At 43.4% G+C, this 539,717-nt stretch overlaps 6 protein-coding genes and 2 pseudogenes across 10 annotated transcripts; 5 read left to right on the forward strand and 3 right to left on the reverse strand.

Moving 5' to 3' along the window:
- Positions 1-7,142: 7,142 nt before the first annotated feature.
- On the forward strand, positions 7,143-21,028 carry BMF (Bcl2 modifying factor; the record flags this gene model as incomplete). Of its 3 annotated transcripts, none has more annotated exons than XM_081086688.1 (3): positions 7,143-7,431; positions 8,861-9,024; positions 20,927-21,028. In XM_081086688.1, the coding sequence occupies 3 exons, from the start codon at positions 7,143-7,145 to the stop codon at positions 21,026-21,028; spliced, it is 555 nt and encodes a 184-aa protein (XP_080942814.1). The 3 variants fall into 3 exon arrangements, with proteins under 3 accessions (XP_080942814.1, XP_080942815.1, XP_080942816.1); XM_081086689.1 differs by having other exon boundaries at positions 8,861-8,961; XM_081086690.1 differs by lacking the exon at positions 8,861-9,024 and having other exon boundaries at positions 20,927-20,979.
- An 11,751-nt stretch (positions 21,029-32,779) lies between these two features.
- On the forward strand, positions 32,780-68,691 carry LOC308520341 (glutamine synthetase-like; annotated as a pseudogene). The gene is made up of 3 exons: positions 32,780-32,876; positions 67,365-67,605; positions 67,823-68,691. The product of its transcript is annotated as a glutamine synthetase-like (transcript).
- A 2,908-nt stretch (positions 68,692-71,599) lies between these two features.
- Positions 71,600-75,474, forward strand: SRP14 (signal recognition particle 14). The gene is made up of 5 exons (XM_081107207.1): positions 71,600-71,735; positions 71,872-71,944; positions 72,411-72,523; positions 74,548-74,580; positions 75,084-75,474. Exons 1-5 carry the CDS (start codon positions 71,712-71,714, stop codon positions 75,171-75,173), a joined length of 333 nt encoding a protein of 110 aa, XP_080963333.1. The 5' UTR covers positions 71,600-71,711; the 3' UTR covers positions 75,174-75,474.
- A 720-nt stretch (positions 75,475-76,194) lies between these two features.
- Positions 76,195-172,376, reverse strand: EIF2AK4 (eukaryotic translation initiation factor 2 alpha kinase 4). The gene is made up of 39 exons (XM_081113194.1): positions 172,123-172,376; positions 163,525-163,637; positions 159,894-159,996; positions 153,410-153,562; positions 151,696-151,776; positions 150,221-150,369; positions 145,097-145,212; positions 139,893-140,050; positions 138,409-138,944; positions 134,961-135,067; positions 134,188-134,345; positions 130,051-130,466; positions 129,237-129,306; positions 125,558-125,641; positions 123,262-123,384; positions 121,062-121,166; positions 118,513-118,570; positions 118,230-118,309; positions 115,594-115,695; positions 114,290-114,343; positions 113,274-113,510; positions 111,837-111,912; positions 110,861-110,982; positions 108,365-108,414; positions 107,289-107,457; positions 105,225-105,341; positions 103,273-103,338; positions 100,391-100,561; positions 99,878-100,012; positions 97,360-97,467; positions 96,634-96,762; positions 94,847-94,933; positions 87,746-87,858; positions 82,583-82,641; positions 81,507-81,604; positions 79,683-79,751; positions 79,137-79,181; positions 77,383-77,501; positions 76,195-76,388 (listed from the first exon to the last, which is right to left on the reverse strand). The coding sequence occupies exons 1-39, from the start codon at positions 172,264-172,266 to the stop codon at positions 76,331-76,333; spliced, it is 4,938 nt and encodes a 1,645-aa protein (XP_080969320.1). The 5' UTR covers positions 172,267-172,376; the 3' UTR covers positions 76,195-76,330.
- A 17,291-nt stretch (positions 172,377-189,667) lies between these two features.
- On the forward strand, positions 189,668-287,307 carry GPR176 (G protein-coupled receptor 176; the record flags this gene model as incomplete). The annotated part of the gene is given in 5 exon segments (XM_081103707.1): positions 189,668-189,842; positions 276,330-276,337; positions 276,339-276,388; positions 276,812-277,003; positions 284,128-287,307. Coding segments are annotated over 5 exon segments (1,548 nt in total). The 3' UTR covers positions 285,251-287,307.
- A 12,692-nt stretch (positions 287,308-299,999) lies between these two features.
- FSIP1 (fibrous sheath interacting protein 1) lies at positions 300,000-484,484 on the forward strand. Its single transcript, XM_081111991.1, has 12 exons — positions 300,000-300,153; positions 303,344-303,476; positions 308,115-308,301; positions 311,963-312,117; positions 313,904-313,997; positions 325,586-325,684; positions 328,224-328,348; positions 328,898-329,008; positions 334,319-334,477; positions 345,813-345,953; positions 472,478-472,988; positions 484,071-484,484. The coding sequence occupies exons 2-12, from the start codon at positions 303,351-303,353 to the stop codon at positions 484,115-484,117; spliced, it is 1,755 nt and encodes a 584-aa protein (XP_080968117.1). The 5' UTR covers positions 300,000-300,153; positions 303,344-303,350; the 3' UTR covers positions 484,118-484,484.
- Positions 407,378-408,046, reverse strand: LOC308527598 (ferritin light chain-like; annotated as a pseudogene). The gene has a single exon. The product of its transcript is annotated as a ferritin light chain-like (transcript).
- A 10,831-nt stretch (positions 484,485-495,315) lies between the features above and the next one.
- THBS1 (thrombospondin 1) lies at positions 495,316-511,924 on the reverse strand. Its single transcript, XM_081093423.1, has 22 exons — positions 511,745-511,924; positions 511,088-511,183; positions 510,302-510,861; positions 509,394-509,469; positions 508,903-509,102; positions 508,665-508,787; positions 507,579-507,672; positions 505,983-506,156; positions 505,036-505,212; positions 504,577-504,750; positions 504,208-504,335; positions 503,944-504,096; positions 503,330-503,548; positions 502,768-502,875; positions 502,062-502,221; positions 501,787-501,905; positions 499,960-500,194; positions 499,542-499,769; positions 499,119-499,390; positions 498,615-498,712; positions 498,370-498,509; positions 495,316-497,500 (listed from the first exon to the last, which is right to left on the reverse strand). Exons 2-22 carry the CDS (start codon positions 511,152-511,154, stop codon positions 497,493-497,495), a joined length of 3,513 nt encoding a protein of 1,170 aa, XP_080949549.1. The 5' UTR covers positions 511,155-511,183; positions 511,745-511,924; the 3' UTR covers positions 495,316-497,492.
- Positions 511,925-539,717: the final 27,793 nt, after the last annotated feature.

Genomic DNA, 539,717 nt, shown 5'->3' on the forward strand with positions numbered 1-539,717 from the left:
TGGGGGAGGTAGATTTAAAGGAAGAGTATTCTTACTGGATTTCTTCGTCTCTTAGCAGGATAGAGCCAACTTTCCCCCCATGGGCGAGGCATGCTGAGCCCTGGGCTGGGCAGGAAGTGGGGGACAGTGGAGCGGAGGCACCACCCTCAGGGCCATGCTTGTAGTTTTTCAGTAAATTTGTCTCCAAAGACAGAGTTCCATCATGTGCCACGCCTGGAGGGCGGACGGAGGGCACCAAAGCATTGGTGGCATCACCTTTCCCTTCGAAGGGGAGGCTCTGCTGGCGAGAAGAAGCTCAGGTAAGGCCAGCCATTCCAAGCGGCAAACACAATGTAACACGGGACGGGACGTTCACGGCAAATCCTCCACTGAAGGTTTTATTCCACTCCCCAATACAGAACTATTCATTTTTTAAAAGTGAAACTTACTTTTTAAATATGTTTTCTCTTGATTTTAGAGAGAGAGGAAGGGGAAGGGAGAGACAGAAACATCAATCAGCTCCTCCGGCATGCCTCCCATCGGGGACTGAGCCCAAAACCTGAAACCAGGGCATGTGCCCTGACTAGGAATGGAACGGGCGACCTCTCTGTGCATGGGACGATGCTCAACAAACTGAGCCGTTCCAGCCGGGCTATTCATGTTTTTTAAATGTAGAAATGTACGTTCATCCATTTGCTCACTCAGGAAGTATTTATTGAATGTCCCCAAAAACAAAACTGAGTATGTGCTGAATGTCATAATTCATGGATTTCACCTTGTCTTCTAGGTTCCACTGGGCTTTAGCATGGCAGCCTCAGTCTCCACATTTCTCCGTACATCCAGTTTTCTGAGTTCCCAAATGTTTTCTCTTTAGTACCTGCTTTTTCTATGTTAGTCTCACTGAACCAGTGATTGGCATGTAGTGAGCTCATTGACTGGGAAATCAAGTCTTTCCATTTGTTTATCCAATTAGCAGAAGCCAATGTCTGTCTGCTGTCTGTTCTGCTCTCTCTCTCTCTCTCTCTCTCTCTCTCACACACACACACACCCTCCAGGAGAGAGGGACTAATTCCCATGCAGGCAGACGGAACCATGCACAGAGAGAATGAATTCACTCTGTTCGAGCAAGTCCAGCAAGGGATGGACACCCAGGTTCCTGGTCTTTCTTCCATTCAGGGTCCCTCCTTGAGGGAGTTAAGAGGCGAGGGGGTCAAGCATTATGGACTCCCCCACTATGACCCCCACCTTCCCCATAAATCAGTTTCCAATCTAACCCCTCCCTGGGGGTTGAGTTACAAACCTCAGTAACCCCAGGGCGGCCTGCCTGGTAATTCCTATTATTCAGCTGTCAGCTGGTTTTTAAAAAACCTCCCTTCCCAGTGATCCAGTTACCAGAGTTTTAGAGCCCATTCCTTGTCTCAGAGAGAAATCCTATAGCCAGGTGAAACAATGGAGAGGGCTCCTGCCTGCTGTCTACTGGGAGCTGGGTTTTCTCTTCTGCCGAAAGCGCTCCTCTTAACTCTTTGCATCCCTCCAAGTTTGTGGGGGAAGGTCGGCCTTCCTCTCCGGCCTGCACACTGATGGCATTCAGAGCAACTGCGCCTTCCTCTGGGACCCTCCTTCTAGAGCCAGGGTCAGTTCGCAGAAGAGAAAACAAATTGGGGCACGGGGTGGGGAGGTAGTGGGGAGAGAGTAAGGAAACTCTCCAAAATAAAGGCTGCTGCAGCTGCAGTGTGCATTTGCTCTGAGCCCAGTCAAAAGCCTAGGGTTCCTCTGTTCCTAGCGTGCTGCTGCTGGACCGGGGGCTCAGATCCCAGATCTCCAGCCCGCAGGTCCTGACTCTGCTGAGTCTGCCCTGTCTGGCAGGGGAGAAAGGGCCCAGAGGGAGGGGTCTGTTTTGACAGTGATGAGAGGTGGGGAGTGAGGCTCCTGACCTCCCTGACCCCTTTATCCCTGACAGTCTTTTCTGGTCCCTCTGGCTCAGAAGGCTGGGCCCCTGCTGCTTGACCTCAGAGGCCGATAACACAGGAGGCCAACCACCAGGTGTCCTTTAGAACTAGCCTGAGGGAGCAGCCTGGGAAAGCCTGGGAGAGAGGTCTTAGAAGAAATGTCACCAGAGGGTGTGACCCTCCCTCCATCTTGCAAACTGCCCAGACCCACTAAGATGATCCCCTTCCCAGCCCCATTACCCTACAATGATGATTTTTTAACCTTTTATAGGGTCACAGGCCCCTTTGGGAAACTGTTGTAAGGTATGGAGCCACCCCTCCAAAAATGTATGTGTGGATCCACGCAGAAGTTAGCCAGTGTTAGGGGTTCATAGATCCTAAAGCGGAGGAGACCCTGGTGAGTGTGACAAATACATGGGCCCCAGGTGAACACCCGGCTCTCCCAGCTTCCTCGCCTTGTGGGCCCAATCCCAGCTTGTGAGGAAGCAGACAGAGCATTAGCAGCTTGGCTGGGTCAGGAGAATTAGGCTGACCCCTGCCCTTGGGGGCCCGTGCTGCCCCAGCGGACAGATTCAGAGCTGCTTCGTCCTTCAGTCCCACTCTTTACCCTAAGTCCTCCCCATCATCACAGTGGCCGGCCTGAAACACTGGCCCCGGAGGGAAGCCAATAGGAAGGGTGGGAGGAAGGAGTGGAAGGAGATCTGCATGGTGACCAGGAAGGCTCCCGAGAACCCTGCACAGAGGCTGGGTTGGTCTCCTCGTCTCCCCACATGTGGCGTGACAGGTTCCGACACTCCCTCTTGGCCAAGCCTCCTGGTAAAATAATATACCTCCTTTTGGCTCCAGCACCTCTTTTTTGGATGCCGGTCAACTCCTGGGGGGACTGGGCTGCTGGCCAGCTTGGAGTCTCCCGTCTTTCCCTTTTCCCTCTTCTCCATCCTTTTGGGACGGTGTTTTCTTACTCTAGCAACCATGGCCCTCACTACGCCTGGTTTGCTCTCTTTCAGGCACCCTTGGAAGGAGCTAGGGAAAGAATGGGTAGGAAAAGGGTATAAGATGACGTCAGGCTCCTCTGGGTTAAGGGTCCCAGCTCCGCTTAGATCTGTCTGAGTTTACAACCACCCATCCCCCTGCCACTGGGATCAGGCCCTATAATCGATCATCAGGTCTATTGCAGGGACTGGCTCCCTCTCATTCATTTCTGGCCCCTTCATTTATCTTTCCTAAAATTCAGGCTTGGCCAAGTCACTCATCTTCTATAAAATCTTTGCTAGCTCCGCTTTGCCTCCAGAATAAGTACAGATTCCCCAACCTGGCATTCTAGGAACACCGCTGTATTCTGACTTACATCTACCTGTCCATGCCCACCCTTCCTACATCCCAGTGTGCACCCAATGATCCCACCCTCTAGCCTGCCCCCAGGACAGATTCCCCAGCTTATTTATTCTGCTGCCCCCAGACCTGGGCTGTTTTGTCTGGTTTTCCATATTGAAAAATTTCCCCATCCTTCAAGGCCTAACTCAAAAGCCTTCTCCCTAAAGCCTTCCCGCCTTCGCATTCTGAATTTTTCTGCATCTCTAGCAGTCATTATCTCCAAAATCAACACATTTCCTCCTACTTTCCATTATTTTCGGGTCTATCTCTCCGAGTAGATTGTAAGCTCCCTGAGGACAGACACCCGGTTTTTGGCACCTAACACAGTACCCCGCACAATACAGGTGCTCAATAAATGTTTGTGAACGTCCACACTCCCTTACGGTGGTATGCGATCTGCAGGACACTTTGCTCTCCTGGCAGCACCGGCACCACCTCTGGATGCGGCCGTGAAAAGGATGCGTGTCACCTGCCCAAGCATCTCGCCTCTCCTCAGCCAGATGCTTCGTTTGTAAGGGTGCACGCCCAGCCAAGAAGAGGACCCGAGGGCCCCTTTGGATGTGTTTGATCTGAAAGCCACTCAGTAACAGCTTTAGACACATGTTCTCAGGCTTCCTATAGACTTGGGGCTAGAGTTTCTCCCGACGCGCTCGGCTCGGCCAGCGGAGGGTGCTTTGCCACCAGGCCAGGATCCGCGGGGACCCGCACCTGCACCCACCCGACGCCGCCAGCCGCGTCTGAAAGCTCTCAGCCTCCTCCTCCCCTCCCTGTCCGGAGCCGTATTTATTTAGCCCATTTCCGAGGAAGAACACAGAAGTCCCTTTGGCGCCCCCTCGCTCGTTCCTAATGGAAGGGTGAGTCCCCGGCGATGCCCGAGCTTGCGTGAGGAACAGAATCTGCGTGGCGGACAACGCGCCAATTGCGTTTCTGGCGCGGGTCAGAACTTTTGCTCGGCCCCTTGCAATGTTTCCAACGGAAGGTTCGTTTCTTGACCGTCCCTGGCAGCCGCCCAGCCCGGGACCGGGGGCTCCGCTCGCCATTGGCCAGCCGTCGGCGTGACGCGCTGGGGGCGGGGCCTAATCAGCTGTTTGCGGGATGCCCAGAGCGGGCGTATTTTGGAAACAATACTGCGAGGTGCGGAGTGGCCTCCTCCCGCGCCCACCCGCCCGCTGCGGCTGCTGCCCCTGCGCGCGCCTCCCGCCCCCGGCAGCAGCCCGGAGGGCGCCCGGGCGGCCGGGAGCCGGGCGGAGTTGGATCGCACCTCCTCGGCGAAGTGGGGAGAGGAGTCGCGCTGTGCGTGGGGGCCCGGGAAGGGTTGGACTGCGGGTATCTGGGGTGATCATGAAGGACTGGGGCGCTGGGCTGTGGAAACGGGGTGCAGAACCCACATCTAGGTGCGCTGCTCCACGAGGCAACGTGGGGTTGTAGCATTTGAGAGTCCCAGGAGTTGGGTCCAGGTGGGCAAGGGAGCCTGCGGCGCACTGCCGAGCCGACCTGGGCGCCAGAGAACAGCCGGGGCTCCGGATCTTACTTTGGGGTAGGGCAGGAAGTTGTGGGGCGTTCTGCCTTCCCGCGGAGTCTGAAGGCCCCTCTCCTTAACAGCTGGGCTTTCCCCTCCTTCCCAATTGCGTCTGGGCGCCAAGCCCCCGAGCGCTCGTCACGCTGGACCCTGGCGCGGAGCCCTGGCATCACGACTCGGAGGCCGACACTCTCTCCTGGAGTCACCCAGGTCTGGTGTGTGCTGTGTGAGTGTGAGTGCGTGGTGTGTGCGCGCGTGCCCAGATTTTAGCCCCTGTCGGAGTTGAGAGTGCCTTCTGCCTTCTCCTGGGAGGAGGAGTCTGAGCTCAGCATCCCTGTTAGAGCCCATAGGGGCTGGGATGGCTACGGCGGGCTTTAGTTCCCCTTGCTAGGAATAAAGCCTTCCCTAGCAGTGCTCTCAGGAAGTGCTCCTCCTACCAGTTTGGACATCACCCCTTCAGGTCTGGGGAGGGGGAGAAGAGGTTCTCTTACTGTATCCTAGTTTACACTTGACCTTGCCCAGCACCCCTCCGAGGCTCCCACCTGCAGTTCCTGTTGAGAGTAGGAAGGGTACCCTGGCTGGCAGAGCCACACCCTCTGGCTATACCTCCCCCACTGTTCAGTCCAAGTAAGGGTTGCACTTTGGGGCTTTGCTGGGAGAGGGAGGGGGAGGGGGAGGGGAGGTGACGGGCTTCAAAGGAAGAAACAAGACAATGAGTCCTGGTTGTGACTGGCTTTGGAGGGCCCCTTCTTAGGTTGGGATTGCCAGTTTGCTGAGAGGAGGTTGAGGGACAGGAGGGGAGCCCCTGCCAGCTGACTGGCAGGATAGCCTTTGGTCTTTTCAGCAGGAAACTTTGTTTCCTGGTGCTGATAAGCTGGAGTTCTCCCACCCACCCCCCTTGGGAAACAGTATTCAAAGAATACCAGGTGCCTCTTTTGCCATCCAAGTGGCCATCTCCTCACTCTCCAGGGAAGAGGGCGGGAGATAGGACCATAGCTTCAGGACTAGGTGGGATAGAGGGACAGAGAGACAGACGGCTTGCATTTGGGAAAGCCAGGACTTCTGAATTTAACTGCGATTTCTTTAAGTACTTCACCAACCCACAGACCATTTGGCTTGTTCTTCAAAGGCAAAAGACTGGGAAGCAGAATTCCCAGGGGATCGCTAATTGAATCTGGCAGTGACAAACATTGTCTCTCTGTACCCTTAATTATTCAGGTGGTTTTTTGCTTCTAGCTGCTCCAGTGGGATTCCTAGTTAGTGTGTAGGGGGCTGGATTGGGAATTCAAGATGCTAGGTGGCTCCAAGGTCAGACTTCCAAGAGTCATCAGGTGGAGCAAGAGGAACTTCTTTATTACCAAGAAACTCGTATCAACAACCTGAGTATTTTGGCAGTGAGTGAGGTCACAGAGAAAGGGCAAAATTTCACTTCCTCCTGTGAGGCAGATCGTACCAATCTAAGGTTCAGCACTGGCAGGAGTGGTAGGCTGTGGGAAAGGGTTTGAAATCAGGGAGACTAGTGAGTAGATTGAGCTGGAGGAGGTCAGTTACTTTGCTGGATGTTGGACCCACCCTCTAGGCCAAGCTGTGGTGGGCAGACGGCTCTACAGTGCTGAGAGGGCAGCTGCAATGACTAACTTGGGTCTTTCTTCCCTTTCTCTCCCAGGACACACTCTTACCACACCAGGGAGCCTGTTTGTTGTGTTGAGCAAGCTGGGGGTGGAGACTAGAGTAGATGGGCAGATGGGCGGGGCCTAGCAGGTTTGGAGGGAACCTGGCTGTCCAAGGATTGCTGGCTGGCTTTTGTTTTTACTGCTGAGCCTGGAGCTCAGTTTAGACTTGGTGGTTGGTTACTCCTCAGGGCAGTGCGTGAGAGAGTGGGTGAGAGAGAGTGAGTGTTGTGAGCACTGTGTGTACAGTCAGCCACACAGCACCCTCTGCTCTCTCGCAGAGGCTCGTCTCGTTGACATTTCCCCAGGTACCCTGAGCGCTTATAGCAGCTGGTCATACCCCTGCTGTTGCTCAGAGTTGGGAGCAAACTTCATGACTGTGACCAGCTGGGTCAGAAGAAGAGACTGGGGGGAGGTGGCCGTGGGTGAGCTCAGGAAGAAGTATGGAGAGTCCCTGAACAGTGAGGCAGCCCGCATGTGGGGACAGGTGTCACCCTTGGCAGCACTGTATCACCAGGGTTATCAGTCATCAGTACCTGGCCCCACTTCCACAGATAAGAAGAGAGAAGAAGGAAGGGCAGGGGAGGACCCCCTCTAGGACTCCCTGGAAGGGATAGCATCCTGGATGCCTCATTACATCCAACAGGGGAGATGGAGCCACCTCAGTGTGTGGAGGAGCTGGAGGATGATGTGTTTCAGCCAGAGGATGAGCTGGGGACCCAGCCTGGGAGCTTGCCCTCTGCTGACCTGTTTGCCCAGAGCCAGCTGGACTGCCCCCTCAGCCGTCTGCAGCTCTTCCCTCTCACCCACTGCTGTGGCCCTGGGCTTCGACCCATCAGCCAGGAAGACAAGGCCACCCAGACCCTCAGTCCAGCCTCCCCGAGCCAGGGTGTCATGCTGCCTTGTGGGGTGACCGAGGAACCCCAGCGACTCTTTTATGGTGAGTGCTCTTAGCCTCAGGACTCCTCCCATAGAGACGTGGGGAAAAGAGGGGACTTTCCCTCCCCAAACCTGCCTGTTGCTATTTCCTTCCCCAAACTGAACAGCAGGGGCTATTGATTTCCTCAGCTCTCACCTGTTGCCTTTCTGCTTGTCATTGCTCCTTACCTGCGCTCCTTGAGCGCCAGGAAGGACAGAGCGCCCTGCCATCATTTCCTCTCTTTTGTCCCTTTCTGGAGGGATCTTTGGGTCCACGGTGTCTCCTTGGGTTGGAGAGGGTACCTGCGCCTCAGCTGTTACATCCTGTGGCCAGTAAAGTGGTGCAGCCGTATGTGTCCTTCCGTAAAGTGGCTGACATTGCTCTGGAGAAGGTTCGCGGATCTGCGACTCGCTGTCGACACGGAAGGGAAAAACCCAGCTGGTTCTGGGACAGAAGGTTCCTGAAGGCAGAAGGTGGCCCCCACTTGTCACTTGGGACTTTCTGTGCTTGGAAGGGGAACTGGAAAAAGAGGTTGAGACTGCCTAGGCTCAATGCCAGCAGAGGGGCTTTTTCCAAGGTTCAATAGGACAAGACCCCTTCATTTGTGGACTTAAATGGTTTGTTTTATGAGCTGTATGCCCTCCTCTGGCAAAAAGGCAGGGTTAGCCACACAGTCTGTTTTCTACTTTTAGCACAATAGCGCATGGGGAGAGGGGAAAGGTTCAGAGGCTATCTTGCTGAGTCTGATGGACAGACTGGGGAGATGCTGCCGTTATTCCCAGAGGGAGCCCACCCATAGGGAATTCTTGCACCACAGTTCTGGCGGGAAGAGGGGAAGGAGGGCGGAGGCAGGCGGGTGCCCCTAGTGGCAGCTCAGTTGCCAGCACTTGGTAAGTATGGAGCACTGATCGTGAGGTCTTGCTTCCAGAGAGGAACTTAGCTATTCTGTGGGTCTGAGTGTTCGCTCCCTAGTTTTTATACCACTGCCCAGAGCGTTAGGACCTGAGACCAACCTTCCTGCGCTGCACTAATAAGTGAAGACACATTTTGGTTTTCTCTTTCTCTGTCCCTTGCTTTGCTCAACCCAGGAACTCTGGAGAGCTGCCTCCAGTGCCTTTCCAGAGAAGAGCTTCAACCTGCTACTACATGAATAATAAATTATGGTCAAGCATAGCCTGGTAAATAAGGACAGAAAGTTGGCACGTTCACCCATACATATTACTTTTACCATGGCACTGCCGGCGAATGTAAAACCGAAGGGAGGGCTGGGACCATTCCCTTCTGTTCTCCCAGCACCAGCTTTTATATACTTGCTAGTGAGTCAGGTTGTCCAAATTTGGCAGACTGCCCTGATAAGGCCTCAACCCCAGGTCTCTGCCAGGAGTGTTCGGCACGGGGAGGAAGGGGCGGTTGTGGAGAATACTGAGATGTGGGCCCTCTGTCCTTGCAGGCAATGCTGGCTACCGGCTCCCTCTCCCTGCCAGTTTCCCTGCAGGCTTGCCCCTTGGTGAGCAGCCCCCTGAAGGACAGTGGCAACATCATCGAGCAGAGATCCAGATCGCCAGAAAGCTTCAGAGTATTGCCGACCAATTTCATCGGCTTCAAATGCAGCAAGTAGGCACGGGTCCTTGGGGTGGGGTGGGGGGTGAGGTTTGAGTCTGCTGGGTGGGTGGGTAGGGGGGTGGCTGGGGCCTGCCTCTGCAACCCTGTCTGGCTAGATCTCAAGAATATGGTCCCAGAGTTTTGGCCTTGACTCCTGTGATTCCTGAGGACTGGATGGGCCCTACTGGATGAGCATACCTGCCCTCATCTCTGCGCTCCAAGTTGGTTATCTGCCCACTTTCAGCTCAGGCTCCATAAGATGGTTTGTTGGGAGATGCCACTATCCCTCCTTCCTGGAAAATGGGATGACTTTTTGCAGCCTTGCTTGACACACTGTGTCTTCTTGAGGCCTGGGTTGAGAGATTGTCCCTTATGGACCTAAGGGGAAGATTTCCAGGGTGCTGCGGTGAAACTGGACAGTTGGGGGTGTCTGGCTGAGGTGCAATGGGAACCTAATAAGCAAGGCTGAGGGATGGGCTGAGTGGGGGAAAGTGGTGGAACCGGTTGTAACCTGACACTTTCCAGCTGGGGAGGCTGCTCCTCATTGTCTCTGTCTGGGAACTGGGGCCTGGGACTCTGGAGAGTGTACCTCGGGGAGTCTCTCCAGACCGGCGGCCGGGCGCTCGGCCGGGTGCTTGGCCGGCAGCCTGGCACCAGCACCGCCAGGGCGGGGCATCCCGTGTCAGTGGAGCATGTGGCAGAGTCCATCAACAAAGGCGGCGGCTGGCAGGCTCGTGCTGAAGGAGCCCTTGTGCCACGGGAAGTAGGCTGCCCTGCTCTGCAGCCCTGTCTGGGCGGCCCCCAGGCACTTAACCCTTCCTCTCTGGGCTGACTTTCTGGAGGGCTGCCAAGCAGGGAGAGGGCTGGGGCTGGTCGGTGCTAGTATACCCGTCGCCGAAGCAGAGGCACGCCACCTGGAAGTCAGCACGTTCCCTCCTTCTGGGATAGTGTCCCTGGCCCGTAGGATAAGTGTGTGTGTGTGTATCTGTCTGTCTGTCTGTCTGGAAATCAGGAAAATAAATAACATCTTGATTGGGCAAGGCCCTGAGGTTAGCTGGGTCACTTCAGGTGGCCTGAGGAGAGCTATTGATAGTTGGACTCAAAGACCAAACCATTGCTAGCACCAGGGAGAGGAGAAATTGACTTTGGGTCTCCTGAGAACAGGCCATCAAGAGTTAAATATGGCCAGTGCCTTCTGCCAAAGGGTTCTGAGGGAAATTTGGGTCTAGAACTGGTCCTGGTGGGCTCTCCTAGTCCCTCAGAGATCAGGAAGGTAGGGTGGCCCTGTGCTTAGATAATAAGGCAGCTTGGCCTCCTCTTCTGGCCCCAAACTCGTTTCTAGTCTGTCCTTTGATTTTTCTGTGGAAACTTGGCTTAGCGTTTCCCCTTCAGTCCATGTGTGGACTCACTCTGATTCTTGATTTCTTTCTCTTGGCCTCCTTCCTGCCCATTCACTCTAGCCTGGGTGTACGGCCTGTGGCTGAGTCCAGCTCACAGCTTCCAGTCCTGGTGCTGGAGCTGATGGATGACACAGTGGCTCTGGGTCTCCTAGACTCATCTCAAGTATTGTTTGGAAGGCAGCTTTTTTCATTTTCAACAGACCTGGTCTCTTTCAACAGGTGTTTCCCAGAAAATGCCCTCATCTGGGGAGCTCCTGTAGGCTTGGGAGCAGGCTGGGAGGATAGGGCTAGACCACAGCCTAGCGCCCTTTCTTCCTGCCTCAGTCCTGAACAGGAGGAGGCGGCCCTTATCTCAAGGTCTGACCCTGCTCTTTGCTGCTTGGCATCTTTTCCTCCAGCCCCGGGCTGCGTCTTTGAGGGCATGGTTCAGACCTAGACAGGATGCTGTCCTCTCAGCAGAGCCACCCCAGCCGGGTAGGAGGAAGGATAGAGCAGGAGAGCTAACTGTAAAAAAGTGTTCCCTGCTCAGCACCTCACCCTGTACTGGCTCCAGAGCTCTCTGTGCCCCTCATCCACCTGCCAGCTACCTCTGGTTTTCCCAAATTTTCCATTACAAAGAAACTCTGCGAAGTCCTCTTGCTTTTCACCCCCTCCTCCTCACTAACCCTGCTCACCGGGGTGAGGGGGGTAGGGTCGGGAGGGGGGGGCTCATCTTGGGGGAAGGGCTAGGATAATTGCACACATAGGATCTTTTAGCAGCTAGTTTTAAGGAGTTAGTCATCTTCTGAACTTCATTATTACATAACTACAGTCTAATATTTCATATCTAAAAAGTACTGTTGACACTCCTACATTCTTATCCTTTATCTTCTTTCCCTATTGCCTTCCCTCATCTTTACAGGCAGGGAGACTGAGGCCCTGGAAGGTTTAGGATTAAGTCTTTAGGCTTTGAGGATAAAGTCAGAATGCCCGGGTTTGAATACCAGTTTTGCCACCTGCTAGCCATTGCGAAGTCACTTGACCTTGCCAAGCCTCTTTCCTCTTCTGTAAATTTGAGCTAATACCACGGAATTTTACTTGAAAGGTTAAGTGAGTTAATACCTGTGAAAACTCCAGGCACATCAGTAGGTATTCTCTAATGCTTGTTTACTTCTGTCTCTCTGTAACCCTGATCAGCCCTCAACATTTCCCACCCCACCCATCACGCTGCTCCCTGAGCTCCGCTCTGCCTGTCTTGTGCAGAGAAATCGGTGTCCCAACTGTTCAGCTTCGAGCTTTGGCCTTGAACATTCTCCTCTGAGAGTGATGGTCATTCCCCGTCATTGTAGGCTGAGCTTAGAGAGCCACGAAAGACAGCCCAAGAGGTAAGAAGAAGTTGAAGGGGCCTGGCCATCTTCTTTCTCTTTGGATCTGGGATGGTATCACAGAGCCAGACAGTGGCCATTAGTCCCTGAGTCCTGAAGGCAGTGTGAGCTCTGATTTTTGTCCCTGGTTTGAACCTCAGTTATTCTTTTTCTGTATCAGGGGAGATCTTCTCCCTAGGAGATGTGGAGCCAAGGGCGGGGGTATGATGATGGGGAGTGCATTATAGCACTCTGGCAATATGGCAAATTGAGTGCATCAACATGACCCCGGATTGAAGAGGTTGCAGATTCTCCCGGGTCAGTGTATGCTGGCCATATTTCCCAGAGAGCGTGCAGGTCTAGCCTGGTCACTCAAGTGATCAGCTCCGCTGGCTCCTCTGGACCAACCAGCAGGGAATTGGAGGCAGGTCAGTGTCAGCGAGGGTCTTCAAAGCTACAAGAGATTTGGAGGCAGAGTGAATGGAGGTAAAAGCCTTTCCAAACCTGGTCACCCACTCTACCTTCCTCTTTGCTCTTCTGTCATCTGACGGGCTGCAGACTGTTGACGGTGGCCTACCCTGACTCTGGCTCTGTGAGCGTGCCCCACTACTTCCATGTCCGTACAGCTCCTGCAGGGAAGAGGAGGTGCGGGTTTGCTTCCTCACTGAGCTCATGGCCGCTCTGTCACGGTGTCCTCCTGCGTGGGCCTACGAATGGACAGCGGTAGCTAGTGTCCCCTCCCCTTGAGAAAGTCTCCTGTCCCAGTGGCGCCATCTTTAAATTTGTGGTGGTATTTTGGGGCAAAGTTAAGAAGCCAAGAATCCTCCAAAAAAGTAGCTACTGTAGACTGTTGAGTAAAGCTAAAGGAGGGTTGGAATTTTTCGTGTTGGAAATGACTTTTTCACTTGGACAAGGAGTAGCTCCATTCAGAACAGTCAGATTTGGAAATTCCCTGACTAGTAATTAGACTTTCTGAAAAATGAAATCTGAGAAACAATTCAGCCACTCAGTTGAAATCATCTTTAATTGCAATATCACAGAAAGGACCCTGGACTTAAGAGGCAGGTCCTGGTTGTAAGATATATCACTAGTAAGGAATGGACAGTTTAACACTTTTGGAAATGTGTTGAAAGATGATTTTAGGATTTCACTTGGACCTGCCCTTATAGTTCTTGGGGAGCCCTTTGGGCAGTTGTGCCCAGGGTGGTGTTTGCACGGTGTATTAACTAGCAGCTTCTCTGCCAGCAGCCTGGATCCTTTGTTCAGGGAACCCCTGACTGCTTCCTGACCCTTTGGGATGCTCTCCTTGTTAGCGAGTGGTTTTCTGGAACTTAGACTGTGGCTAGTGAGGTTGTTCAGACTTTAGATGGGACAGCCCTGGGCAGGAAACCCAGAGATTTGCCCTAAAGTGAGAAGGGCCCCAACAGAGCCAGCCTCTGCCCCAGGAGTGGGAGGTCCACCCAGGACAGTGCCTGGGAAGAGTGAGGCTGAGGGAGGGGCTGTGGAAAGCTGCCGTGCGTGAGAGCCAGGGCAAGGGCTTGGGGGCCCTGTGTTTGCTCTGTGGCTGGCTCTGTTTATATCGCTCGCTATATTTAGCTTATGAGTCATCAGCGTGGCTGACTAGAGGCCGAGTTCCCCACACAACTCTGCACCTGACTACTCTCTTTTCTAGGAGAAGGGCCTTGTAGTTACGGACAGTTCATCCCCTCCCCACCAAGGCTCGCCATGGAGATGGGAGTTGGCTTTTGTTGTGTGTGTGTTTTTCTTGGAGGAGGGGGGTGATGAGGGAAGGGGTGGCGGGAGGCACTAAAAAAGAAAAAGAAAAATGTCTAGTTTGCCTTTTGATCCACGTCTGGCTACCAAGAGGGCATGTTCCATGACCAGAAGGAGAACAGTCACTGATACGGTGGGGAGGAGGGCCCGGACAAGAACAACCAGTTGCAAAGGCCCCAAGTCAGAACCTTGGGGTTCCTTCTCCACAGCCTTGTAGACCCACAACAAGCCTGCCCCCTCCTTGATCCCCTCTCTCCCTTGCCTTTGACCAGAGCACACACACCACTGTTCCTTTTGAGCTCTGGAGAGGTTGCCTGATAGTTGGATGGAGCTGTTCTCAGACTGAGGGAAACTGAAGCACAGAGCCCTCCCGGAGGGGAGTGAGGTAGGGGCCTCAGCAGTTCGCCCTGGGGACCTGGGCGGCACCCAGCCCGCCCCTCACCCCTAGCCCCCAGTGGCTGAAGGTAGTGTCCTCCAGTTGCATTAGAGGGAGCCCTCCTGTCTTTGCCTGAGAACCTGCTGGCCCCAGGCTGCCCTTTTGCCATGGTGGTGGCCTGTGGCTTCAGCGTCCTGTTAGCACTGCTGGTTGAGCTGAGGAAGCTCTTGGCAGAGAGAATTATTTTTTTTTAAATATTTCAAAATTGATTTTCAGAGAGAGAGGAAGGAGGAGGGAAAAAGAGAGAGAGAAAAAGCATGCGAGAGCGAAACGAATTCACTACCTCCTTCACACCCCCTACCAGGCATCAAGCCTGCAACCCAGGCAAGTGCTCTGACTGGGAATCAAACTGGCAACCTTTCTGTGCACGGGACGATGCCCAACAACTGAGCAACACCGGCCATGGCGGCAGGAGAATTGTTACCTTTCCCATTTTGCCGTTCCACGGCTCTTTCCTTGAGTACCTGGGTCAGAAGCATTTTGGGAGAGTGGACCCACTGGGGGTTCAGAATCCCTGGCTCCGCATGGCAGCCTGGAATTCTGCGCCCAGCTGTCCCTGGCCGCCACGGCCTGTCTCGGAGTGAGAAGTCACGGCTTTCCCCAGGACTTGATCAGCCTGTTCGGAAGATAATGCTCCCAGACGGGCACGCTGAGCAGAGCGTGTTGAGGGAAGAGCCCAGCAAAGTGAAGTGGCCCAGGTTCCCCTTGTGCCCCCCAGGAGGGGTGAGCTTGCTCGGTGCAGCCACCAGGCCCGCTGCTTTACACAGCCTTTTCTCTCGGTCACCACGGCCACCTTATGCATCTAGACCCCATTATGCCCGTCCTGTAGGAAAGTGAGACCCAGAGACACGAGACAGTGTGCCCAGGTTCCACCGTAAGTGTCTGGGCTGGAAGCCTTGGGTTTTCCCGAGCCCACCCCTGCTCCGCGGCAGCACACGCTAGAAAGCGAGAGCGCGATGGTGTGCCGCTCTCTGCCTCGACCCTGCTCTGCCTCCTCTCACCGTAGTCTGGGTTCTTGCTTTTCTCCACTTCAGGTTGTAAAATAATTGACAGGATTTGCATTGCTCATCTTTGTATCCTTCGTAAACCTTAGCTGAGTTGGGTGCTTGATAAAAGCTTGCTGGGTTGAATAAAAGTATCTTCCCTACTGCTTGCAAGTGGAATTTTCCTGAAGCCTCCCTCATCTCCATTCCTGGTTCTCAGCGGCAAGCCTCTTTCCTACGGCCTGGCCGGGGTAGGTTTAGATGGAGAAAGGGAAAAGGTAGGCGAATGCCACGTTATAGAGAGTGTCTCCCCAGAAAGTAGAGTATGTAGAGTTCTGCATTTTAAAGAAACGGAGCATGGTTTCAGAACATGATCTGAAGTTAAAATTTCAGACCAGTTTTACCTTTATTTCTGTTTGATCTTCAGTTAGCTCTGCCTCTGAAAGGTTTATTTTTTCTGGTCCACAGCATCCTTACTAAATAGTTAATGATCTGGAAACAATGTCTTTAAACATACTAGGGGAGCAGTCCAGTTGTGATTCGCTTTGAAGGTTAATACTATTTCCATCATGTGAATAAACACACTGAAATATTTTAGTGCGAGGACCTAACTCTGGAGTCAGAAGTCAGGGGTTTGAACAACCCACTATCTTAACTAATTTGCTTGGGGTAACTTTTCTAAGCCTTTGCTTCCCTGTCTGTGATAACATCTGCCCTTCCCACATCCCAGATCTTTGTGAGGAGCAAACGGGAAGATCGAGTGCTCTGTTCTAAGTATGAGACGTAGTAATTGCTGTCTGGTTGGTAGATGCGCAGTGTTCTTTTAAAGCAGGGCCACGGCGTAGCCTTGCTCTTTCCTCTAGTCCTGTCTAGTCCTGTGGAGGTGAGTTAGCTCTTGCTGGAGCATCTGGAACACTGGTGACAGCCCCCTGCCCCCTCCCACGGGTGTGAATTGGATCCGAAGGGGAGAGGCAGAGGGAGATTTTTATCTGGGGAGGGCAGGGAACACTCTTTGTGCTTAGGGCAGAGGCCATGTGGGATGAAACAGAGTTTGATTTGTGTAATCCAACCATGTCAGACACCACAGCTAGCTCTTAAAAAAAAAAAAAAAAAAGCCTTTTACTGGCTGGGCCTTTCCCCAGGCAAGAGGCTGATACTATCACATCTAGTACATCTTTAGACCTGGCCAGACATCAGTTGTTCCCGGCCTCAGACAAGTGGGTTATCTTGCAAGGCTGACTTTTCTGTAGTCAGTCCAGTGTATACTTGTTGAACACCTACTGTGGGTCCCTGCATGTTCCCCGTTATACAGGATAAATGCCCATTTAGCCACAGGGCCTGGCACACAAGTCCTCACTAACTGGCACACTTGTCAAAAAAACTGCCTTCATCCCCGGACCATAGCAAGAAAGTGGGACTGAGTTAAAGACAAACCTTAGGCCTCTAATGCCTGGTTGTACTCTCTCACCTGAAGACAGTATTATTACCCACCATGTTTGAACCCCTTCCCTTGGGCACTCACCTCTATTCTTTCCCTCCATGCCTTGGTCCCACCCTCTAGACTGAATTTGAATACTTCCAGTGTAAGCTTAAATTGCCACCAGCTTCCCATGCCTTGTAGCCCAACCCCTTAGCCCTGAGGGCACCTGCCTAAGCATTCTGGGAACTCCATTCTTTGCAAGTTCCCATACTTTTGTTGTTGTTGTTGTTAATCCTCACCTGAGGATATTTTTCCATTGATTTTTGGAGAGAGTGGAGGGGGAGAGACCGAGAGAGAAACATCGATGTGAGAGAGACATTGATTGGTTGCCTCCTGCACAGGGATTAAGCCTGCAACCGAGGTACCGTGCCCTTCACTGGAACCGAACCCGGGACTCTTCAGTCCATGGGCCAATGCTCTATCCTCTGAGCCAAATGGACTAGGGCAAGCTCCCATATTTTGAGAGGTGCTCAGGCCGAGTCTGGGAGAGCTGGGCCTTGCTCTGGGGTTTGCACTCATTAATCTGAGTTTATGTGCCTGCTGCTGTGCCAAGACGCCGAGAGCCCGAGGCCAAGCACACTCTTTCCTGGTTCCCTCTTCCTTCTCCCCTTCTCCTCCACACCCTCTCCTGGAGGGATCCAGGTTCTCTGGCGTTCTGGTGTCTTTGTGTACTTCATCCTGTTGGGCAAAATGTTCATTTCCTTCCTCCTCACTGTTTCTCTCACTGGCCTCCCTTCAAGTCCTTTTTCTTTCCTTTCTCGTCAGGCCCTTTTGTTTAATTTTTAAAAAAATATTTATTGTTGCTCCTCAAAATCAGAGCATTCTTTGATTCTCTTGGTGTGAGGCAGCTTGGTTTCCTTTCAGAAAAGGGCCTTGTGAGGCTGCAACTGTGGCAGGAGAAAGCTAAGTGGCGTATGTGTGGCATCTGCTTATGCCCAGAGAAAGGGCTGCCGGGGCATAAGCAGGTTCCCAGGCTGCCCTTGCTGGCCTCACGGCTGCCGCCGCCACTGACTTAACTCCGTACGGGGCAGCCTGTTCTCCAGGCCCACCCAGACCCTCCACCAGGCTAACTGGATTCAGTTGTTGGAGCTCTGAGTTGTAATCTTGAAGATAATTGTGGATGACAAACTCCGAATCACCAAACCTGAGGGCTGGGAAGCACCTCAGTGGTTTCCAAATGCCTGTCTGTGGCCTGGCTGCTGTAGAACCACCTGGGCAGGATTTACCCCTGAGTTGGCCAAGGCATCGCTCTGGTGGGAAGAGGTTGAAAGAGCATGAAGAAAACACCAGGTCACGAAGTGTTTTCTTCTAGGCTGTAGAATCATGGGGGATTTTATTTTCTCCTGTTTTTTTTTTTTTCCTTGTGTTTTCCAATTTTCTACAGTTAACATGCAATTACGTTTATGACTAAAATATACAATAAATGTAACTTCTGATTTTTAAACTATCACTCAGGGAGCTTGTTTAGTATACAAATTCCTGGGCCCCTTCCCTGGAGATTCTGACCCAGTCGGTCTGGGTGAGGCCCGGGGATTCTGTATTTACAGTAGCACCTCAGTGGATTCTGTGATGCAGTCAGGCTTGGGAGCCTGCATTTCACTTGTAAGGAGAGTGAGGACTCACAGACAGGCTGGTGGGAGACCCCAGCTACAGCCAGGTCCTCTGATTCCTGGACCAAAGCCTTCCTTGCCAATTCATGAGCCCTGAGATCTGTCACAGGCCGAGGCACAGAACCTTGATCCTTCCTGAGGGTGGGCCTGCATGCCCACCTGTCCTGGGCCGGCCTGTGTTTCCCAGAAGACCCCAGCCTTCCCATCTGACAGCACTCTCTGGCCCACAGCTGTTTCTGGGCCCTCCAATACCCCCGGTGATGGGAGTGAGGCTGCTTGCCTTGCCTTATTCCCAGAGACAAGGCAGCAGGTAGCCTCTACTAGAGGCATTGAGGGAGAAACTGAGGCCTACAGAAATGGTATCGGGCCAGGTCCCAAATCCTGGAATAGTGATCTCCCATCCCTGGCTGAATTGCTGTTTGGAGACGACTCAGAGAAGGGAGAATAAAGGGTCAGATTTGGTATAAAGAAAGGTAGATGCAGTGGTACTCGGAACATAGTGACAGTGGGTGAGGACACAGCTCTAGGGTCAAATAGTCTGGACTCAGTCCAATCCCTGACACTGACCAGCTATGTGGCCAAGTTACCCAACTCTTTCAATGATCTCATCTGTGAAATGGGGATGATAGTACACACCTATCTTATTGCGTTGTTGAGAGGACCAAAGGAGTTTAATGTATGTGTAACTTGTCTCAGAGTCACCCGGGGATCTTCTTATAGGTTCATGCTCTGATTTAGTAGCTGTCCATTTCTAATAAGCTCCCAGATGATGCTGAAGCCGCTGGTCCATGGACCACACCCTGAGAGGAAGACGTAAAACACTCAAAACAGAGCCTCGCCCACTCAGTGTCACTATTATTGTTATTATCACGGCTGTTATTGTTACTTGGCGTTTTTCAAACAGGCACCTGAGGAGACTGGGGATTCCAGCAGACTGGCCTCTCCAGGGACCGGGCTTTTCCTGGAATCTCCTCCTGCTCCAGCACATGACCTTTGCACCTGTCCTGGGCAGCAGCTGGGGGTGGGGGTGGGGGTGCTCTGCCCAGCTGCTGCAGGCCTGCGTCTTCAGGTTTGCAGCTGAGTCCATTTTCACGCTGTTTTACTATAACCAGATTTTGTTAAGCCGGGTGTGTTTCCTCTTTTTACTCATCCTTGTTTACAAAACGCGAGGAAGCTATCAGTCTCCCCAGCCGCTGCCAGGCCTCCTCAGCGGCACGGCCGGTTTTCCTGCCCCTCCCTGCAGTAGTTATGCCTCCACTTTGTTTTCCAGTCCTCCTTCTGCAGGGGAAAGAGTACTCTGGCCACAGGCATGGGGCATTCTGTTCTCCTGGGTTGGCAGGGCTCTGAGGTCAGCCTGAGCTGACACCTCACCTCTCTTCTGTTAGTGGCCTAAGGCAGCGTGAAAGGGAACCCAGCAGCCTGCGGGCTTGTCCCGGGCCAGATGTACCTGCGAAGCTCTGGGAGTGCAGGAGGCCTGGACTCACTTTCCAGTTCTGCTGCTGACTTACCCTATCCTCTTCCTATCTGACTAGTAGTCTCCTGGTGGCGGCCAGGGCTGTGTGGTTAAAGACAGCCCAAGAGCCCTAGCTGGTTTGGCTCAGTGGATAGAGCGTCGGCTTGTGGACTGAAGGGTCCAGGGTTCGATTCCGGTCAAGGGCATATGCCTGGGTTGCTAGCTCAGTCCCCAGGGGGGGCATTCAGGAGGCAGCCAATCAATGATTCTCTCTCATTGGTGTTTCTATCTCTCTTTCCCTCTGAAATAAATAAAAATATATTTTTTAAAAACCCAAGAGAGGGCTCCAGCTCCCCTGGCCCTTGCTGCCTGGGCCCCTGCAGCAATACAAGTCCAGCCTGTGCTGGCTTCTTTCTGCACACTAGGTTTTTATTCCCCTGTCCACTGAGAACCCTGTGGAGAGGGCCCCAGCCCAGTCCTGCCCTGGCAGACAAAGAGAGAACAAAGACCGCCTCTTCCAGCACCCCTCAGGCCCCTCCTGGCCTCTCCTGGCCCCAGGGAAATATACCTGTGTGGGTGGGGCACCAGCCCCCATCCCGTGAGCCACTGACCCCTGACCTTTGCCCCCAGCTTCCCTGCCTGACAGTAGGACCTGGGATGACCTCCAGAGTAGTGTGCATTCTTTGTTTTTGTTTTGTTTTCAAGTATGTTCTTGCTTAACGTTTAATTGGCTCCAGTCAGTAGGAAAGCGCTCCAAGAGGGGTTATTTATGGCTTACTGTCAAGAGCAGCTATAAAAAGGGCAGGCAGTGCTGAGCTGGAGATGCTGGGAAGGGAGAGAGGGCAGGCGCTCAAGTGTGTGTGTGTGTGTGTCTGTCTGTGTGCGTGTTTGCACTGGATGAAATCAGATTTTTGCTGCCTCAGCAGTGTGGTTTAAATTGAAGATTAACCCTTTGACCTTCACAGTGTCAAATCACTTGCAGATGGAGGCTCCCCCCTTTTCCCCCTTGTTCTCTGTGTTACTTTGGAGTGGGGGGAGGAAGGGGGGCACTTCTCTTTCTTTCTGAAGAAAGTTTGTTGTTCATGCAGCTGAGGTTTGAGGGGCTCAGGAGCCAATCTGATTAAAAGCAGCACTTGGCTAAACTCTGGAAAATCCTGCAAGCAGGGGAAAAAGTTTAATCCTCTTGTGCACAGTGCAGAATGAGCCTGGTCTTTTCTTTTTAATGTTAAAAACTGCAATTGTTTTTGGAGGACTCAGCTATCTCCCCCTCATCACCGCTTCTCTTGCCTCCCCCCCCTACCCCCCCCCCGCCTTTGCTGTACTGATAGGATTAAAGTGCCGCCCCAGACATGTTGATCTAAACTTTTATTGGAAATGATAAGAAGTCATCTAAGGCTGCGCTGAGGAGTCACGTTGATTTTCCCCCCCCATTTCAGCACCAGCAGAACCGAAATCGCATGTGGTGGCAGTTCCTCCTCTTCCTGCATAACCTCGCCTTGAATGGAGATGAGAACAGGAACGGGGCGGGGCCCAGGTGAGGCTGGGCTGCCCTCTTCGAATGGGGCACCACAGGAAGGACTTCCGCGAGGACTGACACTGTCATGTGAAGTTGTTTTTTGTTGTTCTTACCTTAAAATTTTATCTCTGTGTGTAAATAAGACATGCCCAAGTGGGACCTTTTCCCCTGTTCAGGACCTTGACCGGGAATGGGGGCCTTTGTCAAACACTGTTGAAGTGGAGGCTGATGAGTCTCTGATGGTGGGTCCTCCCAAGGGCTCTGACAAGCAGATTCTTCAGCCCGCGGTTGTTGAAGATGGCCAGGTGGTGATGTTCTCTGGCCAGAGGACTGTATTTTAGCCACAGGAACTCAGTTAAACCATAGGAAGCTGGATTACACTCCTGCTCCCACCACACCTGTCAGCCTTCCGCCATGGACGGAGCCGAGATCCGCACGGTCACACTGCTTCAATGCACCAGGGCCTTGGTCGGGGGCTTTCCAGCTGAGCATGGCCACTTCGCTAGGCCACTCAGCCTCTACCTGGGTTCTCCTTCGGCCCAGCCGGTGCCCGCTCCAAGGGCTCAGGGATTCTTGCCCAGCCCCTGTCATCTCCAGCAGACCTCAGGGAGGGTTGGGTTTCTCCAAGGACCCCGCAAACATGCCTCAAAATGAACCAAACTTCTGTGTCGGCCTCAAATCTGACTTGGTCCCACTTGGAGGCCCCAGGATTGATCCTGAGGTACAGAACCACTGCCACCTCTGGCTTCCTAGAACTGGCTGCCTGTCAGCTGTGGATGAGCCAAATAGCCAATCAACGTGCTGTCATCAGCAGCTTGTGCCTTTGTGGGCTCTTCTTTCCAAAGAACCAGCAACAGACTGCATTCCGCCCCCGATCAGCACTGTAGGGCATGAAGGGGCAGCACTGCAGTGGGACTGGGAAAGTGGCCATCCCTCCTGCAAGAGTCAGCCCGAGAGGAACCCAGACCACTTGGTTTCCTTGGAAACAACATACCTCCTCCTCCTTATTCCCATTCCTTATTCACACCTACTATGAAAGGTAGAAGGAAGAAGCCAGCACAGTGACTTTGTCAGCTGACCTGTGTCTTTTTGAGCAATAGACAACGATGAGAGTGCAGAACCGTCAGAGCTGGGTGCACGTCTCCTGTCTTCCTTCAGCTCCCAGCTAGGCCCGCAGGGCATGCTCTGGCACTCAGCGGGATCGCAGCTGCCTCTGAACTTCCCTTCTCTCCCTGCTGTGGCGCGAATGGCGAGAATTTAAAGCAGCCAGTCTGCCAGCTCTGACCAGGCAGAGAATTTGATGAACAGAACCTGTTAACAGATACCTAGAAATGAAATGGTAATTTTTGCATAGGTAGGAAAAGATAACATTGGTGCTAAACAGAGAAGCAAGGCCCAAAGAAAAGACTGCTTTCCTGGGCAGCGAAGACCCCGGGGCTACCCAAGGAAATCGGAGCAGTCGCGAGGAGGCTCTCACATCTGAACCAGCCACGGCTCCTCCAGTTCTGCCAAGAGGAGGTGTCAGTACTGTTGAAGGAAGCCTTGATCCCTGTATGTACAGTTGGGAAGGTTGTTCCCTGCACCAGGGCACCGGCAGGGGAAGGTAATAGCGACTAAGGTCGAGCTCCTGCTCTGCTCGCCGAGTTGTCTGCCCCAGCGCAGGGCTCAGCCTCCCCAGGAGAACAGGTGCCTTTGTATGAGGTGCCCTGTGGGCTCAGAGTGACCTGAGGAGACGGACCTCACACTGTGCAAATGCCTTTGTTTTGTTCTACTTGGATGTTCTGGAGGTATTACCTTTTCCTGGCCAGAATTATATTCTCAGGGTGTGTACCATGGTGTGTCTGCTAAGGAGATGGGTTCTCACTCACAAGAAGGAACCCAGAGAACAGGCATGAGGACTGGCTCCGGAACACGCTGACCGTCGTGAAGTCCAGCCTCCCCTGCGTGTCATGTCATTCACGAGGTGCTGCGGGCCTGGTGTCCTCCCCTCCCCTGGACCAAGGCTACGACAGGCAGCGGCTGGTACATGTGCTGGAGTGGAACACACAAGAAAGCCACAATTATTTCTACCAACCATTTTTTTAACCTCTCTTGGCAGACTTTCCACCTGAGCTGAGTGAGAGAGCAAATAAATGGTCTAGACTTTGGTGCTGAGGCAAAGCCATCCACTTCAGGGACCCTGCCAGGCCCAGGAGGGCCTGTGCTAAGAACTGAGCCCAGAGTTTGACAAGCCCATCTGAACATTGAGCCTGGGGCCTGGGGGAAGATGGTCCAACCGCACTATCTCCATCTTCTGTGAAGCCAAGAACTAACTCACTATGTTAAGCAAGCCAGGGCAACATTTAAAACTTCCTTCCTTTCCCATCCCCCAGAAAACCAAGGAGGTAACTCCCAGAATAGCCCTAGGAGAGAGGTTCCCCCTGGCTGGCTGTTTTCAATTGGCCTAGTGATCTAGGTCCCGCCCCTTCCCTCTGCCTGGTGAGTTGGTCTGAACATTCCTCAAGTCCAGCCTCAGGAGACATGTCCCTCCCCCTGGGCCCCTCTTCCCACCCCCACCCCCAGAGGCTTGGCTGTCTCCTGTGAGGGGGTGGAGAATCCGATTGAGAGGGAGGGAGAGTCTGACCTGGGTCCTGACCTGTAACCAGCTGAAGACTAGTGGAGCTTTTGTGGTTTGCTGATGGATGGGGGTGGGAGAGGGACTGGAAACCTCCCTCCCGTTGTAGAAATGCCCTGGAGGAGGGGAAGCCTGCTTATTCAGGGTCTAAATAGCCCTTCCAACTCAGAACCCCAGAGGAGGGGTTTCTGGAAGCCTATGGACAGAAGTGGGGAGGCAATCCCCCCAGGCCAGACATCTGACTTCTCCAGCCGGTTGCAAAGTCTGGGCTGCTGAAGAGCTGTCCCGTGGCCTTCCCCTGCTCAATCCGAGGCAGAACAGATCACCTCCCAATGACCTCCCCAACCCCTTAGGGGAGTAGATCTGTTTTCAGAGCTTGTGTGACAGGCACATTCAAAGTGCTCAGAGGGGCCCACCTGACTTGTCTCACTGACTCCTGTGGCCAGGCCCTGTCCAAGGGTGGCTCCTGACTGGTCATGGCAGGGAGGGGTTGATTGGGATGGCCCATCTAGGTCCTCCATCTGCCTGAAGTCTTCTGGGAAGGAGGCTGGGAGCCACTTGACTGTCCTAGGCACCAAGGAGTGCACTGCCCATGAAAGCTTGCCTGTGGGGGGACTTGATGAAGAGGGAGTAGGGGGAGTAGAGAGCAGCAGAAGCAGGCAGGCTTAAATTGCCACTGCCCTCAGGGCTTTGTGGAATCAGCACTGCAGCCCAGGCTGGAGGAAGCTGAGGGCCCCTCTGTGTGTAGGTGGGGACCCTTGGTGGCAGGCCACCCTGGCCAGACTTGCCCTAAGAAGGGGTGAACCTATCAGCCTGTGATGCCTCATGGGGACACTGGGCAGTGGGCAGGCATGCCAGGGCTAGTGAGGACTTAGAGCCTGGAGGGAATGGCCTCCAGGGAATGGAAGCCCAGCCCTTCCAGAAATGCACCAGCCTCCATGCTGAAGCTGACGGTGCTCAGAGCCTGTGAAGGTCCCAGGTCCACACTGCTCTTATCTCTGCACAGTTGGCCAGAGCCTCTCCCTGCTGGGGGAGCATTGCCCGGCGGCCACCCTGGGTCCACAGGGCTGTCAGGGGAGACCCAGTGCGAATGTAGCATTTTGTTCATCCCAGATTAGTTGCCCTGGGTTCTAGGCACTCTGCCTCTGGGAGAGAGACAGGGAAAGAGGGAGGGGAATGGGGACCCATTGTTTTTTAACCTGTACAGAGTATTTGACTTTCTGTTCTTCCAGTGTGTGTGTGTGTGTGTGTGTGTGTGTGTGTGTGTGTGTCTTCCCTCCATCAATTGGTACAGTTTTTAATAAAACCATTTAAAGCAAAACTGGTCTGTTTCAAGGTGTGGTAAAAGTGCAACAGGGACCCATTAGGGAATTTGAGATTCCTAACTTGTGTCTCAGCTGCACTCCTGAGTTATCCCTGAGGCTCCTGGCTTGTCAGGAGTTCCCTTCCCCTCTGGGATTGGAGACGAGCCTTCTGACCACACAGTAAGCAGCACAGCAGAGGCCCCAGGAGGTGGAAGACATGGGCTTTGGATCCAGATTTGAATCCAGTTCCAGCCTCCATCAGCTGAATGGTCTGAGGCAAGTTATGTAACGTCTCTGAGCTGTTGGTTCTTCCTGTGTAAAATACAGCTGTGCCTGCCTTGCAGGGTTCAAGGGAATGTGTGCAAAGGACCTGCCCACACCTCCATTCCCCCACCCCTGTCAAGCTGGGCTTCAGTTTGCTTTTATCCAGGTAGCATCTCAGGAGGCAGGCTCCTTGTAGGGGGACTTCCTGGCTTGCATTTCTCTGTGGATTAACAATGTGTCTGATTCAAGAGGGTAATTTAAAGCTCTTGACAGAGTTCTGAAAATCCTCGGGGAAAACCACCCCTGGTCCTGTCAGCAGTAAGCCCGGAGCCAAAGGGCCAATGCGCCTTGCCAGCGCCGGGCCCCATGATTTAGGAAGCTGTCGGCTCTCTGAGGGCCAGCCTTGGACTCCAGTTCCTCCCCCCATAGACAGCGGGAGTTTGAAGTGACATTGAACCGTCTTGTCTAACCTCTTCCTTTTATGGTTGAGTAAACTGAGGCCCAGAAAGGGGATGCAATTTTCGGTTGGGCTTTTTAAATAGCTGAGTCAGTCTGAGGGGGGCCTACCCCATCCATCTGGGTTTCCACTTGGAAATTGCAGTGCTCTTGCCCAGATCTGCGGGGAAGCCAAAACTTGTCTATTTTTAATGCCAAATAACTGCCTCTTCTCCTGTAAAACATGGCACTTCTAACCACTCTATATTTGGACGGAGAGGTTTATTTTTACTGGAGTGTGGGAGAAGTGCGGCCTGGTGCCACGTCCGGATGTTATTCTACATTTCACGTGCAGGGTTGTAGTTGAGCCCATTAGCAGCTCCTATGAGCTACACAGGGAATTAGTAGGTGATTGGTGATGTACTGTCTTTCTTTCAAGTCATCTGCTCCTACTTTGGGTACGGCTGCATTCAATTGCCTAGGCTAGAAACCTGAGAGCTCACCCTGTCCCCCCGTCCCTCCCTTTCTCTTTCTCTCTGAACCCTTCCCAGGAAGTCCAGGGAGAAGTTAAAGGCGCAGCTGCCCAGGTTTGAACCCAGGCTCTGCTGCTGACCAGCTGAATGGCATTGGGCAGGTCACATAGCCTTGCTGTGCCTCAGTTTCCTTATCTGTAAAATGAGATGACAATAGTATCTATTGAAGGTTGTTGTGAGCATTAAATATGTGAATATGTGTCAGGTGCTTAGAATAATGCTTGGTACATATTAAGTTGCCAATAAATGTTAGCTGGGCCCTGACCAGGTAGCTTGGTTGGTTAGAGCATTGTCCCGATATGCCGAGGTTGCAGGTTGGATCCTCAGGGCACTTGTAAGAACCAAGTAATAAATGCATGAATAAAATGCTTAAGTGGGACAACAAATTAATGTTTCTCTTTCGCACTCTCCCTAATTCTATCTAAAAATCAATAATAAATAAAAGGCCCCTGCCTCCACTCCCACTCTGCCTCCTCTTAAATAAATAAATAAATGTTAGCTGATAATATTACTTTTGTTATTGTTATTTGTAGGCAGCCGATCAATAAGTTCTGACCAGTATTGATTTCAGAGAGGAAAGGAGAGGAAGTGATAGAAACATCAATGATGAGTGAGAATCATTGATTGGCTGCCTACTGCACACCACAACTGGAAATTGAGGCCGCAACCTGGGCATGTGCCCTTGACCGGAATCAATCCCGGGACCCTTCAGTCTGCAGTCCGACACTCTTATCTACTGAACCAAACCAGCTAGAGCAGGGGTGGGCAAACTTTTTGACTCGAGGGCCACAATGGGTTCTTAAACTGGATTGGAGGGCCAGAACAAAAGCATGGATGGAGTGTTTGTGTGAACTAATATAAATTCAAAGTAAACATCATTACATAAAAGGGTACGGTCTTTTTTTTTTTTTAGTTTTATTCATTTCAAACGGGCTGGATCCGGCCCGCGGGCCGTAGTTTGCCCACGGCTGAGCTAGAGCAAGGTCTGACCATTCTTACTAGGAACTGTCTCTTGCACATGTCTTCTATCTCTGCTGTGTTGTTCTAATATAATTTTTTTCCCCCCTAAACAATTGATGAGCCTGCTGACTGGTCTCTGCCAGCCTTCCTCCTTCCACAGTGACCTCTCTGCGCCAGAGGCATTTCTAAAGGACAGGCCAGATCCCATTGCTCTCCCCTGGAAAACTCGCCCTCCTGAATCAAGCTCACATTCCTTAGCCCACCTCTCCAGCTATCCCCTGTATCAGAATTCTGCATTTGTATTCTGTATAATGGAATATTCCCAAGCCTAGCAGCTTCCAACCACAAACATTTATTATCTCACAGTTTCTGTGGGTCAGGAACTCAGAAGTGTCAGCCCCAGGTGGCAGCATGCTGAGAGACTGGTGTTAAGATGGAGATTTCCTGGAGCGCCCATTTAATGGACACGAAATCAACGGTACACGCTCAGTTTGGGGGTGTGTACAGGGGAGAGAGAGAGAAATGTATACAGTGACATAGTGTAGCAGATGGGTCTCCTGCCCTCCACTCCGTGAACATGTGGTGCCTGTAGAGAGTCTGACATGGGAACGTGCATGACAGCCCTTTCCTGGCCTCATATCACACCAGCAGCGTATCACCCTCAAAGATAATTGTTTCTGGTCCAGTGTGCCCTGGCTGCCAGTGGCTTCCTCTGCTGCTCCACGGAGGCCACAGAGCCCTCTTCCAAGCTGAAGGAAAGCGAGCTGGCTGGGGTTTCCTGAGAAGTGATATGTTTGCTTGTTGTACTTCCTGGGTGTCTGACAGGGTTTTTAAGGGCAATTTTCACATCATGTGATTTTTGCCTGACGAGGTCTTGGAACCAGTTCTTGTGGAAAACGAGACTCCATTGGACCACTAACCCCAGTCATCCTCCCTTAATCCCCTGCTTCCCAGAAGTGTTTGTCCTCCTAAAAAGGGAAGGCTCAGAATGGAATTGGAATTGGAATTGCCCTGAAGGGAGGTGAGAGTAAGTGATGTCCTCTCTGGCTGGTACTTTTGCTGCCATTCAAAGGTCCCCTGGCTCCATGCTACGTTGCAGGTGAATCTGGCTCTGCATTTGCATTATGCCCTGCCCTGCCCGTGAGGGGAGACAAGGTCCACTGAGTGAGTCAACAGCACTGGCTGAGCCCCTTACCATGAGCAAGACACCACCCTACACCATGCAGAGATTTTAAAGAAACAAGCCAGCCCTGGCCGGTGAGGCTCGGTTAGAGCATCGTCCTGTACACCAAAGGGTTGCCGGTTTGATTCCCAGTCAGAGCACATGCCCAGGTTGCTCTATTGCAAGAGACAGCCAATAAATGTCTTGCTCTCACATCGATGTTTCTCCCTCTCTAAAAAGCAATAAAAACTCTTATAAAATAAAGAAGCAGGCCACAGGATGCCCGCCCTCAAAATTATGTCCTAAAAGAAATCCAGTTGGGATGAAGCAGTGGAAACCCCGCCTGACTAGGATTGAGGAGACTGGGTTTGTAGGCTGACTCTGTCACTAACGGGCTGAAGGACTCTGGGCAAAGAAATGGCTTCACTTCTCTGGTCCTTGGTGTCCTCACCTATACAATGGGATCGGACCAGACTGCATATCTGTGAAGAACAAGTAGTACACAAACTTAGAGACCCACCCTGGCCGGGTAGCTTAGTTGATTAGAATGTCGTCCCGATATGCCAAGGTTGTAGGTTGGATCCCCAGTCAGGGCACATACGAGAACCAACCAATCCTATGTAATAAAAGCATAATATGCAAATCGACCAAACAGCAGAATGACCAGTCAGCGGGGGGCAGGGCTGGTGAGCAGGCGGTGCCAGGCCAGCCAAGGTGTGTGCTAGTGGGGAGAGGGAGGGGACAGTGATTGGGGGGGTGGAGCAGCGGCGGCGGAGGGGAGACTGGGGGGCTGGGGGTGGGCAGGGCCGGCCGCTCGCTGGCGGTGCGGTCCCCTGATCAGCCAGCCTGGTCGCCTCCCCCATAGGGAGGCCAGACTGCGTCAGTCAGACATCCCCTGAGGGCTCCTGGACTGCGAGAGGGTGCAGGCTGAGCTGAGGGACCTCCCTTAGTACACGAATTTTAGTGCACCAGGCCTCTAGTGAATGCATAAATGAGTGGAACAACAAATCAATGTTTCTCTCTCTGTCCTTTCTTTCCTCCCTCCTTCTTTCTCTAAAATAAAACAAATTGTGCACACAAAACTTAGAAGCCAAAGCCCATTCTTTCCTCTTTCTGTGCCTGACTTTGCTTATACCACAAGAAGTTACCTCTGCCTCCTAGACATTTTGACCTCTGTATACACCATAAAGGAGGACAGTGCAATCTCTGGATGCACTTCATTTATTATTCTGCCTTCTGGATTTCAGAGATGCACACTTCTTCAGCACACTCGGAGACTGGAGCTGTGACAGTGGTCTGGTTCTTTTGGAGACCCCCACATCCACACGCAGACAGGGTATTTGTGGCCACAGTTGCCTTGCAGCCCTGCTATCTTATCCAGCTGAAAGTGGGCAATAAGCCACATGTCATTCCATAAACTCAGGGAGGAAAGGGGCTCTTGCTGAAGGTGTCTCAGGATTCGTGCTGAATGAGCAGGTGGGATTCAATCAGCCACTGAAGGTGGAGGAGAATGTGGCCTGTGGCCCTGAGAGACCCAGGAGCTGTCAAGGGTAAAAATCAGGGCGCTCTGGGCAACCCTGATAAAAGGTTCTTGTTTTTCACCTGAGTGAGTCCAGGGTTCTGCCGGGTGAATTTATCTTTGAAGTGGAGAGGGTTCAGTGCCTGGTGGCAACCTCATTTCTAACACATCATTACATTTGCCAAGTGCCCTTGAGCACTGGGCAGCAGTTTTTTTTTATAGGTACTGTGCGTGCGCACACCCGCACGTACACTCAAGTGAACTGGGTACTGGTTACTGTTTTTTAATTATGTGACATAATTTTTGATTTAATGTTATTTTTCTTTTTTCATTAACTTTAGAGAGAGGAAGGAGAGAGAGAGGGGGGTGGGGGGGAGGAACATCGATGTAAAAGAGAATCACCAATTGGTTGCCTCCTGCCTGTGCCCCAACCGGGGATTGAACCCAAAACCTGGGTATGTGCCCTGACTAGGAATTAAACCAGCCCCCTTTCGGTAAACGTGATGATGCTCCAACCAACTGAGCCCACACTGGCCAGGGTGAACTGGGTACAGTTTTGTTTTTTTAATTAATTGATCAATTAGTTAATTAACTGCCTTTGCTTCTTTATTTTTATTAAATTTATTGGGGTGACATTGGTTAAGAGGATCATATAGGTTTCAGGTGTAGATTCCTATGATATAAGATCTGTATACTGCACTGTTTTAAATAGCAACCTCGGAAAAACCCATCAGCTCCAAGTCTGGCAGATCAAGCCTGGGGCCAGTGAGGCCCCGGACGTGGCACTGCATCCGCGTGCTGCTGCTGATGGACCTTCCAGCAGTGATCCCTCCCCGAAACGCGGAGAAGAGCTGGAGACATGAAAGTAACTGGGGAAACGGAACCCCCCGTAAGACTAGATTTCAACCCATCAGCACCACCTCTCACACGGGCAGTCCCTACTTACCCAGTACAGTTATCACCACTTTTTTGTCCAGTGCGTGCCAGTGTGTGAATGGCTCTGTGAATGTCTGATAGGCAGGGGTGGGCAAACTTTTTGACTCGAGGGCCACAATGGGTTCTTAAACTGGACCGGAGGGCCGGAACAAAAGCATGGATGGAGTGTTTGTGTGAACTAATATAAATTCAAAGTAAACATCATTTTTTTTAGTTTTATTCATTTCAAACGGGCCGGATCCAGCCCGCGGGCCGTAGTTTGCCCACGGCTGGACTAAAGGCTCCTGGTGGCAGGACCTGGTCTGTCTCATTCACTACTGTATCCCCACCATCCAGCAAAGAACTTGACACTGGCACAATGCTAAGAAATCTTTGCGGAAGGAAGGAGTGGTGAGTTACAGTCGGAGGAATGGGGTGAGTACTGATGCGATGTTCAGCGAGGTGTGCCACCACTGCCACGTTCATTTCTGAACTCCTCCTGAGGAGGCTCCTGGATCCAGGCTTTGCGTGATCTTTGCTTCCTTTTCCTCACCCGACCAAAGTCTGACAGTCAGATTCTATAGACTTTCAGGAAACTTGACCCGCTCATTTCAAATACATTCAATGCAGGAATACCTGGGCAGAGGTGGGATTGGGGAAAGGGCACATTGGCACCGGGGCAGGTGGGCTCTGAGCAGTGTAGGAGAGGGGGCCAGCCCGAGGTCCACCTGCCTCACTCAGTATTGACCGTGAGCAGAGCCCAAGCTCACCAAGTGCCTGTGGGTCCCCAGCACCTTGGTGAGTGATGCTGCCAGTGGGCTGCTGCCGCCTGCGGGAATAGCCAGGGCAGGCTGAGCCAGCAGCCTGCCAGCTTCTCTCTTGCAGTGCTCTGCCAACCACCAGCCTCCCCCCTGCTGAGGAGGGCCGATGAGGAGGAGATGTAGTCCAGGCTGCCCTGCTCTCTCCTCTGGCTCATCCCCGCCATCCAGGGCGAGAAGGAGGGGGCGCTGGGGGGAGCACTGGCACAGGAACAGCCTGCAGTGTTCAGATGTTAGGACTCCAAGGAAGTTCCATTGGATTATCTATCAGCCCCACCCCCTCCCAGGCATTGCTTTTGCTTCCAGTTGCTTCAGCCTGCCTTCATCTCAACACTGGCTACGGGAGAACATGTATTTCTTTGCAAGCCAAGGGAGCTCTACTTATTTTTTCTAAGGTCTTAGCTCTACGATGAGCCACAAACAGAAGCTCTCCCTATGGGAGCCTCCGAGCCTGACACAAAGAGTTAACCTCCCGCCAGTGGTGTCCTATCAGACCCTTGAAACCTGTGTCAGCGCTCTCTCTCTCTCCGCCTGTGTTTAGCCTCGGGACTGCCAATCGCTTGCTCCCTGCACACAAAGGCTCCTCTGTTTCTGGCCAGGCTGGAGTCACATGTTTTCACTCTTAACCCCAGAGCTTTAAAACTAAACACCCACCCTCTTTGGCCCCAGATGACCCTGTTTACGTCTGCTGAGCCAATTCCAAACAGCAACAGTAGTGAAACCCTCTGTAGGGAGAGACTTCTTGACTGTGGTAGTAAGAGATCAGATCTTCAACGTTGTATAACCGGAGGACTTTAAGACATTTTGGGAAACGACTTAGAGAAAAAAATATCAGGAAGCCAGCAGCCTGCCCCAACTTCTCTATTTTCTGAAGTGTCTCTTACCAAGAGAGCCCAGGGACTCAGGTTAAAGCTCTGAAGAAACAGAAATGGTGAGCAGAGTGTTAAGGGCTGAGAGGAAAGAACATTCTGGATTTTCTTATTATTAAGATCCTACTTTGTTTAACTCTTAAGAAAAGGGATATTTTCTTTCCTTTTTAATGTATGATTACTTTTTATGAAGGATATTCTCTTTGCTACACATCACTGCGGGTAGGAACAAAAGATTCCCTCTTGGCTTTAGGGGACTGACCTGTAAAACTATAGGGGCTTCTGGAGAGGAGGTCTGGACTGTTCCATTCCACAAGTCTGGGTCGGAAGGATTTGTGTTTCTGTTTTTCCCCTAAAGATTCCTTTTCTTGTGTTAGCCCATGCTAGCTGTGAAGGAAGTCAAGTTTCCTTTCATTGTTCTTATCCTGATCAAAGTGGTAGAAGTTGAAGGGAAAACACCAGAGTCCAAGCATGCTGGTAACAGTGGAGGCCCCAGATTAGGTGTTTGTAAACAGGACAGATAACAGAAATGACCAATTGCCTGCCGGTTTCATGTTCACCCCCAGAGAAAGAAGTGGAGCCAAGCAAGCCAGTTCCATGTCCGAGGTGTCAGTGAAATCCTTAGGCAAGGAATGGCAAATAAGTTTCCTCTCTAGTGATGACACGGAGAAACTGGCGGCCACCTGTGTCGGGGAGTTCCGATGCTGCCTCCTGGCTTAACGGAAGAAAGTCCTTGTGATCAAAGAGCAATGTCTGCTGGGCATGGGAAGAGGAAATGCTAGGGCGTACTTGCCACCCCTGTCCTAGTACAATGTCAGAAGGTTAGATTACTGTACATATGCTAACATAAGTAGAAAACAGGCAGTTCCAGAGAGGAAATGGTAGACAGGATGAGAGAAGATGTAGTAATTATGGCAGAGACAGTGGTGCTCGCTAAACATTGTATTTAGTCCTTCATGTTAGGTGGGCCATGTGACAAGTTGTGAGCAATAAAACATAAGCAGAAATGGTGTGTGTCACTTCCAGGCTGGGGCAGAAAATACCCATGTACCGTTCTTTACTCTCTCATCCCTTGTTCTGTGATTGAGGGGGCCTCTTGTTCCAGATAGCGCAGCTACAATATGGTGTAACTTCTGTCACCCTGGGGTCCCTGAGGACTGTGTGGAGCCAACCTGGGATGCACACATAGCCTAAGAGAGAAAAAAACCTCTCTTGTGTCCACTGGAATTTCAGAGTTACTTTATTACTGCAGCATACCCTGGTCTATCCTGACTAATAGTAACGAAAGGGGAACTTTTTTTTTTTTCATTTTCTGCCCATATTTGAGATCACTATTTCAGAAATACGAAATAATAAAACTTTGAAGGTTATTTCTGGTGCATGTGGGAGTTGCCAGTCTGAAAAATGACATTTGAAGTAATAATTACAATCCTGTAAAATAGTGAAAATGTATTTGAAAGTATAAGCAATATATAAATACAGAATATTTTAAACATTAGTACTAGTACTTACTTTACCAATACTACCATCACTGCCTGGGGCCAGAGAAGATGGTGAGGAGCATCACTGACAAAAGAGAACAAAGAGCTTTGGATTTATGAAAACACAAATGTAAAGGGTTTTGAGCTAGAGAAATCCAGATATAATAGGTAAAAGTGCCCTGGCAGGTGTGGCTCAATTGGTTGAGCATCATCCCATGCACCAAGAGGTTGTAGGTTCTATTCTCAGTCAGGGCACATGCCCGGGGTTGTAGGCTGGATCCCTAGTAGGGGTTGTGCAGGAGGCAGCCAATCAATGTTTCTCTTTCTCCCACTTCCTCTCTCTCTCTCTCTCTCTCTCTCTCTCTCTCTCTCTCCCTCTATAATCAATAAAAAATATTTTTAGCCGAAACCAGTTTGGCTCATTGGATAGAGCGTTGGCTTGCGGACTGAAAGGTCCCAGGTTCGATTCCGGTCAAGGGCATGTACCTGGGTTGCGGGCACATCCCCAGTAGGAGATGTGCAGGAGGCAGCTGGTCGATGTTTCTCTCTCATCGATGTTTCTAACTATCTCTCTCTCCCTTCCTCTCTGCAAAAAATCAATAAAATATATTTAAAAAAAATATTTTTAAAAAAAGAATTAAAAATTTAAAAATAGGTAAAAGAGACCTTGACAATTTAATCAGATGTCAAAGGATTTCTTAGGGGAAGGAGGGAAATGCTGATGACTCCTGATTGCAATTAACAAAGTATTTCCCTGCAAGGATCTATTCACCAACCTCTTCCAAAATGTTTGTACAGATGGTTCAGTTTACACACTTGTTAAGCACAGGGATTGTTGATCAGTTTTTTCTTATTTTCTTCTCAACTGCTGTTCTTCCTTATTTCCCACAACTATTAGTATTTGTAGTACTGTGCAATTGCCCAATCTATTTTCTCTCCTCTGCTGGCCACGTCCCATTCCCCTATTTCCGAGCTCTGTGCAGTGTTCACTGTGATTATAACCATTTAAGGTTTTGCTCCTTGTTCTTAGGCTCTATAAATCTTTGTTTCTCTGGTTATTTCTTTAGGAAACATTCCTAGAAGTGCAATTTCTGGGTCAGGGATGTAAGGAACACTAGCTGCTCTATTACATACACCCCAAACATCTTAAAGGCTTAACACAAAACAAGTTGATTTCTCACTCACACTGTTGTCTACTGAGGGTGTTTGGTGGGTGGCCTTTGATGTGGTGAGTCAAGGATCCAGGCTCCTTCCAGCTTGTCACTTGGTCAACTTCACAAGTACCTTCAAAAGCCACTACAGATGGGGAAAGAGGGGGTGGAAAAGGCACATCTGCTTCTTAGCCACATCAGTTTGGAAATGACACACACCATCTCCATTCATTTTCTGTTTGTGAGCACTAGTCACGTGGCACCACACTTACTGCAAGAGGAACTGGGGAATATAGTCCCTGGCTGGGTGGACACTTCCCAGCATCACCTGCACTCCATGGAAGGGTGCATAATGGTGCACAGATACCATTTCTGGCCACAGAGGGTATTCCAAGCCCCTGTGCATTAATGCGGCTAGGAAAGCCCAGGCACTGCTGGTCACAAGATTGACTAACAGCTAAAACTTCCTTCTCTTACTGCTAGACTCAGTGGATCCCTTTGATTCCAGTGGTGTGATTTTCAGGCTCTGTGTACCTCCTTTTTCTTCCTCTTTTACCCCATTTCTTGGCAGTCTTGCTGAAGGGGGTAATTTCCACCCTTACTCCTCTTTCCTTTTGGGAAGTTAGAATTTTTGCCGATGGCCCTCACGTCTCCCTTTCCGCAGAGCGTGAACAGATATTCCTCTGCCAGTTGAGTCTGCTCCACAAGGGGCCTTTCTGGAAACCAGCCCCCTCTATCCTTTTGGGATTTACATTTTCAGGGCATGTTCTTGCTGCCTTTTGGTCTACTGTCCGCCTTGTCTCCTGGCCTGGTCCCAGTCCTCCCTACTTTGTCTGGTCCCCAGGCTGGGGGTCCCAGTGCTGGCCTGGAAGGGAAGGCTTGGGGCCCAGGGCTTGTCCTTGGCCTGGCAGGCTCCTCTGCAGTGAGTGGTTAGTCTGGCGTGGGAACAACGGGCAAGGCACCTCTACACCTCTGCTGACTCGTTTTAATCCTTAGAGGAGGAAAGAGGGAGAGCTGGGATGGAGGAGTGATGTCAGCTGTGTTTACACACTCTTCTGAGCATGAGACGAGTTTTCTGGGGCAGTTAGAATTGACCGAGGAGAGTGCTGAGCAACCCTAATGCCTTGGGAGAATCAGAAAACTCCCAGTTTGGGGCGGGAATGACTGCTACACATTCTGGAATCAGAGGCCCATTCTTAGACCACTGGGATTCAAGGTTCTTCCCAGTGAGTGGCCTCAGCCACTAAGCTTCCTCCGCAGGAAGGCAGCAGGTGGGGCAAATTCCCCTTTGTCAGAGGCCGTGAGGCAGCGTGACCAGGAGAAGCCGATTATAAAGAGTCCATCACCTTCTTTCAGAATTGGTGACTCAAGTGCTCTAATGAGAGCTGCTCCTGTTCTTCTAGCCCCAGGGGCTCTCTCTCCCGCTTCTCCCTCTCCAATCCTCTGAGCGTCTAACTCCACAGCGGGGCGTTGGCAAAGAGACCCCAAAGTCAGGGAGTTGCTGACTTCTGACCTGCCTTGTGCTTCAAAGGACCCCTTGTCCCCCAAACATACACACACCTGCTTTCAGGATAACTCTCATAAATGGACCATTTTTAATGGGGGAGGGAGGAAGACACCGATTTCCTGGAGAGAGGGGGGGGCGGGGAGCAGCCGAGAGAAAGCTGCTGCGTCTGGAAAGGAAACCAGGGAGGAAGACAGAGTCTCTTTGAACTTTTCCCACCGAGCTGATAGGAAAATGGCAAAAACACCTTCCGACTGGATCAGGATGCAGAGGGCGCAGCCAGGAAGGCCTGGCTCCTTTGAAGGTTCCCCGCCCCGGGTGAAGTGCGGCTTCTGGAGGGGACACCAGCTGCCCAAAGCCACTTCTCACGGGACACGGGCTCTGCAGTGCGGTTGTGTTCCAGGTGGTCACCAGAGCCAGACAAAGCGGGGATGTGAGAAGGAGATGCTGACGCGCTGGCCGGGACAGGAAGGGATCAGGAGGAATGCAGGGCCTTCAGGGGAGAAGGAGAGTTGAGGAAGGACAAGGCCATCTGGGATCCCAGGGACACTGTTGGTGAGGACCAGCAATGGCCCAGAGGGACCGGGCCCAGGAAGGTCAGTGCTGGCCTCGGGCAGAGGGACTGGTAGGGTGCAAGTAGAATCCACCATGTAATTCGTGGGACTCAGTGCCAAGTGAAAATGTGGGCCCCTTGTTAAAAAAATTTTGAAGAATTTTAAGATGGCAACAGCAGGGTAGTAAACCAAGTGCAGGCCTTACTGAGCCCAGGGCCCGCCGTGGCTATGGCCCAGGTCAGAGCTGGCCCTGGGTGTGAGGGTCCAGTGTGAGAGGACTTTGAGCTCCTGTGTAAATGATGCCAAAAGGATGAGTCCGGGCTGTAGATGTGAAGGCCAGGAGTGAAAAATCCAAACTCCTTGAGTCTTTTGGTTTTAAAAAATATTGTGGAAAAATAAAGACTCTCCATTAACAACGCGTTTATAACTTTATAACAGGCCTTCACATCTCCAAAACCATATAACAAAGGTGACAATTTTATGAGCCAAGTTATGCATAGCACGTTTTATGTTCCTAAACGACCTAAGTGGTTTTTGTAGGTCCTTAAAGGACTCTAAAAAGTAAGTGTGGAGGGGGAAAAAATAATTGTATTTCTCTTTAGATTTTTAAAATATGTTTTTATTGATTTTAGAGAGAAAGAAAGGGAGAGAGATAGAAAAACATCCATGTGAGAGAGAAACATCAGGTGCCTCCTGTATGTGACCCCGACAAAGGCTGGAACGCTCAGCCTAGATACGTGCCCTGACCGGGGATCGAACCTGTGACCTTTCAGTGCATGGGACAACCCTCCAACCAACTGAATCACACCAGCCAGAGCCATACTTCTTTCAGAAAAGTCATCCCCCCACCATTCCTCCTTTTAGTACAAAATGTCTGGGCATTTCTCATCCCTAGTCCAGGCCAGTTTTGCTTCTTGTCACTGTGTCCATTCCGTTTGAAGGCCACATTCCCCAGTGTTGCTAGAGCTGATGTCACTCAGTGGGCCACACATTCCCCCCTCCCCAAGTCCCACTCACCCTCAGCTAGTCAGTCACTACACACACCAAACGCCCCCTGAGAACAGGGTTCGTGGGGAAGGATACGATCCGCTCTTAGAGCTTGAGGAGGGAAGCAGGGGAACTAAGAGCTGGAGGAAGAACGGGAAGTGGCATGAGATCTAACTGCTCTACCTGGGCCGGGGGGTGGTCCATTTCCAATGCCTCTCACTCCTCGGTTCAACTTCCCGCCCTGGGCATTGGGGTGGAGGGGTCCATACCTGCCTCCTGGGATGGGATACACCACCACCCGCAGCTCCGAAGCTGTGGCATGATCCGGCTCTAGCAGGACCTGACCTCCCTGCTCTCCACCTGCGGCCTCAGGGAGCAGGGACTGTCACTCTGCGATGTGACCAGGTGTTTTCTCTCCTCAGTGGGGTTCCCTAGGCCTCTCAGGGACCATCCCCTCAAATTTGGAGACTCTTCCCAGTGGAATGACTGGTGTCCCTGATGTCAGGCCAAACCTGCACAACCTCGGCTCAGCAAGACAGAGAGCACGGGTCTCCTCAGCACAGGGCGAGGAGCCGGAGACAGACCCGGGGGTGGTGAAGAGTCCTATTATACTTACTCTGTTGCCCAGGGAGGTGTCCGAGGCGAGTCGTGGAACTGGAAGCGAACTTTAAAAAGCAAAGCATTTCCTTTCCACCCAGGCAAGCCTGGCTTGTAAACTGCAGCATGAACACCTTTAAGCAGAGAAGTGAAGGGAACCAAAATTTTGTCACCTTGAAGCTGCCTTTTGGGATACTGATGTTAAGCTGTTTACTAAGAAACAAGACTCAGAAAGAACCTTTGACCCTCCCCCTTTTCCTGCCCAAGAGATTCAGACCAGAAACCTGCTTTCGGGAGGGAGTCGGGGCTTGACCACCGTAGGAATCTTCACCCCAGCATTGCTCCCAGCCCGGATGCCCTCTGTGTCCCACTGTCGAGTAGCCCAGCAAGCGTTTCCCTGCCGTGTCCTTAATCAACTACCTGTAAACCGCCCGTTCCCACTTTTGAAATCGAATACCCTGGCCTCTAACCCTTTTCTCCTTTGTCCAAAAATGTCACAATAAACCCAGTATTGCCTCCCTGTCTTTGGAATTTTCATGCTTATTGGAATCCCCATGCACGTGTATTACAATTTGATTTTCTCCTGTGAGTCGGTCTCAGTGGGTTGATGCTTAGCCCAGCCAGAGGATCTGGAAGGCGGGAGGGAAGCACTGGCCTTCTGTTGCCCCCACAGAAGCTGAGAAGAGCCCTTCGGGTTGGCTCCCCTGCGCCCGGGCACTGGCTCTCCAGGGCGGGGTGCTGCGGCGGAGCTCAGCCACGGGGCCCCGCAGGGCTTTGGGGCAGGAAAAGAAAGACCTCACGGGCCCCGTCTGGAGACGAATTCGGGCCGCTTTACCTGCTCTTCCCGCCAGCCTAGCGACCCCCGCAGGCTCTCTCCTCGCCACGGCCCCTCCCCCGCCGCCCCTCCCGCCCGTGGGGCCCCGAGCAGCCTCCCCCGCGGCCGAGGACAGGAAGAGGCCGGATCTGGGGCAGCCCCCTGGGGAGGACCAAAGGTCGGGCCGCGAGTCCGGGGCTCGCCAGGGGCCCTGCCCCACGGGCCGGGGCGGCCGCCCAGCCGGCGGGAGCGGGGCCAGCGGGGCCGCGGGCGCCCGGGGCCGGCGCACGCCCTCGTGGCCGGGTGACTGGCTCTGCCAGCTGCGGGCCCGCCGTGCCAAGTCTGCCCTGGCTCCGTCTGGTCGTAATCGATGCTGGCGCCGGGCCAGGCCCCCTGCCAGCCCCGGTCACACTCGGCTAACGCGAGAGGCCCAGCCCATTAACTCCTCGCCAAGGCCATTGTCTGGGTCCCTGCCCGCTGGTTTATTTACTCCCGGGCTGGGCGGCCGGGGCGGGAGGCGGCGGGGCGGGCGGGTCAGGGGACGCGGCGGCGGGGAGGGGTGCGGGGTGCGGAGGGGTGCAGGCGGCGGGGGGCGGGGGCGGGAGTGGGGGCACCGGCCGCTGGTGGGTGAGGCCGAGGGCCGGCCGAGCCCAGGCCCGGGAGGCTGGACGGCGGCGGGCAGAGCCCAGGGCTGGGCGCGCTGGGGAGGGGCTCGTGTCATTTACTTTTGTTGTGTTTCTGCCACATCAGAGGTTCCCTAAGGCAGAGCGGGACAGATGCGCTTCCAGAGGCCAACCCGGGCCGTGGGGGGGGGGGGGGGGTGCGGGGTGGGGTGGGGGGAGCAGGCGCTGTCGGCGCGGGCGGGTCACGACCTCCCAGACAGTGGCCTTCAAAGCCTCTAAACATTTTTTCTGCATTACATCCCCTCCTGTATTTTTTTTTAAATTGGCATTTAAAATTTTTCATCAGAAGCTTAAATAGTTCCAAAGACTCTCCTTTCTAGCACTCGATGAAAATGGATTTTTTTTCACTTCTATCTGCCTTTATTTGATTATATATTACAGTCATTACGAAAACTCCAAGAAAAAGGAATATTGATATTTTAAAATAAAAATAATGTTAATGTCCAGGGGACTATAAACATCATAGCAATTTGACATCCTTCATTATCCATTTTAAAAAGTTGAGAAACACACTGATTCTTTAGCAGCTGGAAGTTTACATTGGTCCTTTCCTCCCAGGAGCTTGTATTTTCATCCCACCTCATCATAGAGTTTATCCGACTGTAATACAGTTTATGACTGAAAAGTCTTTTATTGAGTAACACATCAATACAATTTTTAGTTAAAACTCTTTGTTCATAAAACTCTGTTAACATTTTTTTTATGATTTTAGTTGTGTTATAGTGATTAATGCTTGGTTGATCAGAACAATATAAATAACTGTAAAATTTGATAAACAACTATTAACAAAAAAAGTAAAATTTTATTGGAAATACATCTTTTAATGAGGTGATAGGGACAGGTTTTTTTCCCAATTAGCCGAAGCATATATGGATGACTATTACTTATTGCTAGACTAAAGGCTTAGCATCTATTTTATTGCCATGTCTTATTTTTATAGATTTAAACATTCAGAAACATTGTTTAGATAGATGATAGAAAATTAAATGGAAACCAATGAGCTTTGTAATAGAAATGTCATTCAATTCTTTGAACTTCTTCCAAATTACATGCCTAATATTGTTAACAGAGAAGAGAGGGCCTTGTCTCCCCCAGTTGCTAGTAGGGGTGGGATTCTTGCCATATCTGAGAAAAGGAATTTTCTGAGACTCACAAGGGAGGATGACATATAGTAGTGTTGTGGAAGACCGAAGAAACCCCAGCGACACTTAGAGAAATGGAGTTACACAGCTTTATTACGCCTGCGGTCTCAGAGGAGTTGCCTCTCAAAATCTGAGCAAACCAATATGGTGGAAGCTCTTCTTTATATCCCTTTGGTGTCTTTGTCCCCCAAATATGTAATGGGACTTCCGGACCTTTTGCAGGCTTTGCAAAAAGCCCCATGTGCTGGAATGGGGGCAGTGAAACCACACCAATGGGCCTGGCCTGGCATCAGCATTGATAACCCCCTCCAGGGGTTGTGTTGTTCAGTTTATGGCCTCAGGTATTGCAAGACCAGATTCTGGGAAAGGGACAGTGACTTAATTATAGGCTATCAAGAATGTACATTAGGTTACTGGCACAAACTCAGATTGCTAGCCCCCCCCCCCCCAAATGTCTTATTTTCCCATCAGTAGAAAGCTTTATTTCTGTGGAATTACACTCCTGGGTTTCCAAAGTCCCATTTCCCTTAGTTTAGTCATCATAGAGGAAGTGTAGCTGGGGCTTCAGTAGCGTTAAAACCAGAGTCAGTGTCCAGAGTTTCCTTTCCATGTTGGAGCCGGGTCCAGTCCAGCATTAGGCTAGCTTAGCTTGTGTTTCCCCGCTGCATCCATCAGTCCATTGCACGTGGGGTCCATGTGGCTAAAGACAAATGTAAGAGAACCAAGAATCACAAGCCAAGTATGCCAAGAGTAACAAGAGAGAGAACTCCTTTGTTTAGGAGATTATGTATTCCCAACGGCTTGCAGTGGCCACGCCAATTCTGGGCATTCATCTCTGTCCCCAGGTTTGATTGACAGGCAAGAACCTTCCCTATGCCCCGCCAACTTTGCTGGGCATGTGTCTACCTTTCCTTTGTTGGATTCTTCCCCCCAGTGTTTTGCAGGGAATAGGCTGTTGGTTCAGTTACCTGGGGAGTACAAAGTTGCAGCTTCCTGATGAAGCTGCCCAAATGACATGCCTATAATGTCTGTGGCCTTCCCCTTGCTTCTTTCCTATTATTAATAACTAATTACAATGGTATCAATATTACCAAATTGTTTTTAATGATCCACTGACAATTTTATTAGTGTTTCCTTCAATCTTTTTTATATGTTTTTATTGATTTCAGAGAGAGGAAGGGAGATGGAAAGAGGGATAGAAACATTAATGGCGAGAGAGAATCATTGATCGGCTGCCTCCTGCATAACCTCTACTGGGGATCAAGCCCACAACCTGGGTATGTGCCCTGACCAGGAATTGAACTTCAACTTCCTGGTTCATGGGCCAACACTCAATCACTGAGCCACACTGGCTGGATGCGTCTCCTTCAATTTTGTTGAAAACAAAGAATTGGCCCTGACCGGTTTGGCTCAGTGGATAGAGCGTCGGCCTGCAGACTCAAGGGTCCCGGGTTCGATTCCGGTCAAGGGCATGTACCTTGATTGCAGGCACATCCCTGGTGGGGGGTGTGCAGGAGGCAGCTGATCGAAGTTTCTCTCTCATCGATGTTTCTAACTCTCTATCCCTCTCCTTCCTCTCTGTAAAAAATCAATAAAATATATTTAAAAAAAAAAGATTTCAGAAGCATAATTTAAAAAAACAAACAAAAACAAACAAAATCTAAGAATTGGAAACCACCTAAGTTGTAAAAAGACTTGTTTAGAGTCACTCAGAGTTCTTGTCCACAGTGGGAGTCAGAACAGAGGTGCCACTTTCTCTTGTAAAACCCTCCATTCCATCAGGTGTGGAAGGGGATGCCTTGTCAGACGTGCCTTTTTGGAAAGGTCACTTTAACGAAAGAGCATAAAAAATTGAGGATCAGAAAATGGATTTTCTTCAAGCTCTCTTGATTTACAATACCTATTGAGCATTCCTGGGGTACAAGACCCCAATTTTGTGACTTAAGACTGAAAATTACTAGAGAGCCAGAACTTAAATTTTTACTCCTCTGCTAGGAGTGAGCTCAAAAATATATATGACTTAAATACACAGTTGCCTGTGGCATCCAACCAATCAGCAAAAAATTGAGAGGCAGCACCCCCAGATATTTGTACATTTATAACTTACTAGAGGCCCGGTGCACAAAATTCATGCACAGTGGGGAGGGGGGGGCTCCCTCAGTCCAGCCTGCACCCTCTCCAATCCAGGATCCCTCTCACAATCCTGGACTGCTGGCTCCTAATCGCTCCCCTGCCTGCCTGCCTGGTCGCCGCTAACTGCCCCTGCCCCTGCCAGCCTGATTGCCCCTCACTGCCTCTGTGTGCTGGCCTGGTCGCCCCTAACTGCCCCTCCCCCCCCCCCCCCCGCTGGCCTTGTTGCCCCTAACTACCCCTGCTGCTGGCCAGGTTGCCCCCAACTGCCCCCTCCCTGCCTGCATGGTTGCTCCTAACTGCCCCTCCCTGCTGGCCTGGTCATCCCCAACTGCCCCTCCTTCCCCCCCGCCGGCCTGGTTGCCCCATGCAGCCTGCTTATTCAGTCATTTGGTCGTCCCTCACTAACCCCCCTGCCGGCCTGGTCGTAGGCAGCCATCTTGTGAGGGCATCAGGGTTAATTTGCATATTACCTCTTTATTATATAGGATATGCATGTACTACTAATGTCAACCATATGTTAAGTGGATTCAACTTTATTTTAGATTTTAAAACATAAAGTATATTTTATTCCCTGCTCCCAGTGGATTGTATTGTGAATCTTCTTTACTGCCCTGTGCTCTGGAGTTTTACTCAAAGTTGTTCTCAGAGTGCAAGGGCATGTGTGGACGAGGGGTAGAAAGTGGCACGGGAACCTTTAAAAGCCTGGAGCTCCCCAATCTGTCAGTCAACATTTATTAAGATTATGTACCAGGCACTGTGCTGGGTTCTGAGAATACAAAATAATAAATTCTTATTGCACAACAGTGTGAATATAAGTTAACACTACTGAACTGTGTACTTAATAATGATTTAGACGGAAAAATTTTATGTTATGTGATTTTTCCCCCTCCACACACAAAAAGACACAGTCTCTGCTCTTAAAGTGATTATAGAGTTTCATGAAAGAAACACAGAATTCGTTCATTTGTTTATCTGGCAACTTTTAATTAATGGGATGCCAATCATGTGCAGACCCTGTGCAGGTCCTGGGGAGAAACCTGTAAGCAAAACCAGGCAGAGTTAGTCTCTCCTAGAGCTGACGGCCCATGACCAGGCAGGAATGTGCACCGGCCCTGCCCACCTGCCACACGTGGCTGTTTCACTAAAATGAAATAAAATGTAAAATTCATCCTCCAGGCTCACTACCTCCATTTCAAATTCTCAGTAGCCACAGGTGGCCACAGGTGGCTAATGCTACCATATTGGACAGCGGAGATAGAGAGCTTTTCCATCATTGAGAACAGCTAGCTCTGAAGCACCGAGTGTGGTCACCATGATGAATAGAATGTGCCAGGTCACCAAATAGGTCCCTTGTCAGCCTATCCAGTGCGTTGGTGGCAATTTGTAAAAGGTTTTCCCTCTGGGTGGGTGCAGCTCCATGCCAGGGATAAGGCTTGGGGAACAGAATGTGGTTCCGGGCCTATGAGAGGTCAACATTTCTCGAACAGGATGTGTTGATCACCATGTCGTAACCAGGTCCCTGGAATTGTAAGACTCGGGAACTCTGAATTCTGTCCAATCTCTTCTCACACTATAGTCCCCCCCCCCCCCCCCAATGTGGCACGTGGCCTTGCTCATCTCCCCCTTCTCTGCACCAACTCACTTCTCTTCAAGGCCCCGGTGAAACATCACCTTCTTTCTCCCCAGAGCCTTTTGTGAGCCCTTTAGGAGGCTAATTAACATTCAATGAGCACAAATTATATTTGTTATGGGTGGGTATGCGCAGCCGAGTGTGATGGTGCAAGCACAAGATGAAAACGGAGCCTTTCCATGTGAGTGGTTTTAAATCCCCAACCACATGGCCAACGTGGTAGCTTCACCATCCACAGGGCACATTCGTCAGGCAATGGGAAGCTCTAGGAATCTGCACATCCCTGCTCCTAACCTGAGCAGTAGCTGTGCCTGAAATACCTTGGCCCCACCTCCTGCTTCATGTTGCACAGAAAAGACACCAGGAAAGGATTCATTGAAAGAGTCTGCCCTTCATGACTCAATTATCCAATGTGAGAAATGGTGAGGCTAACACCAGCTGACAATGACTTAAAGGTCTCCAGAGATTCTCTAAAGAAGCTGGAATATCACCCCAGCCGGCATGGCTCAGTGGTTAAGGGTTGACCTATGAACCAGGAGGATCATAGTAGAAGCTAATTTAGAGGGTCTCTGTGCGGATGACTTAGTGCCAGACACATGATGAGCACTCAGTGAGCTTACCTTTCAACAAGGGAGGAAACAAGGTCCTTATGACGATCCCTGCCCCGCAGGCCGGGAAGGATCACACATTTGCTGTTGGTGAAAGCCACATCCTAGACCAGCACTTCAAGCCCCTGGCCAAAGCCTTGTTCTGATTGGTTCCCTGGCTGGTTCCCTGGCCGGCCCCAGGCCCATGGAGCTGTTGGGTAGTGAACAGCCTGTCCCTAGCCGTGCCTGCTGCCTTTGTTCCCTTCCAGAGGGCCTGGGAGCCTCTGCATGTCAGTCTGTTTCTTTGTCACTGGTCCCTGCTCGTCTTCCCCACTGCCTGCGGGACGGTTCCTCTTCTTACTCGTGCCCGAGGTTCTGCCTCCCAGCTACCCTGGCAGCAGGAGCGTGGTTGATATACAAGGGCCACAGGAGGGCTAAGGCCTTGGCTAAGTGGTGGGGAGGCTGAGGAGAAAGGAGGTCATGGACAAAAGGGGAGAGGTCAGGGTTTACAGAGCCGGAAGGGACCCCCTCTCCTCTCCATTTTATAGCTGAGAAAATGATGCCCGTTTTGCTCAAAGTGACATAACTGTTTGTAGGAAAGGGTGGGACAATCATCTAGCCTCTTTAGTGCCCACTCAGTTTTCCTTCTGGTACCGGACGCTGCCCTCGCCTCCCACTCTGCACAACTGTTGTCTGGGAATGTTGCTGCCTCACTGCCACACACCACCCAATGGCCCGGACTGGAGGAGGGGGCTGGGATGAGACCTGTCACCCACCTTGCCTTGATAGACCATCAGGATAACCCCATCACACCCTGAGGCCTCATGTCCCCAGTCACCACCAGATGCCTGAGAATTTTAGCCATCCTCATCCCCATGACTTTCACTCCCATATAGCTATGAAATGCCCTAATCTGACCCAATCCCCAAATCCTCTCACTTTGCTTTCTGGAACTCATGGTTTATCATCAGTAAAATCTCCCCGTATGCCCAGCTGGTATGGCTCAAGGGTTGAGCATCAACCTATGAACCAAGAGCTCACAGTTTGATTCCCTGTCAGGGCACATGCCCAGGTTTTGGACTCGGCCCCTAGGGGGGGAGTGCAGAGGGTGGCTAATCAATGATTCTCTCTCATTGATGTTTCTGTCTCTCTCCCTCTCCCTTCCTCTCTGAAATCTTCTCACACACACACACACACACACACACACACACACACACGCACACACGCACACACACACTTCTCTTTGAGCATTCCTTCACCTTCCTGCTCTAAATAAAACCTCTCTGATCCCCCAAACATAACTTTCTTGCAGCCACCTCCTATAGTGGCCACTTCTTTCTCCTACATCCCTCATACCAATGTGTCTGGAGGTGGGGAGTTATCCTCCTTGTTCCTAATGGCTATTTCCAGGATGTTCTCCTTCCGCACACTAAAACTCCATATCATTTGAAGGCCATGCCATCAGACCAAAGCAGCCACAGTCCCTCCTAGACGTACCATACTTGAGGCCAGTCCCACTCATTCACAGAATAGTCTAGTTCCCGACTCATGATCTTCCTCTTTTCCACCACTTCTTCATTATTTTTTAAGACCTTAACATTCAGTCTTTCGTTCAACAGGTATTTTTGAGCACTTACTGAATGCCAGGACTATTCTTAGAATTGAGGGTACGCGAGTAAATCAAAGAGAAAATGTCCCAGCCCTCAAGGTGCTTACATTCTTATGGGGATAAGACTGATTAACAAATAAATAAGCACTGCATAACGCAATGTCAGGTAGAGATGCTGCAAAAGAGAAAACAGGCAGGTGAAGGAGTAGTGTGGCAGGGGATCAAAGAGCTATTTCAGAGGCAGTGGGCAGGGACGGTCAGCTATGGCGATGACCCTCCCAACACCTCCCACGCACGGTCTTTGACCTCCTCTCTCCACAGTCGTCTTCTTCCCACCTCACGCCCACTCCCATGGCCATAACCTATAACTTAGCTCTTCTAAAGCCTCCACTCTCTGACCACCACTTCCTGTGTTTAGATCATTCACTCTGTTACCTTCACTCTAGTCTGTCTCCTCTGGGACCTCCATGCCACTGAGCTCACCCCTTCCACTGTCCATCAGTCCCCTCATCTCCTCATCAGCCTCCCTCTCCCTCTTGATTCTGCGGTCTGGGACAATTACCACTCTTTTGCACAAGCCCTCCACTCCCTAGGCCCTTTCCCTTTGGTTGGACTCTTCTGACACCTCGGCCCTGCTTAGTCCCTACGCCCTACCTTCTCTGCACCTGCACCGAGTAGCTGAACATCACCGGGAAACTCACAACCATGCTGACTAGCCGCACTTTACATTTCTGACCACAAACCTCAAGTGGGCACTCAACTTGCCCAGTGATCCCACTGTGTTTCTCTACTAAATTCACTGCCCCACTTTCCAGATGACTGTTTCACATCTTCTCTCTCTTCTCCAACTCTCAGCACCTCCTCTTCGTTCCCCGCTGTTAGCAAGGACCTTGCATCTCATTTCTGTGAGGACATAGATGCAATCATATGCAAAGTGCCTGTCTTCTCACCATCAGGTCTCCCCTGGTGCCGACATCTGTGTCCTACTCTCTGCCCTTCTTTCCTACAACCCATGGCCTCCTCTCGGGATCCCGGCCAGCCAGCCCCACCTCCACTTGCACACCAGATCCCAATCCCTTCACTTACTCGAGGACTGACCAAAATCATCCTTCTCTTCCCCACACTATCCAACTGCCCCTCTCTATCAGATCATCTCCTTCAGCATATAAACATGCTGTAATCTCTCTCATCTTTAAAACAAACTCTCCCTTGACTCTATAGCCTCTTCAGCTGCTGCCCTGTTTCCTTCCTCCCACGTGCTCACCCCCGTTCCCTCAGCCACTCTAGCCAAGCTTTTGTCTCTGTCACCCCATTGAAGCTGCACTTGTCCAAGTCATCAATGACCTCCTGTTGGCACATCCAAAAGTCAGTTTCCTCTCATCCCATTCAGCTTCTCAGTAGCATTTGCACAATAGAGAAATCGCTCCTCCTCGAAATACCGTCTCCATCTGGACTCCAGGACTCCTTCCCTGGCTCCTCCTGTGCTCCGTCGCTAAATGTTCGTATGGTGTGGGGACTTGCTTCCTATTTACAGTCTTTCCCTGGGCAGATCCCACCCAGGTCCGTGATGTTACATGCCGTCCTGGGGTTGGACCCCTTGAGGCAATGGGGAACAGAGTAGAGAATGAAACAGCAACTCCAGAACCCCTGCCTGGATAGGAATCCTTATTTTGCCCCCCGCTGAGCTGTGACATTGTTCTTAAGGACCCTTCTGTGGCATCTCACATGGGATCTCCCAAAGGCAGAGTCTGAGACAGCGGTTTACAAGTCAGTTGTCTACCTGGGAGCGTGACTCAGGGAGCAGGAGTGAGAGAGAGGAAGAGTGAAACAGGGACAGAGGGCTGTGCTAACGACTTGGCCTCCTCTATGGGTGACTGTTGCTCGATCTGCAGGAGCTCTCCTCATAGCAGTGCTGGCCCTCAGCATATATGACCATTTACACGGTGGTGACCCTGACCTTGATGTCTTCCCTGCCTGCTGGGCATCTCAGGAGCCTATCGTGTTCAATACAGAGTTCTGATTTCCTGTTCCTCCCCCGATCTGGCTCTTCCTCCAGTCTTCTTCATTGCCCTCATGTGGCCTAGGTCATCACTATCCTCTACCCCTCACATCCGATCCATCATCAAACTCAAAATATACCCAGTCTGACCTCCTCGTTAATTTCCAACACAAAGCAACCAGCCCCCTGCCTGGCCCACTGCAGTAGCCTCTCAGCAGTCTCTGGCCTCTGCTCTTGCCTCCCTACAGCTTATTCTCCGAGAGCAGCCTGAGTGATAATGTTACTCCCCTGATTAAAACAGCTGCACAACAGCTTCCTGTTATCATTTTTTAAATAACAGCTTTATTGAAATGTAATTCACATGCCTTGTAACTCACCCATTCGAAGTGTACAGTTCAACAGTTGTTTGGTATATTCACGGGATTGTTTGACTATTGCCATGATCCATTTGGCAACATTCTCATCACCCCTATTAATAGTCACTGCCCATTTCCTCCCAACCCTGCCAGCCCTGGGCTCATCTCCTCGAGAAATGAATCTACTTTCTGTGTCTATGGATTTGCCTGTTTTGGACATTTCGCATAAATAGAATCATGTAATATGTGTCTTTGTGACCAGTTTCTTTTTCCTGTTATTATTTTTTCGTTGTTTCGCTGTTAATCCTCACCTGAGAATATTTTTTCCATTGATTTTTTTTTTCTCAGAGAGACTGGAAGTGAGGAGGGGTGGGGGGAGGTAAGGAAGAGCAGAGAGAGAGAGAAACATCCATGTGAGAGATCGGTTTCCTCCTTCACATGCCCCAACCTACTGGGACTTGGAATGAAGCTGCAAGGCAGTTATGTGCCCTTGACCGGGAATTGAATCCCATGATCCTTCTGTGCACAGGCCGATGCTCTAACCACTGAGCCACTGTCCTGGGCTTTCCTGATATTCTTAAAATAAGAACCAAACTTCTTGTGTGGTTTGGAGCCCATGTGAGGCTCTCCAGCCCCTCCCAGTCCATCTCCTCCAGCCTCAATGTCAGTGCTGGGAGCAGGGCCCACTCCTTAGCCTCAGGCAACCCTTGCTTGTCCTTCTCTCTCCTTCAGATCAGTGTACAGGCCACTCCTTTCCATGACTCAGGTGTCTTGTCTGCCCAAATGTCACCTCCTCTTTTCCGTAACCTCTCCCCACTGCCAATCCCTACCCCTTCTCCTTACTATAAAAAAAAATCTGTGTTTGTTTATTTATTTGCTTACTGGCTCAGACCCCCCCGCCCCCTCCTTTAGACCTCCACAGAGTGAGGATTTTATCCTGTTCACACTTGTATTCTCAGCACTTAGATCAGAGCTGGGCACAGGGTTGATGTTTGGCATTTGCCGCACGAATGTTTGGGCAATGCTCCCAGAAATCCCACTGCGGAGTTTCCACAGGGCCTTCCACCCCCTAAAACAGTGTGAGACACCTTCACAGTGACAAGTTCGTCCCTAGGTCTAATGAAGGCCGCCCTGTCACCTCCATTTTCTTTTCCTGCTGGGTTTTGTGGTCCACATGCATACCTATCCCCCCACAACCTCGACACACCAGCTACCCCTTCCCTCAGCCTTTCCTCAGAGATTCTCTTCCTGGAGTCCCTTTGCTCCCCCAGGGAAGAGTACCCCACTTACCACCTGTGAGGGTTGCTGCTCCAACACAAATAAAACACCATGGCCTGAAGACACCAGGCCTCAGCTCTCCGTCCACCATCATCAGCCACGCTCTGGGCTTCTGCTCTGGACTTGGTCTTCTTTTACCTTGCTTCTGTGGAGCCCTGATATTGCCTCTTCCTTTCTCTTTAAAAATCTCAGCCTGGCCCTAGTCAGGTTGGCTCAGTGGATAGAGCATCAGCCTACAAACTGAAGGGTCCCAGGTTCAATTCCAGTCAAGGGCACATGCCCGGGTTGCACACTCAGTGTGCAGGAGGCAGCCAATCAATGGTTCTCTCTCATCATTGATGTTTCTGTCTCTCTTTCCCTCTCCCTTCCTCTCTGAAATTAATAAAAAATATATATTTTTAAAAAAATCTCAGCCTGGTGGCAAAATAGGCCTTTTCATACATTGCTGATGGGAATGGAAATGGCACAGCCTCTATGGAGGACCATGTGGAATATCTCTCACAAACCTTTGGGCCCTGGGTACCTGTTCACACCTGAAAGTACACACCTGGCCCTTCTGACAAAGGGTTGGGGACTGACCACCTAGTGCCGTCAGGAGAGGACTGGTTTAGAACAAGGAACACTTTGCAGCTGTAAGAAGAAATAGGAAACCCTCTCTGTGCAGATATAGAACAATCCCCAGGACATATTGTCAAGAAAATCCATGATGCCTTAGCCGGTTTGGCTCCACTGATAAAGTGTTGGCACACAGACTGAAGGGTCCCGGGTTCAATTCCCATCAAAGGCACGTACCTTGGTTGCTGGATCCCCAGCCCTAGTCAGGGTTTGTGCAGGAGGCAACCAATCGATGTGTCTCTCTCACATTGATGTTTCTCTCTGTCCTTCCCTCTCCCTTTCACTCTCTGTAAAAAAAAAAAGGAAAAAATATCCTTGGGTGAGGATTAACAAAAAACAAAAACACATCTGACTCAGGGGTTTCAGCTTTGTTTCCTGCCAATGATTATAGTACACTACCTTTTAAGTAATAAAGAGGAAAGTTAAGAAAATATTTACATTAAAAAATACTAGAAAGATGGAATCTTAGGGAAAAGTTAGTAGGAAACTTGATTGAGATTTCATGTCGTTTTTGTATTACAAATTTAAAAATAAAATAAATAAGTAAAAATGTATTACTTTTAAATCACAGTCCTATTTGTGGGGATGCTCCTCTTCTAAGGACCCTAAGATCTTTCTTTCAAGAAATTGAAAGTGCTCAGGAGTCATGGTTGGGTGCAGATAGTAACTTCTGTGTTGTTGGCTGTGACATCTGGGGTGTGGCCTGTCATTCGACCTGGGACGGGCCTTGTTTTATTCCCAACATCCGCACAGTGGATGGCACACAGTGGGCACTCACTAAATATTCGTTGAATGAAAAATGAAATAAATGTATGAGTAGAAAGAGTCCTAACTCAGATTTGGAGCAGCTCAGTCTTGGCAAAAAGTCCAAACTGATATAAAATTGTCAAAATGGATGAATGTGAGCAAGGAGGAACGTGCCAGTGCTGTTCACGTCACAAATCAGAAGGCGCCACTCCAGATCTGTGGCATCCCAACAGATTTCTGGGAATTTTCTTGACACCTGGGGTCTGGACAATCATAACGAGTAAATGCTGAATTAGAGTGTAACAGCAATAAAGCAAAAGCAAAAACAGAACCCCAGTGAAGGCAGGATCCCCTTGGGCCGTCTCATCAGCCCCCCTCTCAGGAGCGTAGTGGTCTTTCGAAGGGCTATGTGCCTGAGGGCACACCAACTCCCAGGCACACTCTGTGCTCATGGCCACGTGGGGCTGCTGAGGACGGGCCAAGCACAAGTCTGGAGTACACAGTGGACTCCTGGCACTGGCAAGAGCTGTTGGCATCAGTTATACCCCTTTCAGAGTGTCAGGTTACACGAGAGCCAAAACCGAAGCCTGCTCAGTGCCCGCCCAGCACGCACCCTTACCTCCTCCCGGCCTGGCTGCCACCTTGCAGCTGGGCTCTTCCTGAGGCAAGGGAACGAGGACCGAATTGCAGCTTCTGCTTGAGCCCTCCCTTCCTCCTCCCCACATCTGACTCAGGGGTTTCTGCAGATGGGTAGCTCTGTTTCCTTTCAAGCCTCTTTGCCAAATTGCCCTCCCTCTTCCTATCCTGGTGGGGGAGTTATCTCCAAGGGGAGCTGGGCTTTTTCTGCAGACTGGAGGCCCGAAGCCCTGAGCAGGAGGCCGGCCTCAGGGCCTCACAGGGAAAGTGTTGAATTGAAGCAATTTGCCTGGAGCTGGATGTGAGATTAGCCAGAGCCCCGGGCCCTGTCACCACCGGGTGCCTGTCAGATTCCTGCCTGCCCATCCCTCCATCTCTCAAGCCTTGGCTCTGGACCCAAGTGATCATCTCTTGGCTGTGACCTGGGGTGGAGCCCCCCATGTAGCATCAACCACACGTTCCCGGGGGATTTCAGGGTGTGCCCCGTGGCCAAAGGTGGGGCAATGGGCAGGCTGTTATCAAGGGGCTGAGTCTGGGAGCCCTGCTAAGTCCTCCCCAGGCCATGTCCCACAGGGAAGACCCCATACTTTTTCTTCATTGCCTCAGAATGAGCAGTGTTCAGAGGTGTCTCTTGAGCACATATGCCTAGCCCAGAGGGCAACTGGGAATCTGCGCAGACTCGGCGACAACCTACCCTTTTCTAGGACAGACAGAGAACAGAGCCTACCAGAGTCCCAGCATCGTGGGCTCAAGGTTGTCTTGACCTACAGAGGCCTGGCCCGCCAAATCTCACTTCCTCCTGCTCCTTCCTGCCTTCCCACTCACTTCTCACACTCAACTCACCCTCTCCTTCAGGAGTTCCGCTCCCTCCCCTCCCCCGGGCCATGGCAAGCCCACACTTAGGAGGCCATCCTTCTTCCAGAAGCCAGTTGAAGTTGGAGCAAGGGAGGGGCTGAGAGGCCCTGTGGAGGGGGTCTCTGGCCACCTCCCAAACTGGAATCTCTGCCTTCAGCTTTAGCAAGAAGCCCAGCAGACCCCTCCCAGGACTGGCCACTCAACCGGAGCACTCCTCAAGGCAGGTCCAGGTCAGAGGGCAGCAAGACACTCTCATGCCTCCCCCAGCAGCTGGACCCAGGGTGAGGAGCCCCTCCCAGGGGCCTCAGGCCACGGGGCCTCTCAGGTTCCCTCCAAGGGAGGGGGCTGCTGCAGAGCCAGCTGCAGCTGTGGGAAACCACACACCGCAGCCTGCAGGTGCAAGAGGCCTGGGGGAAGGGGAGAGGATTAACTATTTCTTAGGAGCAGGTCTCCATTTCTTCCATTCCCAAATGGTGGCTTCCCCATGAGGCCGGGCACCACTCTGGGGAGTATGGGGTGGGTCCCTGGCCACAGAAAAGTCAAAGAACTTGTGCTCCAGGGAGCGACAAACCCCCGCCCGAGAGGCCCTGAGACCCTGACACCTGCAGAAAGAGACCAAGGCACCGTTGCTGACTCTGGGCCAGCTTCGGAGGCCACTGAGAAGCCTTGGGCATCATGTCCCTTTTCATGTCTGGCTTCCATTCCCCTGGGCCAGTCCTTGTCATGGGTCCCTGCCTGGAGGGAGGTGGAGGGGAGCCTCATCCTCAGCTGTGGCATTCACCTCCACCCCTGGGGGGCCGCCCCAGGCAGGATCAGGTCCGGCCTCAGGGGAGGAGCGGGTGGCTGAGCAGACCTGTTCCCACTCAGCCCAGGGCCTCCAAGTGGTAACCATTAGTGGCAAGTAAACTATGGTTTGGACATTGCTCTGGGGTTGTCAAAGGGGCTGGAAGCCATTCAAGGGGAAAGCTTTCACACGAAAGGCTCCTTTCAGCGATGCCTGTCCCCAGGGCCTATTGTGGTGCTAACGCTGCCCATCTGCTGGCCAGTCTGCCTGGGCCGGCCTGGCTTCTCACCCTGCCGTCCACCTGCCTGCTGGGGTGGAGTGCCCACCAAGAGCAGTCTTCTGGCAAGAGGGCCAGGAGGCCCAGGATCCTGTGGGAAAGGCCAGCGTTGCCCTTGTTTGAGCCGCCCCCTCCCCCCAATATAACTCATCCTCTCCTCTCTTGATCGCTCCTAAATGTGAGAGAGGTAACATTCTCTAGGAGGAACTGAGCTCATTCTGCACACATGTCCGAGCACCACCACCTGTCGGCTGTGCGCAGGCTTGGAATGTAGACATGTCCTTGCCCTGGAGGATCAGTCCGGTGGAGTAGATATTCACACTATTCACAAAGATAGACGGTCACACTCTTCAAAGAGAGAGACATTCACACTCTATTCAGAGAGACAGGGAGAGGTGAGCTCGCTGAGGGAAGGCGCCAAGTTCTCAGGGACAGAGAAGAGGCCAATGATAGTAACGGATGTCTGCAGAGAGCTCACAGATGTTCTACAAAACACACAGAGCTGGTTGTTCTGAGCGAAGCAGGATGAGGAAAGGCAAGGTGCTTAGGATCAAATTGGGAATATAAGAATATGAGTCACAGTATAGAGCAGTAAGAGACTGACTGACCCAAGGGGCTTTGGAATTTAGGGCAGGCTCACTCCTCACTGGAGTAATCAGGGAAGGCTTCTGGAAGGAGATGGCATTTGAACTGGGGGGATGTCAATAGGCTGAGTTGGGGGAAGGTGGACCTAAGTCCTGGGGGCCTTGGAGCCAAAGCAGAGACTAGGGGATGACTCCTCCTTCTGGATGAAACACCTGGGAGGAAATTAAACACTAAAAAGGGTGAGAGATTCTACCAAGATACTAAAGTGAGAAAGTTGTCTCTACTGCTTTCCCTCTGCCTCCACCTCCTTAGGAGGGAGCCAGTGATTCCTTCTCCTCTTACCCATCCATTTCTGACCTTATAAATTCATCCCATCCTACCTTTCCATCCTCAGTTCCCCCTTCTTTACCACAGTATCTTTGTTCCCCTTTCCTGGCACAGAGCTGCCCTGAGTAATAGCAGTGTCTTTTGTTATCCATAGAGCCCTTTATTTATTACTAGAGGCCCGGTGCACAAAATTCGTGCACGGGGGGCAGAGGGGTCCCTCAGTCCAGCCTGCACCCTCTTGCAAGCTGGGACCCCTCAGGGGATGTCCAACTTCCAGTTTAGGCCTGATCCCTGAGTTGGACATCCCTCTCGCAATCCGGGACCACTGGCTCCTAACCATCCGCCTTCCTGCCTGCCTGATCACCCCTAACCACTCTGCCTGCCTGCCTGATCGCTCCTAAGCACTCACCTGCCTGCCTGATTGCCCCTAACCACTCACCTGCCTGCCTGATCACCCCTGACTGCTCGCCTGCCAGCCTGCCTGATCGCCCCTAAACAGCCCCTGCCTCAGCCCCCCGCCACCACGGCTTTGTCTGGAAGGACGTCCAGAATGACGTCCAAAACGTCTTTCAGCTGTCCAATCTAATTAGCATATTATGCTTTTATTATAATAGATTACTTTTAAAAAATATTTTTATTGATTTCAGAAAGGAAGAGAGAGAGAGAGAGAGAGAGAGAGAGAGAGAGAGAGAGAGAGAGAGAGAAACATCAATGATGAGAGAGAATCATTGACCGGCTGCCCCTGCACACCCCCTACTGGAGATTTAGCCTGTAACCCAGGTATGTGCCCTTGACCAGAATCATACCCGGAACCCTTCTGTCCACAGGCTGACGCTCTATGCACTGACCCAAACCAGCTATGACGTCCATAGAGCCCTGTTAAACCATACCTGAGTTTATGCTAATGAGATGACTCGGGTGGACCCTTAAAATAGTTTCAAGCAAGGGGCTGGCCACCCAGAAGGACTGTGGGAAGGTGTCCAGAGGGATTAAAGGGTTGGAAATTTCATCCCCACCCTACTTCCAACCTCTGAGGGGAGGAGGAGCCTGGAGACTGAGTTCAATCACATGGTCAACGATGGAATCAATCACGCCTATGGAATGAAACCCCGTATAACAATTGCCAGCACTGAAACTCAGAGAGCTTCCTGGTTGGTGAACACGTGATGTGCTGGGAGGGTGACACACCTGATGCCTTGAGGAGAAGGCATGGAAGCTCGGCAGCCCCTCCCCCCAGCCCTTTCTTGTATGGCTCTTCCCCTGGGCCATTGCAGAGTTGTGTGTTACAGTAACACTCTAGTTGTAAACACAGCACTTTTAGTGAGTCTGAGAGTCATTCTAGCAAATTACGGAACCTGAAGGGGGGTAGTGGGAGCCAAGTCAGACAGAAGTGTGGGGGCCTGGGGACCCCATTTGCATCTGGCATTGGAAGTAAGGGCAGTCTTCTTGAGGACTTTGTCCTTTAATTTGTGGGACCTGATGCTGACTCGGGGTGCTAACTGCAGGACGATTCGATTGGTCTGACTCAGTTGGTGTCAGTGATGTGTCAGTAAAACCAAAAAGTGTTCCTTATAATCTTTCCTATAAATGACAAGCTTAACCCCTTTTTTGTGTCTGAAATGTCTCCTCCCCTTCCATGACTGCTGGTCCACTGGTCTCAGTTTTTCCAAATCCTTTCTCTCCTCAAACCCACCTCTTTCACAAGTTGAAACTAGAGGTCCTGCTTTTTTTGTTGTGGTTGTTAATCCTCACCTGAGGATATTTTTCCCATTGATTTTTAGACAGAATAGAAGGGAGGGAGGAGGAGGAGAGAAAAAAAGAGACATTGGTTGGTTGCTCCAACCGAGGCTGAGGATTGAACCGGAAACTCTGGTATGTATCCTTGACCAGGAATCGAACTTGAGACCCTTCAGTCCGAGAGCTAACGCTCTAACCATTGAGCCACCAGCCAGGGATAGGAGTGCTGCTTTGAAGCTCCTCCTTGTCTGCATGAATCTTCCCCTCCTGCCAGGTAGCCTCTGTTTTGAGGGAAGGAACGAGGTGCTGGAGAGGGCCCTGTGCAAAGGAGCTGCTTACTCGGTGCGCCTTGACCAGCAGGGGAAGGCTGCAGGGGAGGGAGGAAGGCCGCGGGCCGGCAGAGCACGCCTTGAAGATGAAGCTCCAGCCACAGGCCTCTCCCCGTCTCCTTCCCGTGCGCCGTGAGAAGCAGTGTCTTGGGACGGGCAGGGGTGGGAGGTGGGCTCTGGCTATGCACCTCCCGGCACCGTTGACCTTGATGGTAAATACAGAGTTTTGGCATCTTCTCTGTTGTGATTGCCAGTGCTCACTCAGGCCAACGCACACACTCTCCCTCTTGCTGTGCATGTTTGCCTACACACACACACACACACACACACACGGGAGCATGCCAAGCCCGGTCTGAATGCTCTGGGCTGCCGTTGAGAAGCAGCACACATAGGCTTGGTCTGGCCAGTTCCTCCTCTCCCTTCGTTTTTTTTTGCCAACAATGGTCTTGGCAGCGTGCAGCCCTGTAGCCTGAAAGCCAGTGGAGCCTGGCTTGTTCCCTCTCCTTCTTATTGTCACCCTCCCTTCCACCCCACACCCTCCGCCCGGTGCTACAGCTGCCTCCGAGGGCCTAGGGTTGCGGCTCCTTTCAGACTGAGTCCAGTTCACCTAAACCACGTGGGGAATCTGGCGGGAGGCTAGGCGGCTCCCCCACCCCACTGGAAGGTGAGTGGGTAGTAGACCCAGAGGAGTTAAACTGGGCTCCTCTGCTCGAGGGCTGCTGGCCTGGGAGACAAATGTAGGGGGTTTCAGAAAGTGAACCAGCGGCATTTATGATGCCCATGGCCATCTGCCGTATCACCGCCCACAGGGAACGGGTCGGAGCTGCCTGGCCTAGATCTGACCTCAGAAAAAGCCTGGCTCCTGTGATATTCTGAACTCCACCTTCCCTGCCTCTTCCAGCCCCGCCCCTCTTAAAGCCTCTCCCAGCACATCCTGGGTCCTAGAAAGAAAGAATTTAAATGGTTGTGTCCAGTTTTAGCTATGACTGTGGCATGACAGGCTTGGTCCCCACCTGAAGGAATTTTAAGGAGCAGCTTAAGTGAGGAAGAACGTTTCGAAGGATTGGATCTTTCCTTCCTGGCATGATGACACCCAGCTCTCGGCTCTCAAGCAAGTCCCTTCTCCTAATTCACTCCAACTTGGGGGCAGGGGGATTGTGACTGAGGAATGACCTTAAAGTATCTGGAAGGATTCTAGCTCTTCAATAATTCTTGGGAAATCTTCTTCCATATAATTATCTCTTCCTTGAGGTATTCTCAGTTCAACAGACCCGTGTCTCTTTATCATGGGGGTCTGGGGAAACAAAACCCATCTCAGGTTCTAAATGGAATCTAATTCCATTTCATCTAGACCAGTGGTTCTCAACCTTCTGGCCCTTTAAATACAGTTCCTCATGTTGTGATCCAACCATAAAATTATTATTGTTGCTACTTCATAACTGTAATGTTGCTACTGTTATGAATTGTAATGTAAATATCTGATACGCAGGATGGTCTTCGGCGACCCCTGACCCACAGGTTGAGAACCGCTGATCTAGACCTTGATCAGATTCTCATCCTAATTTCTCTCCCAGCTACCCCAGCCCCTGAGAGGCACTTTAGCACCCTCAAAGCCATCCCATGGCATTAGATTCACATTTTTAACTGGAAGGCACCTTGGAGCTTATCAATTCTAACTCCCCAGGGAGGAGACTGAAGCCCACCAATGGGAAATGACTTGTTCAAGGTCACACAACATTTTAGTGGCAGAATTAAGATGAGAACTCAGGGCTTTGACTTCTGATCCAGTGCCGTTTCTGCAAAGCCACACCACTTCAGCATCGCCACTCAGTTCAGAGCTTGGGACCAGGGATGAGGTCTTTGGGAAGGATCAGTCCCTGTTGTACCCCCCACCCTCCAAGAAAGCTCTTATTTTGTGTTTCATTGACGCAGTAAACTGCAGCAGGCTCAGGGTTAGGAGGAGGCAGGGGGTTCGGGAAGCTGCTGGGCTCCCCGCCTGTGCTGATGGGGGCTTGTCCAAACCGACCTGGGGAGCAGGTGTGGGCCCTTTGTCCCAGAGCTTCTCGAAGAACAGTTTGTTCTGCAGGGGCTGCAGCCAGGGTGGAGAGTGACAGACACCATCACCGCCCTGGAGCCTGCTGCAGCTGCTTCCTGTTGTCAGAGGGCTCCTCCACCCAGGCGCTGAGCTCCCTGGCACTCCCTTGCCCCTGCCTAGCTCTCCACATGGTCACCTGCCTCAGTAGGCCAGTGGCTTCCCATGGACAGAGGAAGACCGAGTTAACGGGTGAGAGCTGAGGAAGGACCAGGCACATTCCCAGCCTCATTGCTGTGCAAACAGGGTCTCGTCCCCTGCAAGTGCATGTTCATTGCTGCCCATCTTCCCTTCCCTGCCTGGAAGACCTTTCCTACCAGCTCTGCAGAGCTGAAGGCTCCCCATGCTTGGGCCCCCCTCAGCCTTGCCTGCAGTGACTTGCCCCTGCCCCGAGGATTGTCCAGCCTGAGAACGTGGGCTGGTCTCACGCTGCCTTGTGTTGTGGTTTGACATTTCGCCTGGGTTTGCTTTGTCTCCTCTTGAAGACTTTATGACAGGAAAATTTGGGTCCCTAACCACTACCTCCTACTTCAAAGAAGATCCCTTACAGAGCTGAGCTTAGAGCTGACCCTATTGTGGGGGAAAATAAAACCTCACAGAATGTCCCAATGCCTCTGTCTTAGTTCCTGCCTGAATGTCAGTCAGGCCAGGCTGGGAGGGGGAGGACGACGACAGGGGCTTCCCTCCCCAGAATATTCTGCCTGCAGTCACGTTGCCTCATTACAGGAAGCTGGCCAAGGCCTGCCCCTCTCCAAGCCTGCTCCCCGGCCCCCTCTGACTAACAGTGAGTGTTATGGGGCTGACCGGAGTGGACCAGCCCTTGTCCGACAAAGAACTCCTACTTGTGAATGCTGGCAGGTGGATGGCAAGGGAAAGGGAAGGGTGGTGGGCACTTGCCAGGCTTCTCCCAGGTCCACTCCAGGGCACCACTCACAGAGCACGCTCAATGGGGCCTCTTCAGCCTTGCTCTCTCCTCTACCCCCAATCTCAGGTAGGGCCTAGGCCCTAGCTAATTCTACCCGGGGGGATCTGAGAGGGGCTGGGGTGGGGGTGGAGTGAGCAGTAACCCGGGACTCTCAGCCCAGGCTCTTCCCCCTATTGTGAAATGGCCTTGGATGAGGGCCAAGCAGGAAGCTGCCTCCTATATCTTCTACTGTGAGTCCTGGTGCCTGGGGTGTGAGGATGGACGCCAGGCTCTTTCCTTCCCAAGGGAGGGCAGAGGCTAACACAGAGCCGACCTGCTAGGAGAGCCTGAGCTGCCCTGGGCTAATCATGAGGGGCCTATGCTTTTCCTTCCACCCTCTGTCCCAGGCCCTGGGGCTTTCCGAGGGCTGTGAAGGGCAGTGGAAAGTACATGGGCCTGAGGCTCAGGCTTCCAGCCTTTACCCTGCCACTAGCAAGCTCTGTGACCCGGGGCCAGTCACGTTCCCTCTTGGGTCTCACTCGCTTTTCTTACTTGCCAGTAACCAGGCGGTAAAGGCTTCTTGCAGCTTGATGTTGTGACTCACTGAAGTCCGTGATTCATGGATGTTATTACCAGGACTTGGCTCCCATCTGACGGGAATCTGCCCATTGTGTCTGTCTAGGTTCCCCGCGTAACTCGACATCTGCTGGTCTCTCAGAGCCATCGGTGGAGTGGCTTCCTTGGACAATGAAGAATGAATGATGACAGAGGCTAAGAGATGAACAGCACCTGTGACTTTTGGGAGTTAGGGCACCTGGGTAATTTGTACAGAAACTCTGGCTTTATAATTTCCTGTCCTTGACTTCCAGGCAGGAAATTTAAAATTTTGGGACCCCTAGTCATCATGAATTAAGGGTCCCCTCCTCCCACTTGCTGCCCATGGAAGCGGGGAAGGCAGCCAGGGAGAGGACAGAGTTCTTGTTGTTGCTGTTGTTGTTGGGGGCAGAGTCCTCCGTGCCCCAGGCCTCCAGCCTCCGCGGGACAGTTGGAACGACAACCACACTTGCTTTTCTTGGTCTCAGTTTCCCTCATACAATATGGGGTGCGGTGACCCCCCTCCTCCCGAGGTTCAGCGAGGAAGAAACTCATCGCAGGGGAAGGCCTGTTAAAGACCACGGGTGTTTCGTGAGTGCCACAGCCCGGCTCTGTGCACGCTGACTTGTATATATACGATGGGGTGCAGTCTGTGGGGTGCTGAGAACTCCTTTTAATCTCCCCAAAGCCCACCTTCAGAGTCCTTTCTTTGTTTAAAATTGCCTAAGTTGCCTCCAAAAGTGGAGTGTGTGTGTGACATATGTAACCATTTGTCATGAGCCTGTTAGCACGGTTGGCTCCCAGATGGGTTGCTCTGCTCAGTGAGCTGAGGTTAGTGAGCTGGGGTTTGGTGGGGGTGGGGAAGAGGGGGTTTTGGAGGGTGGAATATTTGCACTTGAGTAGGAGGGGAAAATAGCAATGAAAGCTGGCCTTGCACCATGCTTTCTCACTTATGACAACCCACAGCAGTGCGAGGCAGACACGCCCATTTTACAGTTGAGGAAATGGAGGCTCATCGGGGTTGAAGAAGCGACTTTCCTTCAGAGACAGCCAGCAGGTGGGGGGCCTAGAATCCGAGAACTAAGGACCCGGGAGGCAGGAAAGGCCTGTGCGGGGTGGGAGTGTGCGGGTGTGGCTGGGACGGTGGGACACACGGCCTTGGACGTGGCTCCATACCAAGAGGGCGGGAGAGAAAGATGAGAGGTGGACTCCCCAGCTTTTCTGCTCTGCCCAGGCCTGGTTCCCAACTTCCCACCTTCTCCTACACGTCCCTCCCCCTCCCTGGACACCTGACAGGCCCTGGGCTCCCAGGCTGTGCTGTTTGCTGCTCTTCTCGGGGCGCAGAAGCAGCGCAGCTTGGGGCTGGCTCTAAAGTGGGTGAACCCGGGTTCCGACCTCCACTCCACCCCTTACTGGTTGTGTGACCAGAGGCACCTTGCTGTGTCACCTCTGGTGCCTCAGTGTCTCTGTCCAGAAAACGTACATAAACAACATTCCCCGCACATGACTCTTACGAGGGTTCAAGAAAGAAGGTTCTTAAAGCACTAGAAGTGAGCCTGGCACTTAGTAAATTCTTAAAAATATAAGCCACCTATTATTATCTGAGAAAAAAAAAAATCAGTTCCTCCTCTAATGCAGATCTCGGTCAGCTTCCCGTGACCCCTCACCTAGCGCAGTGCGCCTGGCACGAGTGGGTGCTTGTCTAGTCCTCGCTTAATGATGGAATGAATGACAATATCCGTCACCCAGAAACTTCTAGCCACAGCAGAAATGACTTTGAGAAATAATGACCAGAGTCTTGGATACTGGTATGGTCCCAGGTAATGGGACAAAAGATCTGGGAAGACGGGCGGCCCGCGGCTGCGCTTGTCCGGCGAGGTCAGGGCGTCCCCTGCCGGCCGCAGGGAGCGCTGCAGGCAGGGCTCGGCCGGCGCGCGCGCCGCTGAGGTGCCCGCCTGGAGGGGGGACATGGTGGTATTGCCTACTTCCTTATTTCTCTGTGAGCAAAGGGAAGGCCAGTGCCAACCACTGACACTCGTGAGCTCCAGTAACTTCCCTAGGGCCCCCAGGCGGGGCCGGGGGCTGAGAAGCAGTAGCTCTCAGAAGTTTGCACGTGGAAGTAATTTTAGCAATCTGACCTAAGTCTATAACATAATGGTGACACATAAAAGAAATACATCTATTTGGTGCTTACCGTGAGCCCTTTACATAGATCATCTCACTGAAACCTGACAACAACCCTTTGGGGTAGGCACTAGGCGGAGGAAACTGCAGGTAAAGTACCTAGCTCAAAGTAAGGGACAAGAGGCAAACCCGGGCCCCCCTGACTCCCAGTCCGGTGCTCTCGCCAGGCCGCTCCAGGCCGCTAGGGCTGGGATCTAAACCTGGGAGTTCGTCCTGGGGGCGTGGGAAGCAGAAGTCCCTGGGGCCCCGCATCTCCCAAGAAGATACACAGTGAATGCTTGTGCCTTGACTGACTGATACGAAGAATAAAGGAATTGCTCGTTGGGAGTGTCTGGGTGGATTCAGTTTAAGGAATGTGTTGCCATGGCTACAGGGAGGTTATTCTCTCATTCTGAGCACCTGGATGTCTAGGACACACCCTCAATTCCCTCTGGCCGCCCCTGTGGCCTTCTCTAGGATGCTGCCACCAGAGCTAACCACGTCCCACAGACCCGGGGGTCTGCCATGTCATTCCCTTCTGTTTCAATGACACCCTCCCTCCCTTCCTTCACCCTGAGCTGACCCTGACGGCAGCACACTGGGCCTACAGGGAGGCAGTTCAGGACCCGCGGTGCCCCTCAGGGTGACACTGGAAACCAGCACAGCATCTGGCAAGGTGGGCACTCATCCATGCTTGTATCATCGTGACCTGCTTCCGTAGAACGAATCCCTCTTGACAAAGTGAAAAGGGAACCGCCAACTCCAATCTAAGGCACTAGGGTGCCTACCTTAGCTCACTTACCTCTCCCAGTTCACAGGGTAGGCACTTGAATTACGTCCCCATTTTATAGATGAGGGAACTAAAAGACCAAAGGATTTAAGTAAATTTGGAATAAAAAAAAATTAGCAGGTGTTTGCAGTGAAAAACCATGTACTGAGCACACCCTCCGGTGCCATCTGATTATAGCTTTTCTTGGCCTTTAAACTAGTTTGCAAACCGCAGGTTGGAGAGACCAATGGCGGTGCTGAGGTTCAGTCTATGCGTATGCAAATGAATTCTGTTCAACCTTCCTCTCTTGTGAGAAATTCAATTTTGCTTCCATTTATACATTCATTTCAATACTCCGGATCTATAAATGGTCTGTTCTTTGAATTCACCTTGAATGAGTTGTAGCATCTCTCTGGTTCCCTGATTAATAATAAAGTAAATAGATCTTAAATATGTGTGTGAGAGTCATTTCACCTTTTTTTAAAAAAGTGACCTTTCAATAGAGACATGTAATTTGCCTCCAGTCACTTAGGCAAGGAGAGGTAGAGCTGTTACTCAAACCCAGGCAGCCAGGCGGCATCTGTGTTTATAACCATCACCGTAGTCCAGACACTGCAAAGCTTAATTGCATTCGAGTAACCACAGCTGTAAGTTAATCAACCCGTATCTAAATAAGACCTTTTGACCTAATTCAAACCCTAGCCCTAATTAAAACCTAATAAATTCAATCGTACTCTGCCTAAGGAAAGGACATGTATGGCCACAGCATTCTGGAGAGATGATCTTAGGTGACACAAGCGGACACTTCTCCAGGCCCTGAGGCCCCAGGCCTCTGAGGAGTACGGGGTGCTCTCTCCTCCCAGGCCAGCCTGCAGCAGGCCCACACTTGGGCCTAAGGCTGGGCAGGTACACGCAGGTGTTCTGTGCTGGGGGGCTCGGTGCTGCACTCAGTGCTGCCGAGGCCTTTGCCGAAGGCCCCAGGAGGTGGGAGGGGATTTGGGAGGTATTTTCATTTCCCAGTTCTCTTAGGGCGAGTGCAGGAGAAGAGACCAAAAGGTGTCTGGTCCATGTAACTTGGAGACTGGGACCCAGCTTCCTGCCTCACATACTCCTCTGCTCCAAGGGCCAAAAGCCACCAACCTAACTGCAAGGCAGAATTTTGTGTTTTTGACAAAATTTAACCATGTCTTTTTAACATAGACTCTCAGTGTCATTGTTCACTGAGCTGTCTTTATTCCAGACTGATCATTAACAATCCATTGTTTTCCTCATTGGGGAATTTATTTTTGGATCTCTATTTTTAAAAATTGACTTGCTTCATTATTACTTTATTCATTCACGCCACATTATTTTGTTTCATAGTACTGATTTTTATGATTCCTTTTTTATGGCAAATGATGCTGTTTTTTCATTTATGATAATGATATTAAATAAACTTCCTTAAGTGTAAAATGAGCCAACTTGAAGAAAAATATTAACTAATAATACAGGTGGTATTAGATTAGCAAAACTCAAGAAGACAGTATCTTTGCCCGACCAGTGTGGCTCAGTGGTTGAGCACCGACCTATGAACTAGGAGGTCACAGTTTGATTCCCCATCAGGGCATGTGCGGGGGTTGCAGGTTCAATTCCCAGTAAGGGGTATGCAGGAGGCAGTCAATTGATGTTTCTATCTCTCTCTCTCTCTCCTTTTCTCTCATTAAAATCCATAAAAATATATTTTACAAAGGAAAAAAGAAGGTGGTATCCAAATGACGGAAGGGGGCTGGTCCATAAATAATAACACTGTTTATTGGGAATTCATTACGTGCCAGCCCCAATGCTATGGTATCCACAGTAGCATTGTCCAGTAGAATCTGTGATGACAGAAATACTCTATTTCTGTATTAGCCAAGATATATGTAGTTATTGAATCTCTGAAATGTGGCTAGTGGGACTAAAGAATTGAATTTTTTCTTTTATTTAATTTTAATTATGTAAATGTAAGTATCCATATTTACCATGTTAGAGCATGCCTAAGAGTCTCAATTATAGCATTTTGTAAAATCTTGATAACATCTGTGAAGTATTATCGCCATTTTGCTGATAAAGAGATTTAAACCTTCAGAAACTGTCTAAGGCAGTGGTTCTCAACCTTCTGGCCCTTTAAATACAGTTCCTCATGTTGTGACCCAACCATAAAATTATTATCGTTGCTACTTCATAACTGTAATGTTGCTACTGTTATGAATCATAATGTAAATATCTGATATGCAGGATGGGCTTAGGCGACCCCTGTGAAAGGGTCGTTCGACCCCCAAAGGGGTTGCGACCCACAGGTTGAGAACTGCTGATTTAGGCCAAGCCTTAGATCCCACAAGCACTGCAACTGGTTCCACTTAAATTCATGACCATGAATATCAAGCCGGCTCTGATGTTCTCTGGCAATCTGATACCACATCTCGAATATGTTCTCTGAGGATTTCATGGTTTCTTTCAAATGTTCAACACCCTCTGCCCACTTCTCATCCTAAGCTGATGACCTGTTGTAGCAGACCTCTGCTGGGTTTTGGTTCTCCAGGATCTGAAGCTATTTGTAATCTCCCATTGTGTAGTTTTTGATGAAAGGCAAAGAAAATAAAAGGGTCGGAGGGGTTACCCTCTATCTGCCCTCAGGACTTAGATGTTGACCAATCTGGGACTCCCAACAAAGACTCTGACTTCTAGAAATTCCAAAGCCTACGGCTCGTTAGAGATTATTCCTAGTGGTGGTCATGGCAGAGTGGTCCTGTGCTAGTAGCCCCATAGGAGAGGTTTTCACCAGACTGTTCCAGTCTGTGTTAGTCCCGTGGCATATGGAAATGACTCTCCAAATTTTTTTATAGTGTTGACCGCACCACCGAGCTCCAAACTTGTATATTCAGCTGCTTGCTTGATAGTTCCACTTACACATGTCATAGGCATCTCAGATATTACTTCACCAAAACAAAAACTTTTCATCTTTTTTACAAAACTTTTTACTTCCTGGCAGAGCCAAGGTTGGGAGAAGAATGGAGCATCTGAGCAGCACCTCCGGCCTCCTCTCTTCTCCCCGCACCTCACTCTCACGACCTACCTGCCTGCCGCCTACTTGTCCCCCAAACATCTTCCACCTCAGGGAGTTCCCGCTTGAACAAAGGCATCAAGGAGGCCCACATGTGCCTGCCTCAGGGTGGTATGTATGTCCGGACTGATGACACTGGAGAAGGCCTGCGATGCGAGACCCTGGCCTTGCACAGTGAGCCCAAGTGCACAGAAGAGTTGCCCAGGTAGAATTTTTTTAAAAGTATATTTTACTGATTTTTTACAGAGAGGAAGAGAGAGGGATAGAGAGTTAGAAACATCGATCAGTTGCCTCCTGCACACCCCCTACTGGGGATGTGCCTGCAACCAAGGTACATGCCCTTGACTGGAATCGAACCTGGGACCCTTCAGTCTGCAGGCCGACGCTCTATCCACTGAGCCGAACTGGTCAGGGAGCCCGAGTAGAATTTTGATGGCTCTAGTACTTTACAGTCTGAAGACTCCAACAGTGATATGTATCTTGTCCCTGCTGCCATGTTTCAGGACCCTTTCCACAAGGATCCCAACAAGCTGGTGTTCTGTGAAGTCTTCAAGTACAAATGAAAGCCTGCAGAGACCAATTTAAGGCATACCTGTAAAGGGATAATTGACATAGTGAGTAATCAGCACTCCTGGTTTGGAATGAAGCAGGAATATACTCCTTTGGTTGACTTTCCAATGGCTTCCTTGGGCCCCAGGGACCATACTACTGTGGGGTGGGAGCAGACAGAGCCTATGGCAGGGATATTGTGGAGATTCACTACCCAGCCTGCTCATAAGCTGGCATCAAGACCAAGGGGCCAAACGTTGAGGTCATGCCCACTCAGTGGGAATCCCAGATAGGACTCTGTGATGGAATCTTGCACTAAGAGTGTGAAGATTTGGAGTGATAGCAACCTTTGATCCTAAGCCCATTCCTGGTAGCTGGAATGGTGTGGACAGCCACACCAACTTCAGCACCAAGGTCATTCGAGAGGAAAACGGTCTGAAGTACATTGAGGAGTCCTTCCAGAGGCTGAGCAAGCAACACCAGTACCTCATCGGAGCCTATGATCCCAAGGGGGGTGAGACAATGCCTGGAACCTAAGAGGATTCAAGAAAACCTCCAACATCAACTGATTTTTTGCTGGTGTGGCCCACTGTGGCACTAGCGTCCGTATTCCCGGGCTGTGGGCCAGGAGGAGAAGGGTTACTTTGAAGACAGGCACCCCTTTTCGGGGGTGACAGAAGCCCTCATCTGCATGGGTCTTCTCAACGAAACTGGTGATGAGCCCTTCCAGTACAAAGACTAAATGGACTAGACTTGCAGCCATTGAACCCCTCCTAATTAATTCTTCATCCCGCTCCCACTCTTGCCTCCCTCTCAATTGTTATAATAGTTGTAACTCAAAGGGTGGAATATCAAGGCCTTTTTTTTTAAAGGCCTTTTTTTATTCTTCGTGAAAACAAAAGCAAAAGCTTTTAACTTCCCAAGTCTTTCTTATCTTAGCAAATGGCACCACCATCCATCCAGTTGCTCAAATAAAAAACCTATGAGACAGCCCTGATTTCTCTTTTCCTCTTAATGCTCATATCCAATTGAATGACAGTCCTGTTGACTTTACAGTGTCTTCACTTAAGGTTGTCTGTAGGTTCTGCAACTTTAAGCAAAATGACCTGTAATGAAAACAATTTTACCATAGGCTAATTTATATAAACAAGAGTTAAGTTCCCAGGGCATGTCATCAACATAATGAAATGATGTTGAACAAAATAAAGTTAATTGAGGACCTGCTGTATACCCTAATCTGATTCCAAGTGTACTAGCACCTGGACTTTTGCAATAACTTCTGTGGTAGCCTCCCCCCGCCCGATACCCAGAACTTGTGAATATGTTACCCTAACATGTTTAAAGGATTTTGCAGAAGTGATTAAATTAAGGATCTTGAGAGAGGGCGGTTATTCTGGATCGTCCAGGTGTGCCCAATGGAACCATAAGGTCCTCATAAGAGGGAGACAGGAGGATCAGAGTCAGTAGGAGGAGATGTGATAATCAAACCAAGAGGTTGAAATGATGTAAGGAAGAGGCCATGAGTCAAGGAATGCAGGTGACTTCTAGAAAGGTAAGAAAACAGATTTCCACTGAAGCTTCCAGATGGAATGCAGCCCTACAGACACACTGATGTGAGAAGCCTGACCTCCAGATCTGGAAAAGAATAAATTCACCCTGGCCAGCATTGCTCAATGGTTGGAGCATCGGCCCAACCACCAAAGGGTCGAGGGTTCGATTCCCAGTTGAAGACACGTACCTGGGTTGCGAGAGGCAACCAGTTGATGTGTCTCTCTCACATAGATGTTTCTCTCTCTTCCTCTCTTCCTCTCTCCCTCTCTCCCTCTTCCTATTTCGCTCCCTCTCCCCTTCCCTCCCTCCCTTCCATTCTCTCCAGGAGCAATGGAGAAAATAGCCTCTGGTGAGGATTAACAAAAAAAAAAAGGAAAAAAAAGGAATTCATGTTGTTTTAAGCATCTAAGTTTGTGGTAAAGGAAACTAATACAGTCCTCTAGTGCAGTGGTTCTCAACCTTGGCTGCACATTAGAATCATCTGTGAATCTTTTTAAAATCCTGATTTCTGGGCCTCATCCTCCAGAAATTCTGTTTGTTATGGGGTGGGACCACAACATTAGTAACAAAGAAACAGAATTTCCGGAGGATGAGGCCCAGAAATCAGGATTTTTAAAAAGATTCCCAGGCGATTCTAATGTGCAGCCAAGGTTGAGAACCACTGCTCTAGTAGGACTCCCTGTTTCCTGCCTTGTCTCTCTGCGAACATTCTCCACACCACAGAAAGGGAGATCTTTTAAAAATGTAAGTTAGATGGTCACTATCCTGTTTAAAGCTTAACAAGAAACTTCTCTTTGTATCTGGAACAAAATCCAAACTTACCATGGCCATAGGCCCTACACGACTACCTCTCCAAGCTCTCCACACTCCTTCACTCTCCTTCCGAATGCCCTCTCCATTCCCACCCCACCCCAGCCTGTGGAAACAGGGCGACCTGCCTCCCCGTGGGGACTTTGTCCTACCCAATGCCCGTTGTCTGAGACGCTCTGTCCCCATTCCCCTTGGTTCCCGGGGATTCCCCTGACCCAACCAACCTAAGGAGTGCCCTCTGATTCTCGGCTGTATCACCCTGTTGACTTGTGTCCGCAGCGCTTACCATTATCTGAAGCTGCACCTCTTACTTGTTTTATTGTGTGTTTCTTCACTACTCTTTTAATCCAAGCTCCAGGAAGCGGGGGATGTAGCTTGTCTTGTTCTGTTGTATCCCCAACTCCTGCAGCAGTGCCGAGCACAGGCCTGGGAGGCTCAGCGAAAACCCACCGCACGTGGAGTGCTGACTTCAAGCCAAGGGTCTAGGGCTCAGGTTGGCTCCTGGCATCGCAGGGCCTCCGACGCGGGTCTCTTGATCGAACCCAGAGGTAAAACCAAGGCCGGGTTCCAGTCCTTCTTGCTAGAGGTCCTTTAGGGCCACCCGGCCTGGTCGGAGAAGAGGGGGTGTTCAGAGACCTGCCATGGCAATTTAGAATAATAATGATAATGAAAATAACAGTAACAGCCAACATTTATCCAGAACTTTCTCTGTGCCAGGCACTGTTCTAGGTGTTTAATAGAAATTCACTTATTCGTCACAACCAGTGAAGTGGACACTATTATTATCCTGATGGCAGCGGTTCTCAACCTGTGGGCCGCCGAACGACCCTTTCACAGGGGTCGCCTAAGACCATCGGAAAACACATATATAATTACATACTGTTTTTGTGATTAATCACTATGCTTTAATTATGTTCAGTTTGTAACAATGAAAATACATCCTGCATATCAGATATTGACATTCCGATTCATAACAGTAGCAAAATTACAGTTATGAAGTAGCAACGAAAATAATTTTATGGTTGGGGGTCACCACAACATGAGGAACTGTATTAAGGGTCGCGGCATTAGGGAGGTTGAGAACCACTGCCTTATGGTAAGGATGGGGAAACCGAGGCACGGCCCTGTTAGGTAGAAACCGTAGGTCCTCCCTCGGCTCTAACCGGGGAGAGAGGACTTCTCGCCAGTGAAATCCCAGCGGCCCAAAGGCGGGGGCTGGGCGGGGGCTGGCGGGGCGTCCCAGAGCGCAGGCGCGGGCAGCAAGGGCGGGGAGAGGGCGGAGGCAGGGATTGGTGGGATAGAGTTGCCATCGAAAAGCGGAAGTCCCCACCCAGCCTGGCAGGAACTTCCGGCCCCGATTGCTTGGGTCTTCTGTGGCCTGAGTGGGGCGGCGGAGCCGGGATGGTTCTGCTGGAGAGTGAGCAGGTGAGTGGGGGCCGGACCGCCGGGGAGGGTGCCGTCGGGCTTAGCTCGGGCCGCCGTCGCCTGGGGCGGGTGGGAGTGCGGCGTGACGCGGCGGGACCTGCGGCTGCCCGACGGGGCCTGGTGTGTTGTGTTGCAGTTCCTGACGGAGCTGACCAGGCTCTTCCAGAAGTGCCGGCTGTCGGGCAGCGTGTTCATCACCCTCAAGAAATGTAAGCAGCCAGCCCCGCGGCCGGGTCGGGGCGGGAGGGGGCGGGGAGGCCGCGTGCCCAGCCCGGGTGCCCGGTGTCGGGGAACCCGAGTCAGCCCCCGACGCATTCCCGCCTTCCCTTCCCCCCTCCTCCGCGTACTGGGCACCTTCAGGGCAGGGGGACCAACGACTATCAGGGGCTGTGGCGGGCGCGCCCGCAGCGCTTAGCAGCAGAAGCCGGTCCCGGTTACAGCGGGGCCCGCCGCCATGGCTCTTCGCCTTGTCGGGGTCCCCAACCCCGCCGCGGAGAGTGGAGATAGCAAGTCGTTGTCCAGGTGTGGGCCAAACCTGAGCTGGTGGCGGGTCCGGTGGCCGGCAGCTGGAGCAGTGCGGGTGGAGGGGGCCCGCTCTGTTCCTCCCCCGCCTGTTCGCTCTCCGCCGGCCTCGCACCCCTGTGGCTGTGGTCACCAGCTGCGTTTTCCTTGCAGACGATGGCCGAACTAAACCCATTCCGAGGAAGGGCTCCGTGGAGGGCTTCGAGCCCTCAGACAACAAGTGTCTGTTAAGAGCCACTGATGGGAAAAAGAAGATTAGCACAGTGGTGAGTCCGGTGCCTAACACTGCAGTTTTGGAGTTTAAGGACTTAAACTTAACCGAGCAGGTGGCATATCTGAACCAGGTTTTGTTTTTATTTTATTTTTAAAGGAAACATTTATTTTTCATTGATTTCAGAGAGCAAGGGAGAGGGAGAGAGAGAGAGAAACATCAATGATGAGAGAGACTCATTGATCGTCTGGGTCCTGTACGCCCCCTTTTGGGGATCGGGACTGAAACCTGGGCATGTGCCCTTGACCGGAATCGAACCCAGGCCCCCTCAGTCCGCAGGCCGATGCTGTATCCACTGAGCCAAACCGGCTGGGGCTATTTTATCTTTTAAAGAATAGTCTATTGATTTTTACAGAGGAAGGGAGAAGAGAGAAACATTGGAGGGAGAACGCAACATCGAAAGGCTGCCTCCAGCACAACCCCTACTCGGGATGAGCCTGTGCACTAGACATTGCCCGACCGAGCTACACCGTCCAGGGCCTGTTTTTGTTTTAAATGAAGGGTAGTTATTATGTAGCTCCCCAGCTGTTTTGGGATCTGCATTTTTTTTTCCTCTTTTTAAAAATCCTCACCCGACGATACGTTTTTATTGATTTGAGAGAGGGAGAGAGAAACATCGATCCGTTACCTCCCATTCGTGTCCCGACTGGGGATCAAACCTGCAGCCTAGGTATGTGCCCTTGCTGGGAATCAAACCCATAACCTTTTGGTGTATAGGATGACACTCCAACCAAATGAGCCACCTGGCCAGGGTGCGATCAGGGCATTCGTTTATTACCTTTGTAATAGAAAACTCAAGAGCAAAATTAAAATGAAGGTGGAGTCAAACACTTGTTCTGCTGAAAGTTTTGTAGAAATAAAATTAGCATATTGGTCCTTACTCATAGTAGCATTGTAAGGAGCAGTGAATATATGATTTCTTACGCCCTTAGCTTACTGTGCTGGGCTTTCCATGACCAACTTCTTCTCACCAGATGATGCTTTTAAGCTAATTATTCCTTTTCTTTGTGGTTCACATAGTAAGCATGTAGCTATATGTAGACTTGGTACTTGAGAGAGTATAAATTTAGTCCAGAGCACTAGTGTTCCCTTTCAAGGTGGAGGCTGAATATGGCTAGAAAGGGAACAGTAGCGCTCTGGACTAAATTTATATTCTCAAGTACCAAGAGACTCCCTGGGTTCTGAATGAATACAGACACACCGCTTTTATTACGCATTGCTTTATTATGCTGCCAGTTGTTGCATTTATTACAAATTAAGGCAAGGCCCTCCACCAGCAAAAAGGCTGTGACTTGCTTTGTTGTGATAATCGCTTTGCTGTGGTGGTCTGGAACCAAACTCGCAATGTTTGAGATATGCCTGTACTTTATTCTGCTGGGGCAGAACCAGACTAGCCTCCCTTTCCAGTCACATCAGTACAGGATATTCATGAGCCTGAAGATCATAATTAGTTGTTGCCTCCCTTTACCAGTTATTTCGAGGACATTTACAGTAAAGCTATGGGGTTTTAAAAAATAAAGTTGGGTATCAAAAAATAAGAAAACCCAAAGAATTTTTAGAGGTAGGATTTCTTGTGGTAGCTTGCATTTTGCTTAAATAGGCCTGAATTAAAGGAAGATAGGTTTAAAATAAGATGGGGAGTAGTTTAAATGTATCCTGCAGAAAAGAGTAGTACTTAGTCCTTTGACATCTCAGCACCCAGGGAGAAAAGTCGATGCCATCTGTGTAAGAGATTTCAATAGAGGTGAGAAGCACAGCTTCTTTAGGAACATAATTCTGCCTCTTTCCCATCTTGGCACAAGTCTCACGTGGAAAAAAGCACAAACTTTGCTGCTTCCCAGGCAGAGGAGAGTGAATTAGGAAAATAGCCTTTAGTGTATCATGTCCTCTGAGATTGAGAAGGAATATTTTAGCGTTTAGGATGCTGTCTTCATGAGGCTTTTGAGTTCTTATCTAGGGTGAGGCAGGGGATTACTGTATGGATACCAGGGGTGACCATTTTCCCCTCCTCTTTTCCAGGTGAGCTCCAAAGAAGTGAATAAGTTTCAGATGGTGAGTTTCTGCTGTTACCTATGTCCCTTTCTCAGGGCAAGTCAGCGTAACATTGAACACTGGGTGAGCACTGATATTTAGGTTCACTGCTCTCCTATGATATGTTACCGGTAGTTTATGATTAAGAGCTGCCAGGCTATGAATTTTACTTTCAACACTGATACTGTCTTCCTTTTAAGTTTTTATAAGCTAGATTTTGTCATCTTAGGCTTCAGATATGCTCTGCCTATAGTAAAGTTGAACAAGAAGTTGCCTATATTTATCTGTTTTTGCTTAAAAAAAAAAAGAAGTGCAACTCACAGTGGATGAGCATTGCAGAAGCTGCTAAAATGTGAGTGTTTTCCTCTTACACCACTTTCCTTCAGGTACAAGTGTCGCATGGCATTATTTGCTTTATCAGGTAGACGTTCTGATTTGGCCACACTAAAGCCATTAAGGGAACAGGGCAGCTGCCCCACCCATTTGTAACCCTTCCCGCTAAGGTCGTGCTCCGTGTCTTTCAGGCTTATTCAAACCTACTGAGAGCAAACATGGACGGGCTGAAGAAGAGGGACAAGAAGAGCAAGAGTAAGAAGAGCAAGGCAGCTCAGTGACGGCCCGGATTCCCCGCTTTCACCACCTCACCACCACATTGCTGTTTTCCTTCGGTTTTTACTTTTGGCCACAAAACTAGGTTTCTGGTTCCCCGACATTAACTGTTTTCATGTGAGATTATGTTCGTTTGGACGGAAGAAGAGCTGTGATGTTTACAGGGTAGTTATAAGAAGCCAGTTTATTTTAGATCTGGCTAATTGGTCTGTGTTGCCTACTTGTGTATTCCTGGATTTTAGTTATAGAATCTGTAGGCATCTGTGTGAAGAACAATGCATCATTAAACCTGTCTATTTATCAGCACTGACTATCTCTTATTTATTCTGTTTCTCTCCCCATATTAATAATTCCTGGCAGTAAGGACTGATTCTGGGATGATGTGATTATGAATAGCCTTTAGCCCTATTTTCTAGGTTATTGGTATTGAAACCTGAAAATTTTATTAAAAGTTGTTAGCTCATGGGTATTCTTCCCAACTGGCTATATAAATTTTTTTTTTTTTTTTTAAGAATAGTTTATTGATTTTTCAGAGAGAGGAAGGGAAAGGGAGAGAACCATCGAAGAGAGTGCAACATGGATTGACTGCCTCCTGCATGCCCCCTACGAGGGATGGAGCTCACAACCTGGCATATGCTCTTGACTGGGTATGAAACCCAAGATCCTTTGGTGCATAGGTGGATGCTAACCATTATGCAACACCAGCCACAGCCAGGCTATATAATTTTATCATAGTTCCTTTAGCAAATTTGAATGAATTCTTATAGTCAAATTAGAGTTTGCTTAATCACCTTAGGATAAGCATATTACAAAATTAAGACTAAAGATTACAAGTTAATGATATTTGACCTCTTTATGCCCTTCAGTTTGGACATTTTCATGAGTTAGTCATTAGAGCTAAGGGAAGAACAAGGCCGTTTTCCTGTCTTCTAGCTCCACAAAACCTTTCATGTCAATAGATTTGCAATTAAAAAGGAAATATATGAAAGCATTTATTATATTGCAAAAGATAAATTTATATATATATATATTACAAATGAAAAACTTATAAAGCTCCACTTTGCGTGACAGCTTCTTAGAATGTAAAGTTAATTTAAAATTACAATGAATGTACAACATTTTACAGTTCCTGTCTGAACAATGTAATGACTGTTCTCTAGGATTAAAATAAGATTCTGTAGTAGTCATCTCTGTAGCTATACAGGAATAGCACGGACACCCTGCAAAAGAAGGGAAAAAGTAGGATCAGAATAATGGATAGAGAACAGGCTTAGTAAAAATTTATTTTTAGAGCACCTAACTGTAGGAGTTTTGTTCAATTAAAAACAAGATGGAAGGCTAGGCACTAAAACATTGCACAAGTTTTACAAAAGCTAAGGCTAGGCACTAAAACATTGCACAAGTTTTACAAAAGCTGTGACTGGTAAGGGTCTGCAGTATAAGGTCCTACACAAGGAGACCACCATTCGCTTCACAGACTTTGTCATTGCCTTTTAAATGGAAGAGAATGTGAACAGCTGGCTTCTGACATGAGGACATAAAGCAAAGTAGTCACAGCTGTTTTTCTATTTAAACACTAGAGGCCCTGTGCACAGATTTGTGCATGGGTGGGGTCCCTCAGCCTGGCCTGCACCCTCTGGAAATCTGGGACCCCTCGGGGGATGCAGCAGTGTTGAAGCAGCAGGTGGCTGGGGAGAAGCCCCAGCTGGGGTCGGGCGCAGCTCACCTAGGCCCTGCTGCACCTACTGCCACCACTGCCACCACTGCTGCTGCTGCTCGGTATTGCCGCCGTGAGCAGGAGAGGCTCACCAGCTGTGAGCCGGGCTTCTGGCTGAGCAGTGTTCCCGCTGTGGGAGCGCACTGACCACCAGGGAGCAGTTCCTGCGTTGAGCATCTGCAAGTGGTCAGTGCGCATCACAGCAACCCATCAACCAGCCATTCTGGTCGTTTTGTCGTAAAGGTTGTTTAGGCTTTTATATATATATAGATAGTTCTAGGAGTTACCTGGGTGATTAAAATTTATAATTGGGATAGTTACTTCTGAGACCTCGGTTTTGTGGTTGACAAGATCATGACTGTGGTTCAGTCCTGAGTTGCAGTTCTAACAATAACAGCTTATCAGCCATCAAACCTCTAGACAATAAACTATGTCACTTAACCCCTCCTCGAGTTTTAACCCATTTTGAAATCTGCGGTGCCTAAGTGATAACTTACTTTTTTCCTACTTTGATGTTATAAATTTCATCACAGACTACTTTCAGGTATCTTTGCTTTGGCAGGCGTGACAGCAGCTGCTTCACAGTTGTGTTAAATGCCTGTTCATCAGCATCCCACTAGAAAACATAAGTGAGACTTAACAACAGGTACTAGGGTTTATTAAGTGGCATTTTTCTGGGTCACTAATGAAAGTCCAATGCCATTCCCCCCTTTGGTTATACTGAAGAAATCATTATAGGGCAATACTGGAACTGCTGGGCAAACTGCTGGGGTTCCTCCTGGAAGCATCAGTTTTCTTTACAGCAGATCACCTTATTAGGTCTGGTTAACAATACAGCAGCACCGTGTGTGCTGATCTGACTTTAGACCAGTTATTTCTGCCTACTGTCTATTTTTTGTAATATGGACATACCACCACTGATGTGCATCCATCTGAATGGACCATAAGATAATACACTGCCAGTGTAGTGGTATATGCTTACTTAGAATACAACAACAGGAAATACAGTAGGAAGCATTAGTTTTGGGGCAAAGTTCATTTTTCATCTGATTTAATCTGGATAGACAAAGTATTCTTTTTTTAAAAAAAATATATTGTATTGATTTTTTACAGAGAGGAAGGAAGAGGGATAGAGTTAGAAACATTGATCAGTTGCCTCCTGCACACTCCCTACTGGGTATGTGCCTGCAACCAAGGTACATGCCCTTGGCTGGAATCGAACCTGGGACCCTTGAGTCCACAGGCTGACGCTCTATCTACTGAGCCAAACCGGTTAGGGCTAGACAAAGTATTCTTTGATATGATGTTGCAAAAATCACCTATACCTATGATTATAGTTAAGCATTCTTTTCTTTTTTTAAAATATATTTTTATTGATTTTTTACAGAGAGGAAGGGAGAGAGAGAGTTAGAAACATCGATGAGAGAGAAACATCGATCAGCTGCCTCCTGCACATCTCCTACTGGGGATGTGCCCGCAACCCAGGTACATGCCCTTGACCGGAATTGAACCTGGGACCTTTCAGTCTGCAGGCCGACGCTCTATCCACTGAGCCAAACTGGTTTAGGCAGTTAAGTATTCTTAATAGCAAAGGTTTAACTATTCAAAATTTAACAAGTTATTTGGTTATTTGATAATTAGGGTACGTACTAGTGTGTGTGTGGGGAGACACATAAAAAAGTACCTAAATTAAATTTTTACAAAAAGATCTTCCATACACTTCTAGTTCTATAAATGAGCTTCCCTAGTTGGAATGAAGGTATGACATGTATACTAGCAGTGGTTAAGAACATTGACTCCACTACTTTACCTAGGTTCAAATACTGGCTCTACTACTTACTAGTTGGGTGACCTTGAGTAAGATATTTAACCTCTTTACTTCTGTTCCCTATAAAATGGTGATAACAATAGTACCTCTCTCTTGGGTTTGTTATGATTAAATGAGTTTAAGATTTGTAAAATGCTTAGGACAAGGCCTGCCAGAGCCTGACACTCAATAAAAGCACTAGTTATTTGTTAAATAATCTCTGAAATTTAAAAGAAAGTCACCAGAAAAGCTTGATTCTTTTAAAATCTGATTTAGTAATATATATGTCACATAAAGGAACAAGTTTCCAAATTCCTGGAACTGACAAAAAATACCTAACATCACTAAGAAAATACCATTTTCAGTGGTTTTGTTTTTGTTTCTGTTTTTGGCAAAGCTTTGGGATTTTAAAAACCACAATGCAGAAGAGCTCGTTTTGCTTACCTCTAATGATAAACACTGTAAGATTGTTTCTTTGGGTAGATCCACCTGTCAATACACAAAAATGTACATCATCTGTCAGAGAACCCCTGGCAGCACATACTGACGTGTGATGACGGTGCCACTGTGGACGGAGCAACATGAAGCGGCTGGCAGAGTCCGGGATGCTATTGTGCTATAGAGCAGACTTAATGCACCACGCACGCAAGCCTCAGCCCTGGTGAAAGGATACGCCTAGTCCCACACACTGCACGCACTCCAGAGGTTTGACATTGCTACCCTCACTCAGTGTAGGCTTAGTGAGGCAAAGGCCTGAAACATTTAGAAAAATGATTTCCATTTTCACTTCAGAGGAAGGAAGTAGGAGAAACAAACACAAAACCTTCAATTGTTCTCCCCAGTTGTTTAGATTACACGAGATTCACATCAGTGATAACAGGCTTGTACGCCAATACTGCTGACACCGAGCAAAAAAGCCTGACCTCTGAGGAAACTACTTCGACAGTGTGGACAGACGCCATCCTCAAAAGGTTAAAGAAAGCAACTTACAGCCAAAATTTCAATTTCACTGCTTTTCTGATGTAAGTTGGCAAGGGAGGTCTGAAGTCGGGTTTGTACCTAAAAGAAAACATGTCAGAATTCAGAACCTGTCAAACCAAGCCATCTTTCTTGCCATTCTATGTCCTATTCCAGGAAACAATCACAGGTGCCAAACCTAGGCCTAGAATTTGCACTTAATCCGCCTCAGAAAGATGTATGTGTATCCCATTATGATATCGGGAAATGAGATTTTGTAGCCTATCTATAATTTGTTTAATAAACCCACCTAAGTTGCTTATTTCTTTATAATTTTGAGATGACACCTAGTAAAAAGCTCAGTGTGGTGAAACTCATGTGGAAGCAGGGAGATTTCAGTATTAAGCTAAATTTGGAAAAAGGGGAAGGTGGTAGCAACAAGAACATGAAACTGAAATACGGTAGAAAGATGTGAAAAATTAGTTTCCACCCAACATCCTGAGAAATAGCCAGGAGAGCTTACAAAAATGAGGTAACCTGATCTTCTGTATTTCAATCTAATAATTACATTTCTAAAAAATGACTGCTCTCCAATACTCACTTCTTCCCAATTGAGGCCAGCGTCCTGACCGTGCTCATTAGCACTGTCCATGCCGCCTTTCCTTCCGTCCCTCCCAATTGGAAAACCCTAACCTGTTCTCCTTGCCCCTTTCAATCCCTCAGGGACCATCTCTGAAGCAAACACTGACCTCTGTCTCTCCCGTGTGTCTGTAATACACTCTAACACTCGTATTAAATACTAGAGGCCCGATGCACAAAATTCGTGCAGGAGTAGGCCTTTGCAGCTGTGGTGGCTGCCTGGATCCCTCCCTCGTAGCCATGGCGGCTGCCTTGATCACAGGCTGCAGCCCTGACTTCCTCTGGAAGGACGTCCGGTCTAATTAGCATATTATGCTTTTATTATTATAGATATTTAATTCAGCATTCTGTTACTTATTCACATGTATTGTTCTCCACGCATAAAATGCATATGCTTCTAAGGTTACAAACTCTTTGAGGAGTGGGGCCATGTCCTATGTCTTTTATTTTACATGACACTTAGCACAGAATCAGGCAGATAATAGATACCAAAATATATGTAAAGATATTTTTGCCTCGCCGAGACCGGTTTGGCTCAGTGGATGGAGCGTTGGCCTGCGGACTGAGAGGTCCCGGGTTCGATTCCGGTCGAGGGCATGTGCCTGGGTTGCGGGCATATCCCCAGTGGAAGATGTGCAGGAGGCAGCTGATCGATGATTCTCTCTCATCGATGTTTCTAACTCTCTGTCTCTCTCCCTGCCTCTCTGTAAAAAATCAATAAAATATATTAAAAAAAAGAAAAGAAAAAGAAAAAGATATTTTTGCCTCAAGTCTTGGGATAGATCTCTTCTGCTTTGTTATTTAAAGCAAAAACAAACTCCATTTAGGCAGCCAATCAATGATTATCTCTCATCATTGATGTTTCTATCTCCTTTCCTCTCTGAAATAAATAAAAATATATTTAAAAAAACAACAACACAAACCCGCCCTGCCCCCCCCCCCCCAACTCCATCTGCCATTAGAGCCAGATGAGAAAGCTTTTGTGTAGATCCAATAATTCTGACAGCTGCTTCTAGGGGCCCACAGTCCACACTGACGCCTCTTTGGAGGACGGATGTGGCAAAATCTTGGTGCCAGAGAGATGACTGTTGATGCAACTTTCAGAAGCCACCAAGTTAGGGAAGTGGGAAGGAAAATATTTCCAGAACACTCTCTTATTCTCCTTTCCTGTTTCCTTCCTTTGTAGCTCACCTTAGACAGCCTTGGACACTAACGCACCTGAGTCTCATATCGCCGCTTCGTGCTGGCTGACAGCTTCTCTGGGGCTATCACAGTCACAGTGGGGACAACGGCTGCTCCATGGACTTCAAACAGACCTGAAACAGAGAGAGCCTCAGAATCAGGCCTTCTCTGGTCCTATGTTCTCTAACACCGAGAGGACGGAGAATACTAATAGAATCCCTCTGGGGTGACTCAGTGGGGCTAGATGATGTCTGGGCCTTGTTTTCTGTCTCTGCAACTGCCCGCAATTGCTCAGGGAGAACCCAGAACCTCAACACCCAGCAGTCTGGATGCTTCCGTCAAAACCAACAGCCTTCTCTCAGGTGGGCGTGGGAGTGACAAAAACAAAGGGAGGCGATATGAGTCACCCAAACCTCATGTACCCATGAAAAAAACAAAACATTATCTCTGTGACTAACAGTCCTTAAATCTCTCAAAGTATTTGAAATCTGATGGTGACAGAGAGCCAATGCTAACAGAAATGAACCAAAAAGATCCAATTCTGTTAAAAGCCAAATATGTCTTCTTGTGGACTTAATTAGGACACTTATTTTTCAGTAAGATAGATGTGATGAAACTAAAGGCATAACTATCACCACTGTTCCTGCTTGGCTTTCATGAAGGAAAAAAAAAAAAAAAAAAATATATATATATATATATATATATATATATATATATATATATAATCTTTCCCCAAGGGATTTCAAAATACTTTTCTTTAATCCTGTGCATGGGGAAAATTTCCAGGAAAAGTATCCACATTTAATAAATCTATACTATAAACTAAGATGAAGAAAGATTAAACCACTTATAAAAATAAGATACTAAGACAAAGAATACCAGGATCAGAAGTCACCAAATGCCCATTAATCACCAGAAATTATCTTGTTATTTTCTAAGATGTGAGTTTCAAAGCATAGGGATAAATTCTATTTGGTACAATTAATTACATATATAACTTACTTAAAAATATATATACTTGATGCAACAAGGAGTTAGCCACATAGTGCTTACAGAAAACACACACACACATAAAAGCATTATTATGTTTAGATTGTAATTAGTAATTATACCTGAAGCATTAGAAAATGACCCCTTCAGATTTTGTACTGCGAGATTATCAGAAGCTTCTCTAAAAACAACCAAAAAAAAAAAAAAATAGAAAAGAGTCAATAAGCCAAAGGCAACACAGATTACTTACAGTGAGCTATACTTAGAGTGAATCATTTTTTAAATTCAATATAAAAATATTTCATAAGTATTGGTTATTAGTGAAGGAAAAACAAAAACAACTAATTTGCACTTAATTATGCTTTTAGTCAAGAGCAGGTAAAAATTATAAAGGATGTCATTTCAAATTAACAAATGCCTAAAGATAACATTCTGATCTATTCAGCTGTTTGAAATCCTGGCTCAATATAAGAAGCTAATTTCAATGAAATGTAATGGGTGTTCTTTCCGTTCCCCTCACAATACAAGGAAACATTAGCACAGGCAGGTCCCTCCTTCATTATGGCAGCAACCTTGGCTGTCACCCACAGAACATTTAGTAAATAAGGAGATTCTTTCAAAAGCTGTGAATGGATATTCTTTCAAAGACTTTCTAGCCTTTGAGAGACAATAGCATTCTATCTTGGGAAATAATTATTTGGGAGGAAAGATTTTAAACCTTTCCTGCTAAAGCTAAATCCCATTTGGCCGATTGTCTTAATAGTATTCATGTACTCACTATTAATTAGTTGACTTTTTGTTTTCTCTTCTAAATCTCTGTCTTTGATTTGGATCTGCAGCCCTTAATACCTGGTGACTTCAAAAACATATTCCCTCGGAAAAAGCCTAATGATGAATTTATGGAAGCTAGGTGCAGATGGGAGGGGGCAGAGTCAGGGAGGGAGAAGAGAGCAAAACATTTATTTTTATTTTTTATATATTTTTATTGATTTCAGAGAGGAAGGGAGAGGGAGAGAGAAAAACATCAATGATGAGAGATTGATCGGCTGCCTCCTGCAAGCCCCCTATTGGGGATTGAGCCTGCAACACAGGCATGTGCCCTTGACCAGAATTGAACCTGGGACCCTTCAGTCCGCAGGCCGACACTCTATCCACTGAGCCAAACTGGCCAGGACAAAAACATTTATTTTATATTACCCAGGATTTCTCAGTCTTGACACTATTAACATTTTGAGCCACATAATTCTTTGTTGGGGGTGGGTGGTAGGTCCTGTGCACTGTAGAATGTTCAGTGGCGTCCCTGGTCTCTACTAGATACCAGTAGCATTTAATTTTTAAATTAAATTTATTGGGGTGACATTGGTCAACATAAACTGTCACCCATCACTGTCACCCACAACCCACCACTCAGGTGTGGGTTTCTGTGTTACAAGAGCTCTATATTGCACCATGTGCCCACCACCCAAAGTCAACTCCCTTCCCTCTGGCAACCACCACATGCTGTTTGTGTTCATGAGTTTCAGTTTTATATCCCACATATAAGTGAAATCACATGGTTCTTAGCCTTTTCTGACTGACTTATTCACTTAGCATCATGTTCTCAAGGTCCATCCATGTTGTTGCAAATGGTGCTATTCCCTTCTTTCTCATGGCTGAGCAGTATCACATGTGCATATGTACCACATCCTCTTTATCCAGTCCTCTACCGCAGGACACTTTGGTTGTTTCCATGTCTTGTGCACCATGAATAATGCCGCAGTGAACATAAGGGTGCATATATTTTTTTGAATACATGATTTTGAGTTTTTCGGGCATATACCCAGGAGTGAAATTGGTGGGTCATATGGTAGCTCTATTCTTAATTTTTTGAGGAATTGCCAGACTGCTTTCCATAGTGGTTGTACCAGTCTGCATTCCCACCAGCAGTGAATGAGGGCTCCCTTTTTTCCAAAACCTCTCCAACACTTGTTATTGCTTGTCTTGTTGATAATGGCCACTCTGACAGGGTGGTATCTCACTATAGTTTTGATTTGCATTTCCCTAATTTCCAGTGAGGTTGAATATCTTTTCACATTGGCTGTTTGTATGTCTTCTTGAGAGAGGTGTATTTTCAGGTTCTCTGCCCACTTTTTGATTGGATTGTTTGTTTTTTTGGTGCTGAGTTCTTTATATATATTTTTAAATTAAACCTCTGTTGGAGCTACAATTTGCAAATATCATCTCCCATCTGGTTGGCTGCCTGTTTGTTTTGTTGCCAGTTTCTTTTGCAGTGCAGAAGCTTTTTAGTTTGATATAGTCCCATTCATTTATTTTTGTCTTTACTTCCCTTACCTTTGGAGTCAAGTTCATAAAATGTTCTCTATGACCCAGGTCCATAAGTTTGGTACCTATATTTTTTCTATGTAACTTATTGTTTCAGGTCTGATGTTTAGGTCTTCCATCCATTTTGAATTAATTTTTGCACATGGGGACAAACTGTAATCCAGTTTTATTCGTTTGCATGTGGCTTGCCATTTTTCCCAGCACCATTTATTGAAGAGACTATCTTTACTTGCTTTGGCCATTCAGGGTCTTTTGTGGTTTTATACAAATCTGATGATTTCTTGTCTTATTTCTTTAAAAATTGGCACTGGGATTTTGAAGGGGATTGCATTAAATTTGTATATTGCTTTGGGTAATATGGTCATTTTAACTATGTTGATTCTTCCAATCCATGAATACAGGATATTTTTAATATATCTGATCTTCATCTTCCTTTGCCAGTTCAGTCCTTTCCCCCTTCCTCTTGTATGTTTTTGTTGTCACAAGTTATCCCTGTTTATGCTGTAAGTTTTGGGGGATCTTACTCGTAGTGTTGTGACATGTTCTTTGTTTCAGGTAGAATAACTCCGTTGAGTATTTCCTGCAATGGAGGTTTTTTTGTGTGATAAAATCCCTCAGCTTCTATATGTATGGAAATGTCTTTATTTTCCCTTCATATCTAAAGGATAATTTTGCTGGATATATTATTCGTGGGTGGTAATTTCTCTTTCAGATGTTTGAATATTTAGCTCCACTCTCTTCTGGCTTGTAGAGTTTCTGCTGAGAAGTCAGATGAAATACTAATGGGTTTTCCTCTGTAGGTCACTTCCTTTTTTTCCCTGGATGCTTTGAGAATTTTTTGTCATTAATTTTTTTTTTAAATATATTTTTATTGATTTTTTACAGAGAGGAAGGGACAGGGATAGAGAGTTAGAAACATCGATGAGAAAGAGAAACATCGATCAGCTGCCTCCTGCACGCCCCCTACTGGGGATGTGCCCGCAACCAAGGTACATGCCCTTGACCGGAATCGAACCTGGGACCCCTCAGTCCGCAGGCCGACGCTCTATCCACTGAGCCAAACCGGTGCTGGCTGTCATTAATTTTTGACAGCTTTATCACCGAGTGCCTTGGAGAGGGCCTCCTGGATTGGAGTAACTAGGTGTTCTGTTTGCTTCTTGGACTCAAGGATCTAGTTCTTTCCATAGACTTGGGAAGTTCTCATTCACTATTTGTTTTAATTGACTCTCCATTCCATGTTCCCTCTCTTCCTCCTCCACTATGCCTGTGATTCTGATATTACTTTTTCTGACTGAGTCAGGGAGTCTCGTAGCGCTCTTTCATTTTTCTTTATTCTCAGGTCTCTCTCTTCTTCCCACTTGATTCCTATCTTTGATATCACTAGTTCTTTTCTTTAACTGGTTGGTTCTGTTTTCTATGCTCAACAGTTCACTCTTAATCTCCCTAAATTGCCTGCTTCATTTCCAGTATTTCTGATATATTCTTCTTTAAAGTTTCAATTTCCTTGGAGAAATACTCCTTTTGTTCATTGATTTGTTTTCTGAGTGCACTGAATTGCTTGTCAGTACTTTCTCGCATCTTGTTGAGTATTTTCAGAACTGTAGTCTTGAAGTCTCTGTCATTTATATCACCTAATTCCATGTGTTCCACCCTGCTTTCTGGGAATTTTTTTGTTTTCTTTCTGGTCGTCATTACTGTGGTTCTTCATGGTATTTGCTGCTCTTTGTTTTCAGAGATATATCTCTGAAGAGGTCTTTCTACTATGCTACGGTAGATGGCGCTGAATCGAAAGATTTTTACCAGATTTGAGCCTCCTTGGCTTCCATAGGTCAGTACCTCCATGCTGCTTGGGGGTGGGGTTGGTTATGCCCTCACAGTAATGGTGACCCCTGACCTCTGCAGGGTCCCACCCCAAGCACCCTTCCTGGGGTTCAGTCACAGAGGGAAACAGCAAACCTATTGCAACAGCTCTTGGTTTACAGATAATATGCTCCTGGAGTCAACTTCAAGGGCAGCAGGAGGCGAGTTTTGGGAGCGAAGCAGCAGCAAGGCTCTGTGGTTTCCTTTCTTTGTTTGAAACACCGCCGCCCGGCCCAGCAGTGGGGAGCCGCATGGCAGAGCGCCATGTTCTGTCTGGGCGTCTGCTGACTCAGCCACTGTTCTTTCTCGTTGCTCATGCTTGTGACTCAAAGGCGGCTTGCTGCTCCCCCTGCCCCTCCCCGCCCCCCCATCCCTCTGTTCCTCCAGGCCCAAGGAAGTGCCTACTACCACTGGCTTTCTCCCCTCTCCAGGCCAGGCTGTGAGCTCCCAGCTGAGCTGCAGGGCTGCATATGCGGGCCGTCCACGCTTTCCTGCCTTCTCGCTGCCCTGTTTCCCCAGACGCCCACCTTCAGGTGTTTCAGTGTGCAGGTCTCAGCTGTGCATCTGTGTTGAACAGGGACTTATTTGTTGAAAAGATGGTTAACTTGTTGAAATGTCAGGGGGAGAGGAAAAGAAACACCCTTATGCTGCCATTCCTCTGACGTCACTAGCCAGTCTTAAGGCTTTTAAAACTTACTTCATTAAATTCCTATCCAGACAGTTGCACCAATTTAGATTCCCATCCTGAGTATATGAGATCTCTTCACAGAACATATTAGACAAAACACTATCAAAATTCACTGATTAACAGACCAAGTAAGATAATGGCAGACAGAGTTTGGCAGCTTAGCCCTTCCAAAATGATAAAATATTCTTGGACATGTTCCAGAGAAAAATGTTGAAAGTAAGAAACAACTAGTCTTACACAGGGGGTCATATAATTAAACTGCTGAGTTATTCAGAACAATAGAAAGATTCACTGAAAGTTATCCAGACCTATCTTTATTTCCAAAAAGGATCAAATTGATTTTTAAAGTAAATGTGCCTATGTTTTATAGAGATAGTCCCAGCTGATTTGCTGGGCTTTTGTTTATTACAGTTACCTGACAGTCCTTTCATCATTCACTTTAGTCCTCAGTTTCTGCATAACATGGTCCACAAGATCAGACTCCAGCACACGTTTCTCTGTTTGCCTTTCCTTCTCAAAAGACTTAACCTTAAAAAGAGTGAAACAGACCCATCATTTCAGAAGCCAAAAGGCTAAATCAGAGTTCTATAGTAAGACAAGGCGACAGTTTAGGGGCAGTTTTGCTCCCCACAGGACATTTGTTCAGAGACACTTCTGGTTGTGACAACTGTGGGGGCACTGAGCAGGTAGAGGCTAGGCATGCTGCTAAACAGCCTACAATGCACAAGACAGCAGCCTCACAAGGATCTGGCCCAAGAAGTCAAAGTGTGGCTGTTGAGAAACCCAAGTCTAGACTAGAATAGTTTATCATAGATGATAGAATTTTTTTTTTTTTTAAAAAAAGGCCAAGACAAGCCTACTCCTACTTAATTTCTTTCTTTCATATATTCTTCTTCTTAAACATCCTCTGGTCAGTCACCAAGGTTTCTACAACTCCTCCCTCTCCTTTTCAAACCCAAGTCCTGTCATCCTACTTTTATGGCGCCTGTCCTTTCATCTCCACTTGTATGGCCAGCACTCAGCCTTGGCTTGGGGATAGCCCGATATTCTTCCCATTGCTATCCCTGTCTTCAACTTTCCCTTGCTCCTTTCCATACTACACATCCCTGCAGGTTAATTTTTTTCATATACAATTCTGTAGTCCCCTTCTGTTAAAAACATACACTGGCTCCCTATTAGTAGCTAAATACAGTCCACATTTTTTTGGCTCTCCATGATCTAGCTAGAACCACTCTCTCCTGCTGAAGTCCCCTTCTTCTTCTTCTTCTTCTTTTTTTAAAATATATTTTTATTGATTTCAGAGAGGAAGGGAGACGGAGATAGAGATAGAAACATCAATGATGAGAGATATCACTTATCGGCTGCCTTCTGCACGCCCCCTACTGGGGATTAAGCCCACAACCCGAGCATGTGCCCTTGACTGGAATCATACCCGGGACCCTCCAGTCCACAGGCTGATGCTCTATCCACTGAGCCAAAAAAGCTAGGGCTGAAGTCCCCTTCTTTATAATCCAAAACAGACTATTGAGAGTAATACCAGAATAGTTCTCTGCTGGCCTGACTCTATCTTTCGGACAATCTACGGAAAGAACTACCATTACCTTTGCTATTCCTTCTGCTTAAAAGTCCCTTTCAGCACATACCTATATCCTGCCCATCCTTGAGGTTCCAGTATAAATGCCACCTCCACCCTGTAGACGTCCTTGCTACCTCTGAAATAATCTACTAGGCTGATGAACCCTCAGAGAACTTTCTCTGTAAGAACTTCATGGCGTTGAGCATTTTCTAGGTCATAATCATGCACAAATGTCTTATGTTTCCTATTAGATTACAGGATCCTTGACAGTAGGGCTTGTGGCTTAATGTCCCGTACTCTTCATGGGCCTCAATGTAACCCCTCCCACAATGAATGCTTAAAATGCATTTGCTGAATGAAGTGATGGCTTGCCCTTCATATATGAAGGTGATGCTATCGATCCATCATTAATAGAGGCAGAATCAAGACTGAAAAGAGCTGGAGATACTGGAACAATGTTGAAATGAACAAAATCATATTTAATGGAGATAAATATGAAGTCCTGAATTTAAAGCCTCATTGTGGAAGGCCAGCCAGACCTGGTAATAACTGTGAAAAGCCTAATGGGTTTAGTTGATGATAAATTCAGTATGAGCCAAAGGAACCATATGGTTGCTAAGCATTCACTTGTAGGCTGTATTAGGAGAAATATGGTATCTGGATGGAGGGAGGTAACAGACCCTTTCCTTTTTTTTTTTTTTTTAATATATTTTATTGATTTTTTACAGAGAAGAAGGAGAGGAACAGAGAGTTAGAAACATCGATGAGAGAGAAACATCGATCAGCTGCCTCCTGCACACCTCCCACTGGGGAGGTGCCCGCAACCCAGGTACATGCCCTTGACCAGAATCGAACCTGAGACCCTTCAGTCTGCAGGCCGACGCTCTATCCACTGAGCCAAATCGGTTTTGGCTAGACCCTTTCCTTTTAATCAGAACATGCTTAGAGCACTCTAAAATTTTAGTATCACATTTAAAGACAGACAGTGACACAGTGAAGTATGTCTAGAGGAGGTTAAGAGGGTCAAGGATCTGGAAACCATGTGATGAGGAATGGCTTCAGTAACTGGAATGTTTACACCAGAACAGAGGACAGTTAAAGTGGCATGGCAACTGACTCCTAAAATTTATTTGAAGGTAGCTGAGAGAAGCAGGAAAAATTAGATTTGTTACCTTAACTACTCCAGAGGGTAGAACTAGGACCAGTGATTGTACCTATTGGGAAGCAGATTCTTAGTCAAGTTTCTAAAATGTGCTAACCATAACAGCAGTGTGTTATGACACTGGAATTATCAGCAGAGGACAGTCATCTCCTGGTAATACTGCAGGAGCAGTCACTGCCCTAGATGAGGCCTGATCAGTGGAATGTAGGGTAACTGATAGTTTTGTGACTAACAACCAGACTGCCAGTGGGGACTTCCAAATCTGTCCATGAAGGATTAACTACTATAAGAATTGCCCTCCTGCCTTAAACTAGAAAACCAGATGAAACATAAACAATGGTTCTCAGACATTGGACAATAAGCAGTGGAGGCTATTATCCTACAAGGGGCCCAGGTTATTGTGTTGAAGAAGTTTGCAGACTGCAGTGCCGGGGAGGGGTACCTAAACAGAGAGTAGGAGTCTTGCTGAGTTGAAGTTTAGGCAGGCCAAGTTGGCTACAAATTGTGGGGCAGACGACCAAAGACGAGAGAGCCACACACTCACAGAGGAATATTTCTGAAGCTCTGCAGAAGATTCCACTCACATCTTTGGCAGAGGTACTGACCTGGCATGGGTGACAGGAAGCCATCCACAGCTGAAGAAACAACCACCAGAAATAAGTAGGCATAATAATTTCTGGAATCACAGGACTGGGAATAGTTCTTGTCCTTACCAGAGTAGAGAGATCTCATAATACATAGGGCATGAGGCAGAATCCTCCGAAGGGCACTGCTAGGGACTAAATTACGCCAAGACTAAAAGTTGCCCTGAACCTGCCCTAATAAAGCTTAAAATCAAGCCTGGAGAGGATCAAATAGAATCCAAAGATCCTAACTATATTCCAGAACAAAGGCCAACAGAGCTTACGGGAGCATAAGAAAACCCAGCACCCAAAAATGTAAAATTCATAATGTCCAACAACCAATAAAAATTATTAGGAATGCAAAGTGCTAAAAAATATGACTCATAACCAGGTGAAACATTAATACATAGAAATAGCCCCAGAAATGACAGAGATGATGGAGTTAGTATACAAGTACCTTAAAACACCCATTTAAAATCTTATAAAGAATATAAACCAAATAAGAACCACAATGAGAGAAATGGAAGACATTAAAAAAAACACAATGTAACTTGTACAGATGAAAAAAAATATAATATCTGAAATAAGAAATGCACTGTATGGGATTAAAAGTAGATTCGAGATTGCAGAAAAGATCAGGGACTCATTCAAAATAAAGGGGGGGGGGAGGGAGACACACAATAAAACAAAAAAGAGTCTGAGCTGTGGGGCAATATCAATAATTAATATACTATAATCAGAGTCCCAGAAGTAAAGGAGGGAAAGGGACAAAAAATTTGAAGAAATAGTGGTTAACATCTTGATATATTTTTTCATCTTGTTTCTGTGCACAGGTTTTTGGTTTGTTAATATGGTTGTGGTCGTTCTATCTATCTGTAATAGTGTCAACAATAAAAATAAAGTTAAAAAAAATAAAAAAAATTTGAAGAAATAATGTCTAAAATATTTCCAAATTTGATAAGTACTATACATCTACAGGTCAAAGAAGCCCTGTGAAACAAAGAATACCACAGGGCAGCACATCATATTCAAATCGCAGAAAGCCAATGACAAAAAAAATCTTAAAAGCTGACAGGAAAAAAAGGACACATTATATTCAGAGGATCAAAGCAAACATTTTAAACCAGGTTAGGAGAGAATAAAACACGCCTTCAAAGTAGAAAAAGAAAAATTATGAATCTTGAATTCTATACCAGCAAAAATAACTTTAAGAAATGAAAGTGAGCCCTGGCCAGGTGACTCAGCTGGCTGGAGCATATCCCCACATAACAAAAGGTTGCGGGTTTGATTCTAGTCAGGGCACAAACTCAGTGGCAGAGCAAACAGGAGACAACCGATCAATGTTTCTCTCTCTCTCTCTCAAAAACGCGTCCTCTGGTGATGACTTAAAACAAGAAAAAGAAATGAAAGTGAAATGAGGACTTTTTCAGGCCAATAACAGCTGAGAGAATTCATTGCCAGCAGACCTTCACTAACCAGAAATATTAAAGGAAATTCTTCAGGCAGAAGGAAAATTAAATCAGAATGATATCTGGCTTAATACAAAGGAATAAACAGTTCCAGAAATGGTAAATATGTGAGTAAATATAAAGGATATTTCCCCCTTATTTAAAAACCACTTTAAAAGATAACTAGTTAAAACCAAAATATTAACAATGGGATTTATAACGTAAGTAGAAAAAAGCATTAGGTAACAATAGCACATAAAATGGGAGAGGAAATGGAGATATTCTGTTGTAATATTATTCTGTTGTAATATATGTGAAGGTGCATGATATTTTTTAAAAGTACAATGTGATAAGTTAGAGATGTGTACTATAAACTCAAGAGAAGTCACTAAAAAATCCCATCAAAAACAAAGAATTATAGCCAGTAAACCAATAGTAGAGATAAAATGGAATAAAAAATAATTTAAAAGAGGATATGAAAACAGAACAAAATGGAAAAAGAAGAGATGGTAAAATGGTAGTTTTAAATTCAATCATTTTAATAATTGCATGACATATAAGTGGTCTAACCACACCAATTTCTAAAAGGCTGGATAAAAAAGCAAAACTCAACTAGTGACTGTTTCTAGTAAAGAACCTACTTTAAATATAAAGACACAAATAGAAGGAGAATGATAAGCCATGCAAATACTAAACAAAAGATTTCAGAATAAGAAATATTACCAGGGATAAAGAACATTTCATAATTATAAAGAGGTCAATTCATCAAGAAGATATAAAATCCTAAATGTGTATTCACCAAATAACAGAGTTTCAAAATACACGAAGCAAAAATGATAGAACTAAAAGGAGAAATAGATAAACCTACAATTATAGCTGGAGATCAATGCTCCTCAGTAACTGATAGAACAAACAGACAAGTAAGTTAGGAAAGATATAGAAGATTTAAGCAATGGTATCAACTAATATGCACAAATTGATGTTTATGAAACACTCCTCCTAACAATGTAGAATACACCTTCTTTTCAAGTGTACATGAAACATTTACAATAACAGACCATTATATTATGAAATCACACAGAATATGATTTCTGGTCACAAAGGAATTAAACTAAAAATGGTTAAAGGAATATATCTGGAAAATACCCAAATATTTGGAAATTTAAACACATACTTCTAAATAACTTATGGATAAAAGAAGAAATCATCAAGGAAATTAGAAATATTCTGAACTAAGTGAAAATAAAAAGTACTAAATAAATGGTATGCAACTAATGCAGTATGTAGAGTGAAATTTATACCAGGTGGACAGCATTTTTTTTTTTTTCCTGTAAAGGGCTAGATAGTAAACATTTAAAACTTTGCAGGTCACACACTCTTTGTCACACACTTTTTCTTTTTAAACAAAGAACATGAAAAGGGTTTGTGGCCCACAGGCCATGCAAAAATAGGCTGTGGGCTGGATTTGGCCTGTATGTAGGTTGTAGTCTGTCAAACCCTGATGTAAAGTTCTGTAGAAGAAACTAGAAAAATAAACTAAATCTAAACTTAGCAGGTTAAAAAAAAAGAATAGAAATTAATAAAACAGAAAACAGATAACAAATAGAGAAAATGCAGACATCAAAAGCTGGTTCTCTGAAAAGACAAAATTGATAAACCTCTGGTCAGGCTGATCAAGAAAAAAAAGATTGGAGACATAAATTACCAATGTCGGGAATGAAAGAGGGTGTCACTACAGATCCTACAGACAGTGAAAGAATAGGGAATATTTGGAAACTTAGATGAAATGGAAACATTCTAGGAAAGATACAAACTACCAAAACTCATGAAGAAAGAGGCAACCTGAATAGCTCTATATCTAAGCCCATGTGGCTTTATTGGTGAACTTCACCAAATAAATGAGGATTAAATAATACTAATTCTAAACAAATCTTCCAGAAAACACAAAGGGAGAGAACACTGTCCAGTTCATTTTATGAAGCCAATATTACTGTCATATTAAAACCAGACAAAGACATTATAAGAGAAAAACAAGGAGAAAAATGTTGATTTCGATTTTTTTTCCTTTAAAAACAGAAATAAAGGTTATGAGGTTGTTTCAGTTTGAGCATTTTTAGTTACATGCAATACAGTAAAACTGGTTAGTAAGTAGCCAGAGAATATGCCAGTCAGCAGTATCACCTCTAATTATTACTATTTTCTTGGATGGAAAAAGAAAATGAGGGAAGAAAATTAGGAAAAACTACAGCCACCATTTTTTTTTAAGCTCAGTCTCTCTCTTTCTTATTTTATACTACAGGCCCCGTGCACGATTAAATCCTGCATGTGTAGGGTCCCCTAAGCCTAGCCTGCAGTCAGGGCCATGTCCGCCACCCCACGATGCCTCGCACGCTCCGTGGATGCTGCCAGCACCCCACGTTGCTCTGCCTATGCTGCCAGCGTCCCTGGGGATGGGGTGGAGGATGGGGGTAGGGAGAGGTCCCCAGAGGTGCTCCATGCACCTCATGGTGACCAGTCGTTTGGTCATTTCAGTCGTGATGCCTCTAGCCTTTTATTATGATGATTCTCTCCAATAATGAGTCCAGCAATTCAGAGGGAGAACAAAATAATGGATTTCCACCCACAGGCAGGTGGGAAGTTGGGTGTTCCACAGTTTACAGAGTTTTGGAAATCTACTGAATCGTGAAAGATTTTCTCTGGTCTTTACCTTGACATGGCTTCCTTCTTTATCTGACACAAGGGCCACATAGGTGATTTCATGATGTCGGCAGTACTCCTGTAGTTCCTCTTGGGACTGAAACCAATAAACAGTGTATGAAATAACAGAGAGCACCGGGAGCTGCTTCAAGGAATTAAACAGAATGAAAACACTGTGTTCAATTGTATTCTCAAAGTGAACATGCTGACTCAGGGGTTATAAATATTAAGCAGAATTCAAGGGAGGAATAAGACCTCTTTTCATTACTTTCACTATTGTTCTAAGGGTCCATGGGCAATCAGTGTGGTCAGGACACAGTAAGAGGTTTTCAGACGCTTCAAATCTTGAGGGAAAGTGCCAGAAATTATAACACACACATACAGAAAAGGCCTTTGAGGAAAGCGAAGACAACAAAAGAAATAGTGGAGAGCTTAAAGCAGAATTGAATCATAAAACAAAGAACATCAGAGGAGAGAAGCCTGCAGGGGGATGTCACATTGCAGGATTGAAGTCACATTACTGGGCTTATATTTTACTGTTAAGACAGAGCACTTCTCTAACAATTTATAAAACAAGTTAACAAATGAAAGAAATACTGCTCTGGAAAATGACTAAAAATTATCGCACCTGAACAACAACAAAATTATTGCACCTGGCCGGCAATGGCTCAGTGGTTGAGTGTTGACCTATGAACCAGGAGGTCATGGTTCAATTCCTGGCAGGACACATGCCTGGGTTACGGGCTCGATCCCCAGTGTGGGGCGTGCAGGAGGCAGCTGATCAATGATTCTCTCTCATCATTGATGTTTCTCTCTCCCTTCTTCTCTGAAATCAATAAAAAAAATTATTGCTCAGCCTACTTCTGACATGAATTTTTATATAACACAAAAATGGACAACAGCAGTTTCATAAATGACTGGGCAGGTGATGTGAAAGGAGCAGGAGGGCGGGTGGGGGCTCTGTTTCCCCAGGCGTCTCTTCAGGCTCTGGGGCACCTTGAGTGTGGGTAAACGTGTACAACTTGGATGATCACCTAGGGGTACAACCCCTCTGTGATCTGCTCATGGCAGTAAGAAGTTAGTTGTCTAAAGGCCCCACATTCTAAAGGGTAGGCAAGTATTCAGTCAGCTATGGGAGGTCTGAGGATACAAAGCTACAAACACACTAAACACAGAATGCCCTTGGGAAGTGTCGTACGGTGGATAATGGATTGTAAAGGTGTCCATCCACCTCTTAATCCCCAGGACCTGTGAATATATTACCTTATATAGCACAAGGGACTTTGCAGATTTGCTAACATTAAGGATCTTGAGATAGGGAGATTATCCTAGATTATCTGGGTGGGCCCAAAGTAATCACAAGAGTCCTTATAAGAAGGAGACAGGGAGGTCAGAGTTAGAGAATGTAAGGACAGAAGTATAGGTCAGAGAGGAAAGGAGATGCTACTCTGCCATGTTTGAAGATGGAGGATCGGGCCATGAGCCAAAGAATGCAGGCATCCTCTAAGAGCTGGAAAAGGACTCTCTCCGCAAAGCCTTCAGAAGTAATAACCCTATCAACACCTTGTGTTGAGTCCAGTTAATACTGTTCAGACTTCTGAATTCCAGAAATGTAAGCTAATAAACTTGTGTTGTTTTTAGCCACCAAGTTTGTGGTGATTTATTACTGCTGCAACCAGAAACTAATACAGGAAGCAACTGTAACCTCAGAGATAGAGTTTGAGAACCCAAAGTGGTAGAGGATGATTTCCCATGGAAGCCATGACTGTTTGCATTCCATTCACTGTGCCTCATTACCTGTGACCAGTCATACATGATTTCTGCTGTGATTCCCGCCGTCCAGAGTTTCTGGGTTATGTTGATGGCCCTGGACATGGACATCTGGCCAACACTTACGACCAGGAGGTCACAAGAGCTTATTGAAACCTGGATCAGAAACAGAGTGATGACATTTAGAAGAGGCAGACTACAGGCAGGTAGGCGGACCAGCACCAGGAGGGAAGCAGCACTCATATGAAGGCAGGCATTTTGAAATCTTGTACAGCAACATATGTGCGGAAGCCTTTACTTCAAAATTACATAGTAATATAAGTAAATAGCACAGTAAAAAAAACTTTAATGCTTGTCTTTTAGGATAGATATTATTTCAAAACTACCCTCTAGGAAAATTAATCTTGCTTGAAACACAAAGGAAAAAGAACCATTTTTAGCTCTGCAGAGTACAGCAGGATTTCTGAACAAGGGGTTTTGATATGAGTTGTTAACAACAATAACACCTCATACCCACAGAGCTCATTACAGATGAAGAGTGAGGCTAGGAAAGGAAGGATGGATTGTTGAGGTTCCCCGGTGAGAGGCTAAGGACTGAAAGGCAAGGACTCAACACCAAGTTTTTGGTTTGTCTATCATGGCAAAGATAATCTACCAAACCCAAATCTATCACTGGCACATCTGAGCTCCATGTAAATGACTACGAAATGAAAGATGACTCAAGGCACACTGGAAGGCAAAGCCGGTACTTACAGGTTCTTCCATGTTGAGGACAGCAGCAGATATCTTGTCTATTGCTATGCTGACCCCAATGGCAGTGGGAACTGGCCCCAGAGCCTGTGGTCCTCTAAACTGGGGAATCTGCAGAGAAAGACACACAGTTCTGGTTACGAAAGAGAGAAGAAATTGCAATTATGGGCAAAGCAATGATTAGAGTCCACGCACTCCCAGAAACTTATCATCAAAGCGTTCAACAAAAAGGCACGCGTGTGTGTGTGTGTGTGTGTGTGTGTGTAAGAGACAGAAGCAAGCCCACATGCAAATTTAAGTAAATGTTACATCTATAACTGTACTGTTCAATAGGGCAGTCACTACCCATATGTGGCTTGAGCACTTGAAATAAGGCTAATATGAACTGACATGTGCTATATGTAAAATACACACTGGCTGCAAAGATTCAGAATACAAAAGAAGTAAAATGGCTCATTAACAATTTAAAAAATTTTGATTACATGGTGAAATAATACTTTGGATATATTGTATCAAATGAACTACATTATTAAAATTAATTCTACCTATTTCTTTTTACTTATTTTATATTACTATATAATTTAAAATGTAATATATAGGTTCTTTTTAAAAAAAATATTTTTATTGACTTCAGAGAGGAAGGGAGAGAACTAGAGAGAGAGAAACATCAATGATGAGAGAGAATCATTGATTGGCTGCCTCCTGCATGTCCCCTACTGAGCGGGGATTGAGCCCCCAACCCAGGCATGTGCCCTTGGCCAGAATCGAATCTGGGACCCTGTAGTCTGCAAGCTGATGCTCTATCCACTGAGCCAAACCATCCAGGGCAGTGGTTGGCAAACTCATGAGTCAACAGAGCCAAATATCAACAGTACAACGATTGAAATTTCTTTTTTTTTTTTAATATATTTTATTGATTTTTTACAGAGAGGAAGGGAGAGAGATAGAGAGTTAGGAACATCGATGAGAAAGAAACATCGATCAGCTGCCTCCTGCACATCTCGCACGGGGGATGTGCCCGCAACCAAGATACATGCCCTTGACCGGAATCGAACCTCAGTGGTCGGCAAACTCATTAGTCAACAGAGCCAAATATCAACAGTACAATGATTGAAATTTCTTTTGAGAGCCAAATTTTTTAAACTTAAACTATATAGGTAGGTACATTGTTATTAACTTAATTAGGATACTCCTAAAGCTTAGAAAGCGCCACACTCAAGGGGCCAAAGAGCCGCATGTGGCTTGCGAGCTGCAGTTTGCCGACCACGGATCTAGGGCAACATATAAGTTCTGTACCCAAAATGGATAAGTACACTTCTCCCTATTCTTCCTGGTAAGTACAGCTAAAAATCCTGGACAGTACGTAAAACAAATATAAGAAGATTCTGAAGTGAAGAGAAGGCAGCAGACTGGCCAGAAACCACAAGACACACGGCTAGTTCCCTGGGTTTGGTCTTTGCCTCATATGTCCTGAATTGGGGGCCAGAGAAACTGGCAACCCAGACATGCCAAGGAAAAACAGCAGAAAAGCCCTGATGAAAACCTGCTTTTTCTGGCTAAAAGACCACACAAGAGGCAACCTAGCAGGACAGAAAACTTTTAGACAATACCTGCCCTATTATAGCCAAGACACATCATAAATAAACCTCAAACTAAAGACAAAAAAACCCAACTCTTTAAAACCTTTGAGAATCACCTTTCCTATAGTGAAAAAAAATAATTCAAATAACAGCTGATTTCTCATGAGAAACCAGAAATGTTGGAGAAATACAACAGACTTCCTTCTTCTCTTGTCTCTCAGTGTGACAAAGTAATAAGCATAACACTTTCTGATATGGATCTCAATGTAGGTAGAGAAAGTATTTAAGACAATCACATGATACATGGGGGATGAAGTAAAGGGACATAAAGGCAGAGAAGGTTTCTGCACTTGGTGGTTGTGGGAATCTACACGTGAATAAATGGCACAGAATTATACACATACAGTAAATCAATGTCCATTTCCTGGTGTTGACATTTTATTAGATTATGCCAGGTTTAACCACTGGAAGAAATTGGGTAAAAGTTACATAGACTTCTCTGTACTATCTTTCCAACTGCCTGTAAATCTATAATTATTTCAAAATAAAAGTTTAAAAACATTACAAGAGTGGTTCACAAGACATTTCTATCCTAGATGAAAGATATGATTAGCTAGGTGTGGCTCCATTGGTTTGAGTGTCATTCAGTGCACTGGAAGGTTTTGGGTTTGATCCCTGGTCCGGGTGTGTATGGGAGGCAACTGATTGATGTATTTCTCTCACATTGATGTTTCTCTCTCCCCCTTCCTCCTCTCTAAAAAAATAAAACACACACACACACACAAAACCTGTACTCAGAGGTAAATCAACAAAGATATACAGGTGTTCAACTATACTACTGGTTCTATTTTTCTGTAGGTTTGAAAATGTTCAAAATAACAAGTTGAGGAATAAATGAAATTAAGCCAGAACAGATCAACAAATCCGGGGACAGCCCTCACCAGCAGGTCGTATCTGCCACCAGCTGCAAGGATTTCAGAGATAGCCCTTTGCCTCCGTTTGATGAACGCCACAAACTGGAAGATGATCCCGCTGTGCTGCTGCACCTTGTAAACCAAGCCCAAATTGATCAAGACCTGCCAAGTGAAAAGCCACACAACCGTATCAAAGGCACTGTTTTCCATCAGAACAATCTATTTAGCATAAAGCAAATATTCAGTAAGATCTGGTACAAAGTCTGTTTCACTATAGCCCTCTAAGTAAGAGAAACTGCTGTCTTCTCTGAGGCTAAATGACAGTAAGAAATGCTGCACAACAGGAATCGTGATGCTTGCACAGAAATTCTGACTGAAGCCAAAATTATTACTAGGTATCAAATGTTGCAAAATGTAGAAAGCACAGATCTTCTGGAACAATAAAACACTTATTAGCATTAAAACGATAAAACCCATTTCCCTCTTGTGCTGTTATTAACGCTACAAATCTGTACCGCCAGAATCAAACAATTGCCAAACCTGTAACTTTATGCCAAGTTTCTTCAACAGCCCAACAACCTCCTCTAGATCTTTTAAGCCATACTTCACCAGTTGGGCAACGCCTGTTTTCTGTTTTATTAATGAATTTATTGTTGGTGTTAGATCTTGCAAATCTCCCTTCTGCTCAATAAATTTGTAGAGTCGACACAGCTAGAAAGCAAAGAGGCACAGTTAGCTTGCAGTCCACAGCAGGGAAGACTTACTTTGCACTGGGTTTCGTACACATACCTCCGAGAAGAGAATTTGGCAGTTGAAGGTCATTTTAGCCCTTACCACAATCCCAAATGAGGATTATCCTTTTCCAACAACTCTAAAGCACCTCACAGAAGTGCTTCAGGCACCTACCTCCTCACAAGTTCATTTTTAAGCCACACGCATACTCATAGTTAATGCTGACCCCAGCAGAACAGAGTTTGGTTTTAGCAGAGCTTCCATTATATTTTCTTTCTTTTTTAAAAAATTTAAATTTTTATTTTTTAAAGTATTATGTAAGTCCCCCTTTCCCCCCACTGACCTCTCCCCAGATGCCCCCCTCCCATTATATTTTTAAGCCAATATTGTTTTCCTTTCCATCCTCATTCTCATGAATTCTGATTACTACAGTCATACAAACGGGGGGCTGGGGACAGGAAGGCAAAGTCTGACGTGTTCTGTCTAATACCACACCAAAGCAGTCAGAAATCCCCTCTCCTCCCTCTGCCTGACCAATTCCTATTTGTATTTTGGGGGTGGGGGGGGGGGAAGCTAGATGTCATCTCCTGCAGGCAGCCTCCTGGTCTATCAGACCCTGATCCCACCTCCTAGCTCTTGCCACCTGTATACATGGTCCTTCCCAGGAGAGGGCGGGGGCTACCGATGACCTCTCCGTAGCCGGCACAGAGCAAGTGAGGAGGCAATAACTGGGATCCTAAGACCAGAGAAAACTTCCCGGAGCTAAAGTGGAAATTATTAAGAAGCAAAATTGTAGCTATTTTAAAGGCTGTAGGCAAGCAGAACCTGGTTCAACTCTAAATTGGCACCTGGAAACTGAGAGTTGAACGAACAGTCAGCTTAATATAGTTTCACACAATAATCATAAATTATTTTTTAAAAATAAAAATGTTAAAATCTCTTTGTTAAAGATAAAATATTTTAATTTTAAAATGGTCTAATTTAATTTTTTTCTCTTAATAACTTCTTCTCAATAATTGTAACATTAAATTTCCCCATTAATAAAATACCAGAAGCACTGGAGTCAACACCCCCCGGGTCGGGTCCTCACCCATCACCATCTAACTCATGTCACTTTGGACAACTCACAGTATCTCTTTGGGCCTCAGTGCCTCCTCATTTGTAAAATAAGACGAGGCCAGATATTTGAAACTGTTTTGCAGCATTTCTACTCCTGCTTTTAATATGCTTAGAGTTCTATTTTTAAATAATGAGAGTACCAACTGCCTTTATTAGATACTAATTGTTCCATTTTAAACCAACTGAACACATAACTTTGAATCAATGCTCATCATCACAAATGACCAGTGAATAGAAATTTAGCGAAAAGAAGCCGACACTTTAGCAACCAATGCAAGTGTGAAATAGCTTTGAAATGGGACATTAGTTCAAAGAACCTTTTGGGCTTAAACCTTCGGGTAGGGAATTACTGAATTGGGCAGTTTGCTGAGCAGATTCTTTGTGCTATTTATACACTCCACTATTTGTGAACACAAGTATGTGCTGTGTACATGTCTAGGGTTTTATGTAAATACCTTTTTTGTATTAGAATGCTATGCCATTAGGTCACTTTGCATATCATCAATATCTCCTCCAATATTTAACATTTAAAATCTAACCTAGCTGAATTTCTAGAACTCACAGTGCTATTGATCTGGTCTACTTTCCCTACCTGCAAACTATAGGGGTGATTTCTTTAAACTGTGGTCTATGTGTGCCCTGTGAACCTGTTTTAAAGAGCTGAGGGGGAATACATGCTGCAGATGTCCCCTCATGTCTCTCCTTTTCTCCCCACTCATGTCTTTTTAAAGGCCAATCCTAATTAAGAACTGAAAGCAGTCTGTAGACTCCTCGACTCGCTCATTCTCTCCCTAGCTCTGCCTGACCCGAGTACAGTCACATTGCAACCTCTCCCATGTGTGAGTTTTGCTGATCACAGGATCATGTCTGCCCAAGGGCTACAGGGTTCTGGAAAGGTTTTTAAAATTTCTCTTCCTGTGTAAATATTCAGAAAAATGTAAGAAATCCCTGTTGTCTTCTGCATCGCAGCAACTCAGTTAAGTGTGGGTTGACTATGCCAAAGATCTGGGCCCAATCTAATGCCGGTAGGGAGAATGCAATAAACCTGGCTACCCCGGGAGATGTTCCTCACAGCTAACGGGATTAAACACAAGACTGTAGGAGCAGGAAATGTACCAGTAAAGCAAGAGCCTTAATTTAGTTCTCAGGCGTTAGAAGACCCTGGTGGGGAGGGGTTGCAGGATGGGTGGATACCCATTAATCTGCAGAGCTCTGTGCCTCATTCTAGTCCCACAGAATCTATTTCAGAAGAGGATAGCTAGTACTAGGTCTGCTCAGCAGGAGGGCCCACCAGGCAGCCTTTACAAGGGTGTGAAGAGGGTCCTGATGATGGAGAAAGAACAGGATGATTACAGCACATTAAGCCGCAGCATGGAGAGGCTTTTTTTGATCACAGCACTGGTTTCTCTCTTCCCTTAGTCCCGTGTTGCCATGGTACCTATTAACACTCGGGGAAAACCGTCTGTGAGGCAGCAGGCAGTGCTGCCGGCTTACTGCAACAAGAATTTGGTGACATTTTCTGGTCTCACAATTCACAGAGAGCTGTAATAACACCACGAGAAGGTACTTACACTATTAGGAGACAAAGACAGATTACAAAATTTAGCTTCCACTTCTCTCCTCGTCAGCTTTTCTGTCTAATGTAGAAGAAAAAGGGAAAATGAGAGGGACCAAATGACCCTGAATAAGGTACAATTTCCAGGCTAATTCTGTTAAGCACAGTCTTCATTTTAGATAAACTACTCCTAATCAGGAAAGATGTGTTAATTCTGTAATTTACAAAATTTTTTTTCCCAATTCATATAAAACTTCACATTATTTTAAATTGTGAAAAACCCTTACATGAAAGAATTAAATAGGGGAAAGTTGCTGAATGGTGAGGCAACTCTGAGGTGGACAGGCCTGACCAGGGTGTTTCTGTTTGTGGGGGAGGGAGTCAACTGATCTCCGTCCCCCTGATAAAAACCACAGATTGACAGGTTCCGCATTTCAGCCCACGCTCGCAGTCAGGCTGTGGCTGTGGGATATGAACAAGGCTGACCTGAGGCCTCTGCAAGACCCCTGGGGCCAGTGTCTGACTGACATATTGTATCTGTCACTGCTACACAGCAGTAGCATTTTGGGGGAGGAAAGAACCACTAGAAACCGACAGTAATGTTAGAGGCCTCGAGGTATACCTGCCAGATGAAAGAAAAGTTAGTTAAGCCTTTTGGTGTATAAAAAATAAGCCAGTGGTTCTCAACCTGTGGGTCGCGACCCCTTTGGTGGTCGAACGACCCTTTCACAGCGGTCGCCTAAGACCACCCTGCATATCAGATATTTACATGACGATTCATAACAGTAGCAACATTACAGTTATGAAGTAGCAATGAAAATAATTTTATGGTTGGGTCACAACATGAGGATCTGTATTTAAAGGGCCAGAAGGTTGAGAACCACTGCAATAAGCCATTATGCACTTTCACTATTTGTTCTGCCTTAACCAGAGACTGTCTGGTACTGTTAGTTACTGAATCTCCTAGATGCTTCTTACTTGTTATAAAAAACAATATTTAACAAGAAAAAAAAATTATAAAAGATAAGCAAGCATTCACCTCCATCCCAGCCTCATAATATCACACAATTTAAATTTTTCAGCCCGGCTGGTGTGGCCCAGTGGTTGAGCGTTGACCCATGAACCAAGAGGTCCCTGGTTTGATTCCCGGTCAGGGCACATGCCTGGGTTGCGGGCTCGATCCCTGGTAGGGGTGTGCAGGAGGCAGTCAATTGATGTTTTTACCTCTCTATTCCTCTCCCTTCCTCTCTCTCTAAAATCAATAAAAATATATTTAAAGAAAATAAAATTTTCAGTGTTTTCCCTCCAGGCTCTACTATGATATGGCTAATTATGAAGAGGAACTGGAGGTGCCACTGCCCTGGTCTCACAGGAAAGAGGTGGCAAATGAGGCTCCAACAGAGATTTAAACCACTCTTCCCCACTTCCAGCAACCCAAGCCTATGTGACGTTGCTGGTAAGCATAGGTAGGCTGGAAGGGCTAAGGGCAGGGATAAGTCTTTATCCTCAATGTTAATACTCCCTTCTCTTGGTCTCTGTAAATTAAGTGTAATTACAGCACGTGTGAGGATGGAGAGAGTTAACCCACATAAGGAGATTAGACTAATGCTTGCCACATGGGTGGGTGCTCAGTAAAGATCGTTATTAGCAAGTATCAGGACTGATTTTTTGCCTCCATAAGTAGGTTAGTGAAGAACTTTATTATCTTACAAGTGAAATAAGACAATTTGATCTTTATAAAACCAGAAGTTACCCTTAAGAAAAAACAACAAAAAACACCCTGGAAGTCACTAGTCCAGAATAAAAGCTCATTAATTGTTGATATAATCAGAGAATTGGTTCTTTTACCTTATAGCAATGAGGGAAGGAGATACAACTCCAAATTCAATGTTACAGCTACATCACTAAGAAAATGCTCACGAACTATTTGTATCCTTCAATATCAAGTGAAAGTAATTAAATGCTTACCACAGCATCATACAGAATAATGTAGACTTGACTGAGTTTATCTTCTGGGATCCCACAGTGTAAGAGTACTGCTTTCAATAACATGGTATGGTTCAAGTAAATACTGTAATTTCTTTCCTAGGATACCCCCGAAAAAAAGAGACTATTTTAGTTATAAAAGCAAGGTAGTTACATGACCAGACCTAAGATCTCACTATCAATTTACGATCCTAAGACACGAAAAGACTGAGCGTGAAAGACTGAATTTTAGTATATTACTTTCTAGCTTATTTTTTCATATACATTTTTTTCATTTGTTGTAGTCAAACAATGTAATACCATTTAAGACTTTATTACACACATCAAAGTACTTTGGCCTTCAGTTAGGTTAAAAAGCCTGAACAAATTCGCACAGACTTCAAGAGGGAAAGGATCTGGTTCAGTTGTAACTGACTTTATAAGCACAGGCTAGGAAAACAGCTATCCTTACATTTGTCAATTAACCCTTTGCGGTCGTTTGTCTACTCTCAGCCACCAAAGCTTTTTTACTGTTCCTGTCGTATGTCTGCTCTCAGCCACCACAGCAAGGAACCGTACGAATCTTAACTCTATTCATTCCTGTATCAGTTCATAATTTCTCTGAAAGCTCTTAAGTGTCTAAGCGACCTTGTCACGAACCAAAACACTGCCCCGGCAAATCGGAGATATCGAAACTCAATATAAACAAACGCGGTCGTTCCACACTCGCCATGCAAAACACCGTGGCGAGTCAGTCGCCTTTTGAGAGTGAAGAAATCAACAAGCTTCGGAGATACTTCGCAGAATTTCCAATAAAGCTTTACAAATTACGTTTAACTGTAATTCGGTACTCTCGCTTGTTAAGATATTTCATAATAATACTCCAAAATGGCAAAAAGAAAGTTACCAAAAGAAGTGTACTGCGAATCTAAAGTAACAATGAAGAGTTTTATTTTGGCACCTTGAATACTGACTCTGACGTAGGAAGTGATAATGTTTGTAGTGATTCTACTAGTAGTGACGTAGTTCCAAAAAAGAATAAATATTGTTTATCCTTCATAATCTTGCATGTTATGTATCACTGCTCTTTCAATGGAAATTAATTCCGACCAGTACGACACCCATGTCCAAATTTAATACGACCGCAAAGGGTTAATGAGCGTTCTGAGTTGTGAGCTAGACTTGAGCTCGGTGCAGCAGGGATGCAGAAAAGTGGACACACAGGTTCTGCCCAAAGGAGCACACACCCTGCGCGATTCTGCCTGTGGGAGCACGAGGGTGAGGGTGCTTTACCCTTCCCCTCAAAGTCCCCCCTCGGCATGCCACCTTTGTCTTCCTGCCAAACTGGCTCACTTCTACCACCTCTGTAACTTTCTAAATAAACTTCCTCTTATCATTTGAAAAAAAAAAAATGAGCACACACTCTGACTGAACAACTACCAACCAACACAACTCAAGGAAGCAGGTGATGTCTGTCAGTGAGAGTTGAAAAGGGAAGGGGGCCAGTCCATCAGTGGGGAGCAGTCAGGCTTCCTGGGGAGAAAGGGCCGACACCATGGCTGGGTAGAGAAAAGTCTTTCAAGAGAAGGAACTGCGCTGGAGTGAACAGCACAGGCCCATGGAATGGGGAGGGAAGGCCTGAGAGCCAAACCTCGGGCTAAGAGCAGAGGCTAGGGAGCATGCAAACATGAGGAAAAGTGAAGTTGGGGAGTTGAGAGCTCAGGTATAGGAGGGACCCACCAAGGGCTCTGAAGAGGCTATGAACGTGCTAAAAAAACCATCCTAGGAATCAGCCTAATTTCTTCCATTTTGGAAGAATAGGCAGAAAAACAACATCCTTCCCTCAAAACAAAACAAACAGATAAAAACAAAGGCTGTTCCTTTCAAGGCCGAGGTAAAAGCCTGAGATAAACTCAAAAGCAACATCATCAAACTCTTCTGTCACTTTAGTGACAGTGATTCACTGTCAGCACAGCTGGGGTGCAGCTCTGCAGGCGGTGCCCCACCCCATGCCTCATGAAGGACTCTGGTGGGGGAACCTCAGAATGTGAGAATGCGGAAAGGAACCTGAAGGGCTGGGAACTCTTGGATGATTTCATAGATAGTGTAGATGACTTCAGCAGTGGGCAGAGAGCTGTTGGTGGTGGAGGTGACGATATCAAACGCACATTCCAGAAGTTCTTTGGGATGAAATCGGTCTAATTTGCGAGGTCTGAACACACGTTCTATGCAGTATCTGGAGAGAGAAACCTGATTTCTAAGGTCATTGCTTACTGGAATCAAATATGCATAAGACATTTTTGAACAGGTAACAGCTATGAAGAAATTAATCAGTGGTATGACAAAGAAAGCCTAAAGAAGGTTTTCCCACAACAGTCTTGCCTTATGGCCTAGGTTCCAACTCCCAGTTTTCATTACATGTCTGAAATAGAGATGACATCACACACACAAATAACTTTATCTTAAGTGCTTGCTTTCTACACAGTGATACCCACACCTTAGGGCTGTGACTATTAACTGTTCACTTGCAGCTGAGAATAAAAGCATGTAAAGAGCTGTGATTTCTTTTGGGGAAAGGAGCCTTAAAGTAGGGTGCCTCGCTGACAACAATACTGCTCCAACTGATGAAGGCCTGGTGTCAGACCCTGTGGTATCTGAATGTACAAACTCTCCCCGGTGCTAAGTGCCCGGAGCTCCTGGTGTTCAGCACTCCTGCTGGTTCCCTCCACTCCCCTACTCACAGCTTTTGTTCCGTTACCTATGTAGGCAGTTTTCACGCAGGGATCACTGGCCATTTGTCCCTCCAATTAAGTTTTAAAAGGGACCATCAAGAACAGTCAGATGTTATTTTTCCAAGCAACTATTCATGAAAATAATTAGTTATGTTGCTTGGGGATATTCGGAAGTCACAGAACAGACTGCAGGAGCTTCAGTACCCACCCAAGTGCCACCTTCCTCCTGAAGAGGAGGCTCACTGTCCTCATCACTTTACAGAAAGGGCTACTGTGCCTGGGTTTTGGAGCATATTCCAAACTCAATACTTTACACCCCAAATTCTTTACTGTATAAGGATCACAGAAGATAAAACATTCTTCCTGGGTTTTCCCCCACATCCACCAAATGAAATCCTCATAGTTTCTTACCGTTTTAAATTCAATATATTATTTCTTGCCACATATCTTGCAAAAGGAACCTGAGAAATAAAGTTTCAAAGGTCAATGTCAAGAAGTGTCAACTAGCACACTCCTTTTAGTTTTTAAGTAACAGCTTTATTGAGATATAACTCGTATACCATAGAGTTCAAGCCTTGTAAAGTGGACAATTCTGTGGTTGATAGTACATTCACAAAGTTGTGCACTGCTTGTCATTCATGTTCCTTGAAATGTTCCTGACTGTGTCAGTCAGCAGCAGACCCCACTGCTGCACATAATAAGGTTGGTGAGCCTTATTCGTTGTGGTATTTTTTAGGTTGTTAAGTTTGAGGAAAAATTAACTTCTAGTTAAATATACTCTGCCAAATTTTATTATGCCAAGTTAAAACCAGTGCAAGTTATTTGTGAAGATTTCCGAGTGTCATTTATGATAATGCAATCAACATGGGCATGATCTCTTGTGATGAATTCCTTGATTTTCCTACCAATCTTCTAGGAGAAATGCTTAATAACTACCCACTAATAATCATCAAAACTTGTAAAACCATTTTCAGATTGTCCCAAGAGATCTGAGAGCATTGTTAACCAATGGGTTAAATTCTAAAGGGTATTTACTTTTTATCTTTTGTAGTTGACTATCAGCTCACAGAAAAGGAACTATGTTTAAAAAATTATACTTTAGTCTCCTAACATCTAGAGAAGCAGCAGCCAGTTTTAAGTACCATTGTGTAAATGTTTGTACTTCCACCCTTTAACAGAGCCCAAAGGTCTGATATGCTATTGATTCACTTCTCACTCAAAAAAATCCTAAATCACTTTACTTACTGTATAAGAAAAACAAGCCAAGATATGGAAGAATTTTTTCTTAAACCAGAAAAGCAAAACATTTTATTGCAATAAGCTGCACAACAAAGGTATGAAAAAGGAAATGCCTTGATTCTACACCCTCTCCAGAAATATACAATCAAAGGTTCAGTGTATTCTTTGACTCTTCACTCTATGGTGATACAAACAAGCTGGTGTTTGTGGTCATTCACATGCATGTGAAGGCATGTTTATACCACACACATACCAGATGATGCAAACATATAGTGCATACACTCACTTGTTGTTTTTTAAATTTCTTTTTTTTTTTTTCAGTTTTAAAAATGAAATGTATTTTTTTTTATTGTCTAAAGTTTTACATATGACTCCTTTTTCCTCAATTGACACCTCGCCCCCCCACAACTTTCTCTCTTTCTTTATAATAAAAAATGGGGTCATATTAGAGTTCCTTTGAAAAATACTTTCCCCCCTACCTAACACTATCCTATGGACATTTCTACAGATCAAACATAGACATGGGTATACCTAGATACATATATATGTATTTTGATCTTATACCTCTTTAATATTCCATAGTAAATTATTCAACTATTTCCTATAGATAATCGTGCAGTTTTCAGATTTTGACCACCATAATAACATAGCAATAAAACATCCTTTTAATATTCATACACCAGTGTATTTGTATTTTCTTTAAATCAACTCCTCAAAGTGGAGTTCCTGGTTCACAGGGTATAGTGTCTGTAGCAAAAACATTTATTTTAGTAAATACTTTCAGATTACTTTTCTAGAGGTTTAGCGATTTATATTCCCATCAGCAACATATGAAAATACTTATTTTCCTACACCCTTGTCATCTCTGGGTATTCACTGAAATATTTTTGCCAGTCTGCTGGGTGAAGTGGAGACTTTGCTTGATATTTCCTCATTATTAGTGAGGTGGTACACTCAGAAGTTTATCAGCCCTGTGCATTTCTTGTGAGAATTTCCTGGTTATATCTTTTGCTCATTCCTCTACTTATAAGTGCTTTCTGTACATTCTGAGTATTAAACTCGTGTCTGTCTTATGCACGGACAGTGCTACAGATGGGCTTGTCAGCAGACAACCCTATGAGTGAACAACTGGTAAGAGTGTTGCTGTCAGAGGGAACCCTGGGGACCTGAAGGAAAGCAAGCATGAGCAGATTGCAGCACACCCCATTAGCAGACACTGCTGTTATAAGAATTTAGTTGTTCTAGACATTAACATGTTAGAAGGTTAGCAAAGATCTGCCAGGAATAGAGAAGAAAGTCCATGTATTTGTCTCAGCAGACCTGGTTAATGTGCTATGGTCATTCAGCAGAGCTCAACCGCGAGGCTCAGACATGGCACCGGCAATGCAGGGTTCAGTTTCTAGGGCCAAAAGCACTTGTGTGATTAACAAAGTGGATGTACACAGGGTCAAAGGATTACTGAATACCAGTAATGCCCTTACTCCAACGACTTCCTTAAACATATGTCTCCTAAGGGTGACATTTAGATTTTAAGTTCAGCAAAAAAAACCCCCAAAAAACAAAACACCCCAAAACAAAAAGATTAGTGGGTATAATCCTTTAACAGACATGCCACCCCTGCGACCAGACATGGCATCCGAACTGCCAGCAGAGTATGCCCAGCCTCACCCGCAGGTCGAAAGGAAGCATCACTAGCATCCCGCTGTGGTCCATGAATAAGGCGGCTTCATTGTGCTCATATATTTGCCTGTTTCGGGGAAGCAGCAGTGGGGTACACAACTGGACAGCTCCTAAACCAAATTAGAAAAAAAATAATCATTTTTCCGAGGGAGCAAGTTAAAATGAACACAAACCTGACAGTGGGGTCTCCTGCTATGGGGACTGTGGAAATCATCATCAGTCTATGGTCAATTCTCAATAGAGAGCTCACCTAAGGTCAACTTTGCCAATCTAGTCATACTTATGACTCCGTAAACCAGCTGTACTTTAGTAGCAAGATTGTAATATTAAAATCCGTTTCTCCTTAACAAGCTGGATTGTAAAAATAAGCTTTAATTTCACATGAGGTCAGTTGCTTGTAATTTAATTTAAAAGTAAAATATAATTGCACTCAAATCCATTAACAATACTTTTTTTCTTTTAAATATATTTTTGTTGAATTTAGAGAGGAAGGGAGAGGGAGAGAGAAATAGAAACATCAATGATAGAGAATCACTGATCGGCTGCCTCCTGCACGCCCCCCACTGGGGATGGAGCCGACAACCCAGGCATGTGCCCTTGACTGGAATCGAACCTGGGGCCCTTCAGTCCACAGGCCGATGCTCTACCCACTGAGCCAAACTAGCTAGGGCAATAGTACTTTTTTTTTAATTAATTATATTTTATTGATTTTTTACAGAGAGAGGGATAGAGAGTTAGAAACATCAATGAGAGAGAAACATCGATCAGCTGCCTCCTGCACACTCCCTACTGGGGATGTGTCTGAAAAAAAGGTACATGCCCTTGACCGGAATTGAACCTGGGACCTTTCAGTCCGCAGACTGATGCTCTATCCACTGAGCCAAACCAGCTAGGGCAATAGTGCTTTTTAATGATGAAAACAACATCTTTTAAGAAGGCATATGATTTTTTCAAAAGTACATACCGTGTCTTTTAAAGATGCGGATGATGGTCTCACACACATGCTGCTGCATCTTGGCTATACGGATCGAAAAGTTGCCCTAAAATAGGACCAATTAAAATGTTATCAAAGCTTAATAAAAAGGATCGCCTAAAATATTAATCTGTGGCTCTCATTACATTGCTTGTTCTGAAGATCACTGGAGAGATTTCAAGTTAGTCCCTTTCTGAACATGTTCAGGTTAGAGAAAGCACAAGTCTTACAGCACGTCCTGCTTGCGGAGGGCCAGCTAGGCTCAGAGTCCAAACTCTTAACCAGGCTGCTATTTGCCCTTCAGAGAGAGAGCCAGTCAAATATACACATTCCCCCTAAGGACTCTCGGCGCCACCGTGGAGCAAGCAAACCTCTAACACAGTCCCAATTCCAGCCCCACAGCCTGCCACTCCTACTGTGGCAGCCCCAGCCCCAATGAACTTGGCTGCTGTGTCGATGTCCCTTGAAATGACACTGGTTTGGAAGCTGCGATTAGAAATAAGCGAGGTCAGGGGACGTGGGCTGCCAAGCTGTGAGGCTCTCATCTGCAGTGTCTCTGGTTGTTTCAGCACCACTGCAGACAGTGACCGGCTCCGCTGAGAGGTGCTCCTGACCGAGGAGGGGTGAAGACACACTTGGTGCAGGCATACATTTTCAGGGGATGAGGGGAGCTGCTCCCAGTGCAGAGAAGACAGAGAGGGGTGGGGGGCAGATACATTTTTTTACTCTGTTTTTTTTAAAGAAAACACTGACAGCTCTCAAACCTGGCTATCCTTTAGAAACCAGCTGGGAGCTTTTAAACAGATTCTTCAAGTACCTCACACCTGGAGATCCGGTCACTAGAATGGGCATCTGTATTGTCAAAGGGTCTCCCAGGAGATTCTGACGTGCAGCCAGCACTGGGAGTTACTGCCTACCTCAGTGGTCGGCAAACTCATTAGTCAACAGAGCCAAATATCAACAGTACAATGATTGAAATTTCTGTTGAGAGCCAAATTTTTTAAACTTAAACTATATAGGTAGGTACATTGTTATTAACTTAATTAGGGTACTCCTAAGGCTTAGGAAGAGCCACACTCAAGGGGCCAAAGAGCCGCATGTGGCTCTCGAGCCGCCGTTTGCCGACCACTGGACTACCTGATCTGTAGCTGAGCTGACTGATGTCTTTGGTTGTGGACAGCTGGGCCCCGTCAGTCTCTAAAAGCACTCCTTCTAATGTCCTGGGGGGTGGGTCAGAAATTCCTTCAAGTAAGTGATTAAAAGTGTGGTTCTTCCCAGAATAATACAAAGGCACACATTTTGCATACACAGACCTCAGATTAAGAATTTATGTTGGAGGCCTTAAAGAAATCCATGAAAAATCAGAAACTGACTTGATCCTTCTGTGAGCCAGGTATGGCTTTCTATCGAAGCTCTGCTTAAGCCCACCTTCAGTATGTCGCTGTCATAGGTGTAGTCAATGGCAGGGGGGATGCGCTGGGAGAAGATCTGGGCCATCATGGTGCGATAGGCCTTCCCGTCCACGTTGGCCAGGGTGTGGTGCAGCACCTCGTGCAGCTCAGACTCCTCCATCTGCGGTGGGGGCAGCAGCTCACTCTTGAGCAGTTCTGTGGCTGTGGGCCGCTTTGCTGGATCGTGGTTCAATAGCCAGGAGATGACAGATTTCTATAACAAAACCCAGGCATATAAGGGAGGAGAAGCAACAGATGATGCTCAGGAATCCTCCTGACAAGCCGGTGGTTGCCTCCAGTCAAAGACAAGACACCATGCTTCTTGCACTTAGTGGGTGCATTTTCATTTCTGAAGGTTTCTGAATTTGTCATTTTCCTCCCTGCACTTCAATAGGCTAACAGTGCTGTGTAACAATGTAACAGGGGCCCTTTTTATATTTTATTGACATAAATGACCCAAAAAATTCTCAACAACTAACTAGCTGGGTGCCAATATTAACCCATGACAAGCCACATACACACACATTCAGATATTTATAGCATGGAGGAGAAATTATTTTGCTCTAAAATACTGTAACTTCAGACTGGTCTTCCCCTTCACAATCTGAACTACTTGAACCACAAAACAGAACAAAATGATAGTTTTAAATTATTTTTCTTAAAGTCCTAAGCTTTCTCTAAAACAATGAGCTGTAAAAGCATTCTCTCTTTTTTTTCCCAACAGGGAAGGCAAGGTTCCAAATGGCACTTCAAAAGCACAATGAACCACACAAAAGAACTCTGTAGTTTGTTAATTTTCTGTGCCAATCCTTGGCATTTTTATGGTGTGTTTCAAGATTAGTGACGTTTTAAGTGCTTTATCGTTTGATTTTCCCTCTACGTTGTTCCCAGGACACAAGAGAATGAGTGGCAGAAGATTACTAATTGAAAAAGAAGAAAAATAGTAATTTAAACCCAAGAGTGAGGATGGTGTTTAAAGCATCAGAAAATTACCTGCTTTGTATGCTCTTCATCATCGAAGTCTTCTGGAAACTTGGGCGAAGTGGGCTAAAAGAATATCATATTCAAATCAGCAAGTGCTTGGCAGACTGCCACAGTGAAAGCATTCATTCACCAGAGGTAAGAAAAGCAAATACAGAAATGAAAATCTGCCAACAAGGGAAGATGGAGGTGGCACCTTCTTGAAAACCAGTGCCATTCTTCCAAGTACATACATACTGATACAAACGTTAACCGAATGACAGCCTAGATGAGAGGAAGCACCTTAAGTGAGGACAAGGTATTTAAAATCTAATGGTTTCAGAAAACAAGAAAGTAGCTTTATTAAACACACAGATGAATAAAGGCAAAAACACCAAACCATTAACACAGAGTCAGAGAAAAACATTAACTGAAACCTCTACTTCCCCCAAAGCTCTCACCTTTCTGATAAATAAGACCCTAATTATAACATTAACTTGACAGTTTAGATATTCTTGAAATGAGGTAAATTTTGACTAAAGAAAGGCACTTCATCAAAGACAATTCTCAAGTCACGGGAAGGGCACGGTAATCGCTTTATTTACTCCTTTACTTTATGAACATAGCTGCCCACACTGTACTGGCAGTAAAATAATTCAAGTGTTTTCCAAAGACTGGCTCAGCTCAGGAAGGAAGGGGAAGAATCTCAGTATCTCTTGCTCATGAATATGTAAATCTAAATCACCCTCACCCACACCTTACTCTCCACTTTCATCTTAATGCCTTTTCTAATTCGCGTCCTTGACCTCACACACTGTTAACATTAGCCCCCTTTCAGTTTGGATAATAACAGAGGCAAGGATTAATCCCATGAACACAAATGGAAATTTAATTGAGGAAAAAAATTCAAGTGGCTGCTATTTTGGTCACGGTAGTTTTCTTTAGGCACCAGCTGGGACCTTTAATTTTTAAAAGTTAATTCCCATTAACTTTATAACCCATTCTCACTGCTGTAACTGTATTGATATTATGCAAAACTTCTTGGATTTTTCCTTTGTTTTAAAATTAAGAGTAAACCTCTCAGGATCATTTTTAAAAGTAACTATAGCTTAGCAATTTCTCCAAGTAAGATTTCTAAAAATAAACAAAACTGGGGAGTTTCTCATCACAGGAGGTATGCAAGAGATAGATTTCCACTTATTAGGAATACAGATTATTACAGCAGGATCACTTTTTCTGTATTATAAGGACCAGAAAAACCCTCTGCACTGAATTCTGCTGTCCATGCTAAGATCCAGGTTACTGGAAAATGATGCACTGAAACATCTCATACATACATCTCTAAGTTGGTTGAGAACAAAGATCCTTTCTGAGGCCGTGACCATGGGGTAATAGGACATCTCAAAGAAGATGATTCCCAGGCTGAAGAGATCCACTTTCTGAGGAAAAATAATCATATTTAGAGAGTTGTGATATGAAGTGTTATTGACCAGGGAATTATGAGCACTGTTAATTGTAATTAAAGTTTGCTAAGTGAAAAACAAGCCAATTAAATAGAAAAAAATTAATTTCTTCTAAAGAATAGGTATAAGGTATAGATGAGATTAAATATTTGGCAAGACTTTTCAACATTTCCCTTGAAATTTAATTGTGACTGGTTTAGCTATATACAGAGACATAGATAACCACTGGCCAACCATTGAGAATAATTACTAAAAAGCAAAGACAACTGAGATTTGTCTCAAGAATTTGCCTTGCATCTTCACTAATCTCAAAAGTGAAACACAGGCCAAAATCTGCAGTTAACAACAAAGATCAGCTATTGATTGCAAAGCCATACCAACGAGGCAGAGAAATTGCACAACAGAAAGATCATAGACAAATCCTAACAAATATAGAAGTGCAAGCAACGAGGAAAAAGGTGAAGTCAGTGCAGAGTGCCCGAGAGGGAGCTGCCGGGGGAGCCAGAGGGCATGTGCCACAGGCAGCCAGCACAGCCTGGCAGGCGGAGGGAGCCTCTCACGGTCACCGCACAGGCACAGAAGCCACTTTAAAAAAAATTCCTGAATGAATTTGGAGTCAAGGATTAGTAGGAGAGTCTCTCCAATTATCACCAGTGACCGCTATAGTTTTAAAAACAAACATTCATTGTGGCATTTCCTACAGGTGCTGGCTGTAGAAAATGTGGAATAATCAGAAAAGCACTAGGATCAAAATAGCAAGCGCTCACAATGCCACCACAGTTACTATTAATGTCGAAGACATGCCCACTTCGTGCTTTTTAAAATGTACACATCCACACACTATAAAACTAGAGCCATGCTATTCTTGTAACTTTTATTCCCTTAACTTAGTGAGATTTTTAAAAATACTATATCATTTTTCTAAAACAAGCTTCTAAAATATGGCCTTAATGACATACAGTATTCAATTACATGGAAGTCCCATAATTTATTTAACCAGTTCCCTATTTTTAAACACGCTTGTCATTTTTCACTGTTATAAACAATACTATGGAGAATTCCCTTTACACTAATCTTTTTGGAATGTCCATGGTTGTTTCTTTTTGGTACATTTCAAAAGGTAGAACTTCTGGGCCAAAGAGTAGAGTGCTTTTAAGGATGTAATCACACTATTCTACATTGCATTCGGAAAGGTGGCACCAAAGTCCCCTCCCACACCCAAGTCCATCTCCCCCCACCCTCGCTCTTGATGGGTCTTCGGAGGTCTGCCTCAACTTTCTGTCACTGCCAAGTGCTCCCTGGCGGGGGCCAAACCCAGGCTTGTGTTTTGATGTGAACTGCCTGCCTAATATATTTTTTAACTTTAGCTCTGCACTCTTGCTTTAAGTGATCTCAACCAATCTCATAGCTTTAAATCCCATCTGGGTGCTGATGACTCTCACATTTATACCTCTGACTCTGACCTTTCTCAGCCTTGAACCTGGGGTCTCTCGCAACCTACTGGACATCTCCAGTGGGATTTCTCACGAGGTATTTCAAAGTTAACATGTCTCAAATGGAATTTTCCTGCCATCTTTTCCTCCATGTCTTTCCTCAGGTCTTCTCATCCCCTTCACCTGAGCAGTGTCCCATTTTCCTTCCTTTTCCTCACCTAAATCTTCTCCATGAGGAAAACCTGTCAATTCCCCCCAAATTATCCTATAACAGCATGCTTCTCCCCGCCTCACTTGGTACCACTCTGGTTCCAGCTACCACTTGCTCCACCTGGACTTTTGCAAAGCCTCCAGCAGCAGCTGGAGTGACCTCTTGCTCGAGATCCTTCAGCGGCTCCCTGTGCCTGGTCCTTATCATGGCTAAGCTGGCCCTGCACAATCGGACCCCTGCCTTCCTCTCCAGCTTCACTTCATGCCTCTCTCCCCATTGCTCACCGCACGGTAGCTACACAGACCTTCTCTTTGATGCCTTAAATGTGCCAAACTAGCTCTCACCCCGTCTTCTCTTTAGGCATGCTACTGCCACGTCACCCCCTTTTTCCTCCCAGGCTCCAGCCTCCAACTCTGCATGGCTTTTCCCTTCTTTTCCTTTATCCTAACAGCCATCTTCTTGGAAAAGCTTTCTCTGGTTTAATCTAAAGGCGATGTCCCTAGTGTTCTCTGGTCACTGGATCCCTTTTCTTCTTAGCTTTTATTGGATAAGCTCCTTAAGGGCTGGAATAAGGTATTTGTCCTAGTACTCGACTGCCTTATTCCTTGTGCTCCTGGGGCCTGGCCTGGGACTGGGTTAGTTCAAATCTTCTTTGAACGGATGGAGAGACTGTAAAGTATCTCGGCAGCAACTGTGTCAGCGTCAGTCACTGTCCTGTGTAGTATAGTCACTCAGTATACATGTGGGTACATATAAAATGTTCCTATTTCAGCTGGTAACTAAACCCCAAATGCCGTGACCTTGATGTCCTTACTATTGTCTCACTCTTGAGACCTTTCCTTCTCTCCCAGAAGCTTTCCCTTTACCTGGTTGTATGCAGATTTGGTGCTTCCTTGGACTTCTGGGCTTACATACAGTGCAGTGCCAACCATCCCAGTCAAATGGCCTGCATGGAAGAAGGCGAGAGAAGGGTTTCCAATAACAGGACTTAAGAAAAGGCAAATTTTCATGAAAAAAAAAAGTTTCTTGTGCCCTGACTGGGAAGCAAGTCATGACCTCCTGGTTCATAGGTCGACACTCAACCACTGAGCAACACTGGCCAGGCTGTGGTGTGTTTTTTAATAGGTGAATAAAATATACTAGATTTACCTGAAGGGTCTGATTTAATTAAGTGATCTCCAGCTGCATCATCTTGTTTGCCGTCAGCCTAAAAGTATAAATAAACCAAATATCAGATTAAAATGTTATATTATGCCATATGAATGGCTTATCCATTTCTAAATAAAGACTGAATGAAAAATATCACACAGAAACCAGAATAATTGTGATAAAGCTTTTTTTTTTTTTTAGCTGTAAAATTTTTTGTTTACTTGGCTCACTAATGCAGAGCTTGCCAGAAACCCAATAAAATCAAGAAGAAGGGCAATTCACTACAGAACTCTTTCTTTGTGACAGAAACTCCTGAAGCTTATAGAAACAAATGCCAAACAGAATCTATTTACTAGGAAGAGGAAGAATATATTAACAACCACCATCACCACCTCACTTCCTAACTTTCCCGTTCATTTGGGTCAATTTTTATTCTTTTTTCCTAGAGGCTGGCCACCAAATTCCCACTATCACTGCTAACACCTCTTAAGTAGCCTCACCTTCCTCCACTGTATCTGTGACAGCGCTGATTCACATACTACCCTAAATCACTACTTTGCTGACATTACTTCATGGGTCGCTATTACCAGCACCATCATCAATACTAGTAGCTGTTAAAATTTTCAGCGCCAGGCACTGTCCACAGCTTTCCTGTAGTGTTATTTTATCCTGCTGACAACTCTCTGAAGTAGGGACTAGTATCAGACACCTTTTGTAAATGTGTTTGAGAGGTTAACCAACTTGCCCAACGTCACAACACAAAGAACTGGCAGAGATAGGATTCTAGTCCAGCTGTGCTCTTATCTACCTCACTATATAAGCTTTCCAGAAAGCAAGTTAAATTCTTTAGTTTGGGGACCAAGATCCCCATCATTTAGCCCTTCCTTGGTCTTAGCATTCCTCTAAATACCCTGTGCTGGTCAGGACCACGTTCTTACTGACCCCCTTCCATTTCCTCCTTCTCTGCTGCTTCTAACTTCTCCTTTTAATTCAGCCTCTATTTACCATTTATCCAAATGGATTATTTACCATTAATCCAAATCCTATTTTATTTTCTCTGACTGCCCTTAGAATTAACGGCATTTACTAACGGCGTACTCTTTTGGAACTTAATAACTTGGGCTTCCAATGTCAAGTAAACTCTTCTTCTGGCACTCAAGGTCTGCCACCTACAGGGCTTTCAACCTTACAGCATCTTCTCTCACCCAACAACTTGCTGGCCTTCAAACAATCATGTCTACTCACCTCAGGGCCTTTGCTTATACTTATTTTTGCTGGAATCCCCATCCTGGTGTCACTATACCCTGCCCTCAAGCTTGGCCTGCTGGACTCACATCCATCCTTTAAGGCACATCTGAAATGCTGTTTTCTTTATGTAGCTTTTCTTGATCCTCATAACCATATGTACATTTTCTCCTTTTATGTCTCTCCTAGAGCCCCAGCGCACAACATCGTGCACGGGTAGGGTCCCTAGGCCTAGCCTGCGATCAGCGCCATCTCCCGCCCACTCACCAGTCCCCAGCCCCGCCCCATCGCCGCCACCCACCCTGGTTCCCCGTTTGCCATCTGGAGATCTATTGTAGCCTGTGGGCCAGGGGGAGAGATTAAGAGGTCGGCTATTCTGCCCACTTGCCAGTCGCCAGTCGCCAGTCCCGCTCCACCGCCGATACCCACCCCAATTCCCCTTGGTTCCCTGTTCACCATCCAGTGATCGGAGCCTGCGGCAGGGGGTAGGGACCAAGAGGTCTGCCTTCTGTCCACTTGCCAGTCCCCAGTCCCTACTCCCCGCCCTGCCACCGCCACCCACCCTGGTTCCCAGTTCGCCATCTGGTAATCTATCAGAGCCTGCAGGCCAGTGGGAGGGACCAAGAGGTCGGCCGGTCCGCCCGCTCACCAATTCCCAGTCCACCTCACTGCCGACACCCACCCTGATTCCCCATGGTTCCCCATTTGCCATCCAGCGAACGGAGCCTGTGGGCTGGGGGAAGGGATCGAGAGGTGGTCAATGCATCTCATAGCGACTGGTCAATCGATCATTCTGGTCGTTATGCCATTATGATTGCCGGCCTTTTATTATATAGGATTTCGCTCACTTCACATTAGTTTAGCTTTGTATATTAAACAGCTACTCTATAATGCTGTGAAGAACAAACACCTGTGGATTTTATACTGTCTAGGAGTGATGTTTTATGCTTTTTGAGCCTTATTTCCTTAAAATAACTAAAAGCACCTCAAGTGAAAAGCACCTAGCCCAGTGCCTGGTGCGGTAGACCAAAATACAAATTATTTCATAAAGCATTATATGCTTAAATATCGACATATTACGTCCTAAATTATGTCCCTCCAGTGGAATGCACTCACCAAAATGCACTCACAATTTCCAAGCATAAAAGCTCACTTGCAGCTCACCCCTTCAGACTCGTATTGCTTCCCAGGGCTTACACAGCAGAGTTCACTGATCTCATTACTATCCCGTCTTCTGACACTTTCGTTATTATCAAAGCATGCAGGGCCCTTTTCAGGCACAGTCTAATTTAAAAAATACTCACAGCAAAGGGTAGATGGTCTGTCGCCAAACCAAAATCACCTATTTTTACGTGGTCATCAGAATCCAAAAAAATGTTGACAGGCTTCAAATCCCGGTGGATCATTCCCTAATGGAAGAGAGCAAAGAAACCAAGTTTAACCTGTTTCCGAATTCCCTTGCCTAGGAAACTCTTGCTTTTCTCCACTCATTTGAATTGTACCAACATTTACAAGCGCCAACTCGTTTTCATGAGGTCTTCCACGGTAATTCTAACACTTCAACTTTGAATCCCTAACATACACGGAAGGTGCTCAATGAATACTTGTTACATGACTATGCTTTCTCCCCTTCCTAACGGCATTCTCATAATGCGTATTGTTCCAGGTACTATAATATAGGAGATAACTAAATCTAATAAAAACACATTGTGTGATCCCTTTTACCTTACATGAAGGTACATTTTAGCTCCCTCAAAAAAAACAAGTCCTTCTCAAGCATGGGGTTTGTCTGCCTGTATTTCTAGGTGTGGCACCATGTTATCTACCCAACAAATGATGAGCAGATACGGAGCAAATTAGATTGAGAGAAGAGAGCACAGACAGGGGCACAGTTGTAGGACGCCAGGATGATATCACAGTAATAGAGTTCTAGTGACCTCACTAGAACGCATTTTTATTTCCAGCCTTGCAAATTCTGTTTCCACCAAATCATTTATAAACTAGACATGTGTAAATTACAGTTCTGGCTTTTTAGTAGAAAAATGGTACAGTATAAATATTTCGAGGTTAAAGAAACTGAGGCAAAGGAGAAAACATATTTACACTGGCTAATGCATTAGACAATTCCATTTTTTAAAAAGTAAGAGTGCTTCATCTTGAAGCTAGCCCCATTAGTATTTACATTGTAATGGCAAGTTCTAGCTTTATAATGACACTAGAGGCCCAGTGCACAACATTTGTGCACTTGGGGGGGGGGGTCCCCTCAGCCCGGCCTGTGCCCTCTGAAGGAGTGGGCCTAAGCCGGCAGGTGGACATCCCCTGAGAGGTCCTTAGCCATGCCGCCACCGCCGCTGCACTTGCCAGCCGTGAGCCAGCTCAGGGCTTCTGGCTGAGTGGCACTCCCCCGGTGGGAGCGCAATGAACACCAGGGAGCAGCTCCTGCATTGAGCACCTGCTCCCTGGTGGTTAGTGTGCATCATAGCAACCAGTCATTCTGCTGTTCGGTCGATTTGCATATTAGGGTTTTATTATATAGGATTTTGTACATGTGGCAAACCATGTTACTCAACAAGTCCCATCTCTGTCCTTGCTAGATGACTTTCTGGTTCCTCCATGTTCCTAAGAAGGGTGGCACCAAGTCAGAATCAGATAACTTGGCCTGCATCAACCACATTCTCACTGTATTCTAAACCACTCTAGGAGTCATCCTCATATTCTAGGCATGTTCATGTATTTCCTAACCCAGAGGTTGGCAAAGCTTTTCTGTGAAGGGCCAGAAAGTATTTTAGACTTTATGGGCCACAGAATCTGTCATAACTATTCAGTTCTACAGTTGTAGCATAAAAGCAGCCATAGGCATTATGTAAGCAATGAGCATGGCCCTGTTCCAATAACACTTTATGGACATTGAAATTTGAATTTCATAGAATTTTCATGTGTCATGAAATATTCTTTTGATTGTTTTTTTTTAAATAATTTTATTGATTTTTTACAGAGAGGAAGGGAGAGGGATAGAGACTTAGAAACATTGATGAGAGAGAAGCATCGATCAGCTGCCTCCTTCACACCCCCTACTGGGGATGTGCCTACAACCAAGGTACATGCCCCTGACCGGAATCGAACCTGGGACCCTTCAGTCCCCATGCCGACGCTCTATCCAGTGAGCCAAACCAGCTAGGGCCTTTTGATTGTTTTTAAATAATCACTTAAAAATGTAAAAGCCATTCTTACAGGCCAGGTCATACATAATGTGGTTGGATTTGACCAGTGGGCCACAGTTTGCTAATCCTTGGTCTAACCTTCAATATTTTCTTTTAAGTTTGATACTTTGTACTATTTTCTTATCTTTTGACACATAGTTCTAGTACCTATAAAAATAGATTATTTTCAATATACCCATAATTTTCTATTTCTGTTTTTCTCCAATCTTACATTATTTGATTTTCTTATTCGATCTTAAATTTTATATAAAGAAGTTTTCAGATATGAAATGCCGTAGTTTACTTTCTCATGGATATAAGCCAGTCCATCCAGAATCTCTCGGAAAAGCCTCCAGAGTCTGTTGGTGTCTTGATACAGTCCCTGGTCGATGGTGTCACGTAAGGTGCTCTTTTCACAGTACTCCATCTATGGACAAGAACAAACCAGGAGGGATTTGACTGTACAGAGTTTCAATTGAGTACAATTGCAATAAATGTAATCCTTCTTTTTAAAACATGTACCACAGGTTTCAAATAGTTATGGAAAAGGCTTGATTTTTAAAAAAATATATATATTTTATTGATTTTTTACAGAGAGAAAGGGAGAGGGATAGAGAGTTAGAAACATCCATGAGAGAGAAACATCGATCAGCTGCCTCCTGCACGCCCCCCACTGGGGATGTGCCCGCAACCAGGGTACATGCCTTTGACTGGAATCGATCCTGGGACCTTTCAGTCCACAGACTGACGCTCTATTCACTGAGCCAAACTGGTTAGGGCACTGATTTTCTTTTTTAATTGAAAAAAAAAAAAACAAAAAACAAGAGTATTAAAAAATTGGGGATAAAATATGCATAATCTTAGCATCCTAACATAACCAATTTTTCATATTACTGTTCATTTAAAAATTATCTTACTTGTTTAAAATCCCTGTCACAAATAATATAAAAATCTGAGAAGTATACTTTTATTTATTATTTTACAAGGTTATTTCTAAACCCAAATTTTCAAGAAGTGCTAATTAACCTAATGATGTCATTAGCCTTTCTCATTTGTACATAACATTAATGACAGTGACCTTCAAATCTAAAACATTATAAATATAAAAACAATCCAAAAAGGGCTCTATTTCACTCCTTAAATGTATTGAAGTATCAGAAAACAATGATATATCAACATGTAGCATTTGATTTATGAATCTTCTAGACTATATGTTTCAAACCAGTGCCAGAGGTGAGATTTCTCATAAAGGAGGATTTTACTGTTTTTAAAGAAAGGAACGTCTCCTTTTAAAAGAGAGGAATATCCTCTCATGATCCAAATAACCATCTACAAATCCTGACTCACTCTCCAGGCCTCTGATTCCCACCCACAATCCTACCACACCTCAGATGCATCTCTTCTACATACTTCTGTCAGAGAGTAATGGCATGTAGTAGATACTCAATAGGTAGCTGTTTGGGAGACAAATGCTTTATAGTGTGTGTGAGTAGTATCGCAAAGATGTTACTGGCTGGGTAGCTCAGTTGGTTAGAGCATCGTCCTGATACACCAAGGTTTCAGGTTCGATTCCTGGTCAGGGTACATAAAAGAAGCAACCAATGAATACATAAATAAGTGCAACAACAAGTCAATGTTTTTCTCTCTCTCCCCCTTCTTTCTCTCTCCCAAATCAATAAATAAAACTTTAAAAATAAATAAATAAGATAAAAAGATGTTTCAGTTAGGGAATACCAAAAACTAGTTACAATGACAGGGAAGCAACTACCTAATTAGCCTCTTTTGAAACACTACACTTGTCTGAAAACTGTCAAAGTTATCTTCATGTTTGGAGACCTGCCTACTTGCAAATATGACTGAATATACTAATAATGGCCCATGGTCCTGTTCACTTGGGGTAGAGGCAAGTTTTCCTTTTCGGTTAGTGGCTATCTCTGCTGGCAGAACTCACCGCCGTCCAGAACACCGCCCCTCAGGCATGGGGGCAGGCCAAAGCCACAGGCTTCCCTTTAGTCATGCTTCATTGCAACGGGTTAGCCTGTGGCTCTTGTCCCCCAGAGGTTCCAGGACAAGCCAGTTTGCCTAAAGCCAAGCTGGCGTTTCTTCTGCACATGCAAGGATGTTTGTGCACCAGACCTTAACTGGCCAGATTCAATTTGTTAGAAAAAGCAGAGTTTCTTACATGCAGTCTAGCATTTATGAAACTCAGATATGGTTCTAATTACTTCACATACATTATTTCATTTATGTTTCACGAGTCATGGAGACTGCTGTTATTTAATTCACAGATAAGGAACCTGAGGCACAGACTGCTGAAGAACCTTGCCTGAGCTCACACAGCTGTGGCTGGGAGATCCAAGTTGTGAACTTACACAGCCTGAGTCTGGAGCCCACAAGCAGCACCCTATGCCGCCTCCTGCTATGGTACAGGAGAGCATGAGTGCGAGGCTGAGGGAAAGGGCCCCCATGCTGCAGTCCTCGCTGGCCAATTAACCTCTGGTAGTGCCAGTGGGTCCTGCTCTGCCCAGTGTCTTGCTCTAGTCTCCTGAAACATACCCACCAGCAATTCCTGGTCACCACACTGCACACCAGAGCCTCACCTGGATATAGAGGTAGTGCACAGCTTCTGTGGTCACTGATAACTCACTCTCATGGCATCTGTTCTTCCCATTGCAGTCTTCATCCTAAACCCAGAGGAGCACAGGAGAGCTCAAAGTGGGGCTAAAATTAAACAAGGTCATCATCATCATCAACTCATTTGTGCCTGCCCACACCAAATACTTGGCCATCCCGTTGCCTTAGTTAGAGGGAAGGTCATCGGGCAGAGCACAATCACTGTCCTTTAGCTGCTTACAAAATTCTAAAGACAATTTTGCTATTATCTGAATCCGCTGTATAGTTTCCAGGTCTGTCACTGTACAGAATAATTGATAGGGAAAATAAAAAACAGGTAGGTATTAAAGGTGTGAGATCTACAGAAAGACTCCATGTCAAGTCAGTTCTTTCTTACCATTATATCTTTCTCTGGATAAGGAAAGCAGAATGTGTACAGACTAATATTTTAAGGCTTCTGTTTGACTGAATGCCTTCCTTTGGAAACAGAAGATTAGAAATTTGTCTTTAGCTAAAACAAATTAAATGGATCATATGACCCAAAACACACTGTCCTTTGGGCTACACTGCTGCAGAGCAGGTCCTCCAGTACCACTTACAGCCACTGATCCTCTCTACTACTTTCCACATGGCTAGTCTGTTTGTCTCTTTCAGCTAACTTTCTAACACATGTCCCTGTTTTTAAAAAATTATTTTCTCTTCTAATAGATGTAATTAAATACTCCCCCACCAGGTATAGAAAAAAGCATTTGGCAGCATTTGACCTTTTACTTTTGTCATGGGTGTCTACTCTGCTCCAAATTGCTTGCATTTATTAACCAAACTAGAGGCCCAGTGCACAAATGCATGCATGGGTGGAGTCCGGCCAGCCCGCCCTGATCGGGGCCAATTGGGCCAGGACAGCTGGTGGGGAGTGGATGTGGGAGGTTGGCCAGCGGGCCCTGCCCCAGATTGGGGTGGGAGGGCCAACTGGGGGTGGAACCAGCTGGGGGGGTGGGGCCACAGGGTGGTTGGCTGGACAGCACCACCCCTGACTGGGTGGGGTGACCTACCCCCTGGTCGAACTCCTGGGTCGAGGGGACAATTTGCATATTAGCCTTTTATTATATAGGACTAGAGGCCCGGTGCACAAAAATTTGTGCACTTGGGGGCAGGGGGTCCCTCAGCCCGGCCTGTGCCCTTTCGCAGTCTGGGACCCCTCGGGGGTGACCACTTGCTGGCTTAGGCGTGCTCCCCGGGGGATTGGGCCTAAGATGGCAATCAGACATCCCTCTGGCAGCCCGGCAGCCCTCAGGGGATGTCCACTTGCCAGCGGGGAGCAGACCTAAGCTGCAGTCAGACATCCTTAGCGCTGCTGAGGAGGCAGGAGAGGCTCCCACCACCACTGCTGTACTGGCAGCCATCAGCCTGGCTTGTGGCTGAGCAGAGCTCCCCCCTGTGAGAGTGCACTGACCACCAGAGGGCAACTCCTGCATTGAGCATCTGCCCCCTGGTGGTCAGTGTGTGTCATAATGACCAGTCATTCCCAGTCTTTCTGCTGTTAGGGTCAGTTTGCATATTACCCTTTTACTATATAGGATAGAGGCCTGGTGCACGGGAGGGGGCCAGCTGGTTTGCTCTGAAGGGTGTCCCGGATCAGGGTGGGGGTCCCGCTGGGGTGCCTGGCCAGCCTGGGTGAGGGGCTGATGGCTGTTTGCAGCTGGTCACACCCCCTTCAGGGTGGGGGTCCCCACTGGGGTGCCTGGCCAGTCTGGGTGAGGGGCTGAGGGCCATTTTCAGGCTGGCAGGCGACTGAAGCTCCCAGCCTCTTTTTTTTTTTATTCTGGGATTTATCTACCTTCTACAGCTGTCACTGGAGCTGAGAGCCAGCTCCAGCTCTGAGGCTCGGCTCCAGCTCTGAGGCCACGGCTGGCTAAAAGCAGGTAGCTGGGTTTGTTTAGCTTCTATCATTGAAACTCTGTTGCCATCACTGGTGCTCTAAGCTCTGATCCCACTGCCGCTGAAAGCAGGTATCTGGGGTTTGTTTAACTTCTATAATTGCAACATTGCTACATCCGGAGCTTAGAGCTGGGCTGCGGCAGGAGGGGAACCTTGGCTTCCTCCATCACTGGAGCAAGCAAGCCTCATGTTCGCTTCAGCTGTGTGGCTGCCGGCCGCCATCTTTGTTGGCAGTTAATTTGCATATCCTGCTGATTAGCCAATGGGAAGCGTAGTGGAGGTATGGTTAATTATCATGTTTGTCTACTATTAGATAGGATATGCCAGTTCAAAATGGCCTCAGTTAATTTAAAAAAAAAATCTGCCATTTAGGACTGAGGCCTTGACAATTTCTGACTTACACTTTCTTTGTGGAAGCACTTTTCAACATTTTTCCTTTATCAAAGAAAAAATAATTCTGATCTGGAAACAATCACATCCTCCTCTTGAATCATTTATATACTCCAGGGATTATCTATAGAAGACTGTTAATCTCCTGGAGGGCTTCTCCCCATTAATTAGAATGCCTGTGGGATAGTGCCCTTAACGGAGCAAAGCCAGGTGTGTAAATCTGGTGACATCATGATAATTAAATGCATTAACTAATGCTAAAACCAAAGAATGTTTGCTTTAGCAGTTTAGAGTATTTATACTATTATTTCTGATTAATTTACAATTCATAAATTTAAATCAAGAGGATGATTTTAAGGGTGATTTTAATAGAAAGGAAAGTACTTATAAAAAATACTGGTTAATGCATTTAAACCTCCTTCAAATCAATTTACCTGCTTATCTAACAGAATCTATATGTAGATTTTGCTTTACCTACTATAGATGCCTCTTGTAATTACTAATGATAATATTTTCATTTCTGGTAATAAAATCATTGTATTGAACCCCCAGGTGCAGAACGCTTCTCTATATCAACACCTGATGGCCCTAGTAGTTAAAAAGCTTCATCCTGGACTCCATGTACCAGCATCAAGGGGCTTTGCTGGCCTGGGCAGAGGAAAAAAACATAATTGAGTGGGGTTTAAGGCCTAGCATAGTGTTTCTCAAATTTTTATGACCATGATCCCTATAAAGAAAGAAATATATTTTATATCACACCAAGTGCACATACTCATGAGAGACAAATTCCACAGAGTTTTATCTTATTATGACACATTTTGGTATTCTATACTCCTCTCTAGAGCATTAAGAATAAAATAAAGCTGGATGTGATTCTTGAAACTGATTTCATAACCTGCTACAGGTTATGGCTCAGTGTTAAAACACTGTTCTAGGGGATGGATAATGAAAATAAAGAATTAAGATTAATTGATGTGGGAAAGAGACGTACTTTAACTCCACAATTAGGCTGTTTAGTTATTCAATTAATTTACATTCAATCCTCATCCCCAATTATATAAAGTTTCCCAAAATCCTCAAGGAAGTGGTTTTATTTTTAAAATAAAAATTTACTTCTCTTTTCTAAAAGCAGGCATGTTTTATTAGGTGGATAAATTAAGTCCTATAAATAAACATGTGAGTAGCATATATTTTAAATAGTACTTTAACTTGAAGGTTTCTATATTTGCGTATCAGATTAAGGTCATTTCACCTGAGATTTGTAACATTAAACATTAGTTTTCTTACATACTCACCCCATGATGAATAAAATGGTATAATTTCTATTTATACATCTACCTGATTCTGGCTTTTACTGTTCTCATCTTCATTGTCAAAGATGATATCACTTTCAGAATCTGAAGCAGGTCTTAAAAAGAAAAATAGAAAACTACTAAAGAAACCAAAATCCCTATTATAATTTTGAAAATCAAAACTTAATGATTAGCAAGCACAGCAGCTAGAGATACCATACCATGACCCTGTAGGCATAAATCTGTCCACAATAGCATGCTGATTTGTACTCCCCTAATATATGAAGAAACACAGAACTCAATTTAAATAAAAATTGGCCTGAGTAATTTTCCTGAAAGAAATTTAACAGCTAAGAGTTATGATAAACTGTATCCAACTTGACACAATGAAGTAAAGTCATGAAATTAAATGACTGGCTTCCGAGATAAGTAGAGTTTAGGATCTTAATTATTGGTTTGGTGACCTTTTCTGGAGCCGCGGTTGGCATTGTATCAAGACTCCAAATTATTTCTTCAATGTTCCACAGGGTTGGAAGCCCTTATTTAAAAGAATGACCTTTTAAAGAAGTGTATTAAATATATTAAGATGAGGTATTGGAAGAAACGTCTATTTTTCCTTTCTCCCAAGCTTGGGTTTTGGAGATCTTTTGAAGATAATGGGGGGGGGGGGGCCTTTGGATTGCATCTGGTTACTCTGTAAAAGTGGGTTTCATATTTTGTTTTGTTTTGTTAGCATGGTAAACTGGGCTGGATTTCTAATGGAATCCCCCCTCCCTGCGAAGGGCTTGTGGGTATAAAACTGGATGTGCCCCGGGCAGCCCGGTCCCTGGCAGTGCTCCGCCAGCACTGGGCGCTCTTACAAGAAGGACTGTGAGAAGACACCGTCATGCTCGTCCTCGTCGTCCTCGTCGCTGCTGGAGCCCTGGCCTGCGGCTGAGCGCTCCACCGAAGTGCTCCACTCCACGGCGCTGGTGAGGATGGGCGGCGGCGCGGCCGCCTCCACACTGTCCGGGCCGTCTGCGCCACTGCCGCCCAGCCCTGGCCGGGACACGGCTCGGCCGTCCAGGGCCTCGGGGTCTGTGTCCTCGGGCGACGTGCCCGGGCCCACCAGCCGCTCGTGCTTCTCGATCCAGGCGTTGTAGTAGCGCACGATGTTCTCATGGTGCAGGCGCGACAGCAGCGTCACCTCGCCCTTGATCCTGCGGAAGTGCCTGCTGGCCGGGTTGATGGGGATGCGCTTCACCGCGTAGCAGCAGCCGTCCAGCTTGTTCTGCACCTGCAGCGGGGACCGAAGGGGACCAGGGACCATCAGTCGCTCAGAACCGTAAGCAGACTGGCATGTGTAGTCACCCAAGCCCTCCCAAGGAGAACCTGGAGTTCTGAGCGAAAACAAACAGCTACAGTCTGGGACTCTGAAGCTGGAAAAAGTCTTGACAGCCCAAGACTTAGAAAACATCTCACCCTAAACCAGATGTATTTAAATTGCTAAGAGCCCTTGGGGAAAACAATGTCCATTTTAACCATTAACTGTATAGATAACTTTTCTAATAGCATATCTGCTATCTAAATTTCTAAGTAGAACCTTGTTGCTTTCTTAACCGTGTTTTGAAAATAATTATTTTCCAAAGTCAATGTTAGGCTTCAGAAGATGACTTTAGTTTCTCTGATTTTTTTTTTTTACTCTTAAAGTCACTAAACACAAACTAAACTCCAAAAATTTCAACAGACCTAAATGAAAATTCTAATTCTCAACTTATAAAGCTGTGTGAATTTAGAATAATTAATTTCCTTGAGACTTAATTTTCTCATCTATAAAATGGCATCTATATCACTTTCTTTACCTGAAAGGGTGACTATAAAGATTAAATGAGCCAGGCCTGTGTGGCTCAGCAGTTGAGCGTCCACCTAGCAACGAAGAGGTCACGGGTTCCACTCCCAGTCAGGGCACAGGCCCATCTCCAGTAGGGGGTGTGCGGGAGGCAGCCAATTGATGATGTTCCTCTCTCATCGATGTTTCAATCTCTTTATCCCTCTCCCTTCCTCTCTTTCTAAGAAATCAATTGAAGGAAGGAAGGAAGGAAGGAAGGAAGGAAGGAAGGAAGGAAGGAAGGGAGGGAGGGAGGGAGGGAGGGAGGGAGGGAGGAAGGAAGGAAGGAAGAAAGAAAAGATTAAATGAGCCCTGGCCAGGTGGCTTAATCAGTTAGAGCACTGTCCCACACACCAAAAGATTGCAGGTTCAATTCCTGGTCAGGGCACATATCTAGGTTTCTGATTCAATCCCCAGTCAGGGAGCATTCAGGAGGCACCTTATTGACATTTCTCTCTCACATTGATGTTTTTCTCTTTCTTTCTCTCCCTTCTTCTCTCTCTGAAATCAATGGAAACATATCCTTGGGTGATGATTGAAAAAAAAAAAAAGATTAAATGAAATGAGGTGGATAAAGCACCTGTATCAAGGCTGCACAGAGAAAGCTGCTCAGTAGGTATCAGCAGTTGGTATTAACACAAGTAATGCCCATTGATTGTGTTAGGAAGACTGCAGATTTACCACTGGTAGGTACTGAAACTAGAACAATATCATTAGCAACACAACAAAATATAAGTAAAAGTTTCAAAGCCAAGTCTCCAGGTATCCTTATGCTGAGGGAGAAACCAGTTGATTACAAAAAAAACAAAAAACAAAACCACAACACGGCACATCATTCTCGTGTTTGGTTCATAGGTTTCAGATTATCCTGTGTGTGTGTGTGTGTAAACAGATGCTTTCAAGTAAAACAGATATGGGTCTGAGGACAGTGGGAAGTCTTAGCATTGTCTTTCAACCTCCTATCTCAGTACATATCATATATATTGTGAGTCACTGGGGTGTGGTGCTTGCTATACTGGAAACTCCTAGGAATTCACTTATTCAATGGAAAGGTACATGAACAGTAATGGGTCCAACTGCCAATGAAATGCCAGACCACTGAGCAGACTGCCCTGCCCTAACCAGGAGACAGAGGGGGGTGTAAGGGCTATTCGGTTCTCATAGGGAGAAACTACAGGAAAAACTTAGGTGTTTAAATTACTATGATGTTTTAGTTATATAAGCTTACTAATAATTTTTAAGTACTAATAAGGAAACTAGAGGCCTGATGCACGGAATTTGTGCACTTGGCGGGGGGCGGGCAGGGAGGCTCAGCCAGGCCTGCACCTTCTCTCAGTCCGGAAGCCCTCAGGAGATGTTTGACTGACGGCTTAAGCGGTGGGACATCCTTAGCATTGCCACAGAAGTGGGAGAGGCTCCGGCCACCGCCGTTGCACTCACCAGCTGTGAGCCCTGCTTCTGGCTGAGTGGTGCTCCCCCTATGGGAGTGCACTGACCACCAGGGGGCAGCTCCTGCATTGAGCATCTGCCCCTTGGTGGTCAGTGCATGTCATAGCAACTGGTCATTCCACTGGATGATTTGCATATTAGCCTTTTATTATATAGGATGAAGTTTTGTATTTTTGTTGGTTGTTTTTTTTAAAAATACTTTTATTGATTTTTACAGAGAGGCAGGGAGAGGGATAAAGAGTTAGAAACATTGATGAGAGAGAAACATCAATCAGCTGCCTCCTGCATGCCCCCTACTAGGGATGGAGCCCGCAACCAAGGTACATGCCTTTGACCAGAATTGAACCTGAGACCCTTCAGTCTGTGGCTCAACACTATCCACCAAGCCAAGCCCATTAGGAATGTTTGTTTTTTAAAATATATTTTATTGATTTCAGAGAGGAAGAGAGAGAGGGGAGAGAGAGAGACAGAGAGAGAGAGAGAGAGAATATCATTGAATGGTTGCCTCCTGCACACCCCACACTGGGGATCAAGCCCACAACCCAGGCATGTGCCCTGACCAGGAATCAAACCATGACCTCCTGGTTCATAGGTCGATGCTCAACCACTAAGCCACTATGGCTGGGCTGATGTTTAGCATTCAAAAATCTAAAATATAAAGAAGTTAAAGGACTTCTTCAAAAACTACAGCTTGTGCTAGAGGGATAATATATACTTTAATCATTCACTCTTCTTAAAGCTAAGTATGATGACCTTGTCAGCATATCTGTCCACAGTATATCTATTTCATCACCTAAATGTAATGTCTCTAATTTCAAGAAGAAAGTTGAAAATTTCCCATACTATAACATCCTTTTGGAAAATTGGCTTAAGATGGTCTTTCTGTCCCTGATAACCACAAAAAACAAATTCAATTACTATTATTTTTTTTTTTTTTGGTGTAAAAGGCCTTCCACCGTAATACTAGTAATGTTTCCTAATAACAGTGCAGAATCCTAAATAGATATTTGCCCTACTTTCTATGTGTAAGATGATATATATCTTATATGGATTTAATAATACCATATTAATCTGGGTCTCCTAAATTAAAAAAAAAAAAATACTTACATTACATAAAAACAGCTGAAATCTCTCCCAATGGACAGATAATAATAAAAGTCACCCACATAGACTGGACCAAAGAAGGGAAGACCTAACTATAGCATACCTTAATAACGTATCACTAATTTCCCATCTCAGTAAGAGCTGGAAAATAAAAGCCATCAAGACCATCTGGGGCCATTTCCCAGTTGGAATTCCATCTTAGTTCTAACCTCGCAGCCCTTTTATCTACAGCAACCCTGAAAGCAAATGGGAGAAAAAGAGAATAATTTTCTTTCTAAACCAAAGCACACAATAATGTTCTTCATGTAAAGGTCTTGACTCCACTTGGGCAGTTACAATCATGTGGTTTTCACATTAATAACATTGCATCAACCCAGGGAAGAAGAATGATGTGTTCTTAATGTGTCCAGTGTAACTTTAAATAAAGCCTTTAACTCCATGAAGGTGAAGATAATCATAGTTTCAAATGGTAGAATTCACCTCCCTCCTCGCTCTCAGAATAGAAGTCAAGTCCGTAAGTGCAGAAATGGAACAGAGCAGGAGCTCTAAAAGGGACTGGGACCCCCCTGTATCACACCTTGATGACAGCTCCAAAAGCTCCTTTGCCGAGAAGCTGTAATTCTTCAAACTCATTGAAATAGCGGGAAAACTGCCTCTGTGTCTCACTGAAGAATGCAGCACCAGGTAGCTGGTTGCTAGGAATAACAGTCTCAATGTAATCTTGTCTTCCAAAATCTGAGATAAAACAAAAGGCAAGAGGCAAATGAGGCATGAGAAATACAGGAAGAGCGCAATATACAACAACGATTCAAGCGTTGGCAGAAGGGGCCCCAACCAGTAGTTTGAAAAAGTACCTCTTACTTGGAAGGCTGTTTAATACTTTCCTCACCTTGTCCTCTTTAAAGTAGGCAGAAATATATAATTAGGCCAAGTTTACAGGTGTAGGTAACTTAGAGAGTAAAGAAATGACTAGACGACAGAGCCAGAACCCAAACCCAGGTCTCCTAATCCATCCCAATCTCTACTGAGATCCCTTAATATACTACTTAAGTAGCAGCAGGGAAATCCAGTTACATGGTAATAAGGGCGACATGACAAGAAGAGATAGCAAACACTGAAAGAGGCTACACCAATGGTCATTGCATCAGTAGAGACTGGAAAAGCCAGGATGGCAAAAACAGTTCCAGGCACACAGGACACATTAAATGAATGGATTTATGTATATAGCTCAGCATAAAACAGATAAAATAAATCAACCATGTAGTAGTCCCTTCCAGTTTTAGGTTTATATATACTTTCAAAGTAATTTATATCAAGCAGGGTATAAAAAAAGAATGGTAAAGGACTCACCTTCAGGACTTTGTTCCAGTAAAGACTTTTTTGGCTGAGGATTTATAAAGCTGTGTTTCAACAGCTGCTGAGGACTCCATCTTTCCTTGTCATCCAGGCAAACACATCTCAGTGGGAGGGGAGAAAGAATCTCAGCAACACAAAATAAATGCTAAACTAGTTAATCTAAGGCATTTATCTATGGGTTTATCTTTTAAAGATACACATTAGCGAATTCATGTTATTTATGAACTCAGAGGAATTTAAATTAATAAACATTCCTGTAGGATTTACATGCTAAGGGCCAGGCTGGGTACAAACGGGGAATCAAAAAAAGTATACAACAGCCAACCAGATTGGAAATGATATTTGCAAACAGTAGCTCTGACAAAGGTTTAATTTCCAAAATATATAAAGAACTCATAAAACTCAACAACAAACAAACAATCCAATCAAAAGGTGGGCAGAGGACCTGAAAAAACACCTCTCCCAAGAAGACACAGGAACAGCCAATAGATATATGAAAAGATGTTCAACCTCACTGGAAATTAGGGAAATGCAAATCAAAACTACAATGAGATGGCCATTATCAACAAGATAAGCAATAATAAGTATTGGAGAGGTTGTGGGAAAAAAGGAACTCTCATTCACTGCTGATAGGAATGTAGACTGGTAGAACCACTATGGAAAGCAGGGAATAGCACCATTTGCAACAACATGGATGGGCCTTGAGAACATGATGCTAAGTGAAATAAGTCAGACAGAAAAAGTTAAGAACCATATGATTTCATTCATATGTGGGATATAAAACTGAAACTCATGAACACAAACAGCATGTGGTGGTTGCCAGAGGGAAGGGAGTGGAGGGGAAGGGGGTCCTAATACAAGGTGACAGGAGAAGATTTGACTTTGGGTGGTGGGCACACGGTGCAATCTTGTAACATAGAAACCCACACCTGAAATCTACATGTTCATGTTGACCAATGTCACCCCAATAATTTAATTTTTAGAAAGTGTACAATAGTCCTCCCTTAGCCATGGTTTCAGTTACCTACAGTTAACTGTGGTCTGAAAAATATTAAATGGAAAACTCCAGAAATGAACAATTCTTCAATTTTAAATTGCATACCATTCTGAGCAGCACGATGAAATCTTTCACTGTTCTGCTCTGTGGATCATCCCTTCAGCCAGCATATACATTACCTGCCTGTTGTCACTTAGTATTTATCTTGGTTATCAGATTGACTGTGCTTATGTTCAAGTAACACTTATTTTACTTTATAATAGCCCCCAAGCACAAGAGTAGCCTAATGCTATGTCACGATGCCTACATTATCCACCTCACTCCATCTTATCATGTAAGCACTGTATCATCTCACATCATCACAAGAAGTACATACAGTACAATAAGATATTTTTGAGAGAGACCACATTCACATAACATTTATTACAGTAGTAGAGGCCTGGTGCACAAAATTCGTGCACTGGGAAGGGGGTGTCCCTCAGCCCAGCCTACATCCTCTCTAATCTGGGACCCCTAGGGGGATGTCCAACTGCCAGTTTAGGCCCGATCCCTGTGGTGACAGCAACTATCATAAATGGTAATATTTTATTTTTTATATCACAACACTAAAAAGTAAAGCACTCTTAATTTAATACATTGAAAGGGAGGAAAAAGATGGTAATAAAAGCATTTGGATAAGATACTATATTTCTCCCTAAATTTAGGATTAATTTTTAATTCTGTCAGCAAAACATGAATACCTTCTCCTTGCAGATACTATGAAAACATTACTGATAATGAAAAAAGTCTTTGACAACCATCCAAACAAAACATATAGTTATGTTTTGTGGATATTGATTTTTTTAAATGGTATCATCCTCACATATTATTCTTCAATTTGCTCTTATCTTTTGACCACGTAAAATATACTTTAAGGAGAGAACTCAGCATAAGAATCAAAGTTGGCCCATTTTCACAACTGTATGTATATCATGTCTACTTCTATTTTATGGCACATAGGAGCTATCTTGTTTAAAGATAAGTGCAGTTGCCCAGCCAGCGTGGCTTAGTGGTTGAGCATCAACCAATGAACCAGGAGATTATAGTTCAATTACTGGTCAGGGCACATGCCTGGGTTGTGGGCTTGATCCCCAATAGGGGGTGTGCAGGAGGCAGCCGATCAATGATTCTCTCTCTTCATTGATGCTTCTCTCTCTCTCTCCCTCTCCCTTCCTCTCTGAAATCAATAAAAATATATTTTAAAAAATAAAGATAAGTGCAGCTACTTTACTTTGTAATAGGTATTCCATTAGTGACAGGAAATAACAACATGGATTAGGTCAGACAGATGGCAGTTGGGATAGATGGAAATAGAAGAAGAAATGTTAAGGGTAAAAGAAAAGAAATGAAATGTAGGGGTTGAATGAAATGAATTAAATGAATGGCTGGGAAGAAGAAATAAGGTGAGAAATAAGACAGATTGTTAGAGAAGAAACCCAGTCCAGATCAACTCGCTGGAAAGGGAGACTAGAGGAGTATCTAGAAAACCCAAACTTAAGAGACCTTATTTCTCACATAACAGAGCAGCAGAGAACGCAGGCCTGGCTGGGCTGAGAGCAGAGGCAGGGCTAGCCAGACAGCACTGAGTGGACAGACCTGCGCGAAGACTAGGCCAGAGGAAAACCTCTCAGGAAGGGTTCCCTTAAAGCAGATAAAACTTGGCTCTGCAATTAAATGTGCACCTGTAAGTCACAGATGTCGAAAATCTTCTGGCTAGAACAAGGAAGTCATTTGCACTCTAGGGCTTGGCTGAATGAGACATTGCTTATGAAGAAGAATGGTTAAGAAGAAGAAGATGTGCTCAGTTGGTTGGGCATTGTCCTGTGCACACAAAGACTGCCAGTTCGATTCCAGTTAGGGCACATACTCAGATTATGGGCTCAATCCCCAGTAGGGGGCATGCAGGAGGCAGCTGATTTCCCTCTGACACTGATATTTCTCACTCTCCCCTTCTCTTCTTCTCTTTAAAATTCTTAGAAAAAAAAAAAAAAGAACAAGGGGCAGAATTACTACTCTCCTAAAGATGTTTTCTAAATAGGAGGCCCTGCCTTTGATCCCTTAGGAACCAGAAGCAAAGGTAGACAGACAGGCGCTTCCATTTGTATTACCTGGGGCATATCCACCGTAGCCATCCTTCCAGACTTCCTAGAGCAAGCAGTCCCCAAAAAGCAGTTTAAAAATCAATTATTAAGCCTAAGTGAATTTAGGAAAATGTGGGAGTTAAGGGAATCATAAACATAAGAAAACAGAACATATGTGGCTGGAAAAGAATTGAGAAAACAAAGAATAAACTCTAATTCTGTTGCTCACTTTTCAGCTTATACACATCACTTAGATGTTTAGCATTTAAGCACAATAAAAGCACAGCAGTGAAGTGCAATTAGAGAGAATCTCAATGATACTCACTTCTTTAGAAAATCCTGAAAGTCAGCAGGTAAGTCACGAGGGATGGTCACAGGGTACTCTCCACATTCTTGTCCTTGGCTGAGAGAGAGCAGCAAAAGGCCAAGGTGCCAAACATCCCCTTTCTTCCCCGTTTTATAAGGCAGAGCACTGTCACTAAAACGAACCCGAGTTTGCTCAAACACATCCTCCTTGCAAATGTCTGCGAGGCGCTTAGAAATGCTGTAGTCTGTAATCTTGATAGTGCCCTCTGCGTCCACCAAGACACTCGAGGTACCCAGAACCTTGTGCACCACGGAATTGCTGTGCAAATAATCGAGGCCCGACAAGAGCTGAGCTGCGTACTTGCGAAGCAGAGGCACAGGGATGGGGCCTGTGTGGCTCAGGTGTGCAGCAAGGGAGACCCCATTGAAGTGCTCCACCAAAATGTGCACCACGATGGAGTCGTCTTGCTCTCGGAGATTCATTGCGAAGTAGCGTACTACATTGGGATGGCTCAATTTTACCAGTGAGTTGAATTCTGTTTCTGCCCCTTGGATCTGATAAGGAAAAAAAGGGTAACATTGGGTTGATCTGCAGTATCTGGTGTTTTACTTCAAAAGTGAAATAGTTAATAGAAAACATACTTTGAAAGGATAAGAGAAGGAATATGCCCTAAGCTGACCCTCCCCTAAACCATATGGTCAACCTATTAGTTCATAAAGTGGAAAAAATTTAGTTAATTCTCAACTTCTTTGATCTCAAAACCTAGTATATAAATACTATAGAATTAGTGAGCAGCTTTTAAAATTTCTTTTGCAATAGGATACCAGAAAAAGGGAACATTAATTTCAAAATAATTAATTTAAAAAAAAACCCTTTCTGATTATAAAGATTAACTGTCAACATTTTAATAAGTACTAATACAAAATAAAAACCCCATAAATAACAACAACAACAACAAATTATCTATGTGATTACCAGTGAAAGACAACTGTTATGATTTTGGTATTTATTTCCAGAATTTCTTCTATCGGAAATACACATGCCTTCTAAACACAAGACTTTAACCTACAGCTCTGTTACCTTTCTATTATGTAACACTGCAATATGTAATATTAAATGTTCTTAAGCTCAGTGTTATAAATTACTCTAAACTTCTCAAGTCCCCTAGAATTCAGTTTTTAAGCAATATTTCAAAAGATTGCAAAAAGCATGCCTTTGTAGCACTATTGAGAGATGGCTATTAATGCCACAAGAGAGGCTGAGAAAGGAGGTTAAGAAAGCAGCTGCAAAAGTTTGGGTCACGCTGTGAAAGTTCAGAAAGAGGAAGCAAGAAGCTGAGAAAACTGGTAAAGAAGGTGCTGGTCCCCCTCCATCCCTCTGGTTAAACTGATCTCACATCATTCTGATCACCTTTACGAGCCAATGAAATGCACAGCTATTTTGTCATCTCCTAAAGCTCGAAATTAGGTCCTTTGCTCAGTGAGCCCTCTCAGATGGCCTACCTGCTTTTTGCACTTATCGATCTTCTCTTTTTCTTGATTGGTAAGGAAAGGACCGATTTTTTTCTGCCACTGAAGGACCCACTCATACAACAAGACGAAGCTGCCCGTGGCTGTTTCCAAAGCATTGTAGACTACTTTTCCAAGCTGTTCATCACAGGCTGCACATTATGAGAAAAATGTAATTAACACTCACTGGTACATTTTCTGTGGGGATAAAAAAAATATATACATGGCATTGATTTGCCAGTGGATGCCATGTGCTACTTAAGAAAAAATATGATTTCATATAATGCATGCTCTTTTGTAACTAAGTTTTAATATTTATCAATGTACTTTGAGCCCCAAAATACTAATTACTATAAAGGGCCAAAAATCAACAGTGAGATCTTAGTATCTGATGAGTGTTCTCCTAGTAACCAGGATTCACAATGTTACTTTCATAACCAGTTCACCTCTGATGTCACCTCTCAGCGTGATAGTGAACAAAGCTAAATACCAACTAATGTGACAGAAGGAATTTGGAAATAGAAACACTCCACCAGATTACTTCATCAATGTACATCAGTGTGCACAGTGTAAACAAGTTTTAGTAATCTGGAAATCTGAAAACAATGATTTTTCTAAACACAAAATCTGAATGCATTCAGTAAATACATACTAGCTAAAAGTTTTGAGGGAAGGAACCAGAAATGACAGTTTAGATTTGAAGCTAGAAAGATATACATTTATTTAGTGATAGGCATATGGTTTTCACTTGTACCTGGAGTGCTCAATTTCTGTAACACCAAAATTTTTCTTATAAAAACGTATATTTTCATTAAATTTTGTAATTAAAGTATGTTGGCATGTGACATTGTATTCATTTCAGATATACAGCATGGTGATCTTGATATTTGTATACTTTGTGATGTGATAACCATGACACATCTGTAACCATCTGCCACTGTGCAAAGGCATTATAATATCAGTGGCTCTATTCCCTTTGCTGTATATAAAAATCTATATTTTCATTAAAGACTATTATTGAAAATTGCAAAAAAATTAAAAATGACAAAAAACATGACCCACAATACCACCATTTTTTGTTTTAAATATATTTTTATTGACTTCAGAGAGGAAGGGGGAGGGAAAGAGATAGAAACATCAATGATAATTGATCGGCTGCCTCCTTCATGCTCCCTACTGAGGATTGAGCCTGTAACCCAGGCATGTGCCCTGACCAGTAATTGAACTGTGACCTCCTGTTCATGGGTTGATGCTCAACCACTGAGCCACGCTAGCCTGGCACCATTCTGTTTTATTTCTCTTCTAGTTCCCTCTATCATTCCCCGCTCCCTAATTTATGAAATCATAGCATATACAGCAGGGTTTTTTTTACCCTTGACATTTTGGAGCAGGTAATCCCTGTTGAAGGATTATCTTGTGCACTGGAAGATGTTGGTTAGCAGCATCCCTGACCTCTACCCACCAGATGCCAACAGCACCTCCACCCTAGTCTTAACACATTGCGTACCGCATAGAAATCTCTAAGACATACGCTAGGAACCGCACGTTTTTGGGCAAACTGCACGTTATTTAAATCATCATAATGCACTTTAGGTGTTGTTTTTCAATAATTATAACATTTTTATTTACAAAAAACAATTAAACAATTAAAGTTCCTAGTACTTTTTAAATGTATGGTACTGCGTAAAACATTTTCCTCTATGAAGAGGGACCAAACAAAATTTACATAAGTATCTAGATTCGCTCCTTTTTCCATGGGCGTGAAAAACGAGAACACTCATGAGCGGTCCTTAACAGATGGCACGTGAAACACGAGAAAACTCCTGAGCGGTACGAAATGTGTTAACCATCAAAAATGTCTCCAGACATCACCAAATGCTCCCCAGGGGACAATGTCAATCCCAATTGAGAACCACTGATATATAGTATTCTGCCTGTTTCTCTTATTATAACTAGAGGCCCGGTGCACAAATTCGTGCACGGGTGGGGTCCCTTGGCCTGGCCAGTGATCGGGGCCAATTGGGGCCGTCTCGCCCAGTCTGAGGGGAGGGACTGGGGAGGTTGGCTGGCAGTGGGAGGTTGGCTGTGGGAGTGCACTGACCTGCAGGGAGCCGGTCCATGCTTGCTGTTTCAAGGGACCTGGCAGCAAGCATGGACCGGCTCCGGGCACTGACCACCAGGGGGCAGCTCCTGGGTTGAGCATCTGGCCCCTGGTTTTCAGTGAGCATCATAGCAACCAGTCATAACGGTCGCTTGGGCTTTTATATATATAGATACTTCCCTGTGATGTTGCACTGTTTTCAAAATGAAAAACTTTTTCAAAGAAATACAGTGGGCCCTTGACTTACGAGTGTCCCGACTAACGAGTTTTTCGAGATACGAGCCATCTCTCTGCCGATTTTTTGCTTTGAGTTGCGAGCTAAAATTCGGGTTATGAGCCAGCTTCAGATACCCCACCGCTAGTTGGCACAGCAAACGTCACAGTGAACGCTACAACATCAGCCCAGCATCACGTGTCTCACTCGTTCACTTTTTGATTTGACAGACGAGTAATTTGAGTTACGAGCTCCGTCACGGAACGAATTAAACTCGTAAGTCAAGGCCCCACTGTAATGTGTTTTTTTCCCATTTAAAAACTGAAAAGTGAAGAAACCTGCATATGTAGGACATAGAGGCCTTAGCAAAAATACTTTGAGAAATATGGCTGAACTAGCTCACCTAAACTTTTTATCTGAGAAGCAGTTTTCACTTCACAGAAATGCTGACAATTTAAAAAGGTTTAATTAAAATGATCTGTTATGCTAGTCATAAACAAATCCTGACATTCTTAGGCTAAGCAGAAGAAATCCTGATGTCAACCAAAGGAAGCAACCTGTGCAATGTGGGATCTAAGTAGTACACACACACTAGAGACACAGATATCATATATTGATGGGATAAATTATGATGTTATTTACATAAAGCTTAACTACATGTGTGCATTACACAGTACAATGCCTTAAATATTCCTCTTCCCAACTGGGGCTAGATAGGTATTTCACAATTGCTGGGTCTTTTTTGTTTTACTACTTTTATTGTTGCCTCTCCCTGTCACTTTTGCATGATGGGTATAATAAAGGACAAAAGAACACACTGAAATGAAGCTGAAGGAAAATATGTCACAGAAAGAACTCAAACTGAGTCTATTATATGCTAACAATGATCATCATTTATGCAGACAGTTTCTTTTGTGCTTTATCCATAAGGAAGTTCTAATGGCTTTAAACAAAAACAAAATATTAATTAGTTGATCTTTTATAAAAATATTTCACAGAAAATTAGAACATACTTTAAAAACTAGACCCATTGTGAGAAAACAAAATAATTTATGCAATTGTTTTATAAAAAGCTTTCAGATTGCAAATGTCTTCTGATGAAGGTATAAACTAAGGTGAATATGTGTAATAACTATTAATGAGAATAGGAAACCAAGTTAAGGTAATAAGTAGTTAGATTGATTTGTCTTCCCAATCTCCCAGATTATTAAAAGTAGTGAGTTTTATGTTGCCAATTCATGAGTCTGAAATGCCCGAAGTCAAGGACAGTCTCAAGACCAAAGTTAATCATCTCTACCAAGGTCCTGAACCTGTCCAATGGCCATTTTGAACAGGGCAGGCTCTGTGTATGAAAAGAATTCTGTCCAGCCCAGCCAAGGTCAAGTGTTCATTTCACAGACCATTCAGATACTTGGTCTCTTCTCCTCCCACCTGCTGCCTGCTTCCTGGCAGCTCCCCTGCTTATTTGTAGCTCCTTAAAGAGGAAGGAAAAAGACACCGAAAAAAGCAAACTCAATTTAGGTAATTTGGCTACCATATTCATGGAATTAAGCATTAAACTTAGGCATGTTCTCCCTGGGGCTGGGGTGGGGTGGGGTAGGGTGGGAGGGCACACCCACACCCACTTCTTCCTCCCAGGCACCTTACATTTGCCTTTCTGCTAAGCTCTTAGGGCCCTTCTTCTGCCTCTGTAACTTGTTTCCTGCACTATGCAGCACAGCTGGCTAACTTCTACTACCTCTATAACTTTCTAAATAAACTTTATCTTATAATTTGGAAAAAAATTTGTCAAATTAATTCTATACAAGTGACTACACCACTTAGTGGTTATATCAGTACTAGAGGCCGGTGTATAGATTCGTACTCCGCTGGGGTCCCTCGCCTGGCCTGTGCCCCCTTGCAATCCGGGACCCCTCAGGGGATGTCGGACTGCCAGTTTTGGCTGATCCCAGCACTGAAGCGGCAGGCGGCTGGGCACTGCACCACTCCCACTCATCCTGGCCCGCTGAGCCTGCTGCTGCAGCTTGGTAGCGCCGCAGGAGCGGCACTGGCCAGTCCTGAACCTGGGGTAGCTCCTGCATTGAGCATCTGCCCCCTGGTGGTCAGTGCACATCATAGCGACCGGTCAAACAGTTGACTGGTTGCTTAGGGTTTTATATATATAGATGGCTGATAAAAGATGATGGCATTTAGGGCAAAGGAGTAGATAATGAAAACTTGATTTTAACATAAACAATTCAAATCACAAATTGCTGAACCACTTCACTCCAAATAGCCATCAATAGACAAAACGGCTAAATAAGATACATAGAGAATAAAATGGAAAAAAAGAAAATGGTTTTCCTAGTCAGGCACAACATGCGTACTGGGAAAATGCTAACTAAGTAGATGGATATCAACTTAAGAAAATAGGATTTGGTCATTAAAGATCACAGGCATTAGTGGAACTAATATAATATTGTACGTCAACTGTAATTGAAAATAAAAACTATTTAAAGAAAAGATTACAGGCATCAGAACTCATTTTGTTACATATATTTCATCAGTAACAAATGCACATGATGCAAAATTCTACTAATTCATAATATTTCAACCATTTTGGTTTCTAAAGCTCAAGTAGTTATAATGATGATGAAATTTAAATTATCTCCCTGCTAACAATATTTCCAAAAGCCTAGGTTTTAATTTCTATCTTACAGAAGGGGAAACCTGAGTGACTTCTCATTGTGGTCATTAGGAGTGGGAGCTAGAGTGACCGACTATCAGCTCACCAGTCTTCCTTGGACTGTACGGTCTAGAGGCCGTGGTGTCTACTCTACCTCATTTCTTCATGATTAACTTTTGTTGTTAGAAAGGTTAAATGAATTTAGCTAGTTTACTCACCAATACATTTTCCTTTGTGCACCATGAGCTGATCAGTATTACCCATAGAGAAATACAGGATTTCACAAGAGCCAGGAGAATCTTCACTATTACATACAGAATACTGCCGCTCTCGCCTTAAAAATAAATTTGGACATGATTATTTTTTTCCAACTTCTTGCCCCTCCATTTTCTTCTGTTTACTAGACTATTCATAGTCTCACATCTGTTTCTACTGGGAATTGAGCTTAAGGGGCTAATGGGAAAGTTGTTCAACTCCCCCATTTCCCATTGAGGTCTTTCCCTCATGAACTCTACAAACCCCCACTGTCCAATCTGGTAGTCATTAGCCACATGTGGATATCTAAACTAATTAAAATTAAATTAAAAATTCAGTTCTTCGCCCTGGCTGGTGTGGCTCAGTTGGTTGAGCATTGTCCCATGCACTGAGAGGTCGCTGGTTTGAGTCCTAGTCAGGGCACATGCCTCAGATGCAGGCTCGATACCAAGTAGGGGGCCTGCAGGAGGCAGTCAACCGATGTTTCTTTCTACTTGTCCCTTCCTCTCTCTCTAAAGTCAATAAAAACTTTTTAAAAAAAATTCAGTTCTTCGATTGTAGTCACATTTAGGTACTTAGTAGCCAAAAGTGGCCAACATTAGTATAAAACAGCGGTTCTCAACCTGTGGGTCACGACCCCTTTGGCGGTCAAACGACCCTTTCACAGGGGTCGCCTAAGACCATCCTGCATATCAGATATTTACATTACGATTCATAACAGTAGCAACATTACAGTTATGAAGTAGCAATGAAAATAATTTTATGGTTGGGTCACAACATGAGGAACTGTATTGAAAGGGCCAGAAGGTTGAGAACCACCGGTATAAAACATTTTCATCATCACAGCAGTTCTACAGAGATTTAGCTCAACCACATTGACCCCACAATATCTTCATTCCAGATGCACATGAACATCTGGGAAAAGCTAAAAAAAAGGGGGGATTTGGAGCACTTCAAATTCCCATTCTCCAAATGGGCTCCCAACCACTGAATGATAGATCTTCTGCCATTTACTTTTAATAAAGTCTCTAAAACATTTAAAGCCAAATCCTCCTCCTCTCTTTCTCCATTCTACTTTTTTTTTTTTCCTGAGTGGGAAGCAACAGCGGGGAAGGTAGATTATAATGCAAAAGTAATAAATAAATTGGGGAGAGGGAAGTAGGGAAGAGGCCAGGGAGAGCACTCTTGATGGTTAGGATTGGACACTTTTAAGAAATGCTTTGATGAGGCATCTGGACAAATCTCTATAAAGCAGCCCTCTCACTCTAAGCACGATCTTGACTTCTACTTTCACATAGAACACAAGGCAATGGGGAATAAAGCCCACACTTTCTATTGTTCCACCTAAAAAGTTAGTTGGAATCTGTACATTCTTTCTTTTTCCCAGTCTCTGAGGAAGGCCAGCTATGCTGTCCTCGGTTCCATTTTCTACAGCCTCTCTGGGATCTTGGTCCATTGGTTGTCCCTCTCTCCTGTATGTTCAATCTCCCCTCTAGATTCGCTCCCTCCCCTCAGCTATACATCTTTCCCATCTCTATGTCCTCTTGTTCTTTGTTTTCAAACTTCTACACTTGCTGTCTCCACTTCTGCCCCTCTACTTACTCTTGATGCTACTGCAATGTCAATAAAACTGCCACCTCCCTCTTACCCACTCTCAATCTGGCTTTTCCCCTGGGTTCTTTTATTTTGGTTTGTGGCATAGTCATCTATTCTGTCTTGAGTCAAAAGCATGAGTCTCCTTGGGCTCCCAGACCTCCTACATCTAACTGATCCCCAAGTATCATACTCTCCATTCCCCCTGCCCTGTTGAATCATCTCCAACGTTCCCCTGGGCACATGTAATGCTCCATTACTAACTGGTCTCTCTACCTCCAATCCTACATCTTCCCTTTCCCCACCCCACTGCTGATAAGACCCATTTTGACATGAGTCTCATGTGTCCACATATTCTAACACCAGGGGATGACTAATACATTGTACTTCTAAAGTTACTCATGCAACCAGGGGCACACTGGTTTATGGAGAAAATAATAAAAGCAAAGATTTAAAATGATGTATTAGACTTATTAACATAAATTATTTAGAAGCACCTCTGCATCAGCTCTGCCTCCTCCAACGACGGTGCTAATAGTCATTTTAGTCTAGGTCATCTTTACGTTCTTTAGTTTACAGTGTATAAATGTTTGGTTTTATTTTTTAGAGTGTTTTAGAATACTAATCACCCCATCATGACAGTTAAATACCAACACAATGAGATGGCTAAGAGTGCTAATAAGAAAAGATGTATCATTATGATTAAAATAAAAGTAAAAGTGCCAAGAAAATGGCAAATGTGGTACATGCTACCTAAGACAGGATGGCAGCTGGAACAGTTCTGAAGGATAAGAAGTAAATCCCACTGAGTTAAAAAAGTAGGAATGAAGAGGTGAAAACCAATGTCACTGATGTCTCTGGTGTTCACCTAAAAATATGTATGTATTTGGTTTTTAGGAGAAGAAAAATAAAAGAATAAAATGGAACACTATGCTTATTTCCTTTGACTTTCTAATCCATAAAGACCAATGAATAGCAAGGAAGGAACAACATCAAGAGTAAATCATGAAGTACTTTGGTATATCGAGGACTTTTTATTTCTTTACCAAGGAAGCACATGAACTACACTTGAAGATTCATTCTTTCCTAGTCAGTAGTCAACACAGTGACAGAGTTTCATGCAGGGATGTGCAATATTTTGGCAAACATTAGATGAAAACTATTTCATGCTCCTTCTTGGCTGCTCATGGGATGTTTTTCTACCAAGACAGACAAATATCACTCTTACAAGCGTAACAAAAACAGTTTTCCTACCTATGTCAAAGGGAGAATTCCCCATCCCACTTGAGTAAACTTGCAAATGATCTTTGATCTTAAAAGCAAATCTAATCTTAGACCCATTGTTTATAGTTAGTCACAAAAATGGAAATGTTTAAACTTAAAAAACTGTTTTAATACATCCAAAAAGACTTATTCATAGCATTGATTTATTTCTGCTGTGTGGAGAGCAGCTACAGCGTTTGGACAGGTTCAAGCCTCGGACTAATGAGAGGGCACGGTCCTCTCGTGGCCACGTGCAAGTCCCAGCTTGGAGGGCAAAGCACAATTATAGCAAAGGCTATGGTTGTAAGCTTGACCGTATAGTCCAGTGGTTCTCAACCTTGGCTGCACATTAGAATCACCTGGGAATCTTTTTAAAATCCTGATTTCTGGGCCTCATCCTCTGGAAATTCTGTTTCTTTGTTATGGGGTAGGGCCACAACATTAGTAACAAAGAAACAGAATTTCCAGAGGATGAGACCCAGAAATCAGGATTTAAAAAAGATTCCCAGGTGATTCTAATGTGCAGCCAAGGTTGAGAACCACTGGTCTAGTCCGAACCTGTGGTCCCAGGTGGCTGAGTGATATAGGTTGCAGGAGGTGCAGCAAGTGCTGCCAAAACAAAGCTTGATAGAGTTCAGGTGCATGTAATTGAGTAGATTCGAAACCCAGAGAATATTGTAAACATCTTGACCACACCCTTACTTTGCCTCGTGGAATCTGGCTATAAAATAAAGACTTGGCTTGCAGGCTGTGGCACTGTCTCTCCATCCGAGAGCAGCGTCCCACCTAGACCCAGCTATATTCTCTTGTCTGTCTTCTTTAATCCTTCACTGCCTCCCCTCAGGTTCACCCCTAGCCATGCTGAGTGCAACTCACTGCTGATTCTAACACAATAGAAATTTGTTAAGTATTTCTTAGTGAAATGCTGTCAACTTCAAACTATGTTGCCTACTGGAAGCCCAGTTGCAAAAATAATCTAAATTAGTGTAAGGAGTTATAACTTAAAATTAAATTGTTACCAGAAACAGTATTCAAGAGAAAATTCAGCTCACCTTAACAGTAGGCGACTAAACATTAATATTCAAATGATTTCTAAGCTGATTTTTTTTTTAAGTCAGTAATTAGGGAAAGAACTGAAACGTTTCCTTCTTTTAAAGAAACTATAACCTGGAAGTTTATACGTCTTTTATTTGGTATCTAAAATGTTTCTTTCGCTCTAACTGGTTTGGCTCAGTGGATAGAGCGTCAGCCTGCGAACTGAAGGGTCCCAGGTTCGATTCCGGTCAAGGGCATGTACCTTGGTTGCGGGCACATCCCCATTGGAGAGTGTGCAGGAGGCAGCTGATGGATGTTTCTCTCTCATCGGTGTTTCTAACTCTCTATCCCTCTCCTTTCCTCTCTGTAAAAAATCAATAAAATATATTTAAAAAAAATAAAAATAAAATAAAATGTTTCTTTCCATAGAAGAAAAACGTTGGTTTTCAGTGCTGCTTAGATTCTCAAAAGACAGTTTAAACACATAAGGATGCTGAATTATAATACCTACACTACTTGATCACCTACCCACTCATAAATGGATTCTGTACTAAAATTTCTTTCTGATCCACAGAGGGTCACAACAAATATTTAGGGAAGTCTCAATTTTTTAGTGGAAAGGATGTGGAGAAAGAGGTAGTATCTTTCCTATGACCCCTGGTGACAGGGAACAACCCAGGAGCCCACCTGCAAGGACAGGGTCCTCAGCAGCTACAGGAAGGGGAGCCCTGGCAAAAAACTGGGGCTCCATTCTCAGGTAAAGAATCTTCTACATACACCATGCCCATTTGGAGCATTTCCCACATACGTGGTGGGGCCTAAGCAGTTATAGACCAAAAACAAATACAGTGGGAAATTTGACTGGATGATGATTCTGATGGAAGAACAAATTTTAAGTCATTTATTGACTAGTTAGATCATTGGAAGTCAGATCAAACTGCACTGGAGGCAAGATTGTGAAGTGTGATAGTTATGAAGGTGAGTGAGCAATAAAACTAGTTTAATTAAAAATACTTACGAAGTGTTAAAACAAATGAAAATTTTGTTTCATATGGCTAACAAATAGTATATTAAGACATATAGGCTTTGAAAAAGTTATTAAAACAACTATCTGAAAATTCATCAACTTTCACAACAAGTTGTTTTATTCCTTCTACATCTTTCATTCTTCCAGATCAGAAATCTCAAGGACTTACCTAGATCTTCCAGAGGAGTTGGTCCGATGTTTACCGTTTCCTACAAAGTCGGGAGAGCCTCCATGTGGAACAGCAGCTGTTCTGTGTCCTCCTGGGTCCTTCCTAGAGATATGATCTTGGTTTGAAAAACTAGCAATTTCCAAACGTTCCTAGAAAAAAAGAAAAGTAAACCTACTTTAGACGTAGGTCTTAAATGGAAGACAATCATGGTGGATAATTATGAATTCAGGAGAAAGTGCATATTTTATTTAAACAAAATGCTTTCAAGTATAATAAAGTTGAACTCAACTTTTTAAGTTTAATGTCCAAGAAAACACTCATGGATACGGACAACAGTGTGGTGATTGCTGGGGTGGGGTGGTTCTGGAGGAGGGTACAGGGGGGATAAATGGTGATGGACTAAGACTTGACTTGGGGGTGGTGAACACACAATACAGTGTACAGATGATGTGTTGTGGAATTGTGCGCCTGAGACCTGTATAATTTTGTTAACTAGTGTTACCCCAGTAAGTTAAATAAAAAGGAAAATAAATAAAAATGATAACAATTTAATATCCAAATATGTACTGGTTCAGGAACTGAAGGTCAGATTACAGTTTTAAATGGAAATGTTAGAATCTTGGAATATGCATAAAAAGTTAGAAAGAAGAACAAGAGGAAAGGAACGGAAAGCATTCAAAGAGAGAGCAAGGTGGAAAAAGGGAAGGCAAATCAGACATAAAGCAGGAGACCTGGTGGAAACATCTTACAATTTGTACACAACTTTGCACTTTCAGAGGGTAGTGTATTTACTAGTATCTGTGGGAATAGTTACATGAGACAGAAAGGGGACATCGTAAGTCCCATTTTAAGGGACAAGGAAAATAAGTCACAGAGCATGTCACCTAAAGGTCCCAGAACTTGGCAGTAAAAAAGCCAAAGCTTTAAGCCAGGTGCTGCTTCTCATACATCAGTGCCTCCTCCCACTACACCTCATAGCTTCCTTTTAGTTAACTGCCATCATTTTAGAAAATGGAATGAGTAACGCATTTTTATTCAGCTGGACACAGGAAAAATATAGAAAAAAGGACTTTATCCTTTTTCACACTGCTTTGAAACCTGCTCTGTAAATCCTTCTTTTCCATCACTGAACGAAATCTCAAGTAGAGCCTTATGGTTTCCAGTCACTCCTCAGTAAGAACAAATTGTTTTATTTTCCAAGTATTAAGAATTCCAGTCTGAGTTAATTATCAAAACTTCAATATCATCTCTCCCTCGACTCATCTAATAAACTACCAGAGGTGCATAAGCCTAAGTCACTTACAGATAATATACAATTCTAAATTTTGCTTCCTGTTTGGTGATTCTTTTAGTGCTTCATTTTGAGCTTTACTACTGAAATAACGCAGGAGGGGGAAATATCATCAATAGCAATAAGAAGAGTTTATGTTTAGCAAAATGTAAACCATTTTAGTATGGCAGACTGGATAGTGTACCTGCTTGGCCATTTCTTTCCTTTTTTTCTCTTCTTTGATCTCTTCTTTCCTTCTCTGAATCTCATGAAGGATTTCACGTTGCTGAAAGAGATCATAGTGCCATCAAAGGCCAATCTTGGAAACCTCTACAACATAAAAGTTCTGAAATTATAAAAACTCTTGTAATTTATAAAATTCACAAGCCCTTTCTTCCTAAGAGACCTGAATACATGGAAACTAGTTCAAACTGTAGTTGCATCAGTTTTATCAGAGTCTTATGCAATAGGCACTCCCATTTAACTAGGTATGAAGACTGTGGGGGAGGGATAGTTGCCCCCATTCTTCAAGTTCCACGTAGAGAGACTTTCACTACAGCACCTCTGTTGGACTCTCCTGTCCTCCCACATGTGACTCAGCCCCCTCTTCTGTGATGTCTGCCTGTCTGCGGAGAACATGCACATGTGTTGCTCTCTGCCATGGGGTCCTGGGCAGATTTGGAGGAGGTGAGCTGTTCTCAGTGCCTGGGACCAGGGTGGCACGGGCACTACCACCACAGCCACACACTATCAGCTGCATTCTTCAATCAGCTTTCTCAGTATTAAAAGCGATATGTTGATCCCCATCCAATCAATTCATGTATCTATTGCTCCACTGGGTCTAAATTTAGGTAGGGAAAAATAATGTGTTTTTATGAGTCCCCTAAAATTCAAGATTGTAATATCAAAACCATTAAGACACTCAGCGAAAAGTGTAACAGCAATAATACAAAATGAGAAAACATGTCCCAAGCTAACAAGCAGTTTTAGCAGTACACCAAAACAAGATTGTTAGCTAAATATTCACTGTCTATACTAATAATAGAAGAATATGCAAATAGTCCAGGATGCCATCACCTAACAACCAATCAGGATGGGGGCAGGGCCATGGCGGAGAGCTCTCAGCACGCCTGCGCCGGGGGTCCAAAGGGCGTGGTGAGGAAGGGAGAGCAGATAAGCAGTTAGGGGGATCAGGCCAGGAGGGGAGAGCAGTTAGGGGGATCAGGCTGGCAGGGGAGAGCAGTTAGGGCCATCAGGGTGGCAGGGGAGCAGTTAGGGGCATCAGGCAGGCAGGCAGGTGAGCGGTTAGGAGCCAATGGTTCTGAATTACGAGAGGAATCCTGGATTAGAGAGGGTGCAGGCTGGGCTGAGGGACACCCCCCCTGCCCCATGCACAAATTTCATGCACCAAGCTTCTAGTCTTCTAATAAAAACTTCCCTTCCAGCACTGGCTGGTTTAGTTTAGTGGTTAGAGTGTTGGCCCTCAGACTGAAGGGTTGCAGGTTCTATTCCTGGCCAACGGTACATACATTGGTAGCAGGCTCCATCTCTGGCCCTTTGTAGGTTGGGGCGCATGCGGGAGGCAACCAATTGATGTGTCTTACATCAATGTTTCTCTCTGTCTCTCCCTCTCCCTTCCACTCTTTCTAAAAATCAATGGAAAAATATCCTCAGATGAGCATTAACAAATAATAAAAATAAATAAATAAAATGTGCCTTCCTAAACACAATGACAATAAGGAGCTTTAAATTCTAAATGGTAACGAGGATATACAATTAAATAGAAGATAAGCAATAACAAAATTAATGGGACCCACTAAGAGACAGTGTTAACATGTAGGTGTGTAGGTGAAGACAGTCACAACCTATAGAAGCTCACAGTCGTCGGGGCTGGCCACCTGTGATGACAAAGATCTCACCTCCTGCTCCTCTTTCCGCTTGGCCTCTAACAGCCTCTGCTGCTCCTCCTGAGCCCGCCTTTCCAGCATTTCTTCATGAAAAGACTTGGGAGGGGGCTTGTTATGTTCGTTGAGAAATGATTGCACATGGTAAGCCAGTTCAAATATCATCACCTAAACAGGGAGATGAATGTCAACCACAAATGGTCAAATGATGGGAAGACAGGGTGCCAAGGAGAGATTATAGAAAAACATGCAGACAACCAGATAGCCACTTACAGTAGTGATATTCATTTTGATATGACACGTTCTGAATTCAGGACGTGAGGCAATCACAGCAGGACAAGGCTTTTACATGACTCATCATGTTGCTATCAAGACAAATCACTAGGTGAATAAAAAGCTTCACTTGTCTTTTGTAGTCCTGTTTCATTTACTGGATTTTTTGTTTAATAAATCTGATAAAATATTTTTCTGTACAAATAATTTGATAAAATGTTTAAGACTGAATAAAAATAAAAAAAATTACCTTCCTAACTAGAAAACCTGTCTACATATGATAGCTAAACAGACAATAATCATTGCTAATATCAGCTTTCATCTACCCACACCGCATACTGAAAATAATTCTATTGGGGGTCTGGAAGCAGATATTTATAGCCCTCATTATCTCCCTGCTGGTAATGGGCCAGTAGGAGGCTGATCAATACCGAGACAGCACTTCATTTACACTTAGGGAAGCATTCAGACAGTGCCAGAAGAAAAGCGACCTCCCTCTCAGACAGTCATGTGACCACAGGAAGCCACTTTCCCCTGCACCTGGGAGTCATAAATCACACTGGGATTGGTAAATCAATAGAACAGGGTGGCTGGGACCCCACGCTGACTGACTACCCCAACCCCAAAGAGGTCAAGAGTGCCAAGCTCCTTCTGCACCTGACAACCAACACACTGAGATTTTTTTCCTTCAATTATACAATGAGGCAGCTTCAAAACTCTTATTTCAATTATATGTTTAAAATATTTTCTGAAGGGACTTAACACGCTGGTAAATAGTAATAGAAGTCATGGTACACAAGGATATAAAGTTTATTGACTTAGGGAGGCAATGCAAAGAAACCACAGCTGTTGTAGGGGAAATTCGTGTATTTTTTATTATACCAGAAGCTGTGGCATTCACTAGATATACTTCGATTTACAATTGAGAAACACTAGCCTAGAGTTTAGGAGGCAAGTTCTTTACAGAAAAGCTCTTTTTTGCCCTGACTGGATAGCTCAGTTGGGTAAAGCATGTCCTGGTACGCCAAGGTTGTGGGTTCAATCTTTAGTTAGGGCACATATAAGAATCAACCAATTAATGCATAAATAAGAGGAACAACAAATAGATGTTTCTCTCTCTCTCTCTTTCTCTCTCTCTCTCCCCCTCCCCCCCCCATTCTCTCTTTCTTTAAAATCAATAAGTAAAAAAATAAAAAGCTCTTTTAAGAAAAGCTGGGGCCCTAGACAGTTTGGCTCAGTGGATAGAGCATCGGCCTGTGGACCGAAGGGTCCTGGGTTCAATTCCAGTCAAGGGCACATGCCTGGGTTGCGGGATCAATCCCCAGTAGGGGGCGTGCAGGAGGCAGCCAATCAATGATTCTCTCTTATCATTGATGTTTCAATCTCTCTCCCTTTGTCTCTGAAATCAATAAAAAAATATATTTAATAAACAACAACAACAAAAAGCTAGGAAAAGACGGTAGTTTCTATTATATCAAAGAGAAACTACTGTACCAGAAAGGAGCCAGGAGCTAGGTGGTGGAGAGTTTTTCTTCTGCCAATCTGTTTAATTTAAAAGCATTTTCTATACAAACAAATCTGATAAATATATAATACCAGATGAAAACAAGAACTACTTTCAAAACTGGCAATTGTCCCTCCCCCCATATTTACAGGGTTCATTGTTTGGCTTCCCTCAAGCTTCTGCTCAAATGTCACCTTATCAGAGGCCTCTCCTGACCTTATTTACAACAGCCACTCTCATTCTCATAATACACATCCATATCAGTCAGAGCTCTCCAGAGAAACAGAACCAACAGGGTGTGTGTGTGTGTATGTGTGTGTGTGTGTATGTGTGTAGAGAAAGAGGGAGAGAGAGAGAGAGAGAGAAAGAGAGAGAGAGAGAGATACATTTATTTTAAGGTATTGGTTCATGTGATTCTAGAGTTATAGAGCCTAGTGAGTCCAAAATCTGCAGAGTGGCTAAAAAGTTAATGTTGCAGCCAAGTCCAAAGGCCATCCATCTTCTGGAAATTTCCTCTTCTAGGAAGGCCAGTCTTTTTCTATTAAAGCCTCTATTAAAGATTGGATGAGACCCACTCACGTCATATGGAGGGTAATCTGCTTAACTCAAAGTCCCACAGATTTAAATGTTAATCTCATCCAAAAATTACCTATATAGAAACATACAGAATAACATATGGTCAAACATCTGGGTACTGTGGCCTAGCCAAGTTCACATATAACATTAATTATCACAACATCTTTTAGAACAGCTAAAATAAAAAAGTGACATCAAGTGCTGACAAGGATGTGGACCACTCACATATTGCTGGGGGGAATGTAAAGTGGTACTGCCAACCTGGGAAAGTATGGTGGTTTCTTAAAAAATGAACACACATCTACCATATACACACAAATGCATTCTGAGGCATTTGTTCCAGATAAATGAAAACGTCTGTTCACATCAAAGGCTGTACATGAGCCTTGGCTAGTGTGGCTCAGTTGGTTGAGTGTCAGCCTGAGCACCGAAAGGTCCTGGATTTGATTTCCGGTCAAGGGCATGTACCTGGGTTGCAGGTTCGATCCCTAGCCCTAGTTGGGGTGTGTGCGGGAGACAACCAATCGATGTGTCTCTCTCACCTCTCCCTCTCTCTCCCTGCTACCTCCCTCCCTTCCACTCTCTCTAAAAACCAATGGAAAAAAATATCCTTGGGTGAGGATTAACAAAAAACACAAACAAAACCCTGTACATGAATGTTTAAAACATGTAACTTTTTAATAGCTCAAAACTGGAAACAATCCAGATGTCTTCCACCTGGTAGATGGTAAACAAATTGTGGTACCATGAAATAAATAGAATACTACTCAGGAGTAAAAATTAAGAATTACTGATTCATGCAACAATCTGGTTGAATTTACAGAGAACTGTGTTGAGTTAAAACAAAGCCAATCCCAAAGGTTACACACTATATGATTGTACTTATATAATTTCCTTAAGTGAGAAAATTACATAACTGGAGAACAGATTAGTGGTTGTCAGGTGTCAGGAGAAGGTGGAGGTGGGGATAAGGGGGTGGCTATAAAAGGGCAACATGTGGTGGTGAAACTATCTGACTACCAATGCCAATATCCTGACTATGATACTACGCATAGTTTTGCAAAAAATTACCATAGGGACAAACTAAGGAAAAGGTTCATCTGATCTCTCAATATTATTTCTTACAACTGCATGTGACTCTATAATTATCTCAAAATAAAAAGTGTAATTTAAAATAAAGCAAAAAAAAAAAAAGGGCAGCAAAAACAAACATGTGGGACTATATTAAAATGAAAAGTTTCTTCACAGCAAAAGAAACCATCAATAAAATGAAAAGGCAACCTACAGATGGGAGAAAATATTTGCAAATCACATATCTGATAAGGTTAGTAACCCCCAAAAATATAATGAATCCACACAACTCAAAAGCAAAAACACAAACAATCTTATTTAAAAATGGGCAGAGGAACTCAACAGATATTTTTCCAAAGATGACACACAAATGGCCAACAGGTACATGGAAAGATGCTCAACATCACTAATTACCAGGGAAATGCAAATCAAAACCTCAATGAGATATCACCTCACCTATTAGAATGGCTATTATCAAAAAAGACAGGTAATAAGTGTTGTCGAGGATGTGGAGAAAGCGAACACTTGTGCACTGTTGATGGGAATGTACTAATAAACTGGTACATCCACTATGGAAAACAGTATGGAGGTTCCTCAAAAAATTAGGACTAGAACTATCATATCATGCAGCAATCACACTTCTCGATATATATCCAAATGAAATGAAAACAGGATATTGAAGAGATATCGGTACTCCCATGTTATTGGTGCATTATTTATAACAGACATGAAATGAAAACAAGCTAAGTGTCGGTCAACAGATGAATGAATAAAGATGTGGAATATAAATATATAATATTCAGCCATGAGAAAGGACATCTTGCTGGACCTTGAGGGCATTATGCTAAGTGAAATAAGTCAGACAGAGAAAGACAACTATTGTAGGATAGCATTTATATGTGCAATCTAAAAAAAGTCAAATAACAAATAATAATAATAATAAATAAAAACACCAAATTCATAGAAACAGAGACTAGAATAGTGGTTACCAGGGGATGCGGGAATAGGAGAGATATTGGTCAAAGAGTACAAAGTTCTAGTTATAAGATGAATAACTTCTGGGGATATAATGTACAACATAGTGATTATTGTTAACTAGAGGCCCAGTGCACAAAATTCGTGCACTGAGCGGGGGAGGTCTCTCAGCCTGGCCTAAGCCCTCTTGCAGTCTGGAACCCCTCGCTCCTTACTGCCCGTCTGCTCGCTGCTTCTTACCACTCGGCTCACAGCTCCTTAGTGTTGCCACGGAGATGGGAGAGGCTCCCACCACCGCCGCTGCACTCACCAGCCATGAGCCTGGCTTCTGGCTGAGTGGTGCTCCCCCTGTGGGAGCACACTGACTACCAGGGGGCAGCTCCTGTGTTGAGCATCTGTCCCCTGGTGGTCAGTGCACATCATAGTGACCGGTTGTTCTGGCTGTTCCACCATAATGGTTGCTTAGGCTTTTATTATATAGACTAGAGGCTCGGTGCATGAAATTCGTGCACTCAGTGGGGGTCCCTCAGACCAGCCTGTGCCCTCTCACAGTCCGGGAGCCCTCGGGGGATATCCCATGGGGAGCGGACCTAAGCCATCAGTTGGACATCCTTAGCACTGCCGTGGAAGCTGGAGAGGCTCCCGCCACTGCCACTGCCCTCACCAGCTGTGAGCCCGGCTTCTGGCTGAGCAGTGCTTCCCAGTCATTTCGCTGTTCGGTCAATTTGCATATTAGCCTTTTATTATATAGGATAATACTGTGCTAGAAAAATTGGGCAAATATTTTTTCAAAAGAATCCTAAATCATGAATTCAAGAAACCAGAGGATTCTGTAGCTAAATTTAACAGAACTCCATATTATTTCTCAATTAGACATTAGAGTCCCCTTACAATAGAAAGGACTTTGGAGTAATTCCCAAGGCCTAGTTTTTTGTCGGGGCTGTTCTATAATCACTGTCTGTATCTCAATGATGACTGAAGTTTGTGGAAACAGAAACTCAAGTAGGCACCAATTTCATGGCCAAAAAGCACCTCCCAGGTCACACTGACTCACTATGTTGCAAAATGACTGTCTAGATACTGAGAGGTCTGAAACAGAAACAGAGACAGAGCCCTAGGGCTGGTCCTAACTTACCGCTTCTCAGTTTCCACAGGATGCAATAGTTAAACAGGAGCTGCCTTGTGACTGTACAGGTACGTGAGGATTATACATAAAGGGAATTGGTCTGACCTAAGCAGCACACAGTAATACTCTACATTAAGAAGTCACCTAGCCTGGCCAGCATGGCTTGGTGGCTGAGCGTCAACCAGTGAACCAGGAGGTTGAGGTTCGATTCCTGGTCAGGGCATATGCCTGGGTTGCAGACTCGATCCCCAGTGTGGGGCACGCAGGAGGCAGCCAATCAATGATTATCTATCATCATTGATGTTTTTATCTCTCTCTCCCTCTCCTTTCCTCTCTAAAATCAATAAAAATATATTTTTAAAAAAGGAAGAAGTCACCTAGTCTAGCCCTCCAGAGAGAGTGGCATCGCCCAAGGATGAGCTCAGGTAGACCCTGATGTGCAGAGGCTTAAGAAAGAATTAGCACTGAACTAAGTGTACCCCCATGCTCGGGTAGAGAAGAGACAATGAAGGATTAAAGCATGTCCCTAATTGTTGTCAAGGAGAACAATTAGATATTCTGATATGGAAAAAGGAAAAGTGGCAAAGTTTAGTCAGAAATCACTTATCTGTAAATATTTTCCAATATAAAGGTTCAAATCAAGATCAAGTCATGGTACCAGATCCAAAGGATGCAAAAAATATGGCCAGGTTCATATGGCTAGGTTCATCTTTTGGAAAGATTCTTAAAGATATCAATAATATCATCTATATACACTCTACAATTTGTAATTCCTAAGTACTATAAATTAAAGAAATACAAATAGCAATGTTCTCCTTTGTAGATATCAATAAGAAACAAAACATTCTAGTCAAAACTGGATTTAAGGTGCAATGGAAATATCTTTCAGTCCCAGAAGAGGCAGAAAGGCAAACACTGGTGAACATGATGAGATTTTTACTGTCCTCTTATAAGTCCAGTTAAACAAATCTTACCTCTCCACAATGCTTCTTGGCCACTTCATCCAGGCGAGATTTTAATAAATTAACACTCTCATTGGACAGACCTTTGGCATTTTTTAACTCTATTTCAGGGACTCTGGGAAAGAAATAACAAAACAAAAAGGAGTTACTCGAAAGTGCAGCCTGTCTGCATTAATATTTGGGGATTTCATACAGGGCTCATTTGTGAACCTCTCTCTATACTCCCAGCAACATTTCTCTGCAACTCAAAAGGATTCCAACTATACCCCAGCAGCACGGCTGACACAGTGCTCATCATGGATTCACCTGCAGGCAATGTGGAGCGAGTGGGCTGGCCAGCTGTCAGTGTGAGCTGTGAGATGATCAGACTTACTGGGGCTTGATCCCAGTATCTCCCCAACTCCTCTGTCTCTGATTTCAGCTTTACAATCTGATTAAAATTTTCCACATCAACTATTCTGTTACCACCTTTAAAAATATCACTCTAAATATATATATATCACTCTAGCCCTAGCTGGTTTGGCTCAGTAGATAGAGCATCAGCCTGCGGACTGAAGGGTCCTGGTTTTGATTCCAGTCAAGGGTACATGCCCAGGTTGCAGGCTCAATCCCCAGTAGGGGACATACAGGAGGCAGCTGATCAATGATTCTCTTTCATCATTGATGTTTCCACCTCTCTCTTCCTCTCCTTTCCTCTCTGAAATCAATAAAAATACATATTTTTAAAAAAATCACTCACCCGGCCGGAATGGTTCAGTGGTTGAGCATGGGCCTATGAACCAGAAGGTCATGGTTTAATTCCCAGTCAGGGCACATGCCTGGGTTGCAGGCGATCCCCAGTAAGGGGCTTGCAGGAGGCAGCTGATCAATGATGCTCTCTCATCATTGATGTTTCCACCTCTCTCTCCCTCTCCCTTCCTCTCTGAAATCAATAATAAAAAATATTAAAAAAATCACTCTGTGTGTGATTCCAGTCTAGTAGCTGAATTACACACTCCCTGTTTGATAATGCTTGACCCTGGCTTGCCCCCAACATCAATTACTCCAGCTCTTAGAGCTCACCTGTCAGACACCAAGTGCTTTGCTCTGGTCTTTGTGCTCCACATAAAGCAGGATGAGAATAACTAGACTACATGGAGCCACAATGATCCATCTAGTATTCCCACAACATGCCATGTCCAGTCACTCACTCTAATTGTAAGCAAGGTGGGAAAATGCCCACTCACTCAAGTATAAATCTAGTCCTACACACTCTTCCAAAGATGCCAACTTCACTCCCCTCTTCATCCATATAGAGCACAACTCAGACTCAACACCGTCTACTCAAGGAAAGTACACAGCCAGCCCTCCCAACAAATAAACATCCAATAACAATTCATTGAAATTAAATAAGATTTCTTTGATTTTACTGAACAAAAGATGACTGTACTTCCTACCAAGCATTTCTGAGTAATTCATGGTGTTTTACCTTAGCACACCCTTTACTATTCATTATCTATGATGTTCTCACAATGCTTCAGTTATAATAGATTCTACAATCATTACCTATTTGGATAGATGGGAATCTGAAAGTAGTTATATATATGAGAAAAAGAATAGAAGTACCACATAGCCCTGAGTCTGTGCATGTCTAACTTGGGATTCTCTCACAGTGGCATCAAGGTATTTTGCAAAAAAGGAAAGTTCCTGCCCCATATCATCTCAAAAGATAGCATCAAGGTATTTTGCAGAAAAGGGAAGTTCCTGCCCCCTATCATCTCAAAAGATATGAATGTTCCCCCAAGTCAAGTCTTACATAATTATTTTTTTAAAAATAAAGCAATCATTATATAGCAGTAGTAAAAGAATAATAAAAACTTCATCTACAATACTAATTATATTTTATTTATTTTTATTATTTTTATATTTTTTTTATTGATTTCAGAGAGGAAGGGGGGGAGAGAGAGAGAGAGAGAGAGAGAGAGAGAGAGAGAGAGAGAGAGAAACATCTATGATGAGAGAGAATCATTGATCGGCTGCCTCCTGCACGCCCCCCACTGGGGATCAAGCCCACAACCCAGGCATGTGCCCCTGACCGGAATTGAACCCGGGACCCTTCAGTCTGCAGGCTGACGCTCTATCCACTGAGCCAAACCAGCCAGGGCAGCAATACTAATTATATTTTAATAGAACTTTCCAATGTTCTCTTTATGCCTTAGCCACATAAATTTATGTAGCTGATATTAGAATTTTTACTTTTTACAAGCATTTCCATGTTGTTGTTGTTGTTGTTTAAAAAATCATCGCGTAATATTTTTACCAAGTGTACACATCAAGATTACCTGAATAGTTCTCTAGGGCAGTAGTCCTCAACCAGCAGTAACCGTGTGGTCACCCAGGGATACCTGTCAATGTCAGGAGAATGGGGAAGCTCCATGGCCTTCTACATTCCTTGCCTATGCATCTCTTCCATGTGGCTGTTCCTAAGTTATATCCTTTATAATAAACTCAGTAGTAAGTGAAGTGTCTATCTGAGTTCTGTGAGCTTGTTCTAGCAAATTAATAAACCCAAGGAGGGGGTTGTGGGAACCTGCAAATTTACAGCCAGCTGATCAGAAGTACTAGTATTTGCAACTGGCCTTTGAAGTCTTGTGGGACTAAGCCTTAACCCTTGGGGTCTGCTATAACTAAGAATAGTTTGTAACAGAACTGAATTGAATTGTTGGACATGCAGTTGGTGTCAGAAAAATAAAACCTAAAGAGGCACTGTCTTATTCTGCTTTCATAAATTTAGTTGTTCTTTAATCAATTCATTATTTAACTTTCTACATACCTACTTATCTACTCTGGGCACAGTGTTGGGAGCAAAAGAGGGTCACTAACTTCAAAGAGTTCATCTTGACCTATCTATAGTATCATATCCTCCATCATCTCTTAGTATAACCAATTCCATAGATTTACCACCCTCTGTGAAAGGCAGTGCTTCCTTTTGTCACTTTTCTTCAGTGGTTCCCTGCACGATAAGACCAAGCCACAAAACATCATCCAGGCCAATCTGTCTTTCCATATGGAATGTCTGGGGGAAATTACATGAAATATACAAGATACTTGAGAAAAAGAACACTTAAGTCCTGATTGCTAATACTTTTGCTGTATCAGTGGTTCTCAAGGTGATTTGGAAATATGTGGAGTTCTGTGGTTATCTCACTGGCTACGTGCCTTGCAGGGAGACTCTAAATCTTCCTTTATGAATAAAGTTCCATTCAGCCCAGAAGGCTACTCCAAGTCCCAATGCTGATCATACTTTAAAACCAAGTACACAAGCTACCATGCCTTTATCCTTTTCTTCTAGATTGTTCCTCTTCTCAGTTTATGAAGAATTAGACAAACAAAAGTTAACACATCAGAAGAAGCAAACAATTGGTCATGGAGCAAATACTGATATCTATAGTGGCTATTGTACAGCTAGAAGCAAACTTAACACAAGATAGGTCTTATGAAAATGTCTATTGCTGATATAGTTTTAATGACATGCAAGTGACAGAAAATGAAATTGTAGATGGAATGGTGGCAGGAAGGAGAAAATTCTGTTTATTTCAACCTGTTTTTATGTGGTCAAAACAGAGAACTGAAATTACATCACAGCTATTTATAATGTACTCACACATCTGGGTAGGTCGGTGGGCATTTAACCCTCAAATCCACTTTTACATATGCTTCTTCACCAGCCAGACCCTGGGGGTACAGAACTAAATTGATTTCAGGGGGCTCTTTGACCTAAAAGAGAAAAAGAAAAAAAAATATATTTTTAATCTAGAGAGCCAATCATTAATGATTAAGATAATGATCATCTTAGTTTAAAAGGGGGGAAAGGGGTGTGAGGGTGCAGGAAGAGACTGGACAAAAATTGTACACCTATGGATGAGGACAGTGGGAGGGGTAAGGGCAGAGGGTAGGGTGGGAACTGGGTGGAGGAGAGCTATGGGGGGGGAAAAAAAGAGTTACAACTGTAATAATCTGAACAATAAAAATTTAAATTTAAAAAAAAGAAATACTAGCAAGCAAATAAACACAAAATAAGGGGTAATCGAACATTTTTGAGATCACTAAAGGAGAGGAAAACACAATGTAGATGAATCAGCTCCAAAATATACAAATTCCTACATGAGAAAAAAATTAATTTGAAGACTGAAAATGAAAGTGACATGCAAGCCGCATAGAAAGTAGTAATGGAGAGAAGGCCATATAATGTAACAATAAGATATGAGTAAATTCACTTCCTAATGGCACCATGAAGCTGGTACTGCCCTGAACTGTTATTAAAAAGCCCAACAAATCCTCAAGCATATAAAAAGTGAGAGAGTAATGTAAATTCAGTCCTCAAACACAAGAGAGGTAATGCTCATTTGGAATTCATAAAAAATACCCACAGCTATTCAAGAAACAAACCCCAAGGATCTTAAATTACCCCCAAAGGATTAGAAACACTAGCACACCTCCTGGAGGAGCCAACGCAGTTATAATCCCTGCTGCTCAGTATGAATGTGCTTTCTTCAGGCACTTTCTAACACAAGCCCAACAAAATCAACTCGCTAATTAATAAAGTGCCTATTTCTGTTAAAAGTACTAAAGTAAAGGGTAAGACTAGGAAAAATTGAGAATTTTATCAGCCATTCCACACAGCAGCAATTTTTTTGGTTTCAAGGCTAAAGCATAAGGGTTGATGACAGCCCATGGTTAAACTTTACTTGTTTACAAGATAAGCAGCAGAGTAAGGGAAATCAATTAAAAATACCAACATAATTTTTCATTGCACACAATATAAGTATACTTAACACTACTAAAATGTACTCTTAAAAAGGTTAAGAGCCCTAGCTGGTTTGGCTCAGTAGATAGAGTGTCAGCCTGTGGACTGAATGGTCCCGGGTTCGATTCCAGTCAAGGGCACATGCATGGATTGGGGGCTTGATCCCCAGTAGCGTGTGTGCAGGAGGCAGCTTATTGGTTACAGCATCATCCTGATATGCCAAGATTGTGGGATTGATCCCTGGTAAAAGAATATACAAGAATCAATCAATGAGCCCTGACCCATGTGGCTCAGTTGGTTGGAGCGTCATCCGGTGCACTGAAGGGTTGAAAGTTCCATTCCCAGTCAGGGCACATACCTGGGTTTCGGGTTCCATCCCTGTCGGGATGCATATGGGAGGTGACCAATCAATGTTTCTCTCACATCAATGTTTCTCTCCCTCTCTCTAAAATATCTTCAGGTGAGGGGAAACAAATCAACCAATGAATACATAAATAAGTAGAACAACAACTCTTTCGCAATCTAAAAATCAATAAATTTAAAAAATGTTTTAAATAATGTTGTGTTAAAAAAAATGGTTAAGATGGTAAATTTTATGTTATATCTGTGGTTTTTGTTTTTTGTTTTGTTGTTTTCTTTAAACCACAATTATATATATTTTTAAAAGTTACACAATTCAAACCACTTCCAGATGTTTGGCCTAAAATTGTTACCTAGGATTCTGCTAATCATATCTTCCTTAAATTTTATGGCAAGATTTGGTTCAACATGGCCTGCTGTTTCTCAGCTGCTTCAGATCTCACATTCTGTCATTTCTGTGCCGGAAAAACTAGTCTATGTGAAAATATAACAAATCTAGAAATAAAGTAACATGTGCAATTTTGGTTTTAAGTTTGTGAAGATATCAAAATCAAAAATGGTCCAGCCAGCCTGGAGACTATTTATGCTAAGTGAAGTAAACCAGTTGGAGAAAGATAAATGTCACATGATCTCGCTCATTTGTGTAATATAAAGAACAACATAAACTGATGAACAAAAATAGAGCCAGAGGAAAAAAAATATTTTAGAAGTAATCCTTTTATTTGCAGACTTTTAATATTTCCTACAACCTTTGTGACATTATACTATGTTAGTACAGTTTTGGTAATATTATTGTATTTAAAATAGTTTTTGTTGAAATATTAATGTTTATTGCATATAACATTATTATATTTAAAATCATTCTTATTGAAATATTAATGTTTATTGCATGTAAATGGCTAATTATTTTGTATCTACAATCCGGTAATAGATTTACTTTGTATATTATAAAAAAATAATAAAAATAAATAATAAAGTGATTACTTAAAAAAAAAAAAAAAAGAACTGCCTTGGGTGCCCCCACATCCTTATCTTGCTATTCAAGGCCCTCCAAAGTTTATTCCAAATCTATCATTACAAGTGGAATTCCCACTTTGCTCTTCATGCAGCCTATTCAATGAGCAGGCTTTGAGGAGTTCCAATATTAGATGACCATTTTAAAGGGGATAACCAAAAAGGAGATGAAAGGAGGTAGCCAAAGACATAAAGAGGAAAAATCAGGACTGTGTGGTGCTCCATTATTCCAAGAAACACAGTATTTTATAAGAAAATAATCAACTGTGTCAAATAAAAGTTTGTAAAGTGCTTGTGAAAGATGTTAAGTTCAGTTTATACATGATGAGTGTAATGCCAAAATAGGCAAGCGAAACCACCTAGTTAAAAAAAAAAAAAAAAAGGTCCAGCCGGGGTGGCTCAGTGGTTGAGCACCGACCCATGCACCAAGAGGTCACTGGTTACATTGAGCAGGGTTTTGGGCTCAATCCCCAGTAGGAGATATACAGGAGGCAGTTTCTCACTCTTCCTCTCTCTCTAAAGCAGCGGTTCTCAACCTGTGGGTCGCGACCCCTCTGGGGGTCGAACAACCCTTTCACAGGGGTCGCCTAAGACCATCAGAAAACACATATATAATTACATATTGTTTTTGTGATTAATCACTATGCTTTAATTATGTTCAATTTGTAACAATGAAACTGGGGGTCACCACAACATGCGGAACTGTATTAAAGGGTCACGGCATTAGGAAGGTTGAGAACCACTGCCTAAAGTCAATAAAAATATATTAAAAACAAACAAAAAAACACACAAAAATAATGACAGTGAAAGCTTAGGAAATAGAAATTAGGTAACATTCTTCTAGATTTATGGTTTTTTTAAAATTCAAATTATTTAACCCAACAGTTTACCTATCCTCCAACCACCAATCATTCAATCTATGAGCTTTGTTTTAGATTTCATATATAAAAGAGATTATATGGTATTTGTCTTTCTCTGATTTTGTGTGAAATGCCTTACTCACTGATTTTTCTCCTCCTTTTCTGAAAATGAATACTTTCTGTAACTGATCTTGTAAAAATCATCAAGTTTATTCTCCTTCTGTTCACTCATCTACCTATTTGTGAAGCTGGTAAACAATGTTAGATTCCTTTTAAAAGTTTAATAACCTACAGCTCTATTTTATTTACAAACATTGAAATACTCAGAATCTAGAAAAAGGGTACAGGGTTAAGATTTACAAATTGCCAGTTATAAAAATAGTCATGGGGATGTAAAGTACATCACAGCAAATATAGGTCAATAATATTGCAATAACTATGTACGGTGTCAGATGGGTATTAGACTTACCAGAGTAATCACTTCATAAGTTATGTAAATGTCTAATCATCTAAAATTAATGTAATATTGTTTGCCAACATAATTAAAATTTTAAAAAAATTAAAAGACAAAAATATTCAGGATCTGAATCCTCCCCAAATTAAATACCATTCCAGTAAAAATAATTTTTTGAACTAGGCAAGTTGATTTCAAAGTTTATATGGAAAAACTAAAGTGAAACTAGTTAGGAAAATTTTGTAAAGTAAATGGTGACCACACCAAACACTAAGGCTTGTTATAAATCTATAATAATTAAAGCAATATGGTAGCAGTGCTTAAATCGATTAATGGGATAGAAGAGAGAGTCAATTATAGACTCAAATACATTTGGAAATTATTTCATTCAATAAAGAATTCTGAAATTTTTACCAGGCACTTGGCATGTAGGTGTGAACAAACAAACAGATCCTGTCCTTATGAAACTACCAGTCCGAGATAATGTGAAGGTAGCATTTCAAATTAGCAGGCAATCCCCCCTTATCTGTGGTTACACTTTTCACAGTTTCAGTTACTTGAGGTCAACAGTGATCCAATTCTGCTATCAACAGGATTCTCACTGCCCTGGCTAAGTAGCTCAGTTGGTTAGAGCAGTGTCCGAATACGCCAAGGTTGTGGGTTCAGTCCCTGATCAGGGCACATACAAGAAACAATCAATGAGTGCATAAATAAGTGGGACAACAAATCGATGTTTCTCATCCTTCCTCTCTCTCAAACCAATAATTGAGAAGAAAAATGATCTTCAATAATTAATAACATCTTCAGAGCTTGATGACCCAGCATCTCCCCAAGATGATTCTCCTTCTGATAAGATGTAGCCTAAAACTATCTCACAATGTCTATGTCATTCACCTCACTCACTTCATCTTATCACACTTAATTTCATCAGGTAGGCATTTTATCATCTCACATCATCACAAGAAGGGTGAGTACAGTACAATGGATATTTCCACAGAGAAAGACCACATTCACATAACTTTTATTACAGCATACTGTTACAACTATTCTATTTTATTATTAGTTATTGCTGTTAATCTCTTACTGTGTCTAATTTATAAAATAAACTTTATCATAGTTATTATAGGGAAAATTATAGTATATACCGGGTTTTGTAGTATCGCAGTTTCAGGCATTCACTGGGGGTTTTGGAATGTATTCCCCTCAGATAAGGGGGAACTACAGTGGTAGAAAAATTTGAAAAACAAAAACAAAAACAAAAAACTGGTATTAGTATAACTGGCTAGTTGGGGGTGGCCTAGATTCATACTTAGATGGAGCTAAGAACTTTTTTTTAAAAGCTATTTCTATATTTACTTGATAAAAGTTTAAAAATAAAGTCATAAAAAGAAAACCTGAAAGATTTCATTTTTTTGGTAACAGTGGAGAGAAAAATATTTTCTAGAAATAAAACAATCTACAGCGACCATAAAACAAACAAACAAAAAACAGTCCATTTGGACAATATTAAGGTTTTTTTAAATTGCATTAATTACATAAATATCAAAATGTGCACGGTCAATTAAGGGAAAATATTTGCAATATATTGCCTGGCTTGTGTGGCTTAGTGGTTGAGCGACAACCTATGAACCAAGAGGTCCCAGTTTGATTCCCAGTCAGGGCACACGCCTGGGTTGTGGGCTTGATCCCCCATATAGGACGTGTAAGAGGCAGCCAATCGTTGATTCTCTCATCATTGATGTTTCTATCTCTCCCTCCCTCTCCCTTCCTCTCTGAAAAAAAGAATTGTAATATATAACCCAAAATGCTAATTTTATTAACATATAAATAGCTCTGACACATGGATAAAAAAATATACATTACAATGGAAAAAATGAACCAGTGAACATGAACAAACAGCTCACAGAAAAAGAAAAATCCATTGCTCACAAACAAAGGTAGCCTAGATAATTAATAACTAAGAAATTAAAATGTAGGAAAACTACTCTCACACACTACTGGTAGGCCTTGAAACAGAAGCAAACTTTGGAGGAGGGATGTTTGCAAGAGCTATCAAATTAAAAATGAGCAGACCCTTTGCTGACATGGAAAATTAGCCAAACTTGCTAGATTAATAGTAAGTGTATAACTCTAGAGAAAATTATATTTTAAACTAGGGCTGCCCAAACTTTTTTAGTATATAAAATAATTTTTAGCATTCACTCCCAAAATGTTTAGCTATTTATAAATGATATACATATTCCACTAAACTGAAATCTACATTATAACACATCCTTCAAAAGGAAGTTTTAAAAACTTCAGAAGTTTTAAAAACCTGAAGTTTATTCAGGTCAATAAATTCTGACCTGGATTTATTGGCAGCAAATTTGGGCTGAACTGACGACACAAGGCTATCAATAGTCTTTGTTTATCCAGGTTACACATTTAGTTGTTTGATTTTGGATGATGCTCCCCAACCTCCAAACACACATCAAGGGAGGTATTAGCGAACGTATGGCATGTGTATAAATGCACGTAAATGCAAACACTTCTGGACTGTGAAACCTGCCAGGCCTCAAGAGTTTTGGATAAAAGATTGTGGACGTATAACCTTTCCCTGAAGACTTCAAACAGCAGGTGGTAAGTACTTGCTGAATAACACACTCTGGTTCATCCTTATGACCATCAATTACTTGCCTGTAGGGCCTATAAAAGTGTTGAGGCTCTTTGCCCTGTGCACTGTGGGTCACACACCGTCATTTGAATTCTTCTACCTGACTTTCAGTTTGGTTTTGTTTAGACTTCTGTCTTGTTATACAGGCCACAAGCTATAATTTCTGGGATTGGTATCCCTACTTACATCAGCTCCATTCACCCTTCCGCAGCCACAAGACTAGATAATTAAGCATATACAGTGGGGCCTTGATTTAGGAGTTTAATTCATTCCTTGACGGAGCTTATAACTCAAATTACTCGTATGTCAAATCTTTTTTTTTTATATATATATTTTATTGATTTTTAACAGAGAGGAAGGGAGAGAGATAGAGAGTTAGAAACATCGATGAGAGAGAAACATCGATCAGCTGCCTCCTGCACATCTCCTACTGGGGATATGCCCGCAACCCAGGTACATGCCCTTGACCGGAATCGAACCTGGGACCTTTCAGTCCGCAGGCCGACGCTCTATCCACTGAGCCAAACCGGTTTCAGCTCGTATGTCAAATCTTAAAGTGAACGAGTGAGACACGTGATGCTGGGCTGATGTTCACTGTGACGTTCGCTGCGCCAACTAGTGGTGTGGTATCTGAAGCTGGCTCGTAACCCGAATTTTAGCTCGCAACTCAAAGCCAAAAATTAGTGCGAAAGATGGCTCGTATCTCGAAAAACTCGTTAGTTGGGACACTCGTAAGTCAAGGCCCCACTGTATAAAGTAAACAAACTAACTTTGAATGAAATCTTGAGGCCTTTGAGTGAGTCCAGGTGTGACACCTATTTTTGGCTGCTTACTGGGCCTACTTCCTGGCCCTCAATGTTTAGGAACAGGAAAATTACCAAATCACCAGAAAGTTATGTTATTATTTTGTTACATGCATGTATAAGAGGACTATTTACATTTCAGGTTAAAAGTAACTTGTAATTAAGCACTACAGAAATAAGTTCCCTTTCCTCGGGGCAGTGGTTTTTGTCTTTTGTGTAGGGCTATTCCCAATGCCTAGAATCAAGGTCCTATTTGTTGAGGAAATACTGGATATGTAGATAAGGTTGTGTTGAAAAGATGCTGTGAACTGTCAGAATTAAAGGCAGATGAAGGACCCTGGCCTGTGGCTCAGCTGGTTGAGCATCATCCAGTGTACAGAAAGGTCATTAGTTGATTCCCTGTCAGGGCACATGCCTGGGTTTGCAGCTGGATCCCCCCCCAGTAGGGGGGCCGTAGGAGGCAGGCAATCAATGTTTCTCACAGATGTTTCTCTCTCCCTTCCTCTCTCTCTAACATCAATTTTTTAAAAAACATATTAAAAGCTGATGAAGGAAGAACTAGCTTTTAAATGATAATATGCAGAGACCTAAGAGTTGGGTAAATAACTCTTCAAGGATGGGGGCGGAAAACGGTCAGTATATCAGCAGCTTATAATGTGCCTTAACTTACTCCCAGACAAAAAGGAAAATAATTTTTTAAACTAAATGTCATTTAAAAAGGTTTAGACTCAGCACACGTCCCCTCCACGACAGCTACTAGTAAGAGCCCTGGAGGAAGGTACAGGAAAATTCCTCCATACGGGAAAGCACTGTGAGCATGCTGGGCAGTCAGGTGGCGAGTTCTTTACCGCTGTGAACACAAGGCAGAGTGAAGAGAATTTAGAGGGAGGGCATCAGTGCCGTCTGTGCAAGCGCCCCCAACGCGGTCCCAGAGCAAAGTTGCAGAGGCCCCTTTGAATGCGCGATTGTATCAAACTCAAGGACTTTCAGCAGGGGAAGGGGGCAAGATAGGAAGGAAGCAGGGATGTTACGGGGCGTCGATGGGAATGAGAGGCAGTCCTAGGGGAGAGAGAGGCGCCTACGAGAAGAAAAGGCTGTGGGAGAGTCGGCCCAGGTGGGGGTTCTGAAGACCCGCGCGGCCGCTGAAAAGTGAGCGTGAGTGGATCTGGGAGGGGAGAAAGGACTGCACAATCCTGAAGCGGGTGGGCGGCTCGGCTCCGGCAGTTCCCGGCCCGGCCTGGCCCGGGGAGGCCGAACGGATGGAGGCTGGGCCACAGCAAGCCGGCCCGGATCGACGAGCCACGTTCCTACCGGTCCGCACGCATCCGGCCGCAGGTCCTGGAAGTCGGCGCCGTAGATGGCCTCCAGGGCCTGCAGCTCGTGGTCCTGTCGCTGCGGGTAGCTGTCCGGAGCCTCCTCCCGGCCACGCCCGGGAGCCCCGCGACCCCCAGCCATTGCAACGCCGGGGCCACAGAGGGCGGCCCCGCAGCGGCGGCGGTGGGCAGGGGCGGGCTTCTGGCAGGGGAACCGCTGTGTGGAGCGGCCCGTGGGCAGGGCCCCACGTTGTGGGCAGGCGGTGCGGCCAATGGGCGGGGCGTGGGCGGGCTCACGCAGGGTCGGCCCTTGGGCGGGGCACCGTGTCGGGGGCGGGGCACCGTGTCGGGGGCGGGGCACCGTGTCGGGGGCGGGGCACCGTGTCGGGGGCGGGGCACCGTGTCGGGGGCGGGGCACCGTGTCGGGGGCGGGGCACCGTGTCGGGGGCGGGGCACCGTGTCGGGGGCGGGGCACCGTGTCGGGGGCGGGGCACCGTGTCGGGGGCGGGGCCGCGCCCGGAGCAGGTTCCTCCGCTTGAGGAGCTGGGCTGCGGAGCGCGCGGAAGTCACTGCCCACATCATGCGAGAGAACCAGAGCCAAGGAGCCTGCAGGAACGTGGCAGATCAAATCAATCAGAATGGAATGATAAAGCCAAGTGGTATGGCTTTCACGAAATAAGTTTCTTTAACAGAAATGCCTGCTGGAATTTACCCTGGTTCGGGTAGTGGCAGGAAAGTCTTTGATGGGTTTTCATGTCACCGGCTCACCTAGAACTTTCCCAGAAGTCTACCGGGAGTAAAAGTCATGACCACTACTCCCTCTTCCCCAGTTTTGTGCCCCCTAAACCTTGAACTATAGATACAACATGCTGTGTATGTATGTCCTCTGTCCCTGTATTTCCACCTTTAAGGATCTCCCAGTTGCAGTTTCAACTGAAAATGCCTTTCCACTCAGGCATCTTCATGAACTACAGCCCCATGAAAAGAATGATGTTCCATGCCCAGTAATGCGAACTTAGGGATCTTTCTGTAATATTCTGCTTCCAATAATATTTTTTCGAGTTTATAAAATTATCTACCCAGACACTGCTGTTGTACTTCAGCTTTAGTCACTTAATAAGGCTGCATGTCGATTTAGAATAACATTAACTCAAGTTAGGTTTAAGCGACATTTCCTCTACTTTGCTTACCCCTTTTTTGTTTGCTAATTAATGATTATGTGGGTATCTTGCTGTTATTTATCCACTCAGTTTTGGCTGGATAACACAAATGAACTAATTGGACCCCAGGCCTCCTCAAACCATCTTCTTCTCTCTGTGGACCTATTCTTTTCCCAGTGATGGTGTGTAGATAAATGGCACCCCTTGCTAAACATCAGTTCAAGCCAACTAAGTGTAATACTGGATTCCCTTTTTCTCAACTCTCACTTCCAGATAGTCACCATTTCTTCAAACCATCACTTCACTCCACCCACGGCCACTAACTTAGTTCAGGCCTCCATCATCTCTTCCCTAGTAGACTTCAATGGCTCGAAAAATAGTCTTCTTTCTTGCCCCACTCTAAGCATTCTTCCTATTGTAGCCAGAGTAATGTTTCTAAATCACACATATGATCATATTAAATCATTTAAATCTTTCAACTTCTTCATTGGTCTTTTTATTAAAACTCTAATTATGGAAAAATTTAGAAATACATAAAAGTAGAGGAAATATAATAAACCCTCTATTCATCACCCAGCTCTAACAATTAGGTATCTTTTTATTCTTATTTCATTTCTTTTCCCCACTTCCACTTCCCTGGGAATGAATCTCAAAGAAAATCTCAAACATTATATCATTTTTTTTCTATAAATACTTAAGTATGTATCTCTAACAGGCAAAGACTTTTTACAAACATAATACCACCCTTACAGCTTAAAAATGTAACAATTACTTAATATTTAATACCCAATCTGTGTAAAAAATTTTCAATTGTCTAAAATTAGGACCTATACTGGATGCTGGACATAATACAAATACTCATCAAAATTAGAGGAAGGGACAGATCTGTGGCTTAGATGGCAGTAATGTATTAGTCTTAATTTCCAAACTTTAATGGTTGTACTGTGGTCCTTTAGAAAAATGTCTTTCTTATTAGAAAACTAGAGGCCTGATGCATGAAATTCATGCACAGGGTGTGTGTGTGTGTGTGTGTGTGTGTGTCCCTCAGCCCAGCCTGCACCCACTCCAATCTGGGACATCCCTCTCACAATCCAGGACTGTTGGCTCCCTACCACTTGCCTGCCTGTCTGCCTGATTGCCCCTAACTGCTTCTGCCTGCCAGCCTGATCACCTCCCTACCACTCCCCTGCCAGCCTGATCGATGCCTAACTGCTCCCCTGCCGGCCCGATTCCCCCTAACTGCCCTCCCCTGCTGGCCTGGTCCCCCCCAAATGTCCTCCCTTGCTGGCCTGATCACCCACAATTCCCCTCCCCTGCCGGCCATCTTGTGGTGGCCATCTTTGACCACATGGGGGTGGCCATCTTGTGTGTTGGAGTGATGGTCAATTTGCATATTACCTCTTTATTAGATAGGATTTCCACTACAGCCTTAAGAGGTAATACATATTACATATGCAATTAGCTCCCAAATGAGTCATAAAATAGAGATGATTATAAGTCAAATGTAGATTATCAACCACTGGAGAATTTAGGTGAAGGATATATGAGAATTCTTTGGATGATTGTTGTAGCTTTGATATTATTTCAAAGTCAAAATTGCACAACAAAAGAAACTGATAAACTGTTTTCCAAAGTGGTTGAACCATTTTGTATTCCCACCAGTTTATGAGAGTTCTAGCTACAGTCTAGCTACTCTACATCCTTGCCAGTAATTGGTATTGTCAGCCTTTTAAAGTTTAAACATTGTAATAAATGTGGAGTAGTATCTCATAATCTTAATTTGTGTTTCCATAATAATGATGCTAAGAATCTTTTTCATGTGCTTATTTGCCATTCATATATCTTCTGTCCAAATCTTTTGCCATTTAAAAAATTAGCTTGTTTTCTTATTGACTTTTGATAATTATTTATATACTAGAGGCCCGGTGTACGAATTCGTGCACTGGTGGGGTCCCTTGGCCTGGCCTGTGGATTGGGCCAAAACCATCTCTCCAACATCCACCAAGGGGTCCCAGATTGCAAGAGGGCATAGGCCAGGCTGAGGGATCCCACCAGTGCATGATCGGGGCTGGGGAAGGATGCGGGAGGTTGGCCAGCTGGGGAAGGACCGCAGGAGGGCTCCAGGGCGTGCCGGCCCATCTGGCTCAGTCCTGATCAGCCGCACAGCAGCAGCAAGCTAACCGACCAGTCAGAGAGTCTGCGCCCTGGTGGTCAGTGCACGTCATAGCAAGCGGTTGAACAACCTTTGCATATCATTAGCATATTACACTTTGATTGGTTGAACGGACAACCGGACCACAGACACTTAGCATATTAGCATGTTAGGCTTTTATTATATAGGAGTCTGAGGCTTGTTTTTTCATTCTTTTAACAGTGTTTTACAAAGAACATAGTTCTTACTTTTGAGAAAGTTTATCATTTTTTCTTTTATGAGTCATGTTTTCTGTTAGGCAAGGAATTTTTGCCTAACCCACGGTCACAAAGATTTTTCCTTGTTTTCTTTTAGATGTTTTATAGTTTTAGGTTTTTCATGTAGGTCTATCATGTAATTTTTTAAAATATATTTTATTGATTTTTTACAGAGAGGAAGGGAGAGGGATAGAGAGTTAGAAACATCAGTGGGAGAGAGACATTGATCAGCTGCCTCCTGCACATCCCCCACTGGGGATGTGCCTGCAACCAAGGTACATGTCCTTGACCGGAATTGAACCCAGGACCCTTCAGTCCGCAGGCTGACACTCTATCCACTGAGCCAAATCAGTTAGGGCCAATTTTAATTTAAAAGTTAAACATATACCTACCATATGACACAACTATTCCATCCTTAGATATCACCAAGAGAAATGAAAGCATATATTCATACAAAGACTTGTATATAAGTGTTCATAGAAGTTTAATCCCCAAACTGGAAACAGTACAAATGTTCACCAACAGGTAATGGACAAATTAAGATAAAAATAAGTTGAGATATATCAAAACAATGGGATACTATTCACCAATAAAAAGAAATACACTACCTATCCTATATAATAAAAGGGTAATATGCAAATTGACTGAATGGCAGAACCACTGGACACTATGATGCACATTGACCACCAGGGGGCAGATGCTCAATGCAGGAGCTGCCCCAGGTGGTCAGTGCGCTCCCACAGGAGGAGTGCTGCTCAGCCAGAAGTGGGGCTCAAGGCTAGCAAGTGCAGTGGCGGTGGCAGGAGCCTCTCCCGCCTCTGCAGCAGTGCTAAGGATGTCCAACTGTTGGCTTAGGCCAGCTCTCTGGGGGGAGCGGGCCTAAGCTGTCAGTCGAACATCCCCTGGGGGCTCCTAAACTGCAAGTGGGCGCAGGCCGGGCTGAGGGACCCCCCCCCCCAAGTGCACAAATTTTGTGCATCAGGCCTCTAGTATAATAATAATATAGATGAATCTCAGAATAATTTTGCTGAGTGAAATAAGCCAGGCAGAGTACATACTTCATTTATATAAAATTCTAAAAAATATGAATTTAGTAACAGAAGATAAGTGATTGCCTGTGGTAGGGTGGAAAGGGGTGAGCTGGAGGGAGGGATTCCAGAGGGACAAGAAGAAACTCTTCAGTTTGATGGATATGTTCATTATCGTGATGGTGGTGATGATTTATCAAATTATACAATATGAATATATGCAATTTATTAATGTCAATTATAACTTAATTAGCTATTAAAAGAAAATGGATTGTTTTACAATGGTTTATTTAAATCAGGATCCAAACAAGGTCCATAATTGCATTTGGTTGCCCTATGTGAAATAAAAGGTTAAGTCAGCAGGCTTGGGACATACAAACTGTTCATTTCAAACAAAAGACTGGTTCTTAACCAGCTCCTGGGAGATAAACTCTAACCCCTTGGAGCATCTGGCCTGATTATAGTGTCATTGCATAAGTGTGGTTCACAATTTGTCAGGATACCCCAAGATTTCCTTATTTTACAAAGTCTATTCTAAACCATTAGTGTAGTTCTCCAAGTAAGAGTCTCTACCTCTCCATGGCATCCCTGCTCTCCCAAAATATATCTCCTGGTCTTGCTCTTTACCCTCAACTTCCTGAGCGAAAACTCCCACATTGTTTGGTTATTGGATACTAAATTTCAAAACCACAATCCTTTCCTCCTTCATTCCTGAAGGATATTTTCATTTGATGTAGAATTCTAGGTCAGCAGGTCTTTTTTAAAAAATATTTTTTTAATTGATTTCTAGAAAGGAAGAAAGAGGGAGAGAGAAACATCAGTGTGAGAATGGAGCATTGATTGGCTGCCTCCTGCATGTCCAAATCCCTGGCCTGTGCCCTGCCTGGGAATTGAACCCACAATCTTTCAGTGCACAGGACCTACTGAGCCATACAGGCCAGGGCATAGGTAAGCAGGTCTTTTCTTTCAGTGCTTGAAAAATGTTGTGCCACTTTTGGCCTACAGGGTTTCAGTGAGAAATCTGCAGTCATTCACATTGTGGTGTGGCATTTCTCTTTGGCTGATTTCAAGATTAAAGAAAAAAAATTTTTTTTGTCTTAGTGTCCAGAACTCTATGATGTGTCTTGGTGTGGATTTCTTTAGGTCTATCCTATTAGGATTCGCTCAGCTTCTTGAATAGGCTTATGATTTTTGCCAAATATGAGAGTTTTTTAGCCATCACTTTTATGAATACCATTTTCTGCCCTGCCCTCTTTCTCCTCTCCTTCTAGGAGGTAAAGTTACTTGTTCTTACAGTTTTCTATGGCCTGGTAGCCAGAAGTAGGAGTGAACAGCTCTTCATGTTCAAGAAAGTATGAAATAAAAAGTACCTAGTGACTTTTGCATCACCTTATGTTTGGATGAATTCACACATTTTTTTTTAATTAAATCTTTATTGTTCAGATTATTACATCTGTTCCTCTTTTTTCCCCCCATAGCTCCCCTCCACCCAGTTCCCACCCCACCCTCTGCCCTTACCCCCCCACTGTCCTCATCCATAGGTGCACAATTTTTGTCCAGTCTCTTCCCGCATCCTCCACACCCCTTTCCCCACCAAGAATAGTCAGTCCATTCCCTTTCTATGTCCCTGATTCTATTATAATCACCAGTTCATTCTGTTCATCGGATTATTTATTCACTTGATTCTTAGATTCACTTGTTGATATCTGCATATTTGTTGTTCATAATTAGTATCTTTACCTTTTTCTTCTTCTTCCTCTTCTTAAAGGATACCTTTCAGCATTTCATATAATCCTGGTTTGGTGGTGATGAACTCCTTTAGCTTTTCCTTATCTGTGAAGCTCTTTATCTGACCTTCAATTCTGAATGATAGCTTTGCTGGATAAAGTAATCTTGGTTGTAGGTTCTTGGCATTCATCACTTTGAATATTTCTTGCCACTCCCTTCTGGCCTGCAAAGTTTCTGTTGAGAAATCAGCTGACAGTCGTATGGGTATTCCCTTGTAGGTAACTGAGTTTCTTTCTCTTGCTGCTTTTAAGATTCTCTCTTTGTCTTTTGCTCTTGGCATTTTAATTATGATGTGTCTTGGTGTGGTCCTCTTTGGATTCCTTTTGTTTGGGGTTCCCTGCGCTTCCTGGACTTGTAAGTCTATTTCTTTCACCAGGTAGGGGAAGTTTTCTGTCATTATTTCTTCAAATAGGTTTTCAACATCTTGCTCTCGCTCATCTTCTGGCACCCCTATAATTCTGATGTTGGTATGCTTGAAGCTGTCCCAGAGTCTCCTTACACTATCTTTGTATTTTCGGATTCTTTTTTCATTTTGCTTTTCTGGTTGGGTGTTTTTTGCTTCTTCGCATTTCAAATCTTTGCCTTGATTCTTGCGCTCCTCTGGTCTGCTGTTGGGAGTCTGTATAATATTCGTTATTTCAGTCCGTGTATGCTTAATTTCTAATTGGTTCTTTATCATAACATCGAGGGTCTCATTCGATTTCTTGTAGATCTCAATAACTTTATCGGCGGCTTCTAGACAGTTCTTGAGAGACCTTAAAAGTGTGGTTCTGAACTCAATATCCTCCATTGATAGTTTTGTCCTGTTTCTTTGTCTCCGCATTTTTTATGTTTTCTTGGTGCACCCCCTAGTGGTCTTTGTGCGCAGCCTTGTTGTAGTTAAGCCTTTATTGTTGTAGTTAATACTAGGGGGATTTGACCTCTAGGCCAACTGGCTGTGAGAATCAGCTGTGTCTGCAGTGGGAAAACTTCTGTCCTCTAGGGAGATGCTAATCTAGCCTTTGCCTGAGGTTATCTGGCAAATGGCTCTGCTCAGGGCTTGGGTGGGGTGGGTCGCACGGGATCAACAGAGTGGGTGGAGGGAGCAGTTATGGCTGCTCTCAGTCCTGTCCCCAGAGGCTCTGCCTCTCAGAGTCCCAGCAACCGCTGCAAACCTCGGAGAGAAAGCTGCCCTCGCGTTCCGACTGATGCCAGACAGTCCCGCTTCTCCTGTTTGAGTCTGGGTCCCTAGAGACTCGCCCAGAACTAGAGCTCAAATCTGAGACTCCCTCCCACGACAACTGCGCCCTCAGCTACCAGCCCGCTCTGCGCGTACCTCCACACCTTTGTATTTTCCGCACTGCGCCTCCTCTGAGTCTCATATGCTGTTCTCTTTCCTTCTAGTTGGAGAATTTCACCTCAGCCAGTCTTCCTGTGGTTCTGGGCAATGTCCGTTCCATCTTTTAATTGTATTTTTGAAGTGGTTGTTCAAGGCAGCTAACTCCGGTGTTTACCTATGCTGCCATCTTGGTTTCTCCTGAATTCACACATTTAAATACCCAAATGAATCTTGCCCTTTAAATTCTGAAATAAGTTAAGTATATACTTTTATTCCAAAGCTGGGCTATTACTTCCAAGTCAAACTATGAGTCACATTATTTTATAGTCATATCTCATCTTTTATCAAAGAAGATACTATCTTGATCACTTAATTCACAAGAATTGGTCCCAGATAACTTTTGGCTCTCTCAAAAATAATCAAATTTACTCTTAAAGGACATGTTTGTTATGATCAGGGATACAGAAAAGGATGAGCCAGTTTCTGAAGTTAACTATAAAAAAGGAGCTCCAAAAAGTGTGTTGTGAAAGCATGATATTTTTCAACAGCTAAACAGCTTCCTAAGGTGACTCCTTTAAAGGTGAATACTCATGGGTGTTCTAGTTTTGGCATATTTACTATTAAAAAAACTAGTCAGGTTGCTTTATGATCACTATGTGTACTAGTATATGTGCATGTGTATGTGCCTGTGTGTGTGAGACTATTGAGGCCATGTGGTTATTCAACCTTCCACCTCCCTGATATTTTGATGAATTTAATAGCAATCTATAGGTGTGAGGACTATTACAAATTGGGAAACTGGATTAGGAGATATATTCATAGATTCATATCAGTAGGAAATCATTTCACAGTCCATACATTCAGATAATTTGGAATATGGGATGGTCTGTATTAGTAACTTTTGAACAGGTAATTGCTTTGATAGTAATTTAATATACCAAAAAACTTAAAACCCTAAAGTGAACATATTTAGCCCAATAATGTAAAGACTAAATTCTGGACTTCTAACTCTTCAAGCAAAATTTCCCAAAAGTCATTCTGTCCTTTGCTAATTGCAAATAAAATGGTTCTTCCATTTTTTAAAATACAAGGCTTGTTAGGCAGTATTTTATTTAAATCTACAAAGAGAATTATACAAGATGCTGAAACGTGATACTTTAACCCCCTTTGATATTTGTTTTAAGCATCAATAAATAGGAATTGATTTCCTACAATGTGCCAGAACTTTTAGAGATTTTCATTAATTAGGTATCTTATTGTCTTTAAAACAGCCTTACAAAATAGGCATTTTAACCCCTATTTGGTAGAGGAAATTGAACTTAGACAGGTCATATAACTGCCCAGGGGAACAAATGGAAATAGGAGAGCAGGCATTCAAACCCAGGGCCAGCTGACACCAACACTTGTGCTGTGCCCCTTGCCCTGCTCTACTAGACTGTTTTCTTGAGGGAGCTGATAGGTTTGCCTGTGTAAAGAGACAATCTGGGTTTCCAGGAAAAAAGAAATGGGTTGTCACCTATACTAAGCATAAGTACTCTCCATGAACTTACCAGTGACCAGCATGGTTTTGGACATGACAAAACCCAAATAGCTTAATTCAAAGATTCCCCGGAGGCTCTATTATCACCTATCATTTTTATCTTACAAGGATCTAGGATATCCTTATTACCATTATCAATGTACAGAGAGCTTTTTTTGAAGTACTGACTCAGCTTCTATTCCTCAGAAATAAAGTCTGCACTTTCTTTCTGAGCTATATCTGCCAAGATGGGCTGTGTTATTCTGATAATGAGCAGCTCCACAAATCTTGGTTGTTTAAGTACAATAAAGGTTTATTTCTTGCTCATACAAAATTTGTTGTAGGTGGCTCAGTTGGTTAGAGCATTGTTCCAATATGCCAAGGTTGCAGGTTCAATCTCCGGTCAAGGCACACACAAAAGACAACTAATGAATCCACATATAAGTGGAACAATAATGTTTGTTTTTTCTCTCTCTCTCCCTCCCTCCCTCCCTCCCTCCCTCCCTCCCTCTGTCTCTCTAAATCAATACAATAAGAAAAAATTGTTGTGGGTCAGGGTGGCTCTCTAGAGCATCTGCCTGTGCTGACCCGCTCTTCACCCTGAATATGGTGGCTCAGATACATACGCTGCTTCAGTATTTCAGATCTGCTAGTTCAACACAAGACCCCTTCCATCATTGCAATGGTAGGGCAGCAGAGACTAGAGAATCACTGACATAGCCCAGAAATCATCTGTCACTTTTACTCACCTATCATTAGTCATTAATAGTCGCACGACCCTGCCCACTTGTGAGAGCAGCTAAAAAAATCATCTTCTGTGTGCCCTTAAGGAGAATGAGATATTGTTGAACACTAGGAATGCCTACATAATAATCAGCACCATCTATGTCTTTTATATAGGCTTAGAAACAGCCATTTGGAAATAGAATCACTTATTCCAGATGGGTAGTCAGGGGCCGTAACGACCCCTCTTTTATCAGCATGCTGCTGCTTGGGCTTAACAACTCAAAACATTACCATTTCTCCAACATTTTTCTTTTCTCCACCTTTAGTGAGAGGCCATGCAGGGGCATATGAGAGTGTGGTGTGGGGTACAGGAGGGAGGGGGAGGAGACCTTCAATGAAGAAAGAGAAGAAGGAAGGGGAATAAAACCCAGAAGCTCCTCCTTACTTCCCACCACCAGCTTGGTCTTTGCAATTATCCTAAATCCTATTTCATCTCTTCTTCCCCCCTACCTAACCCCCTTCCTGCTCTTCAATAAATGCCCAAGAAAGTGGACATCTGGGAATTCTTTTGAACAGAAATGGATCCTTGCCGGGGGCCAACCCCAGCGGTCCAGCGGTTCCCAAAGGTGTGGACGGAGTCGGCGAAGAATGTTTTACACAAGACAGCGTTCAGAACTCTCGAGCTCTCTTTAGTCTCGGTGGATCTTCCTGTGCCTGGCTGAGGCCACAGAGAAAGATCCCGAGGCAAGCTGAGCCTTTATTTTATAGTCAGAGGTAAACAAGGTAGTGGTTTCCATAGTTACACTGTTCTTGTGAGTTTCACTTGTTTTGACCATAGTTACACTTCCTGCACTTCCCTCAGCCCATTAGCTTCCCAGATAAGATCTAGGGAGTGTTATAAGGTCAAGCCTAATTATGCTAAGAGGACTGTATCCTCTAAGCTGGGACTTGTTTGTGACTTTGCCAACAGGTCAGTCTGAGGCTTAACTCTATATCGGTTCTCCACAGATCCTATTACATTCTGTAGGTATGTAAAGACTTGTAATTAGCACCTATATACAAATTTTACCTATCACAGTGATGGCGAACCTATAACATGCGTGTCAGAGGTGACGCGCGAACTCATTTTTTTGGTTGATTTTTCTTTGTTAAATGGCATTTAAATATACAAAATAAAATATCAAAAATATAAATCTTTGTTTTACTATGGTTGCAAAAATAAAAAAAATTTCGATATGTGACACGGCACAAGAGTTAAGTTAGGGTTTTTCCAAAATGCTGACACACCAAGCTCAAAAGGTTCGCCATCACTGACCTATCACTACACCATTGGAGTACAAAAGAGAAAAAAATAGAGAAGGAAGTAGGCTTTTAAAAATTTCCTATTGTCCATTTGCTCTAATCAGATCTTCAACTGATTAGATGAGGCCCACCCATTGTTTATTAATTTTTTAATTTTATTTTTCAATTACAGTTTCAATATTTTTAGTTTTAGCATAGTGGTTAGAGCCAGGGGTGGGCAAACTTTTTGACTCGAGGGCCACAATGGATTCTTAAACTGGACCGGAGGACCGGAACAAAAGCATGGATGGAGTGTTTGTGTGAACTAATATAAATTCAAAGTAAACATCATTACATAAAAGGGTACGGTCTTTTTTTTTTTTTTTAGTCTTATTCATTTCAAACTGGCCGGATCCGGCCCGCGGGCCGTTGTTTGCCCACGGCTGGGTTAGACAATCATATACTTTCAAAAGTGATTTCCCCCCAGTATTTCAAATGCCCACCTCACACCAGTTATTGCAATATTATTGACTATTCCCTATGCTGTACTTTACATCCCCAGGACGCTTTTCTAACTACCAATTTGTACTTCTTTTTTAAAAAATATATTTTATTGATTTTTTACAGAGAGGAAGGGAGAGGGATAGAGAGTTAGAAACATCAATGAGAGAGAAACATCGATCAGCTGCCTCCTGCACACCCCCTACTGGGGACCAATTTGTACTTCTTAATCCCGTCAACCTTTTCGCTCAGCCCCACCTCCCCTCCCCTCTGTCAACCATCAGTCTGTTCTCTGTATCTATAAGTCTGTTTCAATTTAAATATATATATTTATAATATATATAGATAAAATATATAAAATATATAAAATATATAAAATATATATATCAATAAAAATATATATATATTTTTATTGATTTCAGAGAGGAAGGTAGAGGGAGAGAAACATCACTGATGAGAGAGAATCATTAATTGGCTGACTACTGAATGCCCCCTACTGGGGATCGAGCCCACAGCACAGGCATGTGCCCTAGACTGGATTGAACCCAGGACTCTTCAGTCTGCAGGCCGACACTCTATCCACTGAGCTAAACTGGCTAGGGTGTTTCAATTTTATTTGTTTGTTTAGTTCTTTAGATTCCACATATAAGTGAAATTCACTTAGCATAATAACCTCTAGGTCCATCCACAAATGGTAAGATTTTGTTTTTTTTGTAATCAAGTAATATTCCACTGTATAAATGTACCAGTTTTTTTTATCTACTTTTCTATTGATGGGCACTTTGGTTTCTTCCATATGTTGGATGACCACCTGTCTTAAGGTTTTTAAGAAGGGCAATCTTTTTTGCTCAGTGTACAGCTCAAATGTTAATCTCATCCAGAAATACTCTCATAGACAAACCCAGGATAACGTTAGACCTATACCTACACCTTTATCCCAATATTTGGGCAATCCATAGGCCAGTCAAGTTGCCACATAAAATTAACCTTATACCTATTTTCCCATGGTTATGAGAAGGAAACTTCCTAAGCAAACCCCAGTAGGTATATTATTAAGGAACAGGTGGTGGTTGAAAGCTATGAGAATCTATTCTAGTCCACACTACTGTATTCCTGCTTTCCCAGCACAAGGGTATTGACATTTGTTAAATGAGTAAACTACTGTTACGAGGAAAAGAGAAGTAACTCTTTAAAAAGACTGAAGGGGGCAGGCCTCCAGGGAGAGGTACAGATTAAGCAGGACTTCCCTGGGAGTCCCTAATCCGTAGAGCCTCTCATCCCCTCTTTTTGCCCCTATCTTGCCTGGGAACGCTATTACCATGTTTATTATTTCTACAGGGAAATGGATCCTGAGTGCTAAACAACTAACTTAAAAACTGGGGACACAGGGTGTTTTTAAATTGGGAGAATGCCTTCTTAGACTGTTCATTATGGGAGAGGAACGTTACTGATAACATTATCTGAGCTAGAGGTTAATTATTTTTTACTCCATTTCCCATTATCGGCTTTAAGTATATCTCCAGAAAGTTTGTATAAAACGTAGCGAGCACATAAACGTGTTGGCGGGTGGTCCTAATCACCTGCCTTCAGCCACGGCTGTGTATCAGATTGCTGTCGGCTGTTACTATTGGCCAGCTCATATCCATGGAGCACCTGTACATGATAAGTAATTGAGATGAACTGTCATTCATTTTTGTGGTTTTTTTATCTCTTCAGGTTTAATTCCCGAAGAAATATACCGGAAATGGGACCTTTTGAAGGATTTCTTTTGACACATTTTCTTTAAATGACTGCAACGTGTTTTACAATATGACTGACAATCCTTCCCTTGGGAGGTATGATCTATGTCCTCTCCCCTTAAATGTGATTTTTACTGTTTCCACAGATACAATCTAGTGGAAGTGATGTCATATGAGTTCTGAGGTTAAGTCATAAAAGTCAATGCAGCTTCTGTCGTGTCCTCTTTTGAATCTCTCTTGGAATACTCACTTTTGGAGTGTACCTGCCAGGCTGTGAGGAAGATAGGCAGCTACCTAGAGGGGCCAGTCCCAGCTCGAGTCCCAACAACACGCCAGCATCAATTTCCAGACATGTGAGTGAACAAGCTTTCAGGTTCCAGACCTTGGCCTCAACTTTGAGCTGCCCCAGCTGATGTCATGTGGTGCAAAGATAAGCTGTCCCATCGAGCCTTCTCCAGAATTCGTATTTGTGAGGTAAGCAAAGGATTGCTACTTTTTAGGCCCCTAAGTTTATGATGACCTGGCAAGTATAAATAACACTACTATAGGCACTTAGCATACATTTAGATCATGTCCAATCTCTTAGATCAAGCTTACATTTTCTTGTAGCCATAGAAATTCTGTTCTTGGTCCTACATTTTCACAAAGCGATCCTTTTGCAAGTCTGAGACTCATGGTGACCTCTGCTGATCAGGTTATTTCTTGATTCAACTAGACCAGTGGTTCTCAACCTTCTGGCCCTTTAAATACAGTTCCTCATGTTGTGACCCAACCATAAAATTATTTTCGTTGCTACTTCATAACTGTAATGTTGCTACTGTTATGGACTGTAATGTAAATATCTGATATGCAGGATGGTCTTAGGCGACCCCTGTGAAAGGGTCGTTCGACCGCCAAAGGGGTCGCGACCCACAGGTTGAGAACCGCTGAACTAGACCCATACCCAAGTACAGTGATGGCGAACCTATGACACGCGTGTCACAGGTGACAAACTCATTTTTTTGGTTGATTTTTCTTTGTTAAATGGCATTTAAATATATAAAATAAATATAAAAAATATAAGTCTTTGTTTTACTATGGTTGCAAATATCAAAAAATTTCTATATGTGACACGGTACCAGAGTTAAGTTAGGGTTTTTCAAAATGCTGACACGCCGAGCTCAAAAGGTTCGCCATCACTGCCCTAGTACTAATTTAGAGGCTGTAGAGAATTTACTGGTCTTTTCAGAATTAAAAAAAAAATGAGGTTTCTTGCTTTATTAAATACTCTTTCCTACACCTTTATCCCAATCCTTCTTCTTAGAGTTTTGAATGGAGGGAGAGGGGTGGCAGGTGAAGGTGGGTAAAAGGTATTTTTGCAACTGTTCTAGACAACTCACTCACACATGCCTTCCTAAAGGAATGTGCCGGATGGTGGGGAGTTATTGTTATCCTTTTTGTTTTGTAATGTTATCGTGTAAGGGGTTTCATCAGGGATTTTAAAATGTCTGGACTCCCAGAACAAATTTTAACTTTTTTTTGTTGTTGAAAACACAATTAATCAGTAATTTTCCCTCTCTTTCTCTTTCTTGGTCTCCAAAATATTTAAAATAACCGTTTACATGGAGGGGGATGATATGCAGGTATTGTGAGAATCCAAAGATGTACAAGATGGATTTTTGTCCTTTCAAGACATGTTGTAGCACGATCAGACTCGAGGCAACCAAGAAATAACTCTATAATCTTAATTCTTACGAATTATTATTCTGGGACCTAGGCCTATCAGTCAATATGACAAAGCCCTCAACCATGTCCTTTCACTTATTAGAAAAGAAACCCATAGCGGGGACTTCCATAAAGCCCAGATAAGCAAAGCTTTAGTCGTTTTTTCCTGTCTCATTTCTCCTTTTCTTTCCCCAGATCCTTCCTGGAGATACTATACACGTTCCTTTCCCCACTTAGCTTCTTTTTAAAAAAATATATTTTATTGCCCTAACTGGTTTGGCTCAATGGATAGAGCGTTAGCCTGCGGACTGAAGGGTCCCCGGCTCAATTCCGGTCAAGGGCATGTGCCTTCATTGCGGGCACATCCCCAGTGGGGGGTGTGCAGGGGGCAGCTGATGGATGTTTCTAACTCTCTATCCCTCTCCCTTCCTCTCTGTAAAAACAATCAATAATATACATATATTTTTTTGCCGAAACCGGTTTGGCTCAGTGGCTAGAGCGTCGGCCTGCGGACTGAAGGGTCCCAGGTTCGATTCCGGTCAAGGGCATGTACCTGGGTTGCGGGCACATCCCCAGTAGGAGGTGTGCAGGAGGCAGCTGATCGATGTTTCTCTCTCATCGATGTTTCTAACTATCTCTCTCCCTTCCTCTCTGTAAAAAATCAATAAAATATATTTAAAAATATATATACATATATTTTTTTGAATTACAGAGAGGAAGGGAGAGGGATAGAGAGTTAGAAACATCGATGAGGGAGAAACATCCATCAGCTGCCTCCTGCACACCCCCCACTGGGGATGTGCCCGCAACCAAGGCACATGCCCTTGACCGGAATCGAACCTGGGACCCTTCAGTCCGCAGGCCGACGCTCTAGCCACTGAGCCGAACCGGCCAGGGCCCCGTTAGCTTCTCACTTCACCATTCCTTCCTGCTCAACTGGTTATCCCCGCTTCCCATCCTCTGGCACCAGCCCGCAGGAAGCTGCTCCCTCCCAACGCTACATTCCGGGGACCCACCGGCCCTGCGTGACATCGTGCACCTTTCAGAAACGAGACTCAAAAAGAAAAGGACCAAGACACCGTGCATTGGATTCCTACGTTTCATCTTTCTCCAATGCACCCGCTACACGCAAGGCCTGACTGTGGAGCCGGAGTCTGAGCTCCCAGCCCAAGGGGCAGCGACGTGTCATTACAAGCCCCAGGCAGCCCCTGCTGACGAGAGGAGGAGCAGCTACGGCCATAATAACGGGAGCGAAGCCTGAAGAAGCCGCCAGCCTCGCCATCGTAGCGCTACCAGGCTGCACCGCGCCTCCCACACTCGGGGCCGGGCCGCAGTCATCACGCTCAGGGGGGCCAAGATGGCGCCGGCCCCGCCGCCGCCGGCACGCCGCAGGGGGTGGGGTGGGGGCGGGGGCGGGGCGTCACGTGACCCGGGCCGTGCGGCCCCAGCGGCCCCAGGCGCTCTCCGGGGTCCCGCGGCCGTGCAGACCGTGCCCTGCCCCTGTGGGGGCGACCTCGCTGGTGCCCGCGCGGCGGAGAGGCTCTCCCCCAGCCGCCGAGGGCCGGAGCGGGGTCGCGAAAGGGGGCGCTGTGCCGTGCAGAGGCAAAAGGGCTGTGGGACGGGTTCCCTGCAGCCGGCGCCGAGGCGCGTGGGGTGGGGGCGGAGGTCGGGGGAGACCGCGCGGGAGTCCCGGGGGGACCGCCAGGTGCTGAGGGCGAGGCAGTCGGGGGAGATGCAGGGCATTCTGCCCGGGCCCTGGGCGCCGTCGGGAAGTCGGGGTTCCCCTCGAGGCTTCGGCCACTTAAGTGGCTTGGGCTTTTCGCAGGTTTCCCATCGCCATCCAGCCTCGAAGCCGGCAGGACCGAAAAACGGCTTCGGCCAAATTGTCTCTTCCCGCTAAGGAGGGGGGCTGAGCCCGGCAGCCGAGGCGACTCGCGAGGGATGCCCCGACCCTCGGGGGCGTGCCAGGAGCAGAGGCTGGAGTGCGCGGCGAGAGCGGAGAGTTCCGTCCTGTGGCCACCAGATGCCTCCCTGAGTGGCTCCCTCTCCGCCGAGTGGGCTGGGCTGCGCTGACCCCCCGGGAAGAGGGTCGGGCCACGCTCCGCGGGTTCTGACCGCGCCGCCCTCAAGTGGGTGCTGACGGGACCCACGAGGGAACGGGCATGGGGCGCCGCCTCGCCTTCCTCCCTCCCCGCCTCCTAGGCGCCGGGGCTGGCGATGTGGAGTCGTGAGGGGACCCGAGGCTGCCCCGGGTTCTCCAGGACTCCACCCGGCTCCCGCGCGCCCCTCTGCGCCCGGGGCAGGAGAGGCTGACGCGGGGCTGCAGGTGGGCGTGCGGGCGGCCAGCCGAGCCGGAGCCCCGGCCTCGCCATGGGGCACAACGGCAGCTGGGTCTCCCGGAACGCCAGCGAGCCGCGCAACGCGTCGGGCGCCGAGGCGGCGGGCGCCAACCGCAGCAGCGCGCTCGGGGAGCTGGGCGAGGCGCAGCTGTACCGCCACTTCACCACCGCCGTGCAGGTCGTCATCTTCGTAGGCTCGCTGCTCGGTAAGCCGCCCGCCGGGGCGCCTCCCGCGGGCTTGGCCCCGAGGGCACAGGCGCGCATCCGGTCCCCGTACGGCCGAGTGCAGGTAGTGGAGGCGGTTGAGGAAGGTCGGGGGAACTGCGGGGAACTTCAGCAGGCACGGCCCACTCCCGCCCCACGCTGGAAGCCGAAGGGTTGTCCCGTGGGGCTTTCTCCCGGCCCCGGACCGTGCCCGGTGCCGGCGGAGGTCAGCCTCCCCCAGGCCGCCCTTGCGGAACGCTTCGGGATGCGCGCGGGGTCGGGATGGGCGCAGGGTCCTGCCCAGCATTTCTTACTTCAGTGGTTCTCAACCTTGGCTGCACATTAGAGTCACCTGGGCGTCCGGAGGCCCAGAAATCAGGATTTTAAAAAGATTCCCAGGTGATTCTAATGTGCAGCCAAGGTTGAGAACCACTGTCTTACTTTTCGAGTGCCCGGGCGGAGCGCTGCCCCCGGCTCTTGTTTACAAACAGCGGGTACAAGGCTTCTGTTGGGTTGCTGGTGACGGATGTGTTTCCCGCTCTCATCTATTCCCTGTATGTAAAATTATTTTCAAAGAGCCGTATTTTGCGCGTCTTATGGCTGGCTTCTTCGGAACATCGACCTGCTGGTAAACAACCCAGTGGAGTTCAACTTTGTTGCCTTCAGATATTGTTGAAAACCAAACCAAAACAAACCTCAGTCTGTTTCTCTACCTGTGTTTTGTTTGAAGTGTAGAATAAAGACAGGATAAAAACACACAAAACACCACATTCAACAGGTTTAGTTATGCTTGTTGGGAGAAGGAAACGCCGCTGAATTGAAATGAGTAAAAAAAACCCGTGTGTCTCCTGGTGTGAGAGTTATCAGCACTTCTGGTAGCGACTCTTTTAAGTAATAAATGATACTATCAGTATTCATTTCTGTTGAAGCTTCTTGAACATGTTGTAAATATGTGGCTTCCCTTCAAATGCGAATTCTCTGATGTGGCATTTATAATGATGTAAAAAGATTGTGATTATGTGTGATTTTTATGGCCTGAAGCAATCATAGATTACTTATTTGTAGACTGCTATGAATTTCCATGGAAACCAAAATAACTGACATAAAAAAGGCAATGGAAGAATTCTAAGTGTTTGGAATTTCCCTTCATAATTTCTCTTATTGTCATCATCCTGTCCCATTCTATCATAATATTTGTCTTCTACTTTTTGTCATGAGAGCATTTTCAGGAGTAGACCTCAATGTGACTATGTCTAGGTGAGTGTGTGTGTGTGTTAAAATGTGTTTTTATGAATGCCCTTACTTCATCTCTTTCCACATGGCACTTTGACATGCAAAAACTGCTTTTGTGCCATCTCTAAACAGGAGACTTGATTTCCCCCTTGATCTTGGTTATGTCTGACTTGGCCTAGGGGGCCATATTTCCCCCCCTCCACATTACTTGGGTCCTCCTAAGAGAATTTCATTTGTTCCTTTTTATTTTCAGAAAAAAAATATGTTTAAATGTCTAGAAATCAAAGATCAGAGAACTTGTGCAAAAGTGAAAGGCATTTGTGGTTTCCTTAAAAGCTTAGCTTAACATAGCCATGTGTACTTGTTACTTACTGGTATTCTTGATTCATTGTTCTCTGAGGATTTGATGCATACAAACATATCTATGTAATTGAATCTTCCTGGTAAAGACAGTTGAGGCTTAGAGCTTAAGTTCCAAAGTCATGTGCAATCAGTTACAAGGCAAGTAAACTTGGCAAGTATGATTTTATGAAGCTCAAAATATTAGGAAAAAGGCACATATTAGGAATAAGAAAATTTATCATGGAAGAATCTATAAGGTTGAAAAGTAAATGGAGGATGGAATAGTAACTAGAATAGTATATGACTCTAATTTAATTTACTTGTTTTTCCCTGTCCCGTAGTGTACATGAATGAGCCCTTCTTTTTCTTCTTTAAATAAATTCAAATATACTTCCTTTATTCTCTAGAATTTTTCATTGAGATGTCCAGAGGCCCTCTATTGTTTAAAAATAGTTCTGTGGGGAAAGGGGGAATTTTTCCTTTCATTTCCTTCATAGTACTTCTGGCTGGTCTAATCAAATTGACATGAGACGTATTAACAGGACTAAATACCCAAATTTATTATGTATGTACATACAATGGTTCTGTAAGAATAAGGGAGCTGAGGACAGATCAAGCAATTGGGGCGATATGCTGTCTTAAACTGAAGAGAAAGAAGTAGTGATTTGGACTTCAAAGGAAGGAAGCTGAAGAGAACTGAAGGATGTTGATTTACAATGATGGTCCCTTCATGTAGGTAGACATTACCTGTGGACACTTCATGAAATTCAGAGGGCCTTTATTTATTTACTAGAGGCCCAGTGCACAAAATTTATGCATGGGTAGAGTCCCTAGGCCGGGACAGCAATCGGCTAATCAGGTTTGCTGGTCTTTCTGCCTCCTCCTTCCCTCGCTCCCTCAGCTCCCTGCCGCTGCTGCTGGTCGCTCGCCATGTTCCGCGCTGCCCCCTGGTGGTCAGCGCACATCATAGCAAGCGATCAAACTCCCAGTCTCCCAAACTCCCAAGGGGACAATTTGCGTCTTAGCCTTTTATTATATAGGACTTTTTCGTTAATCCTCACCCGAGAATATTTTTCCATTGATTTTTAGAGAGAGTGGAAGGAAGGGGGCACACATTCCTATTGGGGCTGGGAATCGAGCCTGAAACCGAGGTACATGCCCTTGAACGGAATCAAACCTGGGACCCTTCAGTCCATGGTCCAATGCTCTATCCACTGAGCAGAACTGACTAAGGCCACAGAGGGTTTTTAATGAGCAAGGACAAGGAGAGTTTTGCTAATGGCAGATGGATGCTTCCTGTGCAATGTTAGGTACCCTTGACTTACCTGCCAACATGGTTACTACCAATCAGCCTTACACTTATGCTGGGGTTGATACTTTATAACATATACCACATTATTCAGTTATAATAACATCCTATATAATAAAAGGGTAATATGCATATTGACCCTAACAGCAGAACGACTGGGAATGACTGGTCACTATGACACACACTGACTACCAGGGGGCAGATGCTCAATGCAGGAGCTGCCCCCTGGTCGTCAGTGTGTTCTCATAGGGGGAGCTCTGCTCAGCCACAAGCCAGGCTGATGGCTGCCAGCACAGTGGTGGTGGCAGGAGCCTCTCCCGCCTCCTCAGCAGAGCTAAGGATGTCTGACTGCAGCTTAGGCCTGCTCCCCTCTGGCAAGTGGACATCCCCCACGGGCTGCTGGGCTGCCAGAGGGATTCCTGACTGCCAGTTTAGGCCCAGTCCCCTGGGGATCAAGCCTAAGCCAGCAGGTGGACATCCCCCGAGGGGTCCCAGACTGCAAGAGGGCACAGGCCAGGCTGAGGCATACCGCCCCCCCCAGTGCACAAATTTTTGTGCACCGGGCCTCTAGTCTATATAATAAAAGCCCAGTGACCAGAATGATGCAATGACTGGAACGACCAGACCAAACAGTCGTTATGATGTGCACTGCGGTGGCCAACCAGCCCAGTCCAGGCACTGATTGGTCCCCTTCAACCTCCCACGGCCCCTCCCCCTGGCTGGTCCTGCCCTGATCAGGCCCCCCTCCCCCCCCAATCGGGGGTGGGGCCAGCCTGCCAACCGCCCACAGCCCCTCCCCTGGCTGCCCCCCCAAAGGCTCCAATTTGGGGGGGGGCGATTGGCCAACCTCCCGGGGTCCTTCTCGCGGCCCGCCAGCATCCCCGCCCCCCATAGGTCTCTATCACTGGCCAGGCCGAGGGACCCCACCCATGCGTTAATTTGTGCACAGGACCTCTAGTCTATCTATATATATAAAAGCCTAACTGAATGACTGGAACGACTGGTTGACCAGTTGCTATGATGCGCACTGACCACCAGGGGGCAGACACTCAATGTAGGAGCTGCCCAACCTCCCCTGGTCCCTCCCCACGGCCCGCTGGCCAGCCAACCTCCCGCGGTCCCTCCCCCTGTTCTTCCCTCCTGCTAGCAGGCCCCAGTCGGCCCGGCCCTGATTGGCCCAATCCAGATCAGCCCTGGCCAGGCCTAGGGACCCACCCATGCACGAATTCAGGCACTGGGCTTCTAGTTATGAAATAATTTAGGGAAATTTTTTGTTTTTATTTTATAGCACACCCTTTTCCCCCAAACAGCACAGCTTTTCCCAAACAAGTGCACATTCACTGGTCAGCCTCCCTTCCAGTACTCATCAGATTTTTCAGTTGCAAACAACAGAGCCTATTGTCAAAAGAAGACACAGCTACAAAAACATTTAATAAAATAAAAACATTTTACTTGTTGAGATGAACTGCAAGGAGTTCAGGATTTGCTTGTCAAATATAAAACAAGCATTTAAAAGAAAGCCACTGCGAGATTACCAAGTTTACAGTTACTATGTTTATTGTGGGGAAAAAGTAGTATTTAAATCACTTTAGTGTTATAACCTCAAAGATTGTGTCATATCTTCAGCTATCAGCATTGCAAAAGTCAATAAAGTTAGAAAACAATAAAGTTCTTATTAGGAGTCATTAACTTACAGAAAAGGCTCAAGATTTCATTTATTGTGAGGAGAAACATCTATTGGCTACCTACTCCACGCCCCCTATTGGGGTTCAGGCCTGCAACCCAGGCATGGGCCCTGACTGAGAATTGAACCGTGACCCCCAGGTTCATAGGTCAACACTCAACCATTGAGCCACACCAGCTGAGACTGGGTCTTTTTAATGTGTCTTTATTTTGGGGGAAGAAAGGGGGTCAGAGACCAAGTGTTTGTTGTTTTTTTTCCTGACTATGGGACATAATGTGCATCTTTTTCCATATTGCAGCAGGGCAAGGTTTTACTTCTACACTAAGTTTTACTTCTATACCAAACTAGACAGTTTATGAAGAAAGAAATTTATTATGGGTTATTAGGTTGCTTTCAGAATTTATGGGAGAGCCTGGATGTCACAGAGCTAGGGACAGAGTTAAGAAATATGTCCAATCATGCCACTGGCTCTAACAGAAATCATGAAGCTGCTGTCATGTCCCACCAGTGAAGTGAGGGAGTAGACTCCAGAACCCTAGGACACAGCTGTTCTAGAAGCAGCAATGGCATCTGTCATCTCCCTGCATTTACAAGAAAACTTGATGATTGCACTCAGCCAACACGTCACCTTAATCATGTCTGCTCTCTTAGGGAACAGCTGCTGGGCAGAACCTCGATCATGAACCTGCACCCTAACTGCAAGGCTGACTGATAAGTAATATTTTTAGCTTTCCAGCCTGTGTAGCAGAGGGTAGCAGGTGGTTGAAGATTGTGGAATGAATATTGATTCAAACTGTAGTCTACCTCATGTGGTTCCTTATATGACTGCCCCACACAGTGCTCTATATAACCCCACTCCCACCCCGAGAGATGGGGAAGGCACATGATATAGACCAGTGGTCAGCAAACTCATTAGTCAACAGAGCCAAATATCAACAGTACTTCTTCAAAATAGACTCGCCCAGGCCGAAAACCGATTTCTGTGCATGGGCCATGAAGTTTCAATCGCACTGTATGTGCGCCCGTACGTGGTATTTTGTGGAAGAGCCATACTCAAGGGGCCAAAAAGCTGCATGTGGCTCGTGAGCCGCATTTTGCCGACCATGGAGACCTTGGATTCTGTTTCCTGTCTCCAGTGATTAGTCCAGGGATAGTCATAGGATCCAGGCTTGGTCAAAGTCCTTGACAGAGATGCTGGTAGAGAAGCCCTATTTTTCCAAAGGGGCTGCTAAGCAATGATGAAGCCAGGAGCTGTCTCCTTAGGAGAGGATAAGGGCAGAGAGAGAAGCAGAGGTGAGAGTGAGAGAAAGCAGGAGGTGTGGGAGAGGGAGAGAGTGAGGGAGAGAGAAACATCCTGATGGTATTGTTTGAGAGGTCCTGAGCCTGTATTTTCTAATTCGGTGAACCCAAAACCCCCAAACCTCCTTTTTGACTTAAATTTGTGTGAGTTTGAGTTCCTGCCACACAACAGAAATATCCAGAGTGACATACTGTATGTGTGTGTGTGTGTATGTGTGTGTATGTATGTATGTGTATATGTGTGTGTGTATGTGTGTATCCTATCTAATAATAGACAAACATGGTAATTAACCGTACCTCCTACATGCTTCCCATTGGCTAATCAGGGTGATATGCAAATTAACTGCCAACCAAGATGGCGGCCTGCAGCCAGGCAGCTGAAGTGAACAGGAGGCTTGCTTGCTCCAGTGATGGAGGAAGCCAAGGTTCCCTGCCTGCCGCTGCCAGCCTCTGAGCTTGCACTCTAAGAAACAATGTTGCAATTATAGAAGCTAAACAGGCTCTGGAAACCTGCTTTCAGCCAGCCGGGCTTCAGCCAGCAGGATTGCAACAGTGTTTCAATTATAGAACCCAAACAAACCCAGTACCTGCTTTCAGCAGCCGAAGTCTCAGAGCTGGAGCCGAGCCTCAGAGCTAAAGCCGGCTCTCAGTTCCAGTGACAGCCATAAAAGGTAAATAAATCCCAGAAGAAAAAAGAAAAAAGAAAAAAAGGAGATGTTGGGAGCTTCAGTCACCCGCCAGCCTGAAAACGGCCCTCAGCCCCTCACCCAGACTGGCCAGGCACCCCAGTGGGGACCCCCACCCTGAAGGGGGTGTGACCAGCTGCAAACAGCCGTCATTCCCCTCATCCAGGCTGGCCAGGTACCCAAGCGGGACCCCCACCATAAAGCAACAAGATGACGTCTAATTTGCATACTGAAGGCGGGCGGCAGCAGACAAGGCTGTCCGCAGTCCAGGACCCAGATCTGTGACCCTGCTGGGCAGGGGGCAGCGCTTGAGGCTGTCCGCGGTCCTGGGGCCCAGATCCGTGACCCTTCCCGGCGGGCGGCAGCTCGCACAGGGGCAGATTGGCCGGGGTTGGGCAGGGCAGGATGCCTGGCTTCTGCCCAGCCCCAGTCACTCTGGTCAGGTGAGCAGCGCAGAGAGCCTCTGGACAGGGGAGGCAGGCCTATACTCCCCACATGGCGGTGGTGACAGCTGTGAGTGCATCAAGCGGAGCCTGCAGGCTGAGCTGAAGTAGCGCCTGCAGGCCATCAGCGCCCAGGAGTGGCTGTGCAAGATCCGCCTCCTGGCCCAGAAGGTGCAGGATCGCAGGGACAGCCACTGTGGCGGGCCAGACTGACGTCTTCCTGGCCGCACCACGGGGGTTTGCGGATCTGCAAAGCCAGAGGCCTCCGGTGTGCACATCCCCCCCTGGCATGCGAACATCCCCCAGCACACTGTCACCCTCCCACGCCTGCAACAGTTGCAAACCAAGGCGTGCACAAGTTCCCCCCACCTCTCCACCGCACTTCCATCAACCCAGCATGCCTAACACCCCCACAGAATGTGCACACATCCCTTCTGATGCGCTCATGTCCTTTGGAGAGTGTCTGGGTGTTCTGGGTGCTGAGGGTGGGCGCCTGTGAGATGACAGTGAGAGGGCAGAGTGGTGATGCCCTGTTCCCACGGAGGCCAGTGCAGCTACGAGATCACCTCTGGGGGGTTAATGCAGGTGCTGAGGCAGGAGCAGATGCAGACAGACACACCTGGTGGGCGCGGGCGGCCCTCGCTGAGGTGCCTTCGGTCAGCGTTCAAGATCAAGAACCCAGAGGCAGAGAGGAATTCCGTCCTCTCAGTGAAACAGTGGGATAGGGCGATTGTAGAGGAGGAATGTGCACTTTGGGTGCCAGCACCCATGAGCGAAGACTGCCCTGACTGAGCCGCGCTTGCTTGGGGCCTAGCGCACTCCTGCCGGGCAGTGGGTGACAGGACGTGCTTTTCTGAATTAATGAGAGAAAACGTTGATTCTTCTGCTGCCCACGAAGGTGGAAAGTGAAGTGGGGAGACATGTGGGGAGTGAGCGAGGTTCCCTGTCTGGGGATTCCAAATCTGCTGTTGGTTTCTTTCACCGCTGACTAGAGATATACAGGGTGTCCCCCCAAAATGTATACAGACTTTGAATACCTACTAATTCAAATGATTTTAAACATAAGAAAGAAACAGCAATGGAGCTGTTATCTGTTAAAAGTGTGGGCACAAACAGGTAGTTGGACATTCCTTGAGGGGTCTCAGATTGGAGAGGGTGAAAGCCAGACTGAGGGGCCTCTTCCCCCCCTACCCTAGTGCATGAATTTTGTGCACCGGGCTACTAGAGTGTGTGTGTGTGTGTGTGTGTGTGTGTGTATCACGTGATATATATATATATGTCATGTTCAAAGGCTGTTAAATCACTTCTACTGTCGTGGTAAACAACCTGCTTCCCTATTTATAATGGTCTGGCCCTCTAGCAACTTCATTGCAAAATTGTAGCTAATTTGCCTACAAACATCAGGTGGTTATAATAATCTGGCCACTCAGTGTGTGTGTGTGTGTGTGTGTGTGTGTGTGTGTGTGTGTGTGTGTATTTTAGTATTTTTTGTCCTCCATTTAGATAAACAAGTTAGGGCCTTATGCAATGGAAGTCTGATGCCCAGGAATGAAAAGCAGATGAAACCCAGAACCCCAAGAATTGAACAGAAGCTAGAGACAAGCTGGTAACTGGAGAGGTGCTCACGGACACTGAGAGGACTGTAAGCCTGGCTGTGCAAAAGGTCAGGAGTGAAGGTCATACTCAGGCCCAGGAATGTAAGAGAGGTTGACCACCATAGGGTTGTCAAAGGCCTGTGCAGTACAGGGCCCAGAGGAGGGTGTACTGGATTAGAAAACACTGGCAACTCTCTTGAATCAGTATATAGCCTCTGATACTTTTTCTCTCTAAGGAAACATCCTTTTAAAACTTATCAAAAGTCATTTACACATAAGTAGTTGTTCAAGGTTAATTAATTTGAAAACTTAGTAACAACCAAAAAATTGAGCTGTGTTAAAAAAGGGAAATACTGCTATTGTTAAATGATGATCTCAACAGTCTTTGGGTCATAAGCTGGTTTTCATTTTCCTGAGTGTTTATAAAAGCTCACAAGGAGGTCACCAGGTAACAACCCTCACCACAGTCAGTTGTGTGGTGTGGATTAAGTCCAGACAGCTGTCAGGTATGTGGTTGGGGAATGAGCTGCTCATTGTTTTCTGCTTCAGATTCCACCATGGCCAGTGTCCATCTCTCAGGATGGTCTAAGCAGGATATTTCTGGGTGTATCGGGGCGGTGGGGCGGGGGGTGGGGTGGGGTGGGGTGGAGATGTATATGTGTATCCTCAGCTGGTCCAAACCCAGGGCAAGAGCTTTGTCAGTACAAGGTCCAGGCATCTAAGTACAGGAAGAACCTGGGCCAGACTCATGTGGGCTTTGTCATATTAAATAGCCAGTGCTTAGGTAGAATGCACTAAGCAAGTGGTGGAAGGTGGAGAGGAGCAAAGCAGAGATATCCCCCGGAGCTTCGAAACCATTCCATTCTTTGAACATGTCACCTTCAGTACCACTAAAGGCCATTGTTCTCATTGTTCTCTCTGCCCTGGAATGTTCTCTAGATGGTTCTCGTGGCTGGTTTTTGTTCATCCTTTCAACTGCAGCTCAGATGTCACTTCTCCAAGACAGTTTATCTCAAATAGTCCCCCTTCCACTTCTATCACATCTTCCTGGTTATTTCCTTTATAGCAGTTATAATCCCAGCTATTACCTTGTTTATTTTGTGTTCTGTCCTTCTCCATTAAAATGCAGAGCCATGGGGACAGAGACTTTGTCTCATGCAGTGCTGTGTCCCCAACATCTAGAACAGGGCCAGGCATATAGTTAGTGCTCAGTAAGTATTGATTAATGGAATGAAATACTTGGGGGGAACAAAATAGAACAATCAATTAAATAGAATAATTAATTAAATCTTGATTTGTATAAGGCTTAAGAGCTTTCTGGGAATGAGCATGAATTCTGCCTACAGCCAGGATTCAGACACTCCATTCATAGCCAGCAGCCAACATTGTTGACAAAAGCCAGATCTGGAGCAACAGCTGGTCTCTTGATAGGAAATCCACAAGGACAGAAACTATAGCCTGACTTAAGGTAGAGTGAGCCTATGAAATGAGACAGGCAACATTTTGAACTCAGTAGCGAATGGGGATGCTTTTAGAGGCTTTTGGATCCTAGGCAAAGTCAATTATTGCTAGAAGCAGCCTGGGGGCCTGACCCTGCATATGGGATAGTAGCTGAGAGGCAGTGTTATCATCTGGGAGCTCCAGGTGGCATTTGGCTGCTTATCCTGAGACAGATGGATCCTAAATGTGTGAGATCAGAGTGGTGCCCTTGAGTTTCTATCCTGGAAGCTCAGTGGTGGAAGTAGGGATGTTGAATGAGGTCTGAAAACAACAAACAGAATATTTTAATTGTGCCTCCTAAAAGATATGTAAAAGTCCTACCCCAGTACTTCAGAATATGACCTTATTTGGAACTAGAGTCCTTGCAGATAATTTACTTACTAGTAAGATGAGGTCATACCAGTGTAGGGTGAGTCCTTAACCCAGTGACTGGTATCCTTATAAGATGGCCAGTAAAGACAGAGACACACAGGGAGGACACTCTGTGATGAGGGCAGAGGTTGGAGTTATGTGGCTGTGAGCCAAGGAATACCAAGGATTGCTGGTAAACCACCAGAAGCTTGGAAGAGTCAAGGAAGGATTCCTCTACAGGTTTCAGAGGAAGCATGGTCCTTCAACACCTTGATTTCGGACTTCTAGTTTTCATAACTATGAGACATAAATTTCTGTTGTTTTAAGCACCCAGTCTGTGGTACTTTGTCATGGCAGTCCTAGTAAACTAATACACTAACACAGTCAACAAATACAGTGTGTCCCCAAAAATGTATACACACTTTAGCAGCTGATAGCTCAATTTTGAAAATGAAATGTATTTTAACGAACACTGCCTTTATAATTATTCAAAGTGTGTATATGCATTTTGGGGGGACAACCCTATATTAGCTTGAAAACCCTGGGTTTTGCACAACCAAATGCAGTAGGTTTTACAAAAGATTCAAAGCATCTTCAGCTGATAGGATGTAAATCAGTGTAATAAAGGCTGATCATCACTTGTTCAATCCACTGGTGTACACACAACTTTTAGCACCCTTTAAAAAATTACACTTTTTGTTTTGTGATAACTGTAGATTCACATGCTATTGTAAGAAAGAATAAAGAGATATGCTGTGTATCCATTCCCCAGTTTCCCCTAATAGTACATGTGGCACCTGGCAGGTCTGATGGGTACAGTGTCATAACCAGGATATTGACATTTCTATCACCACAAGGAGTCCTCTTGTTGCCCTTATACAACCACATCTACTTTCCTCTTACACCCACCCCCTTCTCACCTCTTGGCAATCACTAATCTCATCTCTAATCCTATAATTTTGTCATTTCACAGACCATTATATAAATGGAATAGCATAGTGTGTAACCTTTTGGGATTTTTTTTTGTCCAAATAATTTCCTGGAGATTCATCCAGATAGTTGCGTATATCCATGTTCATTCCTTTTTATTTCAGTTTCATTAAATGACCTTCTTGAATGAAAGTATGGATAATTCCATGGCTTCTCTGGTTATTCTTCAGTCACGAAACGCTCTCAGTTTAACGTAGTAGTCACCCCTTATCTGCAGTTTCAGTTTCCAGGTTTCAGTTACCCTTGGTCAGTTACCACCCAAAAATACAAAATGGAAAATTCCAGAGTAAACAGTTAATAATTTTTAAACTATGTGCTGTTCTGAGTAGCGTGATGAAATCTTTTGATGTCCTGCTATGTCCCACCTGGGATGTGAATCATCCCTTTATCCTTTGTCCAGCAGCTCTGTGCTGTAATCCCCACTTTTTTACTCACTCAGTAGCCCTCTTGGTTATGAGGTAGATTATCTTGGTATTGCAGTGCTTGTGTTCAAGTAATCCTTTTTTTACTTAATAATGCTATATTTATATAATTTTTACTATGCATATTGTTATAATTGTTCTATTTTATTGGTTATTATTGTTGATCTCTTACTGTGTCTAATTTATAAACTAAACTATCATAGGCATGCATGTATAGGAAAAGATGTAGTATATATAGGGTCTGGTACTATTCATGGTTTCAGGCATCCACTGGGGGTCTTGGAACATATTACCCACAGTTAAAGGGGGATTACTATACATAATATGTGCAGTCTGATGAAGGAGTCAAAGCACCAAACTTGATTGAAAATGAAAAATTCTCCCCTTCACACAATCCCCAGTCCAGGCCTGTTCCCTAGGAGAAGCTTGAAGTTGGGCAAGATAGTCTGGTTGGCTTCCTTTCCCATCTTCAGCTTCTGGCCAAGGTTTCCTGGCCTTCCAGGGTGGAGCTAAGGTGGAGGAAGGAGGTGGAGGGCTCGGAAACGCTGTACAGACTGATCCTATTGTAAGTGGCTTCAAGCTTGATGGTAGTGCCCTCCTGTATTCTTGGTTAGTGGCTTCCTTTGCGCTCAGCCCATGAATGCTGATGGACCTCCAGCTTCTCCTTGCGGAGGGATGTTTGCTCCTGCAGGTGACCTCTTGGACAAGCCCCGACGTGACCTCCTGCCATTGGCCCACACCCAGTGCAAGGGAACACACACACATCCTTGACTGGTAAATTCTGGGAGTACTGGCTGCCCGCTCTGGCCTCTTCTTTGAGTAGCTTATCAGCCCATCTCTTGCCCTTTCGGTTTCTCGGAGCCAGAATTCACTGTGAACTCAATTGCCAGGGGCTACACATCAAGCTGTCTGCATGGGTTTGTTGGTGCCCCCTTCCTAGGCTTGAATGAAAAGACCACACCTCTCCATTCTTGCCTGTGTGGGTAGGACACAGTGTCTACCCACAGGTCTCTGTATATTCTTTTCTATCCTCCAGGTGGGTGAGGGTGAGGGTATTATAACCACTTGATCAGACTTTGAGAAATTGGCATCTTGATCTGACACCTTACTTTGGTGTACTCAATCTGTTGTATCTTGTTGCAACCAGTGACAAAATAGTGAGTTAGATTAGAACCACGTTTTTTCTACTTTGAACTTACGACATAATTTTGTTCAGATTCTGCACATGCCTCTTGACTTCAGCAATTGCTTTTGCTAGAAGCATTTTGGAGCCACCTCATAGGCTTTTCCAGGGCCCATCATCACTTGTAAGCTGTGTGAATGAGCCACAACATCTTTTTTAAAACTCGTGATGTGACCACTGAAATTTCAACCTGAGCCACAAGTAACCATTCTGATCTTCTAAAAATATATTTATTTATTTGAGAGATAGAGAGAAACATTGATCTGTTTTGTTCTGCTTATTGATGCCTTCATTGGTTGATTTTTGTGTGTGCCCTGATTGGGGATCGAACCGACAACCAGGGCACCACTCGGATTTCTTGAGGGGAAGTTTTTTCTATTTGTCTCATTGCTATTCACAAACACCATAACATAATCATTCATGGATTGTTTTTAAAAAACATTTTTATTGACATTTAGAGAGAGAGGTAGGGCGAGGGAGAGAGAAAGAAAAAAATCAATGTGAGAGAAACATCAATCAGCCGTCTCCTACATGCCCCCCACCCGGGATGGAGCCTGCAACCCCGGGCATGCGCCTTGACTGGGAATTGAACCAGCAACCTTTTGGTGTATTGGATGATGCCTAACCAACTGAGTCATGCCAGCTGGGCCATTTATGGCTTTTAGATAAGATATAAAATTTGCAGTTGTGAGTTTATACTCTCAGGAATGATGAATGATACAGTTGCCTCCTTTTTTACTTATTCTCTCAGATGACATTTATAAGAAGCCCAAAGTAATGTTGATTGAAGTAATTTTAGATAATTGTGCCTTCTCCAAACAAAATTCCAAATAAGTTATTACTTGTTTCAAATAAATAATTGAGAGAATGCCTTGCATTAAGAGTGACTTTGCATTTCCTGAGCAAGAATGTTTGAGGACACGTCTACCTCATGTTAGGGGTATATGATATTTACTCTCTGGTTCCCTCGGCATCCCTGTGTGTGCTCATTTGCACCTTTAATTACAGCTCCTTTTTGCTGGGGCCACCCGTGCAGTTTCCTAGGACAAGAAACACTTCCAAAGGCTGCTAAATGGAAAGGAAAGAATGACTCTCTGAAGTCAACGTGAGTGTGAATTTAATTTCCAGGAACATAGAGTTCAAGCGAGACTCAAGCAGAGGCAAAGTAATCAAATTTCAGTTTCCAGACCCTTTCATTGATTGATGAGAATAGCACCTTTTGTATTTGTCCTGTTGTTTCTGTGGCCTTCTCCCAAGGCTGCAGATCTTTAGCAACGATGATTCTACAAATTATCAGAAGCCCTAAAATGACGCTTTCTGCCTCTGCCACATAAAAGACGGCAATAGGGACTAGCGGGTTAACTGCCTGTTTCTCAGCGGGATGCTGTTGTTAAGATTGGACAGGACTTTTTGCCAAATCATTTTTATTGTAACAACTCAGTGGGCTCTAGCTGGTAAAGGTCACAGCAAGCTCTTAGGAAGGGTAGATTCTAGCCTGGCCCTGCTGTCGAGTAGTGGGCTGGTTGACTGTTGGGAAATCACTTTTCCTCACTTTGTGACTGTAATTGCGAGGCACAGATTCTTAAACTTAGTGTTCATAAAGATCATCTGTTAAAAATGCACGTGCCTGAATTCCACAATAGAAATTCTGTTTCTGTGGGTTTGTCGTGGGGTTTTGGAGTCTATATTTTTAGTGGACGTGCATGTGATTTTGATGCAGGTGATTCACACTTTAACATTGACCTAAGGCAGTGATGGCGAACCTTTTGAGCTCGGCGTGTCAGCATTTTGAAAAACCCTAACTTAACTCTGGTGCCGTGTCACATATAGAAATGTTTTGATATGTGCAACCATAGTAAAACAAAGATTTATATTTTTGATATTTATTTTATGTATTTCAATGCCATTTAACAAAGAAAAATCAACCAAAAAGAATGAGTTCCCGTGTCACCTCTGACACGCGTGTCATAGGTTTGCCATTACTGACCTAAGGGATGCCAGCATTCTCTTCTTTTTTTTTTCTTTTTAAAATATATTTTTCCATTGATTTTTTTTTTTAAGAGAGAGTGGAAGGAAGGGGGAGAGACAGAGAGAAGAAAACATCGATAGGTTGCCTTGTAGATGGAGCCTGCCACTGAGGTACGTGCCCTTGACCCGAATCAGCCCCGTGACCCTTCAGTCCGAGGGCCAATGCTCTAACCACTGAGACAAACCGGCTAGGGCCCTGCCCTGCTGATTTCTTAGTGTCTGGAGATGACAAGTGGGCATCTTCCAGGGAATCAAGTAATGAGGGTGTATGTTAGGAGGATGGAAGGGAGAAGACTGGTTATTTAAGGTAAGTGCTCAAGTCATTGCTCAAGTGTTGCCTTCAGGCAACTTATTCTTGCATGTAGTGAGAGTGGTTGGGATGGGGAAAAAGTAGGAATTTAATTTTGGAGTTATTGGTACCAGTTCTACCCATCTTTTAATAGTTAGTGTTGATTAAGGCTAACGGTTATGTGAAACTAAGAATGATTAGTCAGGGCCTCCCTCTTCTCAAAACTGACTTAGAAACTTGCTTCACAATTTTGTTAATGTAATAACCTAATTTCCTAATTCTTCCTCTTCAACTATCTCTATCTCAATCCTTATCCTGTAAGTAATAGCTAAATTATTTATTCAAAAAGGCACGAGGGGGGGCGGTTTCTGATGGTGCCTTTTGAGCTATATTCTTTTATAAAAGGAGTGGTGAGTTATGTGACTACTCCCCCTTATCTTTAGGTCCTCCTTCTCTACCTTTCAATCTAATATCTCATTATGGAGCTTCATCTGGAATACTTGACTGTCAGAAACATGATGGAACTGCCTGAAGCTACATAAATTGGAAAACACTACGTCATCTTTCTACTTGATCTCTGCAGAATTAGTTAAAAATCACAGCATTTTAATTGAAATTGAAATAAAAATTTTGGCAGTGTGTACCATCTGACAGGGACTGGTCACATACCACCTCCTACTGTTTGGGGTTGCTCTCAGTCATTTGGGTGTTCCACTTTCTTCTGGGACTTCTTGATACCTCAATAATTGTGGCCTCGAAATTCTACCCACTTGCCACTAGTATGGACTTCACAGTGTCCCTGAGATGTTTAAAGCCTAAACGTGTCCTCCAAATATCCAGTATGTATGCAGTGACCCTCCCAAACTAAGAAACTAAGTCTTCATCAAGAGCGCCACAAGCAGTGTAGATATAGAAACACACATAAGGTAGTCAAGGGTCATTTTCAGCTTGACACAGGGATCAGAACAGAGGGGGCAAGTAGGCGATCAGAAGGACCAATTAAAGGCTGTTTGGTTTTGGGAACAGATGTGCCTGATTAGCATGCAAATATTAGAATACAAACAAGGGAGAATGTGGGCAGCTTTAAAAGTACACTCCACTTCAATTTGGCCTGCTTATTAGGCCTTCTGATTGTTAATATCAGGCATCCTTAATTTTGACTATGGGATCTTTGTGTACTATATGAAGTTATAGAATGCAAAAGTTGGTTTAAATCTCCGCTGCCCCCTTTTAATTTTAACAGTCTTGTGTTGTTGGAGAGTTTGGCATGCGGGTTGAACTGAACTTACATATTATCCTATTGATTTCATGTCAACATCAATATGTTGAGTCATATTGAATTAAGCATCTACTAAACTCCTAAGGCTTTATTTCATGTACTGCTGTTATGATTCTTTTTCATTATCCTTGTTTTTATTTAATTTAGGAGTCCAGATTAGCACTTTAATTTTATAATCATTTTAATTTACCTAAACTTAACTAAAATGTTTTAGTTCTTTGTATCCATCTATTAATTTCTTTTATGGGGGGGGGGGGGTTTGATTATGCCATTATGTAACACTAGAGGCCCGGCGCATGAATTTGTGCACGGGTGGGGTCCCTCGACCTGACTGGCAATCAGGGCTGATGGGCTGTCTTGCCCAGTCCCAATCAGGGCCAATCAGGGCTGGCTGGCTGGGAGGAAGGGCCATAAGAGGTTGGCTGGCCGTGGGAGGTTGGCTGTGGGAGCGAACTGACCACCAGGGGGCAGCTCCTGCATTGAGTGTCTGCTCTCTTGTGGTCAGTGTGTCATAGCGATGGGTCGACCAGTCGTTTGGTCAAGCGGTTGTAAAGGTCACTTAGCCTTTTATATATATAGATAATTGCTCTCAGTGATACTAGCTACATCTGTTTTGTATCACCATCTAAATTATCAGTAAGCCCTAGCTGGTTTGATTCAGTGGATAGAGCAGCCGTGGGCAAACTACGGCCCGCGGGCCGGATCCGGCCCGTTTGAAATGAATAAAACTAAAAAAAAAAAAGACCGGACCCTTTCATGTAATGACTAGAGGCCCGGTGCACAAAAATTTGTGCACTCGGGGGGGAGGGGGGTTTCTCAGCCCGGCCTGTGCCCTCTCGCAGTCTGGGACCCCTCGGGAGATAACGACCTGCTGGCTTAGGCCTGCTCCCGGGTGGCAGAGGGCAGGCCCAATCCCTAGGTGCAGCCCCTGGTCGGGCTCAGAGCAGGGCCGATAGGGGAGTTGGGGCGCTGCCTCATCATCACAGAGCAGGGCAGATTGGGAGGTTGTGATGCCACCCTCAGTCACGCTCAGGGTAGGGCCAATTGGGGGGTTGGGGCACCGTCCCCTGTCACACTCAAGGCAGGGTCGATGGGGAGGTTGCAGCGCCACCCCCTGTCATGCACAGAGCAGGGCCAATCAGGGGGTTGGGGCGCTGCCCCCATCACACACAGAGCAGGGCCCATCAGGGGGTTGGGGCGCCGCCACTCTCACACTCAGGGCAGGGCCGATGGGGAGGTTATGGCTCTACCTCATCACACACAGAGCAGGGCCCGTGGGAGGGGCGGTTTGGGAAGCTCCCCCTTGTCACGCACAGAGCAGGGTCAATCAGGGGGTTGGGGCCCCACCCCCTGTCACACACAGAGCCGCAGGGCGATCAGGGGGTTTGGGCGCTGCCCCCTGTCACGCTGATCCCGGTGCCGGGAGGCATAATACTCTTTTACTATATAGGGTAGAGGCCTGGTGCATGGGTGTGGCCAGCTGGTTTGCCCTGAAGGGTGTCCTGGATCAGGGTGGGGGTCCTCACTGGGGTGCCTGGCCAGTCTGGGTGAGGGGCTGAGGGCTGTTTTCAGGCTGGGAGTGACTGAAGTTCCCAACCGCTCCTTTTTTTCTTTTTTTTTTTTATTCTGGGCCAGCTTTACCTTGAGGCTTGGCTCCAGCTCTTAGGCCTCTGAGGCTGAAAGTAGGTTTCTGGCCTTTGCTTACAATGTTGCGAATCTGCTGGCTGAAGTCTGGCGGTATTTGTTACAATGTTTCTTAAACTGCAGGCTCAGAGGCCTGCAGCCGCAGGCGGGGAACGTTGGTTTCCTCCAACGATCCTCCGCTCCGTCTCTGAGGCAAGCAAGACTCATGTTAGTTTCAAGCTGCCTGGCTGCCGGCCGCCATCTTGGCTGACAGTTAATTTGCATATCTCGCTGATTAGCCAATGAAAAGGGTAGCAGTCGTACGCCAATTACCATGTTTCTCTTTTATTAGTTTAGATGTTTACTTTGAATTTATATTAGTTCACACAAACACTCCATCCATGCTTTTGTTCCGGCCCTCCGGTCCAGTTTAAGAACCCATTGTGGCCCTCGAGTCAAAAAGTTTGTCCACCCCTGGGATAGAGCATCAGTCTGCAGGCCAAAGGGTCCTGGTTTTGATTCCAGTCAAGGATACATACCTCGATTACAGGCTCCTCCCTGGCCCGGGCCCTAGTTGGGGCTCGTGCAGGAGGCAACCAATCAATGTGTTTCTTTCACTCCGATGTTTCTCTCTGTCTTTCCCTCACTCTTCCACTCTCCCTAAAAAAATCAATGGAAAAATATTCTCTGGTGAGGATTAACAACAACAACAGCAACAGAATTACCAATAAAAAAGTCTTAAGTAGTCTGGAGAGAGAAGATTGTCACCAGAGATCTGCAAATCTAGGTTAATTTTAATTCACTAGTCAAAATTATTACTAATTTTTGTAATAATTGTTAAGCCAATTATGAGTGCATTAAATAGAACTATCACAGATCCCACATTTCTTGTTTACAAAATATTTTGAGACATATTATCAGATACTTACTGAAACCTAGATACACTATTCTACTGTATCTCCTAGGCTTACTGCTATAAGAAAATGAGAATCTGACATGATATTATTTTTTTTTTAGAGAGAAAGAAGAAAGGAAAGGGAGTGGAGGGGGAGGGGAGAGAAAGAGATCGACATTGATGTGAGAGAAACATTGATTGGCTTACTCTCATATGCACCCTGATTAGGGGATTGAACCTGCAACCTGGGTATATGCCCTAACCTAGAATTGAACTGGTGACCTTTTGGTGCCCAGGATGACACTCAACCAACTAACCCATACCGGCCAGAACTGACATGATGTATTGTTAATGCATCCTTGTTGGCTCTTACAGATTGTGATTATGTTTGGCCTTCCTGTCAATAATTTCTTCTAGCATCAGGTTGCCAATATGAGGTTTGCTGTTATTTTTCTTCTTTCCCTTTTCCCTGTCTCCCATCTTCTGGGTCCTTTCCTATTCTCCGTAATTCCTTACAGTTCTCCAGGGTTGTGTGGAATAGTGCTTTTCAAGTTTCACTGTGTAAGGCAGTGGCTCTCAACCTTCTGGCCCTTTAAATACAGTTCTCCTTATTGTGACCCAACCATAAAATTATTTTCGTTGCTACTTCATAACTGTAATGTTGTTACTGTTATGAATCGTAATGTAAATATCTGATATGCAGGATGGTCTTAGGTGACCCCTGTGAAAGGGTCGTTTGACCGCCAAAGGGGTCGCGACCCACAGGTTGAGAACCGCTGGTGTAAGGGCATCTGTAGGGATCTTATTGCAATGCAGATTCAGATTCGGGAGGTCTGCAGTGGGGCCTGAGATTGTGCATGTCTAACAAACTTATAGGTGCTGTTTATCCTCAGACTATACTTTGAGTAGCTAGGAACTAGAATAGTTGGTGTTCTGGATAGGAGATCTAAATTTGAGTGCTTCTCTAGAGCAGGAAGGTGATCATTGGTGGATACTGTTCTCAAGTTCTTATTCCTATACTTACAAACTTACCAGCAGCCTTTTCCTCCAATAGTTATTTCCCTGATTCCTTTATCTTCCATGTCTCTTGCTTCCACTGGCTCCTTTGCCTCACCATTTTTGTGGTTCTCTCCCTCCCCCCAGCACTTTTCTTCTTTCTGTTTATAGTCAGGCTGTTTGGGAGAGCAACCTTAAATTCCATACTTCCATTTTACTATCTCTTGATTATTCATCATTCAACAACTCTGATCATGTCCCTCTCCTCTTTGGAACCCTTTTCTGGTCCCCCAAATGCTGAGACTGACCAGCAGACCCTGAGCGATGGATGAATGGATTACTCTGACACATGTTTCTGTGAAAGAGAGGGCTAAAGGATTGCTTGGCTATTGCAACCAAGCAGCCCTGTTCGCCTGCCTCCTTAGGCTTTTATTGTAACAACTACCCAGTGCACAAAATTCGTGCACTAGTAGGGTCCCTAGCAGCCGCTGGCTGCCGGCTGCCAGCTGGGGCTTCCCTCCCTTCCCCTGGCCAGCCCTTCCCCCTGGTTGAACTCCTGGACGACCTCTCAGTCAAGGGGACAATTTGCATACTACGCTTTTATTGTATAAGATAGCTTGTACTAAAATTAACCTCTAGATACAATCAGTAGGATAAGTATCCTTGAGAAGACACATGCTTCTACAAGGTCGGGTCTAAAGACTAAACATAGAGATTCCAGTAAAACACCCGGGGGCTCAGACTTGTTTGGAGAAGTCAAGGCAGGGGCTTCTGCCTTCAGCAAGGTCCCCCTAGAAGCCCCCGACCTTTCGGAGAATCCTCCTTATAGACCTTTTAACCAAGTCCCGTGCTTCCCCATACCCATAGTTCCTTATGGTGACATTCCACAACCTGGCTCCTGTTTTCCTATCTTGCTCATCCCTTATAGGTCACACCAAGAATTCCAAACTACTCGTGGTTCTCAGAGCACATTATTCTCTTTCTAGTCTCCTTGCCTTAGCTTTTGTTATTCCCTTATCTATAAAAGCTCTTACCTGCCTTATTACCTGGCTAACTAATCTCATTCTTCAGATATTTCTTTCACTCTGTCCTTAGAAATCTAAGTTCTATCTCTGCTTATATTTAAATATATACTTTATTGATTTTTTACAGAGAGGAAGGGAGAAGGATAGAGAGTTAGAAACATTGATGAGAGAGAAACATCAATCAGCTGCCTCCTGCACATTCCCTACTGGGGATGTGCCCGCAACCAAGGTGCATGCCCTTGACCGGAATCGAACCTGGGACCCTTGAGCCCACAGACCAACGCTCTATCCACTGAGCCAAACCGGTCAGGCTCTGCTTACATTTATTTGCATAACCCAACAATGATTGAAAGAAGGGGTGCCAGTGCTTTCCCCTTCCAGGCTGCAGCTGTAAGTATAGAATTATTGTAAGGAAGTATTATTCTGACATGATGATGGTCATTCTTATTGAAGGAATTTAAAGATAAAAAAGTCACTTGATAAAGTCACTGAAAACTTATTTTTTAAAATATGTTTTATTGATTTTTTACAGAGAGGAAGGGAGAGGGATAGAGAGTTAGAAACATCGATGAGAGAGAAACATCGATCAGCTGTCTCCTGCACACTCCCTACTGGGGATGTGCCCGCAACCAAGGTACATGCCCTTGACCAGAATCGAACCTGAGACCCTTGAGTCCGCAGGCCAATGCTCTATTTGATGAGCCAAACTGGTGAGGGCTGAAAATCTTATTTTTTAAAAAGAGTAACCATCACTCTGTCAGTGAAGAGGAAAAAGAATACATTTAATTAGTTTATCATTGTGTGAATTTGTCTAGCTGACCTACACAATATTCATTGCAGCTTCATGGGAATGAAGAAATAAAATAAAAATAATACATTTTATCAGATGAGAATACTTTCGCTAATGTGGTCCACAGAGACAGTGATGAATGATAAGGTTTTCAGATGATAACTCAGAACTTTGACAACGCCTTGCATTGGCCACCCTTGGGAGCAGTAACAGACAGGGTCACTTGTTGGTTGACAGAGTGGCCTCATGCAAATCACTAAACTAATGGGAGTTTCTTGACAGTAACAGGGAATAGAGATGGAGAGCTGCCTGAAAAGATGCACACATTGAGGCCTTGTAATGGATTATTAGTTGATTATTTAAGCTATGGCGGCTCAGGACTTCGAAAAATTTTAATAAAATTTAAAAGTATTTCCCATAGCTGCAGTCATGATCTCTCAGACAGCAAAAGTAATTTGTTATCAGATGTGTCATTGCTATGGCACTTGCAGATATGAGAAGGGAGGGCAAAAGGTGGAGGTTGAAGGGTGAAGAGACCTAAAACTTTATTTGCAAAATGTTCTTAATGTGTGTGTTTCAGAGATCAGTCTTAATCCTTTTTACACAATAGGTATTCTGTAAATGTGTGGAATGATTATAAAAATGTGAAATATTTAAAATTCAGTGTAGCAAATACCTGTACTTTTATTAAGAAACTAGTGGCCTGGTGCACGAAATTCGTGCACAGGGGAGGGTGTGTTCCTCAGCCTGGCCTGTACCCTCTCCAATTTGGGACCCCTCGAAAAATGTCCTGCCAGTTTACAGGGATTGGGCCTAAACCAGTAGTCGGACATCCCTCTCGTAATCCGGGACTGCTGGCTCCTAACCGCTCACCTGCCTGCCTGCCTGCCTGCCTGCTTGCCTCTAACCACTCTGCCTGCTGGCCTGTTCGCCCCCAACTGCCCTCCCCCCCCCACTGCTGGCGTGCTTGCCCCCAAATGCCCCCCCCGCCAGCCTGATCACCCCAAACTGCCCCCCCTGCTGGCCTGCTCGCCCTTACCTTCCATCCCCACTGGCCTGCTCATCCCCAACTGTCCCCCTGCTGGACTGCTCACTCCAAACTGCCCCCCCCCCCGCTGTCCTGATCACCTTCAACTGACCCCCACTGATGGTCTGCTTGCCCCCATCTGCCCCCCCCTGCTGGTCTGCTTACCCCCAATGGCCCCATCCCCCACCAGCCTGATCACCCACAACTGCCCTCCCCTCTTGGCCTCTAACCACCTCTACCTTGGCCCCACCACCATGGCTTTGTCCAGAAGAACATCTGGAAGGTCTCCTGGAAGGTCTCCCAGTCTAATTTAGCATATTACTCTTTTATTAGTATAGATATATTTGTCTGTAAATATGGTTATGATTGCAGATATGAGTAGGACCAGGTAAAATTTTATAGAATGGGCCTTTTATTACAGATGGTGCACCATGTATGCATTTTTTCTAAAGAAGTAAAAATTACTTTAAAAAGTGTTTCAGGAAGACTTTGAGAAATTTACAGTATCTGCTTTTCTTCCAAGAAAGTTGTCACTCTTATGCCAGAGTGAGAATTATTTGTATGCTTTGTATGTCAGCATTGGGCCACTGTGACTGGGGGCCACTTAGCTTGACTTGAGGGTAATTATCTTGCTCCCTGGCTGGGAGGGAGGGTGTGTGGCAGAGGAGATAAATACTGGGTTCTGGATTATTCCTAGATTGCTGACTTTCTGGATTGATTGTGCAAGCCCCTCCTTTTATTGATGTCCACCTTCTGTTGACAGACATCTACCCTGGGAGAGAAATGAGATGAAACTCTCTTTCTTGTCATTGTAAAAAGCATTTGAATTCCTAAGGTGTGATAAGGCCACCCAGCCATCCACAGTCAAGGCACACATTTTCATGGAGGATGTTCCCACTCTTGAATAAATTAAAACAATTTTTTTCTTTTAATTTAAAGTTTCTTCTATAACTGTTTTCTAGTTACTTAAAAGCTAGATTTTTTGAAACTGCTTCCAAAGCTTTTCAAGCTGTATATGTCCTTGGAATCCTATCTAATAAAAGAGAAACATGGTAATTAGCGTACGTCCACTACCCTTCCCATTGGCTAATCAGGGCAATATGCAAATTAACTGCCGGCCAAGATGGCGGCCGGCAGCCAGGCAGCTTGAAACTAACATGAGGCTTGCTTGCTTCAGTGACGGAGGAAACCAACGTTCCCCGCCTGCCTTGCTGGCCTCTGAGCCTGCAGTTTGAAACATTGTAACAAATATAGAAGCTAAACAAAACCCCAGAAACCTGCTTTCAGCTAGCCGGGATCTCAGAGCTGGAGTTATACATTGTTTCAATTATAGAACCTAAACAAACCAGATACCTGCTTTCAGCAGCAGCAGAGGCCTCAGAGCTGGAGCCAGAGCTAAAGCTGGCCCAGAATAAAAAAGAAAAGAAAAAAGGAGCAGTTGGGAGCTTCAGCCCTCAGCCCCTCACCCAGACTGGCCAGGCACCCCAGTGGGGACCCCCACCCTGAAGGGTGTGTGACCAGCTGCAAACAGCCATCCTCCCCTCACCCAGGCTGGCCAGGCACCCCAGTGGGGACCCCCACCGTGATCCAGGTCACCCTTCAGGGCAAACCAGCCAGCCCCACCCATGCACCAGGCCTCTATCGTATATAGTAAAAGGGTAATATGCCTCCCAGCACCGGGATCAGCAGAGCCGCGAGGCCTCCCAGCACCAGGATCAGTGTGACGGGGGCAGTGCCCAAACCCCCTGATCGCCCTGCGGCTCTGTGTATGACAGGGGGCGGGGCCACAACCTCCCTATCTGCCCTCCTCTGTTCGTGACAGGGGAAGGCGCCCCAACCTCCTGATAAGCCCTGCTCTGTGCCTGATACGGGGGAGCTCCCCAACCCCCTGATCGCCCTGCGGCTCTGTGTGTGACAGGGTGCGGCGCCCCACCCCCCACCCCCACCCCCCACGGGCCCTGCTCTGTGTGTGACAGGGTAGAGCCATAACCTCCCCATCGGCTCTGCCCTGAGTGTGAGAGTGGCGGCGCCCCAACCCCCTGATCGGCACTGCTCTGTGGGTGATAGAGGGCAGCGCCCCAACCCCCTGATCCGCCCTGCTCTGTGTGTGACAGTGGGCGGTGCCCCAACTCCCCTATCGGCCCTACTCTGTGAGTGACGGAGGAGCTCCTCAACCCCCTGATGGGCCCTGCTCTGTGTGTGACAAGGGGGAGCTCCCCAGCCCCCTGATGGGCCCTGCTCTGTGCGTGACGGGGGGAGCTCCCCAACCCCCTGATTGACCCTGCTCTGTGCGTGACAAGGGGGAGCTCCCCAACCCCCTGATTGACCCTGCTCTGTGCGTGACAGGGTAAGGAGCCCGAACCCCTCTGATGGGCCCTGCTCTGTGCGTGACAGGGGGCAGCGCCCCAACCCCCGGATTGGCCCTGCTCTGTGCGTGACGGGGTGGCGCCACAACCTCCCCATTGACCCTGCCTTGAGTGTGACAGGGGGCGGTGCCCCAACCCCCCAATCTGCCCTACCTTGAGCGTGACTGAGGGTGGCATTGCAACCTCCCAATCTGCCCTGCTCTGTGCATGACAGGGGGCGGCTCCCCAACTCCCCAATCGGCCCTGCTATGAGCCCAACCAGGAGCTGCACCTAGGGATTGGGCCTGCCCTCTGCCACCCGGGAGCAGGCCTAAGCCAGCAGGTCGTTATCTCCCGAGGGGTTCCAGACTGCGAGAGGGCACAGGCCAGGCTGAGGGACCCCCCCTTTTCCCCCCGAGTGCACAAATTTTTGTGCACCAGGCCTCTAGTGAATTTATAAGTAAGAATTGAGCCTGGCGGGTGTGACTCAGTGGTTTAGCATCGACCAATGAACCAGGAAGTTCAGTTTGATTCCTGGTCAGGCCACATGCCCAGGTTTTGGCCTGATCCCCAGTACGGGGTGTGTAGGATGCAGCCGATCAATGATTCTCTCTCATCATTGATGTTTCTATCTCTCTCTCTCTCCCTTCCTCTCTGAATCAGTAAGGATATATTTTAAAGAGAGAGAGAGAGAGAGAGAGAGAGAGAGAGAGAGAGAAGAGTGTATATGTTTGCAAATAAGAAAACATGTATTTGATGCTCTTAGAAAGTCTTATTTTCTTTCATTAAAACTTGTGCAGTATAGGGAACTCCATAGATTCTCTCAATTTGAAGAAAGTTAGAGGGAAAGCTAATTCAGAGTTCCTTGGGAAAATGTATCACTTATATATATATATACTAGGGGCCCGGTGCACAAAATTCGTGCACTGGGTTGGGGCGGGGAGGGTCCCTCAGCCCAGCCTGCCCCCTCTCACATACTGGGAGCCCTCAGGCATTGACCCCCATCACCCTCCAATCACAGGATCGGCCCCTTGCCCAGGCCTGATGCCTCTGCCAGAGGTGTCAGGCCTGGGCAGGGGACCCTCATTTCCCCCCATCACTGGTTCTGCCTCCAGCCCAGGCCTGATGCCTCTGGCCCAGGTGTCAGACCTGGGCAGGGGACCCCCAGACCCTTCCGATTGCTGGCTCTGCCCCTTCCCAGGCCTGATGCCTCTGGCTCAGGATTCAGGCCTGGGCAGGGGACCCTTCTCTCCGCCCCATCACCAGCTCCGCCCTTGCCCAGGCCTGATGCCTCAGCCAGATACGTCGACCCCCATCACCCTCCGATAGCCTGATCGGCCCTTTGCCCAGGCCTGACGCCTCCGCCAGAGGTGTCAGGCTTGGACAGGGCACCCCCATCTCCCCCTGATCACTGGATCTGACCCCCGCCCAGGCCTGATGCCTCTGGCCCAGGAATCATGCCTGGGCAGTGGACCCCCATCTCCCTATGATCGCTTGCTCCACCACCCCGCCCAAGCCTGACGCCTCTGACCCAGGCTTCAGGCCTGGGCAAGGGGACCATCATATCCCCCCAATCCCCGGCTCCGCCCCCCACCCAGGCCTGATGCCTCGACCAGAGGAGTTGACCCTCATTACCCTCCGATTGCCGATCACTGGATCGGCCCCTTGCCCAGGCCTGAGGCCTCCGGCAGAGGTGTCAGGCCTGGGCAGGGCACCCCCAGCTCCCCGAGGTTGCAGGCTCCACCTCTGCCCAGGCCTAACGCCTCTAGCCAAGGCATTAGGCCTGGGCAGGGGACTCCCAGCTCCCCGCGATCTCCCGCTCTGCCCCTGCCCAGGCCTAATGCCTCTGGCCGAGGTATTAGGCCTGGGCAGTGGGGACCACCAGCTCCCTGTGATCTCCCGCTCTGCCCCTGCCCAGGCCTAACGCCTCTGGCCGAGGCATTAGGCCTGGGCAGGGGGACCCCTAGCTCCCCACAGTTGCAGGCTCCGCCCCTGTCCAGGCCTAACACCTCTGGCTGAGGTGTCCAGCCCGGGCAGCGGGGACCCGCAGCTGCAGCGGCCCCGCGATCACGGGCTCTGCTTTAGGCCCAGGCAAGGGACCCCTAGCTCCCGCGACTGCCAGCTTCGACTGTGCCCAGCTCCCATCGCTGGCTCCACCCCTACTTCCTGCTATCACTGGCCAGGGCAGCAAAGGTGCCCGATACTCTGATCATGGCTGCCCCCCGGCTCTTAGCTCCACCCTGGGTTTCCGATCACTGTCAGTGGCAGGGGGCTTCTTCCTGCTTTCCCTTTCGCCTCCCTGCATTGTGCCTACATATGCAAATTAACCGCCATCTTTGTTGGCGGTTAACCGCCATCTTAGTTGGCAGTTAATTTGCATATCACCCTGATTAGCCAATGAAAAGGGTAGCGGTCATACGCCAATTACCATGTTTCTCTTTTATTAGTGTAGATGTGTATTTTTAAAAATATTCAGAAAATATATTTGGATCTAAATATCTTCTATAATTTTAACCCTAAAATATCAATTTAAATATTTTAAAAATGGTTGGGATGTTTGTTTTTTTAAATAAGTTAGGTTACTGGAGTTCTACGTGTTACTGGATCACCTGGGGTAATTTTCTGATTGGAAAATTAGGAATTATAGTCAGAGGAAAGGACATTAGAATTTTAAAAGAACATATTCAATTTACTTTAGAAGCCGAACCTATCTTATCATGTGACTTGTTTTGTATGTCTGTTAAACTATATTATCACATAAGCATTGTTACTGTTGGGACAAACAGTGACAGTTGATTCAGGTCATTTGAATGTCCACTGTCTGTTTTAATTTGTGTGTTCGTTTTGACTCTGTCATATGCTCAATCTTCAGTGGAAGTCATGAGAACCTATTATTTTTGCCTGCTCCCTCCTTTACGTTGGAAATATTCTTTTTTTACCCAGAGGGACCTTAACTTTGATGTAAGGGATTGTTTCCATTGCCAACTTTTTTCTTCCTTGCCAAATAAGAGAGTTGTTGTGAACTCTTCAGTGATGCCTTCCCCAGGATATTTGCAGATGTGGTTGGGAAAAGTCATTTCATCCCCAACCTTTGCATGTCAGGTGCTGGGGTGCCCAGGCTCTCCTGCCCTCCGATCACCATGGCGATCACGGGGCCACAGAGTTTTATTTGTTTCAGAGGAGTATAAATTATTTAAGAATTAAATCTATGTGCACACGGCCAAAAAAAAATCGGCTCCACCAGTCCCACCTGGCCCAGTAGGGACTGACAGCAAAGCCCCTCTCCATCCTGAGCCCTCCAGCCCCGTGCAGACGGAGCCCCCCAGGCAAGAGCCGAGCAGCCTGGACCTGAGGGCTGTGCATCTGGAGCGACTGCAGAGGGAGAGGGGCAGGCAGGAGCAGCGAGCCAAGGAGGGCCCATGGGCCCGCAGGCCCGGGGCTGCGGAAGTTGCCATAAAAGAAAAAGAAGAAAGATGCAAAAGGACCCCGGCCCTGGGATCTGCCCTCCACAGAGGACTTCGAAGCCCTGGTCTCGGCCGCCATGAGGGCTGATAACACCTGTGGCCTCCCCAAGTGCCGGGCCAGCGTCGTGACTCTGGGCCAGCTCTGCCCACACTGCAGCCACTGCTACTGCCTCAGCCACTGCCTGTTAGAGATCCATGGCTGTGGGGAGAGGGCCCGCGCCCACGCCCCGCAGAGAATCAGCCGGGAGGCAGTGCTATACACCGGCAGTGGGGCCAAGGACGGGTCCCTGGACCCCGCCAAGAGGGCCCAGCTGCAGAGGAGCCTGGATAAGAAGCTGGGCGAGCTAAGCAGCCAGAGGAGGAGCAAAAGGAGGGAGAAGGAGATGTGAGCCGGCCCTCACACCCTCCGGCCTTGTCTTGCGGGTGGGGGCAAGCGGCTGTCCGTGGTGCTTTCTGTGCCTTATAGCTGCTCTGGTGATGTGACCAGGGCTGCATGAGCAAGCCAGGGGCCTCTGGGAGGAGGTGGGTCCTCGGGCCCAGCGTGCCCTGCTTTGCGCTGGGGTGGGGGCGGGCTGCAATGGCTGTTCCCTGGACCTTCCTGGGGAGAGCCGCCCCAGGTCTCAGTTTTGCTGGCACCAGGGCCCCCTGGGGCTCTCCGAGGTCCCTCGCCAACTGCCTTAAGAGAACCTTTAAGAGAGGTTCCGGGAGTCCAGGGTTGCCGCCTGGCCTGCTACCCGGCCCTCCCGCCCTCTGATTGCCATGGATCGCCATGGCAAGGACCCAGATTGCCTCCTGGCCTGCGCCTCGACCCTCCTGCCCTCCCATCGCCATGGTGGGACCCACGTTGCCTCCTGGCCTGTGGCCCGGCCCTCCCGCCCTCCGATCGCCATGACGGGGACCCGGGTTGCCGCCTGGCCTGCGCCCTGGCCCTCCCGCCCCCCTATTGCCATGGCGATCGCCAGCCGCAGGCCAGTGGGCAACCCCGCTTTCCGATGGCGATCACCGGCTGGGGGGTGGGGAAAGGCAGCCTTTGCCCACCCCCCAGCTCTTGCCTGCCACCTGGGTTGCCGATCACCATTCTTCAGTCTTTCCCCTTTCGCCTCCCATCATTGTGAGTATGCAAGTTAACCGCCATCTTTGTTGGCAGTTAATTTGCATATCACCCTGATTAGCCAATGGGAAGGGTAGCGGTCTATGGCTAATTACCATGTTTCTCTTTTATTAGATAGGATTGGTCTTTGTAGAGTGGTTTTATGCCTCCTGGATTACATTGTGTCCTAGATTCCTGTGACTATAGAGAACAGCATGCAAAAGAGAATAAAATTGTCACTTTCATTAAGGATCTAGCATGAGTTGATATAATTTCCTCTCCCCCAGGACTATGGAACTGTTAATGAATTACTTTTTAGCTGAAATGTCTGGAGTGGGAGCTCTGGTCTCCCTTCGTTTTACTGCTTTCCTGGCCAGTCTATCTCTGGGTAGTGACTCTCTTGGTGTATGTTGCCTTTCAGCGTAATACATTTGACTCAAACTGAACTCTGACTCTTGATAGGTTGCACCAGAAAAGCAAGAAACCACAACCAGAGCTAGAGGCAATATTTTAAATTATGAAAGCTCATAGTCATGATGGTCTGTTTTGTGAAATAGTACTAGATCATGACCTATTTGTTCCTTTTTTGAGGATAATGTTCCTGGGATAAAATTAGGACTTTTATAAGATCAGTGTTGGGTAGTGGGCCACTGGGCTATAGAAGCAGATCATTCTGGGTGTAAGTCCTGGTTCTGCCACTTGCTAGCATTATGTCTTTGGGTCAGCTTTTATTATTTTTTGTAAAAACTCTTTTCTCGTTATAAAATAGTCAATTTAGAAAACATAGTTGTGAAGAAAAGAATAAATATTCATATAACATGAGCATTTTCTCATATGAAACATGCTTTAAAGCACCATTTCATCAATTTATATGGTATTTGATTATTTAGTAACTCTTATATTTTTCAACATGGAGGGTGTGTTTTGATTAAGTCATGATGAACAGTGCTGTGATGAATATCTTTTAATTAAAAAATAATCTTTGTTCAAGTTTCTTTTTCAATGGGATAGTTTCCTAGGAAGGGTGTTACAGAGTTTTGTTTGTTTGTACATTTTTTATATTTGTTTTTGAAGCTTTTGATAATTGAAGCAGAGAAAAGGATAATTTAACTGCATCATAATGCTGAGAGGATTTGGGCTAATATATACAAAGCACATGGCACAATGACTGGCAAATATTGTTAAGGTTTTTAGTCTTTGCTTTAATGTATCCATTGTCCGTACTGTATCATTAAGTGCTCAACTACCCTCATTATTTCCTGAAAATAGAAAATAAACTTTTACTGAGTTGTATGTGTTTGTTGTGATATAGAATTTGTATGTGTGTGACTATTTAGCCTAGTGCACTTTTCCTGAAAACTACCTTAAAAACTGCCTGTATAAGGTGGAAGGTAGAAGGGGAAGGCAGTGTTGTATTTATTAAATTTATTTCTTTTGAATTAAAAAACAAATAGGAAGTTATTGCAGTCCATTGAAAGCTTGGCCCAACTGCCCATTGTCTCTATATTGGTTTTAATGTAGTGTCAAAGCTTGTAATTCACAACTGGGTGAATTTAATGTGTGTTTCAGTTATATGTGTGTTAGCTGATAGGAGAAGCAAAAGAGGCAGATCAATATTCTTGATACACCAGATTTTCAGTGTAAATTAATATAATTTGAGAACTGTAAACCACTTCAAGAGAAGGCATAGCCCTGGCGGATGTGGCTCTGTTGGGCACTGTCCTGTGCTCCAGAGTTTGTTGGTTTGATTCCCAGTCAGGGCACATGCCCCAGTTGTGGGCTCGCTCCCAGTCGGGGGCGTGCAGGAGGCAGCTGATCGATATTGTGCTCTCACATCCTTGTTTCTCTCCTCTCATTTCTTCTCTCTTTAAAAACTATTCTTTTTTTTTTTTTTTTAAAAAAAGGCATAAAATGATAAACTAAATAAATGAATTAGGAAATAATAATATCTAATTTTTTTCCATTTTCACACATTTACTGCATAGAGCATGACTACATTAGTTTCTTGGGGCTTCTGTAACAGACTACCACAACCCAGTGGTTTAAAACAACAGAAATTTATTCTCTCACCGCTCAGGAGGCCAGAAGTCTAAAATCAGGATGTTGGAAGGGTTGGTTCCTTCTGGAGTCCCTGAGTGGGAATCTGTTCCATGACTTTCTACTTTCTGGTGGCTGCCCACATTCTTTGGTTTGTAGCTGCACCACTCCAATTTCTGCCTCTGTCTTTAATGGCCTTCTTCCCTGTGCCTCTTCTCTGTGTGCCCTCTCTTCTCATAAGGACACTAGTTACTGGATTTAGGGCCCACTCTAATGCAGTGTGACCTCATTTTATCTTGATCACATCTGCAAAGATCCTATTTCTAAATAAGGTCACATTCACAGCTGGGGGTTAGGACTGAACATACCTCTGTAGAGAACATAGTTCAACCCACTACAATGGCAAATGCATTAAGTTCAAATAGAAACTCATAATTTCTCCTTTCTCCCCATACCCCACTAGCTTTCCAAACCACAACTTCATCAAATTGTCTTACTTAACTTAGTGATTTCCCTTTGCCTATGTATTTTTGTGTAAGTTTTCTGCTTGGCTCTATCTTATCTACCCAAGATGATTTCTTATTGTAAGAAATCGTTCTCCTTAACCTTGAATCTTATTCATCTCTCTTTGTGCTGTTACCCTTGCATGGAAGGCCTTTTTTTCCTCTAAGTAAATCTTCTCATTCCTAAAGGCAGAGATTGTGCTTTATACATTCTTTATTTTCTGTAGCACCTAGCCCAGTGTTAGCACATTTATTGTACTCAATAAATATTTTTATTAGCTTTCTGATAAAGGAGATTGGAAAGAAAATTAAATAATGGTTTAATGTGCTTGAATTCCAGAATTCAAGTTGCTTGAGAATCTGTCCATCATGATGGCTTAGATTATTCAGGTAGACTGTTGTTTTCTCTTTGATTTAAAACTTCTACCTGGAGTATCAGCACTATATTTCAGTCTTATTCTGGTGCTAGAGCCTATTTTGGTTCAACAATAGCATAAGGAGATGCTCCAGGCATGTCAGTTATTCTGTAAGAAGTTTTTGTTATTTTTTGTTGATACTGAGTTCAGGGTCTGGAAGATAATTTCTTAATTGGTGGTATAATATCTGAACATGTAAATAAAACCAGCTTTGGAGTTTGTTTTACTTTCTTTATTGTCATCATTGTTACATAGCTGGAAAAGATTTAAAAGTGTTCTAGGATTAGGCCTATAGCAAAAGGGAGAAAGAAGGCCTATAGCAAACTGACTGCTTTCTCACCCTTGGGTTCTATCGTCTGCCACTAAATTCCACAATTGTAAATTTGAAGGACATACGTTAGGGTACCAAATTTATTCTGTGGCCCTTAAGGAGGTCTGGTAAAGCCCAATTCATCCATGTTCTGGTGGACCTCAGGTCCAGTTCAGGTTTCTTACCATTAACAAGGTGGGAGCCATTAAGTAGGTGGGAGCGGATTTATGTTTCTGGTTTTTCATGAAGTAAAGGGCAAGAGTCAGGAGTTTCCTTTGAGTGGTAGTGAACATGTCTGTGTGGTGTTTGTAGCTAAAATGAACAAATATTTGCTAAGCAAATTAACTGGTGCCCGACACACAGTAAATGCTCTAAATGTGTTTGAAAATAAAATAAATAGTACAACTTATAGTCAGAATCAGAGTATATGATTCCATACTTTGCAGTTCAAAAGAGCTCTTTGCTCAGCCTCTCCACATTCTCTCAGTGGGCTGAGACTGAAGCTCATCTCCTTAGTGTCCCATTCACTCCTGTTGTATAATTCCTGTCTTTGCTCAATTAACTCTCATTAACTGGAACTTTATGTAAATGGAAAATGCCTCCCCAGAGGAGCCCCTTCAATTTTCAGTGCAGTCTCTTTATAGAGCCCTCCATCTTGGAGTTGCAGGGACCCTGAACCTTGCAAAGTCAGGAGCATTGGCATTGTGTTGCCACAGGTGGGGCTTAAAAACCAGAGAAGGTAAGGCTCTTAGTTGGAGTTCCAGTTTGCAGTTGTAAAAACAGTCATGGATATGTAAACATAAATCCGCTCCCACCTACTTAATGGCTCCCACCTTGTTAATGGTAAGAAACCTGAACTGGACCTGAGGTCCACCAGAACATGGATGAATTGGGCTTTACCAGACCTCCTTAAGGGCCACAGAATAAATTTGGTACCCTAACGTATGTCCTTCAAATTTACAATTGTGGAATTTAGTGGCAGACGATAGAACCCAAGGGCGAGAAAGCAGTCAGTTTGCTATAGGCCTTCTTTATGTAGTCAATAATCTACACTAATTAAAGACAAACATGCAAATTGACCATACCTTTGCTACACCTTAAGCCACGCCCACCAGCCAATCAGAGCAACTATATGCAAATTAACCCAATCAAGATGGCGGCTGGCAGCCATGGAGCTGGAGCGAGTAGGAGGCTTGGTTGCCCCAGTGATGGAGGAAGCCAAGCTTCCCAGTTGCTGAGGCCAGCTCTGAGCTCCACTCAAAGCAACAAAGTTTCAATTATAGAAGGTAAATAAACCCCAGATATCTGCTTTCAGCCAGCCGTGGCCACGGAGCTGGAGCGAGCAGGAGTAGGTTGCCCCTGACGATGGAGGAAGCCAAGCTTCCCTCCCGCCCACCCTGGCTGGCTCTGAGCTCCTCTCAAGGCTACAAAGTTTCAATTATAGAAGGTGAATAAATCCCAAAATAAAAAAAAAAAGAAAAAGAAAAAAAGGAGAGGCTGGGAGCTTCCATCACCGGGGGGGCTTGGCCAGCCTGAAAACCGCCCTCAGCATCTCACCCAGACTGACCAGGCACTTCAGTGGGTACCGCCCACCCTAAAGGGGGTGTGGCCAGCCTGCAAACAGCCATCAGCCCCTCACCCAGGCTGGCCAAACCTCCATGGGGTGAGGGTCCCCACTGGAGGGGGCTTGACCAGCCAGAAAACAGCCATCAGCCCCTCACCCAGGCTGGCCAGGCACCCCAGCGGGACCCCCACCCTGATCTGGGACACCCTTCAGGGCAAACCAGCCGGCCCCCACCCATGCACCAGGCCTCTATCCTATATAATAAAAGGGTAATATGCAAACTGACCCTAACAGCAGAACAACTGGGGATGACTTGTCACTATGACACACACTGACCACCAGGGGGCAGACACTCAATGCAGGAGCTGCCCCCTGGTGGTCAGTGCACTCCCACAGGGGGAGCTCTGCTCAGCCACAAGCCAGGCTGATGGCTGCCAGTACAGTGGTGGTGGTGGGAGCCTCTCCCGCCTCCTCAGCAGCACTAAGGATGTCTGACTGCAGCTTAGGCCTGCTCCCCGCTGGCAAGTGGAAATCCCCCAAGGGCTGCCGGGCTGCCAGAGGGATGCCTGACTGCCAGCTTGGGCCCGTTCCCCCAGAGAGCGGGCCTAAGCTGGCTGGTGGACATCCTCCGAGGGGTCCCAGACTGCAAGAAGGCATAGGCCGGGCTGAGGGGACACCCCCCACCCCCGAGTGCACAAACTTTTGTGCACTGGGCCTCTAGTATTGTAATAACTGTGTATGGTGTCAGGTGGGTACTAGAATTACGAAGATCACTTCGTAAGTTATGTAAATGTCTAACCATTATATTGTCCACCTGAAATGTATACTATGTCAACTATTCAACATAATATAATTTAAAATAAAACTGTAATTTAAAATAAAAAAATATTAAAAATAGTTAATGAGTTAGAAGCTTACAGAGTAGAGAAGCTTCTGGCAACTGAAATCTTGTCAGAGAATTGTGGCCTATATCCTTAATAAGGGTCGAGGCTCCTGAGGTAGAGCTCAGAAAGAAAGATGCTATACATGTTCCTTTGGAAGAGAATTTAAGATTCTTGATAAAGAACCTCATGTTTTCTATTTAAAATCACTGAGCCAGGCTTACTCATAAATAGTTGGTGTGTTTGTGGGGGTGAGATTTTTCTCTAGAAAGGTAAGTTCTCAGGAAACTCAAAAGCTTTAGATAAGCAAAAACAGAAGGAAAGGAGACAGACTTCTTTTTGAAGTTAACTGTAGGACACTGCATAAGTTCTGCATGGGGTTGCAGAGCTCTCCAGACCCTCGGCCCTCTTATTTGTTTACCTGTCGAATAAAGTATTCATTCTCACACAGTATGTAATGATGCTGCTTCCTTACTCAGCATCATCATTCCAGCAAAGGTGGATTGAGGACCATTCACCTGTTTGTCTGGAGTGTGCATTGCTCCGTTCTTGCCCAGGTCTTCTCCATCTTCCTGAGGAGCAAGGACCTACATATTCATCATACTGGTTTGAATTTTAATTCTTGACTGTTATTTTGAGCCAAATGAAGAAAACCCAGGCCCTTTTCTAGTATGAGGAGCCCATACAGCTGCTTTGGAATGACAGTGTGTCTCCAAGTATGGATTTTGGATTACCAATATCACAGTCATCTTCTGGTATTACTTTAAAGTATCTATTTCTATACTTACCTGGCAGGGGAGATACCGTGATTACAAGGTGGTTTTCACAGAGGAGGCTTATTCATTGCACTCTGGATGTGCTGACCCCTGTGATTTCCCCAAATGAGGGAAACTCAACTGCATAATTTACGGTAGTGGGGAACTGCATTTGCAGTCTCCCCTAAGAAAATAAATTACCCATTCTTATGATGTACCCCAAACCTACTGAACCAGAGTCTCTGGAATGGGACTTAGGAGTTTGCATATTTAATAGGTTTCCCAGGTGATTCTTAAGCATAATAAAGTTTGGGAATCACTGGTTTAGACTCATAGACTTTAAGGAAATAACCTCAGAGTTCCCTTGGGGTGTAACCTAGGTCCCATTGGAACAAATGCAGCCTGTCTGGTCTTGAAGGTCAGCCTAGGAAAGGTTTGGAGCCTCATTTTCCCCTTTAAATTAAGGTCCCACACAGTCTGGTAGGCCAGTAAGGACAAAGCCCCTTCCCAAGGTTCACCGTTATGTAACAGGCTGTTGTTAACGGGTCCAGGTCAGTTAGCTATTACAGCTGAAGGTGGTTGCAATGTTCTGCTAACGTTGTGTTATGAAAACTGGACATTTGCATTATAGTTGACAAAAAGGTTAGTCTGAGTAAACACTTTTTGTGCCCTTGGCTCATGCCTTGTCACTAGTATCTGTGTGCCAAGTGTGGCTTTTCTCAACTCCGAATCTTAAGAAATCTTTCAGCCTCCACACTTAGATCTAAGTTTCTAGCCGTTTGGCTCATGGTTAGGGGAAAACAACACAGACATTTATAATTTAGTCCAATGCTGTCATATTATAGATGTGAAAATTAAGATTGGGGGTCGGGGGTGAAGTGACTTATTTGGGCATGGCCAGGCTCTAACAAGCCCCCAGGTCTTGCCATTTCTCCTTGGGCTGCCTCCCAGTAGGAAGGAAGTAACCCTGCAAATTCTCTGCCGAGTCTTACCGTTCTTGGCAGATAAAATATAATGTTCCCATTTCTAAGGATATATTGTGTAGTGTTTCCCTGTGAGAGCAGGGTTATTGCTTTGAATTGTCTGTTCAGCCTGAGATTTGGAGAAATTGTGTCTTTCCTCTGTGTCTTGTTCTACCTCACTGAGCGCTTACCTTTTAGATGAGAGGGGCAGTCCTTGGCTGAAATAAGCTAGGCCAGGGGACTGCCCTCAGTGCCTGTGAGGACAGGTGTGGTGTAATTATCAAGTCCTGTGATAATTGTGCCACAGTTAATGAATTGGAAGACTTGTCTCTAAATTACTTTGGAGACTTAGAAGTGATTTAGTTAATGGGCTGGAGCAGCTGCCAAGGAGCAAGGCAGTGGGGGATGGGTTTAGTTTTATTTTGATTTCTCTGTTCCTCCTTACCCCCTTTACCTGATTTGCTTTGGAGACCATCCTAGTTTATAAAAGAACACACACACATTTTTACTGTGCAATTAGCAGGAAAGCATTCAACAAACAGAGCAAGTGCTAGAGGGTTTGTTAATTCCCCCAGAGGATGCGGTGGCTCTATGTCTTCTTTTCAAATGCTCTGTGTAGTTGTTACTAAAGTGATGTTTCCTAGACTGGTCAGTCCTTTGGGGAAGCCGGTAACAGGTTAGTCAGGAAGAGTAGGTTTGATAGGGAAGAATCAGGAACTTAGAACTATTTGTTAGAGGGAAAAAAACCCTGTAGTTAGTAGGTAGTTTGAAGTTTGAGTCAATGGCTTTGACTTGTGAAGTTTGAGCAAAAACTAAAATGTCCTTGATCATGTAGCAGCTTCTGCTTGTTCCCTACTTAGTATACATCCTCTTATTATTCCTTATTTAAAGGACCCTTATTTTGTCTAGGGCAACAGTATGCCAGATAAAAACACCTTAGAGACTCTATCTTTCCCTCTCCCTTTCACTCTCTAAAAATCAATGGAAATCCCTTGCAACTAATGGTATCCATGTTAACCTAGGTCTCACCAGCGAGTTGTAAGTGGAAGTTTCCTGGGTGGAGCTCTGGGAATGCCATTTTTTCCAGTGAAAAGGGACAGACAAAGCTGTGGCTTGCCTTTGCCCTGGGCCCTGGCCCTTTCCGCCTAGTAAATTAGTGCATGCCTAGGGATGGAATGACCGTCTTAAAATTATGAGGACACAAGCCACATGCTCAGATTGGCAGAGTAGGAAGCTAGATGTCTGGGTTCTTGCCTTGATGACTTTGAACAACTGTTCCAATCTTCTTTTAGACCTCAGGTTATATGAAAACAAACGAACAAACAAACAAACAACCTTTCTTAGTTTAAGCTCTTGTAGTTGGATCTCTGTTATATAAAGTCAAATACAACTTTGGGAAACTGCTTGTTAGGTGGTCCTTATATATGATCCTTATACATGGTAATTAAAGTCTAAGCCAATAGACAGTTCAACTTTATAGAGTTGGATATTTTAGATACAGAGAGATTTCCATCTCTGTTAGACTTGCTTTGTTGGAAGTTATAGGACACCAAGATATAGAAACTTGCCAAACATTGTTCTACCTCGAGCAGTGCCTAGCAGCAATCAGGGATTATTAATCCACACTACAGCCCAGTGTGGAATAAGGTTTACTTCAAAAGTCAGAGCAATTAGGCCCTAGCTGGTTTGACTCAGTGGGTAGAGTGTTGGCCTGTGGACTGAAGGGTCCTGCGTTCGATTCCGGCCAAGGACACGTACCTCGGTGTTTCTGTCTATCTCAGCGGTTCTCAACCTGTGGGTCGCGTTCCCTTTGGCGGTCGAACGACCCTTTCACAGGGGTCGCCTAAGACCATCCTGCATATCAGATATTTACATTACGAGTCATAACAGTAGCAACATTATAGTTATGAAGTAGCAACGAAAATAATTTTATGGGGGAGAAACTAAGATGGCGGCATAGATAAACACCGGAAAATAGTCGCCTCCCACAGCAATTGAAAATTATCCCAAAGGACGGAGCAAACATCGTCCAGAAAAACAGGAAGGCTGGCTGAGTGTAATTTCTACAACTAGAAGAAAAGAAAAGCACGCTGAGAGCCAGAGGAGCTGCGGAGGCTGAGTGCAGAGGTATGGCGGCGGCTCGCGCGCGCGGAAAGGGGGTGGCACCTGAGGACACGGCTGTCTTTTTGACTCACAAGCTCCCGACTGCTCTGATCTCCGGTTCTGGGAAGTCTCTGGGGACCCAGGACACATACGGGGAGAGGCTGCTCTCTCAGGCGGCAGCGGGTGAACTTGAGGGCGGATTTCCCTCAGAGGTGCTTGCAGCCATTACCGGGACACTGAGACGCGCGACTCCGGGCGCGGAGAATCAGCCATTGCTTCTTTCTGCGCCCTTTGACTCCCTGAGTCCCCGCCCCACCCAGGCTGCAGCAGAGGCTTTTGCATGTGAATGCCCCGGCCCTTTGCAACCTGATAATTACCTAACTGCAGCCGGGCCAGCCAGACCCGGAACTTCCAAGAGAAGGCCCAAGGCCCCGCAGCGGCTTGCATTGCTTCACAGCTGAGCCTCTTCGTGGCCCGGCTCTGAGGCCTCAGGCAGGGGCTGAATTAGCACCTCCTTAGATCCAGGAGCCACTGTACCCAGTGGTCAGAGGGGGACCATTCTCCCACTTCAGACACAGCTGCTTCCCACAGCCAATTGGCCTGGAGGTCAATTCCTCCCAGTGATCCTACATCAACCAAGGCACCAAGAGTGCACCAAGAGTGTCCACCCCAGGTAACTGGGGAGGCTGAGCTACTGGGCCCTACAGGACACCTGGCGCGCAGGGACACTCTATCAACACAGGGAAGCAGCCAAAATGCGGAGACAGAGAAACAGGTCACAATTGTCAGAAACGGAGGAGGACAGACGACTGGATATAGAGTTCAAGGCCACGTTTATAAGGTTTGTCAAGAATTTTATGGAAACCGCCGATAAATTTAATGAATCCCTCAAGGAGTATAGTGAAACCATGGAGGACATGAAAAAGGACCAACTAGAAATTAAGCATACACTGACTGAAATAAAGAATATTTTACAGAGATCCAACAGCAGACAAGAGGATCCCAAGAATCAAGTCAAAGATTTGAAATACAAAGAAACAAAAAATACCCAACCGAAAAAGAAAAAAGAAAAGAGATTCAAAAAGTATGAAGATAGTGTAAGGAACCTCTGGGACAACTTCAAGCGTACCAACATCAGAATTATAGGGGTACCAGAAGGAGAGAGAGGGCAAGATATTGAAAACCTTTTTGAAGAAATAATGACAGAAAACTTCCCCCACCTGGTGAAAGAAATGGACCTACAAGTCCAAGAAGCGCAGAGAACCCCAAACAAAAGGAATCCAAAGAGGACCACACCAAGACACATCATAATTAAAATGCCAAGAGCAAAAGATAAGGAGAGAATCTTAAAAGCAGCAAGAGAAAGACAGTCAGTTACCTACAAGGGAGTACCCATCCGACTGTCAGCTGATTTCTCAACAGAAACCATGCAGGCCAAAAGAGAGTGGCAAGAAATATTCAAAGTGATGAATACCAAGAACCTACAACCAAGATTACTTTATCCAGCAAAGTTATCATTCAGAATTGAAGGTCAGATAAAGAGCTTCACAGATAAGGAAAAGCTAAAGGAGTTCATCACCACCAAACCAGCATTATATGAAATGCTGAAAGGTATTCTTTAAGAAGAGGAAGAAGAAAAAGGAACTCTTACCATTTGCCACAGCATCGATGGAACTGGAGAGCGGATAAATACCACAAGATCTCACTTATTTGTGGAATATAATGAACAACATAAACTGATGAACAAGGACTGATCCAGAGACGGAGAGGCTTTGATTGGACTGTCGGGCCTTGGAGGGAAGGTAGGGGAGGGTGGGGGCAAGGGGGAAGGATCAACCAAAGGACTTATATACAAGCATATAGGACTAACCAATGGACACGGACAACGGGGGGGTGAGGGGATGAGCGGGGGGGGAGGGGGGTAGAGGGTACACATATGTAATATCTTAATCAATTAAAAAAAAAAAAGAAAAAAAAAAAGAAAATAATTTTATGGTTGGGTCACAACATGAGGAACTGTATTTAAAGGGCCAGAAGGTTGAGAACCACTGGTCTATCTCTTCCTCTCCCTTTCACTCTCTAAAAATCAATGGAAAAAATATCCTCGGGTGAGGATTTAAAAAGAAAAAAGAGCAGTCAGGAGCCAGCATTAGTGTGACTCCCTTGTCTTAAGGGGGATGAGCCCTAAGGGCATGACTGCTTTTTTCCTTTCTCCTTATTTTACTAAAATAGAAAGTACTTCTTTATAATTAGTCCATTAGGAGTGGCAGCAAATGTGTGATTAGTCTGTCAGTTTGGGAAGTTCCTGGAGAATTTAAATTTAGATTGAACTTATGTCCAGAAATAATGGTGTGATTTCTCACCTGAAGAGATGGTCAGTGTTGCATCAGATGCTATGCCCACAATTTTACAACCATATCGCCCTCAAACTTGCCATTTAGTCTTCACAAAGATTTTCTATAGCTTTTTCTCAGTATGCAACAGAAACATGTTTTGATCCTGAATGAGAGGATCAAAAAAATCAGGATAATTACATTGCTGACATATGCCACTTGAAACCATGGCGCTGCTCCTTCCTGGCATTATCTGTGCGGAACAGGAATGCTTTAGTCTCATCCCTCATTTCAGTACTTTGCAGGAACATCTTGGCAGTCAGACTATTTCTCAGGGGAACAATCCATCCAAGGCTCTCTGCCCATTTCTTTGAAGAGCATGTTGAGAAAACAAATACTTAGCTGCAGTGATTTGATTCTGTCATATTTTAAACTATTTTTTTTGCAGCACTGGATTAAAATTAGGAGGTATATTGTGTCATCCATTGTAGTGAATAAAGCAGTGTGTGTTTTGGCATAAAGGCAGATTTTCTTTTACTCACTGTGACCATATCAGTACAGATCCTAATGCACCTTTTCTAATTTTCATAGTAGCTTCCAAAAAGAAAGTTAATTAAAGAAAAACCTTGCCCTGACCAGTTTGGCTCAGTGGATGGAGCGTCGGCCTGCGGACTGAGGGGTCCCAGGTTCGATTCCGGTCAAGGGCATGTACCTTAGTTGCGGGCACATCCCTGGTAGGGGGTATGCAGGAGGCAGCTGATCGATGTTTCTCTCACATTGATGTTTCTAACTCTCTATCCTTCTCCCTTCCTCTCTGTAAAAAAATCAATAAAATATATTTAAAAAGAAAAAGAAAAAAAGAAAAACCTTGTCTTTAGATTGGATTTTTGATGATAGAACAGAGTTTTTAAGTACTTTTCCCTCTGATATGTTCCATTCCTAGGCTAACTGATATGCCTACTCTGTGCATCATTGATTTCGCTTACTGTAAAACAAACCACATGCTACTGCACATATGATTGTAATTATTCTTCCACATTGCACACCATTGATGTGCAATGCCCACCATTTTATTTGTTATTAACCTGGTAGCTGGTTTTATGAGTCTTTTGTAGAGTAATCTTTATTTGTTTTATATGAGGAATGCAACTTGGAGTAATGCTTCTGTAATTTTGGTCTATTTTCTTACCTTAGTGAGAAAATAAGCCAATTTCATATGGGAAAAGATTATTTTATATTTGTTTTGGAAAAACTTAGGAAGTTTGATAGGGAGGCTACTATGCAGTTTTTGAAATTCAGTTTGAAAATGATGTGAAAGCTTTGGCTGCTTCAAGCTGCTTTTTGATGAGGGCTTATGACAGAAACACACTTAAATATGGACTAATTGTCTGATATAATAAAAATCTTAGATATCCCTTGGCAGTTGATTGGATTTCCTTCACTTGTGTGAAATCATTTCCCTTATATATTCACATTCTTGGACTAGATGAGGTTCATTGCTTATATTTAAAATATTGAGTTCTAGTATTTTTGTTGCTATTTTCATTATACATTTATGTCTTACTGAACACTTTTGAACCATTCATTCATTTGTGTGAACTGGGGATAAAAGGTAACACATTAATAACAGTGAACAGTGCAAATTTCTTTTTTGTTGTTAATTTTCTTAATCCTCACCTCACCTGAGAATATTTTTCCATTGATTTTTAGAGAAAGTGAAAGGGAGGAAGAGAGACACAGAGAAACATTGACATGAGAGAGACACATCAACTGATTGCCTCCCACACACACCCTGATCTAGGCCCAGGATTGAGCCTGCAACCGAGGTACCTGCCCCTGACCAGAATCGAACCAGCAACCCTTCAGTCCACGGGCTGATGCTCTATCCACTGAGCCAAAAAAGCCAGGGCATAAGTGCAAATTTTATTAACAAACAGCAACACATCAAGGTGTCAAAATATGTTAGCAGGGACCAGCTGCACCAAGTATTGTTTTTAAGAGTGTGGTAAGTATGGAATACAGCACTATTAAATCATTAAGAACACTAGAGGCCCGGTGCATGAAATTCGTGCATGGGCGGGGGGGAATGTCCCTCAGCCCAGCCTGCACCCTCTCCAATCTGGGACCTTCTCGGGGGATGTCCGACTGCCTATTTAGGCCCGATTCCATGGGGCTAAACTGGTAGTCGGACAACCCTCTCACATTCTGGGACTGCTGGCTCCTAACCACTAGCCTGCCTGTCTGATTGCTCCTAACTGCTTCTGCCTTCCAGCCTGATCACCCCCTAACCGCTCCCCTGCCGGCCTGATTGATGCCTCATTGTTCCCCTGCTGGCCCGATTGTCCCCAGCTGCCCTCCCCTGCAGGCCCTATTGCCCCCAACTGCCCTCCCCTGCAGGCCTGGTCCCACCCAACTGCCTTCCCCTGCAGGCCCAATTGCCCCTAACTGTCCTCTCCTGCTGGCCTGATCACCCACAACTGCCCTCCCCTGCCGGCTATCTTGTGGCGCCACCTTGTGGTGGCCATCTTGTGATGACGTGGGGGCGGCCATCTTGTGATGAGGGCATGATGGTCACCTAGGCTTTTTTTTTTAAATTCTTTTTTTTTAAAAATATATTTTATTGATTTTATACAGAGAGGAAGGGAGAGAGATAGAGAGTTAGAAACATCGATGGGAGAGAAACATCGATCAGCAGCCTCCTGCACATCTCCTACTGGGGATGTGCCCGCAACCCAGGTACATGCCCTTGACCGGAATCGAACCTGGGACCTTTCAGTCTGCAGGCCGACGCTCTATCCACTGAGCCAAACCGGTTTCGGCACCTAGGCTTTTATTAGTATAGATAACAGGAATGCCATGAAAAATCCTAATCAAGTTTGCATTTCAAGTTTGCAAGGCATCCTATATAAGAAAAGCCTAGGTGGCATGATGCCCTCACTCGACGTCATCACAGGATGGCCACCACAAGATGGCTGCCCACATGTCATCACAGGATGGCCACCACAAGATGGCTGACAGTGGAGGGCAGTTGGGGGAGACCAGGCCTGCAGGGGAGGACAGTTGGGGGCGACCAGGCCAGCAGGGGAGGGCAGTTGGGGGCAATCAGGCCAGCAGGGGAGGGCAGTTGGGGGAGACTGGGCCTGCAGGGGAGGACAGTTGGGGGCAACCAGGCCAGCAGGGGAGGGCAGTTGGGGGCAATCAGGCCAGCAGGGGAGCAGTTAGGCATCAATCAGGCTGGTAGGGGAGGAGTTAGGGAGCGATCAGGCTGGCAGGCAGAAGAAGTTAGAGGCAATCAGGCAGGCAGGCAGGCGAGTGGTTAGGAGCCAGTGGTCCCGGATTGTGAGAGGGATGTCCAACTGCCAGTTTAGGCCTGTGTGGGATTGGGCCTAAACCAGCAGTCGGACATCCCCCAAGGGGTTCCAGATTAGAGAGGGTGCAGGCCGGGCTGAGGGAAACCGCCTCCCCCCCGTGCATGAATTTTGTGCACTGAGCCTCTAGTATAAGAATAAAAAACACTTTTCTCCCACACTGCCAAATTGCTGCTAGACCATTTGAATGGTGGATTGCCTAAGAACCCTATTGACATAGCAGCTTATGTCATACTTTTTAATAGGAAGTTTCTAAGTTTGTCTATTTGCTCTTCCACATTAACTGAGTACTAACTATGCCAATCATTTTGTTAGATTCCAGAAATAAATAGATAAACAAGATATAGTCCTTTACCTTAGGGAATCAGCACATAGTCTTTTGGGAAAGACAGAAATATAAACAAAGTTATTCATTGTGCTAAGTGTAATGCTGGAGATATGCCAGTGAGAGGCACACCTTGGAACATGGAAATCACAAGTAGTTCAGAGTGCCTGTGCATAAATTACAAGGCAGAGAGTGAAAGGTGAAAGGTGAGGCTGTAGGCTGGATCCCACAAAGCCTCCAGTATAGAGGCTTGGTATTTGTCTTCTGAGCCTCAGGGAGCCACAGAGTGGTTTTAAACAGGGCAGAAACAAGTGCAGGTTTATATTTTAGTAAGATCATTCTGTTGCTATTTGAAGGATGGACTTAATGGGATACACTTAGAAGCAGGAAGACCGATTATGAGGCTGTTGTAGAATTCTAGGTAAGATACAATGAGGGTATGGTGATGAGCTGGTGACAAATGCAAGAAATATAAGTGCTGTGATTGTTAGGCCATGATGACTGACCAGATATGGAGATGAAGGTTGGGTTAAGATAGAGTCGAAGATGATGCTGAGGTCTCTAGATCTGTGGTGGTGCCATCAATAAAGAGAGAGATGGAGTTCAGGGGGAGAAGTAGGTGGGATAAAGTAGGGTGTATAAGAGGTGGTTCTCAAGCTTCCTAATGCCATGATCCTTTAATACAGTTCCTCATGTTGTGACCCCCAACCATAAAATTATTTTCATTGCTACTGCATAACTGTAATTTTGCTACTGTTATGAATTGTCATGTAAATATCTGACATGCTATATGTGTTTTCCGATGGTCACGACCCATAGGTTGAGAACCGCTGAAGGTATTAAGTTTGGTACAAGTTGAGGTGCCTGTGGAATACCCAGTTAGATACAAGAATCTAAAGCTTGTGGGTATAAATGTAGAGTAAATGACCAAATGTAGAGTAAATGTAGAGTAAATGACCAAACCATGAGAGTGTGGTTAAGTTCACCTAATGAGAGTATGTTGAGAGAGCATTTTAAAAAGCAAGTTAAAGAGGAGTTCTTGTGAAGTAGACAGTGAAGGAATGGTCCCAGATGTGGGAGAACTATGGCAATGAAGTGGCCCAGAAACAAAGGGAGTGGAGAGTTTTCAGGTGGGAGTGACCGCGGACATCAAGCCCAGCAGAGAAAGACTACAACAGTGTCCATTGGATTGGCAAATAAAAATGGATTCATGAATTGGGAGAAAATAGTTTCAAGAGTAGTAGGGGTAGATTATCCAGAAGTGTATGGAAGGTGAAAAAGTAGAGAGTTAACTTTCTTCCTTAAAGTCACTGTGGTCAGAGTTTAAGATTTCCTAGTCAGAGAAGTTTTTTTTCCTTAATTTTTAGAGAGAGAGGCAGAGAGAGGGAGAAAAAGAAACAGATCCACTGCCTCCTGCATACCACTTATGCGAGATTGAGCCTGCAACCCAGGCATGTGCCCTGACTAGGAATCGAACTGACAACCTTTCGGTTCACGGAATGATGCCGAACCAAATGAGCCACAATGGCCAGAGCCAAAGAAGTTATGAGTGATGATTAAGTTGAGGGTATTCACTGTGTGACTGAGTGAAGCAAAGAGAAATTCAGGTTCATTAGAGTTGATGGGAACAAGAATTGTGGGTCTGGTCACCTGGATGGCACTTTGAAATTATCCTAGATAATGGTCAGGACTGTGAGCCAGGTGCTAAAACCTCCAGTGAATAAGGAGTTACCTGGAGTCTTGCAGATTACAGAAACAAAGATGGAGTAAAAGGAAGTATAGCCAGATGATATGAGCTTTAAAGGAGCCAAGGTTTACATAAATATGGAAGGGCAGTATCCTAGGTGTAGGAGTGGGGAGTGAGGAATCCAATGACCCAATTCCCAATCTGAGGTGGAGTGCATAGGAGAGTGAGCAGTACCCAGTAGAGAAGCAGGTTTTCATTAAGGCCAAGGCAGCAGGGAGTAGTCTTTCAAGTAGGCAGGCTATTGTCAAGTGTTGGTCCTACCCATGGAATAGAAGTTCCAGAGGGTACAGTAAGAGGTAAGAAAAGGAAAGGGATTAAGGAGAACAAGGTCAGGAAGAGAAAGTCTTGAACAATGTGGGGATGAGAGTGTAAAAAGAGAGTACAATTTTAGATATGTAACAAAGATGTGAAATGTGGTGGAATTAACTGCCTCAAGATTTCAATAGATCTGAGGGCTAAAGTTGCTTTATGTGTGTCCTAACTGGTTTGGCTCAGTGGATAGAGTGGACCCAAGGGTCCCAGTTTGATTCCAGTCAAGGGCATGTACCTTGGTGGCAGGCTTCTCCCCGGCTCAGGCCCTGGTCAGGGCTTATACAGGAGGCAACCAATCAGTGTATTTTCTCACATCAGTATTTCTCTCTTTCTTTCCCTCTCTCTTCCACTCTTGCTAAAAATCAATGGAGTCCTAGCTGGTTTGGCTCAGTGGATAGAGCGTAGGCCTGTGGACTGAAGGGTCCTGGGTTCAATTCTGGTCAAGAGCACATGCTGGGGTTGCAGGCTCGATCCCCAGTATGGGGCCTGCAGGAGGCAGCCTATCAGTGATTCTCTCTCATCATTGATGTGTCTAGCTCTCTCTCCCTCTCCCTTCCTCTCTGAAATCAATAAAAAAATATTTTAAAAAATCAATGGAAAAAAATATCCTCGGGTAAGGGTTAAAAAAAAAGTTGCTTTATGTGCAACTAAAAATCAGTGTTGCTTCTGTGACTATATTCATCCAACATCACAGAAAGAGGTTGGTGGGCTTTTCCATGAAGCATTCCCATAATTGTTCAAGCTTTCAGCACTGGACAGAGAGCTAAGAAATTGGGATTTAGTTTTAGCTCTGCCTCTAACCAGCTTTGTGGTCTTGGGCAAATCACTTAACCTTTTAAGGTCTCACTTTCTTCATTTTTAAAGTGAAGAAGTGCCAGAGGGTCTTTGAGATTACAGGTTGATTCCATCTGTCCTCTAGTTTTCTTCCATTAAATATGATGCTTAGGGTACCATGGTGCCACCATTACAGTACTCAGTAATCTCTCTAATCTCAACAAGGTGGACCACCTCTCAGGCATAGCCACATACATGGATGTCCAGCAATGCCTGTTCTCATTTTCCCCTATTTGTGACACTCAGGAAGGACTGTGTCCTCAGAGCCAAAACACACAGGGATTTCTTGAGTGTTCTGCTCACAGAACTTTAAAGGATAGCCCTTCAGCACGCTAGCCAGCCTTCTCTAACTCACTTTAGTAATTTACTTTTGTCTTTATTTTCTTTGGTTTAATGGTGAGCTTTATTATCCAATGATCTTTAAAGTGGTTTCTTAATTAAAGGCAAGAAATATTTGTAATGAAGGAAAATACTCCTGTTTAACTTTTTTGAACACCTCTATCAGGAAATACTGCATGTGTAGTGGAAAGAGTATGGATTTGGGAACCAGGAGGCTGGGTTCAGTACACCTATAACTTAGTTCATAGGTGGATGATAATTTGGTAAAGGGCAATGATATTTAGAAAAGTATTTGCTTACATTTAATGGGGCATCTGTTATGTTTTTCTGCATTTGGATTTGGGTGAACATGATCATAAGTGAGTGTTTAGGGATGTTTAGGGATGTTTATTTGAGTATATCTGTGTGGATGGAGTGAGGGGAGAAGATAAACCTATTCTGTGTTAGCTTTTGTTCTTTACCTTGTTTTTATGCTTCTTGGCAATAGTAACTTTGATAAAAGAGATATCTCCAGGCCTAATGAGACAACAAACTAAAAAATAAAAAGAGAGAATATAAATAGCACTGAGGACCAACACGGATATCTGTTAGGTGTTCTCAGTCGTTGGGTTTTCTTGTGAAACTTTTGTTTTATTAAGAAAAATAGAATAGCACTAGCCAGTTTGCCTCAGTGGATTGAGTGTTGGCCCTCAGACTGAAGGGTACCTGGTTTGATCCTGGTCAAGGGTATGTTCCTTGGTTGTAGGCTCAATCCCTGGCCCTGGTCAGGGCACGTGCGGGAGGCAACCGAATGATGTGTCGCTCTCACATCTATGCTTCTCTCTCTCTATCTCTCCCCTTCCATCCACTCTCTCTAAAACCCATGGGAAAATATCCTCAGGTGAGGATTAACAAAACAACAACAATAACAACAGCAACAACACACACACATACACAAGAAAAATAGGATCAAATCAAATCAAACAGATAAGGCAGCCAAGCTCTAGAATTGGAAAATATGACTCTATTTGTGAATTGAAGAAATAATTGTTGCTCTGGCTGGGTGGCTCAGTTGGTTGGAGCGTAGTCCTGTACAATGAAAAGTTGTGGGTTCGATCCCCGGTCGGGGCACGTATGGGAGGCAACTGGTCGATGTTTCTCTCTCACATCAATGTTTTTCTCTCTCTTTCCCTTCCTCTCTCTCTCAAATTAGTAAAACATATCCTTTAGTGAGGATAAACAAATAAAACATATCTGCCTTATTTTATAAAAAAGGAAAAGAAATAATTATTCCTCCAGTCCCCCATTCTCAGACTACCTGAGGGGAACAAAAAATACTGTGGTCCATTTATTGTTAGAGGGTCTCCCTGGCAACCGCAAAAATTTCCCACCAGAATGCAAGTTAGTAAAATATGCTAGTTTTGATGAGAGACTTGATAGGCCATTCTATAATAATAGCAATAGAAATTAAAGTATAAATATCATTAACATGAACGTAAACGTAATTAACATTATATCTCAAGCACTAAACCGATGGTAGAACACCATTTTGAGAACTGCAGTCCACACTGATCTAATAGGATTCTAGAATATGAGAGAGAGGTGTGTGAAACTCAGTTTTATTGGGTTTGAACTTCCTTGCTGAAGAAAGTGCTAGTAATGAGATTTCCTAAGTTCAAAGGGAAAGAGGTTCCTGCAATTCTCCCTTAATGGAGTGTGGCATCTATTACTTATTTTACATGTTTAATATCAATTTTAAATGTATGTTAGTAGGACCATAAAGGGGTCATAAGTGTATTTGAAAATGAAGCACTTATTTTTATTCCACTGTCCAGGACTATTCCTTTTTTAAAAAAATACTCTTTAAAAAAGTTAAACTTTGGGAGGAATATAGAATTGATAAAATATTTGCAGAAAGTACATACCAGATAAATCAGTTGATGACACTTGAAGATTGCATGTGTATGTGTGAGAAACTTTTTTGAGACGAGCAATATGATAATGAGACCATTTTTGAAATCATACTTTAGTTTTCAGGATATTTTTACATGTTATCTCATTTTATTTTTTCAACAGACCCATTGAGTTAAGAGAATTAGCATTATAATCTCATTTTATATGTGAAGAAATTGAGTCAGGATTTGACCAAGCTTATAGAGTGGTGGATTGTATGAGACTCTGTTTGCTAACACTTGATCCAGTGGTCTTTTTAATCCTTTATACTACCTATTAATATATACTTGGTCCCTGAACAGTGTGGGGGTTAGGGGTCACCTCCCCATTCAGTTGAAAATCCCCATAGAACTTTTGACTCCTTTAAAACTTAAATTCTCTCTGAGTATCCAGGATTCAGAAGCACAAGTCCTCTATATAAAATGGAATAGATCGTGCACACAGACAGCACTCTGCATCAGCAGACTCCCAGCCACAGATTGAAAACAGTATAGGTATTTACTTTAAAAAAAATTGACATATAAGTGGACCTGTGCAGTTCAAACCCATATTGTTCAAGAGTCAACTGTATAGTGTTGAAAAGCTAAATATTTATGAATGAGTCAACTTCGCTTGTGTGTGAGAACATACGAATTTTTCCAGGAATGCCTTTAAAATGTCAACTCTGAGAGATAAAAATATTTGTCCATCTAGTGTGTATTCTGCAAAGACATTTTTCTGAAAACAAACCTTACCAAACCATTTATGATATCTTTTAGTTAAAGAAACAATAGATATTGAAATTCTTATTGTCATAGTAACCTAATAGGTTTTCAGAAATGGCTGATTTTACTTTTACCAGGTTCAAAAGGGAGGTAGCACCTCCTATATTTAGGAATGATGTAAAACTGACATTGATAGATGGAAACAAAAGTAAGTCAACTCTGCCTGCTGCCACCAACAGATGGCAGTATTGGTTGTGTGCTGGCTTCCCTTTCTGTTGGTCCATGTTTGCTGGGCTTACACTTAGTTTTGAGGGGTTTTATGAACATTATTAATCTCACGTAATCTATGAAAGTGGTAAGAAGCATTCTGTTATCCCTATTTTTATTGGCTCTTAAGAAAGTAAACATGATAAAAGCTGAAGAGACAATGAATTCTGCAAGTGTGCAAGAGATAACTCATTCGACACTAAGATGCTTCTGAAGGACAAACTATGTCATATAACACATGCCAACTACTATCCCTATGCAGTTAACAGTACACTGAAAGAATGAAAGAAAAGTTATTGATGAAATAGAAAAAATTGGAATTTGTTACTCAAGATGGGTTCAATCAGCATTAAAAATGAATGCCAATTAGCTTAATATTCATTGAGTAGAAGTGAGGAGAAGACTTGGTCTGGTGAAAATGGATAGTTTCACAGGCTAATTGGACTGTTCTCCTTAGCAAATCATCCATGTGAGGAGTCATTGTTGAATTCCTGATGTCACTCTTTAGGGGCTGTCAACTCTTGGGGAGTCATTAAGGAAGGGGGATTTTTACCGCTACAGGTATGTGTTTTAGAAAAAGATGTCCAATTCTAAGGAAAATCAATGAAAAGAAGAGGAAGATGGTTAAAGCTTTGAAGTATCACCCACATATTTGGTTGAAACACATGTAGAGACTGAAAACTTAAATAAGTCACTTGGGACTTAGGAATATCCTCTTGGGACTTAGCCTTCATATAGTTAATTTTGAATTCTTCATGTTGTTAGGTTTTAGAAAAGGCATGGCTGGTTTATTTCCCAGATTTCATTTTCCCCAGTAATTTTAACATTTGGCCTGGAAAATGTTTAAATCAGAACAACTTAACAGGGGACATATTTTATCAGTTTAAATGTCACCATCTGGCTTTGCCTATTTTTGCTTGGTAATAGAAGATCTGGTTAATGAATAGATTGGCCAAAAGGAGTACCATGAAAATTAAAAAATGAAAACTAAATGACCTTAATGACAGTTGTGGGGGTTGACTGGCTGGTGGTGGGGGTGCAGTTATAGGTTGCTGATAGAAGTCAGTGCATCCCACTTGGTTGGTCTACTTGGCGGTAGGCCTTCCATTGAATATCCTTAGTGAGAAGAACGTTACTGAACGGCTGGCCAGTTTCTCAGAGTGAAGTGCTACTGTACAAAGGAAGAGACTCATGAGACTCGCAGATTCAGTAGCTCTGCATTTGCTGCAGCCAGTATTGGAGTTTTCAGTCCTATTCTGTCATCTTCTCTGTTGTGGGCCTTGAAGACTCTATACCTTCTTACCTGCAGACATCTGGAGCAGAAATCTTTCAGTCATATTTGATTTCTCTATTTCCCATTCCAAAATCTAATCTGGCATAAAGTCCATTTGATTCTACCCCAAAAATATTTTCCACATTACCTCCCACTTCCCTGGTCTAATTTTTGTCACCTGAGATATAATGAAGTAAAAACTTGGACTCAGGAGTTGGGCCTGATTTGGGAACCTGATACTGCCACCTACTAGCTTTATGACCTTAGGCAAGTTACTTCTCTGATCCTAATTTTTCTCAGCTAGAAAATGAGGTTGGTACCATTTATCTACCTTGTGAGGTTGACTTAAAGATTAAATGAGATAATACAAGTACAGCGCTTAGTGTTGAAGAAGTGTTAGCTGTCAGAATGTGCATCTTTATAATGGACTCCTAAATAGTTTTAATTTTTCTGATATTTTCTGTCTATAAACCATTTTCCTACTGTCATAATTTTTTAAAAAAATAAAGCACTATTTATATTCTATTATGATTAAACATACATACATTCTGTCATAATAGTAGCAGCAATAATAACATAATAAAAGTAATTTCCTGGTAACCTATATGAAGTGTGTCAGGTATAACCTCTAACACTTGGATCTCATCTTGCCAACTTCATGTCCTATTGTGCCAATTGTGAACCTGTCTCATAGCCTTCACCCTCTCTGCATACATCATGCACTTTTAGTTTTCTCTCTGTCTTTGACTGCATCCTCCTTCAATTTGGAAGGCACATTCCATCTGTCCTTCTCTATTCTGCAGGAGGAAGGAGAAGGTATAGAGTCTTCAAGGCCCACCAAGTCAGACTTCTGCAGTGTGTTTTGTATCTCTATTACTAGTATACAACGCATTTCTTCCAGCCTTAAAGGAGCTTACTGAACCTGACCAGTGTGGCTTGGTGGTTGAGCATCATTGCATGCACCAAGAAGTTACTGGTTTGATTCCTGGTTGGGGCACATGCCCAGGTTGCAGGCTCAACCCCCAGTAAAGGGGGGCATGCAGGAGGCAGCCAATCGATGATCCTCTCTCATCGATATTTCTCTCTCTCCCCCTCTCCGTTCCTCTTTCTCTAAAACTCAATAAAAACATATTTAAAACATATTTAAATCAGCTCAGTTTACTGAGTTGTTTTCATGCCTCTGCCACCATCATATTCTAACTTTGGGAATCTGTTTTTTTCCATAGAGCCCAACTCAATGGATTGTATATTTGCAAGTGCTTAGGAAATAAATGCTGAATCGGATGAAATAATTATAGCTTCATTAGCTCTTGCCCATTTGACAGCATTTTCATTTACAGTGCTAATCAGTGTGTGTTTCTGAGTGCCTTTCCATTTTCGCTTTTGGGTCACTCAGGAGGGATCAGTACATAGCATGTTGTTGATATTTGATGAACATAGTTGTTTTGAATACAAAGCACAATAGTTAGATTCCCAGGTAGTTCAACTTTTTTGGCTTCTAGTATATCATGTTATAAAAAGGTGTTACTCTGTCAGCATTGAACATTTGAATAGATAGAAAAGAGTTTGTGCAGATATTCTTGAAATGAAGGGAAAGCTTCATTGAGGGAAGCTTGGAGAAGGGTTAAAGCATTTATCCAGAGAGCAGTGAGAAACCACATTAGAGTGTTAGCAAAGGGGCTTGAGGATAAAGTGATGAGGAGGGTAACTTTAGCACATGGTGGACACTGCCTGTTGCATACTGTCTGTTAAAAGGAGTGAGATCTACATTGAGGGAGGGACTCTCTACTGTATTTCTACAGAAACTAGAGGCCCAGTGCACAAAACTCATGCACGAGTAGGGTCCCTAGTGGCTGCCAGCTGCTGGCCGGGACCTCCCTTCCCCGGCTGCCAGCTGCTGGCCGAGGCCTTCCTTTGTTCTGTGCCACCCCCTGGTGGTCAGCACACGTCACAGCGAGCGATCGAACTCCCAGTCTCCTGGCTGAACTCCTAAGGGAAAACTTTGCATATTAGGCTTTTGTATATATAGATATTTTGCAATGAAATATATTCCTACATCTCCGCTCTCCACCTTACCTTGGTAGTAAGAGATGAAAGGATATTAAAAAAGAATTTTTTTTAGTCTCCACTTTTTCCTTATAGAATGTCCCTACTCTTTGACATGATGCTAGATGAGGACTACAAAGGAAACATTTCAAAAAATTATTTTTGATTGCTGCATTAGACCCTAATTTAATGTTCTTCATCTTGTATGGGCCACTGGCTTGTTGAGAATCTGATGCAAGTTATGATCTACACTAATAAAAGACAAACATGCAAATTGACCATACCTTCACTATACCTTAAGCCATGCCCACCAGCCAGTCAGAGCGACTATATGCAAATTAACCCAACCAAGATGGCGGCCAGCAGCCACGGAGCTGGAGTGAGCAGGAGGCTCGGTTGCCCCAATGATGGAGGAAGCCAAGCTTCCCGGCCGGCTCTGAGCTCCACTCAAAGCAACAAAGTTTCAATTATAGAAGGTAAATAAACCCCAGATACCTGCTTTCAGCGGGCCGTGGCCACAGAGCTGGAGCGAGCAGGAGGCTTCCCTCCCGCCCGCCCTGGCTGGCTCTAAGCTCCTTTCAAGGCTTCAAAGTTTCAATTATAGAAGGTAAATAAACCCCAGAATTAAAAAAAAAATAAGAAAAAAAGGAGAGGCTAGGAGCTTCCGGCGCCAGGGAGGTTGGCCAGCCTGAAAACGGCCCTCAGCCCCTCATCCAGGCTGGCCAAACCTCCATGGGGTGGGGGTCCCCACTAGGGGATCTTGACCAGCCTGAAAACAGCCATCAGCCCCTCACCCAGGCTGGCCAGGCACCCCAGTGGGGACCCCCACGCTGAAGGGGGTGTGACCAGCCTGCAAACACCCATCAGCCCCTCACCCAGGCTGGCCAGGCATCCCAGCGGGACCCCCACCCTGATCCGGGACACCCTTCAGGGCAAACCAGCTGGCCCCGACCTGTGCACCAGGCCTCTATCCTATATAATAAAAGGGTAATATGCAAACTGACCCTAACAGCAGAACGACTGGGACTGGTCACTATGACACACACTGACCACTAGGGGGCAGACACTCAATGCAGGAGCTGCCCCCTGGTGGTCAGTGCACTCCCACAGGGGGAGCTCTGCTCAGCCACAAGCCAGGCTGATGGCTGCCAGTACAGCAGTGGTGCCAGGAGCCTCTCCTGCCTCCTCAACAGCGCTAAGGATGTCCAACTGCAGCTTAGGCCTCCTCCCCAATGTCTGACTGCCAGCTTGGGCCCGATCCCCCAGGGAGCAGGCCTAAGCCAGCAGGTGGACATCCTCCGAGGGGTCCCAGACTGCAAGAGGGCATAGGCCGCGCTGAGGGACCCCCCCGAGTGCACAAATTTTTGTGCACCGGGCCTCTAGTCTATTTATAATGTTGAATAGCCTTAACTAAGAGCAAGTTTTGATTCAGTTTTTTCAGGGATCTTTGAAAATTTAAATTAAAAAAGTTTAATTCAAGGGTTAAAATTAAATTTTGGCAATTGAGAGTTCATTCATATCCTTTCAAGAGCAGATATAGATATCAGACATCTTTTTCAAATGTGGCAAAACTTGTCAGTTTTCATTTGATGATCACAAAAATGATATCAGAGCCTTCATTAGTACTGAATAATCATAAACAAATGTGAATGATTTTTACCACAACAGCTGCTACATCTGCTTGAAGACCAGATGGGTTATTTATAGAATTTTGTGATTTGCAACTAATTATAATGATTCATTGACTTTTGGAAAAGATTCTTAGAATCTGTTTGATTCTCACCTCTGTGATTTTTTTTATTCATATGAGCCAGCAAACTCACTAATGAACCTGCTTTTCTTACCATGGAGAACATCGTCACTAATATCACCAGGTAGGGTATCATGTTTAAAAGTTCTTACCTTATATTTCTATAGGAAAAGCTTTTTACATTTTAGCAAAATGACTGGCAAAACATGATTATTTATTTTTATTTTTTTACCAATTCCGGAGTTGTTGTTTTTTACCTTTAGTTTTATATTGTGGTATGAAAATTGATGTTCAAACAATATAGAACAACAACAAAAAAAACCCAACCACCCAAACAAAACAGTATGGAAATAATATGGAAAGAAGCTTAGTTTCAGATTGTGTGTGTGCACATATGCAGTGTTGTGTGCGTGTGTGTTTGAAGGACGAGGTTAGCTGCTCTATTTCTAAGGGCATGGGTGTGTTACTCAAAGAACTAGGAGCAATAAGTTCTAAACACAGGCGAGTCAAATTAGGAGAAGTGAGTTCTCACTGCAAGGGCAGAGGCAGGGCCAGAAACAGGGACTAAGCTTAAAGGGTCAGGAGTTAGAGACAGTCTATCTTAGTACGTATATTTGGGCTGCTACAACAGAATACTGTGCACTAGTGACTTATAAACAACATACGTTACTTTCTTACAGTTCTGGAGGCTTGGAAGTCCAAGCTCAGGGCACCAGAAAATTTGGTGTCTGGAGAAGACTTACTTTGTGGTTTATAGACAGGTATCTTCTCTCTGTCCTCACATGGTGGAAGGGACTGGGGGTCGGGGGAAGGTGGGAGATAGGGGGGAGTAGGGGATACTCCAGGTTCCTTATAAGGGCACTAATCTCATTCATAAGGCCTCCACCCTCATGACCTAATCGCCTCCCAAAGGCTCCACCTCCAAATACCATCATACTAGGTTTCATTATGTGATTGGAAAGGACACAAACATTTAGGCTATAGCACAGCCCCTGGAATGGTGAGTTCCTAAAGGGCCCCCCAGGGAGAAAAGTGCCCTAAACAATTACCTAGAGCAAAGGGAGAATGCCCAACATTGAATCTAAATATCTGTAACAGTTATCCTGTAAGATTTAACGTGTAGTTAGTTTTTTTTTTGTGTGTGAAACATGTCTGCAGTATTTATTATGAGAAATTTCTGAAGTGAATAATAGAAGTTCTCCCACTGACAGCTAACTGATGTCTGATGTCTCTTCTATGTGAGCTGATGTTGGATTTCCTGCTGGGTACATTATTTAGCTCATTTATAAAGGGTGCAGAGTGTTAAATGGTGATTTTTCACTATCTTTTATTTAAAAAGATATTTCTTTTGCAAAGCCTTGTTAAAGGTACAGTTACTGTCATGTTGACACATATAATTTTATAATTAAACTAGAGGCCGGTGCACAAAAATTTGTGCACTCAGGGGGGTCCTCAGCCTGGCCTGTGCCCTCTCAGTCTGGGACCCCTTGGGGGATGACTACCTGCTGGTTTAGGCCCACTCCCTGGGGAATTGGGCCTAAGCTGGCAGTCAGACATCACTCTGGCAGCCCAGCAACCCTTGGGGGATTTCCACTTGCCCGCGGGGAGCAGGCCTAAGCTGCAGTTGGACATCCTTAGCACTGCTGAGGAGGCGGGAGAGGCTCCTACCACCACTGCTGTACTGGCAGCCATCAGCCTGGCTTGTGGCTGAGCAGAGCTCCCCGTGTTGGAGCGCACTGACCACCAGGGGGCAGCTCCTGCATTGAGTGTCTGCCCCCTAGTGGTCAGTGTGTGTCATAGTGACCAGTCATTCCCAGTCGTTCTGCTGTTAGGGTCAGTTTGCATATTACCCTTTTATTATATAGGATAGAGGCCTGGTGCACAGGTCGGGGCCGGCTGGTTTGCCCTGAAGGGTGTCCTGGATCAGGGTGGGGGTCCCGCTGGGATGCCTGGCCAGCCTGGGTGAGGGGCTGATGGGTGTTTGCAGGCTGGTCACACCCCCTTCAGCGTGGGGGTCCCCACTGGGGTGCCTGGCCAGCCTGGTTGAGGGGTTGAGGGCCGTTTTCTGGCTGGCCAAGCCCCCCGGTGACGGAAGCTCCCAGCCTCTCCTTTTTTTCTTCTGGGATTTATTTACCTTCTATAATTGAAACTTTGTTGCCTTCAGTGGAGCTCAGAGCCGGTTCCTGCTCGCTCCAGCTCTGTGGCCACTGCCGGCTGAAAGCAGGTATCTGGGGTTTATTTGCCTTATATTATTGAAACTTTGTTGCCTTCAGTGGAGCTCAGAGCCGGCCTGGAAGCTTGGCTTCCTCCATCATCGGAGCAACCAAGCCTCCTGCTTGCTTCAGCTCCGTGGCTGCCAGCCACCATCTTGGTTGGGTTAATTTGCATATAGTTGCTCTGTTTGGCTGGTGGGTGTGGCTTAAGGCATAGCAAAGGTATGGTCAGTTTGCATGTTTGTCTTTTATTAGTGTAGATTACTTAAACATTCTATATCATAGGTAAAGTAACTCTATGCTATCTAATTCCTGAAAATATTTACTTCCATGGCTACATTGTATAATGGTTGCTAGCTGTCAAGATTGTGGACATTTTTCTTAGATAATGTGAGTGGAGAATTTCCATCTAGAATAGTGGTTCTCAAACTGTGGGTCGCGACCCCTTTGGGGGTCGAACGACCCTTTCACAGGGGTCGCCTAAGACCATTGGAAAACATATATAATTACATGTTTTTGTGATTAATCACTATGCTTTAATTATGTTCAATTTGTAACAATGAAAATACATCCTGCATATCAGATATTTACATAACAATTCATAACAGTAGCAAAATTACAGTTATGAAGTAGCAACGAAAATAATTTTATGGTTGGGGTTCACCACAACATGAGGAACTGTATTAAAGGGTCGCGGCATTAGGAAGGTTGAGAACCACTGTTTTAGACATTGTGGAGACAGTGGTAAATAAGACAGGAAAGCCCTGTACCTAATGGGCTTACTTGATTATTCATTCATTCATTCATTCATTCATTTGTTCATTCATTCTTCCCTCTTTTATTGAGATACAATTGACATATAACATTGTGTAAGTTTAAGGTGTACAGTGTGTTGATTTGATACATTTATATATGGCAAAATGATTATTGACATAGTATTAGCTAACTCCTTCATCGCATTACATAGGTTCCATTTCTTTTTGTGTGTGTGGTGAGAACATTTAGGATCTTCTCTCTTAGTAACATTTAAATATGTGCTACAGAATTATTACCTGTAATCAACATGCTGTACATTAGATTTAAAGAATTTGTTATTCTTATAACTAACTTTTTAGACTTTGACAAACATTTCCTCATTTCCCCCACTCCAGTCCCCAGTAACCCCTACTATACTTTTTTTTTAAGTGACTTTTTTAGGTTCTATATATAAGTGACATCATATAGAATTTGTCTTTCTCTGGCTGACTTATTTTACATACCATAAGCCCTCAAAGTTCACAAACACCAGGTTTCCTTCTTTCTCATGGCAGAATATAATATTCCATTGTATATATACCACATCTTCTTTATGCATTCACCCACTAATCCCGATTTCAATCCCTTTGACTATAGACCCAGAAGTGGATTGCTGGATCTTATTGTAGTTCTAGTATGTATTTGTTTATTTAAATCTTTATTGTTAAGAGATTACAGATGTCCCCCTATTTTCCCCACATTTCCCCCCTCCACTTGGTTCCTGCCCCTCCCCAAGCCTTCACCACCCTATTGTCTGTGTCCATAGTAATGCATATATGTATATAAAGTCTTTGGTTAATCTCTTCTCACTCCCCTCCCCCAGCTTCCCTCTGAGATTCGTCAGTCTGTTCCATGTTTCCATGCCTCTTTTTCTATTTATTCATTATAGTTTATTTTGTTCATTGGGTTTTTTGTTCATTTATTTTGATTTTTAGATTCAGTTGTTGATAGATATGTATTTATTGCCATTTTATTGTTCATTTTTTTTATCTTTTTCTTCCTCCTCTTCTTCTTCCTCATCTTAAAGAATACTCTTCAACATTTCATGTAATACTGGTTTGGTGGTGATGAACTCCTTTAGCTGTTTCTTGTGTGTGAAGCTCTTTATCTGACCTTCAATTCTAAATGATAGCTTTTCTGGTAAGTAATCTTGGTTGTAGGTCCTTGCTATTCATCACTTTGAGTATTTCTTGCCACTCCCTTCTGGCCTGCAAAGTTTCTGTTGAGAAATCAGCTGACAGTTGTATGGGCACTCCCTTGTCGGTAACTAACTGCTTTTCTCTTGTTGCTTTTTAAAATATATATAAATTTTTATTGATTTTTTACAGAGAGGAAGGGAGAGGGATAGAGAATTAGAAACATCAATGAGAGAGAAACATTGATCAGTCGCCTCCTGCACACCCCCTACTGGGGATGTGCCCACAACCAAGGTACATGGCCTTGACCAGAATTGAACCTGGGACCCTTCAGTCCGCAGGCCAACGCTCTATCCACGGAGCCAAACCGGTTAGGGCCTCTTGTTGTTTTTAAGATTCTCTCTTTGTCTTTTTAACCCTTGGCATTTTAATTATGATGTGTCTTGGTGTGGGCCTCTTTGGGTTCCTCTTGTTTGGGACTCTCTGCGCTTCTTGGACTTGTAAATCTATTTCTTTGACCAGGTTGGGAAAGTTTTCTGTCATTATTTCTTCAAATAAGTTTTTAATATCTTGCTCTCTCTCTTCTCCTCTGGCACCCCCATAATGCGAATGTTGGCATGGTTGAAGTTGTCCCAGAGGCTGGTGCTAGTGTGGGTATCTTGGGCCTTTTATTGATAGGTTTGGGGCATGCTGACTCCAGCTGCTGCTGCTTAAGAGATTTTAGCAAAGTCTAAAGCCTGAGCCAGGACAGGCTATTTATATGGAAAAGCCACTGCAAACAGCGTGGGTAGGGCTGCAAATTGGATGGGGTGGGGTCTCAGGGAATAACCAGAGGGGAGTGAACAGTGTGGGCCACACTGATGAAACTCAGATATGACTGCTGGTCAGCTCTGCCTTAGGGGGGAGGTCCCTACACAGGAACAACGACCCCTGTGAGCACCCCTTTCTGGGAGAAATCTGCTCCCAAGTTCCTAGCCTGATGCCAGACAGCCTAGTTCCTCCCTGTATGTCCCTGAATTCCCCCAAAGCCGTTGGGTGCTGGAGCTCAGAACGAGAGACCTTGTGAATTTGTGTGCCGGCTGTTAAAGGGGAACACCTGAGTCTCCAGCAGCCTCCGTGTCACTCAGCCACAGTCCCCACTGGGTTTTACAGTCCGAAGTTATGGGAATTGCTCAGCTCTGGAACCCTGGGCTGGGGGGCTGGTGTGCGGCTGGGACCCCCTGCTTCTCACAGGAGGCCTTGGAGATATCATTCCAGATTAAAAAAAAAAAATGCTGCACGTGGGTTCCAGCCCAGCCCATTCTGTGCCTCAGCCCCTCCTACTAGTCTCGATGTGCTTTCTTCTTTACTTGTCTAGTTGTAGGACTTCCATTCAGTCAGATTTCAAGTTGTTCTGAATGATGGTTGCTCTGTATTTTAGTTGTAATTTTGAGGTGGCTGTGAGAGGCAGTGAGTACTGGTGTTTACCTACACCACCATCTTGGTTCTCTTCCATGGTAGTTCTATTTTTGATTTTTTGAGAAACCTCCATACTGTTTCCATAGTGCCTGTACCAATTTGCATTCCCACAGTCAGTGCATGAGGGTTCCCTTTTCTCCACACCCTCATGAACACTTGTTATTGCTTGTCTTTGTGATGATAGCTCCTAATGGGTTGATTTAATAATGTACTCCAAGTTGCTTTTCCATGATAGTTTTGAGCTGATTACACCTGCACTTTTTAAAAATCTGATACTTTAAAAAATCGGATGCACTATATATTTGTAGCATAGCTGGTTAACTAAGTATATAATCTCTCGTCAAGAAAAAAAAGCTAACAGGTACACCTGGGATTACCTTCTGACCTTGTTGGCATTAGCAAACACATTTCCTAATAATGCATGTTTGATTTTATACTGCCTGGATTATTAACTGACTAGTTGGCTTTATAAGCAAGTTACCCAGGAAATAACTAATTTTCAGCTGGCTTTGCAATCTTAGGATCCCTTTTTGACTACCACAGAGTGCTGGACTTGATTTTTGAAACACTGGCTAAGATTCTAGTCCCAGATAGCAAATAGATGTCAATGCTCATACCAACTCCATTTGATTTGGAGTGGCAGCTGCCTGGAATGCAGTGTTGAGAAATATTTTGAGGTCTTGTACTGGGACCAGAGGTAAAGAGGGCTGTGGTAGATTTTCACGGTTTACAATGAGTGAAAAAGATAGTATATATGCTTTACATGCTCTCTGGGGCCATTTGGAAACGTAAGAAACCATTGCCTTCATGATTCTTTTTCCTATTTCTCATAATATAGTTGAGCAACTTCATCATGCATTTTTCTTTTCTGGGCTGTCAGGAAACACTAGACCGAAGTATAAGAACAGCATGAAATAAAGGAATAAGTAGGTCCTTTCTTTCAGGATATGCCAGTAGATCATTGTTCCTGGTGGGCTGAATCTGATTACATGGGCTTATGATACTCCTGGGCCACAACACCAAAAGGAGACTGTTCAAGGGCAGATAGCAGCCACAGGAGCAATTAGAGCAAAGCTGGAAATTCTTTTTTGGACTCGGTCTTCAGTCACTCTGACATTTTAAAAACAAAACACATCTGAGACAGAAGAGATGACTGGAAATCGCACCAAATCCTTCTTGTGCTAAACTATATGTTAAAAAAAAAGTGCTACTCTAAGTCTATGTTCTGAGAAAACCAATTTGGTGTGTGAAATTGCAGTTGCTATGGCAACCAGGGGCTGCAGCCCTCTGGCTTGTGCTCCTAAGGAAAATGTGTTGTTTATGAAGAAGAACCAAGTCCTGACTTAGAGAGTTAACCTGAGTTGTGCTCCTTTAAATGCCAGGTTCTTGTCTTGAGCCTCAAAGGAAATAGTCCTCCAATTCCTTTAACTAGGTGAAGCATCTGTGACTGACATTAGGAAGGAAACACCTAACAAGAATATCAGTGTGAGTGGAGAAAAATATTTTAAGTAGACAGTATGAAATACTTTGTTTACAACTTCAAAGTAAAGAACCCTGTCTTGCTCTGGTATTCAAATTCTTGAAGAAATTTTGGAAACAAGCTTCTCCACTCAGCAGAGCTTCCTTTCTGGTCTTTTCAGACATATGTTTTCTTCATTGATTTCACTCAAAGCTACATAGCCTGTGTTGAACCTGGGAAGCTCTTCGTGTGTAGAGGTAATTATTGACATCCAAATTGTGATTGTTTGTAAAAAAGAGGATAAACTAATTAAACAATAGTTTCACATCTCAAATATTTCTGGAGAACAGATTCTTCTTCCTTATCTCAGTAAATGACACCATTATCTATATAGATGTGCAAGTAAGAAACCTAGGAGTTACTTTTGATTTTTTTCTTTCACCCTCCACAGATTATCCATCTGCAAATACTATTGATTATGCCTTCACAGTGTATTCCACATCTGCGCCCTTCTCCCTGTTTCAACTCCCATGTTGATAGTTTAGCACAGTCATCTCTTACCTGGAGGATTTCATGTTTTCCTAACTGATTTCTCTCTCACTATTCCTGCTTTTTATCATTCATTCTCCCCATAGCTAACAGGATTTTACTCTCTCTCTCTCACACACACACAGGTACAAAAGTAGGTTTACAGTTGTGAGTATGTGAAACACAGACTTTATTCTTATGTTATTATTCATTAACTAGAGGCCTAATGCACAAAAATTCGTGCAAGAGTAGGCCTTCCTTCCCCTGGCTACTGGCACCAGCTTCCTTCCGGCACCCGGGACCTGGGCCTCCCTCCTCTGGCCGCTGGCAGGCACCTGAGACCAAGCTGGCTTCCCCTGGGCCTCCTGAAGGCACCTGGGACCCTGGCTGTCTTCCCCCCAGCCCCAGCTTCATCAGGAAGGACACCCGGAATGACATCTGGAAGACATCCAGTCTAATTAGCATATTACCCTTTTATTATTATAGATTACAATTTACGGTTTCTTCCCTTTGTTCCTTCCATTATGCTGTTGAGCCCATTCATTGAGTTTTTTATTTTGGTTATTATATTCTTTTGGTGATAAAATTTTCTTTGGTTTCTTTTTTTATATTTTCTGGATTTTTTTTTATTTTGCTGAGACTTTATTATTTATTTTAAGAATGTTCATAATTGTTTATTGGAGCATTTTTATGATGGCTGTTTTAAAATACTTGTTTAATAATTCTAATGTTGCCGTAACCGGTTTGGCTCAGTGGATAGAGCGTCGGCCTGTGGACTGAAAGGTACCAGGTTCGATTCCGGTCAAGGGCATGTACCTTGGTTGCGGGCACATCCCCAGTAGGAGGTGTGCAGGAGGCAGCTGATCGATGTTTCTCTCTCATCGATGTTTCTAACTATCTCTCTCCCTTCCTCTCTGTAAAAAATGAATAAAAATATATTTTTTTAAAAAATAATTCTAATGTCTGTATTCTTGGTCTTAGCATCTCTTATCTTTTTTCATTAATTTTGAGATTTTTCATAGTTCTTGGTACAATGAGTGATTTTCAGTTGAAACCTGGATATTTTGGGAATTATATTATGAGACTCTAGATCCTATTTATCTCTTCTGTTGTAGTTGTTGCTTTGTGACACCTCTGTGACAGGGAAGGTGGGTGTGCCTCTCTGTTCCTGTCAGGTGAGGGTAGAGGCCCAGATATCCCACTCAGCTCCTGTTGAAGCACACAGCAGGGGAGCTGGGTAGGGTCATAGCTGGGCTCTCCACTAGGCCCAGGCCCCTACTGACACCTCCCTGGGTGTGAGGGGTAGAAGTGTCACATGACCACTCCCTTATGACCTTCGAGTACCTCATGGGAGGTGTTGGCCTTATTGCTAGGTGGGGGGGAAAGTCCTGAGTGTCTACCACATCCTTTCTGATACCATTCTGGTGGGGGAAGTGGGGTGACCCATTAAAACCTGGTGAAGCTGGAAGTCTGGCGTCTCCACTTGACATTTCTCAACATGGATATGGGCAGGGTCACAGTGTTTTCTGTGTCATTCATAATTGTCTAAAAGTTTTCTGACTTGTTAGACTGTCCCTTTCCTATTCTTTTGCTAAAAGGAAGCAGGATTTTTTGTTTGTTCACTTTGTTTTGTTTTATTTTTGTCTGTGCCGATTGGCGTTACCAGGTTGCTGACTTTTTCAGTTCTATGTTTGGGATATGTGAGGCAAAATGAAAACCCAGGGAATTTACCATCGTGTCATTCCCTGGTCCCAAGGTTTCCACTTCTTCTCTGAAATTATCCTCTTTATTTGTTAACTTACTAGTTATTCTCTAACTTCTAGATCTTATCTAGTGGGAAAAGTAGGTTTAGAGTCCATGAATGGGAAACTCAGTTTCTTACTTGTAATAACTGGGTTTTGCTGCTTCGGACTCTGCAGATTGATACTTACCTGAGAGCAAGGAACCCGTGTTACTTGATCTCTCTGAGCTCTCTGGTTAGACTTCAGAGCTATAAGTTTTCTACTTTTGAACCAGAATTTGTGGGCCTGGACCTGGTCTGGAAATGGCCTGTCAGTGAGTGGTGTCCTATCCGAGCCTGCCTCCCTCTCTGTCTGAGGTTCCCAGGGAGCTGCTTCCCTGGTACTGGTGACACACATGCTGAGGAGCTGGGTCTGGGTATGGTTAAAATTGGAGGAAAGCAGAGGGACCAACCCATCTCAGTTTGCTCAGGATTTTCTTAGTTTCAGTCGTGAAAGTCCTGGGAAGACCAGGATGGTTGGTCTCCCTAGGAGAGTCAGAATCATCTCAGCACTTTTCCCAGCTGGATTGGGATGGAAGAGGTTGAGAGGAAGTTGAACTGGTTTGACTTAATTGCTGGGCTGTCCAACTTTGATTCTTCAACTTCTTGTACTGTTGAGGCAGTGTTCTAGCATATGTTCTCCTTAAGACAACAAGCCAAGGAAAATGATGGGCACTTCCTGGCCAGGACCTTATGTGTCCTATAGGTTCTTGCTCAAACTCTCAACTTATGTATTCTTTTTCAGTGGAGGAGGGAGGTTATGGGGAGGAGGTAGGGACTCCCATCAGGTTACCAGGAACAATTTGAAAGAATTGGCTTTCTTATCTAGCCTGTGTCTATAGTGTGAACCATGAGTGCTATCTAGTTGTGGTTTGGATACAGAGTGAAAAGCCAAACTGATAGCTATATAATATGGCTTGAGATTAAATACATATTTTATAGCAGTGTTTCCTAGTGGTTAATCCAGTGTTTCCCAGTTACTTCGTTTAAGATCACTTGGGGCTTATTAAATACAGATTTGTAGGCCCAACTCCACACACTATGAGTCAGGAGGTTTGGGGAGGGGACCAGGAAACTACATTTTTATAAGCAACTCATGTAATATTCATGAATCTTGACATTAGAGGGCCATTATTCTGTTGCTCTGTACTATTTAGATGATGTCCTGAGGATATTGGGAGAAATCAGCATCTGATTTAACTTTTTGTGGCAAAGGCCATGAAAAAAAATATTTGGGACTCTAGGGGCTTTATTACATACAGTTGACCCTTAAACAATGTGGAGGTTAGGTGTGCTGACCCCTGCCTGCACTGTTGAAAATCTGTGTATAACTTTTGACTTCCCAAAAACTTAACTACTAATAGCCTACTGTTGGCTAGAGGCATTACCCATAACATAAATAGTCGATGAGCACATATTTTGTATATTAAATGCATTACATATTATCTATACTAATAATAGGGGAATATGCAAATTGTCTAGGATGCCATTACAGTAACAGTAATGACCAGCAGGCTGCCTGGGGTGACAGGCCGGCAGGAGTGTTAGTGAGGGATGACCAAATGACTGAATTGCAGGCTGCGTGGGGCAACCAGGTCGGCAGGGGAGTTAGTGGGGACGACCAAATGACTGAACAGCAGGTTGCGTGGGGTGACCAGGCTGGCGGGGGGTGGGGGGCGGCGCAGTTAGGGGCAACCAGGCCAGCACCGGGGGTGGGGGTGGGGGGCAGTTGGGGATGACCAAGCCAGCAGAGGGGACAGTAAGGGGTGACCAGGCTGGTGGGGGAGGCAGTTAGGGGCGATCAGGTTGGCAGGGGGGGCAGTTAGGGATGATCAGGCAGGCAGGCTGGTGAGCAGTTAGAAGCCAGTGTTCCTGGATTGTGGGAGGGATGTCCAACTACTGGTTTAGGCCTGATCCCTGAGATTGGCCTAAACCGGCAGTTGGACATCCCTGAGGGGTCCTGGATTGGAGAGGGTGCAGGCTGGGCTGAGAGGGACCCCCCCGCCAACCCCCACTGTGCACGAATTTTGTGCACCTGGCCTCTAGTATTCTTATAATAAAGTGGCTAGAGAAAATAAAATGGTATTAAAATCATAAGAGAAAATACATTAACAATGTTTACAGAAAAAATCCACATATAAGTGCAATTCAAACCCATGTTGTTCAAGAGTCAACTATTATTTTTCTAATTGTGTAGCATTAGGTTTGGGTAAAATTTAAAAGAGCAATAGTAGCAATCCTCCCAACACCTTACTGATGCCATTCTTTCTACTTTTACAGTGGAAAGAGAGAAAACTTCAATGGAAAGTGACAGACTATCTTCCTAGCTATTTAACAGGTTTGCTTTCAGCTTTACAAGCTTCCCCTAGAATTGAAGGGAAAATTAAAAGAGGGAAATGAATCAAAGTCATAGAAGAAAAGATAGCACTTGCTACTCTGTGTTCAAATTGGGCTCAATTCACAGGAGGTCTTTAAGCTATTTTTTGTTGAAGTCAGCATTATCCTCCCCCACCCCCACACTTTAATCACACCCGCTGCCATCAGATGTCTGGTATTTTAAAAATAACATCTGTATAGAGAGATTTATTTCATTATAAATCCAGATGACATGTTAGCTTGGAATTTGGCTTTTTTCCTACCTCAGGCAGAGTTACGCTTATGTAATAATTGTTTGCACTATCAGAGAGTGCTATTGATATGTCATTCAGCTGGTATGTTCAAACTCCAGATGTGGGCTAACTTGCAAATTGTGATCCTGGGTGTGGCTGTTTGATTCACTGTAACGGGCTAATCTGGGCCCTGTTTCAGTTAATAGCAACTTTCATGGTAGCAGTGGTGTATGGGGTGGGAGTGGCTGTACTATAGGCTTCATAATATTCAGGATTAAATTGAGGCTATATGCGAGTCTAACAATGGTCCAAACTAAGGATAATTAAAAAATGATTTAGAAGTATACTCTTAAAATTTATTATAAATTACCTTATAAATACATGCTAGTGAAGCCGTTTCGTTCTGGCTTTTGTCCCCTACTTGCAGGGCTTAGCCCTCTTCAAATTCAAATGGGGCACCCTGGCCAGTGTGGCTTAGTTGGTTGGAGCATCATCCCATACACCAAAGGGTGGTGGGTTTGATTCCCGCTCAGGGCACATACCCAGGTTGTAGGTTCAAACCCTGGTCAGGACTGTGTGGTAGGCAATTGATCAATGTTTCTCCCCACCCCCCAAATAAATCTCAAATGGGGCATTTCACACCTGCTCTCTGGTTGCCCCTGTGACCACCACATTTATTTCCTCTTCCATTTCAACCATTAGGCTCTGATTCCACATCTGCTGGTGCCCTCTTCATCTAAATTAGATCTTCTTTATACTTTCTTCTAAGCTTAGATTACCTCCTTCTTCCCCCAACTTCCCAGAAATTTGTCTCTTTTCATCTCCCTGTGTTCAAGGCACTGGGTAGAGTTTCTCATAAAGTCTGAACTTTTCTTTCTTGAACAAAGGGGCTTGTGCAGAGGATATGGGACTAGGGTCCTCCTAATATAGGTGGTCCAAAGTCCTTTATTATATGGTGAGTTAGGAACACCATATCTCAGTCAGATGATAAGAGTGTGAACTTACACATAGCATTTTAAGAAAGCAGGAAATGCCTGTGCCCCACCACCTCTTCATTTAGTGCCTTTTCCTCTCTTTCGGTTCTCCTTCCCAGACAAGGTGTCAGTGTCAAGCAAGATGCATGTCAGTCAGGCCAGGAGCCCAAGGCCTTTCTCATATCTTCCCCACACAGACACCTACCTGTCCTAGTTAAGGAGGTTCCTCTCAGCCTGTTAGAAAGCAATCAAAACATCATCTCCTTTCTATACCCCAAGTGTTACGGGCCAAAAAAACAACTTTAAGAGTATTTGTATTTTAACAATAGACTTTTGGATATAGAAAAATTAACCCCTGAAGGTGACATTTTTCAGCATCATACCAGGCTGGCTAGTAATAGAGGTGTGTGTGTGTGTGTGTGTGTGTGTGTGTGTGTGTGTGTGTGTAAACATTTTCCCGTTCACTTCTTTAGTTTAAAAACAAATTAAGTTACACACATTTATTATGCCATCCCTCAGTTCTGCTTTACTTGAGGTACTCAATATTGACAGCCTGGGATGTATCTTTCCACATATTTCCCTGTGTTATATAGGAACACCCCACAATTTATCCTAATGATAAACATTCAGCTTGTTTTAAATTTGGGGTCACTGTCAACAGTCCTTCAGCAAACATATCTGAACATACAATCTTATCTATTGATTCTTTTATTTGTAGGATAGTTTCATAAAAGTAGGATTATTCAAGGTACATGCATTTAATAGATACTTCCAAGTTACTTTCCAGATATATAGCCATTTACTTGTCCACCAAAAACATGTAAAGATGTTTATATCTTCATACCCTTTAATACTGGATTTTATACATTTTATTTCATTTCTGCCACAGTCTGTTCGCAGCTGTGATTCTTTTAATTTATTTTAATTTCCATTTATGCCATTCCCTTAGGATGCCCCTGTCAGTGGTGAGGGTGTTGTAATGCACCCCGTGAGTAACACACAGGACGCAAAATCAAATCAATGAGTCATTTAATCAATGAAGCCGGTGACTGCGAGAGAGATGCAGCTCCAAATCTCGCAGTGCCGAATGCCAGTAACATCAGACTTACATAGGCAAATATCACAAAGGCATTGATTACATCTCTAGGTTTGGAATGAGGACCCTGGTTTGCAAAAGCAGTTTGTTACAGAAGCCAAATTGAGCAAGTTAGTTATCTTACAAAGATTAATTATAGTTTCAGGTTTTGGGACCACTGAGTCAACAGAAACACATTTTCTGGAGCAATTAAAGCAATTGTGTGTCCTGGTCTCCAGGTGCAAAGGAATGTGTTTTGAAAGACCAGTAAAACCACAATCAATGGGGTATTCAATCGAATGGGATGATTTATATAAGTTCAAAAAATCAAAATAACTTCTCTATTATTTTAGCGAGCAAATAAGTACAGAAGCCAGAACAGCAGGGTTAAAAATTAAACAGCCGTTTTTACCTGAGGTGATGGCTACCATGCTTCAAGGGTTCTTTCTTAGAGGCTGGTCCTAATGGCACCTTTGCAGCTAGCTGCTCTCAGGCCTCCATGGCTATTTTCTCCAGGTAGGAGCTGAAGAAGCAGCTTCAGTGAGTACAATGGATTTTAGTCATAGGAGCTGATGTGCACTGTATGAATTTAAAACTATCAAAAAAGATGGATATCATGTAAATGCCACTGGAAAGGTTACAGGGGTGAGGAGGAATGAGTAGATAATGTAAGTGTGCAGATGCTGTGGGTGTTCTGGCTGCACCCAGCTCTGCAGTGGTCACCCTGTCAGCATGTGCCTTGCTCTGCTGTGCCCTCTGCAGGACCTATGGGAGCTCCCTGCAGGAACAGAGGACCTTCCAGTGGCTAGCATTTTGGGTTTAGAGAGAGGAGCACATGGAGTGAGTGGAGTGGAGTGGTAAGGACTCCCCAGAGCGAGCAGCTTCCAAACCTTCCTTACACCCTTCCTTCTAAAACCACATCCATCTTCCCATGGTGTCTCCCTTTCCTAAGGTTTTCCTGGCTCTTAAGCACCCCTCAACCCTATTTGCTTCAGCTATGGAAACCTCTCAGCCCTTTTTTTAGAAGTGTACCCCCTCTCAATGTCCTTTGCTGCATAATGAATGAATTTTTCTAAAAGTGACTTTCCAGGTGAGATGTGAGTGGGTACAGTGTATGGGATTCTTTGTTCAGAGGGGCCTCAAGAGCAAAGGATTAGTCAGCCACGTTGCTCTTGATCAGAAAGGTGATCAGCATCGCGAAGGCCCCAGGGGCCATTAGACTCTGCGGTCGGGACAGCTAGGCATGGACCCTTCAAGTGGACAGCTTGTGCCAGGAGGGGTGGCAGAGGAAGCTAAATAAGCTCTTAGAAAATGGATGAAATTGTAAAAGCTGCAGGCTGTGACTTTACTATGTGGTAAAAACAACTGTTTTGCTGGCTGACGTAACTTCGGTACTGTCGAAGTTATGAAATCTACAAACAGTATTTCAAGAGGAGTTTTCCTGTGAGAGCTGCTTACCAGGCTGCTGCTTTGCTCAAAGGAGGCGGTGTTGAGGTTGAAACAGGAGCGATCCAAGGCCCTCTCACAACAGCATCACCCTAGGGGTCCTGGTGCTATTTAATTTGCAATTTAATAATGTTTTTAATTTAACATCTTAATTTTTACAACTGATGTTGAAAAGTGTAAGCTGACTAAAATATCTGAAGTATTATGGAAAATACCATATAGTAAGGGGAATGGCCGTGATTGAAGAGTAGATGATGAATCCAGTTACTGATGTTATAAATTTCACTTATGTATCACTCTTATTACTAGACATGAGAAAAGAGACATGCATTACATGGTTCCTCAAAAAGTAAAACTAAAGGGGAAATAACATGTAGGGAAGATGAGTTACTATTCCTGAAAAATAATAAAAGTACACTTAATTCATTGAAATCCTATTAATTTAATGATTTGAAATATTTAATTATCATGTCAGATATATGATTCTGCTTTTATTTGAGTAAAATTAAGAATTTAAGTTTGAATGGTAGAGGTAAAGAAGAAGTGGACCAAAATTTTATACAGCTAATATTTTTCTAATGGAAATAAAATAGACATGCAGATTTTCTTGTTTTCTTTTTTTAAATATATTTTTATTGATTTGGAGAGAGAGAGAGAGAGAGAGAGAGAGAGAGAGAGAGAGAGAGAAACATCAATGATGAGAGAGAATCATTGATTGGCTGCCTCCTGCACGCCCTCTACTGGGGACCAAGCCTGCAACCCCGGCATGTGCTCGACCAGGAATTGAACCGTGACTTCCTGGTTCATAGGTCAGTGCTCAACCACTGAGCCACACCAACCTGGCAGCATGCAGATTTTCATAAATAAACAATAAATAAATGTGACTTTCTACCTCTCCTTTAGTCAGCACCCTTGATTCTCTGCTCTGCTTTGCTCTGTCTCACTCAGATTTGGATGTCTCTTAGGCCAGAGCTGTGCTATAATCCTGGGGACTTTGTTGTGTATTGTAGCTTTCCTCTGAGGCATAAGCTTTCTTTCTTTTTCTCTCTTCCTTCTCATCCAGCATGCTATGAAGCAGGCACCCCAGTGCAATGCATGCTAATACTCTCTTGGGGGTGTTTTTCTCCATACGGCAGTGAATATAATCTGGTTAAATAGCACTGATGTACGAGAGTCTGCCTGACTCAAGTAATTACAGAGTTTATGACTAGAGCAGCATTCAACCCCAAATCAGCTGGATTACTTTTCAGAAATCCATTCTGAAAATGGTGCCCTGCAAATGATGCCTTTTGTATGAAGCACTGGGCACAGAGACTGCTCCTTCTGGGTCTTCATATAACCTCTCATCCATTGATTGGCAAAAATCAATGAGAAGTGATAGCACCTGCTGCAGGCAGGTATTTTGGAGGAAAAGGTTCTAGAGCAGTGGTTCTCAACCTTCCTAATGCCGCGACCCTTTCATACAGTCCCTCATGTTGTGGTGACCCCCAACCATAAAATTATTTTCGTTGCTACTTCATAACTGTAATTTTGCTACTGTTATGAATCGTAATGTAAATATCTGATGTGCAGAATGTATTTTCATTGTTACAAATTGAACATAATTAAAGCATAGTGATTAATCACAAAAACAATATGTAATTATATATGTGTTTTCCGATGGTCTTAGGCGACCCCTGTGAAAGGTTCGTTTGACCCCCAAAGGAGTCGTGACCTACAGGTTGAGAACCGCTGTTCTAGAGGCATACCTCAGAGATACTGTGGGTTTGGATTCAGATCATTGCAATAAAGTGAGTATTGCAATGAAGCAAGTTGTAATCTTTTTGTTGGTAGAGGGTCTTGCCTTCAGTTTGTAAAACAAAACAAAACAGAATGCAGCATTTATTAAGCACAATAAGGTGAAGCACAATGAAACAAGGTATGCCTGCTGAAGGAAATGAGAAATCAATATTACAGAAATAGAAACACCAGAAAATAAGCATATATGTACAACAGTATTTATCACAGTAGTGTTTATAATGGCAAAACCTCATAAAGCAAATGCCCATTTGGAGGACAAAGACTGAATAAACTGATATATTCACATCATGGATTTTCTCACTATGTATTGTACATATATAAAATAAAATTTTATGTGTGCAAAAGAAATAATAACAAACCACCATATATGCCAGTAAACACAGTGTATATGTTTATGTATCATTAAATAATGAAAATGGAGAAAGGTGTGTTCATATCAGTTACTTAAGAAGTTAGTGTCCAGCAAAAAGAACATTTTTTAAAAATATCATTTACATATTGTTATGTTTCTGTGCAGAAAGAGATGTTTTAAAAGATGGTGATCAGGATGTTAATCATATTTATCTTAAGGTGATTTAATTTCAGGTGATTTTCCTTTCTTTCCAGACTTTTCTGAGCCATTTGAATTTATAACAGTGAGCATGTGTTTAAAAAACAACTCAGAAATTAACCAAAACTATTTTCAAGGCAATGAAGAGCTTGTGATAAGTAGCCAGAATCTTACTTCTGGGTTCCCCTCAAACTTAGGGTCCAAATAGGATCCTATATAACTAGTATGCATAGAGCTCACGGGTTATGCTCCTCCTGCGTGTATTCATTTTTTCCATTTATTTATTCATTTATGGTCAACAAATATATATTTAGCATTCATGATTACCACTTACTGCTCTAGGCATTCGGGCTGTAATGGTAGAAATACTAGATGAAGTCCCTGCCCTCCTAAAGCTTATGAATTACTGGAGGTTGGCACAGATGATGAACTAATTCCCATTATTGTAAGTACCGCAAACAGGAAGTAATCAGCATGATAAATATCCAGAGGGCCTGCTTTGGATTGAAAGTGGTAGTGGTCAAGGAAGGTTTCTTTTGATGAAGACCTGAAGAACGAGGTAAACTTAGAGAGGATGGGGTGGAAGCCATATGGAACAGTCACATGAGGGCAAGAGAGCTTTGAAATTTTGGGGCTTCAAGAGAAGGTCCATAGGAGCTGCTACACTATTCACTCTAGGTGACACTGTTCATATTCAAAGTCAAATGTTCATTATGATTAAAGAACAGATGGTAGCGAAGGGGAAGCTTTTCTAATTCTCACATGAACCAGTGATTGGGGCAGGCTGGACTTTTGGCTTTGTCTTAATGAACAATGGGAAAGCAACAGAAGTTTTCAAGAAGGGGACTGATGTTCCTAAGCGCTTTAAAAATAAGCATTTTTCTGAGGCAGATAATACTGGAGGTCAGGGGAGATTGGGAAAGAAGGTCAGCAGTTTAGTTTTTGACATATTAAGTTTGCAATACTTGTGAGAGTCCTAGGCGGAAATGTTGGGTAGGCATATGGGCATCTGGTTGGTATATGGATATCTGGGTCTAGGGATCAGATAAGAGGTGAGGTGATGCAATAAACATGGAAGCTATTAAAATTTGGGAAAGGTCATACATAGTCTGGGGAGGCTAGGGGAAGATAACATGAGAAGGACTGAGGTTGAGCCCTGATATAAGAGGAGAAGCCAGCAGAAGATGCTGAGAAGGGGCCAAAGTAGTAGCAGGAGAACCAGTAGAGTGGACTCTGGACGTAAGTGTTATGTAAGTTCCTAATGTCCAAAATGGGGGAAAAACCAAGGCCTTGATATGGTTAAGGTCATCTCATAAGGTAAATGTGGGTGCTGCTACCATCAGGCCCTCACTGCCGTCCCACATCTCTGATCTCCAGGGCTACGAACTGATGTGCCTTGACTCCGGCTTTTATGTTCATTCAAATAGCCACTTACCAGGGCAAATGAGGGCAACCCACATTTTGCCAGTCAAGTAGCTATATTTTCTGATTTCATTAATTTTATTGCTGATGCAAAGAAGTCAAGCTGTAAACATTTTTAAAGGACCATTAGTTGTTTTGTGTTCACTATACTTCTGAGAAAGTTAGAGAAAGAGTAAACAGATTTGCTCTCAGGAGTTAATAGGACTGCATCCAAGAGAAAAGTTTAAAGGATTTTTATTTTGTATTTTGTGAAGGAAGGATAAGTAAGTCTAACACTCTGAAGAAACATTATTTTGTAGTTGCTCGGTGAGTATTGTGAAACCTTTTGTGACTTCTAGAAATAAGTCTCACTAATTTGTAGTTGCATGATGATCAGTAAAAATAGTTTAAAAATACTTAATGATACATAATATTACAGTTATTTAACACTATGGATGAGGCAGTGTTGGGCACTTTTTATATGTTACCTCATTTAATACAGCAGCCTTGCCAGGTAAATTTTAGTCTATGCAGTGTGTCTAAATGGCAGACCTGAACACATAGCAACATAAAACAACAGACATGTATTATCTCAGTTTCTGGGCACCAGGAATTTGGGAGCAGCTTAGATAGGTATTTCTGGCTCAGGGTCTCATAAAGTTGCAGTCACCTGAAGGCTTGAGTGGGACTAGAGAATCTCCTTTCAAGTTGGCTCACTTGAAAGGGCTGTTGGAAGAGGTCCTCTGTTCCCCATCACTCCAGTTTCTCCATGGGCCTTCTTGAGTTTCCTTAAGATGTAGTCCACTAGCTTTCCGCAGAACAAATGATTCAAGAGAGATTAAAATGGAAGTGGTAATGCCTTTTGTGACGTCGCTTTGGAAGTCTCACTGCCATTTCTAATATTTCCTATTGTTTATATGTCAGCCCTGTTCATTATGGGAGAGGTCTACACAGGGATGTGAATTCCAGGAGGCTGAGATCATTGGCCATCTATCTTGGAGGCTGATTACCCTCAGGGCCTTAGGATACTGCTTTCCCCAGAAGTCTTAACAATTAGCAAAAATTTATTTTCTTTGTATAAAACTTACATAGTCCTATCTGGAAACAAAGAAACTATAAATGATTCTTATGGTTCCTTCTATCCATATGAGTGTATAAAGTCTATTTAATGTTGTAAATTTTATCATTTTACTTCAATTAAAGAATTACAGAGTTCTTTATTGGAAAAACGATGATTTTAAATGTTGCAGCCTGTCACTGTTTTCTTGATCATTGTATATATGCTCACTTTTATTTCTTATCTGGGGTAATATTAAAATTTGTTGGCTAACAAATGTTCTACTATTAGCCATGGTATTTGGATGCTTAAACCTTTATAAGAATAATGTCAGCGGCAAGACTAATTGAAATTGGAGCTTAGCGGAAGTGAACAGATTTTATATTTTATCTTATTTATTTCATCCACATTGAATCAGTGACATTGATTACACTATGAAAGCCAGTAATTTACAAACCCACAAAGTGGAAAATTGATATTTCACAGGATAGAAAATTATCCCCTTACCTTTTGTTTTCTAATGGAAAGATAAGAGGTCACATCTTCTCACTGGTCTTAGTGCTTTAAGTAAGCTAATAGCATTTCATGCTGATTTTATTTTGAACCAGCAGGAAAATTGCATGGTAAGTAACTCAGTGTTACTCAAATCAACTAATATTAGAGGAAGAATGTAGGATTTGGAAGCTGATTATTCATGAAATGCTGAAATGTTAGTAAAGGGTGTCCCAAAATTCACGCAAGAAGTAATTTTGATAGAAAACACAGGTTTATAATTAAAAATTGTAAATTTTTTATTTATTCATATAGTATACAGTATAGGGTTATGTATGGAATAGCATATCGGGTAAATGGCCCCCACGGCTTTGCTGGCACATACGCACTCTTTTGTTATTGCCTGAGCAGCTGCATTTTCGAAGAATGATCCGATGATGCCTCCAGCCCAAAATCCGCACCAAACAGTGACATGTTGTAGATGCATTTGTTTCTCAACAATCACTCGTGGATTTTCTGAACCCCAAATGTGACAATTTTGTCGATTAACCAAGCCATCAGATGAAAATGAGCCTCATCAAAATTCAGCCACATTTATGCAAAATGGTCATGGAAAATTTCAACAAAAGAGTGCGTATGTGCCAGCAAAGCCGTGGAGGCCATTTACCTGATGTGCTATTCCATACATAACCCTATACTGTATACTTTATGAATCAATAAAAAATTTACAATTTTCAATTATAAACCTGTGTTTTCTATCAAAATTACTTCTTGTGTGAATTTTGGGACATCCTTTAGAATTCTCCTCTGTTTATCTGTCACTATAGTCACCATAATCGCAAATCCTGGGACTTTAGAACATGACACAAAGCAAAGGAACCTTTTGTCCAGTTTTCACCAATGTGACTAATGAGATGCAGGCTCAGAAAGCCTGGGTTTCCTTAAATGTCACTGGGAAATCTACACTAATAAAAGAGAAAAATGTTAATTGGCGTACGGCGATACCTTTTTCATTGGCTAATCAGGGCTATATGCAAATTAACTGCCAACAAGATGGCGGCTAATTTGCATATGTAGGCACAATGCAGGGAGGCGAAAGGGAAAGCAGGAAGAAGCCCCCTGCCACTGACAGTGATCTGAAACCCAGGGGGGAGCTAAGAGCTGGGGGGCAGAGCAAAGGCGGCCCTGGGGCCGCCTTTGCCCTGCCCCCCAGCCATGATCGGAGAATCAGGCGCCTTTGCCGCCCTGGCCAGTGATAGCAGGAAGTAGGGGTGGAGCCAGCGATGGGAGCTGGGCACGGTCGAAGCTGGCAGTCCCAGGAGCTAGGGGTCCCTTGCCTGGGCCTAAAGCGAAGCCCACAATCGCGGCGCCCCCCGCTGCCACTGCAGGTCCCCGCTGCCTGGGCCGGACGCCTAGGCCAGAGGTGTCAGGCCTGGGCAGGAGCGGAGCCTGCAACCGGGGGGAGCTGGGGGTCCCCTGCCCAGGCCTGACACCTCTGCCGGAGGCCTCAGGCCTGGTCAAGGGGCCGATCCGGTGATTGGTGATCGGAGGGTGATGAGGGTCAACTCCTCTGGCCGAGGCATCAGGCCTGGGTGGGGGGCGGAGCCGGGGATTGGGGGGATATGATGGTCCCCTTGCCCAGGCCTGAAGCCTGGGTCAGAGGCGTCAGGCTTGGGCGGGGGGTGGAGCAAGCGATCGGAGGGAGATGGGGGTCCCCTGCCCAGGCATGATTCCTGGGCCAGAGGCCTCAGGCCTAGGCGGGGGCCAGAGCCAGTGATCGGGGGGAGATGGGGGTCCCCTGTCCAAGCCTGACACCTCTGGCGGAGGCGTCAGGCCTGGGCAAGGGGCCGATCAGGCGATCGGAGGGTGATGGGGGTCAATGCCTGAGGGCTTCCAGTATGTGAGAGGGGGCAGGCTGGGCTGAGGGACACTCTCCCCCCCCCCCCCCACACCCAGTGCACGAATTTCGTGCACCGGGCCCCTAGTATACATATAAAATGAGACATGGCATGGGAGATGAATGGAACTGAAATTATTCTCCATGTTATTTTGCTCTTGATATTTGCCCTCTTCTCTCTCTCTCCATCCGGTTACTACTTGAGGGAGACAGAAGAGGAAAAAAGAGAAGGAAGTGTTAGAATTTGCTTCCTGAAAAATACTGTTTCTGCCCACCCACATACATGCACTTCATTATAGGTACTTCCAAAGTCATGTTACACCTGCAAGGCCCGTAATTACAGCTTGCTGGTTTAGTTCTTGCCTCACAAGCAACTACGTATTTTCCAAGTTTAGGGTCTAGGCCAGGGGAGGGAAATCTTTTTTCCGCAAGGGCCATCTGGATATTTATAATATCATTCATGGGCCATACAAAATTATTGACTTAAAAATTAACCTGTTGTATTTGGTTGAACATTTAATGAACTCACCCCTAATGCCTTGGCAGGGCCAGACCAAATGATTTCACAGGCCTTATACGGCCCACGGGCCGGACTATCTCAGTTATCAAGCTCCTTCCTTGTTACACATGTGTCAGTCTCTTATTTTGCCTGCTTTACTCCACTCCCTCCTTCCTACGGAGTTCTTGGCTAGTATTTTGTCTGAGCATTTATTCCATTTTCTTATGTTGTCAGTAGGCTCTGATGGGCTATGCGCAGTCACTCATCTTTTTAATGCCTCTGTGTTCTGTCCTCAACTTTGCAGTGACTTTCAGATCCATTGCTTCCTTCCAAAGCCTTCCCTTCCCCTGCCTTGGCCATGTGTCTTTGGCCCTGTCCTAGATCTGGCTGCCTCCAACTCTTATCCCATCTGCTGCTCCAGCTTTCCTAGTGCCAGCTCCTCTACAGCCACCTTCTGTTGCTGGCTTTTTTACTTGCAGAGATGGGTGAAAGTGGTGAAGGAAGCAGGGAAGTATGGTATACTCTAAAGCACATGTGACCTCCACGAAGTGAGAGAGTGATCTGAAATTTATTAGAAGAATTAGAATACTATTCCTTGCTCCTCACACTCCAGGCTCTCCCCTTTCTCTTGCCTCTTTGCCCAAATTTCACCAAAGAAGTGGGAATGGAATTTTAAACTTTTAGTTAATGTCATTGTTAGATTGTGCCAGATCATTAGGAATAAGAGACTCCCATTTCCAAAATCTTACTTTTTCTACTTCACATCAGCTATGCTGGTTCTGGATCCCCCATGGACTTAAGCAGGATTTGGCTCACTTTCCTTTCTGAGACCTCCAATTACCTTACCCTCATGTTCTTTGGAAATTTTTCCAACATCATTTTCCCTTTTAGACTGCATAATTACAGTTACTGGAACAGAGAGAGTAGGATAATAAAGTGCATGAGCATTCCCTGTATGTTCACTGGATTAATTATGGTATAACATGATGGATCATTGCTGAGTGTCTCTCCCAAGCTGCTCTGACACTGTGTATTGACAATGGAAAGATAGTAAACATTCAACTTGTTGATCAAAGGCAGTTGCCATCAGTAGATGTACCTACAAAATTGAGTATACAAAAAACCACACACCAATTCTGATCATTCTTATGAAGTAATATCAAGCTTCAAGCTCTTATTTATTTATGTACATAGGTATTCATGAAGCAACTTCTGGATATAAAACTGGTGCACATGACAGTCAACAGAATTTTTCAGATAAGGTTCTTCTCAGGCTTCCTAATTTACAGTATTTTAAGGGAGAAATGATCCCTCTGGGCTAAATGCAATATGAATGGTGCAGAAAATATGGACCCTGCCTTCAAATATTACATGAGCAGTTTAATACAGGAAGGGCCTCTCAGTGAGATGGACAGTGAACTACTCCACTCAGATAAGAACGGCTTGTTTGGATGAAGATCTAAGGGGAGGGTGCTTAATGATAGAGTTAGATAACTTAATTTCTCCTTTTCTCTGGAAGCTTTCTCCAAACACCTATTGAGGAGGAAATGAAACCTGAGGTTATTAAAGTGTTTCAGCACTGTCAGTTCGTTGGGGCTAATATCCTAAGCCATAGCTTTTTAGAGAACAATATACGTGTCAGGGAGGTTAATAGACTGAATGTGAGAGATCAGAGAGCAAGGTATATTGTGAAGCTATGAAAATCTAGTTGGTTTTTATGGAAAAAATTTTAGTCAAAGAAAGAAGTGTCAGCAACTTCAGACTCTGTTTCTTCCTTTTTACCTTATGCATCTGTGTGTTTCTGGCTGTGTATTAGGTATGTTAAGAGATGTGAGAAATTGAGCTAATTTCAGGGGCTTTATGACTTCCACAAGAAAGCCCCAGTGGCTAAGGTTACTGGGATCTTTTTGTCTTGATTGTGCTACACATTTTGTCTTTGGGGATACCATTGTCGCTAAACATAACGTGCATTTGTTGTAGACTCACCTAAAATCCTTTGTGTGGTCTCCCGGGAGCTGACGGGAAGAGGCTATTGTTGAAGTCTCTTAATTTTTCTTAGGTATTACAAAAGTGAATCCTGTTAATATTTTATCTAAATTATTCATTGGGAACAAGTATTCTAAAGAGAAATCATCAGAGGTTAGATTGCGAATATATATTTCATAATAAGCTGCTTTTCATTCAAAGTAACTATGTAAAATTCACCATGAATTTTAATAAGCTTACTACATAGCTTCTTCCTGCTAATTCAGTTCTTGCTTTAATTTGAATCTCCTGTATCATTTCAGAAAAACCTCTGGAATCAAATTAATTGTAACTAAAATAACATAATTTTCTCATGCTAATAGTGATCAGCTTAAAAAGTTGGGCAGGTATTAGTCTATTCACAAGTTGCAGCAAATTGACACTTTATTAGTGAGGAAGAGGCTCAAATGTTTAGACTAAGAGGAAGAGCAAATTGTATTGAAAACTGCTAGGCACAGCTCTCTGGCTACAAGGTGGTTCCGGCCCCCCATTCCTGTTGATGGCCATAATTCTGATACCAGTGGCAAAAAAGCTCTACTTACCAGCTAACCAGCACTTGATTCTCTGGCTAGTTGAGAAATTTACTTGCATATATTAAAAATAGATTAAAAAAATCAGAATAAGATAGAATCTTTTTAAAAAAATGTATTTTATTGATTTTTTTACAGAGAGGAAGGGAGAGGGATAGAGAGTTAGAAACATCGATGAGAGAAACATGGATCAACTGCCTCCTACACACTCCCCACTGGGGATGTGCCTGCAACCAAGGTACATGCCCTTGACCGGAATCGAACCTGGGACCCTTGAGTCTGCAGGCCGACGCTCAATTCGCTGAGCCAAACCGGTTAGGGCAAGATAGAATCTCTTAAAGAACTATTTAAACTTTCCTTTGGAAGTATGAACGTTGAAACTCAACTTTTAATGTTGATGCCCCCTACTCCCAGGTTCACAGAACTTAATTAACAGGAAGATTTTTGTAACCCTCGAACCACCATTTGCCTTCTCTACACTGTTATTTATTCCCTTCTTGTCTTTCCTTCCCTCTCTCTCTCTTAAGAAGGAAGTCCCTTTTGAGGCTTTTGCTTGGGCTGCAGACTTAAGCATTCAGAGGAAAAGATGGATTTGACTCTTAGGTTTATAGGTTCATTCCATTCCATTAGGATGCTGAAACTTTGGGTATTAAGTATGGGGGCATCCAGAAATCATATCTTAAAGGGTATTGTTTGATGTTGAGAAGTTTGGATTTGCCTTTTCTTAATGGCAGTAGAGAACTATTGAATGCTTTTGCTAAACTGAGCAAGTTACTTTTGTACCTCTATACTTCTTTAAAATGGATTTAATTCATCAATCTCACACTTTTTTGTTTTCTGGCAATTTTTTAAAAACCAAATCAATGTCACAATGAACTGCATCTGAATCATTTACTTTAGCTTTTGTGTTTACATATCTATCTAGTTTATAGCACATATTATTTATGGGCTACCTTTTTGTTAAATAAAACATTGACCTGTTTGTATTTTTTAACCCAAAATGTTGAATTTATTTTTGTAGTAGTAGTGGTGTTGATTTCCATTGCAAACATGGATGTTCCCTTAACACACATTAAGACCGCATCACACGCTATAGTATTACAAAAAGGAAGGTGAACTGTTTTCAAAGGCAATAAATAGCTTTAACAACAAAGGATGTAAACACCTCATGAAACAAAAAAATCTCTAGTCATATGAATGACTATTTATATTTATTTATTATAAATATTTATTTATTTATTTTAACAGGATCCTGAATATTTTAACAGGATCAACCTTTGTTTCTTTGATCCTGAGGTTTCTACTTTTAAATGTCCACACCTGGCATTTGCAGTAAAATGCACAGCAACTGGGTTACAGAATGCAGTTACGATCCATTCACGCAACCTTCAAGAATGGCTGGTGTGGCTCAGTGGGATTGAACGTTGCCCCATGGAAAGAACATAGCTTTCCTTAGTTTAGCTTCAGGTTCTTAATAGCAAAAGGGATTAGGCTCCAGATGCCTCCTAGAGTTTTATAATTAGTGGAAATAAAATATGATTATAGGAGTCTCGGGTGTGCCAGTAATTACCATTGAAAACAAGTTTCCTTATTCACAAGTGTGGACATACTAATAAAATGTATGATTTTTTTAAAGCAATGAAAAAGTATGCCTGACATGCTAGAGAGGGGGAAGGAAAGATAAGAGAGTAGAGTAGGAGGGTAATGATGGAAATCAGTTTAAGTTTCTATGTGCATGAGTGATCCTGGCCCCAAGTGTGGCCCCTCCTCTGTAATGAATTTTCCTGTTTCTTTGGTGACTCAAAATGTTTTGTTCAGCATAACCTGCCAAATTACAAAGATTGACAGTGATGAAAGAAAAAGAAGCGCCTAAGAGTCTTGATTGATAGCAAAGAAGAGTTGCCTTTATGGGAAGTCCCTGAATAGACTGGAGAAACCATGATTTTGACAACTGAAGATACTGTGACATGTGCACTTTCTTCAAGGCAGATTTCTTTAAGGCTATTTCATTTTTAGATGGTTACCAGAATTTAAGTCCTGTTTGTAAAACTGAAGTGAGGAAAGCTACTTCAGCCAGATTTGAATCTGTGCTTCATTGGAAAAAGGCCAGGAAAAACAATTCCCCAAATCAGTGGAGCGTCACATTATTATTGCTCCATCACCTTGGTGACAGGATAGCTTGAGGGGGCCAGAGGTGGTGATATGAGTAAAACAGCTCTTCCGCTGAGTCAATGTGTGTACATATATATTCACACAGCTGGTTTCATCTCAGTGAGGCAGCTACTGATGTGAGGAAAGTTAAATAGAGAATTTCCTAGAAGCAGCAGTGGCCTACTTACCTAAACACAGTGGCTATTTTTCTACTTTGTCAGGCAAATAAGAAGTAGCTATAGAATATTGTGTTTGAAGAGAGACTCTTGACAGTGAGTTATGCCAACATCTGAGGTGCAGAGGCAGCCGCTTGCAGTGACTGGCTATAGCCTGGAACCTTGCTGTCCCCTCCCCTGGTACCACCACGCTCCTTCCGAGTGAGGCTGAGCTGTTGTGCTCAGTTCATTGAAAGGTGTTCTCCAAGTGTATGCACAGGAGGTAGCAGTATCCTTGGGTCATGACTGACTGGCCGAATTGACCTGGCTCTCTCACCAGGTAAAAGCACCACCAGTAGAGTAGGCTGCCCTGCATACCTAAAGACTTGGTCCCTGTGAGCCTTGGGGGTGGCGGGTGGTGGTGGTATAAACTGTGTGGAAGAGGTATTTCTGAAACTTTAACCTGGGGGCCAACTGTATCTGGGGTTCTTGTTACAAATGGAGGTTCCCAGTTCCGTACCTATTTGCTGTGATTCAGAATGTCTAGTATAGTAATTCTGAGGCCCAGTAAAGTTTGGGAACTACTGACTTAGAATACCCTCACATGATATACCTATTATAAAAGGGCTCCTCTTACTGCAGGGACTGTCAATTACTGCTTGTTCCCTTATCTTACAAATTCATTTATTCAACAGCATTTATCAACTGCCTGTTGTGTGTCATACTGAGCAGGGCAGTAGAATTATAACATGACCAAGATTGACATGGTTTTTATCCTCATGAAACAGAGGGGAAACAAGTAAACAAATTAATAGTTATGATTAGAGTTATGAAGGCCACAACAGGATATTATAATAGACTATAAAATGGAAGGAGGAGCAGTGAGTATTTAAAATAAAAAGATAGAGAAGGTCCTCTTTGAGGAGACAGCAATTACATTAAGACTTAGATTTGAAGGAACCAGACATATGAGGAGCATGTGAGGCAGTATAAAAAAATGTGCAAAGGCACTGAAACATGCCCAACCTTGATCCTCATTAAAGAAAAAGCAAGGCCAAAATAACTGGTGCCCAGTGAGCCAGGAAGGCACCTAGATCACCTAGGCTCTTGATCAAGAGGAGACAGATTGAGAGGTGTGGGGAATCAGATGTGTAGTTGGAAATAAGAGTTTGGAGTTGAGAGGAAAGGCCTAGTTTAGAACATGACTGTGGGAGTCATCAGCATTTCAATAGAGAGCCCCCTGAATGGGTAATCTAATCTAGGAAGAGGTTTTGGAGAGAGGGTAGATAAGGGCCTGGTAAAGAAAACTAGGAATAGCCAGGACATGGGAGAGGTGGGAAGATAGGAGGAAACCAGGAGACTATAGGTCATGGAAGCCACGAGAGGAGAATGCTCAAAGAGAGCTAGTCAAATGTGTCATTTCTGTTAAAGGTCTTGGACAGCGCTGTATAGGAGCCACCAGCTGCATGTGGCTATTGAGCACTTGAAAGGTGACTAGTGCAAGTTGAAATGTACTATAAGATGCACATCATGTACAGCTAAGACTAATACAATGGTATTTGTCAATTCTATTTCAATTAAAGACATACACACCAGATTCAAAGACCGAGTACAAAAACAAGAATGAAAAATATTTCATTACTATTTTTTTAAAGTAGTAATTGATTACATGTTGAAATGACAATATTTGGGATATACTGGGTTAAATAAAATACACTCTTAAAATTTTACCTGCTTTTCATTTTTTAAAAATATGGCTACTAGAAAATTTAAAATTGCACCTGTGGTTTGCGTCCTATTTCTGTTGCAGAGTTTGGCGAATGTGGAAGTCATTTGCAAACTTGGTGAGAGTAGGCTGCCTGAGACTAAGTAATTCCAAGCAAACTGTTTATACTACTTAGAGGAGACTGAGTCAGTATCGCAATGCTAGTAAACAAATGAATAATTATGATAAGAGCTATTAAGGGCCACAACAGGATATGTCTAAAGTAACGAAACTCACCACTAAAAGTTCTTCCAGAATTTTGGAGATGTATGTAAATGATTTAAATGATTTCACATAAATTGACAATATAATATGCAAGTATTTAAGTTAAATCCTTTGAAATCAACTCTGAAATGTGGTTTTTCAGTCTTTTTTAACCTGTGTTTTCTTTCCTTTTTTTCTTCTTTCTTTTTATTTAAAATTTATTTTATTTTTATTTATTTATTTATTTTGAATATTTGGCCAGGAAACTTCATGGTGTTATGGTCAACTTGCCGCACAACCGTGTTCAAATCTGTCACCAACAGGTTCATTAAAAACCTGGCCTGCTCGGGGATTTGTGCCAGCCTGGTCTGTGTGCCCTTCGACATCGTCCTCAGCACCAGTCCTCACTGTTGCTGGTGGATCTACACCATGCTCTTCTGCAAGGTCGTCAAATTTTTGCATAAAGTCTTCTGCTCTGTGACTATCCTCAGCTTTCCTGCCATTGCCTTGGACAGGTAAGGTCAGGTAGCCAAATGCCCAATTTTGAAAGTATATTGAAATATTAGCATCACAAAGCAAATGGGAAATAGTCATTATTCCACTATTTTAGTTTGTGATCAACAGAAAGAGAATGAATTGCCAGAACAGATACCTCACACAAGACAGGTGGACGTAACAGCAGCTGTGGAAAATAGGACCATTGAAAACAGATGTGACATTGGAAGTCACATCATGATGCTGGGGCAGAGCTACTGGAGCCTGGAGTATCTTCCAAGTTGGTTGGAATTGGTGGTATTTGTATTGCAATTTGCAGTAGATAGGCTCATCTGATTGATAACTACAATTAGGGCTTTTGATGTAGGACAAAAGCATTTCTGGAAGAACAACAGAACAATTCAGTGTTATTTAACAAAAAATTAGATAGTCCAGTTGGACCGGGCCAGATAATACCAGAATTCCTTTGGAGGATTTATTTCCAAGGCCTTATATTGTGATGGTTGTTGTTTTCTCTTCTCATCCTCTTTAGGAGGATGTTCATTTGGAAATGAATCTTACATTTTAACTACTACATACATAATTTGATCAAATTTATCAGAGTGTAAAGATCTTAGTAATCAACAGCCTCCTGTCTTTTCTCTTTGTTGCTGGTGTATCATGAAGACAGTTGAGATAATAATGCAGCGAATAGAATTAAATAAGAAAACAATAATTGGAAAGTATTTTGTGCCCATGAGTACTTTTGATTTCAAGATTTGCAGAAAGGAAAAGTTGCTGAAGGGATAAGGTTGGCTGGCTCTTCTGACTTTATACCCTATGATAAATTTAACTACATTATAGATGAATTTGGAATTTCTAAATGCTTTGTTCATTCAAAACATATTTAATATCTTAATAACCTCTAAGAGTATAGATTGCAGAACCCATATGTGGAGTCGCTTTCAGCCTCTCAGGCCTGGAACCTTGATTTCATTAGCTGCCTAATGTCATCTGCATGGAGGGACAGAGTCATACAAAGGCCCTGCATACGAGGAGAAGCTGTTGGCTTAAGAGAGGGAACTCTGGAGTCAGAAATCTATCTACTGGTACATTGCTTTTTTTGGTGGGTGGCTTTGGGCAAAGTGGCTTAATCTTTCTGAGCCTCAGTTTCCTCAGCAGTAAGAAGAATTAAATGAGTTATTTGTAGCCTGTGGTTGGATAGGTTGCACCAATATTTGCCTCTCTTTCTCTAGGCTTTGCTTCTAATTGGCACATTCTTCTTTAGATTTATTGTCTGCAATCATTTTACCATCAGATCTTGCTGTGAGCCACTCTAGCTCTTTGGAATTTTTCTCACTAGAAACTCACCATTCACAGGATCAGACAAGGCAGGTGATAAATCCAAGTGCCACAGACCAGGCTGGGGTTGTGTGTGCATTCATGTTCATTGGGGTCAGTCACTTAGCAGATGCAGCTAATAGTTGCTTTGTGGCTATCTAGATTTAGTGGGCAGGACTCTTCTTAGGAGAAAATTTAGAAATCTAGATTTCTATCATTTTTTAATGTTTGCAATTAATTTGCGTTAAAAATATTATGTGGAACACTCAAATCCCTCAGCAAGCTAAAGGTGTACCATGCAATGCCAGTTTGTCATGACTGCTCTACAGTAACTTCTCATGTCTCTTCCATGCTCAACAACAGACCTTTGAAGATCTGGAAAGAACAGATTGCACAGCACTGGAATATCACAGTGAAAAGTCAATGGCGTCCTGGTGATGCAGTTACAGCCCTCATGAATTTTGCATTGAGCCACTCTGTATTTATAGGAGGTGTCCTTCCAACTGCCCCTTGTACTACCTGCTTAGTGAGGTCTTAAGTCTTCAGACCACATTGTGGACTTTTCTCAGTTTTTTAAACAACATTTTTATTGAGATACAATTTATGTTTCACAAAATTCACCTATTGTAAGTGTATAAGTCAATGAATTTTAATATCTTTATAGAGTTGTGCCACCATCAATAAAGCTGACCTTTAGAACAGATTCATCACCCTAAAGAAAAGAAACCTCATGCTTATTACACTCACTCTCCATTCCCACCCCAGACGTAGGCAACCACTAATATACTTTCTGTCTTTGTATGTTAGCTGTTTTTGGACATTTCATGTAAGTAAGATTATACAGTATGTGTTCTTTTATGTCTGACTCTTTTGCTCAGCATAATGTTTTCAAGGTTCATCCATGTTGTAACATGTATTAGTACTTCATTCCTTTTTCTTTTGTAGTTTTATTAAGATATAATTGACATACAGCACTGTGTAAGTTTAAGGTGTACAGCATAGAGGACTTGAATATATTGTGAACTGATTGCCACAATAAGTTTAGTTAACATCCTATCTAATAAAAGAGAAACATGGTAATTAGCGTACATCCACTACCCTTCCCATTGGCTAATCAGGGCGATATGCAAATTAACTGCCAGCCAAGATGGTGGCCGGCAGCCAGGCAGCTTGAAACTAACATGAGGCTTGCTTGCTTTAGTGATGGAGGAAACCAATGTTCCCTGCCTGCCTTGCCGGCCTCTGAGCTGCAACTCTAAGCAACTATGTTACAAATATAGAAGCTAAACAAAACCCCAGGAACCTGCTTTAGTCGGCCCGGCTTCAGCCAGCAGGATCGCAACATTGTTTCAAATACAGAAGGTAAACAAAGGCCAGAAACCTGCTTTCAGCAGCGGAGGCCTAAGAGCTGGAGCCAAGCCTCAGAGCTAAAGCTGGCCCAGAATAAAAAAAGAAAAAAAGGAGCAGTTGGGAGCTTCAGTCACCCGCCAGCCTGAAAACAGCCCTCAGCCCCTCACCCAGACTGGCCAGGCACCCCAGTGGGGACCCCCACCCTGAAGGGTGTGTGACCAGCTGCAAACAGCCATCAGCCCCTCACCCAGGCTGGCCAGGCATCCAAGCGGGACCCCCACCCTGATCCGGGATACCCTTCAGGGCAAACCAGCTGGCCCCCACCCGTGCACCAGGCCTCTATCCTATATAGTAAAAGGGTAATATGCCTCCCAGCACCAGGATCAGCGGAGCCGTGAGGCCTCCCGGAATTGGGATCAGCGTGACAGGGGGCAGCGCCCAAACCCCCTGATCGCCCTGCGGCTCTGTGTGTGACAGGGGGCGGGGCCACAACCTCCCTATCCGCCCTGCTCTGTTCGTGACAGGGGAAGGCACCCCAACCCCCTGATCAGCCCTGCTCTGTGCCTGATAGGGGGGAGCTCCCCAAGCCCCTGATTGCCCTGCGGCTCTGTGTGTGATAGGCTGCAGTGCCCCAACCCCCTGATCGGCCCTGCTCTGTGTGTGACAGGGTGCGGCACCCCAATCCCCCCCCCCCCACGGGCCCTGCTCTGTGTGTGACGGGGTAGAACCAAAACCTCCCCATCGGCCCTGCCCTGAGTGTGACAGGGTGCGGCGTCTCAACCCCCTGATCCGCTCTGCTCTGTGTGTGACAGGGGGCGGTGCCCCAACTCCCCTATCGGCCCTACTCTGTGCGTGACAGGGGGGAGCTCCCCAACCCCCCAGATCGACCCTGCTCGGTGCGTGACAGGGTACGGAGCCCCAACCCCCCTGATGGGCCCTGCCCTGTGAGTGACAGGGGGGAGCTCCCCAACCCCCTGATTGGCCCTGCTCTGTGCATGACAGGGGGTGGCGCCGCAACCTGCCCATTGACCCTGCCTTGAGTGTGACGGTGCTGTGCCCCAACCCCCCAATCGGCCCTACCCTGAGCGTGACTGAGGGTGGCATTGCAACCTCCCGATCCGCCCTGCTCTGTGCATGACAGGGGCGGTGCCCCAACTCCCCAATCAGCCCTGCTCTGAGCCCGACCAGGGGCTGCACCTAGGGATTGGGCCTGTCCTCTGCCACTTGGGAGCAGGCCTAAGCCAGCAGGTCGTTATCTCCCGAGGGGTCCCAGACTGTGAGAGGGCACAGGCCGGGCTGAGGGACCCCTCCCTCCCCCCTGAGTGCACAAATTTTTGTGCACCGGGCCTCTAGTCTATATAATAAAAGCCTAAGCGACCGTTAAGGCTGAATGACCGGTTGCTATGATGTGCACTGACCACCAGGGGGCAGACGCTCAATGCAGGAGCTACCCCCTGGTGGTCAGTATGCTCCCATAGGGGGAGCACTACTCAGCCAGAAGCTGGGCTCATGGCTGGTGAGCATAGCTGCCACAGTGGGAGTCTCTCTCAACTCTGCGGCAGTAGGCGCAGTGGGCCGGGGTGAGTGTGAGCCACACAACACCCAGTCCCAATTCAGGCTCCTCCCTGGCTGCCTGCTGCTTGGCGCACTGCTATATCCCCTGAGGGGTCCTGGATTGCTAGAGGGCACAGGCCAGGCTCAGAGACACCCCCCCCCCCCCCAGTGCATAAATTTCATGCACTGGGCCTCTAGTATAGATATAAAAGAAAGAACAATTTTTTTTCCTTATAAAGAGAACTCTTAGGATCTACTCTCTTAACAACTTTCTTCATTGTTTTTTATTGGTGAACTAGAGGCCCGGTGCATGAAATTTGTGTAGGGGTGGGGGTGTCCCTCAGCACGGCCTGTGACCTCTCGCCGTCTGGGACCTCTTAGGGGATGTCTGACTGCTGGCTTGTGGCTGGATGGTCTTCTGCTGCTGCACGGCTTGCTGCTTGAGCTTCAGCAGCTGCTACACGTGCACGGGCTGGGCCACCACGGTCTGTCCTGTGAACACCATTGAGTGGGTGAGTCAAGTGTGGTGGCAGGCTCACCCTAAGTTCCCTGCGCTTCCCTGAGTCACTGAGTTGTTTAGACTGACTACCTTCTACAGAGAACAGCACTGGGATCAGGCCTAAGCCGGCAGCCGGACATCCCTCTCGCAGTCTGGGACCCCTCGGGGGATGTAGCAGTGCTGAGTGGCACATCCCCTGTGGGAGTGCACTGACCACCAGGAGGCAGCTCCTGTGTTGAGCGCCTGCCCCCTGGTGGCCAGTGCACATCATAGCAACCAGTCGTTCTGGTCGTTCTGCCGTAACGGTCGCTTAGGCTTTTGTTTATATAGGTAATAGTCTTTTGTTTGGCTGTACCACTTTTGTTATCCATTCATTAGTTGGTGGACATTTGGGTTGTTTCCATTTTTTCTTTCTATTGTGAATAATACTGCCGTGAATCCTGAAATTGTTTATTTTTTTATTTTATTTATTTATTTTTTAAATATATTTTATTGATTTTTTACAGAGAGGAAGGGAGAGAGATAGAGAGTTAGAAACATCGATGAGAGAGAAACATCGATCAGCTGCCTCCTGTACACCCCCTACTGGGGATGTGCCCGCAACCCAGGTACATGCCCTTGACCGGAATCGAACCGGGGACCTTTCAGTCCGCAGGCCGACGCTCTATCCACTGAGCCAAACCGGTTTCGGCGTGAAATTTTTTAAAGAATAGAATTCAACAAGAGTGAGAACACGTTGTTTTGAATACTTTTCTGTTATATCTAGAATCAATGCAATAATAAATAACTGTAGGTTATTTCTGGGCCTTTGACCTTAGAGAGGAAAATATGCTAACAATAAAATATCCTTACTTTCTTTCCATCAGACAATCTACTGTGTACTTGCCATAATTTTTTAAAAGGTAAACAAGTCCTTTTAGTAGAAAATTAAGACTGTTAGTATCCTATTTTATTATTCAGAGATACAAATTACCAGTAAGCTTAAGTATGGTGTGCATGAAGGTGAAGGGAAAAGTGATCCTTTCTCTCACTTCTTTCATGGATATTTGTTTCATGGCACTGAATCAGCAAGTTAATTGGGAGGCCACCTACACTTCCTGCATTATTTTCTAGAGGTGTATATACTGACAAAATTACTTGTAATGAGCCTGTGTTGCAGCCTATTTCCCAATACATAATGGAAGCAAAAATGCCTGGAAGCCTGGGTTCATTATCTGCCAGTTAGCAAATAAGAATCAGAGCCAGGGGACCCCTGAGCATGTTTTTATGCGTGGGTAGAAACCTTTATCTGTACTCAGAGAAATAAGATGGAGAGCATGCATAACTTACGTGTTTTTCTCCCTTTTCCCCCCCTCCCAGAAAGATATCTAGAACACATTTCATCGTGCTCCATACATCTGTGATCGTCTGTGGTCATGTTGTGTTTGCATCGTATTTCCCTGAGCTGGAGCATTCTTGACATTTTCCCAGGTGCTCCCTTTCCCATACTTCCTTTGTGCATACCTCTAATAGAGCCATCACCTCCTCATTTATAATTGTTTGCATGCTCCTCCCTCCCCCCCCCCACCGCATTAACTTTAGAAACATCCCTGTATATCTTTTCTTCTTTTTGTAACGCAGTGCCTAAACATAGGTGGTGCTCAGAAACTCTTGTGACAGGAAAGCATTTGTGTTTAGTTGGCCTCACGAATGAATGAATGTTAATAGGATTGTAAGGCTGACTCCAGCATGAGCTGACTGCAGTGATGTGGGCAGAGCTAATCTCTGATAATCACCACAATTCTGGTGGCTAGTGGACACCCTTTCCTGACAGATGTGGCTCTAGGGTCTGTAGAACTACTCAGTTCTACCAAATCATTGCTGATATGGAAGCAGGGTGCTTTCTGAATTCTGATTAGGTGGTTATGGAATAATCAAGTTAGGCTCGAAGGAAAGAAGTTTTAACATGCAGGCATTTTAGACCTATTATTTGCTCTTAGAGTTACTGATTATCATGGGGACAATAGCTATTGAGCAGACATAATTTTTGTCAGTTGATTTTGTGGAAGGACTTTGCCAGAGTCCATCCTTAATATTGGGTCCTGCCCTGAGCAGCTGTAAGGTTAATATATCAATTTTTTACAAATTAGCCTTACACTGAAAAATAGATGTCTTTATGGCAGATGGAGGCATCCTTTATATTGAGCACTCTTTGGAATTTAATCTTGGTGGCAATAATTATAAAGCTAGTTATGAATTGTACAGCAGAGTCCTCAAAATTTAAGGTCTGGCAACCTAACTTCCCCAGTGGTTCCCTCTTTCTTAGGCAGAATAAAAGAACTTGACCCTTTTTTCCATCTCTCCTACTTTTGGTAATAGAGATTCCCCTAATTTAAAGCATATCTTCTCCTGTGAAATGAATTTTATGTGTGCATTTTGCAGGTACTACTCAGTTCTATATCCTCTGGAGAGAAAAATATCTGATGCCAAGTCCCGGGAACTGGTGATGTACATCTGGGCCCATGCAGTGGTGGCCAGCATTCCAGTGTTTGCAGTGACCAATGTGGCCGACATCTATGCCATGTCCACCTGCACCGAAGTTTGGAGCAACTCCTTGGGCCACCTGGTATACGTTCTGGTCTATAACATCACCACGGTCATTGTGCCTGTGGCTATGGTCTTCCTCTTCTTGATACTGATTCGACGGGCCCTGAGTGCCAGCCAGAAGAAGAAGGTCATCATAGCAGCGCTCCGGACTCCACAGAACACCATCTCTATCCCCTACGCCTCCCAGCGGGAGGCCGAGCTGCACGCCACCCTGCTCTCAATGGTGATGGTCTTCATCTTGTGTAGCGTGCCGTACGCGACCCTGGTTGTCTACCAGACTGTGCTCAACATCCCTGACGCTTCTGTCTTCTTGCTGCTCACTGCCATCTGGCTGCCTAAAGTCTCTCTGCTAGCAAACCCTGTGCTCTTTCTTACTGTGAACAAATCTGTCCGCAAGTGCTTGGTAGGGACCTTAGTACAGCTACACCACCGGTACAGTCGCCGTAACGTGGTGAGTACAGGGAGCGGGCTGGCCGACGTCAGCCTGGAGCCCAGCGTGCGCTCAGGAAGCCAGCTGCTGGAGATGTTCCACATTGGGCAGCAGCAGATCTTTAAGTCCACAGAGGATGAGGAGGAGAGCGAAGCCAAGTACGCTGGCTCTGCTGACCTCCCGGCCAAGGAGATACTTAGCACCTGCCTGGAGAGAGAGCAGGGGCCACAGTCTGCGCCCCCTGTGCCACCCCTGGGCACAGTGGACTCTCTATCCCAGGTGGCTTCAGCAGCCCCTGTGGAACCTGAGATATTCCCTGGAAAGTATTCCCTGCAATTTGGTTTTGGTCCTTTTGAGTTGCCTCCCCAGTGGCTCTCAGAGACCCGAAACAGCAAAAAGCGGCTGCTGCCCCCCTTGGGTAACACCCCAGAAGAGCTGATCCAGACAAAGATGCCAAAGGTAGGCAGGGTGGAGTGGAAGATGAGTAGAAACAATAAAGTGAGCATCTTTCCAAAGGTGGATTCCTAGCAAGGGTTGAAAATCCCTGGGAGCAGCAGGGAGCTCCCCTACTCCGGCCTGCCCTTCACTCTGGCCCTGTGATTTGTACGATCTCATTGCAACCAGAATGGGTTAACTTTTCCTGGCTGGGCCAGATGCTTTGGAATGAGAGGGAAATCTATATGAAGTCAATGTCTTTTTATTGAGGGAGTATATATATATACTTAGCTCAGTGATTCATGTCCTTAGTAAGCCCATGTTCCTCTTTGTGGAGACAAAAGTTGGGCATTGTAGATTAGGTCTTGGGGTGGGTACCCCATGTGTGTTTTCTGGGGATCCTCAGTTCTCGGAGTCCAGCAGAGAATACACAGAGAGAAAAGGCATCCCTGAGCTCAAAGGAGCAGGGCCGCTCCAAGGGAAGCCCAGGATAACTATGGAGTGGTGTGGGCACAAAGAAAATGCCTATTTGATGGACTTAAGTATGTCAAATATATTCAAAATTGATCTGTACCTTCAGGGAAGATAGGGACTTGGCATTTGACACCTTTTCTTTGGAAGGCCCGATCATATGTCTCGCAGTTCCCCCCAATGCCCGTCATCCTTTTCACTGGGATGTGGATAAGGAACGGCCCTCTGCCCACATTTGACGGACATGGCAATAGATGTGCCTGCTGGTAAGTGAGACGATCTATGCTTGGTTATCCTGACATTCCCAGGCATCATGATGGCCTCAGAAAGACATGTCTGCAGGTTTGGTTGGAAAACACTGCAAGCTCTTTTCTATGTATTTCCTCCCTTACGTTATTTATTTATTTTATTTATTTATTTTCAACAAATGAGAGAGAAGCTTCGAGGTAGAGAAGAAAGGCACTGTAGTCTTGTCCACACACTGTAGTCTTTTCTGTTCCCACTTGATCTCGCCTGAAAGGTGCTACATAGCAGTCATTAGAAGTAACGTATATTGAAAAAAAAGATCTCATGCAAACTTTTGTAATTCAGAGGTGATTTTAAAATGCAAAGCTAGTGTATACTGGGTCCCCTGGAAACATCAAGCTAAACGGCTTGATTAGGAAAGGTGGTTCTGCCCAAAAGGGTGGGAGAGGCTGACAAGAATGGTCCCCTTCTGAGGAGGGCTCCAGACACCGGCTGGCCAGTCTCATTTTCAGTCCATTTATGCAGCTGTGATTTCTCCCTTCATTTTGGACACAAAGGAGGAACAGAATAGGGAAAAAGAATTAATCGTAAAATGCCATGGCAACATATAGTAGCCCAGGTGAGCTCTCCAATTCCTCTTTCCCAGAGTGGATAGAAGAGGGAAGACAGTGTCCTCATGACTAGACCCTGGGGGCGCTCCCAGGCAGTTCACGGCGCCTCTGCAGTTCACCAGGCTGAATGCAAACTGCAGAGGACACCTCACTCCTCCTGAGTGCAAACCAGGTGCCGGCCGCTCTCTCTAGGGGGTTGTGTTTTTGTTAATAGTATGCAAGGGAGCCCATCCAGTGCCTTGAGAAAGGAAAGTGGGCCTGCTCACCGCATCCCAGAAGCCATCCTTTCCTTAAACCACACTGGTCCTTGTCCCTTGGAGGCAGCCCAAGACTGTGTAAGGAGTCGCCTTTTCCTCTCCTCTCCTGAGTGTGATGTTTTATAATTCCTGAATGTGACCCTGACCCTTCCTCTGTGTGTTTTGTCTCCTCCAAGAGTTGTGTTCTCCGGGACTGCCACTCCCTCCCCAGGGCCTCCTCCTCCGGACTCTGTGTGCATGCCATCTGCAGCTCCTTGCCCTGATAGTTAATATGTGGCCCTTCAAGCTTATCTTTCAAAACCTGCACAATTGTTGCAACTTTCGTCAGGGGGAAACATAATCTGTCAGAAAACTTGTGTCTACTCTAGAAGAATCTGTCAAATGTAGCCACTTTGGTATCATTCTGATAATATATGTGTACAACTGAATAAACTCTGATGAGGCGGAATTTGGTAGGTATTTCTTCTGTCTGTTTGAAGCAAATGGTTGACTTCTAACAGGTCATTGTCGGGTGTATTTCTATACTCTCTGAAGCATTACATTTTAATAAAAAATTGAAAAGCTGTTTCTGAACTCAAAGAAGGTTGTATGAGCTATGTGTTTTTTGTTTCTTCTTTTCCCTCAAGTGGCAGTTACCATCTGAACCTCTGGCTTCCTACATGATCTCAAAGGAAAAGTATTTGTATCCCCCATAAATACAGACGGCAGCATTGCAGTAGCATATTGTTGCAAATTTAAAAATGAATTCCCAAAGGAGAAAGTGCAACAAATGTCACCAACATGTCTCCATATTGAATTGGTGGGAAGACTGCTCCCTCTCCAGGGGAGACTGGGGTACAGCCTTCCTCCTCCCTCACGTGGTGAGGCTGATAGCACATGGCCAGGACCCTGGGCTTCGGGGCCAGCTGGCCTGTGTTTGAGGCCTGGCTCTACCACTGACCGGCCTAATGACCTGAGTAGGTGAGGAGGTAACCACGGTGTGTCTTGGTTTTCTCTCTGTAAAATAGGGAGATAGTCACTGTGTCAGAGTCTTTTGGCCCAGCTCGCATACTTCACCTCTGATTTGAACCGCATCTTCAGTGGGCCACTGCTGGCTGCATCCACTCCCTTCCCGGGGAGCAGTCATGGCCTTGCTTTGCTTTCTGCCCTGTGAGAACTCCCTTGCTCCTGGGTGACCCCTGATCAGTGTGCCATGGGAACCAGTGGGTAAATGCCCCTGTCCTGTCCTGTCCTGCTGGACAATTGTGAGAGGCATTTGTCCGTATCGCAGGCAGCCAGGCAGAATTGAGTCCCTGCTGCCCACAATGGTGTCTCAGTGATGAATTCTTACTGACTTCCTCTTCCTTTCCTGTTTGGGTTTCTTTAGGCCTCACTCATGCCCTCAGGGATCACCTCCCCAAAACCGTACCACATAAAGCCTTTGTCTCAAGCTGTTTGCAGGGGAATCCAAGTGAGACAAGAATATACCTCATGGGGCAGTTGAGAGGATTAAATGGGATGATCTGTGTTAACATGATGCCTGGCACAAAGTAAAGATCTATCAATATGAGTGCTTATCCACTATGTTTTTTTTTTTTTTTAAAGTGGTTAGGGGGCTTAATTGGAATGGTTTCCAGAAAATTACACTAAGCCAGTCACTCCAATATTAATATTCATAATAATTGAGGCAGTACACAATGCCAAAGGACTATTTGTATCCCTGAAGAAAAAATACCTATGTAAGTTAGACTATTTCTTAACCAAATAATTCTCAGTTTCAAAAAAAAGGGAGGGGGGGGATGATAATAGACTCTTCAACTTCATTGTAAACCTATAAGGCAGGTTGTGAATATGAGTGAGCACAGTTTTCTGTATTGGTGAAATAGGCAAGTGGAGTAACTAAGTGCAGACGTACAAATCAGAGTGGACTCGTCCATGGAAAAGGAACCGTAAGTTAATCACTTGGTTAAATGTAAGTTAACCATCTGGAGCTCAGGCACAAGTTTGACTTGACTGGACAGCGGAATGGCTGCCCCATCTCAGCTCTGGGAGTTCGGAGCTCTTTGCAGCCCCTCCCCGGGGTGAGGTGGCTCAGTGTGCACACGGCAGCTGCTGCTGTGTGAAATGAGGAAGCATGTAATCCAGAATTTCTACTGGTCGTCATGTGTAAAACATGGTGGTCAATAGATTTTTCTGATGTCCTGGAATTGTGGCTGAAATCCCACGGCTGAGGACAAGAAGTGTTTAAAATTCTCACATATACTAGTATATGATTAAGAAGCAGAATGTGCTCTGTGCCGCCCCCCCCCCCCCCCGCCCAAACTGTCCCCCATACACACCCAGTTGAGGGAATGATTGTGCAAGAGAATAATATCCTCATCCACCATGACAGGTTGTGATCAAATTATATCCCAAATGGATAATACACAAAAGAGTAGACTACACATATTAAGTAGAATGTGGAGATGTGTGAATGCCAAAAGAGACAGCTAAAATGAGTGCAGGTCTTTGTCTCTGGGACTGTTTTTGTTTATTTATGTAAGCCCCTTTGTTCTATTTTAAAACAATTTACATTATAGAAAAAAAATACAAATTAAAAAGCTTCTGAATTTTGCAATGCACCATCAGGCTAAACCAAAGGGAAAAAAAAACAAGAAACATGCATATCTAAAGGAAATTGAGAAAACAAGGCAATTTAGGCATTCAGGGTCAGAGTAACCAATGGCTCTTTGCTGATATACTCAAATGATGTCAGTTTATTCAGCTAATTCACTTGGTTTGGCTGTATGAACTAGGGACTTTAGGCTGTTCTGAATTCTAGTTTTTCCTCCATATCCTCTCAAAAACTAAGAAGAAGTATTTCTTTTTTAAAGCACTTTTAAGAATTATTACTACTTTTTATAAGTTTAATGTAAACAATGCTAGTTTGCTTCAGAAATTCTTAGAATTCATATAATATTTTAGATAAATATGTATAAAACATTGCGTTTAATGAATTAAAATATCCTGGACTTGGTTTTTTTTTGTTTATTATTTATGTTCCCATCTACTTAAAAAATATCTAAAGTGACTGCAAAAAAAGGTGAATGCAATGTAAGTACCTTCGCATTAACGACTCCAAATCATTAGAATATTACTTAGAATATCTTAATTTATAATACTCTCTGTCTTAAAGTTTCTTCCCTTGGTAGCATTTGGCTTCTCACTGCCTGCTTTGTATTTATATATGATGTATCACTGGAGGATATTAAAGCACAGCCCACAGACTTTCTGTAGGAAATGATATGATCTCTGTTTTGCAGATGGGGAAACTAGAAGCACAGATGGCCACATCATTAGCCCTAAGAGAGGAAGCACGTTGGAGACAGTGCTAAAAACAGTACAGAAGGCCTTAAAGCCCGATTCTTCCACTGCGTCCTCTGAAGTACTGATGATCATTATCTATCATTATTATGACTATTTTTGAATACCCACTTGGCACATATTATTAAACTGTACTGGGGAATGGATTAAAATCCTTAATGCCTGGCAGCTGTTTTTCTCGATGTTATTTCCCAAATTTTCTTCTGCTTCATAATTTCCCTTTTTTTTTTTTTTTTGGTAGAGGCAGTTCAGAATAAATGTTAAAAAAAAATGCTTAATGGAATGCCAAGATTGAGATAGCTGGGCTGAGAGTACTCACAGGCATCATCTCCTGCCTCGTGTTCTGCTTCTTAATTCTGCACTGAGTTTACCCTTAGTTTAATTTAAGAGTCATTGCCATCAAATCACTTTCCTCAATTGCCCATGCTTTCTTAGGGTCACTTGGTACCCTTCCCTGCAAATATATGAACCAATAACAAGATTCATTCATTCATAACAGTAAATATTATTGCATTTGATACACACTATTATAGTGGAGTATGAAGGATCCATCGTATGGACAGCTGAGGGGAGAAAAAAGAAACCTCACAGAGACAGAGAGCAGAATGACCGACGGCTGACACGAAGTGCTGAGGGAAAGTGAAAGTGTGTGTCTTCCTCAGTGATTCTGATAGATGGCTGTTTTTTTCTTTAAGTCCAGGAAATTTCTTCCTCCATAAAACATCAATTTACTTCATATAGTTATAGTACTTGGAATTTGGAGATTTTTTGCCTAGTCATATACCACCTCTGCAATTTAATATGAAGAAGTTGAGGTCCAGGAGGAGTTGAAGTGATTTTTCCTCCCCAAGACCTTGGACCAGAATGTATAGTTTTTAAAAAATGCCTAATCCATAAAGAAGATGCGAGGAGCAGAAACCCGTGCTTTTAAATGTCCTTTTTCATGATTAAATAATTCAGTAGATAGTAGATGGGAAGATAAAAAAATGTTTCCCTAAGGCCTTCAATCTTCTTCCCGCTAGTTATTGTGACTAGACTATTATATAGCTAGCTATTATATAGTTAGCACTCAGAAATTCCCCATATTCCTGACATTTTCAATCTAAAATGAGTGGAGGTAAAAAGCTGGAGGGATTCATGTGACCATCTAGTTTCTGCCCCTGTCAAGATCTCTGAGCAACTAGGCATGGTTAGAGAAAAAATGAAAAGCTCACTTGTCCAGAAACAACTTACTGAAGGATTTGACTCGGGTACATAGCCAATAAAAGGTAGACAAATGAATGCAAGTTTGCCACCTGAATAGTAAATTCCCAAAATTTTGGCCAAGGTAATGATCTCTAGATTCGTGACAAAAAATAGTTGGCAATTTTCACAAAAATACAAAGTCATCTTAGCAAAACATAAACGACATTTAATAGATGACAGATGTGACTTGAGCCTGATAATTCACTTTTTTTCACTTAAAGCTGTTTTATTTGAAATGAAAGTCCTTGTTTTATTGAACAGTGCAGTGAAACACTCAATATGGAACCTCAAGAACATTTTGATTTCTCTACAAAGTAAGAAGAGTGTTTGGGAGTAGCCATTATGTAATAAGTGGGCTGGTAAATGGAGAGGCTTGTCCTAGAATCGACAACAGATGGGGATACACACCCAAATCTCATAAAACCTAAGCCAATTTTCAGTCCATTCTATTGCATCGTGCTATAAAAAATAGGGCACACCTATTGTGTTTTTGCTTTGTTTAATTATTTGTTTGTAGATTGCAGAGCACAAGACAGATGGCTGTTACCATTACCCAGATGTTTCTAAACAGGCAATTCTTGCAGCCCAGCCCTTTGAACAGGTGCTTTTATGCGGGTATGAATATTGTTGTAGTTCAGTCTGGGGCACATGAGCAGGTTGTTTCCTAAGAAAGCCCTGCCTGCTTAAATCAGATGATCACAGAGCCTCAGAGCTGAAAGCAGGCATAGAAACCTTTAGCCAGCCCCTTATTTTATTAGACAAAGAAACAGGCTGAGTGAGAAAGGTTAAGACACCAGGCCAGGTCAGCTCTTAGCAGAGTCCAGATGAGAAACCAGGAATGCATTTAAATTTAATAAATCATTTAAAGTGGTTTTGTGTGTCAATGTATGAGTTACATAATGAATTTTGAGCCAAATTAGAATATTAATTTTAGTTTGTTAGGATAAAATGAAGGGAAAAATAAGTCTGCCTCTGTTAAATAAGTTTGGATGATCAATTAAGAAAATATTTAAACAACAAATCCAATAGTCATCAAAATGATTAGTTCCTAGTCTAATAAACACATTGTATGTTCAGAGAAAAACATTACTTTGAATTTGAAATAAGAAAAAAAGGTAAGTAAGAAGTGAGATGCTAAGCATGCCAGGATGGTAGCCTGACTGTTGACCAAACAACTCCTTATGGTTGTTGACCCATTTCTTTTTTTTTTTTTTTTAAATATATTTTATTGATATTTTACAGAGAGGAAGGGAGAGGGAGAGAGAGCCAGAAACATTGATGAGAGAGAAACATCGATCAGCCACCTCCTGCACACCTCCCACTGGGGATGTGCTGGCAACCAAGGTACATGCCCTTGACCGGAATCGAACCCGGGACCCTTGAGTTCGCAGGTCGACGCTCTATCCACTGAGCCAAACCGGTCAGGGCGACCCATTTCTTTATGTTAACTCTGAGAAAAATAATTTCTCTACATTGCTGCTTAAGACCCTTAATTTGGTTTGAATTCATTGATTTTCTTAATGTGTTTTTATTGATTTCAGAGAGAGGAAGGGAGAGGGAAAAATAGAAACATTGATTGGCTGCCTATGGCACGCCCCCTACTGGGGATAGAGCCTGCAACCCGGGCATGTGCCCTGACTGGGAATCAAACCGGCAACCTCCTGGTGCATGGGATGACTCTCAACCAACAGCCACACTGGCTGGGCTGAATATATTTCTTATATGCAATGTGAATTGCTTTTTTTAAAAAAAAAAAATTAAATTCTTTATTGTTGAATGTATGACGTAACGTGAATTGCCTTTAACTTCATTTACTTTGTATTAAAATAAATATAAAGGTTCATTTAATAATCAAGGTATTTATAATTTAGATCCTAAAATTGCATTTTAGTACATAGATCCAGAGACCAATTTAAAACAAAAAACATACGATCAGAAACCGAGGCTTGATTCAGAAGTTATGGTTTGGAATAAAAGACAAGCTTGCCAGTAGGTTGAAGCATGAAGCATGACAGTCCTCAGCCATTATGCACAGCAGAGTCTGGTGCATCCATTTGCCAGGGGCAACGTGCCAGGAGTAGCACACCATAACCTCAGCTGGTATCAGCAACGGGAACTGCGGCCAGCCTCGGGAGGCTTCTGGAAACTTTACAGGTACAGAATTGCTGCAGGAGTTAAGCAGTCTGTTGCTGTGAGGCAATTCTCTGAGAGAAGAGGAGAAAAACTTCTCCCTTTCTGGTAAAAAATGAGTCGCTTCGCAGAGCTGATCTCTTGAGGGCTGCGCTGAAATGACAAACAAAACAAAACAGAAAAAAGCCCACACCCACCACCAAGCACAAAAACCTCCAGATATTAGTCGGTATCTTCATTTTCATTTATTTCCTTCAACTAGCTTTGAAAGAACAAGCCTTTATTCACTTCCTGGGACGTAAATGTATAGCTGCACTGTGTGTGTGTGTGTGTGTGGGGGGGGGGGGGGCGCTGATTTTTATGTATCTCATAGTCGCCTGGCACAGTTCTGTTTTTTCCATACTAATATTCACATCACCTGAACAGGTTAAACAAGGTCACAATGCATGGGCTAACTTCTTTCACTTACAAAATTCAAAAGGTATCATGTGTTTGGACTAATAAATATTAGTAAGTAGCAAGATTTTCCCCCTGATTTTTAAAATGGCGCGGACATCCTCCGACTGGAACTTGATTCTGTAGCACTCCACAATAGACAGGAAGAGGAAGGAGAGGTTCAGAATAAAAAAAAAATGGGAAGGGAGAACATTTCCAGTTTCTAGCTCACTATTTACAGATGACTCTGTTCAGGGCCCTGTGCTGCATAGCTCCAGGGGTCTCCACGGTGCCTCCCGGAGCGGCGGCACCGCTGTGTGCCCTTTAGAGCACAAATGTGAGGTCAGTGTTTTTAAAAGCCTGTTCCTGGTTCTACTGCACCAGAATCATCAAGGTACTTGTTAAAATGCAAACTCCTGGGCCGGACCCCAGACCTACTAAATCAGGGACCAGGGACTAATATAAACATTTAAAATAACACCTGAAACGATGCTTATGAACAAAATTTGAGAGCCTATTTTTAGCAGATTTATTTCACAGCCTTTTAATTACTAAAAAATGTACTAAAAAAGTACTAAGCACATATTAAATTTAAAGTGCATTTTTATTTGAATAAGGATAGGATTACTTGTTCCAGATCGTGATTTTTGTTCTTTAAGGCTTTCTTTACTTCCCTGTTCATGAGTCTTGATTACATGGATGGTATTGAGACCAAGCAGGATTGGCAGGTGCGGGAGGAAGTGCAGTTGGTGTAAAAGAGGTAAATGAAATAAAACATGGATTTCTTTTTAAGTCTGTGCGAGTCACCAATGGTATTTGATATTAGGTATTCATAATATGTACCAAGATATTTTTAAAAATCCATTCTGGTATTTTTTTTTTTGAGATCTAATTTTCACTTTTCCTATTTGGATAGCTACTTAAAAATATACTCAAGCACAGTTCAAACATACAGTATATTTCAGTAGTTTCTTGAATCACACCTAAAATCCAAGCAAGGTGAGTTTCTGAAAGAGCAGCTGCAGTTTTGTCTTTTAACAGATAGTCAGCACCATCTAGTGGATGCCAATAAGCTCTTTTCTTGAATTCAGTGAGGAGGTGAAGAGAGCAGTCTTGGGAACTTGCTCTGGAATCCCAGTGTCTGTTCCTGAATGACTTTGGGAAAAATTACTTAACCCCGCTGTGCTCTGCTTCTCAACTATCAATCTGGATAATAATGGTGCCGCCTCACCAGATGCTATGAAGTAAAGTGAAATTATGCATCTAAAGCCTGTCCTAAACACTTAGTAAATGTTATTTTTATTTATTTATTTATTTTTTAAAAATATATTTTATTGATTTTTTACAGAGAGGAAGGGAGAGAGATAGAGAGTCAGAAACACTGATGAGAGAGAAACACTGATCAGCTGCCTCCTGCACATCTCCTACTGGGGATGTGCCCGCAACCCAGGTACATGCCCTTGACCGGAATCGAACCTGGGGACCTTTCAGCCCGCAGGCCGACGCTCTATCCACTGAGCCAAACCGGTTTCGGCAATGTTATTTTTAAATAGCACTAAGCCACAGACTCACAGGAGGTGGGAACTGTCCAGTGGCATACACTTTTAACTGCCCTTCAAAAGAAGTGTCCATTTCATCTGGTTTGTAGAATCTATGCGGTTTAATGAGGTTCCTCTCCCAGTGTGTTGTTGCGTTTGGCTGATGCTTATGCTGAGAAAAAGGAAATTGGGGCAACAAGACTGGAGTGGGAGTTGCAGCCCAGATGGAATACAATGTGGGCTCTCTCTCATTCATTCAAAATCTGACTCCCCTCAGAAGGAGAATGTCAAGAGGAGAGAGAGACGGAAAACAAACCAAAAAAACAAAAAACAAAACAAAACCCAACTCTGAAACCAGCACTGCCATATGTCCCCAACCTGGAATGAGACCAGGGGAATTTTAGCTTAAAATAACTTGACTCTGGAAGAAATCTTTAAGAATTATTTTGGAAGGCACAATACCTTCTAGAATATGTTTGGGTTTTTTGAACCCATATTTCAGAAAACAGCACAAAAGTTTGCTCTCAAGGCACATGCAGCTTCTCAGCAGTTTGCAAAACAGAAGCAGCAGGAGGTAAATACACAAAGCAAGAATGACAGAAAACAACTCAAGATGAGACGAGTTTTATGCAAAATATAATCAATGGGGACTTAGTTTGGAAAGTTGACAGTAAAGAGACTAAGTTTTTATTGAATTTGCTTTATCTTATGTTGCAAATATTTTAAAAGCAATACTTTAAATAATGAAAACACCAGTTAATCCTGGGCACTGATCACAGCCCTGATTTCAGTTAGCTTTTTCTCCCCTCCACACACCCAAGAAATTGTTTTCTTTCTTCCTTCCTTCCTTCCTTCCTTCCTTCCTTCCTTCCTTCCTCCCTCCCTCCCTCCCTCCCTCCCTCTCTCCCTTTTTTCCTTTCATTGATTTGAGAGAGAGAGAGAGAGAGAGAGAGAGAGAGAGAGAGAGAGGGAGAGAGAGAGAGAGAGAGAGACATGGATGTGAGAGATATACATCGATCTGTTGCCTCCCATACAAGCCCTGACTGGGGCTCGAACCCACAACCTAGGTTTATGCCCTGACCAGGATTGAACCCACAATCTTTTGGTGTACAGAATGACTCTCCAACCAACTGAGCCACACTGGCCAGGGCGATGTGTTGTTTTCTTGATGAACACCATTGGTCCACACACACACACACACACACACACACACACACACACACACACAGAGGAAAGAATGGCCTTTAGTCCTGCAATATTAGAATTATGCATGCATTTGGAGATTATCTGGTCTCTAGCTACTGAGACTGGTCAGTGGGCCAGAAACAATGCCATCACCTAGACTCCTGGGCTACCTAGCTATTTAGTATCAGAATCCAAACAATGGTATTTCTCCTCCATCTAAAAAAATAAAACAGAGTCAAGGGAACAGAGGATAAGGAATGAGGAGATGGGGAGGCATTACTTTACATAGGGTGATCAGTAAAGACCTTCCTAAAAAAGCCACTGAGTGAAGAGAGAAAGCAAGCCACATGAGTAGCTGGGCAACTCAACTGTATTCTAGGCAGAGGAAGCAATGGGCTGGGGTGTGTGTGTGTGTGTGTGTGTGTGTGTGTGTGTGTGTGTTTGTGTGTGTGTTGGGGGGTGGTTATTTGTATTGGAGGAACAACAAGGAGTAGTGTTTCCAAATTCCCAACAGATATTAAAGAATCAAAACTGCCAGTGTTGTAATGTACCCCGCGAATCACACAAGGACGCCTCAAGAAGTCGATTTAAGGAGTCACATTTATTTTGAAGCCGGGACTACGAGGGGGCATTTTGCTCTCCAAATCTCTTAGTGGTTAAATGACTGCAACACCAGATTTATATAGGCAAAAATCACAAAGGTATTGATTACATCTCAGGGTTAGGAATGAGGAACCTGATTAGCAAAAAAGCAGTTTGTTACAAAAGCTAGTTGAGCCGATTAGTTATCTACAAAGATTAATTATAGTTTCGGGTCTTGGGACCACTGAGTCAACAGGAACACATTATCTGGAGCCACTGAGGCAATTTAGAGTAATTGTGCTGTCCTGGCCTCCAGGTACAGAGGAATGTGTTTTCTAAAACCAGTATGACCACAACCAATGGGGTATTCACATTACAATCAGTAGGGTATTCAATCGAATGGGATGATTTATATAATTCAAAAAATCAAAATAACTTTTCTATTATTTTAGCAAACAAATAATGACAGAAGCCAAGTCAGCAGGGTTAAAATATCAAGCAGCAATTCCCACCAAGCATGGTTGCCACCATGCTTCACCAGGAGTTATCAACCCTTGTTATTCTAAAATACTTCCAACCACCTTCATATTCTTTTCTTGTTATCATGACTACCTGAAGCATTTGTTTAAAAAGTAAGACCTCTTAAATTTAGAAATATTTACAAGAATTGTTGCTTGTAGCAAATATTCAAATACTGGAGACTACAGAGACCATCTTGGAGTGCCATTTGAATAATGTAACATACAAATCTCCAAGCAAGGCTAACAGCTTTTCACAGAATCATGAGTTGGAAATTGCCAATTTAAGGACTTATTTTAAATCAAAACGTATTTCTTAGAACCACACTCATAGAATTTGTATAAAGTATACAATGAGTGTTAATTTATTAATATTTATATTATTTGCAATAATGACTCCCCATTAGCCACAGACAGGGCCAGGAACACATCCTTGTAACAACTCCAAGCACAACGGACCAATCAGACTGTGACCACATCTCTCCCAGGTGCTCCTGTCCCAGATTCTGGAATGTTGACCTCAACTTCTGACTCAGAGTATCAGCATTTCCTGCTCTTGCTTTCAACTCGATGTCGGTGGATTTCCTCAGTAACATCTCTGTGTTGATTGCTAAGGTTTGATTCTTATAGGAGAATTAGAATACTTCCTCCAGTTTTCCTGATTTCTCAGCTGATTTACTGTTAATTTGGAAAAACATCAATCTCCTGAGAAACGCTGTATAGAAACACTAACCAGGAGGACAGTGAGGCTGAACCAAAGTGTGCCAGGAAAGGGTGGTAGAAATGGAGGTCTGAGAGAGGACAGAGGGCCTGGTCATTCAGGACTGGTGGGCATTGTAAAGACTGAGAAATGGGGAGGCCTGGAAAGGCCTGAGCAGAGAGTGACAGGATTTGTCTTAGGTTTTAAAAAAGCATCATTCAGGCTGCTGCTTGAAAGCCGGACAGTCAAGGGAGGCAACAGTAAAAGCTTACTGCACAAATCTACATGAGAGCCGGTGGCAGGATGTACCTCACGGGAGCACGGGAGGCAGCGAGAAGCGGTTGGATTCTGGATATATATTGAGTGTAGAGATGACAGGTTGATAACTAGATTGTTGAGTGTGAGAGGAAAAGAAATTGAGGATGACGTCAAGGTTCTTGGTCTGAGTCTGGCAGGACGGAGTTACCATTTACTGAGATGGATTACGAGGGGGGTGGTGGTGGTGGAGGGGACGTGGAGAAGACTGATTCTTGATGAGAAGTTTGAGATGCTTCTGACATCTAAGTGGAGATGTCTAAGTTGCCAGGTCACAGTCAGATACAACAGCGTGGATTTCGGGGGAGCAGCCTGGGCTGGCGACAGAAATGCAGGGTTAGCAGCACGTGGGCGGCATTTACAGCCAGCACTGCCCTAGAATGTAGTTGTGGTTTTTGACGAACTCACTTAACCTTTGTCTATTTACTCTGCTGAAAACCACTTGAAGAATCCACATCCTACCCACCTAAAACAACGAAGATGCCGAAACCGGTTTGGCTCAGTGGATAGAGCGTCGGCCTGCGGACTGAAAGGTCCCAGGTTCGATTCCGGTCAAGGGCATGTACCTGGGTTGCGGGCATATCCCCAGTAGGAGATGTGCAGGAGGCAGCTGATCGATGTTTCTCTCTCATCGATGTTTCTAACTCTCTATCTCTCTCCCTTCCTCTCTGTAAAAAATCAATAAAATATATTTAAAAAAAAAAAAAAAAACAACGAAGATAAAGGGGCCAAGTATGTGAAAATCCCTTGTAAACTGTAAAGTGCTGCTCAGACTGGAAAAAAAAGCAGGTATTTCACGGTACCGGGGATGAAGAAAATCAGTTTGTGGACTAAACGAAAGAATCTTCATGCACTGACAGTGACAGAAACCACAAATATCACTTTTACCCTTTTTGGGCTGTAGCCCTATTTGCGCAATAACTAATGTTTCATTTATACGGCACCCAAACTTTACCAAGAACTTCACACACATGACCTTTTGGAGTTACCATCCCCATTTTACAGAGGAGGCAACGAGCTCAGGGAGGGTGACGGACCTGCAGGGCCGGCGCCATACAGCCACCCAGACATCCCCGTGCCGAGTGCAGCCTCCACACGGACCAACCATTCCCCACCCGCGCCGTGCTCCGGAAACACGAACGAGCCAATGGAGCTGCCCAGCTCCTCGCTGTCCCGCCCCCACGTCTCAATGCTGGTGGTACGGCCCTTTCCTGTTATCGCGAGACTGGGCGCGGCGTGACTCGGTTGCCAGGGGAACAGCGTTCTCAGAAGCAGGAGGGCCTTGGACCCGCCACTCCTCTCAGCTTCAGAGTAGTGAACTGTGGTGACAGGAAGGCCCTGTTTTGGGGGGACAGTGGGTGACGCTGCGAGCGTCCGTGGCGTGCCTCTGAGCGACTAGTTCCCAGAGTCTCCTCGGGCAGGTGAGGAGCCGGCTCGGTCGCCCCGCCACCAGCCCACGCGGAGCGCAGCGGCGTTGGTCCGGCCGCCGGCCCGGAGGCCTCGGGCTGCAGGGAGAGGGGCAGGGCCTGGGGGAAGGCGGAGGCGGGGAGGACGTGCCTGGGAGTCTGACCAACAGCCTAGAATTTATATTAAAATCAATCATCAGCCACTTAAAATAGACCATAAATGACCAAGAATGCACACCGGCATTTCAACGGAAAAATAAAGAAAAGGTGGCCAGCGAACATTTAACTAGAGGCTCAACTTCTCTCGTAATTCAAGCAAAGTCAGTCAAACTCCAGATATCTTTGGGCACTTACCAGATTGACAAAGATGAAAAAGCTTTGACGTTAACCATTGACCCCAGTCCGATGCGGGGAAACACTCCCATCTCATCATAACTTGGTGGCAGCAGTGTGGTTTGGGACAGTGTTTTTGGAGAACAATTTGGCAGACTACCAGAATTTGAAACACAAATGTTCTTTGACTAAGCAATTCTCATTGATCTTCGGGATATATAAATATAACAAGACAAAAATTTGTAAGAGAGGTTAACTTAAAATTGAGGTATACTTTATATACGCTAAAAATCACCCTTTTAATGTGCAGTCCAATGAGGTTTGACAAACACAATTGTCACAACAATCAAGATACAGAACAATTTCCCCCCAAATCCCCTGGTACCTTTTGTAGTTAACCCCTCCCTGCTCCCAGGCCTGGCAACCATTTCCCCCAAAGTTTTGTGTATTCCAGAAGGTCTTATAATTGGGCAAACATTATGGAGCCTCTTGAACCTGGCTTCTTTCAATTTAATACAATGCAGCTGAAATTCCTCCATGTTTTGTATCAGTTGTTTGTCCCCTTGTATTGCTGGGTAGCATTCTTTTGGATGGATGTACCACAGTTTGCTTATCTGTTCCCTCCGTGAGTGACATTTGTTAATCCTCATCGGAGGATATTTTTTCCATTGATTTTTAGAGAAGAAGGGAGTGGGGAGACACAGAGAGAGAGAAACATCTTTGTGAGAGAGATACATCCGCATATGTCTCCAACCTGCAACTGGGGTACGTGCCTTTGACTGGACTCGAACCTGAGACCCTTCAGTCCTCTGGCCAGCGCTCTAACCACTGAGTAACCGGCTAGGGCAATTGAGCAACATTTGGATTGTTTCCAGTTTGGGGCAATTAATGAAGCTGCTATAAACATTCATGTACAGTTTTTGTATGTGAAACATATATTTCTTGGGTAAACATCTAGAAATGAGGTTGTGGAATCATGGTAAGTGCATGCTTAGCTTTATAAGAAAATGCCAAGCAGTTCTATAACACAGTTGTCCTGTTTTGAATTCTCACAATCAAATATGAAAGTTCCAGTTACTCCCCAATTTTGTCATTTAATTGCTTTCTTTTTTGTACAGTGCTTTATTTTTCTTGTGGAATTTCTATGTGGCCATTGAGGTTTATTCTCAAACACTCAAATACATCTGTGAGATCCTAATTCAGTGCCCTTTGTCCATACTTTTTTTCCATATGGCCAAATTCAAAGATTGCCAGTTACATTCCCACTCACCCTGGGAACTGTACTTTATTTAATTTATTATTTTCAGGAGCAAAAATAATAGAACAGACCTATTTCTAAAGCAGATTGAAACATTTCTGGAACCTTATAGCTGATCCATGTCACTGACAGCTCCCTGGGCCTCACCCTTCACTGACATGTATTATACCAGCTCTGCACATGCCTGCATCTCACTGCTCCTTCTATAAGCTGCCATCAGTCTCCCTGACAAGCTGCTTAGGGCATTTACAAGACATTTGACCTTTCAGTGCCTTATGCTTTTTGATTGTGACATGATTGGCCAGGGTAATCCGTCATCCCACAATAATAATGTCAGTGCCTTCCTGAGCGAGCCAAAACCCTTTTGCAGAGTTGAATAACATTGAGACCAATACCTTTTTCATTGGCTGAGATGGAAAGACTTGACCTAATGGTTCCTTAAGCACCAGCTTTGGCACACTGAGTGGTTGGGGGCTAAATCATGTTATCCCTCTGTGTGCCTTGGAGAAGCATCGGGTTGTTTATGCTTGTGCTTCTGCCTGTGTCCAGAACTTCCCTGGACTCTGCCTGTGCTGTTTAAACAACAGAGAATGACGAGTCCTTTTGTAGGACAAGGAAAGGACTTTGTTAACACTTGCTGAGCCAGATGCAATTGCTTTTCTTCATTTTGTTATGAGAGGAGTGGTTTAATTCATAATTGATAGGAATTTAGGAAAGGATTTGTTGGAAGATTTCAATTCACATATAAAGCTAAGTATGGAGAAGGCAAAACTGGAACTCTCCCTATTCCTTTCATTTTATTCAGTATGCATGACATCCTCACATTCCTGACCAAATCTGGGCCGGTCCTGAGTAACGGCACAGGGTCAGTGTGCAAGCAGTACCCAAGTCCTCCCACTTGTTTAAACCACCCTGCCTCATAGTTCCTGCTTCAGAAAGCAGCACTGGGAAGAGAGCAGCCAGAGTGGTGAGAGGCCTGTGGGTGGTGACACAAGAAAAATAGTTTAAGAGACTGGTGATGTAGAGCCAGATAATGAAAGCTTGTCCCCCTACTTGAAGAAGTAGGTTTTGTTCTCTGTTGACTCAGAGGGCAGAAGTAATGTCATGGTTTTAGAAGGGGAGGGCTGATAGGTAAAGAGCAGTGACCTGGAGGTCAGTACTCCATGAAACTACAGCACCAAGGAGGAGAGGAGAAATCAGAGCTGAGAGGGAAGACAAGGCGAAGACTGGGATAAGGCAGGCAAAACCAGAAGAAAGTAGAGGCCTTAGCCAGTCATTACGACAAAGCATGACTCGTGGCTGAGAGGTGTGGTGCTTCATGAGTGTATTCTCAGTTCAAGGACACAGTAATGATCTCTCAGAGTACAGGAAGCCATCAAGATGGCATTCACCTCTGCATTCTTTTTTAGCCACTTTCAGAATCTAACATCTGAGGCAGCGTTTTCCACCTACAGTGAAATAAAATCTAATGATCCACAGACACAGACGTCTTTCATGAAATTAGGGTAGTGTGACTTTGGTAGCAACACAATTCTTATAACAAGGCCATGAATTGCATATTAACACTAATGAAACAAATACACATCATAACTTGCTTTAAAATTTTTGTTTCAGGATATCAATGGATATTATAAAGGGGAACTTAGATGGGATTTCAAAACCAGCCTCCAATTCAAGAACACGTCCTGAGAGCAGGTGTTCAAATACTTCTTTGGAGGTGCTCTCACCAGAGCCAGTGTCCTTCAAGGTACTTTGCTGTTTAGAAATGATTTAAACTCTGAAAATAAAATTTGTTGCTAACATCCCATTTTAAGGTAGTTCTTTTGGGTGTGCTGGGAGCACACAGATTTCTTGGACTTTAGGTCATTTTATGTGAAACTAGAGGCCTAGTACATGCATTCGTGCACCAGTGGGGTCCCTTGGCCTGGCCTGCGGGATCGGGCTGAAACCGGCTCTCCAACATCTCCCTAGGGGTCCCAGATTGCAAGAGGGTGCCGGCCAGGCCGAGGGACCCCACTGGTGCATGATCGGGGCCAGAGAGGGACACGGAAGTTTGGCCAGCCAGGGAGGGACCATAAGAGGGCTCCAGGGCATGTTTGGCCCATCTTGCTCAGTCCAGATTGGCTGGACCCCAGCAGCAAGCTAACCTACCAGTCAGAGCATCTGCCCCCTGGTGGTCAGTGCACATTATAGCGAGTGGTTGAGTGGCCTTAGCATATCATTAGCATATTACACTTTGATTGGTTGAACAGCCGACCAGACGACCCAACACTTAGCATGTTAGGCTTTTATTATATAGGATACTGTTGCCTTCTTTATCTCTCTTTCCTCTTCCTCCTCCTCTTTTTTTTTTTTTTTTAAAGCTGTAGTTATGGGTTCAAATTGGGTTCTGCTGACCACATTTTATGTGATTTTGGGAAAATTACTTTGACTCTCTGTGCCGGTTTTCTCATCTGTTCAAACCTCATAGGCATGTTTTAAGGATAATATTTAAAGTTCTTTAGAACAGTGACTAGCACCTAGTAAGTATTCAATACTTCTTAGTTATTGTTTTAATTCCTTTTTCAGTTCTCACCAAGGATATGTTTCTATTGATTTTGGAGAGAGAGAGGAAGAAAGAGAAGAAAGGGGGGGGGGGGGAGAGAGAGAGAGAGAGAGAGAGAGAGAGAGAGAGAGAGAGAAGCATCAGTGTGAGAGAGAAACATCGATTGGCTGCCTTCCATATGCGCTTCCACCAGGAATCAAACCCGCAACCTTTTTGGTGTACGAGATGCCCCAGCCAACTGAGTCACCTATTTGGGGGCAGGTCTCAATTCTTTAACTCAATTGGTCAGTCCTTTCTGTGTTATTCATAGCATTCAGCATTTAGTGTGGCACATAGTAAGTATTCATAAAATATTTGTTCAATAAATTTAGAATGAGGATTTTTCCCTCTCTGTATAGGTAGGGTAATATACAAAACCTGATAAAATTTAGAGTAGCATAGAATTAGTATTTCTGCTTATATATTCCTGGTTGATTTTTTTTATTTTTTTATTTACTTTTTATAAAGCAGCAACTTCACAAATATTGACACACAGGTTTTAATACATAGATTAATATTACTTTGTTCAAGACTTATTTAAAAGAAAAATATCAGTGGTCACTTCAAGTAAGATTTTATTTGAACCCAATAAGCTACAGTTAACTCTAGAATATTTATTATCAAAAGGAAAGCCTCCTAAAAAATTGTGATTTGTGTTAATCAAGTTTCTGGAAAATAAGTAAGGTCCATCTTAGATTGGGGAAGGAAGCCACAGGTATATTACATGTTGACTGCTGATTGCAAATGATTCAATGTCTATGAAACCTTATATTTTGTCTGAATAATAAGTCCTGGAGTTTTTTTAGTTTTATTGTTCAAATTTGGCATTTATTCATATGTTGCCAAAATTTTTTGTATGGCAGAAAATGAATTTAAAATGCTATATTTTTAATGAAATTTCTTTAGTAATAATAGATTTCTCATTCTAAAATTTTTGGTTTATTTTTGCTTATGAATATTTTTCGTAAAAAATCCCATATCTTTCAGGTAGGGAATCTAATTGTTAGGAAAGGTTTTTATAGGGTATTTACTTTTCCTGGGACTAACATGCAGGTATGAGGTGAGGGACATGGAGAAATGAAAATTGGAGCTGGAATGTGGCTTTGAGAATGAAGAAGAAAGGAAAATCATGCACATAGGCCATGGGGTAGAGGAGCAGGAGGGTCAGGAACAGAGAGACTATCGGGCAATGACTGGGCTGCGGAAGATGGGTGGGGAGCTATGGGTAAAATTGTGAAGTGGACAAAGTTAGCCTTTTGTTCTCCAGTTTCATCTTTTTGCCTTATTATTTCCTGCTCATTCTAAGAGGATCATATGTGATGATACATGTGAAAGGTCTTTGTATGTCCTGAAGTGTGTTATCTCAGTATATTGCTATTATCTAGTTATCTTTTGTATATTCTATATTCCTCTCTATAAAAACCCATTCTCAGGGTAAGGTCAGCTAAATTCATTAATACCATGATATAAATGACTGACAAGGCCCATGGGACCTTTCCCAGCAATTTCAGCATTTTCACAGAAAATCCTTAAGGATTTACTGGATATTAGGGAATTTCAGGTTTTACCTGGCTTTTGACAAAAGTATGTTTTTGAAAGGGAACCCTCTTTAACACCTCTGAGATTACATAAAGTAGGCATTGTTTTGTTTATAAACTGGGTCTCCACTAGTTTCATTCTATACCAGATCCGTTTTCTTTTCTGTTAAATCAGATAGCAGTGCCTTCACCATAGGGTCATTGTGTGGAGTGAAGGAGGCAGTGTGTGTAAAGTACTTAGCACAGGACATGGCTAATAGTAATTCACCAATAAATGGTGGCTATAATCATTATACCACTGCCTCAGCTCAGTTCTGCTGGGATTTATGTACCAGTTCAAGTGAACAGAGATGCTCCTGTATCCCTGGCGGTTTAATTCTCAACAACACCAACCTTCTGCCTTGGAGATTCTCAAGGAGCACAGATTACAGTAGGGGAGATTGATCACATGGGTGTAGAGAGAGCATAAAACCCTCCAAGGACTGAGCCCTGAGGGACTGGAGCAGACAATGCTTCCATCGGGAGGGAAAAGGTACTCCTCTCAGAAGTGGCTGGTGCTCTTGTCCAGCTCCCGAAGTGGCTCAGTTGGTTGAGTCCTCTGGTGCACCTAAGGGTTGCTGGTTAGATTCCCAGTCAGGGCACATGCCTGGGTTGTGGGTTTGATCCCGGTCAGGGAGCATGCTGATCTATGTGTCTCACATCGATGTCTCTCTCTCTCCTTCCTCTCGGTAAGCATGTCCTTCCTCTCTGTAAGCATGTCTCTCCTTCATATGCCTAAGCATGCCTTCAGGTGAAGATTTTTTTTTAAAAAAAGTGGCTGGCTCTCTTTCCCTGAGGCTGTGACCCTCCCTTGGGCTGTGTTCATTTCCACTATGACTCTCCCTGCCACGTGCCCTGCGACCCCTGTTTTCTCCTGACTCAGCCATGGATGTCTTTTTTTGTTCTCTCAGGAAAACACAGCTGCACCAAAGTGGTGTTTTCAAAGTGAATGTCGCTAAAATGGAAAGAGAAACCATAATGAAATAGAAAAACTGTGAATAGCATAAAAATAATCATCAGAGCACATGGTTCTGACTTGAATTTCATTAAAAGTACATTTAAATTCAGCCTGTTTACTTTTCAGCTGTTCAATAGCCACATGTGGCTATTATATTATAGTAGAGGCCCGGTGCACGAAATTTGTGCGGGGGGGGGGGGCAGGGGGCTGCACCCTCTCCAAACTGGTACCCCTCGAAGGATGTCTGACTGCCTCTCGCAATCCAGGACTGCTAGCTCCTAACCGCTCGCCTGCCTGCTTGATCACCCCTAATCCCTCTGTCTGCCTGCCTAATTGCCCCTAACCACCTCTGCCTGCCTGCCTGATAGCGCCTAACTGCTCCTCTGCTTGCCTGATTGCCCCTAACCGCCTCTGTCTCGCCATGCACCTGGGACCCAGGATTCCCTCTTCCAGCTGGTCACAGGCACCAGGGACCCAGGCCTCCCTCCCTCTGGCTGGCCGCAGGCATCCAGGACTCAGGCTGGCTTTGCCTGGGCTGGCCGCAGCCACAGGGGACCGTGGGCGGATGGCTTTGCCTGGGCCTCAGCCATAAGTGCCTGGGACCACGAGGGGGGTGGCTTGTCCCTCTCCCAGGCTGCAGCCGCAGGCACTGGTGCCCGGGACTGCAGGGCGTGTGGCTTGTCCCTCTCCTGGGCCGCAACCCCAGCCGCTGGCACCTGGGACCGTGGGGTGTGCGGCTTGTCCCTCTCCTGGGCCGCAGCCTGGCTGGTCACCATTCCTTTCTCCTAGCTCATTTGTACCTGGCTGATCCCCATTCCTCTCTCCCCAGTGTTGAGTGTCTGAGCTGTTAGGCGTGATGACCATTTGCATATTAGCTCTTTATTATATAGGATTGGACAGCACAGCTCTAGACCTTTAACTCGTCTGCTGAGTATAAGCTCAGGGAGCAGCGACCAGCATGCCTCGTTCCCAGAACCTGATAGAGAGCAGTTCTCTTCAGGACTGATTCCTGGCTTTTCTCCGTTATTGCTAGAAATTGCTAGAGAATGGTGCATATTTCTTTGGTGCAGATTGTTATTAAATTTAATTGTGTAGTTAAATTAATTTTGTAGTAATTTAATTAAAAAGTGTTATATTCCTAGAATACTTTAATACTAGTGTATGTGTGTCCCCATATATACTTCCATTATCTAAAATAGTTTAGAAACTCAAAGTTTAAAACAATACATTATTTTTGAAAAATGTTTCCTTGGAAATAATTTTTAGATTGATACTGCAATCAAGTTGAACTCTGATAAAGAGAGCCACTCAGAAAGCAGTAATACAGAGGGAAGTAGAAACAATAAGGACGATAAAGGAGAATATTACTCTGAGAATAATATAAAACTGGCTAAAGAAGGGTCAGATGAAGATTTGAACTTGGTTCAACATCAGATAATTTCTAAATGTTCAGGTAGGTGATTGGCTAATGATAATTATAGATGTTAAAATATTAGAATTAGGTAGGTTTTTTATCAGCTAAATAGAAATAAATAATGAGTTATTTTTTTATGTGATCAATCATAAGTGATTATTTAGAAGAATATTAGGAGTCCTTAAGTATACTTAGAAAAATAATAAGATATGTCATTTAATAAAATTGTTTTATTTCTGCATTTTATTACAGGAATTATTGATCTTTTTGATGACTAAAATTGTGCAATAAAATGTATCATGTAATTTATAAATATTTTTTAGGGATAATCCCACTTGATCTTACTAATTCTTGGATTTTAAAAGACTCCTTTTTTCATGGTTATTAAATTAATACTGGTCAGAATGAATTAGAACAGCAGTTCTCAAAATGTGGTCTTGAGAGCTCTGGGTATCTCTCAGCCCCTTTCAGGAGCTCTGCAAAGTAAAAACTACTTTCATCACAATATTGACATAATATGTTAGTAATATAGTTTATCATAATACTGAAATAATCAATTTGCCTTCTTGCCCACTGAATGGACATTTGCATTGATGGTACAAAAGCAGTGTAGGTAAAATTGCTGGTGCTTTAGCAAGGCAATGGCATAAATTTGAACCAAGGCAATGGCATCAAATTGCACTATTAGCCATTATATTCTTCATGACCAGGCACTGGCAGAAAAAAGAAATAGCCAGTGTCACTCAAGAATGTCTTTGAAGCAATACAAATTAATACTTTTATTAAATTTTGACCTTTGAATACACATCTTTTAATATCTTTTGTGGTAGAATGGGAGGTACACATAAAACAATTCTGCTGTACTAGTATACCAAAATGTGAAGGTTGTGCTGAAGAAAAGTACTTGTGTGATAGTTTGAGAACTGAAGTGGCCACTTTTTAAATGGAACACCATTTTTACTTGAAAGAATGACCGACAGAAAATCTATTATCCTTCAGACTTGGGTATTTGGCATTCATTTTTTAAAAAATCACCTGGCTGGTGTGACTCAGTGGTTGAGTCTTGGCCTATGAACTAGGAGTTCAGGATTGGATTCCTGGTCAGGGCACATGCCCAGATTGCCGGTTCGATCCCCAGTGGGGGGCGTGCAGGAGAGAGCTGATCAGTGATTCTCTCTTATCATTGATGTCTATCTTTTGTTCCCTTCCTCTCTGAAATCAATAAAAATACGTGTGTTTTTTTTTTTTTTAAAGTAATGAGCCTGTTACCTCAAGGAAGACATCTGACAGTATTTTTTGTCAATGATAAAATTTGAGCTTTTAAGTGAAAGGTGGAATTTTAGAAAACTTATGTATGTCCATGTGAGCGTGACAACTTCCTAATACTTAGACTTTTCTGAAAAAAAAAAAAAATTGGTGGCCATCTTCACAAATGTGAATTTTTTTATGTATACGGAAATGTGTTAACATTTGAAGGTCTACATAATTCATTGAACCACTGTTTTCCAACTGACCAGTGCAGGATAAAAGACCCAGTTAACATGAAAGATAGATCCATGGATTTTAATGGAACAAATACAAAAAGTTCACTAATATCGTTACAGGTTTTACATTACAACTAACCTTTTATTTTATTATTATTTTTTTAAAATATACATTTTATTGATTTTTTTACAGAGAGGAAGGAAGAGGGATAGAGAGTTAGAAACATGGATCAGCTGCCTCCTGCACACCCCCTACTGGGGATGTGCCCACAACCAAGGCACATGCCCTTGACCAGAATCGAACCTGGGACCCTTGAGTCTGCAGGCCGACGTTCTATCCACTGAGCCAAACCGGTTACGGCACAACTAACCTTTTAGAGACCACCCCTTGTTAAATTTTTATATAATGTCAAGGAAGAATATTCACCATTATCTGAAAAGGCTATTTTCTCTTTTTCTTTCCTACTATATGTCTTGTGTGGCCAACTTTTCTTTGTGTACTTTAACTAAAATGACAGATTGCTCTAGATTGACTTGATTTCAGCTATCTTCTATTAATCCAGATATTAAAACAACGGTATTCTTCTCAGTATTTTTTGAAAAATATAGTTATTTTTAAAAAAGTATTACATTTATGTTAACATATAATTAGTAATAACATATTTATTTAAAAATGAATAAATGTTTACAATATTTTCAGTTTTGATTTCTAGTATTGTAATTATCAATAGATATAACTCACATCAATAAAAGCTACTTTGGATTCTGAGTAACTTTTAAGGCTGTAAAGCAGGAGTGGGGAACATCTGCCCATGGGCTATGGAAGGCCCCATGAAATCATTTGATCTGGCCCTGCCAAGGCATTAGGGGTGAGTTAATTAAGTGTTTGACCAAATATAAGCAGGCTAATTTTTAAGTTGATAATTGTGTATGGCGAGTGATGTTATAAATATCCAAATGACACTTGGCAGACAAAAGGTTCCCCACCCCTGCAAGAGAAGGTGAGATTCATAAACTGTGAAAACTGCTGAGTTCGTATAAATTTGGAATGATATTAGCTCTCAAAGTAAGGCCAGGTGATTCAGGATTATAGTCATCAGGAAACAGGTATTGTAGTTGAGATGAGCTGTAACCCAGTTTACATTGTATTTAATGTTGTTTCAGTACTGCATGATGAGTTACTTCAAAATGCCTGCTCTATAGACCACCTGTGTACACGGAGCCTGAGCATGCTAGGATTTGCGGCTGGGAATTAGAACTAGAGGCTATTGCGTTTGAAGTACATACGCATTAAAATGTGCAGAGCCTCCTTATTAATATGATCAGTATTCTTTTTGGATAAGCTTATTCCCTCTGAAAATGTTTTAATTTCCTTAAAGAGGAAGTAATATACATTATAGAAAAACATAATTGAACTCTTTGGATTTTCAAAAGTTGCAAAATTTGGCCTTTCTTAGCATAATATGCCATTTCTAATGATCTAAACTAGGGTGGCTGAGCCTTCAGAGTTTGAGCAGTGATGCTCATTGCCTGATGATCATCTTTCATCAGACTTCACAGAGGAAGTAACTTAAAACTTGAATGATGAAAATTCTATAGAGTCCCTAATTTCAAAAAAGTTACTTCCAATTATCCACAACTCAAGAACATTTTTAGGTACGTCAAGAAAATAGAACAAGTGGGAAGGGCACAGGTAAAAGGTGTCTGGTTACATGGAGTACTTTTCTGTATTAGTTTCTATATGTTGGAACCATTTTGTGTCACTAGTATGACAAGTTCCATTTCACTGTATCTATAGCGTACATGCCTTCTCTCTCAATTAGTCTGAAGCAGCTTTAAGATAGGGTTTTTGTATTATTCCTTATTTGTTAATTATATGAATATAGAAGGTATAGCAGAATAAAGGAGAAAGAATTTGGGAATTAAAATCATACAAGACCCACTTCTGGGTTCAGTGCTGTAATATATTAGCTATTTAAAAGGATCCAGTTATCACAGCTGTAAAATAGAGATACATGTCTATTTCACAGGATTTTTAGATAATTATGTGAAAAACTACATGTGAAAGCACCTATAAATCAAGATACTTGACTCAGTGTTACTTATTACGATGAGCCATAAATATTTGTTGAGTGAAAGAAGAAATAGTAAAAACAAAACAAAGCTTTATGGTTTTTTTAAACTTCAAGCTTATTCCTACTTTCAACACAATATAGATGAACCCAGATTAAAAGAATTGGATTCTCAACTTCAAGATGCGATTCAGAAGATGAACAGGCTTGATAAAATATTGATGAAGAAACAATGTAGAGAAAAAGAAGTTAAGAAGCAAGGTCTAGAAATGAGAATAAAGCTATGGGAAGACCTTAAGGTCAGAATTATATAAACACATGCTGACATGTAAGAAGCCATTTCCTCTGTGATAAGTAAGAAGAGCACAGACTGTGGTAGTTACTAATGTGGTCTGCCTTTATTGATTTATTTTGTGGAGGAAGGTAACTTTTCAGCATTCCAGATTTTAGGCACTGCATTGGCACTGGTGTGTTCATTCCCCACCAACAACCCAGTAGGCATCCTGTTTCTAATTATTATTTGAGTAAACTTTTGTGACCAACAAGTGAGGAAGTCATTTCATATTCTGGTCAAGATCTCCTCAGGAAGTTTTAAAGTGCTTGAGGTCTGGGACCACCTCTCTTTGCTTCTGTCTCAGTATTTTTAGTGCTCGATTAACTTTCCTTGGCTTTCTTGGACCTCTTATTCTCCATAGTATTGAGGGGCGGATATTGACCAGATATTGGCACTGACTTGATATATAGCTGTTGGCTGGCACTTAATTTTCCCTCTCAAAGGAGAGAACTTTTAGGGTAAGGAACATTGAAATAACTGGTTGTTTTTGATAAATTTCTCCTTGATCAAATGAGGTAACTTCAGAGGAAATTTTCCTGACAATAATATGAATAAACAACATGGTAACTAAGAATATATTTTTATAAGTTCCCAGGAAGACCACTGGGATGGAAAGAAAGGAACCTACAAAATGCAGTGCTTTAAACTAGAGAAATAATTAGTGTAAATTTTAACAGAAAAAAATTTACCTATCACTTATTCCTGTTGAATTTCAAAGCAGATTTTTTACTTGCTTGGAAACAAGAATTACAACTGGAAACATAATAAAATACAGTAGTAATCTTGAAATGTCCTGAAATTGTAATTTGATAATGTACTTTTAGGTTACTCATTAGTTAAAGAAATATTAAACAGAAACTTAAGTAAATTTAAGTAAGGTAATCCTGTGTAATAAAAACCTAATATGCTAAGTGTCTGACCAGTTGCTATGGCGTGCACTGACCACCAGGGAGCAGACGCTCCAACTGGTAGGTTAGCTTGCTGCTGGGGTCTGGGATCCAGACTGGGTGAGATGGGCTGGACATGCCCTGGAGCCTTCTCATAGTCCCTCCCCGCTGGCCAACCTTCCAAGATCCCTCCCTGTCCATTCCTGATTGGCCCCAATCTGGACGGGGTGAGAAGGGCCGGGCACGCCCTAGAGCCCCTCTGCAGTCCCTCCCTGGCCCCGATCATGACTGATGGAGTCCCTCAGCCTGGCCTGCGCCTTCTTGCAATCCGGGACCCCTTGAGGGATGTCAGAGAACCAGTTTATGCCCAACCCCCGCAGGCCAGGCTGAGGGACCCCACCAGTGCACAAATCCATGCACTGGGCCCCTATTTATGATATAATGTTGGACCTTATATCTGACTCAATTTGGGAATACTTGACAGAATTTTGTGGGGACAGGAAACATTAATAGAATTCCTAATCAAGGAATAAAAATGACCTAAATCTTATTGTTTGTATGTATAAGATTGGAAATCAAGTTGAAATTTAACAAAATGCCAATGTTGCTTTCTTTTTTTGTTTTTTGTTAATCCTCACCCGAGGATACTTTTTTCATTGATTTTTTAGAGAGCGTGGAAGGGAGAGGAAGAAAGAGAGAGAGAAACATTGATGTGAGAGAGACACAGTGATTGGTTGCCTCCTGCACGTGAGATTAAGCTTGCAACCCTTCAGTCCTTGGGCCAAGGCTCTAACCACTGAGCATCAGCAAGGACCGATATTGCTTTCTTTTCTCATATTTAAACTTTAATTTCTCTTTCATTAGTCTGCAAAACATAGGGAAGCTTTGCCAAGTAATGAAGAAATGGAAAATACAAAAAAGTTTCTAGCTTTGACTGCTGCATCAGAACAAACTGTTGGTGAGTAAAATTAATTCATCTTTATTTTTATCTCAGTCATAGAATATTTGGATTAAGGTAAAATTCCCAATTCAGTTATTTTTTATTTTTCTTCATGAGTTTAATTCTTCATTAGAGGAAATTATCACATTAGGTATAATTATATGGAACTACCTTAAGGTTAGGTATGTTTCAGAGTTTTTAAGAGCTTATATTTTAAGAGCTCAAGGGTAGGGGGACAAGGCAGTGAAAAATTGGGAAAAAGACAAAGTATGTGTTTGCCTTTACTTCCAGTGTGTCTTAGATACCTCTAGACACCCAGTTTATGCAGACAGTTCCCTAATGGCCTACGGTCCTCCCACAAAGTATCTCACTCAGGCCTCTGCAACCCCTTTCATAAAAATCCATTACTGATTTGTCCTATTTCTTGTTCTCTAACAAACCTGCTCTTTTGAGACCAGTCCATTAATTTTGCACACATGTTTCTATTTCCTCCCTTGTATGTATGTATATTTGTGATTTCTCTTCTCTTCATCTTCCTTTTTCTTCTCCTCCTTCTTATTTTTCTTTTTATATAGAACTATTATGGAGTCATGTAATCTATTTAACTTACTTATCTGGTATATAGTGGTGAAAATTTTAGGGATTTGGGAAGCTGTTGGTATTTTTTGGCAGGAAACTTTTGAAATCCTTTAACCTATCCTATATAATAAAAGACTAATATGCAAATCGACTGAATGGTGGAATGATTGGTCACTATGATGTGCACTGGCCACCAGGAGGCAGATGCTCAATGCAGGAACTGCCCCCTGGTGGTCAGTGCGCTCCCACAGGGGGAGCGCCGCTCAGCCAGAAGCTGGGCTCACAACTGGTGAGCGCAGCAGCAGTAGCGGGAGCCTCTCCAGCTTCTGTGGCAGCGCTAAGGATGTCCAACTTCTGGCTTAGACCCGCTCCCTGTGAGGAGCGGGCGTCAGCTATCCGTCAGACATCCCCCAAGGGCTCCTGGACTGTGAGAGGGCACAGGCCAGGCTAAGGCACCCCCGCGAGTGCATGAGTTTCGTGCACTGGGCCTCTAGTATCACATAAGTGGTCATCTAGTATTGTTTGGGCATTAGACTGGCTCTAAGCAGGGACCTTTGATTTCTCTGAGAATCCTGGAATCCATTTTTTTTTTTTTTTTAACAAAAGGAGTGTCTAACATTTTAGAATCCCAGGAACCTGCAACTCTTTAGCATGAACTTTGATGTGGATGAAATTCCTTTAGGTCTGTTCCTTTCCTGCCCCAGCATTGAGAGCTCAGAAGTTGCTTGGGTCTATCTCATGCAGAGAGAGAATGATGCTGACCAATTCTGCCTATAGTGAGCTTAGTAGTCCCTCCAAAATTTATGTCCACATGGAACCTCAGAATGTGACCTTGTTTGGAAATGGGATCTCTGCATATGTAATTAGTTAAGACTAGGGGCCCGGAGCATGAAATTCGTGTGGGTGGTCCCTCAGCCTGGCATGCACCCTTACCAATCCGGGACCCCTCGGGGGATGTCCAACTGCCGGTTTAGGCCCCATCCTGCATAGGCAGTCGGACATCCCTCTCGTAATCCGGACCACTGGTTCCTAACCACTTGCCTGCCTACTGGCTTGATCGCCGCCTAACTGCTCCCCTGCTAGCCTGATGGCCCCCAACTGCCCTCCCCTGTCAGCCTGATGGCCCCCAACTGCCCTCCCCTGCCAGTCTGATGGCCTTCTACTGCCCTCCCTGGCCGGCCTCATGGTCCCCAACTGCCCTTCCTGGCCAGCCTCATGGTCCCCAACTGCCCTCTCTGCCAGCCTGCTGGCCTCATGACCCCTAACTTCCGCCTCTGTTGGGCTCATGGTCCCAAACTGCCCTCCCCTGCCGGTCTCATGGCCCCCAACTGCCCTTCCCTGCGGCCTCATGGCTCCCAACTGCCCTCCCCTGCCGGCCTCATGGCCCCCAACTGCCCTCCCCTGCTGGCCACATGGCCCCTAACCACCTCTGCCTTGGCCCCCGCCACCATGGCTTTGTCTGGAAGGAAGTCATATGGTTGGAAGATATCCGGTCTCCTGGTCTAATTAGCATATTATCCTTTTATTAGTATAGCTGAGGTTATACTAAACTAGACTGGGCCCTAAATCCAATAATTGGTGTCCTTATAAAAAGAAAAGACTAACAGAGACAGAAAAACAGTGACATAGGGAAGAAGGCCATGTGAAGATAGAGGCAGAGATTGGAATTACCAAGGAACACCAGGATTCTGGAGCTACAAGAAGCTAGGAAGAGGCAAGGAAGGATTCTTTTCCAGAGACTTCAGAGGGAGCATGGCCCTGCCAATACTTGGATTTAAGATGTCTAGCTTCCAGTACTACGAGAGAATAAATTCCTGTTGTTTTCAGCCACCCAGCCCATAGTAATTTGTTACAGCAGTCCTAGGAAACTAATACACTGACTATTCCAGCTATCTTAGTGCCGGCACAAGACATCTGAATGAAGGAACAATTTTGGACATTTCCTCTCTAGCAAATACCATTTACAGAATAGCCAAGGGTAGACCTATGATCCCAGTAGAATGCAGCCAACCCAGCTGAGGACCCATTCATGATGGAATAGAGAAAATGGTTCCTGTGGTGTCCCTCAAATTACTGACCCACAGAATCATGGGCATAATAAAATGGTCATTGTTTTATGCTTCTGTTTTGTTGAAAAAAGAAAATCCCACACTTTTTATTTTGAAATAATTTTAAAATTATATAAAAGTTACAAAATAATATATAGAGCTCCAGTATACTTCTCATCCAGCTTTCCCTAATGTTAGCATCTTGTATAACCATAGTATAATGATCAAAACTAAGAAATTAACATTGGTATAATACTATTACTTACACTACAGACCTTAAAATTCATCAGTTTTCCCACAAATGTCCTCTTTACTTTCTAGTATCCAATCTAGGATCCCATATTGCATTTAGTATCCTGTCCCCCTAGTCTTCTGCAGTCGGTGACAGTTCCTCAGTCTTTCCTTGTCTTTATGATCTTGACATGTTTGGAGAGTATTGGTCAGTTATGTTATAAAATATCTTCCAACTTAAGTTTGTCTGATATTTTCTCTTGATTCGATGGAGGTTATGCATTTTTGGCAAGAATACCCCAGAAGTGATGTATTCTTCTTAGTCTGTCTTAATATTTCTGTCTGCACTGATATTAATATTTCACTGTTTTTATTATTATAGCTTTGTAATGCATTTTATTAGAGCAGGTATATTGTCTTTTTCAAAAAGTTTCTTTTTGAATAACATGTTTTTCTCTCTCTGAGAGCTGTTCAGCAATGACTACATTATTTAAGAAAAAAGACTGCAAAGCACTTCTGATAAAAACTAGAGGTCCAGTGCATGAATTCATGCATGGGTGGGGTCCCTTGGCCTGGCCAGTAATCAGGGCTGATCAGGACGTCTTGCGCAGTCCCAATCGGGGTCCCAGCAGCAAGCTAACCTACCAGTTGGAGCGTTTGACCCCTGGTGGTCACTGCGCATCATAGTGACTGGTTGATCGGTCGGACACTTAGCATATTAGGCTTTTATATATATAGATGCTTTTTTACTAACTTAAATGTCTAAAGACTTGTATGAAGATAATCTGTCTCCAAAAGTTAAACTTCTTATATTTTCTTTCATGTCTGTCTGTAATTCACCTTCATAGAACTGATTCTCCACCCCTATTCCAAATAAAAAACATGGACAATGTCAGGAATGAGGTTCTGGATGCTATAGCATTTCAGCGTATGTCCCCCAAAAATGTATGCACACTTTTAACAACTGATAGCTCAATTGATGTTTCTTTCTTTTTAGATTTAACCCATTGGGATGAATAATTATTCAAAGTGTGTATACTTTTTTCAGGGAAACCCAGTATTTTAGAAAGTAGAGCTAATGGATGAGGCAATAAATGAAAGGATCAATGGTGGCCTTTTGGCTTTAACCTTTTCAGTCAGAGTTCACTACCAAGTGAACTTTTGGCCTGGGAGGGCAAAACTTTTGCCCTTTCTTCAAAATTAAGTCAGAACATCAAATACATTAATTTTTAAAGATCATGACATGTATATTTGCCTTAAACCTGTAGAGCTCACTGTTGTATCTCTGGAGTCACATGACTGCTATAGGCCCTATAGATAGTTACACTCATGTTAGATTAGTACTAATGTTCTAACATGGAAATTAGGTGGATTTAATAAGCTGAAAGCTGGAGTTTGAGTTTCAATTTTTAGATTTTGAATTCTTAGTTATTACATATTGGCAAAGCAGATAAGATTAATGAGAGTTATTTATGTTTACCTTCATTTCATTTAAATTATATGTATTTATTATTTATAAGGTTTATAAAATTGATTATTATGTACTGGTGAAGCAGATAAGATACATAAGTAGGGTTGATATACAAGAAATGGGAATAAAAGACAGTGAGGTGAACCAAATGTTACCATCCATTTTGATTAGCTCACACTTGACCAGTTCACCAAAATGAAGAGACAATTTTGTTGTATTACTGTTTCTTCAGGCTTATGATGCAAACAGAAAAACAGAAATCTCTTGCCCTGTGTCTCTCCATGAATGCTTTTTTTAAATCAGGCAAGCACAGAGTTCTTATATGTTGTCCAGTAGATGGCAGCATCTGGTTAAAATGCATTCTACTTTGAAGAAGTCACTTGTAGATGTTAGAGCCAGACGTTTTTGGACTTGAACTTTAACACACATGTATAAATAAACATACCCAAATCTACTTTCTACTTTTATTCTTATTTTTTCCCTTTAAAAAAGTGAGAAATTCTTAGGACGAGTATTCTTCTTTCTCTCTTTCAGTTATTCCTTAATTTTTTATTTAAGAGTAACTTGACAGACTTTGGACTAATGTCAGAATGGCACTTCCAACCTGTTTTCCAGCCCCTAAAGCACAACATACATCCTAGTCCCCTTCTCACATCACAAATAGCCAATAGCAAAGAAAAGAAAAAAAAATTTGTATTTGCTGTTGAGTTATTTAATTTTATTTATAGGCACTGAACACAAATGAGGACTGACTCCAAGAGAAAGATAAAAGCCAAACTAAATTTATTTATTTTTATCATGTTTTGACTTTATAACACAGAGTTAATAACCTCAAGTTTACTGAGATTTTGAAGTAGAAAATATTAGCACTTCTAGAGATTTTGGAAATATTTTAAAAGTCTATCCCACCCCATTTTTGAGGGATCACTTTTAAGTTTTTCTAGAGAATGTTGTGAAAATCAAAACTTTTTATGAGTTTCCCTTCATTTTTAGCATTTATCTCATGGACAAATAGAATTCGATCCTCTGAGACAGATACATCCAGTGATACGATGTTTGTTATTGGTGTTTTTCATAGAGGTTATACTCTTTGTGGCCTCTTGTGTTTCCAAATTTATAAGTGAGTGTAAAGACACAACATCAACATTAATTAATCCTGCCTCTCAAAATCTGTTAATACCTCTTTTGAAGTGCTTTTCTGTGAAATTCAGGTATGTGATACTCCTGCTGCTTTTGGATGTTAAGATTAAATATTCCAAGAAAATCTGGTAGTTTCTTTCTGCTCTGATTTGCAGAGGACTGAGGGAGAAAATTATATAACTGTGCTAACACAGCTAAGGAAGTTTGGGTTTTAACCTCTGTTGGATTCTCAGTCCTGCCTAGCAATTTCTTTTGCAGTCCCCAAAGTAGCTATTCCAAATAGTTACTATGCATTTAACCTCCTATTCTCTTTTGCAAGCTCTTTACTCTGGAAGTCTTACTTTCCAGAGAAAATGGATCAAGTAGGTGGGAATCCTTTCCATATTCTTTCTTTTTGTACCTAAACTGCACTCTGATTGTGCTCCTCCACCTCCCTTAGATGCTTCTCTAGAAGGTGAACGTCAATAACATCTCATTCTTTTCACCCTGCCCCTGACTCCTGATCCATGAATCACTCAGTCTCTCACCTGGAGCTTCACCCTCTCTCCTTTCTGGCTCCTTCTCTTCAGTTTACCATACTTAAGTCTTCTGATCCTAAAAACAGAATCAAAGAGCCATCAAATCAACGGAACATACATATGAAACCTCCCCGCTCAGTTCTTCATCCTACTCCCAAACATACCATTCAATTTTCTTCCCCTCCTTAAAGATCAGACTTCTCAAAAGAACTTACTGGTGCTCCCTGGTCAACTTCCAACATCTTAATTTCTCAGTGTTATTTATTTTCTCCTATACTTTATCAGTGGTCTTCCTAAATTCTCATTCTAGTGACACACTTCCAGTATTTTTAACTTGTATTCTTTATTGTTTAAAGTATTACGTATGCCTCCTTTTTTCCCCCATTGACCTCTCCCCGGCCGCTCCCACCTCCCATATGCCCTCATCCCCCTACTGTCTGTGTCCATTGGTTATGCTTATATGTATGCATACAAGTCCTATGGTTGATCTCTTACCCCCACTCCCACCCTCCCCTTCCTTCCTTCTGAGGTTTTGAAGGTCTGTTCAATGCTTCTCTATCTCTGGATCTATTTTTGTTCATCAGTTTATGTTGTTCATTATATTCCACAAATGAGTGAGATCATGTGGTATTTATCTTTCTCTGACTGGCTTATTTCGCTTAGAATGATGCTTTCCAGTTCCATCCATGCTGTTGCAAATGGTAAGAATTCCTTTTTTTACCGCAGTGTAGTATTCCATTGTGTAGATGTACCACAGTTTTTAATCCAGTCATCTGCTTTTGGGCACTTAGGCTGTTTACAGATTTTAGCTATGGTAAATTGTGCCACTGTGAACATAGGCGTGCATATATCCTTTCTGATTGGTGTTTCTGTTTTCTTGAGATATATTCCTAGAAGTGGGATCGTTGTGTCAAATGGGAGTTCCATTTTTAATTTTTTGAGGGAACTCCATACTGTTCTCCACAGTGGCTGCACCAGTCTGCATTCCCACCAGCAGTGCAAGAGGGTTTCTTTTTCTCCGCATCCTCGCTAGCACTTGCTATTTGTTGATTTGTTGATGATAGCCATTCTGACAGGTGTGAGATGGTACCGCACTGTCGTTTTGATTTGCATTTCTTGGATGATTAGTGACATTAAACATGTTTTCATATGTCATTTGGACTTCCTTATGTCTTCTTTTGAAAAGTATCTATTTAGGTCCGTTGCCCATTTTTTGATTGGGTTGTTTATCTTTTGTTAAGTTATATGAGTACCCTATAAATTTTGGAGATTAAACCCTTATTGGTGATAACATTGGCAAATATGTTCTCCCATGCAGTGGGCTTTCTTGTTGTTTTGTTGATGGTTTCTTTTGCTGTGAAGAAGCTTTTTATTTTGATGTGGTCCTATTTATTTATTTTCTCTTTAGTTTCCATTGCCCAAGGACAGGGGTGGGCAACCCCTGGCACGCGTGCCAAACATGGCACGCCAATAACTTTTGCTGGCATGCGAAATCCTCTCTTATAATCTTCCATTTACATTTTTTTTCTTAATATCGACTTTTTATTTTTCAGATAAATTCAGTGTAGGTACATCTTAGATAAATAAATAATTTTACATAACAAGTTATCTTAAAGACCATAGACATGGATTGACGAGAGAGAGGAAGAGCAATTTCTATGCCTCTGCCTTAACTCTCCCTGCCTTTCTAGATCCTACCAGTGTTTTGGTTTCATCCACATATGCTTGTGAATCTTTGTTCTCAGTGATGAATTTTATTAAGTCTCATAATAGGAGTAGCCTGACAGATGAAAGTAGTAGCTCGTGCATATCTCTGAAGGTCACGAAATATAAACCTGATGTAAAATCTCTGTCATCAGTGATGCAGCAGGAAAAGTCCCACTGATAATATCAAACGGAGTCATAAAGTTTTCTGTTGGACTATCAGTGTACATGTATACATTAAAAAATAAATTTCTTCTTCATCATCATATACTGTGTTTTTGTCGCTCAAATGAATTTTATTATTTATTTAAGGTTCTTCAAATACGTACACCTTAAGAGATATCAAGTAGGCGTAACATGTTCTCAAAAAATTAGGGTTGGCATGCAGAAGAATTTTGAGTCAGAGATTTTGCTGGTTTTGGCACGCACTCACAAAAAGGTTGCCCACCCCTGCCCTAGGAGCTGTATCAGTGAAGAAATTGCTTCGGCATATGTCTGAGATTTTGCTGCCTGTGGTTTTCTCTAGTATTTTTATGGTTTCCTGTCTTATGTTTAAGTCCTTTATTCATTTTGAGTTTATTTTTGTGTATGGTATAAGTTGGTGGTCTAGTTTCATTTTTTGGTATGTATCTGTCTAATTTTCCCAGTACCATTTATTGAAGAGAATATCTTGACTTCATTGTATGTTCTTGCCTCCTTTGTCAAATATTAATTGAGCATAGTGGTTTGGGTCGATTTCTGGGTTCTCTATTCTATTCCATTGATCTATATGTCTGTTCTTGTGCCAGTACCAGGCAGTTTTGAGAACAGTGGCTTTGTAATACAGCTTGATATCTGGTATTGAGATCCCTCCTACTTTGTTCTTCTTTCTCAGGATTGCTGCAGCCATTTGGGGTCTTTTTTTTAATTCCAGATGAATTTTTGGAGAGTTCGTTCTAGGTCTGTGAAATATGCCGTTGGTATTTTAATGGGGAGTGCATTGAATTTATAGCTTGCTTTGGATAGTATGGACATTTTAATGATGTTGATTCCACCAGTCCATGAACATGGTATGTTCTTCCATTTGTTTATTCTTCCTCTATCTCTTTTTTCAACATCCTGTAGTTTTCCAAGTACAGGTCTTTTACCTCCTTAGTTAAGTTTATTCCTAGTTATCTCAAATTTTTTGGTGCAATGGTAAATGGTTTTTTTTTGGTTTTGTTTGTTTTTTTTAGTTTCTCTTTCTGTGAGTTCATTATTGGTTTATAAAAAGCCATAGATTTTTGGGTGTTAATTTTGTATCCTGTTGCTGAATGCATTTACTAAGTCTAGTAGTTTTTTGATGGAGCCTTTAGGATTTTCTATGTACAAAATCATGTCTTCTGTGAATAATGGCAGTTTTACTTCTTTTCTAATTTGGATACCTTTTATTTCTTTTTCTTGTCTGATCACTATGGCTACTACTTCCAGTACTGTGTCGAACAGGAGTGGTGAAAGTGGGCTTCCTTGTCTTGTTCCTGTAATTAGGGGAAATGGTTTTAGTTTTTGTCCACTGAGTATGTTGTTGGCTGTAGGTTTGTCATATAAGGCTTTTATTATGAGGTATGATCCCTCTATTTCCACCTTGCTGAGAGTTTTTATCAAGAAAGAGTGTTGAATTTTTGTTGAATCCTTTTTTCTGCATCAATTGATATGATTATGTGATTTTTTTCCTCTCAATTTGTTAAATGATGTATAACATTTATTGATCTGCAGATATGGTACCAGCCTTGCATTCCTGGAATAAATCCCTCTTGATCATGGTGTCTGATCTCTCTAATGTAATGCTGGATCTGATTTGCTAGAATTTTGTTGAGGATTTTAGCATCTATGTTCATCAGGGATATTGGCCTATAACTCTCTTTCTTTGCAGTGTCTTTATCTGGTTTTGGGATTAGGGTAATGCTGGCTTCATTGAAAGAGCTTGGAAGTATGCCTTCCTCTTGAATTTTTTGGAATAATCTGAGAAGGGTAGGTTTTAGGTCTTTGAATGTTTGGTAAAACTCCCCTGTGAAGCTGTCCATATCAGGGCTTTTGTTTGATGAAGGTTTTTTTTATTATTGCTTCAATTTCTTCCATAATTATAGGCCTATTCAGATTTTTTGATTCTTCCTGATTGAGTTTTGGAAGATTGTATTTTTCTAGGACTATGTCCATTTCATCTAGGTTGTTCATTTTGTTGGAATAGAGTTGTTCATAGTATTTTTTTTTTACAATCCTTTGTATTTCTGTGGGGCCTGTTGTTATTTCGCCTCTTACCTTTTTTTCTTTTCTTGATATCATTTTTGCTCTCTTTTCTCTTTCCTAATTCTCTCTTCTCTGGTGTTCACTTTTATTGGGGTTATTGGTGTTCTTTTCAATAATTATAACAATTATTCATATTCTGAGAACTTTAAAAGGATTCAGTGTTGAAATTTATTGAATGCATTTCAATCCCTATTTAAATTATCCTAAAGTTTTTCTTACTTGACAAACTTATTTAATGTTTTAAAATTAATAGATTTAAATACTTAATGAATCTTTTATCCCTGGGTCAATATTTCTTGGTTATGGAGAATTCTTCTTTTAATTCAGTACCACATTTGAATGGCTGATTTATTCAGAATTTTTGCATCTACATTTATAAGTGAGATAAGCTGTGTGTATTGACATATTATTAACTTAAGTCTATACTTGATTCAGATATTTAGTTTTTACCTAGTGTCCTTTTCCTGTTCCATGATCTCATCCTGGATACCATATTTCATTTACTCCTCATGTCTCCTTAGCCTCCTCTTACTATGTGCTTTCTCAGGCTTTCCTTGTTTTTGATGACCTTGGTAGTTTTGAGGACTGGCCAGGTATTTTTTAGAATTTCCAGCAATTGGGATTTGTCATGTTTTTCTCATGATTTGACTAGGGTTGTATGTTCTTGGAAGACCAAAGAGTGAAAGTGCCTTTCCATTACATCACATCATCCTATCAACATAATTTATAACCATTGATGTTAACTTCGGTCAGCTGGCTGAGGAAGTGTTTGTCAGATTTCTTCATTGTAAAGTTCCTCTATTTTTACCCCCTTTCCATACTGCCCTCTTTGGAAAGAAGTAACTATGCTCAGATCATACCTAAGAAGTAGGGAGTTGAGCTTTACCTCCTTGAAGGCAGAGTATTCACATACATTATTTTGAATTATTCTGCAATGGGGATTTGTGTATTCTCCCTGCTTATTTATTTATATCAGTATAGACTAATGGATATTTATTGTATACTTTGTGTTATAATCCTATAGCACATTATTTTTTTGCTCAAAATTTTTCCAGCTTTGGCCATTGGGAGCTCTTTCAGTTGACTCCTATGTCTCTTAGACATACCCCCATCATTTGAGTTTTGTTTTGTTGTGGTTGTTGAGCACTTTCTTACTTTCTGGCATTAGAAGATGCTCCAGACTCATCTGCTATACATCTTACCTGAGTCCTAGATTTGGCCATTTTTCCAAGGAACCCTGGTACCTCTGATTGAAAAATATTGGAAACCAAGATTTGGATGTTAGGTGTGCTTGTTGCTGCCAGGGAGTTGTTAATTCTAGGCCCTCCAAGAAAGGAAATATTTATCTGTATAATAACCTATCTATACATATTTCTATTTGTAACCATCTGTATCTATATTAAGATAAAAATTAGTCCATACTGATGTTTCTGATCTTATTACCAAATAGATCATTCTAGCCTTTTCCCCTTGCTTTTCTTTAACCTTCACTCCAACAGGGAGAAATCTGGCTCTCACCATTGGCCACCTCTTTACTTAATTGTTCAATTCCACCATATATGTTTTTCTCATGATTTGATATCAAAATTATATACACAATTCCTTATTTATTTTATGTGTATTAAACAAATGATTTTAAAAAATCAATAGATACTTCTCGCTGTAAGCATGAAGACACAGTTTTCTCAGTGTTTCATACTCAAGTACCTCCAGAAGAATATGAAAAACAAATGCAGAATGCCAATCAAGGTATGCTTGAATTTGTGTGATTTTTTTTTTTTTACATATCGTCACAGGAAAGTACTAGCTATATACAGAAATATCCACAGATGAGATACTTTGATGTGATTTAATCAGAAAGTGGGTGGACGTAGGTGGAAGTAGGTGAGGTTCTAGATCAGCTGTGGGCAAACTACGGCCCGCGGGCCGGATCCGGCCCATTTGAAATGAATAAAACTAAAAAAAAAAAAGACTGTACCCTTTTATGTAATGATGTTTACTTTGAATTTATATTAGTTCACAAAAACACTCCATCCATGCTTTTGTTCCGGCCCTCCGGTCCAGTTTAAGAACCCATTGTGGCCCTCGAGTCAAAAAGTTTGCCCACCCCTGTTCTAGATGAAACTAGACTGGTCATTGTTAATCAGTTAGTTGTTGAGGATTCATTATACAATTCTTTCTACTTTAGGATGTTTAAAATTTTATATAAAAAGAGTTAAAGGAAAGCTGGCTGCAAGTAATGAAAACCTAGCTAAAGCAAAAAAGAAAATGTATGGAAAGAATCCTGGTGGTAGACATTGTCTTTTATTCCCAAAATCATATTCTGTGGATAGTCGTTGAGAAGGAGACTCTATTCCAAAATCTTAGAGACCAACTGATCCAACTTGGGTTAGTGCTTACTGCTGGTCCAGCCAACTCCTCCTACCCAGTATGGGTTGAGTCTCTATAGGAATATGGCAGCTTCTACCAGGGATCACCACCAGGATGGAGAGGAGAAGAGGACATATCTAGTGAGATAATTTTGACCAAACAATTGAATGTTTTCTACAATTTTTTAAAAGTATATTTTAAAGAAACTCTTATGTAGATCTGGATGCATTTGAGTTATTTTAATGCTGTATTATTTAAGAGTACAGGAAACTTTAACTGTATGATGAACCTTATATTTCAACTTAAAAGGCTATTTACAACTTGGATTATGGAAAAAAGTTACATATTTTATATCTAAGGAAACCATTCACCAAAACAGTAACTGCTACTTTAACTATTGGTAGTTGATTTAAAAAAATTACATAATTGATTAGAACATAAAACCCCAATTATAAAGCATAGATGTATTTGTCTAGAAACTCATAACTTAACCTTGAATAAAACTTGATTTTACTCAAACTTATTTTTATTTGAAAAGAATTTAAAACAAAAGGTATTATTCTTTTTCTGGTTCTTTCCAGATATTAAAATTTATTGTTTAATGATTAAATTCGTATTAAATTTTGGATAATTAGCTACAAATACCCTTAATCCTTTTTATTGAGGTAACCTCTCTTGTAAAACAAAGATAACTTTTAAGTAAACCTTGTCTGGATTGAGCTGCTGGCTGGTGTTTTTTCCTTTTGGACTTGAATGTGGCAATCTATCCTATTTTGTAAGGTGGACTCCACTTGTCATTTAAGAAGACTCTCCTTCTTAAACTAATGCATAGTTTTAAAGCATTCTTGTACCAGTGGGGTTCCTCAGCCTAGCCTGTGGGGATTGGGCTGAAACCAGCTTTCTGACATCCCCTGAGGGATCCTGGATTTCAAGAGGGCACAGGCCAGGCTGAGGGAATCCACCTGTGCACTGGGCCTCTGGTCCTATATAATAAAAGGGTAAAATGCAAATCGACCAAACGGCTATGATGCTTACTGACTACCAGGGGGCAGACACTCAATGCAGGAGCTGCCTCCTGGTGGTCATTGCACTCCCACGGGGGAGCACTGCTCAGCCACAAGCCAGGCTGACGGTTGGTGAGCACAGTGGCCTGCCTCCACGGCAGTGCTAAGGATGTCCGACTGATAGCCATTAGTCAGACATCCCTCGAGGGCTCCTGGATTGCAAAAGGGCGCAGGCCAGGCTGAGGGACTCCCCCTGTCCCCACTGAGTGCATGAATGTCACGCATCGGGCCTCCAGTGTTCGATAAAGGGAATAATAGTGCATAAGCATTTTTCTTACCCTTCTTTTGAGCACTCAGGATATGAACAGCTCAGAGGCTGACTTAAGCCTCTGTTTAATGGTTGAGAAAACTGACAAAGTAGGATGGGCTTCAGGAGTTTGTGATGATAGGCTGCAGAACACCCAGGACACTTATGCCCAGATCTTGCTTAAAAGACAGGTTTGAACAAAAAGTTGATTGCTCTGAGAGGGTGATGCCAAATTAATAAAGAATCTAGTTTTTCAGGGAAAGTTCTCTTTCATATAAAGACTAAAGTAAAATTTATTTTAAAATTCCCATAACATCAGAACTTTCTCCTTTATATGAATCATGGTTCTTTTCACATTCCCCATGATTCCAAAGGAATCAACAGCAAGCAGTTTGATACATGGTAATGAATAACAGAAATTTTATGAGAACTTCATTGTAAATTATGTAGCATATTTATCTTTTTAAGAATCTCTATATATTAGGTTTCTGGATTTGGAAATTAGAAGTTCTTCTAATGTGTGTTTTACTTCTTATATATGCTTAAGGTAAAATTTTAGCATAATGACAATTATAATTATGAAAAATTTTGAACTTTTTAATATTAGATTTTACCTGTGATGTGGAAAGAAATGAGTCATTGATCAAAGCAGAAAAGAACCCCCTCTCAAATACAGAAAAGATTGAGCTCAGGGGTAAACACAGCCAGGATTTTATTAAGAGAAACATTGAGGTATGTATTTAGAAATTTAGAAGCCAGAATGTGGGCTAAATGAGTTGTGGTAATGGAAATAGTTGTGTTTAGTGTCTTTAAATATTTTTTTTTGACTGTGACACATGTATATGATCTAAACAGCATATGTGACTGAAAGAATAGTTTTATGAACCAGTACTTTACTATTTTCTATTTAATTTTATCTTATCCTCTCCTACTCATCACATTTATTCCAAAAACCAGAAATGAATGCCCCAGCAAATATGTTTTTTGCATTGATATAATATAAAGAGAGGTGAGAAAATTGCTTGTGTTTTATTTTATAAATAAAACATTTGTTAAAAAGGTTAACATGAGGGCTTACTTATAGTGGACATATCTTTGCTTGGAGAACAGACCTATACCAAAAATTTGACATAAAATAAAATTAATTGGCAAATGAAAATGCCTAATCTCATGAATTTTACTTTGTGTATCTATACTGTAGTAACCTCAGGTTTCATTTTTATTTTCCTGAACTATGAATTTCTTTGAGTTTTTAATATGTTTCATTAATACATTCTGTAGTTGGCCAAGAACTCAGGGAAACCAGAGGTTATGATTGACAGAGAGAAGAAAAGGCTGGTTGAACTTCTGAAGGACTTAGATGACCGAGATTCGGGGCTGTCCAGTTCTGAGGTTTGTAAACTCTGAGAGTCAGTGACCTCTACACTTCTTAATATATATTTTTTAATCATGCTATTGACCTATTAGTATACATTCATAATCATTTTTAAGATTATGAGATAATATTTTCTGACTTTAAAAAATCTTATTTATAGATTTATTTGTATTGACATTTTCAAATTTATTCTTGGTCAATTCATTATTGACTTCCAAAGGATTATTTTATGTCATTATAAGAGTTACTACACATTGGTTATCACAATAATAACTCTGCCTGTGATGTAATGGGCTTAGTACTGATGGTGTATAATGTTTTGCTCTGTATCCTGTTATTTTGGACATTTCCTATTCTCCCTGAACTGGCTCCATGATATTTCAGTGTAGTCTTTAGTAAACCTAAAGAACACTGTCCTGCTCCTGCCAGTTTACTTGGAGCGTTCAGTTCCCTCATGAGTCCGGGGGAGCGAACAGCATGTGATTCAGGGTGCAAGTGCCAGTATTTATAGGGCCCTGGCAAGTCACATAAGGAGTGCAGTGGCTCAGCATTTGCACTTGCTTGCACACTAAACTTATAGCAATGTTCTTTACTTGTACAAACAAATATGTTGTTCTTTGTTCCTCGAAGCTCTTAGCTTTGTCATCTAGTTTTTATTCCCCTACGTTGAATAGAGACGTAATGTAGTGAATGCTGCCAGCACCCTGCTCAGATCCCTTTTCCCTGGCACCTGTCTGTGCATCCACCCTCCCTAACCCTGTGCTCTCACTCAAGATGAGATCAGCTCTGTGGTGCAGTTTGTCCTCCAGAGCTTCCCCAGGGGTCAGCAGGTCTTCAGCTGAAACCAGTCCTTGCTTGGCTCTGTTTCCTTGGCCTTGGCCAAGTCTGCTTCTCTCGCTCCCCGATACTCATACGAGGCACTCTGCTGAGGCTTTGCCTTTTCATTTGGGGAGGTGCAGTGTCCTCAGGACTTCACCTGTGTGTTATTGGCTCAGCTGTGTCACAAAGCCATTTGTTTGCTGACTTGCTGGGATGCAGTTATTTCACTCTCTCTTTTTTGTAGCAGAGGAAGGCAAGGAAGAAAACCGGAAAAGGGGATCATCAGGTCAGTGTACAAGTGTCTGTCACAGATGGGTATAGAACCTCTGGATCTCTCTTCCAGGTCTTATAACATTTTTTTTTATAATCTTTATCTTTTTTGTCATTTTGCTCATATGAACTCATTTTACAGTTTTCTAAGTTGGATTTTCAATCATGTCTGTTCCTCTATTTCTGCTATTTAGTTACTTAGCCCTCTTTTGAGATTTATTTTTATCCTCAATGTTCATTGATTTTAGAGAGAGAGGAAAGGAGGGAGAGAGCGAAGGAGGGAAAGGAAGAGAGAGAGAGAGAGAGAGAGAGAGAGAGAGAGAGAGAGAGGAGAAACATCAATTTGTTGCCTCCTGTACATTTCTTGACCTGGGATTGAACCCGCTACCTGGTATGTGCCCTGACCAGGAACTGAACCTACAACCTTTTGGTGTAAGGGAAGACACTCCAACCAACCGAGCCACCTGGCCAGGGCCTACTTACTGTTTTTTTGAACTAATATTTGCTGAGAGTTTTTTTCTGCAAGTCTTCTAAGGAGAAAGAGGGTTCTGTCTTATTCTCTGGCATGGGAGATAGACATTTCATACAGAAATTCTATAAAGCCAGGTAGATAATGGCATATTGAAAAAGAGATTCTGAGGAGGAAGATATGAAGTGCCGCAGAAGACGTTAGGAACACGTTGAGGAGGAGACCCATCTACTGCATTCTCAGACGGCACCAAATTTCATGTCATTCCTCAAATCTGCTGTATTCTTCTGTGTGCCCTTTACTTTATGGAGTGCCCCACCACTTCATCTCTGATAAACACCTATGAGACTTAAAAAGGCTGACTAAAATGATAATTATGTCTTAATTCCCCAGAACTCTTGCCCTCTGGTTGTTCCTTTTACTGGCATGTTTAATTATGTGGGTGTAATATTCTCTTGAATCTCTCTAGGATACCTAGAATTTTTAAGAGATTTCCTCCTGGATTGGGAACTCACACTTAAAACTAACGTCACTTCCCAAAGCCAGATGCCTCTACTATCATCTTCCCAGCAAAATGGGTTTTGCATCAGATCTCAAATTACATCTAACTCAGTACCAAGTGGGTGAGGCTGGTTGTGGACCCTTGGTTACTAGCCTGGGCCCTAGCCGTAAAGGAGGATGGTGAAGAGCATTTTCTGGGTTCTGTCTTAGGGAGGCAAGCTCCTAAAAGCTACAGATTTCCCACACATAGCAAGGGTGTCTAGAAGGTGCTAGACAGACAGAAAAACACTGTAACATCTACTACATGTTACATATAATTTCCTTCTGCAACTGCATAATGAATGGAGCATTTATATTTCTGTCGAAGTTAATCTGACGTGTTCTTTTACCTCCAGTATCATTAAAAAGAATTCCATTCAGACAAGAATTTAAAATTTATTAACCAATATTTAGTCATTGTGATTCCATAATTTTACTTTTTGGTGGTACTTTATTATTTCTCATTTAAGTAACACAGTATTTATATCACTTTTATTTAGGAAAAATTAACCAGGGTTTCTTACTTGTGAGCAGCTAGGTGATATTATTTTTAAAATAACTATGTATGACTTTCATGTGCCAATATCCAAGTGTATTTAAAATGTTTATTACTGTATCATATTATTGTATGGATATACTATAATCGACTCTTCCCTTATTTTTAGACATTTAGGCTTTTTGCCTATATTCTTTGTTACAAATAACTTGGAAAAGATGTATCAGTCACTGTTCTGGGTTACAAGAAACAGAGATGGTCTTTGGTTAAAAAAACAAAAAAAAACCCAAAACAGAAACTGAATTTATTGGGAGGCTTGGGTAGTTCACAGACTCATGGAAATTCGGAGAACCAGGTTAGTAAACCACACCGATATCAAAGTAGCCAGAAACAAGGCCATAGAAACTCCTCAGAAACAGGCTGCTTCAAGCTGCACCATAGTCCAAGACACTCCCAAGGGGTGGTCACTGCTGCCATCTTCACTGCTGCCAACACTGGCCTCACTGCTACTGCGTCCCCTAATCACTCCTCCGATTTCCCTGCACCTTTGCATCTCTCTTTCTCCCTCAGAGTCAAGGTCCAGGGTGTTCACTTGGCCGAATCCAGGTCACTTGCTTGTTTTCTTGATGCCAGTGGGCAGGGAGAAGGAGTGTCTGGTGGGGACCTGTCTCCTACCAAGACTCATGCAGTGTTTGTTTTCACTGAAACAGGAAGGGAGATTTCATGCTAGGGTCAAGGGGAGACACAGAAACCTATGTCTTTCTGCATAAGTTTTAGCATGTATTTCATCTAGGGATTGATTCCTGGTATGAGTGTCCTGGTATGAAATTCTTAAGCTTCCTTGCCCTCCACCTGCCCCTTTATTTTAAAAATGTTCTTCATGATTCTTCTGTCATCGTACTACATGCTTCCCTGTGTGATCTCACCCATTCCCATGGTTCAGGGTTTCAAGCCACTATAGATGTATGGGTGAGTCCCAAGTACTCATTTCCAACCCAGTTCTCTCCCTTGAACTTCAGACATCTGTTTACCTAACACAATCTGTGGATATCTGCAAATATCAAAAGGCCCTAAACAGAATTCATCATTTACCGTCTCAAACCTAACACATCTGTGTTCCCTAGTTTGGTCAATATGATTAACATCCCCCTCATTGACAATATCAGGAAGTTAGTGTTTATCCTTGATCCTTCCTCCTCCCTTTACCCTTCCATCACGTTATCTCTAGCATCTGTAAATTCTATTTCCTACGTTTCTCTGGAGTCTGTCTGTCTGATATTCTGCTCTCCCAGGAGACATTCCTCAGTTCAGGCACTTACCGCTTTTGTTTTAGATTATGAAGTTTGCTTCCTAACTGGGTTTTCTGCCTCTAATCTTGCCCTCACCAGCTGCAGTTTTAAAGTGCATGTTGTTTCTTTTATTAAGATATGATTAAGTTTGATTATTTCTGCCAGGAAGCCTTTTCCAACCACTTTTCCCTTCCTGTTCAACTAACAGGGTAGTTGACCCTCTCTTGTTCCCAAGGTGCCCTGGGCTTACTGGCGAGCTTCACACCTTGTTAAAATCTTTGCTACCAAGAGATTATTAACTCCTTGAAGGCAGAACCTTGTGAGATTCATGTTGAATCACCAGTGTAATGCCGACACAGAGTAGGCACTCAGTATGAGATTCTTAAGAAAATTATTGACAACATTACAGATGTCTCCATTTTCTTCCTTTTTGTCCCCCCTCCACCCAGCCCTTCCTCATACTATTGTCTGTGTCCATGGGTTGTGCATATATGCATACTAGAAGTCTGTTGCATGAAGGTTCATGTAATAGGCCTTCCTTCCCCTGGCTGCCAGCACCGGTTTTCCTCCAGCACCCAGGACCCACGCCTTTGGTCCGGCCGCAGTGGAGAAGCCAAGCCTCGAGGCTGGGCTTCTCCCCTCCGGCTGCAGTGAGGCTTGGCTTCTCCACTGCGGCCGCAGCAAGGCTTGGCTTCTCTGCTGCGGCCACACCCGCAGTGGAGTAACCAAGCCTCTTCAGTCTTCAGTCTTCAGTCTTCACTCTGGCCAGAGCCTCCAGTCTTCGCTCTGTGCCTGCGTATGCAAATTAACTGGCATATTTGTTGGGTAAATTTGCATACTTGTCCTGATTGGCTGGTGGGCATAGCAGAGTGACAGCAATTTGCATGTTTCTCTTTTATTAGTGTAGATATATTCTTCAGTATGAGATTTTTGAATTGTTATGAATGGGTCTTAATCTATTATGAAACTATAATGTTAGTTGAATGAGTTAAATGGCCAGTTAAATTCATAAAATCCAAACAACTGAGTTTATAGGTCCTATGTTACTTTTCAGGGACAAATTTTGAAAATACCATGTCCATTATAGGATAAACATGATTTGTCCCTCTTCATCATATTACAACCACTTTCACAAAGTGGAGAAATGAGCATGCAATGAGAATCAGACTGTGAGGCTAAGAGATTTATTCCACAGGGCAAAAAACCTACAAAGGGTAATTTATGGAGATACTTTACACAGAGTTAGCAGATAATGAAATCATAAACTTTATTTTTTTTCTTTTACTATGCCAGTGTTAATTCTGTGCTTTTGTTTTATTTTGTTTTCTTAAAAAAATTTTTTTGGATGAAATCCTGAGCATTGAAGTAGCAGTCTGAAAGGTATATTATATTTTGGGGAAAAATATAGCATGGGAATGATGTGGTGACTATTTTTTCCTTCTAGGGTGATCTGTCTGTCTGTCTGGTCCCAGGCGAAGGATATACACTGGCAGTCACCCAGCATCAGCAGCTTGCTGACATAGATACAAAGCTCCAAGAATTCTCTTCTGCCTCCCCAACAACGTTCAGCTTTTCTCCAGGACTTGGACATCAGAATGATCAGGTATATCATACTCAAGAGTGCGTGAACCGCTCAGGTTTATGTGTGCTAAAGCTAGTTCACATTTGGCAGTCCACTTGTTAACAAAGAGGTTTCTTCTCCATTGCTTTTCCTTCTTCCCAGTTGCTTATCCTTCCATGACTACAACTGCAGCGATAGTAATTTCTATTATAGTGTGTATTTTCCTTTGGTGATTTCTCTCTTTTCATTTTTATTTCAGTTGGTAATTTGCTGGGATGGAGTTACTGAGCAAATATTATTATTTCTTAAGATTTAAGCTAATTCTTTTTGTTGTTATTAATTCTCAGTTGAGGATATTTTTCCATTGATTTATAGAGAGAGTGGAAGGGAGGGGGAGAGACAAAAAGAGGGAAACATCGATGTGAGAGAGTCACATCAATTGGTTGCTTCCCGTATGTGCCCCAACTGGGGCTAGGGATCAAGGTACATGCCCTTGACTGGAATTGAACCTGTGACCCTTCATTCCATGGGCCAATGCTCTATCCACTGAGCCAAACCAGCTAGGGCTAAGCCAATTCTTGATTGTGATCAGGAGGGAGGAGAGGGAAGAAAGTCGATGTAGCACTTAGTACTTTGAGAGCCATGTTTCTCTTTATTCCTCTAGTCCTAGGTATTAGCACTGGTAGCCACTGTCCCTTATTCTGACACATTCTTTAGCTCCTTTAATGGAACATCAAGCAGTGAAGCTCACCAGGTTGATGTCTACTCTCCTATGAGTATTTTGAAATGTATGTGTTTCCTCTCTCAATAGTTCCCTCAAATATTCTTTTACAAAGCTGGTAGGATGTGTAGAAAACCAGAAGAATAATAGCAGCTTTGGAAAAGTAAAATTATTCCCTCTCCCCTCCCCCACTATATTTCAGTACTTCTTGGGATCTAGTTTGGCCTTGGATAGCAGTTTTCGCCTGAAGAGAAAATGGCTGGTTTCTTGTTATTTTTACTGACCTTTTACCAGTTTTAGAAACATCTCACCAAATCATTTTCTGTACATCTTACATGCATGTAATTTTCTTTGTTCTTAAAAAGATTTAAACATCAGTAGTCTATAGGTAATAATTCTGCTTTATAGTGAATCTTTTATCCAAGCTATCAATTGAAGGTTAGCGATTTGGCTTTGGGTCAATTTAAACTATCTCAGGGGAGAGAGTAGTTTTAAAAAATGTTCTGAAGAAAGTTTGGTCACTGGCAAATCTTTATGGAGCCAGCTTAGCCTCCTTAGGTTATGTGTCTAAGGGCCAGGCACAGCTGCTTCTGAGCCCTTTACGCAGCAGTCGTGGTGGTGATGGAAACCACTGATTTCTGGACTGGGGTCAGAGTTCTTGGAAAATAGAGAATTGGAATATCTGTCCCCATCCAAATGTACCCTTGAACATCAACACTAACTACATTGTTAGTTTATTTATGTTAGTGGGTGCCATTTCTCAAAAGGAGGAAGCCAAGATGGGGAATATCCTTGTGTTACAGCTGATTTTTTAAATTTTTTATTGTTGTTTGATTTCAGTGGCAGCTGAGATTTGAAAGCTGAATAATGGCCCTAAAGATAGAAAATGTCTTTTTCATGGTATCAAATGTTATTCTTGAATGAGAAACTGAGAATTTAGAGATTTGTTTAGCCATTAGGACTTTAAATAAAGTATGACTATGGTTAGATTCTGTCATTGTCATTTAAATCATATTTTCAGAGTGCACATTTATGGTTCTGATAAAATATTTAGAAAATAGTAACAGGGGAACCATTACATTACTTAGTTGTTACATAATGAGATTATATATTTTTATGTGAAACATTAATTAAAAGGAAAGAGAAAACTGCATTTTGGGACTCCCATTGGATGGAGAAACAGAAATATGACATGCTAGTTGTTGAAAAGAAATGACGAATGCTTTTTGCATGCAATATAAAGAATATCTTCAAGCCTTTATTCAATTTCCTTTTGGCATTTTCTCATTTCTAACTAAAACCAGAATTGCACATTGAATTTTCAAGCCAGAAATGCTAACTTGGCAAATTATTTTATGGATATTATTTTTGGATTGGAATTCTTTTTGAATAAATACACTGAAAAATATCTTGGATAAACCTGGCGTATCTATTCAGTTGATGAATGGGCTCTAATCTACTGCTGACCCACAAATATTCATAGTGAATATTCACGTTATTTTTATTTTTCACTCCTTCTGGCAAACTGTTAACTCATCAAAATTTTTTCTCCATGCTCCTTTAGAAATAATGTCTTTTAAATGAAATTTAAACTTCTGTTTTTCAACAATCAATTCAACAAATATTAATGAAGTGCTCACTGTGTGCAAGGAATTATAGGACATTTAAAGGCAAATATAGAACTCTCTGCAAGTGCTGGCTCTTTCACTTACTAGTTCTGAGGCCCGGGAATTAATTACAAATAGTCCTATCTCCAGTTTCCTCATCTGTAAAATAGTAATAATAATACAATTCTTTAGTGTTCTTTTAAAGGGTAGATGAGTTAATACAGTGGTTGGCAAACTGTGGCCCCTTGAGTGTGGCTCTTCCACAAAATACCATGTGTGGGCGCGCACGTACAGTGCGATTGAAACTTCGTGGCCACACTCAAGGGGCCAAAGAGCCCCATGTGGCTCGTGAGCTGCAGTTTGCCTACCACTGAGTTAATATATGTAAAATGCTTAGCAGCGTCTGACACAGAATTCAACCAATGATATTATTAGAATAACTAGAGGCCCGGTGCATGAATTCATGCACAGGTGGGGTCCAGCCGGCCCTGCCCCCAACCATGGGGGGGGGGCAATAGGAGGCGGGGCTGGCCAGGGGGCAGAGCCACAGTGGTTGGCCAGCTCTGGCCCTGATCAGGGTAAGGGGGGCCAATTGAGGGTGAGGTTGGCAGGGGGGAGGGGCCACGGGACATCTAGAAGGAGTATGAAGAAAGTCTCTTTCTGTGAGTGAGTGGCAGGAGGAGGAAGAGGAGCTTGTGAATGAGGCAGGAGGGGTCCGAGGCCCAGAAGAAGGCTGCCATTATACAGCAGGAGGTTGAGAACTGGTTGCCTGCAGGGCTCACAGATGGGATTCCTTTAGCCCATATAGGGTTTGCAATCAACATTTAAAAATTGGGTGACCTCATATAAAAATCCAAATTTCTAGTTTCTGTTGAAAAATTAGAAAATCTGGCAACATTAGGCCTGAATCTTTTCTTGGCCCACTACAGGACTGAACCGAGTAGCAACTGCTGCTTTATAAGGAGCACAAATTCTCTAGTTTGTCTACTACTCATATTGTATTGCAGGCCCTGAGGCCTACTGCCTGTATTTATGTTCCTTTCCAACCCCTGCACAGGCCATCAACACATCTTTGAATGCCAGCTTATTTCATAGGAGATGCTGTGATGGTTGATGTTAAGTATTCAGATTAGTATGTGGCTTCACCCCTGGCCTTAAGGCAGCTTGTAGGTTACTGGAGGATAGGCTATAATCACAGAACAAGTTGTGGAGTGATCATATAATGAACCAAAAGGCAGCACAATATGGGAACTGAGAAAGTATATGTTTGATGAAGGCGTGATATTTAAAAGATTCTTTCTGAGATTTTAAAAATTGTGTTCCAAAAAATAGTTTCCCAAACTAGTTGAAACATGCAGACTTTCTGACTGACCCGACTATGGCAACCTTAAAGTGCCAAGTTGGTCAGCCGAGGATGATAAAGCACCTGAGTCATGATAGTTTGAGAGGCTCCAGAAATGTGACTCAGATATCAAGAAAGTGTTGGTTGTTGTGAAAAGGGCAGAGAGGAAATCTTTTCCTTATGAGCTTGCTGATTACAAAGTTCTCAAATAGATGTGCTGGCCTGGCTCTTAACTTCATGGTAATATTTTAAAAGCAGCATTGGCTTTTCCATATCTGATTTCCTTAGTGTAAAACAAAGCATGTGGTCACATTCAGGAGAACCAATGGCATATTACTGCTATTGCTGTGATGTAAATAATATCATGTGGCTGCAGGTTTTACATCTGCTTTTTATTTTCATTTCATCTTAGCAAAAGAGAACTAATTGAAGCAACTTTTGAAAGATCTGTGGCTTAACTGTGCATAATTTTCTGTATTCATCTCTTCAACAAATCAGTTCTTTCCACGTACAGTAAATCCCACCATAAAATTGAGTAAGGTTTCATAATTTAGTACTGTATTTCTTATTTGTAGCTGTATGAGAGTCTAGATTTTTCCAGAAATATCTAAGATAGGAGTAATGTAAGCATTCAGTTTCTTACGTCCTTAGCAACTGGATTCAATAATAGATTTGTTCAGGTTGGCTTTTTTAAAGAAGTGTAATTTATCTTTCATGCAATCAGTTTATGGTAAGATTTTCTTGTTGTGGTTGGGAGAGGGTCTTCAGAAATGGCTTTCATTGACAAGAGATATTTCTTTGTTTTTAAACCAAGTAATGTAATTGAATATAAAGGTCCTGTTTAACTTGATTTATTTTCTTGTTCTTAAAATATTGATTAAGTTGTACACAATTTGGTAAGACCAATAGAATATCAACAAACATTTGATTGAGGAAAATAATAGTTGTGTTAATCTCTTTCCTTGTCAAGAGCATACCATTGCTGATAGCAACAACTAACTTTTTTTCTTCTTCCTGTTTCAACAGTAGCTAAAACTGAGGAAATATAAATCATTGCTTGGCATGTAATCCTGAAAGATTTTTATTGTTGAGTCCAGGGATTTGCAGAGTTCCAACAATGGCCATGTGGTCCAGTTGACTTCAAATTATTTAATGCACTGGTTAAGGGCAGGAATCTGGGAATTTTTTATGTCATGAGCACAGAAATCTTTTTTTAAAAAAAATATATTATTGATTTTTTAGAGAGCGAAAGGGAGAGGGATAGAGAGTTAGAAACATCAATGAGAGAGAAACATAGGTCAGCTGCCTCTTGCACACACCCTCCTGGGGATGTGCCCGCAACCAAAGTACATGCCCTTGACCGAAATTGAACCTGGGACCCTTCAGTCCGCAGGCCTACACTCTATCCACTGAGCCAAACCGGTTAGGGCGAGCACAGACATCTTATTGACCATCTGTTCATTTCCAAACACTATAGAAGTATGCCACTCTTAAGAGCATGGGAATTTGGATTGAGGAATAAACAAGAAGTTACTTAAGAGGTTCATGCCTCTAATGTTAACCTATCACACATTCCCCATTAAATCTGGGGGATACTTACCACCTATATTTTACAGATTACTTGGAAGTTTATATATATTCTAGAGGCCCAGTGCACAAAATTTATGCACTGGTCGGGTCCCTAGTGGCTGCCAGCTGCCGGCCGGATACTCCCTCCCTTCCCCCAGCCACTTGCTGCCGCTGCTGGCCAGGGCCTCCCTCCCTTCCCCCAGTCGGCCTGCCCCCTGGTTGAACTCCTGGAAGAACTCCAGTCGAGTGGACAATTTGCATACTATGCTTTTATTATATAGGACATTTATTTAAAATTTTTTGTTGAGCCTCCTGTATAGTCAAGGTTTCTTTCACTGCGTGGCAATATTTCAAGGTGATAAAAACAATTTGTCTGAAAGATTTTTCCCTACTTTTAGTGCTGTCAGGCAAATGGTCCATCTGATGACAGGAAATAGCAGTAGCCTGTGGAAAAGTATAGCATTAGTTTAAAAACACAGGGAAACTGGCTTTATTTAGGCAGGTTTGTATTTTTCTGGCCCGAAATTCATGCCTTATATGCATGTCAGATAACTTATGAAGATGTGAGTCATTTCCTCTGTATCTGGCTTTTGGAAATGAGTTTACTTAACTTCAAAGATCCCTATTGGCTCAGTCAACACCATAGATATTTTTCTAAGGATGAACTTAGAATGTCTTGGCAATCAGTTAGTCAAATCAGCAAGTATCTATTGACCTTGGGGATCGTTCTCTTCTTCTGGCTTCTTAGATATTTGGTACATACCTTGAGAGCTTTCACCAAACTGAATTTTACTGATTAAAAGCATTCCTATGTGACTTAAAAACAGAAAAGATATGGATGGTCAGAGTCTGTGAAAATATTTCTATCATTGGAAATCAAGATATTTCCTGATGATCATGAAAACCGACAGAACTGGTGGGCACATTAATGTGACAATAGAACCTCTCCTGGCTCTACAGAGCTTCTTGAATATGCCACTGGGCAGTTTTTGCCAGAATCAATGATACCTTTTCTTGCTTTCTCTTAGCCTCTGCTTTCATCACATGCTATCTTTTAAATTTTGAACTATATGGTTATGCTACCAGAGACCATGACTGAGGAAAGATGTTACATATCCTTAGATCTAACTGTGCAGAATTACAGACATGTAAGCTATTAGAGTTTGAAGAAACTTTATCAGAAGAAATTGAGACCCAGAAAGAGAAAGTGATTGCTCAAAAGTACAAAAGGTCATACCAGTAGAACTGGGGCTAAAATCTAACTTTCAGGCCAATGTCTTTTGTGTATGGAGAGTCACATTGTTAGAGAAAGACAAAATTAGCCTTGTTTGTTTTTTTAAATAAAAACTGATTTGTTCTAGTTATTAAATTAATATATGCATGTAGTGGAAAACTCAAGAACTACAAAAACATCTTAAGAAAAATAAGATAAAATAATTAAGATTTTTAGTATAAAGTTAATTTTTCTTCATGGAGTTCTCTGCAAATACGCACATACATATACATATTTACATACATACCTGCATGCATACATACATACATACAAATAAACATAGTACACCAGTTAGAGTTCTTGGTAAGAAATAAGAAAAATACTCAGCTTGGATTTTGAAGATAATTAAATGAAGGAACTATTTATAGATTTAAAGGAGCCAGTATGGCTTTATTTGACTTTATTTCCCTCCTTGCAGTATGGGGTGCTGGGACACCCACAGACTGGCAACTGTGGGTAGGGAGAAGGAAAAGTGTGTCGGAGCTTAGGGAGACCTAGAGCCATGGTCAAAGAATCAGCCATCCAAAATTGTAATCATAGAAAGTGTGGGCAAAGGATTAACTAACCCTTCTCCTTCAGCACGAGAATTTGAGCTGTCCTTACTCTCCTAATTGTTTCCCTGGCAACTGATGGAAGTTGGAATGTCAGCAATGTTAAGAGGCAGCTTCACTTATGCTAAAAATGACCCCTGGAATGGGAGAATTATAAAGACCCGATGGGGAAGCCATATTGTGAGCTTCTCTAAATGCAGTGATTCCTGTGGCTGGGCATGTCCCTTGCTGGGACCTTGGATGCTGTGCCTATAAAGTCATTTCAGGAGATGATGCTCCTATGGGTGTTGAGGGATGTTTATGAACCGAAGATGCAGAGGTAAGACGAGCACACAGGCGATGGATGCCAGGCAGAGGTCACAGCTCGCTCAGGCATGCAGCCAACTCTGTACCCTCAACCATCGCTTTTACTGGGGTTTCGCACGAGGTTAGTGCGTCAGCAGTTAATCAACAAAATTTTGTTTTGTTCTATATTACAATAGCGCATTGAAGACGCAGCTGCGCATTCCCTTTTCTGCTCTCCCCACAACTTTTTAATCTTATCTTTTCTCAGGGAGGTAAATGTTCTGGGAACTCAAGATTGTGTGCAATCTTGACCTAGCGTGACTCGCTTGCAAGTCACACGGTTGTTCCTGATACAACATTCACCTCTTCTTGGCAGGGCTTCAGATCCTTGTTTACAAATGTCCAGCTACATATGGGATATAAAGAAAGCTTTGAAACCAGGGTGGCTTCCTTGCCCCTGTGCCTATACTGTGACAACATGGATTGCAGCAAAAACTCCCAGTGAAGAGGAGAGGCACCTGACACTGCCTTGCTGTGTTTCCTGGCCTAAAGCCTTCTGAATAGACTGACTCCAAGTGTGGCCTCCGTCTTTGAGCGTAAATACGCAGTTGAATCTAAGGAAACCTTCCTGATGGGCACCTCAGGGATGCATCACTGCCAACACTATAATGCCAAAGCAGCAAGGGGTAGGGGAAATACTCCCAGCTTTGTCTTCTTTTACCCTCCAGTCTCTTAATACTCCTCCCCTCACATTGACTAAACCCAGTCACAAGACAAGAGGTAGAGCAGAAAGAGTCTGATCATCCCAGCTTGTATTAGGTGCTTACCACAGTTTGTTTATCATTCTCTTGTTGATGGGCATTTGGGATATGCATAAAGCTGCTATGAATATTCATGTACAAAATAAGTAATACAGTTTCCTTTCTCTTGGATAGATTCAGAGGAGTGGAGTTGCTGGGTGATAGAATAGACAGATGTTTAATTTTTAAAGAAATAGCCAGTTTTCCAAAGTGGTTGTACCATTTTATACTTCCCAACAACATATGAGAATTCCACACTTCTCCAGCACTTGGTGTTAAATTTTTTCATCTGGGCTATTCTAGTGCCTGCACAATGATATCCTACTGTGATTTTAATTTGCATTTCCCTGATGCCTTATAATATTGAAGACTTTTTCATGTATGTACTTATTTGTCATTCACATATCTTCTTGTATGGAGTATCTGTTCAAGTTGCTTTAGAACTGGATTGTCTTTTATTCTTGTTTATTAAATTGCGTGAATTCCTTATATATACTAAATTCAAGTCCCTTTTCAGACTTGTGTGTTATATTTTCCTCTCAGTCTGTGGCTTATCTATTAATGGTGGCTTTGGAAATTTTAAAAACATTGATGAAGTTTGATTTAAAAATTTTTTATGTCTTCTCTTTGCCTACCCAAAGATTTAAAAAAAATCATAGCTGTAGGTTATTAAAGTAATGTCCTTTAAAAAATAATTTTCCATTTAAAAATGAAATCCAGTTTGGATGTTTTTCAGGTCACTATGTTCTATACACTGAATGTGTTCCCCAAAATACATATGTGGGAATGTCAACCCCAGTGTGATAGTATTGGGAGGTGAGGCCTTTGGGAGGTGAATAGGTCATGAAGGTGGAGCTCTCATGAATGGATTTGTTGTGCTTTATAAAGAAGGCCCACAGAGTTCCCTTGCCTCTTCTGTCATTGAGGAAACAGCAAGGAGATGGCTATCTAGGAATCAGGAAGTAGGCCTTCACCAGACACCAGCGCTGTACAGCTTCAGGATATGGTTTGTGCTGGGATTCACAGTGGGAACGGTCATGGTGTCTGGCTGGGCAGTGACAGTGTGGTAAGTACAATGATGTGGAATGCTGGAGAGAATGGTTGCCCTTCCTGGGTATGTCAGGGAATACTTTATAGCAGATAGGAGTTGCCATGAGGTGTGGAGGGAGGGGGTATGGAGTGGTGGAGAACTAGCAGTAGTGAATATTGCTGAGGCTTTGGGTCTGAGACGCAAGCAATGTGAAGGTGAGACTGAAGAGATAGGCAGGACCAGGCCACGAAGTGGTGAGGACTTTGAACGTTGCTCTGTGGCTTCTTTGCAAAAGGTGGGATGAATGAGCTACTACTTGAGCCCAGGTGAGAGGCTCAAGTAGTAGCTCAAGTCGATACTTCTCAAATTCTCAAGTGGTTGTGCTTCAAGTTGTCAATCCCCTGCCCTTACCTAGTGAATTAGAATCTCTGGGATGGAGGATGGCCTCTGAATATTTTCAAGGGTCTGTGGGTGAGTCTTCAACACAGTGGAGTTTAAAAACTAGTGGTTCAAGTGGATAAGGAGTAGACAGTGAAAAAGAGAGAAGGGCCTTCATTAAAGAGGTGTTAGAAAGTAAATGGTGACTATTCTTGATGACCAAATGTATGTAAGGAATGAAAATGTGAGAGGATTCTGTCTTGGGTAACCACAAAAATGACATCTATGCCAGTCACCTACATGGCAACACAGTAAGATATCTCTGGGTAAAAAGATAGGAAGTTTAGTTATAAATATAGGACCAACTTACTGTCAAGAAATAACCTTTTATATTAGCTAGAAATAATATTAACTTTGGAAGAATATGGTTCTATCAGTTTAAATATTAATGATAATAACATACTTTCATTATATAATGCTTATTCTTTGAAAGGACATATTCAGCTCGTATTTGTTACGCACTAAGATTTGTTGCATTCCTACTATGGACTTTTAGGCTAGATCTTCTTTTTCTCCTCCTCCTCCTCCTTCATTATTATTACCATTATTATTAATTATTTTGCAAATGGTGAACTGAGGCTCAGAGAGGTTGCTTGGTTTCCCTAAGGCCATCTTAGGAAGCAGGGAGAGTTAGGATTCAAAACTTGACTTTGCCAAGTCTAGGTCCCTTTTCACTATTACACAGCTGCCTCTCATAACGTGGATGGGCAGTGGTTTTTCTTATTATTTATATATGATGGACTTGAATCTACAGAAACTGTGATTTGCCCAAATTTCAAGCTGATAAGTATAGACGGGACCAGAGCCCAGGTCACTGCTTCCTGACCACTGCTTTTTTCACTCTAACTTCCTGTTTCCCATATGATTTGACTTTATTTCCCTCCTTGCTTTATGTACTGTCAAGCCTTTCCTTTGTCAAGTAGGAAGAGTTTAGAGACTTATAAATATGACTAAAGGCCTGGTGCATGAAATTCGTGTATGGAGGAAGGGGTTCCTCAGCCCGTCCTGCACTCTCTCCAATCCGGGACCCCTCAGGGGATGTCCGACTGCCTCTTGCAATCTGGGACCGCTGGCTCCTAACTGCTCCCCTGCCCACCTGCCCGCCTGCCTGATTGCCCCAACCACCTCTGCCTGCCTGCCTGATCGCCCCTAACCAGCTCTGCCTGCCTGCTTGATTGTTCCTAACTGCTCCCCTACGAGCCCGATTGCCCCTAATTGCTTCCCTGCTGGCCTGATCACCCCTAACCACCTCTGCCTCGCCCCGCACCCAGGACCCAGATTCCCTCCCTCTGGCTGACCGCAGGTACCCAGGACCCAGGCTGGCTTTGCCAAGGCTGGCCGCAGCCATAGGCACCCGGGACTGCGGGGCGGGCGGCTTGTCCCTCTCCCGGGCCACAGGTATAGCCGCTGGTATCTGGAACCACGGGGACCGTGGGGTGTGCGGCTTGTCCCTCTCCCAGGCTGCAGCCCCAGCCGCTGGTGCCCGGGACCATGGGGCGGGCGGCTTGTCCCTCTTCCGAGCCACAGCCTGGCTGGTCCCCATGCCTCTCTCCCCAGTGTTGAGTGTCTGAGCCGTTAAGGCATGACAGTGTGAGGGCATGATGGCCATTTGCATATTAGGTCTTTATTATATAGGATTTTAAGGGAAGAGATATTATTTGAGAAGCAAAGCCAACCTTCAAGGCTCAGTTGCTTTAGGTTGGTGTGTGAAGGTACATTTTCAGCCTGTGCATGAATTATTATTATTTTTTTTTAAATTAGGAACCTGATCTTAGCGATGATGATAGAAATATGGAAATAACTCCAGGGGAAAAGGTACTTCGAAACACCAAAGAGCAACGGGATATGCAAAATCGGCTGAGAGAGATAGATGAAGAGTTGAGAAAGATGAAGGAAAACGTGGTAAGTTTTTTTGTTATTTAAAGTTTAATTGTAACCAGTGATTATATTTAAGAGGATTTCGGTTTCCTTTGTTTAATGGGGGTATTTATGTGTTAAACCTGTTAAGAGAACTGACATGGGAATTTGTCCGTAAAAATTTGAATGAAAGCTAATAATGATTTATAGAACTTAAAGGAGTATTATACTTAATTTATGTAACATAATAAGTCTGTGAAATACTGAAGTCAGAATAATGATCCATATGCCTAAAATTCTGTTTTACAGTGACATAAATATCTGTCTTGTATATGTGTGTGGAAAAATTTGGTATTGCTCTGCATAAAATTATATCTACATATTGAACTTATCACTTAAGTATTCCCACCTTTTTGTTAATAATTCATAAAATATTATTACTCATTTTTTTCTTTGAAAAATGTTTGTATTGATTTTAGAGAGGAAGGGAGAGGGAGAGAGAAACACTGATGAGAGAAGAACATTAATTGGCTGCCTCCTGCACACCCTATACTGGGGATTCAGTCCAATTGAACCCTCAACTCTCTGTGCATGGGATGACATTGCTCAACCAACTGAGCCACACTGGCCAGGGCATTACTCATTATTTTTTAATATATTCTAAATTCTTCTTGAGCCTATTTCATTTTTTAAATATGTAAAACATGCCATTTAAAGATATATAATTGCTGATGAGAGAAAGCTCTTAAATCAATTAAATTGTGAGCTCTTATTTAAAAATTCTCTATAATATTATGATTTTTTTAGCTACCCATAGGAGGTTTCCAGTTGGATACTTGGCTTTTACCTCTAAAATTAAACATGACAAGGCTGAACTACCTACATCCTCTCTTCTAGAGCTGGTCTTGTCATAATTGCCAGCATTACCTACTTTCTGTCTCCTACTAAATCCTATTATCTTGGGTGATCTCCAAGCCCCATTAAGTTTTAACCAGACTGTGTAATTTATCTTAAAATAGTTCCTTATGGCTCTTTGAAAATTTTTTCTGTCCTGACTTGTGTTACCCTCCTCTCAGCATTGCCACCTCCTGTGTAGCCACTAATAACCTCGTCACTCTCTTCTCTCATCCCCCGTTTTATATGCTGCTCCATGGGAGTGCCACCAAGTCAGTGATTTTGGTTAAATTCTGATCTCCTCAGAGCTCTCCAAGAGTGTGCACCGATCCTGACTGAGATTCTTCGCCCCTCACAGTCACATCCTTCTGAACTGCTCTTAGCATTTGCCAGCCATGAACAGCAGCCCCCACCTGGAGCCTCAGGATATCCAGGTCTGCTAAGGACAGCCAGGCAGCAGATCTGAAGGGAATAGATGCACTGTGCTTTGCTTTATAATTCATTTTTATTTACTTTTATGGGAAGTTTAGTGGGGATTATATTTCAGGGAGACCTCTGTTTTTATTTTCTGAGGAATTTTTTTCTCCTTTAGTCTGTAGATATGGGGAAGAAGTAGGAGAAGTAGGAATGGTTAAGAAGTGTAAAGGGCTTTTGGCAAATAGTTGTGGTGGTGATGGAACATTTCAACTTGATGTGGCAAATAAAATGTTTGTGGTTTGACCTGCTTTGAAAACTGTTGGTTCTTCTCCTCCCACACCTGTCAATCTAAGATAGGCAAAGACTGCGTTTTCTATAATTCAGTTTTTCTGATTTCTGATCATTTATCTCATGCCTTGAACATGTATCTATTCTTTTTTTTATCATATCCTATAATTATTTAATTTTTGACTCAAAACCTGGGTCCTTTAGGAATCTTGTATTTTATTCCAGTGGCTTCTGAAGGTTGGCTAGACTTGAGACATGATAAAGTATCAAGAGGTCGTTATTGACTAAGTGGAAAAGAATAACATACGAATAGAGGAGAGCAATTATTGAGTACCTACTATGTGCCAGGCACTGTTCCAAGTATTTTACAATGTATTAACTTAACTAATCTTCACAACCACTCTAAGAGGTAAACACTATTACCTTCAATTTATAGGTGAGGAAATGGAGGCACAGAGAGGTTGATTAACTTCCTTAAGGTTATATAGCTAGTAAGTGTAAGAAAGGATTCAAATGATTAGCTTTCAACAACTGTGCTATACTACGTTTCTGATTTACTTTTCATGATTAATATTGTTTTTTTGATAATTAAAGTGTGATAAGTTTTTTTTTTTATAACCAGTAATATTCATGGGAAAAATACTTGGAATCCCTCATATAAGTGATAATTTCAGTTTTGTATTTTATAGTCAACACTTTCAGAAACTGGTATCTAGTTGATAAAGGCACATGAGAGTTTATTTATATTTATATTGTCTTTATGTTTTAATTGTTTAGTGTTTCACAATATCATATTGTATACTGTGTGTGTACTTTTGAGGGAAGAGACTGTGTCTATTTCAAACTCTGCAAAGCCCATCGTTGCTCACAAGCTTCTAGATACTTGGTGGGTTGGGAATCTGGAGACCTGAGTCCTTGTTTCAGTGTTATCAGTGCCCTGCTCTGTTACCTTAAATCCCTCACTCATCTCTTAGAGACTTGGCTTGTGACTGTGAAATTAGGGTTGGGCTAGTTCACCTTGTCCTTTTGCCTATGATTCTTGGAATACTTATTTTTGGTGAGAAATGGTGTTATTTATATAACCTAAAACTCAATTTTTGTATTTCCTAAATATTTAGTAGTAGTTGGCTTAAATATTCTATTGAAAATTATTTTTGGAAGTTTAATAGCACTTTTTATGAGAATGTGAGATATATATTCCTGCTATCTATCGACTGGAGAATATGCTTTCTGAATGATAGCTTCTGTAAATGGCTAATTTTATATTTTGTCTTAGTCTCTCTATTACAATAGAACATTGTTTTAAATCACTAATTTGGGTAAAGAAGTAAATCTGTGGCCATTGAATTGGTGATTTAAGGATCAAATCCATATTAAGTCTTAGGGTTGGAAGAGGGAAAGGGTGAACTAAGGGTCAATGTGGGAGCGTTGGGGTTGGGGGGTGGTTACTCTTGGAGCCACATGGATCCCAGTCTTGATTTGTCAGTAAAGGCTATAACAGTAACTTAATTCAGTGTTTCAGATTGTGGGCTGAGGCTGTGGATGCACATTTGCCTTGGTTAAGATTGGTTAAGTGGGATTTGAATTAGTCTGAAGATGGTGGTGGTGGTATTGTTGGTATCAGTGGATCTAGCTAGTAGGAGCTGGGAGAAGTAGGCACGATGAAGTGAGGTGGGGGCTCACAAATGTAGTATGAAATTCAGTGGGCATGCAGGGGCCCTGAACACCAGCTTACATAAGTAGGGGAAGGATGAGCCATGTAGCTAGAAGCAGCAAGTTGAAACAAATCTTTAGGATTCACTCAATATGAGTCAGCAGTGTAATGTAGCTGCTATGCTACACATTCAGGGAGAGGTAAGCACAGTGGATCATATTTGGATAGTAGAATGACAAGGATGAGGATGAGATTCAACACAAGGTCATATGAAGGATTGTTGATGGGAATGAGTGTATTTAGCCTGGCAAAGAAGTGTGTGTGTGTGTATGTGTGTGTGTGTCTGTGTGTGTGTGTGTCTTTGTGTGTCTGTGTCTGTGTTTTGTGGGGAAACAGGGATAGGATGGTTTGGTAGAAAAATCACATATGGTCACTTCCCAAAGAGATGTAAAGGATTATCATTTGAATTATTACTTTTGTTTTTTATAGTGTAGGGCAGTGGTTCTCAACCTTCCTAATGCTGCGACCTTTTAATACAGTCCTTCATGTTGTGGTGACCCCCAATTTCACTGTTACAAGTTGAACATAATTAAAGCATAGTGATTAATCACAAAAACAATATGTAATTATATATGTGTTTTCCGATGGTCTTAGGCGACCCCTGTGAAAGGGTCGTTCGACCCCCAAAGGGGTCGCGATGCACAAGTTGAGAACCGCTGGTGTAGGGGAAAATATGGTGATTGGGAGGTCATAAAGAGACAGATTTCAGACAAATATTAAGAAAGAAAGAATGATCTTAGTGGGAATGGTCTGTCTCAATCAAGGTTTTCAAATTAGACTGGACTGACACTTTTATAGGTAGCTGTAGAGAGGGTTTAAGTATCAAAAGGGTGATGGTTTAGGTCAGTTTCTTCAGCACAAGGAGGCTATTTGTATGTGGCAAGTATGTGGAGGTGCTGTGCTTTGAGCTCTTTTTCCCATGTGGGGGCAGGAATTGTGCTGAGCCACTCACCTCTTGCCTCATTGGTTCCCAGGGGGTTAGCAGTATTGGCGTTGGCCATGGATAAGAATTCCTCTGTCAGGCTAACTGCTTGTATGGAGATGATTTGAGAAGGTAGAATCAAGAGAAAATGGAAACAGCCATACTCATAGAATAGGCAACACAAGGCAAACCCCACAGATAACCTCTCAATCACTTGCCATACAGTGGGCTCTGGTAACTCTAACCCCTGAGTTTCCTGTTGAGCTCAGAGAATTGCTTTCTGTTGTTTTGAGTGCTCCAAAGGCTTCTCTGCCCATTCAACCTTCAAACCCTACTCTGCTTTATATTACCTCCCTGGGTTATAGTCCTGCATATAAGTTCTGTAGATGGGATATAGCAGATACTGGAGACAGACTACTTGGGTTTGAATCTCAACTCTGTACTTATGAGCTGTGTGACATTGGTCAGCTCTTCTGATCTCTCTGTGCTTCAGTTCCTTTATCTGTAGAACGAAGATAATTATAATGAACACTTACTTCATAGGCTGTTTTTTTAATAAATATATTTTTATTGATTTCAGAGAGGAAGGCAGAGGGAGAGAGAGCTAGAAATATCAATGATGAGAGAGAATCATTGATCGGCTGCCTCCTGCACGCCCCCCACTGGGGATCGAGCCCACAACCTGGGCATGTGCCCTTGGACCAGAATCGAACCTGGGACCCTTCAGTCCGCAAGCCGATGCTCTATCCACAGAGCCAAACCAGCTAGGGCCATAGGCTGTTTTGAAGATTAAATTAGCTAACATATGTAAAGTGGTTTGAAGAGGGACTGACACATTTTAAGTGCTATATAAATATTTATTATTAGTATTGCTATTGTATTATTAACATTATTAATATGGCATTTACATAAGCTTGCTTTTATGATAAGGAATGGGAGGAAGTAGTATAGAGGATGAAATTAAAGTGTAAGCTTGGAGAAGAATCAAGATGCCCTTTTTCTGACTCAGGATAAAAGAAGGGAAGGATGGGCCTAGAAAAGCAGGTATAGAGATGAGAAAAAGGTGACAGAGGCATGTGTCTATGTTTGCTGTTTACTCTGTAAACTAGAGTTCAAGCCATATGGTCAGAATGAGAGGGTAGAGTGGGCATGGGGTCTTGAAACAGGTTAGGAAAGGACTGGAATAGACTCTGAGAATGAGAAGAAAGCAGTGGTAAACAATGAAGACAGCCCAGCTGAGGTTGAAGCCACAGGTGTGAAATGGAGCCAGCCAGCAAGGCTTGCAGTCTTCTCTGGCAGCCCTCAGCAGTATACCAGAAATGGAGAAAATGGGTCATAAGTTGAGATAGAGGTGAAAGTAAGTTCAGTGATTGCAGTGGAAGGTCAAGGGGGCAAGGTAATTGGTACCTATGAGACCATAACTAAAGTAAAAACAAAAACAAATGTAATATGTATACCTCAGATATCAGCTGGGACCCCTTTGCCTTTCTTTTACTTGTTTTCATAATTTATTATGTGTATACCTTAGAACATCATCCTATATAATAAAAGGGTAATATGCAAATTGACTGAAAGGCAGAACGACGGTCAATGCAGGAGCTGCCCCCTGGTGGTCAGTGCTCTCCCACAGGGGGAGTGCCACTCAGCCAGAAGCCTAGAAGTCCAGAAGCCGGGCTCATGGCTGCCCAGTGCAGCGTGGTGGTGGGAGCCTCTCCTGCCTCTGTGACAGCCCTAAGGATGTCTGACGGTGAAAGGGTGCAGGCCGAGCTGAGGGAACCCCGAGTACACGAATCTCATGCACCGGGCCTCTAGTACTGTTATAAAAAGAATGATGTGATCTATCTATTTTGGAAAGATACCTGTGATATAGTATTAAGGAAAAAGAGCCTGTTGCATAAGAACATGATCAGTATGATTCCATTTTTATTAAAGAAGCATAGAAAATTTTTGGAACAATATATATCAAATGTTCAACAGTGATTGCTTTTAGTGAAGATGAGATGGATGGGGAGGTGAAAAAGTGAAATTTACTTCTTATAATAACATACACTATTTAAAGGGAAAAGTAAGCTGGATTGTAGGTGATTTTGATATTATTTCTCATACTTTTCTTTATATTACCAACTTTCCATAATATACATGTGTTGTATTTGTAAGCAAAATTAATGTTTAAAGATATGGAAAGCATTGATGCTTATAAAAGATCACTATTATCCTATCTAATAAAAGACAAAAAGGGTAATTAACCGTACCTCCACTATGCATCCCATTGGCTAATCAGGGTGATATGCAAATTAACTGCCAACAAAGATGGCGGCCGGCAGCCACGCAGCTGAAGTGAACATGAGGCTTGCTTGCTCCAGTTATGGAAGAAGCCAAGGTTCCCCGCCTGCAGCGGCCCAGCTCTGAGCCTGAAAGCAACAATGTTTCAATTATAGAAGCTAAACAAACCCCAGATACCTGCTTTCAGCCGGCCACAGCCTCAGAGCTGGGAGCGCCAGTGATGGCAACAATGTTTCAATTATAGAAGGTAAATAAATCTCAGAATAAAAAAAAAAGAAAAAAAGGAGAGGCTGGGAGCTTCAGTCGCTGGCCAGCCTGAAAACGGCCCTCAGCCCCTCACCCAGACTGGCCAGGCACCCCAGTGGGGACCCCCACCCTGAAGGGGGTGTGACCAGCTGCATACACCCATCAGCCCCTCACCCAGGCTGGCCAGGCACCCCAGTGGGACCCCCACCTTGATCCAGGACACCCTTCAGGGCAAACTAGCTGGCCCCCACCCGTGCACCAGGCTTCTATCCTATATAGTAATATGCAAACTGACCCTAACAGCAGAAAGGCTGGGAATGACTGGTCACTATGACACACACTGACCACCAGGGGCAGACGCTTAATGCAGGAGCTGCCCTCTGGTGGTCAGTGCGCTCCCACATGGGGGAACTCTGCTCAGCCACAAGCCAAGCTGATGGCTGCCAGTACAGCGGTGGTGGTGGGAGCTTTCCTGCCTTCTCAGCAGCGCTAAGGATGTCCGACTGCAGCTTAGGTCTGCTCCCCGCTGGCAAGTGGACATCCCCTGAGGTCTGCCGGGCTGCCAGAGGGATGTCTGATTGCCACCTTAGGCCCCATCCCCCAAGTAGCAGGCCTAAACCAGCAGGTGGTCATACCCCGAGGTGTCCCAGACTGCGAGAGGGCACAGGCTGGGCTGAGGGACCCCCACCCCCGAGTGCACAAATTTTTGTGCACTGGACCTCTAGTCTTATATAATAAAGAGATAATATGCCAATTAATCCTCACGCCCTCACATAGATGGCTGCCTACGACCAGGCCAGCAGGGGGGTTAGTGAGGGACTACCAAACGACTGAACAAGCAGGCTGCGTGGGGTGACCAGGCTGCCAGAGGGGGGCAGTTGGGGGTGACCAGGCTGGCAGGGGGAGCAATAAGAGGCAACCAGGCCAGCAGAAGGAGGCAGTTAGGGGTGACCAGGCTGGCCAGGGGGGTGCAGTTGGGGGCAACCAGGCTGGCAGGGGGGACAGTTAGGGGTGATTAGGCTGGCAGAGGGGGCAGTAAGGGGTGACTAGGCTGGCAGGGGGCAGTTGGGGGCGACCAGGCCGGCAGAGGGGCAGTTGGGGGCAACCAGGCCAGCAGTGGGGGCAGTAAGGGTGACCAGGCTGGCGGGGCGGGGGGGAGTTAGGAGTGACCAGGCTGGCAGGGAGGGGGCAGTTGGGGGTGACCTGGCCGGCAGTGGGGGAAGTTAGGGGTGATCAGGCCTGCAGGGGGGGCAGTTAGGGACAAACAGGCAGGCAGGCAGGTGAGCGATTAGGAGCCAGTGGTCCAGGATTGTGACAGGGATGTCTGACTGCCTAGGATTGGGCCTAAACTGGCAGTCGGACATCCCCCGAGGGGTCCCGGATTGGAGAGGGTGCAGGCTGGGCTGAGGGGACCCCGCTGTGCATGAATTTTGTGCACTGGGCCTCTAGTCTATAATAATAAAAGCATAATATGCAAATCAACCGAACGATTGAACAGCAGAATGACCATATGGATGATCTTCCAGACGACCACGCTATGACATGCACTGGTGCCAGGCCAGTCAAGGTGGGTGTGATGCAATTGGTCAGTGGGGCCCATCATTGCCCCATGATCACCCTGCAGAGGGAGGCCCAGGCCACCAGCAGGGGGACGAACAATGGGGGGGGGGCAATTGATCAGGGGACTCTACGGAACCGGGAATTGGCGGCAGACGTGGGCAGTGCCAGACCAAGGTAGGTGCGGGCGGGGGGTGGGGCTGGGAGGCAGCCAGGGCCGTGAGAGCCCTAGCAGCCGTGGCTGCAAAGGCCTACCCTTACATGAATTTCATGCATCAGGTATCTAGTTTCTCAATAAAGTGGTCTTTACGCATTTAGAAAAATAGTGAATCATCCTAATAATGTTCAGCTTTACCAGTGGTTACAGTTCATATTCAGACAACCTATAGGCAATATATACATTTATCAGACCAGCAAAAATAATGATGAATTGATATATGTTAGGGAGAGTGATATGGAGGTGGGGACAGCAACATTTGAACATTGTTGGTAGCTTTTAAAATTGGTTATTTTTCCTGTGGAAAGAAATTGGCCAATTATTATAGCTCTGCCATTATTTATATTTTTGACCTGCATAATTACACTTTTTGGAATATTTCCAAAGAAATAATACCCAAGGAAAACCAAACCAAGCAAAATAAGAAATGATTTAAATGCTCTTAAATAGAATGCCAAAGCAATGTATATAATCTTAACCCATTTAATACTATGGTATGGTAATAAAAACAACAGTATATGGTTTTATCAATAACTTCTGGTTGGAAATGGGTAATATAAAACAAAAATAAAAATGTTGGATAGATTGTAAGTATCAACTATAATTATTTAATGTATTTGTATATATAAACTGATAATGATCTGAAGGGAAATAGAATTTCTTTACATTATTTTCTACTTTCTATTAAATTGCCTTTATTTCTAAAGAAAAGAGAGTCATAATGAGGTAATTTTATTATTTGTTTTATTTATACATATTTTAACCCTTTAATGTAATGATGTATATAAAAATGTTTTTATTGATTTTAGAGAGAGAGGAAGGGACCGGGCGAGAGAGAAACATTGATATGAGAGAGAAACATTGATCACATTGATTGGCTTCCTCCTGCACTCCGCCTACTGGGGATCAAGTCTGCACCCCAAGCATGTGCCCTGACCAGGAATTGAACCGGCGACCTCTTGGTGCATGGGAGTGTTAACCAGCTGAGCCACTCTGGCCAGGGCAGTAATGATGTAATTTTTGACTAAGTTAAATAGTAACATTAATTCATATTTGGTATAATTTTTTGAGATGTTGAATGTTCCATTGTGACAGTAAGACTAATGGGATGTTTTTTTTTTTTTAAAGGAACATCTTTAACTTTTTGGATTAGATAAAAATACCTTTAATGAAGCTGCATAATAATTATAACTTTAATGAATCAAAAGAATTCAATTTTAGCCTTGCATTTTTTTCTTTTTATTTAACTTATTAGAGTGACACTGGTTAACATTATGCAGGTTTCAGGTGCACAGTTCCACAACACATCATCTTTACACTGTATTGTGTGTTCATCACCCCAAGTCAAGTCTCCATCCATCACCATTTATTACCTTATACCCTCCTCTATTCCGCCCCTCAGCAGTCACCACACTGTTGTCCATGGGTTTTTTTTTCCCTCTGTTTGGCTCCCTCCATCAAGTCCCCCGTCCCCTCCCCCTCCCCTCGGAAGAAAGAATCATCAATCTGTTCTCATCTCATTGACTCCTTTAGTAATAAAATATTCTCAAAGATGTTTTGTTAGTATTGTTAGGAAAAAGTCTTCACGGTTCCAATCATTCTAAATGCATTGACCATACTTTTTAGATCTCTATTGTGTCTCTTTCATTCTCAGTTTGAACTTTATTTATTTTTTCCATCATTTAAAGTCTCTACTATTTCTTTCTGCATTCTTTCCCTTTTCAGTTTCCTGGAAACCAGTGAGCTTGGCCTTGTTTGGTGAACTGCATTGTCATTATTGCATCAAATTGTTTAGCACTCTAAGCCTTGTTGCTGGGCATTGTGGATAAGAATGTGGTTCACAAAAGATGATAAGTCTTTGTGTTCTGATTCGTATTTCCACATGCTCTTGCCATTTAACCCAGTATGAGAACACATGGACCCCAATGAGAAGACTGGAGGGTTTCTTCTGCTCAGTGAATGGATGGAGGGTCTACCTTCCATTACAAAACATGCCATTGAATTAGAATTATAGAATGTGAGAGCTGAAGGGGTCTTAGAGGTCATTTGGGCCAGTTCTATGGATTAGAAACCAATCATGAACAGCTAAATAGTTTTTCAAAGAATCACAATTAGTTAGTGGTAGACTTGGGCCAATCCCCATTTTTTTTTTTAACATTCATCCTGTGAACTTTTCATTATTCCAACCTTTTCCAATTATACCTGTATAGTTCAGTTAATTTTCAGCTAAGATTTGAGACTACCTATCAATGTGGACTTTTTCCTAAAAACATTAAGCTGCTAGCAACTGTTTATACATCTTTTCCAAATTCAACAGAACTCCAAACAACCTGACATGTTTGTGGTTAAACTCGAAGACTAGTATGCTTTAGTATTTCTATATAAATTTAGACCTGACTTGGGAAAGTAGTTATACTCTCTCCTTGGTGTCATTGTTGAGAACTATAGAACTTACTTAATCTTTCTTTTTGGTAACAGCTTTTAGGAAGATGGATAAAATACAAACTTGTATTTTTATAGAGTGTATAACCCTTGTTTTTTTCTTCTGTAGGTGGTGGCAGCTGTGTGCAATAATAATGCCAAATATTTGGTTGTGAAATTTTGAGAATGGGATTTATACATTAACAGTTAAATTATAAACATTGGCAAAGAAACACATTCTGAAACAAGTAGAACATAAAATTTCCAGAAGGATATATCTGTATCATTTGATAGAGAAATCTTGATAAAACTTCTTGCAACTGAATAGTATCATTTAATGGTTGAGCAGTTATAGGTATATGGCAGATATTTAGAAATTATTCTGGAATGAATAAATGAGCCTAACTTTTTAAAAGGGTGTTTTGACTTATTTTGGTTCAGCTACAATTTTTAGTGCATTTATGAAATACATCAGTAGATTTCAATTTCAAATATTTTGGAACAACAGGAGTTATGTCTTGTATCTGCCTATACAATAAAAGTTTGAAAAGGTATTAAGGAGTTTTTTTTTCTGGATTATGATTCTTTACATATATTAAGATAACGTAGACTTGATATTATTATGTAAGGTGTAGTAGGTATTGTGATGTTTCTAAATGAAGTGACATATCAAGGAAGTTACCCTAAAAATGAAAATTTTGATGGCAACTTTTTTACATAATATTACTTGTCTTTTCCTCAAAGCTTTATTGCAGAGCAGAGGCTTTAGAAATCGATAATAAAGTTAGTTAGGCCCTAACATACCTCGCTTTTTGCTTTCTTAATTAGTTTTCAGAGTTTATTGGTTGAGTCCATGGACCATGGATGTGGTTATATGGAATAAGTGCATGTACATGCTTCAAGAAATAAGCAAATAATATCTCACTGAAGGATATAATTAAATATAACCAATGAAGTAAAATAAATACTGTAAAAATTACAGTATGCTATTTATACACTATAAAACACATTTAACCATTATAGCATTTATTGACATAAAATTAGAATGCATAAATAAAAATTATGAGTTTTAGAGGTTGAACTCAAGCCTATTATTTGGATGTTAACATGGAATAACATCCCATTTAATTTCTTTTTTAACACTTAAGGTCATTTTTAGTATAGTTCTTTTAAAAGAATTATAATAAACTAGAGGCCCAGCACACAAAATTTGTATGTGGGTATGGTCCTTAGGCCATCTTCTCTGGCTGCCCACAGCTGGCCCCGCCCCCTATTGCCATAGGGTGATCAGTGCCTGACAGCCAGGGGAGGGACTGAGAGGTTGGCTGTTAACACCCGCTTGCCAGCCTTGCCCCTGCCGTGGGTTTCCCTCTGTGTTTGGGGCTACTGGAGTCTGCCTGATCGCCCCTAACCACCTCTGCCTGCCTGCCTAATTGTCCTAACTGCTCTCCCCTGCCGGCCTGATCTCCCTAACTGCTCTCCCCTGCCGGCCTGATCACCCCTACCTGCCTCTGCCTTGGGCCCGCCACTGTGGCTTTGTCTAAGGATGTCTGGAAGGTTGTCCGGAAGATCTCTAATTAGCATATTACCCTTTTATTAGTATAGATACTTAAATGATTTTTTTCAATGGGAGTGTTATTAATATTCATGTTGTCTTTACCCTTCATTATTTTTTTTAACTGGCTATAGTTAGTTGTGTTTTTTTTTTTTTTTTTTTTTTTTTTTTAATAAACCTTCAGATCCTAGATATACCTGTGATTACCTTCTAAGGCTCCCTCCGGCCAAAGCAGGATTATCTAAAGCAGTGATCTCAATGGAGATGGTCAGAGAACTCCATGTTAGTTGGGGGGGCGAGGGAGTGAATGGTGGTGTAGATTAAGGAACTTTCACCAGAACATACATCTATACCTTCTTTATTTCATCAAGAGAAGTGTCCTTGTGACATGGTTTATTTAAGTCTTGGCATAGCTCTTTATCTCCTAGCAGACTGGTAACAAACAGTTTGAGGACTGGCACTGGCTTGGAGGAGCACTGAGTGCAGGCCCATCCTGATCTCTGATGTGGAGGCCGTGGTTCTGAGCAACTAACCTCCAGGATCTCAGTCATTGGGATGTAGCTGCCCTCCCCCTTCTTTACCTTCATCTTGTGTTTCCTGGACCTGTGCTCCCCCTACATAGTGATGTCTTGGTATCACTGAATTCTGCCCTGGTCTTTGGTTTTTAGCTCTTTGGCTCATGTATATTATATGGAACTATAGAGGCCTCCATCTCTGGTTTTGGGCTCAGAGGCTATCTTCATCAAATTCTTGTTCTCAACATCCTGTATGAATAAAATGATACCATCAGTCACTGATGCTCTAGCTTTTATACTAGTGTTTTAGGAGAAAACATATAGGATACATGAAAAAAGTGCCCACGAAATTCTACCTGAAAATTCAATAAAAATAGTTTAATTTTGATTTCTGGCCAAGGTCATGTGTTGACCTAATTTTATACTTACCATGGCTCCCGCCATGTAGAAAATTTACATAGCATAATAATACAGCAAGATATATTACTCTGTGGAGCAGAAAAGCAAGTGTAACACAAGACTTAGCAGACCTTCAGTTGGGAGTTTGACTGATGTGAGATCAAGTGTTGCATGTGAGGCTGGGACCAGAACCAGGTTCACTGTGTGGAACTGGGGCCAGTGTGGGGTTTCCATGGGCATAGAAGGAAGTTGGAAGAAGCTGAAACAAAATGAAAAGTACTGTCTGGGACTATGAATTCTGTAAAGTTTTATTCTTAGAAATAGGGGAAATTGAGCCCTTGCAGCCAGCCCCCTGTGCCAAGTCTCTGGGTTGAGCGTTCTACTACTAGCTATATGGCAGACTAGATATGTAGAGAAACTCCTCTTAGTAGAGCAAAATTAAATATGATGGATAAAGTGTATTTTTTTTAAGTAATTTTTTAAGGCATGGCTGAGCTGGCAGAAAAGTAAGGGAATTCCTTGGAGGACAGAGATGACAGGATACTGTGAATCAGGAGAGGTAAGTGGCCCCTGGAGGCAGCATTCCTCCCCAATCTCCAGTTGGCTTAAGCTTGGGTTTTAACAGACCATGTATAGGGGCTCAGGAGACTGAGGAGGTCAAATCAGAACTCCCCCATAGAGTTGGCTCACAAAATGGTTAAAACCTCAGTGGATGAACTAGGAAAAACCTGCTCTGAAGAGGGAGAGGTGGAAATTTGTATCCACATATCTGTATCTATATCTATCTGTCTTTGCTTTGGTTGTGGTTGCCATGGGAAACAAGAGTCTCCCATGAGAATTTTTAACTACAAGCCTGCAAGAAGGTAGGTTTTGGGTTTGAATTCATACTATTTGTAGGGCCTGAAAACCCCAAGTCGAATATTCACTTGAAAGTGTTCTTAGTTGGCAGTGCTCTTGGCTCCTGGTAGAAGGAAAGGGAAATCTTTTTGGAAGAACACAATTTAAATCTATACCTTAAATAATTTCCACAAATAAAGTTGTAGGACCATGAATTCACAATAAAGATCCCCACCTTCCAAAACACATAAGGGATAAGCCGCCATAAGCAATAGTTAATAGAAAAACACACTATAGAATCAGTTCTATGTAGACTGCTGTTTAGAATAGTCTATTTCAGAATGTAAAGTCTGTTTAATATATTTAATGAAATAAAAAGGGGCTTTTGAGAGTTTGGCAAAGGAAGATTTGAAATGGAACCAATTAGAATGCACAGAAATGAAAATATAATGAAATGGAAATTCTTGGACTTAGACCTTCCTTGATCTCTGCACAGGATCTTGGTACTTACACTTATTTTCCCCCTCCTCTTTCTGTAAATTTTCTAAAACTTTGTATCCTCTCTCTCAAGTGAGAACAGCACCAATATTTTCAAATAAACCATAGAAAAATTGTTTTGTGGCTTGTCTGGAACAGCAAATCAGCCTCTGAACTATAGGACAGAAGGAAGAAAAAGAAATGTAATCTCACATAACCTACATTTGCAAGCATACATCACTATTATTTTTTCCCCAGCAAGATGGACTTTTTTCAACTGTTTATCTTCCTTACTGCCTCTCCTAACTTTAGCTTTCTAAAGTGTTAGCTATTATTACTTGAACTTTCTACTTTGAACAGTTTTTTAATTGGAACATATGTTAGATTTAATAAAGAAATGTACTCCCTGATAAATTTAAAAAGTCTTTTAAAATTTATCTTTATTGTTGAAAGTATTACAGATATCCCTCCCCTCACCCCCATCAACCTCTTCTATCCCGCTCCCAACTCCTGCCCCAGACCATCACCACACTGTTGTTTGTGTCCGTGGGTTATGCATATAAGTTCTTTGGTTAATCACCTCCCTACCCCACCTTCCCTTTGAGATTTATCAGTCTGTTTTATGTTTCAATGTCTCTGAATATATTTTGCTCATCAGTTTATTTTGTTCATTAGATTCCACATATAAGTGACATCATGTGATACTTGCCTTTCTCTGACTGGCTTATTGTGCTTAGCATAATACTCTCCAGGCCCCTCCATGCTGTCTTAAAGGGTAAGAGATCCTTCTTTTTTATAGTTGCATAGTATTTTATTGTATAAACTAGAGGCCCAGTGCACGAAATTCATGCATGGGTAGGGTCCCTAGGCCTGGTTGGCGATCAGGGTCGATCTGTGGGATGACAGGCAGGGTGATGGGGGGAACCCCTGCTGGCACCCACCTGGTGCCACCCGCTCACTGGCCCTGACCCCCACTACTGCTGTGGGTTGGGGCCTGTGGGCTGGGGGCAGCTCCTGTGTTGAGTGTCTGCCCCCTGATGGTCAGTGTGCATCATAGCGACCAGTCATTCTGCCGGTTGTTCCACCGTTTGGTCAATTTGCATATTAGGCTTTTATTATGTAGAACTAGATGCCCGGTGCATGAAATTTGAGCACTGGGGGTGGGGTTCCCTCAGCCCAGCCTTCCCCTCTCACAGTCCGGGAGCCCTCAGTGGATGTCCTACTGACAGCCACAGTCTGGCGGCAGAGGTTCAGAGCAGATGTTCCGTGTGTGTGTGTGTGTGTGTGTGTGTGTGTGTGTGTCCCCAGCTGCACCACGTAGGCTCGGAGCAGTTGCTGTGTGTGTGTGTCCCCGCTGAGGGCTTGCCACCAGCCGCATTGGAGGCTCAGAGCAGGCACTGTGTGTGTGTGTGTGTGTGTGTGTGTGTGTGTGTGTGTCTGTGTATGTGTCCCTGCTGGGGGCCTGCCCTCAGCTGTGTAGGAGGCTCAGAGCAGGTGCTCCATGTGTGTCTGTGTGTGTTTGCTGGGGGCCTGCCCCCAGCCATACCGTGGAGGCTTGGAGCAGGTGCCCCTCTGTGTTGATCTCTCAGGCTCCCGGCCTCCACTGTGTGTTGTTCTCTCCCTTGAGCTGTGGCCAGGGTGGGGTGCTGCCTGCAGGCCATGCTTTCCTGCTCAAGGATCGCCGGATCGCTGCAGAGACCTGGGGGCAGGCCCTCCTGGGGGCTGCCTGCAGCCACACTTTCCTGCTCTGGGATCGCCATGGTGACCCATGAGCAGGCCCACCTCGGGGCTGCCTGCAGGCCACACTTTCCTGCTCTGGGATTCCCATGGTGACCCAGGAGCAGGCCTTGCTGAGTGCTGCCTACAGGCCGCACTTTCCTGCTCACCGATCGCTGGATCGCCATGGCGACCCAGGGGCAGCACTTTCCTGCTTTTGGATTGCCATGGGGTCCTGGCTGGCCGTGGGGCTTCGGCGGCACATGAGGGTCCCGGCTGGGGGCGGGGCTTAGGCGGCACACAGGTGTCCCGGCTGGGGGCGGGGCTGCACATGAGGCCTGGATGGCAGCTCGCGCTGTCCCGCCCTGCCTGCAGTATGCAAATAGCCGCCATCTTTGTTGGTGGCTAATTTGCATATCACACTGATTAGCCAATGGGAGGCATAGCGAAGGTATGGTCAATTACCATCTTTGTCTATTATTAGATAAGATGTGCCACAGCTTTTTTATCTACTTATCTATTGATGGGCATGGACTTGTTTCCAGATCTCAGCTACTATAAATAACACTGCTATGAACATATTCTTTCAGATTGGTGTTTTGGGATTCTTAGGAAATAAAAATTTTAATAGACTTTATTTTTTAGAACAGTTTTAGGTTTATAGAAAAAATGTACAGAAAGTATAGAATTCCTGCCTACCTCATTTCAGTTTCTCCTATTATTAACATCTTGCATTAATGTGGTATAACTGATGAACCAATATTGACATATTATTATGAATTAATGTCCATGTTACATTAGGGTGTATTCTTTTTCACAAAACTATATTTTTATTGATTTCAGAAAGGAAGGGAGAGGGGGAGAGAGATAAAAGCATAAATGATGAGAGAGAATCACCAATTGGCTGCCTCCTGCATGCCCCCCACTGGGGATCAAGCTTGCAACCCAGGCATGTGCCCTGACCAGGAATTGAACCATGTCCTCCTGGTTTATAGGTCAACACTCAACTACTGAGCCAAACCAGCTGGGCTAGGGTGTATTCTTTTGTGTTGTACAGTTATGTAGATTTTATCAAATGCATAATGTCCTGTTTCTACCATTATAGTATCATTCCCTAAATATTTCATTTCCTAAATATTCTGTGTTCTACCCATTCATTCATTCATTCATTCATTCTCCCTCCTATCCTCTCAATCCTTAGCAACCACTGATCCACAATTTCCCCTCTTATTAACATCTTGCTATAGTGTGGTACATTTCTTACAATTGATGAGCCAATATTGATACATTATTATTAACTGAACTCCATAGTTTTCATTAGGGTTCACTCTTTGTGTTATATATTCTATGGGTTTAGACAAAATATATTATATGTACCCCCCATTATAGTATCATACAGAGTAAGTACGTGGCAGTTTCATTGCCTTAAAAATCACTTGTGCTCCACCTATTCATCCCTCTCTCACTCTGCATGAATCCTTGACAACCACTGATCTTTTTTACTGTCTTTATAATTTTCCAGAATGTTTTATTTTTACTGTCTTCATAGTTTTCAGAGTGTCATATTATTCTAGTTGGAATAATAGAGTATACAGAATTTTAGATTGGCTTCTTTCACTTAGTAATATGTATTTAAAATTTCTTCATATTTTTATGTATTCATTTGTTTTTATTGATGAAAAATACTCCATTGTATAGATGTATCACATTTGTCTACTAAAGCACATCTTGGTTACTTCCAAGTTTTGGCAATTATGGATAAAACTGCTACAAACATTTGGGTGCAGGTTTTTGTGTGGACGTAAATTTTCAGCTTACTTAGGTAAATACCTAGGAGTGTGATTGTTGGAGCCTATGTAGTCTGTATTTAACTTTTAAGAAATTGCCAGACTGTCGTCCAAAGTGGCTACACCATTATATTCCCACCACGAAGGAATGAGCGTTCCTGTTCCTTGTACCCTTGTCAGCATTTGGTGTCAGTGTGTTGGATTTTAGCCATTCTAACAGGTGTAGTGGTGTCTCACTGTTCTAATTTGTAATTGCCTAATGACATGTGATGTTGAACAACTTTCATATCCTTATTTGCCATCTGTATATTTTATTTAGTCAGGTGTCTGTTCTGATCTTTCCCCATTGTAAGATTGGATTGCTTGTTTTCTTATTGTTGAAGTTTAAGAGTTCTGTGAATATTTTGGATGAAAGTCCATTTATCAGATCTGTGTTTTGCAAATATTTTCCCCAGTCTGTGGCTTGTGTATTCATTCTCTTAATGTCTGATACATTTTCACTGCTTTAAGGATTATGTATATTTTGTTATAAATAAAAAATTTCTAGAATATAATTTAAAAACAATATGAAATACTGGAGTTTAATAAATATTAGTTTGAACTAGAGGACTTCTGGGCAAGATGGCACAGGTAAACGTGGTACTCACTTCCTCCCATGACCAGATCAAATCAAAATTGCAACTAAACTGTAAAACAACCACCATTCAGAACCATCTGAAATCTGGCTGAATGGAAGTCCTACAACTAGGGGATTTAAGAAGAAACCACATTGAAACTGGTAGGAGGGATGGAGACACAGAAGGGGCTGTTCCCACACCCACACATGGGAGGTAAAAATCGGGAGGGATATCTTGGCTGTGGAGTTCCCTCCTGAGGAGCAAGGGGTCCCAACTCCACACCAGGCCTCCCAGCCCAGGGTTCCAGCGCCAGGAAGAGAAGCCCTCATAACTTCTGGCTGTAAAAACCAGTGGAGATTGAGGCTGAGGGAGACGGAGGGCTGCTGGAGTCCAGACTGTTCCTCTTATAGGACCTGCACACAGACTTACTCGGACTCGCTGTCTCTGAGCTTCAGCACTGGGACAGCAGCTTGAAAGGCACCAGAGACACAGGGGGAGGAATTGAATTGTCCAGGATCAGGGTGAGAGTCTGGGGGGACAGTTTTCTTCCAGACTCAAGTGCTGGCAGAGGCCATTGTTCCTTGGATGAGCCAGCAGTGCCATGTCTGAGACTCCATCACCCTGGCTCACATTGTTTACCCCACCCTGATGATTCTCTGAGGCCCTGCCTAATCCAACTTTTGGTCCAACCAAGCTGTTTCTAGTGGCTTTTCCCTATAAATGGCCTGTCTTGCTCATATTTCAGATTTTCCTAAAATATCCCATAGAAGCAGCATCAGGCCTCATCATGCCCTGGATTTCTCACTAAGTGGCTGGGCACTAGAAGCAACTGGCCTTTGTTTGCAGCTTGGCCCACCTGGGTACCTCCAAGCCTAGTACAAGTAGCAGCCATCTGTAAATCACTTTGTAGCTCATGTTGGGTGGCCCTGGGCAGAATAGGCAGTGGTTGACCATGTCCTGTACCTCCTGGTAGGCCCCAGAGCCAGCCCACCCAGTGGACAGCTTCAGCTCACATTGAAGCACCACCTAACCACCTCCACAAGCAACACACTCAAGGGGCAACTTAGTGGGTACCAGATCCTTGCCAAAGTAACTCCCACTCTGTGGGGTGGCCCCCTGCACAGCTGATCCTCAACAGGGGTTGGAGTCCTTGCAGCTGATTGGCCTGGAGGTAAATCCCTCTCATTGATGTGCCAACAGCAATTAAGCCTCAACTACAAGAGGAGGGTTTACACAGCCCATACTGGGGGGGAGGTGTACTTTGAGTGCCCAGCTTGGGTGATTGGGGAAGCTGTGCCATTGGACCCTACAGAATACCTGCTACATTAGGTCAGTCTATCAAATCTGGGAGACATAGCAGTTCTACCTAATACATAGAAACAAACACAGGGAGGTGGCCAAAATGAGAAGGCAAAGAAATGCTGAAAATGAAAAAACAGAACACCCCCCCCCCCAGAAAAAAATGAAACAAAATAGATACAAGCAATCTACTAGATGCAAAGTTCAAAACACTGATTAGAGGATGTTCAATGAACTTAGTGAGAACCTCAACAGCATGAAAGAGGACCAGTCAGAAATGAAGGATATACTAACTGAAATGAAGAATAATTTATAGGGCATCAACAGTAGAATAGATGAAGGTGAGAATGAAATCAGTGATTTGGAATATAAAGAAGCAAAAAACACCCAGTCAGAAGAACAAAAAGAAAAAATATTCCTAAACAATGAGGATAATGTAAGGAGTCTCAATTTTGAGTGTACTAAGTGTACCAACATTTGCATCATGGAGGTGCCAGAAGGAGAAAAGAGAGAGCAAGAAATTGAAAACTTATTTGAAAAAATAATGACAGAAAACTTCCCTAACCTGGTGAAGGAAATAGACATACAAGTCCAAGAAGAACAGAGAGTCTCAAACAAGATGAACCCAAGGAGGCCCACATCAAGATACATCACAATTAAAGTGCAAAGGTTAAAGTCAAAGAGAGAATCTTAAAAGCAGCAAGAGAAAGGCAGTTAGTTACCTACAAGGGAGCTCCCAAAGACTGTCAGCTGATTTCTCAGCAGAAACTTTGAAGGCCAGAGGGAGTAGCAAGAAATATTCAAAGTGATGAAAAGCAAGGACCTACAACCAAGATTACTCTACCAGCAAAGCTATAGAAGGACAGATAAAGAGCTTCCCAGACAAGAAAAAGCTAAAGGAGTTTATCACTAACAAACCAGTATTACATGAAATGATAAAGGGTCTTCTTGGAGAAGAAGAAGAAGAAAAAGATAAAAAAATATGAACAGAAAAATGGCAATAAATACATATCTATTAACAATTGAAACAAAAATAATAACACATTAACAAGCAGAACAGAAACAGACTCACAGATACAGACAACATTTTGGCAGTTGCCAGATGAAATGGGGGTTGGGGGAGATGGGTGAAAAAAGTTGAAGGGATTGGGGAGTACAAATTGGTTGTTACAGAACAGTTATGGTGATGTAAAATACAGTATAGGGAATATAGTCAATATTCTAATAACTATATATGGTGTCAGATGGGTATGAGATTTATTGGAATGATCACTTAGTAAGTTATGTTAATTTCCCATTACTGGGGTGTACACCTGAAACTAATAAAATAATGTATGTCAACTTTAACTAAAAAATAAAAATGATTTAAAAATGAAAAAGAAATAAAAATAAAAAGACTGGTCCTTACACATAAATAAAAAATAAAAAATAAAAAAATGTATTAGTTTGAATCAAATGTTCTTTTCATAGGTCAAAAAATAATGATAGAGTATTTGCAATTTTGTATACTTCAATCTAATAGAAACCAAAAATCTTTCTCCACAATTTTTTGTGTGTACACCCATCAGCAGCAAACCATTATCTTGTCTTTGAGATGATTCTAGAAAAAAAGTAAGCTCATATTGGAATCAAAAGCAGATATGCATAAAAAAAGCAGATATGCATATTATAATACATAGCACTTTGAAATGTCCCAGTCATTCTAAGACTTCTTGCCCCTGAAAGCTACATTTTAAATGGGAGCTCACCTGGAAATGGCACAAAAATCCTGTGTTTTAATTTTTGGTTTAGGAAATCTGTTCATTCTCTGCAGAAGCTCAAGAAACTGCTGGTAAATTTATGGGGCTGGGGGACAGTAGGCTGCACAGTGAAATAGTGAGTGCCTGTGTAGACACTTGTAGGCAGTCTTTCTTCCCTGCGCAGAAAGCCATAGTATATCCCTTCAGATATTGTAATAGTTTTCTCTGGATCTCCACATGAAAAGCAATGGGCTAATTATTATTTTGAGGGTCATAATTCATGACCATAGTTTAAACACCCGGACAGTCAGTAATATTGCAAGATTAGTTTAAATTGTTCTGTCAAATAGAAAAAAAGAAATCCAGATTTAATTAAACACAAACCAATGTTTGTGTGTTTAGTTAAAACTCCCTTTGAAACGTGGGGAATAGAGTCAAGCTTTTGATCAAATGGTAGGGGATAGAGCTAGTAAACAAATATGAGAAGGCAAAAGTAAAACAAGTGACATGAGAAGTGCAAAGAAGTGCTGTGCTGTTCAAATTAGCGCAGGACCATCGTGGAGGGATCCAGAAAGGCTGTGGAAAACGTGAAATCCGAGTTGAATCTTGGGGACTGAGTAGGGCTTCACATTGTGTAGATGGGGGTGGGCGTTATAGAAAGGGGGTACTTCTTGGCAAAAGTCCAGATGTGGGAAAACTTGGGCCATTTTAGGGAACAGTTAAACAAGATACGTAGCAATTATGGATTAATTATATAGTTTTGACTTTATGCTAATGACACAAAGATACATGACATTTTAGAAGTTTGAATTCTGCTGCAGCAAGAATTTGAAACAGGCTTTCTTCAGGGCTCTTATTCGGGAGCAAGTTACTTAGTGAGTGCCCCTAGGCCCCGGCCCAGCAACCACAGCCAGCACAGCTCTCCTATCCTCAACTTGGCATCACGTGGACCTTAACACTTGTGAAGTACTAAAAGTAATGTTTACTTCGTTTTTTAAAAAAATATTTATTGTTGATTTCAGAGAGGAGAGGGAGAGAGATAAAAACATCAATGATGAGAGAGAATCATTGATTGGCTGCCTTCTGCATGCCCTACGCTGGGGATCGAGCCTGAAACCCAGGCATGTGTTCTGACTGGAAATCAAACCATGAGCTCTTGGTTCATAGGTCAGTACTCAAAAAACCACTGTGCCACACCAGCTGAGCTATATCTTTTTTTTTTTTAATGACAAAAGCTCTTCTAACAGTGGTGAATGAGATTGCAAAGAGGGTAAAGACAGTAGTAAAAAGGGTAAAGCTTAGTAATAACAACAAGGGTAAAGCTTAGTGCTTCAGATAATTGTTAGAGTGGAATGTTGACTTTGTTATTAGGTCAGATTGTTGACAGGAGTTTGGTGTTTTGCAAATGACTTGGGAAAAAATGCTTTCTGTGACGAAGGGTCTACTTTTATCCAGGTTGACAGGAAGGGAGCAGAGGAACATAAAACCATAAAGACAGAATGGGGCCATATTTAATAGTAGCCTGTGGCAGGCTGGATAAAGTCTTCTGAGCAGCTGTTTGATATGATCTGAACTGTATTTTAGAAAACTTTTTATTAGTGTTTCATTAAACTTTTACTATCAACAAAGATGATGCCGAAAGTTAACATAGGGACTCTTCAAGCAAGTTCAGTAAAATGAAATGATTCATATAGTAGATATTACATTCTCAAGGCTTCTTTCTCTCAATTTGTACCCTACATTATTATTGTAGTTTATGTTGGATTTCTCTTATAATCTTTATCTTTGTAGGTAGTTTTCTCTCTGAAAGAATTGCAATAATTTGTTCTAAAAAATATAGCGATGGTGGACATTACCAATTGCTTACCCCAAGTCCATTTACCCTTCTTTCTTACTGATATTGTCTAGTTAAAAATACTCACTGTCCCAGCTTCTTTTATATTTAGGGATGGTCATGTGAACCATGAGATAGAAGCAGACATGTCTGATAAAAAGAGAGAGACGCAGCGGACACGCGCCTTTCCCCCTCCATCTCTTGATTGGAGCCTAGAAACATTCCCTGAACCTTCGGGTGGCATTTTGAGACCACAAGGGCCCAGCAAAAGGTAGAGGCTGTGATGCCATCATGAAGCCACTGCCTCATCTCTTCTCTGCTCACCTTTGACCAATTTCTTAAGGAAGAAAAACAAACTAACCTTGGTTATGTCAAGCAGATTGTCTGGTTTCCTCTATGAAAGCAATCCTAATTGAAAGAGCAGCCTACTTCCAGTCAGATAAGAAATGGTTACCATTTCATGCTAGTGCAAAGGGAACTAAGGGAATGAATGAGTTTTGCTGGGGAATTGCTAGAGCACTTTCAGTGTGTCTGCCTTGGGGGAAGTGAGTTTCAACCCCAAGCTGAAAGTTACATCTTCCATTAGTAGAAGCAGACTGTGACCTCTCCCAGTTTCTAAAGTCGATGTGGCACAGAGGGCAGAACATCCAGGGGAGGAACGCCGATCGCAGGTGCCCAGAGTGCTCCAACTCAAGTACCTGGAGATTCCAGTAAACAGAGGGGTTTTTAGTGTGTGTGTGTGTTTTGGGGGGGAGAGTGAGTAATCGGTGTCAGACATTTCACAGAATGTGGTGGAGGGAGCAGGCGTCCTGCAAAAGGCCTCTGGTGAAGACCCACTGTTTGCAGAGTTACAGAAACGGTGATGAGAATGCTGACAGGATGAACTTACATTCTAGACCAGCACTTGGGAAGAAATACAATGTGAACTACATGTATAATTTGTCTTATAATGGTCACTTAAAAAAGATAAAAAGAAACAGATAAAATTATATTTAACTCAATTATACCAAAATGTTGTAATATATAACCAGTATGAAATTATTAATAAAATAGATGTATATTCATATTATATTTTGAAATCCAGAGGGATCCAGAGTAGTCATATTTTAGTTCCTCAATAGCCATATATGGCTACTGACTGCTGTACTGGACAGGGCGGTGTTAGAGAAGAACAAAGTGACTTATGTGTTAGGTAGATACATTTATTCTTTAAAAAAGTGAAAAATTTCACCAAAATTCTAATTTTCTAGGGTTTTAGAAGAAACAGGCACTAGTAAATTTCTAGGAGAATCTAAGAATGGTGAGGGAAAAGGTTCTATGGAAAGTGTCCAACTATCTTTTTAAAGTGAGTCTGACCTGGATTATTAGATATGATCTAAAAAATGATGGCCAAGAAACAAAAACTGAAATAAAAGATTTATTGTAACCATATGTATAATCTTGGAAACAGAAAGGATATTCTCAGTTTCACCTCTTGGGTATGTTAAGAAGTAGGAAACAGTTTGTTTCTTTTTACGATAATTCACAATGTCTATCTAAAATGGTGGGGCTTAGTTTAACTTGTTTGACCACTCTGTTAGGATAGCCTTTTCCTTCCTTAACTTGGGAGAGATGAGAGGAGACAACTTTGGAGAACACAGAGAAGGGTTTACTACATTCTTCTAGCTGTTGAGCTTGATATCAGCTCAGCTTGTATTCAATTCCTGAGTTAGAATGTCTCAATAATATTTCTTTGGGCATAGTATTTATTAATGTGATTGTTATTTAAATCAGTTCATTTAATGAATGAAGTATTACGAAATTTTCTTTGTTTCCTTTTTGGTCAACCAGCATTAGATGCGCTTGTTACCAGTGGCAGCAGTCTGCTGTTTCCAGTCCCCCTGCACTGAAATACCTCTCCCATTGGAGAGAACATCTTGAAAGGGTCTCTGCAGACATACAGAGTTTGTGTGTGTTTTTTATATGTAACTAGAAACATGCTTTATGAAAACAGAGGATTCTCCTGTGTCCAACTAGAAATAATCGACAACTGCTTCTAAAGATAAAGAAGAATTTGTTGAAAGATTTAAAATTTTTATTGAATTTATTGAAAGATTTCTTTAATTATAAAGTAATTATGCAAACCTGGTTTGCATAAATTTATTTTCAGAGTGATAATGGCTCCCCCCCCCCATCTAAATATATTTTTTCCTTTGACTTAGAGAGAGAGTGAGAGAGAACGAGAGAGAGAGAGAGAGAGAGAGAGAGAGAGCGAGCACATTGATTGGTTGCCTCCCACATGCGCCTGGACTGGAGTGAGGAATCAAACCTGCAGCCCAGGTACATGCCTTTGACCAGGAATCAAAACCGTGATGCTTTGGTTTCTGAGCTGAAGCTCTAACCACTTGTCAGGGCAATAATAGCTTTTTATAGAATTCAGGCAACCCAGAAAATACAAAGAAGAAAGGAAAAATCACTCATAATGTTACTTCTTAGAAAGGTAACCTATAATACAACCATAGTTAACCTTGGCCATTATCCTGCCTGACATTTTTTCTATTCACATGCTCTCCACATTGCTCACAACTCCCATCACTACACACAGGCATCCTCTTCCCTCCTCCCACCTTTTCTCTTCCCTTTCCTTCCTGCTTTCTTTCTCTTCGCAAAACTGGGATCATATTCTACAGACATTTTATAGCCTGCCTTTTCATTTAACAATACATCGTGGGCAAATTTCTGTGTTAAAGTATATACCAACCTCATCATTTTAAATATGTTTTTTTAAAATGGATTTTTAGAGAGAGGAAGGCAGAGGGATAGAGGGATAGAAACATCAATATGAGAGAGAAACATTGATTGGCTGCTTCCTGCAGGCCCTCTACTGGATCAAGCTCGCAACCCACGCATGTGCCCCAACTGAGAATTGAACCAGTGACCTCTTGGTTCATGGGTTGATGCTCAACCACTGAGCAACACTGGCTGGAACCAACATCATTTTATTTTATTTTTAAAAAATATTTTTATTGATTTCAGAGAGGAAGGGAGAGGGAGAGAGAGATAGAAACATCAATGATGATAGAGAATCATGGATCGGCTACCTCCTGCATGCCCCCTACTGGGGATCGAGCCTGCAACCCCAGCATGTGCCCTTGACTGGAATTGAACCTGGAACCCTTCAGTCCACAGGCTGATGCTCTATCCACTGTGCCAAACCACCTAGGTCCCAACATCATCATTTTAAATAGTATGCTACTATATGTGTGTGTCTATTGAGTCAGTCCTCTAATTGTTAATTTGTAGGTATGTTTAGTATTTTTGTTATTATAAATCATGATACAGTGAGCAGTCTTATTTATGAATTTGTTGAGTTATTAGATAAATTCCCATGTGGAATTGCTGAGCCAGGGTATATGTGTAAAAGTTTGGCTCTATGTTACCAAATTACCCTCCAAAGATGATGTTTAATTTATGTTTGTACTAACAGTGTTCCAAATTGCTATTTCTATGCCAACAGTGCCATCATTAAGAAAATTGCCAATCTGATAGTTTAAAATGATATTGTTGCTTTAACTTGCGTTTTTTTGTTACTAGTGAATTTGGATATATTTCCAAATGTTTATTGGCAGTTTGTATTTCTTCTTTGGTGAATTGCCTGTTTGTATCTTTATTCATTTTTTAATTAAGGTTTTTTTTTTCTATTTTATATATATATATATATATATATATATATATATATTTATCGCTATATATTTAGAATATATACTCTTTGTTGCATATGTTATAGATTTAACGATTTCCAAAATACTTATTCTACTTATGGTTTTGTAGTATTACATATTTTTGCCAGGTACTTTTTTCTAGCTTATTATCGTATAGAGTCATTTCTGAGAATTAAATGTTGGCTGTTGCAACTTGCTTTGTGTTTCTTAAAATGATTCATCAAAATGATTTGTATCCTTTCATGTCTAAACCCTGCATATTTTCAGTAAGTAATGTCAAGGAAATCACCATGTAATTATGTTCTTGCTAAAGTGCCTGTTACTAGCTTTGAAGTTTGCAGCTAATCTCTTCTACATTTCTTTGGATCTAAGGTTTAGATAAACAGTGACATGTAAAAACATAGAAGAATGTAATTTTGTAAGTCTGCTTTTAATATTTTAATTTAATGTTAACAACTGAGAATTAGCAAACTCACTGTTGTTATTTACTTTATCTCTACATTACTTGAAAACACACGATCCACATCTGTGGTCTAAATTTCTGAGCCAGTTACTCACGCAATATGCCGCCATTGGTGAACTCTTAATAATGTATTAAGATATCAAATACCTGGCTCGGCCCATGTTGCTCAGTGGTTGAGCATCAATCCATGAACCAGGAGGTCACAGTTTGATTCCTGGTCAGGGCCCATTCCCGAGTTGCCAGCTTGTTCCCAATTGGCGGGGGGGGGGGGGGGGGGGGAAGGAGGCATTTGATTGATAATTCTCATTATTGATGTTTCTCTCTCTCTCCTCTCCTTTCCTCTCTGAAATCAGTAAAAACATTAAAGAAAAAAGATTTCAAATACTTGTTAATAGATACTATATTATGGTTTGAATTTGTGTTTCTCTGATGATTGGTGACACTGAGCATCTTTTAACGTCTATTGGTCATCTGTATGTTTTCTTTGGAGATGTGTATATTGGGTCATTTGCCCATTTTTTAAATATGTTTTTTAAAAATTGATTTTAGAGAGAAAGGGAGAGGGAGAGAGAAACACCTCTGTGAGAAACATCCATCAGTTGCCTCCTCTATACACCCCAACTGGGGACCAAACCCAAAACCTGACCTGAGATTGAACCAGGGACTTTTCAGTGTATGGGATGATGCTCAATCAATTGAGCCACACTGATCAGAACTGACAATTTCTTCTTCTTCTTTAAAAAACACACATTTTATTCATAGTAGTAACAATATGAACGCTTTTTGTTTTGTTAATCATCACCAGATGATTTTTTTTTCCATTGCTTTCTCAGAGAGACTGGGGGTGGGGGGCTAGGGGGCAGAGAGAAAGAGAGGGGGAGACAGAAACATTTATTGGTTGCTTCCTACACATGCCCCAACTGGGGTCAGGGAGTGAACCTGCAACCCAGGTACGTGCCCTTGACTGTGAATCAAACCCGGGACACACTGGTGAGTGGGCTGACACTCGTAACTACTGAGCACACTGGCCAGGGCAGGGACTACCCATTTTTTAATTGGATTGTTTGCTGAGTTGACTTCTGTTTTTTTTTTTTTAGTGTGTGTGTGTGTGTGTGTGTGTGTGTGTGTGTGTTAATATACTCACCCAAGGATATTTTTTCCATTGATCTTTAGAGAGAGTGGGAGGGAGGAGAGGGGGGAAATATAGAGGAAAGGAGAGAGAGAAAAATCAATGTGTGAGAGAGACATCAAATGGTTGCCTCCTGCACGTACCCTGAGGCCTGGGATAGAAGCTGCAATCCAGGTATGTGCCCTTGACTGAGAATCAAAACCGTGACTCTTCAGTGGGTGGGTAGACATTCTAACCACTGAGTCATACCAACCAGGGCAGTTATCAGAGTTCTTTATAAATTTTGGATATTAACCCCTTATCGGATGTATCATTGATGAATATGTTCTCCCATTCAGTGGGTTGTCTTTTCATTTTGTTGGCTTCCTTTGCTGTGCAGGAAAACGTTTTAGTTTGATGCAGTCCCATCTGTTTGCTTATTTATTTTTTTGTTTCCCTTGCCTAAGGAGATATATCAGAAAAAATATTACTAAGAGAAATGTCCGAGATTTTACTGTCTATGTTTCCTTCTAGACTGACTTTATAATTCTTGGCAGTGGGTTAGGGAAACTGCCACTAATCACTCACAGTAAATGGAGCAGGATCACATGGCCTCAGTGGCCAAGAGGATTACGTATAAAATCCTTGCGTCAGAGTGAGAAACAAAAAGATCACGTGGTGTCCTCTGCAGAGCCTAATCATTCCCTTTATTGTTATGGTACATCATAGGTTGCAAAGTACTTGTCCCAGCAGTTTGACTTGATCTTCAGGACAACCTTGGAGGTAGGTGACAGAGCCATCATTTCTCTGTTGTTAAAAGGCGAGGACACCAAGATAATGGTGTTTAAGTGAGTTGCTGATAACCTGTATCTCCTGAACTCCAGGAGAGTTCTTTAAACATCTGTAGCCTCTATTTTCATTATTTGGTCTTGGTTCCTCAATTAGTCGCTATCGGAAGGCAGAACTTCATGCCATACTTCTATCAGGCTTAGCAGAGTTGGCTTCAAGTTTTTGAGTGAATTATTTTTCCTAAGAAAGGTAGCAATATAGCTCTACCTTAGATTGTTAAAATACTTAAATCTTACTCTGGCAGCTATTTTTGAAAAATGAGCTGTATGGATAGGTCAACAACCAACCAGCTTGATTCCTTGGCAGAGATTTATTGCAGCAGTTAGGTATGGAGAGTAAAGTGGGCAGACACATCTTTGAATGAGCCTACAATCATGGAGTTTGCCTCATTTGTTTAAAAATCTGCAAGGGCACAAAGAAAGGTTGTTTCAAATAATTTTCATACTCTTTTTGTGGTTTGTATAAATTGACTGTTTAGGAGCTACTAGACCATAAAATCCAGCCAGTGAGAACATTGGAAGTCACAGAGCTCAGAGGTTTATTAAGTGGTGTGAAACTCTATTGTTTTGTGCGTGTGTTTAAATAATTGCTGTCAGTACAAGACTGCTAAAAATTCCCAGCTAGTAATAACACAAATAGTACGTTATGGCTTTAAAGGGAGATTAAAGAAATGCCTGAGTCAGCACTTTGGCGCTATCACCGCACATGTCAGTTTTGTTATTGTGAGGTCTTTACTTTTGGCAGTTGTTCTCCCTTCTGGCCTGGGGCTGCTCTAATTACCATGTAAATGAAGCTGGGAAAAGAGTGGAGGGCACAAAGCCCCGCTCTTCAGCCTGCACCCTAGTTTTGAGGGCTGCGGAGCCAAGCGGGCATAACATGTGCTGATGGGATGGCGTGAGGCCACTCCTCTTTCTTTCTATTCAGATTGGTGAGAGGAACATTAAGCTGCTTAGCTGCTGTGCAAACACAGGGGTCATTCTTTCTTTTCTTTTTCTTCCATTTTCTTTAAATCCCAGGGTCTTCTCTCCTGCAGCATTCCACAAATTAGCTTAGTCCATCCTGCTTTAATACATAGGCACTAATTATATTTCAGCATACATTTTTACGCACTAAATTATAAGTATCCTTACTTTAATTGGCTGTAAGTAGTCCTTAAATTGAGAGGTTAGTACTTCCTTTTATAGGACGACAGGCTTTGCTGTGCTATGTCCTGGGATTAAACCCTTTATTTAGGACTCGGCGTTGAAGACGTGGATGATCCATTATTTTTTCCCCAAAGAGCTCTGTATTTTCTTCTGGCCAGAGTGTAACTCAAAACTTTATAATGTCCCTTTCAAATGTGTAAAATAATTATTAATGCTTAGGTAGATTTGGGATGTGAAGTAATAACGACAATTTGTAGGGACATAATTATAATACAGATGAATAATGGTTTATAGTTGCAAAGCTTTCCCCACATAATCTATTTTGTTTGGTGTTTAAATAGCCCTCAACATGGGTAATTTAGGGATTAATATGAGGTAGTTGCTGCAGGCCACACAGTTAGTTTGGTAGCACAGCTGGTGTTAGGAGTTTCATCTCCTTGCCGGGGTGGGGGGGGGGTGGGGGGGGTGGTGTTCGTCGGGGGTGCATGGATGGGGGGTGCGGCAGGGACGGGGGTGGGGGGGCTCTTTCTTCCCACCTTAATGCTGCTTGTTGACTGGAGGGTTCCCCCACCGTTAAACTTATATACTTATAAAGTTCCATATGAAATATCTTTTCCTATCAACATTCTTTATTCATAATTTAAAGAGAACCCACTTGTGAGCATTCTACAAAACTTTACATTTTACTGATAGCATAAAATAAGAAACTTTTTCTTTCTACTATTTGGCAAGTAGTTGATATTCTAGTTGTGAAATGAAGAACAAACTGGAGGCTGCGTCTTTGGCTGGAGTGGACCTTGCCCAGCTCCTGCTGCGTGCCAGGTGGTTTTGTCCCAAGGCTGAATTCCAGGCCCCTTCCCTGCTCCATTTCACAGTCCAGGGCAAGGTTCCTGAAGAGGAGGAAGGGTATTCTTCTTTGAAACCTTGACTGGGCCACATTTTTCTAGGGAAGAAACTTTCATGTGTGAATGTGTGCTGTTTTCTCTTTCTTTTTTCTGCTGGCTGGAGTTGTGTGGGAGTGACTTCTTTCAACTGGGAAGAAGCCTGGCCTGGTCCCTCCGCCTTTTTCTTTCTTTCTGTTTCATCTCTCTTCCTCGTCCAGAGGCAGGTGGATTCAGCAGCTATGCTCTGGCTAGATGTGGCCTGGGGTAGGTGGCAGTAGGCTTTGCCTGTGGTTTGGCTCTGTGGCCCCTTCCCTTCCCTGCTGATGAGCATGCCCTTCTGTTCCCATGCAGTGTGGTCAGTTCCCCTGGAGCTTGAGATTGGGCATGGTGGAAAAGAGCCCCATGTTCTGGTTGGAAAAGGTCTTTTCCATGGGTCCATTCAAATATCAGGTCTCAGTACATTTTGCCCTTTGCACACAATAACTTTCTCAAAGATCTCTTAGACTGGACCAAATCAGGATTTTGTAACTCATCAGAAAAACGCCACTTTTAACCATCTGAATCCAACCCTCAAAGTCTAATACATAGGTGCTGGCCTCCTACCTATAAGACTAGTTTTGATAGATGGTTTAGATCAGGGGTGGGCAAACTTTTTGACTCGAGGGCCACAATGGGTTCTTAAACTGGACCGGAGGGCCGGAACAAAAGCATGGATGGAGTGTTTGTGTGAACTAATATAAATTCAAAGTAAACATTACATAAAAGGGTAAGGTCTTTTTTTTCAATAGTTTTATTCATTTCAAACAGGCCAGATTCGGCCTGCGGGCCGTAGTTTGCCCACGGCTGGTTTAGATGTTGGTTAAAGGGAGAGTGGAAGAGTAGGTTTCAACATGAGAAGTGAATGACTGAAGAAAACCTGTATTGGAAAACCAAAGGGGGAAATGCTAGTAAAATAATAACGCACCCAAATGATTCTCCATTTACTTCCAACATTCCTCCTGGAGGAGAAATGGTTTTGGTGATTGACACCGTCCTTTTGGACATGCAGGTATCTAATCTTTTTAAAATTATTATAAATATAATATTTTGACTTAAGTTGGCTTTATCTTTCTGATGAGAGGGTTTGCTGTAAATATATTCTTATTATCTTCTGCCTGTGTACTTATTTTGTAAATACATATGGTTGCAACAACCCTGGAAGAAAATGGTCTGGTTTTCTTCATAGGGACTCGTCTGTCTCCTTTGTATTTAGGAGATGTTACCTATAACCAGAGTAGGTGGCTTCCTGCTAAAATGGTTCTGAGGTTGCTTGGAAGGCCCCGTTGCCCAATAATATGCCTCTTTTCTGATTCCTCATACAAGACGTTTTTAGTTCTACATTTTAGTTCTGCGTGTTTTGGTTCTACATTTTGGGGGTTAGAGACTCCTTGAAAAATCTAATGAAAGCTATGAACCTCTTTCCTAGGAAAATAATGCTTATGTACATGCACACAAAAAGCCTGTTCTTGAACTCTAAAATTAAGAACGCCTGCATTACATGGAGGGGACGCCTTTCTTACCACAATTAGAGAAGAGGCTTAAATGTGACGAGGGCAAGTCAAAGGGATACGGCCATTTTTAAAAGGAATTTCTTGAGGATTTATTATTTACAAACACTGTAGAGGAGGCCCTCATGTATGCAGTTACACTGTGAGGTAGTGAGGACTAAACTAGAGACGGGGGACTGCATGGGTGGGAGGAACCAACTCTGCCAAGTAACTGGCACATATTTACCCTAAATGGAAATGGTTGATTCCATACCCTTGCTTTGGTTGGTTTACAGAGGAGAAAGGGCACCAAGTGTCAAGATCAGTAAAATGCTGCTGAGCAAGAGGCTGAAGGGCAGGGAAGGAAACAGGTTGGGGAGGCAAAGGAGAGATTGAGGTTGCCAAGAAGTAACTGCACATACTTTTAAATTTTACTTGGGAACCAGCTTCTTGGTAATCATCTAAAACAGAGGTGATATTTTGCAAATAAATAGGCAATCTGCCTGCCCCATGCCCCTGCCCCTGCCAATGACAAGCAAAAGAAATTTAAAAATAACAAATAAAAAAAATGCCCCTTACTCAGACTTCCCCTTTCAATCTAACGATGCTACCCAAGTCTTGGGAAACTTGCTGATTGTGAATGGTGCAAGGTCATACTCTAGACCTGTTATAGAAAAAAATCTTAAAAAACCTCAACCTTCTGGCCCATGTGGCTCAGTGGTTGAGTGCCAACCTGTGAACCAGGAGGTCACAGTTTGATTCCTGGTCAGGGCACATGCCTGGGCTGTGGGCTTCATCCCCAGTTGGGGCCATGTGGGAGGAAAGCTGGTCAATAATTCTCTCTCATCATTGATGTTTTTCTCTCTCTACATCTCTCTTCCTCTCTGAAATCCATAAAAAAATGTGAAAACAAACAAATAAACAACCCCCCCCCCGCCCCAAGAAACCTCAACCCTGTTTATTTAAAATGGATGAAGAATTTATATACAGTCCACCTGTCTACAGGGTTATTTGACATTTACTATTATTGACTGCGACTTGAAAAGTCTTAGAGGCTACTGTTTATTATGTCTTTCAACTAGACACAGCCTTATATGTCAACCACTTATATAGGGAGGGATAGAAAGGATTCCTATTATGTGAATATAGAAGATATTTATGAAAAAAGAGAATCAAAATAAATTTGTCTCAATTCTATATATATTGAAACACTGGAATGATATATTGCCAAGGGTGTGGGAGACAGAATATCAATTTATAATTACAATTTGGTGAGATATACTCTGCTGATTATATAACAAAACATATGTAGAAAGTTACAGGAAACATTTTTTATTAAAAATAAGTTTTCTAAATTTGTTTTTATTATTTTCTTTGTTAAAATGAGGCATTGCTTTGGATTTTGCACTGCTAATATTTTGGGAAAGCCAGAATAAAGGAGGAAATAAGATTTTTGAGAGGAAAGAAACGGTGTGAAGGCGCCACCTAGTGGTCACATTGTTGTGTTTATGTTCTCTTACTATCAGTGGTTGGGTGCCAATGGGTGGTTGCCCCCTAGTGTTGGGGTTTCCTGGAGAATCCCTTTAGTGCAGGGGTGGGCAAACTTTTTGACTCGAGGGCCACAATGGGTTCTTAAACTGGACTGGAGGGCCGAAACAAAAGCATGGATGGAGTGTTTGTGTGAACTAATATAAATTCAAAGTAAACATCATTACATAAAAGGGCCATCCCTGACCAGTTTGGCTCACTGGATAGAGTGTCCGCCTGCGAACATAAAAGGGTGTGGTCTTTTTTTTCAATAGTTTTATTCATTTCAAACGGGCCGGATCTGGCCCGCGGGCCGTAGTTTGCCCACGGCTGCTTAGTGTATAAGTGGTAAATTCGATTAGCATATTGTTGTCCTTGATAAGATAATGTTTTTCCTCTGTTTTATGGTTGCTAAAATTATCCTGCTCCAAATTCATGATTTGAAATTAGCTTTATTAGCTGGATGGTTTTGTTATCTTTTGCTAATGTTTTTTAGCTAATTGTGTCAGGAAAGATTAGAATTAAAGCTCGGTTTACCATTTTATTGTAATGATATCACATGTACATAGATAGAAGGCATATAGATTGTCTAGAGTGTATCATGGGACCTAACCAAAGGCCTGGATGATGGCCAAGTGCAGTGAAATTTTGTTAAAGGTCTTTATTAAAAAAGAGTAATCCCTCTTTAGTAGAATGACATAGAAGAAAAATATCAAGGGGAGACTCATCTCTTGAAAATTTTTGTTGTTGTTCAGATGAGCTATGTTTAGCAAGCTCACACTTCATTAGAGAGACAGCCACTGACAGGTGACTGATCATTTCTTTATCTTTAAGCCACAATCCAGAATTGTGTCAAATATCGAGATTTTCCAAAACAGACTGTTAGGATAGAGATCTTAAGAAGTATCAAACTTCTCAGAGGGCATGTACACTTTATCTCCTCAGGAACAAGAATTCTTTGAAGGTTCCTCTGTATGTGGGGTGGGGGAAAGCTTTTATTAAAGGAATTTACTGGGATATAAAATACAATTTTTCAAGAGGATTTTTACTTTTTTAGTATTGTTTTGGTACATTTTAGGCATTATTTACATAAAAACCTTAACAGATGACTAAATTCTAACATTTTGTCTTTATTACACATGAGTAGTTTGTTGTTTTTTTTTTGGTCAAGGAAATTCTCATGTGAATGAAATAACACATTAACTATAAGGAAACTATTAGAGAACTCTTCAGAACAATGCAGACTTTGGCATCTTTCCCTTAAAGATGCTCTCTGAATTTGCAAAGAGAGCCCAGGTAACACCCTAGTCATTTAGATTGCAAAGTATCTATTGCATACCCAACAGTCTGCTAGGTGGTAGTTGTTGGAATGTGTGTTGGAGCCTCGCTCTTAAGGTCCTAGAAAGAGGCGATATTGAGACAAGTATGGGTCCAAATTGCCTGTGTTTGGGTCCCTGCTCTGCCTGTGCTAGCAGTGTGACTTTGAAGAAGTTACTTGACTTTCCTATGTCTCAGGTTCTTCATCTGAGTGGAGATCGTGGTAACTCGAAAGTGCTTAGGACAGTGCCTGCATGTATGGTGGGGAGTCAATCCTCATTAGGTATTTTCATTCTCATCGCCTGGTTAGGAAGCCAAAGGAATACAATGAATAGTGTTCCACTGTGTGGATGTACCATAGTTTATCCATTCAGCCATTGAAGGACATTTGGCCTATTTCCATTTTTGGTAACTATAAATAGAATTGTTATAAATTTCATATACAGGTTTTTGTATGAACATAAAATTTCATTTCTCTGAGATAAATGCTTAAAAGTGAATGACTGAGTCATGCTGTAAGCATATGTTTACCTTTAAAAGAAACTGCATAAACTGTTTTCCACAGTGGCTGTACTATTTTGCATTTCCCTTTGGCAATGTATGAAAGTTTCAATTGTTCCATACTCTTGCCAACACTTGTCATTGATGGAATAAAAAATATTAGCCATTTTAATAGGTGTGTAGTTGTGTCTCATTGTTGTTTTAATTTGCATTCCCCTGTGGCTAATGATGTTGAACATATTTTCATAGCCTATTTGCCATGCATACATCCTCTTTGGTGAAGTGTCTGTCTCTAGCCCATCTTTTAATTGTGCTGTTTATTTTCTTACTGTTGAGTTTTGAGAGTTTTTTTTTTAATTATTATTAGTTAAGGTATTACAAATGTGTCCTCATCCCCCCATGAGAGTTCTTTATATATTCTCTTTACACTGCTTTATCAGATATGATTTACAAAATATTTTCTTCCAGCCTGTAGGCTTGTCCTTTCAGTCTCTTAACAGTATAATTTGCAAAACAGAATTTAAAAATTTTGATGTAGTTCAATTGATCATTTTTTTCTTTTGGTGGCAAGTCTAAGAAGTCTTTGCCTAATCCAAGATCATGAAGATTTTATTACAAAAATTTTAAATTTTATTATATGATCCACTTTGAATTAATTTTTATAGAAGGTATAAAGTTTAGGACAAGATTTTTTTATTTTTGCATATGGATGACCATTTGTTCCAAAATTATTTGTTGAAGACTATTCTTTTTTTTTTTTCAATAAAGGGACTTTAAAAAAATGTTCTAGAGAATGGCAGTATTTTTAAAAAATTGATTTTTAGAGAGAGGAAAGGAGATAGAGATGAGAGAGAGAGAGAGAGAGAGAGAGAGAGAGAGAGAGAGAGGGAGAAACATCTATTTGACAGAGAAACATCCATCGGTTTCTTCCTGCATGTGCCCTGATTGTGAATCAAACCTGCAACTTGGATATGTGTCCTGACTGGGAATAGAACCCACCACCTTTTGGTATTAGGGACGATGCTCCAATCAACTGAGCCACAGTGGCCACGACGAAGACTGTTCTTTCTCTATTGTTTTTACACTTTCCTTTCTTTTTTCAAAATAACATGGTCATATTTGTGTTGATCTATTACTGGTCTCTATATTCTGTCTTTTTAAAAAATATTTTTATTGATTTCAGAGAAGAAGGGAGATGGAGAGAGAGATAGAAACATCAATGATGAGAGAGTATCATTGATCAGCTGCTTCCTGCACTCCCCTACTGGGGATTGAACCCACAACCTAGTCATGTACCCTGACCAGGAATTGAACCGTGAGCTCCTGGTTCATAGGTCAATGCTCAACCACTGAGCAACACTGGCTGGGCTACTCTGTCTTTTGATCTGTGTCTATCCTTTTGCCAATACAGAACTGTCTTAATTGCTGTACTTTTATACTAAATCTTAAAATCAGGTCATGTGATTTCTCTTTTTCTTTTATCAAAATTATTTTAGCTATCCTAGTTCATTTGTCTTTTCATATAAATTTTATAATCAGCTTGTCTCCATCTACAGACAGTAATGCTAGGGTTTTGATTGGGGTTGCACAAATCTGGAGATAAATTTGGTAAAAACGGACATCTTTATTATGTTGAAGCTTCCAATCCATCAATATGGTATGCCTTTCTATTTAAAAAGGTCTTCTTTGATTTCTTTCAGGAGCAGTTTGTAGTTATCAGTCTATAGCTCTTATACATATTTTTTTAAGATTTAAATTTAAGTATTTCATTTTTTGAATTATTGTAAATGGTATGTTTTTTAGTGTCTAGTTGTGCACTGCTACTATATTAGAAATGTGATTAATTTCTATGTGTTGACTTTTATCCTGTGAACTTGCTAAAATGACCTATTAGTTCTAGGACTTTCTCCATAACCAGTCATCTTGTCTGTGAATAGGAATAGTTTTATTTATTTCCAGTTTGTTTGCCTTTTATTTCTTTTCCTTGCCTTTTTTTCTTAGGATTGCTGAAACTTCCAATATAATGTTGAGTAGAAGTGGTGAGAGTAGACATTTTTACTTGGTTTCCAATGTTGGGAGGAAGGCATTCAGTTTTTCTCCATTATGTATGACATTAGCTACAGATGTTATCAGCTTGGAGGAGTTCCCTTTCCTTCTTATTTTGTTGAGAGTTTTTATATGAATTATCAAGTGCTTTTCTGCATCAATTGATGTAATTATGTTGTTTTTTCCTTTAGACTGCTAATCTGATCGATTACGTGGGTTGGTTTTTGCATATTGGCCTCGTCTTGCATTCCTGTGATAAACCCCATTTGGTCATGCTTCATGTCAAGGTTTGAAGTTCCAACTGGAACTGTCTAATAAGTGATCAACTAACAGAGATCATATAGCTTGTATTTGGGCTGATATTACTGGAAATCAATTGGCTGTTTGGGCTGTTAACCACTCTATTAGCTTCTGTTGACCTGCTCCCCTCCCACTCCCGGACCAACCATGCCTCTGATGCCAGTGTACTTTGCCTCCACCCGCTTCTGTCTATTTATATGTAGTTTCATCCTCTCTCCTATCCTGACTGAACCAGGAACTTGTATGTACTGGTCACTCCTGGGCATCTCATCTCCTTCCTGCGTTTGTACTTGGCATATTTAATTTTTAGTGGGAGAGTTGGGGAATAAATTGTATTTTTAAATAAACATTTGCTTTAACAAACACATCTGTGATTAGGGTATTAAAATTTAAATGATATTAAATAATAGTTTTCACAAGTTTTATCTTTTCATGAGGCAAGAAGAGAAAGAATATGGATGTCTTGTCATATGTAGTCTCCTAAGATCTGATTTGAAAAAGCAATTTTTTTTGGAGAGACATGGAAACAAACCAGAGAGTAATATAAATGTTTGCATGTGGTCAACAGAATTTGCTCGTCTCCCCAGAGGCTACATTCCAAAGAATCTGTTTCTATATTCTTGAGTCTGGAGATGATACAAGACAGAGATTCCTGTGAAAGCAAGCTCTCATCCGGGAGCCTGGCATGCACGGCCACCCACGCACCTCTCTGGGGGAGCAGTGAGGATGCGAGGCCGTGGGCTGTGGCATGAGCTCAGGGCTGCTTTCTGTTAAAACAGTCTTGGTTTCTTTGAGCAAACCATTAATAGATGTCGATTTCACATTGTAGGTTTTAGTCCTCAGGCAGCGTTAAAAGCAAATGTTTGGGGTTTTATATTACCAACTGCCATTTTTTTTTCAAAGTAAAATATGTAGGTTTTGGTTTTCAGCAAGCCACATTTCTTCTAATAAAAACAGTTGGAACAAAATGTGTTTTATAAGCATATAAAAATGTCAGACTATAATGATTTTAGTTCTACATATTTAAAAATGGGTAACTAATGGTTAAGATATTAGTATCTGCAAAGAAAGTAAATTATGGAAAATAAATTACAGTATATCATTTATATAAAGAAGGTGGTTGGAAAGAAACTAGGCCAGCCACTATATTAAGACCGTTTTATTTTGGCTTTTATATAATATGCATGTCTTTCAGCTTTAAGTTATTAAAGTTTTGGCCTTAAAATTATTAAACTTTTATACTTGAAACAGGGCCCCAAAGTTTCAAAAATCCTTTTTGTGTTTGGAGACACAATTCATTTTGTGGCCTCACCAGAGAAAGCATCTCATCAGGTTCCCGTTCCCAAATCAGTTGTGCTTCCTCCTAATGGCTCACTTCCTGTCCTCTGATTTACATCCTGAGCTGCTTGTTACCCTGTCTGCTAGGAAGCTCCTAAAAAAGTTTTCAGCCTATCTCTACCAAGACAACAGGACTTTGACCCATGAATTTTGCACATTGAACATACATATGGAATAATTTTCCTCTGCTTCCATTCATCTTTATTTTCCTTTGGTCTCAATGAGCTTCCCTCCAATGTTATATTATGGTTAGTGGTATAAGCTGCTGTATATCCATATTGGAATAATAGAGTTGGAAATAGATTTGTAAAAATCTAATTTTTTTTTCGTATCTTCATCTACATCATTACACTTCTCTAATACTTTGGCACTTTTTCATCATAACTTACAATGACATATTCTTAAATGACAACATTACAAACAGGAAACTTCCTAGGACATGTTTTAAGGCATCTTTACTACCTTTTTATTTTTTTATTTTTTTTAATATATTTTATTGACTTTCCACAGAGAGGAGGGAGAGGAAGGGGGAGGGATAGAGAGCCAGAAACATCGATGAGAGAGAAACATCGACCAGCTGCCTTCTGCACATCCCCCACTGGGGATGTGCCCGCAATCCAGGCATATGCCCTTGACCGGAATTGAACCTGGACCCTTCAGTCTGCAGGCCGACGCTCTATCTACCGAGCCAAACTGGTTTCGGCATTTACTGCCTTTTTAGATAATACAAGTAATACCAGCTAGTTACAAAACTTCCAACAGGATAGAAATATATAATGTAGAAAATAAAGGTCTTCTATAATCTCCTTATTTCACCCCCCACCCCAAATCCGCTAAAAAAAAAAACCAAAAGCCCAAACTGTTAACTTTTTGATACATAGCTTTACAGCATAACTTTAAGTTGTATTATATTGGAGTGGTAGAGGGAATGATATTTTCCCTCTGTGAATCTTGACTATTTAATACTTTCTCATTTCTGTGCTCTGATGTGTATATATATCACAAATATATATTTGTCGTCTCCACAGTCTTGAAGATATGCCAGTAAAATCCGAGGGACATACAGCTCAGTCAGTGTTCTCGGAGTGCTTTGTAGAAGGAGATCAGGATTGCTCTCCACACAGGCAGTGACGTTTAGGGTGTGGAGGGTGGTTCACAGCCTAGTCGTGGCATTGGCATCAGATAGGTCTGTATTCAAGCCCCTGTAGCTGAGTGGATCGAGGCAAGTTACTGTCCTCCAGAGGCCTGGTTTTAAAGTGTTGTTAGGAGCAAATGAGAGATTTTATGAAAAGCATTTACCACAGTGTCTGGTGTGTAGTAAGCACTAAATAAATGTTAGGTGCTTTATTATTTTGACTACTGAGCTCCCCTCCCATGTTATATTATGGTTGATTGCTATTTATAGAAAAATTCTAAATAATCATGGTGCAAACAGATAGACATTTATTTCTCTCCCATATGGATGGCTAGATAGAAGGTCCAGGGCTGACTGTGGTTCCAGTTACCGGGACCCAGGTTCTTTGTGCCTTGATGTTTATGTATTGTCCACCTCCCAGTCTAAGGTGGCTGCTAGCGCTCTGACCATCTCAGCCATATTCCAGCCAGGGGAAAGATCATGACTGAGGAGGTGCACATCCTATCTAATAAAGAGGGAATATGCTAATTAACCATCATGCCCTCACAAAGATGGTGGCACCCACAGCCAATAAAGAGGGAATATGCTAATTGACTGCCACGCCCTCAAAGATGGCGGCGTCCCTTAGTCACAAGATGGCAGTGCCCAGTCCCCTCAGCCCCGCCGGGGTGGCAGGCACGTGGCACAGCGGGCCCACCCCCAGGCGGGTCCGGCCGCTCCATGCGCCTGCCTCTGGAGACCCCCAGTCCCCTCAGCCCCCTAGCCACCCAGGGCTGGCCCAAGGCATAGGCAAGCCTTGGATGGCGGCTGCCCAGCCACCGAGGGCTGCCTGAGGCTCAGGTAGAGGCTTGCGCTGCCGGTAATGGTAGCAGTAGAGGTATGATGGGAGTGTCCCCTTCCCCTGATTGCTGGGTCGTCTCCTGCCCCTGAGGGCTCCCGGACTGTGAGAGGGGGCAGGCCAGGCTGAGGGACGCCCCCCTCCAGTGTATGAATTTTCATGTGCTGGGCCTCTAGTATCAGATATACTCACATCCCATTAGCCAAAACTTCGTTATGTGGTGATATCTAGCAGCAGGGTAGACTGTGAAATGAGTCTTAGATAAGCGGTAATACAGCCAACTAAAATAGTCGCTATCGCACTGTCTCTGAGGCAAGGCCAGGGCTCCAAATATGTTCTCTTTAAGAACTGGCTCCTGCTCCATTATATTATCTATGCATTTATCAAATACCTTTGTAAATTTGTTTATATTTTCATCTTTTACTAATTCCTTGGACTAGTGATTGCTAGGTGTTTAATAGCTTTTGAATAAAGAACTGTTCAGTTTTATTCTAAAATCATTTTTTATGCTTCAGCATCTCCCCAGTTCCTCTTCTTAACATTTCCCCAGTTCTATGTTTTAAGGCATACAATTTATTTATTGAAATTAGTTGAGTACCATGGGAACTTGTTCAAGAGTTTTACTACTTCAGGTTAATATGGTGTAGGCTTCAGTTATCTACACTAATAGAAGACAAAGATGCTAATTGACCATACCTTCACTATGCCCATCAGCCAATCAGAAGAGTATGCTGCAAATTAACCCAACAAAGATGGCCATTACATTTGCATACTGCAGGCGGGGCGGGACAGCGCAATCCGTCGCCCGCCCTGCCTCCATCTGGGCCTGCCATCTGTGACCCAACGCGTGATCCGGGCCTGCCATCTGCGACCCGGGGAGGCGGGGCAGGCACTGTGGGATTGGGCCTGCCATCTGCCACCCCGGGAGTGGGCCTAAGCCAGCAGGTGGTTATCTCCCGAGGGGTCCCAGACTGTGAGAGGGCACAGGTCGGGCTGAGGGACAGGCCCTCCTCCACCAGTGCACAAATTTTTGTGCACCGGGCCTCTAGTATGATTATAAACATTCAGATGAATGCTGAATGATTTAGAGTTGGAAAAGCTGAATGTTTATTATCATAAATAATAGCTTTGGTACCTTGTGGTTATTTCAAATAGTAATGCTAAAATTTGTGCCTGTGACAAATGGAAAATTATATAGTCAGGGATACACCTGTGGTAACATTGCCTGTGATGACATTGTTGGGTTTTTCTCCATTAATAGATTAATATTTCTGAGCACTGATGAGTAATAAAAATGCTTTAACGTAAATATTCTTGTTGGTATCTATGATATTTTTGCATGTGGTGGTATAGTCTTCTGTCTGATTAGGATATCTTTATACCAAATTCTGTGTCATCTCAGATATAGCAGAACTCTTATTTTTAAATTAGACTTCACAGTTGTTTCAGCTAAATAAATAGCTGAGACTAGGACCAAAATTTGAGTGTTACTTGGGGGCAGACATTCTTTTCCCCATGCCAGTTTGCTAGGGCAACAGTTCAGAAAAATATACACAGACTTGCAATATTTGTCCAGATCTGTTTGATTTCTAAAGCTGGATTTAAGATACCCAGAGTTCTTGGTTGCTCAGCTTTTAGCCTACTTGGACTCCTAGGCTACTTCAATAATTATACTGAACTTTCATAATCCCTAATGCTGGTTGTCTGAGTACAGAACCTATGAAAATCTATTTAGTTTGTTTTAATTAACAAGGAGGAAAAAACGGATTCCAAGACACTAAACAGCATAGTAAACTCAGCAGAAGAATGAATATGTGCATATGAATAGCCTAAGACCCAAACAAGATCCATGCTTGCTTTCTGAATTCTGGTTTGAGGCCTTTATAGTGGGGACTTTTCCTAGAATAACATGAAAAAAAAAAAGACAACAAAAAAATAAAATATTGCCCAAAGAATTAAAAATCTAACAGCCTTTGATTGCCTATCAATGAATCTGGTCTCCACTGTTTAGTGTTAGCAGCTTTTGTGATTTGGTGCAGACAGATTACCAGGGAGGCAGACTTGGGCATGGGATTTCAGGTTGCCTTCCTGTGGCAATGCATTGTTTCCATTGGATGATTCCAGAATTCTGATACAGTCATTGAATTTAGGTAGCAATAGCATAAAACAGCATGAAAGAAGGAAAATCTGACATGCTTGATAAGAATTGGTAGCAGAATATTATTTTTAGAAAGCAAAATTTGGAAACAACTGTATTTGTTATTTTAAAAGATTTCAAAGTGTTTTTAGAAAGTATATTTCACTGCTATCATTACTCTAAATATGAATGCTTCTATATTTCAAATAAAATGTTCACTAATATTTACCTTTCCAATGAGATATTTTATTTGCGTGACTATTTTTAAAGCATGTGCTCATTTTGGTGGAGTTGCTCTTTTGGTGTTGAAACTGTATTTACATATTTCCCTCTTCCTTATGAATGTCTCATTTCTGTCTTAAAAGACTAAATACTAAGTGCTTTTTTTTTGTGGTTGTTGGATAGCTTACAGATAGAACACACACACACACACACACACACACACACAGAATATGTTTATGTTTATCAGTAACTAAATTCATTTATATTTCATTTATTAAGGATAATTTTATTTTTATAAGCTTTTAAATGTACTGACTGCTAAGTTCTATTTATTAGCAAAATGCATCCACTTTTAAAAAAATCCTCACCCGAAGATATGTTTTTATTGATTTTTAGAGATAGAAGAGAAAGAAAGAGAGCACATGGGGAGAGGAGAGAGAGAAAGAGAGAGAGAGAGAGAGAGAGAGAGAGAGAGAGAGAGAGAGAGAGAGAGAGAAACATCCATCAGTTGCCTCCCATGCACTCCCCGAATGGGAATTGAATCCGCAACCCAGGTATATGCCCTGACTTGAAATTGAATCTGCAACCTTTTTGGTGCATAGGATGACACTCACCAACTGAGCCACCTGGCTAGGGTCAAAATATAACTACTTTTAACATTTTGATGTATTTTTCCCCCTACAAGTTCTTTTTCTATGGATACAAGTATACACATGCATAGCTATATAATAAATTAGAATTTAGTCATATGTATACACTGAGTGGCCAGATTATTATGACCACCCCATCAGTACTTTGTTGGGCCACCTTTTGCCTTCAGTACTGCAGCGATTCTTCTTGGCATTGACTCCACGAGATGTTGAAAGGTGATGCGAGGAATCTGACACCATGCCTGATGAATAGCACTGTCCAGTTTTGTGAGATTTGATGGTTGTGGAACCAGCTGCCTGCTGGCTCTTTTCACTTTGTCCCGCAAATGCTCAATTGGATTGAGATCTGGTGATTGTGGGGGCCACCTAAGCAAGGTAAAGTCTCCTTCACGTTCTTGAAACCGCTCCTGCACAATACAAGCACCGTGGCATGGCGCACTGTCTTGTTGGAAGAAGCCATCTCCATTGGGATATGCCATCAACATGATAGGATGAACTTGATCAGCAACGATACTTAGGTATGTTGTGCTATTCAGATGTTGTTCCACACGAATTAAAGGGCCCAAATCATGCTAGGAAAACATGCCCCAAATCATAACACTGCCCCCACCAGCTTGAAGGGTTGTACTCATGCATGTGGGGTGCATGCTTTCATGCTGTTTCCGCCAAATTCTCACTCTGCCATCTGCATGATGCAACTGGAAACCTGATTCATCGGACCACATGACTTTTTTCCAGTGCTCGACTGTCCAATCCTTGTGTTCCTGTGTGAATTGGAGACGTTTTATCTTGGTAACTGAAGACAGCAAAGGTATTCAAACAGACCTTTGGCTGTTTTGCTGATACTTGCTCCATGGCTCCCAGCGCCAACAATCATCCCACATTCAAAGGCTGTTAAATTGCATTGTTTACCCATATCTTCAGGAAAAAAATCACTTCTACTGTCGTAGTAAACAACCTGCTTCCCTATTTATAATGGTCTGGCCCCCTAGCAACTTCAGCGCGAAATTATAGCTAATTTGCCTACAAACGTCAGGTGGTCATAATAATCTGGCGACTCATTGTATTTGCCTACACATATATGCATTATATAGATTGTATATATAATGTTATATTGTGAAAATTCCCTTGTCAATAATTATACTTTGTAAATACATTTTTAAATAACTTCCAGTACTACATTACATTGTGTGATATACCACATTTTGCTAATTCCCTTGCTGTTGAATATTTAGATTTTGTATTAGTAGAAATAATGCTGCAACAAACATCCTTGTTTATTTATCTTTGTGTCTCTGATAATTTTCTTAGGGTTAATTTCTAGTAGTATTACTGGTTTAAAGGGGTATGAAAAAATTTTAAAGGCTCTTGATACATTCATTCCATCAAAAAATATGTCTAAGCATGAATATTGTATCATGCCTTTGGGAGACAATGAATAGAACAGTCCTTGCACTCAGCTCATAATCTAGTTGGGGGACAGATTATGATTAAGTTCAAGTCCATGCTCTCCAGAAAGATTGTATTAATTAACATGTCACTGTCAGTATGTGGAAGTGGTTTTGGAATGTGTTCTTTTGAAATCATGGCATTCTGGAATACTTTATAAGAAAAATATTTGTGTTTTGGTTATTGCATATCATGAATTGCATACCCAATAATTGAAAATTATTGATTTAGAAAACCAAATCCATTTCATTATCCTCATTTCTGTAGCAAGGCATCTGTTTACATTTGTAATATATTCTCATTCCCATAGTTTTATGGGCGCCTTCCTACCGTCTTCTCCCAGTGTCTTGATACTTTCTGCCACTGAAAAATAGACCACTACTCTGATACTTGGAATGATTGATAAAGTTTAGTTTAAGCAAATAAACTCATGTTGCTTAAAACTCTTTCCACTGTTTTGTTTTCATTTCCAAAAGAGAAAGACCTTTATTTTACATGTGTTATTTATAAGAGTAGATAAGGTTTGTGACTAGAATCGAAATACCTTTAGTAGTGGTAATCCTATCTAAAAAAAAAAAAAGTAATATGCAAATTAACCATCATTCCACAACAACGATGGTGGCACCCATAGCGGGGCAGGATGCTGGTGGCATTGCCCTGGCAATGTGAGCCCAGCGTTCGCTCCTTGGGTGCACAGAGGGAGGGGAGGGGCCTCTCGCCAGAGGCCTGAGCGTGGGATGCTGGGCTTGCATTGCCCTCAACGACACGAGTCCAGCGTTCACAACCCAGCTGTGTGGAGGGAGGGTTGGGGCCTCTTGCCAGAGGCCTGGGAGTGGGATGCTTGGCTTACATCACCCCTGGCATCTGTGTCCCAGCCTTGCGGAGGGAGGGGAGAGGCCTCTGGCCAGAGACCAGGACGAGGGACACTGGCATTGTTGCAGGCTGGGCTGAGGGACCTCCCTTCCCTCCCGTGCATGAATTTTTCGTACACCAGGCCTCTAGTGCTATTATATTTAACTAGAGGATCAGTTCATGGGATTCGTGCACTGGTGGGGCATGTGTGTGGCCTGTAAGGATTGGCCTGCTATGGGAGCACTGCTCATCCTGATCAGCCGAGCGGCTGTGGAACCACCCTCTGAGCGGCTGCTCGCTAGTCCGGCATCTTCTGTGGAGCTGGAGCACTTGCCTCTCCAGGGGACCCGGTCGGGGCCAGGCCTAGGGACAATAGCACTGAGAGGCGGCGGAGTAGGCCTCAGTCTCACGGTGGCCACGAGTCCACCTCCCAGCCTCTGGGGTCAGCTCGGTGAGCCTGGTGGCGGGGCTGTGCCACCTGTGGGCATCTGAAGGAGGTGGCAGGGAGCAAGGAGGAGGAGCCTGGGGTGAGGAGGCAATGATTGCAGCCCGGGTTCCTGCCCATTGGCCTGGGGCTCACAGTGGGAGCAGCCTCTCATCCTGGTCAGCCGAGTGGCACTCCCACACTGACCACCAGGGGGCAGCTCCTGCATTGAGCGTCTGCCCCTTGGTCAGTGCATGTTATAGCAACTGGTTGACTGGTCGTTCTGGTTGTTAATGCTGTTCGGTTGCTGGGCTTTCATTATATAGGATTGGATTTGCAGATTCTCTAGTACCCTCTAAGAAATGTCTTAATATTCAGGACAGAAATTTCAGATTTTCTAGTTTTCAGGACAATAGTTTTGATTGCTTGGGTCTATGTAATTAGTATATTAAATATCTGGCAACTAAAGGCAATTATTTGTCATCAGAATAGGTTAATGACATTAAGGATGAATTCCCCCGCCCCCCATTTTTAGTGTTATTTGAGAGTTGTGAGGGTGAATGTGGCTTTCATAGAGCTCTGAGCTGCATTCCCATGTCCAGGATACACAGTCCTTGGGAATAATTATTCCATTCACTGCTCAATAGGTTTCCCACATGTGAAGGCTGCCAGGATCCTTGCTAATTTAGGAGCCAAGACATTTCCTTACTGGGTTCAAAAATGGTCTTTGAGCTAATCTATGGCCTTCCTCATTCAGTCAAAAATGGCTCCAGATAGATACTGTACCCAGCGTGGCAAGATAAACTATGTGACTAAGTGGTTTTCCAGAATGTACCTTTTCACAATAATATAACCGATATTTTTCTGGTTCACTAGAGTTCTTCAAGATTGTCTTTGTGGCTGAGTGGGTAATCTCCACCCGTAAATGAGCAAGCAGACTCGTCCTAATAAATAACAAGAGATGGCAGAACATTGGTTACTATACACTTTTAGTTTTATCCATTTGTAATTTCATTTGTTCTTAATGAAATACATAATTTTACTTATCAAATGAAATGAATGAAATATATTGCATATCACACCATGGAAATTCTGGAGATTTATACTTTTAGAATAAGTTTTTAGAGAGGTAGGGGTTTCAGTTTGATTATTATTTTGATTCCTGGTTTAATATATCCTTAAGTTTTATATTTGAGTATATCTATATAAAATCCCAATGACCAGAACGGTGGAATGACCAGAACAACCAGTGACTATGACATGCACTTTGGTGCCCTCCCTGGTCTGCCTGGTCCCTGGTTGGCCCCCAACCCCCTGATCTGGGGTGGGGCCAGCCGCCAACTGCCTGTGGCATGCCCCCCCCACCCCCCCGCCCCCGCCAGCTAACCGCCTGCAGCCCCTCCCCCGGCCAGCCTGATGGGCTCCCATCAGGGCAGGTCTGCCGGACCCCACCCATGCACGAATTCGTGCACTGGGCCTCTAGTATTTAATAAAATGGTATCTTGGTATTGTTAATCTTTTGGGACTTAATTTTTCAGGCAATGTTATATTGACAAGATTTATCTATGTTTTTGTATGCACCAGCAGTATGCTCTTTTTGAGGGCATATAACATTTTATAGTGGGAATATACCTGGATTTATTTACATATTTTCTTGTAAGTAGACATCTGGGTTATTTCCAGACTTGTTATTCTGAATGCCGCTGTGAGGATTCTTTTATGCGCTGCCTGCTGGGAGTGGAATTGCTGGCTCAGTGAGTATTTATCTAAATGTTCAGCTTTACGAGATAATGCAATACTGCCTTCCAAAGCAGTTGTATCAATTTTCATTCCTACCAGCAATACTTAGGAAACGTTGCTCATGCATATTCTTTCTAAACACTTGGTATTACAGACTCTTAAATTGTTAATTATGTGTGTTTATAATGGTCTTTATTTGCATTTTTCTGATCACTAATGAGATTAAGTATTTATTTGAGTACTTATTGCCATATGTATTTCTTCTTTTTTCTTCTTTTAAAAATGTCTATTTATGCCTCATAGGATTTTGATTAGCATTATATTGAATTTTAAGGTCAATTTGAAGAGAATGTCATCTTAATGATATTAGGTCTTTCTAATTATAAAGCTGGTATTTAATGTCTCCTAATAAAGTTTAAAAAATCCTTCTGTTTAAATTTTGCATCTATTACCAGTAAAAATATTCACTCTTATTTATATTTGATATTTTGAATGCTATTTTAAATTGTGTCTTTTAAAATTATATATTTTCAGTTTATTGCTAGTGTATAGATATGTGATCAGTTTTTGTATATTGATCTTATATCCAGTCATCTTGTTCAACTCTATTTAAAAAAAATAATTTTTAGATCTTGTGGTCTTTCTATGTATACAGTCATAGTTGACATTTTGACTTCCTTTTTTCCATTTACTTTGCCTTTTTTACATTGTACTGTTTAGGAACTCCATGACAATATTGAAGAGATGCATTGATAATCTTCATATCAAATTTTATCAAATGCATTTCTGAGTCTATTGATAGATCTGTCTTCCTCCTTTTAACTTCTAATATCTTAAAATAAAAAATAACAAACTAAACAATATGCTTTTAAGATAAATTATATTAAAAACAAGTCAATGACAAGTACATGATTCAGGAGTATAGTTAACACAGGTGGGATGGGGAGAAGCACTTGGTAGATGTAAATTGTTGTTAATGTTCTAGCTCTTGTATGAGGCGGTGGGTCTTGCGAGTCTAATTTATTAGCTAAAACATACAAATGTATGCATAAAACACAAATTATTAAACATGAAAGCAGTCCATGCATGGGCCAATAAGAAAAGATTAAGTGAAAGTGTTCTGAACTAAGAATTACAATTAATTAAATTTTGTGGTTAAAAAAATTCGTTATTTGATTTCATGAGATTGTTGCATTTATTCCTGAATTAGTTAAAAGAGTCTTTAAAATGTTCACATTCTTCATTGTTACTGGTTAAGTTTCTCTTTTTTAGAAAAGAGAAACTTCATTTGGGCAATTTTTAGTTGTGAGACTTAATGTCACGACACACATGTGCTTTAGGGGTCTACACATCCTAAGAGCGACAGGTTCCAGGATTATCCTGTGCTCTTTATTGTTTAGTTCTCAAATGACAGATGATTAAGTGACCCTCATTTTCCGTTGACACTTCACACAGGACATTCTGTAGTGTTTAGAGACTTGACCATTTCTTTTGGTTACTTAGGCCACACACTTCTGTACTGAACGTGCCATAAATTTCCATCCTACCCCATTCCATTCCGATCATCCCATCATGAGGTGCTGTTGTATGGGGTTTGCAGCTTGTGAGGAGGACACTGGAATATGTTATGAGCAGTTGGACTGAAACAGACTTGGATTTGAACCTTGGCTCTTCCCTTTACTAGCTGAGTGGCCTTTAGAAATTTTAATAGCTACTCTGAGCATGTTATCTGAAAACTTACATGACATTTTTTCCAAGTTTGTTGTGTTAAATTCTATCTGTTATTACTATTATTATCATCATGATATCATCGTCATGTATAATTAACTTTTGTATCTCCAAGTGTACTGGATACAGTTTCTTTCTTTTTTTAAAAAATATATTTTATTGATTTTTTACAGAGAGGAAGGGAGAGAGATAGAGAGTTAGAAACATCGATGAGAGAGCAACATCACATCGATCAGCTGCCTCCTGCACACCTCCTACTGCGGATGTGCCCACAACCAAGGTACATGCCCTTGACTGGAATCAAACCTGGGACCTTTCAGTCCGCAGGCTGACGCTCTATCCACTGAGCCAAACCGGTTACAGCTGGATAGAGTTTTAAGCTCCTGATCTAGGTTTTCCCTTGAGTGTGCTAAAGGTACCGGTTGTTTAATTTTTTAGGTGCTGAAAAGAACCACAATGCCAAAATATCCTTACTTTTACTTTTTAACCAGTTATTTTTCTATTTTGAATCATTTCTGGAGGCAGGGGAAGACAGACAATCATATGGCTCACAGCCAGGCCCCTGCTAAGCACAGTTGACAGATGGAGGTGTTTGGGTGGCTCTCAATGCTGAGAAAGATACTGTATTAAACAGTGATTGTCCCTGTATGGAGCATCTCTGTGGCAGCCACTGTACTGACTGCCTTCACCTCAGCATCTCACTAAAATTCTCAACCAATCCCCCAAAGCAGATCTTTAATTTTCATTTTGACACGAGGAAGTTGGGGCTCCGTGAGGTTCAATAGTTGGCCCAGTGTCACACAGTCAGTGATTGGTAAAACCAGAAGGCACTCCCTGGTTTTGTTGACTCCAAAACCCACACTCATCACCACTGCCCATGCAGATGCTGTTCCCTGGAGAGCCTTTCTATCTCCCCTCTTCTGGATGCTGACTTGGAAGTATGTGGGGCCCAGAACTCAGTGGGACCTGTGAGGTAGGGGATAGTTGGATTCTCAGAGCCATTTGGGGAAGCCAGCTCCCTGCTGAGGCAAGAGAGGCTACGGACACTTTGGAGACTATTTGCTACTGAAAATTCAGTTTAAAATTATTTAATTCTGGGATTGGTAGGTTGAGAGATTTTTGCATTATTCACTTTGAATAAGTAATATTTAGAAATGTGGCATTCATGGCTATATTTTGGATTTTAAGTCAGAAAACTAGAGGCTTTACAAAAACATTTGGAAAATATCTGTAGCATGCTGACATAAAGTGAGAGCTCAATAAAAATATGCATTAATGCAGGAATCCACTGCCCTCACACTAAGCACAAGAGATCTCTGTTGAACCTTGGGAAAAATAAACTTGCTTCCTTGGCTTTTATGGGGGTGGCACTGAAATTTGGTGGTTGTGCCCAGGAGTGGGGTAATGGCATAGAATGAAAACAGTCTGCAGGAGCCTGCAGGTTCTTTAAAACGCAACCAAATCAAACATTAACATAGTCTTCGCAGAATGAATCCCTGCTTCCCTCATCCCACACAGACAGTTGAGTTTTTAAAAAAGAAATTCAACTTGAAAAGTTAGTTTACTTTTCTACTTTTACAATGTAATTAACGGAAGGACAAAAGAATAAAATTTTTATTTTAAAATTCTTTCCTTCTCCACACCAAGAAAGTGACTTGTTAGATTTTGTTTCTTGCCCTTTTTGTTAGTTCCCTACCTTGATCCAGCTAATATTCAAATGCTCAAAAGCAATTAAAATTCATCTTTCAACTTGATGAACAAGTATTTTCATTGCAAATGTAATATGTCCTGTAAATGATTAAACACTAATGAAAACAAGAATCAACCTGATTTGTTTCAACACCTCTGTTTCTCTGCAGGAGGTAACATTTTTCTGTCAGTGTGTCAAAGTGTTATTTTCACAGCCTCCCCTTTGCTCAAATAGTGTTTTAAATTCAGTAGAGAATATGACTGAATTCTAAAGTGAAAAATAATATCATACCTCTCAGATTCTGTTTATTAAAATATTGCCTCATTTAGAAGTGTGTGCCTTCCAGGAATTTTTATCACATCCCTCAATCTTCAGTATTTACAGTGTACTTAATTATTGGTAACATTGCATCCCATGCAGCATAACATGGCAGCCCAACAAGCAGCCTTAGTAAGATGGTAGTTGATCAAAAGCTGACAGCTGTTTCTGCCTCTGAAAGAAGTTGGATCAACATTCTAGTTGAACCAATTGACCAACTGACCTTTCTTCCATATTCTGTTGTACACTGTTAAAAGACTAATAACCACTACTCTTTAGTTTACATCTAATATATGGTTCTTTAATTTACTCCTAATAGTGGGAGCACATTTTCATGTGTGGGTTTTTGGTCCAGATTTGTTTCCTGAGTTCCTACTTCTGCTTACCAAGCAAAGTAATTACTACTGGAGTAGATGTACCCATCCAAACATTGACTGACACATAGTTGATGCTCAATAATGTTTGAATGAATAAATTCTAGACAGCGATTGCAGGGACTTTTGGCCTCTCTGCACATCTCATTTAACAGTCATTAGGGGTGTAGAGTGAATCTTTTCTTTCCTATCTACGCCATGTTTTAGAAATTAACCTTAGATGGTTTAAATCCCAGTGTTTAAACATGACATCCAGATTTAGATAAAAGTAAAATTGTAGCATTGGCTATAAGCAAGCAAGGAAACATATCAATTTCCAGTTTCTAGGAGGGTTGGAAAAGAGACTTGCCTGGAATAAGCATGACAACTTCACTCTAACAGGAGAACTCGGATTAAGTGGCTCTAGCTGGATAAAGCGTTGGCAGTGACTCATGAGTGGGTCTTCTATCCTTTGTTGGTTTTATATACTAGTATATGCTTTGCTGGCAAAAGGCTGGTTGTTAATTTATTGAAGTTGAGCTGGTATAGAACCAGCTTTGCATAATACATTGAAAACCAGAATAAAGGCTATTACACAGGTCTTGATTATTGTATTTGTTTTTCTACTCTTTTACATCATGGAATTGCATGTGCACATAGAAAATAACCCTATTGGTTTATTAATTATCTTTTTATATGTCAGGAATTATTTTTTTACGATATAGTTAAAAGTTTGTGCTCTGGAAGAGTAGAGTACAAAGTTCTTTGAAACATAACCTCAAATAACCTATTATGAGAATACATGTTTTGTTGCTATTTTTGCAGTCGACATTTTCGTTTTGATGTGATACATGATCTGAAGGGAAATGTTCACTCTAAACCCTTAAATATACGAATTAGATACACAGAGAGGCCAAATGTCCCCTTTTGCATTGGCTACAGAAGGAATATTGTGTATGTTTAACACAGCAGGCCTCTGCCCTATGGTTTTGGTAGCAGTGTCACTGTCGTACTATTGGATATGCTATTTTAGTGTTATCCTTGTACTTTTAGCTTAATAACTGTTTCCCAGAGTTATTTGGGATAAAAAGTCAAATGTTCAAACTTGGCATGTAATTAAATTAATTTGAGATTTTTCTAAAGCATCAACTAGGACTTAATTTGCTTAAAGTGTGAAATAAAAATATATTTCTATTATACTAGAACAATTTCAAATCAAGTTACTTAGGAGGCCTATTCTTGGCATTCAAATATGTAGTTGTTTTCTGTTGACCTAGTTAAAATCTCCAAAGTAAGAAAGCAGAGCGTGGCGGTTTGGGTTCTCCAGAAGCCAGGCTGAGGGGGAGTTTGGAGTGAAAGATGTTTGTTAGGAGCCATGCCCTGTAAAAGGGAGGGAGAAGTGGAACTGCCTTGCAGACCTGTCAAGCCTCCTGGGACCCAGGGGCTGTGGAGCGAGGGTTTCCAGTGAGCAGTGTCCCCCTTGCTCAGTCACTGAATGTAGGCCTTCCAGGAAAATGAGTGACCTCATGCAAACGGCTCTCAGCAGCTGTGGTGGCCAAAGAGCTGCTTGCCAGAGACTGTCTGCTGACCACACTCCCACACCTGGGCAGGAGGTCCTTGAGAAGGGACCAAGCTCTAACACATGGGTCTCTCTTAGCTCTTACTGACAATAATACTTACATTTTACATACATATATCTTTATCTTCATTTGACCAATGAAAAATGGAGGCAAAATGGGTTGCTTATGATCTCATGGTTAATTTTAGGCAATACTAGAAAGAATAACTTATACTGTATATCCTGTTTTATTAGCTTTCAGCAAACTGACATGATGTTGCAATGGATATATTTATTACTTTTGAATTGGTGGTCAGTGTATGTGAGGAAAAAGTGAGGGAAAGGAATTGTAGCTACTCAGGAACTAGTGTGGTCAATGAGAAAGGGCATAGGTTTAGATTCCAGCTGACTTGGCCTCCCAGTTTGCATTCTCTCTGGCTCTGTGACAGGTAAGTCCCTCAGTCACTGTTACCTTCGGGGTTCTGATCTGTCAATAGAAGGAGTGAAGTTGATGTGTTGATTAAATAGTGTAGATAAAAGTACATAGTGTAGGTGTTCATAGCAGGAAATGCTACACATGCTAATGTTCTTAAGTGCCGCAAACAAGTCAAGCTGTAAAATGTTGGTAGAAAAATGAAGATTTGAACTTGAAGGCAGAGAGAACTTCAATCCATCATAATATTTTTCTTTTTTATCTCTCTATACCTTTAGTGTTGTTGTATTAGGAAATGAATTAACAGATTTTCCTGGAGAAGTTGCTTCTGCATTGTGGAGCCATTGCAGACATGGGGAGGGCACTTTTTTAAAAAGGAGAGGAAAAAGGTTGGAGTGAAAAATATTGACTGAATGAACCAATATTCATGAGATGCTTATTAAGGTCCAGACCTTTTAAAACATTAATGATATAGTTCATTAGAAGATCAGTATGTACCACACCTGAGATCATTAATGACTGCCCCCTTTTTTCTTTTCCACTGCATCCTCTTGGTTTAGCCTCCTGTTATTACCCTTGATTCACTGCAGTAAGCTGGCAACTATTTTCCAGCTACCTACTACAGGCCCATCTTCAACACAAGTTTTATAGAAACTCTGATCCTGCTATACCCTACTTCATATCCTATATAATAAAGAGCTAATATGCTAATTAGACCAAACAGGAGAACCACCATCAGGACAACATTCCGGATGAAGCTAGGGCTGCGAGGGCCGGCCGGGGCTACAAGGGCTGAGCCCCTTGCACAAATTTCATGCATCGGGCCTATGGTTATTTTCATAAAGACCAAAATACTGTACCTGGCATTGGTTACTGCATGGAACCGCCAGTCCTTCTCTCACTAGTTGCATTACCAAACCCCAACCCACAACCTTATCCCTTCCATCTGCCTCAATAGCTACTGCAACAAGATTTGCCCCTCCTGCTTCAGGTAATCTTGGAATGCTCTTTCCCTTTCTTTCTACATCTGCGTAACTTCTACTTGTGTGCATATTACTCCCTTTGGCAAAGCTTTTGCTGATGCCTGGACTTGACTGGGTTTCCCTCTTACTCTCCTCTAATATGCTCTCTTAGAACTGATCGCAGGAGGTAATTACCTGTGACTGTCTAGTTCCCTCATCAGGCTGCAGCTCCATGAGAGCACTGACTAAGTCTGTTTTGGTTGTTGCCAAGCATAGTCCTAGCGCAGAGGAGGGACTCAATTAATGTTTGAATGAAGGACTTAGAGGGCTCACATAATCCTTTCCTGACCAGCCTGTGCATCCCACCTCACTGCTGGGGTCATCTAAGAATGGACACAGACCAGCATAAGTCTCACATTAAGCCATACATTTGCTAGCACAAAACTAAGCACCAAGATTACTCTGATGTCTACATGTAAAAAAAAAAGAAATTCTTTGTTTAAATATAGTATCTATGCTTTTCAGTGTATGTTGTCAGGTTAAAAAAAGCACAGTAAACTTATTTAAAAATTTATTTTCCTTAAGTCATTGAATTATGAGACATGATGACTTTTAAATATTATTCAAATCATTTTTTTTAAGGACCCATTTTTTGAGAGGAGAGAGAATAAAGCACTTCATTCACTTCTCCTCAAAAACTCTCCTGATGTAATAATTTTCCTTGGACTGAAGCTCATCTCTTTACAGCGTCCCGTATCTTGTAAGGAAGAGTGGAAAGAGCAAATGTAGACCTTTTGTAATAAGTGCATTTCTTGTCTGGTTTATGCTTTGAATTCAGGCTGGCCTACTTTAAAATGGGCTTCTTCATGGAATGTGTGGAATTCCGCTTAGAAAATGGAATCTGCATCCTGCTGTGAAGCAGAGAGTACTTGCCTTTTGTTAGCTGTGGTCTTAGACTTCAGTTCTAAAGGCATCTGAACAATTGGCCATGATTGACTGAAGTCAGTATTGCATCCTAAGAAAACACGAGAATAGTTAGATGTGGAGCAATAAAAAATGAGAGGGGCTATATGTATTTAGTTTGAAAAAATTTGAAAATTTTTGTGTTTCATTCACTTAGATAGTATGACTTAGCTGGCCATTTTGTGTTTTATTTTGAAACCATTTACTTTATAAAGCTTTTTACATGGATATTTATTTTCACTCTGAATAAATTGAACAATGGGTGGTTTAATTGTTGCCTCTTCAACATTCCTGGGGTTCATATATATGAATGCCAGAACTAATGGGCTAAAATAGTCTGTAGTCATTCATGCAAATAACAATATTGAAATCATAATAGCTTTATTTAGAACTTTTTTTTATCATTATTAACACAACTTATAAGTTGTAGGCTTATAGTTTATAGGTCATGTTAGTCCTGAGTCTTGACCATGCCATTTTGCCATTTATATTAACTGTATCAGACACTGCGCTGGCTGAATGTTTTAGTCACACAAACATAGTTTTATCTTATTATTTTTCAGTACAATCTTCCATTGCACTTCGAGGAAATGAAATGATAGACTGACAGAGTGGAATAATATGGAGTTTCTTGCTTCACTGTTTATTCCCTTCATGATTAACCAGAAGCTCAAAATTGCTGATTTTTTGTTTAGTTTTTATGTTTACTAGGGTTAATAAGTATGTGAGAGTGTTCTAAAAACATCAGTTTCCACATTATGAATGTAGCTTCTCTTGGAAAACAGAAGAATTCAAGAAAAAAGGAAATTAGGTGTTTTTCTTGCATAATTATTATCTTGTAGAAATCTGCACAGAGAAGTAGCTATTGTACTCTGAGGGAGTTTTTTAAAGTGGCTTTTGTGTAGCTCTGTGTGGTATGGCCCAGAAAAAAATCTTGTTTGTTCATATTAATAGCTTTCCTATACTGTGTTTTATTTAGTACAGTTAGTTAATTAACTAAAATTTTACTTTGATTTTGTTAATAGACAAAATAAAAGTGTCACATTACCTTCATAATAACAAAAATCTTGAAATCTAAGGATATGGATTGTTGGAAAATGAAAGCTTCTGTTTGGTGTTAGTGAGATAAAGAGTAGTTAATTGACTTTGCCATGGCCTTAGTTTTATGATGTTTGGGAAACATGTTTTTAGTTTTCAGTTTTCTCATTACAGGCTTAGACTATCTTGCCATCAAATTAAGTGGTACTTTATGTTTAAATGACTTTTGCAAATAAAGAAAAGTAAGTTTTTGTTATTCATTAAATAAGTATTTTTTCTTACATATTTCTTGTGAAAAACATGAGATGACTTGGAAATTAATTTATAAGGCATTTTTGAAATTTCCCCAAAATTCATGTAAAAAAAGCTAGTGAGTTCATTCAGGCATAGTTTAGAATCCAATAAATGGAAAATAATAAGGCACAGTCTTTTCTTCTAAGTACCTTATTTTATAGCGTGAAATGAGAATAAAAATAAGGGAGCCCTGGCAGGGTGGCTCATTTGGTTGAGCGCTGTCTAGTAGACCAAAAGGTTGCAGGTTTGATTCCCAGTCAGGGCACATACTTAGCTTGCTGGGAAGCAACCGATAGATGTTTCCCTCTCACATTGATGTTTCTCTCTCTTTCTCTCAAATCAATAAACATATCTTCAGGCCAAGATAAAAAAAAATTCCAAAAAGGAGAACATATATATATATATATTTTTCCTTTTTAAATTTTATTTTACCTTTTCCACCACCATTTATTCCCTCTATGCCCTTTTCCACCCCCATCCCCTCCTCCAGTCACCACACTGTTGTCCATGTCCATGAGTTTTCTTTTCTTTTTTTCTTTTTTGTTTTTTTTGCGCAAGGGAGAATATATTTTTAAAAGTTCCCTGTGATGTAAGAGGAATATAAATGTTACAGGAGTGATTAATTGTTTTGGATGTAGTAGGGGTTGTATCAATAGATAGTACTGGTGATGAGAGTGGCCGGAGTAGAGAATGTAATTTTCAACAAGTATTCAAGGAAATATTTACTGTACACCTACTACATATGAGCACTCTTTCACGCTTTGGAGAGCCAATGTGAACAAGACAACATCTCTGCTCTCAAGGAGCTTCTATTCCAGTGGGAGGGAATAGCTACTTTTGACAAATAGGTAGTATTTTTAAAGGTAGGGAGGAGGAAAGTTATTTCCAGTTTTCCCTGCACTTTCTCCCCTTGGATGGTTCAGAAATGTTTTGTGGGGGGCTTAGCTTTGATTGGGGGAGGGGCACTTCTCCCTAAAAACACAAGAAAGGGAAAATGGGAATCTATGCAGGGGTTTATAACTTGATGGTGGGACTTTCAAAAACTTAATCAAAGAACTTATATTCATAGATGCATAACCCATGGACACAGACAATATGTGGTGAAGACCTGAGGGTAGGTAGAGGGGGACAATGGGGGAAAAAAGGAGGACATCTGTAATACTTTAAAAAATAGAGATAAATTTTTAAAAAGGCTTTTGTTTTCCCAACAACATTGAGTGAGGTTGTAGTCAGGTGTGGTCGAAGGAGAGAAGAGTAGGTGTGAAACAGTTGTCTGAGATGAGAGTGCACACTTACAAAAAACATAGCAGGATTTCTGAGCAGCATTGAGGTGAGCAATAATGAATCTAAAATAAAATAAATCTGCTTGGTTTGATTTTTCTCTACTAATATTCTACTAGTATTCAGCTCCTTGGTTGGTGTCTGGGTTCATTTAGGACAGAGGTTTTGATTGCCAATACATTTGATGAATGGATGGATTCTTGACCAATTTTTTATGAGTCTGATGAAACCCAAGCATTCATTTTAAAGATTCTCTAAAATGTGCTTCATTTAGTCAAAATTATATCATTTCTTAATTCTAATTATTTTTATCATAAAGACTTTTGCAAATTGACATTAAAAATATGCTGCACTCCTTTTTAATTGACATGTCAATTCATCAGCTTGCTTTGTAAAATGGGACAAATTGAATCAGCTGAAACTTATTGCTGAACATTGTTTAAAGAATAATATAATTTTAGAAATATGAAAAAAACCTGCTTTCTGCCAGCTGTCCAAATGTGAAGGAGTCACCCTGCCCCTTGCATGTTATTTCATGGCTGTACTGCTCTCTGCATTTGTTTCTTTTAATGTTTTCAATTAAAAAAGCTTTTAGTTACTATTAAGAATGGAACCAAAATCAGTGACAGAAATTAATAGACAATATCATTGAACAATGCTTTGTTACATCTCATTGCACGATACCTATCTCTTAAAATTCTTCTCTTGCCAGCGAAGCAGAGTTTAAATAAAACATAGGATCACAGAATATGCTTAAGAAATATTCCAAAAACCTAGTTATCCCTTTAAGGTACTTGTCTATTTCTTCTTCTGCAAAAACACTTTATTGTTTCATTTGATCCAATGCATGGGAGAGAGCTGATTAAAAGAATGGCTAGTAGTTTTGGGGAGAGGCTCAGGTAAAAGCCAGAGACACCAGGAGAATGCAGAGGGGCCTCTTAAAGGCCTCTGGGCTCCAAAGGCTCCTAGTCATGTTTGAGGGTGAGCCTTTCGAACAGATACTCACCCAGCCCCGCCTGGGGGTGGACAGCCTGTGGATGAGTCAGGTGTGGCCCATCTTCTTGATGAGTTTCACCTCTTCATCCAGGAAGTGGTTCTCCAGGAAGTCACGGAGATGAGGGTCTGCTCCGGTAGAACCCAGGGCCTGCAGCTCCAAAAGGGCCTGGTTCAGGTTCCTCTCCAAGGCCAGGGCGGCTTCCATGGCATCCTGAGTTTTGCCCACTCATCTTGGGAAGGCTTCAGCACATCCTAGAAAAAAATGCAGCCACTGCATTTGTTTTGCAACTTTAAGAGATGATCAGCGCCCTCCCCTTGTGCTGCTTCTCCACCAACTCGCGGGAGAAGTGGCCCACGCCCTCGAGAGTTAGGTCGTCAGGGTCTAAATAGAAGCCCAGAGAGAGGTAGGTGGGGGAGGCCCGCAGATGCAGGTTGGCCAGGCGGTTGACCGCAGCCTCCACCTCGGTGGAATAATTCTGAGTTATTTGGGAGTTCGTGGTTGTTTGGCATAAGGAGTGAAGGTAGAAAAAAAACCCTGCTGTGTTGGCTGGTCCCGGAGGTGGTTCTGAAAGTGGTGACTGGATAAGATGCAGGAGAGTGGCCAGAGGCTGGAAGGAGTGTCCCTGGGTCTGTTCCATCCAAACACTTTTGAAGCAAGAGACAGATCCGGGACCACCGAGGAAGTGCCTGTCCATTTTCTTTTAATCTCCCCTTGGGCAGTGTGTTATTCTGGGTATTAATTCTGCAACCCTTTTTTCCCCATACCTTATTTTCTCAGTACATTGCACATTGCTTTTTTAAATCTCATTGCTTCTTTTTTTAAATCCTCACCTGAGGATATTTTTTCCATTGATTTTTAAAGAGAGTGGAAGGGATGGGGAGAGACTCAGAGAGACACAGAGAGAAACATTGATGTAAGAGAGATGCATCAATTGGTTGCCTCCCGCACATGCCCTGACCTGTGGCCTGGGATTGAGCCTGCCACTGAGGTATGTGTCCTTGACAGGAATCCAACCTGGGACCCTTCAGTCTGTGGACTGATGCTCTGTCCACTGAGTCAAGCCAGCAAGGGCCATTGCACATTGTTACTTCTGCTCAAGTTACCTCCAATGAAAATGTCTATTTTCATTTCTAACCTTATAAGGATGTATTGAGTGTACTAAGTACAGTACCTATTGTTTTGAGTTGAACGTACTGCTGCTTCCCCAGAGACCTAAGTGTGAATCGTCATTACTTTCCCTTTATATCAGAATTTAATTTGTACTGGATATTGAGTTGGATATATTTATCTTAGATAAGAATGCAAATAGGTAAACAAATAGATAGAAAAATTATTTGTATATTTATTTATGTTTATATATATTATATTCCCTGGGAAGTAAATTTCTTTTGTTGTGATATCAATTATTTTTGGTGTTTTAGAAATTCAGTGTGTTAGTGGCCCTATAGGTTTTGTTGAAAAACTGCTCAAGTGTAAGTGGGTGTAGTAATGTGATCTTCTCATTTTCAAATGGAAAAGAGTTGGATTAAACTTAGTCACTATTCTATAGTGTTTAGGGGTCTGAAAGCCCCAGTGTGAGCCTGTAAGAGATCTTTATTTTACACTTCATGAATCTTCCAAATTTTTGGCAGAGTTAATTTATCAAAACATATAACAAGAGAGCTTGCTTGAGTTTGGCAAGGATGTTATCTATGGTTATGTTTTAAATATGTCATTCTGTATTTTTGCTAAATAAGTTTGTGGTGGTGAAAAATGTACAGCATTCATAAGGCAGTAATCCTTGGGCTGTTTGGATTTATGGTCTCTTATTTTATGACATTAACCAGATTAGTTTATATTTGCAATTAGCAGGGAATTGTTTTGTTTTTATAAGTGCTATTTAGTAGCACTTATGTCTTATTGTCAGTTAATGAACTTTTTAAGAAAGTCAATTAATACAAAATATTAATTATATTTTCCTGTGTCTTAATTGATGTTTCTTAACCTTGTGGCCTAGTGCTGGATGCTAAGATAATCATGCCCATCTAACTGAGGACGTTGATTTAATTTCCCAATACTGTTCAGTGTGGAAGGCTGGAAAAGACCTGACTGTTTATTCATGTATCCACCTCATTATTCTTCTTTGAGTAATATTATGCAACTTAATTGAGAAAAGAGTTATAGGCTGTGTGACTACATATCCTTAATTTTCAGAACATCTATTATTTCAAAACATCTCACCTGCTAAATCTTTCCTTCTCCTTTTTGGGTAGATAACAAGATCCTCATGATAATGCCTCATCTAAAGAACCTTTTAGGTCCTGGGTTTTCAACTTTTCTAGGTTTTATATTCATAGCTGGTATTTTTAGATTAGATTTATTCTACACATGGCACGTCTAGACTCCTGCTAACCAGTATAACTTTATTAAAATTTAAACATAATGCAACTGGCTTAAATTTTTTGCTTGAGTGCTTTTGAATAATGACCTTCACCCCCTCCCCACAACCCTTTACACCACCGCTACTCCAGCTGGAGAGGTAAGCTGTTGAACATGAAATAAAAAGTCTCTTAAAGTTATAGTTCACTCTATTTCTGAAAATTGGATATTATCCTTCTTCCACTTAGTCGTATGACTCATTCATTTGGGGTACAGTATTCTTCGGGGGGGGGGAGGGGATCTAAGAATTTTTCAGATATCCTGGCCTGTCCAAGAATATAACCTTTTTAGTGCTTACGCTGTATTAGAAGGTGTTAATGGAATGCAGAAGAGCAGGCTCCTGAATGGCTAATTAAATAATATTTTTATATCCTGAAGTAATGTTAAAACCAGGCATTTCAGTGGGAAAAAATAGTGATTTCCAGCTGGGCAGAACTCTACTAAACATGACTTAAAATTAATATTTGTGGTTAAGAAGCTGTATCTCTTACAGAGTCAAATTTTCTCTGGTGTGTGACTTAAGGGAAAGAATAAGGTAATAAGTTAATTTGTTCTGGCATCTGTAACCAAACCCATAGTGCTTTGAGTCTAGATTGTCACATTTCCAACAATTTGGGCAAAATGAATTTTCAGCAACATTGCTCAGAAAAAGAAAATACGGCCATCTTGAGGTTAAAGTGAATGAACAAAATTCCTTTGGAATTAGAGTCTAATTTTAATTTCATTCAGATTTTCCTCAAAGTAATTAGGTCCCAGTATGAAAAATATCCAAGTAATAAGATTATACAAAAAGAATCTGGGATTAATTTAAGTGGGTTTTTATTTACATTAGCTAAACTTGGCTCAGAAAAGTCAACATTTGTAGCAGAAACTCAGTTTTCCAATTAAAAAAAGAAAGCCACTTCATCACTTAGATATAGCTTAACTGTTCTATAGGTTGTTTGTTAAGAAGATAGATGGGAGAAAAAGTTCCAAAGGAAATGTTTAGTTCCTTAGTATTTTGAAGTTCTTAGCTTGCATCCTAATAATCTAGTATGTTTTTCACTGGAGAAGCCAATGAGTCTTCAAATGCTTCATTATCTTAATTATTGTATCCAGATGTGGAGTTTCTGGGAGATATGGCAACTCTACGTTTAGCTTTTTGAGGAATCGGTTGACTTTTTTATTTTTTAAAATTCTTTATTGTTGAAATTATTACATATTGCCCCCACCCCGTCGTCATCTCCCAGCCTGCCCCCACCCTCCATTCTTGGCCTTCACCCTCCCCCCCCATTGTCTGTGTCCATTGGTTATGCTTATATGCATAGAAGTTCTTTTTTTTTTTATTTATTGCTTAAAGTATTACAAAGGGTATTATATATGTGTCCATTTTTTTTTTTTTTTTTTTTAATTAAATCTTTATTGTTCAGATTATTACATTTTTTCCTCTTTTTTCCCCCCCATAACTCCCCTCCTCCCAGTTCCCGCCCCACCCTCCGCCCTCACTCCCCACCCACTGTCCTCATCCATAGGTGCACGATTTTTGTCCAGTCTCTTCCCGCATCTCCCACACCCCTTTCCCCCCCAAGAATAGTCAGTCCATTCCCTTTCTATGTCCCTGATTCTATTATAATCAACAGTTCATTCTGTTCATCGGATTATTTATTCACTTGATTCTTAGATTCACTTGTTGATAGATGCATATTTGTTGTTCATAATTTGTATCTTTACCTTTTTCTTCCTCTTCCTCTTCTTAAAGGATACCTTTCAGCATTTCATATAATCCTGGTTTGGTGGTGATGAACTCCTTTAGCTTTTCCTTATCTGTGAAGCTCTTTATCTGACCTTCAATTCTGAATGATAGCTTTGCTGGATAAAGTAATCTTGGTTGTAGGTTCTTGGTGTTCATCACTTTGAATATTTCTTGCCACTCCCTTCTGGCCTGCAAAGTTTCTGTTGAGAAATCAGCTGACAGTCGTATGGGTATTCCCTTGTAGGTAACTGAGTTTCTTTCTCTTGCTGTTTTTAAGATTCTCTCTTTGTCCTTTGCTCTTGGCATTTTAATTATGATGTGTCTTGGTGTGGTCCTCTTTGGATTCCTTTTGTTTGGGGTTCTCCGCGCTTCTTGGACCTGTAAGTCCATTTCTTTCACCAGGTGAGGGAAGTTTTCTGTCATTATTTCTTCAAATAGGTTTTCAATATCTTGTTCTCTCTCATCTTCTGGCACCCCTATAATTCTGATGTTGGTACGCCTGAAGCTGTCCCAGAGGCTCCTTACACTATCCTCGCATTTTTGGATTCTTTTTTCATTTTGCTTTTCCGGTTGGGTGTTTTTTGCTTCCTCGCATTTCAAATCATTGACTTGATTCTTGCGCTCCTCTGTTCTGCTGCCGGGAGTCTGTATAATATTCTTTATTTCAGTCAGTGTATGCTTAATTTCTAGTTGGTTCCCCAATATAACATCGAGGGTCTCATTAGTTTTCTTGTAGCTCTCATTAAGTTTATCGGCGGCTTCTAAACAGTTCTTGAGAGACCTTAAAAGTGTGGTTCTGAACTCTAGATCTTCCATTGACAATTTTGTCCTGTTTCTTTGTCTCTGCATTTTGTTATGCTTCCTTGGTGCACCCCCTAGTGGCCTTTGTGTGCAGTCTTGTAGCTAATTCCAGGGAGGGTTTGCCCTCCAGGCCAAGTGGCTATGAGAATCAGCTGTGTCAGCAGTGAGAGAACTTCTGTCCTCTAGGGAGGTGCTAATCTGGCGTTTGCCTGAGGCTATCCGGCAAATGCCTCTGTGCAGGGCTTGGGCGGGGCTGGTCGCACAGGATCAACAGGGTGGGCCAGAGAGAGCAGTTATGGCCGCTCTCAGTCCTGTCCCCAGGGGCTCTGCCTCTCTGAGTCCCAGCAATGGCTGCAAAGCTCGGAGGGAAAGCTGCACTCGCTCTGACCAAAGCCAGGCAGTCCCGCTTCTCCCGTTTGAGTCTGGGTCCCTAAAGACTCGCCCGGATCTGGAGCTCAGAGTCTGCGACTCCCTCCCGATTGAAAACGCCAACCGCGCCCTCCGCCGCCAGCCCGCTCCGCGCGCGCACTCCGCACCTCAGAATTTGACTTCAGCACTGCGCCTCCTCTGAGTGTCCGTATGCGTTTCTCTTTCCTCCTAGTTGTAGGACTTCCACTCAGCCAGCGTTCCAGTGGTTCTGGGTGATGTCCCTCTGTCTTTTAGTTTCACTTTTGAAGTAGTTGTTCAAAGCAGCAAACTCCGGCGTTAACCTATGCCGCCATCTTGGTTCTCCCGCATATGTGTCCATTTTATCCCCCCGCCCTAGACAGTCCCCTAGCCTCCCCTATCCCCCAATGTCTTATGACCACTGGTTATGCTTATATGCATGCATACAAGTCCTTTAGTTGATCTCTTACCCCCCTACCTCCTGCCCCCCAACCCTCCCCGGCCTTCCCGCTGCAGTTTGACAATCTGTTTGAGGCAGCTCTGCCTCTGTATCTATTATTGTTCAAAAGTTTATAATGGTCTCTATTATCCATGAATGAGTGAGATCATGTGGTATTTTTCCTTCATTGACTGGCTTATTTCACTTAGCATAATGCTCTCCAGTTCCATCCATGACGTTGCAAATGGTAAGAGTTCCTTCCTTTTTAGAGCAGCATAGTATTCCATCGTGTAGATGTACCACAGTTTTCTAATCCATTCATCTACTGATGGGCACTTAGGCTGTTTCCAAATCTTAGCTATGGTGAATTGTGCTGCTATGAACATAGGGGTGCATATATCCTTTCTGATTGGTGTTTCTGGTTTCTTGGGATATATTCCTAGGAGTGGGATCACAGGGTCAAATGGGAGTTCCATTTTCAGTTTTTTAAGGCAACTCCATACTGTCTTCCATAGTGGCTGCACCAGTCTGCATTCCCACCAGCAGTTGGCTGCACCAGTCTGCATTCCCACCAGCAGTGCACAAGTGTTCCTTTTTCTCCACATCCTCTCCAGCACTTGTCGTTTGTTGATTTGTTGATGATAGCCAGTCTGACAGGTGTGAGATGGTACCTCATTGTTGTTTTGATTTGCATCTCTCGGATGATTAATGACTTTGAGCATGTTTTCATATGTCTCTTGGCTTTCTGAATGTCCTCTTTTGAAAGGTGTCTATTTAGGTCCTTTGCCCATTTTTTGATTGGATTGTTTATCTTCCTTTTGTTGAGTTGTATGAGTTCCCTATAAATTTTGGAGATTAGGCCCTTATCAGATATGACATTGGCAAATATGTTTTCCCACACAGTGGGTTTTCTCGTTGTTTTGTTGATGGTTACTTTTGCTGTGCAGAAGCTTTTTATTTTGATGTAGTCCCATTTGTTCATTTTCTCTTTAGTTTCAAGTGCCCTAGGAGCTGTATCAGTGAAGAAATTGCTTCGGCATATGTCTGAGATTTTGTTGCCTTTGGATTCTTCTAGAATTTTTATGGTTTCCTGTCGTACATTTAAGTCCTTTATCCATTTTGAGTTTATTTTTGTGTATGGTGTAAGCTGGTGGTCTAGTTTCGTTTTCTTGCATATATCTGTCCAATTTTCCCAACACCATTTATTGAAGAGACTATCTTGGCTCCATTGTATGTTCTTGCCTCCTCTGTCAAATATTAATTGAGCATATTGGTTCGGGCCGATTTCTGGGCTCTCTATTCTATTCCATTGATCTATATGCCTATTCTTATGCCAGTACCAGGCAGTTTTGAGAACAGTGGCTTTGTAATACAACTTGATATCCGGTATTGAGATCCCACCTACTTTGTTCTTTTTCAGGATTGCTGTAGCTATTCGGGGTCTTTTTTTATTCCAGATGAATTTTTGGAGAGTTCGTTCTAGATCTCTGAAGTATGCCGTTGGTATTTTAATGGGAAGTGCGTTGAATTTATAGATTGCTTTGGGTAGTATGGACATTTTAATGATGTTGATTCTACCAATCCATGAACACGGTATGTTCTTCCATCTGTTTATGTCTTCCTCTATATCTTTTTTCAACATCCTGTAGTTTTCTGAGTAGAGGTCTTTTACCTCTTTAGTTAAGTTTATTCCTAGGTAGCTTAATTTTTTTGGTGCGATGGTAAACGGGATTGTTTTTATAATCTCTCTTTCTGAAAGTTCACTATTGGTGTATAGAAATGCCTCAGATTTCTTGGGGTTAATTTTGTATCCTGCTACATTGCCAAATTCATGTATTAAGTCTAGTAGCTTTTTGATGGAGTCTCTAGGGTTTTGTATGTATAATATCATGTCGTCTGCAAATAAGGACAGTTTTACTTCCTCTTTTCCAATTTGGATGCCTTTTATTTCTTCTTCTTGCCGAATTGCAATGGCTAACACTTCCAGTACTATGTTGAACAGGAGTGGTGAGAGGGGGCATCCCTGTCTTGTTCCTGTTCTTAGGGGAAATGGTGTTAGTTTTTGTCCATTGAGTATGATGTTGGCTGTGGGCCTGTCATATATGGCTTTTATTATGTTGAGGTATGATCCTTCTACTCCCACCTTGCTGAGAGCTTTTATCAAAAATGGGTGTTGAATTTTGTCAAATGCTTTTTCTGCATCAATTGATATGACCATGTGGTTTTTTTCTTTCAGTTTGTTTATGTGATGTATCACGTTTATTGATTTGCGGATATTGTACCATCCTTGCATCCCTGGGATAAAGCCTACTTGGTCATGGTGTATGATCTTTCTGATGTACTGCTGGATCCGATTTGCTAAGATTTTGTTGAGGATTTTGGCATCTATGTTCATGAGGGATATTGGCCTGTAATTCTCTTTCATTGTGTTGTCTTTACCTGGTTTTGGTATTAGGGTGATGCTGGCTTCATAGAATGAGCTTGGAAGTGTTCCTTCCTCTTGAATTTTTTGTAGTAGTCTGAGGAGGATAGGTTTTAGTTCTTCCTTGAATGTTTGGTAAAACTCCCCTGTGAAGCCGTCTGGTCCTGGGCTTTTGTTTGCTGGAAGCTTTTTGATGACTGCTTCAATTTCTTCCATAGTTATTGGCCTGTTGAGATTTTTAGATTCTTCCTGATTGAGTTTTGGAATGTTGTATTTTTCTAGGAGTTTGTCCATTTCCTCCAGGTTGTCTAGTTTGTTGGAGTAGAGCTGACCATAGTATTTTTTAACAATCATTTGTATTTCTGTGGGGTCTGTTGTTATTTCGCCTCTATCGTTTCTGATTTTGTTTATTTGGGTCCTCTCTCTTTGCTTCTTGGTGAGTCTGGCTAGAGGTTTGTCAATCTTGTTTATCCTTTCAAAGAACCAGCTCTTGGTTTCATTGATTTTCTGTATTGTTTTTTTGGTCTCTATGTCATTTATTTCTGCTCTAATCTTTATTATCTCCTTCCTTCTGCTCACTCTGGGGTTTTCTTGTTGCTCTCTTTCTAATTCTTTGAGTTGTAGAGTTAGCTGATTTACTACCATTTTTTCTTGTTTTTTTGAGATAGGCCTGTAGAGCTATAAACTTCCCTCTCAGGACTGCTTTCATTGTGTCCCATAGGTTTTGGATTGTTGTGTTTTCATTGTCATTCGTTTCCAGGATGTTTCGAATTTCTTCTTTGATTTCATTGGTAACCCAATCAATATTTAATAGCATGCTATTCAGCTTCCAGGTGTTTGAGTATTTTGGGTTGTTTTTATTGTAGTTTATTTCTAATATTATGCCATCGTGGTCTGCGAAGATGCTTTTTATGATTTCAATCTTCTTGAATTTGGGGATACTTTGCTTGTGACCCAATATATGGTCTATTTTTGAATATGTCTTATGAGCATTTGAGTAGAATGTATATTCCGTGGCACTGGGGTGAAGTGTTCTGAAGATGTCTATTAAGTCCATCTGATCTAGTGAGTCATTTAGGATTGCTGTATCTTTGCTGATTGTTTGTCCAGAGGGCTTATCCAGTGTTGTCAGTGGTGTATTAAAGTCCCCTACTATGATTGTATTGTTGTCGATCTCTCCTTTGATATCTTCCAGGAGTTTTTTTATGAATTTGGGTGCTCTTGCATTGGGTGCATATATGTTTACCAGAGTTATATCTTCTTGTTGTATTGATCCCTTTAGTATTATGAAGTGGCCTTCCTTATCTCTTGTTATGGCCTTCACTTTGAGGTCTATTTTGTCCGATATAAGTATTGCTACCCCAGCTTTCTTTTCCTTTCCATTTGCCTGAAAGATATTTTTCCATCCTTTCACTTTCAGTCCGTGTGAGTCCCTTCTAATGAGGTGGGTTTCTTGTAGACAGCAGATGTATGGGTCATGTTTTTTTATCCATTCAGCCACTCGATGTCTTTTGCTTGGAGCATTTAGTCCATTTACGTTTAAAGTTATTATTGAAAGGTACTTGTTTGTAGCCATTTCTGTTTTTGTGTGGCTGTTTTCTTTCTGAGCTTTTTATTTCTTATTTTTATACCAGTCCCTTTAGCATTCCTTGCATTGCTGGCTTGGTGGTGATAAACTCCCTTAGCCTTTTTTTGTCTGTGAAGCTTCTTATTTCCCCTTCAAGTTTGAATGATAGCCTTGCTGGATAGAGTATTCTTGGATTCAGTCCTTTGCTTTGCATCACTTTGTAAATTTCTGTCCATTCTTTTCTGGCCTGATGTGTTTCTGTTGAGAAATCATTTGACAATCTAATGGGAGATCCCTTGTATGTAACTTTCCGTCTCTCTCTTGCAGCCTGTAAGATTCTCTCTTTGTCCTGAACGTTTGCCATGGTAATTATGATGTGTCTTGGTGTGGGTCTTTTCGGGTTCACCTTGTTTGGGACTCTCTGGGCTTGTGTGACTTTTTTCTTCCCCACCTCAGGGAAGTTTTCTGATATTATTTCTTCAAATAGGTTTTCTAATCCTTGTTCATCCTTCTGTTGTTCTGGTACCCCTATTACTCGTATGTTGTTTCGTTTCATGTTGTCCCAAAGCTCCCTTAGGCTCTCCTCCTGTCTTTTAATTTTTTTCTCCAATTGCAGTACATTTTGGGTGTGTTTTGCTTCCTTGTCTTCTAATTCACTAATTCGGTCCTCTACTTCTCCTAGTCTACTGTTGATACTTTCAATGGAGTTTTTCATTGCAGCTATATCACTCTTCATTTCTTCTTGGGTCTTACTTAAGTTGTTGATTTTTTCATCTGTTTCTTCTAGCTTCTTCCATATGTTATCGATTTTTTCATCTGTTTCTTCTTGCTTCTTGGAGAGGTTGTCGATTTTTTCCTCCATCCGGTTTATGCATTTTAGGACCCTTATTCTGAATTCTTTTTCTGTCATGTTGCATGCCTCTGTATTACTTAGCTGCTTTTCTGGAGAGTCCTCCTTCTCTTTCCTTTGATGGTTTCTTTGTCTACCCATGTTTGATCTCACTGACATATCTAGACGTTGAGTCGTTCAGTGGTTGCTTCCTTGGTGGCAGTGACTCCTTGGTCTGTGGTTGCTCTTCGGGCGGTTGCGGTAGCAGCTGCTCTTCAGTTGGCAGCAGCTCCTCTGGTGGGTGCTGTTCACAGCTGTGGTGGCTCTTCTGGCTGGTGGGGTGAGGTTTCATGTACAGCTGCTGTTCCTCAGCAGAGGGTGTTGGTGCTCAGGAGGTTGCTGCTGCTTGGATCTGCTTTCCAGGGGAGTTCTGCTTTTCCCGGCTGCAAACCGTCTCACCAGCTGAGCAATTTCGCCAATTCGGGGTGGATGTTACTAGTTTCAGCTGCTCACTCCATTTGCTCCGGGACACCACCTGGGATGCGTCTGCCTATACCGCCGCCATCTTGCCAGCAGAAGTTCTTTGATTGATCTCTTACCACCCCCTTCAGCTTCCCGCTGATATAGTTTCTGCAGCCACAGAAACTGCTTCTGCATTTTTCCTTTAGTGATGCCTCTTGTGCTCTTCATGGTACCAGACTGCAGAGCACCCACTCTTGGACTGAGCAGCCTTGCTAATTATTAAAAGTCTAACCAGGTGTTCGTGAGCCTCCACTGAGAGGATCTGAGTGCTTGCTGAAGCTGAGAGCAAGTCATGGTGAACAGGGAGAGTTCACTGACCCTGAACGCTACTATTTAAGACGTGGCCACCCCAGCCCGTGCATCTGGATCTCACATCTAGACCCAGGACTGAGCGCTGTGATGCATGTTTTCAGGCACTGGTGGCACCCGGCCAGGGTGCTGAGTGTCAGTGCTGAAGGCTTTTCACAGGGTGCGCCAGATACATTTGTCCTGCATGTGTGCGGTCTGTGGGAGGGGGGCCAGCAAAGTACAAGTCCGGACCTCGGAAAGCAGATTTGGCTCTAGTGACTTCTCTTAGAAACGGTTTTAATTTAAAAAGAAAAAGCAATGTTTGCATCTAGACTTTTTTAAAACAATTCTTCAAAGTTGACTTTTAAGCGCAAGATGTATAAAAAACCCTCAATATTTTTAAAAACAAGCAAAACATATACAATGTAATAGTTCCTACGATTCTGGAATGTACACAGTTTCATTGATGCTAATAACTCTGCTCTTAAAATAATTCTTTTTGAAAGAGTGGGGGAGAAAACCCTTGTTTAGGGAGTTACAAATATGATAAACTCTGCCTGAGTAATTGTCCTGGAAAAGAGTTACCGGAACTAGGGGTCAAGCGTGGTATCATGCTACCTGTCAGAGCAAAGTGAGAGAGACAGGGCTGCTATTTGGGCCTCGTTAGGGTACTTCCTCTCTTTTGCATGATTGTTGGGGTGAAGAATCCCCTCTGACCCAGAGAACTAGTGAGGGTCCCAAGGTGCAGGGCCCCTCCAGCTTCCCTGGGAATCGCCGTGTCTCCTCTGAGACCCTCGTTGGTGTATTGCAGAATGCGTGCAGGGGTTCAGGTGATGCTTGCCACATATGGTGATATTTTTGCTTTTCTTTTTAGCATTATTGTCAAGCATTTGGCTTGTACTTGGTGAACAGATCTGGGATCCAGGAAGCCTAGGCGCAGTCAGCCTTTGTTAGTAACACAGGGGGGCTCTCAATCTGTCTGCTTTTTCTCCTCTGTAAATGGGGGCATGAGATAGGGGAGCACCTGATCCCCTGAGTTTAAGTGGTTAAAAATAATTACCCCTTTCCCAGGAAAATGTAAGCTTTGATTATTTTCTCTTAATAGTTCAGACCACTTCCAAAAATGCCACTTAATTCAGCCAGTTTTGGTTGCCTTTGCAAATTAATGTCGGTCCACAAGATTGTGACAGTGTGCACTTCTTAGAATAGTGATGGTGAACCTTTTGAGCTTGGGGTGTCAGCATTTTGAAAAACCCTAACTTAACTCTGGTGCCCTGTCACATATAGACATTTTTTGATATTTGCAACCATAGTAAAACAAAGATTTATATTTTTGATATTTATTTTCTATATTTAAATGCCATTTAACAAAGAAAAATCAACCAAAAAAATGAGTTTGCGTGTCACTTCTGACACGCGTGTCATAGGTTCGCCATATCTGTCTTAGAACATGCTTTACAGGTAACAGATGCTTTCCACTTCTCTTGGATTTCACAAAAATTGTGTGAGGTAGGTTATTTGCTTACTTCAGAGATGAAGAAATGGAAACTCACACTGATTTAGCAATTTGCCCAAGTTCCAGCTAGTAAGCAGCAGAGTCAGAATTTGAACCCAAGTCCTCTCTGTTTAGGTGCCATGCCTTCAGACAATTGTGAGTTTCTTGGGAAGGGCATTGGCAGTCCCTGAGGAGTGTCCACTGGAATGGAAGAGGACAGGCTTTAGGATAACACTGTCTCCCTTTATAACTTGGTTTGGTTTTTAGCTTCATAAAAACTATAGGTATAATAAGTGTATACCTTTTTCTCTGTTGTACACATTAACCTTATGAGAATAACAATTTAATTAAAAATGTTTTGTTAATCCTCTCCTTGAGGGTATTTTTTACATTAATTTTCAGAGAGAGTGAAGGGAAGGGGGAGAGAAAGAGAGAGAGGAAAGAGACACACAAAGACAAACATTGATGTGAGAGAGACACATGATTGGTTGCCCCCACATGCACCCCGGGGTCAGGGATTGAACCTGCAGCTCAGGTACGTGCCCTTGACAGGGAATAGAACCCAAGACCCTTCAGTGCACGAGCCCATGGTCTCACCGTTGAGCCATTCTGGCCAGGCTAATGTTTAAATTATTTACAAGTGGCCTGTGCAGTACTCCAGGCTGAGGAGCCTTGGTGAGCCACTGTGCTATTGAAGTCTTTTCCTTCCTAGGTATGGTGCCAAGTACCCATCTTTTTAGGGTTCACACTGATTATATCCTCCTTTCCTCTGTGCACAGATGTTCTTGCCTGGCACTTAAAGCTACCCTTCCAGCCTCATCTAAGCCATAATTTTTTTAAAAAATTTTATTTTTCAATTACAGTTTACATTCAATATTATTTTGTATTAGTTTCAGGTGTAGAGCATAGTTGTTAGACAATCGTACACTTTACAAAGTGGTCCCCCTGCTTTTCAAGTACCACCTGGCACCATACACAGTTATTATTGACTATGTGCCCTACGCTGTACTTTACATTCCTGTGACTATTTTGTAGCTGTCTATGTACTTCTTAATTCCTTCACCTTTTTCACTCAGTCCCCCAATGCCCCTTCCCTCTGGGAACCATCAGTCTGTTATTTTAGTCCTGTAATTCTATACTAAATTCCTTCCAAACATCCTCAAATGACTTACCAGTATACATGGTGGTACCCTCTCTACCCTGCCTCCCCATTCCCAACTTCTGTTTGACCAGAGCTCTGCAACCTTTATCACCAGGTCCAGATCCTTCTGATCAAACCTTCCCAGAAGAGCCCAGGCAGAAACAGTCTCTCTCTCCTCTCTCTTTCTTTTCTTTTCTTTTTTTAAAAATGATGGTGAAATATGCAAAACATAAAATTTGCCATTGTAATCATTTTTTTCAGCTTATTGAGGTAGAATAGATAAATAAAATGGTAAGATATAGGAAGTGAAGGATATGATAATTAACTAGATGATGGGGATTCTTTTACAATATATATGTATTTCAAATCACCATGATGTATACTTTAAATATGCTTGATTTTAGCCACGTAAAATGTATAGTTCAGTATACTTAGCACATTTATATTATTATGCAAACACCACCACCAATATTTTTCAGAACTTTTGTATCTTCCCAAACTGAAACTGAGTACCCATTAATAACTCTCCACTTCCACCTCTTCCCAGACCTCGGCAACTGCCATCTACTTTCTGTCTATGAATTTGTCTACTCTAGGTGCCTCATATAAGTGGAAACATGCAATGTTTGTTCTTTTGTGTCTAGCTTATTTCACTTAGCAAAGTGAGTTCAGGGTTCATCCTTGTTGTAACATGTGTCAGGATTTCCTGCCTTTTTAAGGCTGAGTGACATCTCATTGACAGCATACAGCAGGTTTTGTTTATTAATTAAGTTGTCGATAGACACTTGGGTTGCTTCCACCTTTTGGCTGTTGTGAAAACTGCTGTTAACATGGGTATGTGTCAGTGTCTGTCTGAGGCCCTGCTTTCAGTTCCTTTGGATATATACCAGAAGTGGAATTGATAGGTAATTCTGTTTAATTTTTCAAGGAGTCACTATTTTCCAAAGTGGCTGCGCCATTTTATATTCCTACCAGCAATACACAAAGATTCTGGTTTTCTACATCCTTACCAACACGTGTTATTTTCTCTGTACGTGTGTGTGTGTTATAGTTGCCATCCTATGTGTGTGTGTGTGTGTTATAGTTGCCATCCTAATGGGTGTGAAAGGGTATCTCATTGTGGTTGATTTTCATTTCCTTAGTGACTAGTGGTGTTGAGTGTCTTTTCACGTATATCTTTGGAGAAATGCCTATTCAGGCCTTTTGCCTATTCTGTAATTGTTTTTGTTGTTGTTGAGTTGTCCCCTGTTGTTTTTAAGCACTGAGTTTGTGTTTGTCTTGTAATACTCCCCATAGTCTGACTCCCATGGGCATTACTTATGTGTGTCTTTGTCTCCCTTCTAGGTGAGATGAGCCCCTAAAATATGGCCATATCTCTTTTTCCAGTAGTACCTAGCACAGGCATTGCTTTGCACATAATAAACCTTAAATAAAAATTCGTTAAATGGATAGCAGAAGATGGTATAGTCATTTATTTAACAAACTAGGGGCCTGGTGCATGAAATTAGTGCACTGGGTGGGGGTGGGGGGGAGAGTGTCCCTCAGCCCAGCCTGCCCCCTCTCACATACTGGGAACCCTCAGGCGTTGACCCCCATCACCCTCCGATCGCCTGATCGGCCCCTTGCCTAGGCCTGACGCCTCCGCCAGAGGTGTCAGGCTTGGACAGGGGACCCCCAGCTCCCCCCGATCACTGGCTCTGGCCCCCGCCCAGGCCTGAGGCCTCTGGCCCAGGAATCATGCCTGGGCAGGGGACCCCCATCTCCCTCTGATCGCTTGCTCCACCCCCCGCCCAAGCCTGACGCCTCTGACCCCAGGCTTCAGGCTTGGGCAAGGGGACCATCATATCCCCCCAATCCCCGGCTCCGGCCCCCACCCAGGCCTGATGCCTCGGCCAGAGGAGTTGACCCTCATCACCCTCCGATCACCAATCACCGGATCGGCCCCTTGACCAGGCCTGAGGCCTCCGGCAGAGGTGTCAGGCCTGGGCAGGGGACCCCCAGCTCCCCGCGGTTGCAGGCTCTGCCCCTGCCCAGGCCTAACGCCTCTGGCCTAGGCATCTGGCCCGGGCAGCGGGGACCCGCAGTGGCAGCAGGGGGCGCCGCGATCGTGGGCTTCGCTTTAGGCCCAGGCAAGGGACCCCTAGCTCCTGGGACTGCCAGCTTCGACTGTGCCCAGCTCCCATCGCTGGCTCCACCCCTACTTCCTGCTATCACTGCCCAGGGCGGCAAAGGCGCCTGATTCTCCGATCATGGCTGGGGGGCAGCTCTTAGCTTCCCCCTGGGTTTCCGATCACTGTCAGTGGCAGGGGGCTTCTTCCTGCTTTCCCTTTCGCCTCCCTGCATTGTGCCTACATATGCAAATTAGCCGCCATCTTGTTGGCAGTTAACTGCCAATCTTAGTTGGCAGTTAACTGCCAATCTTAGTTGGCAGTTAACTGCCAATCTTAGTTGGCAGTTAATTTGCATATAGCCCTGATTAGCCAATGAAAAAGGTATCGCCGTACGCCAATTACCATTTTTCTCTTTTATTAGTGTAGACTAGAGGCCCAGTGCATGACATTCAGATTTACCACCCTCAGCCCAGCCTGTGCCCTCTCGCAGTCTGGGAGCCCTTGGGGGATGTCTGACTGACAGCTTAGGCCCCCTCAGTTGGACATCCTTAGGGCTGCCACGGAGGCGGGAAAGGCTCCCATCACCACTGCTGTGCTCTCCAGCTGTGAGCCTGGCTCAGGGCTTCTGGTAGTGGTGCTCTTCCTGCATTGAGTGTCGACCCCCTGGTGGTCAGTGCGCATCATAGCGACCGATCATTCTGCTGTTTGGTCGATTTGCATATTAGCCTTTTATTAAATAGGATGAGTGCCAACTGTGGTTAAGATTTTTCTCTAGGTGGTGATCTGAGCCTGGCAGCAGTGGGGTGGGGGAGGACTGAGGAGCAATTGTTTGGACAATGTAGTGTGAGGTTTCTCCACAAGATTATTCCTATTAAAAATATACACTTAGGCCATAAGTAGAATCAGGACTTGTGTTTAAATCGCACAGCTGATTTCTTATTTTCCTACTCTTTGGCTTTGTTTCTGACAGTTACCTTTTTCCAGTCTCCTTCCCTTTTAGGGGCTAGCTAATTGGGGCATTAACTGGAAGGCTGAGATGGGGACATTGGGAGCCATCGTGGAGGTATGAGCCCCTTTCACTTTCTTCCCTTCAGTAGGAAGCTTAGGTTTCCAAGATCCATGGGTATTTGTCCAAAATCTCTGATATTGATAACTCAAGATATGAAGAGTGAGTTTTTAGCAAGGCTTTACCAAGCTACTATCAGGGGTGTGCCAAACCACATATGGTAACTCATGACCTTGCTGTGACATCTGATAAATTCCAGACTTAGTTGTGACATGTGAACTCTGACCTCCTGGGTAAGGTGGTGGTGTTAGCTCCAGGAGAGCCATGTATGTCCTGTTTAACCTTGGCTTTCCAAAGTCTGAGCTAACCATTTTAATAAACTAAATTTCTGAAGTTTAGTAGAGAAGTTATAAATTGTGCTCTTGAAATATCCTTGAATCTATTTACTTATTTCCATGGCAACTACCTTTTAGATATTAGGAATTATAGGCATTTATAAGTTTTCTCAAGTGCTATCAAATTACTTCAATTTAATCAAATACAATTGCATTGTTCACTAATAATACTGGATCTTTGAATAAAATTTATAGAGTTTGGGCTTTATATAGATTGAAAATTCTTTAAAGGGTTGGCTGAACATACCTTTTAATCATTTTATATTTTATTAATTTTCTCTGTAATCAGTTTAGATTGTATATTTTTCTAATATTTGAGTCCCCATGAAAATAAATTGAACTCATTTTTCTTATACATACTACATTTGTGTTGGGGTGAATATTTAAGAACTAAAGAGAAGAGGAGCTTGTGTATTTTTTTGGTTAGTATAAATTGCCTGCAGATTATCTGTGATATATTATACAATTTGGACCTAGTGTCCACTCATGTCCAACATACTTTCTTGGTTTCCATCCTAGGGACATATGTAATACTTTAAGCAATAAGGATTTATCTATAATAATAAAAGCATAATATGCAAATCGACTGAACGACCGAACAGCAGAACGACCATCCGGACGACCTTCCGGATGACCACGCTATGACACGCACTGGTGCCAGATCAGCCAAGGCGGGTGCGATGAGATTGGTTCGGGGGGCCCAGCGATTGCCCCACAGAGGGAGGCCCAGGCTAGCCAAGCAATCACACCCCACGCCAGTTGCTTGTAGAGGGAAGTGACCTGTGGCAGGGGAGTGGGGGCAGCACCACACAGATGTGGGGGCAGCACCAAACAGTGGCAGCGGCGGCGGGGGCAGGGGTGGGGCCAGCTGCCGGCACCTGGGGGAAGGAAAGCCCCGATAGGCCCTGATCGCTGACCAGGCCTAGGGACCCTACTCAAGGGGTCCCAGATTGTGAGAGGGTGCAGGCCTGGCTGAGGGACACCCCCCCCCCCCCATGCACAAATTTTGTGCACCAGGCCTCTAGTATATATAAAAAAAGGAACAATGCATCCTATCACTATTTGGTCAGTATATTTAGGTGTTTTAAATAATTTTAAGCAAAATGATAGAAAAATTTTTTGGAAATAATTCAGTAATCATTCTAAGATGAATACTAATATTTTCTGCATTTATAAATGTTTTAGGTATTATTTTCATGGCCAAATATTGGCCATACACATACATACACACACACAAAAAAAACCCCAAACACTTGAAAATGATGAAGAATTGGAAGCATATAAATAAGACTACAGGTAATCATTTGTCATTTGCAATTGTTGAAGAAGCTCAAGTTACTTAACATTTTTAGGTGTCAGACATTTCAGTTTTGAATGTTTATAAGTCAGGGTTCCTATAAGAAATAGATGAACTCTCAAATGAGATTATTGAGGCAAGGTTAAAAAGGGAGTAGTTACAAAGATGTGAGCAGAGTAAAGTGAAACCAACGAAGAATAGTACAGCACCCCAATAGCAACTGTTGATAGCTGTTAGCTTCCTGTTTCCACCTCTACCAGAAAGGGTAAGGGAGGGAGAGATTACTAGAAAACAGAGGGTAAGGGCTTCCCGACAAGAGACGTGGCCTTTGTTGAGGGCTGCTGCTGACCCATGGTGACCTGGAAGGGAGGAGATGGGGAACAAACTCTTGGCCTCACTCTCTACCCTCCCTTTAATCTCCTGCTGATGCCTCCTATTGGCTGAATCCATCAGAAAGCTAGAGGGCAGGGAAACCCATACATGTCAGACTGCCAAGGGCATATAGCAGATAGAGAAGAGTACAGAGTAGATTTCTAAGGGAAACTGAAAAATATTATCTCAAATGTATTCCTTTTTTCCTGCCTATCATCCATCATGATATAATGAATCAGGTCTCTAAAGAAGAGATTTAGCTTCTAGCTGTCTGGGCAATGTGACTGTTTAATAGTTGGAGTTCTGAATGTTGCTTCCCCAGAAATCCTGAGCAGCCCAGATAAAAAAGTGAATTAAGGCTTGTTGGTGCACAGTCTGTTTCTCCTACTGGAGCAATGTCAGGGGCTGCCTTTAAACAGCTCAAGCACTACTTGCCCTGCATTCCTTGATTTCACACTGGGGATTCTCCATCAAGACTGCCTAAGCATTCTAGAAAATTGAGCACATCCAATGTGCCAGGTATGGACTAATTTTGGAGTCATAAGGACAAATAAGACACAGTTTCTTCCTTGAGGAGCTTATAGAGTAACAAAGATGCCTGGCCTTTAAAAATTACATATTATAAAATGTTATAGGCAAGGAAATCTTCATAGAGGAATTAATCTTGAAAAAATTAGTAGATTCCTCCAGGTGGAAGGTCTTTAGAGCAGCATGAACAAAGGTTTGAAGTGACCTGACATACTCCAGGACCTTATCAGGACAGCTTTGGACCAGCCATCTCCTCTAAGCCAATTAAGGCAATTCTGTCTTTAAAGACAGAACGAAGACTCCTAGCACATGGCCTTTCCATTTGGCATATGCTGGTGGCAGCAGGCCAAGCGTGACTGAACCCCACCTTCACTCACTCCCACAACCAGCTAGGCTGTTCAGAGGTTCCTGGGATTTTTAGGCACTATATTCAGTTTCTGCAATCTTACTGCCATCTTCACCAACTTCCACAGATGGAGTGAGGGTCCACTTGGACACTGGCTGTGATTGAAACCTTCAGAGATTTCTTCGTCTCAGCCACTATCCAGGCCTACATCTGTCTAAATAGTTGTTTTTAGTGTCTCAATGAGTGATCCTGTTCTGGGACCAGTAGAAGAGTCCAAAGCAACATGCTGGAGATTCTAGGTTCTAAACATTTCAAAATATACCATCATCTTCCTTTGGGTTGACCCGTGTGCCTACTTTCATCTGAGTTTGGTGTCCTCAAACTTGTCTCTTAAAAGGTGATCGCATACCAGCAACCAGTGCTTTAGGGACAGGGACACTGAGACGTGAGAGTTTAAGAGACTAATTCAAGGTAACACAGGTTTTAAGTTTTGGAGGCAGGATTTCCAGACCTTACAGAATGACCACAACATTGAGCTTGGTAGTAAGCATTCAATAACTGTTTGTTGAATAAGTGAATGAATGAATAGATTATCAATCTTGTTGGAATGTTAGATGAGCAGAAGAATTAGTTGGGTGATTGCAGCTGAACAGAAGAGTTGCATTTTGAGGCATGTTGTTATCTGAAAACATTGCTAGGATGTAAATGTCTCCTAATTCAATATTTTCAAGCTTAAAAGGCAGCTGCTCCTGGGAGAGGGGATGGTGTATACCCATGAAGACTCTTTTTGTTTTGCTTTGTTTTCTTATTAATCCTCACCTGAGGATATTTTTTTCCCATTGATTTTATAGAGTATGGCAGTGAGGGTGTGAGGAAGAGAGAGAGAGAGAAAGAGAGGAAAACACCAATATGAGAGAGACACATTGATTGGTTGCCTTCTGCACGTGCCCCAACCAGGGCCAGGGATCGAACCTGCAACCCAGGTACATGTCCTTGACTGGGAATGGATCCCATCACCCTTTGGTGTGAGGGCCGATGCTTTCACCACTGAGTTGGCCAGGGCTCCATGAAGACTCTTAAAAAAAGATTCCCTAGAAGTTTAAATTTGTTTTCCAGAAGGACAAGTTCTCATATAGCATAGTCTGTAATGTGTCTTAAATCTCTTTTTATAGAATATTCCTTCTCACATTGCTAACAAGGAAAAACAGGTGTTGGGAAAACTTTAGTTTGAGGAACACAGATAAAGTGAAATTTCCTTGGGGTTTTTCTGTATTTAAGGTTTATAAACTCCCTTACCCTGATATAATTTTATTGATGAAACTGATGAGAAATAGAGAATATCAGTTTAAGCAATAGCAGTGATTATAAATGGTTTGATGTTTTTTACTTATTACTGGAGAAACTGTCATTTTATTAGCGAATGTGTCTTTTTCCACAACATGAGCAATTTCATGATTCACCTTTAAACCTATGGACAAATGGCCTTCCTTTAAAGGAAAGGAATTTATGTGGTCAGAATAGGCCAGCTTTTTTTCCTTGTCATTCATCATTTACCATAGTTGGGGGTCATGGAATTTTGTTCCCTGTTTAGTCCATTAGTCATAAGAGCCACTGGTCACAAATCTTCCTGACTGATGTGGTGTCCCTGGGAACTAGCCTCAGTGAGCCTGTAGTCCTGAGACTGGTGGAAATGAATGCACCTGTTATGTCTAAGAGAACACATGTTCTTGCCTCCTCTTTTAAAACTTCTGAAGGGGCTATATTTTCTCTGACTGGGCAGACTAAATTGGGTTTATTTCATTTCAAAGGACTCTGGCAGTTTTTCTCTGTAGATGATCTATTTAAAGTTCCTTTTTAGTCATCGTGTTTCAGGCATTCAGTATTCTCATTTAATGTTTTGTGACATTTTCTACCTTTGTGGGTAGAAATGAACACAAGAGAAATAATTATTTCTAATCTAATGAATAACAAGACCAATCCTTCTGGTTTAGTCCTAAGAAAAATGTGTCCTCCATGCAATTTATGTGACTTGGGGAACACTTTCTGAGCTCATGGGCACGTGAAACAGTTTCTCTTTCATTCTTAGGCCGCCTAGGAAGTTTGGCAGATTATCTTGTTATCCATTGCACTAATTAATTTAGTGATTTGCATAATCTCTCTTTTAGTGATAGAAACCTTAGGCATTAGCAAAACTTCATGTCTTATGAATGTGAATGAGAGGAAAAAGCAATAGGAAATTTATACCTTTCAGACATGTCAAACTTGTGGCTCATGGGCTGCAGGTCTCATTTATTTAAAGGCCTGTGGCCCGTGAGCCTCAAGTTTGACATGCTTGCCTTAAATTATTTATTGGTCATTAGGCCTATTCACTCTTGGCATTACTTGGACTTCTACTAGTAAAATGTCTTTCAAGAAGCTTGGCATTTTACGCATTAGGTCTTATTAATTTATATATTCAAATTTAATTTGGAATGAGAGAAAAATTGGAAAAATGGAAATTGCTACATACTATACATAGAGAAGCAAAAGTATATTATTGAAAAAGTGCAAGTCTTCATATCTATAATGTAAAACTTATAACGTTCTACTAGGTGAGCTTCTGCAGGCAGACACTGTGCTTTAATTTCCATAGCATCCTTAGTGACCTCTAAGTTGCTTCTTTTCCTGTTGTGTTAGAGAGAATGGAATTTTCTCAGCTCCATTACGTTTCTAGTCGACATCATCCAGGTTACTCAAATTATTGTAAATCACTGAGGGTGGGGAGCCTGAAAACATCTAGCACAGTGGTTCTCCACCTTGGCTGCACATTAGAATCACCTGGGAATCTTTTTAAAATCCTGATTTCTGGGCCTCATCCTCCGGAAATTCTGTTTCTTTGTCACTAATGTTGTGGCCTCACCCCATAACAAAGAAACAGAATTTCTGGAGGATGAGGCCCAGAAATCAGGATTTAAAAGATTCCCAGGTGATTCTAATGTGCAGCCAAGGTTGAGAACCACTGATCTAGCATGACCTATAGTTAATGCTTAATAGATTCCTCTTGTTAATAAATTAGTATGTTTGACCCAGTCCAAAAGGGGATAGTGTCTGCTTGAGGAGCTTCCATTAGTTAATAATTACTAAATTTATAACAAATGAAATGGGCTGAAGACTTAGGGTGTTCGAGCAATTTCACAGACAAGTTTAGTTTTCCTAAGTTATGTAAATTTATCCAGGAGAAAGGAAGCCTACTTAGATAAGTAGGATCCAAGGTTAAGAAAAAAACAATGGAGGAAAAGTTTAAGTAAACGTAATGTTTTGATTGTTAACCTGCATTTGTAAAATTCACAGCACATTTTAATTTCACCATCCCTTAGTCTAACTGCGTACGTATAACTTGCTTAACAGAGGTGAAAGTTCAAAATATATAATAACAAAGTACTAACTCTGAATGTTAGCCAATGTTTAGAATGAACTTTTAATCAAAACAACACTTCATATTATCTTATCAGCATTGGAAGCATTTAAGTAAATGAGATTATATTCCTCAAGACTGAGTTATGCTTCATTCTTGAATAGCACTGGGCTTCTTTTTCAAATGATAATATTTAGACTGACTCTTGCTCTCAGACTTGACTTTACAGAAAGCAGCAGTTTGCCCCCTGAGGCTGACTCTGAGTGGGAAGGGAACTGGAGGTCACCTGGTGTCGTGGTTTCTCGACCCGCTCACAGTCACACAGCTGGTTATTGACGTTTATGGGAGTACAGTGCGTGCCTCCTGCCTGGGGAGGAAACACATCTTATCCTCTCACTCCTTAATCCACCCTCCAATCTGTGTGTCAAGCATTAAGCTGTTTCAGTTTGGCTTCATCCACTTCCTCCTTTCTCCATTTAATTGTATTAAGCTTCTTGGATGATGTGAATTGGGGGAGACAGATGCTTACTGGTTGAGCTGAGGAAACTATAAAAGGTAAAAGAGACCATATGAGAATGATTTTCTGGGCTTTTCCAATTCAGATATAACTATTTTTATAGGTTGATCTAGTACAGTGTAGTAAGATTTTGGTTTTCAAATCAAAGTGATGGAATCTGCTAAGAGGCTTCAGGGAATCTCTTTAACTGTCCTTTTCTAGAATAATAATAATGCCAATTAAACAATAACAACAACCACCATCATAAAAACAACAATAACAATAGCAGCAGCGATGTGTGAGTGTTTTGAATATATTCTTTCCTTGAACACTCATGACATCCCTGTGCGGTAGGCATTATCAGAATCTCCACTTTACAGAGGAGAAAACAGGTTTAACTTGCTCAAAGTCACACACTTAAAGCTTCTTGAAAGAAACAATGTGTTTTCCATTTATTAGAGCTTGAACTAAATATAATACTTCTTTTTTAAATGGATGGTTGAATGAAAAATATGAAAATGTGAATTGCTTATTTCCTTAAACATTGTGAGAAAACCATATTAATGTTGCAAAATTCATTAGAATCATGGGATAGAGATAGTTTCAACAGTCATCATGTCAAGATTCATAAGATTTTTTTCAAATAGGCTCTCAAAGCATAAGAAATTTGATATTTGGTAAATTAGAAATCCCTTCATTCTAATTGAACTGTTTGTTTAGTTGTAAAACCACTAGAACCTGAACTATGACTAGACATGGAGACTTACTTGCCACGGCTGCTTTTCACAGGTTCATGCTTACCCTCTCCTTTAAATGACTTCTCTCTCTGTGGCCAGTGCCCTCGGAGACTCCGTTTGACCAACTACCAGACTTGCGAGATGCAAATTGAAGAGCATGAGAAACCTAAATTAACAGCAGTTGTTTTCATTCAAAGGAGGCAAATAATAAGAAAACAAGTTAGTATTAGAATAATAAGAAAGCAAAGCGCAAAGACTTGTTAAGAATGTTCTGGAATAGTGACATTGGTCTAATAGCTGATCATTTTGCTTTCACCTTTATAGGATTGTGCAGTGAATATTCATTTAAGGACTTATAACACTGAGATGCTTGGAGACAGACCATTAGAACTGGGAGGTTCCCTTTATTATTTAGATGAGGACACTGAGGCCCAGGGAGTGGTCTGTGTGAGGTCATTTAAAAATTTACCTTTATTGTTAAAAGTATTACAGATATCCCCTTCCCCACCCCCATTAATTCTCCCATCCCACTTCTGCCCTCTCCCCCAGGCCTTCACCACACTATTGTCTGTGTCCATGGGTTATACATATATGCATAGAACTTCATTGGCCAATCTCTTCCTGCCCTCGTCCCCCCTTCCTTCTGAAATTTGTCAGTCAGTCCGTTTCATGCTTCCATGTTTCTGGATCTATTTTGTTCATCAGCTTATTTTGTTCATTAGATTCCACATATAAGTGTAATCATGTGATACTTGTCTTTCTCTGACTGGCTTATTTCACTTAGCATGATACTCTCCAGATCCCTCGATGCTGTCTCAAAGGGTAAGAGATCCTACTTTCTTACTGCTGCAGAGTATTCCATTGTGTAAATATACCACAGCCTTTTTATCCACTCATCTGCTGATGGGCATTTGGGCTATTTCCAGGTCTTATCTATTGCAAATAGCGCTGCTGTGAACATAGGGCTGCGTGTATTGTTTCTGATTGGTGTTTCGGGTTTCTTAGGATATATGCATAGAAGTGTGATCACTGAGTCAAATGGCAGTTCCATTTTTTAAAAAATATATTTCTCTATTGATTTCAGAGAGGAAGGGAAAAGGAGAGAGAGATAGAAACATCAATGATGAGAGAGAATCACTGATCGGCTGCCTCCTGCACATCCCCCACTGGGGATCGAGCCTGCAACCCAGGCATGTGCCCTTGGCCGGAATCGAACCCGGGACCCTTCAGTCCACAGGCCGAAGCTCTATCCACTGAGCCAAGCTGGCTAGGGCGGCAGTTCCATTTGTAATTTTTTGAGGAAATATACTGTTTTCCATAGTGGCTGTACCAGTCTGCATTCCCACCAGCAGTGTACTGGGGTTCCCTTTTCTCCACATCCTCGCCAGCACTTGTCATTTGTTGATTTACTGATGGTAGCCATTCTGACTGGTGTGAAGTGATACCTCATTGTTGATTTAATCTGCATCTCTCTAATGATTCGTGACTTTGATCATTTTTTTCATATGTCTCTTGGCCATCTATATGTCCTCGTTGGAGAAGTGTCTATTTAGGTCTTTTGACCAAATTTTTATAGATCAGTAGAACAGAATAGAGAACCCAGAAATTGACCCAGGCCATTATGCTCAATTAATATTTGACAAAGGAGGTAAGTTCATACAATGAAGTCAAGATAGTCTCTTCAATAAATGGTGGGGCGCTCTCCCTCCAGGGAGCATGCCTGTGCCTTTTCCTTTTCCTTTCCCTTCCCCTTCCCTCTCCCACTCCCAGCCCCAGCTTCCTCACTTTTAAGCTCCAAGAGCCCTTCAAATAAAAAAGAAAAAAAATTGTGTTGGGAAAATTGGACAGGTACATGCAAAAAAATGAAACTAGGCCACCAGCTTACACCACACACAAGAATAAACTCAAAATGGATAAAAGACTTAAATCTAAACCATAAAAAATCCTAGAAGAAACCATAGGCAGAAAAATCTCAGACATCTCTTGTAGCAATATGTTTGCTGATACATCTCCTAGGGCCGTGGTCAGCAAACTGCGGCTCGCGAGCCACATGCGGTTCCTTGGCCCCTTGAGTGTGGCTCTTCCACAAAATACCACGTGCGGGCGCGCACGTACAGTGCGATTGAAACTTCGTGCTCTGTGCACAGAAGTAGGTATTTTGTGGAAGAGCCGGTATTTTGTGGAAGAGCCACACTCAAGGGGCCAAAGAGCCGCATGTGGCCCGCGAGCCGCAGTTTGCTGAGCCGCAGTTTGCCAACCACTGTTAGGGCAAAGGAAACTAAGGAGAAAATAAACAAATGGGACTACATTAAAATAAAAAGCTTCTGCACAGCAAAAGAAATCATCAACAAAATGAAAAGGGATCCCACTGAATGGGAGACATTTTTGCCAATGATACATCTCATAAGGAGTTGATTTCCAAAACATATAAAGAATTCAAACAAATTAACAAAAGGAGACAAATAACCCAATTAAAAAATGTGTGATGGCATTTAAGAGTGGTACCCTTGTCCTTTTGTTATTCCACCTGCCTTGGTTTGACAAAGATTCATTCATTGTACTTCTTCTTATGGCAGGGAGATAAATTAATGCTTCTTAGAAAACTTTTACCAAAGGTTGAGAGATTTTTCTGCTCTAACTTGTTGCTCTTAGTCATAAGGGAGTTAGGACTTAATATTTTCAGTATTTGAAAAGGATTAAGACGTATAGAAAGGACAGAGGAATAATAGGTTAATATCCGAGAGCCCGTATAAAATTAAGTGGTAAATCATTGGGACCAATTTTCAATAACAGTTAACAACATTTCCCAAACAGATTTTCCCTGGGATATCAGTAGTCATGCTGAAAGAAACTATGCTCCATGTCCAAGTAGTTTGTGAAATGCCGACTGCTATCCTGGGGCTGACCAGCAGCCCCTGAAGGACGGATGAACATATTACTCCGACACAGCTTGACTGTGAGGGAGAGGCTAAGGGACGGCCTGACTGACAGCAGCCAGGCAGCCTCGATTTCCTGCCTCGTTAGCCTTTTATTTCAGTTTTTATCTTTAGATACAATCGATAGGGTGAGTAATCTTGGGAGGACACATGTGTTTACATTGTCCTCTAGGCAAGGGCATCCATGGATTAAGCATAAGGATTCCAGTAAACACCCGGGGGTCTGCATGTGCACAGACTTGTTTGGAAAGGTCAAGGAGTAATTAGGGGTGCGGCCTTCGACACTCCCCTAAGTCTCCCCTAAATCAGAATTCTGGTAAACAGGGCAGGCGGCCTTCCACACACTTCCCTTTGCTTAGAATGTCCTCTTTCCAACTTTCCAACCAAGTCTGGTGTGCTCCCCAACAGCTATACACCTCTCTTAGGAATCCATAAATGGTGTTAGCTTCTAAAGCTCTGAGGATCCCTGTAGTAGAGTAACATACACTTTGTTTAAGCCAGAGTTTCCAGTTTTATGTGAGAAGTGAAATATCTGAAAGTGTTCTGGAATGGGGCTATGTGAACCCAGATTGAAAAATGCTGATTTAGGGGCCCCAAGGAAAAGTAAGCGGAATGGTAGGGCCTGATTTCTGAGGAGAGGCATTTGCGGAGGACTGGAATTTGTGTCAGGCTTGTAGGAGGGGGTGAAGTATGAATATACGGAGAGGACTAGGATGAGCAAGAGTGTGGGGCCACGCCCTGGCTGGTTTGGCTCAGTGTTTAGAGCAGCGGTTCTCAACCTGTGGGTCGCGACCCCTTTGGGGGCCGAACGACCCTTTCACAGGGGCCACCTAAGACCATCGGAAAACACTATATAATTACATATTATTTTTGTGATTAATCACTATGCTTTAATTATGTTCAATTTGTAATAATGAAAATACATCCTGCATATCAGATATTTACATTCCGATTCATAACAGTAGCAAAATTACAGTTATGAAGTAGCAACGAAAATAATTTTATGGTTGGGCGTCACCACAACATGAGGAACTGCATTAAAGGGTCGCGGCATTAGGAAGGTTAAGAACCACTGGTTTAGAGCATCAATCCCTGGACCGAAGAGTCGCAGGTTTGATCCCTGGCCCAGGTTGGGCTGTGAGCTGGAGGCAACCAATCAATGTGTCTCTCTCACATCGATGTTTCTCTCTCTCTCTCTCTCTCTCTCTCTCTCTCTCTCTCTCTTTCTCCCCTCCTCCCCTCCCACTCTCAATAAAAAATCAATGGAAAGGAAAACCTCAGGTGAGGATTAAAAAAAAAAAAAAAAAAGTGGGGCCAAGAGTAAGCACCAGACCTCGCTCTTAGTTGGTGCTCAGTAAATGTTTTTGAATGAATGTGGGAGTGAAAACATGATATTAACTTTATGGAATGGAACTTTGGGAGAGGTGAAAACAAAGTTAAAGAGAGAGACTCATCAGATTATGGAGGGCCAAACTGAGTATTCAAGACATGATCCAACAGGGGGCTCTTGTTGGCTCCCGGGCAGAGTAAAGTCGTGTTTGGCAAGAATAACCTGAGAATGGTGTGGAGCCAGGTAGGGATGGAAAAGACCAAAAAGACAGTGAAGAACAAGGAGCCGTGCTAGCCTCTGTGGGCAGAAAGTGGTCGCACACTGGTTTTCACCCATGCCCTAGTGACAGCAAAAACACAAGACATGAACTAGGTTATTTAATCACAACCATCTTTGGTAGTGGAAGAGCAAAGAGATAGTGATGTGTTACCATAATGGGTAGAAAAGAAGTCCTTGGAAACAGGAAACCTATACTGTCTGTATTAGTAAGATGTATTTATCCTTTATTATGCTTGCAGGGTGTGAAATTCAGGGTGAATTACTCTTGTCAGGAAACAGTCACCCGCTAGGTTCCAGGAGTGGGTGACACACTGGTTTTCTATGTCCTCATATTGCAGACTGTTTACGTGAGTAGGCATGTAATTTCTCTGTATGCATCTTACTGCTGCGGAAAACCCTTAGAACTCACCATAATTTTCTTTCTTAAAGAAACAAGACTAAAATAGTGTTCAGCCAAATGTTTATGTGCTTGCCTTCATTTTGCAGTTGAATTATTGGTTATTTTCTATTTGTTCTGCTTAGTTTTCTTTCATTCATTTTTACACTTGACAAAGAGTTTAGTTCTCTTTGGGGTCAAATATTTTTGAGAACAATTATAAAAAACCTCTCACAAACATAATGCCAGTCTTAAGTAGCCTTCCTTTTTAAACATGATATAAAGATAAGATACTTTATCATTATAGCCATTACTGTTTGGTGGCTTGAATTATTTTAAGGGGTTGTTTTGAAATGCCTGCCCATTTATTCTGTGATTCATTGATTCTCTTGACCTTATAATTCAATTTATAATGTTTTCCTAGGAAGTCTTCCTTGATAGGCCCAAACTACCTAGTACATCACACATTCCACACTTTCCAATCTTCTTTGGTAAGTGTGTTCAGATATTAGCATTTTATTTACATGATTAGTGTTTTTATTTGTGAACTTTCTTCTTCTTAGTTCTTAATTGTTGCATACCTTTAACATTTTAAATTATTATTCATTTAAAACACATTTTTAAAGATGATACTGTCTTGGAGATCATTGGTCTGCATCCGTGGTTCTCAGCCACTGAAGATGAAAACACCCGGAGCGCCTTTTAGAAATTCTGACGCATGGGTCTCACCCTCTAAGATGATAGTTTAGTTTGTAGAACCACTGATCTCCGTCAAACCCAAATTACGAAGACACTATATTATAGTGAGCAGTACGAAGCCTTGGACTCTATGAACATAAGGCAAGTGCTAGGGACCGAAATGAAAATTATCTAGGACATGTTCATCTGCGAGTACAGTGCCAAGTTTCTTATTTGGTAATAATTTTATACAGATCTGGTGTGCCTTTAATGCTAGGTGCTAACATAGTTACTAGAGCATAGTAAAGTCACTGTTGGATTCCAGACTTTATATGTCATTCAGGTTTTTTAAAAAACCACACCCATATGTCCATAGTATCTATATGTCCTATGTAGCAGGTATTGTTATAACATTTAAACATGCACTGTTTGGAAATTAAAAATTAAAGAAGTCTTTTAAAAATAGGCTCCCCTCCATTCTTGGTGTGTGTGTTTGCAGCCTTTAAGTAATACTTTTTTAAATGACTGTTTTGAAATTTTAACTATAAATTATTGTCCCATGGCCTGAGACTGTTAGAAAACAACCAAACCAGAGTCACACTCCACCAGAGTCAGGGGGTGGTATGAAAAAGTGTGGAAAGGGCAGAGGTGTGGTGTGCCCAAGGCAGGAAGGGGTGGGACAGACACCTGAGCCCCATTACAGGAGACAGAGCCACATATTCAGTGTTGAATAAACACCAAATTATGTAGCCATAGGGCGTTTGTTCCCATACGGCTTAGCAGCTTTGTTCTGAAAGCTTCTTTGGGATATAACTGCTTGATAATTGTGCCTGGATGAAAATGGAATTATACCATTTTACATGAGCCACTTGAAAACTTGAATTAAATAATTTTACTTTCTCAACTTTTGAGGGCATCAGAACTTGAAAAGGATTTTCTGGAACAGAGGAAAGCTAACTGTAAAATAGTTTTACCTTTAGTTACATCTGCAAAACAATCATCTCTGCTAAGTTCGTTTTTTCAGCACTCGCTTGTTATTCATCTGGCTATTGCTTTTCAGTCCCAGTGGAAATGCTCCTTCTCAGCTTCTGGTTTTGAAATGAACGCTGGAGTTCTCTGAAGTTCTTGGAGGCCCCAAAGCAAGTTATGGGCAATTCAAACAGAGGCCGCCCTTCTGGTTGCGTCTGAGACGCACACCTGAAAAGAATCATTTTGGCAGATGGGCCTGATAAATGAGTACTTGGTGGAGAGGGGATGCATGTGCAGCAGGACGTCTTGACGGGTGGCAATAACAGAGGGTCTGGGGTGACCGGCCCCTGGGGAAACAAAAGGGCTGCACATTTCCAGACATTCATCACCTCACGAGCAGCTGTTCGAAACCCTCTGTCTGACGGACAGAGCACGCAGCCCGGCGGCTGGAGGTTAATGCTCTTTCCTGTAGTGAGGGCAGCATTTGGGACACTCCCAGGCATTCAGTTGTGATGAGCATGGAATTCCAGGAGGAGGTGCATTTGAAGGGGTCAAGTGTATTGGGAAAATTTCAGAAATTGAGTTTTTAAAGTACTAAAAGCCTGGTGAGAAATCTAAAGATGTAATAGGAAGTCTCACAGACATTTTTAGCTGACAGAGATTTTCAGCTGAGGAAAATTACTGTCACCAGCGCTTGTCACTCAGACTTCATGACGTGCGATCCTTTGTCGACTTGTAAACCATATCACTCACTGCCTTCTGCCCCTCAGGCTTCAATTTAGGGTTGCCACACTTCCTTCGCTTTACAGAACTTCCCAGTCACACCAAAGCTGAACTAGAAGGTTGAAAATGTGACATTGATTTTTGAAGATTAGACCCAATCTAAATAACTTATTTATGAAAGAATATGGATATCGAAGAGAGAGTACAAGAACACTTCTATAAAGTACGTAGCAGATTGCAGGCAAATCCAGAAACAAAGGCCAGGCCCAGTGCTCCTGCTTGTTTGAGGTATCATCCTCTGTTTCTTACAAATGTTAAGAAGCACATCATCTCGATTTTTCCAGAGAGATACAGAATAAATGCAGGCAGACTTGAGACTGACAGGCATTACCTACTCACTCATGAGTGGGGGGCAGGCTTGTTTCTGATTTGAAAACAGGCTATGTGTTCTTCTGGTTCTCCATCCTTTCCCTCCCTCCCTCCCTCCCTCCCTCCCTCCCTCCCTCCCTCCCTCTTTCTCTTTCTTTCTTTCTTTCTTTCTTTCTTTCTTTCTTTCTTTCTTTCTTTCTTTCTTTCTTTCCTTCTTTCTTTCTTTCTTTCTCTCTCTCTCTCTCTCTCTCTCTCTCTCTCTCTCTCTTTCTTTCTTCTTTTTTTGCATCAACTTTCCTTTTGGGGTACATCAGGAATTGGTAATGCTCAAATTAACCCAGGTGGACAGCTCCACATAGAAACGTCATCTGGAATAGACCCAGGGAGGGTTTGTGTGGGCAGATATTGTCCAGAATTGCCCTCAACACTTAAAAACTCAGTTTTAATGTTCTCTAATGACTTCAGGTTTGAAATCCATATGAAGAAAACAAAATTCTTATGATTTTATTGTTGTCTAACTTGTCTTTTAAATATTTTCTCATACATATTATCACTGTTATACTAAAATAACAGTTACTTCATATATTAGACCTTTCTTTTTTTGCTTTTCTCTTCCCGCTTTGTAATTGAACTTAGCTCTGCTCTGCCAATGCCGACTATGGTTCATTATTCCACACATTTCTGAACTCAGGTGTGAAGGACTGATTACACTGCAACTGATTTTCTCCAAAGACAAAATCTGAATATAAATGTATTGGTTTAATATTATGACTACCACCTAAAAATGAACTGTTTCAGTGACTAAATCAATTGTGGAAAGAAACTGTCTTCATTAGAGGAATTTTCTTTTCTCTCTAAAACTCCTGGGGAGAAATAATACAAAGTTATTTTAGAAATATGCTCTGTGAAGGTTGACAAGTACAGTGACAATAAACAGACAGTTTATGCACTTTACCAAAGGAAGAAACATAGGTATTTTATTTCAGATTCACTTAGTGGATCTCAATGGCTGTCATTTCATGATCCTTACCACTACCATTTAGAAAAATCTAAATCATTTTGAAAGTGTATTTGATATATCCCTAATTAAAAAATTGTTTTGGATGGTCTTGTTTCCATATTTTTACTGAGACATTACCCCCCAAGAAATGAAAAATGACTTTATAACTTTGAACTTGCAAGCTAAGTCACAGCAGGCCTGAATGTAAAATAGGTGCAAACGTGTGTGTGTGTGTGTGTGTGTGTGTGTGTGTGTGTGTGCGCGCGCGCGCGCGCGCGAATTCCTACCCCAAGCAGCATTCTTTATCCCATAGATCACTGTCACTAAAGAATTCCCTTAAATACAAAGACCTGGGGGGTAGGGGAAGCCGGGGGAAGAAAAGGAGACACATGTAATACTCTTTGTAATACTTTAAGCAATAAGACAATTAAAAAAAAAAAAAAAGACCCTCAGGTGGAAATGGGCCGTGAGAGCCTGTGAGTGTGAGTGAGCTGGAGAAACCCACTCAGATGTGCCAGCCCTCCTGGGAAGGTCATCAGCGAATGCCCATCATGCCGGGCTAGGAAATGGTTTCTGGGACCACAAGCAGATTAACAATAATAAAATAAATAAGAAATAGGGGGGAGGGGAGGGAAACTTGCATCAAGACTTTTCTGTCTTATTAAAATTAGTCAGAATGCTTCCTGCTTTCGTCATTATAATGAAGGGGTCAGCAGCTAGCGTTTTTGGTCCTAAGGCATTCTGCGTCTGCACTGTGAACGCTTGCAATGTTATATAATGATGATATGATAACAGTGGAGGCACAGATAGTAACTAGGACTCATTTTAGCTTCACTGACTCTGACAAGTATAACATTAACATTGGAGGCTTTATAGCAAAATATCAAATGTGAGGTCAAAAAAATGTGTTTGATTTCAAGGGCGCCAGCCCACTTCTATTCTGGTAACTGCAATTTGCATTTTTATAGCATCCCATCATCAAGGACTGCTCAGTAGTTCTGTGAATATTGTTAAGGCTTACAGGCCGCTACAAATTTGTGCTAGCAGCTGGGTGATCTATTCAGGGCTCTGCATCTTATCTGTTCATATTTGCTGGTTGCTGAAAATGCCCTAGAATAGGGGTGGTGGGGCTTGTGGTTGAGTCCTGTGTGAATTAGTTATAGTAGAGGGAAGAGAGCAGATTTTGGTCCTAAACCATGTAAATGGTAAAGTGGCTAACAGACTGGGAGCCGTGACTCGCAGTTCTCCCCCTGTACCTCTGGAGCAACATTGCATCAGGTGCACCAGGAAAACGACTTTCATTGGAAAGTCACATAGAACACCACGTTGGTTTTATGTCATTTTTATGCATCGTATTTTATGGTATTAGTCATGGTGCTTATTTGATTTCAAATACCATAAACCCTGTTAATTATAGTCAGTAAACAGTTTTGAGGATTTTTTTTTTTTGCCTACTTATGCAACTGTTACTCTGTATGATGTGATGAGAGGCAAAGGATAGGCATCATGGAAGTTGTGTGCATTCACCCATCGGTGTAGTTGGCAGCTGCCAGCCACCCATGTTGATTCTAAGATGAGGGCCTGGACGTTGCTGTAGCGCCCTGGCGGTGGGGATCATGTTGATACCACAACTCAGACTGCAGAATGTGTGCTGTGGAGAGAACTTCTGCTTTCTTCTCTATAGAGAATAGGAATTAAAACTTTCAGTTTGAAATAGAAAAAAATTGTATATGAAACTTGTGTTATCTTCCTTACACATGCCCTTCTATGGCTGTTTGGGGAATTTTTGTTTCCAAAAATTTCCAGGTGTCTATTAGGTCCTTATATGTAGTAATGAATCATTTTTGTCCATGAGCCCTTGGGTTAAGAAACTGGAATAAAGTGATGTACACTTTAGTGTCCTTTGCAGTACCCTGGTGGGGGACGTCCAGATAGTTCTCCATAATGCCAGGTGAGAAGAGGAATTTTGGAGGATAATGTTTTATACATAGCCTCTCCCAACTTTATTTCCTCGTATGTAACTTTCATTTATAGTTACTGTTTTAGACTCTCCTGAGCATAAGCCATGGGGAATTGAGCACCTGTCTTTCTTCCAAGTATTTGGTTCCTGTTACTCCCACCTGGATTTATGGGGGCTCGGTATCATCATTTAGACAGTTTAGTAAGTGATCTTATTAAATTTTACCCAACTGTAGGATATGCTAGAATGGAGGTGAGGGAGGTTTAACTCATGAGTGAGAAATGAGAGAGACTGGAAATGTAAATATTTGCTATGGAGCTATTTCCACCTATCTTATACACATTCTGTGGAATTCAGTCAATCCATGAGTTCTGAATAGAATGACTGTGTACCATTGTTATGAAAATGGACATAGAAGCAGTTTAAACTGAGAATTGGTTTGAAAAGTCTTGAATTCCTAATGAATGGTTAAAATTGTGGTCAGTGCAAACTAACAAGTATCTTGACTGTGTAAGACATAGATCAGGATTCTACAGAACCAGAGGTTCATGTTTTTGCTGCTGCTGGGCACTGGGTTGAGGCTCTCAAACCCTTTGAGAAATTCCTCATCTGTGAATTAATGAGGTTGAATTAGGTGGTTCATATGTTTCCTCTTAGCTCTAAGGTTTTCTGATTGTATAACATTACCACAGCCAGATGAGACCTCATTTTATGTTATTAGGAATAGTGGGACAGAGGAGGGACCATTAATTATGCCCAGAGTAATATCATCTCCTTGGGTGTCCCTATAGCTATTCCATTTGAGGAAGAGCCTCCACTATTTTAAGAATGAAGAGTGTTTAAGATGCCATGATCAATGAATAAACTACGAATAAGATCTTCCAAAGACAAGTGATATTTTTTTCTCTCCATCTTTTTTATTCTCTCATTTCTTTATTTTCTCACCTTTTCTAGTTTAGCTTATTTCTTAATCGACATTATTTGGGACCTAAGTATATTTTAGTATACATTATGTATATATAAAGATAACACTTACATATTCATTGAATTATTGTTTTATATATTGAGTATTCATTTATTCAATCAACATTTATTGAGCAGCTTCTCTGTGTCAGACACCCTACTAGGTCTGACATTACAACAATGAAAAGACAAAACTCGACTTTGCCTAAATGGTACTTAGAGTGCAGTGAGAATAAAATACTATTCCATGTTTAAATTTTGAGAAGAATTTGGAATTACTGTTTTATAAGGAAATTAAGTTGCTCTTATTTATGTATATTCATTTTTTTCATTTTCATGGATTAGTAAGAACTTATATGAAAACATAGTTCCTATATGTCCCTGTAGTATACACTTTTAGGTATCCAGAATATACTGTTGAATTTACAACCCATTACAATATGTTCTCATTTGCATTGTGATTTCAAACAGGAAAGGTACTCTCTGTATAGTATATCTTTGTATATTTTAGGGTAGAGTCAAAAGGATTACTCAGAGGAAAAAAATAACATCTGAAAATCATAGGATTTATGAGAAACCCTAGCATATTTCCTTGCATTGCAAAGTTCCTATACAAAATATAGTTTATCCAGTTCCTGAGTACAACCTTTACAAAAGCATAATTGTAGAGTTTTGTATATCAACTTCTAATTCATCTTTGTTGTTACTGCTTTCATTGCCTTTAACTGAAACTGTATGTTTAATTACAGACCAAGCTTGTGGTTTCCTAGCTTTCTTTTCTCTTGCTGGCAAGGATTTTTAAAGCAGACCTAGGAGAGCTATGTGAAAAACATTAAAAAAATGTTGTCAGAGAAATAAGGCAAATACTTTCTCCGCCTCATCACCGCCAGTGTCAGTCATTCCTCCTACATTCCTCTGGGCCCCCCACAGGTCTTCCAGCTCTGGCAATGACCACTGTAGCTTCAGCTTCAGAAAAAAAGGAAAATGGTGAACTTTGGCCTTAGCTGTTGGTTAGGACCAAGAGAATTTGGTGAATTTTTAATCTCATAATTTGAAGGTTATTCTCTTTCTTTTCTCTCCAATATTTTGATTTTATAATATCTCTCTGATGTCATAGACTACATTTAAAATCAAAAGGCACACTATTATGTTTTTCTCAACTTAGAGCATTGGGTCTTAACCTGGCATTAGCTATTTTTCCACCCAGTTTTATTGAGATAGAATTAACGTATAGCATTGTGTAAGTTTAAGGTGTACGATGTGATGATTTGATACATGTATATGTTGTGAAATGACTACCACAATAAGGTTGGTTAACATCTCTGTCACCTTGCATACTTATCTTTGTTTGTGGTGAGAACATTTAAGATCTTCTCTCTGAGCAACTTTCAAATATGTAATACAGTGCTGTTAACTAAAGTCATGATGCTGTACATTACATCCCCAGAACTTATTGATCTTATAACTGAAGGTTTGCACCCTTTGACCAACATTTCCTCCTCATCTCCTCCCTACCCCTGGCCCTTGACAATCACCATTCTCCTCTCTGTTAGTTCCCAGGTATAATCTGAAACTGGCCTCAGGAGAGACCGAAGAAAGGGGAAGACCTTTCCAGATTGGCAGGTGGCAGAGTTAAAAAGCAAGGGAATTTACGTGAGAGGTTGTCGTGGGTGGCTGCAAGATGAGGAGATCTCCACTTTCGCCTGCAAGAATCCTAAAGTTTTTGCTGAGGCCTTTACTGGCCTCAGTCACATGCGCCAGCCAGGGAATCTCAACCAGCCTTCCTCTCTCAGGGCCGAGTCCTCAGAACAGCTCCCACTGTGGGAACCACTGGCAGCGCTGTCATTCCAGGGATAGGGAAGGGCATGCGGAGCTTCTGATTGCCCTGATCCAGCTCAAGGATCAACCTGCGGTCATATCCTCTTGATTATCTCTTCCAACAATGAGTTTGGTTTTTTTTTTACATCCTATATAATAAAAGCCTAGTAAGTGTCTGGTCGGCCATTCAACCAATCAAAGCGTAACATGCTAATGATATGCTAAGGCTGCTCAACTGCTGCTATGATGTGCACTGACCACCAGGGGGCAGACAGTTGACCAGTCGACCAGTTGCTATGATGTGCATTGATCACCAGGGGGAAGATGCTCCGATCAGTAGGTTAGCTTGCTTCTGGGGTCTGACCAATTGGGACTGAGCGAGATGGGCTAGACACACACTGGAGCCCTTCCACAGTCCCTCCCCAGCTGGCCAACCTCTCGTATCCCTCCTCAGCCCTTATTGTGCACCGGTGGGGTTCCTCAGCCTGGCCTGCACCCTCTCACAATCTGGGACCCATTGGGGGATATCAAAGAGCCAGTTTTGGCCTGATCCGGCCGGCCAAGCAGAGGGGTTCCACTGGTGCATGAATTTGTGCACTGGGCCTCTAGTTTCATATATAAGTGAGATCATACAGTATTTGTCTTTCTCTATCTCATTTAATTAGTATAATGCCTTCAAGGTCCACCCATGTTATTGCAAATGGAAGGATTTTCTTCTTTGCGTGGCTGGATAATATTTGTGTGTGTGTGTTTGTGTGTGTGTATTTTCTTTATTTATTCATCTATCTATAGACACTTTGATTGTTTCCATGTTTTGGCTGTTATGAATGACTAGCATTAGTTTTTATACTGTCAATCAATAGTTGTTGGTGCCAATTCAACACCAACAAGAATCCCCAGTTTGGGATGTGATGAAGGAAACTTTATTCAGTGCCAACAGCTCAACTGAGGTACAGCACAGCTGTGAGAACAGCGCAGTAGTGTTACAGCTCAATTCTGAAGCAGCATGGCTGTGGAATGGCACTGCTGAAAGGTGGCCCTGGGGTGAGGGGGCCCTGGGGCCAGGCCCTGCATTAGCTAGACAGCTCTGCTCTGCTCTGGTCCACTGTGCAGTATGCACTGCTCTGTCTTGTGTGCTCTGCTCTGCTCCTGCTCTGGTCAGTTCTGCTCCTGGGAGACATTTTTAGTGTTTCAGCTCCAGCTGGGAAAATGCGCTCGTTAGTCTTTGGTGGAAAGGGAAAGTGAGGTCTCCAAACAAGAGGGGAGCAGGCTTATATGGATGGAAGTCCCTGTGCCTGGTTCCTGATTAGTCCATCCTCATGCAAATGAGGACTCCAAATCCTCACAGTTTGATTGGTCCAAAAGGCACTGTCCTGACTGTTCAGAATGGAGCCACTCTGATTGGTGAGTGAAATTGCTGATGGGGATATAGCTGCATAGCTTCTCTTGGGCTGGGAAAGCCTCAGTACTGTTGGTTGAAATAGGATTCCAGGAACTCCTTTATAAGGGCTGGCTCAGATGGCAGGAACACAGTGCAGGAAGGCAGTTCAGTGCAGGTTTTCCCTGAAGTGCAGTGTGAGAGGCCCCTATATAGAAATGGCTGCTAGGCTCTGTTTTTAAAAAATGTTTACCCAGTTAGCCACTAGGAGTCCATCTTAGTAGGTATCTTCTTTCCTAGGGTTCACAATACTGAGGCGGGGGGGGGGGGGGGGGGGCGGGGGGGGGCGGGGGGGGGCGGGAGAGGGGGGGGGAAGAATTGTGGAGTTTAAGGCTTCTATTGAAATGGAGCAAATTTGCTAGTCAAAATCACACACAAATTCATACGCACATTCACATACTTCCACAGAGGAAATAGTAAAGTCACTTCACTTCCCTCTTTGTCCTCCTCTTACTACTGGTATATCCTTTTTTTCTCTTTCTGACACTCCTCCTTATGGTCCATCTAACCACATTTTAAAGTGTTTTGTCTTTCAGTTATCTATAATCAAAACACACACAGTAAAATAAATGTAACTATTCAAATGCTAACAAACAGACAAATTAAAGCACTTATATAGAGTGTTCAAGTGATTTATAGCAAGAGAGAGGAATACATCCCTGCTTAAATTGAGGGATCACTGTGTTTTTCTGTACTTCTCTATCTTTTGTTTTCTTAATATGAAGAAATAAAATGCCCTGCTTCTTACCAATGGAAAATGACCTAAAACCACCTATAGGGCAGATTACTTCAACATACTTTGCTTTAATGTGTTCCAAACACATTAAAGGGAAACATGAAATAAAATTATTATAAGAATTTTCTTTTCTTTGATGGTATATCCATTCAAATTGGTAGCAAATGTTCTCCTGTAGGTTCTCATGGAATAGTAATACATTCTTGAGAAATCTTAGCAGATATTTTAAATACTTATTGAGAACTGAAAAAAGGATGATGAAACAAAATATTATTTTCAGGTTCTCTAATTTGCATGGTTAAACTCAAGGAACTTTTACTCTTGTCTAGATTTTCCCCCCTTCTTTGACATTCCTCTTCTTCATAGATGCCAAACACCCACAAATCAAAGAAACTTTTGCAACACTATTTTCCCCTTAGAATGGAAAATCTCCAACTTTGGCTCACATAAAAATCTATCTTCTTCTATTGTAATGATGCTTCCAAATAATATAAAGAAGGTATCAGAGGGAATATTTGTCTCTTTTTTTCTTTCTTATTGGTTGCCTAGCATATAATTCCTCTTCTCATGTTCCTGTGTTTGGGAAATTCCCTACTTTGTGAATCTTAGCAGAATTCAGATCTTGCCTCTAGCCATAGAATCTGGGAAGTCCCACTATTCAGTTTCCTAGTGGCCTTAGGACACATGCCAGCCCATCAGGCATTCCCACTCTGAGCTGACGGGTGGAACAGGAAGAGTGGAGAATCCACTCAGTGTCAGCAGTGGTGATGAAAATGTCGGTCTAGTGAGGCGGAGTGGCAGCAATCCTCACAGTGTTTCCTGTCTCTGGTGTGTGATGTTGGTCAGCGAGCTTGCTGAGTGGCCCAGTGGAGGCAGCAGCCTTGAACCGTGTGGCATGACTTTGGTTGTGGTTGGTAGCTTCCTATTGTTTCTCATTGTTTCCCAAAATGCTTCTCTAGCTTTCTCAGTGATTACGTGAAAATATCTAACATTGTTTTAATTAATTCCACTTCAGCTTAAAGCAGCCAGTCTCCGTTTTGTTATTTCTATTATTTTCCACTAAGAACCTTGATTGGTATGAAGTTTAACACCAGGAATGGTTGCAGGAAATGGAACCACAGAGAGATGGGATTGGTTGTCTGGCTTAGTTGGAGCTGAAGGTATGAAAAATTCAGCTGCCTAAGGGATGAGATTGTGGCATACCCTAACAATTCAGTGGCAAATCAGCAGATAAATCACCTGTGAACTAGAATGAAGTGCTTCTCGAAGAAAAGGCTTTTGGGAAACAAGTGGGAGCTTCCGTAAAATAATGTGAACAGATAAGGATTTGAAGGACTGGCATGGGTGCTAGCTGCTTCTAATAGTGCTGGAAAGCTTCAAGAAAGAGAATATGAGCTCAAATTCTGCCCCTCCCCCCCGCATGGATTAAAACTAGGAACTTACGATGACTGCTCTAAGAGAATCTCATGTGTTGTGGTTCAGAGTTGAAAAGGTCAAAGCCAAATGTGGGCTGCTAAATTAGAATGCCAGCTGAGTTCACAGCCAGGTCACCTATGTTCAAGTGTGGGCATTTAGGGAGAAAGGGTGAGGCCCTGAGAACTAGAGCAGGGCTATGGGAGGGTTTGGTGAACTCAGGGTCCCCAGAATTCCCAGAGTCATCAAGCTGCCCCTGCCAGCGAAGCAGCATCTGTGCACCTCTTTGATGAGGCTATTCCTTTTTAAAAAATATTTTTATTGATTTCAGAGAGGAAGGGAAAGGGCGAGAGAAGCATCAGTGATGAGAGAGAATCATTGATTGACTGCTTCCTGAACTCCCCATACCAGGATAGAGCCCACAACTGGGCATGTGCCCTTACCTGGAATCGAACTGTGACCTCCTGGCTCATAGGTCAATGCTCAACAACTGAGCCACACCGGCCAGGTGAGACTATTCCTGTCTTGATTGAGTTTTTTTAAAATTTAAATTCTTTATTGTTTAAAGTATTACATATGTCTCCTTTATCCCTCATTGATGTCTCCCCGGCCGTTCCCACCCCCCAGCGCATGCCCTCACGGTTATGCTTACATGCATGCATACAAGTCCTTTGGTTGATCTCTTACAGCCCCTCTGAAGTTTGATGGTCTCTTTAATGCTTCTATGTCTCTTGATCTATTTTTGTTCATCACTTTATGTTGTTCATTATATTCCACAAATGAGTGCGATCATGTGATATTTATCTTTCTCTGACTGGCTTATTTCACTTAGCATAATGCTCTCCAGGTTCATCCATGCTGTTGCAAATGGTAAGAGTTCCTCCTTTTTTGCAGCAGCATAGTATTCCATTGTTCCTTTTTCTCCACATCCTCGCCAGCACTTGTCGTTTGTGGATTTGTTGATGATAGCCATTCTGACAGGTATGAGATGGTATCTCATTGTCATTTTGATTTGCATTTCTCGGATGATTAGTGACTTTGAGCATGTTTTCATATGTCTCTTGGCCTTCTGTATGTCCTCTTTCAAAAAGTGTCTACTTAAGTTCTTTGCCCATTTTTTGATTGGATTGTTTATCTTCTTTTTGTTCAGTTGTATGAGTTCCCTATAAATTTTGGAGATTAAACCCTTATGGGATGTAACATTGGCAAATATGTTCTCCCATGCAGTGGGCTTCCTTGTTGTTTTGTTGATGGTTTCTTTTGCTGTGCAGAAGCTTTTTATTTGAATGCAGTCCTATTTGTTTATTTTCTCCTTAGTTTCCATTGTCATAGGCACTGTATCAGTAAAGATATTGCTGCTACATATGTCTGATATTTTGCTGGCTATGGATTCTTCTAAGATTTTTATGGTTTCCTGTCTTAAGTTTAAGCCCTTTATCCATTTTGAGTTGATTTTTGTGTGTGGTGTGAGTTGGTGGTCCAGTTTCATTTTCTTGCATGTATCTGTCCGATTTTCCCAACACCACGTATTGAAGAGGCTGTCTTGGCTCCATTGTATGCTCTTGCCTCCTTTGTTCTGTTCCATTGGTCTGTATGTCTGTTCTTGAGCCAGTACCAGGCAGTTTTGAGAACAGTGGCTTTGTAATATAGCTTGGTATCTGGTATTGTGATTGAGTGAGCTTTATGTCACCTGAAGGAGTTGCATTACAAAGTTAGTTATCCTTATGCCCCTTATTTCCAAATTTATAACTGGACGTTGATGCCAACGAGAAAGTCAAACCTTGGAGGAGGTGGCTTATGGTGCTAAAAGTTGAAAGGCTTCGCCAACTAATATTGGAGGAAAATCTGGGAAATATGTATGAGAATAGATTTTTTTGAAGGTTCTATGTCTAAGAAAGAAACATACAATTTGAGATGGGTTGTAGTCTATTGCTGTGGGAGCACTTCATCAGAGGTTCAGGTCCATTGTTCTAGCTTGAATAGGTGGCATTGATTCAGTCGTTTCCTTGAGTGGTTGACAAAAACTTGGACTTGAGCCCCCTGAGACATTACACATTTCTTTATACACTGTAGGAGCCAGGCATTCAAACATGTAGGGAGGTAAGATTGTTGGAGGGGATATATCATGGGTATTGGACCCCATATTTTAACTATGTCCCTTGAGAGGGTCTTGATGAGACTCTCTTCAACAAGAGCTTGAGAGAGACCCACAAGCATCTTTGGGGGAAAACGAGTGGCCATTCTCTGGAGGCTAGTGGTGCTGATGGATGATGCTAAACGGGCACTCTGATCCTGGGATAATGGAGCTTAATTATGTAGTAGCACCTTACCATCCAAAGGCAAGGAGGGCAACATGGCTACCACAGTAGGCAGCAGGATGGGCATTTTAATTGACATGATCAAAAGACATCTTTGGAAATGGCATTGATAATGGGATCTTTGTGACTGAAATTGGCACTTAGCTGTGCTACTTGATTTTTATAACAAAAATACTCTGGTCTTCTTGCAAACAGAAGCTCAATTTTAGCTATTATAATGGGAAATCATAGCCTAATTCTGAGACAGAGATCAGTTCGTAAGCTTAGTAGCCTTTCACTGGAAGCAAGGTAAAGAACTTGCTAGGTGGGGCCCTACCGAAGTGGCCCGAGTGTGTAACTAGAGCAACTGGGGAAAAGGAAACATGAAGGTCTTACAGTGATTAGTGGACACTTGCTCTGTTCAAGATGCAGGCACTTTACTGGAGCAGCTCACACATGCCTGTATTTGCTGTGCATTTATTTGTCTGGCAGATGAGCACAGAATACTCTAAGTAGTTTACTTTTGTCTGGCAGGAGCAGCAGAATAACTTCACTGCCTTGCCTCAGGCTCATATCTTCTTTCTGGAACTATTTTGTCCACAGGCTTGTTGACCATCACACAGGACACCATGCTTGTCCAATATATTGTGACACACTTCTAGGATCTAGAAGTAGGATACATCAAACACCACTGATGTCTTGGTATAATGTACACGTGTACTAGTGGGAAGGAGACAATCTAGAGAGTCTCCCGGCATCCACTCAGCAGGAAAGCTCCATTCGCTGTCCCTCACGGCTGACACAGTGATGCTTGCTTACTGTGCTTATTTGGTTGTGAGAAGTAGTCCCGGAAGGGTCATATGATAGATTGATGATGAAAATGAATAAAGGAAAAAGTGATTTAAGAAGGTGGTTCTTGGCCCACAAGTGGAATTGCTAGATAAGTTAAATTAGAAGGTTGCAGCTGGAAACGGGGCTGGTTTATGAAATGTATAGTGCTCTGTGCGGGTGTCTCTGAGTGAAGCTCATTTAGAGACCAGAAGAGTTACACAAATGTATGAAAGGGATGGAGGTAAGACAGTATGAGAAGGATTGTTCTGGCTGGTTAGAGAATATACACATTCTTCATAAAGGCATTTAAATTTAGCAAAAACTCTAGGTTGTCTAAAGGATACATTGGTTTATGATACTATTATGATACAGAAGTAAGAAAAAGACATTTATGAATTTATTTGAGCAAGGCTTGCAAATAGTGCAAACCTTACTTATCAACTAGGAGATAAAAACTTACCAGAGAATAAAGAAGGGTGGTAAAACCATGGTATGTGCACATGCATGTGCAGCACATACCTCTCCACAAAAAAGTATTTCATTCATTAAGCTAATATTTTAATTCCTACTATGTTAAAAATACTTTTCTAGGCTCAGGGCTAGAATAGTGAAATGACCAGTCGAGGTCTCTGCCCCCATGGATCTTACATTTTAGTAGGAGGAGGCAGCAAGAAACAAGTAAGTTACAGGGGCAAGTGCTATGTAAGGAGAGAAAGAAGGCAGAGAAGCAACAGAAGAAGAGCAAGTACACAGGGTAGTCAGGGAGGAGCTGGGTGAGAAGATGACACTCGAACAGTGCTTCTTGAAAGACACGAGGGAACAGGCCTTGAAGATACCCGGGTGAAAAGCATTTCTGCAAGATGGACGGCAAGGGCAAAGCCCTCAGACCCCAGCATGCTCAAGGCAGTGTGTGTGGCTGCAGGGCGTGAATGAGGAGGGAGCAGAGAGAGAGACCAAATTCTTAAGGAGTTTGACTTTCATTCTTGGGGAGCTGGGGACCAATGGAGGATTCTAAGCAGAAAAGCGCCTAAGGATTTAACTTACATATTTAGTAGGATCACTCTGGCTTGAGAATACTCAGTAAGGCAGTAAAAACAGGCCATGCAGCAATCTGGTGATAAATCATGATGGATTAGGGGAGAACGTGGAGGAAGTGAGAATGAGTTAGTTTCTGGATATATGTTGAGGTGGAACCAAAAAGATGTCCAGATATATTGTAAATATGGTGTGAGAGAACGTTAACCAGTTGTTTTGACATTTTACAAGGGTAGGCTAAGTGGGGAAGATTTTGGACATTAAAAATGGTTATTACAGTAAGGGAATTTACATCCAGCAAATGGAAACATTTATTTGAATCCACTTCTCTGTTTCCACTTTTATGCATTTTGTATTTTAGCCTATCATTCTTAAATTAATTGTTATTAACTGATTTAGGGGAAATTGTGTTTTTATTTTGCATACTGGAAGTTAAAACATTAATTTGAAATTTGATTCAAAGCAAATAAAAATAAAGGCTGTTCATTATTTTGTCTGATTTCCAGATATAGTATTTTCTATATTAAAATAAGAAAGTACAAAGATTTGAAGCGTTCACTGCCTTTTTGCTATTTTTTCAGCCAAGATATTTTAACATGTTCACTTCAATTAGGTGATATTCCAACACCTCTATGTTGAACATCATTTGTATTCGCCAGTCTCGATACCATACATATTCCATTCTATATAAATGACTCAGCCCCCCGATCTGGTTCAGTGGCTGGAGCTCCTCCTGGAATCAAGAGAGAGAGTGGCAATATGACATAATTAGAAAATATGTCCCATGAAAGGTGGGACCATATTTTGGCTTGTTTGTTTGAAGTATTTATATTTATTAATAAAGAACCTTTGAGAAGGCTCTTTCCCTATAAATGCATATAAAGAGAAATGGTTTTCCGCCATGCTTGTGAAGCTCTCTGTGTACGCGCATGAATAGATTTCCATAATTAAACCCAACCACAATCAAAGACTGTGATTACTCCTCAGCTCTGTTTTCCTGGCAGACCAAGTTAAACCTCTCTCTCATATTGGCAGTGAATCGTACAGCGATAGGCCCAGAATATAGGCTTTTTATTGCACTTGGGAATTTTTGTGAATCTGAAGTATTTTTTTTTTTTGTTGGTCAGGGAGCCTGAAGTTGGTGGGGGACAATCCTTGTTTTCCCACAGGTGGGGGGACTTGTTGCCTGTGAAGGGTGATATCAAGAGCTCCCTTCAACCAATCCTCTCTCTACCCATCCTTGCTGGGATAGGACATTTTAGGAACTCCTCAGGAGCTAAAGCATTGTTGTCTGGCCTGCTCAAATCATAAAGGTTCATTAATTGATTGAACCAATACTTTCCAAAGTCATGAGGGGAGAGCAGGGTCCAGAGGGAACAGGACACAGGAGAGAGAAAGGCTGGGCCATATCCTGGGACCACTGGCTGGTAAGGGGGCTAAGACCCCTGAGTGTGCTGCCACGGCAGGAGGTGGACAGCACCCAAAGAAGGATTCGTGTAGCCAGCAAGCCCTTGCCTGTGTCCATCTTGTGCAGTAGACCTGGGGCCACAGAGGAGGACACAGGTGAGGGGGACCCAGGCCCAGCCTTGAGAAACCTACGACTGGTCAGGGGAGCAGACACAGAGGGTGCTGTGCTGATGTAGCCTGGAGCCCCAGGTTTAGGGGTGCAGAGGGCAGCTGTCACGCACTACAGAGGAAAGGCCTCTCATTCATACTTCTGTCTTGGGTTTATGACTTGAAGGGGCTCTGACTGTGTGACATTTTCAGCTGTAAAATAGACTATGGGGGGGGGGGCATGTCCTGGTACCCGCTGCTGCCAGTGTGCTCTCCCTGGAAAGGGGCTTTGTGAGCTCTTCTAAGCGCCTGTGTGGAGGCAGGACTATGAAAAGCTCTGACTTTATAGTTTTTATTTTTTAAATTTTTATATTTTCATTTTTGATTAGCTCGGTGTCTTGGACCAAGGTATTTCATTTCTCTGAGCCTTAGCTTCTTCCTCTGGTCAATGCGGAGAATGACTTCCCAGCTCCCCTCACTGGGTGGTGGAGAGCTTTCCTGGCACATGGTGGGCAGCGGGCCCCACCCTCGCTGCCGCTGACTGATGACCAGGGCGGGCTGGACACTGGCCTAACACGGGGCCTGATGACCAGGAAGGGAGGCGGAAAGACATCCCCCTCGTGTAGCCTCATGCTATGTGGAAGGGAAAGTTTTACATTTAACATTTTAATTTAGGCATCATTAAGAGAGAATATGCATTAATCTGCTTAGATCCTTCTGAATTTGGATCTAATTCACTCAAAGCCTCTTTTGTCTGATTTCTAGAGAGTTTAATTCCCACAGAGTGGTCCATGGAGGAGGTGGAAGCTGTTGTTCACAGTGTGTTATCCTTATCATCAGTGGTAGCGTGACTTCCTGTCAGACCGGCAAATGTAAGGACAGTTCACTGAGCAGCATGTTCCGAGAGAGCTTCGTGTCTGTGCAGTGACGCCGGGCTTTGTGCGCTGTGCACTATGTACGGGGTCATTAGATGCTCCCGATACGCGTCTAGACAGGGTCAAGCTTCGGGAGCACTGCTCAGCCCTGGGAAGAGCAACAGGTCGCCCGTTTGTGACCAGAAAGGGATCTCCTTGATCAACAAGTTAACGGTGGACTTAACTCTCTGGTGCTCGCTTTACACCCAAGAGGAAAATCAGCCCATCATGTGTAGAACGAGACTGGGCCTCAGTGTGGCCTGAACTGAGGGTGCTGAAAATGGTATCTCCCAGATACCTTTTTACCGTCCAGCTGTGTTGCTGGATTCCCATTTTTAGAATCATTTCTTTGTAGGAAGTCATTCTGATTTGAAGAGGCTCCTGTCAAATGTGAGCTTGTTCCGTGGGCAGGTTATACAAGGACCTAGATTGCTCAGTCTTAGGTACAGTGGTGAGGAAGTGCATCGCTGGGTAGGTAAGTTGTGATGTGAGGACAATAGGACATCTTTTTTTAAATTATTTTTTTAATCATCACCCGAGGATTTTTCAATTGACATTTTAGAGAGAGTGGGAGACGGAAAGACAGAGAGAAATATCAATATTTATATGAGAGAAACACATTGGTTGGTTGCCTCTTGCACATGCTCTGACCAGGGCCCAGGCTGGGAGGCCTGCAACTGAGGTACATGCCCTTGACTGGAATCGAACCCGGGACCTTTCAGTCTGCAGGCTGACATTCTATCCACCGAGCCAAACCGGCCAGGGCGCAATAGGACATTTTTAAACGTTAGAATTGAGTATGCTTTTGGAGAGGGCTGCAGAGACAGCTTGAGGTCTTTGGATGCCTTTGGAAGGGAGCAGAAAAAGGAGAGGGGCTGGTGAAAGGGGAGTGTCCCGTGTGTGCCTTTGTGTGTGTGTGTGTGTGCGCACACGTGCGCGCACATGTGCAGGTGCACACAAAGCAAGGGATGAGTCTCTTTCACCTACATCCCTGTGCTTCACAAGTTCTATCTCGAACCCTGACGTTATTTCGAGCAAGGATAAAAATATTTCGAAACCAGCCCCTTTTTGGGTCCTTTCTGGTGCTGAGGACTTAATAGTGCCTGCCCGGAGGTGTGAACCTTTCTGCAGGGGTGAGAGAGACTCACCTTCCACCTTTCCCTCTTGTGTGCCCTCGCCCAGCATCTGGTGGCCTCTGTAGCCCCAACTAATCCGCTGGAGCAAACATGACAGTTTACTCATTGCAGATTGTTGTGTGGCCCCCTCAGGGCCGGGGCCAATAGCACCTGGAACGTGCAGACTTCAGTCTGTAAGAGTGGTCGTCTAGCAGTACTGCTGTCAGCTTCTCACATGGGAGCTTCAGTGTCACCACTGGGCTCTGGCGTTGACTGGCTCCTACCTGCTCTCCTGCCGCGTGCTAAGCAGTTTCACACATGCATCTCCTGCTCATTGCAAATTGTGAGTTGTTGGGATTTCTCTCAACTAGTTGTTAGGAGTCAGCTAGTTGTTAGTGTTTCTATTTTACAGTTTAGAAATGTGAGGCTTTGAGAGGTGATTTGTCGAAATGGAACAGCTGGGGAGTGAGCAGGCTGGGATTTCACCTTAGAAACATCAGCTCCCCCCTCTACTACTCTATGCTGTTGTTAAGGGTATTTCCTCTCCATTTAGGAGTTCCTGCTTTTTCCAAAAGATAGCATGCAGCCTCAGGAACACTTAACTTGGGGCACTTTGCCAAGTGGAATAGAATGGCTGCGGGAAACAACGTGAAGAAAGGGTGCTGGACACACACCTGAGATGTGGAGGAATGTCGCGGATTTGCATGGCTCGCCAGCCCTCGTTTTGTCCCTCAGTGGCTGCTGACTAGTAGGGTCTGCTCCTGCTGAAGGCCCTTAGACCTCAGGCCTGGTCATTACTGCCCGCCCAGAAGGAGTGCAGGCCCTCCTGTCTTTGCAGTGGATGTGCCTTAGAACTTAACACCATGCCATGACATCTTTCACACCTTGTGTTTCTCATTCTCTTTCTGTTTTATCTTGACACTCAAACTGAAGCTGACCTTGGCTTTCTCCCGTTGGCGCCAATGCATAGTCTCCCTCCAGCTCTGCTCCCTCTGGCTGCCCTGGGCAAATGTCCTCCCAGGACTCCACGGATTTTCTCCTTTGCCTGCACCCCTTGGGCAGCGCCTCAAGAGTCCCGAACCATCACTTTCCCTCCCATGGCCTTGGCAGTGCTGGCGGGAGCTCTGCAGCCCCTGCACCCTGCCAGCACCCTCCTGCCAGCTGCAGAGGCTGGGGTGGAGCTGCCAGGCCCACCCTGTGCAGCACCAGCTGCCACCCCAGAGCCCTGCCAGGACTTGGAAGCTGCTGCTTATTGTGACCCGTCTTAGTCTGGAACAGCAGAGCCTGAGCCAAATATGCTACCACTTAATTGGCAAAAGCAGCACCAGAGAAGCAGAAGTGGGGGGCGGGAGGAGGAAGGGAAACGAAGGAGGGAGAATATGAAAGATGTATTTTGATCTGTCACTGCTTGCTATTGTTTGATCTTGTGGGGCATTTTCAGAGAATCCATACGGGTGACTGCATTTCAGGGCAAAACTTCCAGGGGGAGGACAGGAAAGGCTTTATTCAGTGGCTCCTCTCCTCTCTTGACCAGAATCTACTCCAAGGCAGACTTGCACTTCTAGTTTGCACAAGCCTGTAAGTGGCCAGCTCAGATCTCAGTAGTGACTCACACCTCAGCAGCAATAGAGAAGGCCTGGGTGGGAGGCAAGAGGGGCCTGATGTGCCCGTGGGTGAATGAGGGCCGTGCAGTAACATCAGTAGTGATATCTGGATCCACAGCTGTGGGGGCAGCACAAGCCATATTAGATCCACTCAGCCCAGCAGCAGGCAAGTGCGCAGATCTGGGTGATGGGTAAACTGAATCTGGTCACGTTGGAGCATTTTAATGTCAGAGCCGTTTGGTCCTTGGGCATGTTTGTGTTGCTAGAAAATTTCTTGTTCATTCAAGGAAATATTCAGTTTCCTTTTCCGATTCCGAAGGTAGAGCATCATTGTGAGGGAGTCCCTTGTGTGGGTGGGGTTCAGCTGTGTCACCTCTAATTGAGGGATCCAGATAATGTTACAATAGTGAGATACTTCTCACAGCAAGAGGCAGAAAAGCTGTCCTCAGAGCAGCTGATGAGTGTGGCGGTGATCACACATCGAGGCCTCATGTTTCTGGAAAGCCGTAGTGCTCGTGGGCAGGGCCTGGGGGCCTGTGGGGCTCAGAGGACTACCCTGCAGGCTGTGCGATAGCTTCACCTTGTTTTAGCAGCAGTGCATGGCTCCTTCATGCTCTCCTGACTGGGGTGAGTGCTGATCCTTTATCTTCCTTAACCCCTGCTGGCTGTTCTCCCCTTACCTGGCCTTAAATGAGCCCCTGATGAGGGTGGTCCTGTAGGGACCACAGCACCACCACTGGCTGGCCCTGAAAATGCATGTTGAAGATCCAGGAGACAGAGTTCTGAGGTCACCTTCTCTTCAGTTGGGAGGTTTAGATGGTGTCAAGATAACTATTTAAAGTTCTAGCTAGGCAGCCCTAAGGACATACAGTTCTCCTCCTCCTCCTCCTCCTCCTCCTCCTCCTCCTCCTCCTCCTCCTCCTCCTCCACTTCCTCCCTCTCCTCCTCCCCCTCCTCTTCCTCTTTCCCCCCTCTTACCCCCCCCCAACCCCCCCCCCCCCGGGTATTTTATTCCCATTGATTGTTAGAGAGTGGAAGGGAGGGGAGAGACACACAGAGAGAAATATCAATGTGAGAGAGACACATCGATTGGTTGCTTCCCTCACACACCCCGACTGAGGCCTGGGATCGAGCCTACAACTGAGGCACATGCCTTTGACCGGAATCAATCCCATGATCTTTAGTCCAGGGGCTGACACTCTAACCACAATGGCAGGACTACAGATGTTCTTTAGGTTTAACTATACCAATTCTTTTCTAACTTGATTTATCTTCCAGCTGATCTCTTACTAAAGGGCTCTGGCCCAGGGCAAAGCATTTAAATAGCTAATGGCCTTGACTTCTGACTCCATCATGGGCCAACTTATCTATCTCTACCTAGTGAAAATAGACTTTTCAAACTGAGTGCAGGCAAGACTGTGCAAATGATTTTCATAATTGTTACTATCCAGTAAACCAACAATCTGCATAGCAGTGGGAGTTATTTGCTCTAAAGGTATATTTCCCCAGGGAATTGGGCTGGGGGGGAGATAGGTGGGTGGACCAGCCCGCTGTGACCATAAAAAGTGCTCTGTCCACACTTGCTCACCTCATTTCCAACAACCTCCTGGCCAACCTTTGCTTTGCTGGGAGTATGTGGGGCAGGAGGGCCAGCCTCCTTCCAGCTTCAGAGCTGGAACCCAAGCCTTATTTCTGGAAAGGAAGTGATAGATGGAAGTGATAGAACCAGGTGGAAATGGACTTATTGTCTCTGTTGCTAGAAAACAGCAATTGCGAGCAATCCTCAAATGATAAATTTCCCGCCAAATGGAAAAATTAGAGTCCCTTTCACCAGTCATCCTGTTAGAAATCCAAGTAATGATGTTGGTCTAGGTCAACTCTGAGCACATCTGCATCCTTCTGACTCAGGTTACCAACTAAAGCAGAGTTCCTGGCCCCTTTGTAAGTTGCAGGAGTTGAGAACCCCATATCTTACTTCTAGTTTCTCCCATCCATGCCATTCTTCCCTTGTACACTGGGATCCTGCTGGCATCCCACCCCGCTTGTCCTTGTAAACAGAAGCAGAAAGCCTGCATTCCCGATGACATTGAGATCAGCTCTGGCACCTGAGCTGAGAAGAACCATCACAGAATGCTAGGGACACAGCAGACTTTCACCAGGAAAGCCATCAGGCCAACCTTCCAAGCCCCGTCTCTCCCAGCTGTTAGGGGAAGATCTGTGAGCTGGGCATGGGTGTGTCCTGCTCCACAGAGTTGACACCCAAGCCCCACATAAAAGCAGGCTTTCAACACCACTCTGACATTCATGAACTTACTTCAGAGCCGCTTGGCTTGACCTACTTCACACTCCATATTATTCTCCACAGATCCTCCGTGCTTCTGACCTGGGGGCTGACTCATTTTCCTGCTTGCAGCCTTGCCTCAATACTCATTCCTAATGTTTTACATATTTTCTCTGGCAATGACCTTTGCTTCCTTTTTGACTAGAGCTCAGATTCTCCTTTGGCCAGAGAACCCTGACTATTTCTGGGTAAAAATATGCCAGATCTTTCCTGGCCCCTCGTACCATTGGTCCCTGGTATGGCCTCCTAAGAGCACTGTAGCTGCTGGACTTTATATGATTGGGGTAGACTTAGTTTAAGAACAGAATAGGAAGAGGGAGCTGGGAAGGGAAGGCTGAATAGGGCCATTCATTCTTTTTATCATTAGCACCATTGATGGAGACTTTCACATGAGCACCAATTATTTTACTCCATGATGTTTAGACTTATTTAATTTCCAAGAGCCACAGAAAGTGATATGAACCCATTGAGCCTATATGAACCTATCAGGAGCATATTGACTTGCTAGTGCTGCTCCATACTCCATCTGGATGTCATTCTATCCATGAGTGAATCCTTTCTGAGAAGTAATTCTGCTTTTATACCTCAATTAATTATTCAGTGAGTACTCAGATTGAATGAAATTGGTGAGGTTCTGAAACACCTTGATTGTTAGTCCTTTCGTTGGCTATACAACTTCATTAAGTGTTAGGTTCCATCTGATGGTTATTTACTTCATAGCAATTATAGTTTAACATCATGGTAGATTTTTTTGGGGTTCCCTGCTCTGCTTATGCCTTCTTCTTTGGGAAATCTCCCTTACCTACAGCCCTGCCAATAACTTAGACTTGGGTGGCCACTTGAAACTGACATTGTCAGTTCATAATCTGGTCAGTGGCCAACCAAGTTATCTTGCTTGAAAATTTGAGTTAATGGACATAGAGACCATTGTCAGTCATTGGCTGGTGCCAGATTCTTAAGGTCATGTTGAATGAGGACCAACGTCAGTTCATGCCACATGGACAAGCTGAGGTTGTGAGAGAGGAGAAACCAGCAGTAAGCAGAGACAGCTGGTTTGCAGAGAGGAGGATATATCAGACAAACAGCGGGTTAAGAGACCACACAAGGGACTCAGTAAGAGCATGCCTTTGGCTCTAGGTGGCTTCTCAGATCCAAACCTCAAAGGCCTATTCAAACTTCATTTCCTGCTTGTCGGTATCCATGAGATGACTTCTCAGATCCTACAACACTCACCTCTACCACCCGAGATAGTTTTTCAGAGAAGCAAAAGATAAAGGAGTTCATTGCCTGCCTGTTCTTTCTCTCTCTCTTTTTTAAGATAAGGATTTCTGTTCCTTATGGCTAAAAAACCTTGACAAAAACAAATTGCTACCTAGGTGTTGCCCGCAGTGGCTGCAACAGAGAGTTGTAAACTTATATCTTGGTAATTAAACAAAGGGTGGGATGTTTTCCAGTTGCTTATTTTGAAGGAGAACTTGATGTCATTGAAAGCTATTTATATCTATACTCTGGTTGTTAGTCATTTAGGACACTGGCTTTCCACCAGATTCTCACTTGTGATAATCATATTGGCTTTATAGGGTGGGTCTTTAGGAATTCAGCAATTGTGGGGGAAAAACAACCCACCCAACATTGGACATAAGCTTACATCAAAGGACACGGTTGCCTCGGCTAGTTTATTGTGGTGGACTTTCTGATTATCTGCACCAGAGACGTAATCTTAATTGCCTTGTCAACAAATCCAGGGCCCAAATAACTGGAGGTTTTTATGGCTGGGGAAACTCCTGATATATAGCATAGGAGGGGAGGCAGGGGTGAGGATGAGGTAATCTATGGGCTGTGATCCATCTCCAGCAATTACAAGTTGTACTCATATTTAGCTCCTACACCAACATGGTATTTATCTGGGTGGAGAAGTGTAAATAGTAGGCACCCTTGGAGTGGAGCTGGGGTTGTCTTCTTTGTTTTTCTGAAATGAGCCAAAAGAGAGGGCACTATGTAAGTTTGCATAAGACACTAAGCTAGTCTGGGTAAGAAAAACCAAAGTTAAGTGAAATACTCTATAGGAAGAGATTTTAATATCTGAGGGGATGGACAGAAAAGTGAATGTCAGTTGGGAAAAGGATATTTAGAGAATGGTAGAGGGAGAACTCATCTATAGTGAGAGGCTATATAGCCTAGTAGTTAAGCACATGCACTCTAGTCTCAGACCTAGATTCAAATCCCAGGTCCAACATCTTACTAGCCATAGGACCGAGGATGGGTTACTTAATTTCTCAGTTTCTTCATTTATAAAATGGGAATAACAATATACCTACCTCATAGGTTTGCTGTGAAGATTAAAGGAATTGATAAATGTAATATGCACCACAGCAGGTGGTGAATAAATGCTAGTTACCACTATTCTGTATGACACCACCTGGTGTGCCAATAAAGCCAGCAAAATGCAGGAGAAATAATGCCCCAGTGTTCTATATTTTTTTCCTGATGAGAAAATCCAATACATTTACTCGCTGGCTGTGGAATGAGTGTATTTTGGCTAAAACAAGAAAGGAGATCCATAAAAAGGCTACTAAATGAAGATGGGAAGAGAGGGGCTTTCATATAAGGAGAGAAAATAGATTGGGCTCTGGTCTGGGAAAATGAAGACTGAGAAGCACTATGATGAATTTCATGAAGGACAGGAATAGCATGAATAACTTGTTTTTGAAATATGGGAAAATTAGAACTGGCGTGAAAGACGAATACTTTGAGGTGAATACTTGAACAGATGGTTACTTGACTGTGCTTGCACAGTGAGTCGTTCAGTTATGGAGCTCGCTAGCTCAGGAGCTTCAGAGCAATCTGGATGCAGGCTATGTGCTCTGGTTCCTTAACTATCAAGGGTAGTCAGGGGTGTCCCTGATAGAGCCCTAGTTTTGTCCAGTTCCGCATATAGTAATTTGTATTAGTGTAGTATTTAACCATTTCAAAACACTCAGCAACTTCAGTTCATTTGATTCCCATGGCACTGATTTACTATACAGAATTTACACTGTGGGCAAGGGAATCAGAAGGTGAGGAAGATGACTTGTGTTGAGGGTCCTGATCTATATTGCCACCCAGAAGCACTGCAATTAAATTAATTTAATTTGGGGGCTTAATATAATTAGGTCATTTATAATGTTTTGAGACCAGAGAATGTTTAGTTATTTTTTGAGTTCAGGATTGGTATTGTGAATAAATTAAAGAAAAAAGTTCACTTTTTATTATGGTTTTTATAAATTCTACTCAGGCAACATTCTAATGTCAATAGAATGGCTTATTCTTTTTATTTTATTTTTTAATTTAATTTTATTGTTTAAAGTATTACAGATAGTAGTATATATGTCTCCCTTTTTTCCCCCATTGACCTTCCCCTGGCCTCCCCTACACCCCTGGCACATGCCCTCACCCCCCCCCCCCCAGTGTCTTGTGTCCATTGGTTATGCTTATATGCATAGAACAGCTTATTCTTATATTTATTTTTACTTTTAGAGCATTTTTTCATAAAAAGTAATTTTATAGCTAGCAGTTAATTTAGAGATAATCTTTTTCAATTCTTCATTTTACAGCAGGAGATGGGTTCCTTAGGTGACATGCACAAGGTGGCAAACCTTGGGTCAAAGCCCACATTCTAATCTATGTTTTCTTTCCATCAGGTGTCTTCCCCTAGAACTGTGGTCGGCAAACTGCGGCTCGCAAGCCACATGCGGCTCTTCGGCCCCTTGAGTGTGGCTCTTCCTAAGCCTTAGGAGTACCCTAATTAAGTTAATAACAATGTACCTACCTATATAGTTTAAGTTTAAAAAATTTGGCTCTCAAAAGAAATTTCAATCGTTGTACTGTTGATATTTGGCTTTGTTGACTAATGAGTTTGCCAGCCACTGCCCTAGAGCAGTTGTTCTCAACCTTCCTAATGCTGCGACCCTTTAATACAGTTCCTCATGTTGTGGTGACCCCCAACCATAAAATTATTCTCATTGCTACTTCATACTGTTATGAATCGTAATGTAAATATCTGATATGCAGGATGTATTTTCATTGTTGCAAATTGAACATAATTAAAGCATAGTGATTAATCACAAAAACAATATGTAATTATATATGTGTTTTCCGATGGTCTTAGGCGACCCCTGTGAAAGGGTCATTTGACCCCCAGAGGGGTCGCGACCCACAGGTTGAGAACCGCTTCCCTAGAGGATCAGGAAGATGTGGTTGAGCTTATTTCTGCGCACACACAGACGCAAATGTGTTATGCTTGAACTTGGAGTGCCCAGAAGTAGATTTACACCAGGAAAGGCCTCTCACTTTTTTGTGTTTTAATAGTTTTATTTAAGACATCACATTTCCCACTTTATAATACAGTGCTTCTGCAGTGCATTATTTCCTTTCCCTGTGCACATAGCCCACATTCAAGTATCAAGAATGCCCAGTTATTTACTATGCAGCTGCTCAACTTTTAAAACTGCCTTGGAATTTGCTACAGATTTTGATCCTTCGATATTATGTGTGGGACAATGCTAAATCTATGCTGGAGGTTGGCTTAATCAACCTCTTTGGTGATGGACCTAGAGGAGGCACCACCAGACAGATGGAGGGGCTCCACCACCAGGGAATCCCAGGCATTCCTCCTGGCATGGTGCCTGCACTCTGGTGCAGCTCGGTAATGATGAGGTCGCAGACATTTCCCAACTCTTTCTGCTCATGTTCAAAATTCTCAAGCCAGCTGATATCATTGTACTCATCAAGAATCTTCTGTTTGTTCTCATCATTGATCTTGCCTTGAAGTTTTTCATCTTCATCAGTTGCTTTCAGGTTGAACGCATAGGATTCAAATAAATTCTTGGAAGATACCTTGTCCTACTGCTTCTAATCTTCAGCTCTGTACTTCTTAGATTCCTGGATCATGTGCTCAACCTCTTCCTTGCTCAGATAACTCTCTCTCTTTTTTAAAATTTAAGTTCTTTATTGTTGAAAGTATTACATGAGTCTCCTTTCCCCCCTTTGACCTCTTCCTGCCCGCTCCCACTCCCCTAGCACATGCCCTCACCCCCTACTGTCTGTGTCTATTGGTTATGCTTATATGCATGCATACAAGTCCTTTGGTTGATCTCTTACCTCCACTCCCAACCTCCCCTTCCTTTTTTTTTTTTTTTATGAAAAAGATGGATGTTGATTTTTCTTTTTTTTCTTTTTTTTATTATTAGTTAAGGTATTACAAATGTGTCCTCATCCCCCCCATTAACCCCCAACCTCCCCCCCACACCCCCCCACCCCACACACTCATGCTCCTATCCCCCTGTTGTCCATGTCCATTGGTTTGGCTTATATACATGTATACAAGTCCTTCGGTTGATCTCTTCCCCTTACCCCCGCCCTCCCCTACTTTCCTTCTGGGGATTGATAGCCTGATCGCTGTTTCTCAGTCTTTGGGTCTGTCCCTTTTCTTCAGTCTGTGTTGTTCTCTATAATCCACAAATGAGTGAGATCATGTGGTATTTATCTTTCTCTGACTGGCTTATTTCACTTAGCATAATGCTCTCCAGTTCCATCCATGCTGTTGCAAAAGGCAAGAGTTCCTTTTTTTTTTTTTTTTTTTTTTTTACCGCAGCATAGTATTCCATTGTGTATATGTACCACAGTTTTCCAATCCACTCATCTGCTGATGGGCACTTAGGCTGTTTCCAAATCTTAGCTATGGTGAATTGTGCTGCTATGAACATAGGGGTGCATATATCCTTTCTGATTGGCGTTTCTGGTTTCTTGGGATATATTGCTGGTAGTGGGATCACTGGGTCAAATGGGAGTTCCATTTTTAGTTTTTTGAGGTAGCTCCATACTGTTCTCCACAGTGGCTGCACCAGTCTGCATTCCCACCAGCAGTGCAGAAGAGTTCCTTTTTTTCCACATCCTCTCCAACACTTGTTGTTTGTTGATTTGTTGATTATAGTCATTCTGACAGGTGTGAGATGATAACGCATTGTCGTTTTGATTTGCATCTCTCGTATAATTAGTGACTTTGAGCACGTTTTCATATGTCTTTCGGCCTTCTGTATGTCCTCTTTCGAAAAGTGTCTATCTAGGTCCGTTGCCCATTTTTTTATTGGATTGTTTATCTTCCTTTTGTTAAGTTTCATGAGATCCCTGTAAATGTTGGAAATTAAACCCTTATCAGTGGTATCATTGGCAAATGTGTTCTCCCATGTAGTGGGTCTTCTTGTTGTTTTGTTGATGGTTTCCTTTGCTGTGCAAAAGCTTTTTATTTTGATGTAGTCCCATTTGTTTATTTTCTCTTTAGTTTCCATGCCCTAGGAGCTGTATCAGAGAAGAAATTTCTTCGGCATATGTTTGCGATTTCGCTGCCTGTGGATTCCTCTAGTATTTTTATGGTTTCCCATCTTACGTTTAAGTCTTTTATCCATTTTGAGTTTATTTTTGTGTATGGTGTGAGTTGGTGGTCTAGTTTCATCTTTTTGCATGTATCTGTCCAATTTTCCCAACACCATTTATTGAAGAGGCTGTCTTGACTCCATTGTATGCTCTTGCCTCCTTTGTCGAATATTAATTGGGCATAGTGGTTTGGGTCGATTCCCCCTTTCTTCTTTATATCCCAAAGAAGGCCCCTCACTGAGGTTTGATGGTCTGTTCGACATTTTTATATCTCTGGATCTATTTTTGTTCATCAGTTTATGTTGTTCATTATATTCCACAAATGAGTGAGTATATGTGATATTTATCTTTCTCTGACTGGCTTATTTTGCTTAGCATAATGCTCTCCATGTCCATCCATGCTGTTGCAAATGATGAGTTCTTTCTTTTTTTACAGCAGTGTAGTATTCCATTGTGTGGATGTACCACAAGTTTTTAATCCACTCATTTGCTGATGGGCACTTAGGCTGTTTCCAAATCTTAGCTATGGTAAATTGTGCTGCTATGAACATAGGGGTACATATATCCTTTCTGATTGGTATTTATGATTTCTTGGGATATATTCCTAGAAGTGGGATTACTGGGTCAAATGGGAGTTCCATTTTTTACTTTTTTGAGGAAACTCTATACTGTTTTCCACAGTGTCTGCACCAGTCTGCATTCCCACCAGCAGTGCACAAGTGTTCCTTTTTCTCCACGTCCTCTCCAGCACTTGTCGTTTGTTGATTTGTTGATGATAGCCAGTCTGACAGGTATGAGATGGTACCTCATTGTTGTTTTGATTTGCATCTCAGATGATTAGTGACTTTGAGCATGTTTTCTATATGTCTCTTGGCCTTCTGTATGTCCACTTTAGAGAAATGTCTATTTAGGTCCGTTGCCCATTTTTTGATTGGATTGTTTATCTTCCTTTTGTTCAGTTGTATGAGTTCCCTATAAATTTTGGAGATTAAACCCTTATCAGATATGACATTGGCAAATATGTTCTCCCATGCAGTGGCCATCTTGTTGTTTTGTTGATGGTTTCTTTTACTGTGCAGAAGCTTTTTATCTTGATGTAGTCCCATTTGTTTATTTTCTCCTTAGTTTCCATTGTCCTAAGAGATGTATCAGTAAAGATATTGCTATGAGATATGGCTCAGACGACTCTTGTTGTTAGTGATGGCAATTTTATTCCCTTTTCCTGTACTCTTATCCATAGCAGACATATTGAGAATGCCGTTGGCATCAATATCAAAAGTCACTTCAATCTGAAGAACACCACGAGGTGCAGGAGGTATGCCTGTGAGTTCAAACTTGCCACTCAGGTGGTTATGCATCATTACCAGGTTGCACGCTCACTGTCATAAACCTGAATGAGCACACGGGACTGGTTGTCAGAGGTAGGTCGTGGAGGTCTGTGTCTGCATGGTAGGAACGATAGTATTGTGCTTGATGAGAACAGTCATGACTCCACCAGCAGTCTCAGTGCCAAGGGAAAGAGGAGTATCATTCAACAGCAGCAAATCTTGAACATTTTCAGATTTGTCTCTAGATAGGACGATTGCCTGGACAGCTGCACCATAAGCAACAGTATCATCTAGGTTGATGTGATGCTCTTACTCAACTCTTTTCCATTGAAGACGTCCTGTAGCAGTTTCTGAACCTTGGGATATGGGTAGAACCACCCATCAGGACAATATTATGGATCTGGGACTTGTCAAGCTTGGCATCCCAAAGAAGGCTTCTCAGTGAACCTTGAGTGGAGAGAGGGAGCTAGGCTGCAATCAGGAAACATCCTATATAACAAAACCCTAATATGCAAATCGACTGAATGGTGGAATGACTGGTCGCTATGAACTGACCACCAGGGGGCAGACACTCAACATAGGAGCTGCCTCCTGGTGGTCAGTGTGCTCCAACAGGGGGAGCATTGCTCAGCCAGAACTGGGCTCATGGTTGGTGAGCGCAGTGACAGTGGTGGGAGCCTCTGTGGCAGTACTAAGGAGTGGCAAGCCGCGTGGTAGAGAGCAGCAAGCAGGTGGGCGGTAAGGAGTGAGGGGTCCCAGACTGAGAGAGGGCACAGGCCAGGCTGAGGACCCCCCCCCCCTCTGCCACACACACACACACACACACACACACACACACACACACACACCTCCAGTGCACGAATTTCTTACACTGGGCCTCTAATTTCTTTATAAGCATTTCTGGTAAATGATGTAAAGAGCTGGTGTATGAAATGGACTAGACTTTCCAAGGCTCCAGTAACTTGTGATATTTCAAATTCTAAAAAAATAAACACCCTCACTTTGTACCTATTTTATATTTATAATTTTATATTCTTTTTCTTAAAGGTGTACCCTCCCCTTGCTCCAAGATTATATACATTTCAGCCTCCATGAAACCTGGATTTGCTTCTTTATGTCCAAAGATATCATTGGTTGGGAATTTCATTTTAATATTTCAGATTTTTATTTTTAAATTCATTTTTATTAAATATATGATAACATTTAAATTAATTTTATATTTTAAGTTAATTTTAATTATTACTAATCAAAAATTAAAGCACTATGTTTTAACAAAAATGGCAGCTCCTTGCCTCCCCTTCTCTACCTCTTAGTTTGTTCTCTAGAATCATCCACTTTTAATTCCTCTAGATGTTCCCCCTACTGTTTACCTCTATCTTGTTTCATTATAACTTGTTCTTTTAATTGATCAATTTTATATCTATTTATAATGATAGGAAATTTTATATTAGTAGTGCTGTTATTATTGACATGACTTCCTGTGATGGTAGCTAAGAATTTAACTTTGTTACTCCAAACATCCCTTTTCTCTCTTCCCATTTTCCCCTAACCAGTTAAATCACAGCTTTTGGTTACCTCAAGCATCACTGTTCATATTATGATGACTGTATAAATATTATAACAAAAACAAGTAGTATCCTATGGCATCCTTTCTTGTACAACTTTTTGTCCTAGAGTTAATAATTACCTTATTTTCTTTTGCTTAATTTTCTGTGTTATCTGTCTGAAATACTACCTTTCTTTTCATACAGCTTTTTGTTCACAGAGTTCATAATTGCTTTGTTTTTACTTATTTTTTTGCGTGTCTAGCCAAATACATCATCAGAACTGTCAACCGGCTATCTTATCAATATTGTTTGTGGAAGTGGCCAAACATATCAGATAATCTACCAATCTCCCCCTCTCCCCTAGACCTCCTTCCATAATTCTTCATCCTCTTGCTCCAGTATGGACTGATTTTTTCCTAGCATTTGGAAATTTCATATGATAAGCCTTCAGTGAGGATGACACTTAGTGGACCCTTTCTGAATCCTAGGAATTGCCTAGCCATTATGAACTATTTTACATAAGCAGATTTTGAAGGGTATTTTAAGTATCCTGTACCATATAAGGATGGCCTTCATTTGATAGTTGACTAGGTTTACATGGTAGGGTGAGGGGAGTGCTCCTAATGGATAAAGCACCGCACCTGGATGCCCGAAATCTAGTGAATGAAGTAGGATTTGTGAATATATAATTCAGTTCCTATTTTTTTTGACAGGTTTGTTAACCTTAGGGTGAATTACATGAATTTTGAACCCCAGATAATTATTAAGAATATATTCCCAGACAAATTCTTATTACTCTCAAACTCATAATGACACTTGCCACTATGAGAACTAGTTTTTAATTTATAGAAGTTAAATATAATTTTATAACACATGCTATATTTTAAACTCATGATACAAAATTTGTTTTGCATACTATTTTTTATTAGCTGCATTAGGAGCATTTCACAGTAATGAGGAATTGACTATACCAGTTCCAATAGTAGCATTTCCCTCCCTTCCCCTACCCCCAGTACTTTACATATGCAGAATATTTGGTTAAATCTTACGGTGTACCACAAAATAGGCCAATAGCATTGTCCAACTATGGTGAAGTAGAACTTAAGGCCATTGCAATTAATATTTAGGTTTTCTTATGGGGACTTTCTGTTCTTTGATAATTCATTCCCCTGTAAAGGAGGACTAAAGTTTTTCTAGATAATACACGATGTAAATTAGTGATAGCCCAGCCTGTGTAGCTCAGTGGTTGAGCATCCACCCAAGAACTAAGAGGTTCCCGGTTTGATTCCCGGTAAGAGCACATGCCTGGGTTGCAGGCTCAGTCCCCAGTTGGAGTGTACAGGAAGCAGCCTATTGATGTTTCTATCTCTCTATCCTTCTTCTTTCCTCTCTCTATAAAATCAATAAAGACATATTTAAAAAAATCAAAGATGGTGCTGATTTTTTAGAGGATTTTTTTTCCAGTGTGATTCAATATATTTTAATCCCGTTCTTTTTGAGATTGTTGTAATTCAAGTGGCATGCTGTTTAGTTGAATCCTTGTAGAACATTGCCCTACACTTTTATTTGATATTTTATTTCCTGAGAATATCTCTGGAAGAAAAAATGTTTTTAAATTCTTAAGATGTTGGTTGAAACACCCAGCCCTATAACCTCACAAGCAGAAATTAAATGTGTTTGATCATATCCTTCTCCCAGAATGCACTGCTATTGGAATGCCCCTGACCTCTGCCTAGACCTGCAGCTTTGACACAACTATACATCTCAGGATGCACCACCCCTTCACCCTTCCTTTTCTGTCTTCAGTGGTATTATCTGCTGAGAGTTGTGGACAGACATAGGAGTGGTGAATCCCCAGGGGCGGATGTAATCTGCCCTGTTTGCCCGAGATTTTTTTCCAGTTAAGGAATTGGGTGGTGATAGGGTTCCCACTGAAGAGCAGGGGTGGGGAGGGGGCAGAGAAACAACTACTGGAGATTATGGCAGGATTCCTGGCTCTTTATCAAAGAGGTGGTTGCTCATTTCCCTGCTTGATGTTCCAAGATTTATAAAATTGAAGGTGCTTTCTAATAACTCCATTTCAGCTCAAGTTACTGATATGTGTCCAGTGTTACTGGTTTATTTGGTGAAATAATTAATTTCCATCAGTGCTGTGGGACTTTTCCCTGTATTTTAGTATGTGATTGATTCTAATCTTATTTTCTAGGGATGCTGTACATTTCTCCTGCAATTTTGGATACCTTATAATGAATGATTTTGCTATTTGAGTGTTTTGTGTAAGGGGTTTCAGGGCACTTGGATTTGTATTGTATTATTGGAAGCTCACCAGAAATAAATGTTTACTCAGTTGACTATGAAAACTTTTGGCTTGTTTCATCAGTTAGATTCAGCATCACTTCTCTCTGAGGAACAGTTAAGGCGTCTTCTGGATGAATGCACATTCAAACAAAAATCCATGACTGGACTTTCTTCAGAAAGAGAAAAGGAAGACATTGAGGATATAACACCTGAGTCCCCCCAGCTTTCCAGATCTGTCCTCTCTGAGTTACTAACTGAGTCAGAAACAAGGGTCAGAAGCACCGAGGTGGGAGATGCAGATGAGCCCGAGAATGCAGAATGTGACACATCCATAGGCTACTATCTCAGCAAAGCCCTGACTGGGCATCACGTGTCACAGGCTCTTGTCATTGAAGCTGAAAACATGAAATGCCTCCAGTTTTCCCGGGACAAGGTTATTCGTGACACAGAGGATTATTTTATGTCGAAGACTCTTGGCATTGGAAGACTGAGAAGGCCTTCTTTTTTGGATGATCCACTATATGGCATCGATGTGAGCCTTTTCTCCGAAGTCCAACATCTGAAACCCAGACCTTCAGAGAAACCACAAACAGGTAAGGCTTGGATGGTGAATAATTCTTACTGAGTAGCTCAATATACGGGTATTGTAAGTTAACGTAAAGTAAGGTATGGAGGTATGTTTGTGAGTCATAGGTGGTGTCAATTAAGAGCATACAAACATAACATTTATCAGTGTTCATAGGAGATCAAGATTGTGGTTAGTACTCTTATGAAATACATTGTTCTTAATGGTAATTCATACATGTTCTTTTTAAAAAATATACGTTCTTTTACTGGTTTATAATGTTATATAAATTTCAGGTACATAATATTTTAATTCAGTATTTGTATATGCTACAAAGTGATCACCACCAAAAATCTAGTTACCATCCTTCACCACATAACTGACCCTCTTCACTCACTTCACATACCTGAACTTCTTTCCCCTTTGCTAATCACCTATCTGTTCTCTGTACCTATGAGGCTTTTTGTTTTTTTGTTTTGTTTTATCTGTTCCCTTGTTTGTTTTTTTAGATTCCACATATGAGTGGAATCATATGGTATTTGTCTTTCTCCATCTGACTTATTTCACTTAGCATAATGGCCTCAAGGTACATCCATCAGTGTTGTCGCAAATGGCAAGATTCTGTTATCTTTTTTTTTTCCTGTTACCTTTTAATGGCTGAGTAGCATTCCATTGTATATATGTGTAACAATATACAGTGGGGCCTTGACTTACGAGTTTAATTCGTTCCGTGATGGAGCTCGTAACTCACATTACTCGTATGTCAAATCAAAAAGTGAACGAGTGAGACACGTGATGCTGGGCTGATGTTGTGGCGTTCACTGTGACGTTTGCTGCGCCAACTAGCAGTGGGGTATCTGAAGCTGGCTCGTAACCCGAATTTTAGCTCGCAACTCAAAGCAAAAAATCAGCCGAGAGACAGCTCGTATCTCGAAAAACTCGTTAGTCGGGACACTCGTAAGTCAAGGCCCCACTGTACATCATTTTTATCTAATTACCAATGGACACTTAAGTTAATATTCTTGATGGTTATTGAGAAAACAATGTTGATTTCAATGGAAAAGAGAAATTGATTTAATTTGGTATAAGGGATTTGAATAGATTTGCTTTGAATTTCAATTTGCAGGCTTCAGTGATGAAAATTTGTTCCAAGGAATGAATTTGTAAAGTGCCATATATTATTGTGGTTTTATTAGTCTCTGTAGGCCGACTCCCATTCCAGCTACTTGTATGCTCTCAGGTATTTTGTCTTGATCCAATGGTGCATCTCACAGTGGTACAGTGATACAGGATACAGATACTACGGGCGGTTTTTTGACATAAACAAATATTGAATTATTTATCTATGGTAGAAGTCTAACATATTCTCTGTTGTATTTGGTGAATCTATCTAAATAGCTTCAACTTTTCCTCTAATGTAGATCACTCTAAAATATATTGTCTGTTACATCTAAATCTATCTATTACTTATTAAACCTATCATCTATTAATTCGGAACGAATTCCTCTGTCCTGTATTCTACCTCCCTGCTAGACTTCATCTGGATATGGCCCCGAACTGATTTCCTCGTCTTTCTCTCTCAGCTCAGATTTTCCTCTTGACCTTTGTTTCCTCCATCACCCAGGCTCAAAAGTCAGAGTCATTATCTTTCCTCTCCCTTGCTTCCCACTTGCAACCTTCAAATATTATTTTTCTACTCCTGCATATCTCCAATACCTACCTCTTCCTTAGTCTTCCTGCTACCTCACTGGACCAATATGAGAACCCTCCCTGCCTCTGGTCTCTCCCCTCCTCTGGCCATTGTCCACCACCACTACACGAATTCCCCCAAGTACAGCTTTGACAACCACACCTCCCAGCTCAAAGAGCTTCCATGGCTCTCCACTGCCTGCTGCACGGAATCTGAATTCTTTCCCCCACTGTTCAAGGCCTCCACAATCTGACATGAAGTTCTCTTCCTAATCAATTTCTGACTAGTCCCCTGAATGTTATTCAGGTTATAGCTGATCTGGTCTCAGGGTTTTCTGTGCTTTCCCGTGCCTCTGCTGTTGCCAGACCCTTTTCTTCTCATAAATGTTCAGGCACTGACCTCTTCAATGATAACTGAATTCCAACCCCATCCACTCTGAGTGTAACCTTCCTGGTCCCCCTTTTTAAATATTTTATTTTTCCTCTGAATGTCCCAGAGCATCAGGCCATTTTACACATACTGTCTTCACCTTGTTATGCATGCACAGGCCTCTTCCTTAAAATTGTTTACCTTCTTTGAGGGCAGAGGTTCTACCTTCTGATTCATTGTTACACCTTCTGTAACAGTGCCCAAAGTGCTGCCCTAAACTTAATGCCTGTTAAATAAATGAAATAATTTAAATTATCCATGTTTAGAATGATATACTGAAAATATGGTTCACATTTATTCCTCCTCTCCATTGTTTCCCACTTGCAACCTTCAAATATTATTGTTCTGCTCCTGCATATCTCCCAATACCTACCTCCCTAGGTATCACTAAAGATTTTTGTAGGGTTCACATTCTGTGTTCAGATTTGGAACTTTTGTATTTTTTTAATGAAATTTCACAAGCTCTAAGTTTTTATCCAGCTTTGCAATTTACTGACAACATGGATTTCAGTGAGATGGGTGTGTGTGGTCTGTCTTCTCCCACCAAGATCTTCACATAACAAATAAATGAAAGAACAAAATAGGAAAATTTTTTGTTCTGCTCTGAAATTGCAGTGTATTTTCTTTCTTTTGAAACAAAGGGTTTTTATTAGAGAGAAAGTACCTGCATCTCCTCTTTGTTTGCTCCAATCATACTTACTAAATTGGATGCGATGATTTGTTGTATGTGGGGTCTCAGTCCCATGGGATCAGTGTGTTTGTGGAGGTGGAGGACGGGAGGAAAGAAGGGTTAGAACCATGCTTTGCTAAGATATGACTTTACTTCCATGTGCACGTGAGTCACACTGATGTTCTCAGTAGAACATGGAATGAAGTAGATGTTAAAGTGACTTAATGGAAAGGTAGCTTAGCTCTAACTCCACAGAACATGCCTCCGATGGCAGCAGATAATCCTACTGGATTATAATAACCCTTGTGCGGATGGAGGATTAAGATGGCGTAGATGTGAATATGTGAACCGTATTTTGTTTTCTGTTTATTACACAATAAACTTTAAGGAATATGTTAGCATATCTGAAGTTGGAGTTTTTATTTTATTTTACTAACCTCAGCATTTACAATGATTAAAATAACTTGCTAAGCAAGTCTATTCTAAAATGCTAAATTGTAATTTATATAATGGCATTAAAGACTAATTTAAGTTGTGGCATTGAAAAATAAGGATTTGCTTCACAGCTATATTAAGTTTCCAATGTGAAACACATAATTTTTCATGTTTATGCTTTAAACTTAGTGGTAACTACTTTTGTTTGAATTTTATGAGGTCCAGTAATTTAGTGTTGTACTCACTCACTGGCGGGGTTCTAGAGGATCCATCAATGGCATCTTTCCTTCTCCATCCAGATCTGAGAGATAATAGATGGGTTCCAATGAATGGAGATCAAGGAGGTCATCTTTATTGATGGTGAAATGTAAGGGGACAAACAGTCTTCCTAATGTTCCGCCTTCCCAAACAAACTTTCACACCCAGTCAGTGGCAGAGGTGAAAATCACAAGCCTCACCTTTGGAACCAGGAGTATGGAGAGGCACAGAAGCACCTCTGGGGCCAGGTGCTGATTTCCTTGGAGGAAGGTGCTAACCAGCGGTTCTCAACCTGTGGGTCGCGACCCCTTTGGTGGTTGAACGACCCTTTCACAGGGGTCGCCTAAGACCATCCTGCATATCAGATATTTACATTACGATTCATAACAGTAGCAACATTACAGTTATGAAGTAGCAACGAAAATAATTTTATGGTTGGGTCACAACATGAGGAACTGTATTTAAAGGACCAGAAGGTTGAGAACCACTGGGCTAAACTGAGCATGCCATTTCTTCCTCCAAATTCACCAATCAGATACCTGGCTCCTCTTCCCTAGGGGAGTGGAGGAGGCGGAGTGAGGCCAGATGCTCCTCCACATGGAAGAGTGAGAAGAGTGGGGAATAAGTGTTCCTTGGTATTAGCCTTGGAGACACCACTGAGTACACTGGCACTTCAGAAAGAAAATGCTTCAAGCCTGTAGTTATTCTATTATTTAATCAAATAAACTTATGCTGAATTGCTTTTTAGATAACAAAAAAAGTATCTATGCTTGCACAGTATTCTCTTCTTGCCACTCACCATTTGAACTAGTTATCAACAGAAATTTATATAATAAAGAGGAAAATATGAATGACACATAAAAATAGAAAAGAGCAAAGAGGGACCCAGAGTCAGGTCCATAGTAAAGAAGGGGGCCGAACTACACTAATTCTTCAAGGAAAACAATGGAACTTCCCATGGACCCTTTAGTGAATAGTGGTCTTAGCAATTTCTATAGCAAATGCAAAAATGAGTCAGATAAGGTTGTTCGAAAAATAACACCCCTAAATGAAAACTAGGGTGACCACAGGTTTGCTTTGGAGTGTCCAGGTTTTACTACTGAATGTTCCTCGTCCCAGAAAACCCTTAGTCCCTGACAAACTGGGATGGTTGGTTGCTCAAAATTGAAACTAAGAACCCAAAACCATAGAGCAAATTAATTATCCAAAGGACAGAGCTAACAGAGTCCAGGCTAGAGCCTAGGGGAGCAGAGGGGCGCCTGGCTTCCCCATCCACCAGCAAGTTCTCGCCTGGTGGTTAAGAGCGTGGGATCTGCGTGAGGCACACCTGGGTTTGAATCCTTGCTCTGCTAGAGGCAGGTGATCTTAGGCAAGTTACGTAATCTCGTTCTCCCTCTCCTCTGCACCTTCATTTCCTTATCTATAAGATAAGGTGGCTTTAATATTTACCCTATAAGGATGTAATAAGGATCAAATGAGAAAATCCACATGAATGATTAATTAGGTCAGTGACTGGACTTGGTTGACTTACATGGTTTTTAACATTTAATTAGGGGATTTCCCATAAAAGCCGGGATTTCTGACCTTTCTGACGAATCAGCAGGTCCTTCCCCTGGTGAGGAAGCTGAGCAGCAGATGTTCCCTTAGAAGACAGGGCCCGCATCGGGTTCTCTCTACTTCATGTTCTTTGCCGTTTGCAACCCTGTGATTTCCATTATTTTGCTGCTTAGAGTGTGGGCTGAACACAGGGGGCTGATTAGGCCCCACCCCTAACCTACTGAGTCAGAGTTGGCATTTTAATATGTTCCCCGGGTGACACTTATAGGGCAGTTTGAGAAGCACTGTTACAAACCACAGACATACTGGTATTCCTAATCAGGATGAGCATCGGGATTGCTGGAGAGTCTTTGGCTTGTTTCATACCTATGTCCAAGACCCTAGCCAGACTTCCTGAAATTAGAGTCCTTGGCAGTGGTCGGCAAACTCATTAGTCAACAGAGCCAAATATCAACAGTACTTCTTCAAAATAGACTCGCCCAGGCTGAAAACAGACTTCTGCGCATGGGCCACGAAGTTTCAATCGCACTGTACGTGCGCCTGCACGTGGTATTTTGTGGAAGAGCCACACTCAAGGGGCCAAAGAGCCGCATGTGGCTCGCGAGCCACAGTTTGCCAACCACGGGTATAGAGTGTTCAGCCTGTCAAAGTCATGTAAGCCACAAGGTTTTGCTGCACATACTTGAGAAATATGGGTTTCAGTTTAGAAGTAAGAAAATTTATTGCTATCCTTCTGTGGTCCTCAGATAGAATAAGTTCTACCCCAAATGGCAACTATACAATCTGACTTTTCTTCATGTTGAAATTCTGCCCATCAAAAGGTCTATTTGAGTGTTACTTGTTTGATGAAGTCTGATTACATGTAGATTGACTTTTGGGAAGAATGTTGCAGGGTTTGAAGGGAACGTGTGTTAGTCTATGTTAATGCTCACACTGCCTGAATAGTTTCAAAGAAAGTAGGTTGTATTGAGAAAGTTTTCTTTGTTTTAATATTGTCTTACCGATTTGCAGTGGAGCAGTGATATTCTAAAAACAGTAACACTATTAGCTGACTTTTTCCCTTTAAAAATATTTTGGCTTGCTCTTAGGAAAAACTTAAGTCCTTGCTTTGATGGAGTGCTGTTACTCTCACACAGTGTGTGCCTTCAGGCCTCCTAGATATTATTTGTTAAATTGCTTTTCAGATGCTCTTAGCGATTAATCAAAGCCCTCATCCAAAGTTTATTTGCTCAAATTATCAGAGCTGCCATACTAGGAAATTTCAGTGATAATTCCTTTTGATACAAAATTTTGGTATATAGTAAGTTTATATCTGATGAATGTATCTTTCCAAGTTATTCTTAATTAATTTCTTTAATCCAGTTCTTGATATAGACTTTACATGTAAATATTTGCCACTTATTTCCTCTACCTATTTATAAAATACCAATTTCTCTATCATTTTGTGAGTAGTAGGAAGTGAACAATGGCAAATTGGAGAGTTTGAATATTTAACTGTAGTACTGATCACTTTATCAGTTATTGGGAACTCCTGATTCCATTGCTTTGATCAGATTGGGTAAAAGGAAAAGCTGCTAAAGTCCATGACTGTAGACGAGACCTATGGACCAGCAGTATTGTTATTACCTGGGATCTTGTTAGAAATGCCGAATCAGGCCTGACCCACATCTACCGTACCAGAGTCTGCAAAGGGTTTACTGTTGTACAGGCTGTACCCAATAGCAAGATGACCCCAGCGGATGATTTGAGAGCAGCTCTGGACTGCATAGTTTGCTGGCCAGTCTACTTTAGGATTGTAAAAAAAATACTAGTGTATATGATGGCAATGAAAACAGTGTCTGAAGGTATCTTTCCCCCCATCTGCTCAATTCTGCTTTTCTTCTTAAATTTCATTTTGATGAAGATACTACCTGTTCCAGATTGCCTTCTTATCTCTCCCACCAACCCTATTGTCCTTCCTTGGTTAACCTTCCCCGTAGCCACTGAGCAAGCAGGCTGTAGCTTGAATTCTTCACTCTTTCATGGTTAATATTTTATTTGGAAACATATATAGTGAGTATGGAGTCATCTATGCTTTGTATACTTTTGATATTTAGATCTTTCTATTTGGTATCTGTCTCTGATCTGTCTGGCATTTAAGCTATTCTGAGTCCATCCCTTAGACTAGTGGTTCTCAACCTGTGGATTGTGACCCCTTTGGGGGTCGAACGACCTTTTCACAGGGGTCGCCTACGACCATCGGAAAACACATATGTAATTAATATTGTTTTGTGATTAATCACTGCTTTAATTATGTTCAATTTGCAACAATGAAAATACATCCTGCATATCAGATATTTACATTATGATTCATAACAGTAGCAAAATTACAGTTAGGAAGTAGCAACGAAAATAATTTTATGGTTGGGGGTCACCACAACATGAGGAACTGTATTAAAGGGTCACGGCATTAGGAAGGTTGAGAACCACTGCCTTAGACGGTGTTTTTTACTCTGGTGGAATCACCTGGTGATATTTAGAACATTAATGCTTTGGTTCTGTCCCAGATGAATTAAATAAATTTCTAAGGGTTGGATGTGGGCATCAGTATTTTTTTGTTGTTGTTGTTAATCCTCATTCAAGGATATTTTTTCCATTGGTTTTGAGAGAGAGTGTGGAAGGAAGGGAGGGAGAGAAAAACATCAATGTGAGAGAGACATGCCCCAACCAGGGCCAGGGTTTTGAACCAGCAATCCAGGTACATGCCCTTGAGTGATACATGCCCTTGAGACTCACCCTTTGGTGCCCAGGCCAATGCTCTATCCACTGAGCCACACTGGTTAGGGGGCATCAGCATATTTTAAGACAACTTCTGGGGATATGGGGTCTGGGTGATTCTGTTGTGCAGCCATGCTTTAACACCACTGCTCCAGGCTCCATCGTATCTGTTATTGAGGACATTGTTCTAGGGCAGTGGTTCTCAACCTTGGCTGCATATTAGAATCACCTGGGAATCTTTTTAAAATCCTGATTTCTGGGCCCCATCCTCCGGAAATTCTGTTTCTTGCTTACTAATGTTGTGGCCCCACCACATAACAAAGAAACAGAATTTCTCGGTAGGATGAGACCCAGAAATCAGGATTTTAAAAAGATTCCCAGGTGATTCTAACGTGCAGCCAAGGTTGAGAACCACTGTTCCAGGGTATCAGGTGAGTAGGGCACAATCATTACCCTGAATTATTTTATAGTCTATTGAAGAAGACAGGCACGTAAGCCGATAATCACAGCAGGGTGGGACATAATCATAGCAGGGTGGGACAAGTGTAATAAGTGTAATCGGGACAAAGTACATGGCAGCACTCCAGAGGGATGACAAACACTGTGGATGTGGGCAGGTGGCATTTGAGTTGAGCCTCCAAGGATGAGTGGTCATTTACTGGGTGGGCAAAAAGGAGAACACTCCAGATAAGAGGAATAGCCCTATGAAGGCATGGGGTCGTGTATGGTCTTATCAGTCCTCATGGTAGGTGTGGGATACTGAGGTCCGCTTCTTATCTACCCCACTTCCTCTATATCCTGTTTAATATTTCTTCTCCATGGGTTGACAACATTACTACATTTTTCACTTTACTTTCCGTAACTACAAATCATGTCCCTTAATTATTAGATTGATTTTTTTAAAATAACAGCATTGTTGTCATATATTTCATAAACCTGTGTTAGAGTCCTATGGTTGCCATAATAAGTTACAACAGACATAGTGCTGGAGGCCTGCAGTCTGAACTCAGGGTGTCAGCAAGGCCACACTCTGCCTGGGGCTCCAGAGGAAAATGTCTCCTTCTTCCGGTTTCTCAGGCTGTTGACATTCTTTGGCCTCCTTGCTATATAGGTCACATCATTCCACATGTCTTCACATTGCCTGTGTATGTGCATGCGTGCGTGTGCGTGTGTCTGTGTGCACGTGCGTGTGTGCGCGTGCATGCGTGTGTGTACATGTGTGTGCATGTGCGTGTGTGTGAGAAACGCCCTTCTCTTATAAGGGTATTTGTTGTTGCATGTGGGGCCCACCTGAGTATTCCAGGGTGATCAGTAAGTCTCATCTCAAGATCCTCAGCTTAGTTACATCCACAAAGACCCTTCTCCCCAGTAAGGTAACTTTCACAGGTTCCAGGCAGAAGGATATGGATGTAATGATTTTTTTGGCCACTGTTCAACAATACTATACAATTTAATGGTTTTTAATATATTCACAGAATTGGGCTTTTTTTTTTTTCCACAATCAATTTTACAACACTTCACCCCCAAAACAAACACTGCACCCATTAGCAATCACTCCCCCTTTTCCCCGGCCCCCCAAGTCCTGAGCAATCACTAACCTACTGCCTCTCTCTATGAATTTGCTGAGGCTGGACATTTCTCATAAGTAGAGTCATAGAATATGTGGCCTTTGTGTCTGGCTGGTGACATTTAACACATGCTTTCAAGTTCCAGCCACACTGCACATGTATCAGTACTCCATTATTTTTATTGTTGAATAACATTCTGTTGTATGGATAGGCCACATTTTACTTATCCATTCATTAGTCCAGTGATGGCTAACCTTTTGAGCTTGGGGTGTCAGCATTTTGAAAAACTCTAACTTAACTCTGGTGCCATGTCACATATAGAAATTTTTCAATATTTGCAACCATAGTAAAACAAAGGTTTATATTTTTGATATTTATTTTATATATTTAAATGCCATTTAACAAAGAAAAATCAACCAAAAAAAATGAGTTCGCATGTCACCTGTGACACGCGTGTCATAGGTTCGCCATCACTGCATTAGTTGATGGACATTTGGGTTGTTTCTGCTTTTTGGCTGGTATATGCAATGCTGCTGTGAATATTGGAGTACAGGTTTTGGGGTGATGTATGTTTTCTCGCTGGGGCATATACCTAGGAATAGAATTGCTGGGTTTACGTGAACCTTTCCGGGAACTGCCAGGCTGGTTTCCAAGGCAGCGGCACCATTGGATTCTCACCAGCAGCGTATGAGGGTTCCAGTTTCTCCTGATTCTTTTTTATTGTCTCCTTTTCTTTGGTTCTGTGGTCAATTCTGCCTTTTCTCATAACCTCACCAAGGTTGGGAGAAGATTATTTCCATTCCACTCCTGTTAATGTCATAATTTTAAAGACATTTAAGGTGATAAGTTCTTGTCTACTCTAAATGTATTTACGTTTAGTTTTGTCCTACTTCCCAAAAGCTCTTAGTTTAAAGCCAAAAGAATTTTTTTTTTATGCCTGTCTCCAAATGCATATGTTTTGTTAATCCTCAACCAAGGATATTTTTTCCATTGATTTTTAAAGAGAGTGGAAGGGAAAGGGAGAGACACAGAGAGAGAAACATCGATGTAAGAGAGACACGTTGATTGGTTGCCTCCCACAGGTGGCCCAACCAGCCCCCGCCAGGATGGGAATTGAGCCTGTAGCTGAGGTATGTGTCGGAATCAAACCCGAGACCCTTGAGTCTGCAGGTTGATGCTCTACCCCAGGGGTGGGCAAACTTTTTGACTCGAGGGCCACAATGGGTTCTTAAACTGGACCGGAGGGCCGGAACAAAAGCATGGATGGAGTGTTTGTGTGAACTAATATAAATTCAAAGTAAACATCATTACATAAAAGGGACGGTCTTTTTTTTTTTTTTTTAGTTTTATTCATTTCAAACGGGCCGTAGTTTGCCCACGGCTGCTCTAACCACTGCTCTAACCACTGGCTGGGGCCTCCATAAACATTTTAATTCTTGAAACCCAGAAAATTCCCTGTCAGCTGTAATCTCAGTGAAGGCAGGCACCTTACCTTTCACTTTTTCTTGTAAACTTTGTATGCAGCTTGTGGTGATTGTCCAGTAAGTATTAAATGAGTTTGTGATTATTGTCTCATGTGTAAAAGGGCTTACTGTTGTATAGGCTGAATGAAATGTGAGTAAGGGAAAACAAATTTGAGCAAAGGTGTATGTGATTAGGATGTCAGGGTTTGGGATAATGATTTTTCTTAATTATGTACACATGTCTGATGGCCTAACAACTTCGGTTATTGTTTTTAATGTGCAGATGAACAGGATACTGAAGATGCAACAGAAGAATGTAAAGAATCTTAAGAAAGACTTGCTGGGATGTGCTGTAAGAAAGTTGGTAAATGAAGTGAAATTATTCCTTTTCTGAATCTTTGAATTCAACAGGCATTCCTGAAATAATGAGTTTAATATTTGGACTCTCTTTCTGGATTGCATTTCCTTGACATTTTTGAGACTTGTGGTATTTTTGTTCAGTGCTTTTTCTTTATTGAAATTCCTGGGAAAATCGTTTTTTATTGCTAATCTTGCAACATCAGGGATATATTATAGAAACCAATATTTTTTGTGTACATACTGTTTTAAAACAAGTTGATGTGTTGATTGTTCTGTATTTGATTTTCTATATTACAACCTTCTCGTGATTCAGACAGATTAAATCACTATGAATTTTTGTTTTTGGCCCTGACGTTCCTTCTTTCCTCCAGTCTAATGCCTGTTAAGTACAACTTGCCATAGAAATAAAGGAATATTCTCAACAAAGCAATGTTAAGGTAGGCTTTCCTATTATTATTAGCAGTGATACTTTTCTTAAGCAGGTGTTTGAATTATTTGATAAATAACTTTAAGTTTGTTATCGTTTAGAGTTTACCTTTTAGAATGCAGCAAATAAAGATCAGCGACTTAAAATGGTCTGTAGTACTATTTTTAAGAGTGAGGGTTTGTCTAGTTACAAGTCAGTAACCTAGATTTATGAGAACATTTTATACCAACACTCTATATGATGAATTTGCATTAGAACTAAAAGTCCAATTTATTTTTTATTTAAAAAAGTAAGCTGGCTATTGTGCTGCTTTTAATGAAATTTGAGTACTGACTATACAGCATTATTATTTTTTGCTTGCACATTTTCTTCTCTTAACTGGAAAACAGATATTTATTCAATATCTTTCCAGAACTCCAGTGAGTAGAGGAATTATGAAGGTTAGTAAAATGACAATGTGAGTTTTAAAGCATTTAGCCTCATGTAATAGACACAAATTTGCTTCAAGGGAGGCCATGTAAGGATATTGGTAGAGAGCATTGGTTCTGGAGTCAGAGAGATCTGTATTCAGACCTCAAGATTGCATTTAGTTGGTATGTACCCTTGGTGGTGGTTTCTTAATATCTCTGAGTCTTAGTCTTCTCCTGAGGTACAAAATGGTTAAATAAAATAATGCGTATAAAGCTCTTAGTATAATTCTTGGCATATGGCATACATTTAATAAATTCAGTTATTACATTGTCCATGATTTCAAACTTGTTCAATGCTGGAATCCAAATTTCACAAACATTGCTATGTCTTTTATAGAATACTAGAGGCCCGGTGCACAAAAATTTGTGCACTCGGGGTGGGGAGGGGGGTCCCTCAGCCCGGCCTGTGCCCTCTCGCAGTCTGGGACCCCTCGGGAGATAACGACCTGCTGGCTTAGGCCTGCTCCCGGGTGGCAGAGGGCAGACCCAATCCCTAGGTGCAGCCCCTGGTTGGGCTCAGAGCAGGGCCGACTGGGGAGTTGGGGCGCCGCCCCTGTCATGCACAGAGCAGGGCGATCGGGAGGTTGTGATGCCACCCTCAGTCACGCTCAGGGTAGGGCCGATTGGGGGGTTGGGGCACCGTCCCCTGTCACACTCAAGGCAGGGTCGATGGGGAGGTTGTGGCGCCACCCCCTATCATGCACAGAGCAGGGCCAATCAGGGGGTTGGGGCGCTGCCCTCTATCACCCACAGAACAGGCTGATCAGGGGGTTGGGGCGCTGCCCCCTGTCATGCACAGAGCAGGGCCCATCAGGGGGTTGGGGCGCTGCCCTCTATCACCCACAGAACAGGCTGATCAGGGGGTTGGGGCGCCGCCACTATCACACTCAGGGTAGGGCCGATCGGGAAGTTATGGCTCTACCCCGTCACACACAGAGCAGGGCCCGTGGTGGGGGGGGGAGGTGCGGTTGGGGCCCCGCACCCTGTCACACACAGAGCCACAGGGAGATCAGGGGGTTGGGGAGCTCCCCCCTATCAGGCACAGAGCAGGGCTGATCAGGGGGTTGGGGCGCCTTCCCCTATCACGAACAGAGCAGGTTGGATAGGGAGGTTGTGGCCCTGCCCCCTGTCACACACAGAGCCGCAGGGCAATCAGGGGGTTTGGGCGCTGCCCCCTGTCATGCTGATCCCAGTGCCAGGAGGCCTCGCGGCTCTGCTGATCCCGGTGCTGGGAGGCATATTACCCTTTTACTATATAGGATAGAGGCCTAGTGCATGGGTGGGGCTGGCTGGTTTGCCCTGAAGGGTGTCCTGGATCAGGGTGGGGGTCCCCACTGGGGTGCCTGGCCAGTCTGGGTGAGGGGCTGAGGGCTATTTCCAGGCTGGGGGGTGACTGAAGCTCCCAACTGCTCCTTTTTTCTTTTTCTTTTTTTTAATTCTCGGCCAGCTTTAGCTTTGAGGCTTGGCTCCAGCTCTTAGGCCTCTGCTGCTGAAAGTAGGTTTCTGGCCTTTGCTTACAATGTTGCGATCCTGCTGGCTGAAGCCCAGTGGACTAAAGCACATTTCTGGGGTTTTGTTTAGCTTCTATATTTGTTACATAGTTGCTTAGAGTTGCAGCTCAGAGGCCTGCAGCGGCAGGCGGGGAATGTTGGAGTCCTCCGTCACTGAAGCAAGCAAGCCTCATGTTAGTTTCAAGCTTCCTGGCTGCTGGCCGCCATCTTGGCTGGCAGTTAATTTGCATATCGCCCTGATTAGCCAATGGGAAGGTTAGCGGTTGTACGCCAATTACCATGTTTTTCTTTTATTAGATAGGACTAGGGGCCCAGTGCACGAATTTGTGCACCTTGAAAGGAACTCTGGGCCATGAGGCTGTGGTGGGCACAGGGGCAGATCTCTGCTCATACTCCACGCCCCTGCCCGGCCCCTCCTGCCACAGCCCTGGTCCCCTGCCTGCCAGCAGCCCTGCTCCCATGCACTGATGATGCCAGCCCCGCTCGCACCCGCTAAGGGTGCAGAGCAATTGCGGTTGGTGCCAGCAGCAGGTGCGAGTGGGGCTGGTGCCATCAGCAGGTGTGAGCAGCTGCTGCTGCCCCGATTGCCCTCAGGGGTGATTGGGGCCGGTGCCAGGCACCAGCAGTGAGTGCAAGCGGTGGCTCTGGTGCTGGCAGCGGTGCGAGTGGGGCCAATGCTGGCAGTGTCTGCGGGTGGTGTCTCTGGTGCCAGCAGCAAGTGTGAGCGGGGCCATCGCCAGCAGTGGGTGCAAGAGGTGGCTGCCGGCCCTGATCACCCCTCAGGAGCAGAGGGAGATGGAGAAGCCCTGAGGGGTGATCAGGGCTGGAAGCTGCCACTCACACCTGCTGACGGCACCAAGCGATCAAGGCCGGTGCCAGGCGCTGGCAGCAGATGCAAGTGGCAGCTCTGGTGCCAGCAGCAGGTGCGAGTGGGACCGGCGCTGGCAGCAGGTGTGAGCATTGGGTGGGACCGTGGCGCGCAGGAGCAAAGAATGTTTAGTAACCACCAGAGTCTTGCCTCAATAATAGCAACTGGTGCCCCACCTTGGTCTGGCACCCCCCACTCACCTGCTCCACCATCCTACTGCAGCCGCCACCCACCATGTTCTGCTCTCTGTCGCCTGCTGCCGACACCTGCCATGTTCCACGCGTGCCCCCTGGTGGTCAGCACACATCATAGCGACTGGTTCGGTTGTTCACTGTTTGGTTTATTTGCATGTTAGGGTTTTATATATATAGATTCTCTTAAATGGACATAGTAGGGGTGGTACATACTATTGTGCACTTTATGTGATTACCTGTTACTTTGGAAATACAGGCTTTCTTATTCTCCCACTGATTCACTCCTTTTAATCTTCCTCCCATTACCTCAAACTTATCCATCAAAACAATTCTCTCCTCAGATATCTGAGTTATGTTTCATTTACAAAATGACAGAAACCCAATTCAAACAAATGCGAGTAAGGGAAAACAAATTTGAGCAAAGGTGTATGTGATTAGGATGTCAGGGTTTGGAATAATGTTAGTGATTGCTTACACCAATTTTCTTGACTTTTTAGAATGAAGAACTCTACAGCTACTATTTTCAGAGCACTCGGGCAATTTCTTTTTCAAGCCTCCTTTTTCAGTTTACATTAAAATAGCAATGTGCTATATGTAATGTGCTGATGTCAGTGTGCTACAGTGTAATTTGTCTTGATGCTGAGAGTTTTTGCTGTGGGGTGCCATCATTTGTGACATAGAGTTTGGGTCGGAAGAGTCAGAGGGGGAGGTGATATGGGTGGAAGTTTGGAGTGGTGGCAGAGAGCAGCCATTTTTGCCCATCAGCCTTTCAAAGAAGCCCAGTTTGCTAAATCCATGTGTTTGTGGTATTTGATGTGTGTGTGTGTGTGAGTGACAGAGAGAGGAAGAGAGGGAGAGGTATGGAGGGGTGGGGTGGAGCAGGGTGGGGTGTGGTTGGGAGAGCTTATGTCTTTAGAACATGTTTCTACAAATGGTATCTAGGGCATAGTGGGCTTTTATGTTCCAGGAGCTTAAGAGAGGGGACAGAAAATAGAATGATCTTAGTGATGAATTTTGCCATTACAAGAGATGACACCATTCCATAGCATTCAACCAAAGGTACCTCTAAACAAGGACAGGTAAGCTGAATTTATAATATAGTTCAAAATGAAGGCTTCAGATGAAAAAAATCTAATTAAAAATTAGTGTCTTTATTTTAAGGTTTCCTGTAGAATAAAAATATTTCACCAGAACAAGATAGAGATGAAGCCCTAGCCAGTTTAGCTCAGTGGATAGAGCCTTGGCCCGTGGGCTGAAGAGTCTCCAGTTCAATTCAGGTTAAGGCCATGCACCTCGGTTGCAAACTCGATTTCAGGCCCTGGTTGGGGCATGGGTGGGAGGCAACCAGTTGATGTGTCTCTCTCACATTGATGTTTCTCTCTCTGTCTCTCCCCTTCCTTCCGCTCTCTCTAAAAAAAAATCAGTGGAAAAATATCCTCATGTAAGGATTAAAAAAAGAGAGAGATGAAAAAGTAAAGAACAAAAGATAATTCATTTCAGGAATGAATTTAGTATCCTAAAATTTGAGGTTTTTGGACTTAAGACTTCTCAAAAAAACTATTGGCCCCACCTTTATTGTAAACTAGGGGCCCAGTGCATGAATTTGCACACCTTGGAAGGGACTGTGGGCTGTGAGGCTGCAGTGGGCACAGGGGCGGGTCTCGCCCAATCCTCTGCACCCTGCCTGGCCCTTCCTGCCACAGCCCCCAGTCCCTGTCTGCCGGCAGCCCTGCTCCCACCACTGCCACTCCCACGTGTTGATGGCACTGGCCCTGCTCATACCTGGCGACGGCGTGATCGCCTCTCAGGAGCAGGGGGAGGTGGAGAAGCCCCGAGGGGCAGCAGACACTCACACCTGCTGGTGGCACTGAGGGATTGGGACTGGCCCTGGGCGCTGGCAGTGGGTGTGAGCAGGGCAGGCACCAGCAGCAGGTGCGAGCACCAGGCAGGACCGCGGAGTGCGGGAGCAAATAATTTTCAGTAACCACCAGAGGCTTTCTCCAATGACAGAAACTGGCGCCCTGCGTTGGTCTGGCACCCCCGCTCACCTGCTCCACCATCCTGCTGTGGTGGACGCCTGCCATGTTGTACGTGCGCCCCCTGGTGGTCAGTGAACATCATAGTGACTGGTTGTTCGGTTGTTTGGTTGTTCCGCCATTTGGTCTGTTTGCATATTAGGGTTTTATATATATAGATTCCCACAGGACCTGAAGTTTATTGCCCTTCAATTCAACTTTTCCTGAAACACTCAGTAAAACACTCTTGCAGGAGGAAAGGCTATTACCTTGATGCCATAATTTCAGTTTTTTTCATATTGTATTATTAAATTTAATAAGAATCACTCTTAAAATATATAATTAGGAAGGAAGTAAAAATAGCAAGACAGAGAAAAAGTACAGAATGGCATATTTAGAAGAAATATTAATAAATTCATAACATGAAGCAATCAGAAGTAGAATTTGGAGAGCAGTTACAATGTTCTCTCTAAGAAAGGAAGGAAGATATTGCAGGGAAATAGTAAAATTCTCAGCAATAAAGCTAATAGACAACATTGCAGAAATTAATTGAAAAAGTCAGTTATATTGTAATCAGTGGAATAAGGCCTAGAAAAATAACGTGGATATTGCAGGCCTAAAATAAAGATATTTTTTTAAATGACAATTAAAAACATTTTTTATTTTAAAATTATAGTTGATATACAATATTATATTAGTTTCAGATGTACAACATAGTGACTAGACATTTATATAACTTAGAAAGTAATAACCCCAGTAAGTTTAATACTCATCTGACACAATAGATAGTTATTACAATATTACTGACTATATTCCCTATGCTGTGCTTTACATCCCTGTGACTATAACTGGCAATTTGTACTCCTTAATCTCTTTCATCTTTTTTACCAATACCCCCAAGCCCCTTACTATATGGCAGCCATCAATTTGTTCTCTGTATCTATGACTTTGTTTTTATTTGTATTTATTTGTTTTTTTTTGTTCATTTATTTAATTTTTTTTAGATTCTACATATAAGTGAGATCATATAGTATTTGCTTTTCTCTCTCTAACTTATTTCACTTAGCATAATATCCTCTAGGTCCTTCCATATTTTTGCAAATGGCAAGATTTTATTTTATTTTTTATGACTGAGTAATATTTCATTGTATATGTGTACCACTTTATTCATTTGTCTATCCATGAACATTTAGGTTTGCATATATATTTTTGAATTTGTGTTTTGGGTTTTTTCAGATAAATACCCAGAATTGGAATTGGCTGGGTCATAGGCAGTTCTATTTTTAAATTTTTTGAGGAACATCCATATTGTTCTTTATAGTGGCTGCACCAATTTACAGTTCTACCAACAGTGCGTGAGGATTTCCTTTTCTCTACCTCCTCACTAACACTTGTTGTTTGTTAATTTATTGATGATAGCCATTATGACAGGTGTGATATGTCATCATAGTTTTAATTTGCATTTCCCTGATGATTAGTGATGTTGAACATCGTTTTGTATGTGTATTGGCCATCTGTATGTCCTTTGGGAGATATGTCTATTCAGGTCCTCTGCCCATTTGTTAATTGAATTGTTTTTGTTGTTAAGTTGTATGACTTCCTTATATATTTTGGATATTAACCCCTTATTGAATGTATCATTGGTGAATATCTTTTTTCCATTCAGTAGGTTGTCTTTTTTGCTTGTTCTTTCACTGTGCAAAATATTTTAGTTTCACATCCCATTTTTTTCCTTGCCCGAGAAGACATATCCAAAAAAAATTGCTAAGAGAGATGTCGAAGAGTTTACTGCCTATGTTTTCTTCTAGTTTTGTGGTTTCAGACATTACATTTAAGTTTTTAATTTCTTTTGAGTTTATTCTTGTATATAGTGTAAGAAAGTGATTCAGTTTTATTCTTTTGCATGTATCTGTCCAGTTTTCCCAACACCTTTTATCGAAGAGATTGTCATTACCACACTGTAAATTCTTGCCTCCTTTTTCATAGATTAAATTACTATACAGGATTGGGTTAGTTTCTGGACTCTATTCTGATCCATTGATCTATGTGTCTATTTTTATGGCAGCACTCTACTGTTTTGACTACTGTAGCCGTATAGCATAGTTTGAGGTCAGGTAGTGTGATACTTCCAACTTTGTTCTTCTTTCTCTAGATTGCTTTAGCTATTGGCGGTGTCTTTTGTTCTAGTTTTGTGAAAATGGCATTGGTGTTTTGATAGGGATTGCATTGAATCTGTAGATTGCTTTGGGTAGTATGGACATTTTAATGATGTTAATTATTTCTATCCATGAGTACAATATAACCTTGCTTTCTTCAGAGTCTTATAGTTTTCCAAGTACAGGTATTTTTCCTCCTTGGTTAAATTTATTCCTTTTATTTTTTTAATCCTCACCTGAGGATATTTTTTCCCATTGATTTTTAGAGAGAGTGGAAAGATGGAGAGGAACATTGATGTGAGAGAAACACATCAATTGGTTGCCTCCTTCACGAGCCCTGACCAGGGCCCCAGCCAGGGAGGAGCCTGCAACCGAGGTATGTGCCCTTGACCATAATTGAACCCGGGACCCTTCGTTCCTCAGGCTGACTCTCTATCCACTATGCCAAACTGGCAAGGGCGTATTCTTTTTGATACAACTGCAAAAGGGATTGTTTCCTTTCTTTTTTTAAAATTAGTTTTTTTGTTTGTTAATCCTCATCTAAGAATATTTTTTCATTGATTTTTATTTTTTTTAACTAGGGCCCTGGTGCACGAAATTCGTGCACTGGGGTGGGGGGTCCCTCAGCCCTGCCTGCCCCCTCTCACATACTGGGAGCCCTCAGGGGATGTCCTGCTGACGGCTTAGGCCTGCTCCCTGCTCCCCTTGGGGAGCGGGCCTAAGCCGCAGTCTGGGCTCCATTTGTGGGAGGCGGCCGAGCTGATCAGGGGAAGGCACCAGCCCCATCACCCCGCTGCTGCAGCCACTGCCAGTCACTGCAGCCACCAAGGTGTTATCATCAACACAGACTCCAGTCCCTTCACCATGAAAAAATGACAGCTTTCTTTAGGCATTTTCAAGATATGTCTTTCATAGGATATGACATTTCTTTCTTTTTTTTTATCATCACCTGAGGATATGTTTCCATTGATTTTTAGAGAATATGGAAGAGAAAGGGAAAGACAGAGAGAAACATCAAAGTGAGAGGAACACTTTGATTGGTTGCCTCCTGCATGAGCCCTGACCTGGGCCCCAGCCAGCAAGGCGCCTGCAACCTAGGTACATGCCCTTGGTCAGAATTGAACCCAGACCCTGTGGTGGGCACGCTGAGGCATTATCCACTGAGCCAAACCAGCTAGGGCAGGATATGATATTTCTTAGCCCTCCAGCAGTGGACCTTTGTATTTTTCCCCAGGAGTGAGGTGGAAAAACCCTAGATCACCTTTTTTGATTCTTATTACCCAAGTTACTAAGAATATTACCAGTGGTATACAGGGAGCTTAGCCAATGAGCGGTCAGAAAAGGTGTTTCCTCTGTAGTTCACTCCGATCGCTGGCTCTGCCCCTGCCCAGGCCCCTGTGATCGCTGGCTCCGCCCCTACCCAGGCCCCTCCAATTGCCTGCTCCGCCCCTCGGCCCCTCCCCCCCGCCCTCCCCTCACTTGCCTGGCCAATAGACCTGGACACTTCAGCAGGGGGCTGAGGGGACTGGGTGCCGCCATCTTGTGGGTATGGGCACGGCCATCTTTGTGATGGAGTGATGGCTAATTTGAATATTACTATTTTATTAGATAGGATAATCTTTTTTAAAAATATATATTTTTATTGGTTTCAGAGAGGAAAGGAAAGGATGAGAGAGATAGAAACATCAATAATGAGAGATAATCATTGATTGGCTGCCTCATGCACGACCACACTGGGGAGAGAGCCCGCAACCCAGATCCCTGACCAGGTATCAAACTGTGATCTCCTGGTTTATAGGTCAACCTTCAACTACTGAGCCATGGCAGCTGGGCTCATTGATTTTTAGAGAGACTGGAAGGGAGGGAGAGAAGGAGGAGAGGGAGAGACATTGATGTGAGAGAAAGACATCAGTTGGTTGCCTCCCCCATGTGCCCCGACTGGGGTGGGGTATTGAACCTGCAACCCAGGTACATTCCCTTGACCAGAAATTTAATCCGAGACCCTTCAGTGTGCAGGCTGATGCTCTAACCATGTAGCCATGCCAGCCAGAACAGGGATTGTTTTAATAATTTATCATTCTTATAGTTTGTTATTGCTGTATAAAATGCAACTAATTTCTGAATATTTATTTGTATCCTGCTACTTTACTGAGTTCATTTATTATTTCTAGTAGTTTTTTAATGGATTCTTTAGAGTCCTCTCTCTATTGTATTATGTCATCTGCAAATAATGACAGTTTTACTTATTCTCTACAATTTGAATGTTTTTTCTTTCTTGTTTGATTGCTCTGGTTAGGACTTCCAATACTATGTTGAATAAAATGGTGAAAGTGGACAGCCTTGTCTTATTCCAGATATTGAAGAAAAATCTCTCAGCTTTTCCCCGCTGAGTATTGTTAGCTGTGGGTTTGTCGTATATGTTCTTTATTTTATTGATGTATGTTTCCTTTATTCCCATTTTGCTGAGAGTTTTTATAATACTCTCAGCAAATGCTTAGATTTTTATCAAATGCTTTTTTAGAATACTCTCAGCAAATGTTGGATTTTATCAAATGCTTTTTTCTGCGTATATTGATATCATCATGATTTTTATTTATGTGCTGTATAACATTAATTGGTTTGCAGATATTGAACCAGCCTTGTGTCACTGGAATAAATCCCACTTGGTCATGGTGTATGATCTTTTATAGAAAATGTTTTTCTGAATTCAGTTTGCTATATTTTGTTGAAGATTTTTGCATCCAAGTTCATCAAGGATATTGTGCTATAATTTTCTTTTATTTTTTGGTAATATCTTTGTCTAGTTTTAAAATCAGGGTAATACTAGCTGGCTTTGAAAAATAAGTTTGGGAATCTTTCCTCCTCTTCAATTCTTTTGGAATAATTTGAGGATAGGTATCAGTTTTCCAAACCCTATAACCTTTACCACCTTCTAGTTCTTGATTCTGCACCTGAGTGCCATAAAATGATTTGGCAATTTGTACTTATATATGATAATGCTAGCCTAGATAAGAGTTTTTAGAATGCAAGAGAAAATCAACGAGAAGATTCTATCTTGCTCTCAATCCTTCCTAGTGTTTAATGGACCTCAAAGCCAGACCTTTAAACTATTCATAAAATTTCTTATTCTACCTATTTTTACTAGAACTTGACATTAATTGGTCAGTAGTCTACATTCATGATTAGCCTACCTGAAACTTCGTCCTCTTCATAAAATAATTTGATTTTTATGTATATGTATTTTTAGGATTCTACTTTTGTCTTTAGTCATCTGTTTTTGGTGCAAGGCACATTCGTTCTTTAAAAGGTGATATATGTAGAGTCTGGCGAAGCTTTTCAAGGACAGTTTTTCCCTCATAACATTTCTAAAGTGTCTCCACAACATGCAGTTGTGTTGCGACCAAGTATTCGTGGGTTAGAAAATGTAGGTGCAGGAATTTATATGCTTCAATCCTGGTTTTTCCCTTTGTTTTCCTTTTTTTTTTTTTTTAGCAATGGAATTAGATTTTGAAAAGGATTCAATAAATGACATTAATAAATGTGACATTTTATTAATATCCTTTTTGGGGACTATGCATGTCAAACTGATTAAAGAATGGAATTTATCCATACCTCATAACATGAAGCCAACAGAGAACAAATAAATGTGGATACAGTAAGTATAAATATAAATTTCCATATGATTTATTGTTGTTCCTTGTACATAAGAAACAGTAATATACAACTTACACTGCTTTAGAATGTAAAATGGATAAAATGTACAAAAAAAAAAGCACATTCCTAGAAAAAGGTATTGGCAAATAGTAAAAACGGGGTGGGGCAAGCAAAAAACAAATCAAAAACAAAACAAAACCCAACAATTCTTCAATTCAGTGTGCAAACATTTTATAAAAATAGAAATACTAACTCTACAGGCAGTATTTCCTGATAAATTATTTAAATAGCGTATCTACACAATCTGAGATATCTATTCCAATGGCAATGAGAAAATAATTTATAAAAATAAAGCAACAGTATACAAGATGATAGAAAAAACATAACTTTCAGAAAATGTATTTAACATTTCAATGCTATTTCCTTACTGGGAATACTTTTCTGCAAAGAATTTTTATACTATGTACAACATTGACTTTTTTAGGTACTACAGTAGCTTTAAGTTTGTTAGACACTTAAACTCTTTCTGCTTGAGCCAAAAGTTCTTTACTCAGTCACACAACAAATGAGGTAATATTTGTATGTAAGTTTCACCTTTGTCATTTTTTTTCTTTTGGAAAAATGAAAAAATAATAAGCGTAGATGCTTTCCTTCTCCCTGGAAATAGGCACAAGGGATGGGGTAAAACAGTATTAAAGGCCTCATGGCTTTCTTTGCCATCTAAACACACTTGCAAATGGACAGCCAGCTAATTCCACTGGAAAAGACAAGGAATCCCAAATCATTTAAGCACAAAGTAAAGAGCAGCTTGCTACGCTGATTTTCCTTGTGCCCTCCTTGCCAGAGATTGGCTGATAAAGCGCAATACCTACTCTCACTTTCCATACAAAACCTAGGTTCCAGGTAGAACAGAGTTAATAAATAATCTGTATTTACAATCTTACAGTCATGAAGACTCAACAAAGGTGATATTGATAGTCCTTATGCTTCTTCCTGTTCCATGAAGTCTTGCAGACAAATTCTCCAGAGTAGGTGAAAAATAAATATTTTACATTGTAAAGTGTAAAAAACCCCAAAACTACAGTCCAAAAGAATTAGCAAACTCCATGATATTCAGGAAAGAAGAGAGAAAAGGAATGTCTTAGTTAAGTTGATAATTTTGTGCCTTTCTAACCATAAAAATACAAGCATGGCTGCCCCTCCCTTGGGAGGCAGCCTGGTGCTCACTGAGATGGTAGGTTTTATTTTCCTGCTACATCTGCACAAGCTATATCTGGAATAAAACCGACAATTCCAGTGTAACAGGCAGTGGCAGCCAGCACTGCCTTGCACTCTGGTTTAATTCTGCCTCCCTATTCTGGTCACCACAATGTGACGTGTAAGGGGTGGGGATCCGAGAGGAAGTTCAGAAGTCAGTCCTTCCCTCCCTCCCCTGCTTCTATGTAAGTGCCAATCAGCTAACACCGGTCAGCATCATGAAATCCAGCAATAGGCTTTCAATCCCCTGAAAATGGTTTAGTACCAAACGTGTAACAGTTCCTCCATATTTTCCTCATACAATCATCTCTTGGGTATGTACCCCCTGCCCCCGGGCTTTGGCCCTGCTCCCCCTATTCCTGAGGGAGTAGGTTGGGAGTGGTTGTTTGCCAATGCTAGCGAGTCCTCCCTCCTCTGACGTGCCTGACAGGGCTTCTGAGTCCGTTGCTCAGAGAAGGCCTCACCACAGCAGCCTGCTCTGACAAAAGCTGGGTGGAGCTGGCCCCTTCCCACTGAGGCAGGTGGGTGCTTCTGCTTTTTCCAGAAGCAAACCAAAGTCACTGTTTATATTCTTGGAAGATTCTCTTCTTGTTCAGAGGCTGAATGCCAAGAGTCTGATTGGGAAAATTGCATTTTTCTTGAGTCAAGTCACATGTTTTAGGAGTCCACACGGATGCAAGCAGAGAAAGAGGCAGCAGGGGGAGTGATCCTGGGGGTTTCCTTAAGCCCATAGTTCCAGAAGGTGCAATACCAGCGCTGGTTATGATCAGTCTTTTGATCAACAGTTTGACGATTAGGAATCTGTTAAGTAAACAAACACAGATATATAAGTAAAAACTTAATATCAGTTAATGAATTAACAACCTAGTGTAGCTCCACTTTTATAATGACAAAAGCATAATATAATATAAGATGGCCAGCTTACAAAATTAAATGTTAACGTGTTTGAACACTGGTGCTAGGAGATTGGTACAGCGCGACCTTGCAGAACGTAGGCTATGGGCTGTGCTCTCTAAGACCTTCAGTGTTTAAAGTTTAGAGCGTTTTATGTTAAACATTCAGACTCAAAGATTGTATCATATTTAAATATTTTTTGAGTAAAATGAACCATCTTTTTACTCTAATGGATCGTGTTGGCATCAGGCCTTGCCCCAGTAAACATTTATGAAGCACTTATTCTTTGGCAGTCCCAACGCTGGCCTCCATGGGGTTAAGTGGCCACAGGGTGAATGAGAACAGAGGAAAACAGCTCAGGTTAACAGTGAAGGTGAACATGCCAACATGAAGGCAACACTCTCCTTATACGACGGGAAGAATGTGAAAGCAACTTGTGCTGCAATGGCACAGACAAAACCTTGAGGAACATGTCAAATGTTAAGTAGTATTAGTGTGGCCTAAACTGTGCAGGAGCCTGCCTGCAGTTTACCTTCGCACTGTGTATGAGGAGCACAGAGATGGCTTAGCAAATTGGTATTGTTAATAAGACTCAGGATTTCATAAGCCACAGTTCATAGGCCTTATTTCATTTTTATCATGGTCTTCAACAGCCAACTACCGATGACCCTGTCTGTGAAACAGTCTTTAAATTAGACTCCCCCATAATTGGCATTGTCAGTGTTCAGTCTGAAATAGAGATGTTAACTGTCCATTCACTATAATGTTGCTCCTACCTCTGCATTCATATTTCATGTCGGAGAAGAACACCATTTCTTGAGAGAAGACAAACAACCCTAGCCTACCACCAGCATAGGTTTTGTCATAGATGGGTCCCGAGTCAGCCATGATTTTCTTCCCTTCATACATCACCACTCTGCAGGAAGAAAGAAAATGTCGTTAGTGACACCCCTATGTTTCGGTCTCTTCCTTCTTGCCCATCGTTGTGACTGTAAGTGAAATGTACTCAGCACAATCTTACCGAATGAAACCAGTCTTGGGCCTGTGGCTGAGACGCCATCTGTAGGCAGTGTAATCTTTCCAGCCAATGTGACGAGGGTCGTGCCACAGGGTGCGCACCTGAAGGAAAAGGAAAGGTTGAAACCGTGGTAAGAATTATATTTCATTCTGTGCGAAGGAAAAGCGCCAAGCTGACCTATGTTAGAGGGCTGAAACGTAGGATTTTTCTAGGCCCTTTCCCTTTGATGTGTGCCCTTGAATGCACACGTAACGTAGAAAGAGAGAAGAGAAGGAGCCTCTTTGTTTGAAGAGACTGAAGCTGCCTTTGGACCTGAAGGGTAACTCTTGTTATGGCGAGCTCCCCTCTCAGACAATTATGGTTTACAAAGCAGAGCTTAGTGCTGCAGTTGATGGTGGGGACGTGATTTCTAAGACCCCTGAGTCCCGGTCAAAGCACAGCATCTCTTGTGCTGGTCAAGTCCCAGCTCATGCCCTCCCTCCCTCCCTCCTGCGGGGTTGCTCCTACCTGGCCAGGGGTGTTCCCCGTGTGCCACAGCGCATTCCGCAGGTGCTCGCCAGGCCCGGTGGTGGAGTTCACGACTTTCACAGAAAGGCCCGAGTATCCCTGAGCCCTTGTGGGGTGGGGGTCCCAGTAGGACTGGGTGATCTGCTTCCACATCACAACATAGAAGCGGCTGCTGGACTGGTAGCCAAACACAAATCCGGCATAGTCATCGTCCCTGTCGGTGTTGATGAAGAAGGTGCCGCTGAAGTCCACAGCATTAAACTCATCATAACCTGGAAGGTGAGGCCAGACCCAGGTTAAAAACTGCAGCTGTCAGAAGGTTCTCTATTCCATTCCCAGACATCCTAGTACCCACAGGGACACACTGACTGCCAGGTTTTACATTGGCTGCTTTCCCATGTGTGCAAAGAACTCACTACTCACCTATGGCAAGTCCAGGATCACAGTTGACCGTCTGGACGAGCTCTTTCCCCTGATGGCGTACCACCCAGTTAGGGTCGTTCTGGGATGTCCCTTTGGGATCCAGAGGAATCATCTGGAATCGGCGGAAATCAGTCTCACTGATATCAAAGTTTTCAGGACAGATGTCATCGATGTCTGGCACACTGTCATGGTCAAAATCATCTTTGCAAGCATCACCTCGACCATCACCTAAGTGAAAAAGGCAAGAGTTCAATGAAATTCTGAAATACTGTTATTACTGGTGTCAGGAATTCCCATCTTGTCAGAGTTGGCAGCTAGTCTCTTCATCCTCCCGTGTGCATTCAGCTTTGTGTTTATGTCCTCAACCTAGAGGGCCCTGCTTTCCGTTCCTCTCTTAGAAGGTGGCTCCCCAACTCACCATCAGAGTCCTTCTGGTCGGGATTGGGCACGAGCCTGCAGTTGTCCCTGTCGTCAGGAATGCCGTCATTGTCATCGTCATGGTCGCAGGCGTCTCCCTTGCCATCTTTGTCGTGGTCGGCCTGGTTGGCGTTGGCTACGTAGGGACAGTTGTCCAGGTTGTTCTGGTGGCCATCTTCATCAATATCCTGATTGTTGTCACAGGTGTCTCCAATGAGGTCCGAGTCAGAGTCAAGCTAGAGAGAGAGAAACGGAGGGTAAATTGAGGTATAAGTTATTAATGTTAATGATAACTTATGGAAAAGTCACTAATGTTTGATGTGACCAGTGGAGTTTCAAGTCTATATGCTATGCCAAAAGACAGTAATAGTAACATCTTTTAAGTTTTTTTCCTTAATCCTTGTTTTCATATGAAAATTTGAAAAGGGATTTTTAAGAGTTTAAAAAATATATAAAACATTCTAAATAAAATTAAATAGAAAGTATTATTTAATCACTAAGGATGAAATGCAATGTTAACTGCTTCTATCTTAATGTTAAATGAAATTCTTTGGGTACATTTTATTATTTTTCCATTGAAGGGTTTCAATTGTAAATTTGTTGACATGTCAACTTCTACTCTAGGCCTTCAAGTCATGGAAACATGGCATTGTGTTTTTTTTTGTATGCATACTGGTTAACTCATATGGTAGGGATCATTTAGTTTCTTTTATTTTTGGTATTTGGTTTTATAGATCTAGGCCACAAAGACTGCCATCTGTTGGCTGAGATTAAGCCAAAACTAAGATTTTTCAAAATGATATTTCTCAAAGTCCTTTTACATTATCCAGTGTGCATGGGATGCTTAAGGATCATTTATACACAAACTGGAATTTTTCTTGCTCTTAGTAAGGTTTTTACATGATGCCTGAATTTTGTTATAAATTTGATTACAGTCCTAGGAATCAAAAACTCATCCAGGGAGGTTAAATGATATTGAAAACAATTTATGGTAAGACCCAATCTCAAAATATGACTCCCATTACCATTTGGTCAGCAAAGCCATCTCAGATCATGCACACTTTTCCCATTATGGCCCCAAAGCTCTTTACCTTGTTGCCTTTGCTTTACGGGACCTCATAAGAGCAAATACTAGGAGGAAAAAGCTGTACTTCTCATATCTTGAATCTTATAAAAATATTCCCATTTTAAAAGCTGGTTTCGAAATTCCGGAACAATGCATTTTAGAAGAAAAAAAAATCCGTAACTTTTGTCCTTAGAAAATAATTATGGGCAATTGCACAAGAAAAGAAATACTTTCAGCCATGGAGACGGTCCTGGCTAATGTCTGTCTGCAGCACTCCCCAGCATGGTGGATAGTGACATCTGATTGCAATGCCAAACACTTTTGAAGAATGAAGTATCTCCCGTTTGGGGGAAGTAGTTTTAGTTTGATGGTTTTCTTCCAGCCAGATTATACCATTAGCCATGAAAATGGTTATTTTGTTTCAGGATATTTCTTTTATCTCTTAAGTCTTAAATACGATTAACAAACTGGAGTTGTCAAATTTCTACTCTGTATAATTTATCTTAATGGTATTTCATGCGGAACAAGTCACGCAGACCTTCTTGTACAAGACAAGATTGAGGTTACCAGACTGCCATGCTAATGATCGCTGGGACTCTGCAAGGAGATCCCATCAGGCAAACTGTTTACATAAAGACATGATGATTGGCTACGAGATCATTGAGAGCCATGGGAACGAACGTGTCTGCACTCTATTTCTCAAAGGCCTAGAAAGGGATATTCCAATACTTTACTGAAAGATTTTGAGAGGAGTCCACCTACCTGATCTGGATTATGTTCCAGAGGGCAGTTGTCACACTGATCTCCAACCCCATCCATGTCGGTGTCCTTCTGGTCCACATTGTAGACATACTGGCAGTTGTCTCGTTCATTGAGGATTCCTGCAGAGAACGGGACAAGAGAGGTGAGACCTCCGCCTCGGTTGTTTCAACAAAACTGCACGAACCGGAGAACAGCCAGGGCTGGAGAACAGCCACTCAGTAGCTGAGTGAGGTCAGCATGGGCCAGGGGCCTGCTGGAGCCAGGGAGGGCCTTACCGTCCCCGTCGATGTCGACGGCGCAGGCATCTCCTTCCCCGTTGTTGTCTGTGTCGGCCTGATCGGGGTTGTGGTTGTAGGGGCAGTTGTCACAGCGGTCTCCCACCTCATCTCGGTCGTAGTCATACTGGGCTGGGTTGTAATGGAACGGACAGTTGTCCTGTAAAGAGAAGAAATGGAGCCTTTTCCAACATTGTCTGTGAAAGCAGCTCAAAGCTCACACCACCTGCATGCTATTAAACTGCAAAAACCTGCAACAGTTATTTCCTACCGAGTGGATGTACGGATTGAGCACTCAGTGTCAAGTGTTCACTGCAGAAGTTAAAAACCAGGGCATCATGAAGGAAAAATGGATTCCCGGGGGCTCCCAGTCAGTGAGATGTAAATATAAGCTCATCTCAGTTCTCAATACTCCCAAAGTAAATCTGACTGTAATTTAGATAAAACATTTCAAATGACTCTGGGGAGCCAAGCGTCATTTGTGTATATCTGGGTTATCTTGCTCAAATGGGGTGAGGGGAGGTTGTGATGAAAAACATAACCTGTATTTAAAAGTTCTCGTGGCAACATTTATGTCCTGAAACTATCCTATATCTCAGTTGGGTATATTTTTCCTTATAACTTTATAAGTTCAATGAATCTTAAAGTGTTTCGTGCTGTTGCTGGATAGAAAAGATGAAAGCGGAGTGGGAAACACTGTGTTTACCCTGTCATCTGGAATGTTATCGTTGTCATCGTCATTATCGCAGGCGTCGCCGATTCCGTCCTTGTCATAGTCTTCCTGCCCTGAGTTGGGAAGGTTGGGGCAATTATCCTGGAAAGAGAAGACGCTCATTTTAGCCGCAGTCCGCACGTCCTCGCTCAGCTCACACACGAAAGCACTGAATGCTACTCGGTAACAGCATATAATTTTTATGGGAAGGCAAACATTTGAACATTTTCTTGGGGGATATATATATATAGGATTTTTATGAATGCTCTAGGCTCTGTACATTCTGGGAACACAAGCCATAGTCTGCTGGTGTCTGGTCGGGAGGTGAACATTTCTTTGGACAAAATAACAGACTATGGGACACATGCGCCCAAGGGCCGCCACGTCCACGTTCTTGGCACCAGGCGCTTTACTATGATGGAGAGTTAACGCCCTGCCTTTGGGTGACCTGATCTTTCAGGTTTGTTTTCAGACTCGGAGCATTTAAAACCCCCTCGCCCGTTCTTTGGATCGGGCTGATGTGCCCTCTGGGAGGTGCGTGAGGGAGCAGGTTTACCTTCTTGCAGTGGTAGGTTGCGTTGGCCACGCACACCAGGTCCTCGTTGGGCCAGCCGTCCAGGTCGGAGTCCTCCCCGCAGATGATGCCGTTGCCCGCATAGCCGGGCTTGCACTCGCAGCGGAACATGGGGTCGCTGTAATGGCCCAGGTAGTTGCACTTGGCGTTACTGTTGCAGTCGTGGGTCCCATCCGTGCAAGGGTTGCGGGGTTTGCACACCTGAGAGGACAACATCCTGATGTTAACGCAGAGCCTTCAAGCGTCTCCAGATGTGGCAGAAACAGGAAGAACCCAGATCCCTGTCATCTCTGGACAGATAGGCTCCATGGGGAGGGGTGTGGGTCACTTCTGTCCTTCTCTCCACCCCCACCCCCACCCTCACCCCGTGGGTGTCCAGGCTACAGGTTAACATCACTTTATGTGTTTTTCCTGAAATTGCTCAGCACCATTGCTCAGGATTTACAATGGATTCTCTAGTCCTGATTCTAAAAGCTGGATTGTGCATTCACCCTCCCGGGTTTTTGTGAAGGTGATGCAATGACATTCCTCCCTTTCCTGGCTGTTCCCGCCGAGGGCACCCTCCGTTATGCTGGCCCGCAGGTTGGCCCACGTACCTGCTTGTTGGCGGTGGCCTGCTCCACGCCCCGGCCGAAGGGCTGCGGGCCGGTGAAGCGCGGTGGGCAGGGCAGGCAGTTGTAGCCAGGGTCTGTGTTCTCGCACCTGTGCTCTCCGTTGTGGCTGAAGCAGGCGTCAGGCACCAGGGCGCACTGGGGGAGAAACGACAGTTTGCTTCATGTTTAGGGGACACTGCCACAGGGAAAGAGGGGCACAGGCTACCAGCTTTCCTAGGTGCAGCAACGGAGCCGTCGGTTTCTCACCTCATCAATGTCTTCGCAGTGGATGCCATCTCCGCCGTAGCCCGGGGGACAAGCACCGCACTTCCAGCTGCCGTCAGGGTAGCTGGTACACTTGGTCCCAGCGAAGCAGGGGTTGGACAGGCATCCATCTGAGAAAAGAGAGCAGGGGAATGGTTGGTCTACGCTGCTGTGCTGGTCACTAAAAATACCACACAAGGTAAAATCCTGTAGGGTCTATGCGAGTGGTAACTTGAGGTTATGCTGTCCACCTGGCTTTGGAATAATCAAGCCGCTCAGGACCATTCAAAGCCAGAGCTCCCTTGAATGCTGACCGCGGCATTCGGTTAAAAGAAACCCTAGGGCGGTTTCGTCCGGGGCTGTGTGGCTCACCAATGGGACAGTCCTGCTTGTTGCAGATCTGGTTCTCCAGCACATCGCCAACGCAGTCCTTGCCTCCAAACTGGGGGGTGGGGTTGTTGCAGAGCCGGCTCCGTGTCTGCACCCCTCCTCCACAGGTGGCGGAGCAGATGTCCCACGGTGACCAGGGACCCCAGCCTCCATTGACTGTCAGAAAGCAAACCACATGCAGACGTTAAGGTCCCCTGCGAACACCGCGTTTGTCACAGAAGACTCCTACGTTTGTTCAGGAGCCCCTGCTACCCTGACACAGGAAGAATGCTTGGGAAGAGGGCGAGTTTGGAATGGCTGGCTTTCTGTTTTTCATTAAAAGGAACTGCTGAGTATGTAGGAATTTGTTTGTTTCTCTAGAAAGTAACCTTTTCCCTCCACGATCCACTGAGCAGATAGGTCAGATGCCAGGCAACCAGCTGGGCGGAGCTGCTCACTCACCAGGGCAGGCGTCCCGCGTGCAGGCCTTGGTCTCCCGGGCTTCGCCTTCGCAAGGCCTCCCGTTCATCTGGGGGCTGGGAGAGTTGCAGAGCCGGATCCTGGTGATCACGCCATCGCCGCACGTCACCGAACAAGATGACCACGGGGACCAGTGACTCCAGCCGCCATCCTGCTTAACTAAAGTACAGAGCTGGTGGTTACGGGGTGCGTGCCACAAGCCAACCCCTGTGCTAGCCGCTTTAAATGAGTTATCTCACTCAATTCCTCAAAGTAACCCTATTGAACACTATTATTATCCCCCATTTGCAGATAAGGAGAGTCTCAGAGGGGGTGGATGGTGCTCAAGCTTGACCAGTTACGAGGTGGAACTAGGCTTCTGACCCAGTGTCTAGAACAGCCGTGGGCAAACTACGGCCCACGGGCCGGATCTGGCCCGTTCAGCTGTTCTATCCGGCCCGTGGAGCCGAAAGAGCGGAGGGTTCTCTTGCTCTCCCCTCTGCTCCTTCACCAGCAGCAGTGTTAACATGTATTAGTTCACACAAACACTCGATCCATGCTTTTGTTCCGGCCCTCCGGTCCAGTTTAAGAACCCATTGTGGCCCTCGAGTCAAAAAGTTTGCCCACCCCTGGTAGAACCTGTGCTCTAAGCCTCTATATCAGTGGTTTTCAACCTTCTGGCCCTTTAAATACAGTTCCTCATGTTGTGACCCAACCATAAAATTATTTTCGTTGCTACTTCATAACTGTAATGTTGCTACTGTTATGAATCGTAATGTAAATATCTGATGTGCAGGATGGTCTTAGGCGACCCCTGTGAAAGGGTCGTTCGACCGCCAAAGGGGTCGCGACCCACAGGTTGAGAACCGCCGCTCTATATGTTGGAGTTGCTCTTGGTGATGACAAGAACAGGTCAGCTCTCCACATTCCCAAGTGGCCAAGATACTCACATCTCTTATCGCACTCCTGGATGTGGCAGGTCCGCGTCTGCACGGAGGAGCCCTCGCACCGGTTGTTGAGGCTATCGCAGGAGCGACCGCGCTGCTGGATCCCGTTGCCACATGTCGCGGAGCAGGAGGTCCACTCGGACCACGGGGACCAGCCATCGTCCGCAGAGTCGCTGGCTGCAGCGGAAACAGGTTCGGTTGTGTGTGGTCATTAAGACTGCTCTGTTCAGGACTTCCTTCCCTTGCCAGAGGGTGGGAAGCAATCTGTTTCTTAGGCTAATAGCCAAGGGTTTATCCCAGGTCACTGTGGGTACTGCATGGGTAATGGGGTGCTGGCCTGGGTCAGCACAGCTCTGCTGTCTCCCATTGTGTTCTATTCACGTTGCCTCCTTTCACCTCTCTCTGCATTTCAAATGAGCTTCCCTTTCCTGACTGGTAGGCATCTCCAGTCTCAGGCTTTTAAGAACACCAGAGTTTAGGCAGCTTATAGGAGCCACTTGTGATTTTTAGGGGAGCCACAGCCCATGCGTTTGGCAGGTGAGCTTGACGGCAGCTCAGCTGCTCTTGGGTCTGGGCTCCAACTCAGTCATGAGGTTCGTCAGGGTGCTGCTCCCCTCGCCATGCCATTTGGGGCCTTCTCTGCACGTATTTTCACAAAAGGAGAATGTGTTTGTTTACCATGTGCCCAGGCACCATGACTACAATCACACCGAGCTGCATCAGACACAAGATAGAGAACTTGTTTTCTCTTGCCATCAGTTGGAAGTTTTCCTAGCAACCCCTGGTTCAAGTTCAAAACTCCGCTAGTCCCCAGCTAGCTCTGTTTCCTTTAACCCACATCTGAAGCGAATGCTGAACAGAAATAGATATGCAAATGCTTATTACAGAGCCAGTGTCGGGCACACGATCCCTGGACGGGACTGGTTATCCTGGGCTGTGACCAGTGCGTGTGGGTGTGGGGTGTGTGCAGGGCAAGCGCTACTTTCCTGTTTTATTTCTTATCTTAGTTGTGATGAATCATTTTTATGACTTGTACTACTGCATTAAATATTGTCTCAGCACAGTGATTAATTTATACTAGCAACAAAAAACAGGGCTAGGGTGCCATGGGACAATGTAGTGCCCTATTTCTTTAGTCCCCTGAAACTCAAACTGCTGTTACTCTCCTAGGCCTCCTGTTCTTACAGATAAATTGGATAGGACTTTTGGCCCAATTAAGTCCAATGTTTGCACTGTAGACCATCACTTTTTCTGGTGAGTAGATTTTCCTTAACTCTGGGCCATAAGGCCAAATTCTAGAAGCAGTCTAAGAACTTGGAGTTACTGCTGCTATACATTCATCTCTCTATTCCTCAAAGCATACAATTGGGATCAAAAGCTATACCAAGATTATGATTGCCCATCCGTAATCTAGAGGGGTACTTAAGATTAAGTCATAATGGCGTTTTTGGTTCTATACAGCAAATAAGCCACCAGTTAACCAGATGCTGCAGCAAAAGGCTGAATGAAAACATGTGATGGAAGTGGTGGTGGGGGTGCAGCATTTATGCAGAGCTGACCTAGTCACTGAAGAATGGCTATGCAGTTTTAGGAACTTACGCCAACACCGTGGGCAGCATTCTCCATCAGGGACCGTGGCATTGGAGCAGGGCATTATGGGGCAGGACACTTTTTTGCAGATGGTAACTGAGTTCTGCAAAGGAAGAGGGAGGAAGAAACGGGTTACTGAACATACTGCAAGCAGAAGCCTCCATACAATAACATTTCAGTCCCACGATGAATGGTCAGGGCTACACATGCTCTGCTGGAATGATTTTAATAGAAGGCCTGTCTTATTTGCAGCCACCAGTATTGTAGACACAGTTCTGGACTAGTTACTTGTCACTCCATTCCTTGGAGAGTTCTTTCTTAATTGCTATTTAGTCAATGGTGAAAGTTATTACATGAAGAATTTATCCATGAAGAATCACAAAATATCATAGGTCAAATCTATTAAATTGCACCTGAAATTGAACTCCTAAAACTCAGCTGGTACTTTTAAATTTAAAAAGTATTACCTCCGTGGGGAAAAGCAGATCAATGAGCATATTTCCCCCCTCATGTACAGATCTGGCTTTATATTACATTGGAGAAGAATGGGAATTTAATCAAGATGGCTCCAAAATCCAGCAGTCCATGATTTGTATTTAAGCTTGATTTTGCTTGAGCCAGATGAATCCTCAAACTCACCTGCATTGGCACTGGGGAGAGCTAGCGTGACGTGCAGTGCGGCGGGGCCATCTGAGCTAAGGGGACAGTGACGTCCTAACAATGTTGGGCTGACAGTCTGTACTGTATTAAAAGAACCTCCTTGTCGTAGCTGAATACAAATCAGGGCCGTTCCAACCAGGTGTTATTTACCTGACATTCAACACTTAGTCTTTGAAATAAGGCAGGTCAATTATTCTGATGTTTTAGATTTGTTCTTTTCGATACTTAGCCTGGGGCATAACTTTGGAAAACTCTCTGAGAGTTAAAAGAAGATTTTATAGATGTCGTACTTGCATCTTAAACAGACACACACATATTTGGTATCAGGCCATGGAACAGAAAAAGAGCTTGTGTGGCCTCCTGGGTATTTCCCCAGAGGCTGTGGCTTCAAACACAGGCCATCGATTTGCATTTCAGTTTGTAAAGAGCCCTTACCTGACAGCGGCACTCGGTGCAGCTATCAACGGTCCATTCCTCGTTATTCCTGTACTGGACTCCGTTGTGGTAGCAGAGGGGCGGCCTCCTCAGCTCAATGGCCAGCTCTTTGTTCTCTTCGGTCTAAAAGGAGGAGAAAGGCCATCAGTGTCCAATCTCACTTCCAGCCGTTCAGGATCACACTGCAGGCTAAGCCTGCAGGGGCTCACGCTCAAGGGCGGGGCGGGAGGCCACTGACCACTTTGCGGATGCTGTCCTGAAGCGTGGTCACGATGGTGCGCAGGCCCCTCAGCTCCAGGACCATGCTGGACAGCTCATCACAAGAGATGCCGCAGATGGCTTGCAGGTCCTTTGTCTTATGGCCAACGTAGTTGGTGCGGATGGCGGGGCTGGACCCATTCACCACGTTGTTGTCAAGGGTGAGGATGGCATTTGTAGCTGCCAAGGAACAAGCACACACAATGAGAAAAGGAACACAAGGTGCTCTCGCCAGAGTTCCTAGTTGTGAAAGACATTTCACTCGGGGTGAGGGATGCAGGTGGAACGGGGTGTGTGTGTGTGTGTGTGTGTGTGTGTGTGTGTGTGTAATAGCCTTCTAAGGTCACTTTTATATGCCTCTTTCCATGGTACTCAGGGTAATTCACACACAACACTGCTTAAGTTTCTCAGCTTGTTTTGGGTGGAACCCCCCAATTTCCCCGTGTGCCCGAACAACAGAAGGGTACTCACAGCTGGAGCAGCCCTTGTTCCTGAGGATGTCTTCTGGCGTGGTTCCAAAGACGAACCTCACGTTCTGCAGCACCCCCTGTGGGCAGGAGACACACGTTACTTGCAGAGTGTTCGGGGGAGGGGCGTGGGAGGAAACGCACACAATAAATATTCCAGACGTTTGAAAGACTCCCTTTTAAGGTCACCATGTCAAAATAACACACCAACAGAAATCGCCAAACAACTTCAACATCTTAATGGTGTCTTCTGCCAAGTCTTCAGTGTTTTACAAAGAATTCAGTTATCAGCCTACTTGGGTACACAGGAAGTGGAATCTGATACTATGGCTGAGGCTATAATGACACTCTTCACGTCAAAGAGTTAAAGGTGGGAGTTTCAAAGCCACAGTGGCAAAGACCCAGAAGTTTAACCAAAAAAAGAAGCTGCAGCAGCGAATCGCCACTACTTCCACCTCTTATCTGAGCCCCGCCACATCCCCAGGAGGGATCAAATGGCAAAGCGGTTTTATTCTGCTCTAACAAAGGATCCATTTCAAGCAATATTACAGTTGGTTGGATGCATCTGAAATAAGTTATATTTCTTGAGAAGAGTATAAGAAGAAGCTAAGGCTTGAATAGGCTGTTATAGGAAATTCATTTCCTTTAGTGGCTTTCAAAGTGTGGTCCCCAGCACACCCCACCAACATCAACCTCAGCTGGAACTTCTTAGAAAAACGAATTATCAGGCCCCAGCCCCGATCTACTGAATCTGAAACTCTGGTTGCAGCAGAAAGACTTCCAGGTGATTCTGAGACTCCCTGCTTTAGTCCACAGGCAGTACTTCCTGTACCGGACCCCTGCCTCTCCTGCTCCAGCCCTCCTGACAGAGAAGCTGGCTCCATAGACCAGGAATCAGAGAAGAAGCCTCACCTGGAAATTGTCGTTGGCACCCCCTTTTGCGATGCGGAGTCTGGCGATGCTGGCCAGGTCCCTGGTGAAGATGCTGTGGATGGGGGCGTCGAGCTCAGCATTCTCCATCTTCTCGCAGTCAATGTACAGCTGGGCCCTGTCCTCCTGCACAAACAGGGTGATGCTCTTCCACTGGCCGGTGGCCAGGAGTGCTTCTTCCACCGACACCACGTGCTGCTTCCCCTGCACGGTCAGGCTCAGGTCCAGGGTGCCCGCTTTGCCATTGGAGACCACGCTGAAGACCTGGCCAGAGTGGTCCTTCCGCTCCACCGCCAGCAGGGTGCCTCGGGTCTTCTTCATCTGCCTCAGGGAGGCCAGGAGGAGGAAACCTTTCTCCGCACGCACTGCGTCCACTAGGTCTTGGAACTTGTCGTCAGGCACAGGGGGGATCAGGTTGGCGTCCTCGATGCGGAAGGCGGGGCTGGAGGGGTCCGGACCCTTCACCAGTCGGCGCCCAGAGCCCTTGCGGGCAGCCCCGGTGAGTTCGAAGATGTCAAACACGCTGCTGTCTCCCCCAGACTCTGTTAGGAGCGGGACACACTGTGAGCTTCTAGACAGGGGCCAGGGGTGGGGGGCTCAGCTCTGAGGGATGGGGCCAGAGGGACAGGGTGAAAACCACTGAAAGAATCCTGATGGTCAGTCAGGGCTCAGGGAGAGATGGGAGAGGAGAGCCCGGAGGGAGGCACACCTGGGGTACCCAGCACCCCCTCTGCTTCCCTCCCCCTCAAAGGTATTACACAGACTCACCTGGAATGCGGCTGGAGCCACACACATGCACCAGGAACAGGACACGGAGTCCCCAGGTGAGCCCCATGATGGAGCTGCTTGTGCCCAGCAGGGAGCCTGCAGCAGGAAGCAGAGCCCAGGGTGAGAGGTGGGGAAACAGGGAGAGGGGGCAAAACCTGGGGCTGGGCATGGGGCCAGGTCCCTGGGGACCCCTTGGCCCCACATTTGCTGGACTGAGGGAGAACAGAATTTACTTTGGAGAGGGCATCAGGAAGAAAATGGGAGTTGAAGGCAAGAGACTGTGGTTTTAAAGTGGGGTGTGTGTGTACGGGGGTGCAAAGACCAACAATCTGGGGGGTTTCCTTAGGAAGTTGAGGGTAAACAGCAGGACCAGAAGATGCAGTTTGGGGGGTTCGGGAGGACATGGGGAAGTGGACTCCTTCCCTAGAGAGCTGGTAGAAAGATTTAGGGGGAACTTGGAGAGTAGAAGAAAATCTTGGGGTGCCCCGAGGAGTGGTTTGTGACCTAGAGCTGGAGAAGATAGCTCTAAAGCGCTGCCACCAGAGGAGACCCCCAGCAGCTGGAGGGACAGAATGGGGTCCGAAGCCCCTTGAGGGGCTGGAGCCGGGGTGGATCAGGGCAGCGATGGTCCTCCGTGGCCGCTGGGAGACCCCTTACCTGTGTGCTCAGGGGCGCAGTGGCTCCGAGTGGCGAGTGGCAGCGAGGGCGCCGAGTCCTAGAGAGCAGTGCGCCGGCGGGAGGCGGGTGGCTGGCGCGGTGGCGGCGGGTGAGGGTGAGGCTTCGGCTTCGGAGGGAGAGTTCCCGGGAGCTGGGTCTAGCGGACCCGCTGGCTGCAGTGACTGGCGAGGTCGAGGAGCCCGCACTTATAAAGCGGCGCTCACATTCCTGGGCCTGCAACTGGCCAATGAGAGGCGGCCGGGCAGGAAGCGGGAGGGGGGCCAGTCTGGTTCCTCTCTCCGCCCCCCGCCCCTCCGCTCGGCGCACAACTTTCCAGCTAGAAAGTGAAGGGGGGAGGCGGGGGCTGGGTTCGAAGAGCCCTGGAACTTCTCAGAAAACGAGGTTCCCGCCCACGCGGCTCTGGCGCACAGGCTCAGCGCGTTGGCTCTTGCGCCACGCAGGCCGATGCGCTCACCGTGAGCATCCCGACCAGTGACTGTCACCCATCCAAGACCCGTAGGGGGCTTTCGGACAAACCCGGCTCCCTGGGCCCGCGTGTCAAAAAGAGGGGGAGGGGGTACGACAGAGTAATGGGGACTAAGCGAGATCCAGTGGTTAAAGAAGCGCCAGCTTACATACTTGTTGACCCTCATCCATCCATCCTGGTGGGATGGGGAGCCACGCGCCGCGCGCTCCAGCCCTCGCCTGCCCGCCGCCTGACCCCCAGGGGAGGTGAGCGCCGTCTCGCTGCCCGTCTGGGCACATTCGGGGCAGTGCGGGCCGTCCAAGCCCTGGCTTCTCCCGCTTGCTACCGCGCTTGCACGGCTTGCCGCTTGGGGGCGATATGCGTATTCTGATCAAGGGGACCTGTGAGGGCAACTTCTTTCTAGTCAGGAATGTCAAGGAGCTTGTATCCAGTTCCCTCAAGCCAGGATTGAAATGGTCTTGAAAAACAGTTTTTGTGTCCACTCGTGCTTCTTAACGTGACTCCTGGTTGGAGGGTTTGCAGGACCATCTGGCTCCAGAGTCTTAAACTATTTACAGAACAGACTCAGAGAGCAATAAATTGCCCTCTGCCTATTATTTTATTTCCTTTTTTTCCCTCCCTGAACGTTCTTTTCATTTTTCGGCTCCTGAAACCGAGGTGTGGGTTACATTTCTGTGGGTGCACCCGTTGCCATGAGCGCTGCCTCATAAAGCTGCTGTCATTGGAAGTCTGGTCTCCAAGCCACTGTCCCAAGCCAGCATGACTGCAGCTGCCTGGAATCCCATTCATCTCTCTGGGCTGGGGTGTCCAGCAGCCACGCTGCCCTGCTGTGGTCCCCTGGCCTGGAGACACAGGGCACCGGCTGGGAAAGCCCTGGGGTTCACCTCCCTTCTCAGCACGCAGACCTGGCAGGACTCCTAATTGCTGGAAACACCCACGAGTTTACATTCATCACACAGCAATTTCACTTTTTGCATGTGGGAGTGTGGTGTGACAAGGTGCATGTGTGTGTATTACCGAGTATTTTCTAGTTGCTCAATATACTATACATCTAGCAGATGACACGTATGTTTCTAAGACACATGTTTGTTTGTTGCTTAAGTAATAACTAAATCTGATGGTCAGAGAGATTCCACATGTTGAGGGACAGAAATAAAAGTATCAGATGAATTAGTCAAATCAGATGCCTGTTGTGGAAGTCATAGGTAATGACTCATCCAAACGGATCTGAAGATTCCAGAGTTAGCAGCCATACATGCCCCTCCCCTTTCTTCTCTTACCCTGTTAGCTCCTTGAAAGGTGATTTTTTTTTTTTTTGGGTCACTTGCTACTACTTATCATGATACTGGGTACTTAGTTAGGAACAGTTTTTGTAGGAATGGCCAGCTTATGGCCCTCTGCTCCTTTGGCACACGGGCTAATTTTATGCAGGTCAGCTGAGGGCTTGAGGTCCAGAAAAATAGAGTACACCTTTTTGTAAAAAGATCATCTCCTTTGCCCTAGCCCTATGGTTGGAGTAGAAGCTCACTGGACTATACCTCCAGCCTCGCCACTTTTGTGACTACGTGACTGTAGGAATTCCTCTGGAATTTTCTTGGACCTTCTTTCAACCTTCTGCACGCTTTACAAATAGGAAGGTGACCTATATGGCAGCAGGAAAGGGCTTTCTTGTCAGAGAAAGCTGACAGAGTTACAGGAGTTTTTTCACAAAGGCCTTCCCCAAACCGTGGCACCTCAGATGTTCTGGTGGAAAAGAAGATCACAGTGGAGGGGGTGTCTGGGCAGCTCCTAGGAACTGCCCACATTGCTGCTGGCCAGTGTGCGCTGAAAATATTCCCCAGAAACCTGCATACCTCTGAACACTTTGCGAGAAGCAGGAAAGGGATAAAGGGAAAGAAAACCTACACCTTCGATGCCGAGGATATTGTCCCGGGAATGTGTGTGTATCCTTAGCACACAAATGTTGGATTTCAGGCCAACAATCTGACATGGACCCAAGTGATGGGCCTTCCAGGCAGAGGGTCCAGTGCTCTCCCTGACAAGTTGCCATCTTTGAGGATTACTTATTTAAAATAAAATTGTAAGGCATATGGCATTTCCCTTTAGGATTTCCTTTTTCCAAGTTCCTCTAATTGGATGTGGGATTGACCAAAGCACATTGCCAGTAAATAGGAGGAAAGGACTGTCAGTAACAGCTAGTTTAAAAATTGCATGTGATTAAGGAGAGCAAGATAATTGAGGAAAAATTTTGTTTATCTAGCAAAGAACAGCAAGGCGGGCTGTGAGTGCATGTAGGGATTTTAAAACATGTTGGAAATGTTCAGCAGTGGAAAATTTCTTAGAAGTGAGGAGCAACCAAAAATCATCGTATTTTAGAATAGACCCAAATGATAGCATCTCTAAAATGAAGACATCATAAATTCATTCCCTCTGACGATTTTCCCTAGATCACGGGTGAATGTTGTTTTGGTTCAGCTGCCTTCATGATCAGAGCCAGAGGGACGTCACCAACAGATTTTGGGGGTGGATGAGGTGATTGACTCCCAAACATTGCCCCTTCCCTACAGAATTAAAGCAGTATGCTCACGGAATTGATCTCAGTGGGAAGGGGTAGGACTACTGGTTTAAGGGTAACTACCTTTTCTACTACCATTCCTTGCTTCCCAGCTAGTTAGTGATTCATTTTGAATTAGCATGTCACCCAATTCTGGCCAATGAGAGGTTTGCTGCAAGCTTGTGGGAAATCAGCCTTTCTGTGTCTCCATTTGGAGAGAGCTAATTACAGTTTGGTGCTGTTGGCCACTAGGGGAGCCAAACCCAGCATGTGACTATTGTTAGAGAAGGAAGAGCAGAGAGATGGAAAGAACCTCTATGTTAGTCTTTGGGTCTGTCCTTTTTCATCAGTCTATGTTGTTCTCTATAATCCACAAATGAGTGAGATCATGTGGTATTTATCTTTCTCTGACTGGCTTATTTCACTTAGCGTAATGCTCTCCAGTTCCATCCATGCTGTTGCAAAAGGCAAGAGTTTCTTTTTTTTTTACCGCAGCATAGTATTCCCCAGAAGGAAATTAGGGGAGGGCGGGGGTAAGGGGAAGAGATCAACAGAAGGACTTGTATGCATGTATATAGGCCAAACCAATGGACATGGACAACGGGGGGATGGGAGCATGAGTTTGTGTGTGGGGGGGAGGTTGGGGGCTAAAGGGGGGGATGAGGACACATTTGTAATACCTTAACTAATAAAAAAAAAAAAAAAGAACCTCTATGTTAGACCACATTTTTTTTGAGAATCTTTATTGTTTAAAGTATTACATATAGTATTACATATGTCTCCTTTTTCCCCATTGACCTCTCCCCAGCCACCCCCACCTCCCAGCACATGCCCTCACTCCCCTATTGTCTGTGTCCATTGGTTATGCATATAGGCATGCATACAAGTCCTTGGGTTGAGGATTTTAGCATCTATATTCATCAGAGATATTGGCCTGTAATTCTCTTCCTTTGTAGTGTCTTTATCTGGTTTTGGGATTCGGGTAATACTGGCTTCATAGAAAGAGCTTGGAAGTGCTCCTTCCTCTTGAATTTTCTGGAATATAGACCACATTTTTGAGCTGCTAAATCTACCAACCCTAAAGGCCATTATACTGCCAGGTTTCTTTGCATATGTGCTTATCATTTAAGCCAATTTGTTGTTCTCTGTTACTTAGAGCCCAAAACATCAGAACTCATGCAGCCCTTTTTCCTCTGTCAGTATTGCCTTTTCACTCATACTTTGTTTGAAACTCTTCTGATGTCTTTAGGATAAGAGAAGTAAGACTAGGTCATACAATAAAAATGTTTGAAGGAGTCTTCATTTATATTACTGAAGTGCTTCCCAGAAAAGTTGCACCATCCTCCCTGCTCCCTGTCCCTTTGCCAGCAGCCGCTCTAGTCCCAAACACTTCTCACTGCTGACTGGTGAGTGAGCATTTCTTCTGACCTCACCCTGTCTTCATATCCCTCTATTGGGGAACCTTGACATATGGTCCAGTGGGTTCACAAAGAAAAGACGATCTGGGATGAGCTGATCTAGCATGAAGGAGCTTGGAAATCGATTGCGAGGAAATTGAGGATATGGGGGTAAGAAGATGGAAAAAGGAGATGGTGAGATCTCAGCCTGGGCCCAGCAATGGACGTGGGGAAAATGAGCAAGAAGGAAAGCGAGGACATGGAGAACAGCCTCTTAATATGTGACAATGACGAACCCAAGGCGGTCTGTGATAAACGACCCATGAGTAGTCTGGATAAGGAGGAAAAGTTACTAAGGTTGACGATGGAAAACCTTGTGTTTGGGAGCAGCTTCTCTGACTGCTTTTTTATGTTTTGGTGAGAACATTTTAGTTCTACTGTCTTAACAAGTTGCAGTTGTACGTTATGGCCAAATGAAGTCACCACATTAGGCATTCGATCCTTAGAGCTTATTCTCTACTTAACTTTTATACTGTGTCATCCTGATGTCCTTCTGGGGCACCATTAGTATGGGCTGGTTAGAGTTTCAGTGTAGAATTGTTTTCTTTTCAAGTGTTTGTCATATCACAAGATGGCCACACACTCAGAAGGAGCCTTACAAAGAAGGGGAGGGGGCTGGGAAACCATCAGTGGGACTTAGTTTGATGCGTCCGAATCACACTTCCTGTGTTCCAGTTTCTTCTCTCTCTACTAGGGCTTTGAATTTATTCAAAAATAAAATTATGAAAATTTTAAACCAGGAAAGCCATCTAGTTCACCCACTCAGATAATAGATGAAGAAGTTGGTTCAAAGAGGTGAAGTGACTTGAAAACAGTCACAGAGCCTCTCAAAGTCCAGGAAACAGCTCAGATGCCATGACCTCCAGGCCGAAGTCCTTCCCTTTATATCCTTCTGCTCTTTGAGGTTCACTTCACTTGGATTCAAAGATGTTTCAGTATTAAAATGAGCAGAAATGCTTTCTAGTTTGCCAGTTAAGAGCAAAGTATGTGCCCAAGATAAGAAGATAGGGAGAGGGAGGGAGGGAAGATAGAGCAGAAGAACCTGAAAGTAGCTTGCTAACCAAAGGCTGATCTGTGTTAGCTCATCCTCTCAGAGTCCCCACTTTCCTGGTGTCCTGACTCTCTTATAGGCTTACTCCTGTGAGGGGTGCTGCGTTGAGGTTGGGATGGAAGTGCCCTCACTTCATATTTACCTGGTCTGGGATGCAACAGAGAATCACTTTGATTCTTAAGCAGGTTCTGTGGAACTAGAGACATCCTGGCCGCCTGGCACCGACCAGTCCCTTTGTAGACATATGTTTGGTTGTTCTGCTCACAACTGAAGGGCCTGGGGAGCACCTTGGTGATGTTCAGGAGCCACACAGACAGTTAAGGGGCTAAAGAAGAGTACAAGTTAGGTTGAAGAAGAAAAGAACGTACAGTAATTCTGTACCTTTTTCTCTTATCAAGTTTGTAAAGGTGTCGGTCTCCTTATTTTCACAAAGCATGTGGAGTAATAGCGGTCTTTGGAAATAATGAGGATTTCCTAAAAGTAAGGGTTGTAACACGTTGGAAGCTTACTGAGATGGTTGTGACATGTCTTCTGGATGGCTTCACCCACAGGGTGGATTAGGTAGTCAGTCTGAGACCCAGTGACTTCCAGGGGAACCTGCCACTGACCAAGTCCATGAGTCCACAGGTCTAGGCAGCCCCCGAGTCTCCAGGACCTGCACGAGGGACTTTGCTTCTGAAGCTGATTAAACACATTTCTCCCAAGGAATTTAGCTTCCCTGAGGTTCCACAGGCTGCTCAGACCTCCTGTTTATAAATTATAATTTTTCAACGTTTCTGAACGGTTTTCACATGTGCAGTCCAGATTAAATGATATTTCCATTTTCTGTTTTTACTCTTTTCCCTGGAAGAAAATTGTGAGTGTCAGTTAAAAGAGTAAGACAAGCAAACATGAAGAAAAGCCCAACCATTGTGTGAAGAATTTCGAAGACTGAATGTGACACGGAGATTGGCATCCAGCTTAAGTCTGGATGGAAGACTCACGTGCCGCCGGGAAATGTGGACGGCAACCACATGGCCGGGTTACTGGGCACTTGTTTTAAGTGATATCAGTCTCTTGGGAGGTGGTTTTTTCTTTTTCCCTTTTTTAATAGTGAGATCATGACGACTTGCATTTTGCAGAACTGAGCCAAAAGGATTGTCACTCTTTCTAATTTAAGAGGATGAGTGTATAGTCTTAAGAAAGCCTTTAATTTTATTATAGTACCAAAGACAAACACCGCTGCTTCCCAGAAAGTGTGATGTGGAGGAAACATTTCCTTTCTTCTTTCTTCCCCTTTTCTCCCTTTTTCATTTTCTTCTTCTTCCCCTTTCCTCCCTCCTTTTATCTCCTTCTTTCCCCCTTCTTCTCCCTTTCCTTCCTTCCTCCTCATACCCCTCCTCATCCTCTTTTTCTTCTCTCCCACCGCCCCCGTATCCCTCTCTATTTTCTTCTCCTTAGACTAGTGGACGGGAAACTGCGGCTTGCGAGCCACATGCAGCTCTTTGGCCCCTTGACTGTGGCCACAAAGTTTCAATCGCACTGTACATGCACGCCCGCACGTGGTATTTTGTGGAAGAGCCACACTCAAGGGGCCGCAGCTTGCCGACCACTGCTGTAGACTGTAGTGAGGATGAACTGCAGTAACACATGTAAAGCATTTAGCTCATCATTATTCAGAGACCTGGAGTCCACTTGCTTGAGTTCAAAATGCCGATTTCCCCCGGAACTCTAACCACTCCCTCCATCCTTCTTTGCTCAGTACTCGAGGGCAGAGGGTCTCTGTATGACTTCACTCTTCCTGTTTCCCTTGTCAGTCTGTCTGTCTTTCCCTCAGGCATGATGCTTGGCCTTTTGAGCCTCATGACCTTGATGAAGCTTGTACTTTGGGGGTTTGATTCCATGGGAGGGGGCGTGGGAAGAGGGCAGAGGTGAAATCACCAGCGAGCTGATAGAACTTAAGTTTCAGGGCTGCTCATGTATTGGGGCTCCTTCCCAGGCCCTGGAAGGGCCCTGCGACATGTTCATATGTTTGATAACATTTACAGCAGTAAGATATTTTAACCACAACTAGTTCAGTCCACTGACTTTTCCATTCTAACTTGCCTCCTCAGTCACACTTCTCATGTTGAAGAGTTAGAGTGACTACAGACATTTTTTGTATCTGACTAAGGGGACATGGTAGAAAGGTATGTTTACATGGTTTTCAGTCATGTCCACATACAGTGAAGTAATTACTAGCCATCATTGCATTACAATGGCATCCATGAGTAATTCTACTGCCTACCTGACATCATAACATGAAGACATAGGGTTAGAGATTGTATCATAACATACATGCCCTATGGTCTCTGACGGCACTGGATGCCTGTATGCAGTGGAGGAGGAACAAAGATTGAAGTGTACAGAGCCGGAGGGTAGTCTGTGGCAAGTTTTACAAAAGTGTATAATACAAATATCTTGTTATTTTTTCCTGGATTTTATGACAGTTGTGGTATTTGTTACTTGAAGTGTTTTTCAGTTTGTTGTGACTTCTCTCAATTTAAAGAAATACTCTTTTTTTTGCTTAATTTTGAATTCATAATTTTATATAACATTTCTTAAATGAGACCCCCCAAAACTATATACAGTTCAGGCCCTTGAATCCTCTCCTGGAGGAGGGGTGTAAGAAGGAGATTGCAGGGGGCGAGGGGGTGGGAGCACTGCCTGGATCTTCACAGAGGTGACCAGTGCCGGTGCACAGGACTTGTCTTCTGGTGTCTGTGCTTATGTGAATGTGTGGCAGGCCTCGCTACGTGCAGACACTGACAGTCCTACAGATAGCGGAGCCTACACGAAGCCAGAGCAGGGTGTGACTTAGCTGTGCTAATTATTATAGTCTGCATGAATTGCTTGCCACTAATACCTAATTACTGTACAGCAGAATCATAATTACGTACACCAATTAATGTTTCAGATTGACGTGTCTAAATTTTACTGATTGTAACCTCACACATTCTTTATGTGCAATAATCTTGCAAAGTTTGGAGAGTGAGCTCCAACAACTAAAGCTTTAATTGGTCCAAGATTTCAGTAGCTCACATCATGGGGCCGTCCATGTGTATGTGCGTCAGCATCCTGTTCTGAAATGCTCTCCACTATTAAAAATAAACGGACCCCACACCTTTAGTGGTTAGAGTTGAATTACCTTTTGGCTAATTGTCTCTCCCTTAGCAATTTGGAAGAAGTGGTGGGTTACATATACCCTGTGAGATGGGTCATTGTTTATCTTCTACCATATGCTAGATTGTTTTTTCTGTTTATGAATGTAATAGTCTTTATTATTTAAACTAGAAGCCCGTTGCATGAAGATTCACACAATAGGCCTTCCTTCCCCTGGCTGCCGGCACCGGTTTTCCTCCGGCACCCGGGACCCAGGCCTTTGGTCCGGCCGCAGCGAGGCTTGGCTCTTCAGTCTTCAGTCCGGCCAGAGCCTTTAGTCTTTGCTCTGTGCCTGCGTATGCAAATTAACCACCATCTTTGTTGGGTTAATTTGCATACTCATCCGATTGGCTGGTGGGCATAGCAGAGTGACACCAATTTGCATGTTTCTCTTTTATTAGTGTAGATGTACACAATAAATATTTTCTTTTTGTTTTTCCTTAAAGGTATAACCTGAACATTTCATAACCTGTGTATTCTGTATCACTTATTATGTGCCGAAGACCTGACCTATGTCCACCTGGCCGTGAGGGAGGGACGCACAAGCACACGATGCTGATGCTGAGGGCTGAGCTGTGAGGGATAAGCATGATGTGCGGGGGTACTGAGGGGCCCGGCCTGGTCTGGCTGTGTGTGCGGGGTTGGGGTGGAGAGGTCACAGACGGTTTTCTTAAAGAGGCGTTGTCTGAGCTGGGTCTTGAAAGACTGTTCAGAAAGCCTTGGATCTTTGGGTACAGAAGAAAGATGAATTAATGTGTTAACATTCACAGCTACCATTTTTGCTTTCACTAAGCCTTTTAGGATCCGGGCAAGGGGATCTGCCTAATCACAAGGGCCACAGAGAGGAACATCTGTGTTTTTGATTCTTCCCTAGTGTATTTTGGAAGGATTGTTCTTTCAGCTCCTTTCTGCCTTTTCTTGCCTTCCATGTAAAAAGAACACTGCAGAGCCAGGAAAGCAATTAACTGGAGCCAGTAATTAAGTTTCTCCTTGGACGGGCGTAATGAATTGAGGTTTCTTGGCTGATGGAAATTACTGTGGATTGTTCTGTGTGCTATCTCTTTGGTTGGCAGTTTTGCCAGCAACACAGATGCAACTTTTCCTGAGCTCCCATTAGTTCAAAAAAATCTCAGAAGCTCAAATCATGGTACCTTCAATTTTCTTGTGTATCTATATCCTGCTCTGAACTGATCCAGGCACCTTCCTGTATATTTCTCTTAGAGAAATGCCTTGAACCTGATAGGTACACAATCAACTCTTATGACTCAAAAAGTAGACGAATGGATGAATGAACAAATAACCAGAATAAACTGTATTTTTTAAGAAAATATATTTTATTGATTTTTTACAGAGAAGAAGGGAGAGGGATAGAGAGTTAGAAACATCGATGAGAGAGAAACATCGATCAGCTGTCTCCTGCACACCCCCTACTGGGGATGTGCCCGCAACCAAGGTATATGCCCTTGACCTGAATCAAACCTGGGACCTTTTAGTCCGCAGGCTGACGCTCTATCCACTGAGCCAAACCGGCTACGGCTAAGCTGTATTATTAACATGAGTAAATCTTAAAGTATGGGGTAGTATGGGAAACAATTAAATTATTTTCTTTTTTCTTAAATCTGCTTAATTATGCTAAACTTCCTTCCTTCCCCCTTCCTCCACAAAAACAATCCCCACTCATAAAAACACTTTAAATTTCAAAGAGATGGGGCTTAGAAAATAGTTGTTAGCCTATTTTTAAGTTCATAGGGGTTTTAAGACTAATTCTTTGTGAAAATGCATCTAATTCAGAAAATGTGCTTCATGGAGATCCAAGGACAACATGTATTACATACACACACACACACATACACATACAGAGAGAGAGAGAGAGAGAGAGAGAGAGAGAGAGAGAGAGACCACTTCCACCCTTAGCTGTCTGAGTGGTAAACACAGAGGAGTGAATTACCCCAGATGACATTCATAAAAAACAGCAGTTCCTCCTGGCTAGCCTGGCCTGGCTGGGGAAGACATGTGGACAGGATCAGGCATGAAGATCTTGTTCCCGACTCAGTCCCCGAGCCAAGGAGGCTTCTGCTGCCGCCTCACAGGATGCTGATCCAAAGCCTAGCCGAGTTGTTTTCTGAAACAGAAGTGAAACAGAGCAAGACATGCCTGAATGAACCTGTGATGAATGACTGCTGAGGCTGGGGGTTCTGTGCCAAGGTGAAAGGTTGCACAGGTAGCACACCTGGGCTCTCCCATGTCTCTACTAAAGGCCCAGTTCTATTTCCTTCTCCTATACTCTCTCCACCTTGGGTTATGGGTCTAAACCAGCCGTGGCCAAACTACGGCCCGTGGGCCAGATCCGGCCCGTTTGAAATGAATAAAACTAAAAAAAAAAAGACCGTACCCTTTTATGTAATGATGTTTACTTTGAATTTATATTAGTTCACACACACACTCCATCCATGCTTTTATTCCGGCCCTCCGGTCCAGTTTAAGAACCCATTGTGGCCCTCGAGTCAAAAAGTTTGCCCACCCCTGGTCTAAACAGAAATAGAAAATTTTTATTTCCCAAGTTATAACCCCAACAACTAAGAAAACCCATTTTATTCATCTTCCAGACTGACTTTAATAGGTTTAGAGATTAAATATAAATAAAAATAATCCTTAAGTTCTAAGAATTATGGAATGAAGTATAAGAGTTATTTTAGAACATCCTCTTGATGCCCTGACCAGTGTGACTCACTTGGTTGGAGCATCATCCCATACACCAAAAGGCCACTGGTTTGATTCCTGGTCAGGGCACATACCCAGGTTACAGGTTCGATTCCCAGTCAGGGTGCATACAGGAGGCAACCGTTGATGTTTCACTCCCACATCGGTGCTTCTCTTTCTCTCCATCTCCATTCCTCTCTCTCCACAATCAATGAAAGCATGTCTTCGGGTGGGGACCTGTTTGGTTGCGAAACTAGTGATATAAAGACGCAGGTGAGACTTCATTAATTAGCATAGTAAAAATCAGAAATGTGTTTTAACTATGAAAATTAGTGCCATGAGTCAGCAAGATGAGCGTCAGCTATGCGATACCATCAATATTTAGGATATGAATATGGTTGACCTGTGTCCTCCCAAAATTTCTATGTTGACTCAGTACCTCAGAATGTGGCTGTATTTGGAGATAGAACCTTTAAAAAGATGATTAAGGTAGACTGAGATCATTAGGGTGGCCCTAATCCAAGGACTAGTGTCCTTATAAGAAGAAGAAGTTTGAATAGACAGGGAGACACCAGGGACATGCATGCACAGAGGAGAGACCTTGTGAGGACACAGTGAGAAGGAGTCTGTCTGCTTGCCAAGGACAGAGGCCCCAGGAAAAACCAAACCTGTTGACACCTTGATCTTAGACGTTTAGATTCCAGAACTGTGAGAAAAGAAAATTCTGTTGTTTAAGCCTCCAAGTCTGTGGTATATATTTTTAAATGGCAGTTATAGCAAGCTAACACAGATATATAGATTGGCCAGAATAGTAGAGCCATTCCGTGATCTTTGATGAAGAGGGCATAAGAGTCCAGTGAAGCCTGCAGCCTTTTATTTAGGGACTAGTGGCCTGGTGCATGAAATTCTTGCACATTATAAGGGAATTAACTAGAGGAAATATTTTAATATTGCTATTTGCACTTTCTCTATAATAGAAGTGTCAGAAATGAAAGAAAATTAGTAAAATGTATATGAAAATCTTCCTCCTGTCAGAGTCTGGGGCACACCCTGAGAACCAGAGTCAAGTCCCTGCCCACCCATGTGTGCCTCGAAATCACATGAGACCCAGACCCAGCTGGCCCCACCCTCATTGGGCTAGATCCAGACCCGGCTGGCCTCACCCGCGTCAAGCCCCGCCAGGTGGGGAGTGCAGCATGAGGTCCCCTGGTCCAGGCCGGGGAGTGCACCTTGAGGTTCCCTGGTCTAGGCCAGGGGGTGCGGCCTGAGGTCCCCCATCAAGCCCTGTCAGGCAGGGGGCATGGCCTGAGGTACCCCGGCCTGGTGCCAGGGTGGGGGCCACAGCCTGAGGTCCCCTGTCAAACCCCACCAGGCGGGCGGTGCAGCCTCAGGTCCCCTGCCCTGGCCCAGCGCCATGCAGTCTCAGGCCCCTGCTGATTGCTCATTAAAACTCATTATGGAAACTTAGCCTTCACTGTGGGTGCAGCCATCTTGTGTTACGGAGTCCCTGCCTCCGCTGTGGGCACAGCCATCTTGACCGTTAAGGCATGACGGTCAATTTGCATATTCCCTCTTTATTTGACAAGATAGTGCCTGACTTGATCCCTAAGTGGTCCTGAGTCCAGCTGCCTAGTTGAAGGATTTCCAGTCGCCTGATGTGGGCTGTGAGGCTTCCGGAGGCTTGCCTCTGGAATGTTGCATGTTTGCTTTGAGGATGCTTCACTCAAGGTGGTGCTGAGAGCACCTAAAAAGACAGAACACTGGGACTTCTCTGAGCTTACCACCCCTGTTGTACAAGCTGTTAATAAATATTTATCTAATCAATGTCTATATGTGGAACAGAGTTTGGCGCAAGACTTGGTTTTATTATGACTGGTGATCAGATGATGGGGAAGTAGCTACACCTCACTCCCCTCAGGCAGGACCGCACTGCATGGGTTGGTTCACTGCCGGTGTTCACAGGCACTGAGCATCCCTTCCCGGGACAAATCTCCCTCTGAGTGGCCAGGTGGGGAAATGGGCTCTATGACAGGTGTGAGGCCTTAGTCTCCTGTGGGCCAAACCTTGGCCTTCCCCTCACCTGCCAATTCAAATAAGGTTGTCTTTTCAACTAAGCATTTATTTATGTTCTTCTTTCCTTTACAACAGATTCCCAAAATATGAGCCACAAAACATTTCTGAAAAATGGGGTTCTGTGATTAAATGAATTTGGGAGACAATTAAATGCATCGTTAAGATCACAGTGGGGATTCAGAGTGCATATCAGTTCCATGTTAAAGATATGGGGACGTCTATAGTAAAGAATCTTGTTCACATTTATTTAATCTGGCATCACCCACATGACTACAGGTTCTGTTTCAGAACACCTGCGAATATCCCCAGGAGCTGTGGTCCTTGGGGCACACGATCTGAAGTGCAGTCCCGACAATGTGATGAGATTTGCTCCTTTTTCTTCACATAATAAATTCTATCTTTCACTATTCACACATGTGGGCAAATGGGGCTAGGGGATAGTTTTAAATCTATGGTGAACCTAATCATTAATGGACTTAGTTATATACCATTTCCACAGATGCCGTGGCTTATTTTGTGAGAGGCGGAGACCTGGCCTGGGAGGAATAAGATGTTTGATGCATTGGAACCTGAACAGAATCCCCTGCAGAGCGGGCTGGAAAGGCTCTCTTGGGCCCTGCTGGTCATGGCGCTTAAATGGCAATCCTAGGCTTTATTTCTCAATTCCGCCCTTTCCATGTTGGAATTTAAATGCTTATTCTTTTCAGTACCCATAATTTTCTAAAATTCAAATAAAGTAAAATAAAAAGGTATGAAATTAAAATGGTACAAACCAGATGTTTCTGGGTACAGGCCAAAACCACCACAATGAAGGAAACCCTCTGGCCATTAGTGTCATCCAAGATGGGGCACATGTTGAGTATTAGTAAAATTCTGGGCTGGCAAAGGATAGTGGGTTTGAAGTGAGGAATGTGCTCCAAGCGAGAACAGAAGAAGGCTAGCCATTTCTAGACAATGCCGTCGCCAAGGCTAATATGGACCACAGAGCTGGGGCTCTGCCTTAGATTGGGATGGTAGCTTGTTAGTGCTGTCCACTCATATTTCAAGTTATCTTCCTTTTGGGAAAATGGTAGGATTGAATTTCTATGTCCTTTGAAGCCCATGGTTATGAGACTTGATTTAGGCACTAAAATGTGATTGAAACGATGTGTGTCAATTCTAGACAGAGGACTGGGAGATCCAGTGCACAATTTCCTACCTCTCCTTCCCCTAACCTCGGCCACAGCAGTCAGTAGCCTGTAAAATACAAACTAAAATTAGTGTATACTATTAGGAAGCAGAGGATAAAATTATAAATTATAAAATTATCAGTATAAATTATGAAGATGATATAATTGTGTATTTAAGACTCAAGACAATTGCAAAATGATTAGAAATTCAACAAGATGAACGTATTCAAAATAAATGTTCAGAAATCAAGTTGTCTTTTATATCAGCCAAAACCAATTAAGAAATTCATTGGAAAAATCTTTCTAAAAACATAATACCCTGTACAAATTCTAGAAGGATCAAATCAGTAATTGTTTTAAAGCCTGCAAAAAGAAGCACTGGAAAGATAAACAAGACATTAATAAAAATGGTTCCCTACAGGGAGTGCAGGTGATGGCTGAGGAAGGTAGGGGTAGAAGCAAGACCTCTCTGCATTTATCTCTAGAGACTTGGCCTTTTGATCATATCAATGCTTGATCTTTTCAAAATATAAAAATTAAATTATATATTAACTTGAAGTGAAGAAACATAGATATTATATCATGTGGGGAAAATGTTTCTATACTTAAAAAAAGAAAAAACGGAAAAGGAAAACATGGATGGATTTGACAGAATTTAAAATTCTGTCTGTCAAATAACACCATGAACCAAGTAGAAAAAAAATGACAAGCCATGAAAATACTTGTAATATATATATCTGACCAAGGAAATATTTTATATTCACTAGGAGTACTCCAGCAGAAAAGTAGGTAAAAGACACAAAGTATAATTTATAGACCAAAGAATATATGTGGCCCTTAAATCTGAGGAAAGCAAAGACTAATCTCAATAGTGATCAAACAAATGAAAATTAAGATGGGACAAATTTTGATTGATCAATTTGGCAAGGATTAAGAAGAAAGTTAATATACAGCATTGATGGTATAGTGATAGAATGAATAATTTTATAGCAAAAAAGTGAATTTTAAAAAATGTTTCTATTTTCTAATTAAAAACACATACATATGTTTGGAATAAAACAGTTGAACAGAAATATAATGGATGTTAACAGTAGTTACATCATGTTGGCTATACATAATTTATATGTTTAATTTTAATGTATGTTTAACGTTTCCAGAATATACTATTTTCATAAAGAGAAAAATGTCATCTTTTAAAAGAATGTGAGATAAGAATCTCAAGTCCTCCTGAGTCCAGATTTCCTCATACTTTCTAAAAACTCTCCTCATTTTCATCAAATTCTGATTAAACATTATTTCCTTAGGCTGTCATTAAAGATAACTCACTTACCTATTTTTCTTTAAACTGTTTTAAAGTTATAATAATGCAGCAGAAATGTCTTCATCGCACATGCATGCCTTTTGCTGCATTATGAATTCAGTAGGTTTGAACTACATACACAACACTGTCCTTTTAGAAAATGTGTTCTGACTTTTCAACAATGAATTTGAAATGAAGCTTTTGGGATACGACCTGTTTGTAAGTAACTGGTGCTTTCCAGATCTTGCAATTTAAATTTCTGATCATGTGTGGTTTTTTAAAATTCCGCAGGGGACTTTAAAGTTGTCTTCTCATCTCAACTGTGAGAACAGACACTGCTCTGGAACATGCATGTTCGGTAGAGGATTCATTCATCACCCTTCCAAGAGTATCCATCAGGCACGGAACCAATGCTCGGAGAACAGAACAGGAAAGGGTCTTGGTTTGGAAGAAGGTGGGGCACCACGTTGCTGCAGCGAGGAAAGCCCAATGTTGACAGACTGCATTCCAGCAGTTCCCAGGTGAGCGCTGGGCATTGTCTTTCTGGTCCCTTCACCTGGATACAGTGTGCAGATTGCATTTCACTTCAGTGGCTTAAGGTGGGGAACTAACCGTGCTGGTTCCTCCTAGTCCTGTTTTTGATGTTTCTCACTCACACCTGGTGAGACAATGAACTCCTGGTCCAGGGAGGGGCTGTTTCCTGAACTCTGAGTTCTGTGTGTCTCAGACTTGAGCATTCCCAAGGTCAGTCGGCTTTCCAATAGAACATCCTTCAACTCTAAGGTCCTCTCGGTCGGAGTACTCAGAGGAATGCCCTTTATTATTCTGTTCCTCCTAAAAGTCCATTAAAATTAAGCCAGTAATAGCATAAAATTAAACTTTTGTTGTTAATCCTCACCTGAGGATATTTTTTCATTGATATTGAGAGAGAGAGAGAGAGAGAGAGAGAGAGAGAGAGAGAGAGAGAGAGAGAGAGATGTCAGAGAGACACATGGATTGGTTGCCTCCTGCACATGCCCTGACCAGGGCCAGGGATCGACCTGCAACCCAGGTACCCGCCCTTGACTGAGAAGCAAACCCAAGACCCTTTGGTGTGCTGGTTGAAGCTCTAACCACTGAGAACACCATACCAGCCAGGGCAAAAGTAAACTTTTATGCTGTGTTTCAGGATGCTGAGTTCTCAGTTTACTGATATTTTATAATAATGGAAAGATGGACCCTCTTCTCTTTCTAAAACAAATCAATGAAAACCTCTGTGTTTTCCAGGAACTTTCACGGCACACACGCTTTTACATCATGTGATGGGAATTTCAGTGGGGCAGGGGCTGCGGTTCAGATAATATTTCTCTCCTTTTCTTACCACTCAGGCCTGCCAGAATCTCCTCTGCTGGGTGACCTGGGGCTTGTTTGCTGAAGGGTGGGCTTACAGGCAGCATCGCCGGAACATTCCTGTCTGCACATAGGTCTTGAAGGCCATTAACTTTCGAGAGGCTAAGAGATCCCCTGGGGGAAAGGCGGCCAGCACTCTGATCATCTCTGAAGCTTATGGTGAGGCACCAGTTAAATGAGACCTAGAGCGCTTGCTCCTCAGACTGTGACCACAGACCACCTGGATGAAGTCACCAGTGGAACTTGTTAAGGAAAGCAAGTTCCTGTATTACTAAGTTGAATATACGTTGTGAGTTCGTCAATGTTTCAATACTCATTATAAGCAGGATCATGACTGTATAGGACTAGAAAGAAAGAAATTGCATAACAAAAAAAGAAATGCTCATGTATTTTTTTTTTTTAAAAGATACACGCTTGAATAATGAAACAACTCCAGAATGCTCATAGTTGCTGGTGGTAGACAGCATTCCAAGATGGCCCGGGATTCCCATGCCCTGGGGGCATCACCTGAGAGTGAACATGACGGGCCGTAACTCCTATTATCTGGCAAGGTGCAGGGATTTCACAGGTGCCCCTAATCAGCTGACCTTAAACCAATCACAGGGGAGATCGTCCTGGGTGAGCCCTTTGAAAGGGGCCCGGTGGTCAGAGAGATTGGAAACAGCAGCTGATGTGCTCTTGTGGCCTCAAAGAAGCAACTGCCATGCTGTGTAGACAGCCACGTGGCAGGGAAGGAGGGTCACCCCAGGAGCTGAGGAATCCGGTCCTACAGCTGTGAGAAATTGAACTTCACCAGCGATTCTATAAACTCAGTAGAGGACCCGGGGTTCAGGTGAGACTCCAGCCGTGACCAACTCCTTGATTTCAGCCTGGTGACTCCCCGAGCACTAGAGCCCACAGGCCTGTGCCTGGACACCCAACCCATAGAAACTGGGGAAGAACACATTTATGTTGTGTGAAGCCACTAATGTGATGGCAATTTGTGACACAGCCACTGAAAACTGATACCCTTCTTTACCAATAAAGCCAAAAGCCAGAAACAACCCGGTATCCGCCCCTGCAACCAGAGAACGGCTAAACCAATTGTGGTGCCTTTGCACAACGGAGTTCCATTCAGCAACACAGAGGAATGAATGGCCGGTACAGGTGGCAACTTGAATGAACCTCAGAAACATTGTTGAGCAAAAGAAGCCAGACGCAGAAAGACTGTGAGCCTATGTTTATATTCTATAATTGCATTGATGTGGTATTTAAGAGCAGGCAAAAACTACCTATGGAGATAGAGAGCAGGACCATGGTTGCCGGGGGGTGGGGGGGGGGGTGGGGGGGGTGGGGGGGGTGGAGAAGGGGGATGGGAAGGATTCACTAAAAAGGAGCGTAAAGAACTTTCTGGGGTGATGGACATGTTTTAAATCTTTATTGGGGTATGAGTTCCATAAATATTACTCATTTGTGAAAACTCATCAAACTGTATGCTTAAGATCTATCTATATACATCACTGTATACAGATTATCCTTCAATTTAAAAATAGTAATTCTACTCTTGGTGTTTGAAAAAAACCCAAACAAAACAAAAAAGCGAATTCCTGGGCCCCACCCCAGAACCTTAGTTCTTAGGGAGTGGAGCTCTAGGATCTGTACTTTCAACCAGAGCCTTGGGAAATTCTTTCACATACGCGTCTAGAGGCTCCAGGCCAAGACTGGTTCTCTTTCTACCATGCTGGCCCGCCTCTCGTCATCGCATGCCTGTCAAGCAAAATGCTTTTCCCCTGTCTTCCCTGGGAGTGGGTTACAGTGACCCAGCTCTCCTTCTCCACACCCTCTTCCCCCGCGGATGCATGTTTTCATTTTCTTCATTCTGTACGTATGTTCTGAGAACCTACTATGTTCCAGGTATTGGAAAACCTCAAGAAATCCAAGGATGGCATCCACAGCTGCCTTTGGGGCCAGTAGCTGTAGCAAAACAGTGTCTATTATTATTTGAGTCCCTTGCCTTGTCCACATCTCACGTTGGAGGCTGCATGCTAGGTAACCCTTTCATGTGGCAGCCACCCCGTGAGTAAGCAGGGCCCTCACCCAGTCCTCTCTCCCCTGTGGCAGAAGCAGTGTTGGGTCACACCCACTCTGCATCTTGGTGGCGGGCAGGTGGCAGCGGCAGCTGTCACGGCAGAGGGCTTTGGTTAGATGGTAAGATGTGGTGGGAAGAGGGTCGGACTGCAGGCTGGCTTGGACTTCTTCATCTTGGATTCGGGCGCCCTGTGTTCGGATTTAATTTTTAACATCTCAACAGCTTCTCAGTTTGCCCAGGAGAAGCATCTTTGGTTGCCTGAAGTGTTGACTGAACCTTTTGGAGTCAAATGTAATGAACATTTCCCACCCACAGCCCCTTCCTTCTTTTTGCCCAAAAATGGCCCATTGCTGGCAGCCACCCAACCTCAGTGCACAGGTTGCTTGTTTGTTATCCCTGTCTTACTGAGGATAAGCAGTTGCCAGAACAACTTCAGAGGGGTATTAGTCTACACAAGACAGGAGAAAGAAGGGACCGTCCCTGGAGAGGCAAACAAGGGAAGTCAGGATATGAAAAGCCTCCAGCTAGGATGTTGAGAATGCATTTGAATCTCAACACATTATTTGAGATTCAACACATCAATCTGTCTACTGTGTGGCGCCTTCTCAACCCCTCCGCCTGATTCTTTTATTGTTTAAAGTATTATATATGTCTCCTTTTCCCCCAATTGACACCCCTCCCCCCGCCATTCTCACCCCTCAGGTCAAGCCCCCACCGCCCCAGTGACTGTGTCCATTGGCTATGCTTATATGCATGCATGCAAGTCCTTTGGTTGATCTCTTACCCCCAGCTCCCCTCCCTTCTACTGTCTGTTCAGTGTTTCTTAGTCTCTGGCTCTATTTTTGTTCATCAGCTTATGTTGTTCATTATATTCCCACATATGAGTGAGATTATGTGATATTTATCTTTCTCCGACTGCCTTATTTCACTTAGCATAATGCTCTCCAGGTCCATCCATGCTGTTGCAAATGGTAAAAGTTCCTTCTTTTTTATAGCAGCATAGTATTCCATTGTGTAGATGTACCACTGTTTTTTAATCCACTCATCTGCTGATGGGCATTTAGGCTGTTTCCAAATCTTAGCTATTGTAAATTGTGCTGCTATGAACATAGGGGTGTGTATGTCCTTTCTGATTGGTATTTCTGGTTTCTTGAGATATATTCCCAGAAGTGGGATTACTGGATCAAATGGGAGCTCCATTTTTAATTTTTTGAGGAAATTCCATACTGTTTTCCACAGTGGCTGCACCAGTCTGCATTCCCACCAGCTGTACATGAGGGTATCTTTTTCTCCACATCCTCTCCAGCACTTGTCGTTTGTTGCTTTGTTGATGATAGCCATTCTGACAGGTATGAGGTGGCACCTCGTTGTTTTGATTTGCATCTCTCGGATGATTAGTGACTTTGAGCATGTTTTCATATGTCTCTCAGCCTTCTGTATGTCCTCTTTCGAAAAGTCTCTATTTAGGTCCTTTGCCCATTTTTCGATTGGATTGTTTATCTTTGCCGGATTCTTAAATATATTTTTATTGATATCAGAGAGGAAGGGAGAGGAAGAGAGATATATAGAAACCTCAATGACGACAATCATTGATCAGCTGCCTCCAGCACGCCTCTCACTGGGGATTGAGCCTGTAACTCGGGCACCTGACCGCCTGGTTCGTAGATCGACACTCAACTGATTCTTGACCCACTGGGCCAAAGGTTGACTTCCTAGAAGTGAGAACCACAGAATTCTGCATGAAGCATTTCTGAGGAGTAGGGACACACCCAGAAGAAAGGGATCTTTGCCCTCCCTGGCTCAGCAGTGAGCCAGGGGGGCGATGAGATTGGTGGAGACCATCTATGTGTATTTAAAGGAGAGGCTTGCTGATGGCCTGGGCCACGGTGAAAAGATCCGTGTGCTCATACCATCCAGGGAGGATTTCAAGGCTCCGGAGGCAGAACTGAGGCTCGGAAGAACATGTGGGAGGAGCCCCTTCACAGAGAACAATGGGTGACTGTGCAACAAACAGATGGAGAGATCATAGATGGTGGAGCCCGAGGGACACAATTCAAATACAGATGGTTGCACTCACTAGATGTGTACTCTCACTCAACTTGCTTAACTTCTCCAGGCCCTGCCTCACAACTCTGCCCTCCTGGTTAAACGGAACAATAGGAAGCACGGGTCTAATACGGGGCTAGGCCCAAAGCAGGTTCTCAGTGCACTGTGGCTATTGACACTCCTTTCTCCCTGTGACCAGCCAGCCCAACCTCCCATTTCTGTCTTAGGTCAGGCTGCGGTAGAAGTATGGAGGTTTTTTAGATTTTGGCTATTTGCACATGCTGATCAAAGCAGGGCAGTGGTTGGGAAAAGAACTTGAAGGGAGTTATTTGGCTAATAGACATTTCTTGTAACATTTTATTTTCCTGGGAAGAAACCATCTACAGCTGGTAATCCATGTACTGAGCGTTCTCAGGCTGGTTCTGAGCTGCAGGCTGGACAGGACCGGGAGGGATGCAGCAGGCTGGCCAGGCCCTGCACAGCCTGACCGCCTTGCCAGGGTGCTGTCCACTCTTACCCCTGTTAGTTTAGACATTTTGGGGGTCTGGGTGCCTTGGTTCTGCAGTATAAAGGTTTTTGATTAGTGTCCCTCTAATGAGCTAGTTTGCCTTTTTATAAATACTCTCAGCTTTCTGCTTGTCCATTGGTTAAAACTTATGGGCTCGTCCACCTCAATCTGCTCCACTCCTTGGGGTTTGCCAGCATCCCCCTTAGCAAGTCTGCCTTGGGTTTCTTTGGGGGGGATTGGGGGGGAGTCTTTTGCTCTCTCTTCCACTTTGCTAATTAGAATGCAAAATTAAATTTAAAGTGAGCAAGCGCTGACCCAAGGGCACCTGGCTTAGCACCTCTTCTTGCTGAAGACTTGCCAGAGCGCCTCACCTTCCTTCACAATCTTTTGTTAGCATTCAACCCACGTGACTCGCTGTCCCTGCCAATTTGAACCACATTGGCAATTAACATTTCATGAGTTGCTGTATGAAATGCTGCAACTCAGGTCCAAAAACACAGCCTCTCCTGTGTTCCTTTCTGCTGCATGGTCACCCTTTCCAAAACAAAAGCGAAGATAGCATGTTGTTTTGCATTTTTGGCCGTAAGTGAGACTTTTTGCCTAGTGCCTGGGAATTCCATGGTCCTAGGTGTCTTTACAGGTCATTTTTTCCCCACGACTCTCCCTGCTTTGTTAATTACAGGCCTGCAGGTGCTGGTTAAGTTCAGGACAAATGTCCAGACATTTTAGTTTCCACTCCCTTCCACCCCTCTGCTTGCCAATAAATTCCGAGAAATAATGAAACCTTTCACTGGTTTCTTACCCAGCTCTTTGAACATCCCAAACTACTTATTACCTGGCCCCTGTGATTTGTAAATGGTCAGGTTGTCCAACGACTGCTTTCTGTGTTGTTTTCCATCAGCTCTATTTGTAGTCTTTGAAGTAATACCATGGGATCCAATTTCTGTTCCGTAGAAAACTCCTTACCTGAGAACAGTGTTTTTTAAGTTAGGGCTGCACCTTAAAATCCAGGAGGAAGCCTTTACAAAATACAGATGCCCAGGCACGCCCTACCCCCAGGGGGTCCCGATATAGTAGGTTGGAGTGGGATCTGGGCTCTATCTGTTTTTAAAAGCTCCTGGAGTGATTCTAAAGGCAGCCTGGTTGAGAGCCACCTTCCCAAGTGAGTGTCCAGACTACCACCCTGACGGGCCAGCAGACCCCTGGGCTCTGGACACAGATCCTGGGCACTGGCTTCTGTTACCTCCCCCTGACAGAAGGGTCCCTATGAGCTGGAATGTGGGGATGGGGATGGTTGAAGGGCAAACAGGAAAGGAGGGCTTTCTCGTGGAGGAAGAGCAGGATGAGTAGCACGGAGGCGGGAAAGCCAAAGCTGGTTGTTGTGTGGGGAGGACCAGGCTGCGTTGGAACCGATCACGGGCTGCCTGACCGCAGTGGGAGTCACTACGGTTGGATGGGGGTCGGGGCCTTTTCTTTATACAGGAAGTGGTGGTGGAGGCCAGCCCTCAGGTAATGCCAGGCAAGAGGCTGTGCATCCCAGTGATGTCACCTGTTAAGTAAAGCCAAGTCCAATCTTTCTTCTCTTCTTTATTTTTAGGACAGATTATTTAGAACCCAGGGCGTTTGAAGCAGTTAATGTGCTTTTCAGCCTCTTTCTTAGGGGGGGTTGTGGTGCTGATGGCTCCTCCTCACACTTTGCCCGGAGGCCTGGCTCCTGCTCCGGTGATTGCCTGGATCTGTGCAGGTTGCACCAGGACCCCTCTCCCACCTCCCGGCCAAGGCGAGCGGCAACAGCAAACACAGGAGGTGCTCCCTGCTCAGCATGGGGCTCTGCCAATGCCCACTTCATTTTTGCTGAGCTTTATAGGTTCCCTTCCAAGGTGAGGAAAGATGGCATAAGAGATGAAGAGCTTATTTGTATTTTAATCTTTCCCCACCTGTATTTGGGCAGGCATTATCTGCAGGTCATGGCTGAGATCACGGAGGCTTAAAAGAGGTGAAGTAACTTGCCTGCGGCCACAGAGCAGTAAGGGTGGAACTCAGGTGGAAAACCAGGTCTGTCTGGCCCCAAACCCATGCTTTTTCCATTACGCCTCTTCTGCGTGTCTCGGTGGAGGACTGGCTAGGGGTTGTTGATGCATCCCTGAGGTTACACCTCATTTGCATTTTTAATCAGACACTAGTCTGATGGCATGTCTAGGCTTATTGGAGGGTTTGGGGCAGCTGAAGGCAGCTGAAGTGCATGTAATGTCTTGGAGATTGATAATGAGGCCAAAGTTGGGATAGTTGCAAGACCAGGTTACCCAGCTCTGCAGTTTTGCCCAGGGCTGCAGTAACACCCAGGCTGTTGCTTACGCTGAGCTCTCAGTGCTTCTCAGGAGTTCCTGAGATCTGCTCTCTCCACTTCATCCTTGTATTCCTGCTTGGCAGAGAGGAGAGGGGAACAGGGGCAGCTCTGCAGATTTCCTCGAGTTGTCCCAGGTAATTCTCTCCTCAGGATGTTTCTGGCGGGTCTTTCCCTTCCTCCGCACTCCTGGGAACATCGGAGGATGAACCCACAGCACTGCTGTCTGACAGCGTTGCTCCGCCCACCAGGTGTTATGGGACAATCTTCTGAGAAATCTCGGAGCTGCTGGAACATGATTTCCAGGAGGGCAGGGTTTAGGTCTGTGTATCTCCAGCATCTAGTACAGTGCTTGATGTGGAGCAAGTGTTTTAAACGTATTTGCTGAATAAACACGTGTTGAGGTGCCACATGATTTTTTTTTTTTTTCCAATCGATGGTTCTATATCAAGAGATGTCTCCCGTTCTACAGACAGAATGGAGAGGAAGTAAATGCACCACACCACACCCTCATTTTCAGTTTTCTTGTTTTCCAGTCACTTCACTGTTCCTCTGCCTCTTAGATTTCCCTCCAATTCCCCGTGATGTATTCTTACATTTTATTCATGTTATAAAGAAAGATGAGGTGAAGAGGGGAGAATAGGCTGTCAGCACACCCTGGTAACCTGTTGAGAACACAAAATCATAGGTCCCATTTGCTGTGAGGGACCCCGTCATCCAGGGGCAGGCTAGGACATCCTTGGTTGGAGAGGGAGGGCAGGGACAAACGGGGGCTGACACACCTCCCTGAAGGGCGGGCTCAAAGAGGACCAAGAGGAGGTCTGTCTCTTCTCAGGGGGCCAGTGTAATCTCCTCCTTCTACGGCACAGGCTGCAGTTATGGGAATGTGGGGAGTGGCTGCGGATGGTGTGTCTGCCTTCAATTTCACTCCTTAAAAAACCCTTAAATGTCCCATTGTAGGTGTTTGAACTATTTTGGGGTGGGGGTAAGGGACTGGGAAAATGAGAATGTTTGATTTTTATTTAGACCTTGAAAATGTCAGGGGCTTGGCGATGAAATGGGGTCAGAGTCTTTGAACTGCTTTGGTGTGGTTGGGCTCTGCTGAAAGTGAGAGAATCCACACGGGGCTAGTTAGACATGAAACATGACTTAGCATCACAATTTGTTTATTCAAATATAAATCTTACTTTTAAAAAGCACTTCTCCCTCCCTTATATTAGGGCTGGGTTACTCCTTTTTATTGCCTATTCCTATTCCTGCTCTAGGTGGTACCACCTTAAGTGAGTTTTTAAAAAATTGAAATCCTTTTCATCTAAGGCTTGTGATAAAGGTCTGAGGATTGTAGAGTTTTGAGGTGAGAATGACCAAGCAATTTCCTTCTCATTTATTTGTTCAAGCAAACCAAAGAAATCAGAAGTCTTCAAGAGTTAAGTTGTTAACTACAAAATCCAACTGAAGTAAAGCAAACCAAAGGGAAGTAGACTAAAATCACACATCTCTAAGATACGTGTCCACTGTGGAATGAAATTCCAAAGGGCCAAAAGGTACCTTAAAAAAACTAAATTCCATTCTACATCAAGCTTGCCAAGTGGTCATTTATGCTGTTCTTGAAATATTCAGTACTGAGAAACTATCTTTTATTTGATCTAAAAATTGGTCTGACTCTGAGGTAAAATTTTAGCCAATTAAACAAAACTTGACTGTTTTCTTGGATTTTCCTCATATATTTACCATTGGGCCACCTAATTTCTCTTACAAATGACAGATCTTTAAGTAATATGCTTGTGAACCATTTATAGTTTTAAAGTTTTTTCACTTAAGTTATATTGTAAACACTTTTCTGTATCACTATATAGTCTTCAAAAATTGAATTGTAGTGGCTTTAAATAATTCTATACTATTACTTTACTTATACATCTCTTGTGGAACATTTAGATTATTTATATATTAAAATTATAGAGTCACCACAGTAAACTCAAAAATCGGATTTCATCTGTCATTATTTTCTTAGACTATCTTAAATGTGACTACAGGGTCAAGGTGTATGAATGATTGTTAGGATTTTTATATATATTGTGTTTCAGATTATGATGCAAAGAAATAGACTTTGAGACAGAGATTTGTGTAGGAACTTTACAAGGGAGTGCCCTCAACCGCCGTGAGAGAGTGAGGAGAAATTGTGCAAAGGAAGAAGTTGAACTGTGCTGTATTGCAACAAGGGCCGTAGCTGATCCTGGGAAGCTCTGGAGTTTAGAGGTTCCTTTAGACTCGTCCCAAATTGAGGCAAAGGAGCTGAGCCTTTGTGCCCTTACATTGACCACTCACTGGCTGCACTGTTTCCAGTGAGCAGGCATGACCTTAGGGGAGGCATCTCCCTTAGCCAAGGGCAATTCCTGGAGGACTCAACTGCTGGCTGTCAGCAGCTAACAGTCCTGGAAGCTGGGGGAGTGAGTTCTCAGCACTTAGGGGGGTAATCTGTCACTGTATCACAGTGGGGTCACCCCTTGTACCTCTGAGACCTACTTATTTCTTATAAAAGTTTATCCTATCTGGGAACACATTCTCTAAAATTCTAGTCAGCCTCTTTTCCTAGAAACTTTAATGTGACAAACCATAGTTCTCAGGGACACCTGACACTCATGATTTCTTCCTCTACAACCCATTATAGGTTTCTCTCCCCCTTGGCTAGCAGTTCTTCTGGCTCAGGGGGCTTACCTGGTGTGTGACCCAGATTCTCATCATTGAAGGATCTGAGCTCTTGGCCATCATAATCTCCTTAATCCGCAAGTACTACTCTTATCCATTTATAATTACAATTAGTTAGATGATTACCAAGCTATGCCCCAGAGGACCTTCTGAATGTCATGGTCTACTCTGTCGCCATTGTGTCATAGTAGCCCAACCTTCTTCTGATGACCAGGGTCAAATGCCCCTGAAAGGATAGTGATGCCATTCCTTGCCTGTTGATCTTTTGGCACAAGATCCAAAGTGCCTGATTAGCATCATAGCTTTAAGTTTAATGAGTTTTTTCAGTACTCCTGGTGAAAGTATTTCCGCTTTTGGTAACAGAATCGCTAGATCCACAGAGCCCAGAGTTGGAAGGCATGAATTCCCTACGTAGGACATTGGGAAGACGGTAAGTGGGACTGCCCTACTTCTAACCTGGACCCTGTATTCTATATAGAGAGGATATAGTACCATGTAATACTCCTTAATTAAGAGATGTCACTGCATTCTGAAGGATGACATCCCATTGTTAAGCATCATCTGTAATGTGGTGCTTTAGCAGCATCTTCAAAAAGCTTTTCCTTTACCCTCTAAAGTCAAGAGCTTCTGGGTGGTATAGTCTGTGACAAGACCAGGGAATCCCATGGTCACATGCTCACTACTGTTTCTCCTAAAGTGAGTTCCTTGGAATGATGTGATGTCATGCGGGATTCTGTGTTAGTGAATTAAACAGGAGGCAAGTCCTCACATAGTGATGCTGGATGAGGAATCTCTGAGCAGCAAAGGAAAAACCAGACCCTGAGTATGTGTTGGTTCATTCAAGATGTATTGCTGGCCCTTCCATGGAGAAAGGGGTCAATTAGGGCACCACAAAGGGGTCAATTGCTGGTCTCTTTGAAGAATGCTTCTGCACCAGGGGC

The sequence above is a fragment of the Myotis nattereri genome, assembly GCF_964212035.1.
Source record: "Myotis nattereri genome assembly, chromosome: 1".
Lineage (NCBI taxonomy): Eukaryota > Metazoa > Chordata > Mammalia > Chiroptera > Vespertilionidae > Myotis > Myotis nattereri.

Bases quoted from the DNA above. Each gene is read 5' to 3' on its own strand.
- SRP14 (XM_081107207.1), top strand. From the start codon at position 71,712: ATGGTTCTGCTGGAGAGTGAGCAG. The intron at 71,945-72,410 runs GTAAGCAGCCAG...TTTTCCTTGCAG, and splicing joins GTTCATCACCCTCAAGAAAT to ACGATGGCCGAACTAAACCC. The intron at 72,524-74,547 runs GTGAGTCCGGTG...CCTCTTTTCCAG, and splicing joins AAAAGAAGATTAGCACAGTG to GTGAGCTCCAAAGAAGTGAA.
- EIF2AK4 (XM_081113194.1), bottom strand. From the start codon at position 172,266: ATGGCTGGGGGTCGCGGGGCTCCCGGGCGTGGCCGGGAGGAGGCTCCG. The intron at 151,777-153,409 runs GTGAGATCTTTG...GATCTCTTTCAG, and splicing joins AGCGGAAAGAGGAGCAGGAG to CAACGTGAAATCCTTCATGA. The intron at 103,339-105,224 runs GTAAGCATTTAA...CTTCTACATTAG, and splicing joins TTATTCTGTATGATGCTGTG to ACAGAAAAGCTGACGAGGAG.
- FSIP1 (XM_081111991.1), top strand. From the start codon at position 303,351: ATGGATATTATAAAGGGGAACTTAGATGGGATTTCAAAACCAGCCTCC. The intron at 303,477-308,114 runs GTACTTTGCTGT...AATAATTTTTAG, and splicing joins CAGAGCCAGTGTCCTTCAAG to ATTGATACTGCAATCAAGTT. The intron at 328,349-328,897 runs GTATGTATTTAG...TACATTCTGTAG, and splicing joins TTATTAAGAGAAACATTGAG to TTGGCCAAGAACTCAGGGAA.
- THBS1 (XM_081093423.1), bottom strand. From the start codon at position 511,154: ATGGGGCTCACCTGGGGACTCCGTGTCCTGTTCCTGGTGCATGTGTGT. The intron at 504,097-504,207 runs GTGAGAAACCGA...TTTCTCCCCCAG, and splicing joins ACTGCGAAGACATTGATGAG to TGCGCCCTGGTGCCTGACGC. The intron at 499,770-499,959 runs GTGAGTTGGGGA...TTTTTCACTTAG, and splicing joins CGACCAGAAGGACTCTGATG to GTGATGGTCGAGGTGATGCT.